We start from the raw sequence: 481,018 nt of genomic DNA, 5'->3' as shown, positions 1-481,018 counted from the left end.
TGCAGTACGTGGGATCTAGTTTCCAGACCAGGGCTCAAACCCAGGCCTCCTGCATTATGAGCAGAGTCTTAGCCACTGGACCACCAGGGAAGTCCCTACATACACTTCTTGAGTCCCAGCTTCTAGAGGTGGAGGAGGACAGGAGGAGAAGGGGGCGACAGAGGATGAGATGGTTGGATGGCACCACTGACTCATAGTGAAGGACAGGGAAACATGAAGTGCTGCAGTCCATGGGGTTGCAGAGACATGGCTGAGTGACTGAACAACAACAGCAAGAGATGGAACTCAGGAATGTGCATTTTAAGAAGCACTCCAGAAGTTTGCTATGCACAATAAATTTTGAGAACTACTGCCCTGGGGGCCAAACAACCTTGGCCAATCAATATTCCTGTTTCCTCCCTTTCTCTGGGCAACATCTTGGGAGAAATCTATTCAAATAAACCCAGAAGGGAGTCTTCCCTTTTTCAAGGTCTCCAGGGCTTGAGCGTTGAGACAAGGTTGGGGGTGGAGGCGGGGAGCAGCCCTGTATTTTCTCGCTGTTCTCAGGTCTGCAGAACTTTCCTCAGCGCTTCTGCCCCACCCATGGCTGGTAGGAGGGTTGGAGGTGGGGGTGGGGGAGAGTCAGCACAAGCTTGTTATGAATAGGTCCTTTCTGACGTCTGGCAGCCCTGAGTGAAGAGAGAAGACTTTTTTTTTGTTGGCTGCAGCAGTCAGCATAAAAGAAGGGCAGTACTGGGTCTCAAAGCCAGACTTCGGAGTGCAAAGAGACATCAAGTCCTGAGGGCAAGACCCCCTGACCTTCTGTATAGGTCCAGCCACTGCATTCTCTGCCGTGTTTTATAAAAAGCCCAACCCCAGCCCTGGTGATGAAGGGAGGCAGGGTGGGGTCACAAGGCTGGAAGACTTTCATTTCCCTGTGGGCCGTACTTCTCAGCCTGAATGTAGAAAGGACCTGGGAAATGGGACCCTTCACCAGGCAGCTGACCAGGTCCCCAGCTTTCCACGAGTCCAGCTCCATTGTCTGTCACAGGATTTTCAAAGTTTGGAGCAAGAGGACAGGGAGGAAACTTCGGCTGGCTCAAGGGTATTGTTAAAACGACCTTAAGATTCACCAAGAGCAGGATGCTGTAGGAAGCCCAGTAAATGGATCAGCTGAATTCTATCAAATAATTGAGGAATCTAGAGGTAGGTGGTGGCCGTCCCTGTGGGTAGGTGGCAGAATCGCATCAGACTTTAGAATAAAGTAATGGTATAACTTTAACCCAGAAGAAAAAGTTGCAAAACCAACCCTCCTGAAGGAAACGAACTTCAATTTCCCTATTTCCATTGTGACTATAGAAAGGGCTCAGTTTATCTACTCAGAACTCTGATAGAATCATCCTGGATACAGGCAGTCCTAGAAACAAGAGTATATGGCTCTTCTTTCTATCAGGTTTCCCTGGTGGCTCAGACAGTAAAGAATCTGCCTGCAATGCAGGAGACCTGGGTTTGATCCCTGGATTGGGAAGATCCCCCAGAGAAGGGAAAGGCTACCCACTCCAGTATCCTTGCCTGGAGAATCCCATGGACAAAGGAGCCTGGCAGGCTACAGTCCGTGGGGTCACAAAGAGTCAGACACAACTGAACAACTTTCACTATCATGCAATTTCTGTTCTTTCCCAGGGCTGCCTTCCTGTCTGTTTCTCTCTCCTTCAAGGACTATAAAAAGACGGTGCACATCAGATTAGGAATCAGGTAAAAATACAGTATTAACTCTGTCCTGGGGATAAGGGCTCAGACCTGTCCCACAGCTTCATGGTGTTGTGGGAAAAGCAAGGACTTTGATGATATAAAGTTCTATGTTTAACTCCCTGCATTGTCCATCTTAGACAAATTACACTCTCTGAGCCTTCAGTATCTACCTCTCATCTCTATCATGCACAAACGCCACACAGTGGAGCTGGACTCGACTGCGTTCATCATCCTAAACTATTGTCTAAAGAATAGGAGGAGAGTCAAGGGAAAGCAGCTTTGATTGTGTGAGCAGGGCCTTCTGCCAGAGACACATCAGCCTCTTTGCATTTCCTAAACCTGGGCTTTCACCATTCTGATGGGGAAATGTGCACAATGAGTTCAGGCCCTGCATCAGGTTCCCTGTGACCATGTGATGGAATGAAACCTCAGAGCTTTCCTTCCAGGAAATGAGTCTGGTCATCAGGTTGCTGAAAACAAGCAGATGAATAATTGACCAACTCAAATCCATGTCTCCAAAGATCACCGATAAAATTGAGCCAGCTGTCATGCTATTTCAAGAAAGCCTGGGTCTCTGGCTAAGAAATCAGAAAATGCAACTAAAGAACATTTCACTTCTGTCTGTATCTAAAGATTGCATGCAGCTCCCAAATTGTTCTTCATAGGACGGATTCCCTCTCTTTACATTCTGGCTGGGACACCATAGCTGCTTCTATTATTTCATTGGTCCCTGGAGCCTTCACAAAAGTGATTTTCTTATTCATGATACCTTTGTTCCTCTGAACCAATCTACCTTTTTCTTCTAGTTTCATTTTTCCTATAAAAACAATCTTTATGGAGACATCCCTGGTGGTCCAGTGGCTAAGACTCCGTACTTCTGCTGCAGGGAGCACAAGTTCGATCCCTGGTAGGGGAACTAAGATCCCACATGTTGTGTGGCATAGTCAGAAGAAGAAAAAATGTATTAATTCCATTTAGTTTTTTTTTAATTTTTCATTGAAATGTGCTTGTATTATACTGATATACAATATTATATGATACTGAAGCTGAAGCTCCAATCCTTTGGCAAGCTGATACAAAGAGGTGACTCATTGGAAAAGACCTTGATGCTGGGAAAGATTGAAGGCAAAAGGAAAAGGGGATGGAAGAGGATGAGATGGTTAGATAGCATCATGACAAAGGACATGAATTTGACCAAACTCCAGGAGACAGTGGAGGACAGAGGCGCCTGGCATGCTGCAGTCCATGAGTTCACAGAGTCAGACACGACTTAAGAGACTGAACAACAATGAAAATATGATGTGTTACAGGTGTCCAATACAGTGATTCACAATTTTTAACGGTTATACTCCATTTATAGTTATTATAAAATATTAGCTATATTTCCCATGTTGTACAATATATCCTTGTAGCTTCTTTTACACATAATAGTTTGTACCTCTAAATTCCCTAGCCCTGCATTGCCCCCCTTCCTTCTCCCCACTAATAACCGTTAATTTGTTCTCTATATCTGTGAATCTGCTTTTACTTTTTGTTATATTCACCAGTTGTATTTTTTAGATTTCACATATAAGTGATATACAATATTTGTCTTTCTCTGACTTAATTCACTTAGCATGATACTCTCCAAGTCCATCCATATTGCTGCAAATGGCAAAATTTCATTCCTTTTTTAGGACTGAGTGGTATTTCATTGTATATATAATACCACATCTTTTTTATCTATTCATTTGTTGCTTCCACATCTTGGCAACTGTAAATGATGCTGCTATGAATACTGGAGTCCATATATCTTTTCACAATTCCATCTAGCTATAATCAAACAACTCCAGAAAATGTCTCAAGATTTATTGTAATAGGTAGTATATACCTCTTCCTGTTTTTATTGTTCTTTTTTGTTTGTTTGTTTTTGTTGTTCTTAAGTGAATTTATCACTAGCTGGAATAATGTCTATTGTTTCTTTTTTTTCTATTGTTTCTTAAAAGCAGCAGCAAGATACTATTGAAAGAACACGAAATGAAGTCAAAAGATTTGTATTCCAGTTTTAATTCTGGTTGTTACTGGTTTGATGATCATGAAGAAATAATTCAATCTCCTATTCATTCATTCAGTGCCTGATTTGTACTAGTCACTAAACTAGGTGCTGTGAACACAAAGATACTTAAAACACATTTTCTGTTCATAAGGAATTCATATCTAGCAGTGCAGAAAAGTGGTAAATGCAATGATAAAAGATTTATAAAACATATTATGAGAATTCAGAGATGAGACACGTAATACAGATGGGAGCTGGAAATAGAAGAAATCAGATACATTACAGGAATCTCAGGGATTTTTAAAAGATGAGTAGGAACTAGCCGGGAGCTTTCCTAGTGGCTCAGCAGTAAAGAATCTGCCTGCCAATGCAGGAGATGTGGGTTTGATTCCTGGGTCAGGAAGATCCCCTGGAGGGGGAATGGCAACCCCCTCTAGTATGCTTGACTGAAAAATCCCATGGGCAAAGGAGCCTGCCTGGTGGGCTACAGTTCATGGGGTTGTAAAGAGCCAGACATGATTTAGCAACTAAACCACAAGGAGCTAGCTTAGCAAAAGTGGCAGGAGCATATTCCAGACAGAGTCTCAACTTTGGGCAAAGGCATAGACTCAAAAGTTCAAAGCTATTGACTTAAAAGTTCAAAGTGGTGGGAGGACATGTACTGAAGAGGACCAGGTCATGAAGCACATTGGATGTTACATTTAATAACTGGGACTATCAGTGCTTATCAAAGAATATGCTGCAGTACACTGATGTGTCATTTACTTTTGACAGGGGTGCTATCAAAGCTTTATCAGTGTATAAAATGTTTTTTTGATACATACATATTTTTGATGTCATTAGTTAAGCTAAAATAAGTCAGCAAATAAGCAAGAGGCAAAGCATAAAATGAGGTCAAAGACAGACTATGTGTTTAACAAACATTTAAGGTCTTTGTGGCTATGTAGCTGGACTTCCCTGGTGGCACAGGGGGTAAGAATCCACCGGTCAATGCAGGGAATGCAGATTCAATCCCTGTTCTGGGAAGATCCCACATGCCGTGGAGCAACTAACCCCACGTACCACAATTGAGCCTGTGCTCTAGTGCCCGAGAGTCTGCAAGTGGCAACTGTGGAAGCCCCCGCGCCTAGAGCCTGTGCTCTGCAACAACAGACACCATCGCAATGAGAAGACCGTGCACCGCAACAAACAAACCACAACTACAGAAAGCAATGAGGACCCAGCACAGCCAAAAATAAACAAACAAATGGTTCAGTGGTTAGCAAATCTGCCTGCCAATGCGGGGACACGGATTCCCAGGGTCAGAAAGATTCCACAAGATTCCACATGCCTTGAGGCAGCTATGACGTGGCTGGAGGAAAACAAGGATGGATTCCCTTGCTGGCTCCTTTCCGAAGTATATGCTGGTGAGGGAGCTTCCCCTTCCCCCACACTACCCTCTCTCCCACTTCTGGGCCTCTGAAAAGGTTCACTGGGGTCTTTATGACACCATCAACAAAGCCTCAGGCCTCCACGGCTTGCACTGCTGTGATTTAAGAAGAACCTGTAAGCAACTCAAAAGGTAGTGCCTCTAGGGGGTGGGTGGAGAGGAAGGTGGTTTGATTAGATGGTGATGGGGGAGACAAAGGAGAGAAAAACACCTCAGCTTAGTATCTCCATATTTATCCCTTTGTAGGAGTAAATCATTTCAATATTGTAGCCTCACAATATTGGTTAGAAGTAACAAAGTGAATGTTACAAAAAACATAGAAACTTTCAGTTGCTAAGAAACACCATATTGGCTTATCAGTTTGCTGTAATCATCGCTGGCATGGCTGGTGGTGTTAGTCACTGGATAGGCCCCAAAGGGCCAGCTAAGTGACCCCTGTTCTGGTCACACAGCTCTTAAGAGGTAGTGCTTGGGGCAGACGTGTTAGCAGGTAGTACCTGGGGAGGCGAGGGTGATGAAGAACTGTGTCCACGCTGTCACTCAGCAGCCACCCTGTTAGACAGGCCACTCACCCAGTCAGGAGAGGTGGTCCACAGCATACACCCGCACTGTACCAGTTCAACAGTGGACTTCAAGGGAGGCAGCTGCGCTGTCTGGTCTCATATGAACTCTCATTCTGTATCTTCACCTGCAATTGTGGTCCCCATCCCATCCCTCAGCATGTGGAAGCTAGCAACTCCTATTGTATTACTTATTAAAAAAATTTGTGTGGGGGGCCATGCCGGGCAGCATGAGATCTTACTTCCCCAAACAGGGATGAACCTGTGCCCTCTCCAATGGAAGCACGATGTCTTAACCACTGGACCACCAGGAAACTCCTAATCATTCTGCCATTTATCACTGGCTGTACTTCACTTTTGTATCCTGTAGAATTTTTAATGAACTTGTTCATTGACTGTGCTGGGCCTAAGTTGCAGCGAGAGGGCTTTCTCTAGTTGAGGAGAGTGGAGGGCCACTCTCCAGTTTGCTTCTCATTGTGGTGGCTCCTCTTGTGGAACATGGGCCCCAGGGCACCTGAGCTTCTGTAGTTGCGGCCCCCAGGTACTAGAACACGGATTCAATAGTCCTGGTGCACGGGCATAGCTGCCTCAAGGCATGGGAGATCTTCCTGACCCTGGGAATCTGTGTCCCCTGCATTGGCAGGCAGATTCTTAACCACTGGACCACAAGGGAAGGCCTCCCTTAAATTTTTCCAAAAATATTTATTGATTGGCTGTGCTGGGTCTTCGTTGCCGCACCCGAGTTTTCTCTAGTTTTGGCAAGTGCGGTGGGAGGGCGTCACGTGGTGGTGGTTTCTCCTGTTGCGGAGCACAGGCTCTAAGGCTAGTGGGCTTCAGCAGGCACAGGGGCTCAGCTGGCTCCTGTGCTCTAGAACGTGGGCTCGGTAGTTGAGGGGCACAGGTTTAGTAGCTTTGAGGCATGTGGGATCTTCCTGGACCAGGGATCGAGCCAGTGTCTTGTGCATTACAAGACAGAGTCTTAACCACTGGACTACCAGGGACACCTTTCTTTAGATTTTAAATCTTATTTCACTTAACTCTTCCAAGTAATGTCCTCCTGCCAATCTGAACTTACTGACATGTTCATAGAGTAGCCAGGTAGTCTTTGAACCCCTTCACATGGACCACTAGAAATGCTTAGCTCCATAAACACAATTTAAATCTACTGTTGGTTTTTAAGGTGGGAAACAAGATAGCCTAGTTAATGCACTTAACAAGTGCATTAAGGGAATGCACTTAAACTAGGAATCCGTCTGTCATGAACTGTGAATCAGACTCCAGAGCTAAAAAGATACCCCAGGTTGAATGAGTAATCCAAGGGCAAGGACTTTGAAGTCAGGCAAAGTGGGGTTCAAAGCCCAGCTCAAGCACTTAGATGACTCATCTCTGACAGGACAGAAAACTCTCCCAGGCCAAACAGTAAAGTGGGAATGCACCCACCTAAAGTGCTTAGGTGGTTAATATATGGGAAATATTATCTTGAAGCTTGTCTCCCTAGATGACACAGAAACTCAGAATAGTTCAATTAATCTGAAACACTTAAGTTCAAGCTGGGGGCAACAATAAAGAAATATGCCAAAGTGTAAAAAAGAAAAACTGGTGATTACTAGCGGGAGGAAAGGAGAAACCATGGAAGCTGGGGCAGTTAACGTGAATAAAATTCTAAAGAATGAAATCAGAAAAAGCATCAAGAGGTCAATTTAATAATTTTTAGAGTTAATTGTTTTTAACTACCAGATAGTACTAACAAATCTGAAACATTTTATTTGACAGTTATTTCCATTTATCTACTTAAGATTCCTTCTATCTGCTCATTCCACCCCGCTGACCATTCTACACCCCCGAGAAGATACGTGATGAGGGTCAGCTTGGTACATTCAGTTCCACAGAAAAGAAACAAGATGACCGAAGTATCTAATTGCTTGTGATTAGGAAAAAAACCATCCCTTCTTCTTGACACTGGAATTCAAGCTATGATAAAGGAGACCGAAAGACAGTGAGTTCGAGTGAAATGTTTACATTTATATTGAAATATGCACTAAAACAGAATGAGTTCTACTAGTTAATGAAACTTTGCCAAAGCGGAATCACAAAACTTCCATTGGGGAGGTCCAGTCAGCTAGCAGCAGTGATCCCCAAGCAGGAACACCAAGGAGAAGCCTGGGTGACCCCACCCCCAAAAGCCTCCTTTGAAGAGACCCCAATTCACTTCTCCCACATGCACCCACACAGATTTAGGAGCATAGCCATGCTCCTCATTTTCATAAATCTTTAGTTTCTTTTTTGCTGCAATAAATATAAAATTGGCAATGCTCATACACCACAGCACAGACAATATCTCAGGCTTTAGCATACAACTGTAAACAGTGACAAGGTTAAACAAATAAAAAAGGAAAAGAAAGTTGAACATTACTTTTAAATGACGACAGAATTCCTAAGAGCAAGATATGAGCTACTCAAGATTTGTTTCGGTGGGTTAAGGTTACTGACACAAAATTCAGCTTTAGACATATGTCTGGACTTGAGGTGGCAGCCAGTACACTGCCTGTAGGTAGCAGTCTAGAAATGTGTGGGGAGCAAAACACGCCCCAGCTCACCTCTGGCAGTACACTTCCAGCCTGCCACACTCAAGACAGGACTGCAGAAACCTTCACGGTGGCATCACCAGCTGCCATCTAGTATAGTAGGAATGGGTGAGCAAAGGAATGGGAATGTGCTGGGAGGCCAACAGGAAAACACCTCGCTGGTTGCCTGCAAAACCGGCTCCTTAATTACGAGGACAATTAGGACATTTCACTTGGACAGTTCATTAAACTTCATATATATATATATATGTGTGTGTGTGTATATATATTTTATATATATATATATATGAAATCTAAAGATTAGGCATCAAGTTCTGTCACTGCAGCAAAGTGGGGTGTCAAGCGAAGAAAAACAGATGAACACTTCTTGCCTAAAGCAGCGCAAAGAAAGCTGCAAGAAATGACAGTGGACTCAGTATCTGCACTGTTAGCAATGGGGCTGACTTTTATTTCAAAGACTAGTGGTTCAAATACTATTGCTCGAATAGCTCTGGTAAATATAAAATGTAGTAACATCCGAGGTTTATACACAGAAGCAAAGTGCTGAAGGTCAGCTGACAAAGGGATATGTGACTCTTAGTCGAGAGAGACGCTAAAACTACATGCTGCAGGAGTGACCTGATGGGTTTGGACTGTACTCCCATTTCTGACAACAGAAAAAGACCAGGAGAGGAAACAGTCTTTCACACATAAAACTGTGGCTTAATTAATCCTCCTCCCTAGAATTATACCTCAGCTAAGACAAAAAATCTGTCCTGAAAAACTCAAGAGCCTGGGCTACTAAAAATAAAAAGGAAAATTTAATATACTAAACAAGTTTAGTAAACATCACATATATTTTCAGTTGTTAATGAAGACATGATACATTCAAAAGTTGTTTTTAAAAGACCAAAAAAAAAAAAAAAGACCCCACAAAATATCTAGAAAAAGCCTTGACAAGAAAAAAATCAGCCCAAGTTCTATCTCTTTCAATCAGATGTGGCTCTTAGCACAAACCACAAATCCCCCTCCAACACACAACAGCAATGCCATGTACCTTGCAAGCCAAATATGAAACGTATGCCTTAGTTACTGAACTTGAAAGTTAAGCTGAATCTCTGCAGAGCCCATCTGGATGGGTTACTTCAATATCCACCTGGTCCAGTTTAAAGTATTCATTTGTAGATCCAGTTTGTATATATTCCATTGGTATATTAAATAATAAACCACCTGCTCCTATTATTTTGTAAATGGCAGTTCTCGTAGCTCATCAAACCATTAAGATTACAAAGAGCTCTCTTGAAAGAAATTCACAGGTGAAGACATATTAAGGAGAAATCCTGAAGGTTACACAAACCTAGTTCTTTTTTTTTTTTACTAAAACAGGTGTGATCAAGTAGAATGTTTATTCTGAAGAGCAGTTTCACTGTTTCCCCATGAGAAGAGGCCAGATTTTTCTGGACTGATAATTTAAAAACTAAGCCAAGAAAAAAAGTCAGGTCTTATGGAGTTGGAAACAGAGTTCCAATTTTTTCCCCCTAAAAGAAGGAAAACTGTTAACAGGTTTTAAGGGAGAAACAAACCAACCAATCAGAACCCTGAACATGGACAGCACTACACAGACTCTATAGCACAGAACACCGCACAAGAATGAGTTACACGTCAGTAATACCATCGTGAGAGCGACTGGCTGGGGGCTTCTACTTCCAGCAACAGAGCTCCTAGGTTAAAAATGTGTTAAAAGCTTGTAATGTCAACAAGGACCCCCCAAAAAAGAGAGGGGATGAGGGGGAATAGAGGAAAGGCTGCATGCATGGGTCTATTCCAGACATGATATTCAGCAGCATAAAAATAATACCCTCAACAGAGTCCCCCAGATGGGGCCAAACCTATTTTTCACTGCTGAGCATGGGAAGGATTAAGAGTGGAACAAATTCACTACTGACTATAGCATCTCCCATATCTGAATGACAAGCACGTTCAATCTGATGCTATATGTTGCTACAACATTGAGAATATGTATGAGTAAAGCAAAATAAAAAAGACTAAATAATGAACTTTAACAACTGGAAAAACATCTGTTTTAAAGCCAAGTAGGTGTGATTCTAATCTTATTATATATGACATAATCCACACAAAGAAAGGCCAAGCATCTTCATTTTGTTCAGTACTTAGGCTTGATGTTGTCCTAGGAAAAACAGTGATAATTCAATGACTGTGTCACACATATAACTAAAAAGTCCCCTTCTGGTTTCAAATGAATTTAAACAACCATCTTCCTTGGCTAATTTTTCTCCTGTGTAAAACAAACCTTCTATGTACAGGACCAGTTTAAATCCCTCCTCCCCTTCAAACACTAGATAGGAACATTCAGGAACATTCGACAATGCAAAGTGCCTTAAGAAAGAGAAGGATTCTGTAGTGCCAGTGATAGAACTGATCTGAGGAGGCTGGGATGCTAGTAACACTGATGGGAGCCAGTCAGGCAATGGTGGTTTGTTTTTCCTCAGGTGTTTCCTCCAACAACTGCATGATCAGTTCATGGAGGGGTTTGCAGATCTTTGCATAGCCACCTCCTGTGAGATGCAGAAAATCAAACATGTCGTGGCAGGAGATGGCACCGTCCGAGTGCACGAAGCCCCCATCTGTATCCAGGAGCTGAACATTGGCAAGCTTCGGCAGGGAAACCTTGAGGAGCTGGTTCACCTTGGCATTCTTTTGCCTCAAAGGGTTGGGCTTCTCACCTCGAGGTAACAAACCCTGGGGAAGAGCAGAGAAGAATATGAGAAGACTCACTGTTTTTCTCTACTTACTTGTGATTTCAAATATCCCTGGAACTCTCCATTTAGCATTTTTTTATACCTTTGATTTCTGAAACACTGGACTAGGCCCATCTTAATAAAAAGTTCTCTGACTGTGCCTCCTTGGCTTCTTCCCAGCTTCCTTTTCCTCCTCCTGTTTCTTAATTGCTGGTATTGCTCAAGGTCTTGTCCTTTGGCCAGTACTCTTCCCATTCTACATACTTTAGCCCAGATCACTTCCACAGCTTCAGAACTCCTATTGAATGTCCAGGTATAGAACCAAACTTGAATGTCTCTCAGGCACTCCCAACTCAACATGTCCAAAAACCATTTATCATCTCCCCTAGACTAAGTTCCTTCCACATTCTCTATGGCAACTGTCCTTTCAACATCCCTGAGTCTCTCATCCCATAACTCTTGTTTATTTATTGTTAAATCACTCAGCTTTTACGTCCTAAGTATTTTTCCAATCCATTCTCTTTCTGATTATAAACAACATTGTTATTTATTTATCACTACTCATCTCAATTAATGTAAAAATCTCCTGACTGACCCTCCTCCCTTCAGTAGTATCTTCCCTTCAATTCATTCTCCAAACAGTCCACCATACAGCTAGAATATCTGGCTCAAACACACATCTATTCATCAATGTCACCTGAAACCTCACTGGCACACATGAGAAATGGAGCTGGAACAAGTGCTGTCTTGATGAATCAGAGCCATGGACTATCCGGTAGTACAAAAAGAGATGTGGCAGGTACAAGATGAGTTTGGAATATCCTGAATGACAGAAAGTAAAGAAGTATCCCCCTCAAAATGATGGGGCATGGTCACAAGCATACAGCAGCCAGGTAAAAGGGACTTTCAAATGGCCAAATCCAAGATAATTTGAAGTGTGCTGTAAGTATAAAACACATATAAGATTTCAAATGTTCAGTACTCTCCCACCAAAATATATATATTAGGGAAATCTGCTCAATGATATGTGGCAGCCTGGATGGAAGGAGAGTTTGGGGGAGAATGGATACAAGTATATGTGTGGCTGAGTTTCTTCGGCATTCACCTGAAACTATCGTTAACACTGTTAATCGGCTATATTCCAATACAAAACAAAAAGTTCAAAACAATAAACAAAAGAGAGATGTGTCCTCAATACGTTTTTAACTTACTTGTTAATGATCTAATATATTTTACAGCTAAATCAGGTGTCTGTCCTTCTCCTATAGTAAATAAAAGCTGGCTCTTATATGGCAAGAGAAGGTTTTATCATCTCAAACTAGAAATGGCCTTTATAGATAACTGATTCTACTATAAAACTGTCAGAAATCCCCCAACCAACCTTTTAGCTGGTTTACAGCTCATGATGCCACAACAGCAAGTTAGGCAAAAATGTTGCCACTTATTTCTCCTACTTGATAAGAGGTCTTATTTCATAAAAATGGATTTTCTGTAGGCATTCTACTAAAAGAACAAAAAAAGTTTTATGCCCAGAGGAAGTACTTATTCATGCCTACTTTAAAATTTTTCAGCAAAATGTTGGGCTTTGATTTTCAATTTGCTGTGTGACTGTACTGTTCCAAAGAGAGCGACAGAACTATGAATATGATACGCCAATCCATCTCCTTCTATCCCTGTTAAGTGCAAATGAGGTCAATCCTAAACCCTAGTTTATATGACTGTTCAAAGTGTAAGGTTCTGCATCTAACAGTTAATAAAGAAAAGCAGCCCTCACTGCTGGCACATCAAAGCTTGGCTGAGATATAACGAGCAACTAGGAAGGATGGTCAGCAACCAACAAACACATATGCTGTTCTGACTTTCAGAGAATGTCACAGCAGTTGAAGCCATAAAAACGTTAAGCCACAAAAGCAGAGCACCATCCCTACTGGGACTGTCAAGCAAGGATGAGAAAAGTCATTTATGTTTTGTGGAACATTTCCCTTAATGTATCAAGGGTGCGCCATGTGATCTGTGATTTTTCTCTGTAGTAAGTGGTAATTGCTAATGTTAAAGGAGACAAAAAATTAGAATCCTAATTCCTTAACCATGTAACAACGATTTTAAATTCACTTTCTTTTCTAACTTGCATATTCACTTTCAAGCAATTCCAAATATAATATACATTCTGTTTAGTATTCAGACTTTTCGCTTAAATAATACTGTAAATTTTGTTTGCACACAGACCTTGTAATTGTCACATGATTAGTGCTATTATATTCAATGACTTGTGTAATCATTCTCCCATGGAGTTGATTATTTAGGTTATTTCCAATGTTTTAGTATTGCAGATAACACCACTATATATCAAACTCAAAAGCCTGGCTGAAACAAAGAATATTTATGGAGGATTTATTCAGCAACATTCAGGCAACAAATATGTCCTAAGCAACTACAATGTACCAGCCACTGTACTTCAGAGTTGGGACTCTTAACCACAATGTAATCCTTTCTTGAATAAGGCAAGATCTAAACAAGTAAGTTTAAATACCATGTAATAAAAAAACAAGACCTGGCTCCCCAGAACTCTGTTATAATATCCAAACTCCTAACATGGGAACTGTGGCCTCTTTCTCCTAACTATCCAAGTACCCAACTATCCTAACTATCTCCAAGACCTGAACTTTATTCCATGATAACCTTCAATTCTTCCAGTACCCTCCTCCTTCACTCACCCAACAAACACATACATGAAGAAGTCTTTGATCATTTCCTTACTTTCTTCCTTCCTCTTCCTCCTCTCTTTCTTCTCTGTAATACTTTCTCTTTCATTTCTCCATTTGTCTGGAGACCAATGAATTTTTTAAAACTAAACTCAGATGTCAACTTTTACATATTTATCCTGCTATGTCCATCCACCAGCTCCTTGAGAGGGACTATGTCTAACTCATCTCTACACGCTCAGGACCTAGGAGAGTGTGTCGTACATAGTGATTCTCACACTTTTTTTGAACAAATGACTACCTTAATAACACTTACCTCTTTTAAAAACTGAATATATACCAGATGTCTCAAAAACATCTTTTTAGCTGGCTAAGAATGTCTACAGGTAAACTTTAACACTGAAATAGACAGCTGTTTACCCCTGAGATCATAAACACAATGCTTTTAATTCTACGAAGGGTAGCATTTCCTGAAGGGGTAAGGTTATGAAGTACCTATTTTCTTCCTGATGGAATCTCTGACATATTTTAAAGAATTCAGAGATCCTGATAAATACACCATCTTTACTATATTAACAATGGAATAAAACAACAGATCTAGGCTAATCTAAACTCAGGTCTAATGAAAAGAGAACTCAGGGGACTTCCCTGGTGGTCCAGTGGCTAAGACTCCACGCTCCTGATGCTGGGGACCTGGGTTTGATCCCTGGTGAGGAAATTAGATCCCACATGCTTGCAACTTACAAAAAAAAAAAAAAAGATCCCTCATGCTGCAACAAAGATTGAAGATCCTGAATGCCGTAACTAAGACTCCGTGCAATCAAATAAAGAAACAGTTATAAAAAAAGAGAACTCAGGACTAAAGAAATGTCATATGCATTTAAAAAATTATCAGAGGATCAGAAGACTTAAAGTTAAGGGAAGAAGAAAACTAAGACTACCTTAGGCAACAAAGAGGACTTACAATTCTAAATAAGGATGAGCAGAAAAAAGATAATCCCCACAGCTGTTCTAGGAAATAATGAGACCCATAAGACAAAGGCACATATCAGATAAGAGCTTCTCAGGAGCATCATAAGCTGCTTCCAACCTAAAGATTCTCTATATTCATGACTGATTCCATTTCTAATAAGACACCTCACCTTTACTTTAAGATACCGAGGTCTCCACCCACCCAAAGACCACATACCAATACAATGATTTTGGCCTGTGGCTGCCTTGTGTTGATAAGCTGTACAATGGCCTCGATTCCACCTGCTACTTCCTCGGCTGTATTTTCATGGTTGTTTGTTCCTACCCAGACAACGATGACCTGTAATTGAGGGAAGGAAGAAAAGATACTCAGGAATAAAGGAATATCCACCAGTTAGTTGAAAATCTTATTTCAAAAATCAAAGAAGGAAAGATGAACTTCTCAAGTGGTTAACTTCAACAGGGAAGGCATCTTAAAACAGTAATGTAGGCCTCGTATATATTAATATCAGGATAAATTCCAAACAGAGCAATACTTAAGTGGTAAAGTTGTGCTAGGAAGAGACGGGAAAATTTCTTTATCATTGTGGAGTTGGTAGTTAATCTCCTAAACTCCAGAAACTATACAAAAAAAAAATAAATAAATTTAACTGTATAAAAATAAAACCACTGCATGTCAAAAAACAAAGTGAAATAAGAAACATGGGAAAAAATATAAGTAACATTAAAAGACTCTAGCAGATGTAACCTTCTAGAAAAACAAAAATAAAAGTACCCAAGGAAGGGTATTAAGTACAAATACACAGTTCTACTTAAGGTAAAGTCAGTGGCATGGAGGCTGGATATAGTTTTTTGAAGTTTTTCTGCTTTAACAAATAACTTTTACATGGTGACTATCATCTATAGACACACATCTTACTATGTAACCTAACAAAGTAATTTCCACCTAGCACAAAAAGAATATGCATGAGTTTTTCTATTAGAAAGGCAAAAATAAAATGCTTTCTACTACAGCAACTGTTATCAGTGCCTCAGCTTTTTTCTCTGTTGTTTGGGGTTGGAAAAACTTATATGCAGCATGCCAACTCAGGACACTGATAATTTGATAAGGCACGGGGTACATGTTTGTGCTGAACATTTGTTCACATCTGCCTCAAATTTCCTTTAGAAGAACTTGGAGGCCGTGATTACTAATCTGTTTGTGTGTTAAATGAATCCAAAATTACTTCAAGCGAATCATAGCCGTGCTCCAATGGCCCACCTCTGAGCACTTTCCTCCCCTTACTGCCTCAGGTCCCCAGAATAGCAAACCTCATTAGCATCAAATCTCTTCCAACACCAGACCAAGATAATTATAACAATAACAATTTCAAGTATGAACCAAACAAAGCAATACACTGATCCGTAATTAATCATGTATTTGGAATGTTCTTAAACAATGATAAAACCATCTTAAAGAGGCACGAAGCCAAGAATAATGAAATAATGGTTTAAAGAAATAATTGAAAAAAAAAATTTTAACACTTAACTTTTTTATTTATTTGGCTGAGCCAGGTCTTAGTTGTGGCATGTGGGATCCAGTTCCCTGACCAGGGATCAAACTCATGCCCCCTGCACTGGGAGCATGAAATCTTAACCACTGTACCACCAGCGAGGTCCCAGAAGTAGTTTTTCTTAAAAACTACCAGTTTCTGACAATTTAACTCTCTGCAAAAGACTTAAGATTAAGGTATTTGTTTTTTTTTTAAAAGCTTCATTTCACCTTAGGTTTAATATTCTCCAGTTCTCCATTCTTTAGTCTCCATAAAACATGTCTTGTTGTATCTCCCCCAATTCCAAAATTCAGTGCATGAAGTGGGGAAAAAAGCTCTCGCCATATCTAAAAAGAGAAAAATTCATTTATTTAAGCTAAAATTATTGGAAAATAAAATCCCTCAACTGCAATGTATTGTGAGGTATTTGAAATAACAGTTTCCTTCTTCTGTATTCAAAAATTAACACCCCAAGTGGCATGCTCCCAACTGCAGAAAGTGCTTTGTAATTCAGTTCTCAGTGCAGCATTAGGCCTCAGCTCAAGACCTGAGTCAGAATGCAGAGGTTGTGACCACTTAAGAGATACCAACATTTATAATTAAGCAGTCAACTCAATAAATTCATCTTTCCCTTTATTAAATCATGTAAAAGAAATGAGGTGAAGTAGAAACATGTGATGAAAAAACTTAAAAGAGTGCTAAAGACAAAAAGAAACCTATCTTTTCTTTTAAATTTCCCTTGGGAGAATGCCCAAACAGATTCAAAAGTTCACCCCAAAAATACATAAAATTTTTAAATGGTAAAACACAAATAATAAGAATTGAGAATCACAGCTAGGACAAACAAAAATGAGCAAATACAAGCAAAGAAAGAGTAAAATGCAAATAAGAACTGAAAGTCATGACCAGGACAAATATAATGTGAGGCTTCTTGCAAGCCAACGCAAAAGGGGAATGTACTAATAAATAATGCTACATTTTCTGTCTCATGCTTGATCGCACCAAGAATCCCATCAAGTAGGTCTGATTTCCCTTCTAACTCTGAATTAGGGTGGAACGGATGAAAGTCTGCTATTGACGGATGTGCTGACATTAGCAGCCAAGGACCACCCTCGCCCCTTCACTTTACCTCATACTGCTGCATCAACTGTACCATGGAGTCCCCCACAAACAGGACGTCAGGCTCTTTGTCTTTGCAGTCCAGGACAAATCTGTTGTGCTGGTGTGAAGAAGACAGAACAGTCAGAAGTTTGCATTTCTTTCCCTGTGAGATTTCCTGGTTTAGTCGGAGCAGTGGTCCAACCAGTTACTCTTATTAAACATTCTCTTTGGTCTGTCCCTAAAGCTGATTCCTCTCAGCTGCAATTAACTGCTCGGTCCTACCGAACTGATCATTCTCATGTGCTCAAGAAAATTGGAACGCTGCAGAAACCGGAACAGAAAAATGCAGTCACATTTTTTTTTTTTTTTAAAATAAAGCTTATGTTTTCCTCCAACTCTTATGAAGAACACTTCAGACATATGAAAAGCTGAAGTAATACAATAATTACCTGTACACACTCCACCTACATTCAACATTTTCCCATATTTGCTTTATCTGTGTGTGTTTGCTGAATCATCTGAGGGTAAGCTGCAAATACTCTCATTCTTCACCTTTAAATATTCCACATGCTAGGACTTCCCTGGTGGTCCAGTGGCTAAGAATCTGTGCTCCCAATGCAGGGGGTCCAGGTTCGATTCCTGTTCATGGAACCAGATTCCACATGCTGCAACTAAGAGCTCACATGCCACAATGATGATTGAAGAACCCACATGCCACAACTAAGACCTGGCGCAGATAAACACATTTTTTAAAAAAAATAAATATTCCACAAGCATCTCCTAAGCATAAGGGTAGTCTACCATAAAGCCATAGAACTACTATCAATACATCTAAGAAAACAAACAATAATCCCACAACTAATATTCGATCTTTACAACGGTTCCAAGAACTGGATAAAGTATTTTATATCTATTTTTTACACTAGGATCCAATCAAAAGGCATGCATTTTATTTGAATGATTTTAATATGGTCTTTGACAATGTCTGCTAACCTCTCAACGTGAGATGGTGGCAAACTAAGAATTAGGCTTTAATCCAAGTTTCTAGGCTGGGGTGACCTAGACCAGGCATGCTCCTCTCTGCTCTTAAGGTAAAAAGATTTTATTCATTGATGTTAAACCAAAGGACACAGTTTAAGTTTTTATATTCATCCCTGAAACAAATTACCACAATGCTTTAGCAGGTCTCTAACCCAGTTCTATAGAAAGGTCCAAATGCGGTTTCTTTTTCTCAAACGCTACATTCAATTATGCTTCCCCTAGGAATTAAGGTGGAGATGTTACGACGTAAGTATTTCTGTTGATAATACAAGTGGAGATGACACTGTGCTGAAACTGAGATATTCCACTGCGACTGGTAAAAATACAAGAACATTTCTGGAAATAATCTGACAATTAAGACATCTCTTAATTTAACAGGATTTGGGATAGCTTTTTCTTTTTTCTTGTGTAAACGATTTTTTTTTGCATATGTGCAATTTTTTTGCATATGTGCTTAGGTCCATGTCTTGTGTAAACAATTTTTTTTTGCATATGTGCTGCCAAAGCAAGCACTTTAGAGTGGTTTTTCTTTTTTTTTTGGCTGCACAGTGTGGTGGGATCTTAGATCCCCAACCAGGGTTCAATCATTTTTAAAAACTTACTATTATTTCAATAGTTTTTTTAAACTTAAGGGATAAGATGAACAAAAATAAAACTTTAATTTCACTGAGTAGTGCTCTTTCACATCATGTCATCTCTCTGTGGGTACTCAGGTATCAACTACTTCTCAATACCAACAAAACAGCTCATGTTTAAAGAACATCATGGAATCTGAGCTCTGCTGTTCTAATGGTTTCAGTCCTTTACATTTCCTTTTTAAATAGTTGCAATGAGTTTAGAAAAACAGAAAAGATCAAAGCAAAATACCTATAGCTGTACCATCTTAACCCAGCACCTATTAATGTTTTGGGGTATCTTTTCTCATCATTTTTTCACATGTTCCCCATTCCTCCCCTGCCTTAAAATAGTTGAAACATATGCACATCTCCTTCTGGCAACACAGCTTTGGGGACAGGAAAACCCATGTGCAAATTCTAGCTTAACTATTTTCTGGTCAGTGACCTTAAGCAAGTACATAACCCGAGTTTTCCACATCTGCTGACAACTGTTTTAGAGTTGTAAAGATGAGAGTTCCATAAAAGGGACCCAGCTCTTTGCTAGCACCCAACAGGTATTCAATAAATAGGGCCATTATAAATGCATGTAACATTAAAGACATTTTTCTATGTGGCAACATGATTTCCATAATCATAATTTTTAAAAAATTTTATCACATAAATTTAAAAAAACATTATTCATTTACTTATTTGGCGAGGCCACACAGTTTGTGGAACTTTAGTTCCCTGATCAGGGATTGAATCCAGGCCCTTTGCAGTGAGAGCATGGAGTCCTAACCACTGAACCGCCAGGGAATTCCCTATAACCATAGTTTCTAACATTACTTAATATCCTACCGATGCATCCAGTGAGACATGCATATATTTTTTTAGCTCTTTTCCTAATGAAAGATTTGCCAGGACCCTCCTATTGACTGAGATGAAGTAATTTACATGCTTTGTTGTTGTTTTTTTTTACATGTTGGTAAGTTTTAGGTCAAAGATCAACACTTTTATGGATCTTGGAGATATTTCCAAATTCTTAACAAAATGTCTATTGGCTGTATCTATACTGACTCCAGCATGTATAAGAACTCATTTTACCATAGTCACACCTGTACTGGTCATTAGTATTTCCCTCTCCCTCCTTCTTCTCATTGTTTTAATCTGTACCTTTTGGAAACAAAAAGTTAAACAGTTCTTGCCATGCTCATTGAGATACTTATCTAGTATATCTGAGGATATTTTTTACTGATAATACAACAAAAAATATCAGTGCGTCATCTGTAATATTTATTGCAAATACTTCTGTCAGTTGCTGCTAAGCCTTCTTTAGCTGGTTACTGTTTTGATATGATTTGCTATAAAATTTGTCTACAGTCAAGTCTTTTTATTATCACCCTCAAAAACAAACTTTTTACTATGGAAAATGTCAAGCATACAGGAAAGCAGAGAGGACCACACAATGGATCTCCATATATCCATCATCAATTACAGCAATCATCTAACTATGGCCATTATTAATTCAACATTCCAGAAACTACTGCCCCACCTCATTTTCAGGTTACTTTGAAGCAAATCAAGGACGAGCATTTCATGTAAAAAAATTTCAATATGTAACTCTTAAAAGATTAAAAAAATTCACTACCAAAATACCAGTTCTACTCTTCTAAAATTAATAGCAATTCTTTAATATCAACAAAATAACTAGTGTTCAAACTCAATGTTACAAAATTTTAGGTTTTTTAAAATCAGGATCCAGACAATTTGTCTCTTAAAATTCCTTTTAATGTACAGGTTCCACCTCCCTCAGTCACCTCCTTCCAAACTTATTTTTTAAGGAATATGACTGTCTGACCTATAGAATTTTAGGTCATAGTCTAATCTCCATAGTCTGGACTCTGTTGACTACATTCCTGTGGTGGTGGAGGACAAGTTCATTGGTTCCAGCTACTTCTTGATATGTGGTACTTAAGTCTAGATTAGGGATGGACAGTTTGGCAATACTCCATGAGTATCACTTTTTTTTTTTTTTTGAGTATCACTTTAACACTTGTTTTAATCATGATTATTTTTTTAATGTTTTGTTTTGAAATAATTTTAGATCTACATAAGATTTGCAACAATTGTACAGTATTTGTACATAAGCATAGACATGTGTCAAACATAAGACATTTACAAAAAAAAAAAAGACATTTACATTAGGAAATACTAGCAACCAAAATAAACTACACTCACAACTCACTAATTTTTCCACTAATGCCCATTTCCTGAATCAATCTGGGATATTACGCTGTATTTAATCTCCATATCTCTTTTAGTCTATTCCAATATGGGACAGTCTCTTGATTTTTCCTTTTCTTTCATAACCTCAACACATTCAGCTGTGCTTGGGTGTTCTGCAGATGGTCCTTCAATTTGGGTCTGTCTGATGTCTTCCCATGAACAGACTGAGGTTATGGATTTCTGGGGAATATGATGACAGAGGTAATGTGCCCCTGTTTATCATATCAGTGGGTACATGATACCAATATGACCTACTACTGGTGATGTTAACACTGATCACTTAGGTAAGGTGCTGTTTGCCAGTTTTCTCCACTATCAAGTCACTATTTTCTGTTCCACACTCTGTTAGAAGCAAAACACTAAATTCAGCGCCAGTTCCTACAGGGAAGGGTATCAAAAGATGTGCAGTCATATGTTAAAGCTACCAAAGTAATTTACAAGGAGATACTACACAAATCCATTGTTTCTCCTTAAAGCTGTGTTCACCAATGTTAGTATTCCTCAGTGGATCTTGCCTACAGTACTGAAGTGTCCTATCCATGGTTTTTCTTTTCCTCCTTCCTTCTATATTTATTTAAATTATTCTGTAAAGAAGATTTTGCCCTCCTCTCCTATTTATTCATCCATTCATTTATTTACAGGGAATGGATCAATGAATACTTATTCTTAGTTATAAACCAATATTATCAATTATTCTCTTGCTCAAATTGTTCAGCACTGCACTCTGGGTGCTCGTTCAGGTCTGCTCCAGGTGGTCGAAGTTAATGCCATCGACGAGAGAAACCAACACTGCGTATTCTGCGTGCTGCACTGGGGACCCAGCACTTCAGCGGTATTTCTACCGTCCATCTTTTTTCCCCCCTCCCTTTTCTTTCTTGAGTAGTTCCTTGTTTTCTTGCACTGTAAGATGGTCCAGGCCCATCTTTTTATTTTCTTTGCCTCGGCTATAAAATCAATGATTTCTCCAAAGAGGCCTGGTTCCTTTCACTGGAGAACTGTATTTAAAAGCCAAGATCTAGGTGCACAATATATTTTAATACAAATTAGTCCTTCCATATTATACAAGCTTTTTTTAAAAAAATTAATGAATCAGTTCTAATGAGATGGATGAAACTGGAGCCCATTATACAGAGTGAAATAAGCCAGAAAGATAAAGACCAATACAGTATACTAATGCATATATATGGAATTTAGAAAGATGGTAACGATAACCCTATATGCAAAACAGAAAAAGAGCCACATGTACAGAACAGACTTTTAGACTCTGTGGGAGAAGGCGAGGGTGGGATGTTCTGAGAGAACAGCATTGAAACAAGTATACTTGCAAGGGTGAAACACATCTCCAGCCCAGGTTGGATGCATGAGACAAGTGCTCAGGGCTGGTGCACTGGGATGACCAGAGGGATGGGATGGGGAGGGAGGCAGGAGGGGGGATCGGGATGGGGAACACATGTAAAATCAATGGCTGATTCATGCCAATGTATGGCAAAAACTACTACAATATTGTAAAGTAATTAGCCTCCAACTAATAAAAATAAATGAAAAAAATTAAAAATTAAAAAAATTAAAGTCATGTTCTTCTTTCATTTGACTATCTTTTTTCCCAGTCAGTGCTAATTATTTAACGTCTGCTAAATTTATGCCAGAAACTACACACACACACACACACACAAAATAAATAAATCTAGGTTTATCACTACTTTTCAGTAAACTTATAAAATGACCTAAGTGCCCATCAATGAGAAAATGAACAACCCACTGTGGTATTTTCACATAAAGCAACAAAATACTAAAGAGGGAAGAAAAAAATCGATCAATTATAGCTATACTTTTAACCTGTATGATATACTGCAGAGAAAACACATTCAGAAAGATACTGAAAGATAAATACAAAGATACTATTTACATAGTTTAAAAACACGCAAAAATGCTAAATACATTGTTTAGAGATTATATATGTAGTATTCAAATACGTGAAAAAAATTCAGGATACTGGGGAGGTAGGAAAGAGAAAGAAATGTGATCAATGAGGCATATATGGGGAACACAATTCTTTCAGCAATGCTGTATTTTTTTAGAGTGAGAAGCAAACAAACAGATGCTCAAAATATTTCATAATACCTTAAAAAAAAGTATGTATCTATTTGGCTAAACTGGGTCTTAGTTGCAGCATGTGGGATCTAGTTCCCTGATCAGGGATCAAACCTAAGCCCCCCTGCTTTGGGAGCACAGAGTCTTAACTACTGGACCACCAGGGAAGTCCCCATAATACTTTCTGAAAGATATAAACAAATGAGAAAGATTAAGAAAGAATAACCAAGTAATTGATCCATAGGAGAACACTCAAAATATAATAGCTAAAGGCTGATAAATTTTAAGCCCAAGAAGACAAAAACAGAGAGAGAATACAACTCTGAAGAGTACAAAAAGCATCATGAAATACTAAAACAGGAAACTTTGGAGACTTCAAATCATACAGAACTTGTTAGTTCAAAAGACAATATGGTTCAAAACAGATAAAGGGTAAATATACTTAAGTGATAACACTTTATTAAAAAGTAAGCTACAAGTACTGAAAAAAAAAAAGGTGCTTAAAAAAAAAAACCCAGTGGGACAAAAAAAGGGGGAAAAAAAAACCAGAAACAAAATAATAGGACATACTAAGAAGACAACGGCATGAGAGATTGAAGGGATTCCCACTTGCTAAACCTGGGACAACCTGACTTTCAAAATTACAGTGGATTATATCCCACTTGAATAAAGTAAGAACCTATGAATCTGTATTATAACAAATTAGGACTGGTTTATGGCAACACTATCTTAACCAAGTGATCGAAGTTAGTATCACCAATGAGACAAACCAACGTCAAAATGCCTTCTATGTGATGCACAGAAGGCATTACTTCCCTGATATTCCTGCCAAAAATGCATAACCTGAACCCTGATTACAAGAAGACAAACTCAAACTGAGGGACACACCACAAAATAAACAGCCTATACAAATGGTCAAGTCATGAAAAACAAATGCTAAGAAATGTTTCTGATTAACGGAGAATAAAGAGATATATGACAACCAAACGCAATGTGTGATCCGAGATTGGGAAGAAAACTGATAAAAACAACAGACAACTGAAGAAATATGAATATGGTCTTTGCATTTGGTAACAGTATGGTGGTTTAGTTGCTAAGTCGTTGTCCGACTCTTGCAACCCCATGGACTACATAGCCCGCCAGGCTCCTCTGTCCATGGGATTCTCCAGGCAAGAATACTGTAGTGGACTGCCATCTCCTTCTCCAGAGGGAACAGTATACTGTCAGTGTAAAATTTCCTGATTTTAATAACTATACTGCAGTTATGTGAGAGACTGTTCTTTTTCTTAGAAAACACTCAAATATTTAGGGGTAAAGGAGCATCATGAACACTGCAACATAGTTTCAAATGACTCAGAAAAAATATTAACTTGGTAAATAGTATAAACAGATTCCAACAGAGTAATTATGCAGATACAGCAAAATGTTAACTGGCAAATCCAGATGAAGGATACAGGAAGTTCTTTCTAAACTGTTTGTAATACTTGTTGCATATATGCATATATATGTATATAAGCATATATATACTTATGAACTTACTTTGAAATTTAAAAAAGCTTAAAAAAAAAAATAGAAACATCGCTATCTACTAAAATTAACAAAGGGCAATGAACATGCTTTAAAATATTCCTCAGTTCCAATATCAGATGGTGATTAGAATGACATCTCTAACATAAAAAATTTTTATTTACAGTAATCAGTTCTTGTTGACCATTAAAAACACCCTTTTGTAGCTTTGGTCAAGACTCTAAAATTCGAAGAGATTCATCTATGTGCACCTCCCTTACCTGAGACATCCATCTGTCATCTCCTTGAATGTCTTCTGCTGCATGTGGAATGGCTGCTGGGTTTGAGTCTCCTTGGCTCATTCTACACCTAAGGGAAAAAAGGTCTATGTCAAGTTTTGTTCACTGACAGGAATGTCTGTTACTGCTTATTTAAATATTACATGTCAGGTTTTAAATAAGAATTAAATAAATTTCATTGTGGTTTTGCCTAGAAACGATGCAACTGGAGTTTATTTTCAGCAGATGAGTTCCAGGACATGACTGCACAAGTTCCATAGATATTCCAGCACTACTAGACTTCCAGACAGGTTTGAATACCATTCAGGAACAGTGCATTACATTTTAAAAGTCTGCTCCAAGTATATACCTTACACTTACATTCACTTTTCATGAATACATGTTATTGTAACAACCAAATGACAAGCAGTTAAGCTCTTATGGTTCAAAGATATCTTAGATAAATATATTAGATATCTATATTATTATAGACACATAATATCTATATAAGTTCAGACGTTCAGTCGTGTCCAACTCTTTTGAGACCCCATGAACCGCAGCATGCCAGGCCTCCCTGTCCATCACCAACTCCCAGGGTTCACCCAAACCCATGTCCATTGAGTCAGTAATGCCAGCCAACCATCTCAACCTCTGTCATCCCCTTCTCCTCCTGCCCCCAATCCCTCCCAGCATCAGGGTCTTTTCCAATGAGTCAGCTCTTTGCATCAGGTGGCCAAAGTATTGGAGTTTCAGTTTCAGCTTCAGCATCAGTCCTTCCAATAAACACCCACGACTGATCTCCTTTAGGATGGACTGGTTGGATCTCTTTGCGGTACAAGGGACTCTCAAGAGTCTTCTCCAACACCACAGTTCAAAAGCATCAATTCTTCGGCGCTCAGCTTTCTTTATAGTCCAACTCTCACATCTATACATGACCAGTGGAAAAACCATAGCCTTGACTAGATAGACCTTTGTTGGCAAAGTAATGTCTCTGCTTTTTAATATGCTGTTTAGGTTGGTCATAACTTTCCTTCCAAGGAGTAAGCGGCTGCAATCACCATCTGCAGTCATTTTGGAGCCCAGAAAAATAAAGACAGCCCCTGTTTCCCCATCTATCTCCCATGAAGTGATGGGACCAGGTGCCATGATCTTAGCTTTCTGAATGTTGAGCTTTAATCCAACTTTCTCATTCTCCTCTTTCACTTTCATCAGGAGGCCCTGTAGTTCTTTTTCACTTTCTGCCCTAAGGGTGGTGTCATCTGCATATCTGAGGTTATTCATATTTCTCCCAGAAATCTTGATTCCAGCTTGTGCTTCCTCCAGCCGCACGTTTCTCATGATGTACTCTGCATAGAAGTTAAATAAGCAGGGTGACAACATACAGCCTTGACGTACGCTTTTTCCTATTTGGAACTAGTCTGTTTTTCCATGTCCAGTTCTAACTGTTGCTTCCTGACCCGCATACACGTTTCTCAAGAGGAAGGTCAGGGGGTCTGGTATTCCCATCTCTTTCAGAATTTTCCACAGGTTATTGTGATCCACACAAAGGCTTTTGGCATAGTCAAAAAAGCAGAAATAGATGTTTTTCTGGAACTCTCTTGCTTTTACGGTGATCCAGCGGATGTTGGCAATTTGATCTCTGGTTCCCCTGCCTTTTCTAAAACCAGCTTGAACATCTGGAAATTCATGGTTCACTTATTGTTGAAGGCTGGCTTGGAGAATTTTGAGCATTACTTCACTAGCATGTGAGATGAGTGCAATTGTGTGGCAGTTTGAGCATTCTCTGGCATTGCCTTTCTTTGGGATTGGAATGAAAACTGACCTTTTCCAGTCCTGTGGCCACTGTTGAGTTTTCCAAATTTGTGGGCATATTGAGTGCAGCACTTCCACAGCATCATCTTTCAGGATTTGAAATAGCTCCACTGGAATTCCATCACCTCCACTAACTTTGTTCGTAGTGATGCATCCTAAGGCCCACTTGACTTCACATTCCAGGATGTGTGGCTCTAGGTGAGTGATCACACCATTGTGATTATCTGGGTCGTGAAGATCTTTTTTGTACAGTTCTTCTGTATATTCTTGCCACCTCTTCTTAATATTTTCTGCTTCTGTTAGGTTCATACCATTTCTGTCCTTTATTGAGCCCATCTTTGCATGAAATGTTCCTTTGGTATCTCTAATTTTCTTGAAGAGATCCCTAGTTTTTCCCATTCTATTTTTTTCTTCTATTTCTTTGCATTGATCGCTGAGGAAGGCTTTCTTATCTCTCCTTGCTATTCTTTGGAACTCTGCATTCAAATGGGAATATCTTTCCTTTTCTCTTCTCTTCTTTTCACAGCTATTTGTAAGGTCTCCTCAGACAGCCATTTTGCTTTTTTGCCTTTCTTTTTCTTGGGGGTGGTCTTGATTCGTATCTCTTTTTTTTTTTTTGATTCCTATCTCTTGTACAATGTCATGAACATCCATCCATAGTTCATCAGGCACTCTTGACTATCAGATCTAGTCCCTTAAATCTATTTCTTACTTCCACTGTATAGTCATAAAGGATTTGATTTAGGTCATACCTGAATGGTCTAGTGGTTTTCCCCGCTTTCTTCAATTTCAGTCTGAAGTTGCTAATAAGGAGTTCATGATCTGAGCCACAGTCAGCTCCTGGTCTTGTTTTTACTGACTGTATAGAGCTTCTCCATCTTTGGCTGCAAAGAATATAATCAGTCTGATTTCGGTGTTGACCATCTGGTGATGTCCATGTGTAGAGTCTTCTCTTGTGTTGTTGGAAGAGGGTGTTTGCTATGACCAGCGCGTGCTCTTGGCAAAACTCTACTAGCCTTTGCCCTGCTTCATTCTGTACTCCAAGGCCAAATTTGCCTGTTACTCCAGGTGCTTCTTGACTTCCTACTTTTGCATTCCAGTCCCCTATAATGAAAAGGACATCTTTTTTGGGTGTTAGTTCTAGAAGGTCTTGTAGGTCTTCATAAAACCATTCAACTTCAGCTTCTTCAGCGTTACTGGTGGGGGCATAGGCTTGGATTACTGTGATATTGAATGGTTTGCCTTGGAAATGAACAGAGATCATTCTGTCATTTTTGAGATTGCATCCAAGTACTGCATTTCAGACTCTTTTGTTGACTATGATGGCTACTCCATTTCTTCTAAGGGATTCCTGCCCACAGTAGTAGACATAATGGTCATTTGAGTTAAATTCACCCACTCCAGTACATGTTGGCTCAATGATTCCTAGAATGTCGATGTTCACTCTTGGCATCTCCTGTTTGACCACTTCTAATTTGCCTTGATTCATGGACCTAACATTCCAGATTCCTATGCAATATTGCTCTTTACTGCATTGAATCTTGCTTCTATTACCAGTCCCATGCACAACTGGGTGTTGTTTTTGCTTTGGCTCCATCTCTTCATTCTTTCTGGAGTTATTTCTCCACTGATGTCCAGTAGCATATTGGGCACCTACCGACCTGTGGAGTTCATCTGTCAGTGTCCTATCTTTTTGCCTTTTCATACTGTTCATGGAGTTCTCAAGGCAAGAACACTAAAGTGGTTTGCCATTAAGGCCCTTCTCCAGTGGACCACATATCTATATAATAATATATATATTAGATATCTGCTAGGTATCTATATTAGAGAACTAGAGTCATACACTTAAAAATTACTACAGCAATGATTAGACTCCATTGATTACTAAACAGATTATAATATACTATGCTATCTAATCTATAGTACAGTATATACCTGTACTAGAGATTATAATAAAATTAGCTGTGGGCTTTGGCACTGATTTTTGACAAATGTTTACTGCTGCTAAGTCACCTCAGTCGTGTCCAACTCTGTGCAACCCCATAGACGGCAGCCCACCAGGCACCCCGTCCCTGGGATTCTCCAGGCAAGAATACTGGAGTGGGTTGCCATTTCCTTCTCCAATGCATGAAAGTGAAAAATGAAAGTGAAGTCACTCAGTTGTGTCTGACTGTTAGCGACCCCATGGACTGCAGCCTATCAGGCTCCTCCATCCATGGGATTTTCCAGGCAAGAGTACTGGAGTGAGGTGCCACTGCCTTCTCCGAAAACGTTTCCTAGGTACTTTTATTTTTGACAGGTCTCCACTGATAAAATATGATTAACGATGAGCCTAAATATGGCATCTGACAGTAGAGGAGACCCTGGAGGAGGGCATGGCAACCCACTCTAGCATTCTTGCCTGGACAATCCCATGGACTCAGGATACTGACGGGTTACAGTCCATAAGGTCGCAAAGTCAGACATGACTGAAGTGACCTAACACCGCACAGCACAGTGCAGAAGAATAAATCAGTGAAATTCAGAAAAATTAGAAATGCTACTCTTTAAGAAAGAAAAATGAGAAACCAGATTGTCTTCAACCAACATTGGAGAATATATAATACATACTAGAGGCATTAGGCTTAAGAGGCCTCTGGGCAAATGCAAAGGATGATGAAAGAGAAAAGGCTGGGTTTTGCGACTTACAGAAAAAGAGGCCATACTACTTCCTTCCTTTGCATCCTCAAATAAAACTAAACTGTCTCAGAAAGAGGACTGAGTTATAGCTTTTTAGTAAGTATTCACTGAGTAAATAAAATACCCTGGATTGCCAAGGTAGCAGCTTTTCAGGATCAGAAAGTAACAAGCCCTAAACATGAAAGCAAACTTTCATTCATAAAAAAGAAATTACAGAAGCAAACAATTTTAACACTAATTATGCAACCAAACTCGCTCAGCTCTAAATGACCCTAGGTCTAAAAACAACTGGGCTCAGGGTTTAGCCCATATCTGACTAAAGATGTAAAATATCATTCACAACCTGTATTTCTTCAGATTACTAAACTATGCAACTATTGAAAACAACAGAAAGACTAGTATCAACGCTACACCTTCTACATACAGCCTCCAATCCTCACAAAAGTATTGCAAGATGAAGAAAATGAGGATCAGGTAATTTAGATAATTTGTGCAGTAAGTAATGGAAAAGAGGTTTGCCTGATCCCAATTACATCACATCTGGCCCACTGATCAAAAACCAGTTCATGCCAACTCCCTAAAGGGAACCTATATCATTTCAAGAATAAGGAAGAACTATAAAAAGAACCTGTATAGATCTAATCAGACTATGATATCTGTTTGGGGGTTTCACTGTCTAAGAAAAGTATGGAAAAATTAAAATACATTAAAAAAAAAAAAGATTACAAGGTTAAAACAGACAGCTATATAAAAATGTTTGTTTTTGAGGTTCTCCTTTTGTTTTTAACCAATAAAACATTTTAGATCTTCCATATTCGTTTCTTGTGGGGGGGGATGTCTACATTCAATTCTTGATTTAAGTCTGGCTATTCAAGTGAAATCTGATATGGCACTTAATAATTGTTTTAATTTTAAAAGTAACTTTCTTTCCTGCTAGTCAAAAAGCACTACTGCTCTTGAGACTGACAAGGAGCAATCTCATTTTCTAGATTTCAAAACTGGATACAGAGGACTTCCCTAGTGGTGCAGTGGATAAGAATCTGCCTGCTAATGCAGGGGACACAGGTTTGATCCCTGGTTCACAAAGATTCCAAATGCTTCGGAGCAACTAAGTCCATGCACCACAACTACTGGAATCTGAGCACTCTAGGGCCCATGAGCCACAGCTACTGAGCCTTTGTGCTACAACCACTGAAGCCTGTGTGTTTAGAGCCTGTGCTCCACAACAGAGCCCATGCACTGCAACAAAGAGTAGCCCCACAGCTAGAGAAAGCCTGCACGCAGTAATGAAGACCAAGTGCAACCAAAATTAAATAAATTTTTAAAAAATTAGATATACAATGTAAAGAAATATAGCAACAAAACAGCTCCATTTTCCACTCACTAGTTGAAAAAATCTATTGCCTAACTTTTAATATAGATTAAAACACCCCACTATTTCTCATTATTTCCCCACCTGGAGCATGTTAGGTATTTCTGAGGCAAAACTTAACGGACACAGGGTTAACTGAAAGATCACTACTAAAATGGAGAAAAATAATTTGTTCTACTTGAATGGGAAAGACTAGAGATCTCTTCAAGAAAACTGGAGATACCAGGGGAACATTTCATGCAAAGATAGGCACAATAAAGGACAGAAACAGCAAGGACCTAAAAGAAGCAGAAGATATTAAGACGTGGCAAGAATACACAGAACTATACAAAAAAGGTCTTAATGACTCGTATAACCACAAAGGTTTGGCCACTAACCTAGAGCCAAATATCCTGTAATGTGAAGTCAAGTGGGCCTTAGGAAGCATTACTTGGAACAAAGCTAGTGGAGGTGGTGGAATTCCAGTTGAGCTATTTCAAATTCTAAAAGATGATGCTGTGAAAGAGCTGCACTCAATATGCCAGCAAATTTGGAAAACTCAGCAGTAGCCACAGGACTGGAAAAGGTCAGTTTTCATTCCAATCCCAAAGAAAGGAAATGCCAAAGAATGTTCAAACTACCATACAATTGTGCTCATTTCACATGTTAGCAAGGTAATGCTCAAAATCCTTCAAGTTAGGCTTCAACAGTACGTGAACTGAGCAAACTTCCAGATGTACAAGCTCGATTTAGAAAAGGCAGAGGAACCAGAGATCAAATTGCCAACATTCATTTGGATAATAGAAAAACCAAGAGAATTCCAGAAAAACATCTACTTCTGCTTCAATGACTATGCTGAAGCCTTTAACTGTGTGGATCACAACAAACTGTGGAAAAATCTAAAGAGACGCGAATACCAGATCACCTTATCTGTCTGCTGAGAAATCTATATGCAGGTCAAGAAACAACAGTTAGAACAGGAAGTGGAACAATGGACTGATTCAAAATTGGGAAAGAAGTACATCAAGGCTACATATTATCATCCTGCTTATTTAACTTATATGCCAAGTACATCATGCAAAATGTCGGGCTGGATGAATCACAAGCTGGAATCAAGGTTGCCCGGACAAATATCAACAACCTCAGATGATACCACCCTTATGGCAGAAAGTGAAGAAGAAAGAACCAAAGAGCCTCTTGATGAAAGTGAAAGAGGAGAGTGAAAAAGCTAGCTTGAACCTCAACATTCAAAAAAACTAAGATCATGGCATCCAGTCCCATCACTTCATGTCAAACAGATGGGAAAAAAATGGAAACAGTGATGACAGACTTTACTTTCTTGGGTGCCAAAACCACTGTGGACAGTGACTGCAGCCAGGAAATTAAAAGATACTTGCTTCTTGAAAGAAAAGCTATAACAAACCTAGAAAGCGTGTTAAAAAGCAGAGGCATCACTTTGCCAACAAAGGTCTGTTAGTCAAAGCTATGGTTTTTCTACTGGAAAAATACATCTCACATGTATGGATGTGAGAGTTGGACCATAAAGAAGGTTGAGCGGAACTGATGCTTTTGAATTGTGGTGCTGTAGAAGACTCGAGAGTCTTTCGGATTGCGAGGAGGTCAAGCCTTTCAATCCTAAAGTAAATTAACCCTGAATATTTGTTGGAGGGACTGACGCTGAAGCTCCAATACTTTGGTCACCTTTTGTGAAGAGCCGATTCACTGGAAAAGACCCTGATGCTGGGAAAGACTTGAGGATAAGAGGAGAAAGGGGTGGCAGAGGCTGAGGTGGTTAGACAGTATCACAGCTTCAACGGACCTGAGTTTGAGCAAACTCTGGGAGATAATAAAGGACAGGGAATCTTGGAGTGCTGCAGGTTCATGGGGAATGCAGTCAGACACAATTTAGCAACTGAACAAGAGCAAACACTCTATGATTACATAATTGAAACCATTTTCCGAGGGATCGTTAAAAAAAAACAAGGATAACAAACTGTGCATACAAGGTGCCTCCCTAATAAAACATATCCAAATACATCCTTCATCACTTAAAAACACAATGCAGGCACTTCAACTACATTTCAGTTCTTGGGATACCATGTTCAGATCTTGTTAAGAACTTTAGAAGAATTTTTTTTTTGACAAACCAGGTGTCTCAAGGAAAGGAGCCAAGGAGAAATTAAAAAACCTATCATATCAGAAATAGTTGAAAGAAATAAGTATGTTTATAATCTGTAGAAAAACTGGTTGGGGAAGAGATCACAAGACAAATGGTTGTCAAAATACTTGAAGATTATTAGGAAGGGATTTAAGGCTTACTCTACAGTGTCTCCAAATAGGAAGACAAGGCCAGTGGATATCGTGTACAGACAGACAAATTTCTAACACACAGAACTGAAATGACATCATCTGTCTCTCAAAGCAGATTCCTCCAAAGGCAACTCAGAGATGAGGTGAACATCTATTAGAAAAGCATAAAGCATGTGAGTCAAGATTGGCCCAGATCAGTGGGGTTCCAACCTTTTTTTTTAAGGTTTTAGAATCTTTTTGAAATGCTCCTTAATATATGTATATTTACAAATCAGTTGTGAATTGCTGTTAACCTGTATATTAAATATTAGTAAAGGTAATAAAAACTTCATTCCTAAAAAATGCATGTAGAAAGAGGTTCTAAATTTTTTCCTATATTCTAATGGTCACCTTATGCAACCAAGGGCAGTGCATGGAAGTATTCTGAAAGCTGTAATTAGTAACAACAGAAAAAACCCCCACCAGAGAGGGATCTGACTCCCATCTCACTGCACTGCTTGGTAATTAATTGCCCTCATGCAGCAAGTCATTAGCTTCCGCGATCACAAACAGCAGGTTCAGTTACAAAAACCCAGGAGAATGGAGATAAAGGTCCAAGGAAATTAACTTATCAGTAGACTATTCCAGGCAAACTTTTAACTGTCCATTAAAATGAGTTCTCTGAAAAAAAAAGAAAGAAAAAAAAAAGAGTTCTCTGGGAAGATGAGTAAATGACTTGCACAGCATTTCCCAATTTTCCTGCATTTTCTGTCTTCTCTACTTGACTCAGACTATGAAAATATAGTACCAGAATTTCCAAATGCTTGTACCAGAGTGGTGTAGTATGTCTAGCTAGTATGTCTAGCTCCAACAACAAAGAATTATAAACCCTCAAGCTAAGCTGGATGCTTCATGAGTCAGGAAACAGATGGAGAGGGAAAGTCGCACTAAGAATTAAAAAGATTTAGAATGTTTCCACTCTGACCTAAGACTCCTCGTTTTCAGAGAGAGCTGGCAAGCTTACTCTAAAGGAGAAGACAGGCCTCATCCCGAGTACCCTGCCTCAGTGGAGGGGTGGATGGGTCCCCGGGTTCCAGTACATCCATAATTCATTATCAAATGCCCAAGCCAACACATTAAAGCAAGATGATTTCATACTCCTCCCCTGCTCCCCCACAAGGAGGCAACCTTTATATCAGAACAATGTGCCCAGAAGAAGAATCTGAAGACACAAGGCATATCCCAGGGAAGGCATATTGGAATGCTTAGGGGCACAATACCCAGTTCTCTCCACACGTTTACTAGTCCCCCCCACCTCGCCCCCCCATCACACCCCCCATTTAAGGCTGAACCATGAGATGTCACGGTGGGTCCAGGCGGTCTTCCCTTTCTCCGTGGGTAAGCTCTAAAAAGAGGCCGAAGCTTTATGTGTTTGGTTTCCTCAATGTTTGCATACACATTATGAAAAGCAACGCTGGCTTGGGAGTCATGGAAAGCAAAATAGTGAGTCACTGTGCAACGGGTACCTCACAAACCTGAAGGCCAGAAGATCCTGATCTGGTACATGGACCCGGACCAGGTAAAAAGCATCTTAAGAAAACCTGTCCACCGCTAGGTTTACCTAAGTTGGTTGACCTTGGGCAAATCACCAGCCTCGCTGGGCCTCATCTTTTAAAATGAGGTGATGATGGACTGCATAGCCCTCCAAGAAATAAGCTCTTCTGAGTCGTGGCAGTCTATTTTTGAATATATTAGAGCAAGCAACGAGGAAGTTTCTGCACAGTTGAAATTTTTCACAAAAAGATCTGGGGAGAAAAAAGTGCTCCGCCTAAAAGCAAGAGCAACTGGTCTGGGTCCGCACCAATGGCCTCTCAGACAGAGGAAATGGGAGAAAAGGGTCGGAGATTCAAGCTCGGGGACAGAGGGAAAGGCAGCGGCCGAGACCCCGGGGCAGAAGTGTGGCTGGAAACGGGGCTGGCGGCGGCGAGCCCGGGGAGCGGCGGAGAACTGAGGGCGGCCTCCTCAGGGGGGCCGGTTAGGGCCGGGCAGGGCGGCGCGCCCCGCCACGGGGCTCGGCCGCGGGAAGCGGCGGGGAGGCGGGGCAGCCGAGGAAGTGGCAGGCCTGGGGGTGGGGCGCTGGGGCAGGGCTCCGAGGAGTGCGGCGAGCGGCCCGGAGGCCCGGAGGCCCGGGGGCCGGGGTGGGCGGGAGGGCGGCAGGCGAACCGCCGCCGGGCCCGCCGAGACTGCGCGTGCGCGCGAGGGCCCCCCGAGGGTCGGGGGCGAGGGGGAGGCGCGGGGGGAGGGGCCCGGCGGGGTGGGGGAGGGGACGCGAGGTCGGGGCCTCGCACAATAACAAACCGCAGCCCTTTCCGACCCCCGCCTCTCAGCCGCCCGTTTCCCGCGCCTCGAGATGCACTCACTCAGGCACAGGGTCCGTGCGGGCCCCCAGCGGCTGCGGCGTCGGCGGGTGGCGCGTCTGTCGCTCGCTCAGTCCCGGCGGCCCCGCTCCGGCGCGTCCCTCCTCCGGCCCCAGCACCCGCTGCAGCGCCCCCACTTCCGGTTCCCCTGCCACTCAGGCAAATGGCTTCCGGAAGTCCCGCCCCATCCTGCCCGGCCTCCACTTGCCTCTGCTCGCGCTCTCTTTCTGCTGGCGCTTGGTGCTAGCCCCCAGCTGTCCTGCAGGGCCCCTCCGAGTTCCGCGCTTTGTTCTCTATCCTGCCCTTGGTTTGCATGTAGTCTGCGCGACTTGGGCCTCTATCTTTCCTTCCGCTGCATCCCTCAATCCTGCGTTCATATCACCGTAGCGTCGAGATGGCATTCAGGACAATGTGCGGTGACCTCACGCTGACGCCATTCCCTTCCCACCCCGCCAACCTGGCTTCCTTCTCCACCCCGTGGAATAAACCAAATTGCTGCCAGAGGGAGGGAAATAGGGCCCCGAGGTTAATGAGGCAGTACCTCATATTCATGGGTGGAATTTCTGTTTCTATGATGAATGTACGGATTTTGGATGACCGCCTCTGAAGCTGATACCATAGCAGGGGTATGGAGAGCCAGAGTCTTTTTCTTTTAGAGATCCATCCAGTTTCAGGGAAGACGTGTGTGTGTGTGTGTGTGTGTGTGTGTGTGTGTGCGCGCGCGCGTACAGTCAATATGAAAAGACGATGTGCTAAATGCTATATAAATGCGGGATCTGTAACAGCAAAGAGGTGGGGCAAAAGATGAACGCAGGCTGTAGTTGGCAAAACGTTTGGTTGAGCAACATCCAGAGCCGGCCCTTTAAAAATGAATGGGATCCATTCAGATCCTTGTCTGAATTGGTAGAGCCTTCCAGAGCTCTGAAAATGATCAGGGGGCTTGTTTTTGCAGACAAAACCCGTTAAGGATTGCTGTGAAAATCTGGAAGCCTAAAGTTTCAAGGTATATCAAATTGTTTTTCAGATGACCTGTGCTGTCAAATGATTTATCAGGCATATAGAATCCAAAATAATTTGTCCTCCTATAAAATGGCTGTTACCTTAGTATTCTCTTGCAGACGTTCACACAATATATAGCACGCCAGTAGGTAAATTGTTGATGTAAATGTTTTATTGAAAAGAATTTGTGTTTGGGGAACTCAAATGATGGTATCAGGTAGAATAGAAAAAGGAGCCCAAGATGGCAGAACCACCGGGTCGGGTGGGGTCCCATAAAACGGGAAGTGGAGGACCAGAGCCAGAACCTACCGTCCTGGGCATGACCAGTCAGGCTCCAGGAGGAGGAGACAGCATAAAAAGGGAAGCCAAGAGAATTGGGGCTTCTTCAGGGTCTGCCCTCTCTTGGATCTTGGGAGCTTACTGCTTTTTTCCCACTTGAGCTGTAACAGCTGTAGCTACTTTCTTAGGAATACTGCCTGCTTAATAAAATCTGATCTGTTTGAGCTATAGGTGGCTGGTCATTGCATATCTTTGCTATGTGAAGACAAGAACCAAGGGGGAGGGGTATACCAATCTGACAATGGTATAAAAAGCAATCTGGAAATGTATTAATAACAGAAGACAGAGCTTGACTTATTCTCCAGGGATAAATCCATGGAATCCTGAATTTCCTCAATTTTATTTATTTATTTATTTTAATTTGTTAATTGTTTATTTATTGAGAGACTATTTCTCACCCCAGATAGTCATAGTTTCATAGTTCAGGAACACAGGAAAGTGACAAACTTCCATGGAACTCAACCCAAAGAAATTCTTTATATTCCAAATCACTTTGCACTCTGAAAGATACCAGCCTTCCTCATCTCCTCAAAATCTTTCATGGAATCATAATTTCTGTAGAAATCTGCATATGCCTTCTTTCTTCGTTCAGCCACAACAAACTTATAGAAAGTTGCAAACCCCAGGGAGACCATGAATGCTCCAACAATATGAAATTGCAGACATTTGGCCAGGAGGCCACGCATCTGAGGTTTTGCCAAAGCAGTGGACATAGTTTTTCTTTTCGACGGCTCAACCGCAACGTCCTTCTGAATTTCCTCAATTTTAACACTCAACACACTATAATGTAATTACTACTTTAATATACTGTCTCCCCTGCTATATTCTAAGCTCTGAGGGAGCAGAGACCTTGTGTGGATTCCCGGTACCTGGCATGATGCCCAATGAATAGCAGATACTCATTAAATGTTGCTCAAACAGGAATAAATGATCAAGGGTTGAATTTGTGCCTATGTGGTAGCTATGACCTATCTGTATATTTTCTTGTCTTCAACTTTTTAATTAAGAAATACAAACAAGGGAAATGTGCCCCCAGGGAACACTAGTTAAACTAGTCTCTGCAAATATTTGAAGACCTCTATGGCTCAGACAGGCTTCCCACCTGTCACTAGTAGTAAAGAACCTGCCTGGCAATGCAGAAGACATAAAAGATGCAGGTTGGATCGCTGGGTCAGGAAGATCTCTTGGAAGAGGGCATGGCAACCCACTCAAGTATACTTGCCTGGAGAGTCCTATGGACAGGGGTGCCTGGCCAGCTACAGTTAATGGGGTTGCAAAGAGTTGGTCACAACTGAAGCAACTTAGCATACACACATGGCTCAGTCAGTTTTTAGTGTTTAATAAGGCAAACATCTCAATGTCACCGAACCCTGAAATTTATGAAGAGGTTGTCTCCTAATAGGTCTGTTTTGGCTTTCTAAATAATGATTTTTAAAAATGCAGGTGGTAGTGTGAAAAGGACCATAAATTAGGCTTCAGAATACCCTGGATTCTTGTCTGAAGTTTACTGCTCACTTTACTTTCTTGAACCTTTGTTTCTTAGTCTGTAAGATGAGAAGGATATACTAGGTCATTGCAAAATTCTTTTTAGCTCTAAGCCTCCACTGTCCCCTCAGTCCCCTGCAAGAACATAACTCTGGGGTATGCAACCCTATCTCACTTCTCACTTCCCACACACAACCTCCCCTTCCCCTGGGCCCCATTCAGGATCTGTGTTTTCCATAATTTTCTGTATCACCATTCAATTGGTGATAGGTAAAAATAGCTGTTTTCGACTCTGAAACAAATTGACTGAAAGCTATCAGGAGAGCTTGCCCTTCAAGTTGTTTTTCCATTAATGATGATAGGTTTAATGAATCTACCTGGATTCTTTAGTCTAGTTTCCCACAGCTGAATGCCAGCCCAAAGGGAGAGAATATAGAAACCCTGACAAAAGGTCTGTGGACTGACTGTTGCTGTTTAGTTGCTGAGTCATGTCTGGCTCTTTTGAGACCCCCATGGACTGTAGCCTGTCACATCCTCTGCCCATGGGATTTCCCAGGCAAGAATCCTGGAATTGGTTGCATTTCCTTCTCCAGGGGATCTTCCCTACCCAGGGATGGAATTTGCATCTCCTGCATTGGCAGGTGGATTCTCTACCACTGAGCCATCAGGGGACTGATTTGAGTATCATAAACATAATCAAATGTAAACCTAGGACTTTGAGAATGAGATGTGTCAAAATACCACCCAAGTGGCCTGAATTTAGGAGACTACTTGACATTTCATCACTTAGAGTAATTAAACTGGGAGACTTCTGGGGACCCTGGCATTTCAGATATGAAAGGAAAGAAGGAAAGCTATGTGGTCTGAGAATGGACACACAGTGTGAATCCAGGGAATTTCTGTGGGTAGAACGCAAGGTCAGATGGTTTACAGAAATATTTCCAAGTTATATTTATTGTTAAAACAACATTAAGAAATATTTTAATAGAAAAAAAATTTTTACTCCCATTCTCATGAGTTAACGCATTTTCATTAACACATTCGTCTCAATTTCTTTCCATCAGTAGCCATAATGTCAATATATATTTTAATTCTCAGTTTTAAGATCTTTGTGAACAAGTCAAGATATTGTTAGAAATAATGTAAAGAACATATTATAACAGCATTTTTGTCTTCCCAACTGAAAGTTGTTAGTTTGTCACATTTTTATATATATTTTTAACAATGTGTGTGTATATGGTTTAATATCATTATAAATGCACAAACTGAAACATGAAATATGATGTTTCATTCATTACAATCATTACACTGATTGATAACTAGATTGTTCCCAAGTGGTCCTATTTAAGTTGGCTCCTGAGTCATTTTGACATAACCAAACATTGATCTGCTTTCTGTCACTTTAGTTTTGTTCTTTCTTCAATTTCAATAAATAGTATCAACCTTTGTTTCTGGCTTCTTCTGTTTGACGTGATACATTAAGATTCATTCACATCCTGTGTCAGAAGTCCACTCCTTTTTATTTTCTAGTAATATGCTGTTGATGTATATCCTACAGTTTGTTAATCCAGTCAATAGTTAATGATCATTTAGGTTGTTTCTGGTTCTGCTTATTATAAATAAAATGAAGATAAAAATTCATGTCATAAATCTTTGCATGGATATGTGTTTTCCTTTCTGTTGGATCTCTTGGATCTAGGAATGGAAATACTGAGTCATATGGTAAGTGTAGTTTAGCGTTATAACAAACAGCCCATCTGTTTTCCAAAGGGGTTGATCATTTTACACCCCCATCAGCAGTGTGAGGGTTCCAGTTGCTCTGAATCCTTGACGATGCATAATATTATCAGTTAAAGAAATTGGTGAAAGTCTCTCAGTCGTGTCCGACTCTTTGCAATCCTATGGATAGTAGTCCATGGAATTCTCCAGGCCAGAATACTGGAGTGAGCAGCCTTTCCCTTCTCCAGGGGATCTTTCCAACCGAGGGATCAAACCCAGGTCTCCCTCATTGCAGACAGATTCTTTACCAGCTGAGCCACATAGCCATTCTAGTTGTTCTATAACAATATCTCATGGTGGTTTTAATTTGCATTTCCCTGATGATATTAAACATCTTTTCATATTCTTTTAGGCCATTTATATATCTTCTTTGTCAAAGTGCCTGTTCAACTCTTTTTTAGAAAAATATTAGACTGTCTTCTTATTACTGAGTTGTAAAAGTTCTTTTATATTTATAATAAAAGTCCTTTGTCAATATATGTACTTCGAACATTTTTCCCCCAATCTGTGGCTTGTGCTTTCATTTTCTTAACAGTATCTTTCAAAGAACAGACATTTTTTAACTTTGGTATGTGTGTTAGTCATGTTAGTTGCTCAGTCGTGTCCGACTCTTTGCGACCCCATAGACTGTAGCCCACCAGGCTCCTTTGTCGGTGGGATTCTCCAGGCAAGAATACTGGAGTGGGTTGCCATTTCCTTAGACAGTCTTACTTTGGTAAGGTACAGTTTATCATTCTTTAATTTACAGTGTGTGATTTTTGAATTCTATTTAAGAAATCTTTATCTACTATTAATTACAATAGAGTTTCTCCTATGTTTTTAAAGTTTTATAGCTTTAAGTTTTACATTTCAGTTAGTAATCCTATTTAAGGTAATTTTGGTGTGTGGTGTGAAGTAAAGAGCAGTCAATTTATTTGCATATGGATATCCAATTTTCCCTGCACTGTTTGTTCAAGAGGTTTTTCTTTTTTCCACTGAATTACTGTGGCCACTTTATTTAAATACAATGGACTCAATTTCAGACTTATATACTGTTCCATTTATCTTTATGTCTATCTTTACAGCAATACCAGACAATCTTAATTACTGTAACTACATAGTAACTCTTACAATCAGTCAGTGTAAGTCTTCTAGCTATCGTCTTTTTCAAAATTGTTTTGACAACCTAGATAATTTGTATTTCCATATAAATTGTATTTATTTATTTATTGGCTGTGCCTCATGGCTTGCAGGATCTTAGTTCCCAGATGAGGAACTGAATCCAGGCCCTGGAAGTGAAAACACCAAGTCCTAACCACTGGACCACCAGAGAATTCCCTCCAGATAAATTTTAGGATGAAGCTCTTGATTTCCTCAAAAAGCTTTTTATAATTTTGATTAAGATGCACTGCATACATGTTTAAGGAGAAATGACAACAACATTGGGTCTTCTGATTCATGAATAGTGTTTACTGTCCCATTATTTTATTTTATCTTTTTTGGCCTTGCCATGTGGTATGCGAGATCTTAGTTCCCCAACCAGGGATTGAACCTGTGCCCCTGAAGTGGAAGCACAGAGACTTTTTTTTCTTTTTTTTAATTGGAGGATAATTGCTTTACAATGTTTTGCTAGTTTCTGCTGTACAACAGTGTGAATCAGTTGTAAGTATACATATATCCCCTTCCCCTTGAACCTCCCTCTTACCCTCCCCAACCACCCCTCTAGGCTGTCCATAGAGCAGCCTAGCTCCCTGTGGGGCCTGAGCTCCCTGCGTCATGCAGTAACTTCCCACTGCTGCTGCTGCTGCTAAGTCACCTCAGTCATGTCCGACTCTGTGTGACCCCATAGACGGCAGCCCACCAGGCTCCGCCGACCCTGGGATTCTCCAGGCAAGAACACTGGAGTAGGTTGCCATTTCCTTCTCCAATGCATGAAAGTGAAAAGTGAAAGTGAAGTCGCTCAGTCGTGTCCGACTCTTAGCGACTCCATGGACTGCAGCCTACCAGGCTCCTCTGTCCATGGGATTTTCCAGGTGAGAGTACTGGAGTGGGGTGCCATTGCCTTCTCCGAACTTCCCACTAGCTAGCTATTTTACGTGTGGTAATGTATATGTTTCAATGCTACTCTCAATTCATCTCACCCTCTCCTTCCCAAGTTGTGTCTGTCCTTTATGTCTTTGTTTGTATTCCTGCCCTGCAAATAGATTCATCAGTACCATTTTTCTAGATTCCATATATAGGTTGTTAATATACGATACTTGTTTTCTGACTTACTTCACTCTGTATAACAGACTCTAGGTTCATCCACCTCAGTTTTCTTTTTCTTTTTTTTTTTTTTATTAGTTGGAGGCTAATTACTTTACAATATTGTAGTGGTTTTTGTCATACATTGACATGAATCAGCCATGGATTTACATGTGTTCCCCATCCTGATCCCCCCTCCCGCCTCCCTCTCCACCCGATCCTTCTGGGTTTTCCCAGTGCACCAGGGCCCAGCACTTGTCTCATGCATCCAGTCTGGGCTGGATCCACCTCAGTTTAACTGACTCAAATTCATTCCTTTTTATGGCTAATATTCCATTGTATACATGTACCACATTTTTATCCATTCATCTGTTGGTGGGTGTCTAGGTTTCTTCAAGTCCTGACTATTGTAAATAGTGCTGCAGTGAACATTAGCGTACGTGTGTCTTTTTGAATTTTGGTTTTCTCAGGATATATGCCCAGTAGTGGGATTGCTGAGTCATACAGTAGTCTTATTCCTAGTTTTTAAAGAAATCTCCATACTGTTCTTCATAGTGACTATGTCAATTTACATTCCCAACAGTGCAAGAGGGTTCCCTTTTCTCCAGCATTTATTGTTTGTAGATTTTTTGATGATGGCTATTCTAACCATGTGAGGTGATACCTCACTGTAGTTTTGATTTGCATTTCTCTAATGATGAGTGTGTTGAGGATCTTTTCATGTGTTTATTGGCCATCTGTATGTCTTCTTTGGTGAAAGAAAACCTGTTTAAGTCTTCTGCCCACTTTGTGATCATGTTGTTTGTTTTTCTGATATTGAGCTGCATGAGCTGTGGAAGCGCAGAGTCTTAACTCCTGGACTACTAGGGAAGTCCCACTGCCATCATTTTAGATCATCTTTAAGCGTTACTTTGGAACTTTCATTGTAAAGGTCTATATATTGAATAAATTTACCCTTAAGTATATATAACATATTCTTCACATTCATAAGAACATTTTCCTGAGGTTGTAGCAAACACCCCATTTTTGGGAAACCCACAGTAAAGTGTTTAATTTCTGATTAAATGTGCCTGAAAAATTTAAACAATCAACTTGATGTCTAGATTAAGTGTAACAAAGTGTTTGAGGAATTAAGAACCTCAATGCTAGGCCTAAATACACACCCAGTCTAGATATCTAACTCACTGGCTAAGTGCTCTGCTTTCATTGCTTACCAGCTTTGAAGACTGTTGTTGTTCAGTTGCTTAGTTGTGTCCAACTCTTTGCAACCCAATGAACTGCAGCTTGTCAGGCTTCCTGTCCTTTACTATCTCCCAGAGCGTTAGTCCTTCCAATGAATATTCAGGGTTGATTTCATTTAGGATCGACTGGTTTGATCTCCTTGCTATCCGAGAGACTCTCAAGAGTCTTCTCCAGCGCCACAGTTTGAAAGCACCAATTCTTCAATGCTCAGCCTTCTTTCTGGTCCAACTCTCACATCCATACATGACAACTGGAAAAACCACAGCTTTGACTATACGAACCTTTGTCGGCAAAGTAATGTCTCTGTCTGGGTTTGTCATAGCGCAAAGTAATGTCTCTGTCTGGGTTTGTCATAGCTTTTCATCCAAGGAGCAAGTGTCTTTTAATTTCATGGCTGCAGTCACCATACATAGTGATTTTGGAGCCCAAGAAAATAGTCTTACAGAAAATAAAGATGGATGAATATTCAAGGTTAATTTTCAGGTCTCAAGAAAGAAAACCATGAAACCAGAGGAGAGCAGATGCTGGAACCAGCCAAGAATAGGAATCAGCAACCAGAATCCTAAGAGGCTGCTATGCAGTGGGAAGTTGGAACTCAGGAGTTAACTTGACATCGTCCACATTAGTTTTGGCAGACAATTTCTTGCATCTTCTTATATGCCTTAAAAAGCTGAGTATTCCTAAAGGCAATATCTAAATAAGTAATTGACAAAGTGATCTTAGTCCCATTGAGTTTCTTTTCATTTCTGTTTATTTATTTCATTTTAGTTTATTTAATTTATTTAATTCTTACTATGAGCCAGGTGCTCTGCTAATCGATGGTGAGAAAAGATGAGTAAGGTAACATTTCTGTCCTCAAGGAACTCCCTATCTAGTGATAGATATGGACACAAGGACCATATATATTCTGATAAAATATACAACAATAGAGGAGAACATTGCATGGTCTAAGAAATTAAAGGAGGAGGTGGGGTGATTAGATAGGGTTCCTAGGAGAAAATAATGCCTCATCTGAATCTTTAGAAAAAAAAAACCAACTTTTAAAGAGCAGTTTTACGTTCCCAGCAACATGAGAAGAAGGTATAGAGATTTCCCATACCCTTCTTGCAAACCCACATGGACAGCCTCATCCCTATTGTAACAGAATGGCACCTTTGTTATAACCGATGAACCTACACTGACACATCATAATTACCCATAATTACTTTTATTAGGGTTTACTCTTGGCATTGTACATTCTGTGGGTTTGGAAAAATGTACAATGATTTGTATCCATCATTATAATATCACACAATATTTTCACTGCCCTAAAAATTCACTGTGTTCCACCTATTCCTCCCTCCCCTTCCCTCTCCAAACCCTGGCAGTCACTGATTTTGCTACTGCTGCCATAATTTTGCCTTCTCCAAACGTCATGTGGTTGGAATCATACAGTATATGGTCTTTTCAGATTAGCTTCTTTTACTTAGTAAGATGCATTCAAGATTCCTCCATGTCTTTTTGTAGCTTGATAGATCATTGCTTTTCAGTGCTAAGCAATATTCTATTGAATGGATATACCATTCACCTCTTAAAGAATATCTTGGTTGCTTCCAAGTTCTGGCAGTTATGAATGAAGTTGTCTTAAACATACATGTGCAGGTTTTCATGTGGACCAAAGTTTTCAACTCATCTGAGTAGATACCAAGAAACTTGATTTCTGGATTATATGATAAAAGTATGCTTACTTTTGCAAGAAAACACTAAACTGTATTCCAAAGTGGCTTAACCATTTAGCATTCCCACCAGCCTATGCACATCCTTGTCAGCACTTGCTGGATTTTGACTATTCTAATAGATGTATAGTGCTATCTCATTTTTGTTTTATTTGCAGTTCCCTAGTGATATATGATGTGGAGCATTTTTCGTATGCATATTTGCCATCTGTATATTTTCTTTGGTAAGGAGTCTATTAAACTCTTCGGCCCATTTTAAAAATAAGGCTGTTTTCTTATTGAGTTAAGAGTTCTTTGTATGTTTAGGATGATAGTCCTTTATCAGATGGGTCTTTTGCAAATATTTACTGCCTTGTCTTTTTATTCTCTCGACATTATCTTTTGGGTACAAAAGTTTTTTTTTTTATTTTTAATGGAGTCCAGTTTATCAATTATTTCCTTCATGGACTGTGACTTTGGGGCTGTGTCTTTGACATAACCAAGATATTTTCATCTATGTTATTTTCCAGAAGTTTTATTCTTTTGCATTTTCCTTTGTTTTTGGTTTTCTATAGTTTTAAAGTGGTATACCTAGGGGTTTTTTACATTTATCCTTCTTCTTGTTCTCTCATCTTAATGGATCTATGATTTTGTGTCTGACTTAATTTGGAGAAATTCCCGGTCATTATTGTTTCAAAATTTCTCTCGTTCCTTTCTCTTTGTCTTCTCTTTTTGTATTTCTATTTTGCATATCTTACATCTTTTGTAGTTGTTCCACAATCCTTGGATATTCCACTCTATTCTTTTCAGTCTTTTTTCCCTTTGCTCTTTGGTTTTGGAAATTTCTATTGATATATCCCCAAACTCAGAGAGTCTTTCCTCAGTCATGACCAGTCTACTAATAAGCCATGAAAGACATTCTTCATTCCTGTTGCAGTGTTTTTGATCTCTAGCATTTATTTTTTATTCTTTCTTAGAATTTTCATCTCTTTTCTTACATCACCCATCCATTCTTGCATGATGTCTCCTTTATCCCTTAGAGCCCTTAGCATATTAATCACAGTTGTTCTAAATTCCTGGTATGATCATTCTAACAACTCTGGTTAGATATCTGTTTCTGGTGCTTGCACTGCCTCTTCAAATTATGGATTTTTTTTTGCTTTTTAATATGGCTTATACTTTTTCTTAATTTCTGAACATGATGTACAAGGTAAAAGGAACTGTTATATACAGGCCTTTAGTAACGTGATTGTAAGATGTGTGTTGGGGTGGAAGCATTCTGTACCTCAACTGTCTTAAAGAATAAATAAGAGTTGCCAGGTATAAAGCAGAGAGGGCAGAGGAGAGAGGTAAGGGGACAGCCAGATTGAAGGCTTGAAGCAGGAGGGGCAGCAGGAGCAAAACCTCCTTTGCTTAAAATCTCTCAGGGTAGAATACCATGGTGATAACTTCGTATTAGCTGTCTCCCTCACCAGTTTGGGATCATGCCCAAATCAGCTTTATATTCTTCACATTGACTGACACAGAGCATGGATTCTGTGTACAATGCCCTGTAAAACTAATAAATAATAATTTCCCAATGACAAGGGACCTTTCTGCTGTCAGAGAATCACCCTGGACAAGCATAAGTCCAGCCTCAGTGTAAACTGGTGAATAAATTAGAACTGCCTCAAATTCTATTCTATTACCACCATTCTTTCTATATTACAACTACCACAGCATATAGATAGATGGTAGTTTATATATACCATATATATACATATATATGGTCGTTTATATACAATATATATGGATGGTACTTTATATATACTATATATGCTGTTTGTATCAATCCCTGGGTCAGGAAGATGCCCTGGATAAGGGCATGGGAACCCACTTCAGTGTTCTGGCCTGGAGAATCCCATGAACAGAGGGGCCTGGCAGACTGCAGTCCATAGGGTGGCACAGAGTTGGCCACAACTGAAGCAACTTAACACTCAGGTATGCATACTGCTTGTAAATAAATATATTACAATGTCATAAATATATAGCTTATGTACACACATATATAATAAGTGGGCTTCCCAGGAGGCACTAGTGTTAAGGAACCTACCTGCCAATGAAGGAGACTTAAGAGATACAGGTTTGATTCCTGGGTCGGGAATTTTCCCTGGAGGAGGGCATGGCAAGTCACTTCATTATTCTTGCCTGGAGAACCCCATGAAAAGAGGAGCCTGGCGGGCTAGAGTCCATGGGGTCACAGAGTGTTGGACACGACTGAAGTGGCTGAGCACACATGCACAGTCCTCAAAAAACACATCATCATCATCATCACTTCACAGGAAAATTAAAGCTGAAAGAAGTCAGGTAGCTTACCAAAAGCCCCACAGCAAGTGGTGGGTCTGGAATTCAGAGCCATTTCCTTATAAGTCCAGCTCTTATGTTATTTAAACTTCACTTACGTTATTTAAACTTCAAACCACTGAAGTAGAGCAGGCATGGCCTCTGTGTGGGATGAGAAAAGCTTTTCAAAAGTGCTGGGAACAAAAAGAGAGAGTAGGATCAAAGTAAGCAGGGCCTTGCAAAGAGGAAAGTGTTAACTTAGATAGGCAATAAAGAACCTTTTTAGGTGCTTAAGTATAAGGAGTAACATAACCATTATTAGGGAACTTGAAAGTTAGAAGGCGTCTCAGGTGAGAAGACTGTAGAAACATGTTTATATTAAATAGCACAACTTATATTTACTCAAATTCTTTTTTTTTTATATTTTTTTTTTGATGTGGATCATTTTAAAAGTCTTACTGAATTTATTACAATATTGCTTCTGTTTTATATTTTGGTTTTTTGACTGGGAGGCATGTGGGATCTTAGCTCTCCTACCAGGGACTGAACCCATACCTCCTGCACTGGAAGTCAAAGTTTTAACCACTTGACCACGAGGGAAGTCCCTTAAATTCTGACTTAAGTAATCACTTGGCAGGGAACTTACTTCTTCTAAGGCCAGCGTTTTTCTCCCTAGCCCTAATTATTGATAGCTCTCTGATATGTATAATTTGTATTTCTTCAGCCAAAAGAACAAAATAGCACAGGACCAAGGTGGGAGCTTTGTATTATCTCAGTGCTAGAGACCTTCTAGGTTAATACAAAACCAATAATCCATTTATTTGCATCCATTCATTCTTTCATAATACTAATCTAGTATTCCCACGGGGTCACTTTCTATCAGTTTGGGATACAGACATTTCTGCCCTTTTGGAACTTCACTCTGCTGGGGTGTGTGTGTGTGTGTGTGTGTGTGTGTGTCACTCAATCATGTCTGTCTCTTTGCAATCCCATAGCCCACCAGGCTCCTCTGTTTCTGCCCTTTTGGAACTTCACTCTGCTGGTGTGTGTGTGTGTGTGTGTGTGTGTGTGTGTGTGTGTGTGCGTGTGTGTGTGTGTGTCACTCAATCATGTCTGTCTCTTTGCAATCCCATAGCCCACCAGGCTACTCTGTGCTTCTGCACTCGTTATGGAAGCTTACTCTGCTGGTGTGTGTAGTATGTGGTAACTCTGTGCTGTGTTTACTTTTTAGTGTGTGATGTGCCTCGATTAAGTGCTGCAGTGCTGTCGTGTTGTCCGTCTGTCGTGTCACTCAATCATGTCTGCTTCTTTGCACACAACACCACTTAGCTCCCACAGGCTCCTCTTTTGCCCTTTTGGAACTTCACTCTGCTGGCGTGCCCGTGTTCTCTGTGTGTGTGGTGTGGTGTATCGTGTCGTCCCCCCAATTTTCGCTGTGTCTCCCGACGTGGCATCTATGTGATGTGCTTGTGCTGTCACTCAAATCGAATGTCTTGTCTCTTGCAAATCCCATTAGCCCCACCAGGCTCCCTCCTGTTCTGCCTTTTGAACTCACTCTGTGTGCAGCGTCAGTGTGTGCTCTATTTCCAGCCCCAGCCTGTGTCTGTCACCGCGAATTTTCAATCTGTTCGCAACCTCTTGAATGTGTGTGTGTGTGTGTGTGTGTGTGTGTGACTCAATCATGTCTGTCTCTTTGCAATCCCATAGCCCACCAGGCTCCTCTGTCCATGGAATCCTCCAGGCAAGAATACTGGAATGGGTTGCCATTCCCTTCTCCGTGGGCTCTTCCTGACCCAGGGATTGAACCCTGATCTCCTGCATTGGAGGCAGATTCTTTACTGTCTGAGCTACCAGGGAAGGCTGCCCTCTTATCTCTGCCCTTATTAGAGGCCTCTGGGATCCCTCCCACCCTTACTTTTTTCATTAAGGTCTCTTGATTCCAAGTTCAAACTACACTCTTTTTAAAAAATTTCTATTTTATTGAAGTATAGTTGATTAACAATGTGTTATAGTTCTGCTTACAGCAGAGTGATTCAGTTATACATACATACATTCTTTTCATATGCTTTTCTATTATGGTTTATCACAAGATATCTAATATAGTTCCCTGTGCAGTTACACTCTTTAGAGTTCATCCAACAGTATCACAGTTGTTTCACATCTGTCTCTTGTCCCTTGCTCTTTTTTTCTTTTTCTTTTTTATGGGAGTATAATTGCTTTACAGTGTTGTCTTAGTTCCTGCTGTATAACGAAGTGAATCACTCTATGCATATATACATATCCCCTCCCTTTTGAGCCTCCCACCACCCCCATCCCACCCCTCTGGGTCATCACAGAGCGCCGGGCTGAGCTACTATGTTCTGCAGCAGCTTCCCACTAGCTATCTATTTCACACAGGGGAGTGTACCTAGGTCCTTGCTACTCTCAATTCCTCCCGGTCCCGGTCTCTCAATCTCCCCATCTGAGCACAGGCCAGGAAGAGACCTTCCTCTTTCTTTGCCATCTTTCTCTCTTCCCCATCCTAAGTCCCCACATGCTCAGGTGCCTGGCACTTGGCCCATGATGGAGTCCTTGCCCTTTCTCTCCACCAAAAACTCCTGCTGATCCTTGATTCTGTTTCTACACTGCAGTGACTCAGCCTCTTTTTCTCTTAAAGTCCAGTTTCCTTATTGTGGCTCTGAATTCCCTCCTTCCTTTTAGGTCCTGAACTGCCTCCCCCGCTTCATCTCCCACCCCTCCAGTGCACACTCCATTACTCCACACCTCCATCTACCTAACGTTCCCCAGGCGTTTTTCCTTGTCTTTGCCCTGGCTGTCCTCTGCCTTCAGTGTTCTTTTTACAGTCCTTGACCTGTGGACATTCTATTACTTCTTAAAGCTTTGCAGAGTTCTAACAGTCATTCCTCTGTAAAGCTTCCCCATTTTTCCCCAGTTAGAACAAATCAGAAGTGACTGCAGTTTCCCGTTCTGCTTTTCTTCCCGGTGCTACCTGCCCAGGGTCTCTTTCTTCTTGAAGAAGTTATCATGTTATGTAGTTAAGAACTGGATTCTCAGCAAGATGTCACACTGGAAAGCAATTTGCTGAAATATGTGATCTCAGGGGTTAATTAACTGATAAAGTATAACTTACAAATATAGGAGGCAGGTGGTTACAAGACACAGACTTTATCATTGAAAGTCAGACCTCAGTTCTGACTTCTCCCTTTTTCCCTCCCTTCCTTCCCAAAATGAGGCTGGCAAAGTGCACATTAATCAGATAATGTAGGGCCTTGGAGTCCATGGTAAGTGTAAGCAGAGATCATTAAAAGATCATGGACTTCCCTGGTGGCGGAGCGGATAAGAATCTGCCTGCCAGTGTAGGGGACCCAGGTTCAATCCCTGGTCTGGGAAGATTCCACATGCTGCGGAGCATGTGGGCCTGCACACCACAGCTACCGAAGCCCGTCCAACAAGAGCCTGTGTCCTGCAACAGGAGAAGCCACCAGCTGAGAAGCCCGTGCACCACAGCTAGGGAATTGCCCACCCCCCACCCCCGATCTCCACAGCTAGAGAAAGCCCATGTGCAGAAACGAAGACCCAGTGTAACCAAAAATGAATAAATAAAATAAAGCAGTGTGCACATGTCCAAAAAATTTCATTAAAAGAACTTAAGGAGTGGATTGAGAAGATCCGATTTCTGTCTGGGAGGGGCTTTTTGGTTTGTTTGTTTTTGTAAAAAAGTTTAACATATACTGTTTTAATCATTTTCATGGGTACAGTTCAGTGGCATTAACTCCATTCACATTGTTGTGAACCTATCAACACTATCCATCTCCAGAACTTTTTCATCGTAAACTGAAATTTCAGTCAACCATTTTGCTTTTTTGCATCCCTTTTTCTTGGGGATGGTCTTGATCACTGCCTCCTGTACAATGTCACGAACCTCTGTCCATAGTTCTTCAGGCACTTTGTCTATCAGACCTAATCTCTTGAATCTACTTGTCATTTCCACTGTATAATCGCAAGGGATTTGATTTAGGTCAAACCTGAATGGTCTAGCGGTTTTCCCTACTTTCCTCAATTTAAGTCTGAATTTGGCAATAAGGAGTTCATGATCTGAGCCACAGTCAGTTCCCGGTCTTGTTTTTGCTGACAGTATAGAGCTTCTATATCTTCGACTACAAAGAATATAATCAATCTGATTTCAATGTTGACCATCTGGTGATATCCATGTGTAGAGTCCTCTCTTGTGTTGTTGGAAGAGTGTGTTTGCTATGACCAGTGTGTTCTCTTGGCAAAACTCTGTTAGCCTTTGCCCTGCTTCATTTCGTACTCCAAGGCCAAAATTGCCCGTTATTCCAGCTATCTCTTGACTTCCTGCTTTTGCATTCCAGTCACCTAACATGAAAAGGACATCTTTTTTTGGTGTTAATTCTAGAAGGTCTTGTAGGTCATCATAAAACCATTCACCTTCAGCTTCTTCAGCATTAGTGGTTGGGGCATATAGACTTGGATTACTGTGATATTGAATGATTTGCCTTGGAAACAAACAGAGATCATTATGTCACTCTTTAGATTGCACCCAAGTACTGCATTTTGGACTCTTTGGTTGACTATGAGGGCCACTCCATTTCTTCTAAGGGATTCTTGCCCACAGTAGTAGATATAATGGTCATCTGAATTAAATTCACCCATTCCAGTCCATTTTAGTTCACTGACTCCTAAAATGCTGTGTTCACTCTTGCCATCTCCTGTTTGGTTGGCAAAATGGTTGTCTGAGGAGGCCTTACAAATAGCTGAGAAAAGAGGAGAAGAGAAAGGCAAAGGAGAAAAGGAAAGATATACCCATCGGAATGCAGAGTTCCAAAGGATATCAAGGAGAGATAAGAAAGCCTTCCTCAGTGATCAATGCAAAGAATTAGAAGAAAACAATAGAATGGGAAAAACTAAGATCTCTTCAAGAAAGTTAGAGATACCAAGGGAACATTTCATGCAAAGATGGGCTCAATAAAGGACAGAAATGGTATGGACCTAACAGAAGCAGACGATATTAAGAAGAGGTGGCAAGAATACACAGAAGAAAATAAAAAAGAATACAAAAAAGATCTTCACGACCCAGATAATCACGATGGTGTGATCACTCACCTAGAGCCAGACATCCTGGAATGTGAAGTCAAGTGGGCCCTAGAAAGCATCACTACGAACAAAGCTAGTGGAGGTGATGGAATTCCAGTTGAGCTATTTCAAATCCTAAAAGATGATGCTGTGGAAGTGCTGCACTCAATATGCCAGCAAATTTGGAAAACTCAGCAGTGGCCACAGGGCTGGAAAAAGTCAGTTTTCATTCCAACCCCAAAGAAAGGCAATGTCAAAGAATGTTCAAACTACAGCACAATTGCACTCATCTCACACGCTAGCAAAGTAATGCTCAAAATTCTCCAAGCCAGGCTTCAATAGTATGTGAACCGAGAGCTTCCAGATGTTCAAGCTGGTTTTAGAAAAGGCAGGGGAACCAGAGATCAAATTGCCAATATCCGTTAGATCACAGAAAAAGCAAGAGAGTTCCAGAAAAATACCTACATTTGCTTTATTGACTATGCCAAAGCCTTTGACTGTGTGGATGGCAACAAACTGTGGAAAATTCTTAAAGAGATGGGAATACCAGACCACCTGACCTGCCTCCTGAGAAATCTGTATGCAGGTCGAGAAGCAACAGTTAGAACTGTACATGGAACAACAGACTGGTTCCAACTGGGAAAGTAGTACGTCAAGGCTGTATATTGTCACCCTGCTTATTTAACTTATATGCAGAGTACATCATGCTGGGCTCTACGGAGCACAAGCTGGAATCAAGATTGCCGAGAGAAATATCAATAACCTCAGATATGCAGATAACACCATCCTTTTGGCAAAAAGCAAAGAGGAACTGAAGCCTCTTGATGAAAGTGAAAGAGGAGAGTGAAAAAGTTGGTTTAAAACTCACATTCAAAAAATTAAGATCATGGCATACAGTCCCATCACTTTATGGCAAATAGATGGGGAAACAATGTAAACAGTGAGAGACTTTGTTTTCTTGGGCTCAAAAATCACTGTAGATGGTGACTGAAGCCATGAAATTAAAAGATGCTTTCTCCTTGGAAGAAAAGCTATGACAAACCCAGACAGCATATTAAAAAGCAGATATTACTTTGCTGACAAAGGTCCATCTAGTTAAAGCTATGGGTTTTCCAGTAGCTATGTATGGGTGTGAGAGTTGGACCATAAAGAAAGTTCAGTGCTAAAGAATTGATGCTTTTGAACTGTGGTGTTGGAGAAGACTCTTGAGAGTCTCTTGGACTCTAAGGATATCAAACCAGTCAATCCTAAAGGAAATCAGTCCTCAATATTCACTGAAAGGACTGATGCTGAAGCTGAAGCTGCACTATTTGGCCACCTGATGCGAAGAACTGACTCATTCGAAAAGACCCTGATGCTGGGAAAGATTGAAGGAGGGAGGAGAAGGGAACAACAGAGGATGAGATGGTTGGATGGCATCACCAATTCGATGGGCATGAGTTTGAGCAAGCTCTGGCATTTGGTGATGGACAGGGAGGCCTGGTGTGTTGCAGTCTGTGGGGTCGCAAAGAGTCAGACACAGCTGAGCAACTGAACTGAACTGAGACTGAAATTTAACATCTGTTAAAAAATAGCTCTGCATTCTCTTCCACCACCTCCTGGTCACCCCATTTTATTTTCTGTCTCTATGAATTTGACTGTTCTAGGTCCCTCACATGAGTAGAATCATATAGTACTTGTTCTTTTCTGTTTGGCTTATTTCACTCAGCCTAATATAATGTCTAAGTTTCATCACTTTGTAGCATGTGGTAGAATCCTTCATTTTTAAAGCTGAATAATATTCTATTGCATATATATATACATAAAACTCATGCTTTGTTTATCTATTTAAGAAATCAATGGAAAAAAAAAAGAAATCAATGGATATTTGGCTATTGTGAATAATGCTGCCATGAATTTGCAAATGTCTGAGTCCTTGCTTTCAGTTCTTTTGAATATATACTGATAGGTAGAATTGTTGGATTGTACAGTCATTCTTTAATTTTTTGAGGGACTTCCATGCTGTTTTTCACAGTGGCTGCACCTTTTCCCTTTCCATCAGCTATGCACACACATGGGTTTCAATTTCGCCACATCTTTGTTAACACTTGCTATTTTCTGTTCTTGTTTCTTCCTTCCTTTTTCTTTCCATCTCTCCCTTTCTTCCTCTCTCCCTCCTTCCCTACTCTTTCACTTCCTTCCTTCCCTTTTTCTTTTCTATTCTTGTTCTCTCTCTTGTCTCTTTCTCTTTCCTTTTTTTTTTTCTTTCTCTTTCTTTCTTTCTTCATCCTAATGAAATGAAGCATTATCTCATTGTGGTTTTTACTTATATTTCCTTAATGATTAGTGATTTGAGCATCTTTTCATGTGCTTATTGACTATCTGGATGCTTTCTTTGGAGAAAAGTGTTTTCAAATCCTCTACTCATTTTTAATTGATTTGTTTGTTTTTCTGTTGATGAGTTACAGAAGTTCTTTGTATTTTGGGTATTAATCCCTTATCAGATATTTGCAGATATTTTCTCCCACTCTATAGGTTGCCTTTTCACTCTGTTGATAATGTCCTTTGATGCACAAAGTGTTTTTAATTTTGATGAAGTCCAATTTACTTATTTTTTCTTTTGTTGCCTGTAGTTTTAGTGTTTTATCCAAGAAATCTTTGCCAAATCCAAAATTATAAAGCTTTTCTTTTATGTTTTATTTGAAGAGATTTATAGTTTTAGCCTCTACATTGAGATCTTTCATCCATTTTGAGTTAATTTCTGTGTAGGGTGAATGGTAAGAGTCCAGGTTCCTTCTTTTGCATGTGGATATCCAGCACCATGACCCACTCCAGTATTCTTGCCTGAGGAATCCCACAGACAGAGGTTCCTGGCGGGCTGCAGTCCACGGGGTCACACAGGGCTGGACGTGACTGGAGTGACTGCACATGCACACATGCACATCCAGCATTGTTAGAAATCCACTTTCTGTTTTTGAGGATGCCCTGTGGGAGGGAAAGGTAGAAGCAGGGAGAAGGGTCAGAAGGGTTTCACAGTAGTCCAGGTGAGAGATGATGCTATAGAGATGATAATTATGTAGAAATATGGTGGATAAAATAACCAGAAGTAGACATGGAGAAGAGAAAATGGATTTAGGAATATCTTGAAGGTAGAACTGATAGAATCTTCTCCTGACTTGAATATAAGATACAGGGAAAGAGAAACTCAAGAATTGCTTTAATCTTTGACTTAAGTTTGAAGAGGGATGAAGGTGACTGTGTGAACTTGATTAAGTCACTTCAGCTGTCTGAGCCTCAGTTAGTTATTTGCAAAATGGCAAAAATAGTAAACATATCAACTCTACCATATCACACATTGAAAGGATAAAATGAGATAATAAATATGAAGACATTTTGAAAAATTAAAGCAATAACACAAGAGAGGGCTGATTGCATTTTCACTATAGAATTTGCTTTTTAACAGAGGGATTCATGGGGCTAATAGACTTAACCTCAAGAAGTAATAGCAATTACGGTGGAATTCCAGATGGTGTAGTTCTCACTTGAGTAAAGACCTTTTCCTGTGTTCCTCAAATCACATGCAGGTGATTTCCAGACTTCTCAGTCATACAATTTGATCATCGCTCTACTTACAGAATTATAACGGAACTAGGGGCTTAACAATAATAAAAGACACATTTGCACAGTACTTCTGTCTTGCTTCTTGCACTGTGCACTGAGCCCAGGGTAGACAAGGCATGACCAAGTAAGCTGGAAAAACACCCGAGGAGCCATGGGGACTGCAGACGTGTTTATTCTCTCTGGGCAACACCAACCTGGGGTCCTCAGGTAGGACTTGTAATAAACTGAGACAGAACAAAAGTGGCTTGTGGCCAAGCGGGTGCAACGTGACATGCATGCTCAGTGCTACAGCTGTTATATAACCTTGCGAGGTCAGCAATATCATTGTTTGCAGAACACAGGGTGAGGGGCATGAGAGAGTGGGGCAAGAGAGCCTGGCTGATGCCATGTTGTCAGTTAATTTCTCCACAACCTTATAAAGCCCCTTCACCATCTTATTTAATACTCACTTATCCCTATGATTTGGTATTATTATTCCTCATGTTCAGATGAGAAAAGTCAGTTCTCAGAGGTTGAATAACCTGGACACTATTAGCCAGTAAGTGATAGACCTGGGATTCAAACCAGGTCTGTTGACTTGAAATACCCAGGTTTGATCCCTGGGCCGGGAAGATCCACTGGAGGGGGAAATGGCAACCCACTCCAGTATTCTTACCTGTGCAATCCCATGGACAGAGGAGCCTGGTGGGCTACAGTCCATGGGGTTGCAAAGAGTCGGATATGACTGAGTGACTAATACTTTCCCTTTTCACTGTTTCTACTGTACCAAGAATATGAAGTTACAGAAATCGTACATTTAATCTTCTAGATTCCCAAAGGTCCTCATATTTTTGTTGGCTTGTTTTTCTAAACTTTTAGCAATTATTGAAACACAAGACATATGTTTCTCTGCTTTGTTTTCAGTGGCTTCACAAAATTAACTTAATACTAAGAGTATGATGGGCCCTATTGCATTAATTGAGCAACTATGACCATCTTACACATTATATTGACCTTGTAGTCCCATCATAATAGTAATCTTGGATTTTATTTGAGCAGATCAAGCACTGGAAAATCCATTTACTCACCATGAATGAAGTAGTGGCCGTTCAATTTGACGTAGTTTCTGCAAATCTGTAAGAGTATTCCTAATGGTAGCACCTGTTGCCCTCAAGCCTGCCCCAGTGGAAGGTAGGAAAGACCTTCAAACCATGGGCAGACACACATCAGCTGGGTGTCTTGTTAAAATATAAGTTTGATACAATGGGCTTAGAGTAGCATTTCTAACAAGCTACTAGATAATATCCCAGCTGTTGGTCCTTGACTCCATATTCTGAGTAACAAGGACCTAGACAAACCCAGAGGCTATAGTCAGTCTTTTTGGTGTCAGTCTTTCTCCAAGGGTGAGTCCCTTGAGCTGACATCTACCATTCTTGCCATATGTGATTTCTGGATTAGTCCTCTAGTTCTCCTCACTGAAACTATAGTCTACCCTGAACTTTATCATTGGGTTGTGTGACAACCTACATAATTCTTTCCAGACTACTCTTTCTGGGGACAGGTCTTCATTTTTGTTCCTCCCCATTAGGTTCTATTTCAAACTAGTGGCTTGATTTTTTAAAGTATTTATTGATGTGGCTGTACTGGGTCTTAGTTGTGGAAGGCAGGATCTTCATTTTTTGTCTCAGTACATGGAAACTTTCTGTCGTGGCATGCAAACTCTCAGTAGCAGCATGCAGGATCTAGTTCCCTGACCGTAGATTGAACCTGGGCCTCCTGCATTGGGAGCATGAAGTCTTAGCCACTGGACCACCGGGGAAGTCCCGATGGCTTGATTACTAACACTGTCCTGGTGAGCTGGTGCCTACTATCATGTATCACCCCTCTATCACAAGATAGAGCCTCTTGGGTCTCTAAGTTGACCCAGAGAGAGACAGGGTTTGCCATGCCTTTGTTGACACTGACCTGAATGACTGGTCACCCTCCGAGGTAATCTATGTAGACCCCCTCACCCTGATCCCACTTGTTTCTGGCAAGAGATGAGGTAAGGATTTGTAGATAGGATTTGATGGGGCTTCCCTAGTAGCAGAAATGGTAAAGAATCTGCCTGCAATGTGGGAGACCTGGGTTTGATCCCTGAGTCAAGAAGTATCCCCTGGAGAAGGGAGTGGCTACCCACTCCAGTATTCTTGCCTGAAGAATTACATGGACAGAGGAGCCTGGTGGGCTACAGTCCATGGGGTCAAAAAGAGTCAGACATGACTGAACGACTAACACTTTGAATTTTTCACTTTTGATGGATAAAAGACTGGAGGTATGAAACTTCAGAATTAATTTGGCAAGTTTAGCACATCTATGTAATTCCACTCCCTCTCAAAGCACCTCTACAACTATGGTAATGGTATTTTTAAAAGAAAATAAAACCACTAGAATTGAAAGATAATAACCAAAGAGTTATTAGTTTGACAGAACTGAGAAAGCTCAATCCCTAACTGGCAGTTGGGAAATCTGGAAACAAGCCTGAATTACATCACAAAATCTTCAGAAGTCACAAGAGTTGGCAGCACTAAGTATTCAGTTGGCCAAAAAATTTGGGTTTTCCAGTATTGGCCAACCCAATCCCTCTGGAACTGGGTGTAAGGGTGGGAAGGGAATGGGGCTGGACTCAGATGAGGAGTGTTGTGTGAAAGCTAAGTGAGAAAGACAGGTTCCCCACCCCATTCCATTCCACTGGTTGATCCCATCTGTCTTCCCAGGAGAAGATTCGAGTTATATTCTCTGGAGAAGGTAGAACAGAGAGGTTCTGGCCTGGAGGATGGGAGGCACTTTAACACAGGAGGGATGAAGTGACTCTTTGTGTGTGCTGAATGTTGGATGCAGAGAGCCCCAAACCTTTTTCCACTTGACTCCCAGAACACACACCTTCACCAAGGCAGGGGGTTGAAAGAAATTTCTCTGGGGAATCTTTTTTTTTTTTTTTAAGATTTATTTATTTGCTTATGGCTGAACTGGATCTTGACTGCTGTGTACAAGCTTTCTCTAGCTGTGGCATGCGGGGGCCAATCTCTAGTGGTGGTGAGCAGGCTTCTCACTGTGGAGTCTTCCCTTGTTGCCAAGCACGGACTCCAGGGCACACAGGTTCAGTAGTTGCGGCCCACGGGCTTAGTTACCCTGTGGCATGTGGAGACTTCCCAGACCAGGGCCCGAATCCATTCTTAACTAGGGAATTACCAAGGAAGCCGCCTCTCTAGGGAATCTTGTTTCTAACAAATGACCTATGCAGCTCACCCCTATGGTGAAGCTCAAAGTCAACAAGCCCCATGGATGTACTCAGAGATTTCAACAGTTATTTACTCCCTCCCTCTTAACCAGGAGCAAAGCAGAAGCCAAAGTTATCAGATATCTGAGAAAAGCTCCTAATATTGAAAATGGAGGAAAAAACAAGAAAACAAAACACAATTTTTTCCCATGATATTTTCATGGAAAAAAAATGTGAGTTTTATGATATCTCAGAAAGAGTATCATGGTAGGGAATTCCCTGGCAGTCCAGGCCCATCCTTCACTGCAGAGGGCCCGTGGAACTAAGATTTCATAAGCCATGCAGTGCAGACAACCAAATAAAACAAAAGAAAGAAAGAAAGAAAAAAGTATCATGGCCAAAAAAACAAAAAAGAGAAAGTGAGAGAGAGAATCTACAAGGTAAAGCCCCCCTAAAATATTTTACTGTACAATGGCATGGAGATACTGGACTCAAAGATCTAACTGGTGTCCTCATTGCTACTGAGTAATATTGCTCACAGGCTTCTCAAAGGACAGAGCTAGAAAATAACCATATCTGTGCTTACACATGTATACACCACACTATCCTCATCACTCAGTATCTGAATTAAGCTAGACATGAGTTCATACTGATAGCGCTTACTCTAATCTGTATCATGTGGTTCATTCTAGCTTTCCCTCCTTTCCTAACTGTACCTTCCGACTCCAATAGTGACAAATCAGGTTCACACCATCTGCCATTCATATACTTATTTTTTCATTCCCAGTCTTCTTGTAGAGTGGTTTTAGAATTGTTAACCCACACCTCCAAGGAAAACGACTTTCCCAAGGAAAACCAGCTGGATGACAAAGCTTAAGCATAGTTTCTTTTCAGTCTTACAGTTTCCAAAGTTACTTAAGGCAGCACCTCTTTTTCCCCACCTGCTTCAGTGAAATTCTGTCATGTACAACATAGTTAAATTCTTTTGTAATAGTCTATATTCCATCTTAGAATCTTCTATCCTCCTGGTTGATTTTTTAAAATTTGCATAAATGAAGATTCACTCTTGGTGCTATTAAGTTCTACCAGATTTTACAAATGGGTTGTCAGGAACAGTATGTATCTCAGGCATAAAGTGTGATAAAATATAAGAAAAAAATCCTCTGAGGGTGGGCAAGGGAAGAAGATAAGGAAGAAGCAAAGAGATAGATGCAAATTATTGACAAAGTTCCATTTTTCAAGTTAGGCAGTGAGTTCATTACATTAATACATATAAATAAATAAAACCATACATAGACCAATATTAGTAGTACATACATATCAAAGATTATGAATTGTGATTATAATCAGATTGTAAGGACTTCCTATCCCCATCAATGTGGAAAATGGGCCTTCCATTTTCCCCAATATTTTAATCAAAAGGGTCGGAAACTATCCAAACCTTCCTTGATGGATAAATGGACAAACAGAATGCAGTCTATGTACAATGCAATAGTATTCAGCCTTCAAAGGTAAGGAAATTCTCTGGAATTCCCTTGATCCAGTGCTTAGGACTCCATGCTCTCACTGCTGAGGGCTTGGGTTCAATCCCTGGTCGGGGAACTAAAATCCCACAAGCCAGGTGACAAGGCCAAAAAAGAAGTAAGGAAATTCTGTCACAGGCTACAACATGGATGAACCCGGAGTACATTATACTCAGTGAAATAAGAGAATCATGAAAGGACAAACACTGTATGATTCGACTTACATAGGGTAGTCACATTTGTAGAGACAGGAATTAGAATGATGTCACCAGGGGTTAGGAAGGGGGAATGGTGCATTAGTGTTTAATGAGTACAAAATTTCAGTTGGAGAAGGTGAAAAAGTTCTGGGAATGGATGGTGGTGACAGTCACACTACTATATGAGTGTACGTAATGCAACTGAACTGTGCAATTAAAAATGGCTAAAATGATGCATTTTATTATATATGTATGTATATAATTATATACATAATTTTTTAAAAAGACAGACTGAAGAAGCAAATTTGCCTTTCCCCAAGTGAACGTGTACGTCGGGATCAAGACCATGTCTCTTTGCGTTATTTAACCCCATCATTAAGAGAGTGGAGGGGATGGAATTCCCTGGCAGTCCAGTGGTTAGGACTCTGTGCTTTCTCTGGGTTTCACTGCCGTGGGCCCAGATTCAATCCCTAGTTGGGGAACGAAGACCCTATAAGCTGTGTAGGGCAGCAAATAAATAAATAAAGTGCCGAGGGGGCCTGTGTAACTCATTTGTGCACTGAACTAAGACCACACACCTCTCAGGTCTTGTTTCCATATCACAGGATCAAAGAGGGGATCTCTAACCTCAGACCAACCCCTGGTTTCCTGAGAAATCCCAACTTCTTCAGCAGGTATCAAAGCGGACTCCGCATCTGGTGTAAACGTGCCGCTCCACCAACAGGGCCAAGAGTGAACCTGAACTCCTGAGAACTTGGTCATCACCTTTCCCTTCCGTCAGGCTTTCTACCCACATCATCAGACTACAAGCAGGGTCCACAAACTGGGACCGAGATCTTGAATCCCTAGACTGCCTTACCTCTGTTAACAGGGGCAAAAAATGATAGCCAGACACCAACCACTCCCTATTTCCTGACAACACTGAACAGACTTGAACTTCTGCCTTGAATCCTTTGGAACTAATCCCATTATGTCTATTATCTCTGCTCTGGAAATGTGTGTGTGTGTGTGTGTGGGTGGGTGTACACACACATGCGTGTATACTCAGTCATGGCTGACTCTTTGAGAGCCCCTGGACTGTAGCCTACCAGGTTCCTCTGTCCTTGGGACTTTCCAGGCAAGAATACTGGTGTGAGCTGCCACTTCCTCCTCCAGGGTATCTTCCCAATCCAGGGATCAAACCTGTGTCTCCTGCATTGCCTGGCAGATTCTTTACCACTGACTCACCTGGGAAGCCCTACAGAGGGTACCAAACTGTGAGACTTAGCCCCTGATATTGGGCAGTTCCATAGTCAGATGAGCAATGAAGTAGCTCAAGGTGACCATGGTCCGACTGCTGTCTGTCTGCCCAGCGGCGCCCTCCTAGGGGAGGGGGCCTTGCTTGTCTGCTGCTTACTACAAAAGATACTGAGACCCGGCCCTGCGGTTCTCAGTTGAAGCACAACCTGTGTAGTGTGTGGTGCATCCATCTGGGCCTATTATATCATCCCGTGGGGCCCAAGGGCCAGGGGAGTCAGCACAATGAGGCTGACACTCCTGCTGTTTGCCGTGCTATAGTAAATAAACTGTTTTGCCATGCTCTATTAACTTTCATTTTTGACTTTTAGCTACCAAGGAGTTGTGCAAACTAACCTGCTTGCTTGCCTAGGTATCACCTTTGGAGTCTTGTTAACTTCTTATTTTCCTCTCTGGGGTGGGGTTCTTCCATGACACCCCATAAAGATTGGCATATCCCCTACTCCGTCCCCTCTCACCCTTCCAAACTTCTAAAATGCTTTCACTATTTACCTTAAATTTTGTGATCCCTTATCAGCAAAATCACCTATATTCACAAATATCTCTTAAACATTCCCTTCATCTTTTTGCATTTAGAGTGGTGGCTACATATACTCCTGTGACTGTTATATTCTTGGACCTGGACATGAGGTAGGTGTCCTGCTATTTTCAGATTATTCTCAGTCTTTCCTCCTGGATAAACCCAAGCTCAGAATCTTGTATTCCACCATCACCCATTCTCCCTGGTAGCTTCAGATACCTTCCAATATTCTCCTCATCTCAATACACCCATATCATCTATTTTCTCTTTGAGCTCCTGGCTTACTCTCTTAGAGGGCTTCCCTGGTGGCTCAGATGGTAAAGAATCTGCCTGCAGTGCAGGAGACTTGGGTTGAATCCTTGGGTCAGGAAGATCCCCTGAAGAAGAGAATGGCTATCCATTCCAGTGTTCTTGCCTGGAGAATCCCATGGACAGAGGAGCCTGGCAGGATATGGTCCATGGGGACAAGACTGAGCGACCAACACTGCTACTACTACCTACTCTCTAGAACTCCTCATCTCAATTCCTGGTAATCTCAATTTACCTGTAAATGATCCTTCTAACATCCTGCCTCTCAATTCCTTGGCACCCTTTCCTCCATTAATATTGTCTTCCACCCTATTTCCATCTCACTTTACCAATAACTAAAGCCTTCCCTCAGTGCCATGCAACTGTCACTCTTTTCATTCCCCCATACTCTTTTCAGTATGAAAAGACACTTATAATTTTTCCTGACACTTACAATTTTTCAATCTCCCAGATCTCCTGTCCTCCTATTACCTTTTCACTATATCTTATTCCCTCAATGGCCTTTCTCCTTTTCTTACCCAGCTTAAATTCCATGATCAGCCGCTGTATTCAAATCCCTGTGTATATTTAAAACTCTCTTACTCCTTCCTCTTTTTTTGAAGAACATATTTTAATCTTCTAGCACAGCACTATTGTACCACTGCACAAGGGTACAGCACAGCAGCTGGCATACAGGGGCTGGCATCGAGTGAACAGGCAAGAAGTTACAGACTGGAGGAGGGAGAGGAGGTGGGAGGCGGTGGAGCTGAAGGGTCACCAGCAATAGGAGACGGAGGGCAAGCTGCAAGTTCATTCATATCTGACGTTGATGGCTCAGGTTCTGGTTCCTTGTTGGATTCAGTTCCATCTACCCTCTTGGAAAAACCTTCCAGTGATGTCTGGGTAGCAGCTCTTTTTTTTTTTCTCAGCACAGATCACATGGTGAAACTGGACTGCATTCTGAATGACTGCTGCAACCTTCATATACTGCTCCACATTCGTCTTGCCTCCTTCTTAATTTGTCGTATTCATTTGGCAAACCCACAACTCTGAATACATAAAAACTTTTCACTTGCTCTGAGCAGCTAAAGGTGACTGGAGAAAAGATATAGTCCCATGAACTTCAAGTGGGTGCTAATGTTGCTAGGAATGATGGTATATACCCTTATTTCATTCACTTATCCACTCTTCTGGATGAGAACGTCACAGCTTCTCTCTCCTCAGAACATCTTAACTTCCATCCACATCATGATCTTACTTCCTATTTCACTGAGAAAATTTAAGCAAACAGAAGACTTTCATAGACTCCCAACATCACAACTCACATATTTCTACCTACAATTACAGGTAAACTATCTGTTTTCCTGCCTTAAACCAATCCCTCCACCTGCATCCCAGATACCCCTCCTGTCATCTACTGGAGGACATCACTCCAGCAATTGTCCCTTCTCTGTCCTAAGAGTCATCATTTTCCACTCTTTATTAGATAGGTCTTCTCAGGATACAAACATTTCCCTCTTCCTCAAATATTTTTCTTCCAGTTTCTGTTTGGCTAACTCCCTCACCTTCTTCAAATATTTTATCAAAAAAAAACTTTTTATTTTGTATTGGAGTATAGCCAATTAACAATGTTGTGATAGTTTGGGGTGGACAGCAGAGCGACTCAGCCATACATATACATGTATCCATTCTCCCTCATTATCCTTCAAGTCTTTATTTAATGTCACCACCATCAATAAAGCTTTTGCTGACCACCCACTCCCTGTACTACTGAATCCTTCATCCTGCTGTAATTATTTTTATCCATCACATTTGACATCTTCTACCATATTATATTGTTAGTTTCTTTATTACTTTCATAGCTTATTGTTGGATTCCCCTCATTAGTATTAAGCTTCAAAAAGACAGAGCTCTTTCCTTTTGCTCACTGATGGATGCCAGGCCTCAAGAATGATGCCTGACCTGTGGTAAGAACCTTAGCAAATACTAATTGGAGCAGCGAATGACCAATATGAAGCCTAAGATAAATCTTACCAAAGGACAAAAAAACAGACTCAAATAAAAGAAGAGATGTACTATGCTCTTGGATAGGAAGACTTAACACAACTAAGATGTCACCAACTTACTACATAAATTAAATGGAGTTCCAATGAAAATCCCACCTAAATTAAAAAATTAACTTATTATTATAAAAATACACAAAATAGAATAATACAGTGAGCCCTTATGTCCCTATCATCCAGCTTAAGTAATTATCAACTTATGGTTGTATTTTATTTGTATTATCTCCCCATCTACATCCCCAGATGATTTATTATTTCATTCCTCCCAAGTTGTTTATTTAGAAGAATTCAAACTTATAGAAAAGTTGCAAGAATAGTTCAAACAAAAAAAAATGCACCCTAGATTCTACAATTGTTAATATTTTGTCTTATTTACATATTAAAATAAATATATCCTCTTCTGCTTCCTATATGAAAATAAAATTGCTTGTGTACTAGAATATATTAGATTATAATGTGTACTGCAAATGGTGCAGTGAACAAGCATGTGTTTTTGTATATACCTTTGGAAGGTTCTATATGTATGAATATGCATTCTTTGTTGGAGATAATTGCAAACTTCGTGACATTTTATAACAGAGTTTCTAATTTTAATTTTATTATCTTAAAATTTATATGGGAGAAAAAATATTTAAAAATAGCCAACAGACTTCTCTGGCAGTCCGGTGATTAAGACTTTGTGCTTCCAATGCAGGGGGTATGGGTTCAATCCCTGGCTGGAACTAAGAGCCTTCATGCTGCGTGATTGTGGCCAAAAAATTAATAATAAAATAGTCAATAAAGTCATGAAAAAGAGCAACAGTGATAAACTAGCTATAACAGAAATTTTATTGTAAAACCTTGGTAATAAAATATATGAGAACAGTAGAGAGTACCTAGAAATATATCCAAAATATATGATAATTTTATACATTAAAATGCTAGTTGAATTTATTGGAGAAAAGTGGCCTGTTGAATAAGTGGTCTAATGGGAAAATAAAGTTATTACTTCACATCATGTGCAAATAAATTCTGCTTAAAAGTAAACAATAATAAAAGTTATAAGAGAAAATTTAGGCACCTACACACAAACACACACATGCACACACACACACATGCACACACACTTACCTACTAAATGTTATAACCAGTAAATCAAGACAGAAGGCCTAGGAGCTAAAAAGGATAGATTTAACAATACCAAAAACCCCTCAAAAACTGTGGAAAAGGTTACCTAAACAAAGAGACTGTTAATATTTTAATAAAAGTTTTTGCAGTAGAAAGAACATATAAGGACTATGAAGTATAAGTGTAAAGAACTTCTACAATTTGATAACAAAAAGACAGCACATAGAAAAGTGGACAAAAGATATGAATGGACAATTCACAGAAGAGCAAATATAAATGACAAGAAAACATATAAACCGATGCTCATTTTCTCAGCAGTCAGAAATGCAGATTCAAGTACAATGCTGTCATTTATACCTATCAAATTGGCGAGAACTAAAAAGAGTAATAATGCCTACTGCTGACAGTGAGTAAAAAGGGAAGGACTCTAAGTGGTTGAAATATGAAGCATGTTGACTTTTTGAAAGCAATCTGGAAGCATCTGTTAAAATTTAGAATGCTGGATAAACAACAAAATCCTACTGAATAGCACAGGAAACTAGATTCAATATCCTGAAGAATATGAAAAATTATGTGCATGTGTGTATATATATACATATACATACATATATATATACAACTGAGGCTTCCCTGGTGGCTCAGTGGTAAAGAATCTGCCTGCTAAGGCAGGAGTTATGAGTTCTATCCCTGAGTCAAGAAGATCCCCTGGAGAAGGAAATGGCAACCCACTCTAGTATTCTTGCCTGGGAAATCCCATGGACAGAGGAGCCTGGTGGGGTACATTCCATGGGGTCTCAAAGAGTCAGACACAACTTAGGGACTAAACAACAACAACAAATGTATAACTGAATCACTTTGCTGTACAGTAGAAATTAACACACCATTGTAAATAGCTATACATCAATAAAATATATTTAAAAATAGAAAGATTGAATTAAAAAACATTTAAAAATTTAATGTATGCACCCTTCAAGCAAGCAGTATCACTGCCAGGGATCTATCTCATAGCAGGTTAAGGTGACAATTATTGAGTATTTATTAGTGCCAGATTCTGTTCCGTGCACAATAATGCATTATCTCAGTTAATCCTCACAACAACCCTGTGAGGTAGGTACTATTATTATCCTTATTTTTCGTAGGGAATGATGAGAAACTGCTGGCACAGAGAGTCATGTGACTCACTCAAGGAGACACACATCGCAAGTGCAGAACTGGGTTTCAAATCTAGGCTGTCTGAATTCAGGGCTTGTACTCCTAGCCACCAACTGAATCCTCCTTTCATAACAGAAATAAAAGCACCAGTGTGGGAGGAAATAAGCAGAAGGGTGTGCTCGGCAGCATTGTTTATAATGGCAAAAGCCAGATGCAAGCAGAATAACTGTCCACAGGGAATGTTTGAATAAACTGTGGACCATTCATACATGAAATTTTACCCACCCTTAGAAAAGGATGTATTAGATCTACACCTTGATTTGAAGGGATGTCCACAAAGTCAGTCAGTTCAGTTCAGATGATCAGTCATGTCTGACTCTTTGTGACCCCATGGACAGCAACATGCCAGGCTTCCCTGTCCATCACCAACTCCCAGAGCTTGCTCAAACGCAAGTTCATCAAGTCGGTGATGCCATCCAACCATCTCATCCTCTGTATTCCCCTTCTCCTCCTACCTTTAGTCTTTCTCAGAATCAGAGTCTTTTCTAATGAGTCAGTTCCTCACATCAGATGGCCAGAGTATTGGAGCTTCAGCATCAGTCCTTCCAATGAATATTCAGGACTGATTTTCTTTAGGATTGACTCATTTTATCTTCTTGCTGTCCAAGGGATTCTCAAGAGTCTTCTTCAACACCACAGTTCAACAGCATCAATTCTTCGGTGCTCAGTTTTTCTTTATGGTCCAACTCTCACATCCATGGACTGTGGCCTGCATGGCTTCTCTGTCCTTGGAATTCTCCAGGCAAGGATGCTGGCGTGGGTTGCCATTTCTTTCTCCAGGGGATCTTCCCAACCCAGGGATCGAACTCGGGTCTTCTGCATTGCAGGCAGACTCTTTACCATCTAGCCATCAGGGAAGCCCCTTTAAGCTTACATGGCCTGAAAACTTCTCATCTCCTCTGCCTGTCCCCCATCTCTTTCAAATTCTCTGACTTCACTTTCTATTTTAACCTGCTATTCCTGTTCTATCCAATCTAGGCTAGGATGTGACCTCTGGCATCAGGGCCACCTCCTTATGTGCCATTGCTTACCTGTCCTTTTAAGGACCCAGCCTCTGGCCACCTTGTTTCAGAAGAGGTTTGCTCATATTATCACTTCTTGAGTTCTCTTTTCATCCGACCTTGCTGGTTTCTGTTCTGACCGCTTATCTGAACCCTTGGTGTTCCTGCCACCTCTCTGGTAGAGATGAAGAGAACAAGAGTCTTTTCCTTTGGTAGGAAAGTAACTCCTTGATTAAAGTCTGATTGTGCCCCAGGGAATAGACTCCTAGGTATTTACAGTGTCAGTGAAATCAGCACCCTCTTTCTGGCAGGTGTTTCTGACCCACCTTGAGGTAGACTCCATTAGTTCCTCTCTAGATTATAAACTCCTTGAGGGCAGGAACAGGGTCTAATTTATCTTGGTACATCCTGTAACATCTAGCACAGTAGTACAGTGCTATTTCCATAGTGGATTGATTCAGCAACAACTTCTTAAGTGCCCATGAGCCAGGCATTTTACCTGATGCTAGAGATGCCATACAAACAGCTTCTGCCTTCAAAGAAACCCCTTGTTTTATACTGGGAGTTGGGACCAATGAAAAAAGTGGCAGAGAGGTGATAATTGAGTTGGATTATAGGCAAACAGGGTGTCATTGTACTATCTCTTTACATTTCTGTGTTTGAAAATTTCCACAATAAAAAGTTTTAAAAAGTAGAGACTGGGGAAAGTGTTCTGGGCAGAATGGGACTCTGAGAATTTAAATAAATAAAGCAATTAACTCTTGTGTTTCCCACATGTTGAAGCCCTGACTCCCAATGTGATATTTGGAGACTAGGCTTTCAGAAAGTGATTAGGTTCAGATGAAGTCTTGTGGCCAGAACTCTTATGATTGGATTAGTGTCCTTATAAGAAGAGGAAGAGACTAGAGCTCACTGGCTTTCTGCCATCTGAGGACACAGCCAGAAGGTTGCCTTCTTCAAACCAGGAAGAGAGCTTCCACCAGAACTTTACCATGCTAGTAACTTGATTTTGGACTTCCAGTCTCAAGAACTGTAAGAAATAAATTTTTGTTGTATGTATGGGTCTCAGTCTGTAAAGAATCCCCCTGCCAAAGCAGGAGACATGGGTTCAATCCCGGGGTCAGGAAGATCCCCTGGAGAAGGAAATGGTAACCCACTCCCTCACTTCAGTGTTCTTGCCTGGGAAATCCCATGGACAGAGCAGCCTGACAGGCTATAGTCTTGGGGTCGCAAGAGTTGCACACGACTTAGTGACTATTGACACCACTTATATGTAGAATCTAGAAAAATGTTACCAATGAACTTATTTACAAAACTCACAGACATAGAAATAGACTCACAGACATGGAAAACAAATTTAAGGTTACCAAAGGGGAAAGGAAGGGGGAGAGGTAAATTGGGAATTGGGGATTAACATTCACACATTGCTATATATAAAAGAGAAAAAACAAGGACCTTCTATATAGCACAGGGAACTACACTCAATATCTTATATAAGCTATAATGGAAAAAATCTGAAGAATAAAGAAATATATATATGAATCACTTTGGTGTATACCTGAACCATCGTAAATCAACTACAACTCAATTTTTTAAAAATCCTGTTGTATAAGTCATCCATATGGTGTTTTGTTATGGCAGTCTGAGCTAAGATAACCAGTAACCAGAACTAAGTAGAGGATGCGGTCAGAATTAATCTTATAATAATTTGATCAAGGGCTTTGTGATTTGAAGGCCATGAGGGCAGTATATACCGCCACCAGAAGCCTGAAGTTCACCCTTACATACTTAGAGGAGGACTGCTACCTGAATTTTCTGAATTTAACTGCTACTCTAATTTCTCCCTTGTCACCATTTCCAGGATCTAGATCTAGTCTAGAGTGTAGTTATTCTACAGCAACAGGAAGAATGCACTGGTAAATCCTGCCAACAGCTGTTTCATCTCTTTTGTTCTATGTGTATTAAAAACTTCCCCCAGTCTCAGCAATGGTGGAAGGAGATGATATCTGGGACAGAGAAAGCATTTATTAGGGGTAAGAATCAGCAATCAAGGAGGAAATCAAGTCTTTAGGCTCCTATGGCCCTATGAATTTCTTAGCTTTTCCTCAATCATTTCAACAAGTCTATTGAAGGCTTCAAAGTTTCAGTTGAATAAGTTGCCTGCAAACTCTTAACAGCGCTGGAAAGAAGGGTAGATAAGGCTGCTGCTGTCTATGCCTCAACTCAGACTTATTGAATTAGAATCCATTAAGCTAATTTCCTAAGTGATTATTACACTTATTATTACAGGCACTAAAGATGAAGAACCTTTGTACTGATTTACACCCTTTTCTTTGGTTACATCCAGGCCACAAGCTTATAAACCTTGAAATTTTTATCATCATTAAGTTTCCTTTGGTTTACTTGTCACTTAGCTAGATTGCTGGTTATTGTCTCTCTTCCAAAATAGGAGACTGAAAAATCCTTTCCACCATAGGAAATCCTAAGGGAGATTCAGCTTCCAATTCATTAAGGTGAATTCAGGATTAAGGACAATCAATTTTTCTCCCTACCCCCATAGCTTCATCCCCAGTGTATTAAAGATGCAAAGGGAACACCTGTCTCTTGTTTTCAGAGAAGATAGAGTGTTGCCTATGGCAACCAACAGACCGCTTGAGATTTACTGCTGCAGGTTCCCTAAGCAACCCTGGCAGCCATCTTTGCAGGGACTCTTCAGCGGGCCAGGGCCATGGATAATTTAGATCTACCACACATCAGCTACCACTTGTTTCTGAATTTCCCCAGAGGCATAAGAGACTCAACCAACCTATTCACCAGGGGAAGAGCTAAGGGACCTCTGTCTCCTTTAGGTCCCTGGGGCAAGATAGAACACAGAGAAGGCTTTCTTTGGAAAAAGGAGGGGCAACGGCTGCTCTGGGTATAGGCAAATGGCAAGAATTACATGGGAGGGAGTCTCCCTACCCAGCCCTTAGTCTGGCACAGTGGCGTTAAAAAGGGCTCTTTTTAAACTCAATTGGCACTTTGGGTGTTGGAGAATTACTCCTTGAATGTTTACTCTCTGACTTGTGGGCTAAGAGGCACCTTTCAGTATTTAAACAGGCCTGGTGAAAAGCTGCAAGGTCCAGTGGCCACCTCCTCTGTGATGCCAGTGAATCCAGTCTACTGAACTTGTTATCTGAAATGACTCTGTATTACGTGAACTTTCTGCTGGCCTTTTATGTCTCACTCGGTAATATGGGGACCCCAGTCCTCTGCAAATCCCACTCCACCCCAAAGTTCCTGGACGCTCCATAGGCTGTCTAACATCCTCCATCCCCCAAATATCCACAGTGCTCCATCAAGACCTGCAGCTGCTTTGAGCTGGTCTGTGAACACCACCTCCTACCATGCCGCCTGGCATGGCTGTTTCTGCTGGGGACTGTCACCGCCCTGATGGGAACAATACGCACTCTGTTGCATTCAATCACTGTGCTGCAGTCCTTGCTGGAAGCTGGCACCTCTGCAGGCTGGCACTGCTGTGACTTTGCTCTTTCTTCCGGGTTCTCTGGGTCTTTCCTGTTGCTCCGCTGGGCGCCTGCTGAGGATCAAAGCAGCACTTGGTCCATAGCAGAATAGGGAGTAATTTCTATCACTCTTTGGGTTATGTACTCAGAGAGGGGTCCTCAAACAGGCTGTGTGAACCCCAGTGTATTATAAAGATAAGGAAACAGCTCTTTCAATGTCTACAGACTTGTCATTTCTCTGAGGCCTAGGTTTTCATGTAAGTGTTTAGGGCAATGTTGCATTTAAGTAACAACACTCGGACTCCACCCAGGTGAGCAAGGCACTAATTCTTGGTGAGCCTATCACACCTGACTCCATAGTCCTCTAGGAGGAGGTCTCTCAAATGAGGCACCACAGGCTTCTCACAAAAAGACTGCCTCAAAGCCACCCTACATGCTAACCAGACACATCCAGCCAAATCTGCGACACCTGCAGCAGAAGAGATGAGAACCCTGATCAACCCTGTGCAGCTTTTCAATTTTTTGAGCCTTATTTATAGGTTTCCCAGGTGGCTCATTGGTAAAGAATCTACCTGGCAATGTGGAAGTCACAGGAGACACAGGTTCAATCCCTGGGTTGGAAGGCTCCCCTGGAGGAGGTCATGGCAACCCACTCCAGTATTCTTGCCTGGAGAATCCCATGGACAGAGGAGCCTGGTGTGCTACAGTCCATAGGGTCGCAAAGACTCAGATGTGACTGAGCGTGCGTGCACACACACACACACACACACACACACACACACACACACACACGCCTTATCTACACTTATAGGATCCCAAGATACTGGAGACCAGAGACCATGTTTTCCAGTTCTTTCCCATCCGTAACATTAGCACAGTCTCACAACAACTATCTGAACCTTAAGCAAAACAAACCCACACAACTCTTCATAACTTACAAAGCAGTTTCATAAACATTATCTCATTTAGTTTTTACAACCACCCTGTACTTAGGGTATTAGTATCCTCATTTTGCAGTTGAGATGCTCCAAGCTGTCCAAGGTCACCAAGACACTCAGTCGTGAAGCTGAGCCTTGGCCCTGTTCACTGACTCCAGCGCAGGTCTCTTCCATTACTGCACTGCTGATGCATTGGGAACACCTACAGCACTCATGGGGCTTCCCTGGTGGCTCAAATGGTAACAAATCTGCCTGCAATGCCGGAGACCAGGGTTTGATCCCTGGGTTTTGAAGATCCCCTGGAGTAGGGAATGGCTACCCACTCCAGTATTCTTTTTTTTTTTCCCACTCCAGTATTCTTGCCTGGGGAATTCCATGGACGGAGGGGCCTGGCGGGCTACAGCCTATGGGGTCGCAAAGAGTCGGACAGGACAGAGTGACTAACACACTCACAGTGTTCATACTCTCAATCTAGGTTCAACCTTCCCTTCATGTGACCTCTCTTTATTCTCTCCATCTCAGCAGAAAGTGTGAAAGAGGACCAAAGACAACCCGTTTTTACTTAATCCTTTTCCTTTCCTTTTCCAACTTGCTCTCTTGCGTTTGGGGTCTTTTCTCACTTGGGCCTCTGAGACCTTAAGGGCTGAATGTTTGTGTCCCCCACCTCTATATTTATATATTGAAGCCCCAACCCCCAGTGTGATGCCTTTGAGAGGTAATTAGGTTTAGATGCGTTCCTGAGAATGGGGTCCCCATGATGGGAGTAGTGTCCTTGTAAGAACAGGAAGAGGGACCACAGCACACTCTCTTTTTTTCTGAGAAGCGAGGACACAGTAAGATGGCTGCTGTTTCCAAGCCAGGAAGAAACCCTTCCTCCTGGAACGGAATCTGCTAGAATCTTAATCTTGGACTTCTCAGCTTCCAGAATTACGAGAAATAAATTGATGAGGTGTCAGTCACCCAATCTATTTTGTTCTGGCAACCTGAGCTAACCAATGCAGACCTCACAGCCCACTCTCGCTTTGTCTTGGATTCTCAGCTCCCTGGCCAGGCATAATCATTGTAAGGAGAGGGGTTTCCTTGTTGCTGCTTTGGTCCTTTGGTTTCTAGGCTTTTCTTGACCTGCTCATGGGAGGAAACATCGTAAGGCAAAAGTGCTGGCTTCATAAGGAGAGAGTCAGAAGATGTAGTTTCAGATTCCAAGCCTGCTAAAAGCTGTGTGAGCTTAGACAAGTCCTTTCATAGCTTTATCCCTTAAGGCTCAGTTTTCTCATCTGCAATGTAAGGGGATTGAAAACCAAGATCCAGGATCCTTTCTGGTATAAAATGTTCTCATTTCATCAATTTGAATTGGCATCCTAGTTTCCTTCTCTGTTGCTTTCAGTCTCTCGACTACCTAGCATTCATTTTTATCAGCCATAATATTCCATCTGTCCTTCTTCCTAAGTGCTTATCATAAATTTCTTATTATCAGATGCTAAAGTATGCCCTGGTTATTTCCCTGGGAAAGGGAATTTTTGCTACAGAACCAAGTACAGCATAGTATTGTCTTTGCAAATTACAGGAAAAAAATTTAGATTAGCTTCTCAAAGGCAAGGAGTTCATTTCACTGAAGCTAGTTATGTACACAATGTTGGAGGTGTTTATGGCTTGTTGGTTTCTATAACTTGAAGTTAAGTGGTCTGCTCTGTATTTTTAAATCTTTTCTTCATCCCACTCCTTTTGATAAACTTTGCACAGCCTTGCTGTACTGTCTTCTATGGAAAATCTGCTAACCTCTTTCCATTATTTTGGCGAGGTAATATCATTCTAGTTCTTTGCCCAATTCATACCTCAAACCCCATCCTGGAGGAGTTGTAATTCATGATCTCCTTAGGTCTGTCAAATACTTGGAACAGCTGGTCCTGTGGCTGCATCTTTGCCTCTATGAAACCCCAGCTTTAGCTGTATGCATATTCAACTCCCCCCAAGCTGACAAGGTTGGTTTAATAATCGGCCCCCTTACACAGAGGGCAAGGGAGACTGAAGAAAGAAGCCAACCTCTCCAAGTTGGTAGGTGGCAGGTTTAATAAGCAAGGGAACTTAAGATGCTTATCTTGGGTGGAGGCAAGATAAATAGATCTGGGACTTCCCTGGTGGTCCAGTGGTTAAGAATCTGCCTTCCAAGGCAGGGAACACCAGTCTGACCCCTGGCCTGGGAACTAAGATCCCACATGTGCTGTGCGTGGCAACTAGAGAGAAGCCAGTGTGCTACAACAAAGACCCAGCACTGCCAAATAATAAAAATAAATGAATAAAAATAACAAATAACCAAGTAATTTCTGGAAAAAAAAAAGATGAATAGATTTCCACACCCCACACCAGAACCTTAAAAGTTTGCAGAGAGGCCTTAACTGGGTTCAGTTACATGTTCAGTCCAGTCTCAACAACACTGTACTCTCTTAGGCTGCGTCCTTGGAGCAGCTCCGGCAGTAGGAACAGTAGGCAGAGTGTGCATTCCAAGGATAGCGGAGGGAGCAAGAAGCCTCCAGTTGCCCACTTGGAGGGCCAACCAGCAGCCACATCTTTTTGATGACTTCCTCCAACATACAGGGTATTATGTAAACACACGGTTGCTGAGCGTAATTCAGCTCATGAGACTACCTCCAAGTGAGACTGCAATCAACAACCCTTGGGGTCTATCAACAAGGGTTAGACAGAAACAAGCAGACATTGTTACTGCCGCAGAATCAGCTGCGCATTTTATAACCATGAGGGATTCTTCAGGGACTTTAGGGCAAGTTTGCCAGTTTTCCCAAGAATCAGCGGGCTCAGCTGTGTGGCCCATTTCAATCATTGCCTATGAAATGAGGTGTTTTTTTTTTTTTTTTAAATCTTTGAGGACTATTTTTTAGGGTGGGTTATTTTTTGGGGTTTTATTTAGTTATTTATGGCTGTGCTGGGTCTTCGTTGCTGCGTGCGGGCTCTCTCTAGAGGTGGTGAGTGGGGGCTCCTCTCCAGTTGGCGATGCTCCGGCTTCTCACTGCGGTGACTTGTTGCAGAGCACGTGCGAGAGCGCAGGCTCACTGGTTGCGGTGCACAGGCTTAGTTGTTCCGGGGCATGTGGAGTCCTCCCGGACCAGGGATCAAACCTGTGTTCCCTGCATTGTCAGGCTGACTCTTAGCCACTGGACCACCAAGGAAGTCTTTGAGAGCTCTTGTTCAATAGAAGAGATGAATGGAAATAGACATTTTCTTTCCTTCTCCTGTGAAAGTCTCCCTCCCTGAGCTATTTCTCATACAGTCCTTTCCCCAGCAGTGTGTGTTCGCTATAGAAATAAAACTGACTCTGAATCCGGATTCTACAGCTCAGAGGGTAGTTCAGACTAACCCTTCCCACTGGCTTCCCTGGAAGTAGCTCTTCCTACAGAGACCTTGGTGATTGCATGAAGAGCTTGATTCCACCCCCCACGCCTCTTTATTGAACTCCTTTTAGCGGTTCACTGTTGGTAGAGAATTTTTTCCAGTTGAGTTTTCCTTTAATACGAAAAAGATTAGCACCTTTATTGAGATATAATTGACATACCATAAAATTAACCTATTGAAAGTGTACAGTGTGAGGGTTTTTAGAATATTCTCAGACTTGTGCTCTCATCATCACAACCTAAGTTTTGACTATTTTTGTCACCCTAAAGGGGAATGCTGCATCTAGTGGTAGCCATACCCCATTGCTCCCTCTGGCCCGATGTGGCCAGGCCTAGTCAACCACTCCTCTCCTTTCTGTTCCTATTGATTTGCCTATTCTGAACACTTCATGTATTTGGAATCATACGATATGTGACTTTTTGTCTTGCATTTCTTTTGTTAAATGTATGTCTAAGTATTTTATTTCTCTGGATGCTATTATAAATGGCCTGTTATCTTAATTTCATTTTCAGAATTTTCATTGCTGATGTATGGAAATCTAATTGATTTTTGTATAATTGTCTTGTAACTTGCAACCTTGCTCAACTTATTAGAGCAGATGGTTTTCTAGTGGATTCCTTAGGATTTTCTATATACAAGATCATGTTATCTGCAAGTTTTACTTCTTCCTTTCCAATTTGGATGCCTTTTATTTCTTTTTTTCTTGCTTAATTACCCTTTCTGAAACCTCTGGTACACAAGGTTAAAAGAAGTAGAAAGAGGGGACAGGAGCATTTTTGAAAGGCTTTATTTTCCCTAGAAACTTGGTTACAAAGCGCCTTGTTAGACGCCTTGTTATTTGCATCTTGTTATTTGTTATAACAGTAGTGAAAAAATAGAATCAATGGCTTCCCACTTGTCCTGGCGAGAGAATGAGATTAAACTACCTCTTTGGAGAAACTATTTTTAACTCTTATGCAGTCTTGGGGTCATGATTTAATGATAGTTGAGACTCTTTCATCTTTCCTTTCTCTTGTATCGAGGTCCAAACGAGATCTTTGCCAGGTACCCCTTCCCATGCCCTTCTCCCAGCCTTCTGTTTCCTGGCAGGCACAGAGACCTATGTACTCAAGTTTCTGGAGGGTGCTTGATGGCTCAGCAAACCCTTCACTTTTCTTTTGGCTTCTTAAGAAGTGCCTTGGGATTGTCACATTTCTGCAAGATAAACTGCTCAGAACAAACTTAGATTTTGGATGGCAGCCCTTGAGCACCAGTTGTGTTTGACTGAATGCTCAGAATAGAGAATATAAACTTTTGGATAAAACTTTCCTGTCTTTCTTTTGCTTTACTTTTGCCAGTATATGCTGAGTGCTACAAGGTACCAGCACTGTATTAGGTTCTGGACATGTTGAAATAAAGTGATAAAGAAATGCTCTGAACATACAGAAGTTCTTGGCCTCAAGGAAACCATAATTAGTGGGGAAGCATTAATTTATTTAAGAAATATGTACTGAGCATTTATGATATCCCAGACACAGTGTTAAGACCTGGATAATGGTGAATTAAACAAATATGTTCCTGCCTATCTGGGGATTGCTATCTAATTAGACACCTATTCATGTAAAGTAAGTTAGAGTGTTAAAAAAAGCTACAATAGATTAATAATAATAATTTTAGCAATTATTCATAGAGTACCAGTTATCACTATTGCAAGGTTTTTTTGTTTTTGTGTTTTTATGGCTGTGCTGGGTGTTTGTTGTCTAGACGGCTTTCTCTAGATGCGGTGAGCAGAGGCTACTCTTCATTACGGTGTGCTGGCTTCTCATTGCAGTGGCTTCTTTTATTGCGGAGCCAGGGTCTAGAGCACATGGGATTCAGTAGTTGCTGCACGTGGGTTCAGTAGTCATAATTCCTGGGCTCCAGAGCACAGGTTCGGTAGTTGTGGCACACAGGCTTAGTTGCGCTGAGGCATGTGGGATCTTCCCAGCCCAGGGATCCAACCTGTGTCTCTTGTGTTGACAGGCAGATTCTTAACCACTGAGCCACCAGGGAAGTCCCCCATATATGGTTTTAAATGAATTTTAGAAGAAAAAAATGCCACCTGGAATAAGTTTTCTTTCTCAGTGAGCTCCTACAGTGTTCTCAAAGAGTGCTTGCATTCTGCAGAAAGCTTGGGAATGCACACAATTTCTCAAGCAGATTGTTGCATAGCAATGGTATAAATATTTTAGTGTTTTTCTTACATATATACTTTAAATTTTAGAAAGAAAAACCATTAGTATCTTTAAAAAACAAACAAGCAAATAGACCACAGACATTGGGATTCTCTAAAGTCTGGGAAACTTGATTTGGAGATCGAAAGGCCTGGATTTGCTTCCAAATTCACCACGTCCTAGCTGTCTGAGCCAATTATCAGACTGGTCAAGTAAACTGACCATCTGTAAAGTGGAATAATAACAACTTTGTGAAGTGGTGAGACGGTTGTCATTGGACACGTAGGTTTGCACCATAAACATAGATATGTCCAACTTCCAGAGACTGAACTGTACATGCTTACTCAACCAACCAAGACACTTAAAACTATAATTTTCTCTTTTTAACTCTGAAGTTAATCCATTTTGGAAACCCTAATTCTATTCTCAACCCTCCTAATCTTGTGAAAGTGATTTGGAAAGCAGCATGTTATTATTTATATGCTTTTAGTGCTGCAAGGGAGAAAATTAATACTTGAATGCATATTATGTACAGATTTTAATCCAGGTCCCTCTATGTATGCATGTATTTATTTTTAAAAATTGTTTATTTGGCTGCGCCAGGTCTTTAGTTGCAGTATGTGGTATCATGTAGCTGTGGCATGTGGGATCTAGTTCCCCGACCAGGAATCAAACCCTGGCCCCCTGCATTGGGAGCTTAGAGTCTTAGCCACTGGACCACCAGGGAAGTTTCCCTCTATATATTTATGATAGTTGATTCTCCTAAAAACCCCATGAATTAGGAGTGATTTTCCACAAAAGGAAACTGAGGCTCAGAGATGAGCCTGTAAATGGAAAAGCCCTTCAGTAGGTCTAACTGTCTAAGCATGGTCTAACCCTTGCTCTTTTCACTCATTATTCCAGGCTGCCCTTTAAACATGTCAAAGGAGTATAAAATTATTTTGAAGATAAGAACCAACAGAAATAATTTCACCTTTAAGAAGTAAGTCTTTTAAAATGCCATGAGGACTCTTAAGGATAATTGGAGATATCGTTGGGTGGCATAAAACCGCAGTTGTGGACTGTTATCCCAAGCCCAAAGTACCACTGTAACTTTAGCCCACTGTACTTTCTATTTGGCCATAAAGACATCCAGCTTCCTGGAGCCAGCTTCCATTTGGATTCCAATTTCCTGGCTCCTGCTGTGGGTTTGTGGTTTTCAACCGCCTGCAGTTGAAACAGAAAGGACTAGAAGGCTGTAGTGGCATGAGGGAGTCCTGCTAGGCATCATGTAGTTTAGAACTTTGACCAGCAGGTGTCTCTGCAGACAAGGGAAAGGGTTTCTTTTGGGCTTAGAGATGAAGATGGATGAAGATTTCTAGTTTAACTGAAGAAAATTGTGGTGGGATGAAGCAAACAAAGGTGGGTCAGCTGCCTACAGAAATCAATCCCAATAGTACAAATTTTTCTTAGCCAGTAGCTGGAAAGGCTGGTAGAAAACTTAAGCAAACCCCAATTGTAATGTAGGGAAACTGCAATAAAGGTTGTGTCTCTTGCGCTGTTTTCCAAAAAAATGCAAGTCTGTTTGAAGGTAAGCACTAAAAACTCAGATGCAATTCCCAAGGCAGGTGCAGCAGAGAGGATGCCCTCTTAGGAGAGATGTGAAGATGAAGGGAAAGGGACTTCCTGGTGGCCCAGTGCTTAAGACTCCATGCTCCCAGTGCAGGGAACCTGGGTTCCATCCTTGGTCAGGGAACTAGATCCCATATACTGCAACTAAGAAAGAGCCTGCATGCTGCAACTTAAGATCCCATGTTCTGTAACCAAGACTGGTGCAGCCAAATAAATAAATAAATATTTTTGTAAAGAATAAAGAAAAGGAGGAAAGATGCAATTCTGTCAGTTTAGAACTAGGGAAATAAAGAACTGTCTGAGATAGACCTTGGAAGCACATGTTTATTTTCTATGAAATATGGTGAATTCCTAGATTTGAGATACACTTCTATATTCAAGGAGGAAAAAAGGATCCACATAATGCCAAAATCTTAATGTTTGTTGAATAGCACACTTTTAACTTGAGAGAAACAAATCATTAAACACTTCTTTCTAAATTAGTGTAAATATTTGGGAGTTGATTATAGGGTAACTAAGTGTAACTTGCATTAAGGAGCATATCCTTTTGTAAAAAAAGTTGTTCTGAATGAACTCTTTTTCTCCACTAAATATGTTTTTCCACTGATTTTCCTTATAAAACAACAGGTGTATTTACTTGAGGAAAACATCGATCCTAAATGATAATATAGTCAAATCTGAGAATGCAGAAAATCTTTTAAAAAAGTCATTCTTAGAGATCTTTTGGATGATCTACGGGAAAACTATTTAATAATAATCTAAAAATGCTTAAATTGTATCCTAGAACATATGCAAAGTAGTAAGGGTAATTTTTTGCTTCATTTAGCTCAAATGGTTCCATTAAGAAGCAAAATGTGAGCAAGCTGAACAGAAAATCCTAGATCGAAAGCTTATTAGCTGTTCTCAAGCCCCCTCCCCAGGACATTTTACAGCAGGAGAGTATGTACTTATTTTGCTCAGACCTGTTTCTGGGCACCCAGAGGAAGCACTTGGACATGACTGGGTTGGTCTGGGACAGGAAAGGCAAGGTTAGAGTCACGTAGCTGAGGTGGTAACTCAGAGCACTGCCGAAATAGAGAGGAGATGCACGTTCACTCAATGTCTCAACAACGTGTATACGACAGTGCCCGCTTTCTACGCGATGGCAGGATTATAGATTATAAACTGGTTAGCAGGGACTTGCCTGGGGGGCCAGTGGCTTAGACTCTGTGCTCCCAACCCAGAGACCTGGGTTCCATCCTTGGTCAGGGAACTAGATCCCACACACCACAACTAAAGAGTCCACATGCTGCGACTAAGACCTGGCACAGCCAAATAAATAAATAAATATTTTTAAAAAATTGGCTAATAATTGCCTTGTTTGGCAATATGTGGCATGCAAACATTGCACAATGTTGCCTTTTGGCCTACAGAATTTCTGAATAATGCTTTGCTTCTTTCTGAGCGGTAATGAGCTGAGATAATGAAAAGTGAGGGCTTAGATTTTCTTCAAGGTCCTGATGCCTCTGAGACCCTGGAGCTATGTGGTGAGGCTGCAGTTTCCCTCTCGGTTGCTGGTAAATTGCTCTGCAGAGGGCCTTTAAAATCATAAAAGGGAAAGTGAAAGTCACTCAGTTGTGTTCGACTCTTTGGACCCAGTGGACTATATAGTCCATAGAATTCTCCAGGCCAAAGTAGTGGAGTGGGTAGCCTTTGCCTCCTGCAGGTGATCTTTCCAACCCAGGGATAGAACCCCAAAGAGTTCATATATTCCCTCCCGAGGCTTATATCACTCCCCACGCAGACCTTAAGTCCTCATAGGTTTTGCATCGCTTTCAGAAGTTCCTAAGGGCCTACCCTATCCATCAAGAATGTCTTGGCTTGCCCTTTTCAAGTTTTAGAAACAAAACACAATGACATTATGGAAGGAAATGTCTCACTTTCATCTTTGAGTCTATCTTTTGCTTTTGCAGAAAAGAGTGCATTGGTTATGGAGGTGGATTGGGAGCCGGGTGGCGGAGTTTTTGCCTTCACCCTGGACAGCAGGGCTCCAAGAATTTCAGCCCCCAAGCCACCCCTCTGAATATGCAGAAGGGCAGGAACACACCTTCCCACCTATTTTCTAGGGCAGCAAAACACTGGTACAATAAGCAGTGAATCTCTTCATGGATCTACTTGCAAGTGAAGCAGCACGTCAATCAGTTTTGCAATCTGCTATTTTTTTTAAAAAAATCTGTTCTATTTTTAAAAAATATTTTTATTTTTAAAAAATATTTTTATTTTTAAAAAATATTTTTATTTATTTATTTGGCAGTGCCAGGTCTTAGCTATGGCATGTGGGATCTAGTTCCTTGACCAGGGATCGAACCCAGGCCCTATGCATTGGGAGCATGGAGTCTTAGCCACTGGACCACCAGGGAAGTCCCTGTCATTATTGATATGATCTGGTGCCTGCTCTGTCCTTTGCTCCAGAACTCTCAAATCTTCTTCTCCCATGGGTCTAAACTGAGATTGAGGAGGAAACTGCTTTTCCTACAAGCTACTACGTTTTCCTACTAGCTACTTTCCTATAGCTACTAGTTATAATCCTGTGGGGGAGGATCTCTGTTTCAGAGATAGGTTGCCTGGGTTTGAATCCTAATCCTGGGACTCACTTTTTAGCTCAATGACTGTGATCAACTCCCTTAATCCTTCTGTGCCTCATTTTCCTTTTCTGCAAAATGGGAATAATAATATATCCTGTCTCACAGGGTTGTTGAGGAATAAGTTCATTTAAGTAAAACTGCTTAGTGTAGTGCCTGGCAAATTGTTTTTGACTGTGAGTGGACTTTCCAGATGGCGCTAGTGGTAAAGAATCCGCCTGCCAATGCAAGAGACACAAAAGATGTGGGTTTGATTTCTGGGTTGGGAAGAACCCCTGGAGGAGGAAATGGCAACTTGTTCCAGTATTCTTGCGTGGAAAATTCCACGGACAGAGGAGCCTGGTGGGCTATAGTTCATGGGGTTGCAAAGAGTTGGACACGACTGAGCAACTGAATCACACACTGACTCTGAGTTCCTCCCCAGACTTAACTCAGTCTTGGTATTCAATAAATAATACATTTAAACAGTTTTCCTTTTTCCCTGATGATCTTTGTTGATCAATCCCCTCCCTAATTTTCTATATTCTTCTCACCAAAGACTCTTCAGGGAAATCTCCAGCAAGTCTTTGTCCAAGTCTCAATAGGGCACAGTTACTGGCCTCTATCCATATAGGCAAAGAGGGTAAATCACTTAACACACAGTGTACACAGTCTGGCCATTATTAGGGACAAGAGTTATCTGCCTCTTTTCCTGGGGACTTAGACCAATGCTCCATTTTCTAGTTTCTCCCCAGAGGCTTCTTTATTTTTGACACCCTCGAGGGAGCAGCAAAAGTTGCTGTACTTGATGTTCAAACGATCTCTACAAGTAAAGGAGAAGCTGCAAAGTTGATGGATTCAGTGCTGCTCCCACAGCCCTCAGAGCAAAAGATTTTTTTCCCCTTGCTTTATTTCTCATAAGTTTCCTGTTGGGACCCTCCTCCTCCTCCTTTCCTTAGGAAGATGGTAAAACTAGGACCCTTGGGCCTGGCACCAAAGTTAATGTACAGTTCCTGTTAGAGTCAGGTGAGTAGGGTCGAAGTGCTAAAAGAGGCTGGCTGCACACCATCATTTATCTGGGACTGAATGAGCTCAACCAATGAAAGGGCTTAACCAGTGCCAGAAGCTGAGGACCACTTCATCCTTATCCTCATTTGCTAGTAAAGAAGCCAATTAGTGTTAATTGTGTTGGCAATTTGGAACAGCCGCCAGGGGATTGATTCAAGAAATCGTGGAATGACCTCCCTGTTCTGTCCTAGTCCCAGAGATTACTCACAGTCAGATGAGGAATCAGAGAGCTAATAAATATCTTTTGGTCAGAGAGAGTAAATAGGTGCTCTGCTTCTCACACATTCACAGTGCATTGGGTGTCAATTTTTAGTATTGTACATGTAGTGACCTGACAACACAGTTCTGCCATTGAGAGAGAAATAGATATAGAGGAATCAGGATTGGAAAGTGGAATACATTTCAACATTGGCCTGTTCATGGCCTTCCCTCCTCCCCACTTGCCACCCCAGTATGTGTGCAAGCTCGGTTGTGTCCGACTCTTTGTGATCCTTTGGATATAGCCCGCCAAGCTCCTCTGTCCACAGGATTTCCCAGGCAAGAATACTGAAATAGGTTGCCATTTCCTTCTCCAGGGGATCTTCCCTATCCAGGGATCGAACCCGCATCTCCCAAGTCTCCTGCATTGCAGGCAGATTCTTTACCCCTGAGCCCCTGGGAAAGCCCTTGACTGCTCAGAACATCTTGTTATTGATAGCCAAGTAGCCTACCCCTCCCCAGCCTTACCTGAAGCTGTTAAAGCAAATCTACTTAACAGAGGGAGGAGAGAAAGGAGGGGGGAAACCTGGGAGCTGGTGAGGGCTCTGGAGGGTGCAGAAAGGCAGATAACAGAGAAGAGAAAAGCGATATGAGATTTATTGTTGGAATTTGATTTGATCACCTTTAATGTCCTTGGAAGGTCGCTGGTAGGGGTGGAATTTTTATTTTATTATTTACTTATTTATTTTGCCCAACAGACCAATAGTCCTTAACCATGAGGTGACTCACTGGACAATGCGCACATTGCTTCACCAGGGTTATACAAGTGACAGAAATAGGATGCAGGCACTTTGACAATCATCTAGCTATAGAATTGTTCAGAGAAGGGGTGGGAGGAAGGAAAATGACGTCCCTGCTTGGGTCTCACCCACCCAATGACTGAAATGCGTGTTTGGGCTGATTCTCCGCCCTTGTACACGCAAATCCTAGTTTCCCTATTCTTCTACATTCGGTGACAATTAGATTGGTTGTACCAGGTTGTAAGAGGAAGGAATTTTACTGAAGAATTCCCCTGCCTCGCTACCGACTTGGTTACAGTTGCTTCAGTAATGTAGTTGTTCCTGCCTTTGGGGCCTCAAGGGCTAAAGTGGGACAGTGCTAATATTTTTGATGATGAGGAAATACTTTGCTTTAAAGGAGGCTGGGTGACTGCCGAACTGGGACAGAGGTCACAGTAGGGGGTGACATTAGCAGTTCCTGGGGGGATCGAGGGCAGGTTTTGGGTCAGGCACAAGCACCCCCCGACTTGGCCAACGCTGCGATGGCTTGGAACTGGCTGGCACACTTGCGGTACCCACTGTCTCCTCCCCGGAGGGGGGCACCCAGGAGCCGGCGCCGGAGGAACCGGGCCCACGCGGGAAGGTCGAGCGAGCCGGTGAGGTCATGGTTGCCATGGCTCCGGGCAGTGACGCGCGTCGGCACGTGACGACAGGTTGCCATGGCTCCCGGCCCGGGCGGCGCGGGCGCTCCGCCTCCTGGAGTGACGTCCGCTGCCCCCCCTACCTCTTTTCCCGCCCCCCCCGCCCCCTCTCCCCGCCCCCTCCCCCCCCCCCCCCCCCCCCCCCCGGCTCTCCGCGGCCCCGGAGGTTTCACTGCACAACAAGATGGCGGCGGCGGCGGCGAGCGGAGCTGGCGGGGCTGCCGGGGCCGGAGCGGGGGGAGCCGGGCCGGCCGGCCGCCTGCTGCCTCCGCCCGCCCCGGGACCCCCGGCCGCCCCCGCTGCTGTGCCCCCGGCGGCTGGCCCGCCGCGTCCCCCAGCCCCGGCCTCCCGCGGGCCGGTGCCTGCTCGCATCGGCTACTACGAGATCGACCGCACCATCGGCAAGGGCAACTTCGCGGTGGTCAAGCGGGCCACGCACCTCGTCACTAAGGCCAAGGTAGTGGCGCGGCGGGACCGGGCGGCGGCGGGGCTACGCGGCCCGGGACCGTCCGAGTGTGGCGGGGGAAGGGGAGCCCCGCGACACGGAGGTGGAGGGGTCGGCGCCGCGAGCGGGGCTCCGGAGTGCGTTGGGGACCGGGGAAGCGGGTAGGGGGTTATCGGGCAGGAGTGAGGAGAGGGAGAGCAGGAGGCGGCGGGCACCGGGGGACCCGGGAGAGGGTGACTGCACAGCAGAGGGGGCGCAGAGCGGCCACTGAGCTCCGGGACCTGGGGAACTAGAGAGCCGCGGATGGGCAGGGGGCTCCCCGGGCTGTGCGGAGGGTCGTAGCAGGGGTGATGAGGAAGAAGACGTTTGGAACTCTCCAGGAGACAGTAAGCTAAGAAGCTTCTGAAACCAGAAATTAGGAAATCCTGCGGGAATGAGGGCAGGGGAATAGGAAATGTGGACAAGGAGGATGGGGGGAAACAAGGGTGAAACTGACACAGGTGGGTTTTTGAGGGGAAGAAGGATGGCTGGGGTCTTGAGGCGGGGTACAAGGTACTGGGAGGTATGAGGGACCTGGTACCTTATGACAGAGGCACCCGTCAGCATTTGGTCGCCCAAGACTGCTAGATGGTGGGAATGAGAGACTGAGGACAGACAAGATTATTGGAGGAGGCGATGAAAAAAATGGGGAAATAAGGAGGAAAAAAATTAGTTTGTTTTTCCACAGGAAAAGGGTCAGGGAACAGAGACCCAGCGGTACCCCTGCTTTGTGGTGGCCCTAGGTAATCAGGGGTTAAACAATTTGGGAGAGCTGGATTGCTGGTTATATTTAGTTGTTGGAGGGTCCAGAACTGTACAGTTTATAGAACCCAGGGTGGGCTGTCAGTGGTGAGGGGGCGCCTGGTGACTGGGAAGGTGTGTGAAGAATCCGGACACTCATTGGGCCCTTTGGTTCCCAGGGGATTTGTGGAGCAGTGGTGGTGAAATTGGCAAGGTCAATTAGGAAGCCATATCATTACAGGTTTAAAATTTTCCCTACAAAATTCATTTTTGGAGGAAATACGGTTAGTTCTTTCCTGTGGCCTTCTTCATTGGGAGTCTTGGCATTGAAGACACCAGGAGGAGCTGCTTGGTTTTGATAGGACTCCCAGAACCCGTTTCTACTTCAGATTTCTTTCTTTGCTCCATCTCTCACTTGAATGAACACTTTCGGTGAAGTCATTCATTATATTTAAAACTGCAGTTTGTGTTTCCCTCAGCTCAACGAAGAACCCATACAGCTGCTGCTGCTTCCTACCAAAGCCACATCAGGTCCCCTCACCTCCTCAGCCTCGTCTTTGGTTCTTGCCTCCTGCCTTGTTTTCGCTTGTATGGCAGTCACTTGTTTTCAGAAGGCAGTGACTTATCTCTGCCTTCTCTCCCTCTCACGACCTGAAGTTCCTTTTTCCCTCCTTTCTGTCAGACTCTAAAGGGCCCTTCTTACCAGGGTTGTGGGGTGGGTGGCTGTGGAAAATTGATTGGTCAGTTTCACTTCCTCTGAGGGGGCCCCCTTCGGCCTTTTTTTTGTTTTTTTTTTCCAGTTTTTATCAGAGGGCCTCAAGTCTGCAGGTCTGAGCTGAATGAGATACCAGAGCCCAAGGTTTCCTGATGCTACCCTCAGACCCTGACAGGGAGTAAACTGAACCAAGACTCTGGTGCATCCCTGCCCCTCTGAGTGTTTCCTATTGTGTTTACAGTTAGCCAAGACAAATTTATGTTTACAAACAACTCTAATTGTTCCAGCCTTGTTCCTTGTTTTGGTATTTCCTTTTCCACACCCTCCCCTTCCCACCTAAGTAATCACTTGGGCTTCTGTGATTATTTTGCTCTGACCTCTGGGGGATGGCCTCTGTGAACTTAATTGGCTGCCTGGTTTATGGTATCTATGATTTAAAGAATTCTGTATCGCCCAACCCTTGGATACACCAAAATAATGATTAAAAAAATCTGGGACAGAGGGTTCAATGTTTTTGTAAATGTAATTGCAAACAGTTGATTCTTGGCTTTATACATAATAGAGACATTTCTATCTTCAGTAGTCAGCAAAGCCAGTGGCTAATTATGGCTGGTCTGCCCGCTTTCTAATTTTCCAGTGTGTGTGTGTGTGTGTCTAAGTTTTTCTCTAAGTTGTTGGTATCCTTTAGGACTGCAGCATTTTAAACATCAGCTTGTTTATAAACGGGTGTCACTGTTTATGTTGGTTTTTATCTTTGATCATTTGTGGTCGGCAGTTATGCAATTCCTATGTATGGAAATATTCAAAATCTTGAATGAGGCTGAAATGGCTTGGACAATGAGTTGCATGTGTGAGGGGACCACACCAGCACTCATTTGTGTTTCTGTAGCAGTGTGCAATTTCCTAGTTACAGGCACCCTCTCTTTCGCTGCTTAAATTACTCTGACGACATGCGTGAAGCTTAATTCACAGGGAGTTGTCATGTGCTCTGGGTAAATGATGAACATATTTTGGCCTGCTTCTTGCTTATCTGAATCCACTTTGGAAAGGTTTCTCAAATGCTTGCCGCTCAGATGTGTCTAACAACTGTTGACATACAGTATGATGGCCCATTAAGGCCAGGGTCTGGTTATATAATGGTGAGGAAGGTGCCTGGGTATTGGCAGTTGCAGAAGCTGCTGTTCAGTTACTCAGGTAGATAGATTTTTCTCCCGGGCGCTGCAGTGTTTATCTTACTTCTGCATTCAGGTAACTTGGAACCAAAGAGAGTCACCTATTTTCACCTATTTTTATCTTCCTCTTCTGTTTTCAGAATGTGTCTTTTTGTTTGTTTGTTTTGTCTTTTAGAGGTATGTGATTTTTTTTCTCTCTTTCTGCTCCCTGTCAGCCACTGAATGGTCTGGGTTTTTCCTATAACCATATGTAATCATCAGACTCAGGTAATTCAGATATTTGTGTTGGTTGAAAGAGGTTATGTAGTAGGTGTTTTCTGAACATCAGAGAAATATTTATGGTCACTGTCTCTTACACATACTACCTATTCCACAGACCAGGAGGCTAAAGTAAACTTTATTTATTGATCAAGCTACCGTGCTCCTCCCAACAATAAGTGGTAAAGCTGGCCCTTTCCCAAATTCTGTTAACTCTCCAACCTCCTAGATCAGGACCCTGGGATGAATAAAACAAGTAGAGAATGGGAAATATTTTCCTGTTCAGTTGTTGGTGACTTTTGCAGCACGGCATTCATGAGCTCAGACTTAATATTGGCAGCACTGCAGTGTTACAGCGCCACTGCAGAGCAGTTACCAGGAGGGAATGTGCGTCTGTGACATACTTTGGTCAGCAGCTCACCCTGGCTGTCTTTGTCCCACCTTCTTTGAGTTCCCTTTTGTGGAGGAGCCTCTGTTTGAGATTCTCTGGTCCTCTTCTTTTGGTAGGACACCGTGAAATATTTAGAAGATTAAAAAAAAAAGATTTTCTACTGTCAGTTGTTTATAGTTGGTTGCTTGTGCCTAATTATACCTTCATTGGCTGGAAGAGTGGGAACAAAGAGTAGGTATATTTTGTATGCATTAAAAAGAAAGTATCCATGACTGTAAAAGCCATTGGTCAAATACTTTAAAAATGTATTTTAATAAATATACATCACTTGCGTGTTTATTGGTTTATGGGAAGAGCTTGAGCTTTGGATGGGACTGCCTGGGTTTGGGTCTTCTGCTACTTAATAGCTGGGTAATTTAACCTGTCTGTGCTTGGATTTCTTCATGTATAAAATGAGATGACAATAGTATCAATACTTTGCTCACAAATTAGGGTGTTATGAAGATTAAATAAGATAATGTATGTGAAACTTTGCGAACAAACGTGCCTGGCACCTAGTAGGCACATGGTAAGTGTTATCACCATCTTCATCATCATCAGATACTGTTGGAACGAAGATGAGTAAGACATAGTTCCCCTTGTTCACTGTTCACCCCTTTGGAACAGTTCATGGTTGCACGTGCCATTTGTTTTGTGTAGGTAGATGTTACCCTGATGATGTGATTTCAGGGTAAAAAAAAAGTTTGCTATTATTTCAGGTGCCTCTTTGAGAGAGTAGATTTCATTCCTGTGGACTTTGGGGTAATTTCATGAAATTGACATTTAAAAACATAATTTCCCATTAAATTTTTCAAACACTTATGAGACTTGTCTGTAACTGTAATGAAAACTGTAACTAATACTGGCTTTTATTTGGTTTGCCTTGAATACTCAGGGTGTTTGTATAGCTACACTTGGTCACATTGGTGACAGAGCAGAGTTTGCAGTGTTTTCTCCAGAGAACTCTTTAAATTTCATGGAGAGTATGAAGAAATATTCCTACAAGCCTGAGGATACATTTGCACTTGGGTGCAGGGTGTGCTACTTAGAAGGCCAAGGTCAGGATTCTTAACTTTAGATATTACGCAGAGAAAACATTTCGCCCTGTGACCCAATTCCAAATACTGATCAGCCAGGACACATTTGTGTGCTTTGTGGTTTAGCACACTCATTTCCATGAGAAGAACAACTCAAAGTGGGCTAATAGTATTGTTTTCACTCTAAGGATGATGCTTGTGCTCGTTAGAAGGCTGAAAACAAGATTCATTAGTAAATAGAAAAGAGAATTATGTCAAAAAGAAATTGAAATTAAAGATGAATATTAGTTACGTTGGAGGAGAATAGTTCCATCTCTGGATAATCTAGAAATGACTGTTGAAAGATGACTAACATCATTTTGATAGAGATTTGTTGAAACTTTTGTGAAGAGCTAAGAATGATTTGGACTAGTTTCTCCAGAGTCAGAATACCAGCATTCCACTTTCAGCATCAAAGCTGTTTAACATTTTGACTATGGTGCCAGCTCCCTAGAAAGTCAGAGATCTGGCTCAAGCCAGAGGTGCCCAGACTAGTTATTTCTGTGCCAGAAGTGCTGTTTTCATTTTCCAGGCATCAGTCTGGCTAATGTTTTCTAGTTCGTGGCATGAAAGAGAACAAAATGGATGCTCTGAAAAGAAAAAGATACGCGTTCTTTCTACCAGCGTCTCTGTAAGTCTAAAAAACACCTAAAACCTCTCTGCATAGTAATGGAACTTTTCTGTTATCCATTCATTCATTCAGCAGGTATTTACTGAATGCAAATTTTGTGCCAGGTTCTACTCTGGCTCTTGAATACCCCATGAACAAGAGAGAAAAAAGCTGTTGCCTTCTTGGAACTTATTTTCTTATGGGAGGAGACAGATGAGAAGCATGTAAACAAATAACTTTATATAGTGACAAATACTATGAAAAAAATAAATGGGCTAGAGAGTGTCTGGGGCAGGGTGCTGCTTCAGATAAAGTGTCAGGGAAGGCCTTTCCAGGGTGGTGATATTTGCGCTGATCACCTGAATAATGAGAAAGAGCCAGCTTGGGAAGATGAGGAAGAAGGAATGGCTGGTGCAGCAGCCTTTGGGTAGAAATAAGCTTGGTTTGTCTAAAGATTAGACCCAAGGTCAGGATGCCTAAGAGCTTAGTCAGTGAGAGAAGGGATGTTGAGGAACTGAGATCAGAAGGTTAGATAGGGGCCAGATCATATGGGTCTTACAGGCCATTTTATGGAATTGGGTATGAAATAAGGGATTGACCTCAGGGGATATTAAGGCAGAGCACTGACGTTATCTGATTAATGCTTAAAAACTCATGTTGGATATTTTATGGCTTAGGGTAAAAAAGCTTCTTCTGATTCATTTCTTCAAATAGGGGAGGTGTTAAATTTTAACAACTTCTGTTTTTTCACACTTTAAGAGAATGGCATACATTTTACATACAAAGTAAACATGATCATCCAACAAATAGTTGTTGATTTGGGGAGCACTAAAAAAGAGCTTAGAGATGTTCTATTCCAACTCTTTTTCAGAATCTAGAAAGATGGACTTAACAGAATTTAGAATCTCAGACTTTGCTCAGCCAGTAAAAAATCCACCTGCCATGCAGGAGACACAGGAGATGTGGGTTCAGTCCCTGGTCAGGGAGCTAGGATCCCACATACCTCACAACCAATAAACATAGAAACAGTATTGTAACAAATTCAGTAAAGACTTAAAAAAAAAATGCTGAAGAAGTAAAAAGAAAGAAGCACAGAAAAAGCAATGAGCGTAAATACAGTCTGCCTTATATAGTTTTCTTTTGCCACTATATCTAGCTCACACCCAGGGAATATAAGTAATTATACTTTTGCAGTGTTGGGTTGGTCTGGTCTGTCTTTGAAGGTACCTTTCTCAGATGGACTCTCTATTTACCAGATCACTACCAGTTTCCAGGGATGGTGCCATCTTATAACTCATGAAGAGAACTGGTCACCAAGATACATACATTGATGATACAGGTGAGGGCCGAGAGGACCATTTATCTAGAGCTGCCTTTACATGGTTCTAATTTCTGATCTGAAAGCTCTGGCCTGTTCCACAGGTGAATGATCTCACCCATCAGGTGAGTCCCTACCTTCTCCTTTCTAACAGTGAGTAGATTGGTCCCTTCTGGCATAATAGTATAGTCATACTGTCTGTGGATGGCTGATAACATCCAGAGGATGAAAATTATATACATTCTCATGGACTTTTGTTCCAATGTAATAAATACTTGTTAAATAAATGGCTTTGGCAGTGTCTTTGAGAAGCCCTCAATGGTTTTGGATATATTAGCTTGAAAGAGTTTCTTTTGGATCTGTTTAGAGTTAAAAATTTCATCAGCTGAGGACAAAACTGTTGGATGAACAGTGGCATAGGTATGTTAGGAACATATTTCTGTCTAGGAGGTGTGTGATCCATGGTAGACCAGGAGTCTTTAGCCACACTGGTAAGTATTTCATCTCAGAATTTACTGTCTCAGAGACTTAGGAATCAGATTGCAAATACTCAGCCTCGTTTCCCAGAAACTGAAAAGGAAAGAGACTCAAACCCATTGCCTGTTTAAGCTCCACTGTGTAGGCTGGGCTCACTCAGTTGGATACTTTTGGCCAGTTATCTTAAACTATATTTAGGTTTTGGTTTGGAATTTCTGAGAAATCCTCAAATTTCTGCCTAGTTTCGGCTAGTTTCAGTCTGAACTTACCAGTTGTATGCTTTACTTCTCTTTGCTCTCTCCAGAAAACTTGAATGTGAAATTTTAGGTTACCTTAGCACATTTCTTGAGACTGAATTTTTGGAGAAGAAAATTTTCATTTAATTCATTCCATCCAGCCAGCCAATAAGCTTTTGGAAAGTTGTTTATCAAAAACTATAAATGAATAATATATGGCACAAAATTCAAAAAGTGCAAACTTGTATGTAGTGAAGTTGTCTTCCTGCCACCCCAGTGCCTCATCCACACAGTTTTGTTAGTTTTGTTTCTCTAATATTTATTAAGGGCTTCTTTTGATCAGTCCAAATGCTCAGTGCTATTTGTTTTCTGCCAGTGTTGTCACATGCCTGAAATTTCTAAAAATCATTTTACTTAAAAATTAAAAGAAAATAGCTAACTTTTAAGGCTTGTTAGGAGGCACACACAGTGTGATAACTGAATGTCGCCTCCATGAGGGCAGACATTTTAAGTTGGTATTTGCTGCTGTATGTCCAGTGCCTACTACAATGCTGGTAAATATTCATTTAGTGAATAAATGTAAGGATTAAAAAAAAATAAGAGCTGACTTAATTTTTTTAATACTCTTAATGCATCTTAGAGTTTTATTACTGAAATTTTCTATCTCCAGTTAAGATGTTAAAGGAAAGTAATTTTCTACTTTTTTCTCACAAATCTCTAGGTAAAGAGATTTTACTGCCTTTCTGGGCAAGTTATTTTTGGCATATTTCAAACTTTCATTATTAATAAGTTCAGTATAATTTCACTAAATCCTGCAATTTAAGTTCAAGTCCCTTATTTTAAGGGGAAAGTTCTTTCATACCCAGGCTCCCCATGGGTTACCGCCTGGAGAAGGTCCCACGGGTGCAGTCAGCGTAGTCAGCCAGTGCCTTGTTTTTCCTCTTCTGCCTTGGAGCTTTTCTTTGCAGACCCACCTGCCTGTCTTCTACTGCTGGCGTTTCCTGGAGTAACTTCATACTGTTTGCTGGGGTTCCCACTTGTTCTTTATTCTAAGTGACCTGATTAAAGCAACTAGTATTTTTCTGTCACTAATCTTTAATTTCACAGAGTTACTTTTATTGGGCCTTACCTTTAATGAATTAATTCAAGTAGTAGTTTTTAAAAAATAAATTTATTTATTTTGAATTGAAGGATAATTGCTTCACTATATTGTGTTGGCCTCTGCTGTACATCAACATCGGGCTTCCCTGATAGCTCAATTGGTAAAGAATCCACCTGTAATGCAGGAGACCTTGGTTCGTTTCCTGGGTTGGGAAGATCCCCTGGAGAAGGGATCAGCTACCCACTCCAGTATTCTGGCCTAGAGAATTCCATGGACTGTATAAGTCCATGGGGTCGCAAAGAGTTGGACACAACTGAGCAACTTTCAAAATACATCAACTTGAGTCAGCCATTGGTGTATATAAGTCCCCTCCCATTGAACCTCCCTCCCGCCTCCCTTCCCTTCCCATCCCCGTGGGATGTCACAGAGCCCTGGTTTCAGTGACTCAGTTGAGTCACACTGCAAATGCTCATTCGTTATCTGTTTTACACGTGGTAGTGTGTGTGCTTCCGTGTTACTCTCTCCCGTCCCACCCTCTCCTTCCTCCCCGCTGCCCGCGTCCGTAAGTCTGTTCTCTATGTCTGTGACTCCATTGCTGCCCTGCAAATAGGTTCATCCGTACAGTCTTTCTAGATTCCATATGTATGCATCAATATACAATATTGGTATATTTTTTGTGTTATCTGTAGGCAAAAAGTAGCAACTACGGATATTAGAAGACAAGAGGATAAGTGTTATTCTTCTCGGAGTGGGCAAAGTGTTAAGTTAAAGGAGCAATTGAACGCTTGCAGCTCAGACCTGATAGAGGTGGACTACAAGAGGTCTGGAGTGTAAATTGTCTTATTTCAACCCAATTGCTTATTATTACGGGCTCTCTTTTACCACCTTGTTCTATTTTTTTCCAGTTATAATTGGGGAAACTTATAAAGAAGCAGAAGGAAAAAAATCACCCATCATCCTGTCACCCACAGGCAATAGTTATTAATTTTTTGCAGTATATAATTAGGATCATACTGATACTCTATTTTATTCCTCCTCCTTATCATTATAGGTATTTTCTCATCATTCAAAACTATTTGTAAACATCAATTTTAATGGATGTGTACTTTGCCATTGTATCGTTGTTGCTGTTCAGTCTGTCAGTTGTGTCCAACTCTTTTCAACCTCATGGACTGCAGCACACCAGGCTTCCCTGGCCTTCACTGTCTCCCAGAGTTTGCTCAAACTCATGTCCATTGAGTCGATAATGTCATCCAACCATCTCATCCTCTGTCGTCCCCTTCTCCTCCTGCCCTCAATCTTTCCCAGCATTGGGGTCTTTTCCAGTGAGTCGGCTCTTCGCATCAAGTGGTCAACGTATTGGAGCTTCAGCTTCAGCATCAGTCCTTCCAGTGAATCTTCTCTAGCACCACAGTTTGAAGCATCAATTCTTCAGTGCTCAGCCGCCTTTGTGGTCCAGTTCCCACATCCATACATGACTACTGGAAAAACCACAGCTTTGACTAGAAGGACTTTTGTATACGGACCTTTGCCATTGTATGATCACTGTTATTTTTTGACCTTTTTCATATTTTAAGGCTCTTCCCAGTTTTTCACTGTTAGCAATTTGCTGTGGTGACCATTTTTGTGTATGAATCTTTGATGCATTTCTGATTTTTTGCTCAGGATAGATTGTTGGATATGAAATTATTGGCGAGAGAATACACTTGCTTTTAAGACACCTGATACATATATTGGCACATTGCTTTCCAGAAAGGCTGTGCCAGGCTTAGCCCACCAGAAGTGTTTTTTTCTTTATTGTCTCCTGTTCTGCGTTTGTTTTCTTGGAAGGCAGGGCTGTTACTCCCTGCTGCACCTGTAAACCTTGGGCGATAGATATGGGACCTATTAAAAGACGGCTGGAGCAACTGCCTAGTCCTTCTTCTGAACCAAACCTGGACGAGGAAGGAAGAAAGTGTGACTCTAATTTTTTAAGTTGTTTTTTATGAATCATCATTCTCTCCTGATCTTTCACAAAGAGGCATAAACTTAAACTGGAGGAGCTGTTGAAGGCAAGAAGAAAGGTTGATGAGGAAGAGATTCTGATTACCTGAATCTTTGATTTTTAAATAACTTTTTGGTAGACCTGAGGGAGAATTTCTGAGATTGATGAAAATTGTAAATTACTCCTCTTTTTTTAATGGTAAAAAGATGATAAAGGAAATTATAAAGGAAATAACTATGTGAATAAATGTGGTGATGCACCAGTCTTATTATGTCTGGATTTGTTGTACTTATGTACTTTATGTGTTATTTAAGAGGTTTTCAATGGTAATTGGGCCATATGGACTATTGTTCTTACAGTGTTTGGGGGTACCCACTGCTGTAGTTTGGGCATCTGACAATATGCCCTTTTATCTCCAATAGAAGGCCTTTAATACAATAAGTTTGGATTATGATTTTCTTAGTTAATTAGGGAAAGAAATGAATGAAGCAGGGAAGTCAGAAATAATGATACATATATACTTTTAATATTTTGTTTTAATTTAAAATATAAATATGCATTAATCTACTAGTCTTTTAAAAAAAGTGTTCATTATGGAAAATTTCAAATGTAAGCAAAAGTAAAAAGAATCATATAATGAACCCCTCATTGACCTACCACCCACTAAAAGCAATTAATCACCTCATGGTCAGTCTTTTGCACGTAACACTTCCAGTCTCTCTTTTCTCCCTAGTTTATTTTGAAGCAATTCCCAGAATCTTATTTCATCTGTAAATGTTTTGGCATGTATCTCTAAATAGAGGAGGATTCTTTTGAAAAAAAAAAAAAAAAAACCAAAAAAACAAAAAACCCCAGTACTATTATCCTACCTAAAACAATGAACAATAATTCCCTGATGTCATTAAGTATCAAATTAGTGTTAAAATTTCTCTGATTGTCATATATATACACACACATTTAGTTTTTTTTCTTTTTTAACCACTTGTTTGAATCAGGGTCTAAATAAAGTCCATACTTTATAATTGATTGATGTCCCTTAAGTTTTATATTGTTAAAAAGAATTATTTGTTTTACTCTATAGATTGCCCCTCTTTTTCTTTGCAGTTTGTTTAAGAAACATGTTTGCTAATCTTTTGCTGTAGGCCTTTCTCTGTATATTGATATCTTGATTAGAGTTCTGCCATCTTATTTGTGTTAAACATACCTATAGTTCATCATTTATGATTTCCAGTTTTGTTTTGCTTTTTTAAAGCAGAGTAGCAATTTAAAGACATTTTGTGTAGCAGTTTGAACATAGACTCTTTCTTGAGTTTTTGATTCTCTCTCCCTCCTGTCCCCATCTTTTACGCTTGTTGCATTAAAAAAAAAAACAAGGTAATGCTCAAAATCCTTCAAGCTAGGTTTTGACAGTATGTGAACTGAGAACTTCTGGATGTACACGCTGGATTTAGAAAGGGCAGAGGAACCAGATATCAAATTGCCAAGATCTGTTGGATCATAGAAAAGGCAAGAGAGTTCCAGAAAAACATCTACTTTTGCTTCATTGACTATGCTAAAGCCTGTGACTGTGTGGATCACAACAAACTGGAAAATTCTTAAAGAGATGGGACTACCAGACCACCTTACCTGCCTCTTGAGAAACCAGTATGCAGATCAAGAAGCAACAACCAGACATGGAACAATGGACTGGTTCAAAATTGGGAAAGGAGTACATCAAGGCAGTGTATCAATTTAACTTCTATGTGGAGTACGTAGTGCAAATTACCGGGCTGGATGAATCACAAGCTGGAATCAAGATTGCCAGGAGAAGTGTCAACGACTTCAGATATGCAGATGACACCACTCTAACGACAGAAAGTAAAGAGGAACTAAAGAGCCTCTTGATGAATGTGAAAGAGGAGAGTGAAAAAGCTTGCTTAAAACTCAACATTCAAAAAACGAAGATCATGGCATCTGGTCCTATCACTTCATGACTAAGAAATGGAGAAACAATGGAAAAAGTGACAGACTTTATTTTCTTAGGCTCCAAAATCTCTGCAGATGGTGACTACAGCCATGAAATTAAAAGATGCTTGCTCCTTGGAAGAAAAGCTATGACAAACCTAGACAGTGTATTAAAAAGCAGAGACGTCACTTTACTGATAAGGGACCAGGTAGTCAAAGCTGTGGTTTTTCCAGTAGTCACGTACAGATGTGGGAGTTGAACGGTAAAGAAGGCTGAATGTTGAAGAATTGATGCTTTTGAACTGTGGTGCTGGAGAAGACTCTTGACAGTCCCTTGGACAGCAAGGAGATCAAACCAGTCAATCCTAAAGGAATTAAACCCTGAATATTCATTGAAAGGATTGATGCTGAAGCTCTAGTACTTTGGCCACCTGATGTAAAGAGCCAATTCATTGGAAAAGACCCTGATGCTGGGGAAGATTGAGAGCAGAAGGGAGCGACAGAGGATGAGATGGTTGACTCAATGGACATGAGTTTGAGCAAACTCCGGGAGATAGTGAAGGACAGGGAAGCCTGGCATGTTGCAGTCTATGGTGTTGCAAAGAGTTGGACATGACTTAGCAACTGAACACACATGCATCCACATGTAATGTGACTTTACCAAGTCATTTTAAACATTCAGCCTAATTTTCAAAGAAGCATGTCTTTCTTTTCTCCTGGGTTTCTCATCAGTTTATATAGCTAATTAAATTGCATAGCTGTAATAACGAGAGCAATTGGTATAAATAGATTTGGGAAAAAATTAATTCTTGGTAAGCATGCAACTTAATGGATGGGAGCAGGAAAAATATCCAGGATTAGAATGAGTGGCTATTAATTTGAGGCTGGTTTGCATTGCTAGGGCTTGTTATTTTACAGAGGGAAGGGGAAGCATCAGTTATTTTCTTCAGGTTGGTTGAGAGATGGTGGTGGGTTAAGAGAGCTTCTATACAAATTTTATAATTATAAATGAGCCAAATTGTTAGAAATCTGAGGACAAGATATTTTATAGGATCTTTTATTTATAGTATATTCTGCAGTGTGGTATTTTTGTCCACTTGTGTTAAGAGTTTGCATAAACTGGACTGAATTTGACTATGGGCCAGCGATGTTAAAAATTTGGTGAGGAAACAGCCAAAACTTTGTAGTTTGAAAGGTTTATATCTGTTCACTGCCAGTGTAGTGTTCCATGGAACAAGCTGACATTTTCATGTAGTCAGTTGTTTTCTGTTCCTGGCAAGAGAAATCTTGGTTCATATACCACAGGAACAAGATTGTTATTGTGGAAGGCAGGCTCAGAGCTGTTTCTTGTTAGGATTAGTTGGGCACCTGCAGGATTTCTTCTTTCTTTCTGCTTCCTGCCTCCTGTTGTCCTTTCCTTCTGTCAGAATGTTCTAACGTTGCATAAGCAATGTTCTGACAATAGATGATTTTTTTTTTTGGTAGCTCATTTTTTTTTTTTAAACCCTTGAAATAATGTTTTTAGTGATGGTATGTTCTTGGCTTACTTTCCATTTCTACATCAACAGTGATATTGTTATTCTTGTCAAATGGGGCCGTTGTATTCCAGCAGTGATCTTTGTGTCCAAGTCAGCTGCAGAGAAACCCTGTTCATTATACCTAAATATCTTATATGTGTATAGTAATTTGGGGAGGTAATTCAATTTTGAGATGATACTTTTGGATCTCTGTATAGGATTTTACAGCTCCTCTGCCCGCCCCCCCGCCCCCCCCCCCAAGAATAAAACTTGTTTGAAGCATTGTTACTCATTAACCTCTTTGACATATGCAGAAGAGTGACCGGTGATTTCAGCCTAGTGCCTCTTCTGATCTCATTTTCCTTCTTCCTTTTCAGCCAGCAGCTGCATCCCGTGCCCAGCTCTAATTGAGCTCCTAGTAAAAGGGGCACTGTTATACTGAGTCACAACCTCTTCTATCAGTGGTGGTTAGATTTTTTTAGTCCAAGAACCGGTTTTGGAGTCACATTAAAATTTGAAAACAACATTTCAGTTGTGTTACCTAAACGTCTCTTCCTTTCCTTATGCTGAGAGCAGCATTTTCTGCTTTCCCAGCTCTCTGGGGGAACCTTTTGGTCGATCAGCTGCAGTAAGGAATCCGTCCATTGCTGTGGGAGTCAGCCTGTGTGTTTCCAGTTTCGGTCTTTCCTGGCCTGGCGGTTTTCCTTGGGCACATCACTTAACCTCACGGGGCTTCCAGTTTCTTTTTAATGTGTATATGTTTTCTATGGCTTTACTGAGATATAATTCACATACTGTACAGTTCACCCAATTCATTGCTTTTAGCCTATTCACAAAGTTGTGTAACCATCACCTCAAGCCATTTTAGAACATTTTCATTCCCCTTAGAAGAAGCCACCCATTAGTAGTCACTGTTCATGTCTTCAACCTCTCTCCCTGCGCCCTAATCAATCACTAATCAGTCTCTATAGATTTGCCCATTCTGGACATGTCATATAAATAGAATCATATCACATATGGCCTTTTCTGTCTGGCTGCTTTCATATAACATGTCTTCAAGTTTCATCTATGTTGTAACATATGTCAGAATTTCCTTCCTTTTTATGGCTGAATGATATTCCATTGTATGAATATATTGCATTCTGTACATTCATGAATTGATGACATCTGCATTTTTCCACTTTTTGACTAATATGAACAGTGCTCTTAGGAACATTTGTGTACAAATTTTTGTGTGGACATATGTTTTCATTTCTCTTGGACATATATACTTTGGGCATATATGCCCAAGGAGTGGAATTTCTGCGTCATAAACATTCCATGTTTATCTTTTTGAGGAATTGCCAAACTGTTTTCTAAAATGGGTACACCATTTTGCATTCCCACCAGGAATGTATGAAGCTTCCAGTTTTTCCACATGCATACCGAAACTTGTTATTTTCTTTCTTTTTGATCTAATCATCCACGTGGATGTGAAGTGGTTGCTCCTTGTGGTTTTTGATTTGCATTTCTCTTATGACTCCTAGTGTTGATCATCTTTTCATGTGCTAAGTGACCATTTGTAGATCTTCGAAGTGTCTGTTTAGATTCCTTGCCCATTTTTTAGTTGGGTTATTTTGTCTTTTTATTGTTGAGTTGTAAGAAGTCTGTATATTCTGGATACAAGTCCTTTATCAGATATATGACATGCAGATACCCTTTCCCATCTCGTAGGTTGTCTTTTCACTTTCGTGATGGTTTTGTTTGCAGCACAAAAGTTTAAAATTTTGTTGTTCTTGTTTCTTTATTTGTAAAGTTATTCTAACTCTGAAATTATGTGTTCTATTGTGAATGTGTTTGTGTTCATTCTGAACCATTTTCTCACTTTGGTTTGGTACTCCCTTTTCCAGGACATTTTATAGCCTCAGGTTTCAGGGTATGTGGTTTTTGGTTTCAGGGCATGTGGGATCTTAGTTCCCTGACCAGGAATAGAACCCCTTCCACCTGCATTGGACGCACAGAGTCTTAACCACTGGACCACCAGGGAAATCCCAGCCTCAGAGTCTCTTAAAAAAAAAAAAAATCTTTGTATCTGTCTGATACACGTGTCTTATGAAATAATCAGACTCTACCCAAAATGTATAATGTCGAAAGTGAACATTCCTTCTCTCTAGAGAGAACATTGTTCACATTTTATAACCAGATTTTTTCTATTCATGTTAGAATTTTATGTTTTTTTGTTGAAAAGGGATCATGCCACATACTCTGCTGCTTATTTTTAATTTTTACTTAGTGTTACAGTTTTATTGAGATTTAATGGACATGCATTGCTGTGTAAATTTAAGGTGAATAGCATAATTAATTTACGTACCTATGAATTTACATACCACAATGAATTTAGTGAACATCCATCATCTCATATAGATTAAAAAAGTTAAAGAAAAAAAAAGTTAGAGAAATGGAAAAATTTTTTTCCTTGTGAAATCCTTTCTCTTAGGATATTGTTGTTGTTCAGTCATAAATTGTGTCTGACACTTTGTGACCCCATGAACTGCAGCACGCTAAGCTTCCTTGTCCTTCACTATCTCCCTGAGTTTGCTTAAACTCATGTCCATTGAATCAGTGATGCCATCCAACCATCTCATTGTCTGCTGTCCCCTTCTCTTCTCACTCTCAAACTTCCCCAGCATCAGGGTCTTTTCCAGTGAGTAAGCTTTTCACATCAGGTGGCCAAAGTATTAGAGCTTCAGCTTCAGCACCAGTCCTTCCAGTGAATATTTAGGGTTGATTTCTTTTAGGATTGACTGGGATCTCCTTGCTGTCCAAGTGTCCAAGAGTCTTCTCCAACACCACAGTTCAAAAGCATCAATTCTTCAGTGCTCAGCCTTCTTTATAGTCCCACTCTCATATCCATATATGGCTACTGGAGAAACTATAGCTTTGACTTTGACTATACGGACCTTTGTTGGCAAAGTGATGTCTCTGTTTTTTCGTCATAGCTATCCTTCCAAATATCCGTTGGATCATAGAAAAAGCAAGAGAGTTCCAGAAAAACATCTACTTCTGCCTTATTGATTACACCAAAGCCTTTGACTATGTAGATCACAACAAACTGTGGAAAATTCTTAAAGAGATGGGAATACCAGACCACCTTACCTGTCTCCTGAGAAATCTGTGTGCAGGTCAAGAAGCAACAGTTAGAACCGGACATGGAACAACAGACTGGCTCCAAATTGAGAAAGGAATACGTCAAGGCTGTATATTGTCACCCTGCTTATTTAACTTACATGCAGAGTACATCATGAGAAACGCTGGGCTGGAGGAAGCACAAGCTGGAATCAAGATTGCTGGGAGAAATATCAATAACCTCAGATATGCAGATGACACCACCCTTATGGCAGAAAGTGATGAGGAACTGAAGAGCCTCTTGATGAAAGTGAAAGAGGAGAGTGAAAAAGCTGGCTTAAAACTTAGCATTCAAAAAACTAAGATCATGGCATCCCATCCCATCACTCCATGGTAAATAGATGGAGAAACAATGGAAACAGTGAGGGACTTTATTTTCTTGGGCTCCAAAATCACTGCAGATGCTGACTACAGCCATGAAATTAAAAGACACTTGCTCCTTGGAAGAAAAGCTATGACCAACCTAGATAGCATATTAAAAAGCATTGGCATTACTGTGCCAACAAAGGTCCATCTAGTCAAAGCTATCGTTTTTCCAGTGGTCATGTATGGATATGAGAGTTGGATTATAAAGAAAGCTGAGCACCAAAGAATTGATGCTTTTGAACTGTTGGTGTTGGAGAAGACTCTTGAGAGTCCCTTAGATTGCAAGGAGATCCAACCAGTCCATCCTAAAGGAAATCAGTCCTGAATATTCTTTGGAAGGACTGATGCTGAAGCTGAAGCTCCAGTACTTTGGCCACCTAATGTGAAAAACTGACTTATTGGAAAAGACCCTGATGCTGGGCAAGATTGAAGGCAGGAGGAGAAGGGGACGACAGAGGGTGAGATAGTTGGATGGCATCACCGACTCTATGGACATGAGTTTGAGTAAGCTCTGGGAGTTGGTGATGGACAGGGAAGAATGGCGTGCTGCAGTCCATGGGGTCACAAAGAGTCAAACATGACTGAGCGACTGAACTGATTCTTCCAAGGAGCAAGTGCCTTAATTTTGTGGCTGCAGTCACTGTCCGCAGTGATTTTGGAGCCCAAGAAAATGAAATCTGACAGTTTCCACATTTTCCCCATCTGTTTGCCATGAAATGATAGGACTGGATACCGTGATTTTCATTTTTTAAATGTTGAGTTTTACACCAACTTTTTCAGTCTCGTCTTTTGCCTTCATCTAGTTCCTCTTCAATTTCTGCCATTAGAGTGGTGTTATCTGCATAACTGTAACATTTCTCCTGGCAATCTTGATTCCAGCTTGTGATTCATCCAGCCGAGTATTTTGCACAATGTACTCTGCATAGAAGTTCAATATGCAGGGTGACAGTAGACAGCTTTAATATACTCCTTTCCCAGTTTTGAACCAGTCCATTGTTCCATGTCCATTTCTAACTGTTGCTTCTTGTCCTTCATACATGTTCTCAGGAGGCAGATAAGGTGGTCTGGTATTCCCGTCTCATTAAGAATATTCCACAGTTTGTTGTGATCCACACAGAGGATTTAGCATAGTCAGTGAAGCAGAAGTAGATTTTTTTTTAAATTCCCTTGGTTTTTCTATGATCTAGCATATGTTGGCAGCTTGATTTCTGGTTCCTTTGTCTTTTCTAAATCCGGCTTGTACATCTGAAAGTTCTTGGTTCATTTACTGGTGATGCTTAGCTTGATGGACTTGGAGCATTACTTTGCTAGCATGTAAAAGGAGTGCAATTGTAAGGTAATTTGAGCATTCTTTGGCATTGCCATTCTTTGGGGTTGGAATGAAAACAGACCTTTTCCAGTCCTGTGGCCCTGCTGAGCTTTCCAAATTTGTTGGTATAATGAGTACAGCACTTTAAAAGCATCATCTTTTAGGATTTGAACTAGCTCAGCTGGAATTCCATCACCTCCACTGGATTTGTTTGTAGTAATGCTTCCTAAGGCCCACTTAAGATATACTGTCTTAATAACTTTCATATGTAATGCATAGCAGTGTTAGTTATATTTATCATGTTTTTTTTTTTTTTTTTTTTAAATTTATTTATTTGGCTGTGTAGGGTCTTGCTTGCAGCACATGGGCTCTTTTGTTGCTCCTCATAGTACATGGACTTCCTTGCTCTGGGGCATGTAGGATCTTACTTCCCCAACCAGGGATTGAACCCACATCCTCTGCATTGCAAGGCAGATTCTTAACCACTGGGCCACCAGGGAAGTCCTATATTTATCATGTTATACATTACATTCGTAATACTTACTTATCTTGTACTTGGAAGTTTCTAGCTTTTGATTTCCTTCAATCACTTCCTCCTCTCCCTGCCCCTACCTCTGCTAATCACAAGTCTGATGTCTTTTTCTATGAGATTGTTTTTGAATTATTAATATAATTGACCTACAATACCATGTTAATTCTTGTTACACAGCATAGTGACTCATTATTACTATACATATCAAAATGATCACCATGATAAGTCTAGGTAAGATCTGTCACCATACAAAAAGTATTACATAATTATTGACAGACAGTATCTCCCACACTGTACGTTACATACTCTTGACTCACTTATGTTGCAGCAGGAAGCTTGTACCTCTTGATCTGCTTCACCTATTTGTCTTTTTGCCTTACTCCTTTTCTTCTCTGGCAACCACCTATTTGTTCTCTGTACCTATGAGTCTGTTTCATTTTGTTATGTTTATTCATTTGTTTTAGGTTTTAGATTCCATATCAAAGTGAAATCATATAGTACTTGTCTTTCTTTGTCTAACTTATTTCACTTGGCATAATACCTTCTGGTCTATCCATGTTGTAAAGAGCAGTATTTCATTCTTTCCTTTAGTTGAATAATAATATTCCTATATATATATATATATATACACTGTGTCTTTTTCCATTCATCTGTTGATGGGCACTTAGGTTGTTTCTATATCTTGGCTATTGTAAATAATACTGCAGTGAACATAAAGGTGCCTATATCTTTTCTAACTAGTGGTTTTGTTTTCTTTGGATAAATAAGTACCCAGAAGTGGAATTGCCGGATCATATGGTAGAGTTCTCTTTTAATTTTTTTGAGAAATCTCCATACGATTTTCCATAGTGACTGTATCATTTATGTCCCCATAAACAGTTAATGAGTGTTCCCTTTTCTTCCCATCCTCATCAGCACTTGTTATTAATATTTTTTGTCTTTTTATTGTGCCATTTTGACAGGTGTGAAGTGAAATCTCACTGAGCTTTTGTTTTTCATTTCTGTGATGGTAAGCGACATTGAGCATCTTTTCATGTACCTGTTGGCCGTCTGTATGTCTTCTTTGGAAAAATATCTATTCAGATCCTCTGCCCATTTTTATTTTTATTTTTTTAAAGGTATATGCCGTAGTTCTTTATTCCAAATACTATTCTATAAAAAACAAATAAAAATATTTTAAAACCAGTTGATCATGTTAACTATGCATTGGGAGATTTACACTTTTTGGAGACTTCGATAAAAATGCACTAGGTCTTAAAGAAACCATGGAGAGAGGTTCTTTTCTATCTTAATATTTTGAATATTTAAGAAGATGGAGAACTTATGATGAAGTACTGATTATTTTATTTTATTTTATTTTATTTTTTTATTAGTTGGAGGCTAATTACTTCACAACATTTCAGTGGGTTTTGTCATACATTGATATGAATCAGCCATAGATTTACACGTATTCCCCATCCCGATCCCCCCTCCCACCTCCCTCTCCACCCGATTCCTCTGGGTCTTCCCAGTGCACCAGGCCCGAGCACTTGTCTCATGCATCCCACCTGGGCTGGTGATCTGTTTCACCATAGATAGTATAGATGCTGTTCTTTTGAAATATCCCACCCTCACATTCTCCCACAGAGTTCAAAAGTCTGTTCTGTATTTCTGTGTCTCTTTTTCTGTTTTGCATATAGGGTTATCGTTACCATCTTTCTAAATTCCATATATATGTGTTAGTATGCTGTAATGTTCTTTATCTTTCTGGCTTACTTCACTCTGTATAAGGGTCTCCAGTTTCATCCATCTCATTAGGACTGGTTCAAATGAATTCTTTTTAATGGCTGAGTAATATTCCATGGTGTATATGTACCACAGCTTCCTTATCCATTCATCTGCTGATGGGCATCTAGGTTGCTTCCATGTCCTGGCTATTATAAACAGTGCTGCGATGAACATTGGGGTGCACGTGTCTCTTTCAGATCTGGTTTCCTCAGTGTGTATGCCCAGAAGTGGGATTGCTGGGTCATATGCTCTGCCCATTTTTAAATTGGGTTGTTTGTTTTCTTTCTATTGCATTGTATGAGTTTTTGTATATTTTGGATATTAACCCCTTATCGAGTATATCATTTGCCTGAAAAGACATATTCAAAAAATATTGCTAGGGCTGATGTCAGAGTATGTACTACTGCCTATGTTTTCTTACTTTGGATTTTTTGTCTTTCACATTGCAGTATAGTTCATTTACATGTAGTGTTAGTTTCAGGTGTATAGCAGAGTGATTCAGTAATATATGTATATATTCTCTTTCAGATTCTTTCCCATTACAGGTTATTACAAACCACTGACTATAGTTCCCTGTGCTGTGCAACATGGCTTTGTTGTTTATTTTATATATGGTGGTTTCACTACTCATTTTTTGATTTAATATCTCCCACATCTTGTCATGTCAGTGCATTTTGTCCTAGCCACAATCTTTTTAATGGCTGCAGAGTGTTCCATTTTATGGATGTACTATAATTTATTTAAGTAGTATCCTATTGATAGGTTTAGGGTTGTTTCCAGCTTTTTTTTAATATAAATTATATGTCACTTAACAGTTTCTGCACATTTATATTTGTGCACTTGTGCTAGCATTTCTTTTCTGTTCCATTTATTTGCACTATTTAGTTTCCAAAAGACTCATATCTCAGATTTAGGTTAGTTTTTAAAAATCAAGAGTTTTATACTAGAGTAAACTTCCTAAAAGTTGTGTGTTCTTTTCCATTATGACATATACAATGTTAGAAACTTATTTTTTATTTTCATTTTCTCAGTAATTTAATAGAATAAATCACTAGAGGTGGAGTGCCCAAGTCAAAGTATGAGTGCTTAAAATTTTATTAGTGTTGCCAAATTGCCCTCCAAGAAAGGCCAAGCTAATTCACTCAATGGAGAGTATGTATGAAGTGTTTCTTCTATCCTCTTTAAACCGTGGCAACCAGCCATTTTTTAGGGAGTCAGTCTAATAGGTAAGAAAATGTCATCTTAGTTTGTAAGAGTTATTTATTATTACTAAATTTGAGTATCATTTGTCTATTTGCTATTCATATTTTTTCTTGGAATTATTTGTATCCTTTGGTTAGTTTTCTGTTGGGCTTCTTGGCTTTTTCTCACTAATGTGCATAGCTGGGCTTCCCTGGTGGTCCAGTGGCTAACACTGAGCTCTCACAGGTTTGGTCCCTGGCCAAGGAACTAGATTCCATGTGCTGCAACTAAGACCTGCAGCAGCCAAATAAATACATGAAAATAAATATTTAAAGAAAATGTGCATAACTTTTTGAATATTAGGGAAATTAGTTACCTTTAAGACCCTGATGCTGGGGAAGATTGAAGGCAGGAGGAGAAGGGGACATCACCGACTCGGTGGACATGAGTTTGAGCAAGCTCCGGGATTTGGTGATGGACAGGGAAGTCTGGTGTGATGCAGTCCATGGGGTCGCAAAGAATCGGACACAACTGAGCGACTGAACTGATACTGATGTTTCTGTGTTTGTCTTGACAGTATGTACGTGTATGTATTTTTTTTAACTGTAAAATACAAATATTTTCGTGTTAACATTTTACAGTACATTAGATTTTTATATTTTATACTTTCTGGCTTCTCGTTTTCTTTCTCATCCTAATCTTGTGAAAATATTTACCCATGTTTTCTTCAAGTACTTTTTATGGTTTTGTTTTTAAATTTAGATCTTTGCTTCATCTGGAATGCATTTTGCTTTAAACCAACTGAAAAGGGAATCAGTTGTGGAATTTACTGGAGTTGTGATTTTACATTCGCTTTTGTTGTTATTAATAACTTTCTTCTTTCCCTTGATTGGGAGCTCCTTGAGGGTGATGGAGTGTGCAATTTTTTCCCTTGTTCTTATTTTCAGTATCTAGCACCATGCTTGCCAGTGATAGGCCCTCCACTTATTGAATGAATGAATCTATCTTTTTCTCCCTGAGATGTCTAGTTTGAGGGGGGCAGAGGATGAGATTGTTAGGTAGCATCACTGACTCAGTGGACATGAATTGGAGCAACCTCCAGGAGATAGTGAAGGACAGGGAAGCCTGGCATACTGCAGTCCGTGGGGCTGTAGAGTCGGTCATAACTTTGTGACTAAACAAGTAGTTTGTTGTTCCAATGCAATTTATTAAATAATCTATCTTAATCTATCTTTTCCCTTTTGATTTAAAAAGCTACTTTGTCTACAAAATCTCCAGATACTTCAGTTTATTTCCGAACTCTTAATTATTTGATTGTGCTGTCTTTACTTTCTTTGATACTGTATAGCTTTAATTATTATAGCTTTATAGTACTTAAAGTACATTTGGAAGGCCAGTGTTGAACATTCTTAAATATAATACCAGTTTGGGAAACCTTGTAATCTCCTTTAGTAAAACCCCTTGCTATCCTGTAGAAAACATTCATTTAACTTATTAAACATTTAATTCGTTCTGAGAGCCTGCAAAGTAGAGATGATTTGGGAGTATTACTTGCTAAAGAGCTTTTCCTAGGATATGACATACTTATTATGTCAAGTTCTGACTTGACATACTAAGTGTCTTTTAAAAAAAAACTCTCATTTTATAATCTTGGATATCTCTAGAAAAGCATAGCATTTTCCTCACAATCTTTTAATGCAGAAAACACAGGGAGATGGTAGGTGGTAGAAAAGGCATCAAGAAATGCGGGCACCCAGCTAAAGTCAAAGCAGATAGTGAAAAAGATACTACCTAAAAGTGCTGTAATGGAATTCATTGTAGTGACCTCAGTGTCTCACCTGTATTTGACTTGTTTACCTCCTGTGACTTGCAATAATAGATCGATTCAAAGGATGTGACTTGGGTGAAGTCCAGGTAGCACGGCTGAATACCCTCTTCTCTGGTAACATTAAAAATTCTCATAGTCAGATATTAGCATTGGGATTTTCTGTCATGTCTGTCTCATGCAGGAACCAACTTTAGGATCTTGTGAATATTAAAGAAGTTTGAAGCAGAGAAACTTGAAGTCTGGTGAATGGAGCTGATGGAGCAGGGCATACTTATTGTATGGAACATTATTCTAGAGTGCTTCAATGAAACTCTTAATTTTAAAAAACTGCTCATTTATAAGTATATTTTCAGATGATTACTCGTTTTTTAAAAATAAAAAACTGTTTTGTCCAGTTCTCTCAGACTTTTTCTTAATAAGCCTATCCATGGGCTTCAGTAGGATTAAAGTAGAAAAATACTCAAATAGGTTTGTTTGGGGCCGTTAGTCTCCACCCTGGAATAAAAGGGGTTTTGTGTGGCAGGACTAGCTGATTTGTGTGATTCTTCCTTTTGTAAGTTTTCTGTTGGTGGAAAGTGAGCTTGCTTTTCTTTTAGTTTTATTCCTCATTTTTATCAATGCTGGTCATAACTGAGAGATTTTTAGGCTATTAACTGTCCCAGCACACCAATAAGTACCTTGTTAGCAGAAGGAAATGGCACCCCACTCCAGTACTCTTGCCTGGGAAATCCCATGGACGGAGGAGCCTGGGAGGCTGCAGTCCATGGCAGCGAAGAGTTGGACACGACTGAACGACTTCACTTCGCTCAGTTGATGTTACTCATCATGACTAGTTACTCCTGAGATTTAACTGTGCTTGGAAAACACCTGTCTGTGTTTGAGCTTTGCTAGGTGGTTGGCTTTTGTGTTTGACTGAAGATTTGCTCCTGAGAAAGCAGATAGCTGTTGGAAAGAGAAGGGAGAAGGAGTCGGCACATTTCTGTATGCTTTCATTGAAGAGATATCCTAATTAGAACGCTTTTGGAGGCTTCACCTTTTTGGACTAAAGCAATCCAGCATTTCCTTCTGTACTGCATTGAGGTTTTGGATCTCCATGCCAGAAAGTGAGAACGAGGGTTGAAAGTGAAAGGAATATGCAGAGGATGAAGCTCATATTCAGTGGTGTGCTCTTCATAATCTAGGTTCAAGGATACCCCGCATGCCACAGGACAGCGAGAACGCAGGCAGTACCTGCCACTGTTTGGAGCAGTGTTTCAGCTCCTGGGATGTCATTCCTGATTAAAGTCATGCTTAAGGCAGTGTTGTTTACATTTTACATTTGGGAGGATGTTGCCTCAGTACATTTCATTTATCCTCCAGGAAGAGTTATTTTGCACGGTTTGGAGGGAGTGTTTTTCTGCCAGATTAGAGGGAATGAACAGAATTCACTCCTCCCTAAGTCAGGGGATGATCTGCAGTAGAGTCGTTTAACCATGGAGACTCAAATGAATGACTTACTTGGATCCTGTGGTGAACCTGGAGTAATTAAAAGGAAGAACTCAGTCTTTGGTTCAGTAAAGTTGGCATTGGAATGATTCCTGACCAGACTTGAAGGTGGAAAATGTTATGGTTCAGAGGGCCCTTCTACGACTTTGCAGTAGATCCCTTAAGACAATAAGTTTTATAAATAGCATTGAGTGTGGAAGTGTATAGCACATGGACACACAATGCTGAAGTCAGGAAGTTTGACTGGAAGGAATAAATTAACTCTGGTCACTTGAAGGAATGAGATCATGGAAGGATATGTAGTTTGTTTTAGATGGTGGTAATTGTGATGTTGAGGCTGGAAATGAGTTGTCAGGTATGCTGTCATCCTCACTAATGGTCATATTGTTTCTTAGGCTTATAGTTGTATGAAGAGATGGTTTTCCTACCCCATCCAGAGGCGAGGGGTTCAAAAATTTAAAGGTACAAAAGAGAGAAATACACAGAAAAGTTTTTTTCCTGTACATACTACATGGCTATCTGGATCCAGATACAGTCAGTATTATCAGTGTCTTAGATTTCTTGTTTAGTCGCTAAGTTGTCTGACTCTTTTGCAGTGCCATGGACTGTAGCTTGCCAGGCTTCTCTGTCCTTGGGATTTCCCATGCAAGATTCTGGAATGGGTTGCCATTTCCTTCTCTGGGGGATCTTCCTGACCGAGGGATCCAACCCGCGTCTCCTGCATTGCCAGGCAGATTCTTTACCACTGGGCCATCAGGGAAGCCCAGGCACGTGTCTTATCTATATTGTGATATTTTATGTGTTTAGAAGTAAATGTGTGTATCTGTTTACTGTACCCCCTCTTTTAAAAAAAATTGCAGTAAATTATACTCACTGATCTGCATCTTTTTTCACTATTATATCTTCAGGATTATGACCTGTAGCTATATAAGAAGCTTTCTAATAAAAAGAAAAATGCTATATAGTATTCCTGTGAAAGGATATATCACTTATTTTTTTGGTTAGTCCCCTAATGGATGGCTATTTGAGTTACTTCTTATCCTTTGCTAATATAAATAATGCTAGAAGAGTTAAAAGATGTTAGGGTTTTATATTAAAAAATAAATGTTAAGTCATAATAGAGACTTGTAATAGTTATAGTAATATCTTAGATCTGCATAACATATTCACAAATATCTTATTTGAGCCTTACTTTGATCTTGTGAGATAAGCACAGAATTTTACAAAGAAGAACAAATTTGAGTAACAGAGACAGAGTAGAAGAATCAAGGTCTTTTGACTCTGATTTGAATTATCTTTCCACTTTTCCCTCCTGTTGTGGGATATAGGGGAATGATGGGAGAATAAGATGAAGTAGAGAGAGAGGGATGCGCCTGTCATTCTAGAAGTCAGGATCCCATTTGCTGGGAGAGAAGAGCTGGCATTCCGCCTGTGACAGAGATAGAGAGGTTTTAAGCATTGGCAGAACATGTTGGGTTGACTGCCCTCTTGGAGTATAGTAGCATAGCAGTCCAAAACGTGGTACTTCTTGAGAAACTGGATACTTCAGAGTGCCCTAGAATAGACTGGGGGACAAAACTGAGCATTCGAAATCTGGTAATAGAATGCATGTAGCCTAAGGCAATGAAACAGAAATAGGCAATAGAGAAAACAGGATTTTCTAGAGGCCCCAGAATCAGGGAGGACATGATAACATTGCTAGGAGATGGCTGTAAGGTCAAGCCAGTTTTGACTGCAAGACTGATTTCTGTGAGGGAGCCTTTTTCCTCTGGAGACCAGATGAGATTATAAAAGGGTAGGTAAGTCATCTCACAAGCGGACTAGAGAGAATGAGGCTGAAAAAAGGCTTTCATTATAGTGTTAATACTATTTGGAAACCTGAGTATAGGAGTGTTCACCAGCCTTCCGTCATAATTACCATATGCTAAGTGCCTACTGTGTTCTAGATACTACACATAATTTCATGCTTAACCTCTTGACAGTTTTGCAAAGAGGCTGTTGTTATACCTAGTTTCCATAAAGGAAACTGAGGTTCAGTTGTGTAACTTTTTCAAGGTCACATATCTTTTAAGCGGTAGAGCTGAGATTTATAAGTAGGTCAGTGTGACTCCAAGGCTCTTGTTCTTTCCATTATGCCAGGTGTTAGGCACCCAAATTGAACAGTGAAATTAAAAATAACCAGAATTCTATCACTGTCATTGTAACAGTGTTGATGTATAACCAGACAGCTTGCCTGTTTTGCATGAGCTGGGCTGGAGGAGTAGAAGGAATGCTAAGGAAAATGACTGGCGATGTTAACAGCTGGCCAGACTCATTCTAAATATGCTTATAATGTACATGAAAGTAGTGCACTCACCATGCATATTCAGCTTTATTATGTAATCTCCACTGTCCCCTTCCTTCATTAGACTGCAGTTCCTGAAGTCCTTCTACAGGGATTATACAGCTGCCACTGAAGACCATCCTGGAGAAGGAAATGGCAACCCCCTCCAGTATTCTTGCCTGGTGAATTCCATGGACAGGGGAACTTGGCAGGCTACAGTCCATGGGGTCTCAGAGTTGGACATGACTGAGCGACTAACATACACACACACACATGCTGAAGACCGTAACTGGTGGTAGGTAGCCAGGACCTGGAATGTTTTGTCGGGGAGAAATATCTGGGGGATCTACTATATACACAGAATGTATGCCATAATCATGAATTCTTCTCCTTTGTGAAGTTTGAGGAGGTAAGAATTTCCTTGGCTTAACAAATTTTGGCTTATAGGCTAAAGACTACTAGATTTTATTACTCTTAATTCCTTAGCATTATCCTGTAAAATATTGGAGAATAATTATTGGATAATACTTTTGATGTACTTCCAAGGACCACTGAAGGGGATGTTAGTATGGGAGGTTGACATTATGGTGAAGTAATCACTGGGAAGCTGTGATTCAGCATTAGTCACTGGCTTCTGTACTTGGTTGCCCTCAGCCGTCTCTTGCTTTAATTGTGGTGAGTCTCCGACATTTGATTACACAACTACCAAAGAGGCTGACCTTAGTGATAACCCAGTCACATTTCCAGATAGTAAAAATATTCAGGAAAAAAATTACTCATCTGTACCAGCTAGTGGTATTAGTTCTTCTCTGGGGAAATATTAGCATGGTTTCTAGGTTGTGCCCAATAATATGACAAAGAGGAATGACCGTTTAAGGAAAAATGGCTATTTACACTTTTTATTAGTGTTCTTGAAAAGTGGAGACATGACAGAATATGCTTTCTGGACATACTAATTTTAGTATTTAATATGAGATCAGTTTTATATCTCCTTCGTTGACTTTTTAAAATTTAAAAGTTTTTTTTTTTAACAGCAAAAACATTTCTGTATTGGGGGTATAGTTGATTAACAGTGTTGTAATAGTTTCCAGGTGAGCAGTGAAGGGACTCAGCCATACATACACATGTATCCATTCTCCCCCAAACCCCCCTCCCATCCAGGCTGGCACATAATACTGAGCAGAGCTCCATGTGCTACACAGTAGGTTTCTGTTGGTTATCCATTTTAGATATAGCAGTGTGTACATGACCCTCCCAAAGTCCTTAACTATTCCTTCTCCACTAGCACCATGAGTTTGTTTTCTAAGTTTATGAGTCTTTCGCTTTTGTAAGTTCATTTGTATCATTTCTTTTTAGATTCCACATACAAGGGATGCCATATGATATTTCTCCTCTGTCTGACTTACTTCACTCAGTTTGACAGTCTCTACATCCATCCATGTTGCTGCAAATGGCCTTATTTCATTCTTTTTAATGGCTGAGTAGTATTCCTGTGTGTGTGTGTGTGTGTATACACATCACATCTTTATCCATTCCTCTGTTGATGGACATTCAGGTTGTTTCCATGTCTTGGCTATTATAAACAGTGCTGCAGTGAACACTGGTGTGCTTGTATCTCTTTGGTCTTTGACTTTTAAAACTGCGAATGGGTTGGGTTCATTTTACCCGTTTTTACCTAATTTCTTACCACTTTGTGTTTCCTTACTGCCTCATGAAATTGCCACGTTTACTCTTATTTAAAAAATAATCTCTTATCTGGAATGCCTGTTCTTTTCTTCTCCTCCCTTTCTTTTCTTTTTTTCCTTGTTCTATTCATCCACAAATATTTAAATGTTCCAGGCTGTGTGCCAGGCTTGTGGTCTGTACCCTCATGACTTTACAGTGTATCCTAGTATTACCGATCCTGCTATGCCCTGCCTTCAAGGTTCAGCTCTTCTTCCTCATCATTTTCTTTGACTTTCTTTAACCTCTGCCCACCCATCCCTTTTATGAGCTCCAGTGCTTTAAATCTGCTTTACACAATTCAGTGCTTATAAACATACATTAATCTAGTTTTACCAGAGTGTCAGTTCAGTTCAGTTCAGTCGCGTCTGACTCTTTGCCACCCTATGGACTGCAGCACGCCAGGCCTCCCTGTCCATCACCAACTCCCGGAGTTTACGCAAACTCATGTCCATTGAGTCGGTGATGCCATCCAACCATCTCATCCTCTGTCATCCCCTTCTCCTCCCACCTTCAATCTTTCCCAGCATCAGGGTCTTTTCAAATGAGGCAGTTCTTCCCATTAGGTGGCCAAAGTATTGGAGTTTCAGCTTCAGCATCAGTCCTTCCAAAGAATATTCAGGACTGATTTCCTTTAGGATGGACTGGTTGGATCTCCTTGCAATCCAAGGGACTCTCAACAGTCTTCTCCACAAGAATCATCTTGTGGAGACTCTCACAAGAGTCTTCTTCTTGTGCTTGTAAACACCACAGTTCAAAAGCATCAATTCTCTGGCACTCCGCTTTCTTTATAGTTCAACTCTCACATCCATACGTGAATACTGGAAAAACAATAGCTTTGACTAGATGGACCTTTGTTGGAAAGGTAATGTCTCTGCTTTTTAATATGCTGTCTAGGTTGGTCATAACTTTTCTTCCAAGTTATGGAAAAGAGCAAGCATCTTTTAATTTCATGGCTGCAGTCACCGTCTGCAGTGATTTTGGAGCCCAAAAAGATAAAGTCTGCCACTGTTTCCACTGTTTCTTCATCTATTTGCCATGAAGTAATGGGACTGGATGCCATGATCTTAGTTTTCTGAATGTTGAGTTTTAAGCCAAGCATTTTCACTCTCCTTTCACTTTCATCAAGAGGCTCTTTAGTTCTTCTTTGCTTTTTGCCATAAGGGTGTTGTCATCTGCATATCTGAGGTTATTGATATTTCTCCCAGCGATCTTGATTCCAGCTTGTGCTTCATCCAGTCCCGCATTTCTCATGATGTACTCTGCATGTAAGTTAAACAAGCAGGGTGACAGTATACAGCCTTGACATACTCCTTTCCCTGTTTGGAACCAGCCTTTTGTTCCATGTCCAATTCTAATTGTTGCTTCTTGACCTGCATATAGATTTCTCAAGAGGCAGGTAAGGTGGTCTGGTATTCCTATCTTTTTAAGAATTTTCCAGAGTTTGTTGTGATCCACACAAAGGCTTTGGCATAGTCAATAAAGCAGAAGCAGATGTTTTTTCTGTAACTCTCTTGCTTTTTTGAAAATCCAGCAGATATTGGCAATTTGATCTCTGGTTCCTCTGCCTTTTCTAAATCCAGCTTGAACATCTGGAGGTTCTCGGTTCATGTACTGTTGAAGCCTGGCTTGAAGAATTTTGAGCATTACTTTTTTTTTTTAGTTCCACCACTTTATTGCTACCAACCCATCTCCCTCCACCCTCTTGCACACATGCTCAGTCATGTAATCCCATGGACTGCAGCCCGCCAGGCTCCTCTGTCCATGGACTTTTCCAGGCAAGAATACTGGAGTGGGTTGCCATTTCCTTCTCCTGAGCATTACTTTACTAGTGTGTGAGATGAGTGCAGTTGTGTGGTAGTTTGAACATTCTTTGGCATTGCCTTTCTTAGGGATTGGTATGAAAACTGACCTTTTCCAGTCCTGTGGCCACTGCTGAGTTTTCCAAATTTGCTGGCATATTGAGTGCAGCACTTTCACAGCATCATCTTTTAGGATTTAAAATAGCTCAGCTGGAGTTCCATCACCTCCACTAGCTTTGTTCATAGTGATGCTTCCTAAGACTCACTTGACTTCACATTCCAGGACGTCTGGCTCTAGGTGAGTGATCACACCTTTGTGATTATCTGGGTCATGAAGATCTTTTTTGTATTGTTCTGTATATTCTTGCCATTTCTTAATATCTTCTGCTTTTGTTAGGTCGTACTATTTCTGTCCTTTTTTGTGCCCACCTTTGCATGAAATGTTCCCTTGGTATCTCTAATTTTCTTGAAGCGATCTCTAGTCTTTCCCATTCTATTGTTTTCCTCTATTTCTTTGCACTGATCACTGATCTTTCTTTCTTTTTTTTTTTTTTGAGGAAGGCCTTCTTATCTCTCCTTGCTATTCTTTGGAACTCTGCATTCAAATGGGTGTATCTTTCCTTTTCTCCTTTGCCTTTAGCTGCTCCTCTTTTCACAGCTATTTGTAAGGCCTTCTCAGACAACCATTTTGCCTTTTTATATTTCTTTTTCTTGGGGATGGTATTGATCCCTGCGTCCCGTACAATATCATGAACCTCCATCCATAGTTCTTAGGTACTCTGTTTATCAGCTCTAATCCCTTGCATCTATTTGTCACTTCCACTGTATAATCATAAGTGATTTGATTTAGATCATACCTGAATGGTATAGTGGGTTTCCCTACTTTGTTCAGTTTAAGTCTGTATTTGGCAATAAGGAGTTCATGGTCTGAGCCATGGTCACCTCCTGGTCTTGTTTTTGCTGACTCTATAGAGCTTCTCCATTGTTGGCTGCAAAGAATATAATCAGTCTGATTTCGGTGTTGACCACCTGGTGATGTCCATGTGTAGAGTCATCTCTTGCGTTGTTGGAAAAGGGTGTTTGCTATGACCAGTGCGTTCTCTTGGCAGAACTCTTTTAGCCTTTGCCCTGCTTCATTCTGTACTCCAAGGCCAAATTTGCCTGTTACTCCAGGTATTTCTTGACTTCATACTTTTGCAAGTAGGTTTTTTGCAAGTGTTGCAAGTGTAAGTTCCTCAAAGACAGAGACTGCCATGTTGATTTTTGTTCTGCACAGTGCTAAGTCCAACATGTAGATAATAAAGGTGTTTTGATTCGTCAGTCCCCGCTGAATGTCCAAGTTACTAGCTCTTGGAGTTTAGAAGTAGTTATAAAGATTATGCTTTTTTCCCCCTTTTGTCTCCCAGTTGTTCACATAACATTTGCTATCTGCTTGTATTAACCTATAGTCATAATGAATGAAAATAATCCCAATGATTCACTGTCTGCATTTATGTTATTTTCTAGTGAAGAGTTTGTTTTTGAGCTGATTATTATATAGCGTCTTACTTGGTTCCCTTTGTGGCTAGTGAGTGATGAATTTCATGGCTAAGGAAGAGAGCCAACCCATTGTTGATCTGTCTGCATTGTGTCTATAATTTTCTGGGTTTAAATGCCCTACCTACTGTGCCTTAGCTCACGAAGTAACTTAATAGTAATTTTAAGTAAGTTACTTAACTTAATAGTAACTTAACTTAAAATGGGAAGCTGACAATGTAAGAACTTAAAATTTAAAATTGAGCTCCTGAGAGAGTCATAGAAACGGAAAAGTGATCATTTAATGGGGCCTGCGTTATTTACTTTTATATGACAGTGGAGTTCAAAACTTTTTCGATGGCAGAAACCAACACAGTATTGTAAAGCAATTAACCTTCAATTAAAAATAAATAAATTAAAATGTTTAAAAAATTTCCTTGGAGTAGTAAATGAAATGTGGCAGCTTACCTGTGGAGGAAGGAGGCTGTGCCATTGGATTAAATGTTTTTCTGAATGTGCTGAAAGCTCTGAGGTAATGATAGACTTCAGTATAAGGCCTGAGAAGGGCTGTTTTCTTGATTGAGAAGGGGAGTAATGGGTACTGGGAGATGGAAATGCCCTACTGCATACACCTAAAAATTAAGAGAGTTCGGCTGTGAAATTGAAGGAAGGCCAAAGAGCAGGAGAGAAGAAACCATTTTTTCTCCTGAAGTAATCTGAGATCCTGACTTAAACAGACCATTTGACTAAAAAATTGTATGAAAAGTACTTTAAATGAGTTTCAGTTATTTATGTAATGTTTTATTATTTGATATTGGGTACATAGAAGTACATTATGTTGTTTCTATAATTTGTGCCCGAAATACTTATTGATTATTGTGTGACAATAAAGAGATTTGAACATTGACTAGATATTTGATGCTAAGGAATTATTATCTTTGTAGGTAGAATAGTAATGTTATAGTTGTATTCAAAAGACAAAGGTACTTACTTTTTAGAAATTTGTACTGATGTCATGTGGATGACATTACATGGTGTCTGGGATCTGCTGGTGAGAGGAATAAAAAAGAGGTCAGGAGTACAGGTACAAATGGCTATGTGTTTATAATTGTTGTAGCTGTCTGATGGGTACAGGAGGGTCACTATGCAGTTTCTTTCTTTCTACTTATGTGTGTATTTGAAAATTCTCATTATAATGACAACTAAAAAAAAAAGGCAAAAAACTAAAATCCACAAAAAACCAAAAAGTCCAACAATTTAGATATAGAATTGTCAAACCTACACTTCTGGGCTTCCCTCATTGCTCAGTCAGTAAAGAATCTGCCTACAGTGCAGGAGACCCGGGTTCAACTCCTGGGTTTGATAAGATTCCCTGGAGAAGGAAATGGCAATCCACTCCAGTATCCTTGCCTGGAAAATCCCATGGACAGAGGAGCCTGGTGGGCTACAGTCCATGGGGTCGCAGAGTCGCACATGACTGAGCGAGTCAGCCACCACCACAACCACACTTTTGCTTTCTTCCAACTTAACTCCACATGAGTTCAGTTCAGTTCTGTTGCTCAGTCGTGTCTGACTCTTTGAAACCCCATGGACTGCAGCACGCCATTCTTCCCTGTCCATCACCAACTCCCAGAGCTTGCTCAAACTCATGTCCATTGAGTCCGTGATGCCATCCAACCATCTCATCCTCTGTTGGCCCCTTCTCTTCCTGCCTTAAATCTTTTCCAGCATCAGGGTGATGCTTTCCAATGAGTCAGTTCTTTGCATCAGGTAGCCAAAGTATTGCAGCTTCAGCATCAGTCCTTCCAATGAATATTCAGGACTGATTTCCTTTAGGATGGACTGGTTTGATCTTGCAGTCCAACGGACTCTCAAGAGTCTTCTCCAACACCACAGTTCAAAAGCATCAATTCTCTGGCGCTCAGCTTTCTTTATGCTCCAACTCTCACATCCATACATGAATACTGGAAAAACCATAGCTTTGACTAGACGGACCTTTGTTGGCACAGTAATGTTTCTACTTTTTAATATGCTTTTTAGGTTGGTCATAGCTTTTTTCCCAAGGATCAAGTGTCTTTTAATTTCATGGCTGCAACCACCATCTGCAGAGATTTTGGAGCCCAAGAAAATAAAGTCTGTCAGTGTTTCCATTGTTTCTCCATCTATTTGCCATGGAGTGATGGGGCTGGATGCCATGATCTTAGTTTTTTGAATGTTGAGTTTTAAGACAGCTTTTTCACTCCCCTCTTTCACTTTCATCAAGAGGCTCTTTAGTTCTTCACTTTCTGCTATGTGGGTGGTGTCATCTGCATATCTGAGGTCATTGATATTTCTCCTGGCAGTCTTGATTCCAGCTTATGCTTCATCCAGCCCAGCATTTTGCATGATGTACTACTCTACATATAAGTTAAATAAGCAGGGTGACAATATACAGCCTTGATGTATTCCTTTCCCAATTTGAAACCAGTCCATTGTTCCATGTCTGGTTCTAACTGTTGTTTGTTTTTTTTTTCTTAATTTTAAAAAATTAATTATTTTTTTATTGAAGGATAATTGCTTTACAGAATTTTGCTGTTTTCTGTCAGACCTCAACATAAATCAGCCATCAGCTCAGTTCAGTTCATAGGTGTACATACATCCCCTCCCTTTTGAGCCTCCCTCCCATCTCCCTCCCCACCCCACCCCTCTAGGTTGATACAGAGCCCCGATTGAGTTTCCTGAGCCATTAGGCAAATACCCGTTGGCTGTCTGTTTTACATATGGTAATGTAAGTTTCCATGTTACTCTTTACATACATCTCACCCTCTCCTCCCCTCTCCCCATGTCCATAAGTCTGCCTCTTAATCTGCATACAGATTTCTCAGGAGGCAGGTAAGGTGGTCTGGTATTCCCATCTCTTTAAGAATTTTCCAGAGTTTGTTGTGATCCACAGAGTCAAAGGCTTTGGCGTAGTCAATGAAGCGGAAGTAGATGTTTTTCTGGAACTTTCTTGCTTTTTCTATGATCCAACAGATGTTGGCAATTTGATCTCTGTTCCTCTGCCTTTTCAAAATCCAACTTGAACATCTGGAAGTTCTTGGTTCACGTGTTGTTGAAGCCTCTCTTGGAGAATTTTGAGCATTACTAACTCACTTCAGATAGAGCAAGTAAAAGTACAGATTGTTGCTGATGTTGCTGAAATGGAATTTGGCTTAAGATTTTCATCGCTTCAAGTTGGGAAACTGTCTGTAATACAGTATCACTGAGAAAGCAACAAGCTCTACCTTTGTCTTCCCAACAGTGGGGTACCTTACCGCAGGATGGAAGTCATACTGTCCATCTCTAAGTCTCTTCCTTTCTGTAGGTGAAGAAATATTGATTGAAAAAGCAGTACAAAATTAGAGAACAGGAAAATATGGTTTAAAATTAAATGCAATATTTTATAGTTCTGAGCAAGTGCTGGAAATTAAGAAAAAGGAGTGAACGTTTTTGGCTATGGATAAACAGTTTTTTTTTATCATTAAAAAAAGTGAACTATAATTGATTTATAATATTGTGCACCTTGACTTCAGGTGTATAGCACAGCAATTCACCTATACATATGTATGTATATATATGTGTGTGTATATTACATGTGTGTGTGTATATATATATTCTTCAGATACTCTTCCTTATAGGTTATTACAAAATACTGAGTATAGTTCCCTAAACTATACAGTAGGTCCTTGTTGGTTTTGTATCTTATATATTCTAGAATGTATATGTTAATCTTAGCCTCCTAATTTATCCACCCCCTAGGGATAAGCAGTTTTTATTAGGCCAGTGACTTTGGGATCACCTTTAAACACAGTAGAGGAGTTGGATTGCTGACAGAAGTCCCGGGCACAGTGTGTCCAGGGAGGGAAGATACTACGTTTGGGGAAAGTAAATGAATTTGGATTGATATATGAGATGTTTTAGATAGATGAGATTGGGTCACTTTCATGAAGGACGTGATTTTTTAGTTGAGGCAGTTGGGCTTGCTTTTATAGTCTGTAGGGAGCCATTTTGGGATGTGGAGCCAGTTTTGACTCTTAATGTACCTAGTTATTAATTTGGTTTGATGATAATGTAGATATTCTTAGTTGCATGCCTTTTCATGGAGAATATAACTTTCCTGTATAACTTAAATTTATTTTCACATAAATTCTTTATTTTGCAGTGTCTCAAAAGGGTTATTCAGAGACCATAATTTATTCTGTTTCAAAAAGGGGAGGGACACTGAGATGCTCAGAGGTTTTGTCAATCAGTTGCTAAGCCTTGTGGCCCCATGGACTGTAGCATGCCAGGCTTCCCTGTCTTTCACTGTCTCCCAGGGTCAGTGACCTTAATACAGTGTGACACAGTGGCAGATCTGGGTTCGGATCAGTGTCTGGGGTGTTGAACTCCTTCTGCTCCCTTTACTTTATATTAAAGGTAATCGTTTTCAGTTGTGTAGTGCTCAGTGTTGACTTTAGGCACTTTCTGCATTTTCTTACCCAGCCTTCTTGGGAGTATATATTTTTCTTTGCCCTTATTATTAATTTTTTCCCGTTTTCTCTTTTTCTTTCTTTATTTTTTCAGCCACATCCCACATCCCGCATGTGGAATCCTAGTTTCCCAAGCAGGGGTCAGACCAGTGCCCCAGCGCGCTTCGGCAGTACGTACGCTGAAACCAGAGCCCCCTGCAGTAGAAACGCGGGGTCCTAACCAGGGGCCCCCGGGAGGTTCCCACCCTTAATTTGTAAACTGGTTCTCGCCAGTGTGTTCAGCAGGTCAGGACCCAGCACTTTGTTTGTCCCCGGCCTGTCTGTTTGGCGGCAGTTGTTCCGTTACCGTTGGTAAAGCCCCACTGTGATGTTAGGCCCCTGACTCGCGCTCTGATTGCTGCCGCTGTGTCTTACTTCCCCACTGCCCTGCGGTTTATAAAATGGGATGATAATCCCAGCCTTTTCTGAGAGTTTTTGTGTGTGTGTCAATGATCTGAAAGTATCGAGTGGAAAGTATTATAAACACCTTAGGAAACATGATAATTTTATAGATTTTTTTTCTCTCAAATAACATTTTAATATTCTTAATCAACTTGATTGATGTATAATTTGCATTCAGTAAAATGGAACTGTTTTTAAGTATATGATTTGCATTTGACATAAACTCACCCAAATAGTGGTCATATAATCAAGATGTAAGAACTTTTCTGTTATCCCCAGAAGTTCCTTTTGTGCCCTTTGCATTCATTCTCACCCTTCTTTACCCCTAGAAATTCACTGATTTGCTGTCATCATAGCTTAGCTTTTCCTTTTCTGGACTCTTATGTAAGCAGTCTTATCCAGGATGTACTCTTCTTTCATTAGCATCCTCTGTTTAGCATCCTTCATTGTTGCTGCCTTTATCAGTAGTTTGTTGCTTTTTATTGCTGAGTGGTATGTGGGAGCACTGTTGCATTGTAAGGACTGTAAGAGGATTTGTTTATGCACTCATTTGTATCTAACACTTGAATTGTTTGTAGTTTTTGGCTATTGTCAATAAAGCTGCTATGAACTTGATGTGAAACTTTGGGTAGCCTTATATTTTATCCTCTTGGATAAACACCTTGGAGTGGAATGGCTGGATCATATGGTTGGTCGGTGTGTGTTTGACTTTTTAAGAAACTGCCAAATTGTCTTCCAGAGTGGCTATACTATCTTACATTCTGTCTAGCAGTGTATGAGAGTTCTTGTTTCTCCTTATCCTCACCAACACCAGGATGATAAAGTTTTGGCCACTCCTCTTTTAATCATTGTAGAGTGCTGTCTTGTGGTTTTAATTTGCATTTTCCTAGTAACTAATGATATTGACCTCTTTTCATGTACTTACTTCCTAGCTGTTTATCTTCTTTGGTGAAGTGTAGTAATACTTGTTCAGATCTTTTGCCCATTTGTAAAAATTGGGTTGTTTGTTTTCTTAACGTTGAGTTTTGAGCATTCTTTATATATATTCTTGAAACAAGTCCTTTATCTGATAAATGCTTTGCAAAGATTCTTTTCCTTTCTTTGGTTTATCTCTTCATCCTTTTAACAGTGTCTTTTTATTTTTTAATTAAAATTTTTTATTGGAGTATGGTTGATTTGTTGCTCAGTCAAGTCTGATTCTTTGCAGCACCATGGGCTGGAAGCCAGCCAGGCTCACCTGTCCGTGGATTTCTCCAGATAAGAATACTAGAGTGAGTTGCCATTTCCTCCTCCTGGGGATCTTCCCGATTCAGGGATTGAACCCAGGTCTCCGGCATTGCAGTCTGATTCTTTACCATCTGAGCCACACGGGAAGGTTGATTTACAGTGTTAATTTCAGGTGTGCTGCAGAGTGAATCAGTTATACATGCATCAGCAGTGTCTTTTAGGAGCCAGAGTTTTTATTTTGAGTTCCAGTTTATCCATTTGTTCTCTTATGAACTGTGCTTTTGGTATCATTTCTAAGAAATCCCTTGCCTTTACGCATAACTGGAGCACAGGAAAACTGTCTTCCAGCTACTTTTCAGGTACTCAGGAGAATGGCAATGTCTTGTTTATTAATCATAGATTTTAATAATATTTAAAAGAAAAATAATTTCTGTGCAGTAATACCCATACATATCTAACATGGTTTATGGAAAAATCATGTTTTCTAATGAAGAACAGATTCCCTCCTGGTCAGTGTAAAGATGTTAGAAATCTTAGATTGATAGAAGTTAAAAAAAAAAATTAATCCATCTTAGCTCAAGGGATAAACTTTACTAAAATCAATTTATGAAGATTTAAAAAGATTTGAAGATATTGAAGAAAGGTGCTAGATTTGTGTGAAAATAGCCCCTTTGTTGATGTAACATAAATAAATTGTGATAAACTTCTTTGCATACAATAGTTTATGTTATAGCACACTTAAGTTTCCATGCTCTTGAATGAACTTCAGTGTAAGCTATAAAATTTGTTTCTCATGATTTTCGAAAGTTTATAGCTTGTCTGATTTGCTGTAAGTAAAATGGAATATTCCTTTCCTCCATTGCTCCTGCCTTGCAGGAGGATTCTTTTCGATTGAGCCACCAGGGATCATTAAGAGACAAGTTATTTTCTGTGGGATCCATTCCTGATTTCTCTGTAGCACAAGGTTTTTAGCAATTAAAAGGCAAATGCACTTAAGATCTATTACTAAATTGTGTCTGACTCTTTGCAACCCCATGGACTGTAGCACGTCACGCTCCTCTGTCCTCCACCATCTCCTGGAGTTTGCTCAAAGTCATGTCCATTGAATCGGTGATGCTATCTAACCATCTCATCCACTGCTGTCCGTTAAGATCTATTAATTAACTATAAGTAATATTTCGAGTGTTTAAGAGAACTCACTTTGTAGGCCATTTCGTTGTTAATTACTCTGCCTTTTCTGTAGAAAGAACTTAAGTTGAAGATCTGTGCCTTTTCCAAAAGAGGCTGTTGTAGATGTATGAGTAGACAATCAAGATCTGGGTAGCAGCCAGTAATTATAAGTACACAATCTAAAAAGATAACATGCTCAGTTATATTGTGTGCTTAGTCGCTCAGACATATCCTCCTCTTTGTGACTCCTCAAACTATGCCCTGCCAGACTTTTCGTCCATGGGATTTTTCAGGCAAGAATACTGGAGTGGGTTGCCATTTCCTCCTCCAGGGGATCTTCCTGACCCAAGGATCGAACCCATGCCTCCTGTATCTCCAGCATTGCAGGCAGATTCTTTACCTCCTGAGCTAAATTGTATTGTTCATCCTAATTTGTGGCAGTGTTTATTGGTAGAGAAGAAATGTGAATGATGGTTAAATATGAAACTACTGCTGAAGGTCAAATGCCTGATAGTTGAATTGGAGGAAAATTAGTTTCCTCCACAGTCTCTGTTATCCAGTTTTGAGAGTCAGTAATCTCAGAAAGATTGAAGGAGGGAGGAGAAGGGGAAGACAGAGGATGAGATGGTTGGATGGCATCACTGACTCGATGGACATGGGTTTGAGGAAGCTCTGGGAGTTAGTGATGGACAAGGAAGCCTGGTGTGCTACAGTCCATGGGGTTGCAGAGTCAGACACGACTGAGTGAGTGAACTGAATCTCAAAAAAGAAAAAGCAGTCAAGAAAGGGAGACCATAAATTGTATGCTGTTTTTTATTTAACATAAAATAAAAAGATAATTGTCTCTAGAAGATAAATTATCTTTGTAATTGTCTTTAGAAGATAATTACAAAAGATGTAGGGTTATGTAACTTTTAGTGTTTCTCTGATGATAAAGAAATATGTTATAAATTGGATAAAACAAGCACTCTGTGTTGTTTAAATTTTTTTTCTTGGCAGTTACTGACAAATTACACTCAAGAACAAGCTTAGGAGCTTGTTTGGGACAGGAGCAAGCCCAAACTTAAAAATACTGAGGAATTTTAACCTTAGTTTTGAGTCTGTTTTCTCTTGACCAGTCTGAATTTTTAATGCTGTACTTTTACAGGCACATTTTTCCCCCTAGGTCTTTCCGATGATATGCCCATTGGTGTCTGATAAAGTTATCAGTATACCTGAAGAGGTTTTGTTTTGTTTTGTTTTTCTTGGAGTAGAGTATGCCTTTTCTAGTGTTACTGACAAGGCTTGTTTTTCTAAGTGAGGAATCTTAAGAAACTTCACTGAGAACTTAAGAACTTAAAACCTGGGAGTGCTCTCCTCCTGATAATTCTTTTTACTCACATCTTTTTTGATAAGTCAGGCCAAAGGGATTGTTTACCTTTTGAAAAAGAGAAACGAGGTCCTACAGTTTGCTTTGGTTGCAAATAGCCTGGCAGCTGAATTTGGATTGAGCAGAGGGTGCTGCCGTGCTTAGTGGTTCTGCGTCTGGACGCTTTAGAAACCAAGGTGCTGTGCTGTTATTATTATTATTATTTTTTTTTTCTGTGTCTGCCCTTTTTTTTTTTTCCCATTTATTTTTATTAGTTGGAGGCTAATTACTTTACAATATTGTAGTGGTTTTTGCCATACAATGACATGAATCAGCCATGGATTTACATGTATTCCCCTGTGCTGTTATTTTATACATAAGTGGTGAAAGGTGCTTTGTGGAAGGATTCCAACCTCACCAGTTTAAGGTTTCCTTGTGGTTATGGTCACATCTTCTGAGACAAGGATGCTGATTATTTTAGTTTCAGCTTGTTTGAGCGACAGTATTAGGGAAAGGGGAGGGTGCTGAATTCCAACAATTGGTAGTATATATTTAGTAAATTCAGGTCTAATGATGGGAAGAATAGTTGGGCAAACCTACATGTAATGCATTTTGCTAAGTATAGTAGTAAGAAGATCTCTGAGTAGTCATATTAATATAATTCATGATAGCAGCTAGAGACTTCTAAGTGCATTGTAGGAAACTAGGAAAACTAATTTCCATTTCATCCAGAGCAGAAGAATGTAATATTCTAATTTCAGCAAAAGGCAACTTTTAAAAACAAATTTGAACCACTTTATGTATTTTTAATATGTAAATTTTTTTTAAACTTTTCTCTTATGTTTTACTTCTTAGTCATTTACTTCCAGTAGTTTCTGAATTGGTTGAGGGAATTAAAGTGGTAGCTAAGTTCCCTCTATACAAGATTTTCCTGCTGTGTGTGCGAACTGCTTTTTCTGGAAAAACTCTTCCATTTGGCAGTTCTTGAGGGCATGTACTTTTTCCACACTTAACGATTTAGGGGCTGAAGCCTGCGTTTAGTCAGAGGTGACAAATGGTTCAAAAAACTTTTTTCCAGTTTAGTGAGAACTGATTCAGAATTGAAACTGAAGTGGATATGGAGTTACTTGCAGTTATTCTTAAACAGTTGCTGTCTGTTACTGGTAGGCATATTTTGGACATGTGGGTTCCATATCAAGATTTGGTGTTATGTTGCTAAATTTCTTGTCTGGTTTAGACACTTCGCTTTTGAAGTTAGGTTGGAACTGGCTTTGAACAGAGGGCCACTGGAAATTGAATATAGTGGTCTATGTGGGGAGGACAAAAAATTGGCATATTTTTGCTTAAGAATTCTTAGGAAAATTTTGATAATGTGAAGATATATTTTCCAAATGTCATATGATTTTGAGGTTAAGTAGTTGTAGGGAAAGCCAGGAAGCTTTCTTCTTGAAAGTATTTGCCTTTTATGCTAAAACTTCCAACACTCAGTATTTGTTCTTTTATAACTAAACAATGATAAGTTTTAAAAAAATTCATTGTAATGTAAAAATGTCAGTCTTTACAGAAGTTTATAAAGAAAAAGAAAGTCCCCCATTCTCACGTTTTGTTCTCTAGATTTAACTACTATTAAGTTTGATATATGTACTTCCATGTCTTTTTCTGTGCACATACAAATATTTGTAGGTAAGTTTCTTTGTTTTGTTCTACTACAGCTTTTGTTGCTTACTCTCTTTGCATGTGAAGCCTACTTTTTTCCTCCACCCCCATTTTTTTTGTTGTTGTTGGGTTTTTGAAAGACTTTTCTTGTTCGTGTATAGGACTTTAAAAAAATCATATTATGGTTATTAATCCTGTGTTATGTATGGTGTATTTTCTCTCAGCTTATTGTTTATCTTAACTTTCAACTTTTGTAGTATCTTTTGTCATATAAAAGTTTTTTAAAAAACTATAGTTCTAGTATGATTTTTGGGTTTTATGTGTGCTTAGGAATGTAAATGTCCTATATTTTCTTCTAGTGCTTTATAAACTTATTTTTAATATTTAGGTTTTTAATCCACTTGGAATATATCTTCAGTATAATATGAGATAAAGATCTGACTTTAAAAATATTGATAACCAACTCTCGTAATGTATCACTTACTTGCATGTTTGAAATGGTCTCGTTAACATATACTCTTAATAAAGCCTACTTACTGTGTACCTGTACTACATGTTTTAATTACTGTCACTTTAGCATATATTTCAAAATTTAATTAAGTATTACAATTAATTCTCCCTTTTTAGACTTTCATAATCATCAGCAAATACTAATTTGGATTCTTCTAGTATTTATATTCCTTTTTTAGTGATGTTGAAGAAGAGCCGTGATGCTAGTAATACCACCTGAGATGCTGTGCTTCTCAACCTTACAGGCACAGAAATCACCTGGGAGATCTTACTAAAAAGCAAATTCAGTAAGTCTGGGCGTGCCTGAGAGTCTGCGTTTCTGATGAGCCCCTGGGTAATGATGGTTTACAAGCTTACAGACCTTATTTTGAGTAACAGGGAGCTAATATTTATTGAATACTTGAGGTGTTCTGGTCACTGTTCTGAGTGCTGGACATGTATAGACTCTGTCTGAACTCCTTGATGATTAGCATCCCTGTTTACCAGTGAAGAAGCTGAGACTTAGACGAGTTTATGACTGCCCAGAATGACAGCTGCTAAGCGGAAGAGCCAGATCAAGCTCAGGCCCTTTGCACTCTTCCCCTCTTGGATATATTTCTTCACCAATAGCAAATATTATTTTCTCTTGTGTGACTCACATGGTATTGCTCTTAGTTTAGTTTTCGTTTTAAGTTAATAGGCTTTAATTTTTGGAACAGTTTTAGATTCACAGAAAAATTAGGCAGAAGGTAGAGAATTCCGTACCTCCTTATCTTCCCTGTCCCCTTAGTCTCCCCTAATATTAGCATCTTTGCATTAGTGTGGTACATTTGCTATAACTAATGAGCCAATACTGATAACGTTATTTTAGACTCAAGTCCATAGTTTACATTAGGATCCACATTTTATCTTGTACATTCTATGGATTTGGGCTAATGTATAATGTTATCTGTCTACAATTGTGATATCACAGAATACTTTCTCTGCCCTAAAAATACCCCATGCTCCACTTATTCATCTCTTCCTCTCTCCTCCAGGCCTCAGTCCTGGCAAATATTGGCCTTTTTTACTGTCCCCATAATTTTGCCTTTTCCAGATTTCTGGAATCATAGTTGTAATCGTAAGAGTATGTAGCCTGTTTGAGTTGGCTTCTTTCACTTAGCAGTGTGTATTTAAGATTCTTCTGTGTCTTTCTGAAGCTTGGTAGCTTATATTTTTTTATCACTGAATAATATTTCATTGTCTGGATATACCATAGTTTATCCATTCACTGAAGCTATCTCATCTGCTTCCAAGTTCGGGCAGTTATGAATAAAACTAAACATCCACATGCAGATTTTTGTGTGGACTTAAGTTATCAAATCATTGGGGTAAATACCTTGGAGCATGATTATATGGCTAGATGGTAAGAGTATGTTTAGTTATGTCAGGAACTGCCAAATTGTCTTTCAAAGTGACTGTACCATCTTGCATTCCTACCAGCAATGTAATGAGTTCCTGTTTCCCATTTTCACTAGCATTTGGTGTTACCAGTGTTTTGGATTTTGGCCATTCTAACAGGTCATAGTGATAATCTTGTTTTTTAATTTGCAGTTCACTATTTACATTTGAAGCATGCATCTTTTCATATGTCTGTGTATCTTCTTTGGTGAGGTTGAGATCTTTTGCCCATTAAAATTTTTCTTTTTTTTCTGTTGAGTTTTAAGAGTTCCATGTATATTTTGGATACCAATCCTTCATTAGATTTATGTTTTGCAAAGGTTTCCTTCCAGTTTTCGAGGCTTGCTCTCCAGTTGTGACAAATAATCAAGCAAGTTTCCTTCTCTGTTTGCCTAAGAGCTTTTTATCAGGAATGCCTTATAGCAGGGACATCTTTGAAGATTATTTGGCTGAATGGATAGATGAAGCTTTGTTTTTCAGAAGGCATCCTTGTTGTATTCCAGATACTTTTAAAACACATTCCTTGTGGTATTATATTTAAGAATGTAATTGAAAATTTAATTCTTATCCTTGTAAATAGCTTATTCTTACTCCTTCCATGATCTCATGGGCCTTTAATGTCCAACTTGTTTGCTTGTCCAGGATCCTAATCTCATTCTGGCCGGATTGTCTCTGTTGCGACTATCTGTCCCTCCACGGGTCTGTGGCCGTCTTTTCCTGTGGCCAGTCAGACTTCCACCTCTGAAAGCGGGAATTTGGAAATTTGGCTCTGAACACGGTTTCCTGCCTTCTCAGGTTGCCGTTTGCTGAACTTATTCTCTGATTTCACTGAGGCCTCCGGCCCCTTAAATCTTCTCTGTCTCCAGATCTATACCATTGCACCTGGGATTACTGTAGCCCGCATGGATCCCTTAGGTGGTCACTCGCGGTGAGTCCTGGGTCCCCTCACTCTCTTGCACCTTTGTTCCTCTCTCCCGTGTGTCATGCAGGTCTCCAGCTGTGGATAAACAGTGCTGCCCATTTTCTGTGTTCCTGCCATAGAGCTTCAAGAAATGACTGAGTCGCCTTCATTTGTTCTCTTACTGACTCATGACGCACCCTGCTCCCATATATGCTGGTTATTCTCTTTAGTAGTCTTCTTACTTGTCTGTGGTTGATTTCATTTCTCCTTCACCAGAATGACTGTTCTTTCTATTTTTATTTTTATTTTTTTTTATTAGTTGGAGGGACTGTTCTTTCTAAACAACTCAGGTTCACCTCCTTCTGTCACAGAAGATTCCATGTACTTCAGCAAAGTGATCTTTATAAAAAAGAAGGAAATCCAGCAAATCTATTTTATTTCTTGTGTGATCCCTTTTGTTATTCAGATAAAGGTAACATGTTAAGTTTAACATGCCCTTTCTAGTTTTCCAGCCTCATCTCTCTCCTCTCAGAGCTCCTGTTTCATGGGCTTTTTTTCAGATCCTTCACATGCCAAGCTCATTCTTAGCATGGGGTAGTTACATATGTTCTTTCCTCTGCCAGACAGGTTTTCTCTTTTGGTGTTTAATTCAGACTCCTCTTTGAGACATATATGTCAGTTCCTTGGGAAGACTTTTCTAACCTTCCATTGGCCTGAAGATAGCTTAAATTCTCCCTGAAATAGTTAATGGTCATGAGAGTAACAATAACAGTAGACATTTGAGTGTGTGTATGTCAGACACCCTTCCAAGCACTTTATACATGTGAACTTTTTTAGTTTTCACAGCAATCTGATAGGCTAGAGAGATGGGTAAATAAACAGGACCTAGAATTGTCCCCACTTTGTAGATGGGGAAACTGAAGTGAAGAGTGTTAAGTTGCTTGTCCAAAGTCCCAGAGCGATTTGGTAGGAGCGCTGGGATTTGAACCTCAGCAGTCAGGCCCCAGAGCCTGTGTTCTGAGCTGCTGTGCTGTGTGGTACTGGTGGTTGTAACTGTGTTGTTTCTGACTCATGTCCACCTTCCTTGGTAGGTGTTGAGTTCCTTGAGTTCAGAGATGGCACCTGTCTAGTTAATTTTGGATTCTCCAGGGGCCTCGAACAGAGCTGAAAGTGAGGAGGCTGGGACACAGCGAGTGACAGCCACCTCTCTGCCTGATTGAGTAAGCAGAGGCTTTCAGTGTGAAGGTCCTCAGTTTCCTCCCCTTCTGCTTGAAGATGAAAAATCCCTTTGATCGAAAGAATACATGCCCTATTTATTTCAAAAGTTAACCTGTTTACCTTTGATGTCCTAAAAGCATGTGTGTACTTGGTAAGTAAGAGCAATTAGTATAACTGTATTCCTTCATTTTCTTCCTTGCTTAACCGTTACCATTTTTCAGAGGTATCAACTATTAGCAGTCAAATGTATGTCTCCTCCTGTACATATACAAACTGTATGGATACTTTAAATACCCAAAAGGGAGTGTATGTAATATGCATACTATTGTAAGTTTGTTTTTATATTAAGAGCTAATGTTTTATACTGAACTGTAGTTTTGCAAGATATCACTATTGAGGGAAATGAGGTAAAGAGTGTAAGGGATATCTCTGTATTATTTCTTTTATTTTTGGCTATGCTGCATGGCCTGTGGGATCTTAGTTCCCCTTGCAGAGATTGAACCCATGCCCTCGGCAGTGTACCCTAATTGATGAACTTTTATTTCCGTTCTTTCATTTTCCCAAAACTACTGAAAGGGGAACATCCTTTCATTCATAGCTTTATACTTGCTTGGATATGAATGTACAGACAAGTTTTAGAAGAGCAGAAAGGGTCAAAGTTCAGTTCAGTTCAGTCGCTCAGTCATGTCCGGCTCTTTGCAACCCCATGAACTGCAGCACACCAGGCCTCCCTGTCCATCACCAGTCCCGGAGTCCACCCAAACCCATGTCCATTGAGTGGGTGATGCCATCCAGCCATCTCATCCTCTGTTGTCCCCTTCTCTTCCCACCCTCAGTCTTTGCCAGCATCAGGGTCTTTTCCAGTGAGTCAGCTCTCCACATCAGGTGGCCACAGTATTGGAGTCAAAAGGTGTGCACATTTGGAATTTTGATAAAATCTGACAGATTATTCTGCATCCAGTTTATACGTTGACCAGCAGTTGGGATAGAGCCTGTGCTCTGTGCAGTCCCCTTCACTGTCTTCATTCTGTTTCTCTGCTGCTTCTTTGGGACTTTTAAAAATGAGTCATTTTCCACTTAATATCTCTCCTTCTCTGCAGGTTCTCTTCTCTCTGCCTATTCTCTAATGCAGCAGTCTCCAACCTTTTTGGCACCAGGGACTGGTTTTGTGGAAGACAATTTTTCCACAGACCAGAGGTTAGGGGATGGTTTCGGGATGATTCAAGCCCATTACATTTATTGCATACTTTATTATTATTACATCAGCTCCACCTCAGATCATCAGGCATTAGATCTCAGAGGCTGGGGTTGTTGTTGTTCAGCTGCTAAATTGTGTCCCACTCTTTGCGACCCAGTGGACTGCAATATGCCAGGCTCCTCTGTCCAGGCAGGAATACTGGAGTGGATAGCCATTCCCTTCTCCAGAGCATCTTCCCAACCCAAGGATTGAACCTGGGTCTTCGGCATTGCAGACAGATTCTTTACCGTGTGAGCCACCAGGAAACCCTACTATCTCCTGGAGTTTCCTCAAATTCATGTCCATTGAGTTGGTGATGCTCTCTAACCATCTCATCCTCAGAGGTTGGGGACCCCTGCTCTATCAGATCCTCCACGTCCACAGGGCTTTTCTTCAGCATCCAAGTGCTTTACTTGTATTTACTGATCCTTATGTAATACCCTGTGAGCTAGCTCCCATTCTTCTGTCCGTCATACAAGTAAAGAAGCCGAGACACAGAGAAGTTAAGTGACTTGCTTAAGGTCACCCAGAGAGTGAGGAGCTGGATATTAATCCAGTCAATCTGGCTCTAGAGTAGGAGCGGGCAAACTCGTGTCAGTTGTGCAGGTTTGTCCTATGGCCTGTTTTTTATATATCCCAACTAAAAATGCTTTATGAATTTTTAAAGGGTTGTTTAAAAAAATAAACAATGGAAAATGTGGGACAGTGTGTAGTTCACTGACCCCTGCTTGTTCCCTTTTCTTTTTTTAAAATTTCTTTTTACCACCCGACCTCTATTTCTTCGCCTCCCTTTCTCTCTTACACCTTATATCTATCTTATATCTACCCCAGCAATTTCACTTAAACTGCCCTGGGGAGCGGAGAACGCAATGGCACCCCACTCCAGTACCCTTGCCTGGAAAATCCCATGAACAGAGGAGCCTGGTAGGCTGCAGTCCATGGGGTCGCTAAGAGTCAGACATGACTGAGTGACTTCACTTTCACTTTTCACTTTCATGCATTGGAGAAGGAAATGGCAACCCACTCCAGTGTTCTTGCCTGGAGAATCCCAAGGACGGGGGAGCCTGGTGGGCTGCCGTCTATGGGGTCACACAGAGTTGGACACGACTGAAGTGACTTAGCAGCAGCAGCCGCCCTGGGGAGGGTTTCAGTGCCTCATTGATAATCCTAGTTACCTGATTTAAATCTTGTTCTATCTTGAGTTCTTTGTATCATTTGACACTGTTAACTACTGTGTTCTTTTTAAGGGCATCCCAGGTGGTGGTGGTGGTAAAGAACCCACCTACCAGGAGACATAAGAGATGCAGGTTCAATCCCTGGGTCTGGAAGATCCCCCAGAGGAGGAAATGGCAACCCACTCCAGTATTCTTGCCTGGAGAATCCCATGGACAGAGGAGATGGGTTCTTTTTAAAAATTCCCTCTCCTTTAGTTTTCAAAACAGAAATGCCTTCTGATTTCTCTCTTCCTTCACTGAAACTACTACTTCTTAAGCCCCGTTGCCACTCTGTTTCTCTACTTGCTTTTTCAGTGATTAAATTCTTCTGGGGTCAGTCCCTTGCTCTTCCTCCCCACTCACATTCAGGCTATCTTTCCCATCTCTGCCTCCTCCGGATCAGAAAGACCCACGTTTGAATCCGATTCCGTTCTTTTCTGTCTGAGAGGTCAGAAGAGTTTACTTCATTTCTCTTTTTTTCTCTGAGGGTAGTGACAGCTACCTCAGTATCATGTAGAATAGATGAAATAATCTATGTGAAACATTTAAACTGGGTCTCTCATTTACAGCAAGTGCTCAATAAATACTAGTAGTAGGAATAGTGATGATAATGTAGTTTTGTTGTTATTGTAACTGTTTCTAACCTCACATATGCAGATGATACCACTCTAATGGCAGAAAGTGAAGAGGAACTAAAGAGCTCTTGATGAGGGCGAGACAGGAGAGTGAAAAAGCTGGTTTAAAACGCAGCATTTAAAAATGAAGATCATGGCATCTGGTCCTGTCACTTCATGGCAAGTAGAAGGGGAAAAAGTGGAAGCAGTGACAGACTTTTTCTTGGGCTCCAAAATCACTGTGGATGGTGACTGCAGGCATGAAATTAAGAGATGCTTGCTCCTTGGAGGGAAAGCTATGACAAACCTAGACAACATATTAAAAAGCAGAGACATCACTTTGCCAGCATAGGTCCATATAGTCAAAGCTATGTATTCCCAGTAGTCATGTATGGATGTGAGAGTTGGACCATAAAGAAGGTTGAGTGCCGAAGAATTGATGCTTTCGAACTGTGGTGCTGGAGGAGACTTTTGAGAGTCCGTCGGACTGCAGGGAGATCAAACCAGTCAGTTCCAAAGGAAATCAACCCTGAATATTCATTGGAAGGACTGATGCTGAAGCTGCAATATTTTGGCCACCTGATGTGAAGAGCCAACTCATTGGAAAAGACCCTGCTGCTGGGAAAGATTGAGGGCAGGAGGAGAAGGGGGCAAGAGGACAAGATGGTTGGATGGCATCACTGACTCGATGGGCATGACATTGAGCAAACTCCAGGAGATAGTGAAGGACAGGGGGTCACAAAGAGTTGAACTCAGCTTAGTGACTGAACAACATCAGTGAACCCCTAGGATTGCCAGCCTTCCTGAGGTCCGTACAGAGATGCTTAGCTGCCTACTGGGGATTCACATTTGGATACCTCGTGTATCAGATGGTAAAGAATTCTCCTGCAGTGCAGAAGACATGGGTTTAATCCCTGGGTCGGAAAGATCCCCTGGAGGAGGAAATGGCTACCCATTCCAGTATTCTTACCTGGAGAATTCCACGGATAGAGGAGCCTGGTGGGCTGTAGTCCATGGGGTTGCAAAGAGTTAGAGGCAGCTGAGTGACTAGCACTTTCACTTTTTCACTGGATACCATGCCAAACTTAAACTCTGTCTGAAGTCTTTAGCTCTCTGGCTTCAATGCTTAGTGATTGTGACCTTAAATAAATTACTTATTTAAGCCTCAGCTTCTCCATTTTTCTGAAAGGATGATAAATAAAAGGACTTTATTATTATTAATTAATTAATTATTATTACTATTCGTCTAAAATTCAGTCTTCATTTTGCCCTGTTCTGCCCAGAACAAAAGCCTAAGAGATGCCTATTTTGGTCTGCCTCCTCTTCCTCATCCTCCACCTGCAGTTAGTCACCAGCTACTGTTGATTCTATCAGTACTTCAGAAGCCTCTGCTTGCATTCATCCACTCCTTATCATTTCTCACAGAATTATTGTGTAACCTCCTAATTGGTCTCCGGCCTGCAGGCTCCCTCCCACCTTTCACCAGGATTTATCTTTATTGAAGGCAGATCTGCTCATATCACCCAGCAGTAAAGGGCTCAGATGTGTCCTCCTTATGTGACGTGTGGACCTGCAAGGCCTGCACCCTCCCAGTCTTTACAGCCTCATCCCTTGTTGCTGGAACCCGTGGGCTGACGTGTCTGCTGACGCTGGGCAGCTGCCCCGCACACTCGCAGCTCTCACGCCTTTGTCCTCCCCTGCTGTGGCTTCCCCTTTCTTTTTGCTTGGGCTGCTGTCCCCTCAGCCACTCCTTGCAAGTAAGTATCCATAGCTCCTCCCCAGACTCCTCAGCCATCTGGTGAATTCTTGGTCATCCTTCAGTGGTGGGTGGGTACATTGACAAATATGTTAATATACTCTTTCTTCTCTTTAGTCTTAACTGTCCTTCCAGGCAACATTAATTGGTCCTTTTTAAAGAGGCCTTATAGTGGGTAGTTAAAGTCCATGAGTCAGTCCTCTTGGTTAATAATGCAGCTGTAGAACTGGAATAAAACTATTTAACCTGTGTCCCTAATCTATAAAAAGTGGATAATGTTGCTTTCCCTGTGAGGATTAAGTGAATTAATGTAGGAAAAATGCTTTGAATAGAACCTGCACATACAAAGTACTTCTTAAATATTGGCTACTATTATTCTTATTCTCAAAACATCTCTTGCATACCTCCCAACAGCATTTCCCTCTTTATTGCAGTTACTTTTTTGTTGTGTTTTTCCCAGTGGATTGTGTCTTCACTGAAGGTGAAACTTGTGTTTTAGTCACCTCTGTGTCTTTGGTATCTGGTACACCGGAGCCCCCAGTAAACATTGTTTCTGTCGTGCTGTGTGCTTGACTCATAATAAAGCGCTGGATCCTCCCCTGTTTTAGCCACCAGCATCTTATCTCTTCTGGAAACGACTGCTTCTGCAAGTGTGGCATTAGAGATGCAAAACTGTTTGCTCCTAACCTCAGTGAGCTCTTTGACCAGAAATTTGGCATTACAATGAAGCTTCTTGCCTATAGCAGGCAGAATGCAATCTTTGGCGTGTGGTCTTTGCAGAAGTTTCTCCCAGAGTGTGAGAGAACCTCTAATGTTTTTTGTTTAAAGGGACATTCAGGCTAGAAAGTATTTTCTATTCTATTACGCCTTTTTGTTTGTTTTGTTGAGTATAAGTAGAGCTGTTTCTACCTTTTCAACTTTATTCTTATTGAAATGTTAAAACTTTTCCCTTTTAATGATTCAAAGAAGAGATTTCTTTCTTGTAAACATAATATAGAGCTTATAATGAATGCCAGATTTGGGCTTTTTATAGATGATTCTGGAATATTAAGTCAGTCACTCCCATGTGGTCTGGTTCCATTGCCAGCCCTTGACACCTCAGCATGTCTGGGCTATTGCAATAGTAACTGGTCTTTCTACCTTTATGCTTTTCTCTCCAGTCTGTTCTTTATACTGCTGCCATGTTAATCTTTCAGAAGTCCTGTTCTGATTTTTCTCATGCATTAAAAAAAATCCTCCAAGAGTACACCCTTGTATACAGGGTAAATTCTAAACTCTTTACCATTCAGGATGCTCTACAGTCTGGCTCCTATTATCTTTTCTACCTTATATTCCATTTGTATGCTAGAATGAACTTTGTAGATTATCTGGTCTAGTTGTGATTTGCGTAATGTGAATTACGTTTTCCCTTTTTACCTACTGGGAGTGTTTTCCATTCTTTTCCCATTTTTCTTTTGAAATTCTGCCCTTCTTTTAAGATATGTATTTTGAAACCCTTTTGTTTTGAAATAATTATAGACTCATAAGAAATCGCAGAGTAGTACATAAAGTACTGTGTACCGTTCTGCCAGCCTCTCCCAATGATAATATATAATTGTAGTATAATACAAGATCCATTTTGAAATTCCATTTTGAAGAATATTCTCAGTGGTAGGGAAAAAACTTCTCTTTCTTTCCTTTCTTTTTTTCTTTTTATCTGTCTCCTCCTTCCTTCCTTCCTTCTCCCCCACCTTTTTTTTTTTTTTTTTTTTAAAGGGCTGTATTGGACTTGTGGAAGTGGCCAGAAGCCATTTGAACTCATATCTGTAAAACAAACTAGGTGGGTGATCAAACTGGGTAGTATGGTGTGTGGTCCTTAACAGTGAAAAGGTATGGCTATATGATATTGTAAGACTGATTTTTATCTGCTTTTATGAACCGGCCTTGAAATTAATTTCAAAAGAGGAGTTTCCATAGAGGGAATGGATGAATAACCTCCTTAAGTAATTAAAGGAGGCACAGTCCTCATTTAGATGTGAATATTCTATTTTTATTTTGTTTTGGCCATGCTCTATGGCATGTGGGATCTTAGTTCCCGACCAGGGTTTGAACCCATGTCTCCTGCATTGAGAGCATGGAGTCTTAAGCACTGGACCACCAGGGAAGCCCCTGAATATTCTAATATATTGGTTAAGATACTCTCAATATTTTTTTAGCCATACCATTTATATTCTCCTTTAATGCTTATATTCTTATAGAGATTAATTTTAAAAATAAGCTAGTGTTAAAACACACAATGCATTGTGAAAAAAAGAGTTTGTTTTCCTCAAAATTGAAGTAGAGTTGATTTACAATGTTGTGTTATCCTCAGGCTCATTTTTTAAAGAAGGCAGAAGGCTTGTAAAGGAAGAAATTTTGGAAAATAAAGTTTGTTTTCCAAATTGGAACCCTCATACATTGTTGGTGGGAATATAAAACAGTACAGCCACTTTGGAAAACAATTTGGCAGGTTCTCAAAAAGTTAAACATAGAGTTACCATATGACCCAGCAATTCTACTCCTAGGTATATACCCAAGAAATCTGAAACATATGTTCACACAAAAACATGTACACAAATGTTCATCGCGGCAGTATTCATAATAGCCCAGAAGTGGAAACAACCCAAATACCCATCAGCTGATGAATGAAAAAACAAAATGAGGTATTTCCATACAGTGGAATATATTTCAGCCATAAAAAGTGATGAAGTACTGATAAGACAGCAACATGGATGAAGCTTGAAAACATTTTGCTAAGTGAAAGAAGCCAGGCACAGAAGGCGCCACACTGCATGGTACCCTTTATATGAAATATCCAGAACAAGCAGATTGACAGAGACGGAAAGTAGATGGTGGTTGTTAGGAGCTGCAGGGGAATGAGAGAGGAGGGAATGGAGAGCGGCTGCTGACGGGTATAGAACTTCTTTTGTGGGTGATGTAAACATTCTGGAATTAGACAGCGGAGATAGTTGCACAGTCTTCCAGATACACACACCAAAAAAACCCCCGTTGAATTATATACTTTAAAAGGGTGAATTTCATAGTATGGGAATTACATCTCAAAAATACAGTCCCAGCTTCCTGTATTAAATTGTGATCTGGTTTAGGGTATTGTTTGCCTGGTGTGATGGAACATGAGTGTAAGATTACTTACATTTGAGCTCCAAGTAAGGCCAAAGGTTAGTGGGAGCAGAGAGTGGGAGACTGTCAGACCTAAGCCTGGTAGCTGCTCAGTGCCCTGTGACGATAGTGGGCAGAGTAAAAGTAGGAGCGGATCAGATAAGGATGGAATTACCTTCTCTTAGAATCCAGACAAATATCTTAACATGTAGAGAGATCAAGAAGTGTTTTAAACAGAGCAGGTTCTGACCTGTTAAATTTAGGCTAAAGTTCTTGCCATTTTGTCTTGGATGTGTACCTCACAGATCTTGAGAAATCTGTCTTATTGTGAACTATAAGGAAATAGGCGTTATGTATTTACAAGTATTTTTATTAATTTTTAAAATTAAATCAGTTTGGGTTTTCATAAAAGTCAAAAGTATAATTTTCATCAGTAACATTTTCTCATATTTGCTTAAAGCACTTTCTAATTCTTCTCCAGGTAATCTGTGTGTTTGTGGTATAAAAATCATTATATGGGTAGAAGGGGTACCACATGGTAACCATCTTGATCAGTTATTCTTTGGCAGACTGAACTATATGTATGTTTTAAAAATAAATCACACTGCCATATCTGAATAAGACTTTAGTTTTATTTAAATAAATGTATGAGAAACGTGGAAAAATAAGAAGATTTGCCTAATAGCAGGTAATGTGCAGTGAGTCTTCGTGTCTGTCAGGCATGGTTATCATTTCAGTGAGTTCCAATAAATGAATCCAGCTGAGTGCTTTAGAGCAGTGATCTTCAAATTGGAGTCCATGTCTAAAGGTATCTAGGCTGGATAGTTTTGAGAGTTCTCAAGTGTTCATATTTTATACTCCTCCGTGAAATTGATTTGTCTGAAGACAATACTGGCATAATCCTCACTCTCTTTTCTTATCCTCCCTTTGTTGTTGTTGTTCAGTTGCTAAGTTGTGCCTGACTTTTTGTAACCCCCATGGACTGCAGCACGCCAGGCTTCCTTGTCTTTCACTATCTCCTGGAGTTTGCTCAAACTCATGTCCATTGGGTCGGTGATGCCATCCAACCATCTCATCCTCTGTGGCCCCCTTCTCCTCCTGCCTTCAGTCTTTCCCAGCATCGGGGTCTTTTCCAGTGAGTCAGTTCTTCCCATCAGGTGGCCAAAGTATTGGCGCTTCAGCTTCAGCCTCAGTCCTGCCAGTGAATGTTCAGGTGTGATTTCCCTTAGGGTTGACCGGTTTGATCTCTGGCTCTTCTGATTTACAAAAGAAAAAGCTTACCTTTCATTCATCTTGAATCTCACCAATGTATGTTTCTCTGAGGTGTAAAATTCTCCAGGGTCCCAACAAAGGGATAGTTGTGACACTGATGTCAAGTATGAAACTTCTGACGTCAAGTGTGAAACTTCCCTTTATCAAGGTGTATACCCTTCTCCATACATCTGAGTGAGAGCTGACTCTCCAAAAAAGGAATTAATTTTTATGGTTAGTTATCAAAATTTATGGGCATCTCTGGTGGCTCAGACAGTAAAGAACCTGCCTACAAAGCAGATTAGGGTTCAATCCCTGGGTCGGGAAGACCCCCTGGAGAAGGGAATGGCAGTCCACTTCAGTATTCTTGCCTGGAGAATCCCATAGACAGAGGAGCCTGGAGGGCTACAGTCCATGGGCTCACAAAGAATTGAACACAACTGAGCTATATATGTTTGCCTTGTTTGCACCAATTGTAACTAATAAAAGTAACAGGAACTCAATCCAAAAGAAGTACTTTAAATAAAAAACAATACTCATATTTTTGTTATAGTTAAGTATGATAAAAGAAATTATATTAAAATGAAATACTATGGAAGAAGAAGAATAGAAATATAATTTCAAGGAGAGAAAGAAGTAATGTAGCATTTCAATAAGAAATGAAGACTCTATTATAGTTTTGAAATGGAGGATGGTGGTTATCAAATTGCTCAAGTGTTTAGATTTCATTGGCTGTATTTAAATTAATGACATAATCATTTAATTTTTTTAGATGTCAGTTTTAAATTGGCCTATGGTGATCTGTAAAGGAAAGTACAGCGTTTGCAATGATTTAAACTTCTTATAAAAAGATTTTCAGTATCAACTTAAAAGTATTCAAGGATTTTTTTCCTCCCAGTTTTATTTTAGGGGGTGTATGAGGAAAACTTTTGAAAGATAATACTCCAAAGAATATAGAGATCAAGAAGAAACCATGTATCTACCCCCAAGAATCTTTTTAGTTGAATGATAGAGTGGGGACCTATACACATTTGGCTTAAATAAAGCCTTTATTTGGTTGTATTTTGCTGCTTTTTTAGCGTGGGACATTGTGCCTCAGTGTTGCATCGTGCTTGTTAAAATGACCCTTGAATAGTGATTTAGCTCATATGTGCTCTGTTTCCACATAAGCTATTGTGCAGAACAGAGAGGGACTGTATCTCTTAAAAGACAGATGGAGAGAAGTGCCCACTGCGCTTAGCACTGATGAATAGGGGAGCTGTCTCTCATTGTCTGGTCCCTGTGGTCATGACGAACATGAGACCAGAGTCAGGAGATCCAGTTCATGCCCTTACTACCTAGTCCTTGTGACCTTGGCCAAATCACTTTAAACACATTTGAACATTTCCTTTATAAAAAAAAGTTTAAACCTGGGTAATGATCTAGCTCAGAAATTAAGAACCAGCTGCTTCATACATTTTTACACGGTGCCTTAATTTTGGAAGTGATAACTGTAGCAGACTTTAAATGCCCAAAATACTGGAGCAGATTACTTGCTTAACGTAATGTTGTGGAGAATAACAACCTACTACTTGTCATTTATCTGAAGTGTGATTAAGACAGTGTATTATGCAGCCTGTCAGAAGTGTTGTGGGTTGTCCACACCACCCCCCACCCCGCCCCGCCCTTTTTATTTGGGAGGGGACTAAGGAGAATTTCCTCTACTTTTTTGAGAATCAGGAAAATTGTACACAAAATTAGTAACCAAGAATCCCAATTTTAGCTTCATAGCAGGGCCTTTATTGAAAGCCACTTTTTTGTACACTTTTTTTTGCACATACTAAAGTGGCTTATGGATTACAGACAGCTCCACGCTTTGCTCTTAAGGGTCAGAGGGGGAAACCAAGGGAGCAGTTACAGTTCGCTCTTGTCATGGACTGGGTCTCTTGGGTTCTTTATGGAACTAAAGTGAAACTTTCTGGAAGAGCTCCACTAGAATGGCTTTCCTGGGGGCTTATGAAGCTTACATGCTGAAACCGATACTCTTGTAGCACAAGAATAACTACAAACTGGTGTGGGGTTTGCAGGCTGTGGAGGGGGGGTGCCACACGCGGTTCTCATCCCCAGAATCCCTTGGCTGGTGAACAGAGATTTTTCCCGTCAGTAAGCAGATATTTGATTATATATTGACAGATTCTTTTTAAACAACTTTTGGAATAGAAGACTTTGCTACTGTTTTGTGTTTTTGGATGTTAAGAATAATAAAATAGATAGAATTAACTTGTGGTAGTTTTACCATATACAAGTTTGTTGTTGTTCAGTCACTAAGTTGTGTCCGACTCCTTGTGACCCCATGAACTGCAGCACGCCAGGCTTCCCTGTCCTTCACTGTCTCCTGGAGTTTGCTCAGATTCATGTCCATTGAGTTGGTGATGCTATCTAACCATCTCATCCTCTGCTGCCTGCTTCTCCTTTTGCCTTTTGTCTTTCCCTGCATCAGGGTCTTTTCTGGTGAGTTGACTCTTCTCATTAGGTGGCCAAAGTATTGGAGCTTCAACTTTAGCATCAGTCCTTGTAATGAATATTCAGGGTTGATTTCCTTTAGGATAGCATATAGAAATATTATCTATTTAACTCCTGTTGCCAGTCTTTATCTCTTGTATTTGTTCTTAACATCATCTCCATTGTTTTAGTAAATTCTTATGGCTGATTTGCAGATGTTATTGTTCTTTATTATCCTCAATATTGGACAGTTTGATGATTTGCCTTGGTTGGCTAGATAGTTAGATTGGAACCTAAAATTTTTAGCTTTTTCTTTTTTTTTTTTTTGCAGTACAAAATATAGAGCAGAGAAGTCTGTAAACTGACCAGGCTTGGAGCTTTTTGCTGCTGACGAGGGAAACACTCTTGTTACCTGGCAGAATCTACTGTGTTTTGTCTCATCAGATCTCTTAAGTCAGCAGTTTACTTTTTGTTTAGTAGTATGTCTTGGCTTGTCTGAATGAGTCATAATTAAAATATAGTCACCAGGGCTCATAATCTTATCCAAACAGGAATTATATTATAGAGATATACTGTTCCTTGTCATGCACGGAATTAGACTGATACAGGTCTGCTGTGATCATTGAGGTGGGTTTTTATAAATGCTAAATTATTTTGGAAGCATTTAAATAGGCTTCTTTGTCATCTGCTCAAAGGAAAAAAGCCTTGAAAGTGAAAATAAGCAGAAAAGTAAGTAAATAGTTATTCAAATCAAAATCTGAAAATCTCTATTTGAGTTTTTGTATTTATTACTTAAAAATGAAATGATTACTCTTTCTTTGAAAAGATTCGAGGATTAGAACAGTTTTAAAAAACAGTTTTAATGTTCCTTTTGTTCATTAACAGAAACATTGTCTAGAATACCAGCTGAGGGCATATAGCTTCTGATTCAGGTCAGTAAATAATATTGCTATGGTTTGCTATGGTCATTTGACATAGGTATTTTATTGAAGCTAGAACAGCGCTGCCGCGGTCGCCTTCAAGTCAGTAAACATGAATTAAGAACTTATGTGCCAGGCACTGCACTAAATACTGAGGACGCAAAGGTGAATAAGACATTATTTATACTGGGCTTTGTTCTACAAGGGCTTGGAAGTGCTGACAGGAAGTAAGTATAATAATATTGTAAAATATAACAAGTGTGGAACCTAGGAAAATAGAAGCTAGATTTGTAGGCAGGAGTATAGTTGAACAATAAAACATTGACCCTGTGATTGAGAGGCTCAGTTTAATGTTCCTCCTACTAGTGACATGATACAGAAGCTAAGCTTCGTTATGTTTGAGTTGTGTTAAAGACATGATACGTATATTTAGCAGGATTATGAAGACTTCAGGCATTTTGGGGGAACTCTCATGAAAATGTCACTTGGAGTTGGCTGTCTAAGTGGTAGTGTTATTACTCCTTGGTTATAAGAGTTGGATATAAGGTAGATTTCAGTATTATTTTTAATTGTATTTAAACCTCACCGTGTTGAGGGGACAGTGTAGGAACCCAGGCTAAGGCGCTGAGGACAGAGGTTTCACTTTATTGTTACATGGTAATAGGTTTTTGTTATGATAAGTATGGATTTAACATTGAGATGGAAAAAGTAGAAGTGAATTGCCGGTTAGAAACTGCCCTGTCTCCCTTTTCCCTTGTGCTTTTCTTTTATTAAAGTTATTAAACTTTCCCTTTCCTTAGTTTCTAGAGTTGTTTCATGGCATCTTGGTGAGGCAGGATGTAATGCTTTTTGCTGAATCAAAAGCTACTACTGTTTCTCCAGTTTCCCAGGTGAGAGAAGCTCTGATCAAGGAAGTAATTTGTGATTTGAATATAGAGTCTGGTGGACTCTTTTGGGCATACCTTAGTTTTAAAAGGGAAAAAAAGATTTACTGTTCTAAAGAGATGTATAAACATGATTTTATGATGGTAGCTTCAGATTTCATAGGTTTACCAGATATAATTGTTGCACAATATGTAATCTTCCACTGTGGTAGTTAATGAGATACAAAACTGCATAATTATACCAACAGTTATTTTCCTTATAGAATTTGGTGGCTACTAAGTAAACAATTTTTTTTTACTTATCTTAATTAGCTTAGTTACGTTCCATCATTGAAGGAATCTTATATTTTCCTTCATGCTGCTGCACTCCACATTTTTAGTTGACCAGAGACTGATATTAATTATTTTAAAAGAGGGCTTGCTTTTGAAGCATATTTGCCAACTGCTTTCCTTAATTATGTGTTTAGATGAACTTCAACTCAGGGAGAAATGATAATGAAATACATACTATGGAAAACATTCAGTTAGTCATGGTAGAGGAAAGCTGCCTAGAAGGTAAAATGTTTCAAAATTGTTTCAAAGTTTATCCTCATTGTTTTATATTCATCCTTAAGTGTGTTAAGTGGAGGGAGGTTCCAGCTTGTGGTACTATTCTGGTAAGGCCCTATGTTGTGTCTTAAGCACTTCTGATGCAGATACTGACTTTTAAAACCCAGACTCATGTAGATGTGCAGTAAGACACCACTCCAGCCTCAAGACAATATGTGTTTCTTTTCTAACCTGAAAGTTGTGTTTGCTAGTGCATCTTACACTTCAGCAGATAGAGTCTAAAGCATGCAGACGGAAATGATGGAACCTGTCTGTAAATCAGTTTCACTTTCAGGAGATTGGAAATAGCTGTGGAGAGCACCGTGGATTTAGTGGGAAGGAGTGCTGTGGTGGATGGGCAGTGTCTGCTTGGGGTTGGAATGGTGAAACTGTAGTATCTGCTTCTTCTGTCTGTCATCCCTGCCATGCCTGTGTGCTCAGTCACGTCAGGCTCTTATGCAGCCCCATGGACTGTAGCCCACCAGGCTCCTCTATCCATGGAATTTTCTCAGCAAGAACGCTGGAGTGGGTTGCCATTTCCTATTCCAGGGGATCTTCCCGACCCAGGGATCAATCCCTCATCTCTTGCATCTCCTGCAGGCAGATTCTTTACTTCTTGTGCCATCTGGGAAGTCCTATGTTGAATACATTCTCTGATCATATTGAGAGCACAAAGGCACAAGATGATAATTTCAAGTTACTTGTGTGAAATAAAGAGGAGAGAGGTATATAGGACAGAAGTGGGCCTGTAAAGGGAAAATCACTTGTGGATGAAAGAATAGAGAATGGTAAATTGGAAAGAAAAAGCTTAAAAAGACCTGAGAGTAGGCATGAACAGTCTTTTCTTTTTTTGGGGTGGGGGGATTGGGAAAAGAAAATATGTCTGTAAAATTCTAGGGGCAAGGAAATGAAAAGTTAATTTGAGTTGTACTGTTGTTGGGTTATAGTAAAAATTTTTGTTGTTCTTAAGGTAGGGAAAAAAAAAGTATGATGCTCATGGGACTTCTTGAGTTGGTTTATTTGCCACTTAGGATAAAACAAAGTAAGGGAGACTTCCAGAGTAGTGTGTGATCTCAGAAAGGTCTTTCGGAAAGTGATTTTGGGGCTGCAAGATGTCTTCTTTCTCTTCTCTTGTGATCACACCCCACTTTATCAGATACTTAATATCCAAGTTTTCCAAAATAAGTTCAGGAGAACATTAATGTCCCTCAATGTTTAAATACATGTTCTAGGAGGAAAAGAATCATTAGGTAAGTTGGGGGACTAGTAGGGTTCCACAACAAAATATAATAGTGAACAAAATTAGTCTGCTGTTTTGCTGTAGAACATCTGAGAGTTCTTCAAATACTGGTGTGCCTTGTGAATGGCTGAAGAGAGAAACGGGGTGGAGCGTGTGGCTTTTCTCAAATTTGGTTGACCACAGTACAGTTTGAAAAAAGCTGGTATGTATATATAATTGTGGTACCTGTAAACCTGGGTTTGTATAGCTCCTCTAACTTGCGTTGGTAATTTTTTTCCTCTTTCCCATTCCTCCAGCATCACCCCCTGACCCCTCAATTAGGGGAATAAATTCTCTGTTCTTTCATTTCCTTTTGTGTATTCCACTTGAAGGGAATATTAATACTAGTTTACATTTTAAAATATGATAGTATTTACATGAACTCCTTATTTGAGTTTCAGGACTCTTGATAATTGGACCCTGATCTTAACTACATTTTGAGGTTTATTCACCACTACTCACCCATGATAATTCCTCACTGAAGCTCAATTTCTTTACTATTCCATGATTATATCCTGTGCTTGGAATGTTCTCTGTCTTTATATTAAGGTCTAACCAAAGTGCTAGCTCTTCCATTAGACCTCCCCTGATCTCTTTAGCTAGAAGTAATCTCTTCTTCCTCAGACAGCATTTATTTATTAATACCTATAGTGATATTTACACATTGGTCTGTGGTTATTTATGCAGATATTTTGCAAGCTTGAGAAGAGAGGGCATACCATTCTATACCACCTATATCATCCATAGCTCCTAGCTTAACTATCCCCTACACAGAGTGTGATAATACAAGCTAACGTTATGTGATCAATCTTTACTACAGTCCTCTCGGTATCCTCATTTTATAGATGAGGCAGCTAAGACAGTGAGAGGTAGGGTAAATTACTCAAAATCACATATTAAGTTAGTGATAGAGCCAGGAATCTAATGCCCTAAGCAGTCTCATGCCCTAATCACAACATAACACTGCTTCCTAGAGTAGGTCCTCAGTGAATATTTGAATGAATGAATGAATGTGCAAGCTGATGGAAAAGAGTCCCATCAGCTGTGTTTCAAAATTGTAAGTTACTTTCGTTATTGCCTTTTTGAAGTTGACATTTATCTAGCCATGTAAGAAGTTCTAAATGACTAAGAACAGTTAGCAAGAGTTAGGTGGGTCGAGGGAGTGGTAGAGATGAGTGTGTGGGGAGAATGCAGGATGTTATTTATAGCCGAGAAGATTCATTGCTATCCTAGAGACTGCTGCTTTCTTTGTGGACTGAATAGTGGTGAGTCCTGGCTTTGCAGTCTGGAGACCTGTATGGGAGTTTCAACTTCCTAATTTATTAGTTTAGCAAGTTTCTTAACTGTTCTAAACCTCATTTTTCTCCTCTGTAAAATAGCAGTAGCTATTTCATTAGTGTTTTTATGAGAATTAAACCAGATAATCATGGAGAGCACTTAGCCTAGTGCCCAGAACATATTGTCAACTGATACTAGTTATAAAACAGGAAGCTTTACTTAATGTAAAACTGGCTGCTTCTCTCTTAAAAAAAAAAAAAAGTCCCTTTTAACTTAGACCTTCAGATTTCAAAGTAGTAAATAGATCTGTCTTTTATGATTTTCTTTTTTCTTTTTTACTTCACGTTGTTTTATTTTCTGATTTGGGGAAGCTGGTAGTCCAACATTTAAGTTACTTGTTCTCTATCTCAGGGCAAATAAATGAGCACTAGATTAAGAGCTCAAAGTATTAGATTCCAACATTTTTCATATTGAGTAAATTCATTTTTTGTAGGAGATACTGGGCTATGTTACTCAGCTTGTGGCTCTAGTCATCGATCAGAAATTTTCGGTGCTTTCATCAGCCCTTTTGATAGACATGAAAATCTCATGCTTTGTTGTCTTTGGTAGGCTTCCCAGGTGTCTCAGTGGTAAAGAATCCGCCTGCCAATGCAAGAGACACAAGAGACGTGGGGTTGATTCCTGGGCTGGGAAGATCCTCTGGAGTAGGAAAGGGCAATCTACTCCAGTATTCTTGCCTGGAAAATTCCATGAGTATTTTGAAGTAATTACAAAATGGCCTTGTTTTTTAAAAAAATATTTTATTTTTGGCTGTGCCGGGTATTCACTGCTGCACGCAGGCTTTCTCTAGTTGTGTCAGGCGGGGGCCACTCTCATTGCAGTGTGTGGTCTGCGCGTTGCAGTGGCTTCTCTCGTTGCGGAGCCCGGGCTCTCTGGTGCTCAGGTCTCAGTACTTGTGCCCACGGGCTCAGTTGCCCTGCTCTACGTGAGGTCTTCCTAGACCAGGGGTCCAGCCAGTGTCCCTTGCATTGCAGGCTGGATTCTTAGCCACTGGACCACCAGGGAAGCCCAAAATGGCCTTACTTCTTAAATAAAAGTTCTATCTTATAATAAAAATTATCAAAATTAAACTGCTATCTGAGGAGAGGAAACATTTCTTTTATGATATATTTTAAGAATTCTAGTGTACATTGTATGTACAAATATCATATATTGATGGCAAGCCTGTCTTAAATTGAGTTTGTTCTGAATATTTTCTCATTGTTGAGGTTTATTTTTGGTGTCTGTAATATGAAGATGATGGGTATCTTTTTATTTATCAAATAAGATTTATTTTGTTGATTATGTTTTTTCTTTTAAACTATACCCTCAAGAGTCACCTTCCTGTGCCGAGAATTGCTGTAGTCTCAATGTAGAGCCTAGGTGATTCTGACCTGAGTGATTCTGTGTGAATGTGTGAGATTGTTGAAAGAATCTTAGTTTTGATTCATGTATAGGGAAGAAATATGAGATTCTTAGCAAGGATAAGAGGAATGGAGAGTCATTGTAAATAAAGAATCTTGTAGTAATTTACTCTAGACTTGAGCCAGGGGTGTGTTGGTTTGGCTATAAATTATTGAAGTTGGTGTTCTGTGCAGTTTACTTTGAGTGGTTCTTTGTTTAGTTGAGCAGGTTCAGATGAGGCTGAGAAAACAGGAAGATTGTGCTTGGAAAGGGAAAAGGTGGTCTTGAGGCCAAGTTAGGTCAATAATCTTATAAGAAGAGCCCCCAGTCAGGATGTTTCTGTTTTAAAAAATTTTGTCTGAAATGTAAATTCACATATCTGGTATAAATTATTCTGGCTAAGGTTTACTGCTTTCTTTTGATTCAGAATTTAAAACAAAACAGATCTCAGTCACAGAATACACAACAAAAAAGAGAAATCATAAAACTTTTTAGAGCTTCTTAAGTGGCATGATTTCTTGATGCATTCAGCATTTGAGAAACCACGTGAAAACAGAGGAAAGGTATTTAGCATAGAAGTTAACTTGTTTCTTGGCAAAGAAACCAAGGCAGAGTTTGAATGACGGCTCTGTGGTGGTTCTGTTGTTTCGCGTGCCTTTTTTTTTCTTTTGCTTGCTTGTCATGTCTGTCAGTTTCTGCCTTGGAAGATGTCTGTCTCTCTAGGGCATTTACCCTACTGACACAGGATTCAAGTTCAATCAGTTGTTTTGTTTAACCAGAACTTCATTTACAGCTGGTCCTAAGCTGAGTCACTGAAGTTTGTTGTACCCACTTTTAGGTCTTGACGCTTGCTGTATTATTTGGGAGTGGCAGGAACCTGGAGATCAGTTAGGTGTCTTTTCCATCCTCATTCATCTTAGTTGCTTATGGTGATAAAAGGTGTCAGATCCACACTGAGTATAGCCTTCTCCGTCAAGATGGGAGGCATGCCTCAGTGGCCTTCCTCCTAAGAACTTCTGCCCATCACCTTGCTTAAACCCTTCTCAGCGTCAGGGGATCTTTCTGTTTATTCTGGCTGAGGTGGTCTGTCCCCGTCTTTGAACTCGCTTCATTGTCTCTGAGTCATGTGTTAACTAATCTTGTTTGGCTTTGTGTTATCCCTTGTAGTTGACTTTTACTGTTACTGTTAAGCTGCTTGAGGACAAGAGCTGTTACTAATTTATTTTTCCCTGTACATTTTATGCGGCTTCTCTGGTGTTTCAGTGGTAAAGAATCCACTTGCCAATGCAGAAGATGCAGGTTCAGTCCCTGAGTTGGGAAGATGCCCTGGAGAAGGAAATGGCAATCCACTCCAGTATTCTTGCTGGGGAAATTCCATGCACAGAGGAGCCTGGTAAGCTACAGTCCATGGAGTTCATGGGGTTGACTTAGCAACTGAACAACGACAATTACAGCATACATTTTATAGTGGCTCTTATTTTTCCCTGGATTTACCATGGGAAGTTTTCTTGCGTCTCAGATGGCAAGAACATCCTTTAGAACATTTCATAAGAACTCTCAGAATCTTTCAGACTTTTCGGGCCACGTGGTGTTTGCCTATGGCCTTGATAAAAGCAGTTATCCCCTTTGCCACAGACACAACCAAGATTCTGGGGGCCAAAGTCTTCCTAGATAAGTACTTGAGTGGTTTTTTGGTTTGGAGAGAAAATGATCGTATCCTTTACTTTGCTTTAATTTTCATCACCAAATATTTTAAAGACAGAAGCAGGTAAACAGGCAAACATTTAAAATGAAGATCTTACGTGACTGGTTAATACTGTATAAAACACATTTTAATTTTGCTGCACTCACCTTGTAACGTTAGAAATGAATGACCTGGTTGATGTGGTGCTCTGAATTTCTTCCAAGGGATTTATTTCTTAATTAATTGGGGGTTTCACATTTAAAAGGAATCTGCATACTTTTATGTAACACCCCAACTTTCATAAGAATTATTGTTTGTTTGTCATTGCCTTGTTGGGAGCTCTAACTGTTTTGCGAGACAATCATTTAGTGTGTTTTCTGTGCTGACTTTGATGTGGTGGCATGTAACAATTCTGAAGGAACTAACGCTACATTAATACAAGTTGCCTGTGATGGCATAATGACAAAATATGATATTTTTGTTAGGGGAGAAAAATCCAAAATTCTACTTTGAAGAAACTATTTTGAGCTCTTGAGAGGATATAGTTAGATCTTCATTTTTTTTTTTCTTCCCTCTAAAAAATTGTGGGGAAAACACAAGCCTCAAGTTATTTCCTAAAATATTTCCCATGATGATTGCTACCTTAGTTTTTAAGGCTTTTCTTCCTTCAGGAGCTCTGGCTCTTCTATAAGTAGAGTCAGAATGCTAGCTCTTCTTTATGTAGAATCAGAGTAGACCTTCCAAAGCTTTGTAAGAGCCCATGAACCCACGGATAGTCCCCATAGCTTCCATGTTTCCTTTTGTTACAGTTATTTTTTTCTGAGAACTGTTTTGCAAAGTATCTTCATACCACAGTATCTCAACTTTCAGGAAAACACAACTTACGTATTCTTTGTGTTTTTATGAGGAGCAATTTATTACCTTATTATTTTTGAAAATTTTATTTCTTATTTCTATGTTATACAAAAATAATGGAGTTTTGGATTTTAGGGAAGTACAGTTGTCTGCTCTGCATGGTGTCATGGAAGATAATTTATTTTGATTTAATTAAAAACTTTAATTGTGGTAAGATATACATAACACTGCTTTAACTTTTATTTTTCCCTTTTAATTTTGTATTTTTTTCTTTATTGTTTCTCTTCTCTCACTGGAAACAATTCTCTTATTTGAGCCTCACACACCTTCCTTACCAGGATTAGCTTGTTACTCACAGACTAGAGAGGAAAATAATTCATTGTCTTTTTTTTTTTTTTTTTCTCCAAAACACTTTTTGAAGTATTTTTATTCTTTTGAAAATAGGTTCACCTTGGAGCATGCAGTTTTGAGTTTGGATGAATTAGCACTGTTATCTATATCAGATATTTTAAAAGCTGAGTGTAAGACCACTTCTGATTGGGTTGCTTTCTCAAAAAACATTTTTATAGCCAAAATTTCTATCCTGAGCTCCTTGACCTAGTCTGAGGTTTTGTAAATGAATTTTTATCTGGAGCCCTAATGCGTATGAAGCTGATAAATTAGTATAAATCTATTTATAAGTTTGCTGAATGTTTAAGAAAGTCAGTCTGTGTTTGATGAACTCTACTAGGGGAAGCGAGAATTCTATTTTGCCTTCAAACCACCAATGCCTTGCCCTTGATGTAGCTCTAGGTTATTTTTGTGTTTTGTTTTGTTGCATAGTATCAAAAGAAATCCTGATTTACACAGAAAAGTCCTTGTAAATGGTAAAAAAAAAAAAAAAAAAATTTAGAGCACTTTGCCTAACAGCAACATCTAACGTTTTTGAGCACCCAAGCCCTAGACTTCCTGGTGGGAGCTTTACATGTATTGATTTCCACAACAAACATTTCATCTCTACTTTACAAATGAAAAAACGAGTTAAAATATTTAATACCGAGCTTATGGATAGTGAGTAAGTGACAGAGCTAGACTCAAATCTGATGCCCTTAACCATCGTACTGTGTTTGTATTGCTCTGAAATTGTTGTTGTTGTTGCAATAGCTCAGTCATGTCTGACTCTGTGACCCCAGGGACTGCAGCACGCTGCGCTTCCCAGTCCTTACTATCTCCTGGAGTTTGCTCAAGCTCATGTCCATTGAGTCGGTGATGCCATCCAACCATCTCATCCTCTGTCGTCCCCTTCTCCTCCTACCCTTAATTTGTTTTGAGGAGGGGGCTTTATTTGAACCATTTATAATAGAACTAACCAATTTCTCAAAATGAAAAAAGAGATTCTAGAACTCATTATATACTTACAAATAACTGTAAAGTCTGCAGTTTAAAGACCATGCCTTAATAAATCAATAATTCGAATCATACTGGCGTTTTCTTAACAGCTCATGCTGGTCTATGGAGCATGCCGTTCTTACTTAATCTATATTTAGGTAATAGCTTTTTATAAGAACCACTATTACGGTTTTTCCTGTCATTATTTTATTACCACTAGTACATTCTCATTATGTTTTAACCAACTTATTTGAGGGCATAGTAAAAAGTAATCTAACTACTGCTTAATTTTTTCCCTCCTATTGTATATGATGTTTTACAGATAAGCCCTTTTCGTCATTGCTTGCCTGAACCTGTTATTTAAAAAATTTGAAATTTCTAACATTTTTCATGTCCTTGCTTAAAGTGTAAAAATTTCACATAATTTTAGCCTTTCAATAGTTCAGATATTGTAGATGTTTTTCTCTAATATCTTATTTTCTACTAGTGGTTACAATCATATTTAAACAGTAGTGTAGTCATCAAATAAACTTCTTCACAGTGTTAGTACCAAGTGTGCATGCTAAGTCGCTTCAGTTGTGTCCAACTCTTTGCGACCCCATGGACTCCGGCTCCTCTGTCCGTGGGATTTTCCAGGCAAGGATACTGGAGTGGGTTGCCATGCCCTTCTCCAGGGTTTCCTCCTGACCCAGGGATCCCACCTGCGTCTCTTAATGTCTCCTGCACTGGCAGGCGGGTTCTTTACCACTAGCGCCACCTAGGATTTAACAAGCTTTTCCTCCAGAGTATATACTAGTTATTCCTGTTCTTTGTAAAAATTTATCTTGAACAATGGTGTGATATTTTCATTGTTAGATTTAAATTTTATTTGAATACTTTCTCTGCCTCTCAATAGCATCAAGCTTTCTTTTTATGCTTACTTTTCCCTGCTCCCCACCCTCCAACTGTGTCATAATTTAACAGGGATCACAAATAGATTTTATAAGATTTGGTTTCATTAAATATATCAAGAAGCTGAGATATATACTTTTTCTTGCTGTAAAAGGTGATTTTCAGTGACAAATTGCTATTACCTTATTATATACCTCATATATCAATATATGAGACTTTATCATTTCATAATATAGTGTGTTATCAGTGTATTTGATAGAGGTTTAAGAATTGGTTGGCATTGATTTCTAATACCAGTTGTCAACTTGCCTTGAATATGATCGGTCTTGTTACATCCATTATTAGATATTTTTCTTAAATCCCAGAATTTAAATCATATTTTCATATGGCTCATTGATATGGTTGATTAATCATTTTACCTTACTGCAAACATTAAGTGATTGAAGAAGGATTAGAAGCTTATGATGATGTTGTTGTTTAGTTGCTAAGTCATGTCTGCCTCTTTTGCGACCCCATGGACTGTAGCCTTCCAGACTCCTCTGTCCGTGGAATTTGCCAGGCAAAGAGTACTGGGGTGGGTTGCCATTTCCTTCTCCAGGGCATCTTCTCGAACCAGGGATCAAACATGAGTTTTCTGCATTGTAGGCAGATTCTTTACCACTGAGCCACTGGGATAGCCCCAAAGCTTATGATAATGCTATCATAAAATATAAAAGTAGGACACAAGGACCCAAGCCTTTGCGTTAGAGGTTCGCTTATTTTGTAACAATCGTGTTACGTCGTGTAGAGCATGTGCCGAGGCAGTGTTGCCTGACAGTTATGGAGTGCAGCCTCTCTGTGTGCCAGAATCATTTTACATAAGTGGGTATATACTGAGTAAGTCCTGAGTAAGAAGAAGAACATTCAGTAAGTGGACAGAAATGGCTGGAGAAGCCTTATTTTGAGTCCTTCACAAAAGCAAGTTAACCTGGAAGGTGAAATTGCCTGGAATGTGTTTCCATTTTATTACAATTGGCATATAACACATTTGTGTGCATCTTTGTTATTGAAGAAATAGTTGTGCTATGTGTACTAAGTCATTTCAGTTGTGTCCGACTCTTTGCATGGACAAAGAAAGCCTGCTAGACTTTTCTGTCCATGGGATTCTCCAAGCAAGAATACTGGAGTGGATTGCCATGCCTTCCCTAGGGGCTCTTCCTAACTCAGGGATTCAACCTGGGTCTCCTGCGTTCCAGACAGGTTCTTTACCATCTGAGCCACGAGGGAAGCCCATAGTTACAGTTTATTTAATAAGTGAAAGTAATGTAAATGTTTGCTAAACCCTGATATTTTTTGGACATATTTTGAAAACCACTCTCTTTAGATAACTAGTTCCAAGCCTGTGTGCATGAGTGTTCAGTTGTGTCTGACTCTGTGACCCCATGGACTATATAGCGTGCCAGGCTCCTCTGCCCATGGAATTTTGCAGGCAAGAATACTGGAGTGGATTCCCTTTTCCTCCTCCTGGAGATCTTCCCGACCCAGGGATCAAATCCGTGTCTCCTCATCTCCTGCGTTGGCAGGCAGATTCTTTAGCACTGAGCCACCTAGGAAGCCCTAGTCATTGTCTAAATTCAGAGAGGATAAGGTCTTCACTAAAGTGGTGGACTTTCTTCCCTGAGTTGACTTAGAATGTATTTGTGTTGAGAGAAATTGCATTATTATTATCAGCCAGAAAATGGGTTTTGGTTGTACAAAAATTATTTAAGAATGAGTGAGGTTTATTTAAGAATGACTAAAGAGGTGAATTCTTTAAACATGTGTTTCTCTCTCATCCCATGAAATAAGGTTCATTCTTTTAAACCAGCATTGAAGGACACTGGCAAAATACATAGCTGCAGTCAGCAGTACTCGGAATAGATGGGGACCATCCTTTTTTAGGTAGAAAATTATTTAGATCTGTATCAGGAGTTTGAATATTATATAAGACTTATGCTGAAGTTCTCCATCAGATGGGTCAACCTGAGTTGACAGGAACAGGAAGTTCCTCCTGTTTAGTATAGGATTTTAATTTATTTGTAGTATTGAGGATTTTATCATCTGCAGAATTAAAAATTATCCCTCATATATTATGAAAGATTTCTGTGTGAGTAAATGAAATCTCAATTTATATTTATTGAGAAATATGATTTAATCATTTCAGGCCCTCTACAGGCCTTGAAATATCTGCATTTTATATTTTAATGCTTGTCTTATTAATATTATTGGTAAGATATTTTGTACAGTGAATACTACTTGTAAATGAATCTTAATTATATACGCCATCTTGTGAAAGCCGGACTTGATGAAGCACAGGCTGGAATCAAGATTGCCGGGAGAAATATCAATAACCTCAGATATGCAGATGACACCACCCTTATGGCAGAAAGCAAAGAGGAACTAAAGAGCCTCTTGATGAAAGTGAAAGAGGAGAGTGAAAACACTGGCTTCAAACTCAACATTCAAAAAAAAACATGAGATCATGGCATCTGGTCCCATCTCTTCATGGCAAATAGATGGGGAAACAATGGAAACAGTGACAGACTTTATTTTCTTGAGCTCCAAAATCACTGCAGATGCTGACTGCAGCCATGAAATTAAAAGACACTTGCTCCTTGGAAAAAATCTCCGACCAACCTAGACAGCATGTTAAAAAGCAGAGACATTACTTTGCCAACAAGGATCCATCTAGTCAAAGCTGTGGTTTTTCCAGTAGTCATGTATGGATGTGAAAGTTGGACCATAAGGAAAGCTGAGCACTGAAGAATTGATGATTTTGAACTGTTGGTGTTGGAGAAGATTCTTGAGAGTCCCTTGGCCAGCTAGGAGATCAAATCAGTCAATCCTAAAGGAAATCAGTCCTGAATATTCATTGGAAAGACTGATGCTGAAGCTTAAATTCCAATACTTTGGCCACCTGATGTGACAAACTGAGTCATTGGAAAAGACCCTGATGGTGGGAAAGACTGAAGGCAGGAGGAGAAGGGGAGGACAGAGGATGAGATGGTTGGGTGGGATTACCAACTGGATGGCCATGAGTTTGAGCAAACTCCGGGAGTTGGTGAAGGACAGGGAGGCCTGCGTGCTGCAGTCCATGGGGCTGCAAAGAGTCAGACGTGACTGAGCAACTGAACTGAGCTGAACTGATGGTTTAAAAAAATGTGGATCATAACCCCAAACTTGATATAGCCAATAGATAAATAAGTTTTGGCATATTCATAGCAAATAATTTTTAATGATTTTAGTAAAGTAAATTAAAAGAAAACTTGAATCTCAAAAACTTTATGTTGAATAAAAGAACGCAGACACAAAAAACTGCATGCTCTATGATTCCATTTATCTCTATAATAGAACAGGTAAAGCTAAGTGACGGTCACCGAAATCAGAATAGTGATTGTCTCTGGGTGGATGGATGGAATTGAGTAGAAAAGAGTAGGAGAGAACTTTCTAGAGGAAATACCCTAGATCTTGATTGGAGTGATGGTTACATGGGTGCATACATTTGTCAAAAGTCATCAAAAGGTATAGTGATAGGTGTGTTTTATTGTGTGTAATTATCCCCCCTGCACCCCCCAGTGGCTCAGTGGTAAAGAATCCACCTATGATGCAGGAGACACAGGAGACACGGTTTCTATCCCTGGACCAGAAAGTTCCCCTGGAAGAGGAAATGGCAATCCACTCCAGTATTTGTGCCAGGAAGATCCCATGAACAGAGAAGCCTGGCGAACTATAGTCTGTGGGGTCACAAAGAATTGGACACGACTGAGCATACCTCAATAAAAACCATTTGTAACAGAAATCCTTCTAATGTGAATAATAGTGGTGGTGATAGTGAAGCAGTAGTGGCTGAGATGACTAATAACTGTCGGGCTCTTGGTACCAGACAGCAACTCAGTAAGGTGCGTTTTATTAGCTCCATTTTACATAGAAGGAAACTGAGTCTTAGCAAATTTAAGTAACTTGTCCAAGGTTACAGAGCCAGTAGTACATGCTTTAATCTAAAGATTTGTTTAACTCATGAGCTTAATAGTGACACTTTCCTAATATGTATATTTAATATTTTGTTTAAAAAAAAAAAACAAAAACAAACAGAACATACTGAGTTTAAGTTTATTTGATAACTTAGGTTCATCACTATGAACATGGTTTTTTGTGCTAAAGTGTATAGGGCTCTTCCCCACAAACTGAATGAACTCAACGTTTCGTTGAATTCTGTTTTGTAATACTTCTGCTGTCTCTTTCCTCACTGATACTCTAACAGATTTTTTTTCTCTCCTGGTTCCCTTTTGTACTTTTCCTCTTTTAATATGCTGTGGGTTGGAAATGAAATGTAATAATAATTTTTATGTAAAATATAATGCATGAGTTTGGTTACATGAACTTTCTCATTTTTTTTTGATTGCTCAAAGCCATTCCCAGCTCCCTTCCCTTTTTTGAATTTACCTTCTGGGTTTTGGTTGTGTTCCAGTTAGAAGTAAAATGAAACTTGGGGAGTAGATACAGCTTTTTCTTTTTGGTGACTAAGAACTAGTAAAGCTTTAGGCCCATTGTTTATTTAGCGTTTTAGTGTGGGTCAGTGGGGTTCTAGGCCTAGAAGAACTCAAACTAAGAGTTTGCCAACACTTAACCAGTTGTTGGCACTGGGGTGGGAATTTATAGCTTCTGTCCTACTTGTGTTAGGTAGTTAGAACAGGGAAGAGGAGTCCACCGTGGCGGTGGCTGAGAGGCCTTCCTGTGGCCTTCCTCTGCTCTGTTTGGCAGGCTTTTCCCTTCCTGTCTTTTAGCCGCCGCCATTTTGGACTCCTTTTCCCTATTCTGACTACCTAACACTTGAAATGATAGATACTTATTGCTTTTAGTTATACTGACATATACAGGGTGAGTACTTTTATATAACGCAACATTTCTAAGTTAGTGGCTTGAAAATACAGTCTTTGAAAAATGCTTTAATTTGTGGCTTAGCCTGACTTCCAGAATAAACAATGACTGTAAGAAGTTTTGTAACGTGGACCTGACTGTGTGTGCATTTATTTTTTTTATTTTATAGCTTGTCTGTACAAGGTATGAGGGATACACACACACACACACACACTCCCTGAGTGGAGGCCAGTCTGCTCATTTTGAGCCTTCCCCACCTCAGTTTATGATAGCCATGGGAGAGAGAATATTTTAAATGCTTCAGACTATTAATAGAATATTAGTCAATGGAAAGATTCCTAAGGAATCTACAAAAAGTAGACAAGTGATTTTTATTATTATTTTTGCTCTGTCTTAAGACTTTAGTTGGGAAGGCGGGAGGAGAAGGGGAAAAAAAAAGACTTTAGTTGTTATAACTTGAAAGGGGCTTTTTCTCCTTTTCAACTAGCCTCCTGTTACCAAATGTGAAAAAGAAACCCATTTCTACTGTTTGGATGAGATATTTGAGAAGTGGGAAACAAACTGTTTCTCTATAGGTTGTAAATATCTAGCATACTTAAATGGTGATGTAGTGTATGGTAATTCATACTGAAGAGGTTGAAACATTTGACCTTTTCTTTTTCAAAAACTATATAATGATGCCATAAAATAGTAACTTAAGTCAATAGCTTTATTTATTGCTGGCTCTTACAAAGGCACAGTAGGAATATAAGCAGTGTGTGACTAGTTTCTGCCATTACTGTATTTAATAATATAATTTTTCAAGTTATCTAGGTTACCAGTTTAAAACAGAAAGTTGTTATCTTACTTTAGGACAGGGCTATGCTGGTAGGAAATGCCTGATAGGAAACAGCATGGTTGAATTTAATTAGCATTGGTAAAGAGTCAAGTGTAGATACTTTACCATAGAGTGGATTGCTTAGACAGTGCATATTTTGCCTTGTGAAGTTAATAGGGTGCTATTTGGATGTATACACATAAGAGAGGGAGAGAGAGAAATAAGGAGTTACCTTTCCCTTGATGAGTTGCAGACTCTTTTATATATATATATATAAATATAATCTTAGAAGGATCCAGCCTTTTTGAGCACAGCTTTCTCAACTTGATATAAAACTTTTACAAAAAACTGTACATCTACCACTGTACTTAACAGTGAAAATGGAGTGCTTTTCTCCTAAGATTGGGAATAAGTCAAGGATGTCTGTTCTCATTACTCTTATTCAGCATATTGCTGGAAGTTCGATCTAGTGCAATAAGGCAAGAAAAAGAAAGAAAGGACATATTGGGCAGGAAGGAAGAAATAAAATCTTTGTAACTACCGATGTCATGATTGGCTATGTAGAAAACAATCTACTGATAAATTCCTAGAAATAGTGTGTGTGTTAGCAAGGTCACAGGATATAAGTTAAACACAAAAATCAGTTGCACTTCTCTATACTAATAGAGAACATGTGGAAGTAAATACAATATCATTTATAGTTTCTCAAATTAAAAATAATGCTTAACTGTATATCTAATAAAGCTTATATGCTGAAAACTACAAAATCTGATGAGACAAATCAAAATTCTGTATAAATGAAGAGACATACTGTGTTTATGGATTGGAAGGCTCAGCATAATAAAAGATGTCAGTTCTTCTCAACTTGACATACAAGTTTACTACAATTCTTATAAAACTTTGGCAAGATTTTTTTTTGTAGATATAGACAAGATTATTATAAAATATCTGTGGAAAGACAGAAGAACTGGATTAGCTAAATATAAGAAAAACTAGGAAGAATCAGTCTATCTGATTTCAGGACTTCTTACATAATAATTAAGTTTGTGTGATATTGGGGGAGGGACAGACATATAGATCAGTGGAAAAAATAGAGAACAAGGAGTTACAGAATAGGGACCTATTCCTCTATCTCCAGTGGATTTTTTTTTTTAAATTGAGGTATATAACTCACAAACCAGAAAAATCTTCCTTTTTAAAGTGTACAGTTCAGTGATTTTTAGTATATTCACTGAGTTGTACAACATTCACCACTATCTAATTATAGAACATTTTTATCACCTAAAAAAGAAACACTGTACCTGTTACCCATTGCCCAACTGATTTTTGACAGATACACAGAAGCAGTTCAATAGAGGAGAGAAAGCATTTTCAGTAATGGTGCTGAACCAATTGGACATCATAAGCAAAAAAAGGAACTTTGCCTTAAACATCATATATTATGTAAAAATTAGCTCAAAATGGATCATAGATTTAAATGCAAGTGTAAAACTAAAAAACTTGATATCAAAAGCAGAATTCATAAAAAGAAAATTTGACAAATTGGATTTCATGAAAACCTAAAAACTTTTGTTCTGCTAAAGACTGTAAAAAAAAAAAAAAGAAAAGATAAACTACAGACTGGGAGAAAATGTTTGTGAACCACATATCCAACAAAGACTAGTGTCTACAATATATAAAGAACTCTAAAACTCAGTAGTAAAAAGAAATCCAATTAGTAAATGACAAAAGACATGAAGAGACATTTGACTGACAAGGATATGCAGATGGCGCATAAGCACTGGAAGAGATGTTCAGCATTATTAGTCATTCAGGATTTGCAAAGTAGAGCCTCAGCGAGAAATGCTAAAAAAAGAGTTCATTTAAAAAGAAAAAAGTAATCCATGAACATTATTTAATTTGGTACGTGCAAAAAGGAAGGCTAAAGAAGAAAGCAAAAAACACAAGTGATCTTTCTCCCTGTATATAACTTCCCCTAACATTTTGTTGTGTTTTATACAGTTTTCTTTTTTTATTTTGTGCATTTTAATTTTACATAGTTAACTGAATATAGGGGCTGTGTCCTGCTCTCTTCTACCAACCTCATGAATTTTTTTTGTATCACTGAAAATTATCTACGAATATAATTTTAAATAGCTTTAACATTCATTGTGTGGATGTACTACAGTGTACTTGACCATTCCTCTCTTATACATTTAAAATACTTTGCCAAAAAAAAAAAAAAAAATACTTTGCCAAATTAAACAGTATTGTCTAGAAATGCACCTTTGAGTAATTAAACTTATAGGAGACAAGTAGCAGATAGAAAGTACCCACTACTGTGACAGTGAACATCAGGAGTAGTGGTCAGAGTAGTGGGCGCTTTGGAGAACAGAGAAGCGTTAGGATTGGGATGATACACAAAGAGAAGCTCCTGGGCCGGCTGGCAGCTGTCTGTTGCTTGACCCAGGTGTCAGTTACAAGAACGGTCACCTTATTAGCTCATCAAGCTTTTACTTTTTCTTTCTGTATCCATGTTTTTTTTTTTTTTATAATAAAGCTACCTTTTGATGAAGCCCCCAAATATTTTCATTCTCTCGCTATTATAAATAATCCTATGATTAACTTTTTTTGCCTAAACCACTATCAGGATTTCTGATTCCTTCTTTAAACTCTTTCATGTGAAATTACTGGGTCATTGGGTGTGCACATCTTAGGAGGCCTTTGAAAACTACACATTACCAAATGCAAAATACTTTACAGAAATATTGTTGTATGTCCCCTCATATTCCGCTCTTCTTCGTAGAGTTCCTTAACATTTTCTTCTTAGTCTCCTCTCTCTATATTCTTTCCAGGCTAACCGGCAATACGTCCATGTCTTCAAGAGCACCTTACACCCAAATGACTGCTAAATCCTGTACGTCTTCTGAGTTTTAGGGCCCAGTTTCTACCTGAATCCTGGACATCTTGACCTTATGCTACATAGATATCACAGACTTAATTCAGTTATCTAAAGTAGGACTCATTATTTGTCTAACCAAAACAACTTCTTCATCAAAAGTATAAGCCAGAAATCTGAGAGTTAGCCTAGATTACTTCTGGAGCCTTGCCTGGCCACTTCTTGCAAGTCACTAAGTTTTAAGATTCTGTTTCTAAATTAGATCTCGAATTTGTTACCCTATTCTTCATTTTCCTTACTGCCTTAATTTGTGCACTCAATTTTTGTACCACTGCAGTAGAGTTTTAACTGATTTGCTTGTTTCTGGCCTCTAATCCCTCAGTTCCATCCGCTATACTAAAACTAGTTTGATCTTTTTAAAGCCTGTGTTTCAGCATGTTACTCACCTTCACTGTCTTCTATTTCCAGTAAAACAAAGCCCATTTTCCTTAGCATTTCATCAGTGAGCTTGGTCTTGATTGCCATGGCCCTTGCCTATTTTCCATTTTCTTTGCTGGTGGTGCCTGATACGGCTCCCAGTCATGCTGAGCTGATGGTGTAGAGGTGAGGAATCTGCCTGCCCATGCAGGAGATGCAGGAGAGGCAGGTTCTGTCCCTGAGTTGGGGAGATCCCCTGGAGTATGGCAGCCACTCCAGTATTCTTGCCTGAAAAATTCCAAGGACAGAGGAGCCTGGTGGGCTACAGTCCATGGGGTCACAAAGAATGGGACACAGTTGAGGACACACAGACACAGACATGCTGAGCTAGTTTCCTCACAATATTATATATGAATTTTCTGGCCTTTATGCCTTTGCCCATTGTGTTTTTATTTTCTGACATGTCCCCTCTCTCCTCTATGTGCTGGCTAGATTTCTTTCATGATCCAAGATTCAGGCAGCATTATTACTCCCTATGGGCCTCTTTCTTGCTTTCTATAGGAAGAGTTAAGGGCTTCCTCGTTTGTGTTCCCATTGTGCCACATATCCATTTCTGTTGCTAGTTCCTATGCTGGCATCTTTTTTTAACAGGTTAATCTTTCCTGGACCATTATGCTAGGTTGCAACATACACTTCCTTACCACCTAAGGCAGGCATACCCATTTTGTTTCCTTAGGAAGAGAATAGTATCCAACATACAGATGTTGAATAAATATTTCTTCACTAGATAAAGGAATGAGTGAATGAGTGAATGAAAGGTTTCATGAATGAAAGATTTCATGTTGATAAATGAAAAAAGGTTTAAGGAAAATTACAGAATTTAGAGTCATAGCCCTTGACTTTGAGTCCTACTATTATTTCTTAGTGTCTTGATAATTTTAGGCAAGTCATTTCCTTTCTTTGGGTTTCAGTTCTTTAATATATGTGCTTTCTAAACAATACCCTAAATTTTAGTTATCATTATTGTCAGTGATAGCATCCTGTATGTTCAGGTTGCATGTGTGCAGTGTGCTATCTTCATTGAAATTTGAGAAGAATTACTCAGATCTTAGGTATGACATACCCGTCAATTACAGGATCAGTTTACCTTGCTTTGCTCTAATTTGGTTGCATTTTTGACCTATTGCTTAATTTTTGCATTGTCTCATCACATGTTTAGACACTGAAGATGGGGTAGGGTGAGTCAGGCTGCCAGAAAACAGCCTTCCCTGAAAGTAGTCCATGTGCTTATGGTCTGTGATGTGAAATTTCCAGGATGATGAACTATGCAGATGGTAACAGAGTTCCATGCTATTTTCTAATGTGGTTTGACTTTTTTAACCATTGGCAGTGACAAACTTGTGTACTACTAGTCCACCCTGTTTTCCATGTTTTCTATACAGAGATGTATAGTTACAGCAGTGATGAGTAATATGTTTTCCAGAAATGCTACTATAACCTTTAAGTCTAGATGAGTAGATTGAGCATTTAAAGCTGTAGCTTTTTCACTGCTTCTGGATGACTATATGTTCCTACCAAATGAATCATTTTATGAATATGCATGAGCTTATAAACACAACTTTTAAAAAGAAATTTTTGTGTTCTGAAAAAAGAACTACATTGATAGTATTTTCCAACTTTTTTTTTTTCTGGTGAAAAGAACCTTTCCATTGCTCTTAGAATTATTCTTTGAATAATATGTATACACACACACACACACACACACACACACGTATTTTCTTCCCATTCATGCTCCGTTTTAATGCTATCTCTGGCTTTATTTTCTTCATCCTTCTTTTTATGTGGTTTCTTAAATTCACTGTTTCCTCCTTACCCTTTAAGCAGCTGAAATGGCAGTGACTCGTTTTAAACTTACGAGTGGGATGTTCAGTGACCAGAGAGAAGGCCGAGCACTAAATGGCCAGCACCCAAGCATAAGGCTCATAGCAGAGATGTGCCCAAACAATCTTTTATTAGTGTACAGTTTGTAGGTTAGATTGTTTGATCGGGTTGTATTTACATTTGACCTGGAGTTCAACCGTGGATTGCTTGGGGACATTCTTAACCGTTCAAAATTAGTGGTTGGGTGCTGAGCAGTGTATATGCCCTCAAGTTATTATTCAGCCCTGTTGTGGGCTTTTTTTCCCTTCAGCACATCAGCAGCACACAAGCGCAGCGCGGTCGGTCAGCGTTGTTCAGTCATGCGCTGGTGAGCATTTACCGTATGTCGTGGTGCACGGGGCAGTGCTTTGCTGTTCACAAAACGATTTTGCAAAAATTACTGGGCAAAGATATGATTACTCCCACTTTATAATGAGGAAGTTTAAAGAGTTTTAGAGATTTGCTCAAGGTCACATACCTAGCAAGTGCTTGGAACAGAACTGACTTTTCTTCCACGGTCTCCTTTTTAGTTATCCCATACTACCTCTCATTTTGCTTTTAATTGTAAAGTGAAAGATTGAACCAGATTAGTGATTTTTTTCTTTTTTCAAACTCTATTTACCTGGAGTCACAGAATTCTGTAGAGTAGCCTCCTGGATTGCTTGTGAATAAGGATAGAAATGTGGGGAAAGCTGTTTCGACTGGGCACAGAGGAGACATGTGGGGTGCAGTGACCTGACCTGCAAGTCTTTTTCTGTATCTGTTCTTACTGATGGATGATTTTATATCTTTTTAGTAGGATGAGGCAGAAAGAAGATAGAAAGACATCTGATGTGAACTTTTGTTTTTATTAGAAGGAGGAAGGATTACACAGTTTCTTTAAACAGTTTGAAAACAACTGTATTAGATGATTTCTAAGATCATGTTTCAGCCTAGGAGACTGAAAAATATTGAAACCTTGACTTTGGTAGTGTCACCAGATGAGCCTATGGGGATACTGCACCCTTACATCAGTTTAGTGTTATTAAGTGTTACAGAAACCCTGTTTATCTTCCAAGATAGTCCTTTCTTCCACGCTGAGTGAAGGTGAAAGTTGCTAAGTCGTGTCTGACTCTTTGTGACTCCATGGACTATACAGTCCATGGAATTCTCTGGGCCAGAATACTGGAGTGGGTAGCGTTTCCCTGCTCGGGGGATCTTCCCAACCCAGGGATTGAACCCAAGTTTCCTACATTGCAGGCAGATTCTTTACCAGCTGAGCCACAAAGGAAATCCCCTTACATGCTGAAGTGGCTGTATTTAATAGTCTCTAGGGGAGAGAGGGACATGTCAGAAATGAGCATGGGTAATTCATGTTTATAGAGCCAATGATGATAGTGCATTTTTTTTTTTTTTAAGACTGCTAGTAAGAATGACCAACTTTGGAATTGCACTGGGGCTCTTTTAAAGAGTTATTTCAAAAAAACCAAACATATACTTTAGCTTATACCAGTTATCTTAGGTGTCATTTGTGTTTTCTCCAGCCTGCCAATGGTTAAACCTAGCATTTCTGTCAAGAAGGAACTCCACACTCCCCCACCCCTGCTTTTAAAATTTTATAGTAAAAGGTGCTTTTATTAACCCTTGAAACAGATCCTCTTATGTATTTAATTTCTGTGTTTACTTCTGAACAAAATAGACTTGGCTTTTCAGCTGAAATATTCTTTTAGCTACTTGCTGATTAAAGTGGCAATTTCCATTTGTATAGAACTTATTTACATTTGTACCATTTTACATTCTTCAACTTGCTCTGCACAGTCTGATAAGAATCTTACTGACAATTATGAGAGACTAATTTGGGCCGTGTGATTATCAATGAAATTTCAATTCATTTCTTCTTAATCTGCCTCAGAGGAGATACTTGCTTTTTCCCCTGATGCCTTTGACACAGGAATGGTGTGTGTTACTTTGCCTGATATCTGAGGCAACTCTAGTTGATGAGTGTGGTTTACATGCTCACAGGCAGATGAAAGTCTGCACTCTGCCCTGAGACCCTCTCCTCTCTGGTTAGTGGAGGCTGTGAAGGCCCTGTGGCCATTTGATTCCTTAAGAATTAATTAGTGCCCAGAAGTTGGAGATACAGGCTGAAGGAGAAAAGAGAGAGCTTATCAACTGGGATTTTTGTCTTTTTATGGTATGGTATGGGGCTTCCCCTTGGTGCTTCCTTGTTGGGTTATTAAATAATGACCTTTGATGCTTTAACCTACGAAACCTATTTTGTAGGTTAAATTTGCATATTGGGGAATGCACAGATCTTCGGTATACTATTCAGTGAGATTTAAGAAATGTTAGTCACCACCTTAATCAAGATATATATGTATATAGGCAGAAAATCTTCCTTAACTAATTACTGAAATTTTTGAGAATAATTGACAAAGTGATAAGCAAAGCTGCCCTGCCACCTTTGATATAGACTTTGTATCTTAAAACATAGTCTCTTATATATGAAATTGAGAATTGAGAGCCGCTTTCTATACTAAAGTGGTAAACAGGCCTCGGGCAGCCTTTTTTTCTTTTTTTTTTATTTTAAATAATCTGTATACCAAGTCAAAAGCAGAGAGGACGTTGGCCCAGGGGCCTGGTCCTCTCTTTTTTGGTACCCTCAGGACATATCTCCCTATTTGTAAAACCTCATTTACCTTTCTAGGCTGCTATGGGCATTGGTTAATGTTTGGAAAATTCTGGGTAAGGAGTGGGTTCTGTCCATTTGCTCTTTACTAAGGAGATTGAGCAAACTTGTACTACGTGGTTAACCTTTGATAAGCACCACTCCTTCTCAGCCTGGATTGATCCCGTTTTTCTTTTGTGCAAATAGTTCTGGAGGTTTAATGTTTATTTTTCACTACACATGCAGTGTGCTTGGTCTTCTTCTGGAGAAACTGCCCAAATGACCGGGAATGACCCAGGCTCTTCTCAAGGGTGTGTGCTTTGGGAGAACTGGCCAAGTTGGCTGTTAGACTTACTTTTTCTGAACAAACGAATATATGGTTTCATCTGGCTCATGTAGTCAGGCCTCTGGTTTGGGAGGTTGTTTTTCTTTTTTGTGTATTTGTTTTTGTTTTAGCTAGTAGTAATTGATGTGGTTGAGATGGGGCTTTTCTTTGGGGGAAGGTGTCATTTTGAGTTTCCCTTCCCTTCCAGATAGAAATAGTGTCACCCCCCATGGTTCAGTAGTATCAGTAAACACTTGTTTACAGGGGCAGGAAATGATTTTGTCCTGCTATTAATTAACAACGATTTCTTTTTCTAATATTGAACACAATGTTTATTAGTATTATCCACGTACCTTCTGGAAAAAGTAGTTTTATTTCACAGTAAGAAAAGAAGAAACAACATCGGCCTTCGGTTCTGCTAAGCCTAAAGTCCTATTAGTAGTTTCAGGTTAGTAGAGATTATGTGTCTTGTCCTGGTAATATATGTCTCTGGAGAGCAAGGTCACAGCAAAATGATACAAATGAATGAGTCCTGAAGAATGGAAATGTGATATGAAATTCCTGCAGGCTTCTTAATCCAACCCCTATCTAGTGTCAAGGGAGATGGAATTTACGTCACTGTGCCTTACATAAGGCCACTGATCTACAGTTTCACTGCTCCTGAAATTGTGTGGGGCATATGAGGCTTCTGTTTAATTGGTTTGATGTGTGCCTGTTGGAAACTGCTGTACCACTTAGATTCAAAATAGCAAGTTTCCCTTTATTCTTTGAAGGATTATTAAGGGAAGAAGAAAAAAAAAATCGTTTAAAATACTATTCCAGTGATTTTAGGTGTTTTTTTTTTAAAAACCTGTTCTGTTTGTTTAGGCTTGTGATTGTGACTCTTAATAATTATTGTTCACAATTACTTACAGTTTCTGGATTTGTCCAAACCTAAAGTCTAAAGTTTACCTCCATCTTTTTAATAGTTTCTCATTCTTAAAAGGACGTCAATAGACAATATAATTTCCCAATTAGCTTCATTTTTACCCCATTTGATCACCTATTGGGCACTTTCAAGAATATTAAGATTCTTTTAAAAAAAAGAATATTAATTTTCCTGATACACTTTCCACTTTGAACCTCAATGATTAAGAGTATCAGATTTTTGGAAAATGCCATTTCCAGTATCTGCCATTATCATTTAGAAAGTTTCGTAACTGCAGGATTTTGCTGTTGGCTTCCCTAAAGTCAAGCTTTATTTCTTAGTAGTGAACAGAGTCAGAATGAATGAGAATTTGGCCCTAAAGGGGCTAAAATCAACATTTTGCAGTCTGTTATAAAAACTTGATTTCTTAGCTTCAGTAGTGGAAGGAGAAGAGGAGAGGGGGAGATTTTGATTTCTAATGAGCTTTGTTAATTGTGACTAAGTCTTAACTTTATTATGGGAACTTTGTTTTTGGAATTCGCTTGATAGTTATTTATTAGTAAAACTGCCCCTTACTATGACCTTCAGTAGGTCAGCTCTACTCTTTGAACTGTTTTCTTTTGTTGTTGTTTTTTTTTCTTTTTTTCAGTTTAATAGACTTTAATTAAAGTCTTTTAATAGACTTTATTTTTTAGAGCAGTTTTGGATTTAAAGCATGATTGAGTGGAAGGTACTATAGATATTTCCTATAACCTTTTATCCTAGCTCATGGATTACCTCTCCCATTATCAATATCCCCCACCAGAGTGGTATATTTGTTATAGTTGATGAACCTACATTGACACATCATTATTGCCCAAAGTTCCATGGTTTACTTTGTAGAGATTCCTCTTGGTGTTGTATGTTCTATGGGTTTGGACAAACATATAATGACTTGTATTCAGTATTATAGATTGTATCATGCAGAATAGTTTCACTGCCCTAAAAATCCTCTGGACCCACCTATTTATTGCTCCTTCTCCCTAATTCCAACAACCACAAATCATTTTATTGTCTCCATAATTTTGCCTTTTCCAAAATGTCATATAATTGGAATAAAGGAATAAGTAGCCTGTTTAGATTGGCTTCTTTCACTTAGCAATATGTATTTAAGTTTCCTCCGTGTCTTTTATGGCTTGATAGCTCATTTCTTTTTATTACTAATATTCTACTGTATAGATACACCACAGTTTACTCATCCATTTGCCCACTGATGGACATCTTGGTTGCTTCCAAGTTTGGCAGTTGTGAATAAGGCTGCTGTAAACATCCATGTGCGGTTTTTTGTGTGGATCTAAATTTTTAACTGATTTGGGTAAATACCAAGAAGCATGATTGTTGATTGTACAGTAAGACTATGTTTAGTTTTGTAAAAACTGCCAAACTGTCTTCCAAAGTTGGCTGTACCATTTTGCATTCCCATCAGCAATGAAAAAAAGTTCCTGTTGCTTCACATCTTGTCAGCATTTGATTTTGTCTATGTTCTGGGCTTTTTTACCACTTTAATAGGTGTGTAGTGATAATTCATTGCTGTTTTCATTTGTGTTTTCCTGATGACATATTATATGGAGTGTCTTTTCACATGCTTACTTGCCATTTGTGTGTCTTTGGTGAGGTGTCTGTTGAGGTCTTCAGCCCACTTCTAAATCAGATTTTTAAAAAATTGTTGAGTTTGAAGAATTCTTTGTGTCTGTGTTTTAGATAACAGTCCTTTGTCACCTGTGTCTTTGCAAATATTTTTTCCCAGTCTGTGGTTTGTCTTCGCATTGTTTTGAGGCATCATATTTTTCCATTTGTAAAATTAGGACTTCTGTTATGATGGCTAGTGCCCATTCCATTTCTGAAATCCTGTGATTGACTCATTTCCTTTAAAATGTATAATAATCCAGTCTTTTCACATTTTCAAATTGCTGTCCTCTGAACAATATGGTCCCAGCATTTCTTTTTCTTCTTGCCTTCTTCCCAGCAACATTTGCCTACTTTCTGAGGATTGGAATTGATTGAACTGGCAGGGGGTTCTTTCCTTCCTGTTCTATTTGTGTTACATCTAAAGCTTCTAAAAAGATCAATTCCTGCCGTCAAAGATAATATGTTTGAGGACTTGGTCAACGGTATTTGATGAGTGGTGTTCTCTTTTGAAATTGTTGTTTGGTCAGAATTAGTGAATACTATTGTATTTAGGTATCAGCTGCAGGTTTTCTCTAAGGTGCTATTCAGTTTTCACATTACCTGGGATTTCATCCTTTCTTCTGCTGTCCTCTCATGTTTTATGCCAACTTAGAGGCATCATCTTTTCCTACATCCTCAATGAAAGGTAGGGTATGAAGTACTCATATTTTTGATTCCATGGTATTTTCTTCTTTATGTTTGATTTACCCATATCTAAAACAATATTGTGCAATAGCTTCATAAAATCATGTATTTTGTATGTTACTACTCAGGAAGTGCTTTTACAAACATTGTTTTATTTGCACTTCGTGATATGCTTCCTAGGTAGTCAAGTATTTTCTTACTTTGACAGATGGAGGAACTGAGATTGGGAGAGATTAAGTAATTTGATCAAGGCCAAGTAGCTAACATTGAAATCCATATTATCTGCCTGCAAGAACTGTGTGCTTTCTCATATATGGACTTGAATAGGTTCTACCTCCTTTAGCTGTAAAGGAGCTATGCAACCAGTTTATTTTCCATGGGACATTGACATACTCAGTCAGGAGTCAAGCGCTTTTGCTTTGCATGTGACTACTTCATGCTCACATGTACTTTGATTCTCCCAGGGTGTGTCACATCAGTTCAACAGTATTTTGCCTTAAAAAGAAATCTTATAATAATGTTCTGCTGGGTGCTTACTATGTACTTAGCCTATGCTTAGCTCTTTTAAAACCTATTTTTGTGGAAGGAAAGGAAAATAGACATACTGAAAGTACAAAATAAAATTAATGTACAGCTTCATGAACTGCTATAATACTAATATTCATGTATACAACACACAGATCAAGAAATAGAACATTTCTAGCATGTCAGAAACCAGTTTCTTGTATACTGCTTCCAGTAAACATGTTAACTTTTGATATTCTTTTTTTTTTTTTCATGGTTTTGCCTCCTAAATGTGCATCTTTGCACAACATAGTTTTCTTAGTTTCTGGCTTTATGTAATTGGCATTACAAAATATGTATGCTTCTTTCATCCAGTTTTAGATTTTGTGTATATTGCTATATTTATAAAAATGGTTTATTCTTTTCTTTTGCTGTGTAGTATTCCATTGCATGACTATATCACAGTTTATTCATTCTACTGTTGGTGGACATTTCAAGTTGTTTCTGGTTTGTAGCTATTTTGAATTTGCTGGCAAGCACGTTCTCGTATATGTATTCTGGTACATATCATCATTGTTTCTTTGGGACAAATACCCAGAAATGGAGTTATTACTAACTAGGTCATGGGATTGCCTTCTTTTCAGTTTTACTAGATACTGTCCAGCTTTTTCTCAGACAGGTATTAGTTCATATTCTCACCAGTGACATAGGAAAGTTCCTGTTGCTCTACATCTTCTTCAACACTTGTTATTGTCAGACTTAAAAACTTTGGCTAGTATAATGGGAATGTTGTGGTATCTCACTGTGGCTTTAGTTTGTATTTCCTTGATTAATAATAGGAGCACCTCTTCATGAGTTTATTGATCATTTATGATGTCTGAGTCTCTTGTAGATTTTTCTGTTTGGTTATTTTTGTCTTTTTTCTCTTGGCTTGTGATGGTTCTTTATTATGAGCCCTTTTTTTGTTTGTATCTGAAACAGATCTTTTTTCCTTTTTGATACTTGGGTTTTCACTCTTTAATGATATCTTGATAAACAAGTTCTTAATTTTAATGTAATGAAATTTAGTAGTATTTTCCTTTATGATTAGTGCTTTCTGTGTCTTGTTTGTGACATTAAGTCATGACGATAACCTCTAATATTATCTTCTAAATGTTTTATTGCTTCGTTTTTAGCATTTAAATTACTTAAGAGTTGAAATGACTAGATCATTATGTATTAGTTGATTAGACGTAATTAGTGATGGGCTTCTCTGGTGGCTCAGATAGTAGAGTCTCCCGCAGTGCAGGAGACCTGGTTCGATCCCTGGGTTGGGAAGATCCTGTGGAGAAGGCAATGGCTACCCACTGCAGTATTCTTTCCTGGGAAATCCCATGGACAGAGGACCCTGGCAGACCATAGTCCATGGGGTTGCAAAGAGTTGGACACAACCGAGCGACTTCACTTTAGGCTTTTTTCACTTTTTTTTTTTTCAAGTGACTTAAGAAGTCATTGTAACTTCAGTGATATAGAAGAGTCAGTGGAAGATACAAAGATATGTCAGGCAGGGGTCCTTCCCTAAAATAATCTGCATTCTGTTTGTGTGGCTGAGGCCCTCAACAGTCAGTATCATATAATAAACAGAACACTGGACTGAGAATCTAGTGACTTACCTTTCATCCTAGAGGCCTAGTGCAACATTCCCTTTATGACTTTAGGCTGCTCTTTTCCTTCTTGAAATGTATGTTTTCACTTACCTGTGAAATAGGGGATTGGCCTAAGTCACTGGCTCTTGATTTTGGTTCCTCAGAATCTGGTAAATAGCACTGGCAGCTGTTTTTTCCTTTTAGAGCTGAGAGAAATTATGCATTTTGGGCCATGTTTAAACTGTGTGAGTTAACCAAAGTATCAGGTATCTTTGTTTTTAACTGGTTTTTATGTCCTTTCTTTTTTTTAATTAATTAAAATTTTTAGCTGAAATATAGGTGATTTACAATGCTGTGTTAGTTTCAGGTGAAAAAAATATATATACACACATACATACACACAGACATGGTTGGTGGTGGTTAGTTGCTGAGTTATATCTGACTCGAGCGACCCTATGGACATAGCCCACCAGGCTCCTCTGTCCATGAGATTCTTCAGGCAAGAATACTGGAGTGGGTTGCCATTTCCTTCCCCAGGGGAATCTTCCCGACCCAGGGGGTGAACCCGCGTCTTCTGTATTGCAGTTGAATTCTTTACTGCCGAACCACCAGGGAAGACCATGTGTATTTCTTTTTTAGATTCTTTTCCACCATAGGTTATTGCAAGATACTGAGTACAGTTGCCTCTGCTATACAGTAAACCCTTGTTGGTTATCTATTTTATATATAGTAGTGTGTATCTGTTAATTCCAAACTCCTGTATATCCTTTCTGTGTGGGAACTGAGTTGAAAAGAAAGAAGTTCCTGATTTACGATAAAAGCCTTTAATACCTTAAAAAAAAAAAAAGTAAACTTTTAGTTTATTGATAATTGTAGTTTAGTAGATAGTTTAAAAAAAACCCCAAACTTCAGATGTCAACTAAGAGGCCAAAGAGTGATGATAAGCAAGGGTAGCGGGAAGGTGTGAAATAACAAAAAATATTGTTGGTGATGAAAAAGTTGGGTACCTGCTAGTCATAATGATTTTTAAGGGCTTTTCTCATTCCAAAATCTTTTCTGTTGAAAATATAATATTGACTGCTTTGTATTACTCAGTATCCAAATGAGTGATCTAGGTAATGACCTTTGCAGGATTTGTGAGGAGGGACAGAGAACCTTTGGTTGACAGTAATAGTCAGAGAAGGGCTGCTAGGATTGAGCTGTGAGAAGGATTCTGTTTACATATGGGAAGAGACTTGGGGACGGAATTCCAGACAGGGCAATGAAAGAAAGGTTGGAAAATACAGGTCATCTTTAGGGACAGCAAATGTATCAGCTTAGCATTAAAAAAGGATGAGAAAATAGGTTACAGAGGTGCTTGGCAGGCTACAGTTCATGGGGTCACAAAGAGTTGGACACGACTGAGTGACTAAGCACAGAACAGTGTATAAAAGGCTAGACACAGACAGTTTTGGAAAAGTTAACTCTTTCAAGTTTGATTGTATAATGAGGATTCTAGCTCTTCTATAGGCCTGTACGGAGGCCATTGACTCTATGCTCTGATTTAATAAATGATGTTGTTTGGCCCTTGACAGCATAAGAAAGTTCTTTAAGAATTTGAGAGATATCCACATTGGGGTTGTATTGACAGTCAAACTACTAATCAGGAAACCTCATTCTATGGTAGTTGTTCAGTTACACCTTTCAGAATTTTATGTATGGATGAAGCCTCCGTAGCTTCTCTCCGTGCCCAAAAGTGGCTGATAAATGATGTTGACTTCTTTGTGAATCTCACCAATCTCAGCAGAATTTCTGATTCTGGGTAACAAGAAGTTTCTCTGTTTAATTTCTGTAGAAAATAACCACTTAGGAATAGTCCACTCTCAATTTTATGTAACGTTGGAAAGAAGCTCTTCTCTGAATGGTACAAAACAATGACTCACCCAAAACTATCTCTTGGATTTAATAATGTAATCATAATACACCCGTAAATACTCATATAAGCGTGTTTGAACAGTCCCATTCAGCCTTCCTTTTTATTACTCCTTCTCACCTCATTGTGGTTTAGCCTGACTAATCTATTTGCAACACATCTGCAATCTTAGTACAAAACTTATACAGACAGCCTCAACTTGGAAAAGGGGGTGGGGTGAGCGGGGATTTCAGATTTCATCTCTAAAGTATATAGATATATTTCTTTAAAAAACATAGCAGTCATTTTTCAGGTTGACTCATATAATTTAATGAAGTGGGGTTAGATAACCTTGAGCTTCCTCCATAGGAATAGTATTTAAACACTTAAAGGAAAAATTCAGTAGGACAGGGGCTTTGGGGACAGGGAGTGGAAGCATGGTTGGCATATGACCCAATCAGTAAGCCAACTGAGAAGACAGAGGAGTCCCAAAGTAAGCTGAAACATCACCTGGTGATGTCATAGGCATAGTCCTTGGGGACAGGAAGAGGGTTGGGTGGAGAGAAATGTAAGGTTTTGTATTCTCTCAGCAGGTCTTGCACTCTTCACCTCCAGTACCCATGAGAACATAGCAGCCTAGCCTTCTTGTCTCTGGTTTATCAGCTCTCTGTGAAGGGCACACCCACCACAGCTTTTGCCCCAGGACTGGAGAAGATAGATTTCTCATCCCACCATCCTGTTGTGGAGAAGAATCTCCAAACGTTCAGTATGGATGCTGAGTGTACTGTAGGTATTTGGAAAGGAGAAGGGAAAGAGTAAATTCCAAGTTCAGTGAAGCCTTATCTTGCTTCCCTTTCTTTCCTTCCTTCTCTAATCTTCAGAAATAGGGGCCCATCAGAGCAAGGAAGAGGGGAAGCCTGTCTGGGAGAGGCTTTTTGGAGACTGGGCTTCCGTGGTAGAAGCCTCTCTGCCCTGTCCCCTTGATGTTGGTGTGATCTTTTCTCAGGGCAGCCAGAATCAACCTCTTTTGGGATAAACTAATAACAGCTATTGTCATTAGCATTATTCTAAAATTTTCATGATTTTAATATAATTTTTTTCCCCACATGCATCTTCAGTTTATGGGCTTTGCATGCGCGCATGCATGCTCAGTCACTTTAGTTGTGTCTGACTCTTCTCGACCCTGTGGACTCTAGCCCGCCAGGCTTCTCTGTCCATGGGATTCTCCAGGTGAGAATACTGGAGTGGGTTGCCATGCCCTCCTCCAGGGGATCTTCCTGACTCAGGGATCGAACCCACATCTTCTGCTTTTCCTGCATTGCAGGCAGATTCTATACTACTGAGCCACCAGGGAAGGCCAAGTAAAGTTTTGTAGGATTGATTAATACTGATCTAGAAGTTGAGAAATAGACAAAAGTGGTACCGTTTCAGCATTAAAACATAATACCTGAATAAAACATTCTTGAAGAGTAGTTGAACATCCAGTTGGATAAAATTTTAGATAAGTGTACTGAGATTGATGGCCTATAAAGCAATTGTGATTCTTATGGCATTTATGTAAAGGTACATTTTCTACAATAAATTTTGACTTTATCCTTTATAGTTTCTTTAAAATACCAACTCATATCTTTGTCTTCCTACCCTTGGTTGGTCTGATTTTGGAATAGATTATTTCTGGGTTGCTTTGTGTGGACTTGGTATAATTGCAGACTTATAGCATGCTTCAGGAAAGTAATTTTGCTAAAAGTTTAAAGCTTTTTGTAATTAAGTTTTCTGGTTCAGAAGTCATAACAACTTGATGGATTTGGTTTTTTGTTTATTTAATCAAACATTTTGATTTCCTTACTTTGTGTGTTAACTGTATAGAATTAAGCCCCTTGCCAACAGGATTTTGAAGTAATTCTGAAACATGAAGTGTGTGTACACACACACACACGCACACACACACACACACACACACATGCACATATATTTTGACCACACCTCATGGCATGAGGGATCTTAGTTTCTTGACCAGGGATTGAACCTGTACCCCTTGCATTGAAATGGTGGGGTTTTAACTACTGGACCACCAGGGAAGTTTGAGATTGATATACTTTTTAAAGAAACCATAGTGTCATTTTCTGTAGCAAAGGCTCTTAGGGAAGTGTACATATTGCATACATGTTTAGTGTGCTTAACTGAATCCCAGGTTTTGACTTCTCATAGAGAATTTGAATTGATTTTTTATAGTTTTGCCTTTTTTCCCTTTGCTTCTTTATTAACATGAGTTTGCAAGGTTACAGTAGAAAACAGAGAGAATTTGGAGTCAGAAAGTACTGGGTTCAAAATTCTAGCTTAATGTTAGGCCAGTTACTTAACTTTTCTCAGCCTCAGATTCCTCGGCTGTAAAATGGGATAATTTATTCATCTCTTGGGACTTTTGTAGGGATTAAACCAGAAAAAAAAAAAAAGTGTATAGCAATAAATGTCAGTTTATTTTCCTTTGGCAATCATTTAGGCTTAAAGTTTGAATTTTCTACTTGTTTTGGAATAAATCCAATAAAATAAATAAATCCAATAAATCCATAAAGGTTGTATTTCAGGATTTTTTTCAAAGTCAGGCTTTTTTTTTAAATGTCTTTCTCCCTCCCAACTTATAAAACTGAGTTTTCTGTCTGCCAAACATCTTTCTTTCTGTTGGGGTATAGCTCCTTTACAATGTTGTAAACATGTTTCTTTCTAAAATGTTTTCCGTAAGTGATAGGTTAGTTATTGAAAGGAAGAAGGTATGTATTTTTTTTAGTGAGGGAGACTGAACAACTTGACAGTATACTGAACTCAGATTCTAAACTCTTAGAATTTGCTTAATATGAAATTTCTAGGAAAAATTCTCATAGTCTGAAAATTAGTGTGATACACCATAACATAATTGTGAGTCCTGGGGGTGCAGAGGACTGGACACATAATGTTGCTTATAGTTCGGTAGCTCAGTCGTGTCTGACTGTTTGCGACCCCATGAAGTGCAGCACGCCATTCTTCCCTGTCCATCACCAACTCCCAGAGCTTGCTCAAACTCATGTCCATCGAGTCAGTGATGCCATCCAACCATCTTATCCTCTGTTGTCCCCTTCTCCTCCTGCCTTCAGTCTTTCCCAGTATCAGGGTCTTTTCCAAGGAGTCAGTTCTTCACATCAGGTGGCCAAACTATTGGAGTTTCAGCCTTAGAATCAGTCCTTCCAATGAATATTCAGGACTGATTTCCTTTAGGATTGACTGGTTTGATCTCCTGGCTGGCGAAGGGACTCATAAGAGTCTTTTCCAACACCACAGTTCAGAAGCATAAATGCTTCGGTGCTCAGCTTTCTTTATAGTCCAGCTCTCACATTCATATATGACTGCTGGAAAAACCAGTTGCTTAGGACCCACACAATCACTGTGATTGGATGTACACTGGCCCATGCATCTACATACATGGATCCTCTCCCTCAGCCCTGAGGAGTCAATACAGATTTATTGATTCTAATTGATGAGCAATGGGAGAGTAGTTTTGGTGAAGAGAAAGCCAGCAGGCTTATATTAAATGTCGGTATGTCAGAATATTTAGTTTACTTTACCAGATTATTATTTTTCATCCTTTTGCTTTCAGTAGGAAGCCAGTGCTATAATATAATAGAGGATGTGCCAGAGGGAACACAGTAGATTTGACAGAAGAATGGTAAATTATGGATAATAATCCAGTTTTGAGGTTTGTAAAAAGAACCCAATGCCAGGTTTGTTCTTTCAGTGAATTCATTGGTCTACCCTTGTTGATGGCTTTGCTAGGACTCCTTTCAAATCAGTTCCTTTTCCTTTGTGGTAATTGTGTAATGTTCCATAACAAGATTAATCTGAGACAAGGGCTTTTCTGTGAAAGTTGCTGTTTTCATTTTGGGGGAAAAATAGAACAGAATGCCAACTGTGCATTTTTCTTATCCAATCCCCAGGTGAGGGTTTAGGGTAGCCTGAACCAAAATACTTTGTATTTGCAAAAACAGCAGTACCTACCCCACTGAAGTGTTTTACATTTCCTTGTTTCACATTGTGAAGATCTTGGGTTCTATTCTTTTAACTCTGTTCTCTCTTATTACTTCCCACTTTCACTCACCTCCCTCCTTCATTGTTTAATATAAAGAGCCTTTCTTTGTCTTGAGTACACTTTGAGTGGAGTATTTAGGAGAGACTTCAAATCAGTCCTCCCCCAAGGTTGACCACAACACTTGAAAGTAGAGCTTACTCGATTCTGCTTCTGGCTAGGAATGGAGTTTCTGTCCACTTAAGATCAAAGCTACCACTGCATAAGAAGCATCCATTGAGTCTTCTCCTTTACCTTTACTTAATAAAGTTCTGTTCGTTTCATGTCATGCTGGTTTTACATTTTATATTCTATTTTTTACAGCTACTAACCCAGTTGTGCCAGTGAACAAGAGAGGGTCCTGTATTCTAACTCACTGGTCCTCTGCATGAGTGTGTGTGTGCATGCTTGTGTTAGTAGTTGACTCTAAATGAAAGTGCAGACCTAATTACTTTAGCTTGAGCAAAGTTCAGGGAGCACTGTATTTACTCATTAATCATCCTCTGCTTTCTGCTCCCCTTCCTTCCTTCCTCCTCTACTTTATTGTGGCATCATGATTCTTCCTTGCTGGATGCATTTTCATTGCCCTATTGCCTCATCCTAACCCCACAACTGGGATGAATGGCATGCATACCATGACAAGTATCCTGACTGATCCTGATTAAACATCTTTCCTAGGGCCATTTTAGACCTGATGGTTGTATAAGTATCATGTCCTTGGGGTTATGATACTTTGTGTTATCAAAAGCAGCAAAAAATAATAATATAAGATTTTTAATATGTACGCTCTTGTTTATTCTTCTGTCAGTTTGTGAAGTAGATGTTGTTATACCCATTTTAGAGATAAGTAAATCAAGGTGGCTGCCCCAGAATTCCCAGTTTTAGTGAGTGACATAGCTGGATTCAAACCCAAGTGGTTTGGACTTAAGAATCAATGCACTGACTACTGTTGACTGACTCTGAACTTGCCACTGTCTGTTTATAAGGAACATTCAGGTTCTGGCCCTCATAGGGTTCCTTATTATCTTTTGTAATTTAAGGTTAATTTCTGAACCACTTGGTGCTTAGTTTCCCCATTTACAAGTTATAATATTGGTAGTAGTTCTTAATGTTAAAATAATAGAACTGGGGCTGGTGGTACCGTGGACTTCTGTAGTTTGAAAATGAATCTCTTCCATTAATGAAGATCTCTGTGTTAGAATTGGTAAGAAAACTGAAAACCAGAAAACTTGGCTCCAAAGATGCTGACCAGTATAGAAACATTAAATTCTTTATTAAGGCAAATATTTAAGAGACCCTCTAAAAATATTAGTGAAAGAAAGCAGAGCTTAATTGATTTTTAAACTTAGTTTCATCTCAGACTGATTACAAGATTGCTCTTTCTGAATTAAGGAAGTTTCCTTGTTCTTTCAAATATTTCTCATTCTTCCTGTTGTCTTGAGAAGATCCTACCTTGTTTTCACAAGGTATAGTTTTTGCTTCTCTGAAATGGATATTTCACCTGATATGTACTCACTCTGTTTCCTGGAGGGAATAGTAGCTTCATGAGGTTTCAAAGTCACTAATTTAATGAGACTGGAAAATAGGATCTTTAAGCCAGTATGAGGAACAACAGATTTCCATATGGCAGGGATGATAGTCATTTATGTCTTTTTCCTTGCAAACTTGCACCCTTTCATTGAGTACTTGCATTTTATTTTAGAGGGTATTTTAAACTTGAAACCCATTTCACTATATAGCTGGCTGAATTTGCATTTCTCTGGGACTCCAGTATTAGCTTGTGAAGGTTAGTGTGCGGAGGGCTGTGTTCCTTACCATTGGGCTGTGGTATCTGAAAATGTCCACTTTTAAAAGAGAGTTTGCTAAATGGAACAGGTATTTCTCTGCGTTGAGTAGACTCAAAAACTGGGCAGTTTTTGGAGGGTCTTGAGATTTCTAAATGATCTTGTTTATTTTAGCTTTCTACCAGTCTTTATGTTTGTTGGCCAAGAAACACATCAATGAAAGAAAGGCAGATGGAGCAGAGGAAAGTAAGAAAATGCGGACTATATGATAGTGTCCTTTTTAAAAACAATTTTTACGGGAGCATAGTTGATTTGCAATGTTGTGTTAGTTTCAGGCATATAGCAAAGTGAATCAGTTGTACATATATCCATTCTTTTTTTTTCTTTTTTTTTTTAAATTCTTTTCCCATATAGGCCATTACAGAGTATTGAGTAGAGTTCCCAGTGCTATGCATCAGGTTCTTATTCATTATCTATTTTATATCTAGTAGTGTGACTCAGACGGTAAAGAATCTTCCTGCAATGTGGGAGACCTGGGTTCAATCCCTGGGTTGGGAAGAGCCCCTGGAGAAGGGAACAGCTACCCACTCCGGTATTCTGGCCTGGAGAATTCTACGGACAGAGGAGGCTGGCAGGCTACAATCCCTGGGCCTGCAGAAAGTAGGATACAGTTGAGTGGCTTTCACTCTTACTTTTCAGTGTGTTTGTGTCAATGCCTGTTTCCCTTACCTCTCCCTTCCCCTTTCACCCTTGGTACCATAATTCAGTGAACTTACCTGTCAAAGCTTAACTGAGGACAAGCTCCAGTCTTTGTTAGTTCAGACTAGCTTAATTCAGGTTGTATTTTACCAATTTTGTTCCTTTTTTAGAAAAAATAATTTTATTTATTTATGGCTGTGCTGGGTCTTTGTTGCTGCTCAAGCTTTTCTCTAGTTGTGGCAAGCAGGAGCTACTCTACCTGTGGTGCGCAGGCTTCTCATTGGGGTGGCTTCTCTTGTGGAGCTCGGGCTGTAGGTTTGAGGGCTTCAGTGGTTGTGGCTCTGGGCTCTTAGAGCATGGGCTCCATAGTTGTGGTGCACGGGCTGAGTTGCTCCGTGACATGTAGCATCTTCCTAGATCAGGGATCAAACCCACGTCCCCTGCACTGGCAGGCAGATTCTTTACCACTGAGCCACCAGGGAAGCCCATCAATTTGTTTCTAATGATAGGAAGTTGTTTGGAGAGGATTTTTAATATACACAACTCCTATGGTAGCATTTTGTTATTTAATAAATACCTTAGTCTGATTTCTTCTTTTACTTTTCCTTCTCCACCATTTCTCTAGATGCCCAGATGAAGACAATATCACATTTAATAACAGTTTATCATTTTGAGCATTAGACTCTCAGCTTGGATTGTTGCAATTCAATTTCCCAAAATATAAATTCTCCAAAAGAGGAAATTTATAACCTCCTGTGATGTTTACCTACCTAAAGCAATAGAATAGATATATCGACAAAATCTAAATAGTAGTAATAGCTTGTATCCTTCCCTGGTGGCTGAGACAGTAAAGAATCTGCTTGCAGTGCAGAGACCAGGATTTGATCCCTAGTTTGAGAATATCCCCTGGAGGAGGGAATGGCTACCCACTCCAGCATTCTTGCCTGGGAAAGCCCATGGACAGAGGAGTCTGGCGGGCTGCAGTCTGTGGGGTGGCAAAGAGTCCGACACGACTGAGTGGCTGACACACACACAAGCACACACACAGAGTGCTTGCTATTACACATGGCATTGTGTTGAATATGAACTTCCCTGGTGCCTCAGACGGTAAAAGCATCTGCCTTCCATGCAGGAGACCTGGGTTTGATCCTTGGGTTGGGAAGATCCTCTGGAGAAGGAAATGGCAACCCACTCTAGTATTCTTGCCTGGAGAATCCCATGGACAGAGGAGCCTGGCGGGCTGCAGTCCATGGGCTGCAGAGTCAGCCGCGAGTTTAGCCCTAATAACGAGTCGATAGGCTGGGTGCGGTGCTGTGCTGTGCTTAGCTGCTCGTTTGTGTCTGACTCTCTGTGACCCCATGGCTGTAGCCAGGCCCCTCTGTCCATGGAGATGCTCCAGGCAAGAGTACTGAAGTGGGTAGACAGACGTTCCCTTCTCCAGGGAATCTTCCCACCCCAGGTCTCCCACACTGCAGGCAGCTTCTTTACCGTCTGAGCCACCAGGGAAGCCCATGAATACTGGAGTGGGTAGCCTATCCCTTCTCCAGGGGGTCTTCCTGACTCAAGGATCGGATCGGGATTACCTGCATTTCAGTTGGGTTCTTTACCATCTGAGCCAACAGGGAAGCCCATAAGCTGGGCACTTTTGTTATATTCATTTTACGTTAAAAGAAACTGCTTAGAGATATTAAGCAAATTTTACAAAATGTAAAACTAGTTAAGTCATAGAGCTTGAGTTCTGAAGTAGATATGCCTGAGTCAAGCCTTTCTTTTATAAAGTTCTTATTCATGAACGACTCATTAAACAGAGAGGAATGAGTGTTGGGCACATACAACTTGGTGATTCTATATAAATCTTGTCATATTTTGAATAGTGTAGACTAGATAAAATCTTTGTGAATTTCTCATCATTCCAGGAGACTCAATGTAGCAAAAATCAGTATCATGGGGAAGGAGATGTTAATGTAGTAGTCAGATTAATTCTTTTTTTTTTTTTTTTGGTTGTTGTTGTTGGTTATTGCTCTAGCAACTACTACAAAGGCAGCATTTACTCGACAAGTCATGTGTATTTAAGGTGGAACACTGACTGCTTTTCATGCTGGCAAATTTGTTCTTTACCAGTACTGGCTACCTGTAAGGAATGTGAACATGTTGGGTTTTAGAACAGGAAAAACACAACTTCCATCTCATTTCACAGTAGAGTTCACTTAGGGATACAGACTTTTTGGTGACAGTAGCTGGTACTTTCTGCTTGTTATTTCTGATACTTGCATAATGCTAACCTGGTAGATACTGTCAGATGACAAGCCTTCCTCCCACATGTTCTCCATAAAAGAACTGCTAGTGACAAGCATTTTATTATATTGAGAATTCTGCTTCAAAAAGTTTTAGGTTAAAGTGTATTTATCACGAAGCCAGTATTGTGAAATGTTCTTGTTTTCTTCTTCCGGAATGTGGCATTTTTTTCTCAGTAATGAACTAAGTTGCATGTGCATTGTGAAAAAGTTGTTGCCCAGATGGACCCCAGTGAAAGTAACTTAAGTATGTAAATAGATTCTACTTCTGTTTGGGGAAATGATCTAAGATAGATGCTATTCCCACCCCCCCACCCCACCCTCGCCTTGGGAGACTAATACTTCATCCCTATATTTGCAGCTTACAGTCAGCATCTGCTGTGGACTCAGGAAGTTTTTAGATGTTACTATCATGTTCAGACTGTAGGCTTTACAAAGAGGGGAGGGGAATTTAGGATAGATGCAAAGGCAGGTTTGCAAAAAAACATGCTAAGTTCTGGAAACTGTAAATGGCTTCATAAGGTCAAAGCATAATGACAGTGTGAGGAAGTGGCAGGCGATGAGAAAGGATAGGTTAGCGGAGACCAGATATTGAAGGAGCTTTGAATTTTATGCTGAGAATTATGGATTTGTTCCCATAGGTGATGGGGAAACTTCTGATATCTCTTAAGAAGTGGGCAGATAGAATCAAATTTGCTTTTATTAATTCATGTGGCATCATGGAAGGTGGATTGAAAGTAGGGAGACTATAGATTAGGAGATGCATTCATTATTAGGAGACTGTTGTAATCATTCAAACAAGAAATAATGACCTGAATAAGGGAATTGTCCTAAGGGTGCAGAGAAGGGTGCACTTCATTCATTATTTGAGAAATGTTTATTAAGTCCCTGTTGTATATCAGACATAGAGTTAGTTGTATGTTGGGTTAACAGGGTGAGCAGGATAATGCCTTCAGGGAGCTTCCAGTCTAGGGGGAGATTCGACAAATAACAGGCAATTGCAGTTGTCAGATCCTGTAACAGGGAGCTTATGATAGCATGAGACCTTAACCCAGCCTCAAGGAGCAGGGAAACCTTTTTTAGGAAAGTGTAAGTAGAAGCTGAGTAAAGTTGTGCAAGATGTAGGAGTGGTGATTTGGGGTGTTGGAAAGACAAAGTGTTTCAGTTGAGGAAATGGTATCTGAAAGTGGCTGGAGTAGACAAGAGAAAAATCTTAGCTTGTTTAGGGGAACTATGGATCATTTAGTGTGGCTGAATTGTGGAGGGCAAGAAAGTGGGTTGTCAGAAATGAGGCCAGGGGAATTAAACAGTCACCTTATAAATTACGTGGAGGAGTTTGCTTAAGAGCAAGTGAACTGTTTTAAGCTGGAGAGTGTCATGATCAAATTAGATCTTCAGAAAAATCCCTCTGGCTGCTGTGTGGAGGATTGGGAGAGGAGGAGGAATAGAGTAGATAATAAGGAGGTGCCAGAGAGGTAGGGGAGGGTTTTTTTGTTTGTTTGTTTTATTTTTTGAAGCAGAAGGAAGACTTCAAAGAAGGAAGTGGTCATTTTTGTCAGATACCGCTGGCAAGTTGTTAAGATAGAGACTGAGAAGTATCTACTGAATTTGGTATTAGTTGGTCAGTTGATGACCTTTGTGAGGAGAGTTTCAGTGGAGTAGTTGGGGTGGGAGGTAGATTCCAGGGAACTGGGTGTTAGCTAGGTGAGGAGGTGGCACTGGTGACACTTGTCTTAGGAACTTTTCTCTGAGAAGACAAACTGCGGTTGGGAGAACAGGGAAGAGGAAGGGCCAAACGAGCGATTGAAGTCGCTGATGAGATTGAAGAATGTCTGTCGCTGTTGCTGTGAGGGGAGCAGTGGGGGGGGCGTGGTGGGTGGGCGGCGATAATTAACAGAGTTCTGAGCGCTTGTTTGAAGGCTTGTTAGTTGTTTCTCTTAATTTTGCAGGACAAGCATTATGATTGTTAGAAATTAGAAAAGTCTGCCTAACTTGATGCAGATATTGGACTTTCAGATTTCAAGACTTGGAGTAGTTATGGATTATGACTAATACAGGATTGGGATTGGGCAACAAAGCAGAATGGAGATAAAAGTCCTTGGCAGTATGGTCATAGTTATGGGAAGTTGCCTAGAGTGGTTGTAACTAGGCTGGAAAAGGCAGAGACAGATGCCAAATTCTTCTTGTTAACCTAAAAGAATAGAACAGCCAGTTATTTTACCAGCAAAACTGGTTTATTTGGGAGTAGCAAAGAACGGCAATTCGGAGCATGCAACTGTGGTGAACCACAAATGATAGGCTGGTAAAGCAAAGGAGAGGGAACTCTTTTATAGAGGAGAAGGGGAAGTTGGGAGGGGCACCTTATATACCAAAAAATCCATTGGAGGAAACTAGGAATTTGAAGTATAATGGCTTTTCATTTGCTGAGTTGTGAGTCCCTCACTCACTGAGCTGTTGCCTGCTGAAGGGAAATCTTTTTTCCTCCTGCTGGCAAGTAGTAGTGGCACCTCCTGTCGGGGATGCAGAGTACATCCCTTTCTGCTGCGTTCAGGACTGGTAATAAGTGGGACGTGCATGAGAGCTCCCCCTTCTGGCCTCCTGACTCCATTTTAGTGAGGTTTTCCTTGATTAATTTTTGCATTCTCCATACATTGAAAGATGACGTGGAAATGAGTTATGACATGGACTTAGATAGTAGTATATTTGAGTGACAATGAACCTCTGTGGACAAGAAGGTTTCCCTGTTGTTTCCCAGAACCATCTGATGGTGGAAGAACTTTGGGGAGACGGAATAGTGATATCCCATATTCTAGTTCCTATTTATAGGAAAATTTGCCAAGAAGGTAGACTTCTTTAGTTGAGCTCCTTTGCTGAAAGATCAATGAATGCTGTTTTGTGAATAGATTTTAGTCTGTGATTCTCTGTGGAGAAGATTACTGTCATTTTTATTTCATGTGAATATATTTGGAAAACTGCTGCTAAGCAACCTGTTGTCATTTCCTAATGTTACTGTAATCTGGTGTCAATGCCTAATGATCTCATTGGACTCGTTATCTTCCCTCCAGCTATGCTGGCATCATGTTAAGTACATTAATAAATGTCAAGAAATGCGTTCATTAAAAACTAAGCAATCACTTTGGAGCTGGCCTTGGCCAGCTCATTCAGTGTCTGAATGAGTCGGACATGTTAGAGAAAATCATGAGCCTGAAAACGACTTTGTCTTTCAGGTTGGTTTGGGCAGGGTAACGAGATGAATCAGTTGTAATGTAATGGGATTTGATATTACTTTTATAAGACATATCACTTTAATATGATGCTTTGTCATTAATGTTTTAGTAATATGACAGCCTTGAAGAGAGTTGATACTCCTGTTTTTTAATTTATTGGCTCCATGACAGGATTGTGCATTAAAATGCACTTAAGATTTTGAAAGGGATGTCTAGGAAAGTAGTTAAAAAACAAACAAATCCCCAAGTGGCTTGATCTGATTTATAAACTCTAACAGTGTGTAGCTAATTGCAGATAGATTTTATTTTTCAAGGTATTATGTCAGCTCTCTTGTCTATGCCTTCTATATTGGAGCATAGACATTATCTTTCCCAACATTAGGTTTGAGGAAATAGTTTCAAAGACAGGAATAGCAGAAGTGTTATTTTATGCTGTACTTTCCCCTTTTGTGTAAGTCTGCTAAAATTCAGAGGTCAGGCAAAGAGGCTTTTCAACTAAAAGTGAGCTGATAGAAATTTTTAACAGCAATGAGAAAATACAATTATCTAATATTAGATATACCTTATATACATATCACCCATAATCAAAGAAATGCCAGTTACAGTGATATTCATTTTTGTTTCCCAAAATGGCAAGACTTTATTTAAAAAGAGTTCATACTCAGTGTTGTTGTGGGAACAGAGGACTAGATAGGCACAGCTTCAGTATAGTACATATCCACAATGTGTCAACAACTTTAAAAGTGAGTTCTCTTTGTTTTCAGTTCAGTTCAGTTCAGTTCAGTCACTCAGTCGTGTCTGACTCTTTGCAACCCCATGGACCGCAGGACGCCAGGCCTCCCTGTCCATCACCAACTCCCGGAGTTTACTCAAACTCATGTCCATCGAGTCGGTGATGCCATCCAGCCATCTCATCCTCTGTCGTCCCCTTCTCCTCCCGCCTTCAATCTTTCCCAGCATCAGGGTCTTTTCCAGTGAGTCAGTTCTTCTCACCAGGTGGCCAGAGTGTTGGAGTTTCAGCTTCAGCATCAGTCCTTCCAATGAATATTCAGGACTGATTTCCTTCAGGATGGACTGGTTGGCTCTCCTTGCAGTCCACGGGACTCTCAAGAGTCTTCTCCAACACCACAGTTCAAAAGCATCAGTTCTTCGGCGCTCAGCTTTCTGTTTGATTTAGCGATTTCATTTTTAGAAGTTTGTCTTATGGAACTAAGTGCGTGTGTGCTGTCACTTCAGTCGATCGGACTCTTTGTGACCCTGTGGACCGTAGCCCGCCAGGCTCCTCTGTCCATGGGATTCTCCATAGTGGAGTGGGTTGCTGTGCCCTCCTCCAAGGGTTCTTTCCGACCCAAGAATCAAAACTGTGTCTCTTGCAACTCCTATATTGCAGATGGATTCTTTAAGGCTGAGCCACCAGGGAAGCCGGTAAAACTAGTTGTAGGTCAAAACAAAAATGTACACATAAGAATGTTTACTGCAACATTGTTTGGAATAGCAACAAAATGAAACAAAACCAAACCCAAGAAGTCTGATCCTGGAAGAGCAATTTTAGATTATGACACATTTTCAAATGTTGTAGAAAACTATTTAAAGACATTGAAAGATAAACAATATGTGTTCTTAAGTGGAAAAGCATATTCCATATGGTAAGTATGTATAATATAGTTTCACTTTTGTGTTGGCAGCTATGCATGTAGGAAAAAACTACAGACATAATCAAGGAATTGAGGGTGAAGTGTTGTATAGGTAATCCAGGTGGGCCTGGAAGAAATCGGGGAGATGCTGGAGCTGTGCTTGAGGAGGAAAACATTGAGCAGGTGACAGACTGCTGTTCACAAAAATGCCAGTGATTGCATTCCATGAGTGGTAACATTAGTAATTTTTTTTCTTCTTTTTTGATATGCATTTTCTAAAATTTATACAATAAGCATAGACAGTAAAAGTGTCTGCCTACAATGAAGGAGACCTGAGTTTGATCCCTGGGTTGGGAAGATCCCCGATCCCCAGGAGAAGGAAGTGGCAACCCACTCCAGTACTCTACTCTGGAAAATCCCATGGACAGAGGAGCCTGGTAGGCTACAGTCCATGGGGTTGCAAAGAGTAGGACACAACTAAGAGACTTCACTTTCCTTCCCATATTACTTTGTAATGAAAAATAAAATAGTATTTTAAAAAACATAGAAAGGTGATTGGATGCTCAGCTTTTGATCAGTTGGCAGAAGCATTTATGTTGTGAAGTTAGCAAGCAAGCTGAGGGCACATGATGTGACAATGAAAAAAATGATTATTAATTTTCCTCATTTTTGTACCTTTCAGTTCAGTTCAGTTCAGTCGCTCAGTCATGTCTGACTCTTTGCAACCACATGAATTGCAGCACGCCAGGCCTCCCTGTCCATCACCAACTCCCGGAGTTCACTCAAACTCATGTCCATTGAGTTGGTGATGCCATCCAGCCATCTCATCCTCTGTCGTCCCCTTCTCCTCCTGCCCCCAATCCCTCCCAGCATCAGGGTCTTTTCCAACAAGTCAACTCTTCACATGAGGTGGCCAAAGTAATTGGAGTTTCAGCTTCACATCAGTCCTTCCAATGAACACCAGGACTGATCTCCTTTAGGATGGACTGGTTGGATCTCCTTGCAGTCCAAGGGACTCTCAAGAGTCTTCTCCAACACCACAGTTCAAAAGCATCAATTTTTCGGTGCTCAGCTTTCTTCACAGTCCAACTCTCACATCCATACATGACCACTGGAAAAACCATAACCTTGACTAGACGGATCTTTGTTGGCAAAGTAATATCTCTGCTTTTTAATATGCTATCTAGGTTGGTCATAACTTTCTTCCAAGGAGTAAGCGTCTTTTAATTTCATGGCCGCAATCACCATCTGCAGTGATTTTGGAGCCCAAAAATCAAGTCTGACACTGTTTCCACTGTTTCCCCATCTATTTGCCATGAAGTAATGGGACCAGATGCCATGACCTTAGTTTTCTGAATGTTGAGCTTTAAGCCAACTTTTTCACTCTCCTCTTTCACTTTCATCAAGAAGCTTTTTAGTTCCTCTTCACTTTCTTCCATAAGGGTGGTATCATCTGCATATCTGAGGTTATTGATATTTCTCCTGGCAATATTGATTCCAGCTTGTGCTTCTTCCAGCCCAGCATTTCTCATGATGTACTCTGCATATAAGTTAAACAAGCAAGGTGACAATATAAAGCCTTGACATACTCCTTTTCCTATTTGGAACCAGTCTATTGTTCCATGTCCAGTTCTAACTGTTGCTTCCTGACCTGCATACAGGTTTCTCAAGAGGCAGGTCAGGTGGTCTGGTATTCCCATCTCTTTCAGAATTTTCCACAGTTTATTGTGATCCACACAGTCAAATGCTTTGGCATAGTCAATAAAGCAGTAGTACCTTTAGCCATGGCCAGTTTATGGGATTCTTTTGTCAAAACATTAATTTAAAGCAAAGTGTGCTAAGATGATTTGTACTTAAAACCATATTACTAGATCATGGAAAATTGAAGCATTTTACTGAATCGCTTCCTCAGATCAAGACTATTTTTTAGGAACTTTCCTGGAGACACAGTGGATAACAATCCACCTGTCAATGCAGGAGATGTGGGTTTGATCCCTAGTCCAGGAAGACTCCACAGGCCACAACTGCTGGGCCCATGTGCCACCAATTCCGAGCCCACAAGCCTAGAACCTGTGCTCCACAAGAAAAGGCACCATAGTGAGAAGCCTGTGCACCACAGCTGGAGAGCAGCCCCCATTTACCACAACTAGAGGAAGCCTGCACAAAGCAGCGAAGACCCAGCACAGCCAAAAAAAAAAAAAAGAATATTTTTCAAAGACCTTCTTAGAGATTCAACTGCCTCCTCTGTCTCACAGGGTTATACTCTTGCTGGTCTAATAAAGCCTACAAATATGTTCAACTTCCAATTGATGTAAAAACAAGTGTTCATCAGGATTGACTAGATAGCAGTTAGGATTGTAATTTATTTGTGGTTGCTGATCTACCCTGAGGTTAGAAGTACAGATTTTAAAGAATCTTAGAGGAATTGAAGTTGCAGTTTCAGAAAAAGTTGTGGACATATACTTTTCAGAACTATAATTGGAACACAGACATCTGTCTATGGCTTAATTATCAAACACTTGTCCTTGTATTGCAATTTCCTATAAAGAAGTGATAGCCCTAAAAGTCAGCTGTATCTACCAATTAAAAAAAAAAAACACCAAGACATTTTAAACTTTGCATCTGAACCTATGGTTGCAGGACCGTTCTAACATTTTTATCTATATGGTCAAACTCCAGACAATTTTGATTTCCTTATGTTTGTGAAAATATATTTTTTTCATAAATCTTTTGAAGTAAAAGCTAAGAACTGTTGTTAGTTATAAAAATCTGGATTCTGATTTGAAATGTTCCTTGATTTCATATCCCTTTGTTCTTGAGGGTAGTAGTGTCTATATAGCTTGTCAGTATTCTCTTTGATTTATTCAAAATGGATCAGTGATAAAATTAGTTCTCTAGCTGTCCACTTTCGGTTTCATTAAAAGCAGGTTTTTGGACTACTTTGGCATTATGGCTAAATTTCTATTTTTATATGGACAGTAATTTATCTTTTTACTGTATTTATCAAGCAAAAACTTCTTGTAACTGCACACATACGGGTTTGTGATTCTGTGACTATTTCTGAAAAAGTCTAGTGATCTTGGGGTTGTGCTAGAGCAAAGCCCTAGTTTATGAGACTTCTGTGTGCCAGGCTGGGGCTTTTCTGAGGCTCAGGTTTGTTGAGGAAATGATGAAAGCCATACCTTTTCCATACCTTTCTGCCATTTTGTTTCTTTATCTAGAAGATCATGATTGAAGTCCCTGACTCTCATTATGATGAAATTGAGATTTTAAACATCCACTTTTCTTTACATCCAAAATGTATCCTAGATAAGAGGAAGAATCCCAGATGTTTCAAACAATGGTTGTCAGTCTTTACTTTGCTTCCCTTGAGCCCCTGGGCTCATCTTTGGGTTATTATATATAGTACCCTCCTAGGATCCTACCGCTGAACGCTAATGAGGTACCACTGTCTTAATCTATTCTGTGTCTCCTGGGCATTTCTAAAACTGCAAAAGGGGGAAAAACTTTTAATTTACCCCAGAGGTTAGTGGAACCGTGAATATAATTGGTTTGTTAAATTAATTCATTCACTAAGCACCTACTATGCACTTGGTACATTGATCTAAGCTTTGGCATTACAAAGAAAGTGAAAAAACCTTGAAGAATAGTTACATAAACTACTAAAGGGCACATGTGGGAGATGATCAATTCTGTTTGGGAGTTGTCTAGAAAAACCTCTGGTATAAACACTTTTTTAGGGTAACAGTATACAATTTTGCTTTGTTATTTAAAAAAGTAGTCAGCATTCTTAGTCAGCAGTGGCACTGTGTGCTGTTTTAAGTACCAGCCTTCCCTAACTGACCTGGCTGGATGAGGTCTGTTGCTCCTTCAGAATCACAGTATTCTATTTTCTTTACATTGTACATTTGCCCGACTCTGGAAAAATGTTAAACGTCGTAATGTTCTCATTTTAGGTACCGACTTCTTACTTTTTCTTTATTTTGTCTTTCTAATCTCATTTTCTCCTTTTTCCCATTCATCATTTTATGTTTTATCCAATGTGAATTTATGTACGCTATCTTAAACATTTTCTGAATCAAAGTGAACTATAAATTAATAAATGACATACTTGCTTTTTTAGTAATATATGTCATATGCCTTTTATTAAAAATTTGAGCCAGTATAGAGTGGGTCTGTGATTTAAGTACTTTTCATCCGATAGTACTGAGCACAGTGCCTTACGTATAGTATATAGTACATTGAAGTCAATATGCATTGAGTGCCTTGTGTGTTTGTTGAATGAATTATTGATGTAAGTATGAGAAAGTCTGCTGGTTAGGGTCTTCTTTGCCTGGATCTGGTTTGCTTATCTAGTAAACTGCCTGCTCCATTAGATCCAGATGAGTATATCACCAGTGTTTTGCTCAGTGCATCTCCTTGTTTGCGTGGATTTATGTCAATCCCAGACGAGATGCCAAGGGGTCGAGTGCATGACAAAACGAAAGGATACTAGCAGCGAAGACGTCTCAGGAGAAGTAATGTAGTAATAGTGGCCAGTGGTTCCTCTGCGTCTTGTTTCCTCAGGTTGTTAACTTCAGGGAGAAGTAAGATTGCTTGCATTAGGATAGATCTTGGATTTCATTCTGATAGTGAATTAAAGTGAAACGGTCATCCGTGATGTAGCTGTGAATGAATGTGGTACTGATTAGAGAATATGGATTTGCACGCTTCCATTAGCAACTTAAGAATAGTGAAATAGATCTCTGAGGCTTTTTTTTTTACATCAAGGAGAGAGAAATGCCATGATTTTCATCCCATTGAATCTGCCTCTTCTCATGCCACTGGGTTTGGGCAAGTTTTATATATAAATTGATATTTTTCTGATCCTAAATGTTTTTAAGAGAATATTTTCCATTTTCTTAGAGTTAAGCTATACTGTGGAATTAGGAGATTACTGTTTATTGAACAAGATTTTGTTTCTTATTTTCAATTTAAAAACAAGTGAGTGAAAGATGTATCAGGCGCACAGCATTTTGCTGGATCCTGTGGATGACGTTTAAGGGAAGACCTAGTCCCTGCCCTTAAGATTGTTACCTGGCGTAGTTGGAACTGACCAGATACAAGTAGCGAGCAGTCAGTTTATTCTCAGGAGCTAGGTTGTTGAGAGGATTAGGAATGATCACTCAGAGGTCAAAGTACTGGAGTCTTCTCAAAGAATTTGAACTGTGTTCTGGAAGGGTATTAGCAGTTAATATTTTCAGAAGCAGAAATGAGAATTCAGCACCTTTCTCTAGCTGGTCATTTAAAGAGCTTTGCAAAAAAAAAAAAAAGGTTAATATTTGTACAAGTAGAAAGTAGTGGTAAGAGGTGCCTGGAAAGTAGATCTTTTAAAAAGACTATAGTTGCTGCAAAGGCAGAAGCAAAAAGGTGTCTTCTGTATGAAGCCGAGTGAAGAGTAGCCGGACTAAAACTGATTGTTTGGGGGAGTAATTGGAGGAGAAGTGGGGACAGGTGTCAGAGGGTATTGAAAGCCAGATTCGTAGTTGGAGTCTGTGAGTAAACACAGTTCCTGAGGCACTGTGAAAGGAGAGTTTTAGGAAGTGTAGTCTCACAGTGATATTACAGGTTTCCAGTATATATTACCATGATCAAGATGAGGAGCTTAATTAGATAAGCTCAAAGGAATTTGTGGTCATTTATTGAATCTTTACCAACCACTGTTTGTCCTAAGTGCTTTGATCAGTATTACACTTAAACGTCACAGCTATCCTGTGAGTTAGATATTATTACTCTCTTTACCTTAACAGGTGAGAAAACTGGGCACAGGAAGGGCAGGAAGCTTTCTTAAGGTCACAAAACTAATAAGGAGTGGAGTAGTCAGTCTGGCTTCAGCAACCATGATCTTAACCACCGTGCTCTAAAATGTTATGTTTTCCAGAGAAAAGAAACTGAACATTCTTTTCTTCTGTGTAATTTTTTCCCCTTATTAATTCCATATCTCCTTAACTACAACACAATTTAGTGGCCTTAGAACAAAGGTTTGGCTTGAAGATTTCAAGTAGGTTCACACATTTAAGACTCTTTCAAAACCAGTAAACCACTGGTGGCTGGTAAATAATACTTTGTAATTTCACTTTTTTCCTTCTAAACTGTGACAAGTCAAAACAACTGTAGATTGGACTTTAAAGAAGAGGGAAGGCTAGTGAATTTTACAAGTGTCTCTGGTTTGCTGAGTTTCTTTACCTGGCTCAGATTATATGAACAGTAATGGTTTTTATATCTGTTTAAATATACCGTTTATACTTAATTAAATGCTAAGCTGACAGAAGCTCTTTCAAAAAAATAACACACACATTTTGGGATTCAGTAGCTGAAAGAGTCATGGCGGATTCCGAGTTCATCCACAGTCCCTCTTGTTGATGTTGCTGCGTAATTGATAAGAGGCCGTTGCTTGGCGTTTGGTGTGCTTTCTCTAGGCCCCTTTGTCCTTCATGGCAGTTGGTCTCTGCAGCACATCTTTTAGGACAGCGGTTTGAGCCCCTGTAAAAGCATTTCAGAGGTTTTCCCACTAAAGGTTTTCCCCTCTTATTCTGTACTGTTTGGTTTCTTTGGCAGCCTGGCCTCCCTAGCACCCTGCTGATGTCTTACACCCCTCTGTTCTCTCCCCATCGCCCCCATCACTTGGTTTTTAACCCCCGCCTCATTGCTTCAGGTCTGCAGTGGAAGAATATATATGTTTTCTTAAGTCTCCATTCCTGATGCTTCTCAGAATATACTAGAAGGATAGAGAGAGAAAAGAAATTGCTTATAGAAGCTAAGTAACCTGTGTTTTTGGGTTTCAGGGTTTCTGCCATAAAAAGGCAACATTTATTCTTTTGTCTATAGTGTCTTCTTTGTGGTGTTGTTAAACAGTAATAAAGAAATGTAAATGTTTTCCAGTTAAACTAGACATTTTATGATGAAAATATTTTAGTAATGCAAGGTCTTGTGGAGGGAAAATAATGTGAAAATAGTGTGCATAGTTTGGTTACTATAAGATATTCGGTTGTTTTTAATCAATTTGTGTCTATGAAGAGCATTTCTGTTACTGTTGGGAAGAGAAAGGAAGTAAAGATCTAAAAATCTATTGTTCCCATTTGGTCTTTTAGTGATACTTATTGAATCCCAATTCCTTGACCCTGTTACTGCAGTGTCCTGGGCAGAAGTGGCCATTTCTTCTACCTAACATACAATGAAGATCCCTACTTCTTTAAATACAAACAGAACAATTTGTACAGTTAATATGTATTAGGTGCTACATGGGTGATCCTAGCTGTAGTGGTAGTTGCCCTATCACTTACTTTTATATTTGGAAATATTTCACCTTGGCCTCAATGTAATTTAACTAAAAAACATGAGTGTATGGATTGTATGTAGGTAAGGAGTGGATAAGAAAGGAAGAAATAGTAAAAATTACTACACAAATGCCTCTCCCTATAGGTGCAAAATAAATGAAGTTTCTGTATGTGTGTCTAAATATGTGAAAAGATAAGATGACTCCCTATTTTGGGACCTATAATAACTTGATGATGTGTGTGTATGAGTGGATAGGTACATAGATGTGTGTGCTATAAGTTAGAAATGACAAATCTGCTCTAGCAGCAAGGAGAGAGAGGAATTAATTTTGCCTGAAGAAGTCAGGCTCTAACACATTAAAAACTGATCACAGACCCGGTCTTAGGAGATTGAATGAGAATTACTGTGTACGTTGTTTAGTGCCAAAAAGTATGGGGAGTGCGGAAGCGGGCAGTAAGTAGCTGAGAATATTGGATGATATAATTGAAACTCAGGTTGGAGGCAGATTGTTAATTACTATTTGACTTTATCATTTAAGCAATAAGCAATCACCAAAATACAATTTTTTATTTGGTCTTTTAGATTAGATTCATGTTTTGAGAGTACATCTCTAATAATATAAAATTATATGTACTTCATGACTGAAACTGTATGGTAAGTGATGAATTAGTTATTTGGGTGATCAAATTATACTTGGTTTCCCCCCTTACCTCAATTTAAAATCTATATATAGTTTTATATAGTGATTAAGTTAGTATCTGATATTGAACTCCTAGTCTTCCACTTATTAGCTATTTCTCTGGCTTTGGATAATTCATTGGTAAAACAAGCATAGTAATGCCTACCTCAGTAAACTAGTTTGAGGATTAGATTGAATGAGATAATATATATAAAGCCTAGTACTTCACACAGAAGTCTTACCTGTTAAATAGTAGTGATTATTTTGTGATACTGTTTTCATGATAGAAACACTTTTTCTGTCATTTTTGGAATGTGAGGGATTAAAGGTTTGGGGAGGTGAAGCAGGAGACTTTTGGTAAGTAGATTAAATATTGCTTTATCCAAACAATGCTTTTAGGTGACAAGGGAATTCAGAGCAGAAGAGGCGGTTTGACAGGGGAAGAAAAAATGTGATCAGTTTAATTATGGATGGACTGAACTTTACATTATGATGGAGAACATGAGAGTGATATCCAGGGGGTGATGGTTGGAAATGTGAAGCCTGGAGATACAGACATGGAAGCTGTTACAGTCTGACTGGAAATATCTGGGTCTGGAAGGAGTGATTGAATAGCAACCTAAGCAGAGAGAGAGAGAGCCTTAAGGAAAAATAAGGCTCAAGAATTGGGAGCCTGTCAAAGAGATTATTCCTATTTGATTCTAGGGATATAGTTCACTGGGCTTTTTGCCTATGTTCTTGAAGAAACTAGAGAAATAATGGTTTTTTTAAAATGTACTTTTAAATATTTGTTTTAATAAAATAATCTGTCCTGTTATACTGAAATATTCAAATCTGTATTCTGAAGGCCAGTGAGTTTTAGACTTGTTGCTCTACTCATTCATATATAGAGGACATACCCAACGTTGGTTAGCTTTCAGACCGTTGGGTCTCATTCATAGCATTTTCTCCAGTTCTCTCTCAAAGAGGGAAAAGTGTTCATTCTTTGATTAGGGGAAGCTCTCTGATATTGGCAAGTTTCCCCTTTCTCAAGTCTAGACACTTGGCCTCTATAGTGGTTTTTTACTCAGGGAAGTTCTCCCCTCTGACTCGTAGATTCGGTGCAGATGAGTTGTTCCTTGGCTAGTCCAGAGCCCTACAGTGATCGATATTGTTAATAGTAAACACTGTTGTATTGCTTGCCAAGCATCCAACCACAGACTTTTCTTTACATGACTGCACCGTTAAAATGCAGACTTAACTGCCTTCTCAGAGAATGTCTACTGTTTCCTTTTTTTCTTTTTTTCTGAGTGAGGGGGGAAAAAAACCTTTGTCCTGTCTTCAAACTGAAATTTAAATTTCAGCATCTTTGAATCTGATGTAATAAAATATTAAAGAAACTTGGAAATTATTAGAAGTTTCAATTGCTTACTTCCCAGTTTGCAGTAAGGTTTAAACCTTAAGCCCTTTGTGTGTTTTTTTAGTTACCTTTTGAGTTAAACTGTCAGATACTATCTTGCTTAGGTTAAAGATTTAGTTGTTAATGGTCCTGACTCTTCTTTCTTTATATGTCAAAATCTCCACATGGAATTTTTAGTTGGAAACCCACAGTAATCTAAAGTTAATTCCACAGGGTCAGATTTCATTTTCATTTTAATTTTCTCAGTACTCCCTTCTTTATCTTTAGACTACTAACTGAAGATAACTTGAGTTGCCTTTCTTTTAGTTTGTAACTTTTATTAGGATTTTATAATCTGTATCTTTTTGGTCCTGGTTCTGGGGGTGGGGGTGGGGGGCAGTACTGCGCTGATCTTGTTATTCTTGATCTTCAGGGGCTTAGAAGGATAGTTTGTATTGGTGGTGTTTTCAAGAAGCACTCTGGCAGAATGCTCAAATGCAGGTCTGTGCAGACTTTAAGTATGTGGTGAGCTGTGAAGTTACAATGTTAAATAGTTACTGGCCTGCCCAGGTTGTTTCCAAAGTTCACTTTACCATTTTAAAAACCTTTACGGAGAGTGTGAACTCCGGAAAAAAAAAATAAAAACCTTTACTGATTTTAAAAACAAATGTAGAGAATTGCAAGACAACACAGATCATCTGAGGGACCTTTGAACTTGCAGAAATAATGCGTGTGGAAGGAGGGGTGCCGCTGTCTAGGCGTCATAGACTAGAAACTTGCGTTTAAAGTTCAAACTGCTTGGGTAAAATGACTTATTTTCCTGGCTTATCCTCATATTTTTTTCCCCTCTGTGCCCTTGGCATTATCACCACAACATAGAAGAACATTCTTTTGTTTACTGTAGTTTTATTTGGAAGGGAGACTACAGTGTGGCTTATTTAGGGGCAAGGGGGAGAACTGAGGTCTTTTCAAAATTAGGCACTGAGGCCTACGGACATAGTGTGTATCTTCTTTTAGGTCCTTTACTAACGTTTGCAGTTTTCTCCATAAAATTTTCACACAGTTTTGTAATTTTGTCCCCAGGGCTTGTGATGATTTGTGGCTATTGTGAATCGTTCTTTTAAAGATTGTTACCACCATCACATCTTTTTATAGATTGAGGTTGGTATATTAGAAAGTTACTGAATGCTGGGATCTCCTAATTTCTTTTGTACTTAGATTTCACTTATCTTTTCAGTGCTTCAGTTTCTGCATCTGTGAAACAAGGGGTGTGTGTTAGAATAATGTTATCTCCAAAGACCTCTCTAGTGTTAACTTTGTATGGCTCTGTGTTGAGAGAATGTCCCTTACTTCATGAGGTGAGTGGGAGTTGTACCACCGAAACTACAGGTAGGTTCTGTGACTACAGCCAAACCTAGCTTTGTTTGTATGTGTTTGCACATGTTTAACACTCTCTGTTCTCTATATAATGGTTCTTGAACATCTTGAGGTAAAGAGCAAATACTTTACATTTTAAAAATAACCCTCAAAAGTACAGTTTCTTATCCTGGTTGAAATGGTTTACTATTATCTTTTCACCCTGTATTTTAGTTTGTTGCTATTAGATTTACTGCATATTTTCCCCCTAAAAATAGATGGTCTTTTAAACCATAGTTTTTATAAATATTTGCATCTCAAGTCAGATTTTTTCCTACAACATGAGTCAGCGTTTGATGAGTTTTACTGAAGCAGGGTATGTTCAGAGAGCTTTCTACCACAGGTTTGTTCTCTTCCATATCTCTGTCCCAAGCATCCTATACATTGACGTTAGATCATTCCACTGGGAGTATGAATAGTGTCCTTGGAGAATTATTTTAATACTTATTTCTGCTGGGTGGAGGATGCAGATGCTGTACTTGTTATCTCCATGAATCCAATCCTGACCCTCCCCTCACAAAAAAAAATACCTCAACAACATGCCATGTTTTTTGTTGTTTAGTCAGTCGCTGAGTCCTGTCTGACTGTTTGTGATCCCATGGACTGCAGCACTCCAGGCTTCCCTGTCCTTCACTATTTCCCAAAATTTGCTCAAATTCATGTCCATTGAGTCAGTGATGTTATCTGATCATCTCATCCTCTGCCGCCCTTTTCTCGTTTTGCCTTCAGTCTTTCCCAGCATCAGGGTCAGTCAGCTCTGCATCAGGTGGCCAGAGTATTGAAGCTTCAGCTTTAGCATCAGTCTTTCAAATGAGTATTCAGAGTTGATTTCGTTTAGGATTGACTGATTTGATCTCCTTGCTGTCCAAGGGACCCTCAAGAGTCTTCTCCAGCACCACAGTTCAAAAGCATCAATTCTTTGGTGCTAGTTGTCTTGATGCTCCAACTCATACATCCGTACATGCCATCTTTTTTATTTTTCATAAAAACACAGGTTATATAAGTTTCTATCTAGATGTTGGCCAGAAATTTACTTGAACAAACTGAAATGGCTAAATGAACCTTCACCCTAATTTGAATAGGGGTCCAGAAAATGAATTCAAGGCAGTGGTTGTCAGAGGTCCTAGTGGGGTGGCCCTGAGCTGGAACCAATCTGTATGTATATATACAGTAGTGTAGTGTTAGTTTCTCACTCGTGTCTGACTCTTTGTGACCCCATGGACTGTAGTTTACCAGGCTTTTCTGTCCTTGGAATTCTCCAGGCAAGAATACTGGAGTCGATTGCCATTTCCTTCTCCAATGTATATATATAAGTTGTGGTGGTAAAATTAGCACATAACATAAAACATCATTTTACCTGTTTTTCAGTATACAGTTAAGTACTGTTGAGTATATTCATATCGTTGTGCAAACAGACTCCAAAACTTTATCTTGCAAAATCGAAACTCTTTACCCATTAAAAAATTCCCTATTTCCCCTTCCCCTCAGCCCCTGGCAACCACCATTCTACTTCCTATTTCTGTGAGTTTGAACCAGTAGTTATTATGAGAACTTGATCTCCATTATGTCAGCTAAATGGACTTTGAGGATGAAGAAGAGAGTAATCAATTCCTGTAAAATCAGTAGCCATTCTCCATAATCACGTGAGTGTTGGTAGTTGCTAATCCTAAAATTGGAGCATCAACCGATCTCTGTAATGTGGAGTTTGGACATTCCTATTCCTATTATTGAGGAAGAGAGGATGATAGTGACTGGCAATTACTGGGCACTTATTACTAGCCTGAGGTTAGCGGAAAAACCTGCTTCTTCTAGAATGAAAAAGAAAAGGCAAGTTTGGGTGCATGAGAATGTCTAGGGACATAAAAGAAATTGAAGGAATTCTTAGTGTCTGTTTTCTCTATCAAGCACAAAAGTGAGTCATTTGTTGAAAGTTAGGAATTTGAGTTTGGCTAGAGGATTTAAAGAAAGTGATGGAAGTTTGGAATTGCTGGAAAATAGGGTAAGGACTTAATCAGGGGTAAGTAGAATAATAGTAATAGTGATGGTACTAATAACAACAATAATAGTTACCTCAACCATATCAGTGATCTCTTCTATACCAATTACTGTTCTATGCAATTTACCTTTCCACTTTCATAGCAACTTTATTCAAGTGGTTGTTACAGATAAGAAATAAGTAGTAGAGCTGAGATTCCAGTTGCTGTCTCCTGCCTCAGAACCAGGCTCTTTTCTTCTTTCTGCACCATTAGTAACATTGAGAATGTCTCCTTGATGTCAAAAGCCGGAAGTTTAGAGTAACTAAATATTTGTTCTCTAGAAAAAGGAGGAAGAAAAAAAATGTATATCCAAAATATAATAAATAGGTCAATGCTTTTTCTTACCCACCAAAATGGTGGATTGCTTCACTCAGTGAAGTGAGCTGCCATGGCCCTGTAGAACCCCAGACCTGGTTGACAGTGGTATCTGAAGCTATAAACTCGTTTTCTTCCTAATCCCTGTGTCTGAAATATTAGATTGAGGTTAATGCTAGCAAGTCCTTTGGCTTCTTCTTGTTGTTGCTGCTGTTTAGTCACTCAGTTGTGTCTGACTCTTTTGTGACCCCAAGGATTGTAGCCCACGAGGCTCCTCTGTCCATGGGATTTCCCAGGCAAGAATACTGGAGTGGATTGCCATTTCCTCTCCAGGGGATCTTCCCAACCCAGGCTATGTAGCAGTAAATGAGGACCTTTTTATTTGCAGTTACACTATTCACTGAATAGTTATTAGTTGCACTGATTTCTTTGTATTAAGGGATTGGATTAAAAAATATTATTTTTTTGAACAACAGTGTCTCTATGCATTTACATTATTGCTCTAAATAAATGCAAAATTTCTGAAAAAGATAGCCCCTTAAAATCACATGTGCAAGTTTACTTGTTCATTTTTATGTGATGTGTATGAAGGGACTTCCAAAGATGAAGGTGAACAAATAGAGGCCAAAATAATTTGATGGTAAAACAAATCAAAACAGATTAGGTTATAACCAAATGTCTACTGACTAGCATTTTCATGTGCAGATGGACCAGCAGGCTCTTATTAATTCTTCTAATATGATCAATTAATTAATTTCTAGACTGTAATTCATTTATATGAATGCCCTTAATACTCAGATGGGAAAATTCATTACTGTGTTATGGATTAGATTTACATTGCCTAAAACTTTAGAATGTAGTCTTGCTCCCCAAATCAGTATGTCAGATTACTTATAATTCAGGCTGAGTATCCAAGTTCAATCCTTTTGAACTTGGTATGTCATATGCTTAGTGTATCCTGCATACTCTTCACCTTATTAGGATGCTAACTTTAATTTTAATGTAAGGAAGAGAACTATCAATGAATTATGAGACAAAATATAGTGTAGATGGATTTTGTCAACTTGGTAAGCACAAACTACTATACAATAGGGGTTTGTTGGAGACTCTTTTTGTAAGTGGAAAACTCTTCCAAAAGACATTTTTGAAGTTTTGCTGTGAAGAAAGATTGCTAGTGAATGAAAAGAACCTTTTGTAGACCTCTTCTGGGGAGTCTGGTAACTGGTAATGTGGGATTCTATACACAGAGCTCCAAGACTGAGAGAATATCTCAGAGTAAAGCTATCTGAGTTTTGCATTCAAAGCTATTAATTTCTTCAACTATGAGAAGAAACCACAGATTGTGTAATGGCCTTGGTATTTTGTTGGTATGGATAGGATGATCTCAGAAGACTTGTAAGCCTGTGTTGGGATGTGTGTGACACGTGCCTCTTGTGTGATTCTTTTTGATTTCAACAGTTGTAGACACATTTTTGAAACTGTAGCTATCCTAAGTTAGCAAATCCGAAGCGGTCCACAGAGCAACCCATTTTTGCTGGTGCCAAATGCATACTTTGCTGAGTTTTCTAATCTGGGCTCCAGAGTTTATACATAGCAAATTCTAACATTTGCCAAATTCTGTTATGACCCAGAGGGGAGTAGAGCAAAGTGGGACAGAGAATTTGGAGAAGCATGCTGCCTATAGGGTAAATTGCATTTCGGAATTTGCTTCCATGTGGATTTTCTCCTTGTGGACCACTGTGATGTTTAGCAGGCTGAGCTGGAAAGGTCATATTGCACAAGATGAAGAACAATAAGTGGTCTGTTCAGCGGTTAGCTGTTAAGCCTCCTGCCAATGCCGACTAAGGGCTGTAATGGCCATCTCTCCTCTGGGATACAAGCGTTTGGCTGTCGTCTTTGGGAGGAATATGGTAATTTGTAGCCATTGCTTTCAGCATGGTAGGGCGATCTAACATGCTAAGGCTTTATTCCAGTGGCTTACATCTCCTTTGTTTCATGAACAGCTGCTTCTTTTAGTCTTAAAAATATGTTGCAAAAATGTATGTGAATAATAAATTTGGTTAATTCATTTTGCCAGAGAGGACTTGAATTTGCCTCTTTCTACAAGACATTGACCTCATCTTTTTTTTTAAACTTTAAGACATTGGTTCTAGAAATAATTTGTTTTTTTCTTGAAATAAGTATTTTCCTTTACCTTGGGTTGTAGTGCAGTTCTAAACCATATTTAAAATATGTATGGTGTGGGGAGGAGTGGGGGGAAATTCCATGGTGGTCCAGGGATTAAGACTCCATGCTTCCAATGCAGAGGACATGGGTTCAGTCCCTGGTCAGGGAACTAAGATCCTACATGCTGCAGAGTGGTGAAAAAATAAAAAAACAATGTACAGAGGCATAAACCTCAGTAAGAATTTAAAAGATATGAAGAATCTGGGACATAAGTTACCACTTCTAATAAGTGTGAGTTCCCTCTGATTTGCTTTATGGGAAGTGTATTAATTAAGGACATTTTCCAAAGGATTTCCATCCAAGTAAATAAGATATTTTTACATAGCTGTCTTTTAAAAATAGAAATGCATTCCTGACATTATTTATCATTTTCTAATAAGTGAAATAGCTTAAAATGAATGATGAGTGATTTCTTTGACAGTCATCTGGTAGATTAGATGTGGAGAGAATTCCCTTCTGGCCAGAACATTTTAAAATGAACATTTTAAAGGAAAAATATATGTAAAATATTGGAGCTCATGTGAGAAAAACAATGGAAACCCCTGCGGGGACTGGAGAGCTTGATTTCACAGTGTAGAGTGAGGACTGACAGTGATGTTTGTGCCGAAGGTTTCTTGGAGAATTAGACCTAAAGGGAGGGACAAAAGGGAAAAACAGTGCCCAGGCGGAGTGGGAGGTCATACTGGGGACAGCACCGTGTGAAACTCAGACCCCAGAAAGGTAGCTTTTCAGTGGATGAGTAGGAGAGAAAATCACCTGCGTACAGAGGCTTGCTTGTTAATGTCTTGGATCTGAATGGAGAAGTGGGAAAAGTATCCCAAAGAACCGCCTAAACCGAAGCTTGCACTCACATGGATTTGCAACCAGGAATTCGTACTGTCTGTGAGGCCTGAAAATCTCTCAACTGGTAACCTTGTTGGTAGCACTCCTAGTTGGCTGTGAGTCTCTGTGTCTGGGAAAATCAAAGTTTTCTCCCGCTTGCTCTCTGTTTTACGTATGGTGATGTGTTTGTCTACATGCTGTTCTCTCGGTTTGCCCCGCCCTCTTCTTTCCCCGCTGTGTCCACAAGTCTGTCTTCTGTCTGCATCTCTGTTGCTGCCCGGCAAATGGATTCATCAGCACCATCTTTCTGTATTCCGTATGCATGCGTTAATTATACAGTACTTGTCTTGGGAGAATCTAATTTAAATCTCTGTAGACCTCAAAAACATTTTTTTTTTTTTTTCTTTTCAAAAACATTTTAATGGATTAAGTTGTAAGGAATGTGAGCTTGCACAAGAAAACTAGCAACTGTGAGTTAGTCAGGTATAGCAGGTTTATATTTTCCAAAGACGGCTGCCACAGCATTTCCTGACCAGTGTGCCCTTCTAGAACCTTTATAGTCTGCCGTGCGGAAGTAGTGTCTGCCTCATTCCACTAAACCTAGCCAGGTCTTTCTGACTGCTTTGACCAAATGTCAGTCAACAAAATATGCAACAGAAGTGCTACTGTGGGGCTATGTAAATTCTGAGGCTAAGTCATAGAAATGCCACACATTTTTTCCTTTCTGTCTTGGGATGCGTATTCTTGCAACCCCTCACCCTGCTGTGAAGAAACCCATGCAATCCATGGAGGGATCCATGTGGAGATGGACTGAGGCCTAAGCTGTCAGCCAATGCTAGCTCACCAGCCTTGTGAGAAGCCTTAAGTACATTTTTCTGTACCTCTCGGGTCATGGTTTCCACCATCATCTTCCAAATTTGGTGGACCTGTTGATGCTGAGTGTGAGAGGTCTTCTGAATCAAAATTCTTGTGTTTTTAACTAAAACCAGCACAGAATAGATGAAGCAAGTAACCATCTGTAGTCCTGTCATCAACTCCAGCTTCAGTCATGGTCTGCCATTTTGACCATGGCATGACATTTTGTAAGGTAATGGCATTACATTTTTTTTAGGTAAGATCCATTTTATGGAAATTAGACAGTTTTTGCCTTGAAAATCCTCATTAATTAGCTTGACTTTGCTAATTGTTAGCTTCATCCTTCTGCAGATCAGTAAGGTTCTCTTCAAAAACACTACCTTTGAGGCCATCAGATGTGATTTTTGTTCTTTGAATTCCTTGTAACTAGTGTTTTTCTAGTTTATCTTATATTGAACATGCTGCTTTTACATCATACCAGTCTTTCTTAGATAATGGATCAACCACTTTTTTCTTGACTCCATTTTGCCACCTTTTGTAAGGTGCTTGTTCTTGCTGACAGCTTTGGTGCTGCTCAGAGAGCCAAAAGGGCCAAGTTGCTTTTTCCTGTGTGGGTTATACTTGTAATTTGGAGACATTTCTGTATACCTGTTATATAGTTCAATAAAAATTTTACTGAAAAAAAGACACCATAAAGAGTGCAAAAATAAGCCACAACTTGAGAGAAGATGTAATGACAAAGTTGATCCAGAGTATTAAAGAACTTTTCAAATATTTTCAAAAAAAGGAAATAGGAAAGTCATGAACAAGTTTATTTCACAGAAGCAGAAATAAATGATCGGTGAACATATGAAAAGATCCTCAACATTTTCAATAATCAAGGAAATGCAAATTAAAACAAAGAGGAACTCTTTGCTCCCTACTACCAGACTAGGAAAAATGAGAAATAAGACTTATTGGTGACGATATGAAGCAGTGGGAACAGTCCCACTGTTGGGTGTGACCATTTTGGAAAACAATTTGGCTTTACATAATGGTTCCTAAATGTATACCCTAGTGAACTTTCACATTTAAGTATGAGTATTTAAAGTACTGTTCATAATCGCTAAAAGTGTAAGTAGCCCAAACACCCAGCAACTGTAAAGTAGTAAATAAACATGGTATATTTGTCAAAGGATGACTATTTAGCACAATGTTAATTAGGTATCATTGCATGCGTCTTCACAGAGGAATATTGTAAATACATTATAAGGATCAGAAAAGGTAGTTAAATGAGTATATTGTTAAAAAGAACCCCAGAATGGTTATTTTTCTAAGAGATATTTGGTAATGCAAGTGCTAGTTCTTTTTTTTTTATTTTTTATTTATTTATTTATTTTTTTAAGTGCTAGTTCTTCATTGATAATTGGTAGGTGTTCTTGCATATAAAATCCCCCAGTAAACACATTTTGAATTTATTTTTCAAAGTTTCCTCATGTTAATCTTGCCCAATAGGGAACATAACTAGAAGAAGATGAAACAAGGAGGATTTATCCACAAGTTCAATTTCAGTTGGTTGTAGCCTTAGAATGAGAAATTGGGCCTCTTATCCTACCTGCCTTAAAATTGGCTTGTTATTTTTTAAAAGCAAGTGACTGTTCTTTATTTTTTTGGTGAGCAACAGAGGGACTCTTTTGCCTCTACATCAAGCCTGAGTGTGCAGTTTTAACAATCTCCATGCATTGACTTCTCTTCCTGTTCTGAAGGAATGCGAAAGCCAATAATTATGCACAGACCTGACCTACTTTGGAGGAACCAGAGGACAAAGAAACCCTCACTTTTCTTTATCCTTTTTTCGTTAAAAAAGCAGAGATTTGGGGAGGTGAGGGCCAGAACTTCCTATATCTATTCTTTGAAAAGTCTAACAGTTTGTGCCTGTCTTATACATTAGAAGTTTCCCTGTGAGTGTTGCTTGTAGACTACTAAAATTCTTTGCATATCTGCTGATCTGGAAATGTTTGGTCATTTCCCAAGGGTGCTATAGCTTTGAGAACTAAGGAGGAAAGAATGTATTGATTTGTTTTTAATGTCTTATTTTATAGATTTGATTTTGTGAACACCTCAGTCCTTTTATTCCCTTTTAGAAGTAGTAGCTAGGATCTCACATGTGTACTTAAGTTAATGAATGAATCAGCTGGAATGAAAGTTTGGACTAATCATCCCCTTTAGTAGCTGTTGTGGTTGCCCAGTAGCTGTCACTCTAGTTCTTAGTTCTATTTCCTGTTGTTGTTTTGCTCAGTTGGTAGCTTATTATCATTTCAGTTTTTTATATTTGCTTTATCCATTTACCTTTTTTATAAATAATAAAGTTCCCCCTAAATCTAAAGCAGAAATGTTTTTGGTTTGGTTTGTTAGTAGTTAATATTGATAATTAATAATTGCTAAATAAATAATGAACAAAGGTGTACAGCTAGCCAATAAACACACTAAAAAGGTGCTCAATATTACTAGTCATTAGGAAAATGAGAATTAAAACCACAATGGAATATCACTTCATATCCATTAGGATGGCTTTGATTTAAAAAGATGGACTATAATAAGTCTTGGTGAAGAAGTGGAGAAATTAGAACCTTCTCTTGCTTTACTGGTGGGAATGTGAAATAATGTAGCCTCTTTACCATTTCCTAACTGGAAGAAGGATAGTGCCATTTATGGAAATCAGGAAATGAGAAAGAGGGATAATGAAATTTTTTATGTGTTAAAGATGTCTTTGGGACATTCAGGTGTTATGTTATCCTCTGCTTAAAACTTTTTAATTGTAGCTTTCAGGATAAAGTTCTCCAAATCAATTTCTTTACCACGGTCTGTGAGGCCTTCCTCAGTCTGGTCTCCCTTCTTTACTCTGTTCTAACAATACTGGTTTTCTTTCAATCTTTGTTTGGTGTGCTTCTTCTATTTTTGTGACCTTTGAACATTCAAATTTTTATAAGATTCTCAGACTTGGATTTTTGGTTTCTATATTTGCATCTTCCTCATTTGGCTATGATTTATGGTTTAATTAATTTGGCTTAATTGTGACATGTTCCATTTCATTTAGTCTACCATTATTTGTTGTATAAATGGAATGGAAATTGTATTAATATTACTGATTATCAGTGTTATTAGTGTTAATGGTAGGATATATTGACTTTACCAATAGTGCAAATATTAGCAACAAAAATGCCAAGACTTCCCTAGTTGGGCAGTGGTGCTATGATTTAATGTATTAAATTGCTGTTTAAGTGAGAAAGGTAATACTTACGAGTTTACTCACTGAGATTATCTCACATGTGGTAAACACATCTTCCTGCTTATCATATGGTCCTACACTATACAGCACTATAAAACTAGATGACTTGAGTTCAAGTTCAAGATTGAGAACTGTGTAGTGATTCTGATTTATTTTATGTGGATGAACTTTGAAATTAAAAACAGTAAAATGAAAATTTTAAAGAAGCAATACCAAAGTCTCTTAGAGATCTAATTAGAAATTGGCATGGTGAGACCTTGTCTTGATAACTCTGTTTGCAAGTCACTTAACAGTTACACCTTTCATTTAGTCAATGAGGACCTTGAGGACTGTAAAGGTAAAGTAATTCGCCCAAAGTCCCAAATGTTTCTTAGAGATGGAGCTGGGAATTGAGCTCTGGATCCCAGTTCTCAGTCCATTGCTCTTTTTGCTGTCCCAGAAATGTCTAACTTGTTCTCCAGAGCCCTAGGGTTCTGACGAGTTTTGTCCGTCTCCGAACCTTTTACCCAGAGTTAACCAGAGTAGGCGTTTCTCCCACTCCTTGTCTTCCGTATTAAAATTTCTATGAGATTTTGTTCAGAGAGGAAAAGATTCTGCTTCTGTATGTTAGTTTTTGTCTTTCCTACATGGAACTCTTTATTTTGTGCTATCTTCTACTCAGAAAAGTACATTTGACTTATTAGAGCTTTCTTTGACTTTGTTTCAGAGAATGCCAGTATGCTGTCTAAAGAAATCTATGACCCAGGATCTCAAACAGACTTCTAAATAGGAAGGGATAATTATTTTTAGAGTGAAGTTATTATCAATTAAAATTTAACCCCCCCCCCCGCCCCCCGTCATTTTGCCTTCATTTTCTCATCTCATAGATCTTATTCCTTGTGATTTTTTGGATGGAGTTTTCCATGGTCTGTTATTTTTCTAAAAAGATATTTATGCAAATATGTCTATCTTAAACTATTTCTGATGTCTGGAGATTCTTTTGGGTCTCTTTGGCAGTGAATTAGGAGACATCTCCATTTGCTTAAACACAATGTTGTCATAAGATGAAAAGAGGGCCTTGTAGACAGTGTGATAAATAGTTTGGTTTTTGCTTAAATTGTAGATACTTCGGTAGCTCAGACCATAAAGCGTCTGCCTACAATGCGGGAGACCTGGCTTCGATTCCTGGGTCAGGAAGATCCCCTGGAGAAGGAAATGGCAACCCACTCCAGTATTCATGCCTGGAAAATCCCATGGACCGAGGAGCCTGGTGGGCTGCAGCCCGTGGGGTTGCGAAGAGTCGGACACGACTGAGTTACTTCACTTCACTTTTTAATGATTTAAAAAATCCTCACTGTTATTAACTTCTCAGTATTTTAGTGAATACACAATTATGACAACTTATTTAGTAGTAAAATCCTTGCTGTTACTTGTAGTTGCTTTTCAGAATTCTAGACTTGTACTATAGTGTCAATGTAGGACTGTTTTGGAAAGTCAGAATTTAGGATGCATGTTCCTGCTAAGGGAAAGGATGTCTTATTCAATGTTAACATACTTCATGTAGTTGTGTTTTTACATTTAATGTGGGTACAGATTCCCCTCGAGGAAGGCATGGCAACCCACTCCAGTATCTTGGGCTTCCCAGGTGTTAGTGGTAAAGAACTCTCCTGCCGATACAGGAGACATAAGAGATGCAGTTTCTCTCCTTGGATCTGGAAGATCCCCTGGAGGAGGGCATGGCAATCCACTCCAATTTTCTTGCCTGGAAAATCCCATAGACAGAAAAGCCTGGCGGGCTGCAGTTCATAGGGTTGCACAGAGTCAGACATGACTGAAGCTACTTGACACGCACACACACAGTGATGTTAACATATATGTGGTATATCAGATACTAATTATAACCCATGTAATACTGAGTTATGTTCTGCTCAAACAGTTTTTCAGTTTTTTTGTGGCATTGTTACCAACATTACTCCTCCTGCCTTTAAAATAAATACCAGAAATTTGACAATTTACCAATGTTCCCATTAGACTATCCAGGGGGAGAGATTTAAGTTACTTAAACTTCACTGTTCAGCACATGAAACACAAACCTTCATTATGGAAATAAAATCTGTTTGATTTGAAAATGTGATGACTACTTAATATAAGGAACTCATTGAAGTCAGCATATATGCAAAAAACCATCACACGGAACATTCCCATTTTGGTGGAATCCCAGTAGGGCATTTCCTGGCAGCACTGATGGCTTGCAGCTGGCATTAGGAATGCCCCTCAGAAGATACTGGGTGCAGTATTCCTGATGGGCACGAGGGAGCTGGCCCTTCAACTCTGGGCTGCCGCAGGGAAGACAGATAGCCCAGTGTGACGACCATTCAGACTAGAAATGCCTGGCTTTTCGAAGATCTGCATTTTGACAAATAGCTCACAGTACCGACATCTAAGGATATGTGACAGGTAAGAGTTTCAGAAATAGGGTAAAATGCTGTCTGATAATGGAGATTGCTTCCTATTTTCCTTTAGTCTTCATTGCCAAATAATTGGGACATGTAAAGAGATGAGGGATTTAGAGTAGTTTTCAACTGTTATTTTGTTCCCTTGGTTCACTCAACCTCCTGCTACTGCAGGCTATGTTATTAGGCCTTGGGGGCCTATTAATATAATTTGAAACAATTTAAAATATGAACTGTTGCTAACTTTGTGCGCTGGAAACAACACTACCATTCATTGTAAGGTTAGCAAGATATTCAACCTAATAAATCTCCGTTGGGGAAGTTTAAAAAAGCTGTGCTCTGCCAGTTGAGTTTAGCTCTCTTTCCAGCCAGTGCTTTAAAAAGCTCTGCGTGTTCTAGGTGCTACATTAAATGTGCCTAACAGTACACAGACTCCTTGACAAATGCCATTCTTGGGAAGAGTGCAATCCTTCTGTGAGTCTGTGTTATTTTTACCTATGAGCTGGCACTCCAGGAAAGAGTAGCATGTACTTCATTAAAAAATTCATCTTGAAATCCATTCAGCTTTCTGCTTCCTTCTAACCTCATAGTCCAGGCCATTGCCAAGTTCTTTACCCACATGTCCCATCCTTCTTCTCCGGGATGAAAATTTCGTCTTTCATAGCTTAATTTCTCACCATAACTTTAAATTTCTCTTTGGGCTAACTACTGCTCCCTATTTTTCTTTTATTTCAAAACTTTTCTGTAATAATTACTATTGTTTCACTATGCCATTTTCTTCAGTCTTCTTTATTGGTAGCCGCCAAACTATTAGACCTTCTTTGTTCAACCATTTAGCTCTTACTGCCCAGCGCCTCCCCTCTTCTCAAAGTTCTAGTTTGCCCTCCAATCTTCTTTGGCTCTTTCCCTCTTTTCTGCCTTTCCTTTAAACAAGCCTTCAGGGCGTTTTAAAAAATAGCTACTTGAAAGTTAAATCATCAGTCTCATTCTGAGTCCCCCTCCTAGAGACTTTCCTGGTGGTTCAGTGGTCAAGACCCTGCCCTTCCAGTGCAAGTGGCGCCCTGGTTGTGGACCTAAGATCTCACATGCCATGGGAAAGAAGACCTGACGCAGCCAAGTAAATAAATAAATATTAAAAAAAAAATCTTTATACTCAGTTCGTTTAAGTGGTAAACCTACAGCCCAGAAGCTGGATTATTGTTCTAGAGTGCCGAAGAATTGATGCTTTCAAACTGTGGTGCTGGAGAAGACTCTGGAGATAGTCCAGGGAGATCAAACTAGTCAATCTTAAAGGAAATCAACCCTGAAGACTCATTGGAAGAATTAATGCTGAATCTGAAGCAGATCTGATGCAAAGAACTGACTCATTGGAAAAGACCCTGATGCTGGGAAAGATTGAAGGCAGAAGGAGAAGAGGGTGACAGAGGATGAGATGGTTGGATGGCGGTACTGATTCAGTGGACGTGAACTTGGGCAAACTCCGGGAGATGGTGAAGGACAGGGAAGCCTGGCATGCTGCAGTCCATGGGGTTGCGAAGAGTTGGACATGGCGAGTGAACAACAAACAACAAAACAAAGTATTGTTGGCACCATGTTAAATGTTTAAATGTTAAAATAACAATAATAATGTCAGTTAGGCTGAGAAAGTTGCCCGTTGTGTTAGAGACACTCCTAGGACTTCTTTTTTCTGAGAGAGTAAATATTAACCAGATGGGAGTCATTGAAACTGAGAAATTATTTTCTTTTTGCCTTCAAATTTTTTCTTCTATGCCTTGAATTCCAAGTAATCACCAGAAAATTTCCACTTATTATTTTTATGCCAACATGCCATGTTCTGGGGCTTCCCAGGTGGCACAGTGGTAAAGAATCTGCAATGCAGGAGACACAGGTTAGATCCCTGGGTCGGTAAGATCCCTTGGAATAGGAAATGCAACCCACTCCAGTATTCTTGTCTGGAAAATTCCATGGATAGAGGAGCCTGGTGGGCTATGGTCCCAAAGGGTCAGACATGACTGAACACACAAGCACGCAGTTCTGTCTTAGAAATGTTTCCAAGGATGATGCATGTTTCATTTTCTTACTTCAGGTATGTTTTGTCTCTTCAGGTAAGCTCTCACTTCGTTATCTCCCAGACATTGTGCATCGATGAACTATTTTATTTTCGCTGTTTAGTATAGCCCAAACAAAGAAGTATGGAGAAAAAAATCACCTAAAAGACCTGCTAGATATTTTAAACTATGCTGCTGCTGCTGCTAAGTCATTTCAGTCGTGTCTGACTCTGTGTGACCCCATAGACGGCAGCCCACCAGGCTCCCCGTCCCTGGCATTCTCCAGGCAAGAACACTGGAGTGGGTTGCCATTTCCTTCTCCAGTGCATGAAAGTGAAAAGTGAAAGTGAAGTCGCTCAGTCGTTCCCGACTCTTAGCGACCCCATGGACTGCAGCCTACCAGGCTCCTCCATCCATGGGATTTTCCATAGTTGACTCTTTTTTTTTTTCTTTTATTGAAACTTTAATAGTCTCTTGAACAATATGGGGATTAATCCACCTGTAACTAGCAGTTGGCTTTCTGCATCCCTGTTTCCTCTACATCTGAGGAGTCAACCAACCATGGAACATTTAGAACTGTAGTATTTACTATTGAAAAACAATTTGGTATAAGTGGTCCTGAGCAGTTCAAAGCCACACTGTTCGAGGGTCAACTGTATTTTCTTTGCGGTTCATTGAGAACTGAGTAAATCTTATCTTTGGTGGTCCTGTTGAGTCCTCCTATCTGGAGTTGGCTGGAATTGTATTGTCTGTCATTCCTTGGGCTTGACAGCTGCATATTTTCCCCAAAACAGTTGTGATGACGTGTAAAATGGATAGAGTAACGAGTTCTTTTCAAATGCATATCTTTGCTTTGCCCCTTAGTACTTGATTTCTTTCTTACAAACTAAAATACGAAATCCTTGATTGGTTCCAGTGCAAAGGTCAGGATCTCCCCAAGAATATGAACAGCCTACATCCTGAATGTGGCCATGTGGTACATCTTTAATCCTGACCCTTTAGTGCCTAGCACTAGACTGTAAAGAGAAGTGAAAGTCATTCAGTCGTGTCTGACTCTGCGACCCAATGGACTATACAGTCCAGGAATTCTCCAGGCCAGAATACTAGCATGGGTAGCCTTTTCCTTCACCAGCGGATCTTTCCAACCCAGGGATCGAACCCAGGTCTCCCACATTGCAGGCAGATTTTTACCAGCTGAGTCACAAGAGAAGCCCACTAGACTATAAGGTTTAACCTTTTAGTCTGGTTTCTGTAGTCAATGGTGGTTTGGGGTTTCTTTAAACCTGTTTTCATGATGACAGTTCTATTTTCTAGTAAGTTTAAAAGAAAAAAAGCTTTTCATCAAGGCTGATTGTAAAGACATTTAATAAATTCCTTTTCTAGAAGCCATTTCAACTGGGAATGAATTAAGCCTTATGGAAAGAGTTAAGTCCAACAGGAAAAAAAAATTTTGACGATTTTCTCAGTTTTCCCAAAGGTGGTACCATTCTAGGTATATGGGAGAGAAGTTAATTCATTACATACAACAATGCCTTATTGTTCTCAGTGTTTGATCCAAGGACCCCAGAGTCTCCAAAATTCTTTCAGTGAGTCCCCAAAATTCTTTTAGTGAGTCCCCAAGGTCAAAACTGTTTTATAAATATTCAAATATTATTTTTATTTTTCACTCTCATTCTCTCACAGTTACATAGTGGAGATTTCAAAAGACTACATGATGTTTGATGATCTGATTCCCCTGACGGCTGGTGAAATGTGTGTTTGGGTATTCTTCTGTCTTAAAATTTTCTGTTCTAGTTTCTGATTTTAATTTTAACCCAATTTCTAAGTAAATATTAATAGATATTAACATATGAACAAAACTTCTTTGAAGGTTCTCAGTGATTTTTAAAAGAAGGAATCCTGAGACCAGAAAGTTCCAGAGCTGCTGTGAAACTGAGTGTAGGACTTCCTCTCTCACAGAACCCCGACTGAGAGCGTCAGTAGCTGGTGGTGAGCCGTGCAGTGTGTTGCCTTAAGCCAGTCAGTTATTCAATAAACATTTTTTAATGGAATTAAATTGGGTTCTTGGAATGCAACTTTTGAGACCTCATTTAAGAGTCTCCCCAAGGCAGTGTTGGAGCATTGAGTTCCTTGTAGCCTGCCAAGTTTCTTCGAGATGGGTGACTGGCAAGTCTCAGTATTGGGTCAAGTATTTCAGAAGTCATTTTCGTGGAATTTCTGCTTTAACTGATGGCTTATTGGCATTATCTAGAGCAGTGCTGTCCAATGAAATGAAGTCCACCTATATAATTTTAATTTTAGAGTAATCATATTTTTAAAACCAAAGACTTGTGATATTAATTAAGTTTCCCTTCAGTTTTATTGAAGTGTAATTGACAAATAGAATTGTAAGATACTTAAAGTATACAATATGATGTTTTGATATGTATATATTGTGAAAGGATTTACTCCAGTCGAGTTAATTACCATATCTATCATCTGACATAGTTATGTTTTCTTCCTACTAGGTGAGAATATTTAAGTTCTACTCTCAACAAATTTAAGTTATACAATACCATATTATAAGCTGTAGTCACCTTTTTTTACATTAGATCCTCAGACCTTATTCATTTTATAACTGAAAGTTGCACCCTTTTACCAACCTCTCCCTATTTTCCTCACTCCTCAGCCCCTGGCAGCCGCTTTTCTACTTTCTGTTTCTATGAGTTTGGCTCTTTCTTTTTTTAAATATTTTACATTTAAGTGATACTGTGTGATAATGTAGTATTTGTCTCTGGCTTACTTCACTTGGCATAATGTCCTCCCAGGTTCATCCATTTGTTGCAAATGACAGAATTTTCTTCTTTTTTTAAGGCCCAATAATATTCTGTGGTGTACATACACCAGATTTTATTAATCCATTCATCTATTGATGGACACTTGGGTAATTTTCATACTTTGGCTATTGAATGAACATCGCAAGACAGATAATCTCTTTGAAATAATGATTTTGTTTTCTTTGGGTATATACTCAGAAGTAGGATTGATGGTAGTTTTATTTTTTATTGCTTGAGGAACCTCTGTAGTGTTTTCATAGTGGCTGTACCAGTTTATATTCCCACCAACAGTGTATAAGGGTTCCCTTTTCTCCATTTCCTTGTTGGCTTTTGTTATCTTGTCTTTTTTGATGGTAGACATCCTAACAGGCAGGAAGTGGTATCTCTTTGTGGTTTTGATTTGCATTTCCCTCATGACTGGTGCAGAGAAGGCAATGGCACCCCACTCCAGTACTCTTGCCTGGAAAATCCCATGGATGGAGGAGCCTGGTAGGCTGCAGTCCATGGGGTCGCGAAGAGTCGGGAGACGACTGAGCGACTTCACTTTCACTTTTCACTTTCCTTCATTGGAGAAGGAAATGGCAGCCCACTCCAGTGTTCTTGCCTGGAGAATCCCAATGACGGTGGAACCTGGTGGGCTGCCATCTATGGGGTCGCACAGAGTTGGACACGACTGAAGTGACTTAGCAGCAGCAGCAGCATGACTAGTGATGTTGAGTCCCTTTTCATGTACCCGTTGGCCATTTGTATGTCTTCGTTGAAAAGATATCTGTTTAGGTCCTTCACCTATTTTTAAATTGGATTTTTTTTTTCTTTACCTGAGTTGTAAGAATTCCTTCTATATTTTGGATATTAACTCCTTATCAGATATGTGACTTGTAAATATATATTTCCCATTCCATAGGGTTGCGTTTTTATTGAAATTAGGCTTAATAATATATTTTATTTAGTCTGGTATATCTAAAATATTATTTCTACATGTAATCAGTGTAAAAATTATCAGTGAGATAGTTTACATTCCCTTTTTGTTGTTAAGGCTTTGAAATCTGATAAGTATTTTTGCCTGTATAGCATATCAGTTTGAACTAGTCACATTTCAAGTGCTCAGTAGTCACATGTGACTAGTATCTACTCCATTGCACAGCACTGATCTAAACCATAAAATGATTCTAGACCTGAGCTGAGAGTAATCTAGATACTAGATAAGCTTTGTCATATAAATAAGAGAATACAAACTTAGCTACAGAAGTTAATATAAAGACAGCCTCTTGAAAATAATTAACAATGGCAAAATGCCTAAATGTTAGTGCATTTCAATGAGAGATAGACTTCTTTCCATAAAAGAATATAGAAAAAAATAAAAATTAAAAAAAATCTTTCTCTGCACTTGTTATAATGTTTTCTCTTATCTTCTTAAAAGCATTCCATTTGTTTACTGTATTCTGTGAAATGATTATGCGTGCATCTGCTTACTGGTTTAAGAGAGAGCTCTTTCTCTTTTTGGAGGAATTTTAGCAATTATGGTCTTTGCGTTTTCTTCCTAAGTAGTTTCTTTTTTTTAAGCTGCTCATTAATCGTAGCATCTCCCTGAGTGAAGAGACCTGATTATTTCTGATGGTAAGGAGGAAAGGTGATTTGTTTTGACCTTAATACTAAACATTTTCTTGGCTCATTGGCTTTTATTGTCACCTTATTTTGCCTGTGAATGTGACATCAGGATATGTGAGTGAATTATTGTGTGTGTGAGGAAAACTGTTTTCTTGAACTTCATTCCCTAAGAGCATTACTGCACTTACAAAAATTAGGTAAGAGTTAAAGGAACTGTGGTTTAGAAGTGAGAACAGGAGGAAATGGCTGTTTTCCCCTTCTAGAATGAATAAAGAACTAGGACTTTAAATTTGGCACAATATAAGTTTAACTTTTCCTTATACCACCTGTGTATTAAAAAAGAAATTTGTTGAATGGAAATATATTGAGTAAGGAAATTCTTAAGGACTCCCAATAATCTGTATCTCTTTAGCAACATATTTTATATAATATCATGTTTAATTAATACTGTTGTTAATTCACAAGATCATGCTTTTTGCAGGATGAAAGGATTCTGTATAGACTAGTCAAACTTAAGAAATATATGGTCTGCTGGTAATGTGTTGGAAGTTTCCCTCTTTATTTGTTATGCTTTTCATATGTATGTGCAAGTATGTGATTCATAGATTTTTAACACTAATCTAAAAACATTCTTTGAGAGTCTTATCTTCTGTTTACCTGCCCATTTACCTTTTGTTATTGACACATTTTATTTTTCAAGCAACTAGTATGTACTACTTTTAAAGCCTTTATTATATAGCTTCCAATAATCTGTAACAGTGAAAATTCATGGTCATTGGTCTTTTCAAGTAGTCTCGAAATAATTAGAACTACCTGCTTGCCAGCTGCCTGCTCTCTGACTTGGTAGTTTCTGTTTCACTGGTATTTTTTTTAAGGTATTGCTATTTAGAAAACTTCTACTCCTCAGTTGCAGCTAAGGTAGGAGCTAAGTGCGAGGAAGCTCTCGTCTCTGTTAGTAAGTGGTCCCATTAGGTGCCTGTGCAGACTAGTCCTGTGGCCTCCTCCCTTGCGTTAGCTACTTAGCATGGATGGAAGGGGGCCTAGCCTGCGTTGAGGAAGCAGCTCCCTCCCTCTCTTTGACAGAGCCTTCAGGATCAGGTCTTGCTGTGGGTTCCATCCTGTGGCTCAGTCTGACTTTGCTGAATGAAATGCATTTTCTTCCCAGTTCCATTTCTTCATGTTCTTCCCACATCAGCTGATAGCAGCCTGTTCTGAATGCTGCCCACAAATTGTTAGCTATTTTGCTACTAGGTCCCCCAAATCACCCCTTAAGAAAGGAGTTGTTGTGTTGCAGATCCAGAACTATGTCACTTAGTGAAGCAAATCTAATCCTTGCCAAAGAATGCCTAACATTTAAGGCTTGATTCCAGAAAAAAAGGAAATAATAACAAAAGCAGTACCTGTAACGAATGTATATTGCGTGCCAGGCATTATATAAGCAGGTTGCATTCATTAGCTTAGTTAATCCTCAATAACCTTTAGGGTGGCTTCTATTGTTGCCCACACTTTATAGATAAGGAGCCATGGAAAAATTAAATAACTTGATTATATGTTGGTTATATGGTTATATGTTACCAGACAAATCCAAGATTTTGATCCCAGTCAGCTTGACACCATGTCCAGCTGCTAGGCAAAACTTCGCCTCCCTGTGTCTTGTTGAAGCTTAAATCGCACTATAAAGTAGGCAGAAACTTGATGCTTTTGTATATTAAAATCTCTGTGAATTTACTTCTAAGATTATGAAAAAAGTGAAAGTGTTAGTCGCTCAGCCGTGACCGACTCTGTTGTGAACGTGTGGCCTGTAGCCTGCCAGGCTCCCGTCTCTACTGTGCTGTTTGTTGTTGTTTTGGGAATTGTTCTTAGAGAACCGGCTGCAGATGCCAGACTAATTGCTGGAGTTAAGGTCCCATATGTGGTCTGGCACAGTGATGAGGAGAAGAAATACTAGTGGTTAGGGGCCGTGGGATTCAGGACAACTTATTAGAAGATCAGTTAGCTGGTGAGATTTGTTAATGTTTGTGCTATTGCTCCTTATAAAATTCTCTTCCCTCTTTTCTGCCCATCTCAATTCTGTGTCTTCTCAGGTTCTCTCTTCTTTGTGAAGTCTTTACCTATGTTTACTTTTTCTCCCCCAGGTGAAGGTCATACTTCATCCTCTGTTCTATTTATACCATGTACATAGCTTTATTTATTGTATTTCCAGTGCTGTATAGCTGGCTGTTTCGCATATGTCTTTCTTCTCTACTCGATTGTGAGGTCCCTGAAGTGAAGGCTGTGTCTGGTTAATCTTCGTAGCTCAAGCCACATCCACCTCATTTTATCACATTCCATGTTCAAGGCAGAGCTTAACTCCGAATTGAGTTGGAATTGGTCTCCTTGTGCCTTCCTTCCATTAGTCCTTAACCTAACATCAGAAACAACTCCAAACAAAGTTACTCTTATGCTGGTCATTCTTACATTTGAATCATTTATTATGTATAGTTCCATACTGTATTTATTTGGGCTGAACTTTTTTATAATTGACATCTTTGCTTCCCTGGTTTTCTTTTTCTTCTTTTTCTCAATAAGTGTAAGTTTTCTTTTCCTCCCCCAGTGTATAGACCCATGTAATTTTAGGAATTGAAAGGTGCTAAATTTGCTTAGCCCTGATCCTTCATCCAGCTAATATTTGTTCAGTACATACTGATTGAGTAGTTGAAAAAGACATAGAGATATTTGGGGGCAACCCAATATTTTGAATATTTAAGAATAATGAGGAAGTTTAGATTTAGTAGATTAAAAACATCTTTCATCATTTATTCTGTCTTTAAATGTGTGCTGTTGAGTAACTTAAGAATTATGAGCAAAGTAAAAAGATGTTTTATGCTGAAGCTGTATATATACAACACAGAAAGATCTCCTAACGATTTTTTTAGGATCATCATTAAGAATTTGATTCTAAAGCTGAGCTACCTGGGCTTCATTCTTGGGTCTACCACATACTAGCTATAAATTACCTAGTCCTGGGTGATCACTGAATCTCTCTGTGTCTCAGGTTCCATATTTGTAGAACAGAGTTGATAATAATATGGAGTGTTGTAAGGTTTAAATGAGTTAGTATTTACAAAGCACTAAGGTTTATATAGTATATATATATACACATACTGGCATATAGTAAGTGTTCAGTATGTAGTATATAGTACATATATATATATATATATATATATACACATTCAGTCAGTCAGTCAGTTCAGCCACTCAGTCGTGTCTGACTCTTTGCGACCCCATGAATCACAGCACACCAGGCCTCCCTGTCCATCACCAACTCCCGGAGTTTACTCAAAACTCATGTCCATCAAGTCAGTGATGCCATCCAGCCATCTCATCCTCTGTCGTCCCCTTCTCCTCCAGCCCCCAATCCCTCCCACCATCAGGGTCTTTTCCGATGAGTCAACTCTTCGCATGAGGTGGCCAAAGTATTGGAGTTTCAGCTTCAGCATCAGTCCTTCCGATGAACACCCAGGACTTCTCTCCTTCAGGATGGACTGGTTGGATCTCCTTGCAGTCCAAGGGACTCTCAAGAGTCTTCTCCAACACCACAGTTCAAAAGCATCAATTTTTCAGCGCTCAGCTTTCTTCACAGTCCAACTCTCACATCCATACATGACCACTGGAAAAACCATAGCCTTGACTAGACGGACCTTTGTTGGCAAAGTAATGTCCCTGCTTTATAATACGCTATCTAGGTTGGTCATGACTTTTCTCCCAAGGAGCAAGTGTCTTTTAATTTCATGGCTGCAGTCACCATCTGTAGGGATTTTGGAGCCCCCAAAAATCAAGTCTGACACTGTTTCCACTGTCTCCCCATCTATTTCCCATGAGGTGATGGGACCAGATGCCATGATCTTAGTTTTCTGAATGTTGAGCTTTAAGCCAACTTTTTCACTTTCCTCTTTCTCTTTTATCAAGAGGCTCTTTAGTTCCTCTTCACTTTCTTCCATAAGGGTGGTGTCATCTGCATCTCTGAGGTTATTTATATTTCTCCCAGCAATCTTGATTCCAGCTTGTGCTTCTTCCAGCCCAGCGTTTCTCATGATGTATTCTATAGTATATAATATAGTATATAGTAATTGTATATATATAATATATAGTATATATATAATATGTAGTTATATAGTATATAGTTCAGTATATAGTAATTGCTGCTGCCACCACCATCACCACCCTTACTACTATCACCGTTACTGAATTATAGAAGCACCTCCTGAGATGTGGGATGTGCCTGTCGAACTTCTAGTCAGACCCTACCAAGTCATCATTTACTTATCATATAAGCTTCTTGTCTTAATAAGAAGCCCTGCATGTGAGTGTCTGCACCAAAGCATGATTTGCCTAGATTGTAACCGCATCTGCAGGGTAATGAAGTATTTTGTTCTGGGGTTTTACTGTAGGAGCAATTTAAGAAATGGCAGAAGACCCATTAGCTTTTGGAGTCTGTTCCTTTGAGACCAACTTGCTAGGAATCCATTTCCTGTCTTTTTAAAAAGAGTAAATTTATTTTCTTCATTGACGTCCTGTAAACAAGATAATGGCAATTTGTATTTTGTGGCATATGTTTTAAAGTAGATTTAATTTTCCTTAGTAAATGCTTCTTAATAATGCATGGTGAGTGAGTTTTCTTTCTCTGTTGTCAGGTTGCTATCAAGATCATTGATAAGACGCAGCTGGATGAAGAGAACCTGAAGAAGATTTTCCGGGAAGTGCAGATTATGAAGATGCTGTGCCACCCCCACATTATCAGGCTCTACCAGGTGGGGTCCCCGGTGGTGGCGTGGGGCAGCAGGGACCCGGGGGGTCACTTGTGTCTGTGGGTACTTTTGAAGAGAAGGTGGGTGGGTGAACATCTGCAACTTTTTTGTTCTATGTTCATATGTTCATCCTATTTCCCCACCTTCTTATCTATCCCCCAACTCAGTACTTCAGTTTCCCCTGGGGATTTACTAGTAAGCTCTAGCTTACCTAGGTAAGCTTGGATGCCACTCTTAGAGTTACACAAAAAGATTATTTAAAAGGTGATGAGAACCTATTTATTTAGGTCAGAATCCTAAAGCAGAATGGGAAATCCAAAAGGAACAGAGAATTTGAAGAGATTAAAATAATATTAACTTTTACAGCATTATTGAAATACCAATGTCTGTGATCATTTTATGAATTATCACCAAGGGTATTTTCAGTGTGGCTTGTTGTACCAGTCAAACCTATCTCCTTTCAGCTCTGATAGGGTCCCAGACATGGTTTCCTAAGGCTGCACTGATTCCTTCGATAGCCAGGAGATTGTGCATGCATACTTAGTCCCTCAGTCGTGTCCAGCTCTTTGATACCCCGTGGACTGTAGCCCGCCAGGCTCCTCTGTCCATGGGGATTCTCCAGGCAAGAACACTTGAGTGGGTTGCCACGCCCTCCTCCAGGGGCTTCCCAACCCAGGGATGGAACCCACGTCTCCTGCATTGCAGGGGGATTCTTCACCACGTGGGCCACCACGGAAGCCCAGCCAAGAGACTGACTCCACATAATGGCAGAGTTTTCTGTTCTAGTTTACTTACCTTCCCAGGAAGCATGCATGTTTCATGCCGTCATCAAAAGTGATTCCCTAGCCTTACTGCAAAAGTAGTGAATCTAATGGCTGGAATTTTAAGCCAGATAGGAGAGGAGGACCTTGCCTTAGCAGGCGGGTGGAAGAGATATTTTGGGAGAGGTGGGGCTTTGGGGTGCTTCTCAAATTGCAGTGTGTTGGCAACCATGAGCCCTGCCTGTGCATGGGCCAGCCCTGCTCACTGCTCTCTACCAGAACAGCCAACACCTCGTTCTGCAGGAAGTGGCCACCCACTCAGTTCGTTTGCTGCTGTTAGTCTGCAGTAAGTGGTTACTGGCCCAGACCTGGGATCATGTGTAAGAGTGGAAAGAGTACATCTGAGGCACAGCAGGCAGCCTTTCAGTCTGCTACTTTATGGAAAAGAAAGCATGTCGTGATATCAGTGCATGTTTACGACTGTAGCCTTAGGGCTCTTGTCTGGCATCACCTGCTCACATCCTGAAATGAATTAGATCAGCAGGAGCAGGACTGTTGAAATTTTATCACACAAAGTTATATTGAGCAACACCTCCATTGTGCCTGAGAAGGAAACCCATGAAAGCTTCCTGGGGTTGTCTGAAGAGCTGTGTCTGCAAGTTCAGAGATGCTGCTTCCTTCCTATCCTGACAGACAGTAAACTTCTTGACCTCACTTTTTAAAATAAATCAACTTTTAATAGTTGTAGAGCTCATTATAAAGGCTGACGTTCCTTAAGAGGTTAACTTATAGGTATTAACCTTATCACTGAAATCTGCAAGTTTACCTTTCTTACCCAAGATTTCATTAGCCTTTCTGATTTATAGACTTTCAACCCTGGCTTTGAATATCACCCTTTTTTAGGCTTTAATTTTGCTGTCTGGCAGGTAGTATTGTTAATGGGAGAGTCTGAGCTGCCAAGGTGAGTGTGACTGTTGAATCGTCTTCATACAGTATTAAGGTAGTTTTTATGTCATTTGCTAAAGCTTTAGTCTCCTTGGGCTTCCAGAGTGAACCAAATTTAAATAACTATATAGGGAAGTTTTTGAACTCCTGAAAAGCTTAAAAATAAAAAAAAAAGTCTAAAGTTAAACACAACATTGTAAATCAACTCTACTTCAACAAAATTTAAAAAAATAAAAAAATTTACAGTCAATAAAGTGAAAGTGAAATCACTTAGTTGTGTCCGACTCTTTGCAACCCCATGGACAGTAGCCTGCACCAGACTCCTCTGTCCATGGGATTTTCTAGGCAAGAGCACTGGAGTGGGTTGCCATTTCCTTCTCCAGGGAATCTTCCCAACCCAGGGATTGAACCCATGTCTCCCACATTCTAGACAAACGTTTTACCGTCTGAGCCACCAGGGAAGTCCATAAAAGGCCTGGTATAAAGGAGATATACAATATGACATTTTTTTTCTTCTTTTTTATTTTTCTTTAACACTTACATATGTTTAGGATACTTACTTTTTGTTACATGAGCCAACATATAGAGAGCTTGGAAGCAATACATGTAACAGTGGGCTAGTATCACCAGTCTGTAGAGAGTTTTTAAGTTAAAGTGAGAAAAATGATGCAGTTGTTACATTGAAAAATTAAAATAATGTGCATACATACAATGGAGTACTATAAAACCATTTAAAAGAAGAAATAGATCCATTGTTATAATGGTATTAATGTATAGAGATGTCAAAAATAAAATGACTCGGGAATGATTTGACAAAATAATTAATTGTCAAGTATAGTGAAAGTGTAGAACTATATTGCCTGCTTTGATAGTCACTAGCTACACGTGGTTGTGTATTAACCTGTGGCTAGCATGAATGAGGAACTGGATTTTTACTTTTATTTAATATTAATTTAAATATAAAAACTGGAGCTGTTTACAATTAAAAGTGTTTGAAATATATTAATGATAATAAAATACAATAGAATTAATTTCACCTTTTTCTTTTTACTTTTCTAATGTGTTACTAGAAAAGTTAAAATTGTATGTGAGACTCACATAGTATTTCTGTTGGATACCACTACTCTAGAATGATATAAAATAAACTATTAACAGAGTTTCCTCTGGGGAATAAAATGGAAAGGCCTGGACAGAGGAAAACGTTTGGTCTTTTGTTTATATACTAGGTATTTAAAATGTTTATAATGAACATTTATACTTATATATTAATACTTTAATAAATATTTGATGAAAAAGGTGAAAAGGAAGAAGGTACTGACAACACACCACAAGTTTTTAGAAAAGTAGCAAAATAAAGACTAGGATTAAAATACAGATGAGTAGTTTATATCTTTGAGGTTGTTGAATGGAAAATTGTCATTTCCATTTTTTAAAAAGCACAGCTATATGTAATATCTGTGTAGTTCTTAAGTGATTCCAGTTGTTCTCCCTAAGTTTTATTTGATTGGGTTTTGGGAGGGACATTTTTGAGCTTCAAGTGATCAATGATCCAAAACTTCAAGTGACCAAATGTGAACTTTTTGGTTCTTGGCAGCATCTTTGCGTCTTTTTGTGGAGCTTGAAAGACTGCTGAGTCCTGCTGGGACAATGCAAGGACTGTCTCTCTCAAGTAGTAAATATTTCCTACTTTGAAGAACTTGGAGGAATACCTGTTTCTCCCCTTCTTAATGACATTTATATCTGTTCCCCTCCCAGCCCCACAAGTTTGAAGTCTCCTTTAGGCAGAAATGATTATTAACATTTCACATGACAAAAGGAAGAGTTGTTAGTTTCTCTTCCTGTGCTATCAGCCTGTCATTTGTGTCACTGTCATTTTCCTGCCTTTGCACCAGGTTATGGAGACAGAGCGGATGATTTATCTGGTGACGGAATATGCGAGTGGAGGGGAAATATTTGGTGAGTACACGCACTGCGTTCTTTAAGCAGCTATTGAGCACGCTGCGGCACTTAGAGCAGCTGCCCGACGCCTTTGTCTCGTGAACGGCCGTCACTTGATGCTGTCCTTCAGCGCTGGCATCTTCTACCAACAGAGCAATTTTAATTATGTTTGAGTCCCCTCTTAAAGTTCTCACCATCTTTGTTTTCTTAGCAAAGGTGGTTTGTTTGTTTCGGTCAGGTGTTGACAGTTGAGATTAAAGATCTTCAAATACACAACATTTCTCTGAACATGAGGGTCTTTCCTACCGCCAGTTTCTAGCTGGAATGACAACATGTGACGGAACCCCTTCAAATGTGGTGGGCCCCTGTTGTATGTGGAAGAGTCTCTCAGAGCAAGCAGTCTCACCCTAATGCATTCTTTAACATTTACTTAAATATGACATGTAACTGTATTCCTTACCATGTGTTCACAGTTTCCTTGATGATTCTTGTAATTTAGGAGGTTTTGTGTTCAGTAACTGTGTTTTTTTCCCCCTCTAACACTTAGCACAACATTAGAATTAAGCTGGAGAATTTGTTATGAGGAAATATGTCATTTTGAGGTGGTAAAAACTGGCCCCCCTCAATTTTTCTTTTGGTAGCTGTGATAAATGGAGCCAAATAAAGACTAAACTTTCAAACCTAGATTGACATGTCTTTTTATTTTTAAATTTTATTTCTTTTTGGCATGTGAATATAGAAAAGGGTTTCTTATGTATTTTAGGTTTATCTAGTGTGTTTTTTTAGATTTTGATTTGGTTTAAGTCTGGATGGTAAGAACTTTTTAAATTTTTAAAATATTGGCACTTGCTATGTGCCTCAGTTCAGTTCAGTCGCTCAGTCGTGTCCGACTCTTTGCAACCCCATGAATCGAAGCACGCCAGGCCTCCCTGTCCATCACCAACTCCCCAAGTTCACTCAAACTCATGCCCATTGAGTTGGTGATGCCATCCAGCCATCTCATCTTCTGTCGTCCCCTTCTCCTCCTGTCCCCAACCCCTCCCAGCATCAGGGTGCCTAATATATATTAAAAAGCCTGAAATCACCGTTAAGTGGCATTTTCTTATTAGTGACTGGCGAATTGTGACTGAGAATTTTTTGATATGTTAAACTGAAAGCTGATCATTTGATATCTAATAATCTTCAAAATAAGTGTGAATCTTTTAAAAAAAGGTATCATTTCCTAATGATGTTTTCACTTGCCTTTGTATCTACTTGTGTATAATGGTAATCTTGGGAGCAAAGAGACCTTGTCATCTTAACATTCAAAATAATCAAAGAACCAAACACAGTGCACATCAGATCTACCTTGCTCCTTAGAAGACAGATTTCAAAAGTACAGAAAAGATAACAATGCCCTGGTCGTAGATTCTTTGTGGGAACATAGCTCATGACGTGAGGAAATAGAATAGTACTTCTCATGGTATTATTATAAAAGATCTGGAAGAGGAAGAAATTGCTGTTACCAATAGAAATGACTGTGCCTGCACAAGGATGGACGTGTCTCATGAGGTCTAGTTTTTAGGTATCTGTATCAGAGGTGAAAGGATGGGTTTAATCAAGAATATGCGCTTTGGAGGCAGCTCTACCTGGTTTTGAATCACATTGTTGCCACCTGTTTGCTTTTTTACTTGGATTCTGGGACTCACATTCTGGCCTATAAAGTCAGATCTGTAATATCTGCCTTGTAGTTGGGACGATTAAATGAGATAGCACATAGAGAGCCCTAGCACTTTGCTTCCTTTTCCTCTGTGTAATAGAACAAGTGGTTGATGGACTGCTGGTAGGAGAATGTGAGACACTCTGCTGCCCTCCTGAGTGAAACTGGTGAAAGTAATTTTTAAAAACCCCTAAACTCCAGCCATTTAAAGTCTCTGGAAATGGTTCTGAGGGTGAACAGCAACTGAAGAAACATTTATTCAAGAACATCTATGAAAATTTGCTAAGAAATAAGAGCGCTTGTGGTCTTTAAGCCAGTACTACTTCCTCCTTCCCCTCTAGCCAACTCAGCAAGGTGGAGATTCCAAATCGGCAAGGTTACTCCAGCCAAGACCACAGCCTGCCCTCTGGCCTCCCCTTTTCACCTAGACTAATGGATTTCTTCCTGGAGGAACGGGACATAAACATTTCTCATCCTGCCCCGGCTACCTATTGCTGTTGCTAAGGCGTGGGTTAGAGCAGTTGAACAGTGAGGAGTCCTTTGTCTGCCCAACTCATGCTTGGAGAGTTTGGGTGAGGCACACTGAGAATACTGGGACCCAGCTCATTCTTGCTTTATGTTCTAAACTAGTAGGTTATCTCAAGAGAGGCAAGCAGGGAGAATTTAGAATCTGCGCCCTTTCTCTCCACTGAACTCTACTCCTAGAGAGGGAGCGTTACTCAGAGAAAGCTTTGCCATTGTCCCCACGTCTAGCTTCAGAGTCCTGGCTCAGAGATTTGTCCAGAGGGAGAAACAGACCATAACACATATAGCTCCTAATTTCTTCCCATAGGGACTGGCTTCATTTGCAACAGAGAATGAAGAAGTTTAAGCCTGAAGGCATTCATAAAAACAGTGGAGGTTGTGGTAAAAGGCATTTCAGAGGAGATTTGAGCAGGCTAAACTATAAGCCAGCTAGTTTGCAAGTAAGAACCAGGGAATAGAACATCACAAGAGCCTTCTAAGGTCAGAAGAAAAATCAAACACTGATCTCAGAAACTCTTCCTTCAAAGGAACGAGCATTTGATTCGATTGTTTATAGACCAGTTTATGCTCTAGGACATTATTGAAAATAATAGAGCAACCAGCCACAATTTTTGGATTTTAACAGCTGGGCATGGTTAAAGACAGGAAGAAAGCTCTACTCAAACCATGGTGATCCAGTGATCTGTTGGTAATTGTGGATGTAAAAGGATATGTGCCTCGCTGAGGAATAACATCAGAAGCTGATCACTATGTATAGGGGAATTCAGTTCAGTTCAGTCGCTCAGTTGTGTCCGACTCTTTGCGACCCATGGACTGCAGCATGCCAGGCCTCCCTGTCCATCACCAACTGCCGGAGTTTACTCAAACTCATGTCCATTGAGTCGGTGATGCCATCCAACCATCTCATCCTCTGTCGGCCCCTTCTCCTCCTGCCTTCAATCTTTCCCAGTGTTTCTCAGGGTCTTTTCAAATGAGTCAGCTCTTCGCATCAGGTGGCCAAAGTATTTCAGCTTCAGCATCAGTCCTTCCAATGAACATTCAGGACTGATTTCCTTTAGGATGGACTAGTTGGATCTCCTTGCAGTCCAAGGGACTCTCAAGAGTCTTCTCCAACACCACAGTTCAAAAGCGTCGATTTTTCGGTGCTCAGCTTTCTTTGTTCCCACTCTCACATCCATACATGACTACTGGAAAAACCATAGCTTTGACTAGATGGACCTTTGTTGGCAAAGTAACATCTCTGCTTGTTAATATGCTGAGTTGGTCATAACTTTTCTCCCAGGGAGTAAGTGTCTTTTTACTTCGTAGCTGCAGTCACCATCTGCAGTGATTTTGGAGCCCCAAAAAATAAAGTCTGACACTGTTCCCACTGTTTCTCCATCTATTTGCCATGAAGAGATGGGACCAGATGCCATGACCTTAATTTTCTGAATGTTGAGCTTTAAGCCAACTTTTTCACTTTCCTCTTTCACTTTCATCAAGAGGCTCTTTAGTTCTACTTCCCTTTCTGCCATAAGGGTGGTGTCATCTGCATATCTGAGGTTATTGATATTTCTCCCCGCAATCTTGATTCCAGCTTGTGCTTCCTCCAGCCCAGAGTTTCTCATGATGTATTCTGCATATAAGTTAAATAAGCAGGGTGACAATATACAGCTTTTACATACTCCTTTTCCTATTTGGAACGAGTCTGTTGTTCCATGTCCAGTTCTAACTGTTGCTTCCTGACCTGCATACAGATTTCTCAATAGTCAGGTCAGGTGGTCTGGTATTCCCATCTCTTTCAGAATTTTCCACAGTTTATTGTCATCTGCACAGTCAAAGGCTTTGGCATAGTCAATAAAGCAGAAATAGATGTTTTTCTGGAACTCTCTTGCTTTTTCAATGATCCAGCGGATGTTGGCAATTTGATCTCTGGTTCCCCTGCCTTTTCTAAAACCAGCTTGAACATCTGGAAATTCATAGTTCACTTATTGTTGAAGGCTGGCTTGGAGAATTTTGAGCATTACTTCACTAGCGTGTGAGATGAGTGCAATTGTGCGGTAGTTTGAGCATTCTTTAGGATTGCCTTTCTTAGGGATTGGAATGAAAACTGACCTTTTCCAGTCCTGTGGCCACTGCTGAGTTTTCCAAATTTGCTGGCATATTGAGTGCAGCACTTTCACAGCATCATCTTTCAGGATTTGAAATAGCTCAACTGGAGTTCCATCACCTCCACTAGCTTTGGTCATAGTGATGCTTCCTAAGGCCCTCTTGACTTCACATTCCAGGACGTCTGGCTCTAGGTGAGTGATCACACCATTGTGATTATCTGGGTCGTGAAGATCTTTTTTGTACAGTTCTTCTGTGTATTCCTGCTGCCTCTTCTTAATATCTTCTGCTTCTGTTAGGTCCATACCGTTTCTGTCCTTAATTGAGCCCATCTTTGCATGAAATGTTCCCTTGGTACCTCTGATTTTCTTGAAGAGGTCTCTAGTCTTTCCCATTCTATTGTTTTCCTCTATTTCTTTGCACTGATCACTGAGGAAGGCTTTCTTATCTCTCCTTGCTATTCTTTGGAACTCTGCATTTGAATGGGTAATCTTTCCTTTTCTCCTCTGCTTTTGGCTTTTCTTCTTGACACAGCTATTTGTAAGGCTCCTCAGACAGCCATTTTGCTTTTTTGCATTTCTTTTTCTTGAGGATGGTCTTGCTCCCTGTCTCCTGTACATTGTCACAAACCTTCATCCGTAGTTCATCAGGCACTCTGTGTATCAGATCTAGGCCCTTAAATCTATTTCTCACTTCCACTGTCTAATTGTAAGGGATTTGATTTAGGGGAATAAACTTCCCCTAAATTTAGGGGATTTGATTTGTATAGGGTGATAAACTTGACTAAAACCATCCAGTCAGTCACTAACAAATAAACAGATAACAATGACATGCTCCAGAAGGGTAGAGCACCTGGAGTTGCCAGAACGTTTTATGTAAAACATCTATATTCCAACAACAGCAAACTGTGAAACACATAACGAAACAGGAAAGTATGACCCATATACTGAAAAACAGCAGGCCGTAGAAACTGCCTGTCAGAGTGACCATATTTATCAAGAAAAGACTTTAAAGTAGCCATAATGGAAATGTTCACAGTCTTAAAGGAACTCACAAAGTGGTACAAGAAGATATGATTACAGGGTCACATCAAATAAGAATATCAGTAAAAAGGTAGAAATTATAAAAAATCATCAAAAGAAATTATGAAATTGAACAGTAAAATAACTAAAATGTATCAGAGAGATTTAACTATAGATTTGAACTCGCAGAACAGGAAGTGAATTTGTAGATAGATAGGCATGTTATGGGGCTTCCCCAGGTGGCACTAGTTGTGAAGAACCCACCTGCCAGTGCAGGAGACGTAAGAGATATGGGCTCAATCCCTGGGTTGGGAAGATGCCCTGGCAGAGGGCATGGCAACCCACTCCAGTATTCTTGCCTGGAGAATCCCATGGACACAGGAGCCTAGTGGGCAACAGTCCATAGGGTTGCAAAGAGCTGGACATGACTGAAGCGACCTAGCACGCACATACACAGGCATGCACACACACAGGCATGTTAATGCAAGTTGCAGACCAAAGAGAAGAATGAGTTAAAAACAATGAACAGACCCTCAGAGAAATGTACAATCAAATGCTCCAACATATGTATAATGGGAGTACTAAAAGAAGAGAGAAAGGAGCAGAAAAATTATGCAAGAAAGTAATGGCTGTAAACTTCACAAATTCATTGAAAAACCTACATATCTAGGAATTTCTTCAAAATCCAGTTAGCAGTAAACACAAAGAGGTCCACAAACAGATATGTCATAGTAAATATAATGGAAGTTAAAGACAGATATTGAAAGCATCAAGAGAAAAATGATGCGTCACTTAAGAGCAATTCCTTAAGTTTTGGTAGTAGACTTTTCAGCAGAAATGATGGAGGACAGAAGGCAATAGGATAACATTTGTAAAGTGCTGAAAGAAAAAAACAAAACAAAACAAACTGTTAACTAAAATCCTATATCCAGTAAACCTGTATTTCAAAAATGAAGGTGAAGTAGCCTTTCTCAGATAATCAAGCACTGAGGGATTTTGTTGCTGACAGAGCCACATTATAAGAAAGGCTAAAGGAAATTCTTCAAGGTAAAAGCAGATGACCTCACATGGTAATTTGAGTTCATGTAAGAAAAAAAGGGCACCAATAAATGTCATGTAATCATAAAAGACAGAAGTGATACATACTTTCTGCTTTTTTCTCTTAATGTATTTAAAAATAAACCTGAAATACATTATTAAGGCTGTAGTGTAATATATTTGTCAATAGCAGCACAATGGAGGTGGGGTGTGTGTGAGAAAAACTGCATTAGGCTAAGGAAGTCATTATAGATGGCACAGAAATAATTATAGTGGTGTATTGTTGGATTTGTAACATTAATCAGTGTAATTTTATTATAAAAACACTAGAAAAGAGGGTAAAAGAAATGACAGTATAAGGGAGAAACACTTCTATATAGTCATCAAAATTAAGCTGGTATAAGTCAGAACCTCATTTGAGTAAGAGAAAATATACATGCTAAACACTGAAGTAGTCACTTAAAAAAATAACCTTAAAAATTGCAATGCAAAAGTCATTAAAGAAATTGAAATGCTTTGTTAGAAAATATTCACTTAATGCAGAAGAAAGCAGTAATGAAGAATAGAATAAAATAGACAAACTATATGGAAAACAAAAGGTAAAACAGCAGACGTAAATCCATTATCAATAATTACATTAAATGTAAATGGGTGGGATAATATAACGCAAAGGCAATGATTGTTAAACTGAATAAAAACACATGGTCCATTGTATGCTATCTACAAGAAACATACTTTAAATTTAAAGATACCAATAAACTGAAAGTAAAAGGATGGAAAATGTCATATCATGCAAATAGCAGTGATAAGAAAGCTAGAATGGCTATGTTGATATCAGATAAAATAGACTTTAAACACAAAAGAGTTTCTTTTTCTACTTACTAGAGATAAAGAGGGATATGATGAGAAGGTAATACGTAAGTAAGCTATAACAGTTATAAACATATGTGTCTAACAGGGCACCAAAATATATCAGACAACAACTGGCAGAAATGAAGGAAGAAATAGACAGTGACAACAATTGAAAGCTTCAACACCCTCCTTGCAGTAATGGATAGAAAAATTAGGCAGAAGATCAACAAGGAAAAAATAAGACTTGGTCGACCAATACCCAGCTGTACCTAACAGATACTGATAGAATACTCCATCTAATAGCAATACGATATACATGCTTATCAAGTAAACACAGAACATTCTCAAGGATAGACCATACACTAGTCCATAAGACAAACCTCCATAAAATTTAAACTTACTCAGTTTTAGTAGTAATACAAAATGTTTTATAGTCACAATGGAATGAAATTAGAAATGAATAGTAGGAAAATTGGGGGAACTCACAAATATGTGAAACTTACACAGTGTATTTTAAAGTAAGCAATGAGTCAAAGAATAAGTTAAAAGCAAATTCAGAAAGTACTTTGAGATGAATGAAAATAAGGACAACATTTCAAAACCTGTGGATTGCAACTAAAAGGGTGCATAGAGGGAAGTTTATAACTGTAAAATTATAAGTTTATAACTGTAAAATGCCTATAGTAAGAAAGATCAATTACCTAGTCTTCTACCTTAAGACAATGAAAGAGTAAGAGCACCCCAAACCTAAAACAAGCTGAAGGAAGGAAATCATAATTACAGCAGAAGTTAATGAAAGAATAGAAAAAATAATAGAGAAAATCAATGAAACCAAAAGCTGGTTCTTTGAAATGGTCAACAAAATTGGCAGATCTTTAGTTAGATTGACCAAGCAAAAAATGAAACACTCAAATTACTAGAATCATAAATGAAAGAAGAGATATTACTAATGATCCTAAATTAATAACAATTGTAAAGGAATACTTGAGCAGTTATATACCCACAAATTATATAACTTAGATAAAATGGACAAATTCCTAGAAAGATACAAACTATTGAAACAGACTCAAGAGATACACAATTTGAATATATCTGTATCAAGTGAAGAGATTGAAGCAGTAATCAAAAACCACACATAAAAAAGCCCATGTCCAGAGGGCATCACTGCTGAACTCTACCAAATATTTAAAAAGAATTACTAATAACAGCAAACTTTCACAAACTCTTCTAAAAAATATAAGAGGAGATGTACGTGATGTATGTATAGATAACTTGACATATACCTGATACCAATACTAGGCAAAGACATCACAAGGAAAAAAAAACACTATAGACCAGTATCTCTTATGAATATGGTTGCAAAATTCTTCAAAAGGATAGTTACAAACAAAATCCGGCAGCATATAAGAAGAATTATACACTATGACCAAGTGGAATTTATTTACTTGCAAGGAACGCAAGGTTGGTTCACCATATCAGAATTCATGAATATAATCAGTTCAGTTCGGTTGCTCGTCATGTCCGACTCTTTGTGACCCCATCGACTGAAGCATGCCAGGCTTCCCTGTCCGTCACCAACTCCTGGAGCTTGCTCAAACTCGTGTTCATCAAGTTGGTTATGCCATCCAACCATCTTGTCCTCTGTCGTCCCCTTCTTCTCCTGCCTGAAGTCTTTCCTAGCATTAGGGTCTTTTCCAATGGGTCAATTCTTCGCATCAGGTGGCCGAAGCTTTGGAGCTTCAGCCTCAGCATCAGTCCTTACAATGAGTATTCAGGACTGATTTCTTTAGGATTGACTGGTTTGATCTCCTTGCAGTCCAAGGGGCTCACGAGTCTTCAACAACCACAGTTCAAAATCATCAGTTCTTCGGCACTCAACTTTCTTTATGGTCCAGCTCTCACACCCATACATGACTGTTGGATATACATGAATGTAATACATATCAATAAAAGAAATCACAAGGTAACATGATTATCTCCCGTGCATCTATGCCCAACCTATGTCAAAAGGGGCAAGAGTATACAATGGAGAAAAGACAGTCTCTTTAATAAGTCAGGCTGGGAGAACTGGACAGCTACATGTAAAAGAGTGTAACTAGAACATTTTCCAACAGCCTACACAAAAATAAACTCAGAATAGATCAAAGACCTATATATAAGGCCATACACTATAAAACTCTTAGAGGAACACATAGGCAGTATAATCTTTGACATAAATCACAGCAGTATTTTTTTGATCCCCCTCCTAATGAGAATAAAAACAAAAATAAACAAATAGGACCTAATTAAACTAAAAAGCTTCCGGACAGCAAAGGAAACCATACATAAAACACAAAGACAACCCACAGGCTGGGAGAAAATGTTTGCAAACAAAGCAACCAGCAGGAGATCTCCAAAATATACAAACAGCTCATGCAGCTCTATGTCAAAAAAACCAAACAACCCAATTAAAAAAAAAGTGATCAGAAGATCTAAATGGACATTTCTCCAAAGAAGACATATAGATGGCCAAAAAAGCACATGAAAAGATGCTCAACATTACTGATTGTAAGAGGAATGTGAATTGAAACTACAATGAGGTGTCACCTCACACTGGTCAGAATGGTCATCATCAAAAAGTCTGTAAACAATAAATGCTGGAAAGGGTATGGAGAAAAGGGAACCCCCCTACACTGTGCTGGGGATGTAAATTGGTACAAACACAATGGAGAACAGGATGGAAGTTCTTAAAAATCTAAAAATAGAATTGCAGTATGATCCAGCACTCCCACTCCTGGGCATATATCCAGAGAAAACTAATCTGAAAGGATACATACACCCCAGTGATTATTGCAGCACTCTTTACAGTACATGGAAGCAAACATAAATGTCTATCAACAGAGGAATGGGTAAAGAAAATGTGGTATGTATATACAATGGACTATTACTCAGCCATTAAAAAGAATGAAATAATACCATTTGTAGCAACATGGATGAGTGGTTAGTCATCAGTGTTTTTAAGAATGAAAGAATAGGTTTAAGGGTGAAACCCTTCATATCATCAGTATTTAAGTTGAAAATGAGGCCACAAAATATGAAAAAGCCACTGTTGATGAAAGATGATTGTGGTATGGCAAAAACTACCACAATATTGTAAAGTAATTATCCTCCAATTAAATTAATATTTAAAAAGCCAAGGAAAATAGAAATTTTAAAAAGTAGTAGTGTTAAATGCTGTAGAAAAGTCAGCTGTGATAAGGACTGAAAAGTAACTTCTGACTTTGTGGTGATATTCTCAGTATTCTTAAAGAGAGCTGTTTGACTAGTGTAGTAAGAATAGAAATCAGAATGTAATGGGGTAAGCTATGAGAGCATAAATGTTATGTAATAACTCAATTCTAAAATACATATTGACATAATCATTGAAAATAAAAGTGATGGTCAACAAAAGAGTCTGAAATGCAGTACTTGGGTACAGTCTCAAAAATGACAGAAGGGTCTCTGTTAGTTTCCAAGGCAAACCATTCTATATCACAGTAATACAAGTCTGTGCCCCAATCACTAGTGCCAAAGAAGCTGAAGTTGAATGGTTCTATGATCACCTACAAGACCTTCTAGAACTTACACCAAAAAAAATGTCCTTTTCATCGTCGGGGACTGGAACGCAAAAGTTGGAGGTCAAGCAATACCTGGAGTAACAGGCGAGTTTGGCTTTGGAGTACTAAATGAAGCAGGGCAAAGGCTAACTGAGCTTTGCCAAGAGAACGCACTGGTCATAGCAAACAACCTCTTCAACACCACAAGAGATAACTCTAAACTTGGACATCAGCATATGGTCTATACCGAAATGAGATTGATTATATTCTTTGCAGCTGAAGCTCTATACAGTCAGCAAAAACAAGACCAGGAGCTTACTATGGCTCAGATCATGAACTCTTTATTGCAAAATTCAGACTTAAACTGAAGAAAGTAGGGAATACCACTAGAACATTCAGGTATGACCTAAATCAAATCCCTTACGATTATACAGTAGAAGTGACAAATAGATTCAAGGGGTTAGATCTGATGGACAGAGTGCCTGAAGAACTATGGATGGAGGTTCATGACATTGTACAGGAGGTGATGATCAAGACCATCCCCAAGAAAGAGAAATGCAAAAAGGCAAAATGGTTGTCTCAGGAGGCCTTACAGATAGCTGAGAAAAGAAGAGAAGCTAAAGGCAAAGGAGAAAAGGAAATATATACCCATCTGAATTCAGAGTTCCAAAGAATAGCAAGGAGAGATATTAAGCCTTCCTTAGTGATCCATGCAGAAAAATAGAGGAAAACAATAGAATGGGAAAGACTAGAGATCTCTTCCAGAAAATTAGAGATACCACGCGAACATTTCTTGTAAAGATGGGTATAATAAAGAACAGAAACAGTATGGACCTAACAGAAGCAAAAGATGTTAAGAAGAGGTGGCAGGAATACACAGAAGAACTATACAAAAAAGATCTTCATGACCCAGATAACCAAGATGGTGTGATCACTCACCTACAGCCAGACATCCTGGAATGTGAAGTCAAGTCGGCCTTAGGAAGCATCACTACGAACAAAGCTAGTGGAGGTGATGGAGTTCCAGTTGAGCTATTTTTTTTTTCAGTTGAGCTATTTTAAATCCTAAAAGATGATGCTGTGAAAGTGCTGCACTCAATATGCCAGCAAATTTGGAAAACTCAGCTGTGGCCACAGGACTGAAAAAGGTCAGCTTTCATTCTAGTGGCAAAGAAAGGGAATGCCAAAGAATGTTCAAACTAGTGTATAATTGCACTCATCTCACAGGCTAGCAAAGTAATGCTCAAAATTCTCCAAGCAAGGCTTCAACAGTACATGAACCAACAACTTCCAGATGTGCAAGCTGGTTTTAGAAAAGGCAGAGGAACCAGAGATCAAGTTGCCAACATCCGTTGGATCATCAAGAAAGCAAGAGAGTTTCAGAAAAACATCTACTTCTGCTTTATTGACTATGCCAAAGCCTTTGACTGTATGGATCACAACAAACTGTGGAAAATTCTTAAAAAGATGGGAATACCAGATCACCTGACCTGCCTCTTGAGAAATCTATATGCAGGTCAGGAAACAACAGTTAGAACCAGAATTGGAACAATGGACTGGTTCTAAATTGGGGAAGGAGTATGTCAAGGCTGTACATTGTCACCCTGCTTATTTAACTTCCATGCAGAGTACATCATGCGAAATGCCATTCTGGATGAAGCACAAACTGGAATTAAGATTGCCGGGTATGCAGATGACACAACTGTTATGGTAGAAAGCAGAGAGGAACTAAAGAGCCTCTTGATGAAAGTGAAAGAGGAGAGTGACAAAGCTGGCTTAAAGCTCAACATTCAAAAAGCTATGATCATGGCATCCCGTCCCATCACTTCATGGCAAATAGACGGGGAAACAATGGAAACAGTGACAGACTTTATTTTCTTGAGCTCCAGAATCTCTGCAGATGGTGACTGCAGCAATGAAATTAAAAGATGCTTGCTTCTTGGAAGAAAAGCTATGACCAACCTAGACAGCATATTAAAAAGCAGAGACATTACTTTGCCAACAAAGGTCCATCTAGTTAAGTGAGTGAAGTCGCTCAGTCGTGTCTGACTCTTTTTGACCCCATGGACAGAGGTAGCCAACCAGGCTCCTCTGACCATGGGATTTTCCAGGCAAGGGTACTGGAGTGGGTTGCCATTTCCTTCTCCAAAGCTGTGGTTTTTCCAGTAGTCGTATATGGAATGTGAGAGTTGGACCATAAGGAAAGCTGAATGCCAGAAAATTGATGCTTTTGAACTGCGGTGTTGGAGAAGACTCTTTGAGTGGCCCTTGGACTTCAAGGTGATCAAACCAGTCAATCCTAAAGGAAATCAGTCCTGAATATTCACTGGAGGGACTGATGCTGAAGCTAAAGCTGCAATACTTTGGCCATCTGATGCGAAGAACTGACTCATTGGAAAAGACCCTGATGCTGGGAAAGATTGAAGGCAGGAGGGGAAGGGGATGATAGGATGAGATGGTTGGATGGCATGACCATCATGATGGACTTGAGTTTGAGCAAGCTTTGGGATTTGGAGGCCTGGTGCATTGTAGTCCACGGGGTCACAAAGAGTCGGGCACAACTGAGCAACAGAACTGAACTGAAAAGTGACAGTATCAGAGTCAAGAATATCTTCTCTCCAATGAATAAATATAAAACTAGACAAAATTGTCAGAAACACTCAGAGTTCTGTAAATGAATAAATAGCAAACACCAAATTGAGAAGCTTAATTTATGAAAAGCTCTTAGCTTGTGATAAGAACAGTGGGAGGCTTGGCTTTCTTGCCTGAGCCCCTACATCTTTCACCTCTTCCTCTAGGGGAAACGGTGTGATCAAGGGTGGGTTGGCATTAAGACTAACATCTTTGTTGCCAGAGGCAGCTGACTTGATTTGGAATGAAAGATGAAAAACCCATGCTCAGTTGTGTTGTCAGTGAAAATAGTAATTTTGGTAGAAAACGAATGTAGGGGGCTCAAAGCCTTGCTAGCTAGTCATTGTGGCCTTGCTAGGGGTGAGCATAAGCATGGCCCACTAGCCAGTAATCTAGTAGGGAGACCTTGTTACTGAGAGAACCGCAGCAGGGTAGGATACCCTTCTCCATTCATCTCTGGTTTACTAGGGGACTGGCATCTATTAGCAAGTCCTGAGAGAGCCCAGCAAAGTTTATAGCTGAGGCTGACTTTGAAACTTTCTGAACTTTGAGTGAACTCCTGAATCCACCAATAAATTTGTCAGCAGAAAGTGAAAGGTCTACTGTCTTGACGACTAAGTGATGTAGACACAGGAATGACCTCCAGGAAGTCATCCTAAAAAATAAAAGCAAGAACTTTAAAAATTAGCAGAGATATCAATGGCTACATGCCACAGAGAGACAGAATCTCAAATTAACCCTCTTATTTCTTAGAGGGTTACTAAGAAAAAACAAGGATGAGCAACAGGAACAGTAATCCTCAGGGGGAAAAATAATAATCTAGAATTGGTTAAATATATTAACTATAATACTTTTATTTAAAAAAGTTTCAGGGGAGTGGAAATTGATTGAAGGTAGTGAAAAAGTAGACTTCAGTTGTAAGTGAGTAGTAGAAATGTAAATGTGCAATATGATAAATTAACATTGTTATATGTTATGTATGAAAGTTGTTAAGACCATAAATCCTGAGTTCTCATCACAAAACATTTTATTTTTTAATTTTTAAATTTTGTGTCTATATGACTCTATATGAGATGATGAATGTTCACTAAAATTATTGTGGTAATCATTTCATGATGTACGTAAGTCAAATCATTGTGCTATACACCTTAAACTTATATAATGCTATATGTCACTTATACATCAATAAGACTGAAAGGGACTATGGCTGATTCATGTTAATGTATGGCAGAAACCAACACAATATTGTGGAGCAATTATTCTTCAATTAAAAATAAATAAATTTTACAATTTCCTAAAAAAAACCCAAAAGAGGGAGAAAAGAAAACCTGGGAACATGTGATCCAAAATCAGAAAGAAAAGTAGTCAATGGAAATTTTCTCTGAGTGAGCTTAGATGTTGCTTTTAGCAAAAACTTCTGGCAGTTTATTATAAATTTGTCCAAAGAAAGAAATCATGTTTAAATAACTAACAGAAAATATGATGACAATGACTTAATAAGTAAGGAATCTCAATAAGGATTTAGAAACTATTAAAAAAGAAGAAAATGGAAATTCTAGAAAAGCACAATAACTGAGATGAAAAATACACTAGTTGAGTTCAAGAGCAGATTTTAGGTGGCAAGGAAAAAATAAAAAAAACCCTGAGGAACTATCAATAGAAATAATCCAGTTTGAAGAACAGAGAGAAGACCATTGAAGAAAAATAATCACAACCTTTGAAATCTATGAAACAAGATCAAGTTTACCAACATTTGTATATTGGGAATTCCATAAGGAAAGGAGAAAGGGACAGAAAGAATATTTGAAGAAATAGTGGCCAGAGATTGTTAAAGTGTATTATAAAACATCAATTTATGGTCTCAAGAGGCTCATTGAGTCTCAAGTAGGATAATTGCAGAAAGATCTACATCTAGACACATCACTGTCAGTTTGCTAAAAGACAAAGAGCAAGCAGCAAGAGAAAATTGACTCATCACATATGGGGTAAGAGCAATATGATTTATAGCTGGATTCTCACCAGAAAAAATGGAGGTGGTGGATTGACATGTTTAAGATGCCGAAATAAAAAACTGAACCATGAATTTTGTATCTAGCAAAAATATCCTTTTAAATGAAGGCAGAATAAAGTCATCCCTAAATAACTATTAATAAAGACAGTTTCTTGTATAAGCAGATTTGCTATTAGAAGCCATCCCAAAGGAGATGCTCAGACTGAAAGCAAGTGATGCCAAACGGTAACTCATAGCCACAGGAGGGAATGAAGAAAATCAGGAAAGATGAATGTCTAGGAAATAAAAGAGTATATACATATAACTTTTCCCTCTTTTATTCTCTTAATTTCTTTAAAAGGCATAAAATGACTTAAAGTAACTGTGACACTATTTCTGGATTTCTAGCAGAGATTGATGTAAGTATCTAAAGGAAGTTTGAGGAAATGGAGTTCTATTGGAATAACGTTCTGTATTTTACCTGAATCAAGTCAGCATTAATTTGAAGTAGACTGTGATCAATTAAGACGCATGTTATAATCCCTAGAGCATCTACTGAGATAAAAATCAGTCCCATACTTTGAAGGCTAGTACTTAGAAGTCATTTCTCAAATGACTCTTGAGAAAGTCGGCTATAATGGGAAGGAATGAGAGAGAGTTGGTAACTACCACAAAGAGATACAAGGCGAAACATTCTAGTGCATCAGTGCGGGATTAGTTTTGTGTGAAAAGAGAGGAAGTGGGTAGACATAGAGTTCAAGGCTGGTAAATTCGCTGAAGTATTTGTGTGAGATTGATACTTGGGAGATTTAAGATTTAGAATCTGAATACCTAATCACTAATTTTTAAGAAGTAAGAAAATCACTTGTATGCCGAGATGAGATCTTGAAACAGCAGCTAAAGGAAATGAAAGAGATAGCTGCAGGAGACAAGTCGAAGGTTGTATAGGCAGCTTGAAAGTCTGGCAGCTGTTGATCTTAATTAACTTTGCTGTGGCTTGTCTTCCGTGTTTGTTAGCAGTTCTTGGCAGCTTAGATATCGGAGTGAAGAACATAGATGGTTGGTTTGGCCCAGAGTTTTGCATGGTTACTTGAAGTGATGAATAATGATGCTTGGAAGTTTCTGCTCTATGTGTAAATGTTAGTGAGGAACTTTATCCCAGAGTCCTTGGCTAATTAAAACACAAAACTGCTTTGAATAGTTGTTGGCTCCTAATTCCAAGTTCAGATTTGCTAAAAGAGTTGTAGTGAGCTTACCTCTAGTGGCAGTCACACCATATCTGGAATATTTTCTTCAGTTTCAAGTACTATGTTGTACGTCATCAGGACACCTTCATTTAGGAATATGACGAAGATGGGGAGCACTGTTTGCAATTGTTGGACTGAAGAGTAGGTTAGAGAAGTCTTTGTGAAGGGAGTAAAGCTTGAACAGAGTTATCATGTATGAGAAGTTTGCCAAGTCAAAATGACCTTTCCAGAGGTCATAAAGACCCTAAAGCATGTAACAACTTGGTGTATTCACAGAACTAGGACTAGTTTCTCAGAGGATTAAGTGATAGGCTAGTGGTTTTCAGGTTATCCCAAAAGTTCTAAGGGTCATTTGAAAATGTGTAAGATGCCATCTCTGAGAAAGAAATTATGTGAGGCAGAGCTAAAGAGTCATGCTTTGCCCGCAAATATATTCAGTCTACTCCCATGTTTCCCTCATATTCAACAGGAGCCTGTCTGCTTTTATACCCAATATGCCACATAAAATTTCATTTAAATAAAAATTAAATTGATTTCCACATAAGATTTCATTTAAATAAATAAGTCTGTGGCTACTAAGAGTTTCTTCCATTATTAGATGATAGTGAGCTATGGGAGAGCTTTAAATAAGGGCCAGAATTCAGTTTGACTTGTTTAAGAAAGGGTATTTTGATGGCAATATAAGGATATATTTGAAGGAGAGGGGTCTGCAAGAGCACTTAGAAGGCTGCTGCAGTAAAAGAGATGAGAACTGAGAATTGTCTGATGAGTAATGGCCATGGGGATGGAGAAATGGATTATAGATAGAGTTAAAGTGGCATTGTTAGTGGTTAAGAATATGGATAGAGTCAGACTGCTGTGATTCAAATCCCAGTTCCTCTACTTACTGCCTTTGTAATAGTGGGCAATTTTTTTTAACCTCACTGCCTCTGTCTTTAAAATGAAGATAATAATAATAGTAATACTAATGATGATGATGAAGGCACCACTTATCTCCAAAGGTTGTTGTGAGGATTAGATGAGTGTTTGTAAAGTGCTAGTCAGTTTAAAGACTTGTACAACATGTCCACAGCAGCGTTATGTACCAGGCAATATTCTAAACATTTTTATTTAAAAAAAAAAACTTTAAAAAATTGAGATGTAACTAACATGACATAAAATCATGTGCAATAGTTTGAGAGACAGTTGGCAAAGAAATTCAGACCACTAACATTAAAGTAAATGATGTGTGGGTCATTGGGCTTCGGCTCAAAGGGCCGTCCGTATAGGGCAAGTGAGATCAGGATGAATGATCGTAAATAGGAGGAATTTTAAACGCTAGAGATCTAGGTGAAGTTTAAAAGCAAGTGTGTTGGGCATAACAAGATCAAAGAGATGAAAGTCTGAAAGTGTACCCAATACTGTAGCCACTGTGTGCATTTGAAATGTATTAGTAGATAGTGCAGCCGAGGAACTGAATTTTGAATGGAATTAACATTTAAAAGCTGAAGCAGTTTTAGGACAACTCAGAGAGTTAGCCAGCTTCAGAGTTGAGCACCCAAGTCCATCCTCACTTCTGGCACCAACTGCAAGTTCAGGAATTTCGCAGTACCACCCTCATCTTTGATAATTTGCTAAAAGTACTCACAGAATTCACTGAAAGCTATTTAACTCATAGTTACAATGAAAGGATTCAGATTAAAATCATCTGAGGGAAGAAGCACAGAGTCCATGAGAAGTACCAAACATGGAGCTTTTGTTTTCCTCTCCTCATAGAATGTCTCACTCTCCTGGTGTTGATATGTGATAGTATGCAGTCTTGTCCATAGGTAAGCTCACCTGAGCCTCTGTGTTCAGAGATTCTGTTTTACATAGGAAAGGTTGATCGACTGATTGCATACTTACATGGTTGACCTCTGTCTCCAGGCCAGCTGACCCAGAGCTCCCACCCTAAGTCACATTGTTCTAGTGTGGCCAGCTCACACCCTAAGACTATGTGGGTATGGCCAGTCCCTTGCTAACTCATCTTGTTAGACTACCAGGTATGACCCAAGGTCCCCAGGCAGAGACACTCCCATGAAGCATACACTCCAAAGGCCCAGACCTCTGGAAGCCAAAGGATAAAGCCAGGCTATCATGTTGGGCAAGGCCAGTTCTTTATTATACACAGTGTAAAACATTTTCCCATTGAAACTCAATTCTTATTTTGGTAAAATTACATTTTGCCTTGACTATAGACAATGTATGGCTTGAAATTGGTATGCTGTAAGTGTGAAATGCACACTGGAGTTTGAAGACTTAGTGTGAAAAAAAGAGAACCTCTCATTGCCAATGTGCACATGGTTTACATGTTGCAGTGATTATATTTTTGATATATTGGTTTAAATAAATTCTTAATTTCAAAATTAATCATTTTTTAAAATGTGACTACAAGAAAATCTTTAATTATGTAAATGACTCACATTTTATTTCTATTCAACATTGCTGATCTAGAAGATTATATTGAGAGAGAGGGGCGTATACTATTGAAGTTTAGAATTTCAGAGGTATAAAACTATCAGGCAGAGACAAGTTCAAGGTGTGGCCATAGGAAACCTGCTGAATTTTGGTGGTTATAGGTCGCTGGAGACAAGGTTCAGATAAACATGAGGTTAAATTATCAGATAAATTATCCTCAAGGCTATGGACATTGCATAAGCAACTGGCAGACTGTGTGGAGCTGTGGACTGTGAAATGAGTTTCACAGTCTTTGATAAGGGGGTTCCCTGGTAGCTCAGCTGGTAAAGAATCCGCCTGCAATGCAGGAGACCCTGGTTCAATTCCTGGGTGGGGAAGATCTGCTGGAGAAGGGATAGACTACCCACCCCAATATTCTTGGGTTTCCCTGGTGGCTCAGCTGGTAAAGAATCTGTCTGCAATGTGGGAGACTTGGGTTTGATTTCTGGGTTGGGAAGATCCCCTGGAGAATGGAATGGCTACTCACTCCAGTATTCTGGTCTGGAGAATTGCATGGACTGTATAGTCCATGGGGTCACAAAGAGTCGGACACATTGATAAATGTGAAGGAAAAGAGACAGAAAGGGGTTAACCAGATGCCCTTACATGTTCCTAGTATGAAGCTAGTGGGGACTTAAATTTCCTAATCCCATATAGAATACTGTCCTTTTTTTCTTCACAAGGTCTCTAAAGGGTTTGTTGTCCACAGAGAAATTGTTTGGGAGGTGTCGGAACACAAGATACAAAAGCCGAGCCTTGCTTCTTTGCCCCATTAGTTGCTACTCAACTTTTATAACCCTTCTCAAAATGTTATGCCATCTGAGAACTCTGCCCTGATTGTGCTAGAGAGTTATTGCCTTTTTCCTTCCTCTGAGCACACCTCTGCCGTAGCACTATTTGCAGTAAGTTTTCCTTTTTCTTTTATGTTTCTATGTCATTGACTTATAGTAGACTGAGTAATTCAGACAGTAGTCTCTTGACTGATCACTTTTCTCGGTGGGTCTTTTGCCAGATCCTCCTCATCTTCCTGACATCTAAATTTTGGAGTGCTGCCTGGTTCAGTTACTTGGACCTCTTTTCTTCTATGCACATCTACTCCCTTGTTGATTTTTATGACCCATGCAACTGCTGACTTCCAAATTTTAAATCTCCAGTCTGACTTGTTCTCTGAATTCCTGGTTTATATACTCAGCTGTTTATGCAATATCTCCCCTTGGTCTGATGGACCATATGTCTTAACATGTGCAGACTGAACTCTTGGTTTCCATTCACCAACTTTTTCTTTTCACCAGTCTTTCCTCTCTCAATAACTGCAAATCTATGCATCTAGTTCCTCACACCAAAAGCTTCTATAGAGTCATACTTAATTTCTCTTTTACTTTCATACCTCAGGCCAAAGCCATCAGTAAATCATGGTGACTCTACCTTCAGAATATATGCTGAATCTGGTCACTTATCATCACCTCAACCAATACCAACCTGATCGAAGTCATACTCCTCTCTTGCTAGGATTACTGCAGTAGCCTTTATCCAGTCTCCCTGAATCTGCTCTGATTCCTCTATTGCAGCTAGAGTGATTCTTTTAAAGTAAAAGTGGAATGTTCCCACTCAGTTTTCTATTTCTATCAGCTTTCTCTTCTGTTTGGGCTTCCCTGGTAGCTCAGCTGGTAAAGAATCCTCCTTCAATGCAGGAGACCCTGGTTTGATTCCTGGGTTGGGAAGATGTGCTGAAGAAGGAATAGGCTACCCACTCTAGTATTCTGGCCTGGAGAATTCCATGGACTGTATAGTCCATGGGGTCACAAAGAGTTGGACATGAATGAGCGACTTTCACTTTTTTTCATCTGTTTGGAATAAGTGCATAGTCTATACACCTCTGTGTTATATGGTCTCCAGCAGCCTCTGTGACCTCAGCACCTAATACTCTCCCACCTTTTCATATTGACATCTCTTTCTTGTTTGTTAAACTCTGGATATGTTCCCACTTTAAGGTCTTGATATATTCCATTTCTTCTTCCTGAAATACTCTCCCCAGATATCTCTCTCTCGTCCATTTCCTTCAGGTCTCCTATCAAATGTTACCTTATTAGAGAGGGCTTTGCTAGCCATACTGTCTGAAATCTCACTCTTCCTATTGGCTCACTCCTCTCTAGTTCCTTCTCTGTTTTATTATTCTTCTTGGTTTTTATCGACAACAGACATATATAAAGCCTCATAAAATATAAGCCTCATAAGAGTAAGGACTTTGTAAATTTTGAGCCTTGCTAATAAACAGTACTTAGAATAGTTCCCATAGAGAATACATGCTTATTAAATATTTATTGATCTATTGAATGAAAGACAAAGTGAATGAAAGAATGTCACTAGATCGCAGATTGTGACATTTGAATCTTATCTGTGTCTTCACTGTTTAATGCAGTGTCTAACAGATTTATTTCATTGTTTCACAAAGATAACCAAGTCAAACATGGAATCTTCATGTTATTCCATACACATTTTAGCTCAAGGAGTTGTTGACATGGAAGGAAAAATACCTTTTTGTTTTCTGGGTAACAACAGAGAAATATTTATTAACGACTATGAATTCTAAGCAGTGTAATTGGCATTGCATTGCACAGTCACTAAGTCGGGTCCAACTCTTTGCAACTCCAAGGACTGTAGCCCTCCAGGCTCCTGTGTCTATGGGATTTTCCAGGCAAGAATACTGGAGTGGGTTGCCGTTTCCTTCTCCAGGGGATCTTCCTGACCCAGGGATCAAACCTGTGTCTCCTGCATTGGCAGGTGGATTCTTTACCGCTGAGCCACAGGGAAGTGCTGAAGCAATGTAATAGGCTTCAATAAATGGTTATTGAATGAGCATTTATTGCTCATTCAGTTGATTTATTGAAATGATTATTGCATACTGTTTGGCACTGTATTATAAAGGGGCAGCCATGACAGTGTGGGTCTGTTTAACTTTACAAACAGAACTGAGAAACTGGTTAGTTTCGTAAACCACTAAACTCATAATTTTAAATTTCCACAGTATGATTTCTTTAGATATACATCCCCAGACTTCCTATTTGAGACCATGAAGTCATAAATCCAGCACTGTATCAAGAAAAGTTTCCTGAATACCAGGCAGAATTCATAGGCATTTAAAATAAATTATTAACTTAACAGTACTGTGTTGAAGTGTGTATGATTTATTATGGACATTCTCGGTGCCTTAAAAATAACATTTCCTAAAGGTGCCAACATGTATGGAACCCAGAAGTTCTCACACAGCCATTTATTTATGCTATGGGATTCTCAGACACCAACAGAGTAGAGAATGGAAAAGACCAAATTGTATAACTAGAGGCTTTACAAATACCTGAGAAAAGAAGAGAAGTGAAATGCAAAGAAAGTGAAAGGTATACCCCCAACTGGATGCTGAGTTCCAAAGAATAGCAAGGGGAAGACAAGAAAATCTTCCTAAATGAGCAATGCAAAGAAATAGAGGAAACAATACAATGGGAAAAACTAGAGATCTCTTCAAGAAAATTATAGATACCAAGGGAACATTTCATGCAAAGATGAACACAATAAAGGACAGAAACGGTAAAGACCTAACAGAGACAGAAGAGATTAAGAAGAGGTGGCAAGAATACATACAAGAACGGTACAAAAAAGGTCTTCATGACCCGGATAACCGTGATAGTATGGTCACTCACCTAGAGCCAGACATCCTGGAGTGTGAAGTCAAGTGGCTGTTAGGAAGCATTAGTGTAAACAAAGCAAGTGTAGGTGATGGAATTACAGTTGAGCTGTTTCAAATCCTAAAAGATGATGCTGTTAAAGTGCTGCATTCATTATGCCAGCAAATTTGGAAAACTTAGCAATGGCTACAGGACTGGAAAAGGTCAAATCTCATTCCAGTCTCAAGAAGGGCAATGCCAGAGAATGTCCAAACTACCACACCATTGTGCTCATCTCATATGCTAGCAAGATAATGCTCAAAATCCTTCAAGCTTGGCTTCAGCAGTAAGTGAATCGAGAACTTTCAGATGTACAAGCTGGGTTTTGAAAAAGCAGAGGAACCAGAGATCAAATTGCCAACATCCACTGGATCATTGAAAAAATAAGAGAATTCTAGAAAAACATCTACTGCTTCATTGACTACACTAAAGCTTTTGACTGTGTGGATCACAACAAACTGTGGAAAGTTCTTAAAGAGATGGGAATACCAGACTGCTTCACCTGCCTCCTGAGAAATCTGTATGAAAGTTAAGAAGCAACAGTTAGAACTGGATATTAAACAAAATGATTGTTGACTGTTTCAGAATTGGGAAAGGAGTATGTCAGTGCTGTATATTGTCACCCTTCTTATTTAACTTATATGCAGAGCACATCATGCAAAATGCTGCCCTGGATGAATCCCAGGCTGGAATCAAGATTGCTGGAAGAAATATCAACAACCTCAGATATGCAGATGATACCATCCTTATGGCAGAAAGTGAAGAGAAACTAAAGAGCCTCTTGATGAAGGTGAAAGAAGAGACTGAAAAAACTGGCTTAAAATTCAACATTCAAAAAACCAATGGCATCCAGTCCCATCACTTCATGGCAAATAGATGGGGGAAAATGGAAACAGCAGATTTTATTTTCTTGGGCTCCAGAATCACTGCAGGTGGTGGCTGAAGCCATGAAGTTAAAAGACGCTTGCTCCTTGGAAGGAAAGCTGTGACAAAGCTAGACAGCGTATTAAGAAGCAGAGACATCACTTTGCTGACAAAGGTCCCTCTAGTCAAAACTATGGTTTTTCTAGTTGTTATGTTCAGATGTGAGAGTTGGACCATAAAGAAGGCTAAGTGCTGAAAAATTGATGCTTTTGAACTGTGGTGCTGGAGAAGGCTCTTAGAGTCCCTTGAACTGCAAGGAGATCAAGCCAGTCAATCCTATAGGAAATCAACCCTTATATTATTCATTGGAAGGACTGATGCTGAAGCTGAAGCTACAGTACTTTGGCCATCTGATGCGAAGAAGTGACTCATTGGAAAAGACCCTGATTCTGGAAAAGATTGAAGGCCAGAGGAGAAGGGAATAACAGGGAATGAGATGCTTGGTTGGCATCACTGACTCAATGGACATGAGTTTGAGCAAACTCTGAGAGACAGTGAAGAACAGGAATCCTGGCTTGCATGGGATCACAAAGAGTCGGACATGCCTTAGTGACTGAACACCAAACAGCAACATGTACTAGATATTAGGTGTTACATGTGTTATCTTGCAGCCTCCTGCATGTTTGAGAACACTATCACTGTTGTTTATTTGAATACACTGCTATGTGCTGGGTGGTGGCTGTTGTAACATGCTTTTCTTATTTAATCCTCACAGCATTCTATATATTTTTTATAAGTAAAATACTATTTTAGTTATATAAATTATATGTTTATAGTTTATATTAGTTATATAAATTATTTACTCCCTTTGGTTAGAAAAACTAGCTCTTTTTTAAGGCTTTATTGACAAGTCAGTGACTATTACAGAATTTCATAAAATAATCTATTTCCTTTTCTAATTAATTTCCTATTCATTGTTCTTCATTCTTTTGTTTTATTTTCTTAATATCAGACTTTTTAGCATTTATATTTGCAACCTGCCCAAGATATGAGGGAGCTGCTTGTGCTTAATGCTTAAAAAATTATAATTTGATGACTTCTCTTTACTGCTAAATATCCATTCATAGATTCATAGTTGTTGTCCGGCAATCCTGCTGATTCTATCATAACATAATAATAAATGCTCCAGAGAATGAGCAAAAGGTGTATTTTTACATGGCTCCTATATTAATATTTTTTGTGAGTTTTCTAAACTGTTTATTGTTAACCTTCTTTGGAAAATGAACATTTTTTTCTGACAAAATGAAGCTACTAGAAAAATAAAGATATTTTAGTCATAATGTTTAAAATACTTGAGTTATATAAAGAGATTTTTAGTTCATTTTTGAAATTAGGGCATAGTAATTGAGTGTGCTTTCAAACTTTGATGTTCTGATATTTTATGGGCTGATGTGTGTGTGTGTGTGTGTGTGTGTGTGTGTGTGTGTGTGTGCACAGGCACGTGCATTTATGGGGATAGGGAGGGGGAGAGAGATTAAAAAAAAAACCTGGTAAAATATATATAAAAATTTTCATTGTAACCATCTTTAAAGAAATACTTTTTTTTCGGCTGCCCTGGGTCTTTGTTGCTGCACACAGACTTTCTCTAGTTGCTGCGCGTGGAGGCTGCTCTCTAGCTGTGGTGCTTGGGCCTCTTAGCAGTGGCTTCTCCCTGCAGAGCAGAGGCTTCAGTAGTTGTGTCACACAGGCTTAGTTGCCCCACGGCATGTGAGATCTTCCTGGACCAGGGATCGAACCGGTGTCCCATGCGTTGTGAAGTGGATTCTTAACCACTAGACCACCAGGGAAGCCCCGTTGTGACCATTTTTAAGTATATAGTTCAGTGGCATTAATTATGTTGATATTATTGTGCTACCATTAGCACCATCCATCCACAGAACTCTTTTCATCTTCTAAAACTGAAACTTTGTACCCATTAAATAACAACTCCCCATTTACCCCTCTCCCATCCCTTGGCAACTGCCATTCCCTTGTAAGTAACCATTTTAAGAAGTTTCCCATTTAATACTACTTCTTTTCAGAAATATAAATATACACATGTATACCCTCATACATATTTGTATTTCCTCTTCCTTACCACACAAACGGAAGCACTCTATACTTACTATCCTAGACCTTATATGGATTGTGGATGGAAACCTATCCATGGACTAAGAATCCCTGGTTTAGATGAATGAATAAAGAAGATGTGGTATGTATATACAATGGAGTATTACTTAGCCATAAAAAGGAATGGAACTGGGTCATTTGTAGTGATATGGATGAACCTGGAGTCTATCATATAGAGTGAAGTAGGTCATAAAGAAAAACAGATATTGTATATTAATGCATATATATGGAATCTAGAAAAATGGTACTGATGAACATATTTTCAGGGCAGGAATAGAGACTCAGAGCTAGAGAAGGGACTTGTGGACACAGTGGAGGAAGGAAAGGATGGGACAAATTGAGAGAGTGGCATTGATATATATATATACTACTAAAATAGACAGCAAGTGAGAAGCTGCTGCGTAGTGCAGGAAGCTCAGCTCGGTGCTCTGGAGGGGTGGCGGTGGGGTAGGAGGGAGGCTCAAGGAGAGTGATGTATGTATGCTTATGGCTGATTCACATTTTGTACAACAGAAACTAACACAGCATTGTAAAGCAATGATACTGTGATTCGAAAGAAAAAAGAACCCCTGGTCTAGAGGAGGAGGTATACATGTTGAGAAACAACTATAATACAGTTGCTCACTGATGTTACAGAGGTATATGGACTAAATGCCATTTGATATAAAATATGGACCAGTTCTTCTAGGGTAGATGGGTATGTTAAAAGAATGAGCTAGACTTGGAGCCTGCAGATTATGCTAGGAATCAGAGAAGAACCTCTGTATTACAAAATTAGCTAACCCACCTTGGCTAGTATATTGGTATAGCATGAAAAACATTTTTACTGCCTCTGAGATGTCTGAATGACATGCTTAAAAGGCATTTTAGGATATATGGGATTCTGTTTCGCAGGCTGCCTGGGCTTATACTTAATCTAGAAGTATTTTTTTAAGAAACTATAAGAAAGCAAATCCTCCTTTATACATTAATGTGAATAGACCTCATATCAAAAGAACGGCATGTTTTAATAGCCTTAACGTAAACTATGCATAGTTTACAAACTTTGTTAGTGGTAAGTTAAAGAGTAAAAAAAAAAAATAGTATTTATAAAAGTTTATAGTCTTTCCTCTGATTGTTATTCCTAGAGTTAATCTATAATTAATAAGCATCCATCACATGGAAAGATCTCTTTTCTATGTAGTAAGGAGGCATAGGAAAAAATAGAAATTGTTCTAGCCTAAAACTTTTAGAACTAAAGCTTATCTTGTGGCTGTGTGTCACAGAAAAATTGTGTTTTCTCAGAACCCTGAAGCAAAAGGTTTAGTATTTGGGATAGACAGAAAAACGTAGTATGCATTTTGTTTTTATACCTGCAAGAATACTCAGTAATGAGTAACTCCAAATAATTATTTATCTTGGTTCCAGTGGTAGTTCCACAAATCTATACATATGATAAAATGACATAGGAGTTATACACATATTCCAACCATATCAAATTCTGGCTTTTGATATTGTTCTGTAATTATGTAAGGTTGAACTATTGGAGGAAACCGGGTGAGGGATACATGGGATTTCTCTGTTCTATCTCTGCACCTTCCTGTGAGTCTGTAATTATTTCAAAAGAAAAGGTTAGGGGAAAAAGCTTGCTACTTTGGCTGTCATTTTGAGAGTAGATTGCGGTGGGCCAGGGGCAGAATCAGGGGTACTGGTTAGGAGAGGTGTTCCGAGGTTTTGCAGCAATCCAGAAGGGCAGTAATGGCTACTGGACTAGGGCGGGGATAGGGGTGAGGATAGTTGAGTTCTGGGTGTATCTTGACAGCACAGTTTATAAAATCTGCTAATGGCCTGGATGCGAGGTATAGGAGAAAGAAGGAAAGACGACAGAGGGTTTTTGGCCTGGACCTCTGGAAGGATGAAGGAAAGAGATGGTGGTAAGAAGAAGCAACAGTAGAGAAGCCTGCTATGAGGTAGTTGGATTCTTGTCAAGGAAAAACAAATAACAAGCCCTCTTCCTCTAGTGCCTGGCAGCTTGGGGCGTCCAAGGGTTACGGACAGTGTGATATTTAAGTGAGTGCACTCTTGTTAACCTGCTACCAGGCAGCTGGGTTATCTTGGCCTCGCCTTGGCTCTTTTGGAAAGAAGCATGTGTTTGATAAACAGGAAGTTGTTTCCATGGGTGTAGAAAGAAGAAATGATAGAACCGAGTGGCACAGCAACGAACTGCTAGCTGTGGGTAGCCTGGAATGGGCAGAGATCCTTGCAGGTAGCCACCTCGCTTAGCACACAAGCCGCCTTTCCCCCTTTCTAGACTGAGTTATTTCTTCATCATGAAAAATGAAAAAAGTCTCTGCCCTGTTGCTTGACCTGCTGTCAGGGTATGTTCATTTTCAGCTAGTGTTTGGGTCAGTTACGAGTCGTAGACCTAGCAGACAAATGGAGACACTGTCTGTTTATAGTGGAAAAGTGACTTATTTTAAGAAATGTTGGCTCCCCACCACTACCCCATTAGTGGCATGCCTCTGACACTCCAGCGAGCTGGTCTAGGGACGTTAAGACTGCCTTGTGTGTATTTTTGCTCTTTGAAAGGTTAGAATCTAAATGTACCACAAGATATTTCTTCTTGAGTCAGATTGGGACAAAATTACAAGCAGTGAATTCTGAAGCAAACTTTATAAATACTGGTGCTTGAATACTTTTGAAACTTCAGAATTCATTCCCTCTCCTTCTAATAATATACTCTTCACGAGGTATATAAATCCCTTAGTGTTGCTAACTTTTTTTTTTCCACTTTGTAAGGAAAAACAGATAAAAAAGATTATAGAAATCCAGTGCCAAGTGATTCATGGTGATTGGAAAGTGAGAAAGAAAACTTAGACGCCTTACTTTTTTGTTGTTTGTTTTTATAGTTTTTATTTCGTAGATTCCTTGTAATAAGAGCTAGAAAACAGGAGAATTGTTTTTTCCTTCTAATTGAGAGTCACCTCATCTTTGTCAGGGTTGAAATGGTTGAAGTTAAGATAGAGAATACCTTTAAATTTGCAGGTACAGTGGGAACTAAGTAGATTAGTAGTTAATTGATGGTGAAAAGGGGTTTACTGTGACAGATTGCATATTGTCTAGACTCGGGTGAGTGGGTGGGGGCACGAGCCTAGGAATAGAGGAAGCTAGTGTCCTAGCTGGGTGGGTTGCTTGGGACTAGTGATGTGGGTGGGATCTCGCCCAGTATTTCGGAGAACTAGCTCACTAAGCTGTCCAGAAGAAGCAGAACAACTCTTTAGAGTTCCTTGCAACTGGGTTTCTCCTGACAAGTTTCAAAATATGTTTTACTTTGAATGTTAAAGTGGTTCAGGAGCCGTTTTGTTTCATTTGCCTTCTGAAATTACCCCAGTATGTTTTCCAGCACTGTGACTTTGTGTTAAGTCCAGGTTGGCCTCCTGCTCTGGGTTTCTTTGCTGAAAGTTAAATATCATATTTGAACTGGAAGAATTTTTGCTCCTTGCCTATGGAGCATTCATGAACATAAAGCAGCCATTTGTCAGCAGGCAGCTGAAAGGCAATTTCAGCAGGGACTGCAAACCACTGCAGGCTGTTGGCTTCCTGGCACACCCACTAGACCCTAAGGTTTACACTGCAAGCAAACTCATAAGGGCTGTGGGTTGGTAGGTGGGGGGGGAGTGGTGGTAATAAGATGGGCAAAAATAAAGGCAGAGGCTGCAGTCTGAATGACATTGAGCCAGGATGAAGATCCTGGATGTGGGGAAGAAAACTCCCAAAGAAAACTTAAACGTCAAACACAATGGCTCAGAAAAAACATCTGATGTTTACAGCTAACACATTTTTTAAAAAGTAAATTGTGTATGTCTTCTTTATAGTCATAGCTCTAGGGATACTGTAGATATCTTTAGGGAAAGAAAGTGAAAGTGTTAGTCGCTTAGTCGTGTCCAGCTCTTTGCCACCCCATGAGCTGTAGCCTGCCAGGCTCCTCTGCCCATGGAATTCTCCAGGCAAGAATACTGGAGTGGGTTGCCAGTTCCTTCTCCAGGGAATCTTCTCAACCCAAGGATCGAACCAGGTCTCCTGCATTGCAGACAGATTCTTTACCATCTGAGCCGCCAGGGAAGCCTTCTTTAGTGAAAGTGCTATATAATTTAAGCTGTTTTACCCAGTGTGCTGTCACAAATACCTTGTAACCAGAACCATGTAACATTGACAGTTGGTGTATAATAATAAAAATCAATTTTGAGCACTACAGTATCCTGAACAAAGATCCTTATGATTTGTTAACCAGATGCTGAAATAGCATTTATGTAGTATTGAGTGGAACTTTGTTTTAAAATAGCTTTAAAAAAAAAGTCTTTGGAAGTTAAAATTTTGTCATATATGATAACTCTTAGACAAAGTGCGAGTGTATTCCCAAATATGCTGTTCTTTCTTTGGCCATAGCATGTAACAGAATTTATTTCTGTTTAGCAGATCAAGAGATAGAGATATTGGCAGTATAAACGATTCATCCAAGGACAACCAGAGTGTCATTCTAGAGATAAAACAGAACTAGTCTGCATTCCACCAGCTCCTGGCCTGTGTAACATTTTTGAGAACTTTCCAATCATTTTAGGAAAACAAAGTACTTCGAAAATATAAAGAGTTTTTTTTAATAAAAGAAAATCACTTATTTTGGAAATTGCTAAATTAATCATTCTGTTGTGTTTAAGAAGCTCTTTGATGTGTTCTGGTAATTAGTATTTACTGCCAGATGAATGTCTCCTGGGCATTTTAATTAATGGGTGGCTTGGCCAAATGAGCTTCTGATGGTAAAACTTCATAAGGGCTTATTTTTGTGTTTCTCAAGAATAGCTGTCTCTTCAAAGCTCTTTAATTAGACAGAGTTTAGCAGCTAAAACACATTATTAGAATAATTAGGCCTTGGATTAAGAGCAGTAGTGGGTCAAAGGAGCAGGTACTGTTAGAGAATGGCCTCTTGCAGTGGTGCATGGTGTCCACTTCTGACGGCTGTCCAGTTCTTCAGCAGCTTATGTTCACTCCTTGTCCCTCTCTGAGGCTTTTGTGTTGTTTGAAGTTCATTTGACAGATCATACCAGAAGCTTAAACATACCAGTGTGCGAGCTCATTTATCACCACCTCCAAACTCTGGTGGAAAGCTGTCCTTTCAATATCTAAGCTAAAGTCTTCTTACTTTCTCTTTATTTCTACCAAATTGGTAATCTTGGCCATAATAATGATTGTTTTTGAGGGAAATGCTTCAAAGATTTTGTGTGTGGGTCATTGATAACTCTTAACAATTATAGCAGCTTCTTTGAGGAGTCTGTCTTAATAATTTAAATAATCTACTTATAACCTTGCTCTTAAAATTACTGTTGTACTTGGTCTCCAAAGTTTTATGTTCTTTGTGGTCAGAGTGTTGTTTGAATTGTTCAACACAGAGAATCTGCTGTGTAGATGAACTATCATTTTTCCCCCTCTTCTTTACACCCTCTTCCCCCATTTCTTGTCCTAAGCTCTTAATCTTTTTAGTCTTGACTAGAGCATATATTTTATTTCAGAGTTCTTCTCTGTGGTGAAAGAAAGATATATCTGACTGGTCCCATGGGGGTTTGAGATGGTGCCAAAACAATCAGGTAGTGTTACTGAAACACTATTAGAAAACAAACAATAATATAGTCACTTATATTGTCTAATTTTTCACTTTCCCACCATCTCAGGATGCTTATGATGGCAAATATATCTTTTCCCGAGCTGGATCAGTTGGTTTAAGGATAGTGCTGAGAGGCTATTACAGATTTCAGACAGAGCAAACTGTGTCACTAACGTTTCTAATCCCATCAGCTGTCATGACCCGTATTTGTTGTTAGATGAAGAACTGGGTTAGGATATGCATGTCATTGGTTTAATATAAACCTACTGCCCTGATTAGAAAAAAGTTATAGAACTTATGAATCAACCCAATTCCTTTTTAAACATAGTAGACAGCCTGATTTAGAGATATACAAAGTTTATCACATGTAAATTCTTTTGTTGTACCTTAGTTAGCAACATAGCCAATGAGATTATTTCATTTAAAGTGGTAGAAACTTCATTTGGTTTTCTATTGATGTTATCAGTAAAGCTTCATAACAGTTTTAAAATATTTGGTAAGCACAGTAATTGCACTTGTAAAGATGCAGGCATATTGCTGTGCATTCCAGAGAATAGTCACCAAATACATACATTTTTATGTCAGATTGTAACACCTGAGAGCAAAAGAGATACCAGCCTGGACAGAGTCCTATATAAAGCAGGATTTCCCCCCTTAGTAATGACTAATTTCTGTCTGTTCTCTCCTAAAATGATTGATTACTGTGACTCTGCTTTTTGACTCACCCTTTAGCACAGGAAATATTGCTGATACTGATACTTATCTCATGTGCATGTTTGCTGTGTATGTGTAAACTTTTGCAACGGAGCTGTGAACAGGCAGGTGCTGAGTATTACAGTCCTTGAAGAAAACCATCACCTGTGCCCCTCACAACTCTCCCTTTCTTATGGTGGGGTGAGTGTGCTCTTATACACATACATGTGTAACGGGATTTACACTTAATGGGGTTTGGGTGCTGATTACTGATGAATTTTATAGCTACAAATCAAGACTATAAGTGCATTGTTGTCCATTTGTTTGTTTCACTTCTTTGACTCACTCTTGTGCCGGGCCCACGTGCAACCCTCCTCCTTCTACCTTTTGAAATTATACCAGTCCCCAAATGAGAACTGATGGTATTCTTCTTTGGCACAGACCACCTGGTGGCCCATGGCAGGATGGCAGAAAAGGAGGCCCGTCGGAAGTTCAAACAGATTGTTGCAGCCGTGTATTTTTGTCACTGTCGGAACATTGTTCATCGTGATTTAAAAGCTGAAAATTTGCTTCTGGACGCCAACCTGAATATCAAGATAGCAGGTGAGAAGTGTGCTGAGGATGTGCAATAGGAATAAAGAAGCTTTTCCTTCAGGGTTCTTAAAGCAAGGGATTGTCTTGTTTCTGTCTATTCAGAAAGAAGTACTGTGAAAAGGATTTTGTGTGTGTGGCTTGAAAATTAATAAACTTTCAAAATACACTTATGTAAATTTTTCACATAGTTTCTGATGCAACTAGGTTGGGGAGAAAAGAAAAAGTGATTTTTAAATAAGGAATACAACATAGAATAAAGTAGTAAAAAGACCCCATAAAGTTGTATGTCCACCCTCACTTGAGAAGGTTGATTTGTGTCATTTGTGATACAGAGCATGCTTATTCTTAAGACTGTGATTTTAAGAGGAATAGGTCTTACTGTGGTTTAAAGGCAGTCCATCTCTTTTCATCCTCAGATTTCATTCATCTGCTCATCTGACAGTGCCTGAAAAAGCACTTTTCACTGCCTCAGTCTCCTCATATTTCAGTTTTCCTAAACTGCCAGCATTTGCCTAACCAATGCAAGCTCACCACCTATTGATAGAAGAAAGTGACTGCAGTCTATATGGAAACTGTAGATATGAAAATAAGCCATTTTTGTTTTCTGACAGTTTTTGGTATTACATTTTATGTCCCTCATCTCCCAGATAAAAAAGGAAGGGAGTCTCATATAGAAAACAGAAGTGTAGCTAGAATATAACTGTCTCGAAAAACCTAAGTAAGAAGCAGTTCTAAAGATTTCCCTCCTTGACCAGATGGTAATTCAGAATTCAAGTTTATATTACACATGAGAGGTCGGAGTACCTGTCTGTAGGTTGGTGATTCTTCTGACCGTTTCTTTTGTGTACATAACCGCCCACTTTCCAGGCTCTGCTTTCACATCCTTGGGATTCACCTCTCCTTATGTTTATCTGAGTTGGGCTGATTAGAACTTTTCAACTGTGAGCTCTTTGAGTCCTGTATTTGCTCAATATACAGCAGACAGGAATTAGATACTTTCTTTTACTTACATGAAATTAAATTTTTTATTTGCCCTTATGTCTGTTTTTTATTCTGTAATGCTCTCTAGATGCTGACAGTTCTCACAAGGCTGGGCAGGGGGAAAGGCCTCACAATTTCAAACCCTCTTTTGTCATTATTATAGCTTCAATTGAATTAATGATAATAATACTTACTAAGCTTCACAATCCTTAAAAGTATAATAAAATATTGTGTTAATTATCTATTCTGATGTAGCAAATGACCGCACACTTTGTGGCTTGAAACACTATAAGTGTATTATCTTACAGCTCTGGAGGTCCAAAATTTGGAATGAGTTGTGTGGGGCTGAAATCAAGGTGGGGTAGGACTGGCTCCATCTAGAGGCTTTTGGAGAATTTGTGTCCTTCCCTTCGTCAGCTTCTGGAGTCCTTCTGTGTTCCTTGGCTCCAGCCCTTTTCTCACATCACTCTTCCACCTCCTGTTTCCATTGTCACATCTCTCACTCTTAGTCTATTCCCCCTTCTTCCCTCTTGAAAAGACCCTTGTGATTATATTGGGCCCTCCAGGGTGGTCTCTCCTGCCCAGGATCCTTAACCTAGTGACTTCCCTGGTGGTCCAGTGGCTAAGACTTCACACTTCAGTGCAGGAGGGGCCCAGGATCCACCCCTGGTTAGGAAGCTAGATCCCACAGGTCGCAACGAAGATGGAAGATCCCAAGTGCCACAACCAAGAGCCAGCACAGCCAAATAAATGATATATAAATAAAGTTTTTAATGAATAAATAAATGAAGTTTAAAAAAAAGATCCTTTTTTTTTTAATAAATTAAGTTTAAGATCCTTGACCTAATCATGTCTGCGAAAGTAGGTAACACATTCAAAAGTTCCACGGATTAGGACAGGGACATCTTTGAAGGACTATTATTCAGCCAGCCGCAGATGTCATTGTAGGGCTCTTTGGACTGGTAATTAAGATAGTGAGTAAAAAAAAGCCCCAGGTTTTCTGCTACAGTCTTATTCTGCTGACCAAAGACCAAAAAAAAAAAAAAAACCTGTTATGCTTTTTTGTTCTTGATTTTGAATTTAGAACCATTTTGGTTTAGTTAAGGGCAATTTGCCCTGGAGAAGGAAATGGCAACCCATTCTAGTATTCTTGCCTGGAGAATTCCATGGACAGAGGAGCCTGGTGAGCCCCAGTCCCTGGGGTCATGGAGAGTTGGACACAACTGTGTGACTAACACACACACACACACACGGGCAATTTGTATGGCTTTTAATTTTTGCGTTGAAAAGCCACACACACACACACACACACACACACACACACGGGCAATTTGTATGGCTTTTAATTTTTGCGTTGAAAAGCCACACACACACACACACACACACGGGCAATTTGTATGGCTTTTAATTTTTGCGTTGAAAAGCCACACACACACACACACACACACACACACACGCAATTTGTATGGCTTTTAATTTTTGCGTTGAAAAGCCACACACACACACACACACACACACACACACACACACACACACGCAATTTGTATGGCTTTTAATTTTTGCGTTGAAAAGCCAGGTAATAAAGCAGGGATTGGTGACAATTTAGAGTCTCTACTGACAAATATTTGGATAAGGAGATTTTTTTAAAGCTTTCTTTGTTAAACCTATGTCGTCACAATATGAGTTTCTACCTGCTGATGTGTAATTCTAGACTCCTAGGGATGCTGGCATTCAGCTCTGGGCTCTCTGTGTATTAACACATATATTTTGGCAGGATTTTTACTTCATTCACGTAAAGCCTGTTTTCGTTATTTGTTTTCACCGCAAAGCAGAGGATAAATGAGCACTCTGGGTTTGTGCTCCTCTGCAGTTATCAGACACTGGCTTTGCCTTCTTTCCCACATGCTGTCGTTACGCAGTTTCTCAGCCATTGCCTAAGCTGCTCCTCCTACACGTGAGTTAGATAGAACGCCCATTCTCGTCTCCCAAGCCTTCTCTGAGTTCAATGGACCAGAGGGAGAAATGCTCCTAATTGAAGCTGACCACAGCATGACTAGTTTTGGAGAGGTATGTTGGATGGTTGTGACAGGACACAGGCAGATAAGTAATGAAATCAGTTTTTATTCTCAAAGCCCAAAGTAACTTTCAGATCCTTTCAGATCTTTTCAATAGTATTTTTGACAAATTATTGTAAATCTTGGTAAGAAAGAACTACCATATAAAAAGAAACACATGAGAAAGAAAGGAAGATTTTTTTTGTTTTATTTAAAATAGTGTTAGTCTTAGGCACCTCATTTAAAAAGAATCGTATATATTATAGTAGCAAATTAACATGGAATTAATAAAAATTCAGATTAGGAAATCTAAGGGTTTGTTTTCCTTATGTCAATATTTATGTAGTGGGTTTTTTTTATTGGAATAGAATTGCTTTACAATGTTATGTTAGTTACTGCTATACAAGGAAGTGATCAGCCATTTGCATACATATATCCCCTCCCTCTTGAGTCTCTCTCCCGCCCCCTCATCCCATCCCTCTGAGTCATCAAAGAGCTGAGCTCCCTGTACTGTAGAGCTGCTCCCCACTAGTTACCTGTTCTACACGTGGTGATGCATATATGTCTGTGGAAGTGTGTATATGGCATTGCCACTCTCCCAATTTGTCCCACCCTCCCCTCCCCACCTTGTGTCCACATGTCCGTTGTTTATACCTAGTGGTTTTGATGAAAAGGTCATGTATCCTGTTCAAAAATAGATGAATAAGTTGTTCTAGGGATGTTTGTATTTGCAGGAATTTGTTTACTTTTTCTATGAAGTAATGTGACAGTTTACATGTAATACTCTTGGTACTACTGTAAAAATCTAGTAAGTATAAAAGCCCGTATTTGCCCTCTTCAACAGAATGTGTGTTTCCTGGACACAAGAGGTAAATTTCAGTTATAGGCATTAAAAGATGCAACATCGGTCCATGGTTTAAGAGTTTTTGTGATTAAACTCTTAGCTATGAATCTTTGTTATATGCTACTTCTAGAGAGAATGAAGCCCAGGTGAATACTTTGTTGTCTTTCTGGGTTTAGAATTTAAAAAGGCTTCTTAGTGCTGATCACAAACCTGTCTTCTCTAGGATTATTTGAAACATGTTTCTATCATTAGTTCAGTCGCTCAGTCGTGTCCGACTCTTTGCGACCCCATGAATTGCAACATGCCAGGCCTCCCTGTCCATCACAAACTCCTGGAGTTCACTCAAACTCATGCCCATCGAGTCGGTGATGCCATTCAACCATCTCATCCTCTGTCGTCCCCTTCTCCTCCAGCCCCCAATCCCTCCCACCATCAGGGTCTTTTCCAGTGAGTCAACTCTTCGCATGAGGTGGCCAAAGTATTGGAGTTTCAGCTTCAGCATCAGTCCTTCCAGTGAACACCCAGGACTTCTCTCCTTCAGGATGGACTGGTTGGATCTCCTTGCAGTCCAAGGGACTCTCAAGAGTCTTCTCCAACACCACAGTTCAAAAGCATCAATTTTTCGGTGCTCAGCTTTCTTCACAGTCCAACTCTCACATCCATACATGACCACTGGAAAAACCATAGCCTTGACTAGACGGACCTTTGTTGGCAAAGTAATATCTCTGCTTTTTAATATGCTATCTAGGTTGGTCATAACTTTCCTTCCAAGGAGCAAGTGTCTTTTAATTTCATGGCTGCAGTCACCATCTGCAGTGATTTTGGAGCCCCCAAAAATCAAGTCTGACACTGTTTCCACTGTCTCCCCATCTATTTCCCATGAGGTGATGGGACCAGATGCCATGATCTTAGTTTTCTGAATGTTAAGCTTTAAGCCAACTTTTTCACTTTCCTCTTTCACTTTCATCAAGAGGCTTTTTAGTTCCTCTTCACTTTCTGCCATAAGGGTGATGTTATCTGCATATCTTAGGTTATTGATATTTCTCCCAGCAATCTTGATTCCAGCTTGTGCTTCTTCCAGACCAGTGTTTCTCTGGTTTCTATCATTAGCAATCCAGAATAAGCATTGATTGTTTTCAGAATAAAGAATTTTATTTCTGAAAGAACTGCCAAGTCTAAGAATTTTTAGTGGATATCTAAAATCTTCACGGTTCTTAACAAAAGCTTTATGCTCCACTATCATGGAACAGAGAAAAGAAGACTGAGAACCTACTCCCACCCTCAAGAATTTACAGTATTATTTGGGCAGCAAATGCGTAGACAGCAATGAGGTTATGCTTTATGTATATGAAAAGTGGGCTCTCCCGGTGACTCAGTGATAAAGAATCACCTGCCAGTCCAGGGAATGTGAGAAATGTGGATTCGATCCCTGGGTTGGGAAGATTGGGAAGATCCCCTGGAGAAGGGAATGGCAACCCACTCCAGTATTCTTGCCTGGAGAATTCCGTGGACAGAAGAACCTGGCAGGCTACAGTCCATGGGGTCGCAGAGTTGGACACAACTAAGGGACTGAAGACAAGCACATATAAAAAGTACTTTGCAAGGCATTTTCACACATATCATTTAATTTCATATTTGGCATACAAGTATAGCTTGTTTAGAAAACTAGAGTTTCCAAAAGACCTTTAACTTGCTAAAACTTTGAATTTCTTTTAAAGAGCACTCCTGCAAACCCCTTTCTTGTATAGAGTTTGTCGCTGGGAAAAGAATAGGTTTCTTGGTCTCTAATCTTTCTCTTTTCTTGCCTCAGATGTGTGAGGACCACAGAGGAGCAGATGCAAGATGGGGGAGGCACAGCTTGGCTCCCTCAGCACATCCTCATATCCCTGGGTCGCAGCATGGTCAACAGCTGCCAAATTACAGTTTGATACAATAGCGAGAGATGTTACAAAGCACGTTGTGATTCATCATCACGTTAATTGTATAGTCCCATTACCACAGAGTTCAGAGGATGAAGAAACCACTTTCGTTTGCAAAATTCCCTTAGATAACAACTGCCACAGGGATTGTCAGCAGATCCTGTCTACTGTTTCACTCCTGCTGCCTTGCACATACCTGTCCTACAGTAGGTGCTCAATAACTTGGTGGGTCTGAACTTTACACAGCAGTGATGAGGACAGAATCATCCTTTTGAGAATATAGCCCTTGAGGTGAGTCTTAAAGGATGAGCAGACTTCTTTAAGGATAGGTGTTGAGGAGAGAACACCAATAGGATCAGCAAATGTTAATTTGGGGATACCTTGGGGATACAGCAGCAGGTAAAATAGTCCCTTGGAACTAACATTCTGATGGCAGAAGATAGACAGTAAACACGTGAACAAATGAGCTCGCATAGGGCTTCCCTGGTGGTCCAGTGGTTAAGACTCCATGATGCCAATGCAGCGGGGAGAGGGAGTTGGTTGATCTCTGGTTAAGAACTGAGATAGATCCCACATACCACGAAACCCAGCCAAAAAATTTTTTTTAATAAAGAAAAAAGTTCTCATAAGGACTTGTGAAAGTGGTAAAATGACTTGTGGGAGGATAACCAGGACAGGCACAGCCTTCCAAACAGAAGGAAGAGCAAGGCAAAGGCCTGAGTGAGGTGACGGTAACATGTTTAGGGGATAAGAGACAGGTTTGCCTGGCTGGAGATGATAAATAAGGCGGGGAGTGGAAGGATGAAGTGAGGGAGCTGGCACAGGCCAGTTCACATGGGTCGCTGTGCACGTGGTGAGGATTGGGGGGTTATTTTGGTTACAATGGGAGCCTGAGCTGGAGCAGCGTGAATAGCAGAGGATGCACACAGCATGTCTGCAGAAAAGCTTGGCGAGAGGGAAGACTTGAGGAGGGGAGGCATGCCTGAGAACGTGGGGAGGGGCGGCGTTTATACTGGATTGCGAGATTGTTTGACTTCTAGGCTTAATAAATCAGACTCAGGGTGGATAAGGGAAAGAAAAGAGTCGGGAGAGGGGACAGGAAGGCCATAGGAAGATCAGTTCAAAGCCTGTGAAATGCATACAGCCGATTCATGTTGCTCTTCAGCAGGAACTAACACAGCCTTGTAAAGCACTGTGAACGTGTACTCTGAAAAATAAATAAAAGTTTAAAAGACGGATCAAAAGTTCATACTGAGGCAATGGGATGTAGCTTTATCTAATTATCCCTCGTCTGTAAGGTACCACTTCAGGTATCTGCCTTTTTCCGGAGGTATCCATGCTCTTGTGTATTTCCTCCACTAGACTGTAAGCAGGGGAGTTCCCACGCTTACCTCTATTATGTGTTCCTCAATGGTCTAACATAGCAGGTGCTCAATAAATAAGTTTGTTGAATGGGGTGGGGTGGGGTGGGGTGGGGAAGGCCTGTGAAATGGTAAGATTCTGCATACAGGTGGTGGTAGTGGACCTGGAAAGGAAGAAAAGGGCAACAGACACAAGAGATGCAAGCAAGGAAGAGCTTCTGGGACTGGGTAACCAGTCACATAGCTGGGCCAGGAAGAGGGAACTTGCAGTCAATGTTTGTTTAGAAATAGAGAAATCAGATTTCCTTATTGACGGATTATATTAAGCTATCAAAGAAAACTGCTGTTGCCTTATTTTTAACAGTTGATGCACTGCTGTTTGGAAGTAATTTTAATTCTTGTCCCTAGAAACTAAGTAGAGAAATTTCTAGATTTATAAAAGATTGCCCAAATGTAGCTGGATTATTCCATGAAGCAAAGTTATTTGAAATACTCCGATGCTATGAGAATGTTTTGAAAATTGTGGAAACTTTTTTTTTTTTTTTAACCTAAGGAAGTTGGAAACTTTTTTCTTTAAATGTCGACTCCCAGAATGGTCTCCATGAGATGGTTTCCACTCCGGTGTTATTGTTTTAGTTGGCAATCAGTAGACAGCAAAGATCTGAAGTTCAGCTACAGCAAAGCCAATATTTTGGAAAGAATTTCCACAGTGCATGGATTTAAGGTACTGTGGAAATTTTTGACCTTTAATGCAGTGAGATCTAGACTACTTCATTTTTTAAAAGTGAGAAACGAAAACATTTGGTAATAACTTCATTGACCTTTCACCCCCAGTATGAATATACTGAGATATAGTCCTACAGAAAAAAAAAAGTTGGAAACCTTGGTTTCTGAGACCCCATCCATAGTCTGGTGATTGAGAATATCCCTCAGTAAAAGTAGTTATGCAATATTCATCATATCACTCCCAAATTTTATGTCATGATACTAACACCCTTTATTTCAGTAATCTTTCAGTACACCTCCCTGGTTGACAGGGAGTAAATTGAGACTCGGAGAGGCCATGTAACTTTCCCAGATTTGGGTCCTAATGGAGCCTAGATGTCATAACGCCTCACCCGGTACTCACACCCTTAAATGGTGAGGACTCTCAACTAGCAGGGCTAAGCAACCGTCACGTATATTGACCCTTGGGAAAATGCAGTTGGGGAAATTCTCTCTTCTGAATCATATTCTTAAGACTGGAACTTCACAATGAAATATTAATGTACTTTCATTCAAAAGGTGTTTCAGGTACACATATTTGATTTGTGAAAAAAACTCTGTGAAGTTAAAAATTTAAGGGAGCATATTTTTGTCTGTCATAGTTCTGGGTTATAAGTGTGAGGTTTTGTTGATCTTGAAAAGTGATTGCACCTTGGTAGGATCAAAACCAATTTTCTGTTTTTGGGGTCTCATTAACAATAGCTATGCTACCAGTACAAAGCATCACCTCTCAGATTTTCCCACTGGTTTTCCTAACACGGAGGGAGATGAACTCACACAGGCTGGGGGGGAGTTGGGGGCTGGTTACATAGTCTGGAATTGCTCACTTTGTAAATCACATGCTTTATCTTTAAATTCATGCACGTTTTGTATCCTCCTCAATGTTGTATTACATTTGTTTTAATATTAAAATAATTCAACTTTATTTAACATAGGGAAAAAATTGATACTCCCAGAAGATGTATTTTATTTGGCTTATAGTTTCACATAACTCTTGGCATACTTCAGCATTATGCCTAGAACATGCAGACATGAACCAGTTTGAGAAATGGAGAATAAAGAATTGCTTCCCCAACTTTAGGTTTTTCTTACACAAACTGCTATTAATTGCAGGTCATTCATTTGGAGGATAATTGTGTGTGTGTGTTAGATACTCAGTCATGTCTGACTCTTTGAGACTCTGTTGACTATAACTCACCAGACTCCTCTGCCCATGGAATTCTCTAAGAAGAGTACTGGAATGGGTTGCCATTCCCTTCTCCAGGGAATCTTCCCAACCCAGGGATTGAACCCAGGTATCCTACATTGCAGGCAGATTCTTTACTGTCTGAGCCACCATTAGTGGTAAATAAATGGAGTAGTGATTTAGATCTCCCAACTCTTACATGGAATGGTTTGAGAGCCTTTGACAGTAAAGCAAGTGAGTCCACCTGCTGGCTGGGAGCTAAGGAGCCTGCTTGTAACTCAATCATCATGGTTATTGCTCAGTTGAAGTGGTTGGGGACCCTTGATAGTGTTGACCAGTGTGCGGTTTTTAATCAAATTTTGTTAGATTTACATGGACTGTTGGACAGTATATAAAGCATAATAAACATTTATGTTAAAATTTTAATTAATGAGGTTGGAAATGATAATTCTACAATGTCTCAAGACCTTGCCAAATTCATGGATCATCTTCACTGATCACAGATGGTTTATAGATGTTTCTAGGTATTCAAAAGCTAAAATTTTTCTATGTACGCACACACAGACACATGTAAAATCTAGTTTGCTTTATTGGGAATAAAGACTGCACACATTATTGTGTATTATTTGCAAAGAAGTGCTAAACTTGCTTATCCATTTTACCATTTAAAAACAAAATATGGAAATAATTTAGATAATAGGGTTTTTTTAGGATCAAAAATGTAAGCATTCTGAATACAAGATCATGGAGTTTTTGACTATTTGTAATCTCAATTTATAATCTCAACATGTGGAGCTTCCCAGGTGGTGCAGTAGTAAAATCCACTTGCCAATGGAGGAGACACAAGAGACGCAGTTTCGATTCCTGAGTCAGGAAGATCTCCTGGAGAAGAAAATGACAACTCACTCCAGGATTCTTGCCTGGGAAACCCCATGGACAGAGGAGCCTGGTGGGCTATAGTCCATGGGGTTGCAAAGGGTTGGACACAACTGAGCACACATGCATGCACAATCTCAGTGCATTGGTGACTTCCAAACTAAATGTATCAGTTTTAGATAAATACTTTTTTTACATAACTTAAATACATTAATGAGTCATTTGTTAAATGGGCAAAACAATTTTCCTTGAATAATATTATAGTGAACTTTTATTTTTTTACTGAAAGATGATTATGATTTACAGCATAGTTTATTGTTTATCCTTCCTGTATATAATAGTGTGCATCTAACACTAATCCCAAACTCCCAATCCATTCTACTTAGTTTCTAGGTGACAGTTTAGAATCTTAAAGGTGATCATACCAACTTTTCTCCAAAAGTAGCTTTCTCTGTATAAGATTATATGTCTTAACTTTTATTTTGGAAAATATTATTTTTGTACCTATATACTATATATCTATTTGGTATCTTTAGTTTTCATTGAGAATTTAAGAGGATCTTAATTCATTATGGTCTGTAAAAGGCGCTAAAAAATTGTTAGTGTGCTCACCTATCAGTATTAGAAACTTACCTGATTAAATGATTGGACTTTTTTTTTTCTAAGTGATATGATTTAGAATTACGACTATAATAGTATGCATAAATGTTTCCAGGAATTCCAGTGCATATTGTTTGTAGGTCTTACAGAAAGTATCTCAGTACAACCCTTTCCTGTAAACGTCTATTCTGAACTAGAGTTTGATGAAAAGGTCTTATGTTTTGTGGGGTTATTGTTGTTGTTCAGTCACTCGGTTGTGTCTGACTCTTTGCAACCCCATAGACTGCAGCACTCCAGGCTTCCCTGTCCTTCACCATCTCCCGGAGCTTGCTAAAACGCGTGTCGGTTGAGTCAGTGATGCCATCCAGCCATCTCCACCTGCCTTCAATCTTTCCCAGCATCAGAGTCTTTTCAAATGAGTCAGTTCTCTGCATTAGGTGGCCAAAGTATTGGAGTCTCAGCTTCAGCATCAGTCCTTCCAGTAAATATTCAAGACTGATTTCCTTTAGGATTAATTGGTTGGATCTCCTTGCAGTCCAAGGGACTCTCAAGAGTCTTCTCTAACACCACAGTTCAAAAGCATCAATTCTTCAGCACTCAGCCTTATTTATGGCCCAGTTCTCAACTCTCACATCCATATGGTCCAACTCTCACATCCATATGTTTTGTTGGGGGAGGGTTGTTTTTCATGAGAAGGGTAGTGCTGTCTATAATAGAGTGGAGAGGGTTCATTTGTTATCTCATTTAAAAATAGCCAAGTTCAGTTTTCCTAACTGCTAAGATACTTTAACGCTTTGAGGGAAAATGCATGTCATTCATTGAAAATACCCATGTAATGCTGGTCCAGCATTTTTGTTTTTAAACTTTAATTTTCCATAGAGATAGCATACTGCATATAGACACCTAGTGCTGGGAAGTTGCAGAGCCTCAGGAGATTCCTAAGGTTAAGTGATGGGTGCAGAGGAGCCTCATATGTGGTGTAATCTAGAAGCGGCCACAGAGTGGCCCTTTAATAGCTCTCTAACACGTTCCAGGAAGGTACATATATTCTCTCAATCTCCTGAGAATTATCTCTCGCCTCCTTCAATTCTGACCTTCTCTGGTTTCTTAAACTAAATCAATGCCCACCCCCCTTCCAGAAGCTGATTACTTGATTTTTTTTTTTTCCCATGAAGAAATTTCTCTTGAGTATAAATGCTCAGGCTGTGAGTCAGTAGTTTTTGGCATTACTTCTCTTTTAGCTCCTAGTTAGAAAGTTCAGCCAGAGGTTGGAGGGATTGCTAAACGCCGAGGACTTCCCAAGACCCATTTTTAAGAGCAAACTAATATGGAGACTCCTGGGAACTTTGAAACTCATCTTTCGTCACTACCAATATTCTGAGATCTGCACAGTTGACTCTTGTGTTCAATTCCAAGTAAAGCGTTTGGGTCACATGATTCCTAGGCTAGTGATGTTGTGTAGGAAAAGCATGATTTGTGTCATATGGAGAAGGAAAATGGCAACCCACTCTAGTATTCTTGCCTGGAAAATGCCACGGATGGAGGAGCCTGGTAGGCTGCAGTCCACGGGGTTGCAGAGAGTCGGACACGACTGAGTGACTTCTCACTTCACTTCTATCTTAGTAGTCCATGTAACAGTCTGAATCCTGTTTATAAAGTGTTCCTTCACGGGTCTTGATCTTTGGTTCTTCAAGTCATTTTTAGCTTGTACACCTGACAGCTTATGGCCCCTGCCTTGTACTTATTAGTCTATAGAGAAGTTAATCAATGGCCAGAATTTATATTCTTGATCTTTGTCTCTAGTTGCAAGTGCAGTGTTGGGGTTATAAGTTTTCAGAAACTTTAAGATTTTAAAACATGAAGGATTTAGTCACAGTATTTGCTGGTGAGGTTGTTTGTTCAGGATAAATAGCTATTTTCCCACTTCACTTTTTTCCTCTGCCCGATACTTCCAAGCTGTTTACTTCCCACAGCGAGGGAATGAGATGAAGCATGAGTGAGTCTTGGCGGCGTTGGCTGTCGCTTGTAGCTGTGCTACCGTCTACCTTCACAGACACTGTCACCATCTGGGACTGGCTGCAGGCTAGCCCTAATCTGTTCCATCTGCTTTGGGTTTCTCCTTGGTTAGCCAGAAAAGAAGTCAAGGGCATTACTCTGAGGTGGTAGACCAAATAAAAAAATTTCCTGTTGCAGTCAGTTGTCCTGATTTTCAAATTCATGCCACCCGTTCCCTCTTTCCCCTTACCACACAGACACACCCCTTTGATGATGTACTTCCTTTTAGGGCCACAGTATCACTGCCCCATATAGCCCCAGGCTCCTGATCTTGCCTAGAACAAAGGACTTCAAGTCTCAAACTGGATAGTAAAGCTCTGGCATTTAAACCATCCCTAGAAGACAGGCATATGGTTCAAATTAAAGTCTCCTGCTCTGTATTAAGAGAAGGGGATGTAAGATACCATTCCAGCCTGCAGACAAATGCTAACCAACCAGGGTATTCGGGGCTTGGAAAAGAGACTTAACCAATTATGTTAGGAGCCACTTGTGAGTGTAGAAATAAATGACCATAGGCCACATGAAGGGAACAGCTCCACCCATATGGCTTCTGTTGTGTGGGGGTGAATATTTACTTTAACCAGTTTCTTCTCTTGTTTCTCCCTTTCCTTCTGTAACTCTTTATAATATCCATTATTTTAATATTGAATCTGTAGGTCATAATTTTCTTCCTGTTGCTAGTAAATAAAGAGTAAGCAACACAAAAGTATCTTTATGGCATCTTTGTACCCGAGAATTTTCTAAAACTGCTCAGTGTTTTAGTTCTTATTATTAAAGGCTTTATCTTTAAAAAATTTTTTTAAAATATATTATTTATTTATTAGGCTGAGCCAGGTCTTAGTTGTGGCACATGAACTCTTAGCTGCTGTATGTGGGATCTAGTTCCCGACCAGGGATCGAACCTGGACCGCCCGCATTGGGAGCATGGAGTCTTAGCCACAGAACCACCAGGGAAGTCCCTAAAAATTTTTTAATGTGGAGTACTAAAGCAATAATATAAGTATACTATAGGAAATTTAAACAGCAGCAAAAGATTCAAACTGGAATCCTACCTTAAAATTGTCATCATTTTGAATGCATTTGTTTTCTATGCAAGTTTTTTTTTATAGTTTTAATCACTGTAGGTACCATTTTACATGTGTTTTTTATCTTTCATATTATGTCAAACATTTTCCCTATGCTGCTCCCTATAGTCATTTTTAGTGATTGCATATCAAGTAGGTGTACTGTAATTAATTTCTCCCATATTGTCATGAGAGCACAGAAGGTCAATAAGGTTTTCTTGTCCATTCCCCCTTCCTTTCTTTGACATTTGTCAGTGCACTGGAGACCTGGGTTCAATCCCTGGGTTGGGAAGATCCCCTGGAGAAGGGAAAGGCTACTCCCTCCAGTATTCTGGCCTGGAGAAAAGAGTCAGACAACAACTGAGCGACTTTCACCTTCAAAACTGCAAAATATATATACTTAACCTTGGAACATGCACTGAACGTATTCTCTTCTTTGCCCTAAGTTTCTGTGTTACTTTTGTTGTTGCTGCTGTTTGTTATCCCCGTGGACATGGCCCGCTTCTGCATCTCCCTGTCTGATGCACCCGTGCCCTCCATCCTGCTCTGTGTGAACGGAGCCTGTGACCCAGGCGGACGGGAACTGGGGCCGTGCGGCACTGCGGCATTGGACGGCAGTTCTGGAAAGCTGAAGGAAGGCAGTGACTGAATACAAAGCGCCTGAGGTGGTGAAGAAATGCTTAGGCTCTGCCCTTCCACTGGCTTCCTACCTCTGGGACTTGAGTAATTAAAAGTTATCATCAGAAAAAAAATCAGTTCAGTTCAGTCACTCAGTCGTGTCCAACTCTTTGCGACCCCATGAACTGCAGCACACCAGGCCTCCCTATCTATCACCAACTCCTGGAGTTTACTCAAACTCATGTCCATTGAGTCAGTGATGTCATCCAACCATCTCATCCTCTGTTGTTCCCTTTCTCCTCAGAAAAAAAATACACAGCACTATTTACAATATCTAGGATATGGAAGCAACCTGAATTTCCACTGATAGATGAATGGATAAAAAAGATATGATTGAGATATATATATATGTGTATATATATATATATATGTAAAATGGAATATTACTCAGCCATAAAAACAATGAAATAATGTCATTTGCAGCAACATGGATGGACTCTCAGATTGTCATACTGAGTGAAGTAGGTCGGGCAGAGAAAAGCCAGGTATCATATGATATTGCTTATATGTGGAATCTAAAAAATGTTGCAAATGAATGTGTTTACAAAACAGAAATAGAGTTACAGACATAGGAAACAAATTTATGGTTGCCAGTGGGGAAATGCAGAGGGGAGGCAAAGTTGGCCATATGGAAGGAAAAGAAGGAAAATGTAAACCTCTTTTAGTGGTGTTCTTTGTTGGCAGCTCTTGTCCAGTTAAGGGAGTTGGTGACAGTATAGATTAAAATGTTTAAAATGAATTTTTAAACTATTTATAAGTAATGTGTCTTGGTCCATTCAGGCTGCAGTAATAAAATACTGCAGACTGAGTGGCTTATAAGCAACAGAAATTTATTGCTCACAGTTCAAGGCTTGGAGATTTACACTCAGGTAAGAAAAACAGCCTGATCCCTCCCCGCCTGAGCCATGTGGATAATGGAGCTTAGAGCCCAGTGAAATGTCCCCTAAGGGCAAAAAATAGAAGTAGAGGAGAAAAAAGGATCCTGTTCTTTTCTTTGCTTATTATGAAATATCATGTATATAAACAGAAATGTGCATTAACCACATGTGTACACTTTAATGAATCACTATAAAGCAAACACCTCTGCAAATTACCACATAGGTCAAAAAATAGATAATGTAATTAGCTGGGCACCCCATCACAACCTCATTCTTCCCCCATGGGGTAATCTCTGTCTTGATACTCATGTTAATCACTTCGTTGCTTGATAGTTTTTTTAAAAGTAGTTTTTACCACCTGTGCAATATATCTCTCAGAAGTTTTGTTCCTAGAGGTGCCATTTATATTGAATGTAATGTGAGTGGGCCCATCCTTAATATAGTTTGCTTGTTTTTGACCTATGTGTCATGGAATCATGCTGAATATATGACTTTGTGTTTTATTTCACACAACACTGTTTGCAAGATTTATCCATGTCTGTATAGCTAGGATTTATTCTTTTTTATTTCTATCTAGTATTCCATGATAGAAGTATACCACAAGTTAGTTTTCCATTTTATCCATGGATGGATATTTGGATTGCTTTCAGTTTGAAGCTCTTACTGTTGCAATCTTGCAATGAATATTGCACTCTTAAACATCCCATGTGCATTTTTAAACATCTAAGAGTCTAGACCGAGGAGTAATGTTTCCAGGTTGTACTGTATAAATGTTTTCAGATTTCACTGAGTGTTATTAAACCAGTCTGTCAATTTGTGTGAGTTCCCATTCCTGCATGTCCTCACCAGTGCTGGGCTTTTTTTTTTTTTTTTTTAATTGAACTATAGTTGATTTACAAGACCTTCTAGAACTAACATCCAAGAAAGATGTCCTTTTCTTTATAGAGGACTGGAATGCAAAAGTAGAAGTCAAGAGATACCTGGACTAATAGGCATATTTGGCCTTGGAGTACAGAATGAAACAGGGCAAAGGCTGATAGAGTTTTGCCAAGAGAACACACTGGTCATAGCAAGCACCCTCTTCCAACAACACAAGAGAAGACTCTACACATGGACATCACCAGATGGTCAACACCGAAATCAGACTGATTGTATTCTTTGTAGCCAAAGATGGAGAAGCTCTACACAGTCAGCAGAAACAAGACCGGGAGCTGACTGTGCCTCAGATCATAAACTCCTTATTGCCAAATTCAGACTTAAATTGAAGAAAGTAGGGAAAACCACTAAACCATTCAGGTATGACCTAAATCAAATCCCTTACGATTATACAGTGGAAGTGACAAGTAGATTCAGGGGGTTAGATCTGATGGACAGAGTGCCTGAAGAACTATGGACAGAGGTTCGTGACATTGTACAGGAAGCAGGGATCAAGACCATCCCCAAGGAAAAGAAACACAGAAAGGCCAAATGGTTGTCTGAGGAGGCCTTACAAATAGCTGTGAATAGGAGAGAAGTGAAAGGCAAAGAAGAAAAGGAAAGATATACCCATTTGAATGCAGAGTTTCAAAGAATAGCAAGGAGAGATAAGAAAACCTTCCTCAGTGATCATAGAGATCTCTTCAAGAAAATTAGAGATACCAAGGGAACATTTCATGCAAAGATAGGCAGAATAAAGGACAGAAATGGTGATGGACCTAACAGAAGCGGAAGATATTAAGAAGAGGTGGCAAGAATACACAGAAGAGCTACACAAAAAAGATCTTCATGACCCAGATAGTCACGATGGTGTGATCACTCACCTAGAGCCAGACGTCCTGGAATGCTAAGTTAAGTGGGCCTTAGGAAGCTAGTGGAGGTGATGGAGTTCCAGTTGAGCTATTTCAAATCCTAAAAGATGATGCTGCACTTAATATGCCAGCAAATTTGGAAAACTCGGCAGTGGCCATAGGACTGGAAAAGGTCAGTTTTTATTCCAATCCCAGAGAAAGGCAGTGCCAAAAAATGCTCAAACTACTGCACAGTTGCATTCATCTCACATGATAGTAAAGTAATGCTCAAAATTCTCCAAGCCAGCCTTCAACAGTACGTGAACCATGAACTTCCAGATGTTCAAGCTGGGTTTAGAAAAGACAGAAGAACCAGAGATCAAACTGCCAGCATCTATTGGATTATCGAAAAAGCAAGAGGGTTCCAGAAAAACATCTTCTGCTTTGTTGACTGTGCCAAAGCCTTTGACTGTGTGGACCACAACAAACTCTGGAAAATTCTTATGGAGATGGGACTTCCAGACCACCTGACCTGCCTTTTGAGAAATCTGTATGTAGGTCAGGAAGCAACAGTTAGAACTGGACATGGAACAGCAGATTGATTCCAGATAAGGAAAGGAGTACGTCAAGGCTGTATGTTGTCACCGTGCTTATTTAACTTATCTGCAGAGTACATCATGAGAAACACTGGGCTGGATGAAGCACAAGCTGGAATCAAGATTACTGGGAGAAATATCACTAACCTCACATATACAGATGACACCACCCTTATGGCAGAAAGCGAAGAGGAACTAAAGAGCTTCTTGATGAAAGTGAAAGAGGAGACTGAAAAAGTTGGCTTAAAACTCAACATTCAGAAAACTAAGATCATGGCATCTGGTCCCATCACTTCATGGCAAGTAGATGGGGTAACAGTGGAAATAGTGACAGACTTTGTTTTTTTTGGGCTCCAAAATCCCTGCAGATGGTAACTGCAGCCATGAAATAAAAAGATGCTTGCTCCTTGGAAGAAAAGTTATAACCAACCTAGATAGCATATTAAAAAGCAGAGACGTTACTTTGCTAACAAAGGTCCGTCTAGTCAAAGCTATGGTTTTTCCAGTAGTCATGTATGGATGTGTGAGTTGTACTATAAAGAAAGCTGAACGCTGAAGAATTGATGCTTTTGAACTATGGAGTTGGAGAAGACTCTTGAGAGTCCCTTGGACTGCAAGGAGATCCAGCCAGTCCATCCTAAAGGAAATCAGTCCTGAATATTCATTGGAAGGACTGATGCTGAAGCTGAAACTCCAGTATTTTGGCCACCTGATGTGAAGAACTGACTCATTGGAAAAGACCCTGATGCTGGGAAAGATTGAAGGTGGGAGGAGAAGGAGATGACAGTGGATGAGATGGTTGGATGGCATCACCGACTCAATGGACATGAGTTTGAGTAAACTCCGGGAGTTGGTGATGGACAGGGAGGCCTGGCGTGCTACAGCCTGTGGGGTCGCAAAGAGTCGGATACAACTGTGTGACTGAACTGACTGATTTACAACTGTAGTCGTTTCAGCTATTTTCAGGTATGCAGCAAAGTGAATCAGCTATACATATCCACATATCCACTCCTTTTAGGATTTTTTTCTCCATACTTTGCCATTACAGGACCCTGAGTTGAGTTCCCTGTGCTGTATACAGTTGGTCCCTATTAGCTATTCACTTTATATTTAGTAGTGCTGGATATTATTACACTTTATAATATTTCCCAAACCACTGAGTGTGTAATGGTTATCTCATTGTAGATTTAGTTTTTAATTTCATCTTAATAGTGAGATTGGACTCCTTTTATATCTTTTTGCTTTTTTTAAGTGTCTGCTAAAAAAATGTCTTCTGCCCATGTTTCTACTGGGTTGTCTGTCTTACTGATTTATAGGAGTTTTTGTTTCAATAGTAAGAACATGTCTTTTGTTTTATGTGTTACAAATAACTCTTTTGTTTCCTGATTTCTCCTTTCATTCTCTTTAAAATATCTTTCAATGAATACACATTTTAGTATAATTTTAATGTAACCAAATTTACTCTCTTTTCCTTTATGATGTGTGCCTTTTGCTTCTTGTTTAAGAAATCCTTCTATCTCCTGAAGCTATAATCTCCTTTATTACTTTATTTAAAAAAAACTTTGTAGTTTTACCATTTGTATTAAGTTGATCTACCTAGAATTGATTTTAGAATATGATACAAGGAAAGTGTCCTATTTAATTTTTTCCCATAGGAAAAATCAGATGTGCCTATGGCATTTATTGAGAAATTAATCCTTTCCCCAGTTTTATACAGTGCCTACTGTCTTTTCTATGCACTGTTTTTAAAGCAACTTGTTGAGAAACAGTATGTTTCAAGGCTTGTATGCCTTTGGGAATTACATAAGTGTAGCAAAGGATTGGCAGTCAAGAATAAAATGAAAAGCAGTAGTATATAATAACTGGGGAATTTGGAAGTAGTATAAAAATAATTCTGGGAGGTACATTTACCTCAGTATAAACATATGCATGATGCTAAAAGCACAGTGTGGGCTTTGAGGGCGTCCAGGTTGGCATTATTGGCTGAACCTTGTTCTTAGTCTTTTTTTTTTTAACCTTTGAATTTGAACATGATGCTTAATGACCCTCACTTTCCCAGAAGTGAAATAAAAATAATGCTCATCTAATTCCCAGTGGCTCAATGGTAAAGAATCTGCCTGCAGGAGACATAGGAAATGAGGGTTCAATCCCTGGGTCAGGAAGATCCCCTGGAGGAGGAGATGACAATCATCTCCAGTATTCTCACCTGGAAAATCCCAAGGGCAGAGGAGCCTGGTGGGCTGTGGTCCAAAGGGTTGCGAAGAGGCGGGCTCGACTGAGCGACTGAGCACACACAGACATACAACATACATACTCTGTAACACAGCACTTGATGGAGAGTCGCTTGAGAAATATGTGTACTGTATTCCATAGAATTCCAGGAGCTGCACAAATGGGAAAGCTGCAGCATTGGAAGAGACAGATCCAGGGCAGCCCAGGATGCCTGACTCACCAGAGTCCTTGCTGCTCGACTGCATGGCCCACATTGCTCATTTCTCAGTACCCTGAATGAATTTACTCCAAGTTCAGAATTATTAATTGGTTGTCATCCAACTTAGTAAGAAATGTCTTATTTTATTCATAGTGTGACATTCTAGATGATTCAGAATGAATCTGGGTTATGTTCATAGTTCATTCCTATGACTTAGCATTTCTTTCAAGACAAATTAACAAAACTTCTGAGGGAAAGTTATACCGTTTCTAGTCTCAAGTATTTATGTGTGATCATAGTTTTCCCTCAGATAGAAGTACCTGTACAGTACTTGGATGACATCGTATGGTTGCTGCAGACCACCTTTTCCGTCCTTGACTTGCTTTTCCCCTCTCTCAGCTCCCCTGTTATAATGATAAGATATCTCTCTCTCCCTTTTGCTCCATCCTTTTTCTGTTCCTGCACCTATAGCATAGGAAGTACCTATGGGTGTCCTAAACCATAATTCCCAGCCATTCCTTTTTCACTACTTATTCTTTCAAAAAACTTCTATCCATTCATTACTACACCTCGATTTGTCAGAACATCACTTGAATTTCTTCTCACCTTCTTAAACCAAACTTCTCACCTTTTTAAATTAAGGAAAAAAAAATCTTTTTCTTCCCAAATCAAATACTCTGTACCTTCCCCTCCTTTTTATCCAATGTATTATCTCCCCTCAAGTACTGTCCAGGCTTTTGTCAAAATAATTACTGAGTTGTTTCATTTTCACTCATTTCACTGTCTCATTTTCTACTTTCTCACAGGCCTTCTACTTCTCCTCATACATTTTTTATAATTTTTTTTAGTTTTTAGGCTATGCCACATGGCATGTGGAATCTTAGTTCCTTGATCAGGGATCACCCACATCCCCTGCATTGGAAGCATGGAGTCTTAATCACTGGACCACCAGGGAAGTCCCACCTCATACTTAATGTAGTCTTGCTTTCAGGTTAATATTACTACATCTGCCTGTACCAGAAGTCCCAGTGATTCCTCAGTGCCCATCAGTTCAGTTCAGTTGCTCAGTCTTGTCCAACTCTTTGCTACCCTACCCCATGGACTGAAGCATGTCAGGCTTCCCTGCCTATCACCAACTCCCAGAGCTGGCTCAAACTCATGTCCATCGAGTTGGTGATGCCATTCAACCATTTCATGGCCATAAGAGTTCTCAAACATTTTCAGGAAGAGTTGTTTTATTTATTTGTTTACATTCAGATGTCTAAATTATTTCCAGGAGATCCAGTCGGTCTGAGGTGAAGTTTGTGGATCACTGTAAATACATTGGTAATCCTGATGTGCTTACAGGGTTGAAAATCAGTGGTTGGAAGAGGACATAGGAAACGGAATGAGTACTGCTTATGATTTGACATAAGTAATTATTCAGATACCAGTTTTTTATTTGGGTGGTGGGTTCACAGGTGCTCATTACATAACTAAAACTAAGTAACTACTTGTAGAAGAAAACATAGGGGTGAATCTTTGTGACCTTGGGTTAGGTAGTAATTTCTTAGATATGACACTGAAAGTGTAAGTACAAAGAAAATCTGGGTAAATTGGACTTCAAAATTAAAAAAACTTCTGAGCATCAAAGGACACTATCAAGAAAGTGAAAAGATAATCCACAGAATGGGAGAAAATATTTGCAAATCATGTCTGTGGAGTTGTATCCAGAGAATATAAATAATTCTTACAACTTAATAACAAAAAGATAATCCAGGGACTTCCCTGGTGGTCCAGTGGTTAAGACTCCATGCTTCTACAGCAGAGGACAAGGTTCAATCCTTAGTCAGGTAACTAAGATCCTACATGTTGCATGGTGCTCAGGAAAATAAAAAGATAATGCAATCTAAAAATGGGCAAAAGATTTGAATAGGTATTTGTCCAAAAAAGATACACAAATGGCCAATTAGCACATGAAATGATGCCCAGCATCATTATCTATCGGGGAAATGCAAATTAAAATCATGGTAAGATACCCCACCCACCAGAACAGCTGTAATTTAAAAAATATAAAAAGATAGTAATAAGTGTCAGGGAGGATGTGGAGAAATTAGACCTCTTGTACATTGTTGGTGGGAATGTAAAGTGTTGCAGCCATGCAGTTTCTGAAAAAGTTAAATATGGAGTTACCATATGACCCAACAGTTCCACTCCTAGGTATATATATATATAAGAGAAATGAAAACATACATCCACAAAAAAAGTTAGGTGAATGTTCATAGCAACATTATTTATAGTACCCCCTACCAAAAGAATCAATCTAAATATCCATCAAGTGATGAATGGATACATAACATGTGGTATGTTCATACCGTGGAATATCATAACTTAAAAAAAAAAAAAGAATGAACTACCGATAGATGCTACAACGTGGATGAACCTTGAAAGCATTATGCTAACTGACAGTGAAAGTGAAAGTGAAGTCTCTCAGTCGTGTCTGACTCTTTGCGACCCGGTGGACTGTAGCCCACCAGGCTCCTCTGTCCATGGGATTCTCCAGGCAAGAATATTGGAGTGGGTTGCTATTTCCTTCTTCAGGGGATCTTCCCGACCCAGGGATTGAACCTAGGTCTCCTGCATTGCAGGCAGGCGCTTTAACCTCTGAGCCACCTGGGAAGCCCCATAACTGACAGTAGCCAGTCACAGAAGACCACGTATTATATTTGTTGTTCACTCACTCAGTCGTGTCTGACTCTTTGTGACCCCACGGATTGCAGCACACAAGGCTTTTCTGTCCTTCACCATCTCCCAGAGCTTGCTCAAACTCAAGTCCATCGAGTCGGTGATGCCATCCAACTATCTTGTCCTCTGTCACTGCTTCTCCTCCTCCCTTCAGTCTTTCCCAGCATCAAGGTCTTTTCCAATGAGTGACTCTTTGCATCACGTGGCCAAAGGATTGGCGCTTCAGCTTCAGCATCAGTCCTTTCAATGAATATTCAGGGTTGATTTTCTTTCAGGTTGACTGGTTTGATCTCCTTGCCATCCAAGGGGCTCTGAAGAGTCTTCTCCAGCACTGCAAAGTCTGGCCTGTTGCTACTGTGTAATGTTGTTTCTTGCCATATACCTCTGTGAACCTTACATCATACCTAGGGTAGTTTCGTTATTGTTGCTTCAACTTGGCTTACTAGTTCCAAATGATCTGCCTTTGCTTTGCTTTTCCCCAGCGACCACTTAGAAAAAACCCTTTCCGTATTCCCCCTGTGCTTTTCTAGATCCAGTCCACTCAACTTAAGTTCTCCTTTCTTTTTTGAGTCCTTCAGTAGGAATATATCTTCTGCGTTCGGTTCTCTCATAGGAACCAACACATTGCTCTACTGATTAAAGGGTTCCAGAAATACATTTTAAATACATGAGTGAACGAAATGGAAGTACTTAGTTAGAGACCTTGATGGTGACATTAAGAATAAAAAGCTTTAGTAAACACTGAAAGACATTATGATTAAGAGCAACTTTCAGTTCAGTTCAGTTCAGTTCAGTCACTCAGTCATGTCCGACTCTTTGTGACCCCATGAACCACAGCACACCAGGCCTCCCTGTCCTTATAGTCCAACTCTCACATCCATACATGAGTGCTGGAAGAACCATAGCCTTGACTAGACGGACCTTTGTTAGCAAAGTAATGTCTCTGCTTTTTAATATGCTGTCTAGGTTGGTCATAACTTTTCTTCCAAGGAGCCAGTGTCTTTTGATTTCATAGCTGCAGTCGCCATCTGCAGTGATTTTGGAGCCCAAAAAAATAGTCAGCCACTGTTTTCACTGTTTCCCCATCTATTTGCCATGAGGTGATGGGACCAGATGCCATGATCTTAGTTTTCTGAATGTTGAGTTTTAAGCCAACTTTTTCAGTCTCCTCTTTCACTTTCGTCAAGAGGCTCTTTAGTTCCTCTTCACTTTCTGCCATAAGGGTGGTGTCATCTGCATATCTGAGGTTATTGATATTTCTCCCGGCAATCTTGATTCCAGCTTGCTGCTGAACCAAAATAAAATGAACAAGCCCATTCCATTGAAAGGAAATATGGTTTTCTAGGATGAAGGTAACTGATCAAACTTAAATTCTGAAAGCTTTTCTTCCGTTGCTTCTTTGACATTTCTGATCCAAGCCAGCAAGACAACTCCCTCATTCTTTTTTAACCATTGCTTTAAATTTTTCATGAGAATTTCTGCTTCCAGGTTGGGTCATCTTGCAGTTTTTTTCATTTGCCTGCATGTGTAGATAACTAAAACCAACACAAATCTTAGTAATTCTGTTCCGTGTCTTGTCTGTTCCCCACCTATCCCAGTATACCTGCACATCCCACTAGTAGTCCCTTCAGCCTTCCCTAAACTACCAGTAAAACCCCAAATAGACTGGTTTGAATTTTAACTGCTTTCATTTTTCCTTGCCAGTCTTCTTACTATGGGTAGCAAACCCCTCCCCCTCAACAAAGGTAAGCTGCTGAAAGAATAGAGGAGGAATTCTTTTCTTCTCGGTTATTCAGTTCCTGAAGTGTTGATTAGAAGGAATTAAACTTTCACAGTGAGCTCCAGATTTCATATATGTTATTAATTTGAGATTTCTCTTGGAGAAGGAAATGGCAGCCCACTCCAGTGTTCTTGCCTGGAAAATCCCCATGGACAGAGGAGCCTGGTCGGGCTACAGTCCTTGGGGTCGCGAAGAGTCGGACACAACTGAGCAAATTCGCTTCACTTAGTAATTTAAATGTTGAGAAAATAAGTTATAATTTTGCTGAATGGACAGTGAACTGGCCAGAATTTTTATCTTAGTGGCTGCATAGCTGTATTGAAGATTAATGTGTAACACTTGTGATGAGGCACTAGTGAAGACACGACAGCAGTATGCTCTCAGTAAAACTGAATGTATAGTAATAATATGGGTATTGAAGTGGGAGGATGGGTCAGATTCTGTTAGGTTTGGTAAGTTAAAGAATGAATTGGGACTTCCCTGCTGGTCCAGTGGATAAGAATCTGCCTGCCAATGCAGAGGACATGAGTTTGATCCCTGGTCTGGGAAGATTCCACAGGCCATGGAGCAGCTAAACCTGTGTACCCACAACTACTAACCCCACAGTCTAGAACCCTCAAGCCACAACAACTGAGTCTGTGTGCTGCAACTGCTGAAACCAACAGCTGTTGAGCCCATGGACCACAGCTGCTGAAACTGGTGTGCCTAGAGCCTGTGCGCAGCAACTAGAGAAAGCCCGTGAGCAGTGACAAAGACCCAGCACAACAAAAAATAATAAAAAGAAGAAAAGGATGAATTGGCTTCTGCCAGGATCATTCATTGGAGGAAGCTGGTGTTCATGGCAGGGAAAGTGTCATATCAAGCAGGGTGAAGCAGATTTTGCTTACATGTGCAAAACCCTTAGGGTTAGGAGTAAGAGCAATGTATGGAGTGATTAGAGGAGACCCATGGCACGTTTACAAGACTAAAGGGTTCTGTTTGCTCTTTAATAGGAAAGAGGCAAGCTGGTGGAGGGGTGGTGGTGGTTGAATCTTGCTGTCGGTCTTTGGGTCTAGCTGTTGAAAGCAGCTGTGTGGCTATAACATGCTGTGGAAACAGCTGTTTCCCCCATGTGGCCTCTTTAGATGTCAGACCCTGATCAGTCATTCATTCTTGCACACTCATTTTTCATATAAACACCTAATAGCAATCTAAGCCTGTAGCCATTGCTGAAGATGGTTTCCTTTGATATTGTTTCCTTTGTAAAGATTTCCTGTTTGGTAGATTAAAAAAAAAAAAAAAGTTCTTGCTCTGTACCTTCTCCTCCTCAGCAGGGTAAAAGAGTAGAAAGGTGATTAATTGTAGATAGAGCATTCATAGTTCAAAATGACAAATTTCCCTTATATACTTTAAGCTGCTTATTAGGAAGTTTCAAAATCAAGTGGTTTTAATTCATTGCTTGCCCTGTGGCATTCTCCATTCAAAACACAAGCAGAATACTCCATGACTTTCTCTTCTGGACTTTGCTATCCAATCACACCAACATCAGAGCCCATCAATTACTACAGTCTCGATCAACATGTCTTCCTCATTGTGCAGAGAAAGGCTAGTCGTGGGAAAGGATCTGGTGAAGGTCTTTGCCAACAAATTAAAGATACGTCAAGAGTCCTCTTTCTAAATAAGTCCCAAAGTACCTGCTCTGTTGAATTGCCTTTGTTGGGATTTTTAGCAACCTATCCTGTCTCTTAAGAAAAACAGGTTATCGCGAGCCGGGTCGTCTCTATAGCAATAAGGAGCCGCCACCTGTTCCTGAAGAGGGGACTCGGTCCACCTGAGGCCTGAGGCGGGCGCGGGGAGGAGTCCGAGGCCCCGCGGGCTCTGCGCCGTCTCGTCGGCCGCCTGCGGGCGTGAAGGGATTGGAATGAAAACTGACCTTTTCCAGAAGAACTATAGAGCTGAGAAAGAGGAATAAAAATCCAGGCTGACAAAAAAAAAAGAAAAACAGGTTAAAGTTAAAGACTTCAACTGATAAAATGATTGGGCTTCAAATGTCATAGGTTAGTTGGTAGGGCTTTAATTGCAGTTGCATTCAACTCAACATTTGTTAAGCACCTACTGTGTTTAAGTTAAGCCGAATGTTAAGTAATATGAGAGTCAGAGATGAAAAAAAGTATTTTTAAGGAATTGGGTAGAGAGGGGGTAGACCTCTACTAGAGAGATGTGTGTGTGTGCATGCTCAGTCTTGTCTGACTCTTTGTGACCGCACAGACTGTGGCCCATCAGGCTCCTCTGACAATGCGATTTCCCAGGCAAGAGTACTGCAATGGCTTGCCATTTCCTTCTCCAGGGGATCTTCCCAACCCAGGAATGGAACTCCTGCATTGGCAGGCAGGTTCTTTACCACTAGCGCCACCTGGGAAGCCTAAAGAGATAGGACAGTATGTTTTTAAAGGAGCTAGAAAAATGAGATGTTTATATGTGGAATTAACAAAAAGAATACAAAGTAATGAGGAAATGCAGAGCAGGTGGAGGACGTTTCTTCGAGGAGACTCAGGAAGACTTGGCAGATGAGGCATTTGTTTTGCGTTAATGAATGAGAGTACTTATTTCTCTTGTCGAAATATCTCTGGTGATGCTAATGATGGCCCTGACCTCTAAGCCCTTGTGATCACTGGGTTTTTTGCACCCTTAGGAGGGCTGACTAGGAGGTAGAGGCCATAGGAGCTGGCCAGCTGCCAGTCAGTCTAAAGAGGCTCCAGTAGCCAGGTGACAAGAGGATTGGCCTAGTGCTTTTATTGCAATTTTATTGCAGTTTAATTTACTGGCCCTTTCTTGAGTCCCTGCTATGTATGAAAACACTGTCTGGAGAATAATATAAATAAAACAATGTCCCTAGTTTACTGACTAGTGGAGGATATAAACACACGATACAACTAAATATAACATGAGGCTTGTGATTGGGCTGTAGAGGTACAAACAAAGGGCCAGGGAAGCGCAGAGGAGGAAGGCACTGACGTGGTGTTTTGTAGTAGGAGTCAGTGAAGGCTTCATACAGGAAGTAATATTTGACTGGGCATTGAAAATAAGTGCTATTTCTAAAGTGGCAAGGAAAGGAAAAGGCATGGCACAGAAAGGAAGCAGCATAGAGAAGCACATAAACACAGGATGTGAATGGTCTCGCAATGCTGGAATGCCCGGGGATGGGCTCAAAATGTAGGGTGGAGCTGGGTGGCTGCGAAGAGAGCTGGACCCTTCTGTAAGCAGAATGGAGCCACCAGATGTTTCTGAGTAAGGAGGAGCATGGTGTGATGTGTGTCATGCTCACTGCTCTCAGTGGGGGGCTTAGAGGCAAGTGAAGGGTAGTAAGCAAGAGTGTCAGTCAAGAAGATGAGAAATAATAAGAGTATGAACTGAGATGGGGGAATGGAAATGGAAAGAAGGAGGTAAGTTCAGGACACAGGGTAGAAGCAGTAAAAGTGTACCCCCAGTTTGAAATGGAAATGAGAGGGAGCAAGCGAAAACCCCAGTGCTCCTAGTAACGCAGTGGTAACTCCATGAATGAACATGGGAACATCGCTGGAAGAGCAGTTTGATTTTGCAAAATGGCGAGGTTGAGATGTTTGTTCCCAGGCACATATTAGAAGGCCACATCAGGTACTTAAGACTGGTACCAGGGTCAGAGCTACAGATTTGGAGAATCATTACCAAACATGTGATTGATGATGTTGGAAGCTATGGACCCAGAAGAGTTGGTCCTGAGAAAACATAGGGGAAGCAGTGAAAGTCAAAATCAGCACGTGCCTTACTAGAAAACACCTTGTGGAGGAAGAAGAAGAGCAAACAGCAAATGGAGGCAGAGTTGTCATTGGGAGTAAAACTAGGAGAGGGAGAGGAGCTTCTGAGAGGTGCTGGGAATGTGGGAATATGGTAGGCCTGGGAAAGGAGGGAGCTTCAGCCTGCCTTACCTGGAGTCCTTGATATAAATATCTATGTGCATAGAAGTATTTCTGAGTCAGTGAGACTCTGTCCTTTGGCTGCTGTCTTTGCTCATTTAAGTTCTTAGTCTTCCTCTCCACTCTGTACCCTCCAATCTCCCTTCTGCTCTCTCTTCACACCGTGGGAGGGGGAGAAATGAAAAGGGGAAGTTGAAGTTAAAATGTAAACATTCTTGGTTTAATTGCAAATAGACTGCATATTCTTTATATTGAATAAGCCATCTTAATGGTAATAAAGTCACTTTGTCTAATTTTTAAGTTCACTGTGTCTCTCGTGATCACAAATGTGTTTGTCACAAGTAAAAATAATCTGAAAATCGTGGGTCCAGTTGAGTAGGCTTAACATGTATTTCCTGATTCTGATGTGGTCTTGTTATCAATCTATCCAATTTTGTTTTTGTTCTTAAAGGTACTGCTCACTTCAGTCCAGATTTGTGAAGGAAATGGTACTGATTTTGGTATTGATGTAAACCAATCATGTTTACTTTTGGTTAACCAAATATCTTTTACTTTCCAGCCCATCTGTATCTCTGTTTCAGTGTTATTTTAAATTTAAGTGGCTGGTTATATAATTTCTAAAGGTTCTGTTTCCGTCTTTGATATTCAAACTTAAGGATCCAGAATCTTTTTTTTTTTTGTTTTTTTTTTTTAGGATCCAGAATCTTTATTCTAGTGACTAGAAACTAGTCTTCACTGGTAAAGATCACATGAGTGGTGTCCATTTGTCTTTCTAGATTTTGGCTTCAGTAACCTCTTCACTCCTGGGCAGCTGCTGAAGACCTGGTGTGGCAGCCCGCCCTATGCTGCGCCTGAACTCTTCGAAGGAAAGGAGTATGACGGACCCAAAGTGGACATCTGGGTATGTGATTGCCGCCTCTTCTCCCCACAGTGTTAGTTACCCTAGTCTGATGGCAGCTGTTCTCATCCTGGACGAGACTGAGATCTGGATCGCCTGTTCTTTGAATTTTCAAATCTTTGTACAAAGTCTGTTCTCCAACCCTTGTCATATGGACTGAGCCACAGGTTTCCACCTCCCCCTTTGCATCTGCAAAGAAAAAAAAAAATTCCAAGGGCAAGCTTGGATGGATGCCCTTGCCAAGAACAGAAATTATTTCTGTTGTTACCACTTGCCTTCTCCCTAGGATGAGTACTGAGAGAAATTCTAGATATGTTCCCCAAAGTTAATGTCTGGAAGCAAAGAAGAATGCTAACTGTTCTAAAGATGATTGGCCTTGACAATGCCCCATATTATTTCTCATTTAAAAAAAAAGAAAAGGAAATGTTTGTCCCATTATCTCGAGCATGACTCACCACTCTCTTCATCAGTTGAGTTCAGTCGCTCAATTGTGTCTGACTCTTTGCGACCCCATGGACTACAGCATGCCTAGCTTCGCTGTCCGTCCCCAATTCTTCATACACATACTATAATGACCTCTCTTGTTTCTCTGAGGTGATTAATCAAACATGTTCTCTGTTTGCGATGCAGAGCCTCGGAGTCGTCCTCTATGTGCTTGTGTGTGGGGCCCTGCCATTTGATGGGAGCACACTGCAGAATCTGCGGGCCCGCGTGTTGAGTGGAAAGTTTCGCATCCCATTTTTTATGTCCACAGGTAAGGGAGATGCCAGCACACAGTTATGACTGGGTTCATGGAACGGTAGACATGCTAAGTTATCACAGAATTGAGTGATGGGGTATAAATGGCCCATTTAACAGTTTGCTGAATTGAACCTGTGGAGGCACGATTCTATAGAAACAGAGTGACTATAACCTTGCCCTTGTTTGGTTCTGGACTCTACACAGGGCTGCTAGTGTGGTGGGCAGATTACTAAGTCTTTCTGAGTTTTGGTTTCCTCACTAATAAGAGGCTGGCAGTTTTGTGAGGACCGCTACTATGAGAACTAAATTAAATAATGTGTGGAGAGTTAATAGGCCCAGCACATAGTCGCAGAGCAGTAGATAGTCCTGTTTCATCTCTGTTTTATCTCTTGCCCTTTTTCAGGATAATATTTCTGTTGGGTTGGTAAAAAAGTTGATTTGGGTTCTTCCATAACACTTAAATGGTAAAATTTTTTGGCCAACCCAGTATTTACTGGGGGCTCCATTGAGATGTGGTAATAAATGGCAAGGGGAAAGCAGGCTTTGCATTTTAGTCTTGCTGATACTACATTTCCTGCTTCTGTGACATTTATCCCCCCAACTCAAATAAAAAAGTACTTTTTAAATGAGTGGGCAGTAGCTCTTTGAAAAAAGTAACACTGAAAACAGGCACCCAGAATCTACAGTATCTCATCACCATCTATATGCACACGTAAGAAAGGGAGATTCTGGAGACAGTGCTCTAAGCAGTCTGTTTAGTTTTGCTTCATCATGGTTTCAGTTAAAGGTACAACCTACAGAGTGTATGTCAGCTGGGTTGGGAGCACAGTGTAAGCACATGGGAATTACGTTTTAGACAGAAAACAAGAATTGCATTTGAAATCAACATCAGAAATTTTGTTTCTAAAATGCATTTTAGAAAAAAGCCATGGGAAAAATAAAATAGAGCCAGGTGGTGGGTTAGGGATGGTGGGTGGGTGGTTATTTGTAAAGGTACGGCAGGGAACCCCTTCTCTGAAAAACAGACTTTTCGGTGAAGACTTGAAGAAGGCGAGGGGAGGGTGTGAGTTGTGCAGCCTGAGGAAGGGCTTTGCAGGCAGAAGGGACAGCGAGAGGGCAAAGGCCTTGGGGAGATAACACACAGGAGTGTCTAAAGGAACAGGATGGAGGCCTCTGTGCTAGAAAGGAATGAGAGAGAGGACGGGAGAGGTGCAGTCAGAGGGGCAGCAGAAAGCTCACTTTGAGGGCCTGGTCAGTCAGTGTAAAACCTTAGTTTTCACTCTTGAGTGAAATGTTAAAAATTAGAGGATTTTAACAAAGGAATGACATTAACTGACTTTTGGGTTTTCTTTAACTTTTATTATTTATTTTGAAAAATTTCAAGCACGCAAAAGTATTGAAAGAATTTTATGGTGACTTTTGTTCTTAAAAAAAAAAAAAAAAAAATGACCCTGCCAACTCTCTTGGTTGAAAAGTTCAAGGGCTGAAGGAGGAAGACCAGTTAGTAAGGAGATTTTGGTGGCTAGTTCCCAGACTGGAGTGTAGAGGTTGGGGTGGTAAGAAGCCTTCAGATTCAAGAGATAATACATACTCTGTGGCACCGTTCCAAGCGTTTTGCAAACATTAACTCATTTAATTATTTTAACAACCCTATAAGATACATGAGACTATTAGCCCCCAACTTATAGGTGATAAAGCTGAAACCAGGAGACATTGAGCCATTTTCCCAAGATAACACAGCTACTAAGTGGCTGAACTAGAATCTGAACCTCGGCAGTATGTCTCCAGCAACATTTATATGGGATTTGATCTGAGAGAAAGAGAGTAATTAAAGGTAACTCCAGGGTTCTTGGCTTGAGCAACTGGAAGGATGGATTTACTGCTAATAGAGGTGGGAATGGCTAGAGAAGACTGCTTCCTTTTTGGAGAGAGGTTTTAGATGTGTTCATTTGAGATGCCCATTAGACATCTAAGTTGAGTTATGGTATGGGCAGTTGAAATTAGTAGGACTTGGTTGGGAGTGGTGGGCCATGGATACACATTTGGGAATGATCAGTGTATAGATAAGATTTAAAGCTCTGAGATAAGATCACACTTTAGGCCATGAATGTAGAGACGAGAAAAGGTCCAAGGGTTAATTTCTGGGACATGCTAACATTCAGAGATCAGGACCATGAACGGGGATCAGCACAGGAATGGTTAGTAAGGTAAGCCAGAGCGTTTGTGTCCTGGAAGACAAGGGAAGAGGATGTTTCAAGGAGGAGGGAATGAGGAACGGTGTGGAGTGCCCCTGATGGGTCAGATGATAGAACTTGTTGAAGGACAGAGAGGATGAAAAGTGCCCCATAATACTAAGAAAGCATCGAGACAGAAAAACAAGGCAGGCAGCCTCGTGTTGATCAGAGGGTCAGTTTTTTATAGGGTAACTTACTCACAGGGTGGGATCAGGCAGACAGCGATCCAGAAGCATTTGCAGCTGTACTCTACACTGCAAAGGGGACAATTTTCTAGTTAACTTAAGAGTATAGGGGTATGTGCTTAGAAACAGGAAGTACATTCCTAAGTCAAGATTTATGAATGGGTGACTAGTCTCATGATCACCAGGAATATGTCAGCCAAGATCTTCATCACTATTTGGTGATACCAGAGGATAGAGGCCACCTGGACCCAATAGTCATGAAACAGCATCCATTAACTACACAGTCCTTGACACAGAGAAGCGATTTACTACACGGCCCAGTCCTTGGGGCACAGTCAGTAGAAGGACAGGAGGAATGGTTAGGGGCCCAAGATAGCATCAGTTAACGCTAACAGCCACACAGAACTGAATATCAGATTTAGAAATTTGAGATCATTGAAGATCTTGAAGTACAGATTTGGTGGTGGAGTAGGAGCAAAGCCCTAATTCATGTAGATACAACCAAGAAAGAATAGAAGGGAATGGAGAGAAAGGAAATAGGCACAACTCTTTCTGGTTTACCCTACAAGGAAGCAGAGAAGGGTGTAGTGGATTGCTCTGACAGACATCACCAGTGCTCTTGTCCTAATCTACTAGATATCCTCAGTCTTTATCTTAATGACTACATGGCAGTATTTAGAGCTAAACACTAAAAATTCATCACTGCTTTCTTTCTTTCTTAAAAATAAACTTTATTTTTTAGAACAGTTTTGGGTTCAGAGCAAAATTAAGCGGAAAGTACAGAGAGCTCCCACATTCACCCCCGCCCCCTCCCCTCACACTCATAGCTTCCTGCACTATCATTTGTTTGTTGTTGTTCAGTTGCTAAGCTGAGTCCAACTCTTTGCAACTCCATGGACTGCAGCACGCCAGGCTTCCCTGTCCTTCACTATCTCCCAGAGTTTGCTCACATTCATGTCCATTGAGTCAGTGATGCAATCTTATCATCTCATCTTCTGCCGCCCTTTTCTCCTTTTGCCTTCAATTTTCCTAGCATCAGGGTCTTTTCCAATGAGTCAGCTCTTTGCCTCAGGCAGCCAATGTATTGGAGCTTCAGTTTTAATATCAATCCTTCCAATGAATATTCAGGGTTGCTTTCCTTTAGGATTGACTGGTTTGATCTCCTTGCAGTCCAAGGGACTCTCAGGAATCTTCTTCAGTACCATAATTCAAAAGCATCAGTTCTTTGATGCTCAGCCTATTTTATGGTCCAGCTCTCACATCTGTACATGACTACTGGAAAAGCCATAGCTTTGACTATACTTTTGTTGGCAAAATGATGTCTTTGCTTTTTAATATGGTGTCTAGGTTGTCATAGCTTTCTTCCACTGGCAGTATCTGGCAGTATCTACCAAAGTAGAACGTTTGTTACAGTTGATCAACCTGCATTGACACTACACTGAATTATCACTGAAGTCCACTGTTTACTATGGTTCTGGTGTCATACAGAGAATCCTCTGTGCCTGTTCACCCCCTCCCGCTTCCTTAACCCCTGGCAGGCAGTGATCATTTTGCTGTCCCCACAGTTTTACCTCTTCCAGAATGTCACATAGTTGGAATCATGTAGTATGTGGCCTTTTCAGATTGGCTTCTTTCACTTAGTAATATGCGTATAAAGTTCCTCTGTGTCTTTTCATGGATTAATAGCTCGTTTCTCTTTAATGTTCAATAATATTCCATTTCCTGGGTGTACACAGTTTATTTATCCAGTCACCTACTGATCAACATCTTAGTTGCTTCCATGTTTTGGCGGTTATGAACAAAGCTGCTGTAAATGTCCCTGTGCAGGTTTTTGCGTGGACGTAAGTTTTCAGCTCACCTGAATAAATACCGGGGAGTGTGGTTGCTGGATGATACGCTAGGAGTATATTTAGTTTTGTAAGAAACCACCAGACTGCCTCTCGAAGTACCTGCGCCATGCTGCATCCCCACCAGCGAAGAGCGAGAGTTCCTGCTGCTCCCCACGTGCCGCATTTAGTGCTGTCAGGGCTGTGGGTCTTTGCTGGCCTAAAGGTGTAAAGTGGTACCTTTGTTATTTTAATTTGTAATTCCTTAATGCTGTACGATGGTTAGCATTTCATATGCATATTTACCATCTGTGTGTCTTTTTTGGCATATGTATAAGTGTTTTCCCCATTTTTTAACTGAGTTTATTTTCTTATCATTGAATCACTCCTTTTTTTATTATTAATTTTTATTGGAGCATGGTTGCTTTAGTGTTCTGTTACATTCTACTGTACAGCAAAATGAATCAGCCACTCCTTGCTTTTTAAAAATACCTTTTTTTCCATTGCTTCTCAGACACGACTTTCTCCAGTTTTCCTCCTGTCTCCCTGACTGCACCTTGTCTGCCAGATGTCTCTCTCTCTGCTCATCCTGTAAATCTTTTCTCTTCACACCATCTTTCTGAGCATATTACTCACTCTCATGGCTTTCGTCATTGCCATGATGTCCCGAGTTAACACTCAGTTAACTCTCTGGCCCAGACCTCTCCTCTGGGGTGAGGGGCTTATATATCCAGTCAGTTGCTACCATCAGCTTCACTTGCATGTCTTCAACTCTCATTAGAGGAAACATTTTCAAAACTGAGTTTAATTCCTCCTTAGATTTGCTCTGCTCTGTATTCCCTTAGAGAATGGTATCACTGACCAAGACAGAAACCAGCCTTGACTCCTCACCACAGCTGCTCACTCACCAGACCCTGAACACCCAACCCTCCACTCCTATAGACACTTCTGTAGTGGCTCTTGCCTGGATTAAATAACAGCCAATTAAATGGATGCCTGACGCCAGCCTTATCCTTTTCTAATGCAGCCTCCACATAGCTGCACGAGTAGTATTTCTAAAATATATATGTCAAAACAAACAGCACACATGCTTGCACACAAATCTGCTTGTATCATTTTCCAACTTAAACTTTTCAGTGGTTTATCATTTCCTCTAGGCTAACTTTCACTCCTTAACATGGCTAGAGCACTGACTTCATTTTTGACCATGACCATAGTAAAAAATACATTTTATACTGTGACGTAGAAAATACATATATATATACAGCTGAACACAAGTTTTCTTCTTTTTTAAAAAAAAGCAAAATTCGTCTTTACTATATGCAGTGCACGCTAACATATTTTATTCTATTACATTAAAAATGCTGATTATTACTTACTAGACTGATCACATAACTGCTGTTTGAAAAACAATGGCATGGAAATACCTCTGTGACCTGTCTCCTGCCTGTCTCTTCAGCCCCAGACCCCATTCTACATCTGGTCACCCTAAGTTCCTTCCAGTTCCCTGAAAAAGTTATGTTTTGGGGAGCAATTCGTTCCTTCTGGGTGCTGCTTCTCCCCCCACCCCAAGCTACCCACTCCTGTATTCCTGAGCAGGAAGTTAGATGTAATAGAAATAAGAATCTAGATAATCTAGTCTACTATTCTTTCTTTTCTCATGGGACTTCCCAAACATTTCATTATACTAATTTCTTTCATTCTGTGTCTTCCACACCAGACTGTGAGCTTAGAGAAAGTAAAGACAAAAAACATGTTTTTTTTTCACAGTTGTGTCTAGCCTAGCAGAGTATCTGGCATGTGGTAGGATTTAGTAAACAGTAAGTAAATAGAATTCTGCTTAAAACCCTCCAGTGGCTTTCATTTACACTTGGAAAACCATTCCAAAAGTCATTATTATTATGGCCGACATGAGGCGCGCTGTGGTGGGCCCCAGTCTTTAATCTCATTTCCTGCTCTTCTTTGCTCTAGGCCCCGAGGTCCAGTCACAGCGGCGTCTTTGCTGTTTCTCACACTTGCCAAGCGCATGCATTCTTGTTTCCTCAGATATTCGCATGGCTTCCTCACCTCACTTGAGGTTTCTGCTTAAATGTCTCCTTGGAGAGGCCTCTCCTGATGCCCTCCTCGTTCCCTTTCCATAACTCTGCCTCATGCTTTTTCATGGCATTCACCACTGTCTGACGTTGTTTACTGTGTCCCCACCCTCATCCTCACTGCCTCTCGACTGTAATAAGGTTTTGTTTTTGTTCACTGCTATATTACTGGGCTTAGGACAGTGCATGGGTCCTGGTAGGCACTCAGTAAATGTCTGTTAAATGAATGAATACATGCATGAATGCATGGGTTTCTTACTACCAAATAATTCAAAGAATAATATCAGTAACCATAATTTACATTGCTTTAGGGCTTTCAAGTTTACAAAGTGTTTCCTATACTTGATCTAATTTGAGCTAGAGGTCGCAGAGTCGGACACGACTGAGCGACTGAACTGAACTGAACTGAATTATACTCTGGAGTTGGTATTGGCACATAGGGTTTATCATTTTGCCAATGAAGTTTGAGAAGCTGACGGTTAAAGAAGTTCAGTTGACTTGCCTGAAGACACACAGGTGATAAATGACTAAGTCAGTTCTCAAACTCAGTGTTTGTTCTACTGCACCACACTGTTACAAAGAAAGGGTGAGGTAAACAAACCGCTTCCTCTGCTTTTCCAATGTCCACAGTGTTTCCTGTGAGCAGCTTGGATCCCTTCTCTCCTCCACCCCCACAGCACGGCAGATTTTCACTCAAGTCTTACCAGAGGTGGCTTCAGACAGCGGATGCTGGTGAATAGCTAACTATACCGTCAGCCACATAGTCTGTTAGTACTTAGAAATAAGCTGTGCCACATCTTCACTACTTAGAAAGAACTAATATTTATAGCATGGTAGAAGTTAGCAGGAAAGTTTAAAGACTTAGAGAATACCAATATAATTATCCTAAACGTGATCAGTCTTGAATCCTGGACAAGTAATTCCCTAAATAGGAATAACATTTTTTGGTAAGATTAAGTACCGAAAGGAACAAGAACCCAGTCTAGGAAATGAGTGGACAGTGTCCATGCTACCAGCGTGTTCTCTCTGTCCTCGGGGACAGACATGTGCTTGGCCTTGCCCACCATCACAGGCCCGAACCCCGGGCCCCTCAGGGGTTCTGTCAGGATAAGCCATGGGAGAAAATGGGCACGTCAGATGGTTTTGTCTTTTCTAGGCTTAGAAGTCCTTTAGGTACCAGAAAGGTTCAAGTTCATGTAAAGGAAACCTAGAGTCTGTCCCTGAGTCCTTCTTCTGCTTACACCTCTAGTTTCTGGACATAATTGTACCTTAGTAGACCCAAAGTGAGTTCTTTGTCTGGAGGCTGGGACCAGCCACTTTGCAGCCTGTCGGGTCTGCTGTTACTGTGCCACGGAAGATGATGTAATTGGGGGAGTCCTAAAGAACGGGGCCCTTTTTTTTTCCCCTCAGGCTGTGGTCATAGACTTGAACTGAGTTTATCCATTTTCCTGCCAAAAGGGTCTAGAAACTCCAGTTGAACCAGTGTTGTGTTTTTTTTGTTTGTTTTTTTTTTATCTACTTCTGCTTTATTGACTACGCTAAAGCCTTTGATTATTTGGATCATAACAAATGTGGAAAATTCTTTTTTTTTTTCCATTTATTTTTATTAGTTGGAGGCTAATTACTTTACAGTATTGTAGTGGTTTTTGCCATACATTGACATGAATCAGCCGTGGATTTACATGTGTTCCCCATCCTGATCCCCCCTCCCACCTCCCTCCCCATCTCATCCCTCTGGGTCTTCCCAGTGCACCAGCCCTGAGCACTTGTCTCATGCAGCCAACCTGGGCTGGCGATCTGTTTCACACTTGATAATACACATGTTTCGATGCTGTGTAGAACAGACCTTTGGACTCTATCGGAGAAGGCGAGGGTGGGATGATCTGAGAGAACAGTGCCATTTTTTCAAAGTGGGCACTTGGGTGGCAGAGTGGGGAAGGCCCCATCGTCTAGCTTCTTCTAGCCAAGTTGAATTCCAGAATATGTACAGCTGTGTGGGAGGCCATACTATACAAATGGATATAGTTAGTTCAAGAATTCTAAGCATCTCTTCATTGTCAGTAATGTGTGGCATGAAATACCCTCGCACTTAGTGGGTATTTCTGGGCCTGGTCTTGTTTGTTTGATACAAACTTCCCTTCATGGACATCCCGAGATATACTAAAGACATGCTTTCAGTTTGGAATGACAGGGGTATAAACTTACAAGGATTTATTTGGGGTGGGTCGATTTCATACCACCTAGTTCAGTAACTGTGCATCTGTCTTCCTCTCCTCGCCCCTAGAGTGCAGAGTCCTTTGTATCAGAACTGTGTTTCACAGGTACAGCAGCATCCTCCATAAAATTTAAAGGTGACTGGCACGGTGTAAACATTCAGTAAGTCTTTCTTTAATGAAAAATTGAATCATCACCACTTACCTGTAGAATCTTCTGTCAGACTTTTGTATTTTATTATTGTTAATAAAGTGATCGGTAACTCACTGATGATCTGAATTATTAACTGGCTTTATGTACTTTTGTTATATAGGTTATTATATAAATGACCAGGTCAAGTGATTTCTAGTTCAAAAAGGGTTTGATCTGCAATTAAGTTGGCTTTCAATGTCTTAAGTAAAATATGTTTGATCTAGACTGGTGTTTTTGGGTTAGACTTCGCAGAGCGTCCCAGAGACCCAGTTAGGTATTAATGAAACCCTGAGCCTAAATTATAGAAGTTTTGTTTTGTTTGTTTGAGTTCCTGCAGAAGGTGAGACCTGACCTGGCCACGTGTGTTCGCAAATACTTTCTCTGACTTCTGCTCCCACTGAGGGAAGCCAGCAATGTAAATATTTTGAGCATCAAGCTCAATCACTACCGTATATTTTTAAAAACCATGGGAGGCCTACTTATTAAAGCCTAGTTTGTCTTATTCACCAGTTACACCACCTATTAGCAAATATAGTAAGATCAGTCATTTATTTAGCTGAAGGAAAATTAATTTACACTGAAATAAACTGCACTGACAGCAAGTGTATAGAGATCTCTTGTGGACGATGTTTTTGAGTCTGTATTGATTAAACGTCATTTGTGACTTAATTAATTGTAATACTGCATAAGCATTTTATCACTCGGATTGCAAGACCCAGGCTTACATAATGCTTCTGATGGAGACTACCGTGCAGCTACTGCCAAAAAGCTTCCACTTAGATGCAAACAACTTGGCCCTGATGGACTTACTCATCAAGAACCACACAACATCTTGCTTGGCTAAAAGCACTTTGTTTAGAGGGATTGGGACAGGAGATTAAAGTAACTCGCCCATCAGTCTCCGTATACTCAAGGACTCAGAGTCCTCAGAGCAGTTCTTCCATACCTTTTTAAGGAACACTCTGCCACTTGGGGTGGGGGTGGGGGCTTCCCCAGTGGCTCAGAGGTAAAGAATCCGCTTGCAAGGCAAGAGGTGAAGGAGACACAGTTCGATCCCTGGGTCTGGAAGATTCCCTGGAGGAGGAAATGGTAACCCACTCCAGTATTCTTGCCTGTGATTGCACCTAAGACAATAGAAAACCAGGAGGTAAATATGGGTGCTGCCCCATTTATTATTATCCTTTTCAGGCACACTGTCTCCTCACTGCAGCATTCTGATACAGGAAAAGAGAGTAAGGGAATATGTCCTAGATGGAAAGACTCTGAAGGTTTGGATAATAGCTAACAGCCAGCCATTGAACACTTTCTCAGTACTAGACACTGTTGCGTTAGCCTGTCGATATCTCACATTTAAAACAACCCTATGAGGTAGGCTCCAGTTGTCACCTGGCAGATAAGACGATGGAGGCATAGTAAGGTTAAGTAACATACCCGGAATCACCCAGCCGGGCAGCGACAGAGCTGTTTGAGCCCTTGCAAGCTGGCTTCAGAAGCCACCCAGGTGTCTTTGATTGTATTTTAATTCTCAATGAGTACATTTCTGACACGTGATTCCAAGTATCAAGAGAGTTCTGGAATGGATATCTTTGCCCATTTGGATCACTTACGGGGGAAAAAAAAAGTGTTAGTATCAAGTACTGTGTATTGGATTCTGTAAAAGTGAGCCAGAATTTTCTTCCAGTATAATGGTTGCTATTAGGACTTAAAATATATTTGAATAGTAAGATAGTATAAGCGACAAACTTTTATTTTAAAGATGTAACCTGCACATTGGACAGCTTCTAGTGTAAACAGTGGAACATGCTGGGATCTTTTCAAGGTCAGGGCTACAGGTAATGTAAGCCTCCCCCAGCCCTTACACCAGAGACTCCTAATTTCTAAATCTTAATTCTGGCACTGTCTCAGCCACCTAGAAAAACAGTTGAAAATAAGGAAAGATCAAGAAATAGATGTTATTTTTCTAACAAATGGAGATCTATGGGTGAAACAGTTGCTTTCTCCTCAGTCTGTCTCAGGTTAATAAACTTGTTAAACTCAAAGAGAAAGCCTTGCAGCCTATTTACTGATTCCCAACACCCACCAGTATTTGCTAAATTGTGCCAAGTCATCTCCCTTCGACTCTGTTCAGTCACAGAAAGGGTATCATAGGATTTAGATGTAAGGAACTTCTCTTCTATTCCAGAACATTCTAATAATTTGCAGAAACCAGTGTTTTGGGGTAGAATTTGTATTTAAATGACTCTCCACTTCCTTGTCTGATCTCTTGGTGTTGGGCTATCCTTGTAGGAATTTTACTGAATTCTCTGGTACTGGGACTAGCACTTCTCTTTCCCCAAAAGAACTAAAAACATTTGATTTCAAAACAGGACATTTTTTTCCTCAGTGTCATTTCTCTTAGAGGAGTTGATCTCAATGCTTGTTTATTATGAGTAAACTATTTTACAACAGCCAACATTATTATAAAGTAAGTTCCATTAGAGTTAATTCCAAGATTATCTAATTTCTTTCATTGTATAAAATTGTGGTATTGACTGTTACTTTAAATAAAGTTAGAAATGTTTATATATTTCTCTTGTGATAAGAAAGGATCAAAATTTAATTTTTAAAGAGTAAAAATCTTCTAATACCTACAGCACCATTGTTCTAGCACTGTCCAATATAGCAAAATTTCATTGTAATAACAAAAAAACCCTGTATTTTGTATGATTGTACTTAACATTTATGCAGTGCATAAATGCATCTATAGGACAGCATATTCATTGTGAATATATGTTCTTTATACATAGAAATGCCTTACTGCAAGACCATTTGTCTACGTTGTTTAGATTTTAAAACAGTCACTTCATAAGATCGATTTGACCTTAGCTGACAGTGACAGTGTTTCCTTGTGTGTGTGTTAGTCACTTGGTCATGTCCGACTCTTTGTGACCCTATGGACTACAGCCTGCCAAGCTCCTCTGTCCATGGGATCATCCGTTCAAGAATACTGGAGTGGGTTGCCATTTCCTCCTCTGGAGGATCTTCCCAACCCTGGATTCAAACCTGAGTCTCCTGCATTTCAGGCAGATTATTTACCATCTGAACTACTAGAACATGGCAGGGGTTTCCTTGGGCATGTTAAAAAATGTTATTTCTAGGACTCAGTCCACTAGCAGAGTGAGGATTCCTAACTCTGGCCAGCTTCAAACCAAAAAAAAAAAAAAAAAAAGGAACTTGGCACAAATACTTATGATTTAAAAAAAATTTTTAAGCCTTAATTTATTAATTCAGTATTTAACTCTTATCACAGCCATGTTGCTCCCTACAGAATTTGTCATTGCAGGTCAGTCATCAGTCTTGTTCTGTTTGTTATAATAGTATCAGTTCTCTCCCAGATTGGTACTTGAGCTGGCCAAAGTGAATGGATAATAGAATCAGGCTGTACATCACATTGTATTCTTGTTCTGAAAAGCACAAGAAATTAGTGCCATTTAACTTTAAACATAATATGAAGTTAACTCGTTTTCATGGAAACAGATATTTTAGGTAGTTTACTTTTATTTCTTTTTTGGATTTTTGAGATTTGAGAAAAATAGAGCCCTCTTTGAAATTTGAATTGCTCTGGAGAATTAAACGTTATTAAGAAGTTGGTTAAAATTATCGAAAACAAAGAGCCCTCGGGCTAAATGTTTTGGCATTACCTTTGAACACACTTGGTATTGGCTGACTAGGGGCTTCCCAGGTGGCTCAGTGGGTAAAGAGTCTGCCTGCCAATGCAGGAGACGAGGGAGACATGGGTTCGATCCCTGAGTCAGGAAGATCCCCTGGAGGAGGAAATGGCAACTCACTCCAGTATTTCTGCCAGAAAAATCCCATGGACAGAGGAGTCTGGTGGGCTACATGCAGTCCACGGGGTCGCTAAAGAGTCATACATGACTGAGCACACAGCAGATGAGTCTAGCATTGACTGGAAAGAGGATGTGAGAAACCACGCCATACCCTCTTCCAAGCACCTGTAAGAAACATGAACTTCCTGGGTAACTGCTGCTTCCTCACATTCTTCCCGTGTCTCCTGGCACACAGATGTCTTCTGCTCCCCCAGCTCCAAGCAGTTTTATGTGGTCAGAAAGAATCTATGAGTCAGTTCCTTTCAGACCACTCCTCTGCCCACAGAGCTGAAAATGATTGCTTTGTCGTGTCCCATTCTTTGGCAGCACATGAAGGGCTTAAGGGACAGTTGGCATTTCCTCCATCAGAGAACCAGCCTAAAGAGTCTGAAGGCCGGTTCCCTGAAGTTTTGCCTGCCCCTTCTGCCTGTTTGTGATTCCCCGATTGGGGAAGCCTGTGGTTGCCAGCCTTCCATCCCCACCCCCATCACCATGCAACAACCAGGGCTCGTCAACCAAGCTTGCTCTTCTGTAGTACATCTCAGCCTCACTGTCATCCCTGCCTTCTCCGTTCACTCTAATGCAGCTTGACGTTCATCACAACACTGTCTCCCAACTAGTTCATAGCCTTCTGAATTTATTACCTGGCCTGCTTTCTATGGACTTGGCTTATAGGTGACTCTGTTGTGATGGAACCTGTGGAGAGTATATGGCATTTGATTTGTTGGAGGAAGAATGAAATTGATTTGATATGTTTTTATAAAGATATGCTGGCTGCTACCTAAAATATCAGGCAGTTAATTTAGGTATTATATGGGTTAAAAGCTCTAGCTTTGGCATGAGACTGACCAGAATTTGTGTCCTAGTTTTGCCTCTTATTACCTGGTCAAGTTTCCTAACTTACCTGATTTTTCATTTCTCTATTTGTATAATAGATATAGTACTAATAAGGACGAATGTGTAAATTAGATGCTTGAGCTAACTTCAAGGGTTCATTTATTTTAATTAGCACTCTCCCTAGCTCTTATATGGTGCACAAGAAATGTTAGTAATTATTACTATTATTTTTAAAAGAATTTCTCTATTACTTTTCCATTCCCTTCTTCTTTATGTTGTTTTCCATTCTTCTCTCTCACTTCATTCTCTTAAGAGGCTAAAGACATATTATTAATATTCTCAGACACATCCACAGGGTTTATGGAGAAGATCTGATCTGCCAAGAACTGTTTGGGTTTGTTGTATCATAACCTAGACGCTATGGCTGTATCACAGCAGCTGCCTCCTCACGTGGTAATCTGATTTACACATTACTCTGGGCAGCCTCAGAAACAATTGGTAAGTAAGTATCCTCTGTGTGAATGAGACGGGGGACTCTAAAGCTACAAGGGGAGGCCTTGGAAATCATCTGATCCGGGCTCTTACCCCCAGACAGTGCCACATTTTAATGTGCTGTAAAATGACAGTTGTCTGGTTTTTCTAGCTTGAAGCACAGAGAATGCCTACTCTGTTGTGGGTTCTTGGAGTCAGATTATTAAAGTGGTTAGGAGGAATTGTAGCAGTCGCCTTGTCCAGTGCTTCTTTCATCTGGCCTCACCGAGAACCTATTTCACACCGTGTGTTGTGCAAGCCCTGGTGACGCAAAGCTCAGTGAGACGTCCAGGGACCCCCCAGTCTTCCTCACACGGATACTGGGGGCCCTTTCTAACGACATCGCAAACGCCAGCCTCTGATTAGACATTTCTAATCAAAAACAAAGAAGACCTCTCAGCCTGTTATGGAAACAGAAGAGGAGTCTGCTGAAAGGATTTATTTTCTTAAGAGCAGTGGAACTTCTGCCTTGAGTATTGACAGCTTAGAAGCCAATAGGATGGTAGCTTCTGAGCTCAATCCTAGTGTTCTCAGATTGGGATTGGATATACTAGAAGAGCAAGAGGAAAAAGCGATTTTTTTTGCCAGGCTTGAGAAGGGCTTAACATCACCCATTAATTATTCAAGATTAATTAAGGAGTTGGATCCTAATGACTCCATACATTTTAAAACTTTACATAGGTAATGTAAATACAGTATAAATTAATCATTAAATGGAAATTTTCTAGTGACAATAAAGACACTATTTCACAGGTCAAAATTTTCTCATTTCATAGTTACGTGGTTTTTTCGAGTTGAAGGGGACCAAAGAGTTTATCCTATCCAGTTGCTTCTGGACTTAATTTTTAAAGTAAAACCTTACTCAGAATACAAGCGTTGCCTATTTGACTACCCCCCTGCCTCACTTCCCTAAGGCGCCCCTCCTTAGATCCCTAGGACCTTAATCTAGTACTTTGGATCAGTTCTAATAATTAAAAAGATTTTTCCTGAATTGAAATTGTTACTTCTGATTATTGCACATTCAGGGCCCTGGAGCAGCACAGTACAAACGCAGTCCGTCTTCCGTATGCCCTTCAGATACTGATGAGCGATCGGTGTTCCCTTCCGGCCTGCACCTTCTCTTCTCCCAGATGAATCAGCCTCATGGCTTTTAACCTTCAGCGGCATGTTTTCAAAGTTTTAATCAGGAACTTTTCTCTTACGTGATTCTATTGATATTTCTTCTTCTATCTTGGAAATAGAGACAGAGCTTCTACTAAGTATCTTGGGTGAATTTGAAGTTGGTTTTAAACCCCACCTTCTTCATCCTTTATTTTTTTCTCCCCTTCAGACTGAATACTTTCAACCTCTTAGAGAAAGCTGTTTATCATCAAGGTCAAAAAAGGAAAAAGATGGTAAAGACCTGGCCTCAAGGAATTACAACTTGAGGAAGCGGTCTGAACGTAATCCCCATTTCAGGACCCTGCCCATACAGGAGCCCGCTCTGCACAAAGCCATACACATGCCTGTCGGCACCGTGGGGCAGGGCCTGAGCTGGGCGTCCTCCCGTCCCCTTTCTGGCGGCCTCGGGTTCCCCGGGGGCCGGCGCCGCCCTGAGCCCCCGAGGAGCTGGGGAGAGCAGCTCTGAAGCAGCCTCCTCTGGCACAGGCAGAGCACCTGCCCTGCTGCAGTGCTTCCACTCCATTCGGTCGCAAAGGCTGCCCTTTGAGGAGGAACAAGCAATGGGGCTGTTTTTGACATTAAAATACAGTTTTCTCTGGCATCTGGGCAAGTTGATGTTTTGTCTTCTTTGATCTGGGGCCCTATTTTCTTTCCATTCACTTTAATGGACTGTCCGGTGGTTAGTTGTATTATTAGGTCTGAGGGCATTTATTCTCTGCTTTCACCCTCTTTCCATGTTTTATGTAGAATGGTGCCTTCCAGTCTAGTTTGAACATTATTTCCTGAGCTATATGTGATGCTTAGGAGACACGAGTTGATAATAATACCCTGGCTTTCCGCATTTTGTCATATTTTGCCATCTGTGCAGCATGTGAAGAGTGTGAGATTTCTGCTCCTTTGGGTGCTGGATAGCATGTAGGGAACACAGATGTGAGCTTGTGTCCTTCAGTTGTTGCCACTGCAGCAAGATGTCTACAGGCCTGGGACCCATAGACACCTGGGGAATCTGTGACACAGGGTCTGTGGGCTCCTTGAATGGACTAAAAGATAGATGCAAAATTCTGTGTACAAATTCTTGTTTGCATTTTTCTGAAGATTTTTCAAGGGATCTGAAACCAACTAATAGTTAAGGATGACTGAAAAGAGGTTTCAAGATCCTGAAACTGAACCAGATACATCTTCCACTCAGGACTTGTTACAAAGGTGTTAAATTTTGTTTGTTTGTTTTTAAGAAAATGCCTTTAAAATTCTGTTTTAAAGCAAGCCTATAATTGAACATCATTCAGCATTAGTCATCTGATTCAGGACTAATGCACTAGATACTATATGAAAGCCAAAAGAAAACAGAACAGTTAGAGTGCCATCTAGTGGTCTGAATGATAATTTCACAGCTTTGGAATCAGGCCCAGGCCTTCTCCGTACAACTGGGTCTTTAGTTTCAGCAGCTTTCTAAATCAAGAACATTTTTTTCCTCTCAGGTAATTGCAGACCGTAAAGGTATGTGGTGATGATACTTGTCTTCCACACAGATGCTTCACCTGTGGATTCTAGCCTTGCTTACTCTGGAGACATAATTTTCATAAAAGCTTAATGCTGTAGATGACATATATTTTATAGGAATATAGGAACTACAGACTTTGAGAACCATACTGCATTTGAATATACTTTTAATCAGAAAGCTGGAACAAATTGATGACTGCCATAAAATCCTTGTGATATAGAGGCTTTGTTTTATTTTTTTCAAGTTAGAATAAATTTAAAAATTGAGTAATTTGTCTTAATTACTCTTTGTATTCCTTTCATGATGGTGACATAGAATGATATTTGCCAAATGGTGCAGAAATTGTGAGGTTTCAGAGTTGAATTTATTCAGGGAAAATATGTCACACGGTTTGTATCCACATGAAAATAGGCTAAGAGCATAGCTCTCAAGTCCTCACTCCACTGTAACGTAGCAATGGTTGATCATTTTAACTTGTTTATTCTTTTATAAATGGGGCTGATAACAGTGTCTAATATAGGGTTGTTAAGAGTAAATGAAATAAAGTTGGTGAGCACAGTACCTTGTATATAAAAAGTCTTTTCATTTATTAAAGTCTCTTTAATATTGCTATTGTTACTGTCACTGGCCAGTTTTTTTTTTCAGGACAGCTGTAGTAAAATGGAAACAGACAATCTTGTATCTTATGGAGAATTCTATAGTTTTTAAAAGCATTTGCTCACATACAGTCTTGTTTGATTAGTTTCAATAAATGTTTACTTATTCACATATATTCAGCAGCTATTCAGCTCCTATTAGGTAAAATTATCGTCTTTGGCATTGCAGGTTTGATACTGAAAACAGCAATAAAAAAGGCCTCACGCGGCGGGGGTTAGACAATAAGCAGTAAATAAATAAGGTGATTTCACAAAGAAGTCGGTGTGAAGGAAATTAGTGTATTGTCATAGGGCATGACTGGATGCCTCCTTGAGGTTGATGAGGTGGCCAGGAGAAATCTTTCTGAGAAAGATGACGTTTAAGTTCTTTCCTGAATGACAAGGAGCCAGCCACGTGAGGGTTGGGGAGCAGCCGTCCTGACTAAGGGGTACAGCGAGTGTAAATGGCGTTGGTGGGAACGTGATTAGCTCATGCACAGACCAGAAAGGAGGCTGGTGCCGCTGGAGCTCAGGGAGCCGAGGGCGCGTGGCCGGAGGTGAGGTCAGAGGACTTCGGACTTTATTCTGCGGGTTCTGGGTGAGATGGGGTGTGATTCAGAGCACCAACCAAAGAAACTGTCTGGTTTGAAATCTAACCTATTAAGTGGTCTTCAACAAATTTTTTGACTTCTCTGTGCCTAATTTTTAACGTCTCCAAAGTGAGAATGATGATTGTTTCTTCCTCCTAGGATTGCTGTGAGGATTAAGTGAGATCAAAGTATGTGTGAAGTATTCAGCAGAGTTCCATACTGCTGTTTTATCATCATCAGTATCTAGGTTCACTTTCATCACAAGTGCTACCCCCACGTCATCGTCAGTACACTCAAGTTACAGATGAGAACACTTAGAAATAGAGGTGGTTTTGAAATCAGAATACAGGCATCTTGATTTTGGAGCCATCATTCTTTTTGCAGTGTATTCTGCAACATGAGCTCCCAGAGAAACACCTCTCTGATCTGAATCTCTTTAGCTCAAAGCTCAGTTGTATGCCCCTGGGAATGTGAGAAAATTATCAGTAAGGGTTAGGGTGTGCGGTAGGGAGGCTCCATGCCTGTCTTCTCCCCACACCTGGGACCCTACACTGAAAGCGTTAGTGTGCATATCAGAATGCAGAGAGGAGGAAGGAGCTGATTGTATTTTGGGGACTTTGTAAGGCACTGAATATCTTCAGACACTGAAACTCTTCCTTAATTGCAGTAAATGGGGCCCTACAAAATATAAGTAAAAAATCCAGGGATTATCCCCAGATTTTTTAAAATCTGACTTTTAGTGAAGCTATTAACCAGGACCCCACTCCCCCCACCCCCAGCCCAGGGTTGAATTTCCCTCTCCTCCACCTTTTCCTGCCTTTGCCTGGCCCCTTCTGGAGTAAGCCATGGCAGAGGTAAGGATCACGAAGTGAGAGAAACAAATGAGAAGCCAGGAGCTAGGAAATCCACCTGCTCACCCTGCCCCTGTTCCCTCACTGGCAATAATGGCTGGCTCCGTGTCTCTTGCAGAATGTGAGCACCTGATCCGCCACATGCTGGTGTTGGACCCCAACAAGCGCCTCTCCATGGAGCAGATCTGCAAGCACAAGTGGATGAAGCTAGGGGATGCGGACCCCAACTTTGACAGGGTGAGCAGGCCTCCACTCGCCCCCGGGAACACCTCTTCGGGCTGCTGCAGGCTCTTTTGCATAAGATTGTAACCAGGCCAGGACCTAGAAGGGCAGGCCTGGATGCAAGCTGTTGTGTAATCCTGAAGCAAGTGAAGCCAGCAAGAAGGAAGCTTAACCGGCTGAGCTGTTGCAGAATAGTGATACCAGTGCCTGACCGCATGTCCTCACATCCGGATCCCTTCCCAGGTCTTGGGACAGTACAGCCTCTTCCCATGGGATTGTTCACCTCCTCTTGTCTCTCACTGTGCATAGTCCAACAACTCCTGCAGTGTTCCTTTATTTAAATCATCGTAGCCATCCCAGGTACCCCAGGAGCTCAGGAAAATAGTGGCCTAGCCATCTTATCTGCTCCTAACTGAGTACCCAGGGCTTTCTTGCTTAGGCTTCATCTAAGGCCAAAAATATCACAAGCTAGGGAGCATGGAACAGCTTGTTCATTATATATGATCTGCCATCTTGACGTAGTTAATTGGGAGTTTGATAGCTTGCCTTTTTTTGTTACAGTTAATAGCCGAATGCCAGCAGCTGAAGGAAGAAAGACAGATGGACCCTCTAAATGAGGATGTCCTCTTAGCCATGGAAGACATGGGACTGGACAAAGAACGGACACTACAGGTATACCTAAATGAGCAGAGGGGGGTAGCTGTGCTCCCTCTGTCCTATCTTTTCCAGGTATCCTTCTTCCTGGGAACTTGAATCTTTTTGTTTTCCTCCCATTCTTCCTCTGCCCCTTGAAAGAAGGCGCTTTACTCTTCTACTATTACTTTTAAAAGAGTTTTGGTCATGGATGTGCTGTTTCACCAGGGTTTTTTTCTCTTTCCCCTTTTCTCTTGGTAGTCGTTAAGATCAGATGCCTATGATCACTATAGTGCAATCTACAGCCTGCTGTGTGACCGACATAAGAGACATAAAACCCTGCGGGTTGGAGTACCTCCTGGCATGCCCCGAACCATGGCCTTCCAGGCGCCAGTCAACCTCCAGGTGGGTGATAACTCCAGTGACCAGATTCAGGACTAGTAACGTGGAGAGGGGTGGTGGTTGTCCATCGCTGTCTAACGCCAGCTCATGAAAGTTCCTGCTCTTGCTTACCTGTCACCTCCTGGCCGCCATCTCTTCCTCTGTCAGAGGCCAAGCAAAGAACTCGGCCTTTCTTTGACAGAGCACTCAGAAGAGACACCAATAGTTGAATTTTTTTTTTTTTAAAGAAACAGTAAATCATTGAGAGAGACTGTCTTCCCTAAAGAATACTTCCTTGTAGCTTCTAAGAGCAGAGGAACCAAAAACTCAGAAGTAGAAACATAGACTTTAGCCATCAAGAATGTTTTGAAAGCCTCTGTGATTTTCCTCTGGTGTTTAAAAGCGCGTATGTGTGCCCCTTTCCAGGCGGAGCAGGCGGGTACCACTATGAACATCAGCGTCCCCCAGGTGCAGCTCATCAACCCAGAGAATCAAATCGTGGAGGCAAGTAGCGGCCCCTGGTGGCTGTCAGCTGAACCTACTTTCTTTCCCACAGCCTTGTTGCCTTTCCTTACAGCTGCTCCTATATATTTTCTTATTTATCCATTCCCTCATTTATTTTTGGCCATGCTGGGTCTTCGTTGCCGCTTGGGCTTTCTCTGGTTGCGGCGAGTGGGGGCTGCTCTTCACGGCGGTGGGCGGGCGTCGCTTGTGGTGGCTTCTTCTGTTGCGGAGCCCGGGCTCTAGAGCGCAGGCTCGGGAGTTGCCCCGCAGCACGTGAGATCTTCCTGGACCAGGAGTCTAACCCTGTGTCCCTGGACCGGCAGGCAGATTTTAGCCACTGGGCCACCTGGGAAGCCCCCTTTCCTTCCTTCTTGTTTCTCACTCCCTCTTGTTTCTGATTTTCGCGCTTCCCTCACCTCAGCCGGACGGGGCGGTGAACGTGGACAGTGACGAGGGTGAAGAGCCTTCCCCTGAAGCGCTGGTCCGCTATCTGTCCATGAGGAGGCACACAGTGGGCGTGGCCGACCCCCGGTGAGTGTCTGGCAGGAGATTCCCATCTGACTTTGAGTTCCTCCCATGGCATGATTTCCCTACTTGTTGTATCTCCCAGGTGAGATCTGATACAGTGACCGAGACACGTGGTTAACCTCTTCAGGCTCCTCCGTAGATCAGACCTGATTGGACTTGAGGATCACAGAGCTGTCACTAGTGGAGGGTGGGCTGAAAGCCACCATGGTGCCAGGCAGTGACAGTACTTTGGTGAAGAGCATAGCATGTCTTTTCCCGCAAAGACTGAGGTCTTCTGATCTAAGCCACATAAAAGTACCCCTGAAAATGCATCTGTGTTTGACAGCTTTTAGAGATGTTTTTTGCCATATATTCTAATGGAAGATTCATCTAAGAAGTGAGGACAAGCAGCAGGATAGAATTTATAGATGTAAAAAAAATTAAATTCAGTGAAAAAAATTATGTGAACAAAAGTCCAAAAATATGCTGAATAAGTACCGGTTTCCCAAAGTATTTTCCCAAAACAGCCCTTCATTGTGTCCCCTGCTGCCCGCACACTGGAGAAGTGGACTGAAGGCCAGCTCTCTCGGTTTTTGTTCAACACTTGAAGATTCTAACCATTAAAAATAGCCATACCACTTTTCTGGCTATTTCTTCTCCTGAGTAGGGAAGAGAAGGTTGTGGCAAGGGTCCTCTTGAGAGTTCAGCTCGGAGCAAAGCTGGTTTCTTTTTTCTTTGAGTCATTTCCAAAAGAGCCTCCCCTGCTTACTGGTTTGCTTGCTTCACGTTCTCAGCCTACAATGAAACAGGCAATAGGGGAGCATTCTGGCTCCGAAGACAATGTTAGCTTTGGAGGGTGGAGTCCTGTGTCACCCTGTTAGTGGAAAGAGCTCTTATTTTAAAGTGTGCCATAAAGCCCTCTGTTGGAGCTCCACAGCCCTGCCCGTCCACGGCTTATCTGCCCATCAGCCCTGGTGGTGCTGACAGCATTCTTTCCCCGGTGAATCAGCTGCTACTTTGGGCAGCCATTGTTTGAGTGGACGGCCCGTGTCCTCCCTTACTTGCTGTTCACCTCCAGGCCTCCGAGACCTGAACTGGACGGGGGCCAGTGTTTCCTGTTGGCGCAGAGCTGTTGGTTTTACATGAGTGGTCAGTGCAGAATGGTCATCCCCAGGCACAGATAGCGAAATGGCAGACAGCCAGATTCCACACACCTGGCTCCACACACTTCTGCTCGCTCTGGGACCTTGGAGAGAAATACAAATTTAGGAGGAAGGTAGAAAGATAAACTAAACCGTGTGGAATTTAGCAGTGTCCTCAGTTTGAGGCTCTAGGTTGTGAGGGAGAATTGTGACCAGACTTCTCCATCGTCCTGTTTCCTGTCAGCACGGAGGTCATGGAAGATCTGCAGAAGCTGCTGCCTGGCTTTCCTGGAGTCAACCCGCAGGCTCCCTTCCTACAAGTGGCCCCGAACATGAACTTCATGCACAACCTGTTGCCCATGCAAAATCTGCAGCCAACCGGGCAGCTGGAATACAAGGTACCCAGATGTGGGAGAGGGCTTGCCCCCAGAGAGCTCATCTGAGCTGGCTTTGAGAAACTCAGAGACCGTCCTCAGGATTTCAGGGTGTCCTTAGCAGGATGCTTTCTCTTGTCTATGTCACCATCGTGGGATCCCTTCCTTTCAGTAGACTGGAGTACTGCTGTCTTCTCTCCTCCTTTCCCCCCACCTCACCAAACCGTCCCTCCCCTTCTCCTCCTGCAGGAGCAGTCCCTGTTACAGCCGCCTACCCTGCAGCTGCTGAACGGAATGGGGCCCCTTGGCCGGAGGGCATCAGATGGAGGTGCCAACATCCAACTCCATGCCCAGCAGCTGCTGAAGCGCCCACGGGGACCCTCCCCTCTTGTCACCATGACACCAGTGAGTGGCAGCATGAAGCCCTGCTTGCTTTATCAGAGGCTTTTGGTAAAGAGGTTTTGGAACTCAGGGTCTCTCCAACCTAAACATCTGAATTTCTTCTTTCCCTCAACATGCAATGCTCAGTGTCATTTCCACTTTTTTCAAGCTAGTAGAATTTTCCAAACTTAATTTTTGGTTAGCTTCTTCACTTAACCGAATAATTTCCGTACTGCATCCTGCCTCTGGAGGGATTCATCTTTGGGGAGCCTCTTGTAGACACTCGAGTAAAGGGCAGCTGCAACCCTGCCCGCTTCAAGTCAGGGAGTCATAGCCTCAGACCCGGCCTTCCCGCAGATCACATTTCCATGCCAGAGGGCAGTGGAAGCTAATGGTTTTCTCTGGGCTTAATTGCCTTTTAGACTGGTTTCCAGGTTTACCTTCTCACCAGCTCTTCCTCCTTTGATGAACATACCTCACAACTTTTGGTGCCACCTGGATCCCTGGATGATTTGGCTTCTAAACTGGCAGTTGGCATCTCTCAAACCCATGTTTTTTAGTATGATGGTCACATTCAAAGATTCTTTTCTTCCCCTGGTTTCTGTTTATTTCTGATTATTTTCCTGCCATAGGTAGATTCATTCTTTCATTCATTTATTCACCCATTAAATCTCATACTACATAAAGGTTGAGTGCTAATTATATCTACAGCCCTCACTGGGTGTTTCAGGGCAGTGCTTCTTAAGGTGTCTCTCTAATTTGAAGACCTTGTTTTCCCTATTATCAAAAAAATTAAAATTTTAAAACATATGAACTACAAGGCTAAATTTTATTTGGTTCAACAGTAAAAATTACTCTGTTAAGTTGCTATAAAAGTTTATAAATATTACTCTCTGTTACTTTACCTACCTTATCTTAGATCAGTAATGAAATAGTTTGTAGACTGACGCAGGTCCACTGTGCCAGTAACATGGCTGTTGGGAAAAGGGAAGAATTGATATTTACAGTTCCTGGCCTCATTGAGCTTATACTATAATAGGAAGATGCAATCCACATATGTGAAGTGTTGGAGTAACAATAGAAGACCAATGTGATGAAGTTCATGGACCTTTAGATGGCAGAAGCACTTAGGAAAAGGCCAGGTCAATGTAGATTTGGAAGAGTCCGGAACAGCTTTATGGGAGGTGCAGTGACTTACTCTGTCCACTGTAACTGTTTTTGCCAAGGTCACTAAGAAACTTCCAGTGGACATTTTTCATCTTTATCTTTTTGGACTTCCCAACTATATTAGTTACTGCTGACCATTTTTCTCCTTGAAAAAAATGGTCTTCCTTTACCCTATTCTTTTGTGTTTTCCTCCTAGCTCCCCTTCTCAGGTTCCCTTTCTTCTTTTTCCTGGAAACCCACAGTTCTGTCATTTTACAGACTTTCTCTGAGTGATCCTGTCCACTTCCCTATTTCTGTCACTGAGAGATTCTCCAGCCCACAATGCTCTTCTGGGCCTTGCACTTCTATCTATATGATTACCAACTGCACAGATCTAGTTGGTTACTCGGCACGTCCTCACCATTTTAATTCAGCATGCCCTCAGATGAACACGTCCTGATGCTGTGAAACCTGTGTCTCTCTCTGGGTAACAGGGAATGGCACTATCACTCCCCTGGTTAGACAAGCTAGAAAATTGGGTTTTCTCTTTAATTCTTCCCACTCCCTTCCTCCCCACATCAAAGCAGTTACGCCATGCCTGTAAAGTAAGTATCTGTCTCCTGTCCCGTCTCCACTGCCTTTTCCCTCACGCAGGCTACTGTCATCCTCTGCCTGGATTAACACAATGGCTGCCAAACGGGCTTCCTGGTTCCAGGCTTGTCTCCTCATCCTTGTCACCCAGCATTTTCACGCTGCAACTAAAGCAGGCCAGCTTTCTAAAATATAAATCTTGTAACATCATGTCCCCGCTTAAAATCTTTAGTGATTCACCACTGCCTTTCCTCAAAATAAAGTTCTTCATGTGGTATTCAAGGCCGTTTATAACTGGCCACAGGGCTCCTCTCCCACCCCGTCTAGAGCCACTTCCTGCATAACCCTGTTCCCTCCAGCCTCGCAGAACCATAGTCAGGGTTCTGGAAACCCTAGAAGCATTCAGACAATGGAATTATCCCAAAACTTTATTTTGTTTTACAATTACCGTCCATTAAAAAATGCTCTTTTGTAATAACGGAAGTGTGATTTTTGCTTCAGTGCTTGAGGCATGGTGGTTCCGTGAGCCCCAGGCTGTGAGTAGCTGTCAAGGCTATACCGTGTCCCAGCCCACAGGCAGACAGGAAGAGTCACCATAATGCATGAATATTGTGGTGGTCCTCATTTCACATACATGTTTTGGTGGGTGACAGTGATTTTAAAGCATTGAATTGTAACTTCACAGTTAGATGTTATGTGCTACAGTGGACTTTTAGAAAACCAGTATGCTTTTCTGGTGTTAAGGACATCTAAAGTCTGGAAATAACTTTTAACATGAAACAACAAATCAGTTCCTAGTCATTCCAGGTAAACAAACTCCTACTATATTCTCAGGTCTTCAAACACCTGTGGGCCTTCTCTTCTCTCTTGGCCTAGAAACCTTAGACGCTTGCAACCCCTTTCCTTTTTGCCGGACTAGTTCCTACTCGTCCTTCAGGTCTCAGGTTCGGGGCCATCTCTAAGATGCCCTGCTCAGTTCCCACACACCCATGACTGGTTCATGCTATTTTGTCCTTTTGTCTGTTTGCCTATCTCTGTCCTCCACTGGACTGTAAAACAGGGGCAAGAACTTTACTAATTCACATTTTATCCTGGAACATAGTGGGCATTCAGATTATTTATTGGATGAATAAATGAATGAAGGAAGATGAATCAGAGGAAGAAATTAAAATCAACTGAGCAAGGTAAAAGTGGGACAATTGAAAGGTCTATGAATGTTCTATATAACCCAGGGATCCTAGAAAAGCTTTGCAGATTAGAAAAAAGTAACCGAGAGGCCTGCCCCGAGCCCAGTGTCCAGAGTAAGAGCTGCTGCGGAAGAAGCGCCGCTTTGAGCTTTTCCTTCCTGTCTTTCCTCAGGCAGTGCCAGCAGTCACCCCTGTGGACGAGGAGAGCTCGGATGGGGAGCCAGATCAGGAAGCTGTGCAGAGGTAATGTGGCATCTGGCAGTGCTTGCAGAGCGTCCTTGGGCAGGCTCCCCCTGCGACCAACGAAAGGTCACCTCTGCCCAAGGAGGTGGTCCAGTGCAGCTTCAACATTTGTGTGGTCTCTTTGCTCAAGCCAGATGGCATGTTCCTCCCCACACGGAAGTAACGGAAGACTACCCAGAAAATGTCATTTCTGTAAGCACCATTGGAAGTCCCCTAAGTGACAGCAATAACCATAAGAACTTTTTCTCTCCTCCCTCCTTCCTTCCTTGCCCCCCGCCTTCATATTGCAACTCTGATAGTATTCACAAGGCACAAAGCCTGCTCCTACCTGCCAAGAACTGTTACTGAAAAGGAATTCGAGATTTGGGATGACAGTGATCCTAGCTAGTCTGGCCATGGACCTCTGGCATGGACTCTTCCTTTCCAGGAGAATGAATACCTCTTGTACTGTTTGCTGTGTTTCTGCCATCCCCTTGTATCAACAAAGAGATATTGAAAAAAGAATATGGGATTCGGTCCAGGGACAGATGCAAATATCCATTGTTTGCAGAGATGCCTAATTCACAGAAAACGGCAGTGACCATCAGGCATGCTGTACTGTTCATTTGACCTCAGTTGCATTAGCCGTGGTCCTCAGCTTCATGCATGACCCCTTGTGGGAGTTGATTTTCTTATTTTGGGGGGAGGGCGGGGGTTGATCAGAATCCAGCATGTATTTTCCCAGAAATACAGGTGTTCTTCAAGATTATATGTTTTTTCCCTTGAGGGAAGTTGAAATAAAATGGTTTTCATGGGCTCTTGGGGAAACTTTGGGTGTTTTTATCAAATGGATATTAAACCACTAATGGCTTACCTACCCTCTGGCAAGTTTACATACCACTAATTACTCTCTAGTCTGTTAACTGACTTTAGCTGAAATGGGCAAAGTAGTTAAGAATGGATGAAACAAGACCTCCTACCCGGATGGTTGCTGGTCAGTGTCCTTTCTCTACCCGCTAGTAGCTCTGCGTGAGAGCTGCTGTCCAAAAAGAAGCTGGTCCTGTGTGGAAAGAACAGTGGAGAGAACAGGGGTGTTGGCAGGTGGGCAAGCTCCTTCTACAGAATAGCCAATAGAAGAACCGTGTTGACTTTCTTTCTTTCCTGATGTTATTATTTCGATAGGTTGCCGATCACAGGGTGTATTAAGTTGCATATGGGCCCTGTTGGAGTCATGAAGAGAAATTAGGAAACTTACTGCCTTCCTACTTGAATTAGCAGTATTTCATTTTATCTTCTTTGTCTTACATTTTACTTCCTCCAGCTCCTCCTTTCTTCTTTAAAGACCAACATTTAAAGGGTAAAATGCCCGTCCCTTTTGATGTCATAGAAGGAATAACGCTTCTTTTATTCCTGCCCAAGAAGAGCAGCAGTGGTGAAGGAAGTCACCATCCAGACCAAGGGGGACCAATGCGTTATTAATGGTATTAGTGGTGGATCTGAAAGACCTTCAGAATAGAAGTAATCAGCTTGTGAACTCTTCAGCTTTTGAAACTTCTCTTTTCTTGCCTTGCTTTTTTTTCACCTAGAAAACAGTTCTAAACATTTCATGTGGTTTGATTTCTTCATCCTTTAGAGAATTTTGGTCCCTTGGGGACAGCATCAGTTTTTCTTTTCCGGCGATGGAGTTACAGTCTTGGGGCATGAGGAAAGGGTTGGTGTCGGAACTCACTTAGCCCCAGGCAAAAAGATCTTTTTCTATGATATGTAGCGAGGTCAGCCTCAAACCCTGGGGGCCAGTGGCCTCAGGAGACATACACAAAGCCCATCTGAATCTCTCTCTTGGCTCATCTCTAGGAACAGTCCTTAGGGCTCATTTCTTCTGACTTGTATTTTGGAAATGTGGAGGGAAACCAAGGAACAAAATTAACCAGCAAAAAATACATTCTTCTCCTGAATGGAATGGAGTCAGGAAAATTGATCCACTTCGTGAGCAACATCTGTCTTCTCTCTTCTCTTAACGGCTACTCTTAGGTCCAACACTGAGCCATTTCAGTGGGCAGCCAGCTTTTGTTGGCCTTCTGGGGTGTGTCTCACTTCCATCCAGTCAGGAGTCTGTTGGCCATTGCACCCTTTCTGTGCCCTGGCGCCACTTCATTCTGAGTGCTTTGGATTAACTTCTAATGCTTCTTGCTGAGGAGTATTCCTGTCTGTCTTTTTTACTATGAAATGTGCTCCTGCTTGTTGCAGGTACTTGGCAAATAGGTCCAAAAGGCATACACTGGCCATGACCAACCCTACAGCTGAGATCCCGCCGGACCTACAGCGGCAGCTAGGACAGCAGCCTTTCCGTTCCCGGGTCTGGCCCCCTCACCTGGTACCTGATCAGCATCGGTGAGTAGCCACGTGAGCCGTGGGAGCTCCTGGAGGCCCAGCGGACAGGCCCCTTTCTGGCTAGTCTTACAGACATGATGACTAGCATCGTGGCTTTAAACAGCATCCCGAACTTCACGTCTTCTCAGCTCCTTGACTCAGCCGTACCCAGGGCTGTAAGAGACACTTCTTTCCCATTACCTTGTAGACGTGTTTATTGCCTGCAGTTGATCCTCATGACTCTAGACGTTGACTCATAGATGAAATTGAACTTGAGACCTGCAAGTGGGTGAAGCTCTCAGAAGACCAGCTGGAGATAGGATTTGTGACCACATCAGTAGGCTTGACTTTTAATAACCCATCACCATCAGCAGGATGAGCATTTCTTATCATGTGACCCCTGAATGAGGAGCTTGGATGGGGGAAAACACATTCCTTTGTGAGTGGTAGAGCGGAGACACTGCACCCTCTTGAGTGTTGTGCTTGAAAGTCATCCTTGCAGTATTCTGACAGCAAAATCTTCTAGTAGGTCTTTGATAAATCTATAATTCATTTTCTCTTAAAGACGTAAAAACAAGTGTAGCCTTCCTTGCCAAGAGAACTTCACAAAATTGAGTTCAAGTAAGCCTAGGAACGAGGGGAGTGACACCTTGCTGGATTAAGAAGGCGGTTATCTTCTGTGAACTCTGTGATGACCAGACATCTTAGCTTAGTCCTTTCCAAAGCTGTCCCCATGCTCGCAGGCCACACTTTCAAAGCCACCACCAGTTGCTAGAGCTTGTTTGTTTGTTTGTTTGTTTTTAGTCTTTTTGGGAGGACCGTGAAGAGCAGCCTTACTTGGGAAGTTTGGAAAGCACATTCTGAGGAAATTAAGTTTATAAATGTGTTATTACTCAATCTTGCAGCCAGACTCACACTGGCAAGCTTGACACAGTGTTTTTATTGTGTCTTGTTACCCACTGGGCATCATAGGTAATCAGCAGAGACAGGTGACCTCTGAGCAAACTGAAACATCATTAGTGCCACGTTGGAACTCAGAAAGAAGAAAGATAAGCTTTCATAAATGACCATAAATAATATGGTACAAATGGTCTGCTAGGAGTAGCATGAATGGCAGTTATCAAATAAAACTCTGATGGCACAGACAGTATTTTTCTAAGGAGAATCCCTCAGGAACCTTACTGTTACAGTTCTGCATCACTTTGGGTGATCATTAGCTGCCTGTACATTTTCTATGATTTCTCAATAACTCTGAGCTCTATACTGTTACCTGATAGACTCTTTATTGCTTTATTTTTCCCTGTTGCTATCTTTCCTTCCTTGACAGCCCCACACTTAGTTCTTCAGGCTTCGTCAGGCTCTGTTGTTTAGTTTCAGTCCTTTGGGTTTAATCCTTGTTTGATTCAGTTGCCCCTCAGGCCATGTTCTTATGGGGCAAGCATGAAGACGAGTACATCACCACAGTTTGCCTTTATCACTGACCTGATACCGTGTTTACACCTATTGCTAAAGGAAGGCCACACTGGCCCACAGCTCCATTTGTGTGGTTTCCACGCTGCCTGGTCATTGTCAAGGCCTTGCCTGCTGGAGACCTGTCTACTGTCTGTTTCTGTGTGAACACTCTTGGTAGAGTGTTTCAAGGGTTCCCTGTGGTCAAGCCAGTTTGAACTGGAATGAATACTCTGTGAGTGACAGATTGTGTAAGGTGCGGTGTTTATGCAAACTCAGCACGTCTCCATGGAGTTGCTATAAAAACATGGTGACACAAGAGACTGAAGCAAGTCTTCAGGGCAAAAGAGAAACTTTCCAAGGCTATCAAACACTGAAAATGGGTGGCCTGGAGAGATTATTGAATTCCTTTCATTTGCTGGAGGAAATGACACAAGAACAGCCGATATGTCTGTTCTTCTGGGGTATCGTAGATGAAGTCCAACATGAAGACAGAAGAGGGGTCTGAGTGTGTAATCCTGGAATTGTGTAATTTATAAACTAAAAAAAAAAAAAAAAATTAAGTGTAATTAACAAAAAAAACCCCTAACTAACACAAGATGGATTTTATCTAGGTGGGGAGCCAAGTCCCTGTTTGAAGAGTATAGTGGGCATATCAGCCTGACATGAGGCTGTCCTGAGTTTGAATGTGATTGCTAATAAAAATAAAGCACAATTGATATTGTCAGTGCTTCCAAAATGAGCAGCTACCTAAGAACTATTCCTCGGAAGCTCCTGTGCTGGGCCGCCCAGGATGTCAGTCTGTTCACAACCTGATCTTCTGGAAAAGTCATGAAATACCTGGACCTGGGATGGGAGAGAATGTGTTTTGTACAGACTAATTAACTCCTCGAAGAACACAGCTTTCTGAGTGAATCAGAAATGTGTCCATCATCAGAAAATACTGAAAGTGTAAGAATCAGATTCTAGGAGAAAATAGTACCTGCTTGCTTTAACTCCAAACACCTGAAATACAAACAGAAATAAGAAATACTGAGGAAATACCCCTGAGACCAGCTCCCATGATCACTGTTTCTGGAGTGTGTCTTCCAAACTCATTTGTCTTTCGTGTTACCGAACCCAGATACATGTTGTGTTCATTTCATCAGCTCACTGCTGTGTCAAGCTTCAGGTGGAGTCTGAGAACAGGAGTCAACATTAGAGGGTAGAGGGCTTTTCCCTGCTGCCAGAACTCTTTTAACTCCTCCGCACACTCATCAGCCCCTCCTAGACCCTCCCTGTCTGCTGCACTTCAATTGGCTTGTTCACCCGCTTTCTTAACCTTGGTTCCGCTTCTGTCCAGAATGAGTAACTGGCAAGGTGGTACATCATTTCACCCACAGCTCAGTGTGATGTCATCTCTGCTCTGGACCTGAAACCCTGATCCTTTCCATCAGCTGCTGGAATGCTGCCTTGGCAGTCTTTTATCTGCTGACTTCAACCCATAAACATCTCTTTCTGATTAGTATAGGTGTTAGCTTCTAACTCTCATGCTCTCTTAGGCATTCCTTACTGATAGCTCGTTCTTTCTTTTCTGTAAGACACTGGCTTTGTTCTTATTGAGTAGTGGGGTCATTTTGAAGGTAATCCACATGATTCCTCTTTCATTAGCAGGTTGGGAGGGTGCCACTGCTCTGAGAAGTTACCTTTCACAGCAGATAACCTTATTTGCGTTGACCAGGTATGTGCAGGATCTTCAGGCCCACGTTTCTTAAGGATGGGCTATCTCCATCTGGGGATCAGCGGTACCCAGTTTCCCCACTTTAAGCTCCACCTTGTGTTTTCTAGCATAAAAAAAAACCTATGAATTCCAGGCCAGACCTTTGACCCCAAAGTTGACTGTAGTTTCCCTCTGGTCGGTCATACAGAGGTTACTATTCAGGGAAAACTTTAAGTCACATGAGTAGGTTTGTTCTAGGTTTCTAAAGGCACTAGATAGAGACATGACTGTAAAAGGAGGAGTTCCTCTACAGCTGGGCTTGAGGGCTGCTGTGAAGCTCCTCTCTCTCTGACCCAGTCTATTTGTAAGAACTGGATGTATCTGATCCCAGGACCTTCCCAGGCTTGGACATTAAGCCAACTCAAGGTAAGTGGAAACAGAAGATGGTCACTTGGAGGCCTCTAGAGGGAAGGCAGGCTAGGGAAATGACTGGCCTCTGGAGATGGCATGGAAGTGGCGTAATATGCCAGGCTGCGCGTGTAGCCGGCAGCTTTGTGTTCATCTGGAACAGCGTCCCTAGGTGATTTGGTCAAAACCCCTGAGTCCTAGCCCCTAACCTTCTCTTCCCATATATTCAGCTCCACCTACAAGGACTCCAACACCCTGCACCTCCCTACGGAGCGTTTCTCCCCTGTGCGCCGGTTCTCAGATGGGGCTGCAAGCATCCAGGCCTTCAAAGCTCACCTGGAAAAAATGGGCAACAACAGCAGCATCAAACAGTTGCAGCAGGTAATGTTAGAGATGGCAGGCATCTCTGGAGAAGCATGGGTAGCAGAGACCAGCATGGGTAACAGAGACCGGTGTTGCAGGAGGACACGGGTGTTAAGCTTTCTACCCCCTCACATCAGCAGCACTGCAGTTTTAGAGGTGCCAAAGCAGATAGCTCCTTACACGCTTTCCTTCCTTCTGCTTATGTCCAGCTTTCCCCAGGAAGGGACTAAATTTCCTCCTGTCTCAGTGGTTCATTAGAGAGGAATTTCTGGGCTTGGGTTTCAGTGGGAAGCATCCAGAAATGTCTTTTGAAGCAACCCTGGCATTCCCCTCATGACTTACGGGCGCTGGGTCTTGTTGGAGCCTGCTCTGCATTCTTACCCCCTGGCATACTCTCCAGCTAGTATGGAATGGTGCTCCCAGAGGAAGGAAGTGTGCCTCCAGGCTTCTGGAAAGGGCCGGTCTTCTTTCTGCCTGCCTGACAACCAGGCCTGGAGTGGCGTGTGCTTTGTACACCGATTTCACACTGGGACCTTCGCTCGTACCCAGGCCATCTTGGTGCTTTTCCCTTCCTGCAGCCAGCACAGAGCGTGAATACGTTTAGTACACAAATGCCCACCTAAAGGGGTCAGTTGCTCATCAAGGACACAGTTCTTCTCTGTGGGCTCCTTCTGCCCATGAGACCTGGGGCAGCTCTGCATCTGCTGACAGCACTGCATGGGGTAGGCCTGGCTGTATCCCCTCTGTATGAACTGCTTTCCCTTCAGGAGTGTGAGCAGCTGCAGAAGATGTACGGGGGGCAGATTGATGAAAGAACCCTGGAGAAGACCCAGCAGCAGCATATGTTATACCAGCAGGAGCAGCACCACCAAATTCTCCAGCAGCAGATTCAAGTAGGCCTTCCCTCTTCACTCTCTCCAACTTGTCTGAAGCTTGCTCTCAGGCTGATGGGCCTGTGAATGCTGGAGGAGATCACGCAGGGCAGAGTGAAGTTGAGTTATTTGTGTGGTTGCCATGTTTGAGTCAAGGTAATCAAGCCTTTTGATGAACGACGGGAGCATAAATCTCAGTCACAGATAGTCTCTTCCCTTCCCAAGAATGGCTGGCTCTGGTTAGTCTTCAAGCTCATGAGTATTTTTTCTCCTTTCCTGCGTGTGTTTTAGGACTCTATCTGTCCTCCTCAACCTTCTCCACCTCTTCAAGCTGCATGTGAAAATCAGCCTGCCCTCCTCACCCACCAGCTCCAGAGGTAATGAAGCATGTTGTTCTTTGCGTAAGCTGTTGGCCTCACTCACATGGGAGACATGACTGACTATAGCATTCATCTTGGAAGAACCCATCTCAGTCAGAAAAGCAGGAAGACCAATTTTAATTTCAGCAGCTTCCTAAAATCCTGACTTCCTGTGCCACTTCATTTTCTTATCTGCATGAACCATGTAATCTGACACCTAATACAGGAGGCCAGATGCAGGCCCACAGTGACCCCTGCCTCCTTGGGACGTCTGGGAAACTAAGATGTAGACAGGCTTTCAGTAGACTATGGTGGGTGGCCTGTGTATGTTTGTCTAGCCTGGAAGCTTATCGAAACTAAAAATGGAGTTTCTGCCTGTGGTTATCAAATGGCTGAAACTAATTTCAAGGTTATACTGTCACCTCAGGAAGTGTATTTACTCATCTGGTTCTGTTGTTTTTTAAGGTTAAGGATTCAGCCTTCCAGCCCACCTCCCAACCACCCCAACAACCATCTCTTCAGACAGCCCAGTAACAGCCCTCCCCCCATGAGCAGCGCCATGATGCAGCCTCACGGTGAGTGGAGAGGTTTTCTCTGAACCGTGAGCCGCAGGAGAAGTGCGGCTTAGTCTTGAGTGCCTCAAGCCGCTGGTTAGGGTGACAGAGCCACATGCTGTGTAGGGGGTGGTTCTAGCGCCAGGCTGCCTTGGCTTGGCTCCGGCTGCTACCAGCTCCTTAGCTGTGAGACCTCAGGTAGACTACTTAATTTCCGGGTATCTCCACTTTCTCAAATGTAAGACAAGGGTAATAATACTATGAAATACATAGTTAGGTATGTATGAAATATATGTTAGGTATAATAGTTAGAATAGCCTCTGGGACAATATAGTTCTCAATAAAGGTTGACTGGTATTGATGTTTTCATAAAATCCCCTCCAGCTGTACCAAATGAATGGGCTACTACCAGAACCTTCCCTCTTGTCACACCTGAGTTTGGTGATCCACTGGGCACGTGGCTCCTCTCTTGTGGGTGTTCAGATGGAGGCAAAGATGAGCGGGCCCTAATTTATACAGTCCTTCAGAGGCCAGCACTCTGAGGGGTTAGCATTCTGAAAACTGAGAACCTCTTAAGTGACACCACCCAGTCTAGATCCCCTGAAGAGCCTGAGTTGATCTCAAAGCCCTTCTTACTCAGAGTGGGGTCCCTGACCAGCAATATCAGCAGGAAAAATCAAATCTCAGATCCTATCGTGGACCTGCTGAATCAGAATCTATGGTTTAGCAAGATCCCCAGTCCCTTCGTACATGCATTAGAGTTTGAGAAGCATTGCCCTGGATGAGAGCTACTCAGAAAATAATCAATGGGCATTTCTTGGAATTGCAAAGTCTTGGAACCCTGTCCTTACCTACTGAGTCAGCATTCTGAGGGTTGGGTCCAAGAGTGTGTGTCTTCACGAGTCCCCCAGAGGAACCTTCCACCCCTGGAGTTGGAGAAGCACTGCTCTGGGTGGTATGCGAGTTGAGCGTCCTCAGTGGCTCCCGTGACTTCCGGCCGCAGGTAACCCGGGCATGTGGTCACTCTGGGGCTCCTTTCTCCCCAGGTGCTGCATCTTCCTCCCAGTTTCAAGGCTTCCCCTCCCGCAGTGCCATCTTCCAGCAGCAGCCTGAGAACTGTTCCCCTTCTCCCAACGTGGCACTGACCTGCTTGGGCATACAGCAGCCTCCCCAGTCACAGCAGGTGACCATCCAAGTCCAGGAGCCTGTCGACATGCTCAGCAGCGTGCCTGGGGCCACTGCCGCCTCTGCAGGCCGGGGCGTCTCCATCAGCCCCAACACCAGTCAGGTTCAGATGCAGCTCCGGACCAGCCTGATGGCCGCCCTCAGCTATGGGCACCGGCCCTTGTCCAAGCAGCTGAGCGCCGACAGTGCGGAGGCCCACAGGTGAGGCTGCCTGGAGTCTCCTGGCCAGCTTTCCGGGGCACCCAGGTGGGAGGAAGCCCCTTAGGAGGAGGAGAGGAGGACAGAAGGGCTCTGACTGGGCTGTGCTTGTTTCAGCCTGACTAAAAGTGAGGCAGTGGGCTTGGGATGGACTTGAAACCTATATATTGACTCAGGATCAAAATGTTAGTGAGACAGAGGAGGATAGTGACGCAGCTACCTTAGCATATAGGCTTCCCAGGTGGTGCAGTGATAAAGAACCTGCTTGCCAATGCAGGAGATGCAAGAGATGTGGGTTTGATCTTGGGTCAGGAAGATCCCCTGGAGGAGGAAATGGCAACCCGCTCCAGTACTTTTGCCTGGAGAATCCCATGGACAGAGGAGCCTGGTGGCCTTTAGTCCGTGGGATCACAAAAAAGTCAGACACGACTTAGCGACTGAACACCACCACCACCTTACTATAGGTCTGCAGAGAAGAAAAGGGCCAGTTAGAGGAGTAGGTAAAAATTTCAGTTACCTCCCTTGTCTGTTCCTCTAGGATTGTTTCTTTCCATCACTCATATTCTAAGAGATGGGCACATCTTAATTCAAGTGATGTTGCTACCCTCAAGCCCGAGGGGATGGTGGGGGTAATGCCTACACCCCCATCCTTCCTGTGGTCCCGCGGTTCTCTGTACCAGCAGAGGCTCACTACTGAAGGGGAGTGGTAGCTGTTCCCCGGGGAGTTTAGCACACTTGTCACACGGATGCCTGGTACTCACTCCCTTTTGTATCTGCAGCTTGAACGTGAATCGGTTCTCCCCTGCTAACTACGACCAGGCGCATTTACACCCCCACCTGTTTTCGGACCAGTCCCGGGGTTCCCCCAGCAGCTACAACCCTTCATCAGGAGCGGGGTTACCTCCCACCCAAGCCCTGAAAGTCCCTCCGCTTGACCAGTTCCCCACCTTCCCTCCCAGTGCACACCAGCAGCCACCGCACTATACCACATCGGCACTGCAGCAGGCCCTGCTGTCCCCCACGCCGCCAGACTACACGCGACACCAGCAGGTGCCCCACATCCTCCAGGGACTGCTCTCCCCCCGGCACTCGCTCACCGGCCACTCGGACATGCGGCTGCCCCCGGCGGAGTTTGCACAGCTCGTCAAAAGGCAGCAGCGGCAGCGGCAGCAGCAGCAGCAGCAGCAGGAATACCAAGAGCTGTTCCGGCACATGAACCAGGGGGACGCCGGGAGTCTGGCTCCCGGCCTCGGGGGACAGAGCCTGACGGAGCGCCAGGCTTTGCCGTATCAGAACGCTGACTCTTACCACCACCACCACACCAGCCCCCAGCACCTTCTGCAGATCAGGGCGCAGGAATGTATCTCACAGGTCTCCTCCCCGACCCCGACCCACGGCTACGCTCCCCAGCCGGCGCTCGTGCACTCGGAGAGCATGGAGGAGGAGTGCTCGTGCGAGGGGGCCAAGGATGGCTTCCCGGACAGGAAGAGCGGGAACACATTGACCAAAGGTTGCCATGACAGCCCCCTGCTCTTGAGTACAGGCGGCCCTGGGGACCCTGAATCTGTCCTGGGAACCGTGAATCATGCACAGGAGTTGGGAATCCATCCATACCGACAGCCGGCTGCCGCCTTCACTAGAAATAAGGTGTCCAGCCGAGGTAAGAGCCCTGCAGGGTCGATCTCTGGGCCAGCCTGCCCTCGTTCGGTGAACTCAGCAGGGTTTACCTGTTTTCAACCCTGGTCCTCTGGGTTGCTAAGAGAGAAAGAATTCCTGAGAAGACCTGCAGAACCTTTTAGGGGAGAAGCACATAGGAAATAGTATCTGATGGAGAAGGGAATCTGTTTTCAGAATTAAAAGAGAGTGATAGAAAATGAACACACAGATGATGGTCAGCAAGATGTATTACCTGTTTTCCCATATTCAGACCATGGTTCCTTAGAATCCAGAATTTCTCAGCTGTCATCAAAATAGCTAGCTTTAACCTCTGTGATAGAAAAAAGTCAGCCAGTGCTGGGGAAACAGGGTTTAGTGTAAACAGTGTTGGAGTAAGAGTCAGGGTCCCTTGGTCCTGGACTTGCCTCTGTTATGAGTGCAGTGACCTTGTCACTTAACCCTCAGGTTCTTATTTCCCCATCCGTGAAAAAGGGCAGGAGGAATCACAGTCCTTTGCAGAGTATTTGTGAAGATTGAAACATACACATGTGGTGTGTTTATGTTTATACATAATGTTTGTGTGACACGGGGGGAGAGGCACACTTGATAATCTGTATGATTTAAATAATTTGAGGTATTGTTATTCTGATCACTTCATTGATAAGCTAAGTACAGATTATTGCAGCATCACAAGGGATGCCATGCTGTTTCATTTAGTATCACTGTATAATTAACGAGGGCATTCATTTTCATTTGGAAGGAGATTGGAGTTACTACCAGTGAGTTATGCTCAGAAAATGTCATCTTATTAGTGTCATAGCATTCACCCTACCCAAAATCTGGACTGACATCCATCCCATCATCACAGATCTTGAAAGCAAGTTTCTCCATAAAATATTCAACCCTGAAACTGGGCACTTTTCTCACCCTCCCTTCTTGAAGCCTGTCCTGCCCTGCACTTTAAAGTCAGCACACCAGACTCAGCTCCGGGGGCCGTGTCGGGTCCCCAGGCACAGAGCAGGATGGAAGGCCTGACCCCGAGTCAGTTTATGTGAAGAGGACGTGGTACCTCAGGTTGTGCTCATGAAGCACCAATAGGGATGCAGTTCCGTGAAACTCCCGTTAAATCCTGGGCTTTAGAGCAGATGGGTACTGTCCAGTTTGAGGTCTGCACCAGTCAGATGTATTGTGTCCAGCTGCCGTTGCTGTATTTTAGAGTTGACGTAGGCTGGTGGGAGGTTTTGGAACCAAGTCATAGGTGGATTGGCTGACAGACTTGGGGATGTTTAGGCTTGGGGGCAAAGCTCAGGAGAGCCGTCATACTTGTCAGATGGAAAAGGATTAGATTTCTCTGGATTCAAATTTGAGGCAGAGCCAAGGCCAGGATGGAAGTTGCAGCAGCTTTCAACCCCCAGGGAAGCCTTCACAAGAATTTTCCAGAAGAGGCTGCTGAGCAGACTGGGAGCTTTCTGTGGCTGGGAGTGTTCTAGCAGAGGCAGCTTGACGGCATCAGGGATGCTGGGAAAGCTTCCTGTGTGAATGACAGCTTTCATCGGAAAAGGAGGCAAGCTGACATTTTCCTAGTGCATTTCACATGCCATACACCAGATGCTGTTCACACATAAATTCGCCTAATCCTCACAGCTCCCGTTTACCAGTGGGACAATTGAGGCGCAGATTGAGTAAGTCACCCCCAAGGCCCACAGCTAGGAAGCGGCACTGAACCCGAGAGCTCCTCACTCCACTCCAGCAGACGTGTCCTGAGCACGCACCACATGTGCGAGACTCCAGGAAGGAGCGAGTGAGCAAACAGTGCACACTCCCCAACCCATCTCCCCGGATTGCTGTCTGTGAAAATAACCTTTTGAAATATTTTTCTTCAAAAATGATTCTCTCTTAATTCCTATCACTTTTCCCTCCTCTGTGACAACTATATACAGAGAGACCAGGAGGCTTGAATTTGCTTGTGTCCTCTGATTGTCAGAGGAACCGCACCCGTTTTGGCAGGCTTGTGGGTCTGTTTAGTGCCTAAAGAAAAGCAGAATGTGACAAGTTCAGGTGCTGTGGGAGCACCAGAGCCAGGGGAGACTGGTTCTCTTTCAGAGCAGGGCCAGGTTTCCCACAGTGAGTGACATTTGAGTGAGGTCTTGGTGACTTTGCAGGTGGCCCAGTGGTAAAGAATTCACCTGCCAATGCAGAAGACTAAAGAGATGCAGGCTCAATCCCTGGGTCAGGAAGATCCCCTGGAGGAGAGCTTGCAACCTTCTCTAGTATTCTTGCCTGGAGAGAATTCCATGGATAGAGGAGCCTGGCGAGCTTCAGTCCATGGGGTCTCAGAGTCAAACATGTCTGAGCGACTGAGCATGCACGGACTTGGTGGATGAAGAGGATTTTGCTGTTTGGATTTAGGGGAGAAGCATGAGGAAAGACCATGGGTGAGAGTGTCTCAGGGATGTTTTAGGGGGAGACAAGCTACCTTACTTGCAGTGCAGTCTACATGAAAGAATTAGAAGCTAAGGGCAAAGGGTTCCTGAAACCCAGGGTCTGATATGGATCCAGCAGCTTTAAATCAGTTTACTTCAGACCAACATGTGAGTCAGGATTCTCTTGACAGATCCCTCCTACCATTCCCCAAGCTGAGTGCCTGCGATCTCTCCTCCCTCTCCCTTCTCGCTGCCTTCTTACATCCACTGCCATCACCACCACTCTTCTCTGCATGCATCTCTTTGGGTTTCTGGAAGAATCCAGCCATAAATACACCCCTAAAGGTTTCCGCTCAAAAATACCCTGTCCTTGTTGCCTCCTGATCAGGTTTGAAAGTCTTAGTCACTCTGTCGTGTCTGACTCTTTGCGACCCCATGGACTGTAGCCCTCCAGGCTCCTCTGTCCATGGAATTCTCCAGGCAAGAATACTGGAGTGGTAGACATTCCCTCCTCCAGGGGATCTTCCTGACCCAGGGATCGAACCAGGGTCTCCTGCACTGCAGGTGGATTCTTCACTGGCTGAGCTACCATGATCAGATTTGCTTCCCCGCAGAGTCCTCCTTTTTCTTAGATCTCCTTTTCCTGACCTTTGCTAAGAGCTTTCCTAGAGGCCATGCTCTTATCTCCTGTCCCCCTGGCCAGTGTGTGCTGGAGATAATCCTTCCTGTGTCTACGTAGTTTACTCTCAATTTACTCTTTAACTTAGCTTATGCCTCTTCTGGAATACTATTACTTGCTTCTTTCTAACCTCTTTCCACTTCTGTTTTGAGACTTTTGGAACCATATATACAATTATCTTTAATGAATAAAGCCCCCAGTTGATTACCACGTGGGTTTAGGATCCAGTACATTTAGATAATGCAATAGAGAAAAAATGGGCTAGGGAAGCCCAAAGCTGCTCCAGAGTTAGAACCCCTCTGGGAATGTATGTCTGCATGTTTAAGACTACTTCTTATGCTGAGGCGTCCCCACTGTCCTTAGCTTGGACACAGGAGCTTCCTCTGTGACCCCCTGGCACATAACCCCTCCCTCCGTCTTCATCTGTGTAGTGAGGGATGTTGGCTAGGTGCCCGCTCCAGGAGGGTGTTTGTAGTACGTCTGTTTGGGCTTGGTGCCCTCCAGTCAGTTACTCATTTATTTTTCACAACCATCCTGGGCGTATGTTTTATGATCCCTTTTACAGGAGAAACTGGACTCCACAGTCTCTTCCTGCTTTAACCTGACACGTTGTTGTTGTTTAGTCACTCGGTTATATCCAACTCTTTGCGACCCCAAGAACTGTAGCCAGCCAGGCTCCTCTGTCCATTGGATTTCCCAGGCAGAAATACTGGAGTGGGTTGCCATTTTCTCCTCCAGGGGATCATCCCAACTCAGGGATCAAACCCACGTCTCCTGCGTTGGCAGGTGGGTTCTTTACCACTGCGCAACCTGGGAAGCCCTCACCTGAGATGCTTCTACTCTTAAGAACTTGAGAGCTTGCAGTTTGACATCAACAAAGAATCATCAGATAATTTGCTGTTCCTTTTGCCAAGAACGGGTTGTGATGCTCTCCCCCTACCACCCTGCAGGCATGTGGGGACAGCTCGTCCTTGTTTATCTTTGTGGGTGGCAGGAATGCCTCTTGCTTCCTCTCATGATACCTCCATCTCTGTGTAGTTACACAGTAACCCCCAAACATTCCATCTGTTACTTCTGACAGAGCAAATTCAACGAACTTTATTGAATGATTAGGTCACACAAGACTGTATTTTAGGTCCAGTGGGGAAGGCAGGGATGAAAAGATAGAGAACCTGCCCTCAGGGAGCTTATGCTGGGGGGATGGGGGCAGACAAGCTCACAAACAGCCTTAACATGAAGCACTGCGTAATGAATGCTGTAAAAGGTATAATTATAACAAGCAGAGCTTGTGTCATCCTTCTAAAACTTCTTAAGGGTAGATTATCAGGGATTGCCGATGTTAGTCAAGGAGAATTAAGCCGGCCTATCAATGGCCACAGTTACCTATTTTATGGCCACTTGCCACCAATCAGTATGGGGCCGGGCACTGCCAGAGTGCTGAGCCGGCAGCCTGCCAGAGGTCTGTTTGAAATATGTAGAAGGTCAGGGCTAGACATGCCCCATGCTGCCTGTAATCTCCCTTTCTGTCCCCCAGGAGTAGAAATAAGGTTTATCTCCCCCTCTGTGCTAGTTATTACATACACTTGATTTTTTTCTTTTTTTTTTAACTTTGCAAATAAATATGATAGCGTAATCCGTTTACGCAGTGAGATCACCGGCTCGAACTCACAGAGAAGACGACATTTTCCCTGAGCCTGCTCAGCTTCAGCAGCCCTGGAGGACTGCAGGCCCCACAGAGGGGGTCAAATGGTGACAGACTGGGAGGGTTTACCCCCCAGAACCTTTGAGAGGGATATGCACACATGCACTTCTCTCATTTTCTCTTAAGACCCAGTAAATGAGTAAGGATGAGTCAACATTGACAGATTCAAGAGACAGTTGTGCAAGCTGCCCCACGGTTCCCTAGGTAGGTGGGCGGTATGCACCGTGTCCATTTGTGTATTTTTTCCCCTTGCCTGATCAGATGGTCTTCCCTTCTCTGCACTTTCTCAGCTTTGCTTAGGTAAATACCTGAGAATCCTGCTCTTGGCATCCTCTTTCTGCATCCTTTGGTGAGCTTGACAGTTCCTTCAGCTGCTGAATTGTTATAAGGAATGCCAGAGATTTGAGCCTCAATTTCACGTTCCTTGCTCAGTGGGTTGGTCTCTTTACACGCAGTGCCTCCCCTGCCAAACTGGTCAGTGGGTCTCATCCATAGAGTCACAAGGGCCCTCTAAACTCAACATTCTTACTAAAAATAATTACTTTGCTTGTGTAGTCCTTTCCAATTTATGAAAGGCCCTTTGACACCTGGTGTCTCTTGAGCCCCCAAACAACCCTGATTTTTCAGATAGGGAAACTGAGGTTAGGAGAGGTTAAATGACTTGTCCAAGTTCATACACTGTGATGGAGCTGGAACCTGACTTCAAATCCCCTGAATTCTTAGTGTTATGTTCTCCTTTTTATGCCCCCTTGCCTCGCATTCTTCCCCTTCCAAGCATATCTGCCAAGCCAAGGGTGCCAGCCCTTCCTGATCTTTGACCTATGAGTTATATTGAAATTTGAACAGAGAGACCCCTGGTTTGCTACCCAACTCCTATTAATATGCTTCTGTTTTGTCTAAGTTTATTTTTGGCTGTGCTGTGTGGCTTCCCAGGTGGCTCAGTGGTAAAGAATCCACCCACCATTGCAGGAAATCTGGCTTCAATCCCTGGGTCAGAAAGCTCCCCTGGAGGTGGAAATGGCAAACCGTTCCAGTTTTCTTGCCTGAAGAATCCCACGGACAGAGGAGCCTGGTGGCTGTAGCCCATGGGGTCGCAAAGCGTCGCACAGGACTGAGTGAGCACACAGGGCCGTGCGGCTCACAGGGTCTTAGTTCCGTGACCCGGGATTGAACCCGGGCCCCAGCAGTGAGAGCGCCAAGTCTTAACCACTGAACCACCAGGGAACTCCCTTTCATCTAGTTTTTAACACATATTTATCTCTCCTAAACCAGAGGCTGCTTTTCTGGAAATTAAATTTTCAGTGACTCACTTGTTCACTTACCTGTGATAAACTAGCCCCATAATTCTCAAAGTAGGATTCTGTGATAAAATCATCTTATTGTTTGTTTCTATCATCTGGTTCATTGTGCCCCATCCTGTTAGAAATAATAGCTCTGAAATGAGTATAAATAATACCAGTCTTTACTGAGCTCTTACAGAGGACCAAACTCAAGTAAGCACTTCACAGACCTGTGGAGTAAGTCCTGTTTTGCAGATGAAGAGACCAAGACCCAGTAAAGTCAGGTAACTTGCTCAGGAATTCTGGTGAAGCCAGGATCCAGGCCTGGGGCTTCCTGACCCCAGAGCTAGTGCTTCTGAGCTCCAGGCGGGGGAGTCAGGAAGGCTTGTCGTGAGGTTCGTCAAGAAGAGCTCTGCCTGTCTCGGTGGCCTTTCAGGTGTGTTGGCACCAGACCTGAAGGCTGTGAAGAGAGCAGCCGAGGAGGACAGAGTCCGTGGGGCCTTCCCACGGGCAGGGCCAAAAGGAGGGTGGGTGTTCAGATTTGGAGAAACCCCGTTCGCAGGCATAAAAGCACATTTAACAGAGAGAGATGGTGGGGAGGGAGATTTAGCACACATATGACCCAACAGAGGCAGCCTGGCACCACTTCCTGCTGGTGGCCTTCATTTGGCCCTGCAGCCAGCGCATGCACTGTGCCCACTCACAGGGATCGGGCTGGTTGGGGGTGGGTGACCTAATCCCACCGAGCAGGTTAGTCTCACTCGTTTTCCTCTTCAGTCGTTTGGAAGCTCCCATTCCTCTCACTTTCCTCCAGAGTGCTTTGCATTACCAGCAAGGTGCATGTCATGTCACTCCCCTCCCTTCCCGTCCCACCTCAGCCCCTAAGCCCTGGCCTCACCGTGATGGTAAAGAAGACCGCTTGAATATAGAGACCTGAAACCCTTTACACATCACTCAAGCAGCCTGTTTTACTTTCATTTTTCACACAGATACTGGGATGGTGCAGTTAGCGTTAGGACTGTGTTTCCCATTAAAATTTGTTTAAAAACTTGGTCTCACCAAGGTACCGTTCATTGTGAGATAAGCCTGGTAGTTGCCAGGGAACTTTAACCCAGAAAAACCAACCAAACAAAGAAAACACATGTTCAAGTGCTAGACTCTTAAGGATTAGAGCCAGATGTGTCAACAGGAGGATCCTGTCAACCTTGGTGTGGCCTTGGTACTCTTCTTGACCATCCTGACTCTGACAGGTGACTGACCTGTATTAAGAGAGCGTTTATTGGTATCAATTAGAATATTGTTAAACACTGGTATCAGACAGTATTCTGGAATACTAAAGGCTCACAAACATGAATGTAATAATTCTTGTCCTCAAAGAATTTACAGTTTAATATGAAGCATTAAGACAAGTACATAATTGAAGATGGTTCCAGGAATAATGTTAGCATAATCAGTCCAACAAAGCCTTCTGACAATGAAAGGAAAGAATGATTTATTTCTATTTGAAAGAGAAAGTTTCATAAAAATGATAACATTTGAGATGGACCTAGAAGGATATGTTGATTAGAACTGGCAGGAATGGAAGTAGAAGATTAAGCATTTCCAGGGAGAGAGAAAGGTGAAAGCAAATGCATTGAATCATGAGTGGTTCCCTTTGACCAAAGCTTAGAATGTAGGGGTGAGTTGTGTGGGATGCTCATTGGAAGAGAGGCTGGGCCAGTGAAAATGAGGGGTTTGGGCTCCACTATAGAAAGATTCATCTTTGTAGGGTCGTGGAAGAGGAATGGTTAGGAGCCTATTATAGTGATCCAAGCAGGAGGTAACCAAACTTTCATGGAAACAATGAGACTGGAAAGAAAGATATTAAAGTGACCAACACTGGAGAGGCAGATTCTTCAGACTTCAGGTAATGTGGAACCAGGAGTAAGGAATCAGCAGGGACTCTCTGAGCTCATACCCAGAAGATTAGGAAAGGAGGTGTTGGTTGTGGGGGAAGCTGGTGAGTTCAGAATTGAACCTGTGAAGTGTTTGATGTTGTTTAGCCATCCAGGGAAAGATATCTAGTAGACAGTTAGAATTTTGGATCTGGAGCTTAAAAGAGCATTTAGTAATTCTTTACATAGAAGCAGTGTAGTTGAAGCCATGAAAATAGATGATATTGCCAAAGTAAGTGTGGGGAGAGTGAGAAGGTCAAGGATAGAGAGGTAAAGAGAGGGAGGACCCTTGAAAGGAGCTGGGGCTGGAGTCGGAGGAGGAGAGGAGAGGACTGGGTGGGGTACGGAGGGGAAGCCAAGGGCAGAGAGAGAGGCGTCCACAGGGTGGAAGTCATTCTCCCAGGCTGGAGGTCCTGAAAGTCCAATAGTGATTCTCCTGTGCATCTAGGTTTGGGAACACAGCACTGTCAAATCAGCAGAGAAATGAAGAGACAAGAAAAGGTTCAGCCAACCACTAACACATGGGATTCTTTTCTCGTAAGGGAATGATGCCTTCAGAGAGAGGCTCAGAAAGGACTGAGAGTTGGCAGGCTGGTCCAGGCTCCTCCGAGCGTCACCAGCCAGCTGAGGATTGGCAGAGAGTGGTCTGCCAATGGTGGTCCTCACCAGGGCCAACTGTGCCTTGCAAGATGCTTCTTTGGTGAGAGTGGACTGAGAGAAACACTAGGTCTGCTGACTGGCCCTATTTCGCTCTGTCTTCTCAGAGTCCGTCCTAGGGAACTGCATGGATAGAAATTCTCCCGGACAAGCGATGGAGCTGCCAGATCACAATGGACTCGGGTACCCCACACACCCCTCAGTCAGCGAGCACCAGAGGACCCGCACCCTCCAGAGACATCACACCATCCAGAACAGCGACGATGCTTATGTACGTCGGCCCCTCCTGCTTCTCGGAAGTGGGATCTTTGAAAGCAGAACTTAGGAATGTGGGGTGGTGTCTCTTGTTCTTCTCAATCAGAGTCCAGCGCCCCTGAGCACTCAGGGAGCATGTCTCTGAATCACTGTAACAAGCCTGAAATTCCAGGAGAATCTCTGCTGACGCCAAGCTCCACATTTGAAGCTGAGGATCAAGAGCATCCGTTTCCTCTAGTCTTAGTTATTGAACTTCTCCCCAAACAGCTGAAACTCAGGCCCCAGCAGATGAGCCTTCAGACTCTCAGTTATTATTCTGGCAGCTGCCTTGAATTTATTCAGACTTGAAGGGAGCTAGTCCACTTGGCAGAGCTTTGTTGCCTTAGGGCAGACTTCTCGGCGGCACTGATACAGCCACAACCAGCCACATGTGACTTTTCAATTTTAAATGTAATTAAAACAAAATAAAACATAAAACCAAGTTCTTTAGTCATGCTAGTCACATTCCAGGGCTCAGTAGCCACTTGTGGCCAGCGGCTTTTGATTTGGACGGGGCAGAAGAACATCCCCGTCCTCGAACAGAGTGCTGTTGGACTCTGCTGCCCTAAGAGCCTCATGGCGATGAGACAGGTCAGAAGCCTGGTACTGGAACGCCACGCAGATGTCAGCGGCAGCGGCTGAGGCTCACTGTGCCCGTCCTTCCCGCCCCCACCCCCGCCCCAGCCTTAGCTCCCCCCACAGCATCCCCCTTTGGATGGCCCTGCAGAGGAAGGGGGCCTGGGTAGCAGTGCTTGGGATGGTGCTTGAGGCCGCCCTTTGCCTGGGCTCCTTTGAGGGGCACAGCGGTCTCTTAAGGCGCGTTCTCTGATTTCCTCACTTCTTTTGATAATCGTTTTCTGCAGGTGCAGCTGGACAGCTTGCCCGGCATGAGTCTCGTGGCGGGGAAGGCACTTAGTTCTGCCCGGATGTCGGATGCGGTTCTCAGTCAGTCCTCGCTCATGGGGAGCCAGCAGTTCCAGGACGGGGAAAATGAGGGTAAGGGGCATTATGCATGGGGCACCCCAAAGAAGTTTCTAGAAGGCACCCCTTCCCTCTTCACCAGTGACTACTCCCCTCTTGTATAAACAGCCTGTGGGAACAGCGTCCCCACGGGCTTCTGGACACTGCCTTTCCCAGCTGTCTTGCATTGAGTGTGTGAGCGCAGAGGAGGCCGCCTCCTGCTTGAGCGCAGGGCCGTCACTGTTCGTCTGTGATGCACATTCAGGTGCCCCTTCAGTCACTCTTGTTCTGGTTCTAGTGTCTGCCTCCCGTTAGAACCAGCAGAGGGAGGGGGTCTTAGCTGATAAAAGCACAGACCCGGAGTGGACAGATCTGCAGTTAATCCTGACTGCTCTGTACTGGCTCCACAGGTTAAGGCGCTTAACCTTTCTGACCCCCAAGATCCTCCTCTGTAGTGACAGAAACAATAGAGCCCATGACCTCGATTGTGCTGGGACCAGTTGCTAGCTTCCATGCATGCGTGCTTAGTCATTCAGTCATGTCTGACTCTTTGCGACCCTGTGGACTGTAGCCCACCAGGCTCCTTTGTCCATGAGATTTTCCAGGCAAGAATACTGGAGTGGATTGCCATTTCCTTCTCCAGGAGATCTTACCGATCCAGGGATCGAACTCATGTCTCTTACGTCTCCTGCACTGGCAAGCAGGTTCTTTACCACTAGCACCACCTGGGAGGCCTGTGCTTGGGAGTTTAAAGTGCTTAGGCCCATGCCCTGAGCATAGAATATGCCCAGGTGTCAGGGTCTGCCAGCATGAGGCTGTCTTATCCCACACCACAGGAGCTGACAGTGCCTGACAATGGGAGACAGTAAAGAAGAGGGGGAAATGGACAGTGGGGACAAAGGAAGAAGCCTGGTCCCCAGTCATGGTCACTAACCAAACTGAGGGCCTGCTCTGAACTAGAATTCAGGGCTGCAGAAGTTTCAGACTTCTCTCTTCCTCTCTCTACCTCTTGCCCACCCCCCACCCAAGCTCCCTGCAAACCTCCCAAGTTTTCTTTGGTCTTGTAGAATGCGGGGAGAGTCTTGGAGGTCAGGAGCACCCGGACCTGACGGATGGCAGCCAGCATTTAAACTCCTCTTGCTACCCATCCACGTGTATCACTGACATACTGCTCAGCTACAAGCACCCCGAGGTCTCCTTCAGCATGGAACAGGCAGGCGTGTAGCAAAAGATGGAAAGTGAGTATCACCCTGGCCAGAGCCAGACCAGCCCTTTCGCTCCGTGTCAGCTCCTGATCCCATCAGGAGATTCCTTCCACATGAACTTTGAGCCAGTGAACTTGACAACACCACTCCTCCAGCCAAGGTTTTTGCATCTTTCTGCTCCTTCATTAAGCACCATGCTAATTGTTTGAGGGGTAGATGGGGGCATATGGAAGAAATATTGGCCATGGTCTCTTGGTTGAACTCTTGGGGATAAGACATGTTATAGGCGCCATAGTCTTCAAAGAATAAGTGAGCTTCAGAGAACAGACCAGACTTCTGGCCATGGTAATGGAAAAGGAGGTAGTTCTTGAACTCAGTCCTAAAGGATGAAATTCAGCAAGAATATATGTCTAGCCAGATCTTTTCTAAGACTGTGCTGCAAGTGGAAAAATATACCAGAAATTTGTGATCAGAGGCCAGCAGTAGAAAACAGGTCAACTGGCCAATTTTGCAGGACTAATGCCTAAACATACACAAGAGGTAGTATCAGTTCTGTCTTTGAAAATTCATTAACAGAAAAGACTCCATGAAAGGTAAGCCATCTGGCAAATCTGTATTAGAGCCTCAGTACAGCAAATCCTCTTAAAATAGCTGAGGTAAAGTGAACCATTTTTTTTTTAAGTTTTCAATGGAATATTTGAGTCTTTGTCTTTGCAAACTCATTCTCTGTGTCTGCTCTGTTGCAGGTTTATGTACAGCGCGGGAATGAAAAGGTTGATTTTAAACCAACAGTATCTAGCAGCATTGCGCCAAATTGCCATTGTTTCCCTCCTCCCAGAATGTCGGCTCCTCTCCTCCCCCCGGTCCATCAGTGTGCTGTTCGTTTGGGTTCTGAGGGGGGTTTTGCCATGTTCGCCTGTATGACCAAGTCACCAAGGAAATAAACAGGAAATCCATGTTCCCCACCTTTTGTGAAAGTGTATTTGGTGTATTTGAGTTGGTGGTTTTCTTTGGTTTGGTTTGGATTATTTTTGGTTGTTTTTGTTTTTAGTTTTTTTTTTTTGAGGTGATTTTCTTTCTTTTTTCTTTTCTTTCCCTTTTTTTTTAAGACAGAAGAGCAAAGCAGTTAGTGTATGGTGGCCAGGGCCCAGAGCCATTCCCCTCCCCAGCCTCTGTCTGCAGAGTGCCCTCCAGTCCCTGAACTGCTCTTACGCAGAAGCAAAAGCTAGAGGGATGTACTCCCTACTCTGGAATGTAGTGGCTGGAGAAAGAGACAAGAGGGAAGGGGCAGTAGCTGTTGGCCCTTGGAGAGCAAAAAGAGACACCCCAAGCCTGGAACCCGGAGAGGTCTTTTCTGCTGGGATCCACTGAAAAACATGTCTGGCCAAGCCAAAATCACATGAGAATGTCAGCATGGAGGCTGAGAGTGGCCTGGCGTTGATGGGTTGCCAATTAGAATGTGTCTTTGGTTTGTAATTCAGCTCCCCTCTTGTAACTCAGAAAGTTGGTTGCCTTTATCATCCTGCTGGTTCTGCCCATGGACTGAACACCCAACAGTGGTACACTGTGTTTGTGTGTCACTTTTCCTTCTCATTTTATATTGTGATATAACAAGGATTGTTTCTCCATATATATATGTATGTATCTGTATACATACATAATATATACATACATACATACATATATATATATCTATATATATAACGCTTTTCCCTTTCAGCCTCTTTGTCACAGGCAAGAAGAACAGGAGGTTGTCTTGGGTCCTGCCACCCTCCTAACCTCCTCCTCCTCTCTGCGCATCCTCAGCCCCTATTTTAATTCTTGATCATGTAGGAATTGTTTTTGGTAAATGTTGATATTATTGTTATTATTATTGTTATTATTATTAATAATAAATACAAACAAAAGAAATTTTTGTTTAAAAGAGAAATGTTTAACCAGATTCTGTTCTATTTGAATTGTGACTTGCACCTTTTGTTCAAAGTATTTTATTTAGACCTTGTAATTGTGAGCAGTTCTCACTTGTGCCAGTGACAGATGTAGTGGTCTCCTTCCCCGCCCCCCCTTCCCTGCTGAAGCAGTGCATATGCAATAGCTATTGTTTGCGTCATTATCTTTATTTTCCTTCACCGTTAGAAACCAAAGTCTTTGCTGGCTGGGGGGCTGACAGAAGATCTGGGTTATCGCCTTCTGATCTTCAAAACAAGGAAGAGACGTTAAATACCCTTGATCCATTTTTCTGGGGAAGCAGAGTAACAGGTCCCCTGACCCCTCCTCATCTTTCATCCTGAATTTGCACAGAAGAAAGCGGGTGCCCAGCATGGCCATCCTGGTTTTGCTGCCAGGATCCCCCATGTCGCTTGTCCTTCTCTCTGATGTTGGCAGCTCAGCTCCTGGACCCAGCATCCCTCGAGTGGGTTTCTGCAGTGCAAGAGCCTCTCTGTGTTTCCATGGTCGCCACATCCCCTCTACTTGGTGGGAGCCACCAGCTACTCACCTTCTGGAAGCAACTGAGAGAGCCCGAACAGCCACTGTTGACTTCTCTGGGCTCGTTGCCACTCTGACGCCCCTGCCGGCCCCTACCACACACTCAGCCTGTTTTGTTCACGGTACTGATGGACGAGCAGACTGCCGCCCCCCAGCGAGCATCCAGACGAAAGCCAGTGAGCCTATTAACCGTGCCATCTTGCAAACTACACTTTTAAAAAAATCATTGCTTTGTATTGTAGTAACCAATATGCGCAGTATATGTTGAACGTACATGAATATACTTTCCTATTTCTGTTCTTTGAAAATGTCAGAGTATTTTTTCTTTCTCATTTATGTTGAACTAAAAAAGGATTAAAAAAAAATCTCCAGACCCAAGCTGCAGTAAGACCTTTAGTCGTTATTTGGTGGGCAGTTATAGCTTGGTAACCTGGTTGGACAGTAGGGGATTGTGAAAATAAAACACCTGACTATGCTCTTATGCTGCTGTGTTACTCGCCTTGAGTTTGGAGTCTAGTTGGGAGAAACTTTCAGGCTGGAAGCTGGAATGCAGGAGGCTGAGGATGTGTAGGGTGGGGCCCTGACCTCTGCTTTATCTCACCCTGCCTTGAGAGAGGAGCATTCTCTAGAAGCCTGAGCTGGACCTCACGCTGGGTCCTCAGACACCTGGCTTAGACTCTGCCCCCTCAGAAGCGAACACTTCTGATGTTTGCTGACTCAGTTTGCTGAGTCTGATGGAAAACAGATTCCTTGAGAGGATACTTTTGAAGGAGTAGGAGGAGGACTTCAAAGAGCTGGCAGAGGCTGGGGCTTCTACAGGGTGACCTCAGTCAACCCAGTGATATGGACACCACCTAAGTGTTAAGATAGAAGGGGACTTTTGCTGTAGTTCCCCCCTTTTCCATACCTGGACTCCAGAGGACAGGGTAGAATTTCTTGCAGGGTCCCAGCCATGGCTCACAAATAGCTGGTAGAAGCCTTCTATGAAGAAAGATCACTGCAGCTGGAAATACTGAGCTTATAGAAAGACAAGGGAAAGGAGGGAACTTAGAAAATCTTTTGAGTCCCTGTGACTAGAAGGTCACTGTGGTACTGCTGAGAGCAGAAAAGAGGCTTCTCAAGGAGGGTCTTCTGATGTGTGACTGGGTCCCTTCCCTGTTCACCGGAAACTATCACAACATTGTCAGTCAATGGCCTCTACCCTAGTACGAAATAAAATGGTTTTTTAAAAAGGGCTGGGGTAGGGGGTGGGGAATCTTCCAAGTCTGTACACACTCCCTTGGAAGGCTGAGAGTGTCTGTGAAACCAAACAGAGATGAACCAGATGCCGTCAAATAATCTGGAAGAAACTTCTGCGGATGGTGCCACGCCCTGCTGCAGGCAGCTGGAATGCCCTGGAGATGAGGTCAGGGGCCTCGGCCCTGCCTGCCGGATGGGACCCAGGGGTCTGAGCTGTGAAGCTGGAAGCCTTGCCGACAGGTCCTTGCTCATCTTTCTGACTTTGAGGTAGCCTCCTTCCCCACCACACCCGCCCCACTCCACCTGCACAGATCAAGGATTTGGAAGGCTGGCGTAGCTACCGAGAGCTAAACCTCCGTTCCTGCTCCGCCATGACCTTAGTCTCCTAAGCAGGAGGGCAGGAGAGAGTCTTCGCTGGTTCCGATGCCCTGTGCTGAGGTCTAAACTGGGGCTCTGTCTATCACTGGGAGCTGCAACAAGATGATCAAACAGTGAACAGGGGTGGTGGTGACGGGGATCTCCTTACCTCCCAATTGATCCAGACCTCCCAAACTCAAGCCTCCCATCCCGACCTGCAGCATAAACACTCAGAGTAAAATCTGAGCAGGGTCCCCAATATAGGCTGAATGCGCAAGACTCCTGTGTCTCCTCTCCAAGCCCGCTCTTTGAGGTGACCCTCTGCCTCCCTGGTGCCTCTTTCTTTGGGGTCATAGGATTCTGGGGCGCAGAATAGTTCATTGAGCAAATATTTGCTGAGTGTCTGCTATGTGCCAGGCCCAGCAGGGAACAGAGTCCTCCCAGTGCAGACTGACCAGTATGACATTGAGACACCAATTGTGAAATGAGTGGCCAGTCATTCTGAGCAAAATCCACTCCTGCAGCCAGCCAGCCACACTCCCATGCACGCCAGGGGACCCACTTCAGTAAGGTAACTGGGGAGACTTCCCACATCAGGGGAACAGGGTGGTAGGACTAAGGGCCATCACTGGTGGGCCCTGCACCCTCTTAATAGCTAGTCCAGCCCAGGAACTTGGTGCCTCTGACAGTGACTGTATGGACCCCAAGTCTGGTCCTGAGATGTGCTCCATTTGCTGTGGCTGTGGTTTTCCCATCAGCCTCTGTTCAGAAAGTCTCCCTTATTCCAAAATATTAGTAACAGAGGGGCGTGGGCTGGCTTAAGCCAAATACCTTACAATGAGATGGAGCAGACACAGTAGTGAACAAGCTCAGATGGTAAAGAAGCTGCCTGTGGTACAGGAGACCTGGGTTTGATCCCTGGGTTGGGAAAATCCCTTGAAAAGGAAGTGGCTACCCACTCCAGTATTCTTGCCTGGGAAATCCCATGGACAGAGGAGCCTGGAGGGCTACAGTCCATGGGGTTGCAAAGAGTCGGACAGGACTGAGTGACTAACAGCATAGCAACATATTTAAAAAGGAAGCTTCCGCAGAAACAAACAGAATGAACTTATGGTTGCCGGGGAGCGGGGAAGAACTGGGAGAAAAGATAGAGAGTTTGGGATCAACACGTGAAGTGAAGTGAAAGTCGCTCAGTCGTGTCTGACTCTTTGCTACCCCATGGACTATACAGTCCATGGACTTCTCTAGGCCAGAATACTGGAGTGGGTAGCCTTTCCCTTCTCCAGGGGATCTTCCCAACCCAGGGATTGAACCCATGTCTCCCGCATTGCAGGAGGATTCTTTACCAGCTGAGCCACAAGGGAAGCCCAACATGTACATGCTGCTATATTTAAAATGGATAACCAACAAGGATCTACTGTACGGCACAGGGAACTCTCAATGTTATGTGGCAGGCTGGATAGAAGGGGCCTTTAGGAGAGAATCAACACATGTATATATCTGGCTAAGTCCCTTTGCTATTCACCTGAAACTATCGCAACACTAATTGGCTATACTCCAATATAAAAAGTTTAAAACTAGATAAAAAGAAAGCTTCCAGCTTGGTAAGATATTATCAAACAAGGGCTTTGGGAGTTGGAGGCCCAGCTGCTGCTGACCAACAGACAACCATCAAAGAGCTGGAAGCCAGGCCCCCGACTCCCTTCCGGCCAGCAGTGAACACTGATGGCTGAAGGTCATAAGGCAACTCTTAGCAGCTGTCAGCTTCAGGCTTCTCATGGGCCAAACAAGGAGAATATCTGGCCTGCCAGTCTTTCAGTTCATCGTGAAAATGCTTTGGCCACTGAAGAATTGGCAGCTTTCAGATACTAGGTTTGCCACAATCATTTCAGTAAAGCAGAGCAAAACAGCACCCAAGTGGTAAACTTCTGTGGTCCCCTGTATGCTGAGAAAGGAACCTCTCTTGTCCCCAGACACCCCTGAGCTGCCCCCTGCAGGGAACCGGCTTCCCTCCCACTCTAACAAAAGGCTAGGAACTAGGCTGGCCAACTCTCTGCTGGGGGTAGATCAGCCCCTCATCTGGGCATTTGCGTGTCAAGGCCACACGGAGAAAATGTGATCCCTACCCCTCCCCCACTTCTGCCACCAGAGGCTGAAGTCATTCATAACTCTGGTCTGCCAGTGTGAGTGTGTTCAGTGGGAGCAGGGGACACAAGGCCAGAAATTGGGGTGCTGGGGTGCAGAACAGTTACTGTTTACTCAGTGCCAGGCACTTTCAGTTTTGCCATGCATGTTCTAATTTAGTGCTTAACACCACATAAACTTATTATCTTACAGTCCGGGTCTGGAAGTCAAAAGTCCACAAAAGGTCACATGAGTCTAGAGCACGGCATCAGCAGAGCTGATTCCTCCTGGAGGCTCTGAGGAAACTCTTCTTGGTCTCATCCAGCTTCTAGAGCCTGCCTGCATCTTTTGGCTCATGGTCCCCTCCCAACAATCACATCCCTCTGACCTCTGCTTTTGATCTACCATCTTCTCTGCCTCTGCATCTCCCGCCTCCCTCTTGTGTATGTAAGGACCCTTGTGATGACATGCGACCACCTGGATAACCTTGGAGAGTCACCCCATCTCAAGGTCCTTAATATTTATTTATTAGTTGCAGCATATGGGATCTTTTGCTGTCGTGCACAGACTCTCTAGTTGTGGCACCAGAATGCACAGGCTAAGGAGTTGCAGTGTGCAGGCTTAGTTGCCCCAGGGCATTTGGGATCTTTGTTCTCTAACCAGGGATTGAACCAGTGTCCTTTGCGTTGAAAGGCAGATTCTTCAACCACTGAACCACCGGGGAAGTCCCTCTCAAGGGACTTATAATCACATGTGAAAAGTCTCTTTTGCAACTTAAAGGAACAGTCACAGGTTCCAGAGAGCAGGACATGGACATGCTGGTGGGGGTGGGGGACATTGTTCTCCGTACCACTTGCTACCCCTACTATAACTAGGAGATTACCATTGTTATCTTCGCTTAACAGATAAGAGACTGCGGTGTGGGGGAGGTTCAGCTAACAAGTGGGAGAGCTGGGATTCAAAGTGAATGTAGCCCAGCTCCAGAGCTTCTTGCATGAGGCTGCTAGAGTGGGAGAGGCCTGGAGCCCCCTCCACTCTCGCATCTGGCAGACGGTAGGCCCTGGCTGAATTCTGGAACCTTAGGGAGTTTCCTGGGTAGGTGGCACAGGGCACATTTCTGCCCTGGGTCCTCAGTCCAGAGACATGGGTACTAAGTCCAGCCCTGCCTCTAATGCCCTGGGAGATCAGGGACACTGGGCAAATTCCTCCCCTCTTCAGTTTCCTCATCTGGAGATGGGAGTGGAGAGAGGCTGATCTCAAAACTCCTCTCCCCTTGCATGTTCACAGGTTCTATGACCCAGGCCCTGTCAGCGACATGGTATTGGGGGCCTCACACCTTCCAGGAGAAATCTTAGAAAATGTCACTGCAAAACACCAGTGAACACACAGCACTGACTTCGGGTCTGTCCTCCAACCACCCCCATTTTTGTCTTCATTTTACGGATAGGAAAGGAAACTCAGATTGCATATTGGGCTCATGAGCCTCCTTCAGGATTTTGCAAAGTTGAAGGCAAAAATGAATGAAATAAGGGAACAGGCTCCTGCTGCCAGCAGTCCAGAGGGCCTTCCTCAACATCAGCCATCCCTCAGGGGTGGGGTCCATTCTCACTTGTGTGGGATGCAAGGTCAAAATGAACAATGCAAAGATCTATGTATCCCATTTAAGCGACTGTCCTTTATTCTGAGATTATGCCCTTTTTAGGTGTTAAAAAATCTTTTTTATTTGTCCATGCCTCTCCACTTGAGAGATCTTCGTTCCCCAACCAGAGATGGAATCCAGACCCTTGGCAGGGAAAGCCCTTAATACTAACCACTGGATTGCCAGGGAAGTTCTTTAAAAAATAATCTTAGGGCCCCGCCCCCGCCCGCTGTGCGCGCGCTGGCCGGGCAGCATGGCGGCGGCGGCGGGCGCCCCCAAAAAAAAAAAAAAATAAAAAATAATCTTGGGAGAGAATAGCATTGAAACAAGTATACTATCAAGGGTGAAACAGATCACCAGCCCAGGTTGGATGCCTGAGACAACTGCTCACGGCTGGTGCACTGGGAAGACCCAGAGGGATGGGATGGAGAGGGAGGCGGGAAGGGGGATCGGGATGGGGAACACATGTAAATCCATGGCTGATTCATGTCAGTGTATGGCAAAAACCACTACAATATTGTAAAGTAATTAGCCTCCAAGTAATAAAAATAAATGGGAAAAAAAATAAAATAAAATAAAAAAGAAAAAAAAAATAATAATCTTGGAATTTCCCCAGTGGGATAAGTGGTTATGACTTCGCCTTCCAATGCAGGGGGTGTACCAATCTCTGGTCAGGGAGCTAAGATTCCACATGCTCATGGCCGTAAAACCAAAACATAAAACAGAAGCAATATTGTAACAAATTCAATAGAGACTTGAAAAAAAAATTGGTTTGGAAGAGATTGTGTTTGGTTACGGTTGATGGTAGGGTTTGGGTCAGGTTGGGAGTGGCGATGCGTAAGATGACAAAATGAAAAGTTGGCAACTCTGTGTTGGTCTTTAGAATGTGTTTGGAAATGTTAGATGTCTCCAAGTCTGGGGGCCACTGAGGACTGTCCTCTCTCTCCTCAAGCAGCCTCCAAGCACAAGGCTCCCTTTGCTTTCCAGTCTGGGAGGTCTGCGAGGGCCTGGAGCGAGGTGGGGATGAAAGAGAGATGCGACAGCCTTGATGGGAGAAACCTCTGCTGCCTTTGTGAAGTGGGGGTAGGGTGGGGGTGAGATAATCACCCTGGAATGCGAGGGGCCAGCAGGGGAGAGCACCTCTTGAGTGGAGGAGTCCCAGCCGTCCTTGGCAGCCTCTGTGTTTTTCCTCCTTCCTTCCTCTCACCCGCTGCGGTGGCACAATGGACAATGGCAGGCACACAATCCCCACGGAGGAGACAGCCGGTACAGCTGACCCCGACTCTGGGGACCTGCAAGCCTGTACCCACCTCCTCCCACCCCTGCTGGAACCCTTGATCCCTGGCCCTGCAGCCCCCGTAGCTTCCTGTTTGCCTGCTCTATTTGTATGGCCCCAGGGACAGAGCTGATCCTTGAACTCTGAGTTCCACATCGCCAGGACCAGTGAGCAGCGGCAAGGCCTGGGCTGGGCTTATCAGCCTCTGAGCCCAGCCCCTGCCTGGACACATAAATAGGCCGGGGGAGAGCTGGCTGATCAGACTGCTGGCCATTGAGGTAAGTGCTGCGACCTGCTCCCCAGCTCTAGGCATTTGAGGCTCTGGGATGCTGGCTGGGGGCTCTGGACCCCTGGCCCTCCCCCATCCTGTGTCCCACCTCCTCCTCCCCGGCTGGAGTGAGGAGGGGGTGTGTGGGCTCCTTCAAGCCCTGCTCAGCCGGGCCCCTCTTCTCCTCCAGGTCACCCACGACCCTTCAAGATGAAAGCCGTGGTGCTGACCTTGGCTGTGCTCTTCCTCACGGGTAGGTGCCCCCAACCTAGGGAGCCAACCGTTGGGGGGAGCCTTCTCCCTGAACCCCTGCGGACCACCCTCCTGGGCCCAGGGAGCAGAATTACTCCCTTGCCCCCCTCTCTCCTGCCAAGCACTTCTGCTCAGATCCCAGCCCAGAGCTGGTCTGATCTGGGTCTCCCCTCTCTCTCCCAGGGAGCCAGGCTCGGCATTTCTGGCAGCATGATGACCCCCAGTCATCCTGGGATCGGGTGAAGGATTTTGCCACCGTGTATGTGGAAGCAATCAAGGATAGTGGCAGAGAATATGTGGCCCAATTTGAAGCCTCCGCTTTGGGAAAACAGCTCAAGTAAGAACCTGCTTGTGCCTGTGGCAGGGGTCGGGGGTGTCGGTGCTGGGGGATGGAGAAGCCTGTGGGGAGAAGCAGTCAGACTGGCCCAATCCCCACCTCCTATCTGATGGGCCCCACAGAAGCGAGGAGTGGGACCCCCAGCAAGGGGCAGACCAGCGCTGTCTGGTCACTATTCTCTGCACTGCACTCCGCCCCTGCCTATTCGTAACTCCCTTCTCAGCTCCAGCCAGCAACAGAGATGGCTGTCTTCAGAAAGAAGAATGGGCTGGAAGAGTGGAGACTAGGTCCTTAAAAGGCCCACCTTTGGGGACAGACAGGATTGGGCACCAAAACCAGCTCCAGCTCTGTCTCCTTCTAACTCCTCCATGCATCTGGTCAATGGGATGCAGTGGGGAGTGAGGGGGGAGACCATGGATGGGAGATGCTAGGCTAAGGATCTGCCCCCAGCTACCTCACGTTCAGGCACAGGTCTGCCCAGGTCTCACACGGGGAAAGCACGGGCGCTGAGCTGCAGCTCTGGGGGTAGCCAGGGGGCCGGGAGGTGTAGCCTGAGAGAGCCCTCTCTCTCCCCTTGCAGCCTGAAACTCCTGGACAACTGGGACAGCCTGGCCAGCACGTTGACCAAAGTGCGTGAACAGCTGGGCCCGGTGACCCAGGAGTTCTGGGACAACCTGGAGAAGGAGACCGCGTCGCTGAGGCAGGAGATGAGCAAGGACCTGGAGGAGGTGAAGCAGAAGGTTCAGCCCTACCTGGACGAGTTCCAGAAGAAGTGGCACGAGGAGGTGGAGATCTACCGCCAGAAGGTGGCGCCGCTGGGCGAGGAGTTTCGCGAGGGCGCGCGCCAGAAGCTGCAGGAGCTGCAGGACAAGCTGAGCCCGCTGGCCCAGGAGATCCGCGACCGCGCGCGCGCCCACGTGGAGACGCTGCGGCAGCAGCTGGCGCCCTACAGCGACGACCTGCGCCAGCGGCTGACCGCGCGCCTGGAGGCGCTGAAGGAGGGCGGCGGCAGCCTGGCCGAGTACCACGCCAAGGCCAGCGAGCAGCTGAAGGCGCTGGGCGAGAAGGCCAAGCCGGCGCTGGAGGACCTCCGCCAGGGCTTGCTGCCCGTGCTGGAGAGCCTTAAGGTCAGCATCCTGGCCGCCATCGACGAGGCCTCCAAGAAGCTGAACGCCCAGTGAGATGCCTCGGGCTGCCCCCCTGGCCATCACTTCGGTTTCTTAGAATAAACATTTCCGGAGTGGAACGCGCGTGATGGGTTGTTTTTTGTTTTTTTGTTTTGTCTTTTTTGAAGATTCGATGATGATTTTTAAACAATAAAGTTTTCCAAAAGCCAAAATTTCTGTTTGGGGAGAATGGGGGTGGGGGGATCCTGGAGGGGCCTCCAGGGGGCGGTGGCCAGGGACACCTGGTGATGTCCCAGTGGAGTCCTGAGCTCCAAACACTGGCCTCTCAGGGCCTTAATGTTACAGGGCCTGCTTGTCTGGGGGCTGAAGAGTGGGGTAGGAGATGCTCTTTCATTAGGAGGACCAAACAGGAAGGAAATAGAGGACCAGGCAAAGTGACAGATGAATCCAATGCAGGTGCCCTGAAAGAGCTTCAAGCAGGAAGTACTGGCGTTGCTGGGAGAAGTGGGCTCCCTGTCCCCAGCATTTCCCCGGACAGAGGACATAGTTCCCCAGCCCTCCTGCTCAAGGGCGGCTGAGGTTGGAGGGACCTCAGTGAGCCTGTGGACTTGAAGGTTCCCACAGGAATCTTCCTGTGGTTCCTTCCTAGGGCAGGTTCAAACGAAGGGCTTGGCGCTTGCTCCTTCCTCCCTTATTAATTCAAAATGTACTTTAACAAACACATCCTTTTTCACCAGAGCTTCTTACCACTCCTCACACTCCCACCCTTCTCCGAAACAACTGCTGTTTCCTCAGGCCCAGCAGTGCTAGCCCCATCCTTGGGGCTCCAAGCCTGCCAGCCCCTATTTTCTGACCTAAGAAAAATAATCACCACCTCTCGCAAGTAACTAGCCCATTCTAATCTCCAAGATGCTTTCATATCCATCATCTCACTGTATGCTTTCCCAGATCCTGGGTAGATTAAATGGGTGGTATGGATACAGAAGCTGGAGCTTGGAGATGTGAACTCATTTCCAAGACTGAACAGCAGGATGGGCTAGGTTGCCCTTTCTAAACCTATGTGCTCCTGAGCATCCATGATTATTAAAAAAAAAAAAAAAAAACGGCCAGGCATTCAAGTTTGTATGTAATTGAGTGTTCCCAGCCAGCTCCTCTTCACACTGAGGTACACACCTCCTCCCCCCACCCGACTCCCACCATGTGCATGCTTGTGGCTTTAAGATCTGCAAAGATCTGGGCAGTGCACTCAGGGGGCTTCCCTTTCCCTCTTCTCTCAGGGCCTTTTGCCCTTGGTGCTGGATAATCTACCCCTCCTCCATCTCCAGTGTATCTTAACTGCATAAAGGAGTGGGCTTTTTTAGTTCCTAACCATTTGAGCTACGTTGTAACAATAGGAGTAACTAAGACTTTTTCTGAGTCAGTTGAGCAAAATATGGGCAGCTCACTTGGGCTTGAGGTCAAGCAATTTACTGACTCAGTGACACTGGGCAAGTGCCTTCACACTTTGGAGCCTCAGTCTTATCACTGGAAGAGCAGGGAGGGGAGCTGCTCAAGTAGTCTGTGGTTCTGGAACGCTCCTGCATGAACATCTGACGGGCGGTGGGGACACAAGGGCTGCAGCCTGTGTTGGGTGACCTCGGGCTCCTCCTCAGTTCCTAGGACACGGGACCCCCCCTCCAGTCCTGGCCCCAAGGGGACAGTCCGCTCAGCCTGTAGTGACGAGGGCAGCCATTTACCAGGTGCCTTGGAGATGCCAGGTGCTGCGCACTCTCATTTCCTTCATTCCTTCTCAACAGACCTACAATGGATGGGGTATCACTGTGCCCACTTTACAGGTAAGAAACTGAGGCTGATATGAAGTGACGGAGCCAGGACTACAGCCCAGGTGTATCTTACTTTAACCACCACCCCCTCGGCCTCCTTCCCCCAAGTGTGGTTGCAGTCGGGGAAGGGGGGTGGGCATGCAGCCCAGGCAGTGCACGTCCACTCCAGAATTTTGATGAACACACACAGTCTCAACTCAGTATGTCGTTATGATAATGACGTAAAATGCCAGGTGCAAGGCCTGGCAAGGAGCACACACTCAATCATGTTACACAGCACTTGACAGTGTATTCAGATACTGCCAGACCCAGCGTCCCCTTTGCTCCTCCACGCAAACTGTCCATGCAGGCAGGCTAGGTAAGGCCATTGCTACCTCGCTCCACCCAGCTGCTAAGAGGTGGACACCCCACTCATGGCAGTTTCTCATCCAGCTTTATTGGAAGGCCAGCACACACCGGGCCAGGTCTTGGAGGGGGGGGTTCGGGGAGGGCACTGAGAATGCGGTTCTTGTAAGTGACCCTTGGGGGCAGCCCTTGGAGGCTGCGGGACTCAAGGAGCTAGTAGGATGGATAGACGGGTGGACTTGGGGTTCTTAGATCTCAGACGGCCTCAGGGTGGAGACTGTGTGGGACTGTACGCAGATTCCCAGAAGTCACTTGAACTTGCTCTTGAACGAGTTCCAGGAGTCTTTCAGGGAGCTGAAGCTTTCAGTCATCCAGTCTCTGGGGGTCAAAAAAGTGAGGGGAGCAGATGGGGTGGGGGTGAGAGTTGTCTCTAGGCAGTGACAACTATGGGGCTCCCACCCTACCCCCACTGGCACTCCCCCCCACCCTCTCAACCCCTCCCAGCAATGCCCCAAGACCTCAGGCTGGGACCCCCTATAGCTGCACCCCAGGAAAGGATGCCGAGGGTAATGATGGGAACACAGCCAAGGTTCCCCAGAGTTTCTCCAGCTGTGGGCAGATGGTGGATCTGAAGCAAGCTGGAGTGACTGATTTGGAAGATGTGTGAGGTCAGGACTGCCATTCTAGTGGAGGCAAGTGATGCCCCCTAGAATTGTACATCCTGGTGGCTCCAGGCGGGGTGGGGCAGAGGGAGGCAGTCTCTCATTTGGACAGTCATCAGAGGGTTGATTAGCAGTGTGATCTGGGGCAGGTCACTTGGTTAAGTGGGCCTTGGTTTTCTTGTCTGCAAAATGGGGAAATAATATCCACTCTACAGTGGGTCCTGAGGACTAAAAGTGTTTGTGAACACCTCTGCTATGGAAATGCCAATGCAGATGGAGTGGAGGTGGGGAAGGTGGGTGGGGCTAGCAGAGGACTGGTGGGCAGGGGCAAGGTGGGAGAGGAAGGACCGACTTCTGCTCACATGCGCCCGAGGACTTGATACAAGGCAGAAACACACATACACACACACACACACGCACGCGCACGCACACGCACACACACTGGCTGAAATTGGGTTGGTTGGGGTCAAACCTCCAACCAGATTATCAGGAAAGGAAAACGAAAGTGAGGACAAGGAGGGAGAAAGAAGGGACAACAGAGGGAGGAGAGACAGGATGCGGTGGCCCTCCGTCATCTCTCCCTGCGAGAGAGCATGTTTTACAGAGAGAAAGGAGGCTCAGAGGCACAGCCACCTGCCCAGTTTCTCACCGAACAGGGGCAGGTAGGGCTGGGAGTGCGGAAGTGAGGGCATACCTGGTCTTCTGAACCACATCCTTGGCATAGCCCTTCACTTTGTCCAGAAGGGATTCCTCCTCGGCCCTGGTAGCTTCTATGAGGAGAGCAGGACTGAGTGCGGTGGATCAGCCTCTGGGGAACTTTTGGCTCCTGCCCAGCCCCTCATCGGGGCTCTGCATTCCCCAGCCACCTGCCAAACTGCCTTGTCCCTGCCCCCAGCCCAGTCTCCACCCGCTGCTTACCAGGCAAGACCAGGAGAGCCAGGAAGACAGCAACAAGGAGCAGCCGGGGCCGCATGGTGCCTTGGTTCCTGCAGGGAAGGGTCCTCTGAGCCCTTCCTCAAGTCCCCACCCCCCCACCACCTGCCACCCCAACCAGGCGGCCCTCCCTGGGGAGATGCGGTGGCCCTAAAGCAGAGCCTGGGCTGGGTCAAGTCGGGAGGAGAGAGGGCTAATGTGGGGGAGGTTATAGGCTTTCAGAGAGGGGCTGGGGGACCCAGGGCAGAGGAAGTGGGGGGAGGCATGAAGCAGGAAACCCCCAGACCAGGAATCAAGACACCAGGATTCTGGCCAGGTTTCTGCCACTAACAAGCTGAGTGACTCTGGGTGACTCTCTGCCCTCTCCAGGGCTCAGGTTTTCTGTCTGGGGCACGACTGGGCTGTCTGAGTTTTCTAATCCTAAACATGCAGAGCGAGCAGCAAAGGGAGCCAGTGCCAGTCCCAGCTCCACCACTAGGCTCTGGGTAGCTTTGGGCAAGTGACCTTCCCCTAGGGACCTCGATCTCCCCAAAATGCCTGGGGAGAGGCACTCATCAAGACTTAAGGCTTCCCCAGCTCTACAAGCGCTTCTCTAGGCTTCGCTGGCTGGGCACAGACCCCCACCTGCCCCTCCCCATCCTGCTCCCCTTCTCCCCCCAACCCCTCAGGGAGCCTTACCTGGAGCGGCTGCTTCTTGGGATGAACTGCGTACGAAGGCAAGAGGATTCTGACCTGTTTTATATTGTCCCCCGGACACAGGGCAGCGTGTGGGCCCAGGCAGCCGGGCAAAGGTCACCAGCTGATCAATCTAGACCAGACCCTGACAGAGGGTAGCCAGAGGCACCCAGGCCCGCTGGGAGTTGGGAAATCTCTAGAAAGCTGAAGGTGCCCACCCTGCTCTCTGCCACCCCTATGGCTTGGAACTGGGGTGACCCCGTTCCTTCTGAGCAGCCTGCTTCCCCAGGGAGAGGCTGGTGAGATGGGAGAAGGGATTGGGGGACAAACATTGTCCTTTCGCCCTGGGCTTCCAGGTCCTTCCCCACTTTAAGCCCTGACAACAGCCTGCGAAGTGGGGGTGAAGTGAGAGGGGAATTGGCTTCTTCAGACTTGGACACAACTCAGCTGGCTGGGCTGGGGAGTCCAAAGTGAAGTCACAGAAGACCTGTGGGCAGGGGCTTGTGCAGGAGGTGGGACACAGTTGAGTGCCCACAGCCCCCTCCCCAGGATCTCCATCTCTGGGCTTTAGTCCCGGGTGCAGCTGACCCAGAAATTTCCCTGAGCTCTTTGATCCCAGAACAGGGGGTGGTGGAGGAAGATCAAAGGCTGCTGAGCCCCAGGCCTTTATCCTACCGCCCCCTCTATTCACCTTGCCCTCTGGACCCACTGATAACGTCCCCAGGGGGCAGGATCTGGGCTCCTGGTTGAGGCCCTCCCCTGACTGTGCAGCTGGGACTGAGGCCAGCGCTGAGTACCTCTCGACCTCAGGCCTCAGCGCCTCAGCTTGGAGATACCAGTCCCTGTAGTCCTCTGGCTGGGCAGACAGCTGGAAGGAACCAGGTTTGGGGTGAGGCTGGTCCAGCGGATAGAGGGGCCAGACAAGCTCTAAGGGGCAGTCGGCTGTCCAGCAGAGGTCTGGGCCCTTCCCAGGGTGAAGTGTCCTCTAGGCCAAAACAGAGCTGTAGCCTGGGTGGTAGGATCAGGGAGCTCTGTCTTCTGGATGTGAAGACTTCAGAGTCAAGAAATTTTCAGTTTAAATGATGCTTTCGGCACTTACTCATATGACCCAGGGCCAGAGAGCTAACATCTCAGTGCCTTGATGTTCTCCTCTGTAAAATGGGGCTAGACTACTGATATGCCGGTACTGTAAAAGTGAAAGGGTTTGTTGGCCACTCATGTCCGACTCTTTATGACCATGTGGATTATAAACCACCAGACTTCTCTGTCCATGAGATTCTCCAGGCAGAATACTGGAATGGTTGGCCATTTGCTCCTCCAGGGGATCTTCCTGACCCAGGAATCGAACCCAGGTATCTTGTATTATAGGTGGATTCTTTACCAGCTGAACCAGAAGGGAAGGCCAGAATTCTGGTGAAATATACATGAGATAGGTACAAAGTCCATGAAGGGGGCTCGGTAAATCTCTCCTTTCTTACAAACACCTGTCCTTTCTCAGACAGCATAGTCTGAAGTCAGGAGGAGCCTCCAATGTAGAAATAGGGCTTTTGGCAGGTGGCCTTCTCAAGAAGAAGCAACTAAATAGACCATGTGAAATCAGAGGCCCAATAAAGTGACTACCTTCAGAATTCTTTATCTGTGGCTGAAACTTGAAATTTCTCCTTAGAGGTTTGTTCCCTTGACTGAGACCTGGTTATATGTAAAACTGCAAATAGATTCCTGTGAAGTAGGTATTATTAAGCCCATTTTATAGGCAGAAGCCGAAGGCAGGGCTGGAGACATACCCAGGTGCCCATATTCCACCCATGGCAGAGTTGGGAACCAGAAGCCCAGTCTTCTAATATGCACACTGGGACCAAACCGCATGGAGAGATGAGGCCCTTGGAGGTTTATCAGTCACTCAGAGTGCATCAGTTTCAGCCTCTTCCTGAGCACAGACTGTGGTGATGGGGTGGGGAGGAGAGGAAGGTGATTGGGAGGTCCTCAAGGATTTGGACGTTGGGGAAGAGAGAGGGCAGCTGTGCCCACTTCCCTCTTCATTCTGATCAGTTCCTTCTCCCCAGAAGTGAGGGTCGCAGTGGGAGTCCAGATTCCAGGCTGGGCTGGGACATGCTGGGGTGGACCGGCTGGAGTCCTGGGCCCTGGTTCCTCCAACTCTCCTGCCATGTGTGTGGAGCGTCTGGAGGAGGCCGCCCTCTCTCTCCTGGGCCGCAATGGGCCAGTGAGCCCAGGGAGGTCAGAAGATGTGGGCAGAGACCCAGCAGCATGGTGTCAAGCTGGGTAGAGAACCAGAGAGTGTGGGCCTCTGCAGCTGGGTTGACATGCCCTGGGGCCCGGGACCTTATCTCATTCCAAGGGCTTGGTGCCTCTGTGTGCCTGTGCCCCTCCCAGCAGCTCCAGCTGGGTCCCAGGAGGGCTGTCTGAGGAAGGGTCTGATCAGTGGTCCAGCCTAAGCTGCCTCTCCTTCTCTTCTTCTCTCCCTCCCCCCAGCATAGCTCCCCTGGGATGAGGATGCTGCTCCAGCCATGGCCCCTATAACTGGTAGCGGGCAGGGAGGAGGGGCAGGAGGACGGAGAGGAGAAGGTCTGACCAGCTGGGGCCAAAAATGGTCCTCGAGGGTTAGACTAAATCTCTCTGCTTCCACTTGTGTGCGAGTGAGGCTTAGCTCACGAGCCTCTGTGACCCACGCCCCTGCCACAAGGCTGGACTGGGCAGCACTGACTCAGCCCTGCCAGCCAGAGGCCCTGGTTCACCATGGCCTTCTGTGCTGGAAGTTCCTCCTAGTGTCTCACCCAGATCTTCCCACCCAGGAGCCACCCACTTTGAGCTCTGCCCTGGGTGGATGGCCAGTGTGGAGCAAACATGGGGCCCTGTGTCCATGTGATTTGCCCGTCTCTGGCTGGGCCTGAGCCGTTCCCTCCTGATTCTGGGCTCAGGCTGCCCACTAGTTTGATCTCTGTTGATGGGGCAGGAGGGTGGCCATAGGTGATGCTAGACTCTCAGCCTCGTCACCTCACTGACCATTAGGTCTGTCTGTTGTACAGATAAGGAGATTGAGGCTCAGAAAGGGATATGATTCACCCAACGTCACACAGCCCTTTGTGCCCACCCATGTGGCTCTGCCCTGACTCATAGGGCCAGGGTCTGCTGGAGCTGCCCGCACTCATGTCCTTTCCATCAGCAGCTCAAACAATCTGAGATGGTGCACAGTTCATTCAGTCACTCAGTCGTGTCCGACTCTTTGTGACCCCATGAATCGCAGCACGCCAGGCCTCCCTGTCCATCACCAACTACGGGAGTTTACTCAAACTCATGCCCATCGAGTCGGTGATGCCATCCAGCCATCTCATCCTCTGTCGTCCCCTTCTCCTCCTGCCTTCAATCTTTCCCAGCATTAGGGTCTTTTCAAATGAGGGGGCACAGGGGCCTCTCATTCTCTGTCACCCCCAGAATTAACCTGTTCACAGACTGATACACAGCATGCTCTCCGGGACTTCCTCAGCTGTCCAGTGGTCAAGACTCTGTGCTTTCACTCCAGGGGGCAGATGTTCCATCTCTGGTTGTGGAACTAAGATCCTGCATGCTGGACAATGTGTCCAAAACACAAACCAAAAACACCCATGATCCCAACAAAGGAGGTCAAACTCAACTGAGGGTCCTTGGTGACTCACTGTCCTCCTCACCTCTGGCCCGGTGGTGGGGAAGGTGTGGGGCCAGAGGTGAGCGCCTACCTTGCACTCAGCCCACGCTGGACTGTGCCTGATTTGGGAGTCTCGCAAGGCGGTGAACTTTTCAGGGTCAAAACACAGCTCATGCTTGATGAGCGCTGACCGTGGGCCAGGCATGGCTCCCAGCATTACTCAGATTACTTTCCTGACCCTGTAGTCAAGAGGCATGCACTATTTTATCCCCTACTGAGGCACACACGGGGCTCAGAGAGGTTAAGAAACTTGCCCAAGGTCACACAGTCATTATGTATGGAGCCCACACACAAACCCAAGGAGTCTGATCGCAGCCTTGGAAGCCTTAATAACTACTATGAGATGACAAGGGGCAGAATAGTGCTGTCTGGTCGGTATTTTCTGCAGTGCACTCCTCCCCTTCCTATTCTTAACTCCCTCCTCAGTTCTGGCCAGCAACAGAGGCTGTCTTCAGAGAGGAGAATAGGCTGGAAGAGTAGAGACTAGGTCCTTAAATGACGAGCTTTTGGGGACAGACAGGATCGGGCACCAACCAGCTCTGTCTCCTTCTAACTCCTCCATCCATTTGATCAATGGGATGCAGTGGGGAGTGAGGGGGAAGACCTTGGATAGGAAATGCTAGGCTAAGGATCTGCCCCCAGCTACCTCACGTTCAGGCACAGGTCTGCCCAGGTCTCACACGGGGAAAGCACGGGCGCTGAGCTGCAGCTCTGGGGGTAGCCAGGGGGCCGGGAGGTGTAGCCTGAGAGAGCCCTCTCTCTCCCCTTGCAGCCTGAAACTCCTGGACAACTGGGACAGCCTGGCCAGCACGTTGACCAAAGTGCGTGAACAGCTGGGCCCGGTGACCCAGGAGTTCTGGGACAACCTGGAGAAGGAGACCGCGTCGCTGAGGCAGGAGATGAGCAAGGACCTGGAGGAGGTGAAGCAGAAGGTTCAGCCCTACCTGGACGAGTTCCAGAAGAAGTGGCACGAGGAGGTGGAGATCTACCGCCAGAAGGTGGCGCCGCTGGGCGAGGAGATCCGCGAGGGCGCGCGCCAGAAGCTGCAGGAGCTGCAGGACAAGCTGAGCCCGCTGGCCCAGGAGATCCGCGACCGCGCGCGCGCCCACGTGGAGACGCTGCGGCAGCAGCTGGCGCCCTACAGCGACGACCTGCGCCAGCGGCTGACCGCGCGCCTGGAGGCGCTGAAGGAGGGCGGCGGCAGCCTGGCCGAGTACCACGCCAAGGCCAGCGAGCAGCTGAAGGCGCTGGGCGAGAAGGCCAAGCTGGCGCTGGAGGACCTCCGTGAGGAAGGTTCAAACACGAAGGAAATAGAGAAGCAGGCAAAGTGACGGATGATCCAATGCAGATGCCCTGAAAGAGCTTCAGGCAGGAAGTACTGGCTTTGCTGGGAGAAGTGGGCTCCCTGTCCCCAGCGTTTCCCGGGGCAGAGGACATAGTTCTCCAGCCCTCCAGCTCAAGGGCAGCAGAGGTTGAAGGGACCTCAGTGAGCCTGTGGTCTTGAAGGATTGGGGCAGGTTCAAATGAAGGGCGTGGTGCTTGCTCTTTCCTCCCTTACTAATTCAAAATACACTTTACAAAACGCACACCTTTTCCTTTTTCACCAGAGCCTCTTGCCACTATTCACCCTCCCACTCTGCTCAGGAAAAGCTGCAGTTTCCTTAGGCCCTGCTGTGCCAGCCCCATCCTTGGGGCTCCAGCCTGTCAGCCCCCTTTTTTCTGACCTGAGTCAGAAAAACAATCACCACCTCTTGCAGTAACGAGCATATTCCAATCTCCAAGATGCTTTTATATGCATCATTTCACTGCATCCTTTATATCCTGGATAGGATTAAAAGGATGGTATGGATGCAGAAGTTAGAGCTTGTAAATGTGAGGTCATTTCCAAGATTGAACAGCAGGATGGGCTAGGTTGCCCTTTCTAGACCTACGTACTCCTGAGCATCCATGATTATTTTTCTTTAAAAAAGTTGCTATCCATTCTAGTTTGTATGGAATTGAGTGTTCCCAGCCAGCCCTTCTTCACACTCAGGTACACACTGCCCGCCCCCCCACCTGCCATGTGCATGCTTGTGGCTTCAAGATCTGCAAAGATCTGGGCAGTGCACTCAGGGGGCTTCTCTTTCCCTCTCCTCTCAGGGCCTTTAACCCTTGGTACTAGATAATCTACCCCTCTTCCATTTCCGGTGTATCTTAACTGCATAAAGGAGTGAGCTTTTTTAGTTCCTAACCATTTGAGCTACGTTAAATGTCAAGCCCAGATATTTGGGTGAGGACATTTTTCAGGTGAGGGTACAGGGATCCCTGGCCATGTTGGGCCCAAAGAGAAGTCCAGATGGATTTCCAAAAAGAGAGCAGAGGTCTCCTGAGGCAGCTGGATGCCCCCCTGATGCCACCAAGATCTGTCAAGGAGCCTTTGACATCAGGCATGGGAGTAACTAGGCTTCCCTGGTGGCTCAGCAGTAAAGAATCCTCCTGCCAGTGTAGGAGACACAGGTTTGATCCCTGGGTCAGGAAGATCCCCTGGAGATGGGCATGGCAACCCACTCCAGTATTCTTGCCTAGAGAATCCCCATGGACAAAGGAGCCTGGCGGGCTACAGTCCATAGGGTCACAAGAGTTAGACACAACTTAGCAGCTAAACAACAACAGTAGGAGTAACTAAGCCTTTCTTTGTGTCAGCTGAGCAGAATATGGGCAGCTCACCTGGGCTTGAGATCAGGCTCTGCTGTTTGCTGACTCAGTGACACTGGGCAAGTGCCTTCACACTTTGGAGCCTCAGTCTTATCACTGGAAGAGCAGGGAGGGAAGCTGCTCAAGTAGTCTGTGGTTCTGGAACGCTCCTGCATGAACATCTGACGGGCGGTGGGGACACAAGGGCTGCAGCCTGTGTTGGGTGACCTCGGGCTCCTCCTCAGTTCCTAGGACACGGGCCCCCCACTCCAGTCCTGGCCCCAAGGGGACAGTCCGCTCAGCCTGTAGTGACGAGGGCAGCCATTTACCAGGTGCCTTGGAGATGCCAGGTGCTGCGCACTCTCATTTCCTTCATTCCTTCTCAACAGACCTACAATGGATGGGGTATCACTGTGCCCACTTTACAGGTAAGAAACAGGCTGATATGAAGTGATGGAGCCAGGACTACAGCCCAGGTGTATCTTACTTTAACCACCACCCCCTCGGCCTCCTTTCCCCAAGTGCAGTCAGGGGAGGTGGGGGCATGCAGCCCAGGCAGTGCACGTCCACTCCAGAATTTTGATGAACACACACAGTCTCAACACAGTATGTCATTATGATAATGACGTAAAGTGCCAGGTGCAAGGCCTGGCAAGGAGCACACACTCAATCATGTTACACAGCACTTGACAGTGTATTCAGATACTGCCAGACCCAGCGTCCCCTTTGCTCCTCCACGCAAACTGTCCATGCAGGCAGGCTGGGTAAGGTCATTCCTACCTTGCTCCACCCAGCTGCTAAGAGGTGGGTGGGGCACCAGCCCCAGGCCTGCTTGAGTTGGAGTCAGTCCCGAGCCCGCCCACAGAAGAGGCCCCACGAATTCTCGGCCCAAACATACATGACACGTGCAGGACACCCCGCTCACGGCAGTTTCTCATCCAGCTTTATTGGAAGGCCAGCACACACCGGGGTGGGCCAGGTCTCGGGGGAGGGGGAGGGCACTGAGAATGCGGTTCTTGTAAGTGACCTTTGGGGGCAGCCCTGGGAGGCTGCTAGACCCAAGGAGCTAGTAGGATGGATAGACGGGTGGACTTGGGGTTCTGAGATCTCAGACGGCCTCAGGGTGGAGACTGTGTGGGACTGTACGCAGATTCCCAGAAGTCACTGAACTTGCCCTTGAACGAGCTCCAGTAGTCTTTCAGGGAGCTGAAGCTCTCAGTCATCCAGTCTCTGGGGGTCAAAAAAGTGAGGGGAGCAGATGGGGTGGGGGTGAGAGTTGTCTCTAGGCAGTGACAACTATGGGGCTCCCACCCTACCCCCACTGGCACTCCCCCCCACCCTCTCAACCCCTCCCAGCAATGCCCCAAGACCTCAGGCTGGGACCCCCTATAGCTGCACCCCAGGAAAGGATGCCGAGGGTAATGATGGGAACACAGCCAAGGTTCCCCGGAGTTTCTCCAGCTGTGGGCAGATGGTGGATCTGAAGCAAGCTGGAGAGGGGTGACTCCAGTTTTGGGAGACGTGTAAGGTCAGGACTGCCATTCTAGTGGAGGCAAGTGATGCCCCCTAGAACTGTACATCCTGGTGGCTCCAGGCGGGGTGGGGCAGAGGGAGGCAGTCTCTCATTTGGACAGTCATCAGAGGGTTGATTAGCAGTGTGATCTGGGGCAGGTCACTTGGTTAAGTGGGCCTTGGTTTTCTTGTCTGCAAAATGGGGAAATAATATCCACTCTATAGTAGGTCCTGAGGACTAAAAGTGTTTGTGAACACCTCTGCTATGGAAATGCCAATGCAGATGGAGTGGAGGTGGGGAAGGTGGGTGGGGCTAGCAGAGGACTGGTGGGCAGGGGCAAGGTGGGAGAGGAAGGACCGACTTCTGCTCACATGGGCCTGAGGATTTGAAACAAGGCAGAAACACACACACACACACACACTGGGCTGAAATTGCTTTGAAAGTGAAAGTTGCTCAGTCGTGTCCAACTCTTTGCGACCCCATGGACTATACAGTCCATAGCATTCTCCAGGCCAGAATACTGGAGTGGGTTGCCTTTCCCTTCTCCAGGGGATCTTCCCAACCCAGGGATCGAACCTAGGTCTCCTACATGGCAGGCGGATTCTTAACCAGCTGAGCCACAAGGGAAGCCCAAGAATACTGGAGTGGGTAGCCTCTCCCTTCTCCAGGGGATCTTTCTAACCCAGGAATCGAACCGGGGTCTCCTGCATTGCAGGTGGATTCTTTATCAACTAAGCTACCAGAGAAGCCCCAGAAATTCCATTGGGTGGATCCAAACCTCCAATCAGATTATCAGAAAAGGAAAATGGAAGTGAGGGCAAGGAGGAAGAAAGGAGGATGACAAAGGGAGGCGAGGTGGGATGCGGTGCCTCTCCATCATCTCTCCCTGCAAGGGGGCCTGTTTTACAGAGAGAAAGGAGGTTCAGCGAGGCGCAGGTCCTAGGTGGGTGTGGGAGAGACACGGGTCCCCCATGGGGGCTCTCACCAAGTCCCGGGCAGGTAGCGACCAAAGGCAGGAAAGTGAGGGTTTACCTGGCCTGCTGGGCCACCTGGGACTCCTGAACGCTGCTCAGGGCATCCTTGGCAGTCTTGGTAGCCTCCTTCACATAGCCCTGCATTTTGTCCAGAAGGGATTCCTCCTCGGCCCTGGTAGCTTCTATGAGGAGAGCAGGACTGAGTGCGGTGGATCAGCCTCTGGGGAGCCCTTGGCTCCTGCCCAGCCCCCCATTGGGGTCTGGTATCCCCCAGCCACTTGCCAAGCCACCCCTTTCCCACACCCCGCCCAGTCCCCACCGGCTGCTTACCAGGCAAGACCAGGAGAGCCAGGAAGGCAGCAACAAGGAGCAGCCGGGGCCGCATGGTGCCTTGGTTCCTGCAGGGAAGGGTCCTGTGAGCCCTTCCTCAAGTCCCCACCCCCCCACCACCTGCCACCCCAACCAGGCGGCCCTCCCTGGGGAGATGCAGTGGCCCTAAAGCAGGGCCTGGGCTGGGTCAAGTCGGGAGGAGAGAGGGCTAATGTGGGGGAGGTTATGGGCTTTCAGAGAGGGGCTGGGGGACCCAGGGCAGAGGAAGTGGGGGGAGGCATGAAGCAGGAAACCCCCAGACCAGGAATCAAGACACCAGGATTCTGGCCAGGTTTCTGCCACTAACAAGCTGAGTGACTCTGGGTGACTCTCTGCCCTCTCCAGGGCTCAGGTTTTCTGTCTGGGGCACGACTGGGCTGTCTGAGTTTTCTAATCCTAAACATGCAGAGCGAGCAGCAAAGGGAGCCAGTGCCAGTCCCAGCTCCACCACTAGGCTCTGGGTAGCTTTGGGCAAGTGACCTTCCCCTAGGGACCTCGATCTCCCCAAAATGCCTGGGGAGAGGCACTCATCAAGACTTAAGGCTTCCCCAGCTCTACAAGCGCTTCTCTAGGCTTCGCTGGCTGGGCACAGACCCCCACCTGCCCCTCCCCATCCTGCTCCCCTTCTCCCCCCAACCCCTCAGGGAGCCTTACCTGGAGCGGCTGCTTCTTGGGATGAACTGCGTACGAAGGCAAGAGGATTCTGACCTGTTTTATATTGTCGCCTGGACACAGGGCAGCGTGTGGGCCCAGGCAGCCGGGCAAAGGTCACCTGCTGATCAACCTAGACCAGACCCTGACAGAGGGTGGCCAGAGGCACCCAGGCCTGCTGGGAGTTGGGAAATCTCTAGAAAGCTGAGGGTGCCCACCCTGCTCTCTGCCACCCCTATGGCTTGGAACTGGGGTGACCCCGTTCCTTCTGAGCAGCCTGCTTCCCCAGGGAGGGGCTGGTGAGATGGGAGAAGGGATTGGGGGACAAACATTGTCCTTTCGCCCTGGGCTTCCAGGTCCTTCCCCACTTTAAGCCCTGACAACAGCCTGCGAAGTGGGGGTGAAGTGAGAAGGGAATTGGCTTCTTCAGACTTGGACACAACTCAGCTGGCTGGGCTGGGGAGTCTAGAGTGAAGTCACAGAAGACCTGTGGGCAGGGGCTTGTGCAGGAGGTGGGACACAGTTGAGTGCCCACAGCCCCCTCCCCAGGATCTCCATCTCTGGGCTTTAGTCCCGGGTGCAGCTGACGCAGAAATTTCCTGAGCTGATCCCTCTAGCAGGGGGTGGTGGGAGAAGGTCAAAGGCTTCTGAGCCCCAGGCCTTCTGTTTTACCACCCCCCTCTCCTCATCTTGCCCTCTGGACTCACTGATAACATCCCCAAGGGGCAGACTGTGCAGCTGGGACTGAGGCCAGCGCTGAGTACCTCTCGACCTCAGACCTCAACTTCCGCAGCTTAGAAATACCAGTCTTCATAGTCCCCTGGCTGGGGTGGCAGTCAAGGCTGTGGTGAGACTGGTGTAGTGGAGAGAGGGGCCTGATGAGCTCGAAGGGACAGTCAGCTGTCTGGGAGATGCCCGGCCTCTTCCTGAGGTGAAGTGTCCCTTGGGCTCACATCAGGAGCTGCAGCCTGGATGGCAGCATTAGGGAGCTCTGTCTTCCAGTGAGGTCTCAGAGCCAGGAAATTCTAGGTTTAAATGGTGCCTTTCACTCCTACAGATATGACCCAGGGCCAGAGGTCTAACAGCTCAGTGCCTCAATATTATTCTCTGTAAAATGGGGCTAGAACACTGATACTCCAGAATTGTTGTGAAACATAAGAGATATGTAAAAGCAGCTGGTCCATGAACGGGGCTCAATAAATCTCTCCTCCTTTCTCCCAAACACCTGTGCTTCCTTAGACAGCATAGTCTGAAGGCAGGAGGAGCCTCCAATGCAGAATTAGGGCTTTGGGCAGGTGGCCATCTTACCAGGAAGAAGCAACTAAACCCACCATGGGAAGTCAGAGGCCCGAGAAAGTGACCTAGCTCTACCTTCAGAATTCTTTATCTGTGGCGAAAACTTGAAATTTCTCCTTAGAGATTCATTCCTTTCACTTAGACCTGGTTATCTGCTAAAATGCAAATGATTCCTGCAAAGTAGACATTATTAGGGCTCCCCTGGTAGTTCAGCTGGTAAAGAATCTGCCTGCAATGCAGGAGACCCCAGTTCGATTCCTGGGTTGGAAAGATCCCCTTGAGAAGAGATAGGCTATCTGCTCTAGTATTCACAGGCTTCCCTGGTGGCTCAGAAGGTAAATAATCTGCCTGCAATGTGGGAGACCTGGAATTGATGCCTGGGTTGAGGAGATCCCCTGGAGGAGGGCATGGCAACCCATTCTAGGATTCTTGCCAGGAACATCCCCATGGACAAAGGAGTCTTGCAAGCTGAAGTTCTTGGGGTTGCAAAGAGTCAGACATGACTCAGCAACAGTACACAGCACAGACATTATTAAGCCCATTTTATAGGCAGAAGCCGAAGGCAGGGCTGGAGACATACCCAGGTGCCCATATTCCACCCATGGCAGAGTTGGGAACCAGAAGCCAAGTCTTCTAATATGCACACTGGGACCAAACCGCATGGAGAGATGAGGCCCTTGGAGGTTTATCAGTCACTCAGAGTGCATCAGTTTCAGCCTCTTCCTGAGCACAGACTGTGGTGATGGGGTGGGGAGGAGAGGAAGGTGATTGGGAGGTCCTCAAGGATTTGGACTTTGGGGAAGAGAGGGCAGCCGTGCCCACTTCCCTCTTCATTCTGATCAGTTCCTTCTCCCCAGAAGTGAGGGTCGCAGTGGGAGTCCAGATTCCAGGCTGGGCTGGGACATGCTGGGGTGGACCGGCTGGAGCCCTGGGCCCTGGTTCCTCCAACTCTCCTGCCATGTGTGTGGAGCGTCTGGAGGAGGCCGCCCTCTCTCTCCTGGGCCGCAATGGGCCAGTGAGCCCAGGGAGGTCAGAAGATGTGGGCAGAGAGACCCAGCAGCATGGTGTCAAGCTGGATAGAGAACCAGAGTGTGGGCCTCTGCAGCTGGGTTGACATGCCCTGGGGCCCGGGACCTTATCTCATTCCAAGGGCTTGGTGCCTCTGTGTGCCTGTGCCCCTCCCAGCAGCTCCAGCTGGGTCCCAGGAGGGTTGTCTGAGGAAGGGTCTGATCAGTGGTCCAGCCTAAGCTGCCTCTCCTTCTCTTCTTCTCTCCCTCCCCCCAGCATAGCTCCCCTGGGATGAGGATGCTGCTCCAGCCATGGCCCCTATAACTGGTAGCGGGCAGGGAGGAGGGGCAGGAGGACGGAGAGGAGAAGGTCTGACCAGCTGGGGCCAAAAATGGTCCTCGAGGGTTAGACTAAATCTCTCTGCTTCCACTTGTGTGCGAGTGAGGCTTAGCTCATGAGCCTCTGTGACCCACGCCCCTGCCACAAGGCTGGACTGGGCAGCACTGACTCAGCCCTGCCAGCCAGAGGCCCTGGTTCACCATGGCCTTCTGTGCTGGAAGTTCCTCCTAGTGTCTCACCCAGATCTTCCCACCCAGGAGCCACCCACTTTGAGCTCTGCCCTGGGTGGATGGCCAGTGTGGAGCAAACATGGGGCCCTGCGTCCATGTGATTTGCCCGTCCCTGGCTGGGCCTGAGCCGTTCCCTCCTGATTCTGGGCTCGGGCTGCCCACTAGTTTGATCTCTGTTGATGGGGCAGGAGGGTGGCCATAGGTGATGCTAGACTCTCAGCCTCGTCACCTCACTGACCATTAGGTCTGTCTGTTGTACAGATAAGGAGATTGAGGCTCAGAAAGGGATATGATTCACCCAACGTCACACAGCCCTTTGTGGACGTCCCCATGTGGCCGTGCCCTGACTCATAGGGCCAGGGTCTGCTGGAGCTGCCCGCACTCATGTCCTTTCCATCAGCAGCTCAAACAATCTGAGACGGTGCACAGGGGCCTCTCATTCTCTCCCACCGCCCAGAACTAATCTGTTCACAGACTGATACACAGCATGCTCTCTGGTACCTCCCCAGCTGTCCTGTGTGGAAGACGGCACACTTCCACTGCAGGCGGCACACGTTGGATCTCTGGTTGGGGAATTAAGATCCCGCATACCACACATTATGGCCAAAAAACAGAAATACACACTCCCATTCAGTGACGGCAAACTCAACTGAGAGTCCTTGGTGATTCGTTGACCTGCTCACCTCTGGTCCATTAAGGGGGAAAGGGATGAGGCCAGAGGTGAGCGACTACCTTTGCTCCCAGCCCAGGCAGGACTCTGCCTCATTTGGGAGTGTTGCAGCGCGGTGAAGTCTTCAGGGGCAAAACACGGCTTGTGCTTGATGAGCGCTGACTGTGGGCCAGGCATAGTTCCCAGCATTACTCAGATTATCTCCCTGACTCCCTGAAGCCCAGAAGGCATGCACTGTTTTATGCCCTACTGAGGCACATGGGGCTCAAAGAAGTTAAGAGACTTGGCTGAGGTCACCCAGTCAGTATGTATGGAGCCCACATGCAAAGCCAAGGAGTCCAACTCCAGCATCAGAAGCCTTAATAAAGTACTACAAGATGGCCCAGGCTGCTCCTGGAAGGAGGAGCTCCCTGACGCTGGAGGTGACCATCGGTGGGGTGGGACACTGCCAGGTAGTGGGGACTCTACAGAAGGGGTACAAGCTATCTTCAACCCCATGAGACATCAAGTCGCTCCTGGTCTATGAAACAGTGGAGACACGGGAAGTCAGGATCAGCCCAGCTGTGGACTCTTCCAGTGGCAGATTATAGAAGCCCATCCATGTGCGGGGCATGGTGCTCATGGAGGGCAGCCAACAGTGTAATACGATGGATTTCATCTCCTTGTCACCCAAGGTGATGTGTGTGGTCCAGCAGAGGGGCACAGACTGGTCAGGATGAGCCACCTTCTTGCTGGATGTCTTTCTGTGTGTGACCTCACTTGCAGAGGATGTTGGAAGTCCAAGTAGAAGATCAGGATGCCACCACCGCCCCCCTTCCCCATCTCCTGATGAGAGGCGCCCTGAGAGCCTCGGGTCTTGTGATTCATCACAAGCTGACTACTGCCACCCAGGGAGGTGGTGGGCAGGAATCAGACCTCGGGTCAGTCTGCCCTTCACCCTGCATTGTGCCCCAGAGAGTGGGGTCTCACTCTGCCACTCTCACTGGAGTAGCAAGCATGCTACTGTACTCCTTGCTTGGTCCAAATCCAGAAAATAGTTAATATTCTTATTAACAACAGTAATGGCTATTTTTCAGTGCTTACTCTGCCAGGCACAATACTACTCATTTCACCAGTAATGTCTCATTTACTACACCCAACAATCCCATTTTTAAAGGAGAAAATGAGGCCAGAGCTGGGCCAAGTTGACTCACTGGACCAAGGTGACACAGTTGGCAGTGGCGGACGTGAAGCACAGTCACAATCAACACCTTCAACACAGGACACCCCACCCCCCCTCCACCCACCTTCCCAAAGGCTTGCAGGGGTCGCCTCCTCCCGGGCTCACCTTGACCAGAGCCCTGGATCTCAGCTCACTAGCCCATCTGTGGCCCTGGGTGTCCCAGTCCAGAGTCTGGTGCTCTGAGATGGAGTCAGGGTTGGGGGATGTGGGAGTGGGGGCCCTTCACTGGGGCAGACAGAGGAACTGTGAACTTTGCCCCCCCACCCACCCAAGCCGAGCATAGACCCAGAGCTGCCGCAGGGCTTCTGGGTAGTTTATCAGTCCTGCGCTCAGGTGTTCCCTCAGCCTCATTCCTCCCTTGGCTCCTGGCCCCTTCAATGATGGGTGGGGCACACCTTCGGAACAGCTGCTTCTGAATGCTGCCCGAGCCCCAGTCTGCATCAGCTTCCACGTTGTCCAAGGGTCACAAAAGTCCAAGAGGCCTCCTGGGAACGTGTCACCTTCCAGCGTGGAGTCACACTGGGGAGGAAGGTGGGGAGGGCAGCCCCGTGAGGATTTAAATGTCTGACTGGTTCTGAGCTTCAATCAGTTCCAACAGCAGCACAGTGAGCTGCCTGAGAACCTCTGCTCTGGCCCCTCTGAATCCAGGAAGGATCTGGTGCAGTAAGAGACTCTCCCAGCCCAGCGAGGAGCCCGGGATGTTCCTGAAGGCTGTGGTCCTGAGCCTGGCCCTGGTGGCTGTCACCGGTGAGTAGGAGCTGCCTTCAGATGGCACTCTTAGGCAGGACCCATCTGCTGCGTCAGGCAGGGAAGGGCGGTGAGTCTGGGGCCAGGGCAAGAGGACAGTTCCGAGTGTCTGTCAGCCCACAGCTGGATGCAGGGGGTCACCCAGCTGCCACTCAGCTCTGAGGAGTGCTGTCCATTCACAGTGCTGGGCTCCGTGGCATGCGTGCTACCCCAGCTTTACATACCCCTGTGGCTTCTAACTAGCCAAGCGCAGAGAGAAAAATCAATGGCTGGGCTCCCCCCCCCCCCCAACATCCAGTCTGCGGCTCAGGGCTGGGGCAGAGGGGCAAGGAAGGAGACGGCGCCCCCCCCCCCCCCAGCATCCAGTCTGCGGCTCAGGGCTGGGGCAGAGGGGCAAGGAAGGAGATGGCGCCCCCCCCAACATCCAGTCTGCAGCTCAGGGCTGGGGCAGAGGGGCAAGGAAGGAGACGGCGCTCATGAATTTGCTCTGTTTCCCACCCAGGAGCCCAGGCGGAGGTCAATGCCGACCAGGTGGCCACTGTGATTTGGGACTACTTCAGCCAGCTGGGCAACAATGCCAAGAAGGCGGTGGAACATATCCAGAAGTCTGAGCTCACCCAGCAGCTCAAGTAAGGGGGGCAGAGTTGGCAGGGAAGGGCTTCTTTAAGGCCATGCAATGTGTGGGCAAGGGCTGGACTCGGAGGCAGGGGACCTGAGCTTAGGATACCCACTGTCCTGCCATCAACTCACTGGGTGACCAGAGGTCTCCAGACTTGGATCCTGGTATTCATGTGTGCAAATAAGGAAGGCTGGACTGAATAATCCCTGCTTTAACTTTTCTTTTTGTCATGCCCTGTGGCTTGTGGGCGGAGAAGGCAATGGCACCCCCCACTCCAGTACTCTTGCCTGGAAAATCCATGGACAGAGGAGCCTGGTAGCCTGTGGTCCATGGGGTCGCTAAAAGTTGGACACGACTGAATGACTTCACTTTCATGCATTGGAGAAGGAAATGGCAACCCACTCCAGTGTCCTTGACTGGAGAATCCCAGGGAGAGCCTGGTGGGCTGACGTCTGTGGGGTCGCACAGAGTCGGACACGACTGAAGTGACTTAGCAGTAGCAGTAGCAGCAATGGCTTGTGGGATCTTAGTTCCCTGACCAGGGATCAAACCCTGGCCGTCAGCAGTGAAACTGCTGAGTCCTTAACACTGGGCCACCAGGGAATCTCTCACTTTAACTTTCCAGAGTGTGACAAATGGCCACATCTTAGCATTGAGGCTCCCAGAAGAAAGGGAGGGAAAGAAATGTCACATGAGCTGGCTTCTAATACATTCCAGGACAGGCCTCTGTGAAATCATGGGAAGGGCAGGGGTGAGGCTATTTGGGAAGCCTCTGGGGGTGTCACACGGGAGGGAGACCAGTGCACGGTGTGACTAGAAGATGCTAGAAGAGGCCCAGAACATCACATGTGATCTCTGCACATGTGGTGTGCACACAGCCACAGCACACCTGGGCTGAGAAGGACCTCAAAGTCCACTCCTTCTGCTTTACAGATAAGGAGAGGCAAGCCCACTGCTCCAGCTCACATGATAGGTATTAATAGATACTGTGACTCAAGCTCCAGGGGAGATCCAGAGGTACAAGGTCAATGTATTACATTGACCAATTACATCCACTTGCTTAAATCACCATCCACCATAGGAAAAGATGGGTGAACTCATTGTTCTGCACGCTGACCTGTCTTAGGCAGGTGTGTGAAAGGTGAGCCGTATGGAAAGAGCTAAGGCCCCAGTAGAGGAGCCTGGCGGGCTTACAGTCCAAGGGTCGCAAAGAGTCGGACACTTTGCGCTAACTGAAGCGACTTAGCCCGCAGGCGGGAATGCCAAGCCTCACGGTGGCCCCCTTGCGTCCTTTCCCCGCAGCACCCTCTTCCAAGATAAACTTGGGGAAGTGAGCACCTACACGGACGACCTGCAGAAGAAGCTGGTGCCCTTTGCCACGGAACTGCATGAACGGCTGACCAAGGACTCCGAGAAGCTGAAGGAGGAGATTCGGAAGGAGCTGGAGGAGCTGCGGGCCCGGCTGCTGCCCCACGCCAGTGAGGTGAGCCAGAAGATCGGGGACAACGTGCGCGAGCTGCAGCAGCGCTTGGGGCCATACGCAGAGGAGCTGCGCGCCCAGGTCGACACCCAGGCGCAGCAGCTACGGCGCCAGCTGACGGTCTACGCGCAGCGCATGGAGACGGTGATGCGGCAGAACAGGGACCAGCTGCAGGCCTCGCTGGCGCCCTACGCCGAGGAGCTCCAGGCCACGGTCAACCAGCGAGTGGAGGAGCTCAAGGGGCACCTGACGCCCTACGCGGACCAGCTCCAGACCAAGATCGATGAGAACCTGGAGGAACTGCGCCGCAGCCTGGCCCCTTATGCTCAGGACGTCCAGGGGAAGCTCAACCACCAGCTGGAGGGCCTGGCCTTTCAGATGAAGAAGCATGCCGAGGAGCTGAAGGCCAAGATCTCGGCCAAAGCCGAGGAGCTGCGGCAGAGGCTGGTGCCCGTTGTCAGCAGCGTGCATGGCAGTCAGCTGGGCAACGCCGAGGGCCTGCAGAAGTCGCTGGCCGAGCTGAGCAGCCACCTGGAGCAGCAGGTGGAGGACTTCCGCCGCACCGTGGGGCCCTACGGCGAGACCTTCAACAAGGCCATGGTGCAGCAGCTGGACGCGCTCAGGCAGAAGCTGGGCCCCCTGGCGGGGGACGTGGAAGATCACCTGAGTTTCCTGGAGAAAGATCTGAGGGACAAGGTCAGCAGCTTCTTCAACACCCTCAAGGAGAAAGAGAGCCAGGCCCCCGCCCTCCCCGCGCAGGAGGAGGCGCCCGCCCCTCTGGGGGGCTGAGTTGCCCCTGGTGCCCCCGCCCCACCACCGACACCTGCCCTGCCCTGCCCCCTGTCTGTCTGTCTGTCCCAAAGCAGTTCTTGTACAGACCTGTGGATACATGTCCAGTGGAAAGTGATGCTCCCTCTCGCTTCTCAATAAAGCTGCTGAGAAACTAGTCCAGTGTGGTTACAGTGGGGCTTCTTGGTGTTGTGGGAGCTGAGGGCGGCAGGGAGCACCGCGAGCAAAGCTTAGATGGGTCCGCAGGGGATGCTTAGAGCGACTGGGTTGCTGGGAGATGAGACTACGGGGGCAGGGTGTGCTGAGAGGGGTGTGGGGAGAGCCCTAAGGGGAGGTGGATAAAGATGTCACGCTTTGGACTTCCCTGGTGGTCTGGTGGGTTTCCCAGGTGGCTTGGTGGTAAAGAATCCGACACTGGGCTTTACCCCGAGGGCACCACCAATGTGGTCAGGACGAGGTCCTGGGCTCTGGGGAGCTCACGGCACAGTGGGGAAGACTGTCCCTCCTGGTCTAAGATCTTTTGTGCCTTTAATCTGACTTATTTGGGTGAATTTTGGTTTATTCCACCCACCCCACCTCACTTCTGTTATAAAATCCATTCTTGCTTATTTCAGAGGTTTTTTTTTTAATGCCAAACCCATGATCTCCAGAGTCGAGGAATGGGGCCCAGAGACGTGTCAGAGTCCTAAGAGGTGGGGAGGAGTAGGCGCTTGGGGGCCCTGGTGAATTCTGCCGAGGAGCCTCCTGCAAAGGGGCCTGTTGGTCTGGGGCTGGAGTTGCCAACAACTGGGTTGGGAAGATCCCCTGGAGAAGGGAAAGGCTACCCACTCCAGTATTTTGGTCTGGAGAATTCCATGGACTGTATAGTCCATGGGGTCTCAAGGAGTCTGACACGACTGAGAGATTTTAAATGTAAAAAAATGTAAATGGGGCAGGAGGCAGGGGAAGAGAATTCAGCCCCAAGCAGTCTCACCAGCACAGCCAGCTGTGATCTGAGGTGGGCTCTCCCAGGAGGGAGCCCCAGAGAAGAGCCAGTTCAAGCCTTTGTTCCAAATAACTTGAACTTCCCAGAATGGAGTTTAGGCCTTTCAAGGGAACAACACCAAGGGACATCAAGGATTGAAAGAGGAAGCTATACCCTGCCCCACCCCCAAAATGGTGGCCAATGAAGAGCAACCAGTGGCAGAAGCTTCTAGAACTTTTAACTACAGAGATGGCCCTAAAGTTGACACGCATTAATGCTAGGTGTCTTTAAAAATTGTTGTACCACATTGACTCATACAATCCTCACAACAGACAGAGACTTCAAAGATGCAGTAGGTGAGGAAAGGGCAGTTTAGGATGATGAAGCACATGATCTAGCAGTGGTGGAAATTTGAGATGGGAACCCAGGCCATCCAGCTAGAGAGTATGACTTTTAACTAACAGGCTGTGGTGCCTCCAGGGTGAGCCCAGCATAAGAAGAACAGTGAGCTCTGTCCAGGGCCCCAGACAGAAGGGGGGATGCACACTGCACAAGGGGCTGTCACAGAAGAAAGACATCGATAGGCCTCGACGGTAAATTCAACAGGTCTGTTTGCGGGAGAATGGGATTTTGCTTTCCACTTCATAGATTTATGTAGTGTTGGGACTTTATGATGTTTTAGTTTTATTTTTATTGTGATATATATAACACAAAATTTGCCATTTTAAGTGTACAATTTAGAGGCATTAATTACATTCACAATGTTGTACAACCATCACCACTATCTCCAAAATTTCTTCGTGACCCAAACAGAAACCCTGTGTCCATAAAGCAATTACCCATTATCACTCCTCCACTCCAGTTTCTGCTGATGGCTTGTCCTGTCTCTTAGACTTTGCCTATTCTAGGTAGTTCATGTAAGTGACATCATACAATAGTTTTACTTTTGTGTCTGGCTTCTTCCACTTGGCATAACGTTCTCAGGGTACACCTGTATTGTAGGGTATTTATCAGAATTTCATTTCTTTTTTATTTTTATTTGGGGGATAATTGCTTTGCAATGTTGGTTTCTGCCATACAACAATGTGGATCAGTCATAGGTATGCATATGTCCCCTCTCTCTTGAACCTCCCTCCCACCCCCTAGCCCATCCCACCCCTCTAGGTTGTCACAGAGCAGCAAGCTGAGCTTCCTGTGTTACAGTAACTTCCACTAGCTATCTAGAAACAAACAAATATTAATAAATAGTTGCCAGAGTTTCTCTAGAAAGAAGAACGTTTTCTGGATTCTGGTGCAGCCCACATCAGTATATCCCAGCAGTGCCCCCAGACTTTTAGGACTGAAGCTCCCCCAGTGACCTCTGGCTCCTTGGGTGACCTAAAGATAATAGACTCCTCTGTGCACATGGGTTAGTGCTCCAAAAAGGATCATCAGCCAGGACTGGCGTGGACCAGGCTGAGACATTAACCACATCCCTGCATCCCTCCCCAAAACTCAAAGGTCAAAAGTACTCTGAGAAGGTCCGAGGGGTCATATGCCACTGTCTGCTGGTTGGCATGGCTCTGATTGGTGAGAAAAGAACACAACAGGGGAAAGGGGGGGCGCTCTCCTCTTGAAACCACAGGGCATAGCTACTGTTGAGGGCTTGCGGGCCTGGTCAAAAGCAGCTCCCACATGGGGACACCGTGTCCTCCAGGCAGTATCATAGGACAGGCTGTGCTCTGGGAGGAGGAACACAGGCAGTGACAGATTCTGGGGACAGAAACAGCAAGCGCGGAGTTATCTGGGGACTTTTGTGTCTGGGAGCCCAAGGGTGGGACCCTGGTTATCTTGCTGTGTAGTGACAAGCAGCTAGTAATGGAGACCTCAGAACTGCCCATGTCAGAGGAATGAGAACATGGGCTGCTGGTTCTGAGATGGTGGCTTATTGATACGGTGAGGAAAGGACCAAGACCTAGAGAACAAAATCACAGGATGTTAAGATTGAAGGAATCCACCTGTTTCTCCGTCTAGTTCCTTTAACATCATCTATAACAAGTACCCCAACTCTACACTAACAGTCTCTTGAGGTGAGGCACCCCACTTGTTCATTCATCATTGTATCTACAGTGTGGTAGCCAGCCTCGGACATTGATCCTTATCTCTGGTACTCATAACCTCATGTGGTCCCTCTCATATTGAAGAGGGCTGACCAATGTGACCAATAGGCTATTGTGAAAGTCATGGTATCTAACTCCCAAATGTAGAGCATAAAGGCCACAGTGGCTTTCATCCTGCTCTCTCTTGGACTCTGAGGGGAGAGACAGTCACCACGTTGTGATGTTGTGATGAGGGACATCATAGGAAGCCCCATGGAGGGTCCACATAGGAAGGAACTTCTGCCCCTCCTCAACAGCCAGCACCAACTTGCCAGCGTGTGAGTGACCCACCTTGGAACAGATCCTCCAGCCTTGGTGGAGCCTTCAGATGACCACAGACTCAGGCAACGTCCTGCCTGCAACCTCGTGACAGATCCTGAGTCAGAACCACACAGTCAAGCCTCTGGCTTGCAGAAATTGTGAGACATCATAAGACACTAGATTTGGGGGTGATTTGCTTTGCAGCAATAGCTAATGTATACAGTGCATACCCCAGTGCCTGGAACATGGCCATCATGCAATCGTTGAGTGAATGAATGCTGCTTAGTATTTTTTACATTTTTATTTGTTTATTTTTGGCTGCACTGAGTCTTTGTTGCTGCTCATGGGCTTTCTCCAGTGGTGGTGAACGGAGGCTTCTCTTTGTTGCAGCGCTTGGACTTCTCATTGTGGTGGCTTCTCTTGTTACAGAGCATGGACTCTACAGGGCTCAGTAGTTGTGGCTCTTGGGGTCTAGAACACGGAGTCAGTAGTTGTGGCTCATGGGCTTTGTTGCTCTGAGGCATATGGGATTTTCCTGGGCCAGGGATCAAACCTGTATCTTTTGCATTGGCAGGCAGACTCCCAACCACTGGACTACCAGGAAAGTCCCTGCTACTTAGTACCAAACACCTCCACTGACAGCCAACTTACCATTTCCCAAAACAATTGTTTCTATCTTTGGACAACTCTGTTTAAGACTACCAAAATTAAATTGGTTCTTCCTAAACATAGCTTTGTTCTAATTTTTACTCCTCTTGTGAGTTACAGAATGATTATAATCCCTTCATACACATGTTCTGCCCACAGATCATCTATCCAGAGACTACTTTCATGAAACATCAAACCTTGTAGACAAAATTGAGTCTGAGATCTGCCACACTCCACAGCTGCCTTAAGATGAAGAATCTTAGTCAGTTTCTGAGAGGGGCAGAGGTCTTGTCTGTCTTGTTTATTATTCTTGTATAGTTAGTGCCCAGCACAATGACTTAGTAGGTGCTTGTAAATATTTGTTGAATAAATGAATGAATTTAACAATTTTTTTTCCTGTTCAATTGTACAGTATGTGTATGTTCATCTTTATCATGCTTAATTGTTTTTTAAGGTGATTATGCCATTTTTTTTCTATCTCTTCTAATAATAGGAACTTCTTGAACAAGGTCTTCTAATTTTCTTATCTTTTCTCTCATTTCTTCCATCTCTGCATGCTCTCCTTTCTGGGAGACAGCCTCACTCTTTATTCAGTTTTTGGTTTATGCAACTGTGTTTTTAATTTGCAAGAGTTACTTTTTTTTAAAATTCTGTAAATTTTTTGTGGTATGTTCTTGTTTCATCAATGTAATATATCCTTTTAACTCTCTAATGATATCAATGGTATGTTTAAAAATTCTGCCTTCCGATGTTCATCGTAGCACTGTTTATAATAGCCAGGACATGGAAGCAACCTAGATGCCCAACAGCAGATGAATGGATAAGAAAGCTATGGTACATATACACAATGGAATATTACTCAACCATTAAAAAGAATTCATTTGAATCAGTTCTAATGAGATGGATGAAACTGGAGCCCATTATACAGAGTGAAGTAAGTCAGAAAGATAAATACCAATACAGTATACTAATGCATATATATGGAATTTAAAAATATGGTAACGATAACCCTATATGTAGGACAGAAAAAGGGACACAGATGTATAGAACAGACTTTTGGACTCTGTGGGAGAAGGCGAGGGTGGGATGATCTGAGAAAATAGCATTGAAACATGTATATTATCAAGTGTGAAACAGATCGCCAGCCCAGGTTGGATGCATGAGACAAGTGCTCAGGGCTGGTGCACTGGGAAGACCCAGAGGGATGGGATGGGGAGGGAGGAGGGTGGGGGTATCAGGATGGGGAACACATGTAAATCCATGGCTGATTCATGTCAATGTATGGCAAAAACCACTACAATATTGTAAAGTAATTAGCCTCCAACCAATAAAAATAAATGAAAAAAAATTCTGCCTGTATGGTCTCATTTTCTCCAAGTTCTTTTTAAAAAACATTTATTTATTTATTTATTTTTGGCTGTGCTGGGTCTTCATTGCTACCTGCAGACTTTCTCTAGTTGCAGCGAACAGGGCCTATTCTCTAGTTGTGGTTCGGGCATTTCTCATTGCAGTGGCTTCTGTGGAGCACGGGCTCCAGGGCTCAGGGGCTTCAGTAGTTGTGGAGCACAGGCTTTGGTGCCCCAGGCATGTGGAATCTTCCTGGACCAGGGATTAAACCTGTGTCTCCTACACGGGCAGGTGGATTCTTAACCACTTGACCACCAGGCAGGTCCCCTCAGGTTTCTTTTTTAACATCTTTGTTTTGGTCTCTAGCTTTCATGTTAGGCTTGTTCCTCAAATGACTGGTAATTTTTGCTTGTCTGCTTACTGCAAAGTGGGGATTTAAAAACTGATTTGGAGCTCTACGTACTGTGAGCTTCTCTGTTGGGTGTTCCACTGGGATGTTTAGTTGGGGGGCCCCCAATGTAAAAATATTTAGGTATTTTCCTTTCAGCTGGTTATGTTTTCCAAGGCAGTTTCCTCTTCTCTCCTGCCTGGAGAGTAAAGGCCTGGATGACGGTGTTCCTGGGGCCAAGTGGAACAAGCAGGATGGGACTCAGCATTTACAGGGCACACTTTATTTATGGTATGATACTTCTGTCCTCAACTCTGCCTGGCATTCTCCTTCCACAAATATTCAGTCTTTCCCTTTTCAGAGGATAAACCTACAGCCTTCTGCCAAGGTTAGAAAGAAATGCTAACTTTTCTAAGTAGTTTTAACCATTCTTTCATATTTTACAGCAGTCTCTTCATTCATCTCTATTTTTAGTGGTCCCTGGTGCATCCATGTCAGGGCTGGTATGTACAGATGGGCAAGCTGTGCACTGCACAATTCTGAGGGCACCTTTCCCACACTGTAGGCATAATGGAATTGTATATTTATTATGGCAAACTTCTGGTAGATGGCTGTAGAGTGTCTTGAGAAAGGGATGCTATTGCTAGTTCATACGTGGGTGTAACATTGGTTAACAGCAGATTTATTACAATTCCTTAGCCTTTGAGAATTGAGTGCAATAAATCAGGTTGGCACTTATCTTTTCCCATTGCCAACTTCAGATCAGCTTGCTCAGTCCTACTAAATTAGTTGCAACTTGTCTACCTGATTTCTAGCTTTTAAAATTTTGCTGTGGTCTTTTTTTTTCCGCATTATTTTTGTCCCCATGGATTTTTTTCTAAAAAAATAAAAGATCTCTTTACCATATTTTGAGGAAGATTTCAGAGAAAAATATATTCGATATATGCACTCAATTTGCCATGTATATCTGGGAGTCCATGACAGAGACAGAAAATGACTGAAGGCTTTGTGGTGCATCTTTCTTTTAGAGTCTAAACCACTGGTTTTAATCTGGGAGGCTACCTGGTCTTAATACTGGGAGGTCTCAGTAGTACAGCAAAGGATTTGTGAATAGGAATGTATCTGTTCAGAAAATTTTCTTCCATTTAAAATTTAACATAAAAGGAATGACTACAGAATGCATGCATTTTGCTGTAAAGATGTTCACTACAGAGGTGTTTATAATTTTATAAATTAAAAAAACCACAATGTACAAGAAGAGATTGTTAAATTATAATATGCTGTGCCGTGCTTAGCTGCTCAGTCGTGTCTGACACTTTGTGACCTGTAGCAAAGATAGTAGCCTGCCAGGCTCCTCTGTCCATGGGGATTCTCCAGGCAAGAATACTGGAGTGGGTTGCCATGCCCTCCTCCAGGGGATCTTCCTGACTCAGGGATCAAAACTGCATTTCCTGCAGCTCCTGCATTACAGGTGAATTCTTTACCACTGAGCCACTGGGGAGTCTAAAATGATATATTTACTTATCTGTAATGTATGCTTTCTCTATAATATACTCTTAAATATTAATAAAAAAGCTATTTATTAATGCTAGCTAATATTTTAAAAGATAAGAATTCCTACTCAAAACTTTCAGGCACTGTTTATGCTATCCATAGATCTTGTCACCAGATGCTTAGATATTTGAACTACCTCACCCTGACTTTATGCAAAATTGCCATTTTCTCAGTGACTTTTTAATGTGATTCAAAAGTCTGTGTATATAAAGTTTCATCGAGATGTTTATTTTGCTGCTGAATGTTTGGAAAGCTTTATTTTCCCTGTGATTCTGACCTGTTTCCTTCTTCTGCTTACAACAATTATGTAACTGGCTGAATTTCCCTCTGCATGGATTTCCAAGAAACCCAAAGCCAACGTGGAAGTCAACTGTTGCAACTTTGTCATCCCTTATTGCCCGTGCCTGTGTCCTTCAGGTCTTGCGCTTTATCACGTCATGCTTTTCTTCTACAATTTTTGTTTTCACTGATCCTGAGTTTTCTCCCTCTCTCATCCTCATCATCACTTCAGTTTTCACTGCCAGCAGCCTCAAATCTTTGGTGACAAAGGAGGGTTTACATAAACAACACTCAAACAACTAAAATCCTTATCTTTCTTGGCTCCCATCTCTGTGTTGACTCAAAATGTGCTGAGTACATTTTGTGGTATCAGAGTCCTCGTCACTGCTCCCACCTATCTGTTGCATCACCAGCAGGCTTTCCTGACACAAACATCTACTGGGGCATTTCTCAGGCACGATGGATCATGGCCTGTGGAGACCATGGTGACAAGACTAAAGACCCAAGAACCTGATGTTCTGGCATAACTAGAGCTGCTTCTACCTCTGTAGGAGACAGGAAAGAAGTGGGCACTCAAGGTGGCATGTTTAAGTGTGGGATGGAACAAGGAGGGAGGGGGGCTCCACTCCCTGTGATGACTTGACAGCTGTCCCTAGGCTTGGCTGTCCATCTCCTGGCTGGCCCTGAGCTACCGTTCTTGTGCCCACATCAGCTTACACATGGAGCTTGGCTTCCCTGCATGTCAACAGCCCTCTTTCTACTGAATCATAAATCCCTGACACCTAGTCGACCATCTTCTAAGCTCACAGGTGCCTGGGCCCCCCAGGAAGGTATGTAGAGGCTCTGTGTGGTTCTGGTCCCACGAGCAGGGTTGTGTCTTATCCCTGAATGTGAGATGATATATTCGGCATGGACTTCAGAGTCAGACAGACTGAGGATGGGCCCAGGGCAAGACCCCGAGCAAGTTCCTAAATCTCTCGGAGCCTCAGTTTTTCTGTAAGTAAAATGAGGATAACAATACCTATTTCAGAGTATTGACTTGAGCATTACAGGCAGTAAAGGTAAACACCAGGCCCAAGGGAAGTTCTCAATAGAGGGATTATTGTTATCAAGTCTTTTCAAATCCTACTGGGCCAGACTCTGAGGGGCACTGAGATGTGCAGAAATGCCCAGGCTACCCTCAAGGGTTGCTTCCTAACACCACGCTCTAGCCATACTGAGCACTTCGCTGTTTTCCCAACAAGCTATGGATTGCATAGCTTCCAGCCTCCATGCCTGCTCTCATGCTGGGCATCGCACCTCCTCCCTTCGTCACCCGGAGAACCTGTCCTTTGCTATGTAGCACTTGGAACATCCCGGGGTTCACAGTGTTAGCCAGGCAAGTGTCAGGTGGTGCCGAGTTCACCTCCAGAAACTAGCGGAGTGTCTGGAACACAGGAAGTGATCCCGCCCTTCCAGGTCCCAATCATGTTGGTCTCAGTTCAATGGCTGTCTTCACCAAGATCTTGTACATGTTTTTTTATTTTTTCTTTATTGCTATTACAAATAATGCTTGGATTGCCCTTGAGGTGTGTACTTGTGATCATAAAGATTCTCTGTTTCCTGGGGTGTGCAGGGTTCTTTACATATTGTTGTTTTTGTTTTTAATTTTTGGCCACACCCTACAGCATGTGGGATCTTAGTTCCCTGACCAAGGATAGAACCTGAGCCCTCTGCATTGGAAGGCAGAGTCTTCACCCCTAGACGGCTGGGAAAGTCCCTAAACATTAAGTTTTTTGACTACTATTCACATCTTTTTACTATGAGTCTATTAATTTTGAGAAAATGGAACTAAAATCACCTATCAAATTTGTCAAGCTCCCCATGAGACTTGGCAGTTTTTTGTTTCTATCTTTTGAGGCTATACTGTTAGATTACATGTTTTCCTGGTGATCTTTTCTTTCAACTAATCCTTATTGCCCCAAAGCTTGTGTGTTCTGATATTATATTGTTATACCTGCTTTCTTTTGATTAATTTTTGCCTGTTATGTCTTTTTAAAGCCTTCCACCCTCCCCCTACCCTTTGCTAAAGTTACTTTCTCTGATATAGTAAGTGTTAGTTGTTCAGTCATGCCCAACTTTTTGCAACCCCATGGACTGCAGCCCACCAGGCTCCTGTGTCCATGAGATTTTCCAGACAAAGGATACTGGAGTGGGTTGCCATTTCCTCTCCAGAGGATCTTCCTGACCCAGGGATTGAACCCAGGTCTCCTGCACTGCAGGCAGATTCTTAACCTACTGAGCTACAAGGGAAGCCCTTCTGTGATATAAGCTTGCCTATTTAAATAGCAAATGACTGGAATTTTTGTAAAATCTGATGTGAAAATAATAATAATTACCATAATAAATTCTCACATAGCACCTACCACGTGACAAGGATTGCTATATGTGCCTTTATTTTTTAATATATTAAAGCACTTATTTCCCACAGAACCTATCAATTATACTATATACTATAGTTGTCTCCATTTTATTTATAAGGAAACTGATGCACAGAGAAGTTAAATAACTTGCCCAAGGTCCCAGAACTAATCTATGTCAGCATTTTAACCTAGTCAGTCTAGCTCTAGATTTGATATTTCATGGGCTGGTTTAATCTGTTTCCTTTTATTGTGATTATTGACTGCTTTCTATCATATTATTTTATATTTTTTATTTACCATGATACTCCTTTGCTTCTTTTATCTTTCTGCTTGTACTTCTCCTGGTTGTATTGTATTTCTTAAAAAAATTTTTTATGGACTTTAAAATGTTGTTTTTACTTCACCAGAGTACAGAGTTTTAAATGTCCAACAAGTCTACAAGTTAGTATGAAAAGACAGAAGTCTCTCAAGCCTATCTCCATTTTCTGCTCTGCAAAAACAAATTTTGGCTCTTAGAATATCTTGTGTTATTATTCCTGACTTTTCAGTTTTAGGTTTATTTTAGCTCTAGGTTTATGATGATCTATTAATTGTTAATGAAAATTGGGTTCTTTTTCACATATACACATCTTGTACACACACATACTTTCTATCCCTGCTTTTCTGAAACCAAGCAGGACTCTGTGGGGCCCTCCTGGGTTCAAATCCTTTCTTGGTCTCCTGTTTCTTGTTTGTAGGAAAAAGGTTTCAGCTTTCTAGACCTTTCCTGAGTTGCAAGTTCAGTTTAGGTCAGTTGCTCAGTAGTGTCTGACTCTTTGCGATCCCACAGACTGCAGCACACCAGTCTTCCCTGTCCATCACCAACTCCCGGAGCTCATTCACTCATGTCCATCGAGTTGGTGATGGCATCCAGCCATCTCATCCTCTGTCATCCCCTTCTCCTCCTGCCTTCAATCTTTCCCAGCATCAGAGTCTTTTCTAGTGAGTCAGTTCTTCGCATCAGGTGGCCAAAGTATCGGAGTTTCAGCTTCAGCATCAGTCCTTCCAATGAATATTCAGGACTGATTTCCTTTAGGGTGGACTGGTTTAATCTCTTTGCAGTCCAAGGGACTCCCAAGAGTCTTCTCCAACACCACAGTTTAAAAGCATCAATTCTTTGGTGCTCAGCTTTCTTTATACTCCAACTCTCACATTCATACATGACTACTGGAAAAACCATAGCTTTGACTAGGCGGATCTTTGTTGGCAAAATAATGTCTCAGCTTTTTAATATGCTTTACTATGCTGGTCATAGCTTTTCTTTCAAGGAGCAAGTGTCTTTTAATTTCATGGCTGCAGTCACCATCTGTAGTGATTTTGGAGCCCGAGAAAATAAAGTCTCTCACTGTTTTCATTGTTTCCCCATCTATTTGCCATGAAGTGATGGGACCAGATGCCATGATCTTTGTTTTCTGAATGTTGAGTTTTAAGCCAACTTTTTCACTTTCCTCTTTCACTTTCATCAAGAGACTCATTACCTCTTCTTCGTTTTCTGCCATAAGGGTGGTGTCATCTGCATATCTGAGGTTATTGATATTTCTCTTGGCAATCTTGATTCCAGCTTGTGCTTCATCCAGCCCAGTGTTTCTCATGATGTACTCTGCATGTAAGTTAAATAAGCAGGGTGACAATATATAGCCTTGTCGTATTCCTTTCGCTATTTGGAACCAGTCTGTTGTTCCATGTTCAGTTCTAACTGTTGCTTCCTGACCTGCATACAGTTTTCTCAGGAGGAAGGTAAGGCGGTCTGGTATTCCTATCTCTTGAAGAATTTTCCACAGTTTGTTGTGATCCACACAGTCAAAGGCTTTGGCATAGTCAATAAGGCAGAAGCAGATGTTTTTCTGTAACTCTCTTGCTTTTTTGAAAATCCAACAGATATTGGCAATTTGATCTCTGGTTCCTCTGCCTTTTCTAAATCTAGCTTGAACATCTGGAAGTTCACATACTGCTGAAGCCTGGCTTGGAGAACTTTGAGTATTACTTTGCTAGCGTGTGAGATGAGTACAATTGTGTGGTAGTTTGAACATCCTTTGGCATGGCCTTTCTTTGGGATTGGAATGAAAATTGACCTTTTACAGTCCTGTGGCCACTGCTGAGTTTTCCAAATTTGCTGGCATATTGAGTGCAGCACTTTCACAGCATCATCTTTTAGGATTTGAAAGAGCTCAGCTGGAATTCCATCACCTCCACTAGCTTTGTTCATAGTGACGCTTCCTAAGGCCCACTTGACTTCACATTCCAGGATGTCTGGCTCTAGGTGAGTGATCACACAATCATGACTGTCTGGGTCATGAAGATCTTTTTTGGATAGTTCTTCTGTGTATTCTTGCCACCTCTTTTTAATATCTTCTGCTTCTGTTAGGTCCATACTGTTTCTGTGCTTTACTGTGCCCATCTTTGCATGAAGTGTTCCCTTGGTATCTCTAATTTTCTTGAAGAGAATCTCTAGTCTTTCCCATTCTACTGTTTCCCGCTATTTCTTTGCATTGATCACCGAGGAAGACTTTCTTATCTCTCCTTGCTATTCTCTGGAACTCTGCATTCAAATGGGTATATCTTTCCTTTTCTCCTTTGCCTTTAGCTTCTCTTCTCAGCTATTTGTAAGGCCTCCTCAGACAACCATTTTGCCTTTTTGAATTTCTTTTCATTGGGGATGGTCTTGAACACTGCCTCCTGTACAATGTCATGAGCCTCCATCCATAGTTCTTCAGGCATTCTGTCTATCAGATCTAATTCCTTGAATCTGTTTGTCACTTCCACTGTATAAACATAAGGGATTTGATTTAGGTCATACCTGAGTGGTCTAGTGGTTTCCCCTACTTTCTTCAATTTAAGTCTGAATTTGGCAATAAGGAGTTCGTGATCTGAGCCACAGTCCGCTCCCAAGTGGAGGATGATAACTTCAGGCTGAGCACGGGCTTCCTGAAACACTGCCCTTGTTACCCTACCACCAACCAATCAGAAGAAAATCACACACCCCGCAGCCCCTAACCCTTATTTTGCTTTTAAAAGCTTGTCCCTCAAAAGCATTGGGGGTTTTGAGGTTCCTGAGCATGAGTCACACATTCTCTTAGCTTGGTCCTTGTGATAAATCTTCCTTTGCTCCAAACTCCAACATTTCCATTTGTTGGGCCTCACTGTGTTTCAGGCACAGGAACTTGCGTCCATAACATCTTTTTCTCTTTGTGGTCATGCTCCGGGGTGGGTCTGTTTGCAACTACTGCACCAGGCACGGGAGTACTCAACGGGCCCTTTCAATCTAGCAACTCATTTCCTTTGGTTCAGAGAAAACTTCCTGAGTAATTCTTTGACAGTTTCCCTTACCTGTCTCTTACTGGAACTCTTATTGTCTGAAGGTTAGAGCTCCAGGATTGGTTCTCTCACATTCTAAATTTTCATCTTTACCAACTTTCTTTATGTTGTAATCCTCCTATTGTGTTTTGGCTTGTTTATTTTGATTTATTTTATTTCTGTAATTTTTTAAATTTCCAAGAGCTATTTTTCCCCCTGACCATCCATGTTGTCATTTAAAGAAAAACTCTATTCTTGTTTTATGGTTAAAATATCTCTTCTTACATCTCTCTGCATTTTTCCTTTTTCCTTTTCTTCTCCCTGTAAAGACTCTCTTTCTGTACATTGCTGTTTTCTACTTTTTATTTTGGCCCATATTTTTCATATGAGAGACTCTCTTTAGATGTACTATGATTCTTGATGGTCTGCTTGTAAGTGGGAAACTCTTACGGCGCTCATGGGCATACTACAAAGCTCTAAAGTAAAATAGTCTGGTATTGGCATATGAAGAGGCAAAGAAACAGAACAGAATGATGAGTCCAGAAGTAGGTCCAAGAATAAATGGAAATTTAATATGTGAGAAACATTAGATCTTCATTAATGGGGAGACAGTATTGAAACAACTAAATAGCTATTTGGGAAAAGATAAAGTTGGATTCATTCCTCATACCATACACTCCAAAAGCATAAAAGATAAATGAGATGAATAAACTTCAGATGCATGAGGGATCTAAATGAAAAGATGAAGCCATACAAGTACTAAAGAAAAAATATAGGTGATTCACTTTATAACTTGAGAGTAGTGACACACTAATTATGATGTTAAATCCAAAAGCAAAAAAAAAGCAAAAAAAAAAAAATCCAAAAGCAGTGAATGAAAAGATTAATTTGACTATACAAAAATAAAAATATTTTGCAGGACAAAAGATCAAATTTGTACCAATAAGCAAAATTAAAAGACACATGATAAACTAAAAGAAACTATTTTATGTGTATTGTAGTTTAAAGCAATTTAATGCATAAGAGAAAAGGAATAAGACAATCTTTTAAAAGAAAGATCCTGCAGTTAAAAATTTGAGTTAGAAATATCTATAAGAAGTCATCAAGTTTTTCATATATCTCATACCGTTTATTAACTGCAAGAGCCTACAAGCAAAATCAACCCAATGGCAATGAGCACGCTATGCTAAGCACAGGACCCTGCTTCATAAATACCATTTTTCACTAAAACAAACCAAGTCCCCTTGCAGAAATGGCTGTTCCAGATCTGGGGCAAACTAAGGACAAGGTGAGTTCGGGAAATCTAGTTGCATCAGAAATCAAGGAAGAACTCAAAGTGTCAACCTGATTGGCTAAAGAATGCTCAGATAGCTGGTAAACATTATTTCTGGGTGTTTCTGTAGGGCTATCTCTGAAAGAGACTAGCATTTGACCTGGTGGAGTAAATAAAGATTTCCCTCCCCAGTGTGGGTAGGCATCATCCAGTCTTTTTTTTAAAAAATTACTTATGCATTTATATGACTGCACTGAGTCTTAGTTATAGCACTCAGGATCTTTGATCTTCATTGCAGCATGTGGGATCTAATTCCCTGACCGGGAATCAAACCAGGTCTCCCCCATTAGTAGCACAGAGTCTTAGCCACTGGACCACCAGAGAAGACTCCATCATCCAATTGTTGAAGGCTATGAATAAAACAAAAAAGCAGAGGAAGGGCAAATTCCATCTCTCTACTTGAGCTGGAACATTCACCTTCTCCAGCCCTTGTACATTGGAGCTCCTGACTTTTGGACTCTGACTGGGGATTAACATGATCAGCACCCCCACCCTACCTCCTTTTCTTGGAATTTTGAGTTCATCTCAGGGCTTACACCCTTGGCTCCCTTGGTTCTTGGACCTTTGAGTTTAGACCAGCTTTCCTGGAACTCCAGCTTACAGATAGCAGATTGTGGGACTTCTCAGCATCCCTGATAATGAATCTCTTTAGATATTGCTCCTGTTTCTCTAAAGAATTCTGACTTATAAGTGGGATGTGTTAAAAGAACACAGGAGTAGCTTGAAAGGGCTCATACTAGCCAAATTTCTAAGAAGAGATTGAGTATCAAATATGGCTATACTGTATTGTAATGAGTGTGAACTGTCACAAAAATTGAAAAAGAAAATAATTCCCTGAGTCCAAAGTGACAACCAAGAGGAAAAGATAAAATTTAATTTACCACCATTGAGGAGAGTATGTAAACATTTCCTTTGGGCTACCCTTGTGGCTCAGCTGGTAAAGAATCTGCCTGCACTGTGGGAGGCCTGGGTTCAATCCCTGTGTTGGGAAGATCCCCTGAAGAAGGGAAAAGCTACCCACTCCAGTATTCTGGCCTGGAGAAGACCATGGACTGTATAGTCCATGGGGTCAAAAAGAGTTGGACATGACTGAGTGACTTTCACTTTCTTCTATAAATTGATCAAAGGAAACAGTTAAGCATTTACCCTGATGTTCAGGAAGAACTATAGTTCACCCCCATTGATAAGGGAGAGCTTTTCTTTACAGAATGTCAGCTAACACATATAGCAGAAATGATAGAAAGTCACCATTTTGCAGCTCCTCCAATGAAATAATCATTTCAAAGAAAGATCTTGAATGTGTGCTAATTCATCAGGTTGCCAAGGAACAATAGAGTGCCAAGGGATCATATGTTAGTTACAAAGGGAAACAGCATGTCTTCACAACTAAGAGACCTCCTCGTCACCATCCTGACAAGTGATGAAACTTAGGATGCCTAACAGTGGGACACCTGGACACTGCATTTCTCCTGATGTGATATAATGTGAAGTTCCTGCTATCTCTTTAGCACATTCTTGTCAGAAATACGTTAAACATAGCCTGAACATAACTGAGTCTCTAGCTGGATTCCAACTGATGGGAAATACAGATGATAGAGAAAGAAGGTTAATGACACTACAAAGAAACCATCAGACAGTTTAAGAAGATGGGACATTCTACAAGACAACTGGCTTGGTCTTTTCAAATAGTCAACGTCATTTTTAAAAATGTGGGAATAATTCAGTGAAGACTAAAGAGTAGTGACAACCAGGGGCAATGCATGAAGCTTGCCTGAATCTTCTTTTTTAATTTAACTTTTATTTTACATTACAGTATAGTTGATTTACTATATTGTATTGGTTTCAGGCATACAGCAAACTGATTCAGTTATATATATACATTTATCTGTGCTTTTTCAGATTTTTTTTCCCCATGTACATTATTACAGAATATTGAGTAGAGTTCCCTGTTGACAGTAGGTCCTTGTTGATATCTATTTTATATATAGTAGGTATGTGTATGTTAATCCCACAAACCCTAATTTATCCCTCCCCCTACCTTGATTGGATCTTGATTGAGAAAATAACAAAGCAATAATAAAAAGCTTATTAAATGAAAAATGGGAAAATTTGGGCATAGATTGTATATCCAATGATATTATGGAATTATTATTAATATTTCTAGGTATGATAACCGTATCATGGCTTTGTAGAAGAGTGTCCTTAATTTTTAGAATATGCAAGCTGAAGTTGTTTAGAGGAAAAGCACATGCTACTTGCAACTTTCAAAGGGTTAAGCATACATATAAAATATATATGTAGAGAGAGGAAGTCAACATGACAAAATGTTAACAATTACTGGGCTTAGATGGAGAGTATTAGGGTGATCATTGTACTGTTCTTTCAATTTTTCTATATGTTAGAAAAATTTCATGGTAAATTAGAAGAAAAAGTGAAGCTGATGTGAAGCCTTGAGTCCATGGGTCACTTTATAGTGTTTCGTCTTGACCACAAAACCCCTCCAAAGTGTGTCTTTAGGCCTATTAATATTTTTTTGGCTTAAACTAATTACACAGGGAGAATGTTCCAGTCCCCTTTCTGTTTAGCTTTAGCCAAACAGGCCAACATTTTGGCCAAAAGGAAGGATAGTGTGTGAAGAGAGAGTCTTATAACTCAATATATAAAGTTTTACTTAAATCCTCTGTTTTTAGGTATAGAAATCCTGGCCACAACAATATCTCATTTTCCCCAGGCCAGAGACCTGCTCTTTCACTCTTTCCAGAGAATAAACCTCTGGCTTTCTGCTGCTTTGGGGGGAAGGACAGTAACCCAGCTGAAAAGAATATGTGGCTGCTAATGACTGAGCTTTCAGGAGTTTAGTGATACAGATCTGGGGGTTTCCTGAACCTTTTCCACTGCTGCTTCAAAATCCATCTTCTCAGGTGTGTTCAGTTATTACCGTCTGACTATCTACAGGTCTTCCAGCTTCCAAAATTCCTTTTATCTCTTATTCTCTTTGTGGGTTTATGCATTTTTTTTTTAAAGTGCACTTCTGTGACATTTTATTGGGATTTGAGAAAAAGGCAGACACTAATGTATGTAATCAATCCATCAGCCTTTACTGGAAGTCAATCCGATGTTCTTTAGCCTCTTTTTCCCATATGCTAGTTTGAAGGTTATCTCTTCTTTGTATTCTTTAATGGGTTGTCCTTGAAATTTTAATCTTTCTGTTTGACTTAACAAAGTCTAAAGATAATCAATATTCTTATCTTTTTTCTGAATAATGCAAAGACTGCGGAAAGCTTTCACTTTGACCTCTCCTTTCCCACTTTCCACACTACTTTGGTCTAATATTTTCTTCATTGTTTCCAATATCTCCTGTGAAGCAGTCCCTTCATTGATAATATTTATTGAGGCTCCCTGCCATGTGGCAAACGGTGTTCTGAGCACTGGAAGTACAACAGTGAATAAGAGAGACAAAACTACTCATAAAAATGTTTAAAAATTTTTTTTATATATTTACTTACTTACTGGCTGCACCAGGTCTTAGTTGCAGCATGTGGGATCTAGTTCCCTGCCGAGGACTCGAAACTGGGTCTCCTGCATTGAGAACACAGAGTGTTAGCCACTGAACCACCAGGGAAGTCCCATAAAAATGTTTTATGTTAGGTTGAACTATATGAAATTTCCAATATTTTGCCAATTTTTAGTTGTAAAAGACTCATCTCAAGTTGGTTAAATATATGTATATTTAAATATATGTATACATATTTACATAAATACATGTAAAATCACTAATGCTTTTTTAATTTACCTAAACAGTTACTAATTTCATTGTTTATTGCTTCCATGTTACTTGTATCCCACTCCTCTCTGGATCTGTTTCATTTCAGACCCTGAGTAGTTCCTTTTAAAAACATCTTTATTTATTTATGGCTATACTGGGTCTTCACTGCTTCATGGGCTTTTCTCTAGTCACGGTGCACTACTGGTTTCTCATTGTGGTGGCTTCTCTTCTTGTGGAGCACAGACTTTAGGGCAAGTGGGCTTCAGAAGTTGCAGCACATGGGCTCAGAAGTTGTAGCTCTTGGGCTCTAGAGCACAAGCTCAGTAGTTGTGGCATGCGGGCTTAGTTGCTCTGCGGCAGGTGGGATCTTGCCAGATCAGGGACCAAACTCATGTCTCCTGAACTGGCAGGCGGATTCTTTACACTGAACCACCAGGGAAGTCCCCTAGTAGTTCTTTGAATGAAGATCTGTAAGTGATAAAAGTCCTTCTCTGAAATTAACCTGTTACTCTTGAATAACAGTTTACTTGAGTATGATTCTTGGTTGGCCATTCATTTACCTCAGTCCTTTGAAGATATATTGCTGATAAGCCAGCTGAGAGTTTAATAATTTTCATTTGTAGATAATTAGTCTTTTCTGTTTGGCTGATTTTAAGATACTTTGTCTTTGGTATTCTGCAGATTCACTATAACGTGTCTTGATTTGTATTTGTTTTAATTTAATTTTAATCCTACTCAAGACTCAGGGTGCTTCTTATGTATGATGATTCAGGTCACATCTTTCTTCAATTTTCAAAATTTCTCAGTCATCATCTTTTGAATATTACCTGTTTTGAAGTGTCTCTGTTCTCTCTGCAGAAATCCTGGTAGGAATATATTGGGCCTTCAAATTCTGTTCTTCATGTCTCTTAATATTTATTTATTTCTGGCTGCTCTGGGTCTTGGTTGCTGCACACAGGCTTACTCTGGGTGCAGAGAGTAGGGACTACTCTCTCATGGTGGTGTGTGGGCTTCTCATTGTGGTGGCTTCTCTTGCTATGAAGCATGGGCTCCAGGGTATGCAGGCTTCAGTTGTTGCGATTCATGGGCTCCAGAGCACAGGCTCAGTAGTTGTGGCATATAGACTTAGTTGCCCCATGGCGTGTGGGATCTCTCCGGACCAGGGACCAAACCCATATCCCCTGCATTGCAAGGTGGATTCTTATCCACTGTACCACCAAGGAAGTCCAAGAACAAGGTACATTTTCATCTTTATAAATATATTTAAACATTTTTTTTGCTCTACATCCAGGTTATGTTGTCAATTACTGGACTGGAAAAAACAAAACAAAACAGATGGCTAACTCTCTTCCAAAAATGCAGCTGTCTGTGAAACCCAGCTAGTCCAGGTGACTCAGATAGTAAAGAATCTGCCTGCAATGCAGGAGGCCTGGGTTCAGTCCCTGGGTTAGGAGGATCCCCTGGAGAAGGGAATGGCAACCCACTCCGGTATCTTGCCTGGAGAATTCCATGGACAGAGGAGCCTGGCAGGGTGCAGTTCATGGGGTCACAAAGAGTCGGACACAACTGAGTGACTAAGTGCACACACACTATGCAACAGGGAAGCAGTGAAGACAAGGAAGCTTAAACAAGTTTTGTGGAAATAATCTGGTTCAAGACACTTCACAGTGTTATCTGACTCTCCTTGTTGTATTATCAAAATATCTGGTTGTCCCACTATTTGATGACGTTAAATTTGATCACTTGTTTAAGATGACCCACCAGATTTCTCCACTACAAAAGTAAAGTTTAGTGACTGATACGTAATCTGTGGGGAAGGCATGTATGCATTCCTTTTCTCAATAATGTTTCATTTAATGGTTTTAGCATTTATTGATGAAGCTTGCCTGAATCAAATATTCCCTGAGGGTTGCAAAATAGCAATTTAGAAAAATTACATCATTCCATTCACATGTATTAGCTGTTTTCTTCTATAAGTAAGAGCTTTTAGGATACTGGGTTTTGAATCCAAAGACCTGAACAAAAATGTTCAACCTGAATCTAATGATGAGGAAATTAGTTAAATTCATATCATCTTCTCTGGACTCTTCAAAAGAAGGCAGTGTCTGGACTGGTGAATACTGTTCTTAATGTAAAGAGATGACAGAGACATAACAACCTGAGGAAGTGTGTTGGATCCCAAATTTTAAAAAAAGACAGAGAGAGAGAAAACAGCTAAAAAAGCCATTTTGAGAGAACTGGGAAAACTTGAATATATGGTATACATGAGATGATATTGAAGAATTATGTTAATCTTCATAGGTGTGACAGTGGTGTTCTGTTTATGTCCCGTGTCCTTATTCTTAGGAGATGTATGTTGAAGTATTTAGGGTGAAGTGTCACTCTGTACACAATTATTTAAAATGGTTCCTAGGGACTTCCGTGGTGGTCCAGTGGTTAAGATTTTATGTTTCAGTGCAGGGGATGTTGGTTCAATCCCTGGTCAGGGAGTTAAAATCCCACACGCCTTGCAGGCAAAAAAATCAAAATATAAAACAGAAGCAATATTGTATCAAATTTAATAAAGACTTTAAAAGTGGTTTATATATTTACAAAAACTTAAAAATATTGACATGGGAGACAGCAGGAGCTTTTCCACCATGGCCTCTAGGCCGATCTCCGTCCAAGTGGAACCAGGATGCCACATGGGGGGCCTTGATGAGAAGGTTAGTAAACCACTGCTGTGGGAACTATCTCTCCAGGCAAGGCCAGTAGTCAACATCCACACACCAAGGGATAGAGTCACTGGTCAGCACGAAGGCTATGGTTTTGTGGAATTCTTAAGTGAGGAAGATGCTGACTCTGCCATAAAGATGAACATGATCAAACTCTATGGGAAGCCAATACAGGTGAACAAGGCATCAGCTCACAATAAGAACTTGGATGTGGGGGCCAACATTTTCATTGGGAACCTGGACCCAAAGATCCATGAGAAGTTGCTTTATGATACTTTAAGTGTCTGTGGGTTCACCTTGCCAACTCCCAAGATTATGTGGGACCCTGACATAGGCAACTCCAAAGGTTGTGCCTTTATTAGTTTAGTTTCATTTGATGCTTTGGAATTCAGCGATTGAGCCATGAATGGGCAGTACCTCTATAACTTCCCCATCACTGTTGAAGGACACAAGAAGGACTCCAAGGGTGAGTGCCATGGCTCAGCAGCTGAACAACTTGTGGCAGCACAGAACCACTCTCCCAGGCTGACCACCCTCATCAGCTGTTTGCCGATGCACCCCCTCCACCATCTGCACCCAATCTTGTGGTATCATCTTTGGGGTCTGGGCTTCCTCCTCCACGCGTGCCTCCTTCTGGTTCTGTCCCACCCCCAGTACCACCTCCTGGAGCCTTCCACCTAGGATACCCCCAGCTATGCCCCCACCACCTATGCCTCCTGGAGCTGGAGGACATGGCCTCCCATCAGCGGGAACCCCAGGGGCTGGACAACCTGGACACAGACACTTACATCCTCACCCATTCCCACTGGGTGGGATGCTCCATCTAGAGATGTCTCAGATGCAGCTGGCCCACCATAGCCCTCATGGCTTGGGACAGCCCCATGCTGGGCCCCCTGGCTCTGGGGGGGCAGCCACCACCCCAACCACCACCTGGAATGCCTCACTCTGAACATCTTCCCATAAGCATGCCCCACCCCTGCCAAGGGCCTCTGTTTGGCTCTACTGTGGGACTCCCAGATCCTATGCCTCCACGTGGTATGCATGGACCTCCTCTACTGATGCCCCCTCATGGATGGATACACTGGCCCTCCATGACCTTCACCCTATGGCTACCAGTGGGGGCCGTTCCCTCCACCCAGACCCACTCCCTGGCCTCCAGTTCCCCCTCGAGGCCCACTTCGAGGCCTTCTCCTTCTGTGATTTCTCATTGTCTTTCCTCCTATTATAGCCTCCCAATATCTGTTCACTTCCTTGGACCAATCAGAGTTGCTATAGCACTGAGGGCCTAAGGCACTAATCCCTTGCAGGCCTTTCTTTTGTAAGTGTAATTTTTTTCACAGGAGGCTTTATTTATTTATTTTTTCTATGTTGGCCCTATGTGTTTTGCAAATACACAGAGAAAATAAAATAAAATAAAATGGTTCCACACACATATGTGTACACCTAACATGTAGAATTACCTCCAACCGACCCAAACATTTTAAAAACTAAAACTATAAAATATCATCAAACAGGGAAGCATGTGTGTGTGTCTTGCATCTACCTACTGTATTATTCTAGGTTTGGCCAGAAAAACAGAAGCCACTCAGTTTTTCAAGTGTGAAAGACTATATTGTAGGAAATTAAAGGTTGATAAAACTGTTGGAAGGGCTGAAGGAGTTACCATCTCAGTTAGTTCTTGAAGGACTGATTCTCAAAAACTCACCTGTAAGTGGCTACAAATGGGAAAGTGAAAGTTGCTCAGTTGTGTCCAACTCTTTGTGATCCCACAGACTATACATTCCACGGAATTCTCTAGACCAGAATACTGGAAAGGGTAGCCTTTCTCTTCTCCAGGGGATCATCCCAAACTAGAGATCGAACCCAGGTATCCTGCAATTGCAGGAGGATTCATTACCAGCTGAGCCAGAAAGGAAGCCCAAGTATACTGGAGTGGGTAGCCTATCCCTTTTCCAGCAGATATTCCCGACCCAGGAATCAAACTGGAGTCTCCTGCACTGCAGGTGGATTCTTTACCAACTGAGCCATCAGGGAAGCCCCTACAAGTGGGAATTATCTTAGTTGGCAAAGCCAATGAGAGTGATTCTTAAGAAAGTCACCCAGGGGGCTTTCCTCGTGGTCCAGTGGTTAAGAATCCATCCGCCAATGCAGGAAACACAGGATTGATCCCTGTTCTGGGAACTAAGATCCCACATGCCTCAAGCCTGTGCATCACAAATACTGAGCTTGGGAACCTTGGAACCCATAATCAGCAACAAGAGAAGCCACTGCTGTGAGAAACCTGAACACCGCAACTAGAGAGCAGCCCCTGCTCGCTGCAACTAGAGAACGCCTGTACACAGCAACAGAGGGCCCATGTGCTGCAGCAAAGACTCAGCACAGCTATAAATAAGTAAATAAATAAAAATTTAACAAAAGAAGAAAAAGTCATCTGGAAGCTGCTTTAAACTCCAAGTCTGGCTGTGTATCTGCCTGCAACAACCGATGAAGAATAAAGGTCTCTATCCTGGCATCTTACACTGGTGACTCTTATCTAGGCCCACAGAGAGAAGGGGATTCTGGGAAATGTGGTTCCAGGTGTCTCCTCTGCACCACAGAAAAGACCTTGGAAACGGTGGTGATGATGATGATTCAGACAATCAAGTGCAGTTATACTTTATAGCTTCAGTCAGTTCAGTCGCTCCATTGTGTCTGACTCTTTGTCACCCGACAGACTTTAACATGCCAGGCTTCCCTGTCCATCACCAACTCCCAGAGCTTGCTCAGACTCATGTCCCTTGAGTCAGTGATGCCATCCAACCATCTCATCCTTTGTCTACCCCTTCTCCTCCTGGCTTCAATCTTTCCCAGCATCAGGGTCTTTTCCAATGGGTCAGTTCTTTGCATCAGGTGGCCAAAGTATTGAAGTTTCAGCTTCAGCATCAGTCCTTCCAGTGAATATTCAGGGTTGATTTCTTTTAGGATGGACTGGTTGGGTCTCCTTGAAGTCCAAGGGACTCTCAAGAGTCTTCTCCAATACCACAGTTTAAAAGCATCAATTCTTTGATGCTCAGCTTTCTTTATGGTCCAACTCTCACATCCATACATGACTACTGGAAAAACCATAGCTTTGACTAGATGGACCTTTATCAGCAGAGTAATATCTCAGCTTTTTAATATGCTGTGTAGGTTGATCATAGCTTTTCTTTCAAGGAGCAAGCGTCTTTTGATTTCACGACTGCAGTCACCATCTATAGTAATTTTGGAGCCCAGGAAAATAAAGTCTTTCACTGTTTCCACTGTTTCCCCATCTATTTGCCATGAAGTGATAGGATCGGATACCATGATCTTCGTTTTTTGAATGTTGAGTCTTAAGTCAACTTTTTCACTCTTCTCTTTCACTTTCATCAAGAGACTCTTCTTCATTTACTGCCATGTCAGTGGTGTTGTCTGCATATCTGAGACTATTGATATTTTTCCTGGCAGTCTTGATTCCTGCTTGTGCTTCATCCAGCTTGACATTTCGCATGATGTACTCTGCATAGAAATGAAATAAGCAGGGTGACAATATACAGCCTTGACATACACCTTTCCCAATTTGGAACCAGTCTGTTGTTCCATGTCTGATTCTAACTGTTGCTTCTTGACCGGCATACAGATTTCTCAGGAGGCAGGTAAGGTGGTCTGGTATTCCCATCTCTTGAAGAATTTTCCACAGTTTGTTGTGATCCATACAGTCAAAGGCTATGGTGTAGTGAATTCTCTTTGGTGAAGAGAATTTTTGGAATTCTCTTGCTTTTTCTATGAGCCAATGGATGTTGGCAATCTGATCTCTGGTTCCTCTGCCTTTTCTAAATCCAGCTTGAACATCGGGGAGTCATGGTTCAAGTACTGTTGAAGCCTAACTTGGAGAATTTTCAACATTACTTTGCTAGCATGTGAGATGAGTGCAATTGTATGGTACTTTGAACATTCTTTGGCATTGCCTTTCTTTGGGATTAGAATGAAAACTGACCTTTTCCAGTCCTGTGGCCACTGCTGAGTTTTCCATATTTGCTGGCGTATTGACTGCAGCACTTTTACAGCATCATCTTTTAGAATTTTAAATAGCTCAGCTGGAATTCCATCACATCCACTAACTTTGTTCACAGTGATACTTCCTAAGGCCCACTTGACTTCACATTCCAGGATGTCTGGGTCCAGGTGAGTTGTCACACCATTGTGGTTATCAGGGTCATGAAGATCTTTTTTGTATAGTTCTTCTGTGTATTTTTGCCACCTTTTATAGCATAGCTTCAGCAAAAAACACTAGAGTACCAGAAAGGATTTTTAAAAAAATATTGTGGTAATTGACACATACATACTACCATATGTAAAATAGGTAACTAATAAAAACCTACTGTGTAGCACAAGGAACTTTACTTAATACTCTGTGATGACCTATATGGGAATAAAATCTAAAGTAGAGTGGTATATGCGTGTTCATTCCTCCCTCCCCAAGTCCCTGATAACCTCTGATCTACTTTCTGTCTCTGAGTTTGGCTATTCTAGGTACCATGTATAAACGGAATCATACAAGATTTATCCTTTTGTCTGGCTTATTTCACTTAGCATAGTGTTGTCAAGATCCTTCCATTTTTGTAGCATGTACCAGAATTCATTCCTTTTTAAGGGTAAATAATATTCCCTGGTATATATGAATATAGCATATTTTGTTTAACAGTTCCTGTTCATCTGTTGAATGGACACAAGTTATGCAGTTGTCTACCTCCTTGCCCAGGAACCTGGGAAACATCTGGATTCCTTCCTCTCCGCCTCTTTCATCCAATCAATCAGTAGGTACTATCAGTTCACTACTTCATTTCGTCCAAATATATTATCTCCTACCAATCCTCACTGCCATGCCTGAGTTCAGAGAGTTCATCATCTCTCAGGTTATTCAAACAGCCTCTAAACAGTTTCCTCCCCTTCTGTCTTCCAGCTTCCAGAGTGATCTTTCTATCATATAACCTTCAGTGACTACTTGCACAAGGCCCTTCATAACCAGCTCCTGGTTTCCTTACCCTTTCTGCTCCATCCCATGCTGTCCCGAGCTATTAGAGATAAACACCTGGGTTCCAATTCTGGCTGCATCTCTTACTAGATGATGATGGACACTCATTTAATATCCCTAAAGCTTAGTTCCTTAATCAATTGAATAAATGAATTCAATCACTCAATTTTATGTATCATGAAATGTGCCAAACATAATAGGAGGACATGGAGATGAATCAGACAAAGTCCCTGTACTCAGAGAAATCTCATATATGTCAACAAATCATTGCACTGCAGGATAGTAAGTGCTATACTTCAGGAACATGCAAAATGTTCCATGGTTAGCATGGAATTGTCTGTCTCCAGAGATGGGTGAGGACAGAAGAGGGCATTTAGAGTGATATTGAACCTGTGCAGCAGAGCCTACTCTTGTCCTCCTGAAAGCATTTTTCTCTTCTTCCTGAGTAATACAACTCTTTCCCTGCTGGAAATACAGCCATCCAGAATAAAGACTACATTTCCCATTCTCCTTTTCAGCTAAGTATAGCCACATGACTATGTTCTGACTAATGGGATGTAATTAAACATGGTAAGAACAATTTCTGGGATGTGTCTTTAAAGGGAGGGAACATGTCCTTCCTGCTGGTTGGGATGTAGACTTGAAGGCTGGAGCTGAAGCAGCTGAAACTTGGACATGAGCTTTTGTTGAAGAAGATAAGAAGACAGACAGAAGGAGGCTTGATTGGTCTATGTTTTACATGAGAGAGAAATAGAAATCAATTTTGTTTAAACTATTCATTTTCTCCTTTTTTTGGTCATTTGCAGCTGAGCCTAACCTTAACTAATACAAACTAAGACTTGAAAAAAGATGAATATGAGTTCACCAAGGGATATTTCAAACAGAAGGAACAGCAGATGCAAAGGCTTAGGGTCCTGAAAGAGGTGGCATGCTCAGGGAATGCCAAGGGTTTGTGTGGCAGAAGAAAAGGCTGGAAGTGGGTTGGAAACAGCCACAGCAGAGTAGATTGAATAGGTAGGATTGTGGCAGGGAGACCTGCCGGAGGCTAAGAATGTGGTCCAGGTGAGAGGTGAGTGGGGCAGTGATGCAACCAGTGGTGGAAATGGAGGAGAGAAGATCAATTCAAGACACATTTACAGGGCTTCCCTGGTGGCTCAGTGGTAAAGAATCTGCCTGCCAATGCAGTAGACACGGGTTCAAACCCTGGTCTGAGAAGATCTCAAATACTACGGAGCAGCTACAGCTTGTGCACCCCATCAAGAGAAGCCACCACAATGAGAAGCTCATGCACCACAACTAGAGAGTAGCCCCTGCTCGCTGCAACTAGAGAAAAGCCTGCACAGCAACAAAGACCCAGCACAACCACAAGCAGATAAAAATTTCAAAAAGATACATTTAGAAGCAAAAGTCAGGGGTTTATGAATGTATGTGTTTAAGTACATGCAGTGGGCATGTCATCAGAGGAAGTCTGGGCTTTTTGGCTTCTCTTCCTCAGAGGCCATGTGGGTAGGGTTCAGCCTTTTCCCACAGGGAGAATCCTCTTCTTGCTCCCACCCTTTGGGCCCAGTGTCCCCTGGCCCAGATGCCTCTCACTACATCTAACTCCCCCAGCTTGTTTCAGGATTATTTCATAAAGTGGGAGGTGGGTGGATCTTCAAGCCTACTGATGCTGGCTCTTCCCAGGCTGTCTGAGTAGCCCCCGGCAGAGCTGTCAAGAGTTGCTCAGTTTCAGACTGGCAGCTACACACTGTCCCTGTCTGTCTGGGGACACAGTGCTTCTGGGCAGTTGAGTAAGAGCAGGGCCCTCAGCAACAAACAGGCTTGTCTCTATTGGTGGGCCAGCCAGCAGGTCTGCGGGAAGGCTGGAGGTCATGGGTTTAGGGGGAACTGCATGAGGAATTCAGGCCCACTCCTTGTAAAACTTTCCAGGAAGCATTTTTCTACTGGGGAAGCACCCAGATACTAGGGCACTTTTTAGCCCCCTGCTGCTGCTGCTAAGTCGCTTCAGTCGTGCCCGACTCTGTGCGACCCCATAGACGGCAGCCCACCAGGCTCCTCTGTCCCTGGGATTCTCCAGGCAAGAACACTGGGGTGGGTTGCCATTTCCTTCTCCAATGCATGAAAGTGAAAAGTGAGAGTGAAGTCGGTCAGTCCTGTCTGACTCTTCGAGACCCCATGGACTGTAGCCTACCAGGCTCCTCCGTCCATGGGACTTTCCAGGCAAGAGTACTGGAGTGGGGTGCCATTGCCGTCTCCTCTTAACCCCCTAGGTGCCAGAAAAGGGCAGGAGGTAAGCATGGGGAGGCAGCTGAGGTCATCCCTCTTTGAACCTCCACGTGGTATTTACTCAAAGCGATTGTTGCCAGAGGCCCAGGCCCTGGACTATAAAGCGGAATGTCTGCTCTCTGTGTCCAGAACTGAGCAGGTGAGCAGCTGGGCAGAGGGATGTGGGTCGGCTTCCTAATTGAGCAGAGCTGGGGATGGGGACTAAGAACTAAGGACCTCCTCTTGGAGCACTGTGGCAGAATTTCTTCTTCCCTCCACCCCCCAACCTCATCCCGGGAATACCTCAGTTTTCCCAAAAGTGTAATGGGGGCAGGAATAAGTGAGCAGGGGAACAGGGGGCAGAAGTGGCTGATGGAGCTGCTCCTGGGGTCTGGGGGCAGTGGATGGGAGGGAAATTTTACTAAGCAGTTTGAGCTCCACACTCCATATGATCTGATGAGATGAAAAAGGAGCATTTCATTCCATCCCAGGAAGACATCCTTTCCCTTGCAGCCACGTTCAACTAGGTCAGTCCTTTTGAGCCCTGACAGCTTGTGCTCCCTACACCCCAGGGAAGGGTTAACAGATTTTGGGGCAGGGCCCCCTGGGGCAAGTCCCCTGGGAGGGGTCCCTTCTTTGCCTCTTCAATTGCATCAGGCCTGCATTCACCTTTCTTCTCAGAGAACATCATGGCAAGCATGGCTGCAGTTCTGACCTGGGCTCTGGCCCTCCTCTCAGGTGAGTCTCCAACACTGACTTCTCCGTGGAGGTGTGGGTGGACTGAGGGAGGAAACCCAGCCCCTGTTCACCCCCTCCCTCTCCACAGTGCTTTCAGCCACGGAGGCACGGAAAGGCTTCTGGGACTACTTCAGCCAGAGCAGCGGGGACAAAGGCAAGGTGGAGCAGCAGCAGAAGCTGGCACGAGAGCCCACGTGAGTGGCCAGGGCAAGGGGTGCAGGAGAAGGGAGAAGACACCAGAGGGTGGGATGGCTGCTGCTGCCCCGTTCCTCAACCTCCCCACACTCCCTGGGAAGAGAGCATGCCTCCTAAGTCGCTTCAGTTGTGTCCGACTCTTTGCGACCCTATGGACCATAGCCCACCAGGCTCTTCTGTCCATGGGATTCTCCAGGCAAGAATACTGGAGAGGGTTGCCGTGCCCTCCTCCAGGGGATCTTTCCCACCCAGGGATCGAACCCACGTCTTTTACATCTCCTACAGTGGCAGGCCGGAGAAGGCAATGGCACCCCACTCCAGTACTCTTGCCTGGAAAATTCCATGGATGGAGGAGCCTGGTAGGCTGCAGTCCTTGGGGTCGCTAGGAGTCGGACACGACTGAGCGACTTCATTTTCACTTTTCACTTTCATGCATTGGAGAAGGAAATGGCAACCCACTCCAATATTCTTGCCTGGAGAATCCCAGGGACGGCGGAGCCTGGTGGGCTGCCGTCTATGGGATCGCACAGAGTTGGACACGACTGAAGCGACTTAGCAGCAGCAGCAACAGTGGCAGGCGGGTTCTTTACCACTAGCGTCACCTGGGAAGAGAACAGAGCGGTGCTAGTTCTGCCGGCTATCCTGGCCGTCCTAGGCTGTTTGGCACCCTCTGCCGGCAGCCGCCTCTGATTTCTCTGTATCTGCTGCCTTTATGTCCGTTGGAACGTGGGACCAGGGAGCAGGGGAGGGGACTCCTGGTTGCAGCTTCCAGAACGGAAGGATTATGTGAGTCCAGGTGCCTGTGTGCACAAGGAATTGAGCAGTGTTGATCTGGACATGTGTTGTCCAGATCAGTGTTGATCTGTGCCACATTTGTAATTCCTGCCTTAGGAGCGCCGTTGGCTTGGGACCACCGCCCTGCATCCTTGGTTTCCCCAGAGGATCAGTGAGCGATGTCTTCGGAGCAGAGGTGAGTGGGCTAGCCGACTGATGGCTCGATTGTCTGTCCCCTCCCCCAGGAGCCTGAAAGACAGACTTGAGCCAGACCTCAGCGATATGGACAAGTTCCTGGAAAAGTTGGGCCCTCTGAACGGGCAGGGGAGGGAGCCTCTCGGGCTCCCACGCGACCCGGTGGGGATGTGGCAGCAGCTGCAGGAGGAGCTGGAGGAGGTGCGGGCGCGTCTGGAGCCCTACATGGCGGAGGTGCATGAGCGCGTGGGCTGGAACCTGGAGGGCCTGCGGCGGCAGCTGCAGCCCTACACGGTGGAGCTGATGGAGCAGGTGGCCCTGCGCGTGCACGAGCTGCAGCAGCAGTTGCGCGTGGTCGGAGAGGGCACCAAAGCCCAGCTGCTGGGGGGCGTGGACGAGGCGCGGGGCCTGCTGCGGGAGCTGCAGAACCGCGTGGCGCACCACACCGGCCGCGTCAAGGCGCTCTTCCACCCCTACGCCGAGCGCCTGGTGTCCGGCATCGGGCACCACGTGCAGGAGCTGCACCGCAGCGTGGCGCCGCACGCCATCGCCAGCCCCGAGCGCCTCAGCCGCTGCGTGCAGATGCTCTCGCGCAAGCTCACGCTCAAGGCCAAGGCCTTGCACGAGCGCATCCAGCAGAACCTAGACCAGCTGCGCGAGGAGCTCAGCGCCTTTGCTGGCGCCCGCGCCGACGATGCGGAGGAAGCAGCTCAACCGGATCCCCAGGTGCTGTCCCAGGAGGTGCGCCAACGACTCCAGGCTTTCCGCCATGACACCTTCCGGCAGATTGCCGCCTTCACTCACGCCATTGACCGAGAGACCGAGCAGGTCCAGCAGCAGCTGGCACCGCCTCCGCCAGGCCACAGTGCCTTTGCCCCGGAGTTCCTCCAAGCCGACAGAGGCAAGGCCCGGGGCGAGCTGCAGGCCCGCCTCGACGATCTGTGGGAAGACATCAACTACAGCCTTCGCGACCATAGTCCGGGCCATCGGGGAGAGCCCTGAGGGTCTACTTGTCCACGCGCACTCTGGAGAGCCCGCGATCTGAGCCTCTAACAAGATGCTATGTGCGTGTCAGAGGCCAGTCGGGCAGAGGGTGGAGGGTCCTGCACAGGATAGCTGAGGCCACCCAAAGGGCTGTCATCCTAGGCTTTGGGGTCTCCTGCAATTCCCCCATCCAGATGCATTACATTCACCAGGCTTTGCAAACCCGGCTTCCCGTGCTCATTTGGGAATCCTCCTGAGTTGCTCCATTCTGGGGTCGCGAGAGAGGGCAGAAAAGAGACATTCTATGTAGGAGCTCATGACCTGCAAGCCTGTTGCCATGGTGCTGGAGGCCTGTGTCTCTTTATCCCAGGATCTGGCTCTGATCATTTCTGGCCACCTGGTGGCCACTACTACCGCTGGTCCACAGACAGGAGCTCTTTTCTCCCCAGGGCTGTCATGACAGCTTCTGCTGGAAGAAGAGAAGGGAGAAAGAGAAAATGATGAGGGGAACCTGTGATGGGGTGTGTGTGTATGTGTGTGTGTGTGTGTGTGTGTGTGTGTGTGTGTGTGTGTATCTGTTGGCTGATGCTGGTGGGGCCAAATGGTCTGGGTTGTGATGGGAGGGAGCTGAGCATGGATTTCCTGACATAACACTACATCTAAACAGTCCACTGAGCCCTCCAAACTGTGGGGGCTTCTTAAACTCTCTGGGAAGCCTACTGTGTGCCCTCCCCATCTCTGGCCCCTCCCTCTTGACTCCCAGATGGAAGTCTAGACTTCTGACACAAGTGAAATAGATGCTTATTATGACGGAAGCTTATTTGCCTGGTGTGACTCTCATTTGGACTATGTCTGAAAGCAGTGGCCTCACCATTATCACCAAACACCTCGTCACCCTCTCCAGTCCCTCGCTACTCTTTCTCATTGACCCCCTCCCAGTTCAGTTTTGGAGGGCTGCTGCTCTGCCTGGGCTGACAGCTGTTTGTGCCTGGGCTAGAGACCCTTTGGGCTTCCCAGGTGACGCTAGTGGTAAAGAACCTGCCTGTCAATGGAGAAGACTTGAGAGATGTAGGTTCGATCCCTGTGTCAGGAAGATCCCCTGGAGAAGGAAATGGCAACCCGCTTCAGTATTCTTGCCTGGGAAATCCCATGGACAGAGGAGCTTGGTGGGCTGCAGTCCTTGGGGTCACAGAGAGTCGGATGCAACTGAGCACAATGGAGACCCTTCCTTTGCACTTGCATGGCTCACCCATCTGCTTATCGCAGGACAGTGTGCATTAGATACAGGCTCCTGAGGTGGCCGGTCTTTGTTGTCCCTGCTGTTCCAGATTTTGAATGGACTCTTTTTTGACAATGTCTCTTTTTATGACTGACAATCTTCTCAAGTGACAACCCTCAAAATCTTACATCCCCTCACCTCCACCATTCCCTATGTACAGATTCACCACTTAGGAGCAACCCAACTCCTTATAGCTCGCTGGGAAATCGAGGGAGGGTGAAGTGGAAGGAAGAGGAGAGGGTGAGCACACCCAGTCCTGTACCCTTGGGACATCCTGGGCAGCATTTTTCCAGCTCAGCCTGCCTGGCACAGGGTTCTCACCACCACACTCCCTCACAGCATGAATCCCACCTCAGTCTGGCTTCATGAGCCTGCAGACTGGACCTCTCCCATGACACTCTCGATTTAGCAACTGAACTGGGGGAAACGTGCCTAGGGAAAGTTTAACCCTCCAAAGAGGTGTTCTTGGTGGCGGCTGTTAGGAAACCAGGAGGGGTGAGTCAGCTGAGGTCCAATGTGGTGGGGATGACCGGGAGGAGTAAAGGTGAAGGCTGTGTATTTGCGGCTGGAATTTGGGCAGGGGTTTACCTGGACAGAAACAGGAAGTGAGAAGAACAGATAGGGAGAGAGTGATCAAGGGACTAAGGGAGGGTGATCTAGAGCTGATGCAGCATGTGGCCCAAAGGTGGATCCAAGCAAATCCAGGTCAGAGTGCACCTCCTCGGGGATACCTATGGATGGCCAGGCCCCTTGCGGTCAAGGCTCTTGTAGTTAGACTTGTGGACCAACAGTTAGAACCCTGTGCGACGGAGCTATTGCAAAGGATCAATAAAACTGCCCTGGGTCTGAGAGGACGCTTTGGAGGCAGTGACGCCAGAACTGAAATGGAAACAAAGCCTGGACCCAGATGACTTCTCAAGGCAGGACTGGATAATCCGGCAACTGGTAAACCAGGCCGGATAGGTCTCCGAGAGACGTCCGCGGCCTCTTTAAGAAGGGGCGGGGCGGGAGGGTGTGGGCGTAGCTGTCGGAAGTGCCGGAGGAAGGGGTGGGGCCAAGAGAGGGAGGCAAAAGCCGGAAGTTGAGGCCTGATCTTCGCGTGGTGATGTCGGCCGGTGGGGCTGTGGAGCCTGGGCTCCCGGCGGCGGCTGCCGCTCCCTCGCCCGCCCCGGCTCGGGATCCCGGGCCGGGGCACTTGTTCCGGCCTATCAGTGCTGAGGACGAGGAGCAGCAGCCCACTGAGATCGAGTCGCTGTGCATGAACTGCTACCGCAATGTGAGGCGAGAGAGCGGCCGCGGGCGGCTGGAGGGTTAGGCAGAGTCGGGGAGGAGCGGGGGTCGGCGATCCTGGCAGGCTGGCCCAACTGGGGACCTGGAGGCGAGGCACTCTTGGGGCTCAGTAGATGGGGGGTTGGGAGTTTCATTGGTACTCTCCTTAACTGTTTTCTGCTTCCACAGGGCATGACGCGCCTCCTGCTCACCAAGATCCCCTTCTTCAGAGAAATAATCGTGAGCTCCTTTTCCTGCGAGCACTGTGGCTGGAACAACACGGAGATCCAGTCGGCGGGCAGGATCCAGGACCAGGGAGTGCGCTACACTTTGACTGTCAGGGCTCAGGAGGTGAGAGGGGCCTAGGGCAGTTACCCTGGTGTCCTAGAGAAAGCTTGGGGACTGGAGTCGGAGCTTCCGTCCAGGTGGTCGGACCTCAAATAAATCCACTTAAGGGTCCAAGCCTCAGTTTCCTCCTTTGTAAAATGGCGTTGGTGCCATCATCTGCTCAGGTGCGGTAAGACTTGTGAACCTGCTTTGTAAGGTATCAAATGAAGCAGTAGTATCAGAAGGTATCAAATGAGCAGTAGTTACGAATAGTACTCTAGCCATTTGGGTGGCTGGTTCACATCAAGGTGCTATTCCGCAGGAGCAGTCTGGACTGCCCCCAGTGGGGAGAGGAAAGAAAACAGCTGGGCTGGGGGCTCCAGTATTGTTGACTTCTGTGGACTGAAGGTTTTTCGTTCTGCCCAGGACATGGATAGAGAAGTAGTGAAGACTGACTCTGCCACCACTAGGATCCCAGAGCTGGATTTTGAAATTCCTGCCTTCAGCCAGAAAGGAGGTATATTTAAGATCAGAGTGTTTGCGCTGTTCATGCCTGGCCTGAATCTTACTGTCTTGCAGAACTCTTGGTGCCAGGTGTAGTGGCTTATGTATGGATTTGGCCACATCCTTGTGATCTTCATTGGTTTAACCTCAGCAGAGCGCTTAGATAAAGTAGCTTAAGGTAGTGATAGTAACACTGTGACGTACTTATTACAGAATTGTCTATAATAATCACTCTTAACTAGAGGTGAATGGAACTTTGTTCCCTGCCTCCTTGATTTTATAGGTGAAGTCAAGGCCCAGACGGTTCAATGAACTGCCCAGGGTCATACAGGCACTTGATGGCAAAGCGAAGCCTGACCTGTCTTTTGTTCTTACTCACCAGCTCTGACTACTGTTGAAGGATTGATCAGCCGTGCTATCTCTGGCCTGGAGCAGGATCAGCCCACTCGAAGGGTGAGCTGGGGTTTTCTCATTGCAGCAGCTCAGGGAATAATTTCTTCTGTACACTTGTTCACCTTCCCATGTGGCTGAACTGTCTCTGACTGAATGTTGGAGAACTTGGAGGGGAAACGAATGGTGATGCTCTAGCTGCCTGGATGTTACATATGTTGTACCACTGTCCTTTCCACTTCATCTCCTCCACTGTACATTGAGGCCTTATCAGACAGACACTGTACTGTTACCTCTGAAGAGCCTTTTCTAACACCCTTGGTTTTATCTGTGCTTCCTGAGTGTTCCATTGTGTCTTATATCTATTATGACATTTTATATATACATATATATGTGAAATAATAAAATTAAAAATTTAGTCATCTGTCTTCTTAAGTGGACAGATAAGTCTCTGCTTTTCTTAAATAAAGCCCCATGAAAGGGTTCTTGTTTATTTACTGTTGTCTGTTGCCTGGTACAAATGCCTGGACTAAATAGCTGAATGAGTGAAAAAAGGAGACTTGTCTGGCACCATCCATAAACTTCAAACTTATTTGCTACATTTATTTATTTATTTTTAAAAATTAATTAATTTTTGGCTGCACTGGGTTTTCAGTGCTGCGCGTGGACTTTCTCTGGTTGTGGTGCACAGGCTTCTCATTGCAATGATTTCTCTTGTTGTGGCGCACAGGCTTTAATCGCATGAGCTCAGTTGCTCCACAGCATGTGGAATCTTCCCAGGCCAGAGAGCAAACCCATGCCCTGTGCATTGGCAGGTGGATTCCTATCCTCTGTATCCCTAGGGACGTCCTTATTTGCTACTTCTTATTGTGAAGCCTGAGTGTGTTCTCAGTTACACTAAGATGGGTCGTGACTTCCTGTTGGAAGTAATGGGGGCATAAGGTCTGTCACCAGGGCTGATCTACTCTCTGTTCCTGTCAGGCGAACAAAGAAGCCGTGGCTGAAAGAATTGATGAATTCATTGCCAAACTGAAAGAGCTAAAGCAAGTGGCCTCTCCTTTCACATTAGTGAGTATTGAGGGACTCCAGGTGCCCTAAACTTAGGGGAGGAGAGACCAATAAGACTGTCTGAGATTTTCCCGTGTTGCCTCAGTGTTAGATGGAGGATTGTATGTGATTTCTTGTTGTAACTGCTCTCTCTTTACCCATGTTAGATCATTGATGATCCCTCAGGAAACAGCTTTGTGGAAAACCCACATGCTCCCCGGAAAGATGATGCCCTGGTGATCACACACTATAATCGGACTCTGCAGCAGGAGGAAATGCTGGGGCTCCAGGTGAGTGCATTGAAGAAGCGAAGAATGCTCTGGAATTACCTTGCACTCTGGATTACTTGGCGTCAGCTCTGTTCTTCCCTTGACTAGGGCTTTGCTCTCTGACTTCCTTGTTAAACCCACAAGGTGGCAGGTGACATAAGCAAGCCAGAGCATTTTCTCTCACCTCCAGGGGAGGCTGAGGTCTGTGTGCCAACATTTGATTTGCGTCTCTTCTACTTTAGGCAGAGGCACCAGAAGAGAAGCCAGAAGAGGAAGATATCAGAAACGAAGTGAGTCACATTGGCTCTTGTGGAGGAAGGAGTGGTGGGCTGAGACTGACACAGTTCAGTCTCTTCCTGACCAACAGCACGGGTGGCCAACAGCGTACCAGTAGAATGTCTTTAGCCTGAGCAGGGTTCGCCCGCCTGGGAGGGCTCACCCTACATCCCCATGTTGTGTTCCAGGTGCTCCAGTTCAACACTAATTGCCCAGAATGCAATGCTCCAGCCCAGACTAACATGAAGCTAGTTCGTATCTTTCATCGGGCCGTTGGGTTGCTCTTCATCTGACTCAGGCATGAACATTCTGTTCAGTCTGGAAAATATTTCCTTCAAAGAAAGCATATGCTTTATTCTGAGTGATGAGGAGGATGTTGCCTCTGATGAGACTGTGCACTTTGGCTTTTGGGTTCAAAGAGAGAATTAGGCCATGGTCTCTAGGCTCTTGTGTGTGGTCTGAGCCATGCTGTCAAACATTGATGAGTGGGGATCACTGTGGGTGGTGACCTTGCCCTCTTCTGGGGGCTTGTCTGATTTAGGCTTGTGATCTGTTTCCTGCAGTCCTGGGACCAGCATCTGTGTGTGTGTGAGATTTGGGTTTGTTCTTTCCCAGAGGGTGGTCTTGCTCTCCTGGAAGCAGATTTCCTTAATTCCCTCTTCCAGAAATCCCTCACTTTAAGGAGGTTATCATCATGGCTACCAACTGCGAGAACTGCGGCCATCGGACCAATGAGGTGGGTGGGCTTCGTCATTTGGGAAGAAGCTTAACTTGAGGGTAACCCTTATCTAGCTTTCTTCCTTTCTCAAGCTGCTTAGGGTGAGGACCTCTTGAAGCAACTAGAAATTAGCTTAGAGGAGAAAAGTTAGAAATAGCATAACTTGTTGAAGACATTCAAAGTTAGTTATATGGAAGAAAGAGACCCATTTTTTGACTCACCTCTCAGAGGGGTGAAAGTACAGGGAGGCAGATTTTGGCTTAATAATTAAAAGCTTTCTGGGTCTGTCTGAAAATAGAGTGGTCTGCCTTGGAAGGTTGTAAATTCTTTTCCTGGGTGTAAAATCTTTTCCTGGGTGTATTCAAGCATAAATTTTAAATTCTTAAACCAGAAAAACTATGAAGGGAATCTACCCATTAGATGCAACTAAAAGTCCCTTTCAACCTCGAGTCATTTTTTTCAAGGTGAATTCAGTTTCTTGGCGGTCTGGGGTATGTTTTGGCAGGCTGCTGGTGCTAGGCACTCTGCTCCTGGCCTGCTTGCCCTGGTTTCGGCATGGATGACTGCTGCCATTGTGGGTATAGAAGGCACTGTCCTTGGTAGCCAGTAGTGGGCCTGAGTGGAGGTCTAAGCCTTTATCCCCTCCCCCTCTCCAGACTCCCTGGACTAGGTGAGGATGGCGTCTCCTCTGCTGCTGCTGCTGACACTGTTCCCATCTGTGCAGGTGAAATCTGGAGGAGCTGTGGAGCCCTTGGGCACCAGGATCACCTTCCACATCACTGATCCCTCAGATATGACCAGAGATCTGCTCAAGGTGACAGCCCGCGTGGGGAAGTGACTCTCTTTCACACATGGCTCTGTGTCAAGGGGAAATCTGTCTTCTCACAATCATAGGAGAAGTCCTGGGGTTGTGAGGTACCTCCTTACTCCCTTGGGTTTGAAGATCCCTGAGTAGAGTTAATCGATGGTCGGAACTGCAGATTCAGAAGGTGACCCAGAAGCGCTTTCTGATGACTTGGCAGCCTTTTGCCTCTAGTGTCTGTAAGGGCCCTTGTTTCTGGACTCTTTTTTTTTTTTTGTTTCTGGACTCTTAATGACAGGATGCCTGCCAGCTTGGAGCCATGACTCAGAATGTCCCCTTTTAAAGTTGGCTTCAGGAGTGAGTCTGGCTTTAATTGGAGATTCAGAGAAAACTGGGACAGCTGACTTTGTCCCCAGACTGTTACTGGTAGTATTAATTTGGCAGGAGGACTCTGGTTAGCTTTCTCCAGGGGCTTCTGATTTAAAGCCTAATTTGATCTCTCACCTTGCAGTCTGAGACATGCAGTGTGGAAATCCCAGAGCTGGAATTTGAACTGGGAATGGCTGTCCTTGGGGGCAAGTTCACCACACTGGAGGGGATGCTGAAAGACATCCGGGAACTGGTGAGTCCCCTGAGGATAGTGCATGCAGCTTCCACAGTGTGGCTGAGGGGGAACGGGCTCGAAGGCCTCAAAGGTCCTGGGTTTTGGAGCTGATAACCAAGGTTTCTTTATTTTTAAACTGATTTGAGTTAAACATTATTTTGGATTATGACATTAAGTTTATGGAAAGTTCATAGTGGAAAATCTCAGGCCTGACTCTGGGCTGATATAGATATTTTTTGGTTTTGAATAAGTCATTTATTTCACTGTAAGATGGGATGAGGGTCCTTTTAGTACCTGAAACTCTTGAACATACATGTATATGTATGTGTTGACTTAACCCATATATTTGTTTCTTAGTGAATCATTTCACTTGATTCTCAGTTGTTAGGTATTTTGTCTTTGTAATTGAACTTTACTTTGTGCTTCTTCAAACAAGGACTAGAGTTCCTATTTAAGAACCTTTCTATAGCTTTTGTTTCATGTTGCCCATTATCACTTTGGCAGATTAATCCACAGTCTTAGGAGTGGCTGCCTAGGTCAGAAGGTGGTGTAGAATAGACACCAAACCTCCCCGATGGGCATCCCTGGTCTCTACCCCTCCCCCCTGGCCCCCCGCCTCCATCAGGTTTATGGTTAAACCTAACAAACAGTGAGCCAGCATTCTAGCAATCTGGATGCCATTTATTGCAGGTAACCAAGAACCCTTTCACACTGGGTGACAGCTCCAGTCCTGGCCAGACGGAGAAACTGCAGGAGTTTAGTCAGAAGTTGGACCAGGTGAGAGGATCTGGTTGGTCAGTGTTTACAGTCCTGGGGTTCCAGTGAACAAACAGGAGGCTATATACCCCTTCTTGCCACATAAAAACATCTAACATGTTGGGAATTCTGTTTCCAATATCCCATGCCATCTCCTTTCTTGGTTTTCTCCCTTTTTTTGTTAGAGCATCTTTTCCAGTAGCATCATGAGAAAGTGCATGGGAAGTAGAATTCCTAGGACTTTGCATGTCTGAGACTTTCTTTATTCTACTCTTGTACTAGCTGAATGGCTGGGGATAGAATTCTGGGTGGAAATAATTTTTTATCAGAATTTCTAAAGTCTTCCAATTTCCTGCTAATGTCTTTCAGTTTATCAGTTTGGCTGTTGAGAGGCTGGAAGGCATTCTGCTTCCTGACCTTTTGTTTGTGACCTATCTTAATGATACCTTTCTGTCTCCTGTGATGTGAAATTTCAGAATGTGCTTTGGTGTGGGTCAGTTTTCAACCACTGTTGCTAAGCACTTGGTGGATTCTTTAAACCTGGAAAGTCATGTGGCTCAGTTCTAGGGAGCTTGTAAAAAATGCTCTATTGCTTCTTCTCTGTTCTCTCTTTCTGAAATCTCTATGTTTTGGATGTTAGACTGACTTGTCTGGTTGTCTGTAATTTTTTTTTTTTTGTCCTATTTTTGTTTCTTTGTGTTTGCTCTACTGTCGGGAGAATAATTTTCCAGCCCTTTAATTGAGTTTTTCATTTCCACTGACATTTTCCAAGTGGCTTTTTTTGGTCTTTCAATACTTCTGCCTGCTTTTTTTTTTTAAATAGCATCCTGTTGTATTAAGGATGTAGTGTTTTTTTCTCTTTGAGAATGTTAATATGTTTTTCTTATGTTTAATTTTCCTTGCATAGTCCTCCTAAGGGTTTTTTTTTTTTCCCCCCATTTGATTTCTATCTTTCAATGTTAGGGGCTTTGCTCAGATGTCTGGTAATCATTGGTTGTCTATTTAAAAGTAGATGACTAAACCACCTGAGTGGGGTGAGTCTTATTGACATTGGGTCATTGGAGGGGGATTCAGCTTAGCCACTTTGTTGAGGTGACTTCAATGCTTGAGTTGTTAAGTGTTTCCTCTTGGGCTGGTCAGATTCCCAGCAGTGCGTGTTCCATTTCCTGGCCGGAGGGTCAAGGCTTGGCTGGCAGTGTTCTGAGAGCCCAGTGTGGGAACAGGACTGGGGGTGGGTATGTTTCCAATAAGGCTACACTCACTTAACTTCCTGTTCTTGATTCCTTCTGCTCTACCCTCCACTGGGTCAGTGTCCCCCAGGCCATAGTGCTCTGCGCTCACTTCTCCACAGCATCCTCTATCTGCTCTTGGGATGGAGGAAGGACAATTGTTGATCTGTTTGGGGTGAGAGAGGAAATAGGGATGCTTCTTAAATAACTATCAAAGATTCTTATTTTAGATCCTCTCCACTTCACCTCTAGAGGTACCTTCATTTCACTAGTTCTTAAAACTTTGGGTGATTCTACAGTGTAAATTAGGTTGCTTGTAAATTAGGCTGGCAGACACAGCTCTTTCCTGCAAGGAGCTATGTAAGATTTACATGATCATGCTGAATTCTGTCTCCTTTAGATCCTCGAGGGTATTTTGAAGGCTCATTTTATTATGGATGATCCAGCAGGAAACAGCTACTTGCAGGTACAGTAGACCTTCCCTGGTATTTCATAGAGATGTCTTTCCTGACCTTCCTTAAACACATATTACTTCTCCAGAAACTGAGACACTCAATTCTAAATGAACTGCTTTTTATCAGGGAAACTTTTAGCAGAAATTGGAACACGAGGAGGGGGGAGAGGTGGAAGGGACTGTGTGTCAAGAGGGAAAAAAGGAGGCTCCCAGGTTCCTCTTCCTCCGGTCTAGCTGGAGTCCCAGCTCTCAGTACAACACGGAGTTTTCATTTTGCAAATCTGGCTGCAGAGCGAGGAGACATGGTGCGTCGTCCAGAGGCCAGGACGGGAAACTTTAAGCTCACAAGGGAGATACTCTGGTGATTGATAGTAACTTTAACATTTATTGGGTAGTTATTATGGATCAGGCAAAACTTTTCTAAGATTGCTCCACAATTAAGAGTATGCTACCTTCTTTGTAAGAAGGTGCAGATAGACACTTTTCCTCCCTGCAGTCCCCTCCCAGCCCATGCGAGCTCTGTTGCTGCTCACGAGCTGAGCCTAGCTGTTGGGTGTTGAAGGCCCTTCGAAACAATGAAGGGAATTCCCTGGTGGTCCAGTGGGTAGCACTCTGTGCTTCCATTGCAGGGGGCATGGATTCAGTCCCTAGTTAGGGAACTAAGATCCTGCATGCTGCTTGGCAAAAAAAAGAATAAAAACTCATTAAGGTCTTGATACAGTGGAAATTCAGAAGTTGCCAGGGGGAGGGGGATGGTAGGATGGCAGAGGCACTGATGATCTGTCCTTGGCCTTGCAGAATGTGTATGCACCTGAAGATGATCCTGAGATGAAGGTAGAGCATTATAAGCGCACATTTGACCAAAACGAGGAGCTGGGGCTCAACGACATGAAGACAGAGGGCTATGAGACAGGGCTGCCTGCCCAGCGGTAGCAGTGGCGGTTCTCGGCCAGCCTCCAGCGCTACTCAGACGACGGGGTTATTTATTGCTTTTGGAAAAGGCTGGAGTTGCCCCCCTACCAGGCCTTGCCCATGCAGGGAGGACACCTGGTCTAAGTTGGAGATCTGGGCACACTTTCTGAACAGTTTGTGATGGAAATACAAACCTCTTGGGTTACTTGACCTTACTTTGAAGGATTTGAATTGGCATGGAAAGAAACCCAGAAATGAACCATCGGGCATGTCATTGTCACTTTTTCCCTTTCAAGTCTTTACCCTCCCTCCACACAGTGCTCTCTCATATAGGGCTGGAACTCTGAAGAGTTGGGAGAAGGTGGAAGACATCTACATCTGGAGTTTGGGAATTGGGTTGGGTATATAAAACACTGACTGTCAACAGAAAGAGTCTTCTGAGGGGAGGGCGTCTAGGACAGGTGAAGAAGTTCTCATTAAAATGGTGGCCCTGGCCTCTGAATTCACTCTGTCCTTGTTTGATATGCTGGTAGAATTCAACCTCCTGAAGAAAATTTATTCTAGTGGAGCAACTGTAACTTGGGGAGTGGAGCTGGCATTTCATTCACTCCTTCAGTAGATGTTCGAATGCTTGCTTTGTGCAGGTACATCATAGAACTGAAGAAAATAAAGCTCTGCTTTCATGGAGCTTCAAGTGTAGTGGGGAGAGTTGACAGAGTGGGTGGGGGTTGTCCAAGCCAACAAGAACAGTGTCAGATGATTCACCATGTTATGGAGGAATGTCAAGCAGGGAAGGGGTCTGGGTAGTGCCAGGGAAGGCGGGGCATTTGCCTTATTAGATGGAACTGCAGAGAAAGGGCCAACCAGGGATTGAATCCATGCCCCTCTGGCCATGCCACTGGTTGTGAATTAATTTGATCCTTGAGCCCTGTGAGGTAGGCTTGAGCCCTGAGCTTGGCTTTGTCAGGCTAAGATTTGGTAGTCAGTAGAATGGTTGGAGGTGGAACTGAAGACAGAAATGGGCAGGAGGTGATGGGGTTGAGAGGACTCTACTGGTAACATTCCTGGAGCAGAACTGTGAGACTTTTCCAATGCCTACTCACACCAGGGAGGACGCTGGGCTGTGGAGTTCAGCTTGAGATACGTTAAAGTGGACTAGATGCCAAGGTGGTGTTGTGAATGGATCCATGGGGCCTTCCAGCTAGTGAGGCCCTATCAATCCAGTGCCCCTTCTCACAGGCCCTAAGAGACTCAGCCTTCTTGTCTTTCTGGGCCTGTGCTGTGCCCACTCAGTATTCCAGTGGTTTAAAGTTCAGGCCTCAGGGCGGTAATCTCAAACCTGTTCTATCAGGTATATTTTTTGAACCTGTGTCCCAAGATATGTGTTTTTATTTATTAAGTATAATAATGCCTCATTGACTAATATATATCCCTTAAAACAGTGACCAAAAAATTGAGCATATGGTGAGATAAGTAAAATATACAAACTAACTTATTTTTCAAAAAATTTGGATTACCTCTTGCACTCCACTTTTTTAGTCTCTGATCCCAAGGGTCATATGTTCTAGCTATGTGAAGTTGGGCAACTTAATCTCTCCACGCTTCAGTGTTCTCATCTGTAATGTAAAGGTAATAAAACCACGTGAGAAATGTGAGGGTTAAATAAGATAATTCAAGTACAGCTCTTAAAACCTCAAGAAGAAAAATCTTCCCAAACTTGAGTGTTAGAATTCATTCTCTCTAGCTTCTCTCTTTTGCCATGCTGAAAACATCAATAGATCCAGGTTCTTTTCATTGGGGAGAGTTTGCACAAAATCTGGGGACAACTGGTATCAAATCCCAGAATATTGGAAATAAAAGCAAAACTAAACAAATGGGACCTAATGAAACTTAAAAGCTTTTGCACAACAAAGGAAACTATAAGTAAGGTGAAAAGACAGCCCTCAGATTGGGAGAAAATAATAGCAAATGAAGAAACAGACAAAGGATTAATCTCAAAAATATACAAGCAACTCCTGCAGCTCAATTCCAGAAAAATAAATGACCCAATCAAAAAATGGGCCAAAGAACTAAACAGACATTTCTCCAAAGAAGACATACAGATGGCTAACAAACACATGAAAAGATGCTCAACATCACTCATCATCAGAGAAATGCAAATCAAAGCCTCAATGAGGTACCATTACACGCCAGTCAGGATGGCTGCTATCCAAAAGTCTACAAGCAATAAATGCTGGAGAGGGTGTGGAGAAAAGGGAACCCTCTTACACTGTTGGTGGGAATGCAAACTAGTACAGCCGCTATGGAGAACAGTGTGGAGATTCCTTAAAAAACTGGAAATAGAACTGCCATATGACCCAGCAATACCACTTCTGGGCATACACACAGAGGAAACCAGATCTGAAAGAGACACGTGTACCCCAATGTTCATCGCAGCACTGTTTATAATAGCCAGGACATGGAAGCAACCTAGATGCCCATCAGCAGATGAATGGATAAGGAAGCTGTGGTACATATACACCATGGAATTTTACTCAGCCGTCAAAAAGAATTCATTTGAACCAGTCCTAATGAGATGGATGAAACCGGAGCCCCTTATACAGAGTGAAGTAAGCCAGAAAGATAAAGAACATTACAGCATACTAACACATATATATGGAATTTAGAAAGATGGTAACGATAACCCTATATGCAAAACAGAAAAAGAGACACAGAAATACAGAACAGACTTTTGAACTCTGTGGGAGAAGGTGAGGGTGGGATGTTTCAAAAGAACAGCATGTATACTATCTATGGTGAAACAGATCCCCAGCCCAGGTGGGATGCATGAGACAAGTGCTCGGGCCGGGTGCACTGGGAAGACCCAGAGGAATCGGGTGGAGAGGGAGGTGGGAGGGGGAATCGGGATGGGGAATACGTGTAAATCTATGGCTGATTCATATCAGTGTATGACAAAACCCACTGAAATGTTGTGAAGTAATTAGCCTCCAACTAATAAAAATTTAAAAAAAAAAAATGTGGGTAAGTTACATAGGTTAGAAACTACCATATTTTTCATCATAATTATACTGGGTTTGGAATCCTGAATTACTCTCTTGAAAGCCCCTTAAAGCAGATTGCTCTCCTCCTAAACATATTAAAAATTACTTAAACACAATGTGCCAGTTGTCCGAAGCACTTTGCACAGTAATATTATCTTAGTCCACCTAATCATTGAGTTCCATGTCATTATTATCCCCATTTTGTTAAGTAACTTGCCCCGGGCCTCTCACATTTAGCAAGTTACCGAGCCAGAACTCAAACGTAGATGGACTGCAACTCCAGAGCCCATGACTGGTGCTTCTGAAGCTGCTGGGGGAAGTCTTGTTGGAGTCACGGATGTAGCCTCGAGACCACAACAGCGCTTGCTGCACAGTTCTTTGAGCAGATGGAAGGACGAAGAGAAGAAACACAATTGCCGGGTCAGAGGGGATGAAGAGTGGGCCCCGTAAGAGTGGGTGTTCCTGTTTCTTCGGCCCTCCAAGATTCCAAGACTCACACCTGTCCGCCCAGCACTTCCAACGTACCGTCACGTCCGGTCCTGGCCCCGCCCTCTAGTTCGCCGCTGTTCCGTTTCGCCTTCAACAGTTTTGTCCCTAGCCCCGAGCCGTCTCCCGCCGCTGCCATGGCGGCAGCTCCACCGCTCTCCAAGGCCGAGTACCTGAAGCGTTACTTGTCTGGGGCAGATGCCGGCGTCGACGGGGGCCCTGAGTCCGGCCGCAAGCGTCGGAAAAAGCGGCCGAAGCCTAGCGGGGCCGGCGGCAAGGGGTGAGTTGGCCCTGGCGGGGTGAGGTCCTCGCGGCCCGCCGCCCCTTACCTTCCCGCTCCGCCCTCGGCCCGGCTCCTGCTGGGCTCCTCGCCGGCGGCCCCGGCGGCCGCGCGCCCCTGACTGCTCGCCTGACCCTGCCTGTGCTCAGAGCCCTCTCAGGCCGCTGCTCGCGCCCCTGGGCAGTATCTCCAGTGTGTTCAGGCCGGGTTGTAACTTTTATTAGTCTTTTCCCGCCTTTGTAGCATTCCGTTCTCCCGCAGAAAGTCAATATTGTGTCCTGAGAATAAAGGTGAAACGAATTCAAAGGCTCTGTGCTGGGATATTAGCGGCACAGAACCTGCCCGTGCGGGCTCTCCTAAGCCAAGGACTCGGGTCCTGACCTGTGCTCACTTCCTGTTACTCCTACTACTACTACCAACAATACCAACTCACGTTTATACCGTTCTTGTCATGTGCCTGGTACCGTTGTGAGTACTTTAGACAGGATTTTATTTAAGAGTCATAACAGTATTAAGAAGTAGATATTTTTGCTATCCCCACTGTTCAAACGAGAAAACTTATGTGGCCTAGGGTATTGGGTTGAGTACTGTCCCTCCCCTCCAAACCAGAACCTTAGCATGTGACACTATTTAGAAGTAGGGTCTTTGCAGATATAATTAGTTAAGATGTCCAGTATAAACGAGTGTCCTTTTAAGAAAAGAGAAATTTGGCTACAGAAACAGGCTTAGAGGGAGAAATTACCAGGTGAAGATGGAGGCCGAGGCTGGACTGGATTTATGCAGCCGACAGAGGCTACTAGAAGTTGGAAGAGTCAGGGAAAGATCTTTCCCTGGAACCTTTCCTGGTGGACATTGCCTTGCACACACCTTGATTTCAGACTTGAATTCTCTGGACTGTGAGGGAATACATTTCTGTTGTTTTAAGCCACTCAGTTTGTGGTCCTTTGTTAGGCAGCTCTAGAAACTAATATACCCTGTAAAGTCAAATAGTTCCAAAAAACTAACCCATTTAGTTAGTTAACTCTTTGGTTCTTGCGTTATTCTTGCTGTCTTCTGACCCCTCTGACTTGTGTGGATTTCCTGGAGGCAGTGCCTTGTAGTGAAATTGTCTTGAGCTTTAAAGTAACATTGGTCAGTCTTTCAGTCCTAGCTGTGCCACTTGATGAGTTGTGTGGCCTTGGACAAGGTATTTCATCTCTCTAAGCCTCAGTTTTTTCATCTTTAAAGTCACAGTAATATTGAATTATATCACTTATATTAAATGGTTGTTGTGATTAGTAATCTGGCTTTTCAAATAATAACTGTTAATAATAATGGTTTACATCATGGCAGTCATTATTCTTTGGACTCATTCATAGTTGATCCATGTAACAAACATTTATTGAGTACTTCATCTGTCACAGTGAGGATGTCACTGTGAATGAGATATCACTGTCCCTACTCTGATGGAGCTTATAGTTTAATGGGGATACAGTCTTTAAAGAACTAATTATGCAACTAGTTGATTTATTTCCTTTGTGATAAATGAAAGTACTCCAAGAATGTGTAACAGGGATTCTTAGTTGGGAGAGGTAAGGGGAATAGTTTTGTAAGGTCTGCTCAAGGAATTTATATATCTGCTAGGCTTTTAAGAATGACTAAGAGTTTCTCAGTAGAGAATAAGAAGAGTAGGTCAGGCAGAGGGAAGAAACTGAATATGTGAAACTGATATGGAAAGGAATTTGGCTCATTCTAGGCATCAGAAGATGACTAGTGAGTAGTGAATTGAGGAGACAGTGGTGCAAGATGAAATTGGCCATACTGGCAAAGAATGGACCGTAGGATCTTACAGGATTTTGAACGTTAGCCTAAAACCAGAGATGAATGTTTGTGGGCTGTTATCCAAGAATGATTCTTCTTTTTTTGGTCTTTTATTTTTCACCTTTAGAATGCGAATTGTGGATGATGACGTGAGCTGGACATCTATCTCAACCACTAAAGCAGAAAAGGAAGAAGAGGAAGATGATGGAGATTTGCCTGTGGTATGTATCTTTTTGAGGCTCTGAGGACTTTGAAATGCAAGCCTCTTAATCTCAGCTTCCAATGCAGGGTAGATAGTAAGGAGGAAAGTTAAGGTCAGAGAAGAGGTGACATTTTCCAGGAGCTATTTTAAAGTAGTTTTCTTTGATGATGCCTATATACAGTCTTTGTATATGGAGGGCTCCATCTGCCTAGAAGTAGGAACTAATCATAGAGAGACAGGATTCCTCAATGTCAGTGATAAAGAGTTGTGATTAGAATTAGCCATGGTTCAATTTGTTGGAACATACCTTAAAAACACTGTTCAGTTTCCATGAAAGGATGTGTTACTTGTTCCTTTTATTTACTGATTGAACTAAGCTTTAAGATTGTATACTCTTGCCTAGGTACAGCAGGTATGTAGATTAGTAGAATATAGTGTTTATACTTTAGAGGTCATATCCTTAGAATGGGAGACTGAATTTCAAATAATTTCAGCGATATGATGAATGTTGGAGATATAGTTCACATATGTTGTTTAGTCGCTAAATTGTGTCTGACTCTTTTGCGACCTCATGGATTATAGCCTGCCAGGCTCCTCTGTCCCTGGATTTCCCAGGCAAGAATACTGGAGTGGGTTTCCATTTCCTTCTCCAAGGATCTTCCTGACTCAGGGATTGAACTGTGTCTCCTGCATCACTTGCATTGCAGGTGGATTCTTTACCAGCTGCACCAATGGGGAAGCCACTCACATACGTGCCAAGTGCTCTTAGAACCCAAGGGAGCGAGCACAGTTTTTAGCCCATGAAGATGGGAGATTCCTTGAAGGATGGAGATATCTGAATTGAGTTTTGAAGGATAAGTAAGAGCAAGGTGGTCAAAAGCATAGGTAAATAAGTTAGCATTGGTATGGCTATGGGACTCTTGCTCAGAATTGCTGAGAAACAAGGTGGAAAGGAGATAGTTACGTCTCTGAGCCATACTTTGCTCTTAGAAATGTAGAGCCTTTCTTTGTGGGGCTTTTGTGAAGATTGAGTGAGGTAATATAAGTAAAGCACAAAACAGTGCTTTGCTCATAGTTGTAGGTCTGTCATGTGGAAAGAGGATCATTTGCATCAGAGGTCAGAACTTGGGTGAATAGAAAGAAGTTACAGGAAGGTAGATACGGGTCCAATACAACCAAGAACTTTCTAGCCCCCAGATGCAGCGGACCACCTTGTAACATGAGTTCCCTGTCAGTGAGTTGGTTCTCTGTCAGGAGGGACTACATGAGTGATCATTTATCAAGGATACTGTAGGGAAGATTCCAGACTTATTTGGGAATTTGGGTGATAGGAAATATGGTCTTATCCCTTAAAGATTCTATGAGTCTTTGTACATTTTCATGACTTCTTTTGGTGGAATTCTAGAAAAACTATCTTTGTGATCTACAGTAAAGCTTTCATAAGGAGTCCAAATTCCTTAATGGATGATAGGTATGACAGGAACCCTGCCTATGTTTTTACTCTGAATGGAGTGGTAAACAGGTAAAAGGAGTTTAGCTTTTAGCTTTGAGTGGCAGTTGTTACACCAGGCAAGTTAATAAAAAGGTTTGTAATAAAAGAAATGAACATCTGGAGGGAAATTGATGAGTCAGAGAAAGATATATAATTAAACCATCCAGTGACATTCACATGTTTATGGAGCACATGTAACTGAGGACCACTCTTGTTTCTTCAGGGCTGTTTTGGGTCTTTGTGAGCCATGTATTGTTAGGAGTGGAATAGTCATAACTTCAGGTTCTTCAGATAGCACTGCTGCTTGGCTGGATCCTGTGGATTTCCTTCAAGTGTTGTTCTCACTTCCACAGGTGGCTGAGTTTGTGGATGAGCGGCCAGAAGAGGTAAAGCAGATGGAAGCCTTTCGTTCCAGTGCTAAATGGAAGCTTCTGGGGAGTGAGTTCCAGTAACAGATAAATCTGAATTTCTCATTAATAGGGAAAGACTTTTATCTTTTTTTTTCTTTTTTCTAAAATTGAAGTATTGTTGATTTACAGTATTGTGTTAGTTCTAGGTATATGGCAAAGTCAGTTATGTGTATATATATATTTTCAGATAATTTTTCATTTACGATATTATAGGATATTGAATTTAGTTCCCTGGCCTGTACAGTTAATTCCTCATGGCTTATCTATTTTATGTATAGTGGTTTGTATCTGTTAATCCCATACTTCTAAGTTAGTTCTTCCCCCTTCCCCTTTGGTAATCATAAATGTGTTTTCTATGTCTGTGAGTATGTTTCTGTTGTGTATACAGTTTCATTTGTGTTATTTTTTAGTTTCTACATGTAAATTCTGTCATATAATATTTATCTTTCTGTCTGAGTTCACTTAGTATGATATTCTCTAGGTCCATCCATGTTGCTACAAATGGCAATATCTCATTCTTCTTCATGGCTGAATAATATTCGTGTGTGTGTATGTATCCCACAACTTCTTAAACCCAAAATTTTGTCTTGCTGGGCACTTGAGTTGATTCCATGTCTTGGCTTTAGAAATAGTGCTGCTGTAAACATTGGGATGCATATATCTTTTTAAATTAGTGTTTTTATTTTTCCTGGATGTATACCCAGGAGTGGAATTGGTCCATCACATGGTAGTTCTGTTCTGGTTTTTCAAGGAACCTCCATACTGTTTTCCATAGTGACTACACCAGTTTACACTTCGGTTCCCTTTTTTCCATATCCTCTCCTACATTTATTAGTAGAATTTTTTTTTAAATAATATGTTGTATTCCTTTTTTTGGTCATGCTGCATGACTTGCAGAATCTTAGTTCCCTGACCAGGGATCAGCCCCACGCCCCTCTGCATTGGAAGTGCAGAGTCCTAACCATTGGACAACCAGCAAATTCCCTTGGTAGACTTTGATGATAACCATTCTAACAGGTGTGAGGTGGTACCTCATTGTGGTTTTGATTTGTATTTCTTTAATAATTAGCAATGTTGAGCATCTTTTCATGTGCTTGTTAGCCATATGTATGTCTTTGGAATTATGTCTATTTATGTCTATTTAATTATGTCTAATTAAGTCTATTAAGTCTTCCGCCCATTTTTTGATTGGGTTGGGTTTTATTTTCTGTTGGTTGCTTCATTTGCAGATATGTCCTCCCATTCCATAGCTTGTCTTTTATTTTGTTGATAGTTTCCTTTGCTGTGCAAAAGCTTTTAGTGTAATTAGGTCCCATTTGTCTATTTGTGCTTTTATTTCTTTTGCCTAAGGAGACTGAGCTAAGAAAATATTGTTATGATTTATGTCAAAGAATGTTCCACCTATATGTATTCTTTACTAGTTTTGTAGTTTTAGGGCTTACATGTAGATTTTTGAACCATTTGAGTTTATTTTTGTATATGGTGTGAGGGAATGTTTTAATTTCATTGTTCTGCATGTGGCTATCCAGTTTTCTCAGAACCACCTATTGAAGAGACTGTCTTTTCTCCATCATATATTCTTGCCTCCTTTGTCATAGATTAATGGACCATAGGTATATGGCTTTATTTCTGGCTCTCTATTTTGTGCCATTGATCTATATTCCTTTTTGTTCCAGGACCATGCTGTTTTGATTATTATAGCTTTGTAGTATAGTCTGAAGTCTGGGAGGGTTATACCTCCAGTTTTTTATAAATATCATGGGATTTATCAACTATGTGGATTAGATTTACTGTCAGGTACTTCCTAGGTGACGCAAGTGGTAAAGAACCCTCTTGCCATGTAGGAGACAGAAGAGATGCAGGCTCGATTCCTGGGTCAGGGAGATCCCCTGGAGGAGGGCATGGCAACCCACTCCAGTATTCTTGCCTGGAGAGTCCCATGGACAGAGGAGCCTGGTGGGCTAAAGTCCATAGGGTTGCAAAGAGTCAGACATGACTGAAACAACTTATCTCGCATGCATACACCCTACAGATATCATTACTTTTCTCTGAGGGGTGGATTCTGGTCAGAGGAGCCTATTCTCCAAAGTAAAGGAGGTGACTTGTTTAATTCACCCATTAACAAATATTCATTGGATCCCACTCAACTTTTAGTTGTTTATATTTGCTTAGGGAGCTCAACGATAAGAGATAGGAGGAGAAGAGAAACTTGATTTAGTCACTCTGTGGATTTGCTATAAACATTTCATTCTGTTATGTTTTTGAATATCAAAAGTCTCAAACTGTTTCCATTTTAAAGATTGTTTGTGGACTCTGGAGTCAGACAGATCTGAGTTTGGATATTCATTTCACCACTTACTAACAATATGATTTTGGCAAATTACTTAGTCTTTGTGAGTATCAGCTTCTTTATCTATAATATGAGGAGAACAATATTTATCTCCTAGGCTTGTTGTGAGAATTAAATGAAATAATCTGTGTAGACATGGGCATGCAGCAGGTGATCAATAAAGTGCCGATCCTTCTTTCTTTCTGGTGCTCTTGCTGCTTTTAATAAGGAGCACAATGGCATGGATTAAGTAGCTCACAGGATTTCATTTTGATGTGGCACGGAATTATTCAGTTTGCCTTTTGAGAGAAGAGTGGGGGCAAACTGTGAATTGCCTAAGTTAAATATCAGTGGGAGCTTCTCATGGAGAATTCCATACAAATACGTTTTGGGGACGAGCACTGGATTGGGATTAGAAGGTCGGGGTTCTAGCCTGTCTCTTCATCTTAGTAGCAGTGACCCCTAGGTAGGAAACCACTTAGCTTCTTAGGGTCTCTGTTTTCATGTCTTTAAAAACAAGGATACCTGCCCTGCTTACCTAACAAGATACAACATGAAAAATACATTTAAAGTGCCTTGCAGATTTATGACCTGTTAGGCAAATGTGAGCAGTTTCTCTTAGGATATTCATGAGTGCTGCTTTACTGCCGTAAAGTAGCTGTGCATACCTTTTGGGCTTTCTTAGTAGTTTTGAGATGTATCCTGCTGGGGTGTTTTTTGAAACTTTGGTTATAGGGATGACAGAGCATTTATGGGAATCTGATTCTTTGCTATTTGTGTTTAGGCCACAGTGAAGATATACCCTCACACAGACAGTTCTGTCATGACACCCCGGATTCATCTCCTCCTAGGAAGGTTCGTCATGACACCCCGGATCCATCTCCTCCTAGAAGGGTTCGTCATGACACTCCAGATCCATCTCCTCCAAGAAAGGTTCGTCATGACACCCCGGATTCATCTCCTCCTAGGAAGGCTCGTCATGACACCCCGGATTCATCTCCTCCTAGGAGGGCCCGTCATGACACCCCGGATTCATCTCCTCCTAGGAAGGCCTGTCAAGACACCCCGGATTCATCTCCTCCTAGGAAGGTTCGTCATGACACTCCGGATTCTTCTCCTCCTAGGAAGGTTCGTCATGATACCCCAGATCCATCTCCTCCTAGGAGGACCCGTCATGACACCCCAGGTTCATCTCCTCCTAGGAGGGCCTACCACAGTTCATCAGATCTCTCTCCCGCCAGAAGGGCCCGTAATTGCTCCCCTGACACAGCTCAGCCTAGAAGGACTCTTGACTCTCTGGATAGATCACAGCTCAGGAGGGCCCATCATAATTCCACTGACTTGGCTTCTCATGTTCCTCACTCACTGCCCAGAACCAAAAGCAGTGAAGCCCCAGAAAGCTCTAGCAAAACTTCTCCACATCGGAAGGGGCCAGGACCTTCTCATCCATCACTCCCAAAGAATAGCAAATATGAGTATGACTCAGACCTCTCTCCTTCACGAAAAAAGCAAGCAACATCCCATGTTGGAAGTAAGCAGCATGATTCTAAAGGTGAGCATTTGTCCACAGGGGGACTTGTTCCCAGAGTGCTTTCTTTTGGGTCTTTTAGGTGCTTTACTGGGTATTTGTGGTCTTTAGAAGTGAGAATGGAGCTTTGGGGTTTTAAAAACTGGAGGGAAATGGTGAGAGGTTGGGCTGAGGAGAGTTAAGGATTAACAGTAGTAGGGTGGAAGTTTTTAGGTATTTTTTTGTTCATTCTCCCCACCTCATGAAAATACTACATGTTTGTTGCAGAAATTTTGGAATGTATAGAAATGTAGAAAAAGATCACACAAAATTCTGTCCAGTCAGAGGCAGGCTGTCTCTTGTAGCCAGTGTTCTTTTAGTCTTTTTTTCTAGTCATTTTTGATGTAGTTGAGACTTGTCTAGGCAGTAAGTAAGTGTTGCATGTGTAATCTTGCTTGGTTTTTTCACTTACCATTATCTTTCCCGAGTCATAAAATATCTCTCTGTTAAAATATAATTTTTGTTGGTGTTCCATTAACCATTCCCCTAATATTGCATATTTTAGGTTATTTCTAAACCTTTTCCTCTGTAATTGTATAATGAACATCCTTATACGTAAACTGTTGCTCTGTTCTGGATTATTTCCGTATCTATTTCTAGACAGACTTCCTGGGAATTGAAGTGCTTTTAGATACGTTTCCTGGGAAACAAAGTAGAAATTGATTTACTGGCTCAGGGAGGGGTTCTTTGCTTATAGGACTGTTGATACGTATTGCAGATTGCCTTTGGGGGAGGTGATTTGTGATGCCTATGTCTACGGCTCACCTGTGCGATGAAATTTGTTTGCTCCATCTTTTATCCCTAGGTACTGCTTTAATTTTTAATTCAAATACATTGTTATGTTTTAGTCAAAAGACATCAGAATATATTCTGTGTATATGTGTGTGTGTTAGTCACTCACTTGTGTTTGACTCTTTCTGACCATAGCCCACCAGGCTCCTCTGTTCATGAATTCTCCAGAAGAAGACTGGAGTGAGTTGCCATTTCCTCCTCCAGGGGATCTTCCTGACCCAGGGGTCAAACCTGGGTCTCCTGCATTTAGGCAGATTCTTTACCATCTGAGCCACCAGGAAACCCAGAATATATTCTAGGTCATCTTAACTTGCTAGGGCTTCCTGGGTGGCTCAGATAGTGAAAGAATCTACCCGCACTGTGGGATACCTGGGTTCAGTCCCTTGGATCAGGATGATCCCTTGGAAAAGGGAATGGCAACCTACTCCAGTATTCTTGCCTGGAAAATTCCATGGAAGAGGAGCCTGGAGGGCTACAGTCCATGGAGTTGCAAAGAGTCGGCTACGATTGAGCGACTAACAATGCCACTGAGCCCTGAGTTCAGTTTGTTTTGGCCTCTATGTGTGGATAAATATGGCACAGATGAGGATGTTGAGATGTCTTGTGCTAGTCACAATAACTAGTAACTTGGAAATAGAACCCCACCCATTGGTTTTAAAAGTTATCTCTGACTTTGCTCTTCTCCCTTGTCATGTGTACTTATGTTTAGGTTAGTGATAGTTCCTCACAAGAGGACTAAATGAATGTTGAACTTTAGCCTGGTACATTCTTTTTTAGATTCTGCCAAGGGGATTAAAATCTTTACTCTTCAATTTCTAGGCTCTCCCCCCACCCATAGGAAACATCACACAAGCTCTCCACCCAGGAAACATCAGAGTCACACCTTGGACTCTTCTTCCTACCCAGGTGACAGTAGGAAAACTTCTGATTCAGATCTTTCTCCCCCACGGCACAAACACAGTTCAGGGCCCCAGGATTCCGATTCCGATCTGTCACCTCCGCGGAATAGACCTAGGCATCGGAGCTCTGATTCTGACCTCTCTCCACCAAGGAGAAAACAGAGGGCCAAATCTTCTGATTCTGATCTGTCTCCACCTCGAAGGAGTCAGCCTCTGGGAAAGAAGGTGAGAACTTCAGGAGCCATGTCTTGGTTTAGAGTAACTCATCTTCTAGCTCTGTACAGGTCTCAGAGATCCAAGCCGGAGAAATCTAGCGCATAGCACCTCTAGAGCTCTTTTCTTCTCTCTGAAGGCAAGACTACCTAACCCAGCCCAGGGGAACTGGCAAGTAGCAGATTTCCTGAATAGCATCTGCCTTTATATTCTCTCAGTTCCACAAATCTCATTTTAATAGTTTAAACAAAACTTTCTATTTCTTATGAACAAACTGAGAATGTAGTTTACAGAATGGAGTTAGGAGCATGAACTTTATGTCAAACCGATCACACATGGAATTCTACTTATGTGAGATTTGAGCAAGATACATAATATCTCTAAGTCTGAGCTTCTTCATCTTTAAAATGTAGATGATAGTAGTACATACTTCAGGTTCTTTTGAGAATTAAATGAGGTAGTGTAAGTAAAACTCTTAGCCCAGGGCCTGGGACAAAGGAAGCATTTAGTGTAAGCCATTTACTATTATAAATTGGACTGTAGGTCTTTGTATCCAGAGCTTAAAGAGAGGCATTTAAAATATAAAATGACTTTTAGAAATCACATCGCCTGGGAAGTAAGTGTTTTGTATTATTTTAAATCTGTGATGAAGGCTGAATTAACAAAATCAACATGAACCCCAAGTAATTGTGTTGTAAAGAACACCACTACTAGTACAAAAATGTTATTCCAAAAACCAAAAAAGAAAAAGAGTAAAAAGAAATGTTATTCTAGTGAGTTGGTTAAGAAAGAGCCTGTGATGTGCATGTTACCTCCAACACAGACTTTTCAGGTAAGTCTCCTCTAGTCCATGTGGTCCTGGTCGGGTGGACCAGTCAGTCCCTAACCCAGGATGTGGGGAACGGAGTGAGGTCAGTGTTTCAGCTGGACCCCGTGACATTTTTATGTATCTGCTTAGTCCATGGACAATTTAATATCAATCAGATTTTAGCACATTGCTTTTTTTTTGACCATGTCACATGGCATGCAGGATCTTTATTCAGTTCCCCAACCAAGGATTGAAAACCACTGGACTTCAGGGAAGTCCCTAGCACATTGCTTAAGGATATTAGGATATAATTTATATACATTGATTGCGGGGTGGTTTATTATTTTGATACAGGGTGGGTTTTAGTAAAAAGTTTTAATTTGGCCATATCTTTTCATTATCCTGAAATACAGCCACAATTTCAGGTTTGAAATTGATAGGTTTGCTTGACTTTGTGGTTTAAAGGGAATATTTTATCAGTGTTGATCTCTACTGAAGGGCTCAGAGCTTGATAGAGGTTTCTGAGCAGGTGACCTGAGAGTCTTCATGTATGCAGTTTATACGCTGAAAAGTCCAAGATACAGATGCTTAGCCTACCCTTTGGCTCAGATGGTTAAGAATCAGCCTGCAGTATAGGAGATCCGGATTTGATCCCTGAGTGGGGAAGATTCCCTGGAGAAGAGAATGGCTACCCACTCCAGTATCCTTGCCTGGAGAATTCCATGGACAGAAGAACCAGGCAGGCTACAGTCCATGGAGTTAACAAAGAGTTGGACATGACTGAACAACTAAAACTTCCACTTTTTTCAGCCTTCCCTTTAGTAAATTTTTGGTTTGTGTTTCTGTTTGCTCTTAAACTTAACAGTACTGTTAATTTTCCATGAAATTCAGTTTTATTTCTTCTATTTTGCCAGTCCTATGGTTGATAATGAGAATATAAGGTAGCGTTTTTGGTTTGGTTATTGCTGATCCTCAGACATAACTGTGTACACCCACGGAGCCTGTTGCCACATTGTCTCATTAATGTTGGATGCTCCCTTTTCCATTGCCTAGGCTGCACACATGTATTCTGGGGCTAAAACTGGGTTGGTGTTAACTGACATACAGCGAGAGCAGCAGGAGCTCAAGAAACGGGACCAAGAGACCATGGCACTTGAAGGTAAAAATGTGAAAGTACAGAGAACAGTTGAGGCTCATGTCGCTTTTACTTTTTAAAAAATATAGCTAATTTATCTGATATTTAAAATTTTTAATTGCTGTCAAATTTCGGCTCTGGTTTTCTGCTTTGCTTTAACTTCTCATTGGGTTCAAGTGGATCTTTTCCTTCTTAAAAAATGTTAATTTTCAGAATCATCACCAATATGCACTTAGATGTTGGTAAGGACTACTTGTGGTCTGGCTGTGAAAGTTCTTATCCTTCATCAGAACACTAAGTGGTTGATTTCAGCTGTTAGAATGTTATTTCTGATTTTGACACCTTTCTGTTTATCTTTAAAAGCGTACTTTTCCTTTGCAGCTGAATTCCAACATGCTGAAACTGTATTTCGAGATAAGTCTGGTCGTAAGAGGAATTTGAAACTGGAGCGTTTAGAGCAGAGGAGAAAAGCAGAGAAGGACTCGGAGAGAGATGAGCTGTATGCTCAGTGGGGCAAAGGGTAAGAGAGCCACTGAAAGGAACACAAGACTGCGGTTACTGGAGGAAGTAATTTCTCTACTCTCCTGACCAGTTAGTTCATTGTTCTGCCTTTACAGCTGTTTTCAGGACTGGGAAGTTCAGGGTGCCCAGTCTGCTTCCTGCATACTGACGTATTTCACACTTCTGGTTGGTATTCTGGGAATGTTACCTTTTTCAGTATTTGCCCTAGACTGCTAGAAAGAGGAGGCTCTTCACGTGTAGCAGTATGGTCCATCTCAGTGTAAGAGTGGAGATGTTAAACAGGATAGCAGACACTCCTGGTTGTTTTTGTCTAGGCTTGCCCAGACCCGGCAGCAGCAACAAAATGTGGAGGATGCAGTGAAGGAAATGCAAAAGCCTCTGGCCCGCTATATTGATGATGAAGATCTGGATCGGATGCTGAGAGAACAGGAAAGAGAGGGGGACCCCATGGCCAACTTTATCAAGAAGAATAAGGCCAAGGAGAACAAGAATAAGAAAGGTGAGCCTTCTGGGATCATCAGAGAGAGAGGTGATGTATGTGAAGAGAGAGAATCATTAGAGTGATGATACATAAATACGTGCAAAGAAGGCTTTCCCGTATAATTTCAGATTCCTTGTATTTGGGAATTTAAGTTGAAGTCGATCACAGATTTCTGTATAAAATTTTTTTCCTCACTGCCATTCAGCTCTGAATTAAATTACATAGATAACTAACTTTTCTCTCTCTCTTATCTTTAGTGAGACCTCGCTACAGTGGCCCTGCACCCCCTCCCAACAGATTCAATATCTGGCCAGGGTATCGCTGGGATGGAGTGGACAGGTCAGCCTGAATATTTCCTACAGTTTTGTTTCCTCTTCCTTGTAACCCTAACCTTCCCTGACTGTTCTCAAATCATTGTACACTCTGCCTTATTCTCTGCTCTAATTACAAGGTTAGTAGTGTGCAGTGTACTCGCTTCTGTTTCTCAAATCCCATTTCCCATGCTCATAACACTCCTCTTTTCCTTTTCAAAGCTTTTTAAAGCTCTGGGTAAATAACTGAGGTGGTCCAGATAGATACCTTTTTTTTGATGTTGGTCACTTCTGGTGATACTCTGTAAGGTTTAGAGAGGATTGAGTGATGGGTGCTAGTCTGTAGCCTTCTGTATATTGTATCTTTTTTTCTTTTTTTTTTTTTTTGCAAATATTTATAGCACTTTTATTCACAGTAGCCAAAAAGTAGAGAAAAATCCAACTGTCTATCAATGGATGGATTAAAAAAAAGCACTAAAAAATGAAATCCTGATTATGCAAAGTGAAAAGAAGTCAGACACAAACTTACACAGAAAGTAGATCCGTGATTATGGGGCTGAGATGGGAATAAAGAGTTTTAGTTTTAGGTGTTTTAGTCACTAAGTCATGTCTGACTCTTGAGACCCCATGAAGTATAGCCTGCCAGGCTCCTCTGTCCATGGGATTTCCGAAGCAAGAATACTGGAGCGGGTTGCCATTTCCATCTCCATGTATATTGTATCTTTAAAGTGTAGCCCTTGAACTTTTTCTTCACTGCCTTAGGAGTGAGTCTCTTGTAGTGTCTCACTGACCCCTACTGCCTTATCTGTTCACCTGCCCACGTCTGTACCCACATACACTTAACTTTCTGTATGCTATCGTGGGTGAGTTGTATGTGCCTCTATCTGCAGTCAGTCCCTCTACTTCCTGTTAGATTCCATCTCTTGCCTGCTAAAGGACATAGTTCTATCATGTAGCACAGTGACTCTCAAACTTCGTAATCTCAAGACCGTTTGATACTCTTAAAGATTATTTAGGACTCTAAGAAGTTTTATGTGGGTTATATATGTTAATATTTACCATATGAGAAATTAAATAGTTTTAAAAGTATTTGTTCTTTTAAAAAAGCCATTACAATAGCATATTTACCCTGCTTTTAAAGAAAAATAACTATATTTTCTGAATGAAAAAGTGAGAAGAATAGCTTTGATTTGCATTTTTGCAAATCTCATTAATGTCTGGGCTAGTAGAATACATTGGGATTTAGTCTGCTGCAATATGTTTAGTTGAAATATAGGAAGAAAATTCAAATTTATACACAGGTAGTTAGGAAAGGAAGGTGTATTAGATTTTTTTTAATATTCCACAAAAACTCAAAAAGTTTCTTAATGATTACTTGTAATATGGAATCAGAAATCATATCAAAAATCTTTTCATTCTGTTAGATTAAAATTTATTGGTCTTTTTTCTACTTTGTCTTGATCTTTTACTCATGCGTGACTTTATAGCATCATCTACTGTTCATTGATTTGCTCAGTCCAATGTTGACATATTTTATGTACAATATCAGATAATGATTATATACTAACATTAACTTTGATCTCATCACAGAAAATCTTTAAATAACTAGAAGCTAAAGGAGTCCATGGTAGTTTGTTACCATATTACCAAAGCTAAAGTTTAAAAAAATTCTAATGTATGCTCTAAAGCTCCAATTTTATCATTAGCAACAACCCAATATTATATCAGCCACTTTCCTTGAAGCGAAGGTCACTTCATACAATGGCTTTTTGTAGCTTCTGCCAGATTTTGAACCTTGAGGAATGAGTCTTCTGTGAATATAGACAGTGTTACTTCTTCCTTTCCAATCCAGATGTCTTTTGTTTCTTTTTCTTGCGCTATTACACTAGCTAGAGCTCCCAGTGCATATGTTGAGTGGAGGTAGTTAAAGCAGACGTCTTTTACCCTGTTTCTAACCTCAGGAGGAAAACATTCAGTCTTTTTACCATTAAGTTTTATAAACTGTAGTTTTTTTGGTGGGGGGATAAATTTCCTTTATTGAGTTGAGAAATTTCTGTTCCCAGTTGGCTTAGGAAAGTCTTTTTTCAGGAATGTATGTTGGATTTGTTCAAAATATTTTCTGATTTTCTTTTTGGTTCACTCTTTGACCCATGAATTACTTAGAAGTGTGTTTTAGAATTCCAAACATTTAGACTAGTCTAGATATCTTATTGATTTCCAATGTAATTACATTGAGGTTAGAGAATATACTCTAATATTTTGAAATTAATGCTATTTTTGATCTTTTTAAATTTGTTAAGACATGTTTAGTGGCCCAGTATATGGTTTACCTCGGTGAATACCCCATTTGCACTTGAAGATAATGTGTATTTTGCAGTTGTTTGGGGGTAGTGTTTTGAAAAAATATTTGTATTCTATCTGTTTTGGAATAGTTTTATATATATAGAAAATTTGCAAACATTTCTTACACATACCTTATCTAATTTTGTTACCATATTATCATGATACGGTAATCAAATCTAGGAAACCAACATTAGCATATTATTAGTGTACCAGACTTCATTTGGACTTCATCAGCTTTCTGTGAGTTTTCTTCTTCTGTTCACGGATGCGTTTCCGTGTGCCACACCGTGCTGTGTCCTGTCTCCTCTGTGTCTCCTGCTCTGCGCCAGCTTCTCGGTCTTTCTGCTTTTTGTAACCTTAGCAGTTTTGTGGGGGTACTGTCAGGTGTTTTTGTGAAATGTTCCTCGGTTGAGTTTGTTTGATGTTTTTCTGATGGTTAGCCTGGACGTTATGGGTTTTTGCAGAGAATTCCACAGTAGTGAAATGTCCTTCTCATCACGTCGTTTTAGGGGTTACATGATACCCACATGACATCACTAGTAATGTTAACTGGGATCACTTGGTTAAGATAGTGAGTGTTTGCCAGGTTTCTCAACTTTAAAATTACTCTTCTTTTTCTTTTATACTCTCTGCTTTGGAAGTGAGTTGCTGAGTTCAGCTTATACTCAGAAGAAGAACTATGGAAGGGTATCTCCATGTATTATTTAGATATTTTCTGTAAGGAAGATCTGTTTTACCTCCCTATTTATTTGTTCAATCATTTATTTATATTAGTATGGACTCATGTATATTATACTTTGTACTGTAATCTAGTGGTATATTATTTATTTTGTTGCTTATGTTATCTTTTTTGTTCCATTCCTTGAATACTGGAAATTCTGTTAGGTGTCCCTTTTACTGCCCCAGCCGTTTCCTTTTTGAGCATTTTTTTACTTCCTTATATTTTTTCTGCCCCAGCCCTAAAGAATTGCCATTTCTCTAAGAAACCCTGGCAGCTTTTAATGGAGAATGGTATTTGGAAACCAAGATATAACTGCTAGAATGCTTATTATTACTGGAGTGTCATTGCTTCTAGATCCTCTCAGCAGACAGAGCTAGGTAATGCATGTATAGTAGTAGTCCGTATGTGTGTATACACACATATCTATAATTGTTTCTGTGTCCATCTGGAAGTATGTTATATATATGCATATATAAATATGAGTTCATACTGATGTAACTGACTCTAACCAAGTATTACCTTTCTTTTTTCCTTACCTATAAATTCCCTCCCCAACATTGAGAAAGGGGCACCCACTATCCACTATTCATTTTGCTCATCCCAAGATGCACATAAAGCAATTTCAAAATTGAGAAATTTAGAAATGAGAAACTCATTTACCATCTAAGCATGGATTTATGTGTAGTTCTTTCATGTGTAGACATAAAGAGTCAGTCCCCTCCCCACCCCCAGATATCCTGGGTAATTTTTTTCTTTTATAATTTACTTATATTAGTGTTTACTCTTTTTGGTGTAAGTTCTGTTGGATTTGACAAATGAGTAGAGTCATCATTTTAAAATTTCCTGTATAAGTCACCTTTTAGTTACTGATTCCTCCTCCACGAACCCATTGTAATTTCTGCTCTTGTTTTCCATCCCTATAATTTTATCTTTTCCAGAATGTTACATGAATGGAATCATACAGTATGTAACCTTTTGAGTCAGACTTTTTGAAAGGCAGCTATGCTAACCACTATACCACCAATGCTTGAGTCAGACTTTTTGCACTTAGCAAAATGCATTTAAGATTCATCTGTGTTCTTGAATGAATCAGTACTTCATTCCTTGTTTATCACTGAGTAGTATTGCATTGTATGGGTATACCACAGTCTGTTTATTCCCCAGTTGAAGGACATCGTGGTTGCTCCTGGTTTTTAACATCGTGGATAAAGCTGCAGTAAACAATCATATATGGCTTTTAATGTGGATATAGTTTTCAGTTTACTTGGGTAAATACCCAAAAATTGCTATTTTGTTTTGTTGAGATTATGTTCACTTTCATAAGACACTGCCAGTTGTCTTTCAAAGTGGCTGTATCATTTTACATTACTGCAAAGGGTAGGGATTTCTGTTGCTCCATAACCTATCCAGAATTTGATAGTGTCAGTGTTTAGATTTTAGGTGTGTGGATTTAGTTTTGAACCTTAATTGCTTTGTTTTCCTTTTAGTTATACCTCTGCAATTTTTTTCTTTTTTTTTAGTTTTTGCTATAAGGATTACAATATATATCTTTAACTTATCATAGCCTAATGACAGTTGTAATTATTCTATTTCACATGAAATGTAAGAATCTTGCAACACTGTATTTCCACTTAATCTGTTTTTGTTACTATTATTTTCATGTTGTTGTTCAGTCACTCAGTCGTGTCCGACTCCTTGTGACCCCATGGACTGCAGCACACCAGGCTTCCCTGTCCTTCACCGTCTCCCAGAGCTTGTTGAAACTCATGTCCATTGAGTCAGTGATGCCATCCAGCCATCTTGTCCTCTGTTGTCCCCTTCTTCCCCTGCCTTCAATCTTTCCCAGCATCAGGGTCTTTTCTAATGAGTTGGTTCTTCTCATCAGGTGGCCAAAGTATTGGAGCTTCAACTTCAACTTCAGTCCTTTTAATGAATTTTCAGGATTGACTTCCTTTAGGATTGACTGGTTTGATATCTTTGCAGTCTAAGGGATTCTCAAGTGTCTTCTCCAACACCACAGTTCAAAAGCATCAATTCTTTGGCATTCAGCCTTCTTTATGGTCCAGCTCTCACATCCATACATGACTGCTGGGAAAACCATAGCTTTGACTAGATGGACCTTTGTTGGCAGAGTGTCTCTGCTTTTTAATATGCTGTCTAGGTTGGTCATAGCTTTTCTTACAAGAAGCAAGCGTCTTTTAATTTCATGGCTACAGACAACATCTGCAGTGATTTTTGAGCCCAAGAAAATAAAGTCTCATTGTTTCCCCGTCTGTTCGCCATGAAGTGATGGGACCAGATACCATGATACTAAGTTTTATGAATGTTGAGTTTTAAGCCAGCTTTTTCACTCTCCTCTTTTACCTTCATCAAGAGGCTCTTTGGTTCCTCTTCACTTTCTGCCATTACAGTGGTGTCATCTGCATATCTGAGATATTGATATTTCTCCCAGCAGTCTTGATTCCAGCTTGTGTTTCATCCAACCCAGCATTTTGTGTGATGTACCTTGCATAGAAGTGAAATAAGGAGGGTGACAATATACAGCCTTGATGTACTCCTTTCCCTATTTGAAACCAGTCTGTTGTTCCAATTCTGGTTCTAACTATTGCTTCTTGCCCTTCATACAGATTCTCAGGAGGCAGGTAAGGTGGTCTGGTATTCCCGTCTCTTGAAGAATTTCCCACAGTTTGTTGAGATCCACACAGTCAAAGGCTTTGGTGTTGTCAATAAAGCAGAAATAGATGTTTTTCTGGAACTCTCTTGGTTTTTCTGTGGTCCAATGGATGTTGGCAATTTGATCTTTGGTTTGTCTGCCTTTTCTAAATCTAGCTTGAACATCTGGAAGTTCTCGGTTCATGTACTGTTAAAGCCTCACTTAGAGAATTTTCAACATTACTTTGCTGGCGTGTGAGATGAGTGCAATTGTGCGGTAGTTTGAACATTCTTTGGCATTGCCTTTCTATGGGATTGGAATGAAAACTGACATTTTCCAGTCCTGTGGCCACTGCTGACTTTTCCATATTTGCTGACATATTGAGTGCAGCACTTTTACAGCATTATCTTTTAGAATTTTAAGTAGTGCAACTGGAATTCCATCACCTCCACTAGCTTTGTTCATAGTGATGCTTCCCAGGGCCCACTTCACATTCCAGAATGTGTGGCTCTAGGTGAGTGATCACACCATTATGGTTATCTGGATCATGAAGATCTTTTTTGTATAGTTCTTCTGTGTATTCCTGGCACCTCTTCTTAATATCTTCTGCTTCTTTTAGGTCCGTACCATTTGTGTCCTTTATTGTGTCCATCTTTGCATGAAATGTTCCCTTGGTATCTCAGATTTTCTTGAAGAGATCTCTAGACTTTCCCATTCTGTTGTTTTCCTCTATTTGTTTGCTTTGCTTACTTAGGAAGGCTTTCTTATCTGTCCTTGCTGTTCCTTAAAACTGTGCATAAAAAGTACATATTTTCATACATATTACTTTAAAAATATAATAGATCCCATAATACAGTGGTAAAATTTTTACTTTGCAGTTGTGTATTTTTAAAGAAACTAAGAAAACCAAAGAAAAAAAGTGTAGTTGTTAGTACTTGCTCATATAGTTACCGTTTCTGGTGGTGGTCTTTTTTTCTTAAAGAAATTGGGAAATTTTAATATTCCTTCAGTGCAGATCCATTGGCAACACATACAGTTTTATTGAAATGAAAATGTCTTTATTTCACCTTTTTTTTTTAAAAAAAAGCTTTAATTTTAGAAAAGTCTTGGACTCAGAAAAACCTGAAAAAAGTATTATTGGTATGCTCTTCAGCCAGTTTCTCCCAGTGATAACATCTCATATAACCATAGTACATTATCAAAGCCAGGAGGTGGCATTGGCATAGTTCTGTTAATTAAATCAGAGAACTTTTTCTCACCTTCGTTGCTGAAGGATTGTTTCACTGGCTGCATTGGAGGAGGTTATTGAGAGGATGTGACCACTGGTTGACCCATAAACTGGACGCAGGCAGTTGGAGGCCCTTATCTCTCTCCTGTCCTTGGAACTTACATCATGCCTACTCTTCCCATACTGTAGCGTTTTCAAAGATGCAGCCTTGAGAGAATAGGGTGTTGAGATCGTCTGGACTGAATATGTGACTGAACCCATAAGGGCTCTGTATAAACATTTAAAGTTCTGAGAGGCAGGTACAGAGATCTGTTTTTTGGTGGGGTTGCCCAAGACAAAAAACCTTTTATGTAAATTCCCTTGCTTATTAAACCTGCCACCTGCCAATCTGGACTGGTCTGCCTCTTTCTTTGGTCTTTCCTTCTCCTCCATGTATGGGAGCCAGTTTCAGATTACACCCAGGAAACTCCTGAGGTTTCAGACCAACACATGGAACTCTGGATTGACAGTTCTAGACTTCAGTGACAGCTCTTTAAAGATCTTTCATCACTTTCTGGCCACCATTGTTTCCAATTGGAAGTCAATTTGTTTCATTGTCCCACTCCCCCCAACCTCAACATACACACATTATAACATATTGGTTTTCTTGGGCAGCTTTCACAGTTTTCTTCTGGTCTTTGGTTTTCAGCAGTTTGATTGTGATGTACATACGTATGGTTTTTCTTTGTGTTGATCCTTTTTTGAGTTTGTTGAGTTTTTTGATTTATGAGTCCATGTTTTTCCCATTCGGCTATTTTTTTGCCCAGTTATTATTTTTTTAAAACCACTTTCCCTTCTTCAATTGTACTGTTTCCACTATTTAATATTGTGCCACAGTTGTCTGAAGTCCTGTTCATTTTTCTGTCATGATTTTCCTCTGTTCTTAAGATGAAATAATTTCTATTGATCTCATTTCAAGTTGATTGACTCATCTGCCATCTTCCGCTTATTAGACTCATACACTGAATTTTTTGTTTCAGCTAGTTTATTTTTCAACTCTAGAATTCCCATTTGACATATTTCTCTGCTGAGATTTCCTACCTATTCATTCATTGTGAATCAATTTATTTTCCCTTGAGAATATTTATAATTCGTGCTTTGAAGTCCTGTCTGCTAATTGCAACATTTGGGTTATCTCAGCATTGGTTTCTATTCATAGTTTTTCTTGAGTTTGATCACATTTTACTGTTTCTTTACATATCTGGTCATTTTAAAATGTTATGCTGGACATTATGAATGATACGTTGTGGAGACTTTGAATTCTAATAATTCCTTTGAGGTGTGTTGATTTTTATTCCAGCAGACAGTTAACTTGACTGTGTTTGAACTCCAAACACTTATCTCCTTCATAGTGGGCAGCAGCTGAGTTCCTGCTCAGTTCTTTTAGTTTCCAGCTGCTGCTTTTTCAGGGGGCCCATTGGGGTTCCCCCTGCGCAAGCACAGGTTAGCCGTTCGCCAAAACTTTGGGTGCAGTTTGTATATAGACTGGGGGTTCGTCCCTTTAGAAGCTTCCTCCTGTTCAGTGTTTTGTTCCTGGTTTTCTGGCTGCTCTGCCCACTTTGCTCTCATACCTAAAGCCAGTAAGCCTGTGGGCCTTCTGCCTCCATGAGCTGTGCAGTTTGGGAAGTGCCCTCCAGCAAAAAGCTTCACAAATCTCTTCCCACAGTAAACTCCCACTCAAGTTCTGCCTGCTTTTGGTCACTCATGCCTTCAAGTACTTCACATACTGTGTCTTTATATTTTGTCCAGATGTTATAATTGCTCCCTGAGAGCAGGTTAGTCTGCTTGAGTCCCCTGCCGTGATTGGAATCTGCGGTGCTGCTGCATGTGGGCCTCAGGCATCATCTTCTGTCCCTCAAGCTGCCGTCTAAGCCCAGAGCTCTGGTTCCTGACACTGGCAGGTACTGTCAGGTTGACTGTGGCTTCAGGCTTGTTTCCTGCTTTGGTCTGCAGGATATTGTCTGTCAGCTCTTTGGTAGCAGGAGGATTTTTCAGAATACTCATTTGCTGTGTAGCCAGAAGTAGATCTTTTTATAGCCACAACCCTAAAGATATTCCCTGCTGTACCGAGTTCTTTTTTTTCTCTATTTTTTTCAAATTTTTGGACCCAAAACTTAGAACTCTCCTTGACCTGGTTTTTTACTGGTATAATTTGTCTCCATCTCTCCCTGTAGTTTTCCTACACTTTTCATATTTTCTCCTAGAGTTTTCCTTTTTAGTTTTCTTTCTCACCCTTGCTTTATTTCTGATTATTAATTCTTTCATTGCCTTTTCTACTCTTGTCTATTTTTGCCAAGTGAATATTTCTGTAGCAGATCTATAGTATGTTGTAGTTAGGAAACCCCATGAGGTCAGTTAATCTAACTTAACATTATTTAAAGAGAAACTGAGCCCCTGATAAATTTCACAACTTACTTAAGAGTTTTTCAGCTTACCTGAAAAAGCTGGAATTAGACCTGGGACATCTGATGCTTTAGTCTAAAGCTCTTTCCACTGTAAGTTCTTTTGCAGTTTGCTTTTTTGATTCTATTTAGGGTTATGTTTGTTATTCATAGGACCTTTGTTTGTATGATCATATTATTGTTGATTCTCTTAAGTAGTTATTCCTCAGGCAAGCAGCAGTAGTTTCCTTGGGCTCTAGAACACCATGCATGCTTGTAAGGTTGGAGATGATGCCATTCTTAATAAGCTTCCCTTCTTACTGAGCCTTTCATTACTCACCCAACTCATCCCTTAGGTAAGCCCTGAAGAAAGGGGAAAACCTGTCATCCCCATCAGTTCAGTAACACTTAGTGCACGTTATAACATGAGTAGCTGTGTACTAGGGGCCAGGGTCTCACAATTAGTAAAAGACGGTCCTGGAGCACGCCAACTCACTTTCTATCTACAGAAGAAGACAGACAAGTAGATGATTTCAGTGCTGCTTGCTAAGTATTGCTGTAGAGGGTGTTCAGGATGCCGTGGGAGCGCAGAGGAAGAGTACATTCAGCCCTGGGAGACCGTGATCAGGGAGTGAATGCCAGCTCGAGGAGGCGACACCTGATACATGAGTGGCAGACCTGGGTTTGGCCCCTGGGTTGGGAAGATCCCCTGGAGAAGATAAAGGCTACCCACTCCAGTATTCCGGCCTGGAGAATTCCATGGACTGTATAGTCCATGGGATCACAAAGAGTCAGACACGACTGAACGACTTTCATTTCGTTTTTCATTTCATATGTATATATATAACTGGTTCACTTTGTTGTATACCTGAAACTAACACAACATTGTAAATCAACTATACGCCAATGAAAAATTTTTAAAAGAATTTATCCTTGCTATGTGAAATCTAAGCTTTGCATTCTGGCCTGTAGTGCTCATTATGTTGTGGCCTCTGTTTGTGTTTTAGCTCCAGCCATGTAACTTGACTTTGGTTCCTTGCGTGTACCATACCATTTCTTATTTTTGTGCCTTTGTCTTGTTGCTCCTGCTGTGCTGTGTGCTGAAATGCCCTCCTGACCCTTCTGACTCTTTGCTTCACTTTGTCTTTTCAGACCTAGCATAAGGACCCCCTCCATGAAGCCTTTCCTGATCATTCTTGTCTACCCCGCTTCCAAGCTAAGCAAGGTCCCCTTTCTGCTTCTGTGATGCCCAGTGCATATTTCTACCATAACCTGTGCCTTTTGTTTTAGTTATTTGTTCAAATGTCAGTCTCCTCCACTAGTCTGATATATCAGGACAGGTGCTATATTATACTCATTTTCATGACACAGTACCTAGTATAATAAGAATTCACTAAATGTTTGTGTAATGCATGGATAAAGTATAATATATAGACATCAGTTGAGAATGAGTTGGACCTTTAGAGAGTGGTAAATATTTGAAACAGTTGTCAAAATGAGTGGGAAAAAGGCTCTGAACAAGGACTAATAAAAGGGTGGATTATGTATTTTGTCTTTCTGATTCTGTTGCTTATGTCTTAAGTATTTTCACTTTCCTTTTTGTTCATTAGATTGTGAACTCTTCTTTATTTCAAACATACATGTTCAGTTCAGGATTCTGGCTGATCAGTATCTCTTGATTGCAGATCCAATGGATTTGAACAGAAGCGCTTTGCCAGGCTTGCCAGCAAGAAGGCGGTGGAGGAACTTGCCTACAAGTGGAGTGTTGAGGATATGTAACTTTGCTGAGGCTGTGGGAGTGACTGTGGGTTGTGGTAGTGGACATAGGGCAGCTGTTACAGACATTCAGCTGTAACAGTCGTCTATGCTAATAATCAGGGCCACACAGACCAGCACCTTGTTGAATGCCAATTTTGACTACAGAAGAATATTTGAGACGTAATATTTGGACGAAGGACCATACATCTCAGGTGCGCTGACACTGCCGGTTGCTGGCTTTCAGAGGAACGTTGATTTCTCTGTATCCCAGAGCTTGTTCTTGGTTAGGGTATTTCTTTTTTAATAAACACACATTTATTTTTTTAAAATAATTTTCTTAATTGGATAGTCTGTTTTGGGGAAGAATACAAGCTAGTATTGATCCACCAGGGGTCTTGGGGGTTGGTAGTTGGATTTTTCATTCATCTAGGAAGCGGGATGAGTAATAACTTTCATAGTGATAGATCCTTCCATTTAGAAAATAAGAATTATTGCTAAACTAGACTTCAGAATGGACATGGATATTTGGAGACATGGTATCTAATAGAGGTAGTGTCACAAGTTAGTAGGGACGAGGTGGATAATGGTGCTCAGAAAATTGGCTTTTTGTAAGCAAGAGAGTTCCAGAAAAGCATCTATTTCTGCTTTATTGACTGTGCCAAAGCCTTCGACTGTGTGGATCACAATAAACTATGGAAAATTCTGAAAGAGATGGGAATACCAGATCACCTGACCTGCCTCTTGAGAAACCTGTATGCAGGTCGGGAAGCAACAGTTAGAACTGGACATGGAACAACAGACTGGTTCCAAATAGAAAAAGGAGTACGTCAAGGCTGTATATTGTCACCCTGCTTATTTAACTTATATGCAGAGTACATCATGAGAAACGCTGGGCTGGAAGAATCACAAGCTGGAATCAAGATTGCCGGGAGAAATATCAACAACCTCAGATATGCAGATGACACCACCCTTATGGCAGAGAGTGAAGAGGAACTAAAAAGCCTCTTGATGAAAGTGAAAGAGTAGAGTGAAAAAGTTGGCTTAAAGCTTAACATTCAGAAAACTAAGATCATGGCATCTGGTCCCATCACCTCATGGGAAATAGATGGGGAGACAGTGGAAACAGTGTCAGACTTTATTTTTTTGGGATCCAAAATCACTGCAGATGGTGACTGCAGCCATGAAATTAAAAGACGCTTACTCCTTGGAAGGAAAGTTATGACCAACCTAGATAGCGTATTAAAAAGCAGAGACATTACTTTGCCAACAAAGGTCTGTCTAGTCAAGGCTATGGTTTTTCCAGTGGTCATGTATGAATGTGAGAGTTGGACTGTTAAGAAAGCTGAGCACCGAAAAATTGATGCTTTTGAACTGTGGTGTTGGAGAAGACTGTTGAGAGTCCCTTGGACTGCAAGGAGATCCAACCAGTCCATCCTAAAGGAGATCAGTCCTGGGTGTTCATTGGAAGGGCTGATGCTGAAGCTGAAACTCCAGTACTTTGGCCACCTCATGCGAAGAGTTGACTCATTGGAAAAGACCCTGATGCTTGGACGGATTGGGGGCAGGAGGAGGAGACGACGACAGAGGATGAGATGGCTGGATGGCATCACCGACTCGATGGGCATGAGTTTGAGTAAACTCCGGGAGTTGGTGATGGACAGGAAGGCCTGGCGTGCTTCTGTTCATGGGGTTGCAAAGAGTCGGACACGACTGAGCGACTGAACTGAACTGAACTGATGGACAAAAATAAAGTTGAATATCTCCCTTAAACCACATAAAGCAAAGACAAATTCCAAAGTGAATTTACCTAAATGAAAGGTAAAATACTAAGGCCAATAAGAAAAAAAGTGGAGAATGTATTTGTGACTTTGGGATAAGGATAAATCTGTTAAGTTAGATCTCCAAATCACAATCCATAAGGTTTGATAACTTTGCCTAATTCGTATATAAAGATTTCTAGTCACCAAATCACCCCGTAGTCAAAACTAAAGATAGATATAGATTAGGAGAAAATATACCAATGTCTAAAACTGACAAATGATTACATTTATTAGCGATTGAATATAGAAGGAACTACTGCAAATCAGAAAGAAAAAACACAAAATCAGAATAAGCAAAGGATATGAATATAGGAAATCTAGAGGGAAAACCTGAATGGCTAATAAGTATATCACCACCTGTAATTAGAGAGAGAGAAATCAAAGCATTGCTGAGTTTCTGCTGTGTATCTGTTAGTGAAAGTAAGCGAGAGACTGTATTCTCATGGGGAATGAAAACTCATGGGAGATATCAACTAGGGCGTCCATTCTGGAGAACAAATGGGCAACACGTAACTGAAAATGAGTAATATCTGGGATGCAGTGTTGGCAGAATTTTTGACAGAATACTGTCTTGAGTTTGAATCCCAGGTATGTCTTTTACTAAAACTGTATGACCTTGGTAAGCCACTTTTCTGTGTTTCAGTCTCTTCATCTTTGAAATGGAGATGTTACCTACCTTACAGGTTTATTGTGCACCTAGAACAGTGCCTGGCACATAGTATGTGTCACAAAATTGTTAGCTGTTGTTGTCATTGTCTTCCTAGCCATCACGTGTTGATAGCCAGCTTCCAAGATGGCCCTCCAGTGATCCCTGACTCCTGGTGGTTAAGCCCCTGTGTCGTCCCCTCCTACAGTGAATAGGGCTGACCTTGATACCTGATAGGATGTCCTGGAAACGTGTGACTGGGTCAGAAAAAGACATTGAAGGCTTCTTTCTGCCTTGTACTCTTGGATCACTTGCTGTGGAAGAAGCTGGCTACTATGTCATGAGGACACTTATGTGGCCCTCGGGAGAGACCCATGCGAAGAGTAACTGAGGCCTCACCGGTAGACCCACCAGGTTATCGACCGCTTGAGAGCCGCTGTGGAAGTGGGTCCTTCAACTGCATTCAGGCCGTTAGCTGTGCATAGCCCTCATCAACAACATGGCCACCACGTCATGAGAGATCCTGAGTCAGAATCACCCAGCTCCAAATTCTTGACCCAAAGAAACTGTGGTAGTAGTTATTATTTTTTAACAGCTTGAGATGTAATTCACATAACTATAGTGTTTACTCGTTTAACATGTACAACAGTTCAGTGGTTTTTAGTAGATCGTGGAATTGAACTATAACTTCATCATAGTTAATTTTGAAACATTTTGGATTCAGGGAACTTTGTATCCATTAGCAGTCACTGTCTACCTGTCCTCATCTCCCCCAGCTCTAGGCAACTGCCAGTCTTTCTGTTTTAGAGTCATTTCATATAATGTGTGCATGGACTGTCATACAACATGTGGCTCTTTTCACTTAGCATAATGTTTTCAAGGTTCATCTGTGTTGTAGTATGTATCAACATTACATTCCTTTTTATGGCTGAATAGTATTCCCTTGTGTGGGTATAACACATTTTAATTATCCATGCATCTGTTGATAGATGTGTAGCCACTTTTTGGCTCTTGTGAATAATATTGCTATGAATATTCATATACAAGTTTTTGTATGGACTTATGTTTTCACTTTTCTTGGAGTAGAATTTTTGGTTCTGTATGGTAGCTCCAGGGCTTCCCTGGTGCCTCAGCCGTAAAGAATCTGCTTGCAATGCAGGAGCTGCAGGTTCAGTCCCTGGGTCAGGAGGAGGAAATGGCAGCCCACTCCAGTATTCTTGCCAGGATAATCCCACAGACAGAGGAGCCTGGTGGGGTTCAGGCCATGGGATCATAAGGATTCAGACATGACTGAAGCGACTGAGCACACATGCACGCGTGATAACTCCATGTTTTACTTTTTGAGGAACTGCCAGACATCCAAAGCAGCGTAACAAAGTTTCCGTTTCTCCACATCCTTGCCAGTTCTTGTTTCTGATTTTGACCACACTGCATGACTTTCAGGATCTTAGTTCCCAGCCAGGGATTGAACCCAGGCTATGGCAGTGAAAGCGCCAAGTCCCAACCACTGGACCATCAGGGAACTCCTGCCAATATTTATTTTCTGTCTTTTTGATTATAGCTGTCCTAGTGGTATAAAGCTAGCTGTAATCAAAAAGACAGTAAGTATTTAATAAAAGTGGTATGTCATTGTGTTTTTGATTTGCATTTCCCTAATGCCTAATGTTGTTGAATATCTTTATATATTTTCTTTGGAAAATGTTTATTTAAATCCTTTGCTCATTTTTTCAGCTGAGTTGTTTATCACACATGACACATTCACACTCTTACGTAGAATTCTTTATATATCTCTGGTAAAAAGTCTCTTATCAGATGATTTGCAAATATTTCTTCTCATTCTGTGGCTGTTATTAGTTTTAAGCTGCTAAATTTTGAAGTAATTTGTACACAGCAATAGATAACTGATGCATTAAGTTTGTGCATACCCTTCATCAAAGCAGTTCCACTCCTGGCTTTATCCTTCAGAGAAACTTGCACAGATCCACAAGGAGTTAGGTATAAGGATATCTATATGTAGTTTGGGTAGCAAGAAGCTGAAAACAGCTTAGATGCCTGTCTCTAAAGGAATTAATTAGTAAAAAATGTGGTATACACATATGATGAAATATTATAAAAAGCAGTCAGATGCAGCTACTAGGACTCCAGGTGAGGAAAGTAAGGAATAATAGAATTTACAGCAAAAATTAGCTAAGTAAATAGAACACAGAACACAACAGAAACACAGAAGGCATTTTTAAAGGAGAATTTATACATTAACTCACTAGAATGGGATCTGTGGGAGGGGACAGAATGGGACTAGAGTGGGGAATGAAGGAGGGAAAGAGAAACAGAGGAGGATGAATGAGATAATGTGTCCTAAACTCAGGCATGTGATCCACTCTGTTCTCTGTGCCTGTGGTTCTAAGCACACATCCAGAAGCAAGCTCTTACTCTAATGGGATTGACGTTTAGTACCTGTGTCAGTTGGGGTAGGCTGACCTGCTGTGACAGCCAGATGGACTGGCTTATACAGTGACCGTTTTTTCCCCCTCCTCACTCATATCCAGGGAAGTTTCAGATTGGGGCAGAGGGTGGGGCATCCCTACTCCATGCAGTCATTTAGGGACCAGGCTGATGTCAACATTGACATGGCTTCCTAGGTTGCTTGGGGCATTGCCATTTTGGTGAGTTGAGCAGAGCTTGGAGGGTTGCTTGGTGGATATTATGGGAAGTTCTAGAAGTAGCATACTGCCCCTCACATCCTGTTAGCTACAACTTAGTTCCATGGCTGCCCCTTAATACAAAGGAGCTTGAGAAATGTGCACCCAGGAAGAAGGGGAAAATGAATGTTGTTGGGACAGCCATTCTCTCTGCTGCAGTCCTGAAGAAAGGCTCTCTGCCCCCCAGGCATTTGAGAGATGCATGGATTTTATTAAAATAATTTTAAGATCTGAAAATCCCAGGGGGACTCCATTCTCTTAACTGGGAAGTCTCAGCTGAAGTCACTACCAAGTGAGGAATATCTCTTCTCTGGTTGGTTAGTGGCTCTCAGATAAGAGGTTAGGCAGGGAGATGAAGGCTAAACTTGTGTCTAGCATCAGCATTTGTAAGAACAGGTACTTTAGAGAGGAAACAGCTCAGAAAATAAACTTGAAGGTTCTGTAGTTGGCATGGGGCAGAGTTGGAACTAGGACCCAGTGTTATATTGGGCTCTACACTGCCTATCTGGTCCTCTGGCTCCTTGCCATAATCCTGTTTTTCAAAGGCCCAAGGGTAGAACATTGTGGTGAAACTGGTAAAATCCAGATAAAGTCTGGAGTTTACTTCATAGAATTATGCCATTGTTAATCTTAGTTTTGAAAAATGCACGTAAGTTTACCGTCAAGAAATCTTTGTGAGGAGTAACGAGTAACTTTGTATTGTCTTTACCACTTTCTGTAAGTCTAAAATTTTTCCATAATAAAAAGTTTATTTTTAAAAAAGGCCCCAGGGAATATAGGTTGTGGACACTGGATCCCACTCTAAGTTACTGCCTTTTGAGTTTATCCTCTCGTAAGCTGTGTTGAAACCAGTCCCTTTCCTCTGAGTGGCAGCAAGTACATTCAACTTCTGTTGTCACATCTCTTGTCCACAGCTGGCTTTTATTTCCATATGGGTTCAGGTTTTAACTTCATTTTTGTGGGGCCTTACACTCTTTCTTGGGAAGAACTCACTTTAAGAGGCTGTTACGGACTGAATGTTGTATCCCCCCCCCCCCACCCCCCAACCCCCAATTCATTTGTTGAAACCCTAGCTCCCAAGTTGGTGGTATTAGGAGGTGGGGCCTTTAGGGGGTGATTAGGTCATGAGGGTGAAACCCTTGAGAATGGGATTAGTCCTTATGAAAGAGACCCAAGAATGATCTCTTACTTTTTTTGGCTTTTTTTTTGGTCATATGAAAGCACAGCAAGAAGCTGGCTGTCTGTGAGCCAGGAAACTGGCCCCACTAGTTACCAAGTCTGCTGATTCCTTGATCTTGGACTTCCTAGCTTCCAGAACTGTCAGAAATATTTGTTATTAAAGCCATGCTATGGTATTTTTGTTACAGCAGCCTGAATGGACTGAGAGATTCAGATACTTTGAAAATCTTAATCAAATTTTTTCCCCTTAACAAAAGAATTTATTGCCTGTTTTCAAGCAGAGACTGAGGTAGAAGGGAAGCAGAGTCTATCTCACTAAACTTTATGTTTAGTGGACATTGGTGATAATGTATGAATTTCCCCTCCTACCAATTCTTCTGCCTTTGCATATATGAGCAGAGACCTCCATGCCTGTTCAGCTGAAAGCTGGGTGTGATTCCTTAGGCTGGCTGCTAGAGGGCAGTGTGATACATGTTTTCTGGACTGGGGAAGCAGGGCCCTGGGTCCATGAAGGTTTTTTTTTCCAAAATAATAAGCCCTAGAATCTTTCAGGGGCTTTCCTGGAGGCTCAGATGGTAGAGTCTGCCTGCAGTGCCAGAGACCTGAGTTCAGCACCTGGCTCAGGAACATCCCTGGAGAAGGACGCAATAACCCACTCCAGTATTGCCCATGGACAAGGAGAATCCCATGGACAGAGGAGCCCCAAGAATCGGACATGACTGAGCAGCTAACACACACTCAGAATCTTTCAAGGATATAGGTGGCTAAATTCAGTTGCAGATTCCTCTGCTTCTTATCCCTGCCTTAGATTCAGAAACATAATCCTGACTTCAGTTTGGTAAAGATTTTCAAAAGACACACCTACTATTCAGATTTTGAACAGAATCTACCTTACTTGAGCTTTGGAAACCTTTCTCTACATGGAAGACTATTATTATCATTTTTAAAATTTTTAATCATATTCAGACCTTCTTGCTCTCTTTCTTTTCCTAGTCCTTCAGTTTGAAGTTTAGACTTAAGGAGCAGTGAGCAATACTAAAAACTACAGAGTTGTACACTTTACAAGAGTACGTTTTATGGTATGTGAAATGTGTCTGAAAAAATATAAAGGGAAATAAACAGTAGTGAGCAGAGGCTGTCTCTCAAATAGAATATAATTAATTGATGATACTGATTTGAGAAGCCTTAATGCTTTGCCGTTGGCTCATTAGCAAGAGGGAAAAACTCTTATCTCTTTTTCCCTCAAGTTTCTTGGAATGCACTGACCTTCTAGGACACAGAGGGCGTCATTCCTGTCTATAAAGAGGTTACTCACCCTAGTCAAAGAGCAGGACTAGGGTTAGGGTTTGCCAGGGAAATGCCAGTGAGAAGGCCGAATCTAGGCTGTGAGGTAGCTATCTTGAGGCCTGAGTTTTACATTTGAGTTTGTTAAGACATGTGTGTCCTGAACTGCGCATTTCTGCATAGGTTATTTGGGTAGTTTCTTTCTCTCAATCTCTCTCTGTCCCCCCCTCTTTTTTTAGTGTTGAGTCCTGTTTTTGGCATAAATATGTCGGGAGCCGGCTTGTCGGCAGCTGGGCTGACCTGTGAAAACAAGTAGAGAGATCATGGGTCTCAGCTGGTGCCGAGGCGTGTCTCCCCCATGGCACTGGCCTCTTTGCCGTGTGCCGGTGACAGTACTTACCTGGGACTGACTCAGTGTCTCCTTTGTACCTGAATATTTTCCTCTGCTCAGTGGAGGAAGTGTGTGTGTCTCACAGTTGATGCTGTTGATCTTGGGCTTACACAGTTTCACCCTTTCGGAAAATAAGGGCAGGTAGGAGGTCCTGGTGGTCGTTTGATCCTCAGCTGGTGCCTGTGAAGCCGTACCCTTGGGAGGGGAGAGAGGGCAGTGAGCCAAAAAAGGAATCAGCCTTCTTCTTCCTGCATATTATGTTCAGCACCCTCTGTCAGCTGAGGAACAGGTCAAAATGCAATGTCTAGTGCTTAGTAAGCAGGGCCTGTTTTCTTCCTTTTTCTTTGGGCAAGAGAGGTCAACTTGCTCAGAATCTCTCTGAACTGCAAAGGACCCTGGATTTAAACATCAGACTCCTCTCTCAGTAGCTCTTCCCCCATCCCTCCTCACCCTAGTGGCCAGGTAAGAGGTCAAGGGAGAGTCTCGGGACAGTCCCCTGCCGACGGAAGGAGCACTTACCAGGGCATTCTCATTGCCTCTGTGACGAGGGTCTCCATGGTGTACTCTGGGCTGAGTTCCCCAGTCCTGGAAGCATTGCTTGCTGAGAGTTTCGGCTTGGAGCTTGGCTTTGAAGACCCTGAATGTGCTAGAGGGGCTGTTAACCTTGACTCTTTTTTCCAGGGATTGGGGAGGAGGTAGATAAGACATCTGGGAAGAGAGGAATGCATGTCTGGGGAAATAATAACAGCAGCAACAATGATTTTAAGTGCTATCTTTCATTAAGTACTTACCACGTGTCAGGCATATGTTAAGTGCATACATACCTCACCTCTGTGGTCAGGAAGAGTTCAGAGTCTGTAAGTGGCTGTGGATTTGGGAAGGCCAAATTTCTGGATTTCCCAAGAAAAGTGGTGTGGGCTATCTTGGCAGGGTTAATTTTTTTTTTTTTCCCTGCACGCCATCTTGGGATGAGGGGGTTGCTAGGATCTTTGTGTGATCCCCTTTGACAGAGCACATGCGCACTTTACCCTGGTCACTGCGTCTCCATCACACTTGGCAGCCCTTTTCCCACCCAGGGTGGGCGTCTCCTGCTTCAGGCAGCTCAGCTTCTCATGCCTGTGCGTAGTGGGCTGCCAGACAGGAGCCAGGAGCCTCCGCAGGGTCTGGATATATTTGCTGCATGGGGTAAAAAATATTTCTGTTGATCTGAGTCTGTAACTTTGAGCCAGTCCAGTAATGCCAAATACAAAGGCACCGGGGCCTTTGCGAGCTTACTTTGCTGGGTCATTTGTGTGCCTGCCTAAATTATGCAGTGTTTTTTCAGGTCATTTCAAATGAAAATTTATTTCTCCTCTGAAAACAAAAATTTAATTTATTTTATCTCCGTTTGTTTTCACACTCCCTGGTTATCAGACTGAGACCCGGCAGAGAGGATGTGACACCTGCAGCTGAAGGATAGGGCAAGAGAGAGAATTTCTGAATCACCCTGTTAGGTAGCTTGAGGCTGCAGCTTAGAGAATGTGGTCTTGGGAAACAGGAGCTTGGAAGTATGTTTGCTGGAGGGGGCGGGGCAGGGGGGGTTCTGTTGCTAGGCTGGTGGCCCTGATCACTTTGGGGTGAAGATTATATTTTCATCTACCATCTTAGAAGGGCTTCCCCAATGGCTCAGCAAGTAAAGAATCCACCTTCAGTGTAGGAGACATGGGTTTGATCCCTGGGTTGGGAAGATTCCCTGGAGGAGGCAATGGCAACCTACTCCAGTATTCTTGCCTGGGAAATCCCACGAACAGCAGAGCCTGTGGGCTACAGTACATGGGGTCTCAATGAGTCGGACAGGACTGAAATGACTACCACCTTAGAATAGGATGGCTGTTTCTGTAACATTTGTATAACATTGTGCATGTTACTGGCTTTGGGTTAGAGCTGGGCCTTCTAACTTTCAGGAGTGAGTCAGGGGTATGTAGAGGGCCATTCCAAGCCCCCAGAGAATCAGGCTTTAATAGCGGAGAAGCTATTGGACAAGTGGAATGTCCGATTCTCAATTTCACCGGCACTGGATAAGCCTGGCTGCCCTACCTCCTGGCTTGCAATTAGAGTTCACATCTCCTAAGATGCCTAAGAGAAGAGCTGACCACCCCTGGTTATGAACAGCATGCAGTTTGTCCTTGCTTAACACTTAATTGAAGTTACAGGTCTGAACTAGATGGAGATGCAAGATTATCAGTTAGTCCTTCGCACTATTGCCTTCTCCAGTTATGTCTCTCAACTGGCAGAAGACAGTTCTGAAGTTACTACCTATGGGAAACAGAGTCCTCCTCTGGCCCCTCCCCCCATAGCAAAATTACTAGTTTGCCCATGGTTCGGGCCACTCACTTGATCCCCTGGCTGCTCTTGTCTGGGTCAGGTTTGAGGACTTGATTGCACTCTGGAGCTTGGAAGTCTCTCTCATACTGGTTGATACAGTTCCTGTAGTCTGGATGCATTACTGATGCAATTTTTCTGCCCCGAATGTAAACTGGGAACATCGACTGACCAAGGGGAGAGCTCTGGAAGGCAATCTGATGAGGAGTGGTCAGGTAGTGGTCACCTAAGGGGAGTGAGAGAGTGTGCAGAGGCCTACTGTCTGTGGGAAGGCATGAGATGAAAGGCGGGGATGTGGGCGCCAGCTGGGCAACGGAGCCAAGCCTTTTATGTGGAAAGAGCAGATGGCCAGAGGGCTTCCCAGGTGGCTCAGGGGTAAAGAATCTGCCTGCCAAGTCAGGAGACCTAGGAGACCTGGGTTCGATCCCTGGGTTGAGAAGATTCCCTGGAGGAGGGCATGGCAACCCAGTCCAGTAGTCTTGCTTGGAGAATCCCATGGAGAGAGGAGCCTGGCGGGCTGCAGTCCATGGGGTCGAGGAGAGTCAGACACGACTGAGCACAAGCACAGGCAGATCCCAGATATGCCCACATTGCCTCCTCTCCCCTCTGGCCTTTAGAGTCATCTCCCTGAGACCAGAAATGAAGTCCTTAGTGTGGCGTTGCAGAGTGGCCTTGCAGCCCCTTTTAGGTAATTTGAGCTTTGACAGCCTGGGCTGCAGAGCTGCTGCTGGTCCAGCCCAAACCGGAAGGAGGAGGGTCGGCTGGGATAGGGTAGTGGGTGCCCTTCCGGAGGGGTCCTGGCTAACAGTGTAGCTAGGGATGGCTTGCAAGCCTCTTGCAGGGTCACTTGCCACTTACTGCGTTCTGCTGGGTTGGTATTTCCCACGCTTAGGATCTGCCTGGGGCACAGGAGTGCCCCTGGTTAGGTTGGGGACAGAGGGATCAGTTTCTGCTTTATGCAGGGTGCCACTCTGTCCCCTGTTACCTTGTACCCTGCCATGCCAGGCCTCACCTGAATGGGAGGGCTCCTCTCCATAGTAAGTCCAGGGCTTGTGGCTCTCTCCATAGGTTGTACTGAGGTGAATCCATGGAGGCTTGGGCTGGCTGAAGTAGCTTAGGCGTTGTAGCTCGAGTGGAGCCTTGGGAAGGGTCTCCAGGCGGTATTTAACATCTTCTGGGGCTATTTCATTCTGGGCTTCTGACTCCTGCAAAGCAACCCCCTCTTGCTGCTTCCTCATCACGGGAGGTTCACTTCCGCCTCTGTTCAGAAGGGTGCTTCTTATCTTCCCCTCATTAATAGTGAAAGCTGGTGGGAATGTGTCTCCTAGAGTGAGAGGTTGGCAGAAACTAGGTGGGTGCTCCCATCTAGCAAGTTCCTGAAATTCTCTGAGCCACAATGTCCTTATTTGAGAGGATCTGAAATAAAGTACCTAGCATAGTGCCTGGCGTGTAGTAGGTGCTTCATAGATAGTAACTTCTCTTAAAATGTTACTGTTAAGATATTTGGAGAGGTGCCTGCTGCATCAGTGGCACGTGCCCCTGTTGACTCCACGTTTGCCTCACTCCTGACCTTACCTGAGCCGCAGGATGGCTTTTCCTTGGCAGGGCTTGGTGAGCCAGCATCTGTTGCTGGGTGGGGTTGAGGGCTAGGCCATTTGAAGCAGGGTACTGAAATGGGTCGGGTCTTCTGTCCCCAGGAGAGGGAGTGTCTAGAGCAAGGGGAGAAGTTGTGATTGACTTGTTCCCATGATTCTTCCCCATCCACCTCCTGGCAGCCTTCCCTCACCTGTTACTGCATTAAGGGAAGGAGCGGGCTGCTGCTGGTAAGTATGTCCAGGCAGGACCCAGATTTAGTTTATTTGTGGTTGGATCAGTAAGAACTAGGTGTCCTCTCTGCATATGAGGACATACAGCATTTCAAAAGCAGTTCTTTCTAATGAGCAGTTCAACTCTCTGTCTCTCCTTTTTTTGGCCTTGGGAGTGGTGCTGGCTTGGGAGGGGTGGACTCACTGAAAGGTGGGTGGAGCCCCAGACAGGCGGCTACCGGCTCCAGGGCTTGGTGTGTCTGTGGTGGTCTGTGGTTCCTAAGGGGCAGAGGAAAGAGTGGTCTAGGAGCCCGGGCAGGTGAGAGCGCCAGGGGTTTTGCTTCTTGCCTGCTTCTGAAGCTGTGAGTAAGGATGCACCCCCATGGGGCCACTGGAAGGCCCTCCAGATCCTCAGAGATGGCAGAAGGTGGCCTCTTTTCCTGCTACACTGACTCAGCATTTGAATTTTTGAGGGTGGCAGATGGGGAAAGGGTGGGCTGCTGCTCATTCTAAGCACCTTTTTGACAGATGAAGAAAGAACATTTTTGACTGGCCTGCGTGAGATGCAGGAGGCAGGGCAGGGTATATGGTGTCCTTACAATGGAGAAAGAGGCTGCTGAAGGGCCATTTTACCTCCGGTAGGTAGTGGGGAGCAGGTAATGAGAACTCTGTGAGAGGACTTCCCTTGAACCATCAAGGTCCGGGTGAGTCCTGGGCCAGAACCATACCCAGGACGGGGAGTGTTCTGAGTCCTCTTCTGACAGCCCTATATCAGAGCGAAGAGGGGCGGGCGCTTTGGGAACAGGGATGGGAGTGGGATGGCAGTCCTGGGGCGGGTAACTGGACCCGCACCCCCAGTGGCAGGAGCCCACAGAGAGGCTGCAGGTGGGCACTTGGGCCCACTGGCTTTCTGGGCTGTGTTGCCACCAGCTTCTCTGCCTGACCCCGTCCTCTGTCCCTCGCTCCCGACTGAGGGCCCGCGCTTTGGCATATTGGCGTGGTTCTGAGCTCCGGTGACTTAGAGTGCTGTGGTCTGCCTCCGTGAATGTGAGAGCCACTGCCCTGGCTTTGCAGGGCAGGCGGGGCCTGCTGTGATCCTGACACAGGAACAGGCTGCTCTGGCTGCAGCTCGGGAGGGGTGGGCGTGGGCCTGCTCAGGCCTGGTGTCTGCTGCCAGCCTCAGGTCCCACTCTGGATCTCTACTCTGTGTGAAGTATGTGAGCCCAAGCTCCGGCCCTTCAGATGCCTGTCCTTTCCTGCTCTCTTCTCCACCCAGCACACACGCACACACACTCACACCCACCCACCAGGTGTTGTCTTGAGACAGAAGATTGACTGGCATCTTAGCTGTATAGATTTGCCAGTGGCTGACACTCTTTCAGAACCTGTAATCACAAAACAGTAATCTCAGAGTTGGAAGATACCTTAAAGGACTTCTTCGTACACTACCCTTTGTCACACCAGTTAATTTAAAAGTATTTTCCATCAGTTCAGTTTATTAGCTCAACTGCTGTCCCAACTTCTGGTCTCATGGAGGGGCAGTGCTATTTGTCTTAATCCTAGAATCAGAGTTGGAAAGTGTTATAAAAGAGATCTAACCCTCACACCCACGCTACTGCCGGAGTTCAAAGGCAAGTCGTGTTTGTGGGAAGGGCCACACCCACCCATGTTTAAGCACTTTCCTCCGTGTCCCCACCTCCTGGGACAGAATGTATTCCATTCGTGGGCTGCTCCAGCCACATTCACTTGTGTTTCCTGTGGCTTCGCCATTTGTCTGTGTTCTCCATCTTGGGGCTTACAGAAGTAGACTCAGAACCCCTTCTCTTCCTGACAACACTTTGGATGTGTTGGGACACACTTTTTCCCATGCCCTTCCGGCTTCCCTCCCTGGAGCCATAAGGTTAAGGTAGTAGGAGGAGAGTTATGTATTGAAATTTGTGTAAGAAAGGAAACAAAACAATTTTGATATATAATAAGATGGTAGGAAATTACTCTTCACACTTAGAGGGTTTAATTGTGTTTACAGGTGCTTTATACAGGGACTCTTCCCTCCCTTCACACCCAATCCAGCAGCAGAACTAAGCATGACCACCCAGCTAGAGGCTGACAGGAGAGGAGGAGGTGGGAGGAAAAGGATGAAGGACTGGAGGAGAGGACCAAGCGGGTCATAGGAGGGATCTGGAGGCCTGCTCAACTTAACCTTGAAGGGTGGTCTCAGGCTGGGTCAGAATCATAAATAAAGAGCAGGGTGAACTCAATAGGTTGGAGGAACTATTCAACAGACTAGCCCGGCCAGCATGGCCTCATGCTGGAGAGGAGTTAACTTGTGAGTCACAACGTGAGGAGCCTTTTGATGTGTGCTAAAGACAAAGTGCTGGTGAAGGCAAACTCAAGCAACCTCCTGAGGTGCTGGGAGACCCCTCCCCCCCCAGGTTATGGGGCAGAGGCTGGAAGGGCCTGTCTTCCCACTTCTGCTTTGGAACCCAGAATGCAGACTCACGGGACTTCCCTGGAGGTCCAGCGGCTGAGACTCCATGCTACCGAGGCTGGGGTGCTGGGTTCAATCCCTGGTCAGGGAATTAGATCCCACATGCCACAGCTAGGAGTTTGCATGCCTCAGCTAAAGATCCCATATGCCGCAACAGAGATCAAAGACCTTGTATGCTGCAACTAAGAGCTGGCACAGCCAAATAAATAAAATATTAAAAATAAAAGAATACAGACTCGTGCTCCCGCTCCCAGGCACGCTGCTGCTCGCCTGTTCAGCCTTTCTCTGGGTCTCCGTGGCACTTTGGACCCAACATTCATCATGCTGTTTTATGAGTTGTGAGCTCCTGTGGCCAGAACTCTTACTCATTTTCTGATTATTATTTATTATTTGCTTATTCAGGTCTCTTACTCACTTTCAAATGTCCAGCTTGTAGCCTGAGGCATTACACCTCAGAACTAATAGCTTTCATTAATTTGGGCTACTGTGTGCCAGGTCTCTCCATACATTAATCTCATAAAAGCCCAACGAGTTTGACGCTAATATTTTCATTTTGCAGATGAGGAAGCTGAGGCTAGAGACCACAGCACTGCCAAAGCCTGTGCTCCCTGTCCAGTTGAATGAATGGGTCTTGAGGGAGTTGCTGTAGGTGAGAACAGGTCAAAGTGGGCACAGTGCTTTCAGGTGCCCCACTCAGCTTAATCTCTGACCAGCTTGCTACCTGATTATCATGTCTGCAACATGAGGTGAATGCCTGATTAGCACATGAACCTCCTGTTATATATTCATGGAGTGGCTCTGCCAGCCATCCCAGGCCCAGTGACAGGGAGCTGTGGCTTTTGTGGGAACCAGGGATGGGAAGCATGATTTTCCCATTGTTGGCAGGGAACATGGAGGGTATTGGGGTCACATGGGAGTCAGGCCGAGGACGAAGCCTTGCCTGCAGGATGTGTCCAGGCTCCTCAGTGTCCTGTCAGGGGCCCTTGGGACCTGAACTATGAGCCCTTCCCCTGTACTGTCCGGACTTGTCACATTCTTTGGTCCAGGGCCACTGGTTCAGGCCTCTGCTTTTCCAAGCTGCCGTTTCTGCCCTGTTCTTCCTTCCCCAAGTGGAACCTTCTCCCGTACTCTCCTTCAGGGCCAAGCTCAGATGTCATCTCCTTTGTGGAGTTTTCCTTGGCCTCCTAGCTTTGGGCAAAGAGGCAGAATGAAATGCCTCCTCTTCAGGCTTGCCCCCATAACACTTGTTCATATCTGACTCTATTATTAATCTCTTTATATGATAATGAATGTGGCTTCCCCCCCCAGCCTGATTTAGAGCGTACTAGAGCTTAGAGCTTACTAAAGTCAGAGACCACAGTCTGTAGCATCCAACACAAAACCTGGCCTAGGCTTTACTAAATAGGAAACACAATTAATATTTGCTGAATTCAACTAAATGCTTGGTTGAAGTTTCATAAGACCTGGGCAAATGTGAATTTCCAGAATTCAACAAGTGATGTGCAAGTATAGGTAGAGTGTTTTTGTAAATCTTTGTAAGGATTTTGTGATTTATATTTTTCCTTTTCATCATAATCCTCTCCTGCGGGAGGCAAAGGGGGTAACAATCCCAGTTTGGCCAGGGTTTCCCAGGTGGCACTAGTGGTAAAGAACCTGCTCGCCAATGCAGGAGCTATAAGAGATGCAGGTTCAATGTGTGGGTGGGGCAGATCCCCTGGAGGAGGAAATGGCAACCCACTCAAGTATCTTTGCCTGGAGAATCCCATGGACAGGGGAGCCTCGCAGGCTACAGTCCTTGGGGTCACAAAGAGTAGGACACAACTGAAGTGACTTAGCACACACATACATGCTGGGAGAGGTTGGAGGGGAAATGGTGGAGGCGTGGGACTGAGCCCAAGGGCCAACCAACCAGACCAGGAGCCACCTGAGTGCAGGACGTGACTTCTCTGCCTCCAGCAGGGTCTGGCCATGTGCTTCACGTGGGGGCAGGCGGCAGGTACCTGAGAGTGGGAGGGCGGTGCAGGAAAAGCCGTGTGTGCCTGCCGGTTTCTCTCTCCCACGAGGCTCACACTGCTCTGTGGAGTAGTTATTGCTGCCTGAGTCCCCCCCCTCATGCCACCACTCTTGGTTCTTGGTGTAGGTGGTGGGCAGTTGTATATTACTTTATACCCAATTTGTATTAACTTCTCCAAATGACAGAAGGATAGAAATTCCCTGATTTCTATGACTCCATTGTATTCAGTAGCTCAGTCCTGTCTGCCTCTTTGTGACCCTATGCACTACAGTTTGTGACCCTATGGCCACCAGGCTCCTCGGTCCTTGGGATTTTCCTGAAAAGAATACTGGAGTGGGTAACCATTTTCTCCTCCAGGGGATCTTTCCAACACAGGGATTGAAGCCCCATCTCCTGTGCCTGCTGCATTGCTGGCAGATACTTTACTGTTGAGCCACTGGGGAAGTCCCTTGACTCCACTCCCATCCCAAACAGTGGTCTCTATACCTCTGTGCATAGGTATCCTAACCCAGATGGGTAGAGAAGAAGGGGTTCCCTAGGAACCTTGCGTCAACCAGGCAGTGGCATGAGAGGAAGGGATCCTGTGACCCCCAATTTCGGCTCTGACTTCCCTCCTCATTTCTTAGGTTGAGGGGTGTGTGTGTGTGTGTGTGTGTGTGTGTGTGGTGTCTTCATTTATTGAATTTTGCAGTTCAGGCTAGGGAGTCAGCTGGGGAAAAGCGGGTGTAAAGTAAAGGGGAGAGAGAGGCTTTGTAGAGGGCAGAGGCCACACCTGGGAACCAGAGAAGGCAACCCGCTGCGTCCGGCTGCCCTGCTGCCCTGGGCATGGGTGGATGCAGACTGCTCTATGTTGCCACCTGCTGGGCACATGTGGAAACAGCACTTTACTCCCTCGGGCTACCTACCCTTTTGCTGAGTTTTCTATAGTATCTTCTGTAGGTTCCTTCTGTCAGGCATTTCCTCTGATGGAAAGGACTTACTTTCCCTCTCTCCCCAGGCAGGACTGTCAAAAGACACCTCTGCTCTGGCCCAAGACAGGGCTCCTGTGTAGCCCAACAGGGAGTGTCTCTGGGAGGGGGTGGAGGGATGACTTATCTCTGTGCTTGGCGTTTCTCTGCCTTCTTCCCAGGCTCTCTGGGAACCGGGACTTGGCTGTGATTAGAGAGAGCGTTTAGTTTATCATCCCAGCCAGGACCACTGTGAGAGTAAACGGCATGTGAGCTCTCCATAACTGTGCTGAGACAGTGGGGTAAACCAGGCCTCTCCCAGGTCAGTGACTGGAGTTCACGGTGGGCCTGGATCTGAGGGCCTTTCCTTTCCTGCCGAGGTCGGGTGTGGGGGGGTGTGGGTGGCCAGCAGAGGCCGCTGCAGCACTAGCTGTGTGTGCAGGTCTCGCTGTCTGGGGGCTCCCTTGGCCACCGAGGGGCTTGTGGGGGAGCAGAGAGCTGGGTGTGGTGGGTGAAGCTGGCTGTGGTAAGGGCGGGGTCCCCTGAGTGACAGTGTAACAGCCTGAAGTCCATCCGGCTCATCTGAGCCTGATTTACACTGTGATGAGAGGGCTGTGTGCACCCTCTCCTCGGGGTTGAAGCCCAAAGCCCCGAGGCCCGGTTTCTCCCTGCAGCTCGTGGGTCGGACTGTACCTCCCCTGAGTCCTGGCAACTCTCATCCTGCCCCTTCAGGTGAAGACTGGGCAAGTGGTTTCTGGAGCTACCAGTCCTGGAGACTGGTGCCCTCCTAGGTGGATGAGCACTTAGTTGGAGGGCCCATGGATACCCTGGGCTGGTGGTGGTGGTTGGGGGGCCCTGGGATGTCTGGAATCCTCTGTCAGACCGGCCTGACTGACCTGCAGGTGGGGAACACAGAGCAGCGTGGGATCCCGAGAAGGAGAAGGGCTCCCCTGGAAACAAGCAGCCCGCCCTCCTCTCACCCAGCTTGAAATCTGGCAGCAAGACCCTACTTCCCTCTTTTCTGTCTGGGGGGACTTCCCTCCCTTGGACCCTAAGAGCAGGGTTGGGAGACCCTGTTCCTTGGGAGGAAGGAATTTCTGTGGTGGGACAGGGTCCTTCCCCCTACTTTGGCCTTGGGAAAGCCTCCCAGCCCCACCCCACTCCATCTTCCCTCCCCACCCACCTGAAGGGAGAGGCCAGTGTCTGACTTTGCAGACCACATGTGGGTGATCATGCCCCTGCTCCTCGCCCTTTTGTGCTCAGTGACGGCAAAGGGGAGGTGTTCTCAGCAGGCTGTGGGATGCGCTGCCTGCCTAAGCAGAGAATTCTGGAGCAGCAATGGGTATCCAGGGCAGCCTTGGGATTACCATGGCAACAAGTGATAGTGGTGGGGAGGTGGGGTTGGAGCTCAGTTCCTGGGGTGGTCAGAGAGGGGCTAGAGGGTAAGGAGGAGAGAGAAACCCCCCGAAGCCTCCTGACAGAGGGCAGTGGGCCCCTGGTCTGTCAGAACCCACACTCCTGGCATGGTCCGCAAAGGCACCCCGCTGAGCCTGGGCAGAGGGTCTGCTGGTGTGTGGAGTGGTGGCTGCTCTTGAGGGGAGTGGGGGAACCAAACTCAGCGGCAGAGATTTGTTTTCTAGATCCATCTGAAAAATGGCCATGGGTTTTACACTGCTCCAGCGGGCTTCCTATGTGGGGGCTGAGCCATCAAAGTTAACCTAGACTAGCAACTGGGGATCAATTACATGCCTATAATGTGCTTTCCAACTACCCCTTAACAAAAAGCAGCCTGTTTGGAAAAATAAAAGGAATGAAAATGCTTTTCTGATCTCTGGGGCCACTGGGCCAGTAAGATCCTTCCCTCCATGGTGTCTTTGCCCACTCCTCATTCATTACTTCTGCAGATTAGGCAAGCCTGGGTTAACCCTTCAAGTGTTGGGTTTGTGGTGAGGGGTGGCTGCTCTTGCCTTCTCCAGACAAGCCCTCCTCCCAGACAGTTCTCAGGAGCACAGAGTGGGCCAAGTCCAGTGCCTGCCAACCTCCTCCCCACCCTCCCTCTGGCTGCCAAATCTGACTTTGATTAGTGTGTGGAGGGGGAAGAAAGCAGGAAAAAAGCACTGTCATTCACAGGCATGCCAAACAGTGAGATGACTAATTATTATGCAAATGAGGCAGATAGAAAAGTGATTAATAATTGCACAAATTAAAAATTATTGTAAACATCCTGTGACGAGCGATAAGTCCGTTGGAGAGGCGAGGGCGGTGGGCTGGGGAGGCCATGGTGGAGCTGGCTCCTGCATCCTTATTTCCTCATTAGGAGGATTTAATTAGCGCCCGATGATGGGGCTCAGTGCTGCCAGGGGCGAAGGAGTGGGGGCTGGCCGTGCTGATCTGCAGGCCCCCGCCTGCTCCTCCTCAGCGCCTGGCAGCTGCGCTGAGCCAACTGGACAGTGGTGGAGGTTGGGGACACAGGCCAGTCACCCTGAAAGGATGGGTGCTGACACCTCCTCTGCTGCCTGTACCAGCTGCTCCCTCAGGTCTGGGTCGGAGGTGATGGGGAGCACACCTCTGGCTGGTGGGCATATCCTGGTTCAGCCATGCAGGCCTCGTGAAGGGACACAGAGCAGTCCTGGAAGTTCAAGTGAGGGTGGACAGGTGCATGATGTTGCCTGGATCCAGGGTTCCCCAGTTCTGGAGGGTGGGGCATGGAGGAACCAACTCAGTGCCTTGAGCTGAGTGACTCTTCTCCAAGTCCACACCTCCCCAGACGAGCATGTGTAGCAGCTACGTCAGTGGCCAACCTCTTCTGGCCTGGCAGCACCACTGGGGCTTTCTAGGGCAGGCCGCTCTCCATCGGCTGAAATAGGGCAGCAGCTGGATTCTCTTTAACAAAACATGCCCACTAGCTGGAGCGCAGCCACCTCCCACCGCCTCTGGAGCCCAGAGCCCTGAGCAGGTGTAGACGGGGCTGGGGCCAGGCCTGGGGCAGGTGGCTGATTCATCCCGCTGCTCTCCCCCAGTCACCAAAGGCCTCAAGGAGGTGGTCTTCCATGTCCAGAGAAGACCACAGAACAGGCCAGCAGGTTAAGAGCCTGGTGAGGGGCTCTGATCACTCAAAGGGGCAGTGCATGCTGGAAACAGGGAAGGCTCCTGGGGAGGGCTGGGGTCGGGAGGATGCAGAAAAGAGGGTAGGAAGTGGGGAAAAGGGACAGCAGGGTCATCCAAGTTTTCATTTCCTCCCAAGGATCCCAGATTCCCCAGTAGCCATTACCAGGCAGGGCTAAGAAGCTGAGGTTTGTTTTGCACAGGCTGGAGGTCTAGTCTGTGTGCCCCCAAATTCCTCTTCCTGAGACTGGAATACATATCCACCCCCCAGCCCCCATGGGCTTCGTCCCCATTAATGCAGGTGACAGCCATGTCACCATGGCCAGCACTGGCTAATGTCCCCCATCCTGGTATCCTGTCTTCACTCCATCCCTTTTCTGATTCCTGGAGAAGGACACTGTTTTCGTACTGGGACTCCAGTGATAACTTCCTGAAACCTCCTAGTCTCTGAAGCCCCTTCCTTCACTGGGAGTTGTTTGACCACCAGGTACTGACCTTTCACAGCCCTTGCCCCCCATCTCCTTGACTTGTGCTGACACCTCTCTGTGATGCTCCTGAACTCAGCCTGGGTTCTTTTTTTCCGGCTGTACCTCATGGCATGTGGGATCTTGATTCCCCGACTAGGGATCAAAGCCCCGTCCCCTGCAGTGAAAGCGCGGAGTTTTAACCACTGGACCACCAGGAGAGTCCCCTATCCTGGGTTCTTACTCTCTTTTTTTCTTTCTGTTGGGCCTTCCCATCAGGGATATTCTGATGAGGTTGCTGATTCTGTGTGACTTCAGGCAAGTTGCTCTACTTTCTCTGTATCTGTTTCTTCGTTGTCATGATGGGAAAGATACTACAACCTCCTGAGAGATCAATTTATCCTTTCATGAGTTTAAAAATTTATCCTTTCCCCATGAGTACTCACTCGTTCGTTTAGTCACTTCCATGTTCCAAGGGCTGGCGATGAAAAGCTGCAGACAATCTCGAGGATTCGTGGGAGACAGACAAGGGAAGAGCATGCGCAGAGGCCCAGAGGAGCGAGAGGAACAGAAATTTAGAGACTGACAAGGAGTTACGAGTGACTGGAGGACAGATTGCGTTAGGGAGCCATTGGGCTGAAGGGCATTGTGTTCCATGGAATTTTGATAGTATTTTGTGGGCTCTGAGGTGGCAAGAGCGGGCTTTGTGCAGGAGGCAGGGATGACCAGAATGGTTGTGGAAAGACCACTTCAGCAACACTGTGGAGATGGGCAAGGCCAGAGGCAGGGTCCCAACCCCACGGCGATCTGCCTACAGGTGATGAACTGTAGCTGTGGCGTGGGGCCTGAGCAGGAGGAGAGAGACATGTCATGAGGCAGAAAAGGCAGGATCTGGCCTCTGAGTGGTCATGAGCAGAGCTGGGTCCAGGCTTCTGGCGTGGAGGGGTGCCATTCTCTGAGAAGAGGAGGGATGTGGGGCAGAAGGAGAGATGACGATGTTGTTGGGGACACCTTGGGGGTGAGGACTGTTTGATGATGTCACTTGGGATGCAGAAGATGTTGAAAACCTGCTCATTGATATTGAACGTGCTCAAGTTCAGGGACTTTGTCTGTCTTGCCTTTCTTCCCCCTCTGTCTGATCATATCTAGATCTTTAAAAGGAGCCTGACCCTCTCCTGGAACCTGACCTCAGCCTTCCCCTTCTGACCTTGCTGTGAGTGGGCACCTGCTCTGCGTGCCTGTGTGTAGCAGGACTCTGAGGTTAGCCCTCTGACACTCAGCTGGGCCTGCGTTCCCCTCGCCTCCTCCGTGGGCTCCTCTGGGATCGTGGGTTCCCACTCGTGAGCCTGTGGCCTGGCTGGGGTCGCTGGTAACCTTCCTCCAGTGCTGCAGCCACGGAGAGGGAGGCCGTTCTCTACGAGTACCTTCCAATCCCTGTGCTCCAGCTCTGGGAACACAGAGGAGGCCTTGTGGTTGATGAGGCCCCTGCCAGCCGCCCCCCAGGTCTCACGGCTTCAGCCCTGAGAGGGTCCTTGCTGCCAGTAGTCCTGCCTCCGGAGCCCTGGGTATTCTGTCACCTGGGGGTGGCTGTAGGGGTCCGACTTTGGGGCCCTGACACCAGCCAGGGTTCCAGCAGTCAGGTGGAGCTTCTCCTTCAGGACTGGTTTTCTGAACCAGGCTGCACCGTCCCCGAGGTTGCTGCCACAAGGCAGAAGCGCAAGTCGGTGACCGCTGCCCAAGATCCAGCTGCTTACTCTCTCCTCCGGGGCAGTGTGGGCAGACATTCGGCTCCCGGGTAGGCTCCCTCCCACACCACCCCCCCACCCCAGGCTCCTGATCAAGAGAAGAGCAGCCGAGAGTGAGTGCCTCGTGGAAGCTGTGAGCTTGGGTGAGGAGCCCCTGCTGGCCCCCAGGGGGCCCCAGTGGGCGCTGTGCCCCCTGCAGTCCCGGATGGCACTGGGGGTGCCTGGGGCTGTGCTTTTGCTCCCAGTGACACCCCAGAGGATTTCCCAGGAACCTTTGCGTGTGTCTCCAGGGGCCCCTTTGTGTCCTCATTGTGCCCTAGTATCTCTCCGGTGGAGACCCCGTAAGGCCCCCAGCACTTGTGGTGGGGGGCCCAGCAACACTCCAGTAATTGCCAGGAAGCTCCCAGATGTGCCCAGGCTGCTCCCACCCCAGACGCCTCACAGCATCTCAGCCTGTGCCCGGGAGGACGCGGTGTTCCCCCCACATGTTCCGCATGTTCCCGAGAACGTGCCGACACTGGGCCCCAAGATCCCACCGTCCCTGCAGGGTTTCCAGTAGACTCTAGCTCCCAGAGTGCCAGTGCCGGCTAGGGATGGTGCCGAGAGGAGGGTCTGCCCCCCAAGGCGGGGAGAGTTTCTCCAGTGGGAAGGGGTGGGAAGGAGAGGGGGTGGAAACTAACATTTGCTGAGTGCCAACTGTGTCTTAAGCATTTTGTCTGCTACCGTAAGCCACAGGGTGGGTGGTCTCCCACGTTAGAGAAACTGTTACCTGGAGAAGTTCAGTGACTTTTCTCAGAGTCAGTAAGAGGCAGGGAGTGATCTGAAGGCAGATCTGTGGGCTCTGACTCCTCCGCTGTCCAGAGCCTCAGAGAACCAGGGAGGAGGCAGTTCCCGACCAGAGGTGTGTGGGGGGTGGGGGCAGGGGGAGGGCAGTGGGCTCTCGGCCCCTTCCTTCGCTCCTTACTTTGTTTTCTCCATTTCCAGGAAAGAAAGGATGGGGCCTACAGTTTCTTTGGGCTGAAGCTCTGGTTCCTGGGAGCGTCGATGCTCTCAGGCAAGCTGCAGGTGTCAGATCCACCCCCTCCAGTGTCCCAAGCCTTTTCAGGTTCCAGATGTTACAGCCGTGGCCCACCAGACCCGCAGGCCAGTCCCAGGGTCAGCCTGAGGTTCTGGGCTCACCCTTGGAACCTGCCCAGAGTCCAGGTTCCAGGTGGTGGGGCGGCCTCCCCGCTCCTCCCCCCTGGTCGCTGTAACTGCTCCTTCCTTGCTGCCCACATCAGTGGCCCGTCTGCTCCTCTCTCACTGGCTGCCTTTCCTGGCACGGGAGATACTTGCAAGGTGACTTTGAACAGTGCAGACTCAGCGGGAGCGGGTAGGGAGCAGCCCTGCAGGTAGGGAAACGGGGACCAGACTGGACGTTTTCCTCTGTGACCCAGCTGGGTCCCTCTGCCCTTGGAAGCGTGGATGGAAGGGCAGAGAGGACAGGGAACCAGAGGTTGAGGGCATGATTGGGGGGTGGGTGTCTGTGCTGGCAGGTTGGGCTTCTCAGGTGGTCAGTGGTAAAGAACCCCCCTGCTAGTGCAGGAGCCACAGGAGACTCAGGTTTGATCCCTGGGTTGGGAAGATCCCCTGGAGGAGGAAATGGTAACCCACTCCAGTATTCTTGCTTGGGAAATCCCATGGACAGAGGAGCCTGGCGGGCTACAATCCACGGGGTGGCAAAGAGTTGTACACAACTCAGCGGCTGAGAATGAATGGACCTGCTGGTGGGTTGGTTTCCCTCTGACCAAGGGCTCTGACCCCCTGCTCCCGCCTGGGGCAGGGGGAAGAGAGGAGAAAGGACTCAGGTCCTGTATTGGGCAGTAGCCTTGTCACGTGGAATGGACAGAGGAACGTTTTATTACACCTTGGCTCCCTAACCATCTCCTCCCCACCACACCCTTACCACATATGTAATGGAGGCAGTTTAGGCAATTTAGAGACGTTTAGGCAATTTAGAGATGGACTGCTAGGTTCATGTTGCTCGGTTCATATGTCTCCCTCTCACCTTGAGACACATTAGAGTCTTGAAACCCCAATTTCTTCGTTCATAAACTGCAGCCAATAATGTTACTTACTTGTCACATAGTAAATGCTCAGTTAAAAAAATCCTAATGGAACGTGCACTTTTTCACATGGACATTACACTTCAGAAGCTCACACTTGCGTGTGTGTGTGGTGTGTGGACTTTCCATGTGCTCTGGCCTTCCCTGCTTTGCTTGTTCTTGTTGCCTCTAGACGGTTGGGTAGAGGTGGGGAATCTCCTGACCACTGTGGCTCCTGGGGGCTGGAGGCGCTAAATCCTGCTCAGGAGAGTCAGGTTCAGAGGGGAGGGAGCTTAGCCTAGGGCAGGGGAGCAGGGGTCTGGCAGAGAGCTTGGGGGGCGGGTGGGGAGGAAGGAGGACTGGGAGGGTGGCCAGGGGTGTAGCAGGCATCTCAAGCCTGCAGAGGCTTGAAGCAGTTGGGTGGCTGCCTTCCCACCGGAGCTCACCCATGCATCCTCCTCGCGGGAGACCCAGCCGTGCCTCTGTGAGGGCCCTGGCCCAGGAGTGTGGGCATCTGCGCCTGCCGCTTGCCTCTGGGGGAGAGTGTTTGCAGGGGTGGAGGGGTTTGGGCTCTCTCAGGGAGCTCCTCCAGCTGGTTTACCCTAAACAGGGAACAATTTGGTGAGAATGGGAGACAGTTGTGAGGCAGGCATTGATGGAGTCTGCGGGTCTCTGCTCCTTCCGGGAGGTGTCAGGGACAGGATGGCCCCTGGGAGCTTCTGCAGGAGAGGCCTCTCTGCTAAGAGGCTTTGGGGTGGGGCATCCTTCCTCTGAGGAGCTGGGGGTGGCTGGCCAGTCTGAGGAAGGGGCTCCTCCTCCTGTGTCCTCTCTGCGCCCTACTCCTCCCTGCGTATTTCACCCTGACAGGGACAGGAGGAGGTGGGGAGGAGGGAGATGATCCCTGACCACAGTGGTATCTCTGGTGACAGTGAATTCAGGACTAAAAATCAATAATGCTGATGTATGCCAGTCATGCTTAATTACAGAATAACTAAGGACAATCTGAGATAAAAAATTCACTAAAAAGGGGCTTTTCCGGTGGCTCAGTAGTGGAGAGTCTGCCTGCCATGCCGGGGACATGGGTTTGATTCCTGACCCGGGGAGATCCCACATGGCGCAGAGCATCTAAGCCCATGCTCCACAACAAGAGAAGCCATCGAAGTGAGAAGCCCGTGAGCTGCAATTAGAGAGTAGCCCCTGCTCACTGCAGCTAGGGAAAAGCCTGCACAGCAATGGAGACCCAGCGCAGCCAAAAATAAATAAATTATTTTAAAAAATCATTAAAAATATTGACCGGAGGCCTCAGATTTGTGCCTCCTTCCCACACCCCTCAATATAAAATAAATCTCCCTGCACCTGTATAGCTTCTGCTGAGCATGTCTCAACAGAAGAAATGCATGTGGGGCAGGCAGCTTACTCTCCCCAGGTCTGGTTCCCTCACCAGATACCCCTGGAAAATGGGCAGGAGCACATGGGGAGATACTGAGAGAAAGACAGGCCCTGGTGTGAGCAGGGCCCGCGTCGGGTGGGGACTCTGCTCCCCGCTCCCTCCCCGTCCTCCCCTCAGTGAGAGTGAAGAGAACAGGCGCCTGGGAATGTTTATGAGCCTCTTGCTTCTTTTTCTTTTCAATTACAATGCTACCTCAGGTAATTAACTACTAATAACCTTGTTAATTTAAAGTGGATCCTCTCCCTTTTGGCCATCTCAGGAAGACTTAAGTCACAAGGAGTCAGCGGTTTGGAGGAAAGGGGCCGGGGTGGTGGGGGTGCAGAAGAGAAGGTAAGAGGACCTGGGTGGGTGTGCAGAGCTGGCGCCTGGTCAGAGCTCCAGCCTGCAGGAGAGGACAGACTCCTTACCGGGAGAGGCCTCGTGGCCGTGGGAGTCCAGGGGCACTGAGATGGCTTCCGCCCACCACATTCCCAGATGACACCCTGTGTCACCCCAGAGCAGCACTCGGCTTGGGAAGAGGGCTTGAGGGCCCAGCACACTGGCTTTTATTATGGTCCGGTACTCAGCCTAAGGCTTTGACGTCTTAGGAACGGTCACTCATGATCCTGGCAACACAACCTGCTAAGTGACGGTCTCTTCTCCCACCTCCACTTTTCCCCAATCTTAGGGATTTGAAATCTATTCAGAAAGAGAGTAAGCTTCTCATTCTGGATGGTTAAACCTTTATCAAAAGTCAGGCATCTGGATGAGAAATCTGTGATCTTTTTCAGTTCAAAAGATGTATTCATTTGACAACTTACCAAGTGCAGCCCAGCTCTCAGTGATACAAAGATGAGGAAAGATATGGTCCTGTCCTCAAGGAGCTTGTGGTTTCATGGCCAGAATCTGGCAAGTAAACACATAATTAGAACATAAATTATGTAGAGCACAGGCAGGAAGATACCTGACCTTGTATAAGGGCATGGGATTCCGGGAAGGCTCTACAGAGGAAGGGGTATTTGACCTGGACCTTGTTGGGTAAGGAGGGGTCTGCTAGGTGGGCAACACAGAGAACAGGAAGACCTTTCCAGCAGAAAGAATAGCAAGGAAGGAGAGGGCATGGCTGCTGGGGGAACATGCTTTGATATGGATGGAACAGTGAATATAGGGATGAGGAAGTGGCTGGAAAGAGAAGCAGAGCCAGATCATGAAGAGTTGGTAGGACTTCTTCTGAGAGATGACCTCCTGGCCCATGGGAACTTAGCCAGGGGGTGCCATTTAGCCACAGCTGGGTGCCTAGGGAGACTTCAGCCTCGTGACATTAGCTCCAGGAAGGTTTGGCAAGGAGTTCTCATTGCCCCGCTCTCCTCTTTCCATTTTTTTTTAGAGTAAAAGAAGAGGTTGGCACGTGGAGTGAGGGGAGAGCTAGAGATTTCGGGATAAATAGGTCCCATGTTTGGTTTCTCTCTGTCCCACAGTGCTCTGCGGTCATTTGGAGACTTTGAACAGTGAGTCCCAGGGTGTGTGAGGGCCTCTGCTCCCTCCCCGTGGAACCCCCGGCTCAGAAACTGGGACTCTCTGTTTCCAGAGAATCTGCTATTCCAAGATGGGGCCCTGAGTTTGGTCTACTGATACCCACTTTCCTTAGCTCCTGCAAGAGATCTGGGTGCAGGTGGGTGGTGCAGTTCTTAGCAGGTTGACTGCTGAGGGATACCACCCCTGTCCAGGACGGGTAAGATGACCTTTAGGAGCTCCAAGCCTAAGATTTGGGGGCTAAAGCCATCCTGGGGGCCATCAGCCTGCTCTCCCAACAGACCTAGTCACCACCTGTAGGCCCCTTGGCCCCTGGAGGGCAGCATCATTATCTTCTGAGTAGGGCCTCAACAGTCTGAACCTCCCTTCTCTTGTCCCCCTTCCTGCTGTTTCAGTTTTTTTTTTTTCAATACAAACAGCCGCAAAGCTCCATCTCTTAATGAAACTGTTTGATGTTGATTAATTATGCAGCTGCCTCATTTGCATGCACGGGCTGTGGCTTCCCAGCTTCTCTCCCACCCTCCTCTGCAGGAGCCCTCTTTAAGTCTCAGGCAAAAGGGATACCTGGTAACTCCAGTGTCTGCCCACTCCCAGGCCAACCTCCCATCACCCCATAACTACAGTGGGCGGCAGAGACTGGACTGCAGGGTCACAGTTGGGGCCACCAGCTGGGGGTGTGTGCTGTGAACTCTTGAACCTAAGAAAATGGGGTGCTTGGGTCTTACCTGGCTGCTCTCCTTTACTTACCAACTGTTTGGCCTTAGACAAGCCATCAACCCCTCTGATGTCAGTTGCCTTTTCTGTAAAGTGGGAACCACATTAACACCATCCCAATGGGCCATATCTCATGTGTCTATCTATCTCTGGTATTAGGTACAGTGAACGTGCTACTTGAAGTGGGTTTTTGAATGATTGGCTGGATCAGATCTTGTGATCTCTTTAAGATGTTACTCCAGGGTTCCATGGTATCCCCACTTGTGCCAGAGTCCCCATTCCCACCTGCTGTAACCAAAGGCCCTTTAACTTCTTTCTAATGGTCACAGCATTGATGCAGCATCCATGGTTTTAGAATCCCGTCCTCAACAAGGAGACCTTCCAGGGCCTTGAACCCACACACCAGAGGACTCTGTTTTGGGGGAGATATAGTAGGAAGAATGGTGTGGTTCATGGACTAAGCCCCTGGTAGAGGCCATGGCTTGTGCTGAGGCCAAGGCCATGGAGAAGGGACCAAGAATCTGTGATGTCCCCGAAATTCATGTAGATGTCGGGCCAGGTAGGAGGAATCTTGTCAAGTGGGCTTTGAAAGGGCAAAATTCACATTGAGTTACAAAAAATGGAATCTGAGCTATCATGGATGAGATGGAAGAGAATTTGGAGTTTCCAGGCAGTGAATCTCAAGCTTTCTGGGATCAGGGAACCCTTCAGCTCTGGACTTCTATTCCTACAAAATGAGTATGTGTTCCTGTAAGCCCAAAAGTATATTAAGGGCCTTCTTGGGGCTCTTGGACCCAAGGCAAAAGACTCTACTCTGGTCTTGGCAAAAAAAAATCTGGGGTCTTAGCAAACCAGAGGGAACAACAGGTATAGTGGGAGCCAGAGGGCCTGCCCAGGGTCACAGAACTCACCATTGGAAGAAGTTTTCTCTGAAGACCAAGGAGTGGCCCTGGAGGCAAAGGGCAAGCAGGCTGCTGCAGCAGAAACACAGGAGCTGAAGGAGAAAGGGCCCTGATGTGGCCCGTGGGGGGCAGAGGTAGAGATGGAAGCAGGATCAAGGAAGAATGCCAGTCCTTGGGATGGTGGGTGAGGCCTCAGGCAGAGCCATGAGGCTGCAGTGAGAAGGCCTCCAGAGTGGGGTGGGGAAGGCCTGGAAAGTTAACACCTGGGCTACAGTGTTCAGAGTGTAGAGGCCAGGAGTCTAGAGGGAACCAGGGAACTGAGACAAGACCATTACTTCATCTCCTCACTGGTTCACACTTCAGAGAAATGTGTGATAGGTGTGGACAGGGAGATGGACTTGGAGAGGTTGGGAACCAGATCCCCTGAGATGGAGGGGAGACACTTGTGGAGGGAAGGAGCTGGGATTCTGAGTCAAGTCTATGTGACTGCAAGCCCTGCTCTATCTACCCTACACCATCTGTACTTGGTTCTTTGTTCTTCTGTGGGGCCTCATTCTCCAGATGCCACTGTCTATCTTTCCTCTACAGTCAGCAGTCAGGTGTGTTCAGAACGATGGTCAGAGGGTTTCCTTGTCTCTAATCCATGGTCACTGGGTTTTGGGGACCCTGCTGTTATTGTGGGAGCCCAGTGGCAGTAGCTCGGTTTCTGAAAAATTGCCAGAGAAAGGATTAGAATCAGAGCTTCAGAAGGATGGCATTGCTTGGCTGAGCACATTCAAGAAACCAAATAAGAGACAGTTTTGGGTGTTGGGAAGTGTGCCAGATGGGGAGCTGGTGAACTGGGGCTTGGTGCTGGTCTGCTGGTAGCTCTCTGATAGGTCTCCGGTAAGTTACTTTCTCTCTTTAAGTCCTCTGTTTTTTAAACTGTAAATGGGATAATTATCTATTCATCCACCATCCATCTGCCTGTCCACCCATTAATGTCCCATCCATCATCCATCCATCCATCCAGGCAGCAACATCTGTTGAATGCCTGCTCTAAGATGGGTGCTATAGGCAGCAGTGGGCTTATATAGGAATGACAAGGCTGACACGGTTCTTTCCCTTGTGGATCTTAGAGTAGACCAAAGAAGAAAGACATGGGGGAAAAGAAAACCTGTCTCCCAGGTTGTTTGGAGACTAAAGTAATGAGATACTATGGGAAAGGGCTTTGTATCATGAAGCGCTTTCTTGGTAGGAGTTCTTGTTATTACAGAGGTTCAGTCCAACCAAGAGCTAGTGGAAGTGAAAATGTTAGCCGCTCAGCCGAGTTCAATTCTTTGCGACCCCATGGATTGTAGCCTGTCAGATTCCTATGACCATGTAATTCTCCAAGAAAGAATACTGTAGTGGGTTGCCATTTCCTTCTCTAGAGGAACTTCTCAACCCAGGGATCGAACCCAGGTCTCCTGCATTATAGGTAGGTTCTTTACCATCTGAGCAACCAGGGAAGCCCAAGAGCTAGAGAGGCGTTCGGGTCATTGAGCCTGTGATTCAAAGTGTTTAGTCCCAAACTCCTCTGTTCCCTCCCTGCTATCCACCTCAGCTAAGCCCTGGAGCCACTCCAGCTGTGCTCTCCCTGTGGGAGGGAAAGGAAGCCTTGGTGATCAGCTGTGTCCCAGTGCTGGCAGGGGGTCATGGGGGAGAGCTGAGCTGATGGATACTGATGAGCAGCACTGAACCTTGGCCAAGCTGGAGAGGCAGATAAAGGGAGGTGTGTGTGTGTGTGTGTGTGTGTACAGTATGAGGGTGCTCCTGCTGAGGGTGTCATAGATTCTCCAGGAACTGGTCCTGATGTAACCCCTCTCCCATGCCACCCTTGGCTGTGTCCAGCCAGTGTCACCTGTGAATGTACAGTGGAGAGGGTAGAGCTATGGTAGAAGAAGAGGATGGTCCAGAGGGAAGACCCTTCCAACAGTGATCTTCTCCAGATTCAGGGGAGGGAGCCTCCTCACTTTCAGTGTTTTTAATACTTGAATTACAGTTGATTTACAATGTTGTGTTAGTTTCAGGTGTTCAGCCTAGTGACTCAGTATTTTTGAAAATTATACTCCCTTCAGTTCAGTTCAGTTCAGTCACTCAGTCGTGTCCGACTCTTTGTGACCCCATGAATCACAGCACACCAGGCCTCCCTGTCCATCACCAACTCCCGGAATTTACTCAAACTCATGTCCATCGAGTCCATGATGCCATCCAGCCATCTCATCCTCTGTCGTCCCCCTCTCCTCCTGCTCCCCATCCCTCCCAGCATCAGGGTCTTTTCCAATGAGTCAACTCTTCACCTGAGGTGGCCAAAGTATTGGAGTTTCAGCTTCAGCACCAGTCCTTCCAATGAACACCCAGGACTGATCTCCTTTAGGATGGACTGGTTGTATCCTTGCAGTCCAAGGGACTCTCAAGAGTCTTCTCCAACACCACAGTTCAAAAGCATCAATTTTTTGGTGCTCAACTTTCTTCACAGTCCAACTCTCCTATCCATACATGACCACTGGAAAAACCATAGCCTTGACTAGACGGACCTTTGTTGGCAAAGTAATGTCTCTGCTTTTTAATATGCTATCTAGGTTGGTCATAACTTTCCTTATAGGACATTAAAAGATAATGGGTATAATTCCCTGTGTTATACAGTATATTCTTTTTGCTTATCTATTTTATATATAGCAGTTTGAATATGTTAATCCCATACCCCTGATTTGTCCCTCTCCCCTCCCCTCTTCCCTTTGGTAATCATACGTTTGTTTTCTGTATCTGTGAGTCTATTTCTGTTTTGCATATGCATTCATTTGTATTATTTTTTAGATTCCACATATAAGTGATAGCATACAGTATTTGTCTGTCTCTGTCTTACTTATTTCACTAAGCATAATATTCTGTAGGTTCATCCATGTTGCTGCAAATGGCAATATTTCATTCTTTTTTATGGCTAATAGTCCATATTGTATGTGTATATCACATCTTCTTAATCCAATTGTCTGTTGATGGAAACTTGTGTTGCTTCCATGTCTTGGCTGTAGAAATAGTGCTGCTGTGACTATTGAGGTACATATATTTTTTTGAATTAGTGTTTTTATTTTTTCTGGGTATATACCCAGGAGTGGAATTGCTGGATCATATAGTAGCTCTATTTTTAGTTTAAGGAACCTCCATACTGTTTTCCATAGTGACTGTACCAATTTACATTCCCACCAACAGTGTAAGAGAGTTCCTTTTTTCCACATCCTCTTCCAACATTTGTTATTGGTAGACTTTTTGATGATAGCCATTCTGACAGGTGTGAGATGATGCCTCATTGTGATTTTGATTTGTTTTTCTCTAATAATTAGTGATGTTGAGCATCTTTTCACATGCCTGTTGGACATTCATATGTCTTTGGAAAATGTCTATTCAGGTCTTCTGCCCATTTTTAAAATTGGGTCCTTTTAAATTTATTTTTTATTTTTGATATTGAGTTGTATGAACTGTTTGTATATTTTAGATAGTAACACCTTGTTGGTCTCTTCATTTGAAGTTATTTTCTCCCATTCCATAGATTGTCTTTTTGTTTTGTTGATGGTTTCCTTTGCTGTGCAAAAGCTTTTAAGTGTAATTAAGTCCCATTTGTTTATTTTTACTTTTATTCTTTTGCCAAAGGACACTGAGCCAAGAAAATATTGCTACATTTTACATCAAAGAATGTTGTGCCTATCTTGTTTTCTAGTTTTGTAGCTTTAGGGCTTATATTTAGGTTTTTAAACCATTTGAGTTTGTTTTTGTGTATGGTGTGAGGAAATTTTTTTTTCCCCCCGGAAATGTTTTAATTTCATTGTTTTACATATGGCTGCCAGGTTTTCTCAGCACCAGTTGTTGAAGAGACTGTCTTTTCTTCATTATATATTCTTACCTCTTTGTCATAGATTAACAGACCATAGGTGTGGTGTGTAGGTTTATTTCTGGGCTGTCTATTCTGTTCTATTGATGTATGTGTCTGCTTTTGTGCCAATACCATGTTTTGATTACTGTAGCTTTGTAGCATAGTCTGAAGTCTGGTAGGGTTATACCTCCAGCTTTGCTCTTCTTTTATCACAAAGGGTTGCTTTTGCAATTCTGGGTCTTTTGTGATTCCATATAAATTTTAGGATTATTTGTTTTAGGTCTATGAAAAATGTCATGGGTATTTTGATAGGGACTGCATTAAATCTGTAGATTGCTTTGAGTAGTATGGCCATTTTAACAATATTCTTCCAATCCACAAACACAGGATATCATTTAGTTTCTTTGAATCATCTTCAGTTTTCTTCACTAATGTTTTATAGTTTCGGAGTATAGGTCTTTAACCTCCTTGGTTAAATATATTCCTAGGTATTTTATTCTTTTTGATGTTCAAATGGGATTTTTTTTCACTTTCTCTTTCTGATATTTCTTTATTAGTATAAAGAAACACAACAGATTTCTGTATACTTATCTTGTTACCTTGCTGAATTCATTTACTAGTTCTAATAGTTTTTGTGCGGAGACTTTAGGTTGTCTATGTCTATCATGTAATCTACAAATAGTGAGAATTTTACCTTTTTCCTTAAAACCTGGATACCTTTTACTTCTTTTTCTTGTCTGATTGCTGTAGATAGTAGTTCCAATACTATGTTCAATAGAAGCAGTGAGAGTGGCCACTATTATCTCATTCCTAAATTTAGCAGGAAGGCTTTCAGCTTTTTGGCATTGAGTACTATGATGGCTGTGGGTTTGTCATAAATGGCCTTTGTTATGTTTTGATATGTTCTCTTTATACCCACTTTGATGAGAATTTTTATCCTGAATGGATGTTATCAGATACTTTTTCTGGATCTGTTGAGATAATCATGTGTCTTTCCTTTTGTTAATGTGGTGTATTACATTGATTGATTTGTGAGTGTTGAACTATCCTTGTAACCCTGGAATAAATCCAGCTTGATCATGGTGTATAATCCTTTTTATGTTTTGTTGAATTCAGTTTGCTAATAATTTATATTCATCAAAGATATTGGCCTATAACTTTTTTGTAGTGTCTTTGTCTTATTTTGGTATCAGTATAATGATGGACTTGTAGGATGAATTTGGGAGTATTCCCTCCTCTTCAATTTTTTGGAATAGTCTGAGAAGGATAGGTATTAGTTTTTCTTTATATCTTTGGTGGAATTCCCCTCTGTAACCATCTGGTCCTGGACTTTTGTTTGCTGGGAGATTTTTTGTTACAAATTCAATTTCACTTCTAGTGATTGGTCTGTTCAAACTGTCTGTTTCTTCTTGACTTAGTCTTGGCAATCTGTATATTTCTAGAAATTTTTCCATTTCTTCTAGGTTGTCCAATTTGTTGGCATATAGCTATTCATAGTATTCTCATGATTTTTGTATCTCTGTGGTATCAGTTGTTATTTCTTCTCTTTCATTTCTCATTTTGTTTATTTGGATTCTTTCTCTTTTTTTCTTAGTGGCTCTGGCTAAAGTTTTATCAGTTTTGTTTAATTTTCAAAAAACTAGCTCTTAGTTCCATTGATTTTTTTTTCTATTTTTGATCTCTATTTTATTTACTTCCTCCCTGATCTTTATTATTTCCTTCCTTCTGTTGACTTTGGGCTTTGTGTTTTCTTCTTTTTCTAATTCTTTTAGGTAATATACATGCATGCATGCTAAATTGCTTCAGTCATGTCTGACTCTGTATGATGCTAGGGACTGTAGCCTGCCAGGCTCCTCTGTCCATGGGAGTCTCCAGGCAGGAGTACTGGAGTGGGTTGCCATGGCCTCCTCCAGGGATCTTCCTGACCCAGGGATTGAACCCACTTTTCTTATGTCTCCTTCTTTGGCAGGCAGGTTCTTTATCACTGGTGCCACTGGGAAGCTCCCTTTAGGTGGGATAGGTTGTTTATTTTAGATTGTTTTGTTTGTTTCTTGAGGAAGGGCTGTATCACTTGGAACTGCTTTTGTTGCATCCCATAGCTTTTAGAAAGTTGTGTTTCCATTTTCATTTGTCTAAAGGTATTTTCTGATTTCCTCTTTGATTTCACCATGGACCTTTTGGTTTTTTAGTAGCATGTTGTTTAGTCTCCATGTGTTTGTTCTGTTCTCTTTTTTCTTTCAGTAGCTGATTTCTAGTTTCATACTGTTGTGGTCAGAAAAATGCTTGATGTAATTTCTTTCTGTCACTTTAAATTTGTTGAGGCTTGTTTTGTCCTAGTATATGACCTATCCTGGAGGACATTCTATGTGCGCTTGAAAAGAGTTCGTATTCTGTTGTTTGGGGATGTAATGCCCTGTAGTTAACCAATTAAGTCCAATTGGTCTATTGTATCATTCATTTCACTCTTAGTGTTTTTGTCTCCAGACTTCTACTTGGGCCATACTCTCTGCAGAAAATGCCCTCCCTTTTCATCTCTGCATTCCGTCTGTTCTTCCAAACCAAAGCAGACATCTTCTCCAACACATCTGCCCTTCCTCCTAGTTGGAAGTAGTACCTTCTTCCTCTCAATGTTCATAGTACTTGGTTCATACCTCTCTTGTGACACATGTTCTGTTCTCCTTTGACTCACACATGTTGGGTGTTTCTTCTGTCTCCAGCATTCTTAGGGAGACTCCCTTCATCAATAGCACATCACACTATGCCTGACACTTAGTAAGTGCTCAATAAAGTTCACCAAAAGATGCAAGAATGTCTTTGAAGGTGTATTTTACAGATGAAGAAACTGGGGATCAGAGAGGCAAAGAGCTTTGCTGAAAGCCAAACAGCTAATGAGAAGTAGATAGAGACTTAAAAGTCAGGTTTGTTTTAAGGTAGTTTATTATTTGAGGGGACTTCTACAGACAACAGCTTCAAACATTAAAATCGTAAGTGATAAAAAATAGCCAGACCAGGCATTACCCTTGTCTTTACTAGTGGAAACTTCATCAAGAGTCCATACCTGATTGCCTACCTGTGTTTCAGAATCACAAATGTGGTCAACCCTTTCTAGAGAACAAGTTGTTAATGGTGATGACCTGGGATGACCTGGATCCCAGAGGCAAACTCACATTTATGCCTTGTTTCGTGAGGACTGTCCCTGCCCTAGTGATTGTACTGGAGGGTGTCTGTGTGAAGTCCAAGGTCCTCTCATTCCAGGCCCAGAACCCCTCCCAGCCCACCAATGTTTGGATCCATCTGCTGGTCAGACCTTCTGACTCCTGGGGCTGCCCTGGGGGGTTACCCTCTCTGGACAGTGGGTGTGTGGCAATGGGAACAGGATCTGGCAGCCAGTTCCTCGAGCTCGGCCTGGTGCGAGCCACGGGGGCTTTATCTCGCCATGAATGGTTTCCTAAATTGGTGTCAGCGGAGCAAAAAACCCAATCTGCGCCTGGAGCACGCATGACTACTATTGTAATAACCTCAGCTAATGAGAATATGATGTGGGGCTAGGCTGGGAGAGAAAACACACTTCTCATCAGCTTGTGATTAATTACTCTACATAATTTCTTAGTTGTGGTGGCCAGGGGGTGGGTGTTGC

At 42.5% G+C, this 481,018-nt stretch overlaps 9 protein-coding genes, 1 long non-coding RNA gene, 1 other non-coding gene and 1 pseudogene across 17 annotated transcripts; 8 read left to right on the top strand and 4 right to left on the bottom strand.

Annotated features, from left to right (window-relative positions):
* Positions 1-7,756: 7,756 nt before the first annotated feature.
* PAFAH1B2 (platelet activating factor acetylhydrolase 1b catalytic subunit 2) lies at positions 7,757-36,134 on the bottom strand. Of its 2 annotated transcripts, none has more exons than XM_043481360.1 (6): positions 35,735-36,134; positions 25,187-25,274; positions 17,414-17,503; positions 16,515-16,631; positions 14,970-15,092; positions 7,757-11,079 (listed from the first exon to the last, which is right to left on the bottom strand). In XM_043481360.1, exons 2-6 carry the CDS (start codon positions 25,265-25,267, stop codon positions 10,801-10,803), a joined length of 690 nt encoding a protein of 229 aa, XP_043337295.1. In that variant the 5' UTR covers positions 25,268-25,274; positions 35,735-36,134; the 3' UTR covers positions 7,757-10,800. The 2 variants fall into 2 exon arrangements, with proteins under 2 accessions (XP_043337295.1, XP_043337296.1); XM_043481361.1 differs by having other exon boundaries at positions 35,940-36,114.
* A 49,965-nt stretch (positions 36,135-86,099) lies between these two features.
* SIK3 (SIK family kinase 3) lies at positions 86,100-342,989 on the top strand. Of its 4 annotated transcripts, none has more exons than XM_043481446.1 (25): positions 86,100-86,405; positions 225,066-225,182; positions 228,778-228,841; positions 261,487-261,648; positions 290,906-291,030; positions 291,658-291,781; positions 310,603-310,721; positions 311,268-311,378; positions 311,601-311,744; positions 312,147-312,224; positions 312,646-312,755; positions 314,118-314,271; positions 314,497-314,652; positions 317,725-317,795; positions 320,022-320,165; positions 323,931-324,081; positions 324,831-324,956; positions 325,227-325,312; positions 325,760-325,869; positions 326,895-327,234; positions 328,191-328,891; positions 337,670-337,833; positions 338,720-338,852; positions 339,884-340,054; positions 340,768-342,989. In XM_043481446.1, exons 1-24 carry the CDS (start codon positions 86,133-86,135, stop codon positions 340,039-340,041), a joined length of 3,921 nt encoding a protein of 1,306 aa, XP_043337381.1. In that variant the 5' UTR covers positions 86,100-86,132; the 3' UTR covers positions 340,042-340,054; positions 340,768-342,989. The 4 variants fall into 4 exon arrangements, with proteins under 4 accessions (XP_043337381.1, XP_043337379.1, XP_043337382.1 ...); XM_043481444.1 differs by having other exon boundaries at positions 328,011-328,891; XM_043481447.1 differs by lacking the exon at positions 320,022-320,165.
* On the bottom strand, positions 284,280-284,351 carry TRNAC-GCA. Its single transcript has one exon. It is a non-coding gene; the product is annotated as a tRNA-Cys (tRNA).
* Positions 342,990-349,238: 6,249 nt separating the features above from the next.
* Positions 349,239-351,246, top strand: APOA1 (apolipoprotein A1). Its single transcript, XM_043482150.1, has 4 exons — positions 349,239-349,421; positions 349,602-349,664; positions 349,847-350,000; positions 350,581-351,246. The coding sequence occupies exons 2-4, from the start codon at positions 349,622-349,624 to the stop codon at positions 351,179-351,181; spliced, it is 798 nt and encodes a 265-aa protein (XP_043338085.1). The 5' UTR covers positions 349,239-349,421; positions 349,602-349,621; the 3' UTR covers positions 351,182-351,246.
* A 2,120-nt stretch (positions 351,247-353,366) lies between these two features.
* On the bottom strand, positions 353,367-355,658 carry LOC122450305. The gene is made up of 4 exons (XR_006272096.1): positions 355,569-355,658; positions 354,876-354,943; positions 354,652-354,727; positions 353,367-353,673 (listed from the first exon to the last, which is right to left on the bottom strand). It is a non-coding gene; the product is annotated as an uncharacterized LOC122450305 (long non-coding RNA).
* A 4,345-nt stretch (positions 355,659-360,003) lies between these two features.
* LOC122450304 (apolipoprotein A-I-like) lies at positions 360,004-360,848 on the top strand. The gene has a single exon (XM_043482568.1). The coding sequence runs from the start codon at positions 360,165-360,167 to the stop codon at positions 360,594-360,596; it is 432 nt and encodes a 143-aa protein (XP_043338503.1). The 5' UTR covers positions 360,004-360,164; the 3' UTR covers positions 360,597-360,848.
* A 1,309-nt stretch (positions 360,849-362,157) lies between these two features.
* Positions 362,158-374,002, top strand: APOA4 (apolipoprotein A4). Its single transcript, XM_043482565.1, has 4 exons — positions 362,158-362,366; positions 370,859-370,957; positions 371,460-371,586; positions 372,879-374,002. The coding sequence occupies exons 1-4, from the start codon at positions 362,282-362,284 to the stop codon at positions 373,843-373,845; spliced, it is 1,278 nt and encodes a 425-aa protein (XP_043338500.1). The 5' UTR covers positions 362,158-362,281; the 3' UTR covers positions 373,846-374,002.
* APOC3 (apolipoprotein C3) lies at positions 362,860-365,577 on the bottom strand. Its single transcript, XM_043482567.1, has 4 exons — positions 365,449-365,577; positions 364,756-364,823; positions 364,484-364,607; positions 362,860-363,168 (listed from the first exon to the last, which is right to left on the bottom strand). Exons 2-4 carry the CDS (start codon positions 364,808-364,810, stop codon positions 363,057-363,059), a joined length of 291 nt encoding a protein of 96 aa, XP_043338502.1. The 5' UTR covers positions 364,811-364,823; positions 365,449-365,577; the 3' UTR covers positions 362,860-363,056.
* A 20,895-nt stretch (positions 374,003-394,897) lies between the features above and the next one.
* On the top strand, positions 394,898-396,172 carry LOC122449227 (annotated as a pseudogene).
* A 6,240-nt stretch (positions 396,173-402,412) lies between these two features.
* APOA5 (apolipoprotein A5) lies at positions 402,413-405,970 on the top strand. Of its 2 annotated transcripts, none has more exons than XM_043482810.1 (4): positions 402,413-402,429; positions 402,951-403,007; positions 403,096-403,201; positions 404,222-405,970. In XM_043482810.1, the coding sequence occupies exons 2-4, from the start codon at positions 402,959-402,961 to the stop codon at positions 405,171-405,173; spliced, it is 1,107 nt and encodes a 368-aa protein (XP_043338745.1). In that variant the 5' UTR covers positions 402,413-402,429; positions 402,951-402,958; the 3' UTR covers positions 405,174-405,970. The 2 variants fall into 2 exon arrangements, with proteins under 2 accessions (XP_043338745.1, XP_043338746.1); XM_043482811.1 differs by lacking the exon at positions 402,413-402,429 and adding an exon at positions 402,492-402,796.
* A 1,519-nt stretch (positions 405,971-407,489) lies between these two features.
* ZPR1 (ZPR1 zinc finger) lies at positions 407,490-416,493 on the top strand. Its single transcript, XM_043481567.1, has 14 exons — positions 407,490-407,710; positions 407,893-408,054; positions 408,457-408,547; positions 408,917-408,987; positions 409,906-409,992; positions 410,139-410,261; positions 410,483-410,530; positions 410,705-410,771; positions 411,182-411,252; positions 411,959-412,048; positions 412,548-412,658; positions 413,331-413,417; positions 415,026-415,091; positions 415,878-416,493. Exons 1-14 carry the CDS (start codon positions 407,540-407,542, stop codon positions 416,010-416,012), a joined length of 1,380 nt encoding a protein of 459 aa, XP_043337502.1. The 5' UTR covers positions 407,490-407,539; the 3' UTR covers positions 416,013-416,493.
* Positions 416,494-419,607: 3,114 nt separating this feature from the next.
* BUD13 (BUD13 homolog) lies at positions 419,608-444,214 on the top strand. Of its 2 annotated transcripts, XM_043481566.1 has the most exons (11): positions 419,608-419,798; positions 421,726-421,819; positions 423,646-423,730; positions 426,816-426,925; positions 426,965-427,583; positions 429,210-429,514; positions 431,364-431,469; positions 431,827-431,965; positions 432,282-432,466; positions 432,706-432,787; positions 443,810-444,214. In XM_043481566.1, the coding sequence occupies exons 1-11, from the start codon at positions 419,656-419,658 to the stop codon at positions 443,901-443,903; spliced, it is 1,962 nt and encodes a 653-aa protein (XP_043337501.1). In that variant the 5' UTR covers positions 419,608-419,655; the 3' UTR covers positions 443,904-444,214. The 2 variants fall into 2 exon arrangements, with proteins under 2 accessions (XP_043337501.1, XP_043337500.1); XM_043481565.1 differs by having other exon boundaries at positions 419,609-419,798; positions 426,816-427,583.
* The last annotated feature ends 36,804 nt before the right edge of the window (positions 444,215-481,018 follow it).

The sequence above is a fragment of the Cervus canadensis genome, chromosome 11 (assembly GCF_019320065.1).
Source record: "Cervus canadensis isolate Bull #8, Minnesota chromosome 11, ASM1932006v1, whole genome shotgun sequence".
In the NCBI taxonomy this organism is placed as follows: Eukaryota; Metazoa; Chordata; class Mammalia; order Artiodactyla; family Cervidae; genus Cervus; species Cervus canadensis.
The sequence above is the reverse complement of the archived record's forward strand: the minus strand, read 5'-3'. Positions and strand labels throughout refer to the sequence as shown.

Coding starts and splice junctions, on each gene's coding strand:
- APOA4 (XM_043482565.1), top strand. CDS start 362,282: ATGCCAGGTGCTGCGCACTCTCATTTCCTTCATTCCTTCTCAACAGAC. Junction 370,958..371,459: donor GGCCCTGGTGGCTGTCACCG/GTGAGTAGGAGC, acceptor TTTCCCACCCAG/GAGCCCAGGCGGAGGTCAAT. Junction 371,587..372,878: donor GAGCTCACCCAGCAGCTCAA/GTAAGGGGGGCA, acceptor CTTTCCCCGCAG/CACCCTCTTCCAAGATAAAC.
- SIK3 (XM_043481444.1), top strand. CDS start 86,133: ATGGCGGCGGCGGCGGCGAGCGGAGCTGGCGGGGCTGCCGGGGCCGGA. Junction 310,722..311,267: donor CGGACCCCAACTTTGACAGG/GTGAGCAGGCCT, acceptor TTTTTGTTACAG/TTAATAGCCGAATGCCAGCA. Junction 327,235..328,010: donor GACAGTGCGGAGGCCCACAG/GTGAGGCTGCCT, acceptor TTGTATCTGCAG/CTTGAACGTGAATCGGTTCT.
- APOC3 (XM_043482567.1), bottom strand. CDS start 364,810: ATGCGGCCCCGGCTGCTCCTTGTTGCTGCCTTCCTGGCTCTCCTGGTC. Junction 364,608..364,755: donor GGCTCTCCTGGTCTTGCCTG/GTAAGCAGCCGG, acceptor CTCTCCTCATAG/AAGCTACCAGGGCCGAGGAG. Junction 363,169..364,483: donor CAGGTGGCCCAGCAGGCCAG/GTAAACCCTCAC, acceptor TTTGACCCCCAG/AGACTGGATGACTGAGAGCT.
- PAFAH1B2 (XM_043481360.1), bottom strand. CDS start 25,267: ATGAGCCAAGGAGACTCAAACCCAGCAGCCATTCCACATGCAGCAGAA. Junction 17,504..25,186: donor ATGACAGATGGATGTCTCAG/GTAAGGGAGGTG, acceptor TCTTCACACCAG/CACAACAGATTTGTCCTGGA. Junction 16,632..17,413: donor AGTTGATGCAGCAGTATGAG/GTAAAGTGAAGG, acceptor TTCTCTTTTTAG/ATATGGCGAGAGCTTTTTTC.
- LOC122450304 (XM_043482568.1), top strand. CDS start 360,165: ATGAGCAAGGACCTGGAGGAGGTGAAGCAGAAGGTTCAGCCCTACCTG.
- ZPR1 (XM_043481567.1), top strand. CDS start 407,540: ATGTCGGCCGGTGGGGCTGTGGAGCCTGGGCTCCCGGCGGCGGCTGCC. Junction 407,711..407,892: donor GCATGAACTGCTACCGCAAT/GTGAGGCGAGAG, acceptor CTGCTTCCACAG/GGCATGACGCGCCTCCTGCT. Junction 410,772..411,181: donor GACTAACATGAAGCTAGTTC/GTATCTTTCATC, acceptor TCCCTCTTCCAG/AAATCCCTCACTTTAAGGAG.
- BUD13 (XM_043481565.1), top strand. CDS start 419,656: ATGGCGGCAGCTCCACCGCTCTCCAAGGCCGAGTACCTGAAGCGTTAC. Junction 419,799..421,725: donor AGCGGGGCCGGCGGCAAGGG/GTGAGTTGGCCC, acceptor TTTCACCTTTAG/AATGCGAATTGTGGATGATG. Junction 429,515..431,363: donor GTCAGCCTCTGGGAAAGAAG/GTGAGAACTTCA, acceptor TCCATTGCCTAG/GCTGCACACATGTATTCTGG.
- APOA5 (XM_043482810.1), top strand. CDS start 402,959: ATGGCAAGCATGGCTGCAGTTCTGACCTGGGCTCTGGCCCTCCTCTCA. Junction 403,008..403,095: donor GGCTCTGGCCCTCCTCTCAG/GTGAGTCTCCAA, acceptor CCCTCTCCACAG/TGCTTTCAGCCACGGAGGCA. Junction 403,202..404,221: donor AAGCTGGCACGAGAGCCCAC/GTGAGTGGCCAG, acceptor CCCCTCCCCCAG/GAGCCTGAAAGACAGACTTG.
- APOA1 (XM_043482150.1), top strand. CDS start 349,622: ATGAAAGCCGTGGTGCTGACCTTGGCTGTGCTCTTCCTCACGG. Junction 349,665..349,846: donor GGCTGTGCTCTTCCTCACGG/GTAGGTGCCCCC, acceptor TCTCTCTCCCAG/GGAGCCAGGCTCGGCATTTC. Junction 350,001..350,580: donor GCTTTGGGAAAACAGCTCAA/GTAAGAACCTGC, acceptor CTCCCCTTGCAG/CCTGAAACTCCTGGACAACT.